Here is a 539,435-nt window from a genome sequence, read left to right as displayed (position 1 = left end):
GTGCCGCCCCCAGTTCAGCAGCGAGGCCTGCAAAAGCGAAAAGAACAAGCCTGGGGGCCCCGGGGTCTGGGAGAGCAAGCTGGCGCTGCCACCTTAGATGAGCCTTGGTCTCCTCATCAGTAAAACGGGGCTCATCCTTCTGGGAATGTTGTGAGAATTGCGTGAGACCCCGTGGAAAAGTGGGGAGTGGGGGGGGAAGGATACTTGCTTCTATGCATCCTAAAACCATCTCTGGAAAGCAGCTCAAGAACTAATCACAAGGGCTCTAGTGGGGGCGGGGACCCTGCTTGAGACGACAGGGGTGGAGGCGGCTTTCCCTTTTCTGTTTAGGGGGCTTGGAAACGTGTGAGTATAGCAGAGATTAAAACATTAAATTAAAAAGTGAGGTCGTGTCTGTCAACAGAGGCACCACTTTCTCTATAAACGGCTTCATCATCACACGGTCTCTGTGACCTACACTCAGTTCTGCCGGTAGGGGCGCCACAGACAATGTGTGAATAAGCGGCATGGCTGTGTGCCAATAAAACTTTATTTATAAAGACTGGTTACAGACTGATTTGGCCCCTGGGCTGAGGTTTGCTGACTTCTGATGTATTTAAGTCCCTTTACCTTGTGCCACATATGAAGGGCTTTTCGTCTTCTTTTTTTTTTTTTTAAAGCCTGGGGTTTTTTTAATTTTTTTTTCGTAATCTTTATTTATTTTTGAGAGAGAGAGAGACGAGTGTATGAGTTGGGGAGGAACAGAGACAAAGGGAGACACAGAATGCAAAGCTGTCGGCACAGAGGCCGATGCGGGGCTTGAACTCACGAACGGTGAGATCATGACCGGAGCCAAACTCCGACGCTTAACGGACTGAGCCACCCGGGCGCCCCTCAAGGGCTTTTCTTTTTTTTTTTAATTTTTTTTTTCAACGTTTATTTATTTTTGCGACAGAGAGAGACAGAGCATGAACGGGGGAGGGGCAGAGAGAGAGGGAGACACAGAATCGGAAACAGGCTCCAGGCTCTGAGCCATCAGCCCAGAGCCTGACGCGGGGCTCGAACTCACGGACCGCGAGATCGTGACCTGGCTGAAGTCGGACGCTTAACCGACTGCGCCACCCAGGCGCCCCTCAAGGGCTTTTCTAAATCCCAGGCTCTGCCACGGGTAAGCCGTGTGGCTCTGGGCAAGTCACGTAAGATTTCAAAACCAGGAGAATCATACTCGAGGGGGGTTGTTTGGAGTATATACTGAGACGTTGAGTATCAACGCGCACTGTGCACTCTAAAATGCTGTATATGTGAGATATTATTATTGTTATGCCGGAAACCGTAAGTCTGTGCAATTAGCATTGAATTTTCCTATTTTTAAATCAAACAACTTGTATGAGTCACGTCATGATGAACAGAAATAGCCATCCCGGTTTCCTTAAAAGTCCTCTGAGAATGTAAAAAAGTTCTGCTTTTTTTCCCTTACGCGAATGAGACCATCCTGAGTCAATCATCTTTTAAACCCTGGTGTCTTTTGCAAGAATTGGTGACCGTGAATAGATTTGAACAATTGGCCGCAATTATTCATGCCTTCCTGTCTCCTTATCTCTGCCACGTTCACCTTGTGGGTGACGTGTGCTTCCCCAACCCTTGGCTTTGGACTTGCTTCCTCAATGGCACGAGGGCAAAACGCAATGAGTCGGTTCCAAGCCTGGGCTTTAAGAGGCCTCACGTGCTCCCTCCTGCCCTCTGGCGCCTCCGTCCTGGCCGTGACAACTGTCCCCGGAGGAGGATGACAGCTACACGGAGCAGAGTCATCATCCAGCCAGTCCCACTCAGATTAGCCGGCTCTGGCTAACTCCCAGGTGCAAGGGGATATATGACCGTTGCTTTAAGCTCCGGAGCTTTGGGGTGTTTATGATGCAGCGTTATTGCTCCGACCCACTGATCGTCTGACCCAGAAAAGAAGCACATCAAACCTATGAAATTCAAGCAGAACCAGACTGAATCTAACGGAGTCAGCCCCGTAGCCAAAGTCTGGGCCCCCACTCCACTAATTCCAAGGAGCTTTCCAATTCCGCCCACAAAATGATGCCTGAGGGGAAACATTTTAGAAAGCAACGTGCTGTGCCCATCGAATCAGAGACTTGGAGATCAGGGGTCAGCTGGCCCAGAAGGCGTACGCAAAACGTTACATCACTTACCTCCCCCCCACCCCCCCACCCCCGATTGGCCGCCCCCAACAGCAAGGAAGGCTGGGGAATGTGGATTTGGGTGCACACTTGTGGCCTCTGCCACGATACAGAACGTGGTGAGATCACCTGATAAGGTTTTGAGGAGATGGGAGAGGTTCGCTAAACGCGTTTCCCCCTCCTCTCCCTGTTGAACTTTTATCTATTTTAAGTTTATTATTTTTGAGAGCGAGAAAGAGGGAGTGGGGTAGGGGCAGAGAGCGAGGGAAACAGAGGGAATCCCAATCCCGACGTGGGTCTTGAACCCACGAACCGCGAGACCGCAGTCTGAGCCAAAGCCGGAGGCTTAACCGGCTGAGCCACCCAGGCGCCCCTTTAATGTTTTATTTTTGAGAGAGCACGCACGTGAACGGAGGAGGGACAGAGAGAGAGGGGGACGGAAGAGCCAAAGCAGGCTCTGCGCTGAGAGCAGCAAGCCCGATGTGGGGCTCGAACTCACAAACTGCGAGATCGCGACCTGAGCCAAAGTCAGAGGCTCAACCGACTGAGCCGCCCGGGCGCCCCTCTTTATTATTATTTTTTTTTAATGTTTCTTTATTTATCTTGAGAGAGAGACAGAGCAAGTCAGGGAGGGGCAGAGAGAGAGGGAGAGAGAGAATCCCAAGCAGGCTCCGTGCTGTCAGCATAGAACCCGGCATAGGGCTCAGTCTCATGAACTGTGAGATGGTGACCTGAGCTGAAATCAAGAGTCAGCCGCTTAAGCTTAACCGACTGAGCCACCTGGGTGCCCCATGTGTCTCTTTACATCACAAAAAAATGCTTCCTCTCCTTCCTCCTTGAGGCAAGGAAAAAAGGGTTTTGCTGAGTGAAGATAAAGTTTGTTTATGAGGATGGGAGTGAAGCACTTGTGATTTCTAAGAGGAAAGAGGTGATGCTGTAAAGCTCCCCCCACCCCCAGGGCCAGGATCCGTGCAAACTGCAGCTTGTGTGGGACAGAGAAGAACATCTCAGGTTTGGGGCCTGAAATGTATTAATCAGTACGGGCTAGGGTAGGCTGCAATGGCAAACATCTCCAAAGTCTCAGTGGCCACAACGGTAGACGTGTCTGTTCGCTCATGTCAAATATCCTGCACCGGGTACTCTGCTCCCCGTCTTTGTGGTTCAAGTTCCCAGACTGCTGAAGCTCCCACCATCTTTTAAAAAAAAAAAATTTTGGGGGGGCGCCTGGGTGGCGCAGTCGGTTAAGCGTCCGACTTCAGCCAGGTCACGATCTCGCGGTCCGTGAGTTTGAGCCCCGCGTCGGGCTCTGGGCTGATGGCTCGGAGCCTGGAGCCTGTTTCCGATTCTGTGTCTCCCTCTCTCTCTGCCCCTCCCCCGTTCATGCTCTGTCTCTCTCTGTCCCAAAAATAAATTAAAAAAATAAAAAATAAAAAAAAAACATTGAAAAAAAAAATTTTTTTTAACGTTTATTTATTTTTGAGACAGAGAGAGACAGAGCATGAACGGGGGAGGGGCAGAGAGAGGGGGAGACACAGAATCTGAAACAGGCTCCAGGCTCTGAGCTGTCAGCACAGAGCCCAATGCGGGGCTCGAACTCACGAACTGTGAGATCATGACCTGAGCTGAAGTTGGACGCTTAACCGACTGAGCCACCCAGGCACCCCTGAAGCTCCTACCATCTAGAATAATCTCGGTTACCGTGGCGGTGAAAAGGGAGATGGAGAATTGTGCCCCGGCTCTTGAATACTCTCTCAGAGAAATGACTCACATCACTTCTGCTCACTTGTCATTGGCCAGAGCAAATCGGATGACCACCCTCGACTTTAGCAGTGTAGACGAGAGGGGTCCCCTGTGTCTGTGTATCAGTTATCTCTTGCTGTGTAACCAAACCACCCCAAAATTAGTGGTTTAGAACGACAAAAGACTGATTGTCCGTCCCCATTTTTTTTTTAGGTTATCTCAGTGGCTCGTCCGATCGCGGCCAGGGTAGTTGCTCTCCGTAGTCTGCTGGTGGTTTGGCCGGGGCTGGGTGAGCTACTTGGCCTCATTCGTGTCTAGTGGTTGGCCCGTCTTAGCTGGGAAAACTCACCTCTGCTCCATGTGGTATATCATCCTCCAACAGGCTAGCCCAGTTGTTTTAACCACTGTTTGGAGACCTCCATTCCAGGATACGAGGCGACTGGAATCAGAGATAGGAAAGGCAGAGATTGGCATCACACCAGGTCTGCTGCGTATAGGTAGGGCAGCCTCTAGGTTTGTGCAGTGCACAACCTGTGCAACCGATACATGATAGTCAGTATCTCTCCCCGCCCGCCACCTCCATTCTTTTGACCCACCTCCAGAGAATGATTAGTGTGTGAGTGGATGGCTCTGAGCCTAAAACGGTCAAAATTCCTGCGCCAAGAGCTTTCTTAGGTCCTGGGCCAAAAACAATGTATCGGCTGCTTGGGCTTCCTTTCACCTCTACCTGGCCCTCTTTTCTCTCTATATATCTTCCATATATAGATTTCTGACCCATCCCACCAATTAACATCCAGCCGGTTCTTGCAGTGGGCCAGACACATGTGGTTGTGCTGAATACCCCCAGCGGCCCCCAAACCTGTCCCAGTGGAACATCTGGACTCAGACTTGAAGGAGTCTGCATCTTCAAAGAAGACAAGATCAGTCAAGATCGTACCTCCTTTTTCTATTTCTTCCTCGGGACGTGAGAAAGTGGGAGAAACAGCTCGTTGACCTCGGGTGGGATGTTAGACTCCGAAGTCCTGTTTGTATAATTCAAAACCCACCACGAGAGCCCCTTTTCTCTGGACTTCCGCCAAAGAACACTCACGAATCGTGTCCAAACCAAAGGATCAAGAGAAAACGGGACCCCTGAACGTGGACAAGTCGTTTCCTCAAGCCTCCTGACATCGAGTTTGTTGAGGCCTTCAGTGGTTGTCTGCACTTTCCCCCACCTCTCACCCATGTTGCGTTTGAGACTCCAAAAGAGCCGGGCTGGGTAATGTAGCCCATTCACGTCTGGTGGTTGGCAGACCCACTAACTGTCTCTCGAGCTCCATTCCCCCACCTTCCACGGTAAAACAATTTGAGCCGGGCGCGTGGCAAAGGCCAGCATTTCCCATCATCCCTTGCAGTCGGGTATGGCCAAGGCCTCACCAGGGGAACATGAGCGGAAGTCATGTACGTAGCTCCCAGGTTGCCGGCTCAAAGGGGATCCCCTTGTCCTGAACTTTCTCTCTTTCCGTATTCAGTGTGGAATAGTAATGACCAGCTTCCACCGTGCCCGTGAGGACAGCACCCTGGGTGATGACAGAATCACAAGACGGAAAGAAGCTGGGGCTTGGATGATCTCAAAGGAGCAGAACCATCTACTTGGCCCCAGGACGTCTGCTCGGCTATTAGGTGAAAAAGAAATTTCTATCCGGCCTGAGCCATTATGTTTTGGCTCTCTTTGCTACGGCTGCTTAAGCTGTATGCTCACTATTACAGCAAATAGTGGCCATAACTATTCTCCTTACTCTCTTGATGTCTCCTTAATATCTCCTAAAGCATACTGCTCTTTGGAGGACCTAGGCTGGAAGTGAATATCTTGACTTCTGGCCCTGCTTCATGTTCCCATGCCGATGTTTGTGGACACTGACCTTTTGTTCCAATGCCCGTGTGCCCTATGAACACTGACCGTATCTTTCTGAATCAAATAGTGAGATACAGATGTGTCTGCAGAAACGATGAAGGTGACACAGTTCTGAGCCAGGCATCTGCCGTCCTCCAAGTGCCCATCCGAATCGTCAGGCTATCTCAGGGTGGCACTCGGGCCGTCTCATCTCTCTGACCCTCAGTGGATTCTGCTGTAACCGGTAGATGAGGGTAGTGCCTACCACGAGGAGTCACGGCAAGGATTCAGTCAAAAATGCAGACTGAGGCGCATCCGGGTGGCTGAGTCAGCTGAGCGTCCGACTTGGGCTCGGGTCACGATCTCGTGGCTCGCGAATGCGGGAGCCGGAGCCCTGCCTCAGGCTCCCTGCTGTCAGCGTGGAGCCCACTCCGGATCCTCTCTCCGTCCCTCGCTCTCTGCCCCTCCCCCACTAGCGTCTGCACACACACACACACACACACACACTCTCTCTCTCTCAAATAAATAAACATCTGAAAAAAATGCAGATTGAGAATGTAGCATGGGACCAGGACACAGCAAGCGTGCGTTATATGTCAGCTTCTGCCATCGTCATCGTCATCATCCTTGTCTCTTGGAAAAGTCCAGAGCAATAGTGAATGGTTAAGTCTCTGGAGCCAGAGGACCACTGCCAGAATCCTTGCTCTAGCAGTTACTGGCCCTGTGACGCGGAGGAAGTCACTTAACCTCTACGTACCTCCCTTCCCATCTGCAGGATGGGCATGATCGTAACATCTGCAAGGCCTTTGTGAAGTTAACACGTACAAGGCACTGGGGCCAGCCCCCGACGCATAATAAAGGCTACGTGAGTATCAGTTGTTGGTGCCCTTACGATTATTCCTAGATTATTACTCTTTGTATCCAGTGGAATCCATGCAGAAGCCGGAGGGCAAGCTCAAACTGGGCAATTTGAGAAGCACTTAATAAATTATATTTACAACAAGAGCAGGGAGGGTGAGATCATTCAGCCCCCACCGGCTAGCAGCAGCGGGGAGCGGTTCCCATCCACGCCTAAAGGAGCAAAGAGGGGGGAAGAGTGTTCAGATCCTGCAGAAGGACAGATGTACAGAGTGCGGCCTGAAGGAGCTGTGGCCTTCAGTAGATGCACACACTCCATAGCAACGTGGAATAGAGGAAGCCAAGAAAATAAACTCCCCAACCTCACTCTTCTCCCACCTTTGCTCTGGGAGTGCCTCCTGTTGGCTCAACCAACTGGAAGCTGTGCGTGGTGGTTACCTTGGTGTGTTGACTTGACCGAGCTACGTGGGGTGCCCAGATGGTTGGCCAAACACGATTCTGGGTGTTTCCCTGAGGGAGTTTTCTGATGAGATTGACCTTTAAATCAGTGTGCTTTGAGGAAAACAGATCGTGCTCCATAACGTGGTGGGCCTCGTCCAATCAGTTGAAGGTGTGAACAGCTCAACAGATTGACCTTCCAAAACAAGACAGCTTTGCTCCAAGAGAGGCCTGTGGACCAGAACTGGGACATTTGGTCTCTCTGCCTTCGGGCTCAAACTGAAACACCGGCTCCTCCTGGGTCTCTCGAGCCTGCTGGCCTTCAGACTGGAACTGTACCATCAGCCTTCGTACATCTCTCGTTTTCAGGCCTACGTTGAAAATTACGGACTGGTCAGCCCCCCGCCCCCCAACAATTGCACGCGCTAATTCCTCCTAATAAATCTCTTGCTTCTTTAACTGATTCTCAGTTACCAGTTCATCATCATTTACATTCCAAAGCCCCGTGATCTGGGTCATTTTTCTCCGCAGTCCTCTTGACCGGATTATTTCCTTCTCTGGCCACCAAAGGAAACAGATAGAAAAAGGAAAATTAGAGGCTCCAAGGAATCCCCAGTAAGTCTCGGGGCCTTATTCCACCTACACACGGGCGTCCGCCGTGACGTCCGGTTTTGAGCCAGCTCCCCTGAGAGAGGAGGGCCTATTACACTGTTTACGTTCTCCTGAGCACATTTCTCTCGGCCAAAGGAGCAGAGAGCTGGCCAAATTTAAATGCCATCCACGACGGCACAGGCCTCTCCCAGCCCGACAGCTGGCGATCTATACACACAGAGCGATGATGGGACGTATAACATGCCCACCATTGGCCCCCGGCCATCTGCCCAGGCAGGACGAAGGCTACTTGTCTGCCCCGGGCAGAGTCCAAGGGCAGTAACAGCAAGGGAAAGGGCAATCCCCACGCGCGCCAATCGTCCAAACCAGACTTCCGCTTTGCCGCTTCCCACCTCCATTGTTTCCAGGTTGCTGTTTTAGTTTTCTGGGGCAGCCGGAACACGATACCACAAACTGGATGGCGGAACCAACACAAATGTATCCTCTGCGAGCAAAATCAAGATGGCAGCCGGGCTGATGCCTCCCAAGGGCTGTGAGGGACAGATCTGCTCCAGGCCTCTCTCCCTGACCTGCAGGTGGCGCTCTTCGTGCTTACTCCCTGTCCTCTCCACACCCAGCCCAAACCTCCCCCTTTTTTGATAAGGACACTGCTCACACCGGATTAGAGGGCCCACCCTTACAACCTCATTTTAACTAATTACACCTGCAATGACCCCAATTCCAAATAAGGTCACATTCTAAGGTGCTGAAGGTTAGGACTTCCATATACATGAATTTGGGGGGGGGGGGTGCTGTAGAATGAATGTGTGCCCCCCAAATTCATTTATTGACAGCCTAACCCCAATGTGACGCTACTAGAAGATGGGGCCTTGGGGCGCCTGGGTGGCGCAGTCGGTTAAGCGTCCGACTTCAGCCAGGTCACGATCTCGCGGTCCGTGAGTTCGAGCCCCGCGTCAGGCTCTGGGCGGATGGCTGGAGCCTGGAGCCTGTTTCCGATTCTGTGTCTCCCTCTCTCTCTGCCCCTCCCCCGTTCATGCTCTGTCTCTCTCTGTCCCAAAAATAAATAAACGTTGAAAAAAAAATTAAAAAAAAAAAAAAAGAAGATGGGGCCTTTAGGAGATGATAGAGATCCCTCGTGAATGGGATTAGCGCCCTTATAAAGGAGACACCCCCCCCCCCCAGAGAGAGAGAGAGAGCTCCCTTGGCCCTTCTGCTTTATAAGGCCACAGCAAGAAGGCACCCATCTACGAACCAGGAAGCCGGACTTCACTGGACCCTGAATCTACCCACACCTGAATCTTGGATTTCCCAGCTTCCCATTATTTCTGTGGGAAATAAATGTCTGGCAGTCTGTATATTCTGCTATCGCGGCCTCAACAGACTGAGACAGGGGAAGGAGACACAATTACTCAACCTGGGTCTCAGTTTCCTCCTCATAAAACAGGTCAAGGGGCGCCTGGGTGGCTCAGTCGGTTAAGTAACCGACTCTGGGTTTCGACTCAGGGCGTGATCTCACGGTTCATGAATTCGAGCAGACTTCCAGATGGAGCCCAGCCGTTGGACAGGACATGGAGAAAAGCCTGCGTGTATATCAAGGAAGGATGCTGGGTAACACGTAACCCCTTGTCATCAACTTCACTGAGGTATAAATTGCCTGTGACGCAAGGCCCCAAGCTCAAGTGGCCAGCTTGATGAGTTTTGACTAAAGCATACATCACATAACCATCGCCACCATCAAGATTCGGAACATCGCCATCGCCCCAGAAGTTCCCTTGTGCCCGCTTGCGGTCCACGCTCCCGTTCCTGTCCCCGGACAACCACTGATCTGTTTTCTGTCACTAGGGCTTAAACGCAACCATTCAATAATTTTATCAGAATGGACAGATGTCCTATGTCCTCTTTGGTGTCAAATTGCTTTCACTCAACATAATGCTCTCGAGACTCATCCCTCCCGGTCTGTTTATCAGTATTGGTTCCTTTTTATTGTGCTCTGTTTTATGGCCCGACCCAGTTTGTCCACTCACCTGTGGATAGACATTTGTCCCGTTGCTGGTGTTTGGCTCTTACCAAGAAGGCTGCGACGAACATCTGCGTATAAGCCTTTGTGCGGATGTGGGTTTTCATTTATCCTGGGTAAATACCCACAAGGGGAATTGCTGGGTCATCTGGTGAGTGTACGTTTAACTCCAGGAGAAGCTACTGGACTATTTTCCACGCGCAGTGGGCCTGTCTCTCTAGCCTCATCAGCACGTGATGACGCCCGTCTTTTTGACAATAGCCATTCTGGAGGGAGGGTGCAGTCATACTTCACTGGGGTGCTTTTCTGCATTTCCCTAGCAGTGAAAGATGCCCTACACAGACACATGCACGAATGAGCCCTAAAGACACAAAGGGTTGCCCAGGAGTCAGAGAAGAGAAAGCCAAGAACCAGGAGGTAGGCATGCAAGATGAGAACCCCAAAACTTGCAGAGCGTAAGGGTGGGGGTTTCTACTGACCCTGCGGGGTGAGAGAGGAGGCCTCATGTCCCTGGTGAGCAGATGGTGAATAAGAATTGACATTCTTTGGGGTGCCTGGGTGGCTCAGGCGGTGAAGTGTCTGACTTCAGCTCAGGTCACGATCTCACGGCTCATGAGTTTGAGCCCCGCATCGGGCTCTGTGCTGATGGCTCAGAGCCTGGAGCCTGCTTCAGATCCCGTGTCTCCCTCTCTCTGCCCCTCCCCCGCTCACACTCTGTCTCTCTCTTTCTCTCTCAAAAATAAGTAAACATTAAAAAAAAAAATTGACATTCCTTATAGAGAGCTGGGGTGCTGGTAGGATGACACCCTAGGGAATGGGTACCAGGAAAACTTTTACCAGCCCAGGAGGCTCACGAGGAAGCTTGTCTCTTCCCTGTACGTTAACATATATTTAAAATAATACCCTGTGTGGGCTAGGATGTGGGAAGGTGGGCATCAATTTACTCTGTAGTGGACACATACATCGTTATAAACTTTGGGGAGAGCAACATGGTGATTAAATATTAAATATGATTTTAAAATTGAAACACGCATGCTTATATTTATTTGGGATTTTTGGAAGTATGTAACAGAAATAAACTAAAGGTAGTGTAAGCCTTTACGATGATAAAGGGGAAATAGCGCAAGATAATGCGAGATCAAGTCTCAGATGGGCCTGTCAGAGGAACCAGGACCAGTCATCGCAAAGCCATCGGTACCCTACAGAGCCTCCACGTGTCTTTGGCCATCGGAGGTCAAGATTAGGAGCCTTCACTATTATCAAAAAGACAAGGGATCACAAGTGTTGGCAAGGATGTGGAGAAAAGAGAGCACAATGTTGGTGGGAATATAAATTGGTAGAAAATGTCCATATTATTATGGTTAATAGCATGGAGGTGCCTCAAAAAAATTAAAAAGAGAACTACCATATGATCCAGCAGTCCTGCTTCCGGATATATATCGGAAAGAAAGAAAATCTGGACCTTAAAGAGATATCTGCATTATTAATTGCCGCATTATTCACAATGGCCAAGATAAGGAAACCACCTAACTGTCTGTCAACTGGTGAATAGATTTAAAATAAAAAGGGGCGCCTGGGTGGCGCAGTCGGTTAAGCGTCCGACTTCAGCCAGGTCACGATCTCGCGGTCCGTGAGTTCGAGTCCCGCGCGGGCTCTGGGCTGATGGCTCGGAGCCTGGAGCCTGTTTCCGATTCTGTGTCTCCCTCTCTCTCTGCCCCTCCCCTGTTCATGCTCTGTTTCTCTCTGTCCCAAAAATAAATAAAAACGTTGAAAAAAAAATTAAAAAATAATAAATAAAATAAAATAAAATAAATAAAATAAAATAAAATAAAATAAAATAAAATAAAATAAAATAAAATAAAAAAATAAAGCGGGGTGGGTGGGGGGGAAGTGGCCTGAAATCTGTGACAGTAGCCGTTAAGTTTTATTGTGGAAACTTTAGAAAAAAGGCTTCCCCGCTGTAATATCATTTCCGTAGGCTGCCAAATCAACTTCTGCGCATGATGCTGGATATCCCGGTGACCAGGCAGTTAAGGGGCTAAGATGTAAAACAGATTCGGAAGTCAGGAGTATAGAAGTGATAGCTCCAAAAGGCTTGGTGAGCTCCCCTAGGGAGTTCGGGGAGAAATCAGAGTAGAGGACGGGCAGGCGGATGCAGAAGGATGGGAAAACAGAGCCGCCAAGGACAGCCAAGGTCAGCAGGGACCGAGTGGCATCTCGAGAGCCGTGGGCTGGCCCAGGTCCAAGGCAGGAGGATCTCCAGTGCCAAGTGGTAAGAGTGGTCAAGGAAGTTAGCGCTGAAAATTAGCCCCGGGCTTGAGCAGAGAGGAGGTCAGCAGCGACCTTGGCCAGAACGATTTGACAGGCCTGGTGGGTCCGGAGGCAAGGTTTGGGGCGAACGGAAAGAAGGAAGCAGAACCTCTCCAAGCGCTCGGCTGCAAGCCTGAACCAAGCGCGCCCGGTTGCCCCAGCGTTGTTATGACAACCAGGTGAGACAAAGGTGGGGAGTGCTCTGTTCTTCAAGGAGGCGGATGTATAACATTTTTTTATTAAGGTATAATTCATCTCCCGCCAGATCCACCCTTTGTTACGCACCGTTGTGGGAGCTTTGACGAATACACATCGTCACGGAGCCATCGTCAAAATCAAGGTATAGCACAGCTCCATCACCCCAAAGGGTTCCTTCCCGACCCTTTGTAATTAATCCCTTCTTGCACCCTCAGCCCCTGGCGATCATTGGCCTATTTTCGGTCCCTATAGTTTTGCCGTCCCCGGGAGGTCCTATAAATGGGAGCATGAGGTCCTATAAATGGGAGCATACAGCCTGTGGCCGTTTGGGTCTGGCTTCTTTCACTCACTCAGCGTAATGCATCTGAGACTCATCCCTGCTGTAGTGTCCCTCCGTATTTTATTCTGTTTTATTGCTGAATAGCATCCCGTTGTAGGTGAAGGCACCTTGGACGCCGTGAAACACTGTAGACAGTCAGGACTGACTATTCTTGGCATAATATTTACAGGCAGGAGCGGGGTGTGGGTCCTACTTTGGGCTTCCCTCAAAGACAGTCCTACACACTGTGCAGTGAAGGTTGTTCATCGTAGAGGTAGCTCCAGGAGACCCAGGAGGGGACTGGCAAGCGAGGCAGGGCAGGAAGGCAGCCAGTGCCGAGGGCACTCTAGGGAAGTCACCTCGGTGGGCAACTGGAAGTCGGTCCCGCTGGGGACCTCTGGGAGGTGGCAGAGATCACAGACCTCAGTGTTGTGCAGCGACGGGGTGAGAGAGCTGGGGTATCTGGCCACGGCCACTCATAGAAGGCATTCTCTCCCTGGCGCTTCTGGAATGACTGTATTGCTACTCAAGACACCTACGACCGAGCAGATACACAGGCAGATCGTGAACTCTCTCTTTCTCGAGCTGTAAACATCAAACTTTTTTTTAAAATTTTTTTAACGTTTATTTATTTTTGGGACAGAGAGAGACAGAGCATGAACAGGGGAGGAGCAGAGAGAGAGGGAGACACAGAATCGGAAACAGGCTCCAGGCTCTGAGCCGTCAGCACAGAGCCCGACGCGGAGCTCGAACTCACGGACCGCGAGATCGCGACCTGAGCCGAAGTCGGACGCTTAACCGACCGAGCCACCCAGGCGCCCCTAAACATCAGATATTTTTATAGCTACTCAAGATGTTTTGCATGAAGGCCTTTTAAATCCTTTCTGTGTCCTCTAACTGGGCTTGTCACTCACAGCTAATGTTGCTATCTTTATCCTCTCTCCATATAGGGTCCCAGGGGCTATTTTTGGATTTGTGAGTCAGGCACGCATACCCCAAGTATGCGTGTTCGTGTCGTAATTTATCTGTCTCCGTGGGAAAACAGAGTGTCATTTTCCCTTTTTTTTCTCCCGCCTTGCTGGGCCAACCTGTGACTCTCATCTGGCAGCTTTCTTGTTTGCATGAATTTTCGTGACTATCTTCCACGAACCGCGTGTTTTCCCCAATACTCACAAATACATCATTTTACTTAACCTGCATCGTGACAGTAGGAGGCCAGAACGGACCTCCTGTGTCTTCAACATTTTTCAGATGAAGAAAATGAGACTCGGGCTTATTAAAAATCACTTAAGTTTCCACTTCACCATTTAGGAAGCTTCTGGTTGTGAATAACTAAAATCTCACACTGAATTGAACATTAAAGAGAACATTGGCTGCTATAAACTGAATTATGCCCCCCCCCTAAAAATCACATGTGAAAGCCCTAAGCCCTGATGTGGCTGTATTCCGGAGAAAGGGCTTTGAGGAGGCAATAAAGGTTAAATTAGGTCATAAGGGTGGGGCCCTAATCCAATAAGATTGGTGTCCTTATAAGAAAAGGAAGAGGGGTGCCTGGGTGGTTCAGTTGGTTAAGCATCGGACTCTTGGTTTCGGCTCAGGTCATGATCTCATGGTTCATGAGTTCAAGCCTCGCCTCAGGCTCCACGTTGATCGCGCAAAGTCTGCTTGGGATTCTCTCTCTCCTTCTCTCTCTGCCCCTCCCCTGCTCATTCTGTCTGCCTCTCTCTCTCTCTCTCTCAAAATAAATAAATAAACTTAAAAAAATTTTTTTAAAGAAAAGAAAGAAAGATCTCTCTGTCTCTGTGTGTGTGCACCGAGGAAAGGCCACAGTGAGGGCCAAGTGAGAATATGGTCGTCTGTGAGCCAGGAAGACAGCTCTGGAGAAAGGGAAGGGAAGGGGAGGGGAGGGGAGGGGAGGGGAGGGGAGGGGAGGGGAGGGGAGGGAAGGGAAGGGAAGGGAAGGGAAGGGAAGGGAAGGGAAGGGAAGGGAAGAAATCGAATCTCCTGGAATCTTGATCTCGGACTTCTAGCCTCCACTAATGAAAGAAATAAATTTCATGAGGTGTCCGGCTGGCTCAGTCAGAAGAGCATGTGACTCTTGATCTCGGGGTCATGAGTTTGAGCCCCACGTTGGGTGTAGAGATTACCAAATAAATAAATAAATAAATAAATAAATACGAAAGAAATTTCTATTGTTGCAATCACCCAGTCAAGGGTATTTGGTTATAGTGGCCCAAGATACATATATTTGTTATATAATAAATATAACAAATGAAAAGTAGGGTAGGTTTCCAAGAGAGAGGTGATATGACAGCTCAGCCGTTTCTTTTTTCTTTTTTTTTATTAAAAATGTTTTTTAATGTTTATTTACTTTTGAGAGACTGAGACAGACAGACGGTGAGCGGAGGAGGGGCAGAGAGAGAGGGAGGCACAGAATCCGAAGCAGGCTCCGGGCTCCGAGCTGTCGGCACAGAGCCCGGCTGTCGGCACAGAGCCCGACGTGGGGCTCGAACCCACAAGCCATGACCTGAGCCAAAGTCGGATGCTCAACCGACTGAGCCACCCAAGCGCCCCTCTTCCTCTTCTAATAAGGGCCCGAGTCCTGTGGGTTTAGGGCCCACCCTTCTGACCTCATTTAACCCTAATTACTTCTTTAAAGACCGCATCTCCATGGGGCGCCTGGGTGGCGCAGTCGGTTGAGCGTCCGACTTCAGCCAGGTCACGATCTCGCGGTCCGTGAGTTCGAGCCCCGCGTCGGGCTCTGGGCTGATGGCTCAGAGCCTGGAGCCTGTTTCTGATTCTGTGTCTCCCTCTCTCTCTGCCCCTCCCCCATTCATGCTCTGTCTCTCTCTGTCCCAAAAAAATAAATAAACGTTAAAAAAAAAAAAAAAATTTAAAGACCGCATCTCCACCTACAGTCACATCCAGGGTGGGGGCTTCAACATACCCGTTTGGGGAGGACACAGCTCAGCTCGGAACAGCAGGCGAGCCATGGTTCCCCCAAGTCTTCGAACTCACTGAACAGACGATTCGAAGAAATGTGAGCCCCTCGACATACGAATTCAGGAGGAGGCACACAATTCAGCCGAGAACACCATGATTTCATTTTCTTTTCACTTTGTTTTATTGGGGATTTTTTTTAGTATTATTTACTTCTTTTTGAGAGAGAGCACGACTGAGCAAGGGGCAGAGAGAAGGAGAGAGAGAGAGAATGGGAAAGAGAGTGTGGAGCCCGACTCGGGGCTCGAACTCACGAAGCGTGAGATCCTGACCTGAGCTGAGTCAGATGCTCGACCAACTGCCCCACCCAGGAACCCCCATGATTTTGTTTATTGAACCATGCTTGAAAAGGCATTTGCTGGAGGAACTAAAAACTGACCTATAACCTTCTAGATAATCCCAATGGGATGTGTGTGTGGCCATAGAATTCAAACAGTACAGGGCTACCCGGATGGTTCAGTCGGTTAAGCATCTGGAGACTCTTAATTTTGGCCCAGGTCATGATCTCAGGGTCATGGGATCGAATCTCGCATCGGGCTCCACGCCAAGCATGGCACCTGCTTAAGATTCTCTCTCTCCCTCTCCCTCTGCCCTTCCCCTGCCGTAAATAAATAAAAATAAATAAATAAATAAATTCAAACAGTACAAAGAAATCTCAAAAGGAAAGGGAAAATCTTGCCTCACCTTTAATTCTCTCATTACAGAGAATGCATTTATTAGGAGACCAGGATAGGCTGCTGTAACAGCGAGGTCCCGCGGTAGATATGCCCTAATGAAAACAGTGTCTGTTTCTCTTCCGCAAACACTCCGGAGAGGGAAGTCCTGGTTCATGGTGACCTGCCACTGGCGGAAAAAATGAGGAAAACAGAGGTAAAAGCACTTTGGCATCTGGCAAAGATCCAATGCAATTGAATATCCTTCCTTTGCCACTGTACATGTATCTCACTTCCCCTCTGCTTATTGAAGCCTGGTGCCTTGTCTTAAATGGGATCCTCTGGAAGCAGAGCCTGAGACAAGGATTCAAGGTCAAGTCATTTATTCGAGAGATGCATTAGTCGGGTCGCGAAACAGGGAAAGGAAGGAGGCCGATACAGTCGGGTTAGTGAGCAGGTTACCGTGAACCGCTGATTCCACTGGGAAATTTTGGGAGACAGCGTAGAACACGGGCCTCAGTGTTCTTGCACCAGAGGGGTGAGGGAGCTGGGGTATTTATCCTCCATGCATCACTGGATGAGGGCAGCTCTTGGGGGTGTCTACTCTCCCCCACATCTAGCTACTCCCCTAGGTGATTAGAAAGCCCTCAGCCTGAGTCAAAAGCCATTGATGTGTATAAGAAAGTTGAAACCCAAGGGGATATGGGCAGCCCACCCGCTGTGTCAGTACTCAGTAAATATTCGTGGACTGAGGGGTTAATCCCGCAGGACTCCTTGTAAAAGCGCAGAGCCACAGCGATGTTAGAAACGGTACGGCCACGGGTTTTTTTCCGATCAAAATCGGGACGTGCATAATCGATCTTACATTGGGCAGTTGAGAAATCAGAGGCTTTGCGGCTTGGGGCGGAAGCACGCGGCCGGGGAGGCCGTGTGTGTGTGTGTGTGTGTGTGTGTGTGTGCGCGCGCGCGCGCGCGCGCGCGTTTCACGCAATTGTATCCCACGCGTAGATCTGTAGAACCTCCGTCACAATCAAGAAACCAGTAAGGCTCCTTCTCCACGAAAGAACCCCCTCCTGCTGACCCTTTGGAGCCACAAACTTCCCTTCCTTCACCCTTGGCAACCACTAATCTGTTCTACATCTCTATAATTTTGTCACCTCAAGACTGTTATACGAATGGAATCACTCCACACGTGGCCTTTGGAGATTGGCTCTTTTCACTGTGCACAATGCCTTGAAATCCAGCCCAGTCCTTGTGAGGGTCCATAGTTTGTTCCTTTCTATGGCCGAATAGGATTCCACCTGCGGGGGGGGGGGGGGGGGTGAGGGAGGGGTCTTTTTAATCCTACGTTGGCACACTCTCAAAGACCATCCACCCTTCAGGGGACGGCCCCATCGCTGTTAAAAATGGTCAGCCTACAACTACAGTGTTTCTAAAAGGGCTGTGTCGTATCCCTTAGATATGCTGGGGGGTGAATAGGAGGGGGAGGAGGGAAGGACAAAAACCTTTGCGTTTGGTTTTTAAATTTTTTTAACGCTCATTTATCTTGAGAGGGCGCGCACGCATAGGCGAGCCCAGGCCGGACAGAGAGAGAGAGGGAGAAAAGAGAATCCCAAGTAAGGCTCCGCACGGTCAGCACAGAGCCCGATGCGGGGCTCGCTTCGGGGCAATATCTGTGATATGAGAGCGACAGGAAGGAAGAAACGCTTCCCTGAAGGGCTGTATCCATAACTGCTGGGAGTTGTACATAAATCTGTATACGGCGTCTGGGTTTTTTTTTTCTTCTCTCGTCCTGGGAACTCAGCCCCGCGGTGAGGGGTTACGTGGTCAGAGAGAACTTGAACCTTGCTGCCCCGGAGACCACGTTTCTCACTCACTGGGGAAAGGGGAATTTACAGGAGGATTTCCTAAGGCAATAAGGCACCTGCCCGAGGGCGAACCCAGGTACCCGATCAACCGGCAGGAAATGGTGGGAATTTCCTGGGATTGACAAACAGAAAGGGAGTCTTGGGATCTGATGCTGTGATTTCAAAGAAGAAATACGCTTATTTGTTCTCGGTCCCCGTTTCGGGCCTAGAGCTCCTAAATCCTGAGGAAGGTCTTAGGATAAGCACCGCTCAAGGTGTCTTTTGTTATGTTAATGAGTTGACTTGGGAGGGGGGGAGCACTTAAGGGTGGGGGCTGGTTGCTAGGGCAGCCAACCTTGTGATCAGTGGGTTGAGCTCTCAGTCCCACCCTCCAACCTCCGCAGAAGGAAGAGGCTGGAAATGGAGTTCAGTCATCAATAGCTAATGAGTTATTCAATCACCCCTGTGTCATGCGGTTTCCATAAAACGCAAAAGAATGGGGTTGCCAGAGCTTCCGGGTTGGTGAGCCAGAAGGTTTCCAGACTCCGTGGGGACAGAAGCTCCTTTATTTGGGACCTCGCCCTATGTATCTCTCTTCCCCCGGCTGTTGATTCATACCCTTTAATATTCTTTGTAATAACCAGTAATCTAGTGAGGAAAGCCATTTCCTGAGCACTGAGAGATACTCTGGCACATTAATCAAAGGGGGGGGGGGGTCACGGGAACTCCTGATTTATACTCAGTCGGTCAGAAGCACGGGTACCGGGGCTCCTGGGTGGCTCAGTCGGTTAAGCGTCCGACTTCGGCTCAGGTCATGATCTCATGGTCTGTGAGTTCGAGCCCTGCGTCGGGCTCTGTGCTGACAGCTCAGAGACTGGAGCCTGCTTCAGATTCTGTGTCTCTCTCTTTCTCTGACCCTCCCCTGTTCATGCTCTCTCTCTGTCTCAAAAATAAATAAGTGTTAAAAAAAAAAAAGAGAGAGAGAGAGAGAAGCATTGGTACCAACCTGAGGCTGCAAAGGATATCTGGGGTGGGGGCGATCTTGGGGCACAGAGCCCTTAATCTGTGGCATCGCGTGCTGTCTCCAGGTGGCAAATGTCAGAATTGAGTTTAATTGTAGGCCACCCAGCTGGCATCGTAGAATTGCTCGGTGATGTGGGGGAAACCAGCGCCCTGATACTGGTATCGGAATCATCAGGATCAAAACATTTCTTTGGAGAGAGGCCTTCTCTACCTCCTCATTTTATAAGATTTTTTTTTTAAGTTTATATATTTATTTTAAGAGGGAGAGAATCCCAAGCAGGCCCCACACCATCCGCGTGAAGCCCGACGTGGGGCTCGAAACCGCCAACCGAGAGATCACGACCTGAGCGGAAACCGGGAGACGTATGCTCAACCCACTGAGCCGCCCAGGCACCCCACTACCTTCTCCTTCTAAACCAGGCCCCCGGCTCTGCTCCCGAGGCCTCTCCCTTCAGAGAAACTATCACCATTTGCAATCACGCCCGATTTTGCCCTCCCCGAAGGTGAGCGGCGTGGGTCAGAGAGCATGTGGTCTCTGTTCATGGCTGTGTCCCCAGCAGCATCCCCCAGAAACTAGTCATACGTATCCACAGAACAAACGAACTCACCAACTGAACGCACACTTCCTGCCTTGCTGTGGTTTCTGATTTCATGAAATCATTAACCGACCATCCCGGTTGGCCCCGGACAGAAGGAGTTCCTGGCATCCACACCAGCAGTGCCAACACCAGGAAGGTCCGTGGCAAACCAGGGCGATGGCTCACCCTTTCGTAAGGAGCTGGATGACAGCACGGTAACTCCTCGAGCCTTGTTCCTAACTCAGGAGAGACGCTCCCCAAGAGGGGGGCACCCACGGCTTTTCCCAGAGTGATCTCCATGCAGCCATGGAAGCTTCCTTGGGGATTTGGTTCTTCATACTCTTGACAAGTCCCGTCGCTCAGTCTTGCCGGGTGGGAGGCCTGTGGGTCCAAATCCGGGTTTGGGGAAGCATCCCTCGGGAGCGGGTTTGCCAGGAGCTGGGGCCATCGCTGACCGAGGACCCCTCCGCCTCTTCTCTCTGAGTGAGAGTCCCAGACTCCCTGACCCTTACCGAAGCTCAGCGTCCCCACTGGGATGCTGGTGGCGTCCCCGTCCATGAGCGCCCTCTCCCGCTCACACCGCTGCTTTTTCCTGCAAGGGGAGATCCCTGGCGGGGTTGACATCCACAACGGCGTTCCCAAGAATGCACCCTTTCCTGGCTCTGCTTCTGCAACAGGAGGCACCTCCCCAGTGTTGTCATCGCACTGTGTCCCCGAGCAGGGTGGCCTGGGGCCTCAGTCTCCCAACATCTCAGGAAAATAGCTTTCTCTTCACGTCCACACGTAGCCTCGGAACCTGTTCAAGGATCCTTCTGGGACCTGCACCCAGGCCACCCCTCCCCCCTTTTCTCCCTGCGTGCCAGATGGGTGAGCACCAACAGCCTCTCTCTCCCTCCCGTGAAAATCTGGAGCCCGGGTGCAGAGCCACACGGCAAGGACACTCAGGGCCCCTTGTCCGGGAGAGACGGCTGCTGAGAAAACTAGACAGGGGGTTGCACCCACCTCAGGAGGCACCACCTCGTCTCAGCTCAACTTTGGCAAACTCTGGGGAGACCAAACCTCTACTTCGTGAGTTTTCCTTTTGTATGAGGATCAATGATCTTTCTTTCCTGTGGTGCTTTCCCTCTACATCCTCCCGAAGCAAAGCTTCCCTTCACCGTACCTTACGGTCACCCGGAGAACAGAGGGACACCCCCCCTCCCCCCTGCTCAGAGTTTGATTTTGATGTTGAAACTGATCAAGGTGTGGCGCCCACATGCCGAGGGGGGGGGGGATGAGAAAAAAGGGCTTATGACTCACATAATTGAGGTCTCCGGGGAGAGCAGGGGCGGCCCTCTCAGGCGGCTTTGAAATGGTTTGAGAGCAAAGAAACGTGGCTGACTTTCATCAAAAGGACAAGAGAGAACATGTTGGCGGGGACGTGAAAAAGGTGACCCTTGGGCGCCGTTGTGGGGAATGCAAGTTGGAAAAGCTATTGGAGAAACCAGAAACGGAGATTCCTCGCGCTATTAAAAATAGAACTACTGGGGCGCCTGGGGGGCTCAGTGGGTTGAGCGTCAGGCTCTCTATTTCGGCTCCGGTCATGATTTCACGGTTCGTGAGTTCGAGCCCCACATTGGGCTCGGAGCTGACAGTGCGGAACCTGCTTGGGGGGGGGGTCTCTCTCTGTCCCTCTCTCTCTGCCCCTCCCCCACTCACACTCTGTGTCTGTCTCTCTCAGAAATAAAGAAAATTAAAAAAAAAAAAATGTTTAGATCTCTGTGAGTGACGTGGATACGCAGCCAGGGAATCTCCCTGTCACTTGAGGGTATATTCCTGCCTCTGGGAGGGGCATTCTTAGAGGAGTCCACTGGGCTCCTGCCCCTTTGGGGAGATACATGCTGACATTGAACCCCATCAGTGAAAAGCGGACAGGGCTTTCCATGCAAACATGAGGGGTCGGAAAAAACAGTGGGTGAGGGATTCAAGCTTTACCCAAAAGAAGACCTCTCCCTCGAATGTGTCCTTGATGCAGAACAGCTATTTTGATGGGCTTTTCAAACAAAATGGAATCGAGGGGCGCCTGCGTGGCTCAGTCTGTTGAACGTTGGACTCCTGATTTCAGCTCAGGTCACGATCCCAGGGTCATGGGAGTGAGCCCCATGTCAGACCCCATGCTGGACACAGAGCCTGCCTATGATTTTCTCTCCCTCCCTCTGCCCCTCTCCCCTGCTCACATGCTCTCTCTCTCCCTCACTCTCTGTCTCAACTTAAAAAATATAAAGTTTTAAAAATGGAATTGAGAATTACGAGTGAGAATTGCCATGTTTTGCCCACTGCAGCACTATCCTGGGTCGAATTGTGTACCTCCCTAGGAAGAAAAAAAAAAAAAAAAAAAAAAAAAATATATATATATATATATATATATATATATATATATATATATGCTAGAGTCCTAACTCCCCAGAACCTCAGAATGGAATCTTAATTTGGAAATAGGAATCTTAATTTGGAAATAGGGTTGGGGTTGGGGCTCCTGGGTTGCTGAGTCAGTTAGACATCCAACTTCGGCTCAGGTCATGATCTCATGGTTCAGGAGTTCGAGCCCCGCGTCGGGCTCTGTGCTGACTGCTCAGAGCCTGGAGCCTGCTTCGGATTCTGTGTCTCCCTCTCTCTCTACCCCTCCCTCGCTCACGCTCTGTCTCTGTCTCTCTCTCTCTCTCTCAAAAATAAAAACATCAAAAAAAATTATTTTTTTAAGTTTATGTATTTATTTTGAGAGAGAGAGAGAGAGAGAGCGTGTGAGTGGGGGGAGGGACAGAAAGATGGGGAGAGAGAGAGAGAATCCCAAGCTGAGAGGGTGGAGCCCGAAGCGGGGCTCGATCCCACAAACGGTGGGGTCATGACCTGAGCTGAAACCAAGAGCCGGACACTTCACGGACTGAAATGCCCAAGTGCCCCAATAGTGCGTACAAATTAAAAATAGCCACTCTAGTGTATGGAGCATTCTGATTGGGTATTCCACTTAGACGTCCGGCTGCCGAATATCACCCCTCTGCACTGTACCCACATGTAATCCAATAATAGGAATTCCCGCGATTTCCCGAAGGAACGTTTTGTCTCTGGGTCATCTGGAGCCGGCCACGGTTTTCCGATGCTGTTCCTTTGGCTTTGCCCATGATAAATCACTGTGGGTTTAGCTTGCTATTGTCAATGTAATTTGCTGTGGGGTGTTTGGCAAATCCGACAGGGCTTAATAACACTCATTTGCAGCAGCAACACTTTTGGCCTATAATTTTTCAATAAGCAGCCTTGAAGTCATGTACGCATTGAGGGAAAATAGGGAATCATCTATACGTGTATTGCGAAAGCCGATGTACCCACAATTCCCCAGCTTTGAGGACGACACTCCCGCTGTTTTCCACTGGAAAGTGGGAAGGGGTGGGGTCTTCATTCCCGCCCCCCCCCCCCAGTTGTGTCGGGGACAATAAAACATTAGAGCTAATGGCTTAGAGGGCTTTGTGCACACCAGTTTTAACTCGGTGCAAAGTTTCGGTGGCAGAACAGTGGAGTCTGTATTTGAACAACTGGTCTTACGTTGTGGAAGGACCGAAAGCTGGCAGGGGCTGGCAAACTCCCATAGAGGACCAGGTGATGAATCCTTTTGGGGCTTTTTGGGAGTCGATGTTGCAGCTGGGGAAATGTGGCACAGAAACAGCCACGGACGATATGTACGTGAGTACGATTAAACTTTGTGCGTGCCCATAAAACTTTCATTACAAAATCCGGCTGGTGGGCCAACCCCTGGTCGAGGAGTTTGGACTTCCTTATGCTGAACCCTTGAGGATGCTGTAAGTGTGAATTTCGGTTCCTGATGTAGCTACCTAAGAGAACGTGTAATTTTCTTGTTTTTTTGTAACAATTTTATTGCCAGTTCAACCCCATCCCCCCATCCCCCCCCCCCCCCCCCCCACCGTTCTGTGGGCCGGTGGAAACTTCATCCCAGATGATTTGGGTACATCTAATCAAAGATCCAGGAGGATCGGGGCGCCTGGGTGGCTCAGTCAGGTAAGCATCTGAAGTCAGTCAGCTCAGGTCATGATCTCGCGGTTTGTGAGTTCAAGCCCTGCCTCGGGCTCTGTGCTGATGGCTCAGAGCCTGGAGTCTGCTTTGGATTCTGTGTCTCCCTCTCTCTGCTCCTCCCCTGCTCGCGCTCTCTCTCTCTCTCTCTCTCATAAATAAATAAACATTAAAGAAAAACTTTTTTAATAAAAAAAAAAAGATCCAAGAGGATCAAGTGGAGAAAATAGAGGAAAGGCAAAACTTAGAGATAAGAACTGCAAATTTTTGAAAGCTTATGAAAAACATTAAGTCTACTGGTTCAAGAAACATCACATACCCCGAGTGGGATAAATACAAATAAACGTACGCCTACGCGCGTCTTGGTGAAACTGTAAACACCAAAGACAGAGAGATGGTTAAAGCGGCCAGAGAGAAAGTACACATCACCTATAAAGGAATGTCAGCATTACCGGGCACACTTTCCCGTAGCAGTGATGGAAGGCACATAGCACTGAAATGGAATCATGACAGCGTTGGAGCAAAAGCCACTCCCGCCAAAGACCCTTGGCAGCTTCGGTGCCGTGAGAGCTGAGAAGTCCATCCCCAAGGATCGCTGGGCCCCAGCCTCCAAAAGAACAGGGCCCCCGTGGAAAGCACTAGAGAAGGCAGCAAGGCGGCTGCTGCTGGGACTCGAACAGCAGCAAACCTGTTGTCAGTAAGGCTTACTGAAACATAGTGTTTACAATTTTTTTTTAAGTTTATGTATTTATTTTGAGAAAGAGACAGAGCGTGTGAGTGGAGGGAGGGGCAGAGAGAGAGGGAGAGAGAGAGAATCCCAAGTAGGGGCAGAGCCCGACGTGGGGCTCGATCTCACAAAATGTGGGATCATGACCTGAGCCAAGATCAAGAGTTGGACGCTTACCGACTGAGCCACCCGGGGGGCCCCTAAACTTTAAAGATTTAAAAAAAATTTTTTTTTAACATTTATTGATTTTTGAGACAGAGAGAAACAGAGCATGAACAGGGGAGGGGCAGAGAGAGAGGGAGACACAGAATCTGAAACAGGCTCCAGGCTCTGAGCTGTCGGCACAGAGCCCGATGCGGGGCTCGAGCTCACGGACCGCGAGATCATGACCTGAGCCGAAGTCGGACGCTTAACCGACCGAGCCACCCAGGCGCCCCCTAAACTTTAAAGATTTTTAAGTAGGCTCCACACCCAACATGGAGCCCAATATGAGGCTCGAACTCACTTCCCTGAGATCAAGACCTGAGCTGAGATCAAGAGTCAGACACTCCACTGACTGAGCCACCCAGGTACCCCTAAACCCTAAGTTTTTTTGTTTTGATTTTGGGTTTTTTTAGCTTATTTATTTTTGAGACAAAGACAGCATGGGCAGGGGAGAGCCAGAGAGAGAGGGAAACACAGAATCTGAAGCAGGCTCCAGGCTCTGAGCTGTCAGCACAGGGCCCGATGCGGGGCTCGAACTCATGAACCATGGGATCATGACCTGAGCTGAAGTCAGATGCTTAACCAGCTGAGCCACCCAGGTGCCCCTTAACTCTAAGTTTTTTTTTTTTTTAAGCAAAGCTTGGCTCACGTTAAGAATTAAATTAGGGTGCTTGGGTGGCTCAGTTGGCTAAGCATCTGACTCTAACGCAGGTGATGATCTCATGGTTTGTGAGTTCGAGCCCCACGCCGGGCTCTGTGCTGACAAGTCAGAGCCTGGAGCCTGCTTCAAATTCTGTGTCTTCCTCTCTCTCTCTGCCCCTCCCCTGCTCTTTCTCTCTCTCTCAAAAATAAATAGACATTTTTAAAAAATTTTTTAAGGAACTAAATTTATTTCAGGACACCTGGGTGGCTCAGTCAGTTTAGCATCTGACTTGGGCTCAGATCATGATCTCACGGTGAGTGAGTTCAAGCCCCACATCGGGGCTCTCTGCTGTCAGCACTGAGCCTGCTTTGGATCTCCTGTGCCCCTCTCTCTCTGCCCCTCCCCAGCTCGTTCTCTCTCTCTCTCTCTCTCAAAATAAATAAACAAAAAAAAAAAAAAAAGAACTAAATTTATTTCCCTGAGATATCCTCTAACGCCCAGATTGTAAGTGATGTGTTATTGAGCATGGAAACAAGAAATAGAAGCAAAGAGACCCAGGAAAACAATGGCTCAGATAAGAAACAGGTTTTGTTCTCTCTCACCTCGGAACGCAGACGTGGGCAGGAGGTCTGACGCAGGCAAACGGTTTCATTGTACAAGGTCATCTGGGGACCAGTTCCCTCTGTCTCGTAGCTCTAACACGTCTCCGAGAGCGTCTTCATCCATCTGCCCAACCTGGCCTATCACCGTGTCTTTATTCCAGCCATCGCGAGAGGGGGTGGGGAGAAAAAGCGGAGGGCGAGAATTTCCTCTTAAGGAAGGAGCACAGGAGTTTATGTATTGTTTCCACCATATTCTACTGCTGGGACCTCAGTCGCACGGCCTTGTGTAGCCGCGAGAGAAGCTGGACCACCGTGTCCTTTGCCAAAACTCTGGGGGGTTCAATTACCAGAAGTATGAAGGGGGGAGGGACTCCCCGGGGGTGGGTGACGATGCCTGCACGCGGGCGGGGGGGCAGGGGTAAAGGAAGAGCATGCCCCGACTCACAATTGTTTGCACTAATAGTAAAATCATACCAGCTGAGGGGCGCCTGGGTGGCTCAGTCGGTTGAGCATCCAACCTCGGCTCAGGTCACCATCTCGCGGTCCGTGAGTTCGAGCCCCGCGTCGGGCTCTGTGCTGACGGCTCGGAGCCTGGAACCTGCTTCCGATTCTGTGTCTCCCTCTCTCTCTGACCTTCCCCCATTCATGCTCTGTCTCTCTCTGTCTCAAAAATAAATAAACATTAAAAAAAAATTAAAAAAAAAATCATACCAGCTGATGTTTACATATGATACGCCAGGCACTATTCTAAGTCCTTTCCTTGCAATACCCCATTTAATCCTATTATTATTATTATTATTATTATAGTTACTATTTTAAAATTTTTTTTTAATTTATAATGACACCGGGGTGCCTGGGTGGCTCAGTCGGCTAAGTGTCTGACTTCGGCTCAAGTCATGATCTCACAGTCCGTGAGGTCCAGCCCCGTGTCGGGCTCTGTGCCGACAGCTCGGAGCCTGGAGCCTGCTTCGGATTCTCTGCTCCTCCTCTGCTCGCGTTCCGTCTCTCTCTCCCTCAAAATAAATAAACATTTAAATTTTTTTTATTTATAACCATGCCATTTTTTTGAAGTTTATTTATTTTGAGCGAGAGAGAGGAGAGAGAGAGAGCCAGAGGGAGCGCTTGAGCAGGGGAGGGGCAGAGAGAGAGGGAGAGAGAGAGAGAGAGAGAGAATCCCGGAGCCCGACTCAGAGCTCAGTCTCACAAACCACGAGATCATGACCTGAGCTGAAATCAAGAGTCAGATGCTTAACTGACTGAGCCACCCAGACACCCCTAGAGTTACTATTTTTTTAAGATTTTTAAAAAATTCTTTTTTTTTTTTTAATTTTTTTTTCAATGTTTATTCATTTTTGGGACAGAGAGAGACAGAGCATGAACGGGGGAGGGGCAGAGAGAGAGGGAGACACAGAATCGGAAACAGGCTCCAGGCCCTGAGCCATCAGCCCAGAGCCCGACGCGGGGCTCGAACTCACAGACTGTGAGATCGTGACCTGGCTGAAGTCGGACGCTTAACCGACTGCGCCACCCAGGCGCCCCTTTTTATTTTATTTTTTTTTTAATTTTTTTTCAACGTTTATTCATTTTTGGGACAGAGAGAGACAGAGCAAAAAAAATCTTTTTTTTTTAAGTTTATTTTGAGAGAGAGAGAGAGGGCATGCACGAATGGGGGAGGGGCAGAGAGAGGGAGAGAGAATATCCCAAGGAGGCTCCACACTGTCAGCCCAGAGCCCAATGTAGGGCTCGATCTCATGAACTATGAGCTGATGACCTGAGCTGAAATCAAGAGTTGGACACTTAAACGACTGAGTCACCCCGGGCATCCCTAAAAGATTTATCTTTAAGTCATCTCTACACCCATCATGGGGCTTGAACTCACAACCCCAAGATCAAGAGTCACATGCTCCACCAACTGAGCCAGCCGAGTGCCCCTATGGTGACTATTATTAATCTCATTTTATAAATGAGAAAATTAAGATATAGGAAGTCTAAGTGATGTGACCAGTGACACACAGCTAGTAAGTGGTACAGCTGGAGTTTTAAGACGTCAGCCAAAGGGCACCTGGGTGGTTGAGCGTCGGACTCTTGGTTTCAGCTCAGGTCACGATCTCACGGTTCGGGGGTTCGGGCCCGAGTCAGGCTCTGTGCTGATGGTACGGAGCTTCCCTTGGGATTCTGTCTCCCTCTCTCTCTGCCCTTCTCCTGCTCTCTCTCTCTCTCTCTCAAAAATAAATAAATAAACATTTAAAAAATTAAAAAAAAAATACAAGACATCGGCCGAAAGTTTTAAGACAATCCATTTCCAAAAATGCGATTTTGCACTCACCTGCAAATTATTTGGAGGAATGCCAAGGGCATTCCCAGGACTGTGAACAAGAAAGCTCGCAAAGCACCTGATTGGCAATTTTAGTACATAGAAGGCAAATTGCTCTTGAACACAGAACAAAAACCTTCGCCCTGCTTCATCTCTAAAGGCAAAAGCTTGAAGAGAACATACTCCGTTCACCCATGGGATAAAGTCAGAGCAATTTCAATCTCAGGGTTTAATCTTTCTGCCAAATACGGGCTTTGTTACTAACCCCTTGGCTAGAAATCTTCAGGATCCAGAGAACATTCCTTTCGGGTCCCTCACACCCAGATGCTGAAAGCAAATGTCTGTCCCCTGGGAACCCTGGCAGGGAAAAATCTGAGACCGGCCTTTGCCACTGAGCTACTTTGGGAATTAAGATCATTAAAGGCTAATAGCAGCTGTTAGGTACTTAGCAAATGTAGCTAATCAGCCTCCTACACACGGGGAAGTGTTCTAAATACACCACAGCCGCTAAATCCCCTGGTAACTGCCGTGCTGTCCCCCTCCCCCCTGACCAATTAGAAAGAACTGGATAAATAACTTGGCCAAACAGCAGAGACAACGATACGTCCCAACTTGTGATTTATCACAAGCGGTGTGGCAGGGTTACAGGTTGAAAGTCGCTCAGGACCGAGAACTATCACAGTAAAAATGATGCATGACAGAGGTTGAAATTTGTCGAGGTTTATCATGCTCCAAAGCCCGTGCAGAAAGTTCTGATTCAGTAATCCAGCATTTCCAGAAAGTTCCCAGGTATTGCCGCAGCTGCTAAGCCACGGGTCACGCTTTGTAGAGCAAGGATTTCAACCAGCTCATGCCCCTGCCTCCCCCTAAGAATTAGGAGCCAAGTGTCCAGATTCCCAAATTCCGGTCTCAGATCTCAAATGACCATGAATTGTCTCCCAAAAATATGTTCCCCTTTCTGTGTTCTTCCCTTCTTCTGGAAATTAGTTGGATTCATACCGTGAGGGTGTTTTGAATAGGCAAATTCTCTCTCAGGCATTAGATTTCTCCTAGGAAGGTGTCACGCTTCCAAAGAGCAGTCACCATGAAATTGTGAAATATGATGCCACTTTCCCGGGACCTTGTGACAGCTGTCTCACCCTCTGTCTTTCTCTTGCTCTCTAACCCAAAATAACATTCGTTGAGGCTTTGGAAAAGGTGACACAAGGCATTCTGTGCTCATTTCAACAAGAAACATTGGCTACGTAAAGGTAGCAACACTCTCAGCCTGGAGGGATATTATAATCAACGGCAAAACCATTTCAGCACCCAGAACTCTTGGGAAACGTATCCCTTTGGCAAACCCAACTCCAGCTTGAAAAATCAGCACATTTGGAAAGTAAGCCAAATTCAGTTCACAAAGGAGAGATACAACCCGTCAGCAGGCGAATGAAGATTTTTGATATTACTGCCAAGGTGCCATTCTTCGCCTGGAAAATTGGCAGAAACCGAAAAAGAATATTAACACCCAGTGCTGTTGTTGGTGAAGAGAAACGAGCATTCTAATGTACCGTGAGGGAGAGTGTATGTTAGGAATCATGTGGCCATAGGGGACAGGATCCTGATTCAAAAGAGCTTAGTCATAAAGGGTTGGGGCCGGCTGGGGGGGGGGGGGGGGGAGGGCAGCAGGTGGATATATCGACTGGGGACGCTGCAAAGTCCAAAGTTGAATCCAGCTCCAAGTTTGACCAGATCCAGGGCTGCCAAAGATGTCACTGGAACTCACGCTATCTCTCACATCGGTTGCGCGTTGGGTAAGGACCTCCTGCCTCCCATAACCTATCCACAACAGTTATAGTAGATGGGACTGCACTTCTAGAAATGCAGTACATCCACACCCTTTTGCATGTGACTGTATAGTGCCCTCCCCCTGTGGGTGAAGTATATTTCCCCAACTCGTTGACAGTAAGTTTGATCAGATGACTTGCTTTGGCCAATGGATGTTAGCAGATGCGAACAAAGGATTTAAATGTTCCTGCATGATTTAATTTAACTCGTGTGCTCCATTATCTTGTTAGGAGAAGAGGATACCCAAGGAGTTGCTTCCCCGTTTACCGGGGCCACAGAATTGACAGGCATGGAGAAGAGCGAACCCAATCCTTGGCACCAACTAGACCCAAACAATCCACAACGTGAGGCAGAATCACCCAGCCTGTTCAAGGTTTTTGCCCATTCTGTTATTCGTTGATCCATCTTACCGCTTTGTGAGAGTTCTTTATATATGCTGAATATGAGTCCTTTGAGACAAGTATATGCGGAGAAAATATCTTCTCCAAGGCCATGGCTTGACTTTGCATTCTCTCAATGGCATTTTTTTTAAGTTTATTTATTGATTTTGAGAGAGAGAGAGAGAGAGAGAGAAGGGCAGAGAGAGAGAGGGAGAGAGAGAATTCCAAGCAGGCTCTGCACTGTCAGCACGGAGCCTGGTGTGGGGCTTGAACCCACAAACCATGAGATTACGACCGGAGCCAAAATCAAGAGTCAGACACTAAACCAACTGAGCCACCCAGGCGCCCCTCAGTGGGCTTTTTTGATGAAGAAAATGTCTTAATCTTGAAGTCTAATTTGTCAATATTTTATAGTTCACGGTTTTGGGGGGTTCATTCACCTTCTTATTCCAACAAAAGCATATGCCTTTTCATTGAAATTCACAAAGTACGTTAGAATTTTAGTTTACTTTAACTAGCAAATCTTCAAAAAATGTTAGAAGCATTTCTTAATCATTGCCCGAAAAGTGCAGAGGAAAGACATTTTCTGTTATTAATTATTTTCTGTCCTGAAAGACAGTATGAGCCCACAAATCACATTGATGTTGCCTTCCTAAAAAGGCAGTTTGGGCCACATGCAGCTCCTGTCTTTTCCACTGTCCTTTTCTGAAGAACCTAATCATTATATAAGGTAAACTCCGCTTCTAAGAATAAACTGTGGTTCCCCAAACAGCCCATGTGTGCCCCCACATTTCCCAATACCCCTTGCATTTTGATTAGGATCAGACGACTAGTTTCGACCCAAGAACTGTGAGCAGAAAGGATGCGTGCCATTTCTGGACCGAGCAGTTACGAACATGTGTTTCTCTGCTGCCCAACAACCTCAGAAACCATGTGTTCCATCTGGCACAGCTACAAGACGGAACACAGGGCTGCCCAACTTACCGCAGACCGCAGGGGAGGAAGAACTAAACCTTTGTTGTGTAAAGCCACTGAGATTTCAGGGGCGTCTGGGTGGTTCAGTCGGTTAAGCGTCTGACTTCGGGTCAGGTCACGATCTCACAGTTCATGGGTTTGAGCCCCGCATCAGGCTCTGTGCTGACAGCTCAGAGCCTGGAGCCTGCTGCGGATTCTGTGTCTCCTCCTCTCTCTGCCCCTCCCCTGCTCATGCTCTGTCTCTGTCTCTCAAAAATAAATAAACATTGAAAAAAAAATTTTTAAGCCACTGAGATTTCAGGAATCGCCTAGTGTAGCAGCTGACATTGCTTACTCTGCCGATTACCTAAGGAACTCCCGTTAAGAGACACTAACGGAATCTCTGCAAGTGAAATTCATTCCCCAGCAGTCTCTGTGTCCTCCACTCTGATTACCTTTGGGGAAGTTCTGCATCACTGATTTCTTAGGTCAGATATTCCCAGAAGCAGAACTAGAGACAAGAATTCAAATGCTCTCCCAGATGACCGCGAGGGAGTGGGGGATCAGGACAGGCAAAGGGAGGAAGCCACACAAGGACGTAAAATGTCAAGTGCAGCTCTGAACGAGGACTGACCCAGTGGAGAGTTCCGGGGGCGGGGGGGGGGGGGGGGGGCTGTAAATTACACACCAGGCGAGGAAGTTTGGCTTTGGGACCCTGTGTTCATCTGCTAGGGCAGCTATAACAAAGTATCACAGACTGGGGGGCTTAAACAACAGAATCTTTTTCCTCACAGTTTCAGAGGCTGGAAGTCCATGATCAAGGTGCCATCGGGGTGAAAGTCTAGCGAGGGGTCCCGTCTTGGGTTGCGGATGGCTGCCTTCTCACTGGGTGCTCACGTGACCTTTCTTCAGTGCAAGCATGAAGAGAGAGAACTCCCTGGTTTCTCCTTCTCTTCGTGTAAGGACACTAATCGTCCCTGACCAGGGCCCCACCTTTAATACCTCATTTAATCTTAATTACCTCTTAAAGACCCTGTCTCCAAATATAGTCACGTTGGGGATAGGGCTTCCACAGACGAATTTTGTGGGGACACAGTCCATAACAGACTCCTAAACCCAATAGCATGCGGCCACCCAGGATGGGGGGACGGGGTGAGATAAACTCCCAGGTTCTCTGGCCCTCCATATGAGCAGGCTGGCTCCAGTGGCCATGAGCGACCCCTGAAGGTCACAGGTGTGAGAAGGTAGCAGGTAAGCTTGAAGCGGGAGGACGCGCACACAGAGCGGGGGTCAAGTACTTCCTGCTGAGAAAGTAGGAATGAGAAACGAAAAACACCTCATCAATCTCTTTTGATGGGGAAAGTACGTTTTAATTGGGTGTCGGCAGATGTCTGTCACTCCTCGCCAGGCTGCAGAAGTTTTCTGCTAGAGTCGAAAATTTCCAGACTTAGTCTCCCATCTCCTCTCACAGCCCGGGCAATTTGACCAAAAGAGTTCTCGGATTTTTTTTTTTTTCTTCACAAAATCCATAATGGTGACCACAGGGCTTTGACATCCCCCTCGTTGAGATGGTCCCAAAGTACTGCCAAGACCTGGGTGGCCTCCCGGGTTGGTCCCCCTGCTTGATCGCCGAGAGCGAGCGAAAATACGAGAAGCTTCTACCCGAAGCCTACTTGAGCGTTCGTCTCAAAAGCATTTGCCTTGAAAGCCAGCCAACTTCTGCGCAATAAAAAAGAATCCATTTTCTGCTTCTCTTTCTTGACCAACCCCCAGGAAGAAGCAGTGATTCAAGACTTGGGCTCCGTGGACGTCAGGGGCTGGCACCGGGTGATGAGACTCCTGTCGGCAGGCTGGCAGCCTTTGACAACGGTGTGTGCCTACAGAGAGGCTGTGACTCAGGAGGGCAGGCACCAGTCCATCATCCCCCAGAGCAGCCAAGCCAGGTGTGGTGCCGACTACAGCAGGTGCTCCTGAGCTGGGAAAAAAACAAAAAAAAACCCTACAGTTTTCTTCCAGTTGAAGTTGTGTTTAGCGAAGAAATTGTTCAGCCTTTTACAGATACCGACAGCCTTGACATTTTCCAAGTGGGGTCAGAAAATGGAAATTCTTGGATGGTGTCAGTGGGTGGGCACATAATGGGTGTGCATTTGGTTCTGCACTCAGAAACGTCTGCGGGTCCCTCCAGTGGCATGCTGGGGGGATGTGGGGGGCTGCCAATCCCTCCTCGACCCGCTTCAAAATATAAAAGGAACGGTTTAGCAATTCCGAGCTGAGAGCAAAGGTAGTTCTTTAGTTTTCTCTCCCCGCTTCGAGTCACAAATCAACTCAACCATTTCTAGGACACAGAGTTCTACCGGGGGTTCTAGTCTACGTGCTACGGGAGACATCAAGACAACGTCTTGTGTTGGGGCAATGCCAACTCTTTGTTGGCATTGTGCTTTCTTTCCAAATTGTGCTTTCTTCATATACGCGCGCACACACACACACAAACACACACACACACACACTCACGCGACTAAGTTCAGGCTGGATAGACTTAACATACTCAGTGTACTTTGACAGTATCTTAATCGGAATTCCCCCAGAAGTCAACCCTGAGACAAGGATTTGAGGATAAGTCGGTGTTCAGGAAGTAGCCCCCAGGAAGCATCAGTAGGGAACAGGGAGGTCAGGTGAAGAGAGAAGGTACCCAGTAAAGCACCCAGTAAGGATGCATTGGTGAGCAAGGTATCGTGTGACCAGTTACCCACGTGGGTAACTGGAGATTAATCCCCCTGGGGAAGTCTGGGAGCCAGTGGAGAACTTGCCCCCGAGAGTACGCCCATCTGTGGGGTGAGGGATGCTGGGGTATTGATCCTTTGCCTTCTGTCGGTGATTACTTCAAAGGCTGCTCCCAGGGGACTTTGATGCCCCAGCATTTCCAGCTGCCACAGGGCCAAAACGGACCCTGGCTGCAAGAGAAAGCCCCTGGGCAGAGACATTCCGGTCATTGTTCACTAGGATGTTGAAGAAGAGGGAAGCATGTGACCTTTAGCTTCTGGGGATGAGAATCTTGCCATAGAAGCCACAGTAAGCTTTTGTGACCCATCAGTCACGTGATGCGTGTAAAACTGAGAGGTTCCATGAACCAGGCAGGGTAAGTTACAGGAGAAAAACACACACCCCCCCTTTTAAAACTGTGGTACAGGGGCGCCTGGGTGGCCCAGTCAGCTAAGCGTCCGACTTTGGCTGCAGTCATGATCTCGCGGTTTGTGAGTTCGAGCCCCGCGTCAGGCTCTGTGCTGACAGCTCAGAGCCTGGAGCCTGCTTTGGATTCTGTGTCTCCCTCTCTCTCTCTCTGCCCCTCCCCTGCTCACACTGTGTGTGTGTGCGTGTGCGTGTTTGTCAAAAATAAACAAACATTAAGTAAGCAAATAAATAAATAAGTAAATAAATAAATAAAAATAAAACTGTGGCACAAATGCATAAGATTTACCATTGTAACCATTTTTAAGTGTACATTTCAGGGCATTAAGTGCATGCACACTGTGGTGCAACCATCCGTCTCCAGAACTCTTTTCATCTTGCAAAACCGAAACTCTGTCCCCATTGAACAGCGACTCCCTAGCCCCTCCCCCAGCCCCTGGCTCCCCCCATCCTACTTCCTGTCTCCATGAATGTGACTCCTCCGGGGACCTCATAGAAGTGGGTTCGTGCAGTCCTTTTGTGACTGTCTTATTTCACTCGGCGCGGTGTTTCCACGGTTCGGCCCTCTTGTAGCAGCTATCAGGACTTCGGTTCTCTTTAGGCTGATTAAAATTCCGCCGTACATGCAGACCCCTTTTTGTGTAGACCCCGTTTTGTGTAGACCCCGTTTTGTGTATCCGCTCCTCGGCTGACACTTGGGCTGTTTCCATTTCTTAGCAGTTACGATCAACCCTGCTGTGAAGATTTTTTGGAGGCGAAAAAGACCCCCCACTGTTGGATTCTGAAGTCCATCACTGCCAAGGCCATGCCTCCCATGAGCTGCTTCCTGTCAGTTACTGAGTAGAACAGGGACATTAAGGCAGGCCAGGTCCTGGGAGACACAGGACTCCTCTGGGACAAGAAAATGAGCTTGATGGCCTGGCCAGATCCCTCAGAGCTGCCCTGCCACCTAATCTGCTCCCCTCCCTCTCCCCTCCCTCCCTTACTCTCCCTGCGGTACATCGCTAATGGCCCTCCATCACCATCCCCAACAATCTGTCACATGGCTAATCGCATCTTGACCTCCGCGCCTTGGATGTCCCAGATCCGCAAGGGAAACCATTTGCCGAACGCTCCACTGACTTCCCGTGAGCAAAACAATCCTCCTTCGGATGCCATGAAACCACAATTGCCAGGTCATGATTCAGAAACCAGGAAGTTGGACCAAAACTTCTCTTGACACGCACAAAGCTAGGCCCCGGGCATTGGAATTCTGCTGGGGAATAAAAATGAGAAACCAAGGTCTCGCCAGCCATCCTTGCTAGTGTTAACCCCTAGAAGCAGCAAAGAGCTGGCCTCCAACTCACCGCACCTTCCAAACCTACTGAGCTTCCAGCTGGTCGGACCTAATTCATCTCCTGCATTCTAGCTGCAAAAGGGATGCTTTGAAGGGCCACGTTTTGCGGCCCAGGCTCTGCGTCACAAGAAACTGTGTCAGAAGGACATTGGGACGGAGGGCGGGTACACATCCGCCTACACTGAACGCCAGACAAAACCTTTTAGGACACTCGTTCTTTGACATTTTCCAACTTGCGTGGATTTTCCTATAAACAAAAGTAGCTGTCCCACCTTCCTAATGACGGGTGTCTTCGTCCGGATGGCCTCAAGGGCAACCCTGCGGATTAAGCATCTCAGCGCACGTGTGGTTTACGGCGGAGGGGAGCCCAGGAAGCGGGGAGAAGCCAGATACAGAAGGGAAGCCAGTTAAAGGTGGGACAGTGAGCACTGTATTGGTTAGCTACTGCTGTGTAACAAGTGATCCAAAACCTAGCAATTTAGAACAGCACACTTTAGGGGCAGCTGGGTGGCTCAGTCGGTTAAGCGTCTGATTTTGGCCCAGGTCATGATCTCGCGGTTTGTGGGTTCGAGCCCCGCATCAGGCTCTGTGCTGGCAGTGTAATGTTACAGGATTCTCGCGTAGAAAGCCAGTGACACTGAGCTTTCCTTTCCAGGAAGCAACTTATTCCTGCTGGCACCGCTCAGGTGGGTTCCGACTGAAGAACTGAGCCCCAAACACCACGTGGTGTGGTTTTTTATTTATGTTTCACTTGTTTGTCTCCCATATATGGGAACACACAAAGGCGTAGTCTGATTAAGTGGTCTCGTGTTACAAGGTCGTTGAGGGCTGAGGTCTCGTAGGCTTATAGCCAGGTTGCCTTGAGGGTTTTTGTTTTTGTTTTTCCTTAGGGAGGGGACCCTGCCACAACAGCTCGGGGCCTGGAGCCTGTTTCTGATCCTGTGTCTCCCTCTCTCTCTGCCCGTCCCCCACTTGTACTCTGTGTGTCTTTCTCTGTCAAAAATAAATAAACATTTTAAAAAATTAAAAAAAAAAAAAAAAGAGCTCTGTGGGATTTCTTTCGTAAGGTTACTGATCCCATTGAGGTGGGCTCTACCCTCCAGACCTGATTACACCCCCAAAGTCTCACCTCCAAATGCCATCCCATCGGGGGTTAGGATCTCCACGTATGAACTCTGGAGGGATGCAAACATTCAGACCGTAACACCCACACGGGCTGAGAACAACGGCCTTAATCAGTGTAGTGGGTTGAATGACAGTCTTCCAAAAGAGATGTCCGTGCCCTAAACCCCAGAACCGGTGAATGTGACCTCATTTGGAAAAAAAGAGTCTTTTGGGATGTAATCAAGGATCTCGAGATGAGACCATCCTGGATTGCAGGTGCACCCTGGTTCCAGTGATTGCCGTCCTCAGAGGAGGTAACACACAGAGACCTGCGCAGAGAAGGAGGATGTGGGATGGCAGAGGCAGAGATTGGAGTGATACAGCCCCACGCCAAGAAACGCCCAGGGCCTTTGGAAACCACCGGAAGCCAGGACAGAGAGGCACGGGGTGAATTCTCCCTCGGAGCGTCCAGAGGGAACCAAACTTGCCAACACCTTGATTTTGGACTCCCGACCCCCAGAACGTACAAGTTTCTGTTTCTGAAGCCACTGTCTGTGATCAGCTGTCACAAAAGCCTTAGGAAACCAACACAGGCTGCAGGCACTGGTTGCTGTAAAAGGGGACAGCTTACCCGTGACCTCTGAGGCGGTCCAAGGTCACAGGATCGCCAATAACGCCTGCTACAGCAGGTTGCAACTTTTTTTTTCCTATCTCTGTAAACCTGTTATAAATGCTACCAAGAAATCACCAAGGCGACGGGGCTTCATTCCCTGCGGAGAGCTGACATTGGCTGTATTTCTGACTATACAGCATCTGACCTTCCACATTCCCATTAGCACCCCTTTTTCCCTTGGCGGGGTGCAGGGGTGAAATCCCCCGCGGGGAGGAATCTTCCCACAAGGGCTGTTTCCAACACCAATGTCCTGGGGGCAGGCATGGGATCCACGCGTGGCCAACCCCGGCCCCGGCTCATTGCTTTGACTCCAGGATCACTTGGGAATGCCTGACGGACAGTGGCAGGGTAGCACGTGGCCAGCACTGTGTTCCGTGCGACCTTGGCTCTGACACCTCTTGCTGGCCCCCAAGGAGGCAGGCTCATCCAACACAGACGTGCCGAGGATAAGCTTCCTATAAACCCTTTAATCCAGCCTGAATGTGCACAGGCATCCCGTGACAATACACAAGTGACCGGGAGAAGGGGGGCACCGAGCCCTGCTGGGAGCTTCCCACCGGCTCCCCACTACGTCAAATGTCCGCTGCGTACTAATAGAAGGATCACTCGGAGCGGAGCTGTGCTCCCAGAGCTGGGGAAACCCGCTGTGCCCGGCTTCTGTTTCAGGGGCTGCTGTCTCCAGGTAACTGGGAAACTTGGAGGAAACTTCTAGATGCTGATAGCAACATCGCTTCTCAGCCCTTCTCTCTCAGTGGGGATTCTCAATTCCTGGGTCTGGAGGCTTCTGCCAAGGGATGCAATTGTCTTCTCTCGGGGTCCCCCCCAGAAGTAGACGCTGGCCCGAGGACTCACGAGCAAATCGCTCATTTGGGAGATGACCCCAGGAGATACCGGTAGGGGACTGGGGACGTGAGACAGAAAGGGAAGGGCAGCCCAGAATGGGTGCAGTGATAAACAGGCTTCCCGCATGGGCAGCTGGGGCTCAGCTCTGCTGGGGAGCGCTGAGGTCCACACCGTCTCACAGCCATTGCACCTGTCGCAGAGGGAGCTGGGGTCCCGGCACCCACTGCTATTGGTCACTGGCTGAGCGCTGCTGGTGGTGGCACGCGTGGGGCGTGGCTGTTCCTCCACGGGCACTTCCGGCCCATGACAACTTTAGAGAAGGCCCCTGGGTGAGAAGATGCAGACACTGTCAGCCCAGAGCCCGACGCGGGGCTCGAACCCACCGACTGCGAGATCATGACCTGAGCCCAAGTCGGGCACTTAGCGGACTGAGCCACCCAGGCGCCCCGCTTCTGGTCGATTTCTGAGCACCTCTGGTGTTATTTCTGTACAACCCACCCTTTACATTTAAGACCCACCGAATCCACTTCTGCTGCATGCAGACGAAAACGCGGGCTGCTTGCTCCCCGCTGCCGCCCCACATGTCCATGTTCACAGTCCCTGTTTAAGTGCCGCCACCCTGGCCCAGCCCCCACCATCTCCCTTTCGGTCCAGTACAAATCACCTGTTCTCTGGTCTCTGGGCTTCCAACACCACCCTCACCCCCCAAAGCCCCCCCCCCCCCCACCGCCCGGCCCCGCCTCTTCCTGCCACGGCAGCCAGAGGGACACTCCATGGCTCCCACCTCCTCAAAGCAAAAGCTAAAGGCCTCCCCACCACCTACAAAGCCCTGCACACTCGGCCTCTTCACATCCCTGCCATCATCTCCCACTGCTCCCCTCGTCCACTCTGATCCAGCCTCAGGGCCTTTGCACATACTGCTCCTCTACCTGGATGGAACGTCCTTTCCTAGCTATTCACGGGGCTGGCTTCCTTACTTCCTTCAAATCTTTCCTTGTCACTGAGGCCACACCAAGCCATCCCACCTAAAAATCACACGAACCCTGTTTTTAAACGTAGGTTTTCTGGTGAGGCCAACAGATCAGGAGATGGGACCACCACAGAAGAAGGTAGTTTGTTATTCTCGGTTCCCATGAGGAGGGGGCACGCCATGCCGTGCCAGGGCACAGGGGAAGCACCGGGTCAGGCAGGAGGCGGGGAGAGTAAAGGGACACACGGGCGGGAGTTCCTGCAGAAAGGAACAGTTGAGGCAGGATGGGCAGGCTCAGAATTGACTAGTCTGAATAATTGCAGTGGGTTCTGGAGCATAAGAACTGTCCCGAGGGGCGCCTGGGTGGCTCAGTCGGTTGAGCGACCGACTTTGGCTCAGGTCATGATCTCGCGGTCCGTGGGTTCGAGCCCCGCGTCGGGCTCTGTGCTGACAGCTCGGAGCCTGGAGCCTGCTTCGGATTCTGTGTCTCCCTCTCTCTCTGCCCCTCCCCTGCTCACTCTCTGTCTGTCTCTCTCTGTCTCAAAGAATAAATAAATATTAAAAATTAAAAAAAAAAAGCACTGCCCCTCCTTGTCTGATACCTGGCCTTGGGGTTAATAAGGCAGGTGGAGGGGTGCCCGGGGGGGCTCAGTGGGGTGGCACCCAACTCTTGATTTTGGCTCAGGTCATGATCTTGCAGGTCGTGAGTTCAAGCTCCACGTCGGGCTCCACACTGACAGCACAGAGCCTGCTTGGGAGTCTCTCTCGCTTCCTCTCTCTGCCCCTCCCCCACTGGTGCGCGCACGCTCGCTCTCTCTCAAAATGAATAAATAAACGTTAAGTTTATTTTAGTGGCCTCTCTGATTGGACCCTGGAGCACTGAATTTTCTTGCAAGCCCCGTAGAGCAGGAAATCTGCCTGGCGTTCAGAAAGAATCCAGGATTGAGGGAAACCATATCATGTGACCATCAACTTCTCAGACTTGAGCCATTCACAGGAGTGGGCATCTCTGGGCAGTGGGTGAGTCCCCTCATCCTGAGCTAGTGGAAGGGGATACTTCTCCCTGGAGGTGACTCTTGGACACATTTTTCCTTCACCCCCTCTTCTGTCCTAAAAATAGCCAGAATGCTGGGAGCTGTTGAGGCTGCTCGGAGCTATTTTTAACAGGTCCAGGAGTTGTGGCCAGGCTGGGCTTAGCTACAGCAAAGGGATATCAGTGGGTGGTCTCACCTCGGAGAGGTTTTCGAGCATCCCTATAATGCGCAAGTTCCGATTTCTGACTTAGCAGATGATGAAAATTGAAAGTTATTAGGGAAGAAGCAGAGGAGTGAGTGAACTGCAATCATTCATTCATTCATTCATTCGTTCAGCGTCAGGCTCTGTTCTGGGCAACTGAGAAAACAGGAGACAACAAAGACAAAAAGAAACCTGTTCCCGGGGAAATAAACAGGAAGAGCTTAGAATATCTGCTTGTGTCAGAAAGCAAGGAAGGGACTTTCAAAAACTAAAGAATTTTGTCAAAAGAACACACGAACTAGATTGAAGGGATTCTCACTTGTCAAAATTCCGATAACATTCTGCTGTTAGCCAAAAGTCAGTGTCCTACAAACCTGGCTTGGAGATGTGAAATGCAATTTCTTCCCGTTCCAATTAAGGCAATGAAATAAACAGACTGGTTCACATAACAAGAAAAATAGCCAAATACCCGGGATTTTTTTTAAGTTTATTTATTTATTTTGAGGAAGAGGGAGGGAGCAGGGGAGGGGCAGAGAGAGAGGGAGAGAGAGAATCCCAAGCAGGCTCCGTGCTGTCAGCGCAGAGCCCGACGTGGGGCCCAAACCCACAGACCATGAGATCATGACCTGAGCCGAAATCAAGAGTTGGACGCTTAACTGACGGAGCCACCTAGGTGCCCGCCACCCTGTTCTATATGCCTCAGGATCACACTTGATCCTAGCCACAAACACAGCAAGGTGGACGCCAATTACTCAGTGTCTCACAGAAGAAGAAACGGAGCTTTCGGACTCTTTAAAGCACATTGTAGCAAAGGAGGAGGAGAAGGAGGGAGGAGAAAGTATTTTAGTCGTAGTCGTTTCCTCTTTCCGAACGTGAATAAGCCTATCAGAATTCAATTCTGTTGCATAGATCGAAAAGCTCAAATAACAAGAGAGGCGTGCCTTTCTCACATGTAGGTTTACGGTGGAAGGCAGTTCACAGCTGGAAGGGCACCCTTCTGTTTTCTCCTCCTTGGCTTTCATCCTCAAGGATGTGTCTCGTAGCCACAAAATGCATGCCACAGCCCCAGCCATCGTATCCATGTTCTGGCACTATTAAGAGGGAAAGGACTAGGGGCACATCTCCCAACTGAGTCCTCACTGTTAAAGAGTTACTAGAAGCTCCCCTCGGTAACTTCCACGTATATTTCATTGGGCCACGGCTATCTGCATTAAAGGTTAGGAAGTGTACGTTTTGGGTTTTGGGTTTTGGTGTTGTTTTTTTTTTTTTTTTAGCTGAGCACCTTGTCATCCCCAACAAATACCGGTATGGGGGTGAGGGGGTTTCTGTTGGAACAAAGAATAGAAAAGACGGGGACTGAGGATATAGTAAGCAGTGTCTGTACATTTAAGCCTGCTGCCTTTTCCTTCCGGTTTTTATTTCTTGCACAGGGATTCTAGCACCAGCCTGTCTTCCAGCTGCCCAAACTGGGGGCTTTTGCTTGCCACCAAACCCCGCTTTGCCACACAAAAGCCACGGAATGAATGCCCTGGCCAGCAGCTCTCAACCAGTAACTGACCGAGTCGGTGGGTGAATGCCCAGCTCTCTGAGGCTGTGCCCTATGCTGGTTACCAGGCGTCCCCAGCAGGATTAAGCCTCAGCTGCTCCACAGAAAATTACTTGAAACACACCCTTCGTTGTTTTCCTTTCCTTCACACCTGCCTCCCCCTCACCAGAGTGGGGAGGGGGTGTCACCTCCAAAATAACCTACTTCACATCCTTGTCTTGGCATCTCCTTTAGGAGAAACTCAGGCTGGGGCGCCTGGGTGGCTCAGTCAATTAAGCGTCCGATTCTCGATCCTCAATTTCAGCTCAGGTCGTGATCTCATGGTTCATGAGTTGGAGCCCCACATCGGGCTCTGAGCTGACAGCGGGTAGCCTGCTTGGGATTCTCTGTCTCCCTTTCTCTCTGCTCCTCCCCAACTCATGCTCTAAATTTCCCTCTCTCTCTCTCTCTCTCTCAAAATAAGCATTTAAAATAAAAAAAGGAGGAACTTAAGCTGAAAAAAAAAGAAAGAAATACATGTAAAAAGAAGAACATCCACAATCCCATTACACTAATATTTCAACATTTTTTTCAGACAAACTTTCTTTCAGTCACTGCATTCAGTCTGCTGCATTCCTCAGTGTGCTCTGGCAGTTTTTGTGATGCTGGGGGTGAAGAGTGGCTCTGGTGATTAAATCATTGCCGAAAAGGACCAGCTCTAGAACCCCCACCTGCCTACGCTTTTAACCTTTTGATTTTGAAATAATCACAGATGCCCAGGGAATTGCAAAGAAAGGTACAGGAAGGTTCTGTGCACCCTTCACCAAGCCTCTCCCAAGGGTAACATCGTGCATGACTGTCATACAGCCTCAAACCAGAAATTGACATGAGTGCAATTCTGCAATTTGCGGAACTCATTCAGATCTCGTCAGTTACAGATGCATTGGTGAATATGTGTGTGTACCCACGTGTGTGTGTCTTGCGTGTGTCTGGGGGGTGTGCTTAGCGCTCTGTAATTTTGTCACGCAGAGCTTTATGTAACCACCACCACAAGTGAGGAATTTAACTGGAATGTCACAAGACTCTAGCTACTCTCAAGCCACTAATCTGCTGTCCGTCTCTGTAATTGTATCACAAATGTTATATAAATGGAGTCATGCAATCTGTATCCCTCTGCGATTGGCTTTTTTTCACTCCACTTAATGTCCTTGCCTGGCTTCAGCCTGGTCAACCACAGCATCGTGAGAAATAACAATGGTGATCGCTCTAAGCCACTACGTTTGGGGACATTTTGTAATTCAGCTGTAGACAAATGGGTAGTGTGGGAGAGAAACAAACCTTATTGTTTTTCAAGTCCCTAAAATTTAGCCCATCCTGCTCTCGCTGGGTTCACCCTCCGCTAAAGCTGGGGTTTCAAATATCTGAGCAGAACATCGGCCTTAAATAAATGTGATTTACTTGGTCCTGTGAGAGATTCAGGGTCTGCCTGCTATGGACGGTCAAGAGCACTGGCTTCTCTAAATGTCTGCTTTTCAAAAAGGGGACGTGTTCTGACCCTTTTTATCACCCTGGAGATACCCAAACACAATTCTCTTGCCATATTCAAGGTACTAAGAGGCAGGCCCGTGTTTAGTGGAAAGAACAAGCCTTGTTCAAAGCTCACCCCTACGTTCTCCTACATTTCCCAGACTCCCTTGCAGTAGGGACAGCCCACGTGACTCATTCTAGCCAATAGATGATCACGACTGGGGCGGAGGCAGTAGAGAGCAGGTGCATACCTCCAGAGATGGCAGGGTGAGCCTTGGGAGAGGTGGTGCTGCTGAGCAGTGGAGGAAGGTTGGCTGGCTGAGTCCCTGCTCCGCGGCTAGCCCTGCTGACCAGCTTTACAGAAAGGAGAAGCAATCTTGTCCTGGGGGCAGCCGCTAAAGTTTCCAATTTGCTTGTTATCGCCGCTGAATGGAGCCTGACGCTGACTCGCGAGCCTACTTTCTGGGCAAAGGAAGACTTCTCGAGGACATTTTACAGACATTACCTTTCATTTTCCCCACAGCTACAATGTGTGTAATTCCTTTTGCAAGAGAAACTCACAGAACTTAGTGAAGAACCAAGATCAATGGGCAGCGGTTTGCTGATCCCATTGTTTTCATGAGAGAGGAAAAAATCATTTATTACACAGGGACTCTCAAGGAGTCTCTTCATTTTTTTTTTTAAGTTTTTTTTTAACCTTTTATTTATTTTTGAGAGAGAGAGAGAGCACGCACAAGTGGGGGAAGGGCAGAGGGAGGGAGACACAGAATCCAAAGCAGGCTCCAGGCCCCCAGCTGTCAGCACAGAGCCTGACGCGGAGCTCGAACCCAGGAACCGTGAGATCATGACATAAGCTGAAGTTGGACGCTTAACCACCCAGGCGCCCCAAGAAGTCTCTTGAAAGGGACTCTCTAGGAGTCCTCTCCCAGGAGTGATGCACATAAGTCATTTCGCCATTCTGGGCCTCAGTTTCCCCATTTGGGAGGCTGAATGGAAAAGTCTCTGCAATCCACTGTCTCATCAAAAAAAAAAAAATCTCTTGATTGTAATTTCTGTCTGGATAATTTGAGAAAGCAGAGCAGAAAGGAAGTTTGGAAATAATAATAACAGTTTGGAAATCATTTCCCCTCATGTGGCAATCCCTAAAGATCACAGAAAGGTTATAGTGTGAATGGAGCAAGGATTCTAAAACTTCTCCACTCCTAAGGAACCTGATGTCCTAAATTTAAACTTGGCAGAGTTTTTGGCAACCCCCTCCTGCCTCTTTCTGCCAACAAACTCTCTGAAATTAACAAATGTCCTGTTTGCTTTTATGTTTGGTCTGTCCTCAGTACCGGAAAGGTTCTGCGTGCACAAAACTGATTATATCCAAATTTACTTGGAGTTTTTCTTCTCCTGTCTGCTGTTGTGTCCTCAGTTTGAAAGGTCACATTCATCAAATTAGAATAAGAGAGGTTCATCATGCAAACATTTCTTGTAAATGCCTAAGTGCCTGGGGCAGGATAAGGAGGAAAAAAAAAAAAAACTTTGCCAACAGAAAACTAATTATAACAACAGCTTAGGCACAGTCCTTGAGTTGTACATATATTAAATTCAGCAGCATTGCACTTTAACTGCCTGATCGTCTCTGTGTACATGATTTCATTTGCCCAAACCATTCCAATAAATGTGTGGTGTATAAAAATGCAGCTATTACTCTAAACTGTAAAATGTTGGGGTGCCTGGCTGGCTTAGTCAGTAGAGTATGTGACTCTTGATCCGGGGGTTGTAGGGTCAAGCCCCATGTTGGGTGTAAAACCTACTAAACATTTCTTTTTTTTTTTATGTGAAAGGTGGCGTTCTAGAATCATCCAAACAGGGGTGCCTGGTTGGTTCAGTCAGTTACGTGTCTGACTTTGGCTCAGGTCATGATCTCGTGGTTGTTGAGTTCGAGCTTTGCGTTGGGCTCTGTGCTGACAGCTTAGAGCCTGGAGCCGGCTTCAGCTTCTTTGTCGCCCTCTCTCTCTGCTCCTCCCCTGTTTGTGCTCTGTAAAAATAAAATAATCCAGGGGCGCCTGGGTGGCTCAGTCGGTGAAGCATCCGACTTCGGCTCAGGTCACGATCTCGCGGTCCGTGAGTTCGAGCCCCGCGTCAGGCTCTGTGCTGACAGCTCGGAGCCTGGAGCCTGCTTCAGATTCTGTGTCTCCCTCTCTCTCTGCCCCTCCCCTGATTCCACTTTGTCTCTCTCTCTCAAAAATAAATAGATGTTAAAGGGGCGCCTGGGTGGCTCAGTCGGTTAAGCGTCCGACTTTGGCTCAGGTCATGATCTCGAGGTTCGTGGGTTCGAGCCCCGCATCGGGCTCTGGGCTGATGGCTCAGAGCCTGGAGCCTGCTTCCGGTTCTGTGTCTCCCTCTCTCTCTGCCCCTCCGCCGTTCATGCTCTGTTTCTCTTTGTCTCAAAAATAAATAAACGTTTAAAAAAATTTTTTTAAATAATAAAATAAAATAATCCAAACAGAGGCCCCTGGGTGCCAAGCGTCCGACTCTCGGTTTTGGCTCAGGTCATGATCTCATGGTCTGTGAGATCAAGCCCCCTGTCAAGCTCTGCCCTGACAGTGCAGAGCCTACTTGGGACTCTCTCTCTCTCTCTCTCTCTGTTCCTCTCTCTCAAAATAAATAAACATTAAAAAATGAAGAAGAAGAAAGGTTCTGGCTCGCTCCCGGGTTTTGACACCAAAAAAACCAAATAAATAAAACTAAATTAAAAAATAAAAAATAGGAAAAAAAGAAATGTTAACTGGGGGTCAAGGCGAAGGATTTGTGGGTGTTTATTGTACTGTTCCTGTCATTTTCCTATAGGTCGACACATTTTCAAAGTAAAATGTTGACAAAAGAAGTCACCCAGTCTACTTACCCCCCAAATTTTTATTATTTCAGATGTGGCACCTGGCGATCAAAATACCCCCTTGTGAGAGCCTAATACAGGAAACAGAGCAGGGAGCACCTGGGTGGCTCAGTCGGCTGAGTGGTTGAGCATCCGACTTCAGCTCCGGTCATGATCTCACGGCTCAGGAGTTCGAGCCCCGCGTCGGGCTCTGTGCTGACAGCTCAGAGCCTGGAGCCTGCTTTGGATTCTGTGTCTCCCCCTGTCTCTGCCCCTCCCCCCCTTGAAAATAAATCAACAATAAAACTTAAAAAAGGAAAAAACAGAGGAAAATCTGAGACTCTTAAAAGCGATTTGGTTTTACCACGACACATTAGCCACAGTCGATCTGCATTTTCCATCTCTCCTTGCAAGCATCTATTCAACAACATTGTGTGCGCCAGAACGGAGAGCTGGTTTCCTCCTCCGAAAGCAAGAACTCCTTCAAGAATTGCATCAGCCACTTTGGAGCCAGGGAACCTTAGCCTAATTGTGATTCTTGGAATGTGGGTTGTTCAAATAGTTTGGAGCTGGCGAGAAATCAAATCGAGGTAAAACAGGATGTCCGCGCGAAAGCATCTGCATGAAAACTAGGGCCCCCCCACCGCCACCCCGACAAGACACGAGACCCGTAGAAAGGTCTCTGCCCCCGTGAGAACAGACTGAGTGGAGGGAGTGGCTGGGTGGGGAGGCAATGTTGCCAAAATCCCAAAATAGAGCTGTTCAAGATGCCCTTTCACAGCACGTCAGACAAATGCCGGGTGGGGACGGTGACATCGTGGAGGGATTGAATGTCAAGCGAAGACTGAGAAAATGAGAGAGCGCAGAAGCTGTGCATGAAAACATACCCTTTCATCACTTGCCGTATCTGGGTCAAGACACCCAGCTGGCGAACCAAGGCATTTTCTCAGCTGTCTGGGAAGCTACACGAACTTCTCCGAGCCTTTCAGGCTACCGAGAGAGTCGGGCTTCCTATTATCAATTGCTTTGTTTGGTATACATTCGTAGGGTGCTGATGTTCCGGGTGCTACGCTAGGCTTTGGAAAACACAGTGGATTCTCCCGGTTCCTGCCCCTGGAGGCTTACAGCCGCCCAGCGAGGGAGAGACAACTAGTGACCCGTGCGGCGGATTGAATTCTGTGTCCTGCTTCACCCCTTACTCCCCCCACCCTGCCCACACCCTGCATCATGGGCTTTGTTGTTACTCACTAGAGGCAGAAGCCCCTGCCCCTTGTGTTTTAAAATGTTGCAGGTTTGGGGCGCCTGGGTGGCACAGTCGGTTAAGCATCCGACTTCAGCCAGGTCACGATCTCGCGGTCCGCGAGTTCGAGCCCCGCGTCGGGCTCTGGGCTGATGGCTCAGAGCCTGGAGCCTGTTTCCAATTCTGTGTCTCCCTCTCTCTCTGCCCCTCCCCCGTTCATGCTCTGTTTCTCTCTGTCCCAAAAATAAATAAATAAATAAATAAATAAATAAATAAATAAATAAATAAATAAAAGAGAAAGCTTACCGTATAGTAAGGCCCATAGACCAGAAGGCGATTTCCACTGACAACACGGTTTCTTACTCAAAGTTTCCAAGAACCGAGGTCACACCTGCCATGCAGGGCCACCTGGGGAAGCATCAGGGTCTGCCTGGGGGCAGAGGAAAGGGGAGTGTGGGCCGGAGCTTTTATTGTGGTTTTCCCGGGAAGAAACAGGTAAGGCAAGGTAAGCAGGTTTGGGATGGGCTGGTTTGAATAATTTCAGCAGGCTGTGGGGCACAGGGGCTGCCCCTGCTTCTCTGATCCTGAGCCATGGGGTGGTTAGAGCGGGCGGTCAGGGACCCAGCGTGCGAGAGCCCAGGAGACGGGGTGGCTGGGGTAGCGAGCTCTGGGCTGGTTGGTTTCATATGAAAGGCACACTTGGGTGCAAATTGCTTACCGTCTCCGGGAACTGGTGAGCCCTAGCGGGGGCAGTCCCTCCAGGGCCATCAAGGCCCCAGATGTCAAAGCATCACCGTCCAGGGGCTCCTGGGTGGATCGACTCAGGTCATGATCTCATGGTTCGTGCGTTCGAGCCCTGCCTCGAGCTCTGTGCTAAGCCTTCAGAGCCTGCTTGGGATTCTCTCTCTCTCCTTCTCTCCCCTCCCCTTCCCGCTTGCTCTCTCTCTCTCTCAAAAAAAATAATTTTTTTTTCAAAAAAAATACATTTTTAAAAAATCACAACACAGAAAACAAAAGACGTAGTTAATACACCCTGACCGGCTTTGGTCAATGAAATGTAAAAGAAGTGAGGTGCCTGGGGCTCTGACGGTTGAGCGTCCAGACTTCAGCTCAGGTCATGATCTCCTGGTTCATGAGTTCAAACCCTGCATCGGGCCCTGCACTGGCAGCGAGAAGCCTGCTTGGGATTCTGTCTCCCTCCCTCCCTGCCTCTCCCCTGCTTGTTTTCTTTCTCTCTCTCTCTCTCTCTCAAAATAAAGAGAAATAAATTTTAAAAAAATCACTGTGCCAATTTCAGCCTAGACCCCTAGGGGTTTCCATGTGTTTCCACCTGCCCGCGTCTCCATCATCAGAGAGGGAGAGCACCCGCCTCCAGGCACGGCTACTCCTTTGGCCGGGACCCCAGAATAAACACACACAGGGTACCGCTGATTTCAACCTACAGAGAGAAGTTCGAGCGTGAATCAAAGCCACCCAGCTGCCCTCCACCTGTAGCAGCCAAGCCCCAGCCCCCCAAAAATGGAGTGGGGCTGGGGGATCCGCTTGTTCTTTGCCTCTCTCTGCCTGACCGTTAGAGCTGGGACACCTGCCCTCAGTGTCCCTGGCTCCCAAGCTTTCGGACCCAGACTGGACCACACATCAGCTCTCTGGCTCTCCGGCCCCCAAACTGCACCACCTGCGAGCTCCTGGGTCTCGGGAGCTTCTCAGCCTCCACAGTCATCCGTTTCTCCAGGGAACTGTGACAAATACGAGGCCCCTCCCCATCCAGACTGGCTGCATCTCAGCTAATAATTAGATCCGCAAAGACCTTGATTCTAGGTAAGGTCCCATCCCGAGGTTCCAGGTGGATGTGACTTTTGAGGGGATGCTGGTCAAGCCGGCACAGAGAGTGAGTTGAGAAGGTGAGGCCGGCACTTTTTGGCACCCGTGTCCTGTCCTCTTGGCCCACCTCCGATTTCAGAGATGGCAGAACATGACCGGGGAAGTTCTGTGCATACACCCCTCCGCCCACCTCACGTCTACCCCGCGGTAACCCGTGTTTCGGCCTCAAAGCTTCCTGAAGCCTCAAAAGGCTACTCTCCGTGTAGGTGCAGCGAGAAGTGGCTCAAGTCTCCAGGAGGGAACTCTGAGCCTGGAGAGAAGGAGTCGGGGACTGAAACTCTACCCCATCCCCTGGAGGGCCACCGGGGAGCCTGCCCTCACCAGGTACCCCACCCCAGGTTCCCTCCCGACCTGCCTTCCTCTCTCAACTCCTCTGCGCCTGCTTCCTGAAACCTACTTGCCAGATAAACTGTCAGAAAAACAAAAGAGGCGCCTGGGTGGCTCAGTCTTTTGAGTGTCCGACCTCGACTCAGGTCATGATCTCACGGTTCGTGAGTTCGAGCCCCGCGTCGGGCTCTGTGCTGACAGCTCGGAGCCTGGAGCCGGCTTCGGTTTCTGTGTCTCCCAATCTCTCTCTGCCCCTCCCCCGTCCATGCTCTGTCTCTGTCTCTCTCTCTCAAAAATAAATAAACGTTTAAAAAATTTTTAAAAAGAGTGAACACTTTTGGTTCGTTTATTTTTTTTATTTTTTACTTTAATACCAGTAGAGTTCACATACGCTGTTCTATTGGTTTCGGGAGTACCATATAGGGATTCAACACTTCCATGTAATACTCAGTGCTCATCACGCTAACTGTGCTCCTAATCCCTTTCACCTATTTCGCCCAGCCCCCCACCCACCTGCCCTCTGGCAAACCTCTGTTTGCTCTCTATAGTTAAGAGTCTACTTTTCGGTTTGTCTCTCTCTCTCTTTTTTTTTTTTTTCCTTTATTCGTTTGTTGTGTTTTTGTTTTTGTTCTTGTTTTTGTTTTTTTTTTTTAAATTTTTTTTTTTAATGTTTATTTATTTTTGAGACAGAGAGAGACAGAGTATGAACGGGGGAGGGGCAGAGAGAGAGGGAGACACAGAATCGGAAGCAGGCTCCAGGCTCTGAGCCATCAGCCCAGAGCCCGACGCGGGGCTCGAACTCACGGACCGCGAGATGGTGACCTGAGCCGAAGTCGGACGCTTAACCGACTGAGCCACCCAGGCGCCCCTGTTCTTGTTTTTGTTTTTAAGTAGGCTTCATGACCAGCACAGGGTGCAACGCGGGGCTTGAACTCACAACCCTGAGATCAGGACCTGAGCTGAGATCAAGCCTCGGATGGATGCTTAACCGAATGAGCCACCCAGGCGCCCCTGTTTTGTTCCTTAAATTCCACATATGACTGAAATCGTATGGTATCTGTCGTTTTGCTTAGCATTATACTCTCTAGATCCAGCCATGTGGTTGCAAATGGCAAGATTTCATTCTGTTTTTTTTTTTTTCAGCTGAAAAATATTCCGTTATGTATATATAGACCCCACTTCTTATCTACCCATTTATCTATCAGTGGACTCTTGGGCTGCTTCCGCAATTTGGCTATTGTGAATAATGCTACAATAAACACAGGGTGCATGTATCTGTCTGAATTAGTGTTTTTGTATTCTTTGGGTAAGTGCTCAGTAGTGCGATTACTTGATCTCAGGGCAGTTCTATGATTAATTATTTGAGGAACCTCTATACTGTGGAAGAGAACACTTTTAATTTTTTCTGATGTTTATTCATTTTTGAAAGACAGAGAGAGATAGAGCACAAGCAGGGGGTGGGGCGGTGAGAAAGGGGGACGCAGAATCTAAAGCAGGCTCCGGGCTCTGAGCTGTCAGCACAGAGCCCAACACGGGGCTCGAACTCACGAGCCGCGAGATCGTGACCTGAGCCGAAGTTGGATGCTCAACCGACTGAGCCACCCAGGCGCTCCATGAAGAGAACACTTTTAAAGGCAAAGCGTGATCATAACATCAAAAGTTGCAGACGGATCACAAATAATGGTCACGATGAGACAAGCAAAAAAACTGGGGTGGCAGGGGGGCTTGAGGGGAAAGACAGCCACTTCAAATCCCTAACTCATCCCAGGGAAAAAGGAGAAGTGTTTAGTTCTATTCTAAAAATAGTACATTAATTCAAATTTGTAGAGAGAGCAAATAAATGTGCTCTCTTGTATTTCTACCTGTCTCTTCTGTTCCTCCAGCATGTGGGTAGAGGTATTGGAGATAATGAAGAGAACAGAGTTGCTAAGGAGACACGAAAAATCATGAGAAACCTTCATGATATGAATTCATACCTAGAGGCCAGCCTGCCCCACCTGTACTCATTTTAAGACAGAGAATAAAAATACAGTTTCTCTGCTAAAGAAAAAAAAAATCCAGGTACATTATGCTAAGTAAAATAAGCTAGACACAAAAGGACAAATGTTGTATGGTGTCACTTACATGAAGTCCCTGCAGAAGTCAAGTTCATACACACAGAGAGGAGAGTGGCGGGTGCCAGGGGCGGGGGGTGGGGGGAGGGGAGTTAGCGTTTCACAGGGACAGAGCTTTAGCCTGGGAGGATGGAAAATTCTGGATGGGGATGGTGGTGACGGTTGCACGACAAAGCGAGTGTTCTTAATGCCACTGAGCTATATGGTTTAAGTGGCTTATTCTGTGTTATGTATCTTTTACCACAAAGTTTAAAAATCCAGGTAGAAAGGAATCATTCTTTCAGGCAAGGACCATCAGTAGGTGCTAAAGTTAGTGACCAAAGTTTAATGAGAGATGGGATATTGGCAGAATCTCAAAGTACCTCTCCCTCTCCACGGGCTGTTAATATATTACAAACTTCACAGTTGGAGAACCCTAGTAGGTGCCACCTTAACCGAGATCCTTTAGCCAATACTGGGATTCAACCAGTCTGTCCATTAGATATGAGTATCTCATCAATATTAATTTCCTGATTTTGGCTATCATGCTATAGTTTTTTTTTTATTATTTTTTAACGTTTATTTATTTTTGAGACAGAGAGAGACAGAGCATGAACGGGGGAGGGGCAGAGAGAGAGGGAGACACAGAATCGGAAGCAGGCTCCAGGCTCCGAGCCGTCAGCCCAGAGCCCGACGCGGGGCTCGAACTCACCGACCGCGAGATGGTGACCTGAGCTGAAGTCGGACGCTTAACCGACTGAGCCACCCAGGCACCCCAATCATCTCTAGTTTTATAAGAGGTTACCATCTGGGAAATCGAGGTGAATGATATATAGGAATTCTTTGTGCTATTTTTTTTTTTAATCTTATTGAGGGGAAATTCACATAACACTAACCAGTTCAAAGTCCACACTTCAAGGGGCGGCTCTCTCTAGTTCCAGAACATTTCCATGCACCCATTAAGCAGTCACTCCCCATACCCCCCCACTCCACCCCCCCCCCCCCCCCCCCCCGCCCCTGGCAACCACTATCTACATTCCGTCTCTATGGATTTCCCTATTCTGGTTTCGGGTAAATAGAATGCTAGAATACATGGCCTTCCGTTTCTGACTTCTTTCACCCACCATGATGTTTTCAAGATTTGTTCACATTGTAGCCAGTGTCAGGGCTTGGCTCCTTCTTACGGTGGAATCCGTGTGATCTCCCACAGTTTGCTCATCCGTTGATGGAAATTTCCACCGTTCAGCTATTGTGAATAATGCTGCTATGAACATTTGTCTGGGGACACCTGAGTGGCTCAGTCGGTTCAGCGACCAACCCTTGATTTCGGCTCAGGTCCTTAACTCATGGTTCATGGGATCGAGCCCCATGTGGGGCTCCGCGCTAACAGCACGGAGCTTGGGATTCTCTCTCTCTCCCTCTCTCTGCCCCTCCCCTACTTGTTCTCTCTCTCTCTCTCCCTCTCTCTGCCCCTCCCCTGCTTGTTCTCTCTCTCTCAAAATAAATAAATAAACTTAAAAAAAAAGAGGGGGGTCCTGAAGCAAAGTCTAAAACTCCGGCTGCCATGACAGATCTCCTGTACCCTCCTGTGGGCACCGTGTGCTAAAGCCCCCAGCACAGCTCTGAGTCACCCTGGTGAGAACCGCAGGGGCTCCGAGCCTTTTCAGGAGCCAGCAAGCGATCCAGCGGTGACATTCCAGGCAGCAGGAAGGCGAGCAAGCTGAGAGGACACAGCAGACGCCTGAGACTCACTAGTTGCTTGAAGCCCAGGACTTACAGCACAATGCAGTTTCCATGAGTGGTTTGGAGAGCCTCCTGGGGGCTGCAGGGATCCCGTGTTTTGATCCTGTGGTGGTTACATGGGTAGATACATATGTAAAAACCCACCGAGATGTAGGAGTTAAGATTTTTGCCTTTATGGATCCAAGTTTTAGCACCTGCAAGCTTTCTCTAGGCTTGCAATTCTTCCCACCTCCAGCTAACTGCCCCTCCTCAGTCTCCAAGGTTCTCTGTCCACATTTCCAGTTTGCCATAATTATATACACCCAGAGTCGGCAAGCGTTTTTCCCTAAAGGGCCAGGGAGTAAATATTTTCAGCTTTGGGGGCCAGATGGTCTCGGTCGCAATGATTCAGCTCTGCCCTTGTAGTGTGAAAGTAACCCGATGATACATAAACAAATGGGTATGGCTGTGTTCCAATAAAACTTTATCCACAAGCACAGGTGGGGGGGCCAGATTTGGCCCTGGGGTTATAGTTTGCCTGCCTTTGGTATACCCCACGTTTTAATTGCTTCACCTGTCTCCTCTGTCAACGTAACTACCTTGAAGGCAAGGGCAAGTTTTTCCATCCCTGCGTCTTCACCATCTGCTCCAACGCCTGCACAAAAATAACTGACTGTCCGTAAACAAAGCGATGGGTGATTTAATTAATTATTTGCTCAGCTTGCCCCTAAGCGAGAAGTGCGAGAACAGTAATGTTGAGTAGCATAAGGGCCCCATTAAGACGCAACCCCAACACCATGCATACCCCCTTCCGGGTCGCCCCGTAACCGCAGGCGTTCTGGCTATTACATTCAACATATGTTGACCGAGTACAGGGTTTTCTTTTGGGGTGAGGAAAATGTTCTAGAACTAGAGCGAGGTGATATTTGCACAACGCTGTGAATGTCCTAAGTGCCACTGAATTGTTCATCTGAAACTGGTTAACTTTGTGTTTTGTGCGTTCCGCTTCCATTTAAAAAAAAAAAAAAAAAAAGTGAGCTACAAATTTGAAAACTTTTAACTTTGCTAAAAAGGAAAAACAAAGGCTCCCTCTGGCTGCTGTGTGGAGAATAGACGATCCTATGAGGCCGGAGCAGAGGCTGGAGGCACCCAGGTCCCGGGGCTTCAATCCTTTTGCTTCTGTTAGTGCTGTTATAGCTGAATTATTTCCTGAGGGACACGGAATGGTTGGCCTGGGCGTTGCTGCGACTACTTGGGTTCCCTGATCTTGGGGATGGCCAAGAAATACAGGTGCTGCCAGCGGGCAAGCTGGTGGGGTCCACGGTTTGATGATCTCAGACAGCCCTGGCTGATGTTGGAACGTCATAGCACTGGCCAACCCCCAGGGGGCGCTGGGTATATACCGCCTTCAGCTTGACCATACCATGAGCTGACGGGCTGGTTTATCATTATGTCTGTTGCAGCAGACCCTCCGGTGGCCCGTGTCCCCTCCCCTCAGCCCCCCCATCCCCGCTTTCACCATAGGGGGACAGTTCCTGCAAGTAACCTCTTGCTGACAATATCACATGTCAAGCCTGTACCACACATACATGCATGCAGTTCCTCCCATGTTTGCCAATGCCCCAGGGCAGCCCAAAAGTGCGGGGCTAACGAATGGGAGTGTAATGGGGCGGCGGGGTGGCTCAGTTGGTCAAGCGTCCGACTCTTGGCGTCGGCTCAGTTCATGATCTCACGGTTCGTGAGTTCGAGCCCCGCGTCGGGCTCCGCGCTGACGGTGCAGAGCCTGCTTGAGATCCTCTCTTCCTCTCTCTCCGCCTCTCCCCTGCTAGCTTGCTCTCTCTCAAAACTAAATAAATAAACTTATATTAAAAAAAAAAAAAAGAATGTGAGTATAATGACCACAGACAACATCAACATAATGCGTGTCCCTTAATAAGACATATTCAAACTAGATGTGTCTCCCCAAATTGTATGTGTTGAAAACTAACCCCCAGTGTGATGACAGTCAGAGGCGAGGCCTCTAGGAGGTGATTAGGTCAGGAGCATGGAGCCCTTGTACATGGGATTTGGGCCCTTATAAAAAAAGATGAAAAAGTAGGTGATGGGTTCCAGAGGCTGGGGAGGGGGCAGGAATGGGGAGTTTGTGTTTAATGGGGACAGAGTTTTAGTCTGGAAAGATGAAAAGAGTCTTGGGGGCACCTGGGTGGCTCAGTCGGTTAAGCGTCCGACTTCGGCTCAGGTCATGATCTCAGTTCGTGGGTTCAAGCCCCCGCGTCGGGCTCTGTGCTGACAGCTCAGAGCCCGGAGCCCGCTTCGGATTCCGTGTCTCCCTCTCTCTCTGCCCCTCCCCCATTTGTGCTCTGTCTCTCTCTGTCTCTCAAAAATAAATGTAAAGGGGCGCCTGGGTGGCTCAGTCGGTTAAGCGGCCAACTTCGGCTCAGATCATGATCTCACACTCCGTGAGTTCGAGCCCCGCGTCGGGCTCTGTGCTGACAGCTCAGAGCCTGGAGCCTGTCTCAGATTCTGTGCCTCCTTCTCTCTCTGACCCTCCCCTGTTCATGCTCTGTCTGCCTCTGTCTCAAAAATAAATAAACATTAAAAAATAAATAAATAAATAAATAAATAAATAAATGTAAAAAAAATTTTTTTTTTTTAAAGAGTCCTGGAGGTGGATGGCAGGGATGGTTTGCACGACAGTATGGTTCTATTTAATTCTAGTGAACTGGACCCTTAAACGTTGCTAAAATGGTCAATTTTATGTTAGGTCGATTGTGGTCATACTTCTGCAAGCAGTTGTGTAAAAAAACACAACAACAACAACATCATAACCTCAATATAATTGTGAGAAAACATCAGGAGGGACACTCTCCAAAATACCTGGCCAGAGCACGACAGAAATGTTAAGATCCCGGAAGACAAGCGAAGCCTGAGGGAACTTCACAGACCGGCAGAGACAAGCAGATGTGACAACTAAGTGCAACGTGGATGGTTTCCCAGATCAGATAAAGGACCCGGTGGGAAACCTGGCGAATCCTTTGGAAGGTCCCTACTTTAGGGGCGCCTGGGTGGCTCAGTCGGTTAAGCGTCCAACTTCAGCTCAGGTCACGATCTCACGGTCCGTGAGTTTGAGCCCCGCGTTGGGCTCTGGGCTGACGGCTCAGAGCCTGGAGCCTGCTTCTGATTCTGTGTCTCCCTCTCTCTCTGCCCCTCCCCCGTTCATGCTCTGTCTCTCTCTGTCTCAAAAATAAATAAACGTTAAAAAAAAAAAAAAAAAAAGAAGGTCCCTACTTTAGGGGTGTCTGGGTGGCTCGGTTGGTTGAGCATCCAGGTCTTGATTTCAGCTCAGGTCATGATCCCAGGGTTCAGGAGATGGAACCTGCTTGGGATTCTCCACCACCCCCCCCCCGCCCCCTCCCCTGCTCTCTCTCTAAAATAATAAATAAATAAATAAATAAATAAATAAATAAATAAAGACTCCAGGTTTCAACCCTCAACCGATGGAGACTGTGATCCAGTGGCTAAATATTCATGCCTCCAGCTTTCGAATGGACGCTGTCGGGAGAAATCTTTATCCTGTGACCCCGGTGATACACCTTCTCTTGGCTTTTCCTCCTTCTTGGTCAGTCTCCCAGCTCTCTCCTGCTCCCTGGGGTCACCGCTGACAAGGACCACTCCCTACCCGAACTATAGTGAGGTTGCTCTGAGCTCTCTTCCCGCCCAGGCCTCATCAGCCTTGGCAGGCTGAGCCCCGTGTAGTAAGAATTCCCCCACCTCTTGAGTAAAGTCTTCCTTGAATACAGCCTGTTTCACACTGCCCCTTGCAACTTTGCTTTGGCACCTCCCAAATAAACAGCCTGAACCCAAGTCCTTGTCTCAAGGGGACCCAAGCTAAGAGAATCCCTATGTAACAGATGAGGAAAACAAGGCACAGAGTAGTTAAGGAGCTCTGCCAAGGTCACACAGCCAGGGAATGGAAGAGATAAAGCGCCAACCGGATGGCCCAGCACAGAAGGTGCCCTCCTGATGACAGCACTATCCCAACTCTGAGCATTAAAGGATTCTCCTTATTTTTTTTTTAATTTTTTTAATGTTTATTTAGTTTTGAGAGAAAGAGAGACAGAGTGTGAGCGGGGAAGGACAGAGAGAGAAGGAGACACAGAGTCCAAAGCAGGCTTCAGGCTCTGAGCCATCAGCACAGAGCCCGATGTGGGGCTCGAACCCATAAAACGTGGGATCATGACCTAGGCCGAAGTCGGCTGCCCAACTGACTGAGCCACCCAGGCTCCCCGAGGATTCTCCATTTTAAATTTCACTAACTTAGTCCCAGATTTACATCCCCATAATTCCCTAATACAAACCGAAACAACACTCCCCTGCCAACTTATCTGAATAATGTGTGTAAGGCAGAGAAAGTGACAGCTGGAAACCACTCTAATTTTCCTTACACATAACTGAGGTTGATTCACGTTGTCTTCTCCAAGACCTTCCCCCCCCCAAAAAAAAAAAACCCCGAGTAATCTGGTTGGTGCTACAGGATGCCAACTTTGTCGCATCTCTCTCTTAGAACTTCTGCAATTCTCCCTCGAAAGCAACACGCAGAAGCTGTCGGTGGCAAAGCTGGAGTAGTAAACGAGGGTTATCCCAAGAGAGGAGAAAGTTCGCTTTCTAAAACAGATGGAAGAAACCAGAAAAGAAGGGGGGGGGGGAGGAACGTGAAAGGGCAGCTTCTGGGAGAAAGGAACTTCAGTGTTCAGTGTTACGAAGTTCATTAACAAGCCAAGGAAGGAAAGAAGGAAGGAAGGAGGGAAGCAGTGTGGGAGGAAACTGCCGCTGTAACAGACCCCTCAAAAAATGTAGCAGTTTAGGGGCGCCTGGGTGGCTCTGTCGGTTAAGCATTAAATTGGTGGGTTGAGGGTTTGAGCCCCGCATCGACCTCTCTGCCGTCAGCGAGGAGCCCGCTTTGGATCCTCTGTTTCCTCTCTCTCTGCCCCTCCCTGCTTGTGTGCCCCTCCCATTCTCTCTCTCTCTCTCTCTCTCTCTCTCTCTCCCCCTCTCTCGGAAATAAACATTTAAAAACAAAGATGTTTTTACTGTAGCTAAAGGTCGGGGGGAAATCACAAGGTCTGAGCAATGTGCTGGAGTTTCACATATATTTCTCCCCCTTACTCTCATCACACCCTGTGAAAAGTGGGTTATATAAGCCATTTGGCAGATTAGAACAACTGAGGCTGAGAAAAACTGAGGCTGAGATTAGAAAAACTTGGTCAGGATGGCACAGGCAGTAAGTGGCACAGGCAAGATTTGAATCCCTGCTTTTCCACCATGCAATGATGACCCAGTCCTTATCCTCAAGGGGCTTACAATTGCTAACTGTCTCCCAGAATCCATTCTCTGTGGATTCCTTTTAGTAATAGAACCTCCTGAATTTTAGGGGTGGGGGACGCATGGCTCCCCAGCTGGAAAGTACATTTCCCAGGAACCCTTGCTGCCACGTGTGGCTGTGTGACCATGTTTGAGTCAATGGGATCCAAGCAAACACGAGAGAAACTTGGAGGTCATCTCCTTAAACACAAGCTACCTGCCCTAGGCTTCCTCCTCCCCCTTTCTGCTGGTCGCAACTTGGAAATGGAGGCAGGCAAGCTGTTACCAGGTGGGTGAGGACAACCCTAGGGGAACAACAAGATGAAAGGAATCTGGGGCGCCTGGGTGGCGCAGTCGGTTAAGCGTCCGACTTCAGCCAGGTCACGATCTCGCGGTCCGTGAGTTCGAGCCCTGCGTCAGGCTCTGGGCTGATGGCTCAGAGCCTGGAGCCTGTTTCCGATTCTGTGTCTCCCTCTCTCTCTGCCCCTCCCCCGTTCATGCTCTGTCTCTCTCTGTCCCAAAAATAAATAAATGTTGAAAAAAAAAATTAAAAAAAAAATAAATTAATTTAAAAAAAAAAGATGAAAGGAATCTAAGGTTCCAGATGACCCCATGGAGCCCAGAAAGAGAATTAATGCCCACCCCTACATGGCTTTCTTTGCACCATGTTTCATTTTAACGTTTATTTATTTTTGGGACAGAGAGAGACAGAGCATGAACGGGGGAGGGGCAGAGAGAGAGGGAGACACAGAATCGGAAACAGGCTCCAGGCTCCGAGCCATCAGCCCAGAGCCCGACGCGGGGCTCGAACTCACGGACCGCGAGATCGTGACCTGGCTGAAGTCGGACGCTTAACCGACTGCGCCACCCAGGCGCCCCATCACCATGTTTCATTTTAATCACACATCTGGGTCCACATGAAATCTCTGACATGAATTAAAGGGAATTACATTTAAATAATTAAAGCTTGTTATAAGCATCCCATAAAGCCCAAAGCCCTTCAACTGGTTACTGTTTAATTATGTGCAGGAAGGCACATAGGAAACTTCGGAACCTGGTGCAAATAGAAAAAGGCACCAAAGTATGGAAAGAGCCCAAATGTCCATCGAGGGATGAATGATGCATAAAGAAGATGGGGCATAGATATACAATGTTCTCTTAAATATAGAGAACAAACAGAGGGTTGTTGGAGGGGTTGTGGGAGGGGGCATGGGCTAAATGGGTAAGAGGCTTAAGGAACCTACTCCTGAAATCATTGTTGCACCATGTGCTAACTTGGATGTAAATTATACAAAATAAATAAATTATAGGGGGAAAAAAGGCATCCACTCCGATAGACAAACTAGAAGGTACCCTGTCTCCAGCTTGGGGAACACAGCTAAGCTAGATTTCAGCCCCTGAAATCCTGAGGGATGCCGGTGCCCTAAACCAGGCATAACAGCACAGCCAACCACACACAGCGGTTTATGTCTAAATGCAAAAAGGGGGGAGGGTCTTGTAGCTAAATAATTTTTTTTAATTTTTTAACATTTATTTTTGAGAGAGAGAGAGAGACAGGATGCGAGCAGAGGGAGGGCAGAGAGAGACGGAGACACAGAATGTGAAGCAGACTCCAGGCTCCCAGCTGTCAGCACAGAGTCCTATGTGGGGCTGGAACCCACAAACCAGGAGATCATGATCTGAGCCAAAGTCTGAGGCCCAACTGACTGAGCCACCCAGGCGCCCTTAAATAAATTTTACATAAAGTGAATAGTTGTCAGTGCACTGAGGACGTTTTCTATTTAAAGAAATCCTGCTCTGAAGTCCTTTGAAGAGACTGCTGTCCTAATGGAATTAGTCACCACTGAGTCATTTCTGCAAAATTCAGATTCGTGATTCGGTCTAAGCCAAGATCTGGCCGGAGAAGTCAGATAAATTATAGATGCCATTAATAAATTATAGAGTACTTAAAGGCAAAAGAGGAAAGAAAAAATGACACGTGAAGGTAAGCGGGATTGACACCGGGAGTTCTTGAACGTGGTCTCCACCCGCACCCAATCGTGGCCAGGATCCGCCCGCCGGTGGTTGTCATTTAATTAACTGTTAAGTGCTCCTGGGGACAGGAAATCAGCTTTTGTCCAGTTGGAAGGGAATGAACGAAGGGACGAGGAACAACCCGCAGAAGCTTCACCAAGTTTAGGCAAAAGACCAAACGTTAAAGAACAAGCAGCTGGGACTCCGCGCGTTCTCGCCCCGCCCGGGTTGCCCGGACAACCGCGCCGGCGTCCGGGCTGAGCCCCTGGCGCGCGCGCCTGCGCCTGCGCAGACCCCTAGTTCTTCGCCTGGCGGCTCTGTTCCGCCGTCGAGGTCCTCGCGCAGCCGGGAAGCGGGGTCGCAGGAGCCCAGGAGGCAGAAGCACGTCTGAGCGCCCCCTTGGTGCCGAGAGCCCTTCGGGGAGCCCTGGAGAGGACCCCCGCCTTTCCAGGCCAGCCCCTTCCTTCAAAGCTTGAGACCGTGGTCCAGTTCTGTGCTCCCAGCCTCGGTTTCCCCGTTTGTAGTATGTGGGTTCACAGCCCCTGTCTCAGAAGCCGAAGAAGATCTAGAAAACTGGGAACAAGGTGGGCTCCGTGGGGAGCGCTCGCGAGCCCTTTGTGGCGGGAGTGGTGGGGGGAGGGACCCTCTTCAAACAGCCCGAGGAGGTGGGTGTTATCATTTTCCCCATTTTACAGGGAAGGAAACTGAGGCCCAGAAAAGGGAAGTGACCCGCCCAAGGGGTTCAGCTAGTGCCTGGGCAGGACCAGGAGGGGAAGATGCCCACCTTGGGGTAACTCTCACTGGAGAATCTGGGGGTGGGGTGAGACCTCTCTCTCTCTCACAATGTTAAAAAATTAAATTCTTTTACCATTGTTCTGTGCCCCAAAGTATATGCTATACCAATTTTCTAATGATATGGAGGTTCTTAACAATAGCCAGATTTTCTGGAAACTAGCTGTCCAATTGGAGTTTATGAAACCATAGATGATTGTCATGGACAGTTCAACTGAGTGGACCAAGCATTGGGCAAGAATCAGGAAACCTGGGGTCTGTCCCCATTTCTGTCATTACAGGCTCTATGGCTTTGTCTCTCAACCTCCCTGGACTCACTTTCCCCCTCTGTCAGTTGAAGATATGAGATGATTTTTTTTAATGTTTATTTTTGAGAGACAGCATAAGCCCGGTGGGGGGGGGGGGGAGGGGGACGGCAGAAACAGAGAGGGAGACACAGAATGCAAAGCAGGCTGCAGGCTTTGAGCCCAACGCGGGGCTTGAACCCACGAACTGGGAGATCGTGACCTGAGCCGAAGTCAGACACTTAACCGACTGAGCCACCCAGGTGCCCCTGAGATGATTTCTAAGGGCCTGGAAATGCTCATATTCTGACAAGACCCTTCTCCCCACCTCGCCCTGCCCTTGGAGTTATTGAAGCCTCCCGCCTCCCTCCGAGGGGTTCTCTTCACCTCCAAATGTCTTTTGTTAACATCTCTCAGCCCCCCCGCCCCGGCCTGGTCCCTCAGACACATCTTTCAGAGTCCGTTTTTCCAGGCTGTTGTTACCACTCAGACAAATGCATTATTATCCCTGATTCTAACAAGTAAATTATGGTGATGTTTAACACAGCAGTGTCAGGGGCTTGTTTGTGGCAAATTACGGTGTTTAAGCACAAGATGCCCTGATGTTTCCGTGAGGAAAAATAAAATGAAGCTTAAAACTGGCCTTTTAAAATGCTCCCTGAGGGGCGCCTGGGTGGCGCAGTCGGTTAAGCGTCCGACTTCAGCCAGGTCACGATCTCGCGGTCCGTGAGTTCGAGCCCCGCGTCAGGCTCTGGGCTGATGGCTCAGAGCTTGGAGCCTGTTTCCGATTCTGTGTCTCCCTCTCTCTCTGCCCCTCCCCCGTTCGTGCTCTGTCTCTCTCTGTCCCAAAAATAAATAAATGTTGGAAAAAAAATTAAAAAAATAAAAAAAAAAAAATAAAATAAAATAAAATGCTCCCTGATGCGGTGCTAAACTGTAGAAATGTCCCAAGCATCCTCAGAAATTATTCTGACCTCGCTGGTGTTCAGACAAAAAGCCATAGATCATCCCTTTAATTCATTCTCTTCAGCACCCACCTGCCTTTCTGTGTATGTTGCAGTTGCCGGGTTGGGGTAACGGGTCAGAAGACTGTCTATCCTCTTCTCAAAGAACAGGAATGGAAATAAGGAATTGAGATCTTGTTCAAAGGGAGTAAGTAGTCTGCCCAGAGCAATCCAACCTGAACCCATTAGAATGTAAGCTCGAGAGGGGAAAAAAAAAAAAAAAAAAAAGACGGTTTTGCGTATGGCTACATCCCCAGTGCTTAGAGCAATGTTAGACACCTAGTAACGCTCAGTAACTACGTGTCCAACTAATGAATGAACAAGGAGTCCCTGACATATTTGGGTAAGTAATGACTAAAGGCGATCTAAACATTTAAAAAAAGTTTTTTAATGTGTATTTATTTTTGAGAGAGAGAGAGAGAGAGACAGGGAGACAGAGTGTGAGTGGAGGTGAGCAGAGATAGAGAGGGAGACACAGAATCTGAAGCAGGCTGCTCCAGGCTCCAAGCTGGCAGCACAGAGCCCAACGCGGGGCTCAAACCCACGAACCGCGAGATCATGACCTGAGCCGAAGTTGGACGCTGAACCCACCGAGCCACTCAGGCGCCCCAAGGCGATCTAAACATTTTGCTTGAAGTTTGAGGTTATGTTCTAGAAAGTATCAGTGTACTAGACATCTCCCTCTCTTTTCGCCCCTTCCCCTCATTTCACACCTTTTTCTGTGTCTTGCCACCCCCCCCCCCCCAGGACTCTCATTTGACAAAGCATCTCCTTCCTCACTGGGTCTGTGCACAGCAGCTTTCTGGAGGGTGACATTTACATGTGCTGCTGGTGGCAGGAGAAGGAATTTATTACATGGGGTGGGGGCAGTCCTGTGGTCCCTAAACCTGATTCCTGCACCCCGCCCCCCCGCCATGTTGCACTTGTTTGGAAACATCACCTTAAGGCAGATGATTCAGAGCAGGTGGACACAATGAAGAAACATCATTGGGAAATGGAGCTTCACAAGCAAACTTTGTGCTGAGGCTTGCTGTCCCAAAGGGTCTGAGTTCTGTTTCTTACTTAGCCTCTTCATGTTTTTATTGGAATCCATCACAGAAGCAACAAAGGAACAGACTTCCTCTTAAGAAGTTTTCAATAGTTGGGCGGCGCCTGGGTGGCTCAGTCGATTAAGCGATTAAGCGTCTGACTCGATTTTGGCTCAGGTCGTGATCTCCCAGTTCGTGAGACTGAGCCCCCCATCGGGCTCTGCACTGGCATCGCAGAGCCTGCATGGGATTCCCTCTCTGTCTCTGTCTCTCTCTCTCTGCCCCTTCCCTGCTCACACTCTCTCTCAAAATAAATAAATAAGCAACAGAAAAATTGTCAATTGTGTTCATGGCTTTTGGACAACTACTTCTTTTTTTTTTTTTTTTTTTTAATTTTTTTTTTCAACGTTTATTTATTTTGGGGACAGAGAGAGACAGAGCATGAACGGGGGAGGGGCAGAGAGAGGGAGACACAGAATCGGAAACAGCCTCCAGGTTCTGAGCCATCAGCCCAGATCCTGACGTGGGGCTCGAACTCACGGACCGCGAGATCGTGACCTGGCTGAAGTCGGACGCTTAACCGACTGCGCCACCCAGGCGCCCCTGGACAACTACTTCTTAAGGAGAAGAGCCGTCTGTAGTAAAAATCTACTTGGCCCAGGAGGTGATACAAGTCGGGGGACTCCACTCAATTCCTTCCATATGTCATTTGTCTACACACAACGGTTATATCAAGCCTAACTCCCCAATATTTTCAAAAGACTTTAGTGAGGCGCCTGGGTCAGTTAAGTCCGACTCTTGATTTCCGCTTGGATCGTGATCTCATGGTTGATGGGATCGAGCCCTGCATATGACAGCTCAGAGCCTGCTTGGGATTTTCTCTCTCCCCCTCTGCCCCTCCCCCTCTCAAAATAAATAAACTTAAAAAAAAAGTTTAAAAATTAAAAGATTTTAGTTTGTCCTAATCATGGTCTTAAAGATGATATCCTGGATACAATTCTTTTCTTTGAGGCCATTTCTCCTACAGACCATATTCACTAGCATAAACTGATAGACTCAACCTTGAGGTGCCCTCAGATCCCGAAGTCCAAAAGTTAAAAGTACTGATCTTATTTCAGCTTTGATAAACCTCAATTAATTTATTATTGTTTTTAATGTTTGTTTATTTTTGAGAGAGAGAGGCAGAGCGTGAGCAGGGGAGGGGCAGAGAGAGAGGGAGACACAGAATCCAAAGCAGGCTCCAGGCTCCAGACTCCGAGCTGTCAGCACAGAGCCCCACGCAGGGCTTGAACCCACAAACCATGAGATCATGACCTAGCCGAGGTTGGACGCTTAACTGAGCCACCCAGGCGCCCCAATATCAGTTAATTTATACAGTGGGATGAAGGGAGGGGGGAGCCTATTTGTTAAGCCAAAGACTTCCAGTTCAGCATCCTCGGAATCTAGACAAAGGACCAGGCATCATACTAACTGCCTTCTCGACGTTATCCCATGAAACCTCTCCAACCAAGTAGGGATCATTATCTCTATCTTTGGATAGTGAGACTGAGCCACACATTAGTTAACAACTTGCCCCAGGTCCCCAAACTAAGAGGTCCTCCGCGGCTCTTGAGGGTAAGGCCAATTGCAGGGAAACAGGTCTCAGCTTTTTATGTCAAGAACTTCCTGATGCTTAGAGCCTGCCCCTTGCACCCAAAGCTGCATATGATGCCGGAATGCCCTTCCCAACCCACAGCATTCTCTTTTCTTTTTCAGAATGCTTTACAAGTACATCTGTGGGCATTTATTGCATTATTTCCCCTGGGTGGAGCCAAGATATCCCACTTTACACAAACAGAGATGAGATGATTCACTGAGGGTCCCCAGAGCTAGAATTCAGGTCCCTCCCTGCCACCCTGCCCAGACTGGCTAATTACCCTCCTCTCCCTAAGTTGGTCCCCTTGGCCCCACAGGCACTGGCCTGCATTTGACATCTTTATAGAACTGGCCTGCATTTGACATCTCAGGCTGATGTCTGGATTCCATCACCTGCCTTATGTGTGAGTGATAAGAGAGGCTCTATATGTACCTTGAAAGCCAAGGATCCTCATACGTCCCCTCCTCTAAATATTACAAGTGGCATTTTGTGGTTTTTCCATCACTCTCTTCAGTCAGGTACAGGACTAAGATTCAAGCAAAATCCAGACGCGGTAAGCAAGACTGGGGTTGGACACAGTTCCACAGCTCCATCTTGTCCATCAGGATCTGTGACCATTACTCTGCCCTGTCCCCCCTTCTTCTGCCTCGTTCCTTTTCATCCAGCTCAGGAGTCACCCCTCCTAGCGATCTTGCCTCACTCCTGCCCACTCCCAAACCACCACTCTTGTCAAAGATTCCTCTGAGTTCCTGTAGCCCTTAGGCTTAACGCGTACAATCCGAAACAGCATAGCTCAGGAATCAGAGGAACAAGGTGTAGCATCAGCAGAATGAGATCCAATCTTCCACCCCCCACCAGCTGTGTGACTTTAGGCCAGTTACTTAACCCCTCTGGGCCTGTCCCCTCATCTGCAAACTGGGAATGATGGGAGTATCCATTTCCTAGGGGCAGCATTCCCTGAGATGACACATGTGAGCGGTGAGCCCTGGTGAATGATGCCTGGCGAGTTATGAGCACTCAATATGCAGCACCATGATCACGTGAGAACTGACTTGTGTGGGCTTTAGAACAGGGCTTGGCATTGAATAATGTAGTATTAGTATTGTCATCATTTCTCACACTGTCCTGAATAAATTGCCAGTGGAAGTGGCTGCCTCATCAGAGGAAAGGGTGTGTCGTTTGCTTCTGAATCGCATACAGCAGGCACCTAATAAATGGCTGTTGAATGACAAAGAAACAGATTCTGTTGGGCCCTACAGGGCATAAAAGTAAACTCAAAAGCCACTCTCCGAGACATGGGCTGGTCCACTTCTGCAAAGGTAGTAAAATGTTTTAGACTGTGTGGGTCACACACTCTGTTGCAACCATTCAACTCTGCTCTTGGAGTGGGAAAACAGCCATGGACACGTGGGTAAATGAATGGGCACGGCTGTCTCCCAATAATATTTTATTTATGGGCACTTCATATTGTTTTGAACTTCATGTTATTTTCGCAATTCATAAAAGGTAAATTTTTTTTTCCACAACCATTTAAAAATGAACAAAGATTTCTTAGATCGCTAGCCTTTCAAACGCAGAGAGCAGGTTCGATTTGACCCGCGGGCTGCAGTCGGCCAACCCTCGCCCTACCTCTTCCCCTAACAAGACAGAGCTCCCAGGAAAGCGGGCCTCGGATTGGGCCAGGCAGAGTGGGTGGGGCCGGGGGGGGGGGGGGGGCTTCGTGTCGTCGCGCATTGGGAAGGGAAAACCCGGATTGGTCCACTCCGTTTGGCAGTCGGCCAACCAAATCAGGGCGGCCCTGCCGCTTTGCCCCGCCTCGCGCTAGCGTCTGCGTTACGCGGGGAGTGCGCCACGCCCCCTTGCGCGCTCGGGACTCACTTCCGGGCACTGGCACTGCGTGACGTCAGGAGGAGGGCAGGTAAGTACAAGCGGGCGGTGGGGGCGGTGAGGGCCGGGGGTCTGGTCGTTGCTTCACCCGACCTCGGAGCCGCTCGACGGGGTGAGCGCGCGGGGGGTCGTTGGGCACTGCGGTTGTGGGCACGATGTCCGGAGCCGGCTCCGGTCCCAGCCGCGACCTTAGTCCCAACCCCAGGCAGTTTTATGTCTGAAGGGCCTTTGGGTTTTCTTATCTGAAAGATGGAACCAGTGAGCCCCTGCCTCGCTCGGTTATGGTGAAGATTTAGATCCTCGTAAAACGGTTTGGCACGAGAAGTAATCGAAAGTGCCAACATTTAACTCTGCATCAGGAGCTGTGCTAAGTCCTTCAACTCACTGAGCCTTGACAGCAACCTTATCAGGTTGATACTTTTATAAACCCTCCTTTACAGATGAGAAAACTCGGGCTCAGAGAGAAAGGCTTTGCCAAAAGTCAAAACCGCTAGCACGCAGCCGAATCGGGGTCCAAGCCCACGCACTATGCCCTAAGCCAGTGGGGTTTATCATAACTCCGGGCACCAACGACTAGAAATTTCTATACATCCATCCTATAACACCCGCTCCCTGGCGTGGCAAAACCACTGTAAGAGCCCCAGCTCCTGTAAATGAGGTCCCCCGCGAACACTTCCAGCATCTTACTTCATTCACAGCAACCCCAGAAAGTCAGTCCGGTCACCCTCATGTACTCGTTACAGATGAGGAAGTCGAAGTTCAGGGAAGCTCAGACACTGGCTGAGGTCACCCAGGTAGTGAGGACAGGAGGTGGGATGCAGCCCCAGGGAACTGTATCCCAAGCCGGGGTGGGCACTTAGCATTGTTAGGTTGGAAGCGACCTTGGGAAAATCCAGTCCAAGGGCACACTTTACAGATGAAGGATCTGAGGCGAAGAGATGTTCAGGGTCATGGCAGAACAGTTTAAATTTTTTTTCAATATTTATTTTTGAGAGACAGAGCGCAAGCAGGGGAGGGGCAGAGTGAGAGGGAGATCCAGAATCCGAAGCAGGCTCCAGGCTCTGAGCCGTCAGTACAGAGCCCGACGCGGGGCTCGAACTCATGAACCGTGAGATCATGACCTGAGCTGAAGTCAGACGCTTAACCGACTGAACCACCCAGGTGTCCCTGTTACCAGACACTTTTGGATGATGGCACTGTGAGCCCTCGTAGTTAGCAATTTTCCTTTCCAGGGAGTCCCAAGAGACTTCTGGCTTGAGGCAGGGAGTCGACACCGCGCAATCTGCGATCCGTGTCTCATCACCTCTTCAGATCAGCCGATCAGTCGAGGGATCAGTAGGCAGCTCACAAGATGGTGAGTAGACAGCCTCGTGCTCACCGGGTTTTTCTTCTGGTCTTTGTCAGGCCCCGGAAGTAGCCCTTTCCCTCCCCCACCCCAGGCTGTAAGGAGGTATTTCCAAACTCCGGATCATGATCTTTTTGGTGCATTGGTTCTCAAAGTTGGCATTGCACTAAAATCACCCAGGGAGCTTTTTCCTTTGCTTTCTTTCTCTTCTTTCTTTCTTTCTTTCTTTCTTTCTTTCTTTCTTTCTTTCGGAGGTGAAATTCAAACAACATGAAATTCACCATTTTAGAGTGTACAATTTAGTGGCATTTAGTATTTTCATATTGTTGGACAACCACCACCTCTATCTATTTCCAAAGCATTCCCATCTCCCCAAAAAGGAAATCCTGTCCCCACGAGCAGTCCCTCCCCAGCCCCCAGCAACCACCCGTCTGCTTCCTGTCCACATGGACATTTCACGTAAGTGGAATCATACGCTCTGTGGCCTTTTGCATTTGGCTTCTTTCACCAAACACAATGTGTTTGAGGTTCATCCACGTCGTAGCGGGAGTCAGGACGTCATTCCTCTTTGTGGCCGAATAATATTCCACCATCCAGATCTGCCGCATGGTGGGTCCCCATCCATCCGTTGAAGAACGTTTGAGTTGTTTCTGCCATTTGGCTGTCATCACTACGGCTGCTAGGAGCGTGCGTGCACAACGATTTGTCCAAACATCTGTTTCCAGGTTGCTTTTTAAAAGCCCGGGGGTCCGGGTGCCAGGCCCCGGAGGAGCCCTCGTCAGGAGGGGTGGGGCCCAGGCGTAGGGATTTTAGAAACTCGTCAGGTGCACGCAACGTTCGGCCAAGTTGGAGACCCACTCCTACCTGGGTCATCAGGTCAATTTATTGGGCGGCTGCCAGCATTTAGAAAGTGAGACCCTGGCAGCTGGATAGGCGTTCTTTCCCGAAGCCTGTGCTGTGCTTTGGCTGTATGACGCGCGTGTTTACGCAGCGGCTGTGTTAACGTGTCCTGCTGTCAGTCATGGTCCCCAAAACACGGGAAGCCCTTGCTTTAGCAAAGTCGGATTCTCTTGTAATTTTCCACTGTGATGACAGTGGCTCGCCAGTCCCCAAGTCACGGTCCCCAGTCCAACCCAGAGCCCAGGGCTTCTCTGGGATGTCCCTCAACCTCCCCCCCCCACGGCCCCCCATCCGGGCCCTGCCCCTGCAGGCCTCCTGGAGGGCCCTCCCTGAGTCACATGTCTCTTCTGCTTTCCAGGGTGAAAGGAAAGGTGTAAACAAGTATTACCCTCCGGATTTCAATCCCGAAAAGGTAAGGCCGGGTTCCCTTCCCTGTGTCCACGATAGCAAAGAGACTCCACAGAGCAGGGGCCACGTAGCACGGCATCCCCCCCTGACGTCAGGGCCACGGCTGCAGGAGCGCGGGTGGCCTCTGAAGTGTCACTGCCTCGCTGGTTTGCACTTGTCACAGGAGTCTCGGGACAGTCTTTTTTTTTTTTTTTTTTTTTAAGCATTTATTCATTTTTGAGAGACAGAGTGAGGGGAGACTAGGGGAGGGGCTGGAGGGGGGGGTGGAAACACAGAATCTGAAGCGGGCTCCAGGCTCTGCACTGACAGCCTGACAGCAGTGAGCCCAACATGGGCCTCGAACCCACGAACCGCGAGATCGTGACCTGAGCCGAAGTCAGACGCTTAACCGACTGAGCCACCCAGGCGCCCCACAGGACAGTCTTTATTCCTCGTGGAAAATGGGGCTGTGTGGTCAGTGACCTTTTACCCTGGGCCCAGCATGGCCCGTTTCCTGCGAAGGTCAGGGTGAAGTCCAGCACATGGGCTGCGTCAGACCCCCTTTGCACTCTCAGCTCTGGCTCCTCTGCGTTCCTCTTTGTTCCCTGTGCTGTTCCCTCCGCCTGGAATCTCTTCTTCTTTTGACCACAGGCGCCTTCCCTTCCTTCCCCACAGGGGGCTTCCCTGACCCCCGTCTCGTTCTCTGTGGCGTCACCTAGGGCTTTATTTCTCATCGTAGCCGTTACAACTCTGGGATGCGCTATCCCTTCATATGGATGTTGTTCCGTGTCCCCCTCTAGAATGTCCACCTGAGGGCAGAGACGTTCATCTGTCCTGTTCACAACTGCGGTCCCACGCTGTAGGTGCTCAGTAAGGGCCCGGTGAGTGAATCGGCGCATCCCAGCTTCGTGGTCCTGGGCACATGACTGGCCTTTCTGTGCCACAGTTTCCCCATAGGTCAAAAGGGGAAAATAAAAAACGGCCCTATGTCACAGGATCCTTGAGGGGTTGAAACAAGATGACACAGGGCGCCCGTCTGGCTCAGTCGGTAGAGGTGCAACTCTTGATCTTGGGGTTGTAAGTTCGAGCCCCAGGGTGGGTATAGAGATTACTGAAAAAAAATTGGGGCGCCTGGGCGGCTCAGTCAGTTAAGCGACCGACTTCGGCTCAGGTCATGATATCTCATGGTTTGTGGGTTCGAGCCCCGCGTCGGGCTCTGTGCTGACAGCTCGGAGCCTGGAGCCTGCTTCGGATTCTGTGTCTCCCTCTGTCTCTGCCCCTCCCCACCCCCCTTTCAAAAATAAACACTAAAAAAGGTAATTAGAAAAAAAAAATAAATCGTAAAGTCACCTTTACAGAAAAAGAGAAGATACACACGTAGTACCCAGTAAACACTAACCAGTACTGACATCTCACCTGGTCTGCCCCACAGCACCAGAGGTGATGACAGTCACTGCCCCCAGTCAACAGATAGAGGGAACAGAGGCTGGAAAGCAAAAAGGGAGGTCACTCCCCGGGGTCATGCAGCTTGTTCAGCTCCTCAACAGAAGAACAAAGATTCAGACTCACATATTCCTGATTCCAACCCCACTTGCCCCACCAAGGCCTTAGTGCCTGACAGTCTGCTGTTAACACCGCCCACAGGACCTGAGAAAGAGGCCTCTCTCAGCCTGCGAGAGACAGCCTTGCTGTGCTAACCTGCTCCTGTGTCCTTTCCGTGCAGCATGGCTCTCTCAACCGATACCACAACAGCCACCCGCTACGGGAGCGGGCTCGGAAGCTGTCCCAAGGCATCCTCATTATCAGGTAAGACCCTGGCATCACCTGAGGATCCCTGCATTTGTGCCACCTGGCATCGGTCTCTGGGAGAGTTCAGCGCCCCTGATTTTGCCCCATTGGCAGGGCCTTAATTCCATAAAGCAGAAAGTCGCTGTTATCAGTCAGCTGTTGCCGGGTAACAAAATGATGAACGTGTATTATGTGTTGCTCCCAATTCTGCAGCTCAGCTGGATGTCTCTGCTGGCCTTACCTGGGCTTGGCTGACCTGGGCTGGGCTCTCTCATGCGTCGGGGGTCACCTGCCTGGGGGACTGCCTGGTCCGGCATGGCCTGGGCCAGCACGACCGGGCTCTGCTCCACATGTCTCTCATCCCCCAGTTGGCTAGCCTGGCCGTGTTCACATGGGAGCACCCAGCTTCCAGAAGAGACTGGGCAGAGGCAGGCAAGGACTCTTGAGGCCACAACCCAGAGCTGGCACACTGTCACTTCTGTCTCACTGATGGCCCAGTCGTGTTGCAGGGGGAGGGGCGGTGAGTTCATTCCACCTCTCGACAGGATGTGCTGCAGAGACACATTGCCAAGGGCACGGATATGGGGAGGAGAAAGAATCACAGCCATACTGCCACTGAGCCAGGACAGTGGCCCTTCCCGCAGGGCTCTCCTTTTATTTCTGGCCCGTGCCCCCGCGGGCCACCCAGGACAAGTAGCAGAAGCCAGCCTATGCTGCCTCGGAAGGACGAGCCCTTCTCTGCTTCGTGGACTCTGACCTCAGTCTCCATGGTCCATCGTGGGCCTGAGCAGATCCACTGACAAAATCACGAGAGGTCAGAATGTCTTTGGAAAAAGAATCAAGATCGGAGGCCCAGCAGTGGCCGCAGGAAGCCGAGAGCTGAAGGTCACTTCAAAACACAAAACCCCCCCGCACCTCCATGCTCCAGCCGCTCTGTTTGCTGAGCCCTCAGCTCATCTGTACGGTGTCTTTCCTTCACCCCATTATTCCTTACATAACGGTGTCTCAAACTGGAAACCTTGTCGCTCCCGTACATGAACGGCCAGGTCACGCGTCGCAAATAGAAGCACGGAGAAGAAGTCCAGTGACAGTGCAGCAAGTTTCCTAAACTCTGGCTGGGCCGCTGCTCCTCCCCTCGGCTCCCCCCACCCGCCGTGGCCTCGGCTGGCGCGGGTGCGCGGACCCAGGGAGAGCCCGAGCGCACCGGGTGCCAACGAGCTCTTTTCTCTTCGTGTAGGTTTGAGATGCCCTATAACATCTGGTGCGATGGCTGCAAGAACCACATCGGCATGGGTGAGCCCCGCCCACCCTTCCGTTCCTCGCCCCGCCCCCGACCACTCAGCCCCGCAGATGGCCAGCCCCTTGGCCGCTGGGCCCAGGAGAGACCGTCTCCACAAGGGGCCCCCGATCAGGCTTCGGAGAGGAAACGGGCACCCGAGTGACTGGTGGGTTGTGGACACCTTGTCACAGAGCATTTGGGAGGCTCGGCCTTGCCACTTCCTAGCTAGCCGGACCTCAGCAAGTGACTTAGTCTCTGTGTGCCTCAGTTTACCTACCCATAAGACTCACGTGGTAGGAAAGCTGTGTGGCAGGCCAAGTGCATAACCCACGGCACAGAATACACACGAGGGCTCAGGACTTAAACCGCTGCTGCCTGTGCTGTGACCTTTAATATTGGACCCTTGTCCATGCCACAGATGGGCAGACAGACAGACGTGGGGCCACGGCCCCACTGGGCAGCTCTGAGATCTCAGGCAGGTGACATGACCCACCTGGCTTCCACGTCCTCCTCGGATACAGGGACCCTCAGCTCTTCACGCAGCGCCTGGCCCGGTGCAGCAGCTCATTCTGTAAACGGGAGCGGTGGCCCTTGGCAGTAGGGGCTGGCCACTGTCACAGGGGCCACAGAAGAGCAGGAAGGAGGGGCTGGGCCGCCCCACTGCTACGGAGGATGAGTGAATCCTCCCCACCCAGTAGGTCCCCCTGATCAGACCCAGCCAGGGGCACCTGCCCCAAAGGCCCCCGGGTGCTCAGGGGGCAGAAAGCAGGACGCAGCCCAACACCCAAGGTGGGTCACCCTCAGGGCTGTGAACCGAAGCAGCCACCGGGAAAGGGAAACTCAGGCCATGCCACCCGCCAGCCCAAGCTCTGTTTTTGTGGTTTAAAGCTTTTTTTCCACCCCATAAGCGAGACTAAACCGGTCAAGAATACAAACCATCTAATCAGTGAAAAACCCGAAAACGCAGATGTTATTAGTGAAAGCCAACCCTCCTTGAACACCTGCCAAGTCCCAGCCCCCGTGCTAAGTGATGCGTGTGTATCGTCAGCCCCTGTAGGTGTCACCGCAGCGCTGTGTGGTGAACAGGATAGTCGTCCCTGTTGAATAGGTCGGGAAACTGAGCAGCCGACCTACGGCCGCGTAGCTGGTATGCGGTGAAGTCGGTATTTGAACCCGGACCCTCCTGCCGCCACCCACACTCCTCTGTGGCTTGAGCACCCGTTGTGTGGCCTGGACACAGCTCTTTCCCACCTTGAGCTTCAGGGCTCTCCAGAGGTGTCTCCCCTGCGGGTACACGGAATAGCACCCCTGTCTGCCCCCTGTCAGCAGACATGCTGGGGGTGGCCTGAACCTGAGCCTCCGTTCTTTCCCTCTCCTCCCAGGTGTTCGTTACAATGCAGAAAAGAAGAAGGTTGGCAATTATTACACAACGCCCATCTACAGGTAGGGGCAGCCTGGCGGGTGTACCCAGAGGGACACATTGGTTAGCTACAGGGTGAGGGGGCTACAAAGGAGTCGCAATAGGAGGGCAGACATTCCCTGATGGCCATTTGCAACGGTCTTTTCCTGGAAACTGTCCTGGTCTGTCAGTCCGGGCACATCCCTCTGGCTAGAACCCTCCATGGCTCCCACCTTCCTCAGACTAAAAAAAGCCTGAGTCCTCCCCACTGCCCACAAGGCCTTGCACATTCTGCCCGGTCCCGTCTGTGTCCTCACCTCCTTCCGCTCTCCCCCTGAGTTCCCTCACACACACACCCCCCCCCAGGAAGACCCCCCACCTCGATGCTCTCAGCCTGGAATGCTCTTCCCCAGACATCTGCAAGGCTCCCTCTCCTTCCTTGGGTTTCTGCTCCAACACCACCTCTCAGAGAGGCCTCTTCCAGAGCAGCACTCACCCCCCAACACTGGTTGCTTGTGCATTTGCTGCGAGCATGGCCCCTGCTGGAATGTCAGCCCCTCTAAGAGCAGGTTGACATCCTTCACCGCCGTGTCCTCAGCAGCTGCTGCCAAGCCTGCCGCAGGGCAGCCTTGCTCGGGAGGGTTTGTTGAATGCACGAAGGAGCAAACTCCAGACAGAAGGTCAGCTCTGGGGCGATGGGACGGTGTGTGTCTCACCCACAGCCATGACCCCAGACACAGAGCTTGGTGGGTAGCAGGTGCTCAGTGAACGCTTCCCGAATGATGCTCACCAGCGGAAGGAAGCAGGCGAGGGGTGACGGGTGGCCTGGGGCCGCCGCAGTGTCCTGACGTGCGCCCTCTGCCCACCCAGGTTCCGGATGAAATGCCACCTGTGTGTCAACTACATCGAGATGCAGACGGACCCCGCCAACTGCGACTACGTGATTGTGAGTGGCGCCCAGCGCAAGGAGGAGCGCTGGGACATGGAGGACAACGAGCAGGTGCTGACGACAGGTGAGCACAGGGGAGGGGTGGGCCCGGAGGCCAGCCCCGAGCCCGAGCCCGAAGGCCCTGCCGCATTCTCGCTGTGGCAGAGCATGAGAAGAAGCAGAAGCTGGAGACGGACGCCATGTTTCGCCTGGAGCACGGCGAGGCCGACCGGAGCACGCTCAAGAAGGCCCTCCCCACCCTGAGCCACATCCAGGAGGCCCAGAGCGCCTGGAAGGATGACTTCGCTCTCAACAGCATGCTGCGGAAAAGGTTCCGGGTGAGTGGGGCTCCCACGTGGCGTCGGGACCACGAGGGGGCAGGGGCCACCGACGTCGGAGTGGGGAGAACGCAGATGCGGCCCTGGCCCCACCACATGCCAGCTCCCGCTGGGCCATTTAGCCCTCTGAGCCTCAGTGTCCCCATCGGACCACGTCCCTACCTCGGGGCACCCACGGGAAGCCCCTGGCCCAGCAGCTGTTATTAAGCAGGTAGCCCCTTCCGGGGAGCCCCAGCTCTGCCTTCAGCAGACTCTCCGAGGGAAAGAAAGCTTCGAGCTAGAGCACAGATGAGGCCCAGCCCCGCCAAGGGGGACAGCCGAGGCCCAGCAGGGCCCTGACCTACTACTCAGCTCCTAACACGTATTTCACGGGTCCACGCAGCCGTCCCAGAACGGAGCCCCGAGATCATCAACCCACGCCCGCACGATTGCCAAAATATCTCTGCCGTACCCTGTGGTAAAAAATGTCTGAAAGGGGAGAGTCGCTTACGACGAAGCGTGGCCGTGCGTGTTTCAGTGTACAAGTGCCTGAGTGCAGAGTCGCTGAGGGCTCACGTGCAGACCCCGACTCGCACCCCCGGGGGCACGGTCCTCCCTCGATGTCTGCTCGCGTCGCCCACTTGCTGGGTGGCTTCCACGTCCCGGGCACCGCGTGAGGCCCTTGCCTCGGATGAGCTTGAAGAGGAGGAAACCGAGTGGCGCCACGCGCCCCGGGTCAGCGGGCAGGGGAGAGGCGGGTCTTCGACAGCCACCCTACCTTTCCCCCACCCTGTCCCCCACCACACAGGAGAAGAAAAAAGCCATGCAGGAGGAGGAGGAGAGGGACCAGGCGTTGCAGGCTAAGGCGAGCCTGGCCATCCCGCTGGTGCCCGAGACGGAGGACGACCGCAAGCTGGCCGCCCTGCTCAAGTTCCACACCCTGGACTGTGCGTTGGGGGGCCAGTGGGCAAGGGGGACCGGGTGGGCAGATACGGAGGTCCCCGGCCATGAGCGGGCCACGGCAGGCCAAGGCAGAGGGCGGCTGTGGACCTCCTTCCCTCTCTTGCCTCCCCATCCCCAGCCTACGAGGACAAGCAGAAACTCAAGCGGACGGAGATCATCAGCCGCTCCTGGTTCTCCTCCACCCCGGGACCCCGCACCGGCAGCAGCAAAGCCGGCAGCGTCCTGAAGAAGCTGGCCCAGAACCGCAGATGCGCACCCGTCGGCTCCCCCATCACCATAGAGGACCTGGGCATCGTGCGGCGGCGGTCCCGAGAGGCCTTGGAGAACCTCCGGCTCGCCGCGGAGACCCCCAAGCCTGGGGAGCCATGGGTGCCAGAGGGGAACACCCAGGACAGGCCCGCATCCCCCCCAGACTGCTCTCCGGAGACAGCCGAGACCCCCAGGAGCAGGGGACCTCTGGGGCAGGCGGGGAAACGTCAGGACAGACCCCGGTCCCCACCAGGCCCCTCTCAGGAGGCAGCCACCTCCCAGGACACACCACACCCGGGCACCCTCAGCTCCTCCCTGGTGGCCGATTACTCCGACTCAGAGAGTGAGTGAGCAGTTCTGGGCACTGGACCTGCTCCAGAGGCTGCGACCCAGCCAGGAGGCCCCTCCCGGACTGCAGCCTTGCTTGCCCCCCAGCCCTCCGAGTGCTCAGACGCTGCCCCTCCCGAGACCTCGCCTTCCTGCAGCAGTGGAGTTATTTATTTGGTCCTGGAGAGGGTGTTTGTGCCTTGTGGGACAACATCCCAACATTAAAGCCCTGCTTCTTTGTCCCTGCCTCAGGTTGCTAGATGGGCCCAGGGACTGACTCCCCCCGCACCCCACCACCCAGCTAAGCTTCGCAGGACCCTCACCAGCCAGCGTGATGCTACGGCCACAGCCACGATCCCCGCCCAGCATGAGGGTTTCAGTGTGGTAGCTCAGGTTGGCCTGCAATCAGAGCGGACTTCCCAGAGGAGGCAGTACAGTCTCAGTGCGCAAGGTGGAGGGGGGACCGGGCAGCAGGAACCGCACAGTTAGGACTGGGAACATAGGAGGTGCCTGAAGCAGTCAAACCCGGAGCATGCAAGTGTGGGGTTTTCGTTTTTCCCCAGCCTGTAGGGGTGCCTTGCAAAGGTCACGAAAAGGCCCTCTCCCCTACCCCCTTCCCTGCCATGGTGCATCTTTTGGAGGGAACTGGTAAACTGAACAGGAAATAGCTCAGAAACCGCAGGGCATCGACCCAGAAACCCAACCGGCCACCTCCCCTTAAACCGGGGAAAAGGAAGAGCATTTAACAAATGTGGGGGTTTGTAGCCCCAGGGGATACGGCAGTGACCCAGCCACACAGTGCGCTAGGTGCTGAGGTTCTGGCCAGATTCATATTTCGCCTGAGGGGGCATGGTGGCCCCAGGGGCTGTCCCCAGCCCACCAGCCTTTGCTCCCTGCAGGGAAGGGAAGGTTTCAGGGCAACAGTAAGAGCCCCTTAGTCTCTGAAATACCCAATGCGGGCCTTTATTTGAGACCACCTTCAGCATTCTCTGTGGCTGAAGAAATCAGGCACCTAAGGGTGCCCACCCGGGATTTGGGGGACCTTGCTGCGAGCCCTTAACTCCGGTCAGCCGAACGGTAAACAACGTGGCCCCAGAAACGGTGCGCTCTGGTTTCCAGAAGGCGGCTAACTGCCCAAACTCGGCCCTAGGGGTAGGGCGGGCTCGGCCTCCTGGACCGGCGGTCCTGCGGGGTTGCTGTGCGCACGCGCCTCCTTCCGAAAGGGCGGGGCGGGTCCTGCCCACTCCTTGCGTCCTATCCCCGCGCATGCGCAGGGAGCCCCCCCCCCCCCCCCCCCGACCTCGTCCTTCCAGAGCGGCGTGAGCGAGGCGGCGGTACCATGGCCTTGGAGGCGATCCGCTACTCCCGGGGCTCGCTGGAGATCCTCGACCAGCTGCTGCTGCCCCAGCACAGCCGCTACGAGGCAGTGGGCTCGGTGCGCCAGGCCTGGGAGGCTATCCGCGCCATGAAGGTGGGACCGCGCGGCGCCGCGACGGGGCAGGGATGGGAGGGGGGCGGCCCCTTCTGACGCCCCGATCCCTCCCCTCCAGGTGCGCGGCGCCCCGGCCATCGCGCTCGTGGGCTGTCTCAGCCTCGCCGTGGAGCTGCAGGCGGGTGCGGGGGGACCGGGCCTCGCCGCACTGGTGGCTTTCGTGCGCGACGCGCTGAGCTTCCTGGTCACCGCCCGGCCCACCGCGGTCAACCTGGCCCGCGCGGCCAGCCAGCTGGCCGACGCCGCAGCCTTGGAGGCCGAGCGCGAGGGCGCCACGGAAGAGACGGTCCGGGAGAGGTAGGGAGGCCTTGGGCCAAAGACTGCTCCGCGTGGAAGCTGTTGACTCATCTTTTCGCACAGCGACCCGTTTTACATACAGGAAAACTGAGGCACGGCATGTCAGTCCAAGGCCACGCAAACGGGACTAAGAGCCCTTACCGGACAGCTGGGTCCCAAGGCTCTTGCACTCAAGTTCAAGTCTCTTGAGTCTGCCTCCCCAGAACATGCCCAGCCCCATCTGCCTCATCCCTTTTGGAGCCACTGCATTCTCCTAGTTTTTCTTTTGAGGAATTTTGCTTCCTGCCTTGATCCCTTCCCTGCCCTTTTGTTTTTGTACTCTTCTCTGTTGCAGCTACGTGGTCACTTGGCATGTTTCTTGACCTTACCAAGCTTACTCCTGTCTCAGGGCCTTTGCACACGCCATCTCTTGCAGGCCGGGTATCCACAGAGCTTACTCTCTGTCAGGTTTCAGGTTTCTGTCTTCCCCACACCTCCTGTACCCCATCTCTGTCCCCTGACTCGGCTGCCTTCTCCTTCATTAATTGCTTACCACCTGCCTCCCCCACCCTAGCGGGAGCTCCACAGGGGCAGAAATTTTTGTGCTGTGCCCTCCACGCCCATGAGGTACTCAGTAAACATACGTTAAGTGAGCAAGTGGTGTGACAGGTGACAGTCCAGAAGAGTGCAGGTCCCACAGCCTGGAGAGGCTGTGAGCAGGAGGGCTCCTACTGAGCGGTGTTGGGCAGGGAGGAGGGGCTAGCCTGGGCCCCAAGGCCTGGTGGCTGGTGCTGAGAGCCCCTTGTCGGCCCCAGAGTGATCTGCTGTGCCGAGGACATGTTGGAGAAAGACCTCAAAGACAATCGGAGCATCGGGGACCTAGGAGCCCGCCACCTCCTGGAGCAGGTGGCTCCTGGGGGCGGCAAGGTGACCGTGTTGACCCACTGCAACACTGGTGCCCTGGCCACTGCTGGCTATGGCACAGCCCTGGGTGAGTGGGCATCATGGGAAGGGGGAAGGGCCCCTTTTGGATGCTAGAGAAAGAAACCCTAGTCACTTTACCCACCAAAAAGATGTGAAGTTGTTCCTTTTTTTTTTTTTTAATAAGTTTAACTACTTTTTAACATTTATTTATTTTTGAGAGAGAGCAAGCGAGTGGGGGAGGGGCAGAGAGAGAAGGGCAGAGGATCTGAAGCAGGCTCTGTGCTGACAGCAGAGAGCCCGATGTGGGGCCATGAGATCATGACCTGAGCCAAAATCAGATGCTTACCCGACTGAGCCAGCCACGTGCCCCGGTGAAGTTATTCTTGTACAGAAGTGCTTAGGTGGTTGGCTTCAGGTGTGGCTGGATCCAGGTGTTAGATAGTGGCATCAGGATCCATCTATCCCTGTCCCCTAAATCCTGCCCTCCGCGATGGCATCATTCTCATGCTCCACGGGTCAGCAGGGAGGCTGCTAGGATTCAGATCATGAGGAAAAGAGCCAAGGGTCTCTGTGCTGACAGTGCTGGAAAAGTCTCCTTATATCTCAGGGGCTCTGATAGGGCCACTTGCCCATCCAGGATCAATCGGTCAACGGGCCCAGACTGAGCCTTATGCTCAGAATGGGCACGATGTGAACTCCAAGAGGACTGAGAAGGGAGTGGCCCCCCAAAAGAAAGATTGGGGTAGCTGTGACCAGGACAGTGGGGAACAGGTCCTGGGGGTCAAAATAGTAGATGCCACTTGACCCTAAATTCTCGGAGATTTGCCTACCTGCCTGGGTCCTGCCCTTGTGCTTGGGGACTGAGGCCTTGATGGCAAAATACTCGTTTATTCACTCAATAAACATCAATTAAGAACCCGAGTACCCCACCATTCCTGCATACATGCATTCCTCAATTCACTCAATGCTTACTAAGCACCTGCTGTGTACCAGGCACAGTTCTAGGCACTGGGGACCCAGCAGTGAAAACAGTAGACAAAACCTCTGCCCCAAGGAACAGGAAAATAGGAAGAAGTAACACAAGCAAGTCGGTAAATACGCACGCTGCGTTCGAGGGTGATGAGTACGAAAGAGCAGGGAAGGGGTCGGAGGGTTGGGGGGGGGTGGCTGTGCGAGCTCGAGGAATCAGGGAGGGCCTCCCGGAGAAGGTGTTCTCTAAGCCCACACATACTGGGCAGAGGAAATCATCACTGCAGGAGCCCGGGGATGAGACTGTGCCTGGTGAGGCTTTGGTGAGCTGTGCTTCTAAACAGCGAGCCACTCGGTCCAAGTGTCGCTGTCTGTTTCATCCTGACCTTCTGGTGGGCCGAGCCCTACAGGGGTGATCCGCTCGCTGCACACCCTGGGCCGTCTGGACCACGCCTTCTGCACGGAGACCCGGCCCTACAACCAGGGAGCCCGGCTGACTGCCTTCGAGCTGGTCTACGAGCAGATCCCCGCCACGCTCATCGCCGACAGCACGGCAGCAGCCGCCATGGCCCACAGAGGGGTGTCAGGTCAGCGGGCGCGATGCCGGTGGGCAGGGCTTCCAGGCGTCCGGGGCCAGGTGAGGACCCCAGCATCTTGCTCCCCAGCCGTCATCGTAGGAGCCGACCGCGTGGTTGCCAACGGTGACACAGCCAACAAGGTGGGCACCTACCAGCTGGCCATCGCTGCCAAGCACCACGGCATCCCCTTCTACGTGGCTGCCCCCAGCTCCTCGTGTGACCTCCATCTGGAGACAGGCAGGGACATCGTCATCGAGGAGCGCCCAGGGCGGGAGCTGACCGACGTCAACGGGGTCAGGATTGCAGCCCCTGGTAAGCCGGCCCCTTAGAGGTGGGCACCACGGCACCTGGGCACGTCCCTTTAGGCACCTTGGCCCCTTCCTGGGGGCAGGTGGATTTAGGGCATCACGGGCCTTCTGGGGCATAAGCGGCTCCTTCGACCCATTTCTTGGAACAGAAGCATCTCGAAGGTCAGATTCAAGGTCAGAATGTACAACTAATGAGTTAGGAGACTTCAGGCAAGCTGTCCTGCTCTTCTCCATTTCGTTTTCCTCCCTTGAAGAAGAAATAAGAATACTGGCTAGCCCAGTGCCTGTGAAGAGACACTGATGCTCTCAGCTTCCCCACCCCACCTGGAGCAGGCTGCCTGAGTTCTCCCATCCCCAAGAGCCCCAGCGTTCACGTCTGTGAGATGCACTCTTACTATGACCCGCCTCACAAACCCCTGGGTGGTCAGCGAATCAGCCCAGGTGACATGAGGAACCGCGCCTGACCCTTACTTAGTGCTCATTGGATAGTAACAATTACATGGGGCATCTGGGTGGCTCAGTCGGTTAAGCATCGGACTTGAGCTCAGGTCATGATCTCACAGTTCGTGAATTCGAGCCCCGCATCGGGGCTGGCCAGCTCAGAACCCACTTCAGATCCTCTGTCTCCCTCTGTCTCTGCCCCTCCCCCCTGTGCACACACGTGCTCTCTCTCTCTCTCTCTCTCAAAAACAAACATTAAAAAAAGCAAGAACTGTGAGCCAGAGAAAATCGTCACGGGCCCCCAGTTTGCAGCCTCTTGTGTAAATGGTGGTTATTGACTCAGCAAATATTTTAGGGTACCTGACCGATGCTAGGTGCTGTGCTAAACGCAAGGGATACAGGTATGAAAAGGTCATAAAATCCCTGCTTTGTGGAGCTGACAATCCAAGATAAATAACAAAATCACAGTGTGTGTTAGAGGCGGGCAAGGGCTGAGGAGAAAAGGCAAGGAAAGGCACAGGAAGTGTTGGTGCAGGGAGATTTAGACAGAATGATTAGAGAAGGCGTCGCTGAGAAGGTGACATCTGAGCAGAGACCTGAAGGAAACGAAACAGTGAGTGAGTCGTGTGTATGTTGGAGGCAGAGGGGACTGCCCGTGCAAAGGCTCTCGGGTGGGTTCTCTGAGGTTCTTAATGTGATCCTTGGAGCAGGCGGAAGCGGGATAGATGGGTGTAAGACTTCTAAACCTTCTGAGACGATGCCAACAGGGTTGTTACTGAGTGCTAAAACCCACGCCCTCGTGCATTTGCAGAGTGACTATTCCCGGGTTCTCAAGGATTCTCGAAGTCCCAGAACCCCCATGGGGGAGACGGGACACAACAGCTTGAGAGCTGTCACAGAGCCAAATACTGCCTTCTTGCCTCCTCCTTCTCTCCTGCAGGGATTGGGGTTTGGAATCCTGCCTTCGATGTCACCCCCCACAACCTTATCACCGGCGGCATCATCACAGAACTGGGGGTCTTTGCTCCTGAGGAGCTCCGGGCAGCCCTAAGCACCACCGTCTCCTGAGGGCGGGTACCCCAGCTGGACCCCAGAAGTAACCGAGCTGACTCTCCATATCCTGCCCCCATTCCCTTAGGTTTTGTAATAAACTTACTCATTGAATGGCTTGCCCCAAAACTGACTTTCTTCCCCACAGCTACACTTCTTCCTAGAGCAGGGCCTTTGCACACAGGGCCTTTGCATGGCTTTAGGAGCCCTGTAACTGGAGCCAGCCTGCCCAAGTTCAAAACCCAGCTCAGCCACTTTCTCTGCTGTGTGACCTTGGTCGAGTCACTTCACCTCCTCGTGTCTTGGTGTTTTCATGTATAAAATGGTCTCAGGTTGCTTCAGGGCCGGAACTAGGATGGTACCTGGGGTGCAGAATTTTAAACGGCACCCCAAAAAGCTCAGTAATCAAGTACAGCTTCTTGCACAACTTGACCTTACCTCACCCCTGACACTGGCCCTCATTCCAGGAAAATCTTACTTGCGATCTCAGGCACCTGCTCTGCAGGCTGTGGTTTGACGATTTTACGTTTATGATACTAAAATTTTATGTTTAGGGGTGCCTGGGTGGCTCAGTTGGTGAAGAATCCTAGACCAGCTTTTATGTACAAAGAGCATAAAACTAAGTTCTACAAAACAGCGCTCAGGAAGCGTTAGCTGATCATCCTAACCTTTCTTTGGAAGGTTTTGCAAAGCCCTCCGTGTATCATCTACGTCTGTGGGCGTCTGTCTCTTTAATGCCTTGCCCCGTTGTGTCCCGTGAGTCTTTGCGCGCGCCCCGCCGGCCCCACTGTATCCCGTCGTGCTCTGCGTCTTCCGGCTGTATTTCCTCGCAGCCCCGCCTCTTCCGGTGCGTGCCGCATCATGGCGCAGGGGCAGCGCAAGTTCCAGGCGCGGAAGCCGGGGAAGAGCAAGGCGGCGGCGGCGGCCTCCGAGCGGAACCGAGGCCCGAGGAAGGGTGGTGAGGAGCTGTTGAGGGCTCTGGGGGGCGAGGGGGACCCAGGGCTCCCCGGCCTCACACGAGTGCGTCTCTTCCCAGGTCGTGTCATCGCCCCCAAGAAGGCACGCATCGTGCAGCAGCGAAAGCTCAAGAAGGTGAGTGGGGGTGTGCGAGGAGCCTGAAGGCGGTGATGGGCGGAGGATGGAGACTGGAGCCGGTGGGGGAGCCTGGAGGCTGGCGAAGGGCGGAGGGGGGAGCCTGGAGAACTCCGCTCTCGGAGCCTCAGTTCCGCCCTCCTGTGCCGTGGGTACCGGAACCTCCCACATCGTTCACCGGACCCCGTAGAAGCACGGCCTGACGTGCAGGAAGTGTTAAACGCACGCCAGTTGCTCTCGCTGTTACCGTTCGTTAGTGGAACTTGGGAGGGGAGGTGGCATGGGAAGTAGAAACCCCAGTTTCGAAGGAAGGCCGCGCGGGTGCGATCGCAGCCGTCAACGGCTATTTCTTCACCCGAAGTCTCTTAGCTGTCACATGGTCATAGTGATTGCACCTTTCTTTCTAGAGTCGTAAGGATTTAATGCCATAGGGCACTTGTAAACCGCTGAGAACAGCACAGGACACAAGTAAACGTTAGCTGCGTTGGTTGTCATTTTTGTGGTTGTGTTTAAATGCAACCTCTTTATGTAGGTGGCTAGGGTGGAGCTTATAAAGAAGTTTACAGAGATTTAAAACTAGTTTTACTGGAGTCAGATTTGAGTTCAAATTGTACTCCACTCGAACTAATGCGTGATCTTGAGCAGGTTGTTTCGTTTGCTCAGAGCATAGGTTTTCTGAGACCCCAGGGCCTGCTTACCTCCATGTGGCAGCGGGAGGCGGACTGTCACATGGGCGTCTCAGTCTCAGCACATCCAAAACCAAACTCCTGATGCTTCCCTCTCCCTCCCCGACATGACCCTGCCACCGTTTTTGATTCAGGAAGATTCTGTCCTTCCAGATACTTGAGATCATCGTTTCCCCCCTTCTCTCACATTTGGGTCTGATCCCGTCCTTTTTGCCCTCAGTATTAGTTTAGAATCCACCCATTTCCCACCTCCCTGACCCCCTTCCTGTTCCCACCCCATCAACCACCACCCGGACCAGGGCAGGTGCACCCTCCCTGATCTCCTACCCCCTACCACAGCGGCCAGAGGGCGCCAGTGAGCACCCAAGTCTGGCCGAGCCCCCCTGCTCCCAGCCGTCAGTGCCTCCCACGTGACCCCAAGAAAAGCTCAGATCCTCCCCGTGGCCCACAGGGCCCTGCGTGATCTGCCCTTGTCACCTCCCTGCCCTAATCTCCCACTCTCCCCCTTGCTCACTGGCCCCTTAACTACTCCTTATCCCACCTCAGCACTTTTGCACTCGCTGTTTCCTGTGGGATTCTTCTCCCAGAAATCCACACGGCTCCCTTCCTCTGAGTCTAGTCTGACTGCAGGCGTTACTTCCGAGGGGCTGTCCCTGGTAACAGCCCCCACCCCTCGCTTGTTATCCCTTGTTTGTTTCTTCCACAGCAGCACTTACCATCACTTTCACCTAGTGGGTTATGGGAATTTATGTTGTCTGCATATACATGCTGAGTGTCAGCTCCCTGAGAGCAGAGACTTTTCTGTGTCTTGTTTGCTGTTCTGTTCCCTGCATCTAGGTATGTGACAGTCGCGGTGGTGTTGGTCATTGGAACTCATAGGCAGGATGGGGCAGTTTGGGAAATACGATTAAACTACCAGTTTTGGACCCAAACCCATGTGCCTTTGCTCTCTGACATTTCTGTCTCAGAGCCCCAGGCCACCATCTGCCAAGTGGAGATAACACGTGACAAGAGGGGACTGATGCCTGGAAACCGAGACCAAAGGCTCTGGGCATGCTGGGTTCCAGTCCCCCTTCACTCACCTGTCTTGGGAACCCTGGGCAGGTGCCTCCACATTGCTGGAACGTGTTTCCCCATCTGTAAAATGGGGATGCGTAGAGGTTTGGAAGCTGAGGTTCAGGGAAGAGAACAGGACTTGTTGCATTTAAACCCCAGACCCCAGGTACCGTTTGTGGGAAGTTGCTCATGCAGTCTCCTGTGAGCTCTTGGCAGAAAGAGGGTGACGGGTCAGCCCCCCACCCCACCCCCACCTCAGGACCCAGTTTCACCGCCCTGTGGTTGCCCCCTCAGGACCTGGAGGTCGGGATCCGGAAGAAGATCGAACATGACGTGGTCATGAAAGCCGGCGCCAGCCTACCCAAGAAGCTGGCGCTGCTGAAGGCCCCCGCCAAGAAGAAGGAGGCAGCCTCTTCCTCCTCCACCAAGACGCCTTCCTAAGGACACCAGCCCAGTGGAGGCCATCGGCGCAGCCTCCGTGCTCAGATCCATGCCGGTGACCCCGCAGGTGGCACCACAGGGAGGAGCCGAGCTCTCCAGAGCCTTGGGTTCACGCACCTCGAGTTTCCTTGGGGAAAGAGTAGGCGAGCCGCGGACCTGAAACGCACCGGTCAGACTCCCAGGGCCCGAAGAACCCCGGAAGCTGGTTTCTTGTGTCCTTGTCCCCCTCCTCCGGTCTTCCCTCCACTGGTCCAACCCAGAGCAATAAACCTGCCCGCCGTTCCTCCCACATGCCATTCACGTGCTCCTGTGAGCGGGCTGTTTCTGGAGCTGGCGCCTCGGTGCCCCGGCCCAGGCCGGTCCCGGCGGCTTCCACCGGAGACCGGCCGTGTGCCCGGGGAGGGACGGAGAGGCTTCTGCACTTTCAGCCCAGGAGCCGAAGAAGAGGCTTTTCGTCCCTCACCCCCTGGGCCGTTCCCACCAGCTTCCTCACTTACCTGACACCCCCTGCGGGCATGCCCAGGTCACTGCCTCTGCCAGAGGCCAGCCAGGCGTCCCGGGGAGCTCCTTTCCCACCCGTGTGACAGGCTGACGCCACCTGGTAGGGTCTCCGTGCTGGGTAAGCCCGGACGCGCTCGTCAGCTGCTCGAGGCCACCTCGATGTTTAGTCCTGACGGCTCGTACGTGTGCGGCGCTGCGAGTGGCCCAGGCGCCGTGCCCAGTGCTTTCCGTGCCAGCCCAACCCCCGTGATGCCCAGGCTAGGTGGTGTAAACGCTACCAAGCAGGGATTTGCACAGCCGCTGACGGGGTCCCCGATCCCCGCTGCCCGTCCGCTGCCTCTCCTGCTCCCTCCCCTGCTCCCTCCTGGGTCCCTCCTCCTACGGTCATTGTTCGCGGTCCTGCTGGACCACACGGTGCCTGCGAATCAGCCAAGAGCTTGTCGGCCTTCTTCCCGCACCCCCAGCACCCCTGCCATGCCCCAGGGGTGTGGGGAGCAGGTCACAGCTGACGGACTCGGCTGCGGTCTGGGTGACACTGAACTGCTGTCCAGGGGAGGTGGTGGCACCTGTGGGTGTGGTCGGCCGCACGTGTGGGTGACCGAACCCCCGGTGGCCTGTCCTTTCCCGGCCAGCCTGACCCACCGCTGGCAGCTTTTCTCGATCCCGTGGAGTGGTGGTCAAAATTTTTTGAACGCCTAAAATTTTTCTGCACAGTAGGGGACGACCGCCGTGGAGAACGGTGTGGTGGCCCCTCGCTCAGTAAGTTCAGCGTAGAATTACCCACGACCTGGCCGTTCCGCTCCCGGGCGCGCGCCCAAAAGGATTGAGGACGGGGGCCTGACCAGCGGCTCGGATGTGAGCGTTCACAGCGCTGCCAGTTTCAGTCACCAGAAGACAGAAACGGCCCAGATACCCCTGAGCAGACGGAGGATAAAGGGCGTGTTTGCGCGACGCAGTCACATTCTGCCGCGAAGGTACAAAGCGCCAGCTCGCTGCCACGTTGAACCTCGAGTCCACGCTCTGGGAGAGGAGGCCGCTGTGAAAGGCCACGTGCTGTATGCTCTCGTTTATGGGAGACGTGCCGAACGGGCCAGCCCACAGAGAACCAGAAAGCAGATGGGTGGTTCTTGGGGGACCCGGGGAGTGGGGGGCGGGGTCCACCATTGGACGCTGGGGTCACGTCCTCCAGGAAGAAAAGGTTTGCAGGGGCGGCTGCTTAACGTGGTGAACGTGCTGAATGCCGCTGAGCTGTGTGCTTTTTTTTTTTCTAAGTTTGTTTTGAGAGAGGGGGAGAGAATCCCAAGCAGGCTACACACTGTTCGTGCAGATTCCTATGCGGGCCTCGATCTCAGGAACTTGAGATCATGACCCGAGCCAAAACCAAGAGTCTGAATGCTTAACTGACCGAGCCACCCAGGCTCCCTGAACCACTCTTTTAATTGACAGATTTTGTTTGTGAGCAGTTTCACACACACAGAAATTGTAAGTTACAACTTGAACCATCAGGGCTGGGGCACCTGGCTGGCTCTTTTTTTTTCTTTTTTTTTTTTTTTTAAGTTTATTTTGAGAGAAACAGAAATAGCACAGGTGGGGGAGGGGCAGAGAGAGGGAGAGAATCCCAAGCAGGCTCCACTCCGTCAGCCTGGAGCCCTACGCAGGCTCCCCGATCGAGAGATCGTGACCTGGGCGGAAACCAAGAGCCACTCAGGTGCCCCACGCGTCCAACTCTTGATCTCAGCTCAGGTCTTGATCTGAGGGTTATGAGTTCAAGCCCCACTCTGGGCCTGAAGCCTACTTTACAAAAAAAAAAAAAAGAAGAAAAGAAAAATTGGGACTTGTGGCAACAGGACCCAAATTTGATGGAAAGACTAGTTTGGGGTTTCCCCGGATCCAGCGCTCAGGTTTCTGTGGGGGGGGCGGGGAGGAGGCTGGAGGATGGAGGGCAGGCCTGGGGTTGGGAGTCTGATCCTCGGGGCACGCCCCACCTTGAGCCCCATTTGGGCAACCTGGGCGCCCCTGCCATCTGGTCACAGCACGGTGGTTTATCCCCTAAGCAGACAGCGAGCGGCTTCTGCCTTTTGAGAGGAAGCCACATTGCCAGCCGGGCATTTGTTGTCTACCTACTGTGTGCCAAGCACAGCTAGGTAGAGCTGAAAACTGGCATTCTAGTGGAGAGAACAGAAAACAAACCTCAGGCTGGCCACCGCCCCCTTGCCTCCCGTCCTGCCTCCTGCTGTGGTTCCCTCCACCTCCTGGATGCCGCCTCCGGGAGCCCCTCTCGGCCCTCCCACACCTCCACCCCCAGGAGTGGTCACTCTGCTCCGCTCCAGACTTTTCTCCTTTGCTCCTTTGTTCACTGCTGAGTCTCCCAACACCTAGGACGGTGCACAGTAGGTGTTCATTGAAGGAAGGAAGTAATGTATTGTTTTTTTTTTTTTCTTTTGCAAGGAAAATTTTGCATTTCAATGAATCAGTTCTGGTTATTCAGTGCATCATCTCTATACAACACACCCTTCCGGGTTAATGTGATTCATAGCATTGTCTTTGAACTCTCAGCTCTGTAAATTGTAAGCAATTGGTAGCACTATAAAACCACTCTTATCTGTAGACGTGCAAATCCCATCCGGTCCGGGAGAGGTTTCTTTGACAACCCTCCTCCCCTGTGGAAAATAACAGTTTGCCCCCATCTGCACGTGGATTTGGGTAAATAGTCTGATATGTAAAAGTGCCTGTTCTCCAGACTCTCTTTTGAACCGCGTAGAACATCTGCCTGCTTCCCACATGCGCTCAATAAACGTTTTAACACGGGTCCGTCTTTATATGTCCGTGAGGCTCATGATTTCTTCCTCTTTGGGAAATTCTCGTTTAACCTTTATCTGGAATCTTGGAAGGGCAAGGACTGGGGGAAGGTGGGCTCCAAGGGCCCTCTGGTGCCTCCCTCGGCCACCAGGAGGCACCTCGAATCCAGGCCAGCGCCACTGAGGCTGGCGGCGCCCCGGCGGGCCAGGGACTCCCGTGAACCTGCTCCCTTTGTCCCTCTGACGCCAGCCCTTGTGAGGAGGACCCCAGGGGCGAGGAAAAGGCATTCAGGCGCAACAGGTATGAGGTCTGGAATGTCAACCCACTTGTTCCCCTTTCCCCCAACCCCCGCAGCCTCCCCAAACCGCCTCTGCCAGCGGCGTGGCTTTTCCTTCTCTGCTCTTCCCTCCACCTGCCCACGAAATCCCCCCCATTGGTGCTGAAACCAAGAGCCCCAGACTTTGGGAAATACCTCCACCTTGAGTTCAGGGTCAGTTTCTGCCACTTCCTGGCTGTGTGACCTTGAGCAAGTCCTGTCACTTCACTGAGCCTCAGTTTCCCCATCTGCTAAATGGGGATCTTAACACCCCTCCCTCAGGAGAATTCTGGAGCCTGAGGGCTGTGAGAGTTGCCTTTGTCCAAAGATTGGAGCCTGAGACTAGCCACTCAGCCGGTCCTCTCTTGCCCGCCACCCTGGCCCTCTCTCCAGGGCCAGAGCAGTCACTAAGTGTGGCTTTTCAGATACAATTATTCCTTCCCAAGCCTCTCCTGTCTTGCTTCCATCATCCCCCTCCGCCTGAATGCCCGTTTTTCCTGGCGGGGCCCTGACATTCAGCCCGTGAACCTGTGTTCCAAAAGGGAAGAAAAGAAATGTAAGAAGTAAATCTTGCCAGTTGGACAGGCCAGAGGGGCTGCACCAGAACCAGGAAGTGAAACTGCTCCGCCTGGTTTCCTGCCTGAGTCAACAAGGGCATGGGTTTGTGCAGGGGGCTGGCAGAAGGGAGGGACCCTGGAAAAATTGGGGTGGGGTGGCCACAGAGCTGGGGGCCCTTATCCCCCTTCGTCTGAGCCGCCGGGGCCACCCTATTTCCCACGGGTCTCAAATACATGTGGGTTTGGGGTCAGGAGCCGTGGATGCCTAGACAATGAGCTCACAGCGGCCTGGCGGGATAAACGTGGCTTCCATTTCTCTGAAGCCCAAGTTCGCCGGCTGCATGGAGAAGGGAGGACATGTGAATGTCTGGAACCTGGCTCCCAACCTCTCCTAAAAGCATTGCTGGGAGGAGAGCCGGCCAAGAGATTCCCAGGGGCCTTTCGGACCTCATATATTCTCCTGGGATCACTGCGTGGCCTGGGGTAACTTTCTGACCTTCTCTGGGTCTCATTCCTCTGCAAAATCAGGGAAATGGAATAGAATGTTGGTGTTTTCCCAGACTCTGTGCATTTGATCCCCAGCAATGTGACAGAACCACCCGCAGGGCTTGAAGGCTGAAGGCGGGGCCCTATCCTTTCCCTGCTGGGGACCTTGAGCAAGTTCACCTGGCCTTTCTGTGCCTGATGGGGATGGTGACAGTATTAATATCTAATGTCAGAGAATAAAATAACATCCTCACTCTGTGATACCCTAGTCTCCATTCGTCCTATGGTTAACCCACTAGAGCAGCCTGGGGTGACTTCCCTGATTCAACGTCTCAGGACACCCACTGAAGCATCCTCAGGGACCGGGACCTGGGCTTAGCTGACACAGCCACGTTCCAGTTGCTGAAGAGGATCACGGGTAAGGGTGGCTCTGGGGGTCCTGTTGGCAAGGGGAGCACCTGAAACGTGGGCTTCACTGAAGTCCCTCCTCATCCTCCCCACGTCTCCCCACAGTCCAGTTATCCTTCCCCATCGGTCCGTCTTTGCCTCGACTTTTCTGGCAATAAGTCTAGGGCATCCCAGACTGGGTAACTTCGGGCAAGCACTTCCCGCTCCAAGCCTCGGTTTCCTCATCTGAGAAATGGAGGCAACGAGCCCCACTTTGCAGCACTGTTGGAAGGCTTAGACGCGATTATATGCTAGGGGCACCGGGGTGACTCAGTCGGTTAAGCATCCAACTCTTGACTTCGGCTCAGGTCATGATCTCACAGTTAGGGAGTTCGAGCCCCGCCTCAGACTCCATGCTGACCGTGGGGAGCCTGCCTGGGATTCTCTCTCTCTGCCCCTCCCCAGCTTGTGCTTTCTCTGTCTCTCTCTCAAAGTAAATAAACTTAACAAAAAAAAAGTGATAATGTGCCAGAACAGCAAGAGCACATTATTATCCACGTTGTTCCTGCTGCTGCTATCATGACAGGTTGTGGTGTCTCAAGACCACTGCTGTCCAATAGAAGTTAACCATGCATGTCGCCTGTGTAACTTTAAGTGTCCTGATACCAAATAAAATATAAAAAAATAAAAGGAAGCAGGTGGAATTAATTTGAATCATGTATTTTATTTAACCCAAACTTACCTAAAATATTACCATTTCAACACATCAGTATAAATCATTCTTGGGGCGCCTGGGTGGCTCAGTCGGCTAAGCGTCCGACTTCGGCTCAGGTCACCATCTCGCAGTCCCTGAGTTCGAGCCCCGCGTCAGGCTCTGGGCTGACCGCTCAGAGCCTGGAGCCTGTTTCGGATTCTGTGTCTCCCTCTCTCTCTGCCCCTCCCCCGTTCATGCTCTGTCTCTCTCTGTCCCCCAAAAAATAAATAAACGTTGAAAAAAAATTAAAAAAAATAAATAAACGTTAAAAAAATTTTTTTTAAATAAATAATTCTTAGTGAAATATTTTGCCTTTTTTTCCCTAAGTCCTTTTTTTTTAAATCAACTTTTTTTTTAACGTTTATTTATTTTTAAGAGAGGGAAAGAAGGGGATAGAGCATGAGCAGAGGGGGGAGGCACAGAATCTGAAGCAGGGACAGCTCAGAGCCAGACGTGGGGCTCGAACTCACAAGCTGTGAGATCACGCTTAACCGACTGAAGCACCCAGGTGGCCCTCCTACTAAGTCCTTGAAATCCATCTTGTTACATTTACAGCACACCTCAATTCCGCCCGGCCCCATTTCAAGGGCTCAAAGGTCACTTGTGGCCAGTGGTGACCCTACTGGACAGCACAGGTCGGAGGGAGTTTACTGAATGGTGGGTTGGGCACTGGCCAGAAAGTGCAGCTGGAAATTCCTGGAAGGAAAAAGCCAGTTTCCATATGGGGTGGGGAGACTGGGGACAGCAATCGGGCCATTTAAGGGCCAGCTTCGGTGTTTCCTGCTTTGTAGACATTTCAGCGGAACGGGAACAGAGTTTGAGTTGGCTCAGTCGGTAGGTTACGGGTTGACTGCTGTATGCCGGCTGCTGTTCGGGTGCTTGCGGTGTAGCAGTGCACCAATTACACAAACGACCGCCCCCGGGGGTCTCGGTGGAGAGGAAAGAGCCAGAAACTAAACAGCTGCTAAAACACATGCAGAAATGTAATGATAATGGCGAAAAGCGTGCCGAAGGGGAAACGTCGGGTTTTCTAAGGACAGGGGAAAGGAAGGATGGCGTGGGCCGTGGGGGCGGGGCCGGCGATCAAGACCAAGGGCGGCTTCCGGGCGAGAGACGGTGTCCAGGACAAAATGGGTCGGAAAAACAATTAGAGGTGATCGGATTCGACAAGTATTAGTTAAATCTTACGAAACTGCCATTTTAGTCGGTCAAAACCCGTCGAAAATCAGCAACTGCCTATGACTCAACGTAATGTTCAGGGCATAGAATGGATTAGGGGTTCCTCTCTTAGGGCTTGAGTTGAGCTCTATTTCTAGAGAGGTCTGCAGCCCCCATGAGCTCTACAAGGAGACTGTGATCCTCCCCGCCCCCCGCCCGCCCCGCCATGCCCCAGAACATCAAAACTTGACTCCGCGCCCAGAGACGCTGAGAGAGTTTCTCGCATCACACAGCCCAGAGGGAGGAGGGGCCGAGCTGCTGCCCTGGAATCCCGCCGCTCAGTCTCGCTCCCTGGCCGAGCCTTGTTGATTGTCCCCTTGCGGAGCCCGGAAGCGACCCTCAGTAAACAAAGCCGTGTGTGGGCGCAGCCCCAGCTGCCCGGGGCGCGCTGTCCAGCCGGAGGGGGGCGGGAGAGGAATGTTGTGAATGAACCCAGGACCCGCCCCGAAACTTCGCGTACGGCCTGCGCCGCGGGGGTCCTCCTACTGTGATTGGCCGCAGGTGCCCCATGATTGACAGCGCAGCCCGATGAGCTCTCTGATTGGGTTTCCTCCAAAAGACAGGCAGCACATACAACGAGTGAACAGCGAGAATTTAGGGACGAGTCTGGAGGTGCAGCCAATGGTGGAGGAGGGCCTCGGAGGCCGAGGGGGGGGCCAATGGGGACGGGCGGCGGGGGCGGGACGACGGCGGAGGATAAAGCGGCGACTGAGGCAGCTTCATTGTTGTGAAGAGTCTTAAAGGGGCCGCATCACCCGGCCGGCCCGGCGCGGGGCGGGGGTGGGTGCGGCTGGGGTCCCGCGGCGGCCGAGCGCGGAAGACGAACTGGAAGGCGGGTAGGGGGCGCGGGATCCGGCGAAGCAAAGCGGGCATCGGACCGACCCCCCCAACAGGCCCCGCCCCGGCCCCGGTCCGGCCGATGGACCCCCCTGCGGCCAAGCGGAGCCGGGGCTGCCCCGTGGGACCTGAGGAGCGCGATGCCGGGGCCGGGGCCGGGGCCGGGGCCGTGCGCGGCCGGGGCCGGCCCGAGGCGCTGCTGGACCTCAGCGCCAAGCGAGTAGCCGAGAGCTGGGCCTTCGAGCAGGTGACGGGGGCGGGGGGGTGGAGGGGGGAAGGGACGCACCCCCAGCCCCTTCTCCGACTTGCCTTCTCCTCCCCTTGCCCCACCCCCAGTCTCGGACCTGCCCCCACATGAGACACTCCCAGAGAGAGATCCCCTTCAGGATCCTTAAGTCCGCCAGGAAACACCCCCTCATCCTCCCATTTCACTTCTTCAAGCCCTGTGACCCGCCCCCATTCCTTTTGCCATCCCTGCCCTCCAGCCCACGAGAACAGAGATGCCCTCCGCGCCCTAGATCCCAGCTCAGGACACTTCCTTTTCCTTCTCCTCCTGCCCCGTGGTCCCTCTCTTCCCACCTCATCCTCAGCACCCCATTCAATCCTCACTCCTCTTTCCAACTCCTGTAAGCCGCCCCCACTTGGACACCCCAGATCGCTGCCCCCCACCCCCAGTAGAACCCCCCCCCCCATTTCTACAGATCCCAGCCTCAAGATACTCCTTTCTGTCTCTGATCCGTGCCTCCAGAACCCACCTGTCTCCTGGGGAACCCCCCTCCTCCTCCAGCTCCTTCCCTGGGGTCCTGCCCCCCCCTCCCTCTGAGACCACCTCCCACCGGGGGCTGCCCAGCCCCTCCAGGGTGAGGGTACCCTCCCACATCCCCCTATTTCCCCAGTGCTCACCCTCCCTCTGCCCCCGCCCCTACCCCCCACCCCCCAGCCATCCCAGTCCTTGCAGGGGATCAGCAGCAGGGCGAGGCCTGGGTCACGGTACCTGGACAGGTGCACTGGAACCCTACCTCTGTAGTTTCTGAGGGCTCTGCCACGATGCCCCAGGGCTGGTGAGGTTAGAGTGCCCTTTTCCAGCCTCAGAGTGGGCCTCTGGAGAGTGAAGATGTGGCCCGGATCTGACCAAGCCTTCTGCAGCCCCCATAGGTTCTGTCCTCTGTCTGGCTTTGAGGGGTGTTCTTTGCTCCCTGGCCTTTCCGGAGTTAGGAAGTCTGCAGGACTGATGAGTCTGGGCCGCCAAGTGGGGATGGGGCAGGCTCTGATTCACGGCCTGGAAAAATCCCTCCTTAGTCATCTGCCAAACCACCCCCAAGGCCTCAGCCAGTCACTGGCCCACCCACTTCCCCCAGAAACCCAGGACTGGGGGCTCTGGGAGGTTGCCACCCCTCACAATCCTAAACCATCTCTGGGTCTCCCACGTACCTTGCCCTGGTCAGGCCTGGTGCTAGGAAAACTCTCGCTCATGGAGTCCTCTGCAGCCCTCTGGGACTTGTCGTTCGCCCTCCCACTTTGAGGAAACTGGAGCACAGAGAGGTTGAGAAACGTGCCCAAGGTCACAAAGCCCGTGAGTTAGCAAGCCCGGATTGGATCGCAGGCTCAGTCGGCTTGGTTCACTGCCCAGAGCCCACGGGGTGACGAGGACACCCCTCCCTTCCTGTGGGCCGTTGGAAACTGAGAACAGAGCCTGTCTTGGTAGCTGGAGCTTGCCAGCTGGGAGACTGAACAAGTGAATTCACCCCACTTCTGAGCCTCAGAGTCTCCAGGCTGCAAAATGGGACGATAACTAGTATCACTGAGATGTTGCTATGGAAACTATGGGAAATCACATACATAAAGCATTTAGCACAGTGTAGGCTGAGAAAATGGAGACCTGATCACTATTCTTATCACTTTTGTCTCCCTTCCTCTTGCCCCTTCGAAGCCTTGGAGGTGGGTCTATGTTACAGCAGGACCCCCGGAAATGGTATCCAGGAGGGAGGTCGCAGAAAGTTCTGGAACACTAAGTACAGGCCAGGAGTTATTGTAAACGTATTTACATATGTAAATGAATATTTAATCCTCGTGATACTCAGGAGGGCAGTGCTGTTAACATCCCCACATCACATTTGAAAAAACAAGCACAGAGAGGCAAAGTGACTTGCCCAAAGTCATACTCCCGAGCGGCAAAAGCCAGGGTTCGAGCCGGGGTTTCTAACCCACCGGCCCTTCCCGCAGGTTGAGGAGCGGTTCTCCCGGGTGCCAGAGCCGGTCCAGAAGCGCATTGTGTTCTGGTCGTTCCCACGCAGCGAGCGGGAGATATGTATGTACTCGTCGCTGGGCTACCAGCCCCCAGAGGGCGAGCATGATGCCCGGGTGCCCTTCACCCGCGGGCTGCACCTGCTGCAGAGCGGGGCCGTAGACCGAGTGCTGCAAGTGGGTGAGTGCTGGCCCCCACCCCTGCCGGGGAGGCCAGGAGGTCCAGAGCAGGCGCGGAGGAGGAGGAGGAGGAGGGAGTGGAGGGAGGCCTGGGCCAGGGCGAGGGGAGGTTCCAGATGTCTGGCTTCCATGCCCAAGAAGGATTATGCAAGAAATTGTGAGCTAAGGATCAGAGATCTGTCTGGACCTCAGGCAGCGGGCTTAGATGCGGCTGGGAGGAAGGATGGTGAACTAGAAGGGGCAGGGGAAGGAAGGTCCCAGAACTTAGGCAGCAAGGACCAGCTGAGGGCTGAGGGCTGAGGCTATTTCTAGATCCTAGGTGGAGGGCCACTATGGGGATTGGGGTAGAGGTTGAGACAGAGTGATGAAAAGCCCTAGACCTCAGGCTTTGAGTCCACTTGGGGGTGGGTACGGGATTCTGAGCTAAAGGCAAAGGTGGCCCTGGAGTCCTCAGCCAAGACGCTCCTGAGGCAGGCGTCAAGGAGCAATTGTAAACAAGAAGGAGGGTAAGTTTCAGACCTCAGGCAGAGGGACCTGGTGATGCTTTAGGGCCAAGGTTTAGAGCCAAAGGTGAGAATGATCCTAGACCTCAGGACACAGGGGCTAGGTGAGGGTTGGAGGCAAAGATCTAGAGCCAGAGGTGAGAAGAAGTCTTGGACCTCAGGCAGAGGGACTCGGGGGAGCTCTCATCAGAGGTCTGGCGGTCTCAGACCTAAGGCATCGAGGCTAAGGTGGGGGCCTAGAGTAGAAGCTTGAGATCAGCCGTGAGGGGTGGTCTTAGGCCTCAGGCAGTGGGGTCCAGGTGAGGGTAGGGGGCAGAGGTTTAGAAGTAGAGGTGAAAGACGATTCTAGACCTCAGGCAGCGGGGCTCAGGAGCGGACAAGTAGAGGTCGAGCCAGAAAGCGGGTAAGCCCTGGAAAGCTACACCTCTCATGTGGGAGCGCCGCTTCTCCTAACTGGAGGCAGGGGTTTGGCCAAGACGGTCCTCCCTGAACCCTGGCAGCCTGGAGGCCCCCTTGCCTGGACATGGCCCAGCCCACCCCAGGCTCGGCCATCTTCAGCAGGTATGAGGAAGCCACTGTTTCTGTGCCACTGTCTCTCTGCGTGACGCAGCCAGGGCCGGCTGGGGCCTGAGCTGCCCAACCAGTTGGATAAGCCTGGCATCTGGGCTCCCCAGGGGCCAGGGAGGGGCAGGGGGTGATGGGATGACCTGGCCCCTCGCCTGTCACATCGGCCCCTCACCCCCAAGTGTCATAGACCTCTGTCATCTTCCCAGGAAGTTACAGGGCCCCCGGAGCCCAGGCTGTATCCACGGTAACCCAAGGGCCGAGAAAACCACCTTCAACGTCATCATTATAATATTCTTCAGAATTAGAACAGGAGCCAGTATTTATTTAGGACTTACTATATACCTACAGTGAGTGTTCTAAACATTTACCAAGCATTAGCTCGTTTCATCCTCATCACAAAGGCATGAGGAAGATGTCACTATTCACTCCCATTTGACAGATGAGGAAGCGAGGCACAGAGAGGTTAAGTGGCTTGCTCTAGGTTACTCCGCGGGGATTTGCATCCGGGTCTTGCCTTGCACCATGGACAGCACCCCTGTCTCCCGGGTGACACAGCGGGCGGCTGGTTTGGCTTTGGTCTTAGGGTTCCATCTGAGCGGAAACATCCGGGAGCCCGGGGGCCCCGGAGAGCCCGAGCGCCTCTACCACGTCTCCATCAGCTTTGACCGCTGCAAGATCACATCTGTGAGCTGCGGCTGCGACAACCGGGACCTCTTCTACTGCGCCCACGTGGTGGCCCTGTCGCTCTACCGAATTCGGCACGCCCGCCAGGTGGAGCTGCGGCTGCCCATCTCTGAGACGCTGTCCCAGATGAACCGAGACCAGCTGCAGAAGTTCGTGCAGTACCTCATCAGCGCCCACCACACCGAGGTGCTGCCCACTGCCCAGCGCCTGGCTGATGAGATCCTCCTGCTGGGCTCCGAGATCAACCTGGTGCACGGTGAGGGCACCCGGGGGCCTGATGGGGCGGCGCGGCCTCAGTTGCAGCCACCTCGGTGGCCTCGAGGCAGGCATTTGCCATGGAATCCTTAGGTCCCCCGGATCCTTGAGTCGGGGTGGGGAGAGCGCCATGGCCTGAAGTCAAGGTCACACACCCAGTTAAGTGCAGATCCTGGATCTGACCTGGCCCCGGGCAGATGAGTGAATGGTTGGAAATCAGCCAACCGGGAGATTCAGCCCCCGGGTGGGGGTGCGCCAAGATCACAGGAGCAGGCCTGCGTGTGGGTAGGTGGAGGGCATGAAGGGTATGTGGACGTGGGTGGGTGTCGGGTGGGAGACAGACCAGGAGGCGTTGTGAGCTCCGGGAGGGTTTGGAGCTACAGGGGGCTGGGAGACGATGGCGTAGGATGGACGGTAGGGAGATGGATGGGCCATTGGGAATGGTGGGGTGTTGGGTGAGCGAATGATCATGTAGGATGGTGGGTGAATGGGGAGTGGGTGGTATTGACCGCATCGGTGAGGGGGGATGGGCTTTGATTAGGATCAAGGTAGACCGAGGGTGGTGGACAGATGGGAGTTGGTGTAAGATTGGAAACCCCGGCCTCACTTTTCCTCCGTCCCCGCAGGTGCCCCAGACCCCACAGCGGGCGCAGGCATCGAGGATGCCAACTGCTGGCACCTGGACGAGGAGCAGATCCAGGAGCAGGTGAAGCAGCTGCTATCCAACGGCGGCTACTACGGCGCCAGCCAGCAGCTGCGCTCCATGTTCTGCAAGGTGCTGCGCAGGCGCGCGGCGGGGCCGGGGCCTGGGAGGTGCCGGCGCCCCGCCCCCTCCTCACCACCCCGCCCCGCCCCCATCCCGGCACAGGTGCGGGAGATGCTGCGCATGCGGGACTCCAACGGGGCGCGCATGCTGATCCTCATGACTGAGCAGTTCCTGCAGGACCCGCGCCTGGCCCTGTGGCGGCAGCAGGGCGCTGGCATGACCGACAAGTGCCGGCAGCTGTGGGACGAGCTGGGTAAGGCCTATTCCGAGGCGGCGCACTGGACCCGGGGCTCCCGCTTCCGCGGCGGCCCTGGCAGCCAGGTCTTGCCCGCCCTGACATTAGGGTCTGGCCCCTGAATCCTTTCTCTGCTCATTTGCCCCTCTGATGTAAGAGGCACTGTACCGGGGGCTGGGGCTGCAGCAGAAAACAAAGGTTAAATACCTGCCCTCTTGGAGCTGACACTAAACACTGTAAAATCCTATCAAATACTACCAACCCCTCTGACCACACCTTTTCCATAAGAGCGACTGTCTGTGGCTTTGGCTTTGCGGGCCACTGGTCTCTGTCACAGCTTCAGTTTTGACCGTCGTCGTGGAAAAGTAGCCCCTGACATATCACCAGATGGGCGTGGCAACGTCCCAAGACAGTTTTGTTTACAGCGGCTATTTATGTGAATTTCACGTAATTTTCACAGGTCCCCAAATCTTCTGATTTATTTTTCCCTCACCATTTGAAAACATAGAAGTCAGTCGTAGCTCGCGGGCCGTTCAGACCAGGTGGCAGGTTCGATTTTATCCACGGGCGGTAGTTTGCTGACCCCTGTAAACAGATGGTGATAAGTGCTATAGGGGAAAAAAAAAAAAAAAAAAACCAGCAAGAGGAAGAGTCTGGGTTCCAGTTCTGACTTCCCAGCTGTGTGACCTTGAGCAACTGCTTTTACCTCTCTGGGCTGTAAGGTGAAAAGACTATCATTTGCAACCTTAGAGGCTGGAGATGAGGGGTCAGCAGAGACCAGTGCCCGGCTCGCACTAGGCACTCCACAGGTGTGTGCCCGTTCCTATTGGCATGAACGCTGAGCCTGCCCACACTGACCACCCGCCCTCCCTCCCCAGGGGCCCTGTGGGTGTGTGTCGTCCTGAGCCCCCACTGCAGACCAGAGGAGCGAGTGAGCTGGCTGCAGCTGCTTGGCAAATGGGACAAGCTGGACGTGTGCCCGCTGGAAGAGGGCAACTACTCTTTTGACGAGCCCAGCCTGCAGCCCACCATGACCCTCAGCCGAGGTAGGAGAGGGGTCCCTGCCATTCCGCCTGCAAAAAGCTGGCCTGGTGCCCAGTCTCTCCCCATCACGGTGCTCTGGGGGAGAGCAGAGGGTCCCCCAGCCCCTGCCAGCAGGAGGGAGGGAGGGAGTGCCCAGGCAGGGGCGGCAGGCAGCCTGAGTCACAGGAAGTGAAATGTTTAAGGCGCCTATAGTTCTGGGCTGCTCTCCTGGCCATGGAGGCAGGGGTGGGGGGACAGAGAGAAAAGGAAAAAGCTATTGAGAAGAGAGAGACAGGTAGAGTCAAGATGGAGGGACGGAGGAAGAGAGAGAGGAGAAAGTGAGGAATGGGGGTGGGGGTAGAGACGGAGAGAGAAAGAGGAATGGAGTCCAGGGAAGGGGCAGGACGGACAGAGAGACCAATGGACAGTTATTCCACCTCCATTGTCCATTGGCATGAAGGGCTATAACAGCTCCTCCAACAGAGCCATCACTGAGCCCAGAGTCTAGTCCCCAGCTGGCTCCCCGTCAGGGGAGCTGGCCTCAGCCCCGAGTGCTAGGCCCCCTTACCAGGCCATGTTGGGCGCCTCTCCCGCAGGCCCAGAGGAGGAGGAGGAAGAGGAGGTGGGGGCTAGAGGTTCCCGCCACACCGTCTTCGGCCGCGCCCTGCAGGCTGGGTCGCTGCACTGGAGCGACACTCACCTGCAGAGGATCCTGGCCAGCGACTCCTACGGCCCCAGCCTCACAGGCACCATGGGCGGTGAAAAGCCAACCTTTGACCCCCAGGGCCGCCCACTGTGGCTGGGTGAGCCCTTCCCCACCGCGTGCGCCCGTGTGGACACCCTGCGTGCCCATGGATACCCCCGTCAGGCCCTGCGGCTGGCAGGGGCCATAGTCAACTCACTCCGGCTGCAGCGACGGCATCAGCTTGAAAGCTACAAGCAGCAGAAAAAAGGTGGGTGCCACGACTGTCACACTACCCTGGGGCTCTAGACACAAATGCCGACTGCTGGGCACTGTGGCAACCCTGACATCTGTGGGTACCGCTCGGGGTCCCACCGGGAAAGCCAGATCAGCCGAAGGTGTCGGGAACCAAAAAGAATTTAATACAGGGGATTGAGGCCTCACAAAACTACTAGAAGGGCTGCAGCATTAAGAGTCAGGGATACCACTGCTTAGGTTCAAGAACCTGAACTTCCGAAGTACAGGGATTACAGCAAACTGCTGACATTGAGCTCAGCAGCCTGTGGCTGCACTGTGGGCTGCGTCCAGGAGGACACTCGGAACCTTCTGGCAAGCTCTTGTGTCTGTGCCCTGCACAGTCACACACCTGCTCATGGAGGCTGCAGAAGAGCCTCATCCTTTTCCAGCCTCTGCACCTCACGCAAAGGAGCCTGGGACTTGTAGTTTCTAAGCTTCCAGCTCCCGTGGAACAGGATGGGTGCACCAGCCACAAGTCTTTGAGGAACGTGGACCCAGTGTGCCCAGATTTTCAAGACAGGCCATAAATCTGGATTGTATGATGTGCAAATTTACTGATTTTTTTAAAAAAAAATTTTTTTTTTCAATGTTTATTTATTTTTGGGACAGGGAGAGACGGAGCATGAACGGGGGAGGGTCAGAGAGAGAGGGAGACAGAGAATCGGAAACAGGCTCCAGGCTCTGAGCCATCAGCCCAGAGCCTGACGCGGGGCTCGAACTCACAGACCGCAAGATCGTGACCTGGCTGAAGTTGGACGCTTAACCGACTGCGCCACCCAGGCGCCCCACTGATTTTTTTTTTTAACGTGTGTTTGTTATTGAGAGACAGAGAGATAGTGCGTGAGCAGGGGAGGGGCAGAGAGAGAAGGAGACACAGAATCCAAAGCAGCCTCCAGGCTCCGAGCTGTCAGCACAGAGCCCCACGCGGGGCCTGAACTCACAAACCGCAAGATTACGACCTGAGCCAAAGTCGATCGCTTAACGGACTGAGCCACTCGGGCACCCCTGATTTTTTTTTTTTTAAGTTTATTCATTTGGGGGATGGAGACAGTGAGTGGCGGGGGGGCGGGGGGAGGCGAAGAGAGAGAATCCGAAGCAGGTTCCACGCTGACCCTGGTGCAGGACTCAAACTCACCAACAGTGAGATCATGACCTGAGTCGAATTTGGACGCTTAACCAACTGAGCCACCCACGGGCTCCAATTTACTGAAATTTTAAAACATGGGCACCAAATTCAAATTCGTATTAGGGGGACCAAAAAAAGCCACAGTGTATGGGCCAAAAAAAGAACATGTTTGTGGACTGGCTATGGGGAGGCAGAGGGCAACTTAGCAGGAAATTGAACCCAGGGTATAACGGGAACCTGGGGGATCTGGGACCCCGGCAGAGTTCTGGCCTGGCCTAGAGGCACAGAGAAACCCCGCCCCGCCGCAGAACCACTGAGAGCTGTACATCTTAGGGATGTATTGTGGTTTCCCAGGGGAATAGGAGGGAGACGAACAACATGGGCAGGATCCCAGAGGCAGGAGTGGGAGGAGATCGGAGAATGGGCTTTTGGATGGGGCAGGTGGCCACGTGGGGTCGGGACAGCTGGGTGAGATGGAAAATGATGGGAGGGATTAAGAAGAGGAGAATGGCACCGGTTGGGTGTTTCAGAAAGCACCCAGTTTTCATCCTGTGACCTGTCAGGCCTAGGTCTGGCTGTGGGACAGGAGGCCAAGGCTGTGGAGGTGAGGGCTGCTACAGAGCTCAGGGGGCAGAGAAGATGGCTGCGGGGTGGGTGGGCAGTGGGCAGGCGCTGGGAGGCCGGGCTAGGGGTTCAAGGGCAGAACCCCCCCACACTAGGCTTGTGGAGGGGCAGGCACTGAGCCCCCCCATACTGCCTGCAGAGCTGCTGCAGAAAGGGAACACCTGCATCACCAACACGGAAGGCTGGGTGGGCCACCCCCTGGACCCTATTGGCTGCCTCTGCAGGGCGCTCCTGGAGGCCTGTCGCCTGGAGGAGGAAACCCTCGCCCTTTACCCAGGTGCCTACACTGGGGCCCCTGGGAGGAAGAGGGGCATCCCCCCACCCTCCCCGGCCCAGCACCCCGAGAAAAGAAAGTGGGGCCGCACCCTTATCCTTGGCCACACCCCTAACCGGTGCCAGCAGCCCGTAGACTCTGCTTCTCCTGACCCCGAGGTCACCATAGACCTACGTGTCTGCTGGTAGGAAGTGTCTGGTTAGAGCTGGGAGCCGCTGGGTTCCCCCTAAACCTAAGCCCCCAGGCCCCCCGCTTGAGGTGAAGAGCCGCTGGGGTCCCAGGAAGCGGGTCCTGAAACCTGAAACCCGTGTCCCACAGACTCGGGCCCCGAGAAGCGGAAGGTGGCCTACCAGCACGTGCCGGTGCCCGGGAGCCCTGGGGAGTCCTACCTGGCGCTGGCCCTCGAGGTGGCACTGCTGGGCCTGGGGCAGCAGCGGGCCCTGCCCGAGGGGTTGTACGCCCAAGACAAGGTGGTGCGCAGCGAGGAGCAGCTGTTGGCCCTGCTGGAGGAGGTGGAGCTGGACGAGCGGCTGGTGCAGGTGCTGCGCAGACAGGCCGGGCTGCTGCTGGAAGGTGAGGCCCCGCCCCCCCTTCCCCCCCCCCTCCCCGCCCGCCCCTGAAGGCGGGGTCCCGCCCCCCACCTGCGGTGGTCGGTTGCTGCCGGATCTCGAGACCCGGATCTCGGCCCTCGTAGTTCGCTCCCAGCTCGGCAGGCAGCGCCTGAAAGGTGAGATCCAGCCCTTGGCCCTGCTCCCGAGAAAGTTCTGGCAGCCAGTAGCCGCTGTGGCCTCTGAGACGCTGCCCCTCTCCCACCTTGGAGTCGAGGAGTCTGGTCCCTGATGCCCAGCTGGACTTCAGTGGCTCTGCCCGTGGCCCTGCCTTCTGAGGCCCCCACCCGCCCCTGGAGCGGGTGCGGCCCCGTCTCGTATCTGAGTCCTGCCTCCTACCAAGGGGGAGGCCGGGTCTCCTCTTCGGATTCTCCGGCGCTTTTCTGACTCGGCCCTGCACCCCCATCTCCGGGACCTCTTTAACCCCCAGCCCCTGCCCCCTCTGTCCTGGGGCCAGCCTACCCCCTAACTCAGAGCCTGGGGAGGGGCGGAGAGGAGCCCTCACCTGGGGGCTGAGCTCAGCATGCCCCTGCAGCGGGTCCCTTCAGTGGCTTCGGAGAGGTGCTCTTCCGGGAGAGCGTGCCCATGCACACCTGTGCCCGCTACTTGTTCACCGCGCTGCTGCCCCACGACCCTGACCTGGCCTACCGCCTCGCGCTGCGAGCCATGAGGTGAGAAGGGGCGGCTGGGGACTGGCCCAGGGGACCAGGCCGGACTGGAGGGTGAGAGGCGCCCTTGGAGCCCCGTCCTCCCGCCTGAACTCACAGCCTGCTTAATTCAGTCTCCCTCACGCTGGCAGCCCGGTTGCCCTGTGCTTTTGATTATTAAATATGCATGGGTGTTATGATCTTGAATTTGAGAGATACCCACACGGCACAGAATTCAGAGTCCTTTTCTAGACATTTTTGTCCCAACCTACCCAAATCTCTTCCGAGGCAAGCCGTGTCACCACTTTCTGCTTATCTAACCCACAAGAATCAAGATTTCGGCAAACCCATGGTCTGGAAATTGAAAGTTGGTCTTCCTTTTACACCCATGATGCATCCTGTATCTCTTTCTTGCACCTGCACTTTTTTTTTCTTTTAGAGAAAAAGTGCCTGCAGGGGAGGGCAGAGGGAGGGTGAGGGAGAGAGAGAGGGGGCGAGGGGAATCTCAGGCAGGCTCCACGCTCAGCCTGACGTGGGGCTTGATCTCATGACCTGAGCCAAAATCCAGAGTTGGACACAACTGACTGAGCTACCCGGGAGCCCCAGCGGAATTTTTAGAGGCCCTCTGTGTCCTAAGCCATGCCCAACAAATAAAGTGCATTCTGTCCCCAATCTCAGACGATCCCATTTAGGGTGCATCTTTCTAGAATATTTGGAAAGAACCATCTCTGAAGAGCTGTGGATATCTAAGCAGGACCCAGCAAATTAACAGCCCATGGGCCAGATTCGGCCTGCCACCTGTTACCGTACAACCCAGGAGACGAGAATGGGTTTTACATTTTTAAGTGTTTGAAAATAAAAGAATATTCTGTGACCCATGGAAAGTATACGAAACTCAAATTTCAGTGTCCAGCAGTAAAGTTTTATTGGCACGCAGCCACGCCCATTCATTTATGTATCGTCTGTGGCTAATTTATGTGGCAGTGGCAGAGTTGTTGGGACAGGGACCAAATGGCCTGCACAGCCAAAAATACCGGCTGTCCAGACTCGTGCAGAGAAACGATGCCGGTCCCTGGTCCAAATCCATGGCTCACATCACCTCGTGTAATCTTAACAACCTAGAGAAATAAGTATGTTGACCCCATTTTACACGTAAACACACTTAAAGTGTGTCCAGAGTCACATGTTGAGGAAACTTCAGTAATATTTGAAACCAGAATAGTCTTGACTCCTCTTCCGTGCTGTCGATCCCATCTGACAACTTAGAAGGACTTTCTAAATATAAACCACATCTATAGAGAGTGAGCCGGTTAACAATGTGCCGTAGTGGGCACGTAAGGTCCTCCCCCAAACATTTGTGTGCTCAGCATTGTTCCGGCTGCTGGATATGCAGCAGTGAGTAAAATAGTCACAAATGCCCGCCTTCATGGAGCTGAGGTTTTGGGGTGGGAGAGACCATCAAGAAATTAATAGGGGGGCCCGGGTGGCTCAGTCGACTTAAGCATCCGATTCCTGATTTCAGCTCAGGTCATGATCTCCCTGTTTGTGAGATCAGGCCCCGTGTCGGGCTCTGCCCTGACAGCATGAAGCCTGCTTGGAATTCTCTCTCTCTCAAAACAAATAAACTTTAAAATTAAAAAAAAAAAAAAATTAATAGTAAACTATATTGTGTGTCAGATGTGACCTATAGCAAAGAAGGCCTGGGAGAAGTTGGGAGTGGGAAGTTCACACGGTGAGGGGGGGGGGTCCACGGAAGAGCCCACTGAAAAATATTTGAGCAAAGACTTGAGGGAGGTGAGGAAGAAGCCGTAAGGATGTCTGGGGAAGAGTGTTCCAGGCAGAGGGAGCAGCATGTGCAAAGGCCCTGAGGTCAGACTGTGCTTCATTGTATTTGAGGGACATTGAGGGGAACAGTACCTGGAACAGTGTAGGGGTGACAGAAAGGCTAACAGGGGCCGCATCAGGACACAAATAACCTCACATTTTTATTGGCCCTGGCATACGAATAGAGTATCGTTTATTTAATCAACTGTGAAGGGCATCAGCAGTACTTTGGTGAACATCTTGCGCTCCTCCCCCTCCCCGTCCCCTGCCCCAGGCTGCCTGTACTGGAGACCGCGTTTCCAGCCGGAGAACCTCACCCCAACCCGCTGGACTCCATCATGAGCAACCGCTTCCCCCGCTGGTTCATCCTTGGCCACCTGGAGACCCGCCAATGCGAGCTGGCCTCTGCCATGCTGACAGCTGCCAAGGGTGAGGACAGCGGCTGCCCCCTGTCCCCCTCTGCCTTCTCTTTCCTCCTTTCTGTCACGCCTCCCCTCTCCTTTTTACTCCTTCATCAGATTTCAGTTTTCCTTGAGCACTTCCTAGATGGCCCAGGCAGTGCCCCGGGCGCTAGGGACACACAACACAGTTCCGAATCCCGCGCCCTGTGATGTTACGTTCTAGTGGGGGCAGGCAGACCACGCGCAAGGTAAACAGTTACGTTACTCAGTAAGCAAGAGAGTAAGAGGTGCCTAAAGCAGGCTAATGCTTAAGCCAAGAGGCCTGAGCTATGGCCGATATCTGCTGTCCGAGTCACCTGGAGCCTCCATGACAGAACCACAGACCAGGGGGCTCAAACCACAGACGTTTATTTTCTCACGGCTCTGGGGGCTGGAAGTCCGAGATCAGGGTGCCAGCCTGGTCGGTTCCCAGTGAGGACTCTCTTCCTGGCTTGCAGACGGCCACCTTCCTGTTGTGTCTTCCCTTGGCAGAGAAAGAGCTCCAATTTCTTCCTCTTAGGAGGACACTGATGCCGTCACGGTGCCCTACCCTCAGGACCCAGTGCCTCCGGAAGTCCCCACCCCCAGATACCATCATCCTGGGGATCCGGGCTTCACCATGAATCTGGGGAGGGTGAAGTCCAGACCTAGAGAGCATTCCAGGCAGAGGGAACAGCCAGTTCAAAGGCTCTGAGGCTAGATTGTGCCTGGTATGTTTGAGGAACAGAGGAGGCCCGTGTGGCCGAAAGTGGAACGACAGAATTGTAGGATCGGGGCCGGCGATAATAACAGCAATAAAAGCTCACATTTCTATAGCTCTTGCCCTGTTAAAGCTTTTCAAGTGTGGGCTCCCCATCCCGTGAGGCAGGTACCATAGTGTTAGTTTAACCCATTTTACAGATGGGGCAGCCAAGGCACAGAAAGGTGGAGTGCCTTGCTCAGCATCACACAGCTAGTGAATGGCAAGGCAGGGATTGGGACCCTGGTGCTCTAGGTCCAGAATCAATGCCCTTGACAATGAGGGGTCCTTTTGTGGCTTTGTCCCGCTGGGTGAAGGAGTACCAAGAGTGGTCTGGATCTTTACGGAACCACTGCCGGGTGCTTCTCCCTCCTCACACGGGTGCACCTAGTGGGGAGGAAGCTGTGTGAACAGGTCAGGCGGCAGCAGGGTCTGGTGCCAGGTGTGCTGACCCTGCCCTCCTCCTTCCCTCAACCCCAGGAGACCCCAAGTGGCTGCATGCGGTGCTGGGCTCCATCCAGCAGAACATCCACTCGCCTGCCCTGCTCTTCAAGCTGGCCCAGGACGCCTGCAAGACGGCCACCCCTGCCAGCGCGCCTCCGGACACCACGCTGCTGGGCATTGCGCTGGAACTGGGCCTGCAGGTGGGCGGGAGTCGGAGGCGGGGGGGGGGGGGGGGGGGGGGGGGGGGGAGGGGGTGGGAAAGGCTGCCTGAGGCCCCGCCTGCGTGTGAGCGACACCTGTCTGGAAATGAGGGAAGGGTCACCAGCTGGGGTGGGCTTGTGAGTGAGGGACTCTGTGGCAGAGTCTGAAGGTGACAGTCCACTTCTGGAGGTGTGACTGAGGACAAGGATGCGGGTCCCGGGTCCCGCAGGTGAGCCGGTGGGCCACAAAAAGCAGCAGAGCCTAGAGCGCTGGGCTTGGGGTGGGGCCTGGGGCTGGTGTGCTCGCGGCTAGGGCCCCTGGGTGGGCGGGGCTGAAGCTGAGGGAGCAGAGCCAATAAGGAGCCTGCTTGGGGGCGGGGCTTGCTGGGAACCGGCCTGGAAGGAAAGGTCACCGCGGAGGGGGTGGGGCCCGGGGGAGGGTCCTGAAGGTGAGGAGCCACCTCTGAGTCTGAGGTCTTCGAGGCCGGGCCTGCGAGTTGGGGCCGTCCTCAGGGGCTGCCCGGGCAAGGGCTGTCCTGTTGGGGCAAGTCAGAGGCCAGCAGGGGTGCAGCTTGGAGGTGAGGAGTCAAAAGCAGGGTGTGGGACCCGGAGGGGGCGGGGCCTCAGAGTGCTTGCGAAGTAAAATAGGAGGATAGGGAACAGTTGGGGGCAGGCTTGCAGGATGGGGTGGGACCTTCCCAGAACTGGCAAGCAGGGGGGCTGCAGAAGGCGGGATTAGCCCCGAACAGAACAGAACAACCTCCTGTGGGGGAGTGGAGCCATGGCAGGGGGTATGTGGGAGGTGAGAGCAGGGAGGGGTCCCTTAGAGAGGTGACACACTGTTTAGGAGCCTTCAGAAGGCAGAGCCCCCAGACAGGACCTGGGGAGGGAGCCGGGGGGGAGAGGCAAGCAGGGAAGGTGGGACTTGTGGGGCAGGTGCTTTGGGCCTCCAGGGGGAAATCTGACAGGAGCATGGAACTTTCTAGAGAGAAGGGGCAGATTGGTTGGTTGTCTGGGGTAGGCTCCGTGGGGCCTCAGAATAACACCAACAATAACAGTAACAGTAATGGCTGGCGTTGGGCTGAGCGCTTTGAAGCAACCAGTACTGTGCAGGAGCCTTTTATTTTTTTAGTGTTTTTATTATTTTAATTTTTGAGAGAGAGAGACAGCATGAGCAGGGGTGGGGCAGAGAGAGGAGGAGACACAGGATCCGAAGCAGGCTCCAGGCTCCAAGCTCTCAGCACAGAGCCCCACGCGGAGCTTGAACCCCAAACTGTGGGATCATGATGTGAGCTGCGGTTGGACGCTTCACCGACTGAGCCACCCAGGCGCCCCTTTAATCCCCATTTTATAGACGAGGAAACTAAGGCCCCAGGAGGCAAGGCCACGTGTCCAGATTGTGTGGCTCACTGACTCAGCCCTTAACTTCCGAGTCTCCTGGGCCCCTCAGGATCCCTGATCCCCTTCCCTGTCCCCTCCCACGCTGCAGGTGATGCGGATGACCCTGAACACCATGACCTGGAGGCGGAGGGAGATGGTGCGTTGGCTGGTCAGCTGTGCCACAGAGATTGGTGAGAGTCCCCCAGTGAACCTGCCGTCTGTCTCCCTATGGTGGCAGGCAGGCATGAGAGAGAGGCCGGGCCTTTTCCGTGACTCCAGCCCGAGCTCAGGGCCAGGCTGGTGCGATGGGGGTTGTGGGGGGACAGAGCTGGACAGAGGCCCAGAAGCCGGCCAGGCTAAAGTGGCTTGGAGAAGGGACAGCACCTCCAAAGCGTGCCCTCTCCCCACCCAGCCCCGCTGCTCCCCGCTCCTTTGGAAAGGTGGGGTGCGGCTTCCGTCAGGCTTGGGGTGGCGGCAGAGGGCTTGTGTCTTCAGCCCTGGGTGGTGGGGACGGCGCATCAGGGCAAACCCGTGCCCGCACCTGGGAGTCCCCGCCCTTCTTCCCGGCCAGCTTTGCCCTCTTGCCTCCCCCCAGGCCCCCAGGCCCTGATGAATATCATGCAGAACTGGTACTCCTTATTCACACCAGTGGAGGCTGCCACCATTGTGGCGGTGACAGGCACCACGCACGCCACGCTGTCGCGGCTGCAGCTGGATGCGCCCCGGCGGGAGGAGCTCTGGGCCTGTGCGCGCACCCTGGCCTTGCAGTGCGCCATGAAAGACCCGCAGAACTGTGCCCTGCCCGCCCTCACCCTGTGCGAGAAGAACCACGCGGCCTTCGAGGCGGCCTACCAGATCGTGCTGGACGCCGCGGCCGGCGGTCTGGGCCACGCCCACCTCTTCACCGTGGCCCGCTACATGGAGCACCGTGGCCTCCCACTGCGGGCGTACAAGCTGGCCACGCTGGCCCTGGCGCAGCTCAGCATCGCCTTCAACCAGGACAGCCACCCCGCCGTCAACGATGTGCTCTGGGCCTGCTCGCTCAGCCACTCGCTGGGCCGCCACGAGCTCTCTGCCATCGTCCCCCTCATCATCCGCAGCATCCACTGCGCCCCCATGCTCTCTGACATCCTGCGCCGCTGGACCCTCTCGGCACCTGGCCTGGGGCCCCTGGGGGCCCGTCGGGCCGCCAAACCGCTGGGCGCTGACCGGGCGCCGCTCTGCCAGCTCCTGGACGCCGCGGTGGCGGCCTACATCGCCACCAGCCACTCGCGCCTCACGCACATCAGCCCACGGCACTACGGTGACTTCATTGAGTTCCTAGGCCAGGCCCGTGAGACCTTCCTGTTGGCGCCTGACGGGCACCTGCAGTTCGCCCAGTTCTTGGAGAACCTCAAACAGACCTACAAGGGCAAGAAAAAGCTCATGCTGTTGGTGCGGGAGCGCTTCGGTTGAGGGGCTGCGGCCCCCTTCACCCCTGCCTCCGCGGCACCAGCGCCTCACCCAGGGCCTCGGCGCTGGAGGCCCACGTGGCGTTTCAGTATTAAGTCAGGGAAGGAGCCCGGCCGCAGCTAGGAGATCTTGCCTGCCATCCCCTGGAGGCCTGCTGGGGGGGCGGGGGGGGGGAGGCAGGGGGGTGACTTCCTGCCACACGCGTGCCTAGGAGTGTGCAAGTGAGTGCGAGACGTGAGGATCAGAAGCCATACCGCCACCCAGGGGCCCGGAAGGGGGTGTGTGCTTGGGCAGCCGGTACGACCCCGCCTTGGGCACCCCAAAAGCAATAGGCAAGCTCTCCCTCCCCAGACAGGCAGGCCTGGCTTGGACTGGGGGTGGGGGTGGGAGCTTCGAGGCAGGACATTCCAGAAAGTGGCTCTTAAAGCCAGCGTAGCGGACCGCCCCACACCCCACTCTGGGTGGCCAGGGTACTCCTGTTAGGGCATCTAAATCTCCTTTTGTACCCTCCCCTCACTGCCTCAGGGGCCCCGTTCTGCATCCCAGGGCCTCCTCCAGGCTGCCCAGCTGGGACCAATGGCTCATTCCCACTGAAGGATTTGAAGAGGCCTCAGGCCTCAGCCACATACCTCACCCCCTTCCGGCCAGGACTCCCATTCCCGAGGATGCCAAGGTCCCAGGGCAGGCTCAAGGGGTCACTACTGTCCCTCCCCCTACCTGCTAGTCACTGGATACAACTCAGGAACTGAGCCAGGCTCACACTGTCCTCCAAACCTGGTGTGTGGGGGGGGTGGGGGGGTGGGGGGGGGGAGACGAGCGCAGGAGAGCCAGGGACTCCCTGCCCCAGATCTGGAAAGGAGACAGGTTGGCATCCTGGCATTTCCGACTCTGGCTCTCTCTCTTTCTCCTGCTCTGTGTCCCTGCTCCTCCCCTCATCTTTCTCCCTTTCCCTATTTCCCTTCATTTAGCCTTTCTATCTGTGTCTCGATCTCAGCTGCTGACTCTCTTGGGTCTCCCTTTCCCACCTTGGCCCAGGGAGGAAGAGGGAGAGTGTCCCAGCCCAATCACCCCTTCTGTCTTTTCTCCTCTTGTAATTAAGGACAAAATCATGTCATTTTGTAACTTTTTTTCTATTTATTGAACCGTATATTGTATTTCCTTTTTCCTTTTTTTTTTTTTTTTTTTTTAATAACACAAATTTTGAGACTGAGGTGTGTCCCCTACCCCCCTCCCCCGCCCCGAACCAGGACCACCTGACCCCTGGACAGAAAAACTCCAGCCTTGGCTGCTCCCGGCACAGCTTCAAGCGAGGGGTGGAATGGGAGTGCTTGCTGGTTTCATCCGTTTGCAGTAGTGTAGATAATAGGGCTGAGAGCTGGGCAAGCCCCAAGAGGAGAGCTTTATACCTGTCACAACACGTGTCACAGTGGCCCTACGAGTCGGGAAGAATATCATTTCCGAGAATAGTGGGGTTCCAAAGCGTAAGGAAAGGCAGAGCCTGATCAGTACCATGGTGAAGCCACTGACCCTGCCCACCTTGGACACCATGGCCCTTGAACTGCTGGGAATGGCCACTAGGGGGTGCCCTGCCTCCAGACACCAATGTTGGAGGTACTTGTCTCCAAGTTGCTGAAAGCGGGGACCCTGACAGGTGCTGGATGCACCTGGGTGGGGGAGACACACACAAGACAGGAATCCCGGGCCTCCTCGACTCGTCCTTGGTGGGCGGGTTCTGGCGTCGGCGAGAAAAGCAGGTGGGTGTGGTCAGCGAGGGGTGCGGCCCGGGCGTGTCTGGATTCCTACGCCGCCGTGGAGGCTTCCAGTCCCCAAATGGAGTGAGCCGTCTGGGGGGCCGCAAAGAAGGCCTTCGGTTGCCTTCTTTCCCTAGTTCCCTGAGAAGCAGGACGCCCCCCCCCGTCTTTAGGGTGTGGCGGATAGATGAACAAGTGTGTCTGGGTCACTGTCAGGACCGGGGCAAGCGAGGACGGGCTTCGCGGCCAGGAGGGGTTCAGAGCAGTGCTGGGTGGAGCTGACCGCCAGAGGGCGCCGAGACAGCGCGCGCGGTCGTGGGCGGGGCATCGGCAGCGCTGGGCACAGCGATTGGTTCGTGGCACTGCCTCTGCCCGAGAGGGCCCATTGGAGACGGTCCAATCTGCCCCGCCTCCCCCGTTCCCGCAGGTATGTGCCGGCGTGTTCTTTTGCGCCGCCTAGAGGCGTGATTGAGGGTAGAGGGGGCAGGCTCGGTGCCGAGTATTTGCTTCACCCCTTACAGTCTCAGCTGCCTACAAATGCCGTCCTCGGACTTGGGGCTCCCTTCTTAGGCCCCTCAGCTCTCAAAGTCATCCAAAAATGTCCCCCTTGGGCCCGAGGATTCCCTCGTAACACACGCACACCTCAAGCACGAGTTCCCTGCCAGCATTCTCGGACACCAGCAGGTCAAGTCTAACCTGAGGCCTGAATTCTCCCTTATCTCTCCGCCACCCCCAAATATCACCAGCTCAAGACCCTCGGGCCCCAGCCATCTCTGAATGACCAGCGTTTCCCTCGGGGTCACCCCCCACTGCCACCTAAGGTTGGGTTCAACAGGCCCTGGGCTTGGGGTACTCCTCATTATGACCCCATCTAGATTCTTCCTAGAACAGCTCTCCCTGCCATTGCATCAGCCCTCCCTGAGAGTCACCCTTCCCCCCCGCCCCCATCCTAGGACATCCCTCAAGGTCACCTTTCCAGCTTTCTCTGCCCTGTGTGACTGAACTTTCGACCTTCCTCACAACAGGTGGGACAGACATAGGGATCCTGGGAAGTCAGGAGCTCAGGGTGCAGGGACAGTAAATTCAAGCCCATCGGTCCTTCCCACCTGAAAAGCCAAAACTCCAGCGACAGGAGGAAGCGAGTAAATCACAAACTACCAGACCTTCAGGAATGAGGTAGGAGGCAGGTTTTATTCAATTGGACAGCAGCAACACACAGCACAGACCCTGCCCGGAGCTGAAGTATGCCCCTATCCCTGGGTGAAAGGGTACCCTGGGCCAGCCCTGACAGCCTAGGGGGCTTCTCTCTGCCTGGTCGCACTCAGAGTCCATCCCATCTGATACTGGACAGTCTCAGGTCTTGTAGTAGCAGGTGCACTGCAGGGCCACCGGCGGACTCAACAGGCCCACCTGTGTCCTTTCTGGGCCCACAAGGGACCTTGCTCCCTGCTCCACGTGCCCGGAGAGTGTCACAGCTCTCCCCACACCCCCAAAGTTAGGACGCTGCAGGGTTCAGGGAGAAGAGGCCAGGCACACTCAGGTCAGGCCAGCCTGGTTCCGGAAGCCGGAGTTGGCATTTAACGGTCTGGGGGCCCAGGGCAGCTTCCTCTTGAGTAACTGGCTGCTGGGAAGGTACAGGCCTGGCCCACGTCCCACCAGGCCTGGGAGAGAAAAGGCCAAGGCTCCAGGCTGGGAGGGTTACTGGGAGGGGATAGGGACCCAGATGGCTTCCCTTTCTAGTGGGAGGGCCACCCACCCACCTGCCCATTCTCCCTAGGAGTTCTGCCCAGCCTCAGCCGGAAGTAGGACTGTGCAGGGGGCAGGACCCCCAAGTACAGAGTTGGAGGAGGGCGCCTACAGCAGACAGCTGGGTCCACCCACCCCATTCCAGGCTATATTGCCCCTCCCCCAAGTCCCTCCGCCCAACACAGGTCTGGGTCTGGGTCCTGAGCTCTTCCCCTAGGAATCAGCCCACCCGAGGAAGGCAGGCTGCACAGGCTTCGAGGGGGCTCGACTCCTGTTCCTGCTGAACTGAGCCAGTCTGCACAAATCAACTGTGTTTCAGCTCAGTAGGCACGGGAGGCAGAGCCCAGGGAGGCCTGGACAGTGGGACAGGCAGGCGGCAGGGCCAGAGGAGGCGGGGTCCCGGGGGGCGGAACTTAGCCACTGTGAACACGACTTGGTGTGGACTCTGCTCACAAGCAGCTAAGCCCTGCTCCCCAGGCCAGACGCAGGCAGCAGGGGGCGGGGGGGGCCTCTCGGCCTCCCATCCCCGGCCCTATCCCCGGGCAGCGTCCTCAGCAGCGAAGGCGGTGGCGGCAGCCCCAGAGGCAGGGCTCAGGGTCGGTTGGAAATCCCTGGCAATGTGATTTGTGACAGGCAGCAAATCCCATCCCCAGGAACCCCAGCCGGCCATGGCACAGGGGTTGGGGGGCACCGGGTGGGACCGGAGGTTGGCACCTGAGGGTGGGGGGGGAGAGAGAGCAAAGGAGGTAAATGAGATTTGAAGACATCTGTGCTCCACGTCCCCGCTGAGGCCTGGTAGGGAAGCCCTCTCCCCACACATGGCGGTGGCTGAAGGCAATGCTGGACCACCAGGCTGGACGCCCCCACCGCAGCCACACGCTCAGGCCCAGGCCCGGAGAGGTAGAGATGCTCCAAGGATCCCTCTGAGCTAAGAGGGCTGCAGGGACTTCCAGAGCCAGGTTCCCCCCCTTTTCCCGCCCCCCCCCCCCAGTAAGCCCCGGGCAGGCTAAACGGGGCCATGAGGAGAGGAAGTCGATGGGGTGGCGGGCAGGCGGGTGAGGAAGTGATCTCACCCCAGCTGGCGCCACTTCCTAGAAGCCTGAAGGGCAGGAGGAAACCACCAGGGCCTCTCCCCCCTCCCGTGGCCCCGTCTCCTCAGTGGCCAAGCCTTAGCCTGCACCCCATCAGAGCGGATGCCGACAGCGGGTACCCAGCTCTTCCCGTGGGCACACACATCCCCAGAGCACCGGACGCAGGCCCAAGGTGCAAATCTCCACTCTGCAGTTTCCCAAATGCCCTCCAAGCCTCAGTTTCCCCATCTGTAAAACAGCCCAGGGCCTCAACCGCACAGCACAGGGAGGTTTCACCAAGAGCGTATGTCATTCACAAGCACCCGGCACCAGGACCGCCTTACATGACTGTCAGTGCTCAGTGCAAAATGAAATTGGGGGGTCCCTTCTTCACAACTTGCGAATTTCAAGACGCTGACAGAAGAGCATTAACCCAAGCTCAGGTCCTTCCGAGCAGGGGAGACCCCGTGAACTGCATGATCACAAGCCCATGACGCCAGCCTGCGTGTCGTAAACGGAGCTCTCCTTAATGATAAGAGCCCTTTGGCCAGGAGACCCCAACTCTGGAGCCAGTCTGGGCAGCTCTGAACCCTGGTTCTGTAGCATCCTAGCTGGGTGACTCCTAGAAAGCCACTCAACCCCTCTGGGCCTCCCTTTCCCCATCCACAAAGCAGAGATAATGCCGTGGTAAGGATCTCACAAGTGGTACATGTAATTAGAATGGGGCCATGCTGTCATCATCAGGCAGAAACAGAAAACACAGTGGCAGTGAAGATCCCAAACACTGGTGGGACCCTGGCACCCACATATGGTGGCGCCCGTCACTGGCAGACAGGTGTTAAGAGATGTCCTGCTCTGTTCCCCGACCCCTCGCATACATACAGGCGCGCGCGGGGGCGCGCACACGCGCGCGCACACACACACACACACACACACACACACAGTGGCCACCGGCTTTCCCATCAGGCCCCAGCCCTGTCCCCTCAGGGTCTGGGGGCACCAACCGGGAGCAGACAAGGCCCTGCAGGGCGGCCGGCCTCCCTGGGCCGCCTCCGGAAGTGAGACAGCACATTCGTGTCCCAGGGACAAGAACGGGAAGGGCGGCCATTTGGCCAGGCCCGTTTCCTGTGGGGTTTCCCCTGCACAGAGCCCCAGGCCGGGGCCAAGGCCACTCCCCATCCCCAAAGGCACAAAAGGCCTGGGTCTCTCATGGATGGGGCGCTGCCGTGCAGGTGCCCGGGAGCCGGGACCCCTGTTACCAAAAGTGTGCCTCTCAGGCTCATGGGAGATGGGTGCCCAGGGAGGGCCAAGTCCTTGGCGGCTGGAGGCGTGGGGGGAAGATGGGCCCCTGGGCCGGAGGAGCAGAGCAGGCCCCAAGCCGCACGGATGTATGTATGTATGCCTGAGTACAGGGCGTGGAGGCACGAGACACAAGCAGGCAGGCTTACTGTCACCACCCCCCAACCCGATGCTCCAAGAATGAATCAGGGGCAGCTTCCGCCGGGGGCGCCACCACCACCGCCCCCAAGCCTGGTCCCCAAATACTTTCCACCCTCTCGGAGCAGCTGGGATCGGAAAATACCAAGGGCTGCAGGCCCCGCCCTGCCCGCCACCGCCCGCCCTCCCAGCCTGTCACTAACGCTTTGCCTAATGGGCCTAGACTCTCCGCAGAGGCTCCCTGGGCCGGGCCCAGAGCCAGCCGCCAACCTGGGCTGCTCGGCCAAGTGCCGCCTGACCACCAGCCCCCCATCCATTACCCTGATCCCAACACAGCAACCGTAACAACCATCCCGATGGGCGACGCTCAGAGGCTGGCACCTGGGTGGAGGCAGGCAGGACGGTGGCAAGTGGGTGGGCCCCCACTGCCCACCCAGGGCCGGGGGGAGGGGGCAGGCCCAGGAAGGGGTGAGTAAGTGAGGACTGAATCACTTGTTATAAATAGGGGAACCGTGCAAGTCACATCCCAGCCCCCACTGTGCCCAGCCACACCACACCACACTCCAACCCCTGCCTTACACTTCAATCCCCCTAGGATCAGTCACGGAATTCCCAGGGCCCCCCCCCAACATCCACACCGAGAGCCCTTAACTGAGGGGCACACCCTATTGCCATGTTCACCTCTTGCCTTGTCCCCATACGTCCCCATCGTAGCCCTGGCCTGACTTTTGCAGGGGGGCCGCCAGCCTCGAGGCGAATCACGGGCTTCTGGGCCTTGTCCTCCTTCCTCAGCACCCCCAAAACTCCCAGGCCCAAGGCTGAGGGGTCCCCAGGATCCTCAAGGCATTCTAAGGGCGTGGGTGACCACAGTCCTGGATGGTGATGCCAGACCCAGGCCAGGGGAAGGCCAAAGGTCTTCAAGTCTCAGAAGTCAGCTTCCTGGCCGCTCACCACCCAGGCCCCCCATCCCAGACCACCCAGGCCTGCTCTGCCCAGGGCCACAGCTCAGTGACCACACCCAGGGTGGCGCCAGCTCCAGCACCCTGGGGCAAGGCGCTGCTGGAGCATGACTCAGCCGTGCCCAGCATGGCGGCGTCCTTCTCTGCCCAAGGATTCCCACACGCCTACGCCCGCTGCCCTCCGTGTACGACCTCTCCAGGTGACCAGCCTTTTCCAACACATCTCCTTGTCCACCCAGGACACCTGATGGCAGGAGGGAAGGTGGCCAAGGTGCCCCAAAAGGGATCTGAAGGCGAGCGCCCGCGACAAGGAGGGGAAATGCACTCTCTTCCGCTTGTTTTCTGATGCTCCCCATTTACAGACGGAGAAACCGAGGCCCAGAGGAATTCAGGGCCGGGCCCAAGGTCATGCAGCAAATCTAAAGGAAAGCCAGGTCTGCTCCTGGCAGAAAGCGTATCCAGAGTGGAAAAGGGCTGGCCAGACAGCCCAGCGAGGGGCAGGAAGGTGTCTTTTTGCGACCACCCAGCGTTCCCAGCAGCATTCTTCCCCGAAAACAGAGCCCCTCCGCTCAGCTTCCCAAGGTGAAGGGCACACTCTGAAAAAATGCTTTAAGGTATATCCAAGTGCCACCTGGGCCCATAGGAAGCAGGTCACCCCACTTACACCCCCCCGGACCATGATGCCAGTTACCCTGGGACTGCAGTAGCGACAGGGGCTGCTCAGCAGCTGCGGCCAGCGCAGAACATCTGGCCTCCGCTTACAACAGGCACAGGTTGGTACGGGGGCCCTGGGAGGACCCCTAGAGCATCCGCCTCCGAGATTTCTCTCCAGTGAGCAAGGGTCTGCAGAGACTTGGAGGCCGGGCTAGCACAGACAGGCCCGACCCCCCTGGACACGCCCTGTCACGCATGTGCTCCGCGTGCCAGCCCTGGGCTAGGCCGGCAGCTATTTTAGGGCCCCCTCTGGGCCCACAGACGAGGCCTGCCAGTTGGGGTCTCGAAGGAGCTCCCAGAGGACATCCTGCAAGGGCAGAGGGCAACGGGTGCCCTTCTGGGAGCTAGGACGGAGCTGGCACCAGGCCCCAGGGCCCGTGCCTTCCCAGGACGTGCCTTCCCGGGACTGCGGCGTGTGAACACATGCGCAGGGGCCGGCCCGGGCAGGGTGCGTGGGCGAGCGGACAGGGTGTGTCCCACATCACCTCGCCTCTAAGCCCGGGCACCTGTCGGGTACTGCCCTCCAGCTCTGGCGGGCATGGGAAGAGCTGCCAGAGGACAGCCTTCATGCCAGGGGTCCCACACCGCCCCCCAGCTTTAACCTCACACGGCACCCGTCATCGTGAGCGAGCAGCTGGTTAGGACTGGGGCAGGAACGGGACAGGTGACAAGAGAGCCAACTGCACCTTCAAGGCATTCTGGAGGCCACTGGGTCTGGCTGGGCCTGGCTGGGCTGAATAGGCAAGTCAGTGTAGGGCTGGGGGCTCTGGTGGCAGTCAAGTCCAGTGCTGGGGTCAGAGGTCAGTGTGGGGCTAGAATACAAGGTTCAGGTTTTAGTCAGGGGCCTGCAGCCCAAGGGCATGAGGACTGCGGGCCCGCTCTTGGGGCATGGGACTGGGGAGTCATCCCTCCAGGAATCTCCCACACCTGGCCCCCTTCCTAAGCAACCTTGAATGAGCTCCTCTCTCCTGGGCCCGGAGGAGCCAAGAGGGAGGGGAGGGGTGCCCCAATCTCCACCAAGCTGGGGCTACACCTTGGGGCCCCCAAGCCCATCTGCTCAATGGAAGGCCTTCCCTCCACTCCTTGGCGGACATGTCAAGAACTTGAACCACCGTGTCACCCGCCATCCACGGAACTCTGGGAGACCCCCACCCACCCACTCCTCCAGCCCCATCCCCACCAAAGCCCTGAGAGGCACCCTAGGAGCCCAGGTACCCGTGTGTATCCGTCCCTCCCCACCCCAGCCCGGGCATATGCCCTCCCCGTTCCCACCCTGCCGCTGACTCCCGGCCCACCTGGACCTGCCCCCGTGACTATGGGACCCGCCCTCCCCACCACGCTCTCAAGGGTCTCCGGTGGGGGGAGTGGCCAGGGGTCTCCTGGGGAGGGGGTAAATGTTGGGCTGCCCTTCCCCCGCTCCGTAGGGGGCGCCCCGGGACTCTGCCGCCACCGCCGCCGCCAGATGCACGATCCCCGCTGCACCCCCCCTCCACACACACACAGAGCCACCGGCGGCGGGGCGGCGCCCTCCCCCTCTCCAAGCGCTGGGGACCCGCCGGGCGCACCCCCCCACTCCGCCCACGAGTCCGGCGCAGAAAAGTTGCCGCCGTCGCCGCGGCGCCGCCGCCTCCCTCCCGGTTCCCTCCCCGACTCACCCGCGGGGGAGGGGAGCCGGCACTCGGGGCTCCGGCCGCCGCCCCGGGCCCGGCGGCAGAGACGCGGGCGGGCGGCGGACCCGAGACGGGCCGGGGTCGGTCGCGGGCCCGGCTCCATCCCACTCACTGGCCGGCCCGCCGCGGGGCCGAATCGCTTTTAAAACCTTCCCGTCTCCTCCCCCCGGGCCGGACAGGGGGCGGGCGCGGGGCGGGGCGGGCGCCGCCGTCATGTGCCCCCGGAGCCGGTCCGCCCCCACTTTCTCTCTCTGGTCCCCCAACTCAGCCCCAACTTTCTCCCTCCTTGTCCCGACTCCACCTGGGCCCCCAAACCCAGCCCAGCTTCCCCCCTCCGGGTCCTGGACTCGAGAAGCAGCCCCAGATTTTAAGCTTAGGCTCTCCCTGCGGGAGGAAGGACAGAAGCAGGGGTCCTAATGCCCCTCGCACCCCCAAACCCCTCTTGGCAAAGTCCTGCCCCTGCGCAGGAAGAGAAACGCTGGAGGCCGTGGGCAGGGGCAGGGGAGATGGGGAAGGGGGGGGGGGAGAAATGGCGCCAGACGGAGGACATACTTCTGCTGTGTATGTACCCTTCCTTGGGAGGCACGGGCCTGGGCGTCTGGGCTCCTGCCAAACACCAATCCCCACTTCCTCCAGTCCCTCAGTGCCTTCTCCAGCCCCAGGAAGTCCCTCCTTTTATCCCATCCAACCCTCTCCTGCTGCCATGGAAGCCTCCGACCCCAGTCCAGGTGGTCCCTGGATCAAGGTGGCCTCCCGGCTCTGGCTTCCCAGCATCCCCATCCCCCACCCACCCAGGGGCTCTGGGAAACTCCCCAGCTACTGGAGTCTCCCTGGGATAGAGTCCCTCCCTGGATCCCTCCCTCCTTCCCTGCCTGCGTCTGTCCCACCACATCCTCCACCGGCCTCCCCTCCACCGGGAGAAACACGGAGGCATTGTTCCCCAGGACGGGGCCCTGCCTTGGGGCCTGGCCTTGTGCCCAGGTGGGGGGCCAGGAACAAAACTAACCGAAGGAGGGGCGGGGTGCCCTCTACCGCCAAGACAGCCTCCTTGGGCATGCCTAACTGCCACTTCACCCTCTCCAAGATGGGACAGGGGCCGATGGCGCCAGATCGCCACCACGGCCACCCCTATGGTGCCATGGCGCGAGGGGTTCTGGAGCCAGAGGACCCTCCTCTGGCTGTGTGTCTGTGACACACACACAGACCTGTGTGGGCATTGCTTTGGGGGCCGTTTTTCTCCCCCCACTCCCAACGTTTCCCAAGTCATATAATTGGGGGTGGGGGGGTCAGATTGTTCACCACCCGACTCCTGGGAAGTAAGGGTAACGCTGGGGAGTGGGGACCCAGCAGCAGGCCCAGGCAGGGGACCATAGGGGCTGGTGGGATGCCTCTGGGTCACCTCGTACCCCAGAATTCCTCCCGAGTTCTCCATTTCCTCAGTTCAGCTCAGCCGGCTCCCACCTTGGATCTTAGTGGGAATTGGAAGAAGCCGGTGGAAGCCACACCTAGTTCCCATCCCATGGGACCCAGCCTGGGGGGTTCCTGGGTCTTTCTTCTCTGTGGGGCCCAAGGGGCAGGCTGGCCCAAGCTGCAGGAACTGGCAGGTTGGGGCAGGAGGGGGCAGAGCAGCCTGTGGGGCCCTGGGGGAAGATTTGGGGTGGCACAGAATTCCCCGACTCGGGGTGGGGCCCAGAGAGGGGTGGGGTACTTGCCACATGGCCTCCTGAGCAGCTAAGCGCAGGGGAATGGAGTTCTCAGAATCCAGGGTCTCCCTGTGGAGACACACACACAGGCTTGTCATTTCAGAAACAGACCAAATAGAAAGTGGCCAAATTACAACCGCCCCCCCCCCCACGCTGCGCCTCCAGAGTGCTTCCTTCGGACCCCAGAACAAGCCTCCCATCCAGAACCATCCCTCGCCTGGCATTAGTCCAGTTGGGCACACATTTAGCAGAAATGCCTCCTCCATGCTGTCCTCCAGGGATATCTGTGCCAAGGCCCTTTATAACCCCAGACGACCCAGCTCTCTAAGCTTGGAGGGACCTCAGGTGCCACCAGCTGTCCCTCTGGATCCCCCAGTGCTTGCCCCGTACGCCCTGGTCCTGAGTTGGCCAGTTTACCCAGGGACAGCAGCCAACAGGGATAGGGGTTCTCCAAACTAGCCAACAGATCCTTTCTCACGACAGGGAGGGATAGGGGGACAGGGCCAGGGTGAGGCCAGCTCAAGTGGTCAAGTGGCATAGGGATCACACACACGCCCGTCTGTTCGTTCTTCAAACATTCGCTGAGTGCCTGCTGTGTGCCAGGCACTGTTCTGGGCACCGGAGACCACAGCAGAGAACAAGCCAGAAAAAAAAGCTTTGCCCTCATGGGACTGACATCCGTAGGGAACACACACAAAACAGATAGGTATAAAGATATATTGTGTGTTGGGTGATCCACGCTAAGGGAAAATAGAAGGGGGCTGAGGAGGCGGGGGCCAGCTCAGGAAAGGCTGCATGAAGACCAGGTGACACTTGAACAAAGACTTCCAAGAGGTGAAGGAGGAGCCGTCCAGACATCTGGAGGAGAAGTTCAAGGTGGAGGGAACAGCCAGTGCAAAGGTCCCGAGGCAGAAACATGCCTGGGGTATTTGAGAGACAATGAGGAGAACAGTGTGATGGACGGACGAGGGGAGCAGGGTGGAAGAACTGAATTTCAAATCTTTGCTCCCCAACTTTCTGGCTGAATATCGTTGGCCAAGTGATCACACCTCTCTGAACCTCAGTTTCCTTATATTGAAAACGTGCAGTTTGCAGTTACGCCAAGGCTCTGAGATGAGATGAGGAATGTCCCGGCCCAGGGCCCAGGATGGGGTAAAAGTTGGATAAGCGAGTGCCCGGAGGTACACCAGGTACATGCAGTCCTGTGGGCCCGGGACGGGGGGGTGCTGGGTCAAGGGACCCTGACAGACCCAGCCGCCCCATAGGTCACCCCAGCTCACACGCACGGCTGCCTGCCGGGCCCCATGGCAACGCTGCACACAGAGACATCAAACAGGCCCTGCCGAGGAAGTCCCACGTCACTGTGGTTAGGGTGGCTCCTCCCAGCCCAGCCCCCCTGGCGCGCGTGTGCTCCTCCGTGCCAGTCAGGGCCCCTGCCTCCCATCGCCCTAGTGACGGGCTGTGTTGTGGACGGAGCAGGGATCCCACCACCTGCCCCCTCCCTAGCCAGTTCCAGCCATTCCCCACATCCGGGGAACGACGTTACGAGGTGGCCCCAGTTCACTGCCACGAACCCTTCCATTGAGCCACCCTCGGCCCGGGTGACAGCACCAGGGAAGCCCTTGCCTACCCACCTACGGCTGAGAGAAGCTGAGGCCCCAGGGATCTGTGGGGACCCCCACCCCCTCCCCCCAGCCTGGCGCCTGAAATCCCTAGGGCAGCGCCTGGGTGTTGCTCAGGGGCACTGGAGGGGTGAGTCAGACAGGAATAGCCCCCAGGCCTGGCCCAGCCCCCACCCGAGGACTGACTCACCACCCACCCAGCACCGGATGACATCAGGGCCTGGCCTGCCACCCTCACCTGGCACCGCGCCAGAATGGGGGCGCCCGAGAGGTGTCACATCTGGCTGCCCTCTCCCCTCAGACCGGGACCTGGCAGGCGCAGGGTTAAGGAGGGGCCCTCCTGGGGGTCTCCCCCCTAATCCCATCCCCCCTTTCCCGGGGATTTCGGGCCCCAGCCCCTCTGACGTCACTGGGGGTTGCTATGGCAACTGGCCGAAGTTCCCAAATAAAATTACCGCGGGCGGGTTAAGTTTCCTAGGAGGCAGCCGACGGGTAAACAATGGCGGTGGCAGGCGGGGCCGATGAGGGGCCGTCTCCCCCCCCCCCCCACTCTGCTGGGACTCGGGGGGTCCCCACGTCGGGGAGCAGCGTCCCCCCTCCCGCCCGGGACCCGAGAGCCTGTGAGCACGGAAGGCACCGGCGCACAGATGGGGGACAGCAAGGCCACCACCGAGATGAGCGGGGCGCGGGGGGGGGGGAGGGGGGGTGGGGGTGAGATGGGACCTCGGACACGAGGCTAGGGCGGCGGGGAACAAAGAGGGGACCTGAGGCCTGGGATCCGCCCCCCGCAGACCCCGCCCCCTCCCCCCCCCCCCCCCCGACCCCGGCCGGCCGCCAGTCCAGCTGTGGCTGCTCCCAGCTGCCTGGCTCCCCACATCTGGCGGGCCGCGCGCTCACTTCCTGTCGCCCCGGCTGCCTGGAGGGAGGTAAAAATAACCCTCCCCCTCCCCCTGCCGGCGGGCGCAGACGGCGGATCCTCCCGGCCTGGAGGAGGGCGAGGCCGAGCCGCAGCCGGGGAGCGGAGCCCCCCTGAGGCCGCCTCCCGCCCCTCCCACTGCCTCGGTGTCCTGGGAGGAGGGGCGCCGGGGGGTGGCACGGATCCCGGGCTGCGGGACGGGGCTGAGGATCCTGTTGCCACCAGAAACCAGGGGAACCTTCGTGTCCAAGCCCCATCCCCCCCCCCCCCCCGCCCGTGGAGGAGGGGGGTGTGCCAGCTCCAACCCGCTGGTGGACTGCGACCAACGTGCCCGGGTTCCAGTCGGGGGTCACTCGCTCACTGTCTAGGCAAGTTACCGAAAGCTCTCTGAGCCTCCGTTTCCCTATCTGTAAAATGGGATAACAGTGCTCACCTCAAGGTGCGTTTGCTCAGTACTGTTAGCTATTATCTTTTCGCCATCCCTGGGGAGGAGGGGGGCTAGGGGGCTTGAGACCTTCAAGTACTCCTGCCAGATAAAACACAGGACACCCCGTTGAAGCTGATTTTCAGAGAAACAAGGAATCACTTTGTAGCGTAAGTTATGTCCCCGGCAATATTGGGGGACGTTATTATACTTAAAAAAATTTTTTTTACTTGTTCTGTATCCGAAAATCAAATTTAACTGCGTCTCCTGTATTTTTATTTGCTAAATCTGGCAGCCAGCATCTCTGGCCCGAAAACACGCCAACAGACACCTCCCTGGCCTCCTTGCTCCTGGCCTTACCCCTTCCACCCCTTCTCCGGAGACAATCTAATCACATCTTCCCTCCTCCCTCCCTCTACCATTCACTCTGCGAAAATTCCCATCCCCCCTTTCCCAGGGGGACGGGATTAGGGGGGAGACCCTACCATTCTTCCAGGGTCTCCCACCTCTTCTGACCACAGGCCCTGCTTGTCAGATCCCCACTTCTCCCCAGCCTTTCACACTCACCTGCCCGCTCGCTCGCAAAGCATCCTTCAGATCCTAGGGCATTACTCTTCCAGAAAGGCTTCCTTCCCTCCCACCGTGACCCTCTGACTTTAGACTCTCCAGGAACCCTGTACTTTTCTGCGTCCGCACTTCACCATCCCAGTGATTTATTCAATCATTTGAGTTAAAAAAAAAAAAAATCTTTTTTTTTAATGTTTGTTTATTTTTGAGAGAGACAGAGACAGAATGCGAGTGGGCTAGGGGCAGAGAGAGAGGGAGACACAGAATCCGAAGCAGGCTCCAGGCTCTGAGCTGTCAGCACAGAAGCCCACGTGGGTCTGGAACTCACCAACCGGGAGATCATGACCTGAGCCGAAGTCGGACGCTACACCGAATGAGCCATCCAGGCGCCCCAGTCGGTGGTACCTATTATGGGGTCCTGGGGAGCTGGAATGAAGTGATGCTGACTCCTGGGAAACTTCTCCGTGGCCTCAACTAGCCTGGCATAGCCTCTGGAGGCCAAGGCCTTCAACTGTCTTCTCTGCAGCCCCCACCACACTCTTGCAGGTCCCACCCGAACCGTGAGCTCAGACCTATGCTCCAGACTCCCCCAGATATGACCACTGCCGCGAGGGGGAGCCCACGACACCCTGCCTGCGGTCAAGCTCGGAGTTCTGCATCCTCTGGCGAAGAAATGTGCCTGTGCCTCAGTTTCCCCATCTGTAAAATGGGCATAATACCTGCGAGCCGTCAGAGGGCTATTGTGAACATTAGTTAATATCCATAGGCACACACGTGTGTAGAGCAGCTTGGAACACAGAATGTATTCAGTGTTAGCTCCTTTGGGGGGTGGGGGTGGGGATGAGAAGCCCAAATCCCCTCCTCCTGATCCCCCCAACCCCAGGCAGGCACCCTAAGTTCCTCTACAAAAATGGTTTCCACTCCCTGGTCCAGCTCCTCAGGGCTCTTCTCACCCCACAGCAATTACATCGTGCCATCCCCTGATCCTGGCACCGGACTCCACAGGCCCGAGGGAGGGTCCGGCTTGCGGCGACACACCCTCTGTCCCCCGACCCTCATTGAACCGCAGCTGTCTCTTGCGCCCTCGTGTCTGCGCCCACCAGGACCGCAGGCCCGATCAGAGTCCTCAATCTCGGAAAGGCCGCCGCTCCCAAAGCCCCGCGCAGCGTCCATCCGGCGAGAGGCTCGAACCCCGCTCTCCGGGGCGGACGGGGCGGGCTCCCGGCGGCGGTTGCCCGGCAACGCGCTGTTTGTTAGCGCGGGGGGCGGGGCCGGCGCGCGCGGTGACTCACAGCGGCGTGATGCGGCCGGGCAACTCGCCCGGCAGCCTGGCGGGCGGCCCGGCTTCTGCCGGCCCGGCGGCCGGAGGGGCCCGGCGGCGGGGGCGTCCCAGCCCCCAAGCGGGCGCCCGAGGCCCGTGGGGAAGCGGCCGAGCAAGGCCCCAGCTCTCGGGTCCGGTTCGAACCCGGGCCCAGCCTCTCACTCATCGATAAAATGGAGTCCACGTTGCAGGATGCAGTAACCCTGCTCTGGCGCACGAGGCAGCTGGGATTATTACCCCGTTACACTCCGGAGCAGCGCTTTTGGTATAACCCCGACCCGGTTTGATCTCCTGTGGCTTTGGGCCGCAAGGGAATCACACCGAGCCTCAGTTTCCCCATCTGGTAAAAGGAGGTAGCAAGAATTCCCTACCTCACGGGTGGTTTGAGGATCCATGAATCAATAGTGAGACAATGGCTGGCGCATCTCAGTGCCAGGGGTCTGCCCCCAACCAAGGAGGGGAGGAAGTGTGGGAAGTTTTCTCAGTGGTCTGAGCCCTACAGGGCAAGGAGGTCAGCGCAAGGCAGGTGCCCCTGGAAATGGGTGTGGGTCACAGGCTCAGAGTAGGATGGCATGAAGGCGGCTGCAGAGGCCCCCATCCCCAAGCCGGAGCTGGCAGCACCTGCTGCAAGCTGGCCAGAGGGGGGCCTGGGCTGAGTCACCGCCCAGCAATGAGGAGTGAGTCACGCAGGGCGGGGTCCCCCCCGACAGCCCCCCCCACAGCCGCTCCCACAAAGGGCCTTTGAGAAGAGTTCCCCACCCCCTCCTCCAGTCCTTAAGCCCCTCTGGAGGGTGGGATGTGGGCCGCGACCCTGATGGGCTACCCCCAGGAGCCCTGCCTGGCCTGGGAGGCGACAGCCGGTTTCCGCCATGTCTGTGAAAAGTCACCGTGGGCAGCCGGGTGTCCGTCCCCCCCCCCCCCCCACGGAAGGGGGTTCCAGGCTGCCTGAGTCATTCCGGGGACAGCAGAGGGTCACATGCACAGAGTGGACAAACTGAGTCAGGCTGTCTAGTAAGGCTGGCAGGCAGGGGGGCCCTGGATTCTGGCTTTGTGAAAACCCCAGGAAGAGCCATCTTTCCAGCTAACCCCCCCCCCCTCCCCGCTTGGGAACCTGCAGCTCAGGGAAACCCATGGCTTTTGGCCGGAAGAGGGGTGCACATCTGGCCATGTCTCCTTGGCTTTACCACCCCTCTGCCTTGCCTACAGTGGGGACTCCTTGTCTACAGGGGGGACTTCTCCCCACCTTAGCTGTCCTTGAACTTGGTGTGGAAGGAGCAGCAGGGCCCTGTGGCTGAGGAGAGTGAGGCTCCCTGCAGGGTCGGGTCCCACAATTCACAGCGACACCCAAACACTCAGTAATCAAGATGAAGCTTTTTAAAAAAAGATTTTATTTGTAAGTAATCTCTACACCCAGTGTGGGGCTCAAACCTACAACCCCAAGATCAAGAGTCACGCTCAATCGACTGAGCCACCCAGGCACCCCCTGAATCATTTTTTACAACCACTTTATTGAGATAAAATTTATATGTCATACAAATGCCTTATTTAAAGTATACAACTCAGGGGCGCCTGGGTGGCGCAGTCGGTTAAGCGTCCGACTTCAGCCAGGTCACGATCTCGCGGTCCGTGAGTTCGAGCCCCGCGTCGGGCTCTGGGCTGATGGCTCAGAGCCTGGAGCCTGTTTCCGATTCTGTGTCTCCCTCTCTCTCTGCCCCTCCCCCGTTCATGCTCTGTCTCTCTCTGTCCCAAAAATAAATAAACGTTGAAAAAAAAAATTAAAAAAAAAAAAATAAAGTATACAACTCGGGGTGGGGGGGGAGGCACCTGGGTGGATTGGGGGCGCCTGGGTGGCTCAGTCGGTTGAGCGTGCAGCTTTGGCTCAGGTCATGATCTTGCGGTTCGAGAGTTCAAGCCCCGCATCCGGCTCTGCACTGACAGCTCAGAGCCTGGAGCCTGCTTTGAATTCTGTGTCTCCCTCTCTATCTCTGACCCTCCCCTGCTTGTGCTCTCTCTCAAAAATGAATAAACATTTAAAAAAATTTTTTTAAAATGCACAATTAGGTGCTTTTAGTATATTCACCCCCACAATCAATTTTAGAACACTTTTATCCCCCTAAAAAGAAACCCAGTTACCCATTAGTAGTCACCCCCCATTTCCCCTTCATCCTCCTTAGCCCCTGACACAACTAATCAACTTTCTATCCCTGTGTATGAATGGACTCCTATTGTGTGACTTAGGACTGGCTTCATTCACTTTTCAAGGCTCATTCGTGTTAGACCATGTATCACTACCTCGTTCCTTCTAATTGCCAGATAATATGTGGTATGGACACATCCCTCCCCCCGCCTTTTTTTTAAGTTTATTTAATCATTTGAGAGAGAGAGAGAGGGAGAAAGAGAATCCCAAGCAGGTTCTGAGCCATCAGCACAGAACCCGATGCAGGGCTCAATTCCACAAACTGTGAGATCATGACCTGAGCCAAAACCAAGAGTCAGTCACTTAACCATCTGAGCCACCCAGGTGCCCCTACATCACATTTTTAAATCTATTCATCAGTCGATGGACATTTGGGTTGTTTGCACTTTGGGGCTGATATGAATAATGCTGCTGTGAACATTCTGCATAAGTTTTGTGTGGGAGATTAAGTAAGATTTGAGAAAAATAAACTTTTTGTAAGTATACTTCCAACACGGGGGCTTGAACTCACGACCCCGAGATCAGGAGTCATATGCTGTGTTGACTGAGCCACCCAGGCGCCCCTCAGGTGTAGACCTGAGCCTTCCAGGAAGGTTACCACTGATCGCACAGGGCTATTGAGATATGCTGTCAGCGTGGATTTTTAAAAATCTTTTTTAAGTATTTTATTTATTTTTTACTTGTTTATTTATTTTGAGAGAGAGGGGAAAAAAATCCCAAGCAGGCTTGAGCTGGAAGCATACAGACTAACCTGGGGTTCGATCTCACAAGCCGCGAGCTGATGACCTGAGCTGAAATGAAGAGTCAGATGCTTAACCAACTGAGCCACCCAGGTGCCCCTAAGTTTTCATTTATTTAAATAATGTCTACACCCCACATGGGGCTTGAACTCACGGCCCCGAGATGAAGAGTCTCCCCTCTCCTCCGGCAGACCCAGCCAGGTGCCCCCCAGTGTGGATTTTTTTTTTTTTAAAGAATGTAAACAATCTGATTAATAATTTTTATTTGATTGCATGTTGAAATGGTACTGTTTTGGGTATACTGGGTAGATGAAATATATGATTAACATTCATTTCACCTGTTTCTTTTGCCCTTTTTTTTTTTTTTTTTTTAATGTGGCTGCTCGAAGTTTTTAGAATTCCGCATGTGACAGCTTGCGTTTGTGGTTTGCCAGAGCCTTCTGCTGAAGAGCGCTGTGCTGGAACCACTGCCTTGGTTTCCTTCCCTCTCTTTTACTTTTTTTTTTTTTTAATGTTTATTTATTTTTGAGAGACTCAGAGAGAGAGACTCAGAGAGATAGAGCACGAGTGGGGGAGGGGCAGAGAGAAGGAAGACACAGAATCTGAAGCAGGTTCCAGGCTCCGAGCTGTCAGCACAGAGCCTGACTCCGGGCTCCAACTCACGAACTGTCAGATCGTGACCCGAGGTGAAGTGGGACACTTAACCGACTGAGCCACCCGGGCGCCCTTCCTCTCTTTTGCTTCTCAAGATGCTGCCTGGGCACATCGCTGACACCAAGTTGCCCAGCCCACCCGACTTCCTCAGCCATCACTGTCCTCTATCTCTGGGTAACATCTGTCACCTTTGCTCTCTTCTGCCTTGGCCCCGGGACACTACTTTCTCCTGGTGTCCCTCCTCCTCTTCAGTCCTTTCTGTAAACTACCTCCCAAATGCCATCCTCCCCAGGCATAGCTCTGCTCACCGTGTATTGATGACCCCTCCTCTGAGTATCTCCTCCAGGAAGTCCTACAGGTGTCTCTGACTCACCCTGTCCCCATGCACGTCCTTGGTTCCTCACTCCCTCTCGCTCACTCTCCCTCTCTCTCTCTCCCTCAACCCTGCCGGCCCCAGTTCCTGGGCTCCCCATTCCCACCTTTCCCCCAGACCCCTACCTTAATCCAGTCCCGTGTGTTTTCTCCCGGACAGCCACACTGGTCTCCCCGCTGGCCCTCTGCTTCCAACCTTGTCCCCTTTGCAGGGTGCGTGACCTGGTACATGTGACCTATTTTTGCTTAAAACCTCCCAAAGACTCTGCTTTTTCATGATCCAGGCAGTGACTGCACAGCTATATTTATTTATCAAAACTCATAGAATTGTATAAAGGCTGAATTTTACTCTCTGTAAATTATACCTCAATAAACTGAACTAAAAATAAAAACCCTCCAAATGTTCCTGTCTTACTTATAATCCAAACTCCTCCCTGGCCACTGCATGGCCCCACCTCCTCCAGAAGGCTTCCCTGATTGCACCCCATACTTAGGCTGGCCCCCATGCTCCCCCCCCATACTCACTCGTGCCTCCAGCTCTCAGCCCTGAGAACTCATTACTATCAGCTAGCTATGTGACTGTCCCCCCCACCAAACAGTGGCAGGCAGGTGCCATGTCTATTTTGTTCCCCAGCATGCCAGGAATATGGTAATTATCAATACATCAATGCAACAGATAATTGTCTGAGACTCTGCTCTGGTGCCACAACAATGATCAAGACAAAGCTTCCTGCCCTGAAGAAACTGACACTGACACGTGAGTACAGGAGACAGACAAGAAATGAGATATGCAGTAAGACATAGAGTGTGGTCAAAGGTGATAGGGTGATGGGTGAAAAAACAGGGCAGGATAAAGCAAGGGGGTGTGATTTTAAACAGGCAGGGAAGGTGTCACTGTGGAGGTGATCGTTGAGCACAGACCTGAAGGAGGCAGCCATGTGGGTATCTGGGGGAAGAGAGTCCCTAGTAGAGGGAACAGCCAGTGCAAAGGCCCTGAGACTGGACTGTGCCTGGTGTGTTTGAGGAACAGCGAGGAGGCCTGTGTACACAGAGCAGAACGAGCAAGGGAGGAGGTGAGGGCGGGGGTGGGGGGATGGGACAGGATAGCGTGTGCAGGGCTGTGGGGAGGAGTGTGCTCTGAGTGAAATGGGAAGCATGGAGAATTCCGAGCAGAGGAGGGACACGACCTGACTCGGCTGATCCCAGGTGCCCTCGGGCTGCTGGGGGTGGACCAGACAGACTGTGTGAAGCTGGGGCAGGAGAGCGGGGAGCTAGTGACTGCATGGGACCAGGAGGAGACCTGGTGGGGGCCCTGGGGCGAGTAGGATTCTGATGCATTTAGGAGGGACAGTAACTGACTTTATTAACGGGCTGCATTTTGTTAAGAAGGGTTTCGGCCCCAAGCGGCTGGAAGGATGGAGCTGCCATTTCCACAGATTGAGAAGATGGCTGAGAAGCTGGTTTGTGGTTGGAGTGAGCAAAACTCCCGCCCAGGTCCTCGTCCTGGCCCTGGACTGTCCCTTTCCAGTCTTTGGTGGGGGTGCAAAGGGAGGCATCCTCACACTCTGGGCCTTGCCTTTTCAAGCTTTGCTCTTGGCTGACTCCTGAGTGTGCGAGCTACGCACCCATCTGGGCACGTGCAGCCGCCACCCAAGACCCCCGCTGAGCTGGCATGCGTACCCATGGCCACAAACTTGGGGACCCCTTGGGCCTGGGGCTCTGAGCTGTCATGGCTGAGAAGGGTGGCTCAGGCACCCGCCTGGCGTACATCTGGGTCTCTAAGAAGACCCCCGGGGGGACAGGAGGTGACATGGGGTGGGAAATCTCTCAAGAAGTTCAAGAAGGGCTGCTGCTGAGTCACAGCCCTGGGTCCCCTATGAGTCAGCACTGGCAGGGGCCCCAGGAACTGGGGGCTGGGGCTGGGGTGGGTAGGGCAGTTCCCACGCCCAGAGGAACCAGGCGGTTGGGGCGCTGGGGCTTCCCCTACTGCCTCTCCCATCCTGTGCTGGTCCCCGGGGGGATATTCGGAGGACTCTAGGGGCAGGAAGCGGGGGAAGGGTGCTGACCACTGGACTGGGCTCCAGGAATCCTCTCTCCTGATCTGACCCGGTTCAGGAATGCAGAGGCCGCCCGCCCAACAACATGTTGCAGCAAGAAGTAGTAGAGCTAGCCATTAAGAGGGACCACGTGCAAGGGCGGCATTTGTGGGGACGTCGGTTCTATTTAGGAAGAGCTCCTTATTTCTGGGGCCTCTGCATTTCGGCAGTGGAGGCTCCAGCCTGGGGGTGCAGGCGGGGTCCCAGCTGCCCGAGGTAGGGGGTGTGGGAGGCGACGGGAGCTGAGCGCCTGCCTGCCCTCACGGAGGGGAGGGTTCTGGAGTCTGCTGCCCCCTGCTGGTGGCCTCGGGAAGCTCAGCGGGCAGAACTCGGAGCGCTTTTCCGGGCCAATCCTTGCAGGGAAGGAGATGGGGAAAGGCCTCGGGCAGAATTCCAGCTCTGCTGCTGTCCAGGCTGTGCCACCTTGGGCAAGGGGCAGCCCCTCTCTGGGCCTCAGTTGCCCGTCTGTAAAAAGCACAATATTCATTTCGTTGGCTTGCTGGGAAGAGTCTGAGATGATTGTCCGTGAATGAATTAATGAATGTTGTACATTTCAGAGTAACCCTCTCCCTCTTTTCAGTTATCAGAGGGAAAGGCGCAGGAGGCGACCCCACCCACGAAGGCCCAATTACTATTTACTCCTGTCCTCTTCCTTACATGCTCTCCCTCTCAGGGAATTACCCCCCATTTTGGGGGGAGTCAGGCATAGAATAGACCTGGACCCCTGTAGCCTCTGGGGGATCCTAGGGACATCCACCTGCCTGGGCCAGCTGGAGCTTGGCTTTCCGGGCAGACCTGAGGAAGGGTGCAGGGTGTGGGGAAGGTGGACCTGTTTAGGGGAAACTCGGGCAGGACTATGGTGAGAGGGCCGAAGCGGGGGGGGGGGGGGTCGGGGGTCGGGGGGGGGGGGGATATGGCCAGGTAGAGCAGGGCCATGGCTCCACGAGGGTTAAAGTCTGGGCTTGCGTGGGGTGCACAAAGGCTTCTCTGACGCCTTGTCAGACTGAGATGGGGGGAGAAGTAGAATGAGAAATCTGTCAGCTCAGCCCTGGACGTGGGGAGGCCGCCTGGCTCCCTCACGGTCCCTGAGGTGAGGTGACTTCCCTCCGGTGACTTCCCTCCACTAACCAGCAGCCATCATGGCCACAGCAGGCAGGGACTCTGAGTGTGTGTTCGGAGTATATGGGGATACCTGTGTGTGGATCCCTGGTGGGAGTCTCAGCGAGTGTCTGTTTCCTGCCGGGTGTGCCTGTGTACCTGATGTGCGTGTATGTGAGGGAACAGGGGAGCTCCATGTAAGCATCTCTAGGTGATGAGGGGACCCCCCCCCCCGACCTGTGTATAACTTTTGAGTCTACCTTCTGTATGTGGCCTGTGTATCTGGCCTGTGTGCATGCCTATGCCAGATGGTCAGAGGTACACGTGTCCCCAAATATCCCTGTATTTACTGTGTCCTTATGGACCTCTGTGCCCTGGGGACCTGTCTGGGGTTTTTTTTGTGTGGGTATGACTGTTGGTTTTATGGATTCTAGCATGCCTCTGCCCTTTGTACATGAGTCATTGCGCATATATTTGTGTGTCTGTGAACTTTGTGTGTCTGTGTGTGTCCCTGAGACTGTGTGTGCCTGGCATATCTCTATAGATGTGTTCTATTCTGTGTGTATATCCATATGTGTTGGGGTATTGTGTTTCCAGGTGTTCCCATGACTGCACCTGGTGGGTGGGGAGGTATGTTGGTTCTCTGTGTATCCCTGTATGTCTGTGTATCTTGTGTGTGTTCTGTGGCCATGCCTTCGAGGTGAGTCTGTGTATGTGCCCGTTTGGTATTCTCTGTGCATGCCCCTGGGCTCCTCTCTACCTATATTTCAGTTCTGAACAATCCTGTCCTGTGGAAGCGATGTGTCTGTATTTTGTATGTGTCTGTGTGCTCCCTGGGCCTATTTGTGTAGCTCAGTTTTTATGGACATCCTCGTGTGGCCGGTGCCCCGGTGTCCCCGCGTGTCCTGACATCCCCTCCTGCGGGTATGTGTGTCTGGAAACCCCTTGCACACCCTTCCCTGTGTTTGTGGTCCGCGTGCCTTTGTGCGCGTGTGCTCCCCGTGCGCCTTTGAGGTCTACGTGCGTCTGGGTCCCTGCGTGTGCCCGCTCGCGCCCCCGTGTCCCCCGCGCGGGCCCCGGGAGCTGCGTCCTGACGCCCCATGGGTATCCCGCGTGCGTCCCGGTGCGCCTGGCGGGAGGCCTCGGGGCACACACGGTCGCCGCCGGACCCACCGCCCGGCAAGGCGCGGGGAGGAGGGAGGGGGCGGCGGCAGCGGCGGGGAGCGCGGGCACGTCACCGAGACAGACAGGCGGGCGGGCGGGAGGCGGCGGCCGCGGGTTCGAGCCGGCGCCGGAGCCCCGCGGCCCCCTCCCCCGGCCCGCGGCCTGGGGGGGCCCCCCCTCCCCCCCCCGCCCAGCCCGGGAGCCGCCGAAATGCAATTTCCCGTGCAGGCGCCTCGGCTCAGGGGGCTTTTCCGGGCGGGTTTGGAAAGAAGAGGGGCGACGCGGCCGCGGCCCAAAACGAGGTGAGCGCGGGCGCCAGGCGGGCGGGGGCGCCGCCCGCGGGGAGGGGGCGCGGCGGGGCGGGGCGGCGGCGGAACCCGGCTGCGGCCCCCTCGCGCACCTGCTCGCGGCCCGGGGGCCGGCGCCCTGGCCTCTGCAGCCCGGCCCTCCATTGTTGCGGAGGCTGGAGAAGGGGGGCGGGGAGGCCCCGGCGGCATCTCTGCATCTCGCCTTCCCGGAGAAGGGGGGCGGGGAGACCGGACGCCCTAAAGAGGACAGGCCCTCAAGTACCCGAGGCTGGGCCGCCGAGGGGGAGGGCAGGCCGAGATGCCCCCGCCGGGAGGGGCTGCATGATGGGGGGCGTAGGGGCAGCGGTGCCTGGGCCGCCCGACACCTGACCACGGGGAGGCCCCGGGGCCGGGCGGTGGCGAGCTTTGTTCTTGGGGGCGCAGAGCGCGTGGGGGCCTCCGATACCCAGGGCTGGGAGAAGCTCAGGTCCGGCGCACGCGTTCGGGAAGGCGCCCCCGGCCAAGTTCACGGGCGCGCGGGCCTGCGCGGGCCCTGCGGAGACCGATCCAGGCGCGATTCGGGCGTCGGGGGCGGGGGCGGGCCCCCCCCCCCCCCCATAGGGCCTGGCTGTGGCCGTGGCCCCGCGACTGCAGCGGCGCCGCCTGCAGGAGCCCTGGCGCCCTCCGCGGGCTCCCCGCCGGCCTGTCATTACCTGCGGAGGCTGCAGGGTATTTACTGGGGCCAAGGTTTACTAACAGGAACACGCCCTCCAAAACTGGCCGAAGAAGGGAAAAATGGCCCAGAATCCCACTGCCGGGGAGCCTTTTTAAAGCGACAGGACCCCTTTCACAGGGACTTCGCCCTGGTGGGCATGCTGAGGGTGGGGGGATGAAGGCCTCTTACTGGCTGATAGGAGCTGAGAAGTGCCCCCCATCTCCTTTCCCACTCATCCCCCCTGCCCTGGACTACTCACAGATACATTTACGGAGCCACAGTTAGATATTCCCAAATCCCTGATGAAGTCTCCCAATCCACACGCTGTACGTGGACATACATCATCCCTATTGTTACTCCCATCACCTGCGGGAACAGTCATCCGCACACTCGCACACACAGTCACTCACGATAACACTGCCACGTGGGCACACACATCACCCGCGATGACGAGGACGCGCAGGGCTGACAGCTGGAAAACATTGCTACGCTGAAAAATGCAGCCGTCGCCGACAGTGGCCGCAGTGTAGGCACCGCCTTGCCTAAAACGTGGACATCCACACAGTTCTCTACTGCACGCGCACACACACCCGGATGCTCAGTGTTGCACGGGCACCCGCAGGCTGTCACCCAGGGTAACCATGACTACCACAAATACTTAAACCACCCCCCCCCAATGTACTGATAGATACCACCATCCATGAGCACTGGAGCAGACACACGTACACGATGTAGACATCCACGTGCCAGCCCAAGCAAGGATCTGCAGTCCCCCAGATGACTGGACACACCCACACAGCTGGTATGAGGCCTGTGTGGACACTGACATCAGGCCATCATAATCGTGACGTACACACATACAGATCCCCAGTAACACAGCTGCACATGAGGACACACGGTGGCCCATGGTAAGACTGACCTCCTAGACCCCCATTATGACACCGTCACCCACAGACAGATGGGAACCCTTCAGCAGTACCTACACCTATAGTCACCTACCCTAACACTTGATCATACACCTCGACACCTACGGTACCAACACACAGACAGAATAACACATGCGCAATGGCCCACAGACCCACGGGAAAATGACAGAGGGACAAGCAGAAATCTACAGTCACCTGGATGTAAAACCAACACTTGTTTATTGAGCATCTGTTATGTACCGGGCACTGTTCTAGCACTGGGATGCAAGAGATCAAAATCCCTGTCCTCCTGGAGCTGACATTTTAGTGAGGGCGGTCGGGGGGCACCATGATCAGATGACACACAGACTACAGTCACCCCCAGTGACACTGACAGACGACAGACACCCACACACGCTGGCTCACACGTCGACCTGCAGTTACTCACAATTAGCCTGACACACACCCACAGTCATACTGACATCCACACACAAACAGAAGCCCACGGGAGTGCCGACACTTGTGCCGACACAAAGACACCACTGGCGTAGACAGCCACCCACTACAGCACACGCCCACCTGGATATACAGACACCCACAGAACCCCCCGAATAGCCCAGCAGAGTAGCTAGGAGCCCAAGCCCACTGGCTGCCCCCAGGTCTTGATGGGACAGATGAGCCCCTTGGCTGAGGACCCTGTGTGAAAGGGCGGGCAGGTGGAGAGGAAGCCATGGGGAGGGCAGGTGGGAACCTGAGAGGTCATGGAGGTATCAGGGAAATGAGGAGTCCCCTTCCCTCCAGTCTACACAGCCTGGGCCATCGATGGGACTCCACTTGGGGACCTCCAAGTGCACTTTTGCTACACACTCCATAATGGGCTCTGTCGGCCAGGCCCTGACCAGCTCCTCCTGCACGTGCCCCACCAGGGTCTATCCACACACACAAGGGCACACACACAGGGACACGTGCACACTGGAGCAAATATGGGGTCGTGCAACCAGGAACACTCGCATGGACATACAGAGAGGGGGGCACGAAGACGTGCAGGCTGCCAGACACCCTCTGGAAGCCCTGTACCTCTGACCTCGTGCCCCTGGCCCCTGTTCTTCAGCTTGACAGACCTGCCTCCTTCCGTCTCTACCCATCTGGTTCTGTTGGGACCTCTCACCTCCAACTCTGACCCCCAGACCCATGCCAGCTGCCTTGCCTTGCTGCCTTGCCCTCCTGGAGCTCAGGGTGAGGGTGGGTGTGGGGGCAGGTCAGTGTGGTTTTGGGATGGCTCCCCTCACCCATCACTCCCAACCCCCTACCTAGACAGATCCTCCCAGTTGGGATGGGAGCTGGGGGGGGGGGAGGGGTGCTGTCCCAAGGACTAAGGAACAGGAAGAGGGAGAATGAGGGCTAAAATGGCCCTGAAAAGTCCTCCTTCCTTGCATCAGGGTCTGGGGTTGGGGTAGGAAACAGCCCCCCATCTTCACTCTGCTGGGCTTCAAAGTCAGATAGGGGGATGCCTGGGTGGCTCAGTCCATTGAACTCAGTCCATTTTTTTTTAACGTTTTACTTATTTTTGAAAGAGAGAGAGAGAGAGACAGAATATGAGCAGGGGAGGGGCAGGGGGCAGGGAGGGGGTCGGGGGACACAAAAGCTGTGAAGCAGGCTCCAGGCTTTGAGCTGTCAGCACAGAGCCAAGACAACGGGGCTCAAACTCACTAACCATGAGATCATGACCTCAGCTGAAGTCGGACACTTAACTTTCTGAGCCACCCAGGCATCCCTGAGCATCTGACTCTTGATTTCCGCTCAGGTCATGATCCCAAGGTTGGGAGATGGAGCCCTGTGTTGGGCTCTGTGCTGGGCGTGGAGGCTGCTTAAGATTATCTCTTTCTCCCTCTGCCCCTCTCCCCCGTGCAAGCTCGCTCTCTCTCTCTCTCTCTCTCTCTGTCAAAAAAAAAAAAAAAAAAAAAATCAGATGGAAGCCCAGTTGGCCCTTCAGAAAGCCGTAGGACGCTTGATGGGAGGAACGGTCAGCTTCCGTTCTCCCACCTCCCCAAGGGCCCCAAGTCCAGAGAGTGAGATGCAGACAGAGCAGAGCCAACCCTCACCAAGGGCCAGACCCAGACTTGGAGGGGATAGGCTAACAAACAGATCAGATGTAAAGAGGCAGACGCACACAGGCAGACCCAGACAGCAACAGACAGGAGCACACACAGAGCAGGAGATCCAGACAAATACTGGCCCATGAGGGGCACAGTCAGACCTAGACAGACACCAAGGGCAAGGGCAGAAGCCTGCACTGACCACCATGGACAGAGAGACAGGCAGACCCAGGGTAAGCCCCAGGCAACCCCTTCTCCATAGGGCCTATAGGGGCTTTGGGTTTCCTCCCACCCTTTCCTTTGGCTGGAAACCCTGCCTTCCTACCTGGGCTCTGACCCTCCGGACCAGGCACCCTCTGATGGTCCTTAACTTGTCTTGGAGACAACCCCTTTAGGGACTTCCCTCTTTGGTAGGTCAAGGTCAGAGTCCTCAAGGAATCAAGTCAGAGAGGAGACACAGAAGGAAAAGGGTGTCTTGAGGAGTCTCCCCACCATTGTGCCCAGTACCTTATGCCAGGTGACCCCTCATTCTAGCTCCATAGTCATCGTCACAAACAAAGCTTCTGAGGAACCTGGGTGAGTTCTGTTCCAAACTCTTAGAGCCTCACCATCCTCATCGATTAAATGGGTATCCTAATAATAGTGGTGTAGGTAAAGCAGTATTATTATAAACTTCCCTTCCTGAACCATGCTTCTCCCCCATAGTTTTAGGCATTCTGTTCTTTAGGACCTTGATTTTCACTGCAGGAGACCCCACATGGCTCTCTCAGAAGGGCCTAGATATCCTGAGCCTGGTAAAGGGGGGCCCTCAAACTATCCCCAGAATGGGGCCCTTTTGGCTGGATTGATGGGTGGTGGGGGAGGGCTCCCTACTCTGAACTCCAGTCTGGTGTGGGAACGTGGCTGGATCCCTGGCCAAGGTCAAGAATGTGGGCTCTAGGGAAGGGGCTTCATGAAGTAGGGGAATTTCACAGGAGTGAGCATTTCCAGGATCCCCTCCCAGGGCTTCCTGTTTGGGAACAGGTCCTACAGGGGCAGAACTTAAGGACCGTGGGCTTCAAGGGGGTGGCCTTGGGGCTTCCGTAGGGGCGGGGTTATGGGGGTCTAGGCAGGCTGACTTTAGAGGCGGGACTGAGGGGTGGGGCTTAGTGGCCTTGGGTGCTCCTGAAGCTGGAATATGGGGGTGCCAGAAGCGGTGGGTTCAGAGGGTGGGGTGTGGAGGCAGGGCTTAGAGGATGTGGGCTTTTTGAAGATGGGCTTTGAAGGTGGTTTTATGAGGGATGACTTTGGGGGTGGGCTTTAGAGGACGGGTCCCGGGAACTGGCCATAGGAGGGTGGGCTTTCAGAGTCAGGCTTTAGGCAGGGGCCGGGGTGGGTGCAAGGGTCTCTGGGGGCTGGCTCTGGGTAGGGGTCTGGGGACCTGGCTTGGAGAGTTGTGCTGGCTCAGTCCACCTTTGACAAGGGGCGTTTTGGGGTTAACTTAAGCTCAGCACACTTGGGATCCCTGACCCCCCTCAGTATTTCCCAGTAAACTGAGAAGGGACTGGACATTTGAAGGCCTCTCCCCAGGCAGTCCCTAGACCCCGGTTGGAGGTGGCTTTTCCTGAGACTGCGCATGGAGGGTTGGGGTGGGGGACCTTGAGGGGGTGGGAGCCCAAATCTGTGGGCCCCTGGAGGGAGGGACTGGGAATGGGGAGGGGGCAGCATCTTGGTGCAGTTGGGAGTCTGAGCAGGGATTTGACTGATGCCTATTTTGAAGCCGCAGGGTGAGCGACCCTGTACACCCACATCAAGGGGGCAGATGGCCAGGGGGGGTCTCTCCTCTAGTCCTCAGGATTCTCCGCTGTCAGGTGGACCAAGTGGCCCTACTGCTAGCCCCAAATTTGCAAAGAGGAACAACCCCCTGGGGTTGTTGTGATTCATAAACAATCTTGCCTTGCGGGGAACACAGTGAAGCTCACAGAAGGTATTACATTGTATTAAAATGACTTGTTTATCGCTGTTGCATCAATGTCCTGGGGCAATAACCGTCTGGCAGCCAGACCTCTTGGGGCCACTAGGAATCCCTCCTTTGCCTCTCACTAGCAGTGGGTGCCCTTTGGCCTCAGTCTCCCAACTGACAAATACGAGTCCTCTGCACCTTCCAGGACCGTTTTGAGGATGATTTGAGTAGATGCGCTGAGAAACAAGCCCACTGCCCAGTATTGCTGCCTCTATGTAGCAAAGCCTACGTAAATATCTACAGTTATAATTTATATTTATCTTGTGCTTTTTCCAGGTCCTGGAGCAGACAGGTCCTGCTTGCTGAATTACTGAGTTAATAGGTCCCTCACCCCCTCCAGTCTCTCCTGCCCCGACCCCACTGTCCAGTCCTGCTCCCCCGGAGAAGTTGCCAAGGGTTTGGGGGAACATTCAACCTGTCGGTGAGTTTGGGCAGCTCAGGCAAACCATCGACCGTTGAGTGGACCCCGAGGCCTGGAACTGCCATCCACCCATCATGACCCCTGCCTTCTATATCTGGAGGTCCGGGGTAGCTCCCAGATCCAGCCTGGGCATCCCCTCCTTTAGGCCACAGCGAAGGTCACAATCAACATTCATTGTTGTCGGTGGGTTGTGAGGACGGAGGCCAGACCCACCGAGGGATGAATGTCACTGTGGCTGGGCCGGACACAGCCCGAGGGGAAGGGACAAGACCCACTCACGCGATGCCCTGACCTCAGCTCCTCACCCCTTGGGGAGGGCTGGCATCTGGGATCCTTATGGACACAAGCCTGATTTGGGGAATAAATCCAGGGGAGTGGGGGGAGTTGGGAGGCACCTGGAAAACCTTTCTGACGGGATAGTGAGCCCTGTTCCCAGAGGACTCAGGACTAGGATTTCTTGAACGAGTCAGTCAACCAATGAATGGGGTGGGCAGGCAGCAGAGCCCCTCCTCTCTGTGTCTAGGTCCTGGGCCCAGCACCCACAGACCTCTGCTTTACCTGTGGTTGCCCCTTAGCACCTTGGTGCCTGCTCATCCCTTCATCTGCCGAGTCTCTGCCCCACCTGGGTACCTCTTGAGGGTCTCATTTGAGGGAGTGGGTGGGGATTGAGGTGCTGGGGGACCCCCCTCCATTAACCCAGCCTGTGCCTCTGCTGCCCCCATAATGTTTTCTCACTTCCTGTCCGCCCCAGGGCCAGCACCTAGCCTTAGGGGCTATGGTAACTGGATGGGGGAGACTGGCTTTTGTGTTGTCTTTGTGAAGTATGGGCAGGTGGCCTCATACCTCAGGGTGTTCATCCATGGAAGTGGTTCCACTGAAATAGGTGTGAAAGCTCCCTGAGGGACTCCTGAGCTGGGGGTCTTGATCCTTGGCCTTCCCCATGAACCAGGCACCATCCCCCTTCCAGAGACAGCTGGAGCATCAGCAGCTCCCCACCTTCCCCAAAGAGCCCAGGGACACCCGGCCCCTCCCCCAGCCCAGGGGAAGGAAGACACAAGTTACTAAGTTACTGACTACATGGTGCTTGTCTTTGGGGTGGGGCTTCCCCCTCCCCTCCCCGTCTCCCTGTGGGGCAGGACTGGCTGGCCTCACAGGCCTCCAAGAGGGGTAGGCAGGGGTAGCCCTCCCCATGCCCCTCTGTGTGGGGGGTGGCTCCCAGCTGTGGGTGCCCCCTGCAGCCTGTGTCCTGTCACTCCCCATCACCCCCAGCCCACCTAGAGACCATGTATCCCCTGGCAGGTGCCTTTATGGGGGAGCGGCAGCAAGCCCCCCTGTGACAATAAGGAACCTCCCATGGCCTGCTCCTCCCCCTTCACACTCCCTTGGAGGTATAAGGAGGGAACTGACAGCCCAGACTCCTAGGCTCCACAGAGGGGAAGGGAGGGGCAGAGGACGGGTTAGAAAGCGGAGCTCTGGGCAGGCAAGGCTTCTTCTCTCTGCCCCTCTACCTGGCACACACGCTGCCCAGCTATGGGAACCTTCAACCTATGGACGGATTACCTGGGTTTGGCACGCCTGGTCGGGGCTCTGCGTGGGGAAGGGGAGCCTGAGACCAGGCTGGACCCCCAGCCACAGCCAGCTCCAGGACCTGGGGGTCAGAGGCCCAGCCCGGAATCTTCAGCAGCTCCTGAACGCCTGTGCTCTTTCTGCAAACACAACGGCGAGTCCCGGGCCATCTACCAGTCCCATGTGCTCAAGGATGAGGCCGGCCGGGTGCTGTGTCCCATCCTTCGTGACTACGTGTGCCCTCAGTGCGGCGCTACGCGTGAGCGTGCCCACACCCGTCGTTTCTGCCCGCTCACTGGCCAGGGCTACACCTCCGTCTACAGCTATACCACCCGCAACTCAGCTGGCAAGAGGGTATCCCGGCCTGATAAGGCGAGGATGCAGGACTCGGGGCATCGCAGAGGAGGAGCAGCAGGCGCGGGAGCAGCGGCGGCGGCCTGTGCAGGTGGCTGGGGAGACCCGCTGTGGAGGGGACCTGCCCCAGGCTGTGGCTGAGTCCTTCGGGGCCTCTATGAAGTGGGGTTGGCCCAAGCACCCGCTTTAGAGGGGCGGGGGGAGATGATCTGTGTGGAAACTTGAGAACAATATTCTAGAAGTGTTGCCCAATGTGAGTAAACTGGGGCTGGGATTAACTTGTGGCCTGGGCAAGACTCTCCCTCTTTGGGCCCATGTGGGAAACGCCTTATTTTCCAGGCTGGGGTGATCTGTCGGGGAGGCTGTGGGGACTAGTAGTGGGATCTGCAGTTAGGTATAGCAGGGGCTCCAGTCCTGCTTGGCACTTAGGAGCCGTGTGGCCTGAGAGAAGTTCTCAGCGTCTCTGAACCCTGGCTTCTTCATGCTCCTCCTTTGTTCACTCTTTCGCCAAATAGCTTGGGTGTCTGTTTTGTGCTGAGTGCTGGGCTGGGTCAGCGATGTGAAAATGTAGATGGGAGAGCGGCATTTCAGAGTGTGATGAGTGCTGAATGGGAGAGTCTGGAGGAAGCACCTGGATCCGGATAGAGGGGTCCAGGAGGGCTTCCTGGGGGAAGTGACTTTTGAAAGTCTAATTCAGTTTGCTGGAGTGCTGAGAAGTGTGGCCCAGGCATTGGAGTTTGTTCAGGAACCCAGTGAAGTTAATGTATCTGTGACGGAATGCGTGTGCATGTATGGTGGAAGAGGTGTCAGAGACTTGGGGGAACAGCACAAAAGCCTTATAAATCTTGGACTTGGGTACTAGGGAGCCACGGAAGGGGCAAGACGAGGTCTGCATGTTAACAGTATGTTGGACCGTGGTAGACTGGACTGTCGGGACAGATTTCAGAGTGTTAGAAGGCAGGAAGGAGGCTGGTCCTCCAGGCAAAGGTGTCAAGGCAGCAAGGAGGGAGAGACCCAGCATCCAGGGAAACGTCAGGTTGTGTGTGGATCAGCTCAGGAGGGCAGCGGGGGCATAAGTTTATGAGAGCTTTGGCTGAAGCCTCCCTGAGGTCTAAACTGGCCCCACACTGCCTGGCTCACCCCATGGGTCACCCCATAGCGATCATCAAATGTGGATTCCATTTCTGCAGGTCTGGGTGGGGCCTGAGCACCTGCATTTCTAACGAGCTCCCAGCCAGGCAGGAAGGCCAGGGACCAGGCAGGCCGCAGGCTTGGTGTAGTTTGAGTTTACGTGGCAGCAGTTATTACAGATGCGAAAGGCCTCAGCTCCTGTGGGGTTTTAAAACAAATCGTTTTAGCAACTTTAATTGCTTTTGCGGAAGATGGCTAACAGAAGAGGCAGGTCTGACTGGGCCATGTTGTTGCCCATTTGGGTGCCCGATGTGGGTATAGCCTCTTCCATCAGAGTGTGAGCTCCTTGAGGGAAGTGACTGGGCGGGACCATCTCACCCTCACCCCCAGAAGCTGTGCAGGGAGCATTTGTCCAAAGAGATGAGTCCCTCCAGGAGAAGACCATATTCCCCAAGAGATGCAGTGAAGTCCAACTGGGAAATGGGGGAAGCCGAGGGTACATAGAAATGGCCTCAGAATTTGCTTTTTTTCCCCTCTTAAGTGGGAGGGAATAGGAAAACTCCCCAGGTTTGGAGGGTGGGGTGGAGCAGCCCTCACCGCAATACTGGCAGAAAGGCCAGCCTCCTGTAACATTCTGGGTATAACAAATGTGGAGTCCCAGAGCCCTGCAGCCGCAAGGGGGCAGCGCAGCCAGCCAGAGTGGGAGTTTCTGGGCTTTGTATCCAGCTCTGGGTCCCACCCTGGGCTGTCCTGATCTGGCGGTCACAGGGATGCTATTCCAGGAGCGGCCCCCAGGTGGCGCCAGAGCCCCGGCAGCCTTGAAGTTTGAACCAGGACTTTGAGAGCCTTGAATCATACCCTATTATAATTTTTCTCCTTCCCTCCGCTTTTTAAAATCCAGGTTCCAAAGGTGCTGGGAAGTCTTCTGGACCTTCACCCTCTTCCTGCTGTCCCTCCACTTCTTCCTAGGAGACTGGTGCAGGGAGGATGGAGATGCTGCCTTCCCCTGGGTGTGGGGACCCAAGCTGGATGGAAGATGTATTTTGGGGAAGGTCCACTTTGCAAGGACCTGCCCCTGGGCCCTTCCCCCAGCCTGGAGGCCTGGCTAAGAGAGCAGGGCCTGGGAGCACAGCTGAAAGAGCCCCCCCCCCCCCACCCCGAGGAAGGAGGTGGCCGTCGGTCACCCTGGCCCTCCCTCCCCAGCACTGGCCACCCACTCAGCATTCAATAAATACTTATGAATGGATCAGCGTCAGAAGAGGCCAGGTCTTGGGACAAGGTAGTGTGAACAGCTCCAGAGGGGATGGGGCACCTCTTTTCTATTCTCACTGCATCTTTCAGCCCCCACATGTTACTCTGACCCCCACTTTCCCCAACTGTTATTTGGATTTTGGTTCATCCTGGAGCGCTGGGGTGAGCTTGCTTTATGCTGACAAATGGGAGTGGGCACCACAGGGTGACAGCCCAGCACCTGAGCACGGCACTTGCTGCCCGGTTAGCACCCTGAAGCCATTTCTGTGATGTTTGGTATTTTCGAACTCCCTTCCAGCCATCTCTCACACACTGACATGCCAAATGGGCAGAATCCTCCACCCTGGAGGTGGGGGCTTGATAGGAGACTGTCCCTCCCCCTCCTCCCCAAATCATCCTGACCAAGGAGGCCCTCAGTGAATGTTTAGGTCATCACAGATGTCCCAGCAACCAAGGCCATGAAGTCACATACCAGACCCTTCAGAACAGGGAAGGACTTCTTGAGGGGGTTGGCAAAGAATGGGAATATGTCCTGGGGGGTTGGGCCAGCCAAGGCCTTGGGCAGAAGTCATCACGGCTTTGGCTCTACTTGGGCAGGGGAGGGAGATCCGTCCCTACAAGGTAGTGTGATCCAGTTCTCCTGGGGCAAAGGCTGAGCTTGTTGGAATCCCCACTCCCTGTCTGCTCCCCTGGCCTCCAGAGGGCAGCAGGTGGCAAGTGTCTGTCTAAATTCTTCCCCCAAGCCAAGGGCTGGCCTGGGGTCTGGGGTTCCATCCCTAGCTCACACGGTCTCCCAGAGTTGGGTGGAAGCAGGATTTGGATTTTGCAGGTCCCCTCTGGCCCTTGGCTTTTGGACGTGGACCAGGACCCGAGGCCACCCAGGAGGAGGGCTGGGGATGGGAGACAGTCCTTGAGGACAGCCTGGTCCCTCTGCTTGGAGAGGGGAGGGAAGGAGGAGAAAGAAGACCCAGAGGAAGGCTCCTTAGCAGCCCCAAGAGTTTCAAACTGGGTTAGGGGACTCAACATCCCAGCCACCCCCAGCTGCTTGTAAGTGCTCCTTGTATAGGCCAGAGCTGCTGGCACTTGAGATCCAGGGTACCAGGAGAAGGGGCATGTCCAGGCAGGTTCAAGAAAGAAGCTGCACATCCAGCCAGGAGAAGGGGGACCATGACCCACCTTGCTCTCCTCCAGCACGGGGTTTCCAGGGGTCTAAGAAGGCAGTAGGAGGGGATCTCTGCCTTGACTATAGGAAATGGGTGCAGGAGTCACAGGTCAAAGGACTAATGAAGTCTCCAGTCTGGTCAACCTTTTGGTGACCAATTTAATTGAAGCATCGTGTTCTGTAAAATGGGTTGGACAGCAGCACCTGCAGACACTAGCTGTGTTTGCATCAGTAACAGTCCCCCAGCACTGCCTCCTTCCAGTCTGGGGCCTAGAAACAGCTTTTTCCTTGGGGGATGGGTAAGGCCATCTGAGCTCTCAAAGCGAACCTACCAACTCCGCAGTTGGGTGATCAACTATGATGTCTCAGTGGGCTTGTTGCCCCACAGATACGGGTGTGTGTGTGTGCTTGGATGTGTACACACATGGACACACAGCCACCCACTCCTGGAGACTGACACACTTAACATCTTGTGGGGACCCCTTGATTCACAGGGCCCGGCAGTGGCCCAACCTGCCTTCCTGGGGAGGATGAGAAGTAAAAGGAGAAAGAGGTGGTTAGGGAGGTTTGTGGGCAAAACATAAGGAACTGAAAATGCCTCAAACCCCAAACAACAGGTCACAGATCCACACTAGGGAATCATTTATTAATGCTCTAACCAGAACAAATAAAATGGAAATCTGGAGAAAAACAAAAGGTACCGCCAACAAAGGGAACCCTCTTCTCCTCCAGGAAAGAAACAAATTCTGAACCTCCCATAACCTGAGCTAAAGAACTGAAATTTGCAAATCCAGATAAACATCCGGGCCGCTCTAGGCCCTGCTCAGAGCAGCTGGCTTTCTGAGTGTTGGAGGCACAGTCAGCCTCCAGCCTCCTGCCTCTGGCCTTTGCTGCAGCCCCAGGGAGGAGCAGGTCCCCTCCGGTACCAACTCCCAAGGGAGGCTATTGACTGAGGCCTGGCCTCCTGTGTTTCCCATGGAAAGCTGACTTCTGGGTAGGCTGAGGGAAGGTTTCTGGGGCCCACTGGGGAAACGCTGGAGCATCTTCTAGGGTAAACCAGGGGGCACACACAGCCTGCAGGCTTTCCGGGGTCTGCTGAGGGATTGTTTCCAGCTGTTTGGCAGGAGTACCAGGCACTTCTGGGGGCCAGCGCAGAGGAAACACGCATAGGCACTGTGAGCTTGCACACAAGTGTGCGCACAGGGCGCTCCTGAGGTGGTCTGGAAGTAATCTACAAATCCCTCCAGGATCGCTCCCCTGGAGGGAGATTCCCAGCTCCCTTTGATGTGTAGGGTGCCGGCGCTTTCCCTGCTGGCCTTGCCTTCCTGTAGTTGAGGCGCCTGAAGGCCTCCAGGTCCCGGTGGGTGCTCATGATCAGCCGGCTGCAGGAAGTGCCAGCAGGAGCTGTGCTCCACCAGACGTCCGTGCGAGGACCCCACCTCTCATTCGGGCACAAGTGGCTGCTCACTCTCCCACACAAGCTCACACACCTACACACTCACGGATCATGGACACTCACACAGGCAGATGCTGGCACTGGGCCCTCCCCACCACCCTCCAAGGCCCTGTCCCCTCTGCCACCCCTCCCACCCCACTCATCCATGGATCCCTGCCCAATGCTTACTTCAGGTTAGAGAGCTCAACGACAAGGCCACGCACGGTGTCTGTTGCGTCCTCCATCCTGGCAGCTTCGCAAGCTTTGATCCCTACACATGTCCTGGGGGGGAAGGGAGGGATGACATGAAGCCTGACCTCACTGGACAGCTCTGTCAAAGTCTGTTCTGGGGGCTTTTGCTGGGCCTGGAGCGGTCTTCTCTGGATGTTAATACCTTTTACAGATACGAAGCCACCACAGGCAGAGCCCTCATGGCCAACCTGGCTGGCTGTACCATGAGAAGCACACTCAGAATCCAGCCGCCTCCCCACCACCTTGGTCCTTGTCTGGACAGCTGCCACAGCCTCCCTGGCCCCCAGTTCCTGCCCCTACAGCCTGTCCCCCGTTCAGTGCTGGGTGGGGTGGGCCCAGTGCCCCTCCCTGCAGCCCTGCACCATCTGCCAGCACCTCCAGACCCCATCCCCTCATTCTCATTCCCTTCCCCCCCTGTTCCAGCCACACTGAATTCCTGGCTGTTCCCTGAGCACTTCTTAGGGCCCTGGAATGTTCTTTCCCAAATATCTCCTCCTGGTGGGGGGAGGGGGCCTTCCCTGATCACCACTGTAAATTTTTAACCCCTTCCTCACAGTCTTTTTCTCAACACTTCACCATCTGACTAATTTGCTGGTCTCTCACCCTCCCACCCCCACCAGATGGAAGTTTGTGTTTTGTCCCACACGGCCTCCCCCATGCCCAGAGCAATTCCTGGAAGAGCTGGCACTGGATGGCATTAGTATCTATGGAAGGGTAGATGCACCACAGCACCCACTGTATCTAACACATGTGGCCTGCGGGTGTGGGCAGTGGGCTGCCCTCCTGGACTCGAGCCAACAGCTGTTCCTAAATCCTCCCACACCCCAGCTTAGCAGTGTCTGCCGGGCTGTCACTGTGGGAACTCCAGTTCTGCCCCACCCGCTTCGGTCACCCTGAGCTGGCTTGCCTTAGCCTCTGCACGTCCCACTCATCCACAGGCCACTGAACCAGACCCATAACCTGCCTGGGGCTTCCAGTCATCCATGTGGGTCATATCAGAGGCCACTGGAGATTCACAACATGAATCTCTCTCCTCTTTGCTCAAGCAATAGTAAGGCCACTTTGACTAAACTGCCACTGATCCCCTTGCAGTGTGTGTGTGTGTGTGTGTGTGTGTGTGTGGCAACAAGTGGTACAACAGGTACTATTTACAGACGTTATGCATGGGTAAGAGGTGGGAACGTGGCCACCTCTATCCTGAGGATGAGGGGGAGGAGGAGAAAAAGGAAGGAGACAAATTCTGCCAAGGGCTGTGTCTCTCACCCCTCCTCCACACTTGCCAGCCAGAAACAGAAACTTGGCCATGAATAATCGATAAGCTGCAGCCTCTGCAGAGAGGCCAGTTCAAGTACAAGGTAACAGGAGAGGACTGGCTCAGTGTTAGCGCCTGGCAGGGTGGGGAGAAAGGACACAAAGGGAGGTGATGGGACTGTGAATGGCTCTGGGGTAGAGACAGAGGACCCCCCCAACACACACACACACACACACACACACACACACACACACACACACACACACACACACTCACACACATTCCATGGCCTGCAGGAGGGAGAAAGTGGCCTGCCTTAGGGCACAGAGCCAAGTGAGGAGATGGGACCAGTCAGGGACCCTGGAGGTCCAGAAGGTGCCAGAGTGGGGACAGACCCCAAGGTCACATGGGCCAATGGTTCTTAGCCCTGTCTGGGTCCTCTTCCCCTCTAGAGATTTAGGGAAAGCTCTAGAACCTCTCTCCACAAAAAGTACATGGTACGTCACAACAACCCATGGACCTGGGGGCACCTTCCCAGGGGTTCTGGGAAGAGACTGTGGTTTGTCTGTAGATCGATGATCACGATTTTTCATGGGGATTTTTCATGGGGATCAGGGGACACGCACAGTTTGAAAGATGGGGCTTGGCTCCCTTACTGAGGCCCATCCAGGGCAAGGCAGGCCTATGGTGAGGGAGAGTGTGGGAAGCGCCAGTGCCAGGAAAGCAGTGACGTTTTCCCCTCCCAGGCACTTAGGGACAACCGGTACTGGGGCAAGGGTCCTGGGTCAGCCTCCCCCCATCATGTCTACCTCAGTTGGAAGTCAGTGAGGGGGCCTCCATCAGCATGTAGGCTTGTGCCAGGCCAACAAGAGTCCAGCCTGCTCCCCAGAGGAAACAACTGTGAAGAGAGAGCACACCTATGAATGACCTGGCTGTGAGCCCTGCACAGGGAAGGGTCATGCAGGGGACCTCTCGGTTCCTCCGGGCCATGTCAGGGACACGGAGGCAGAGAATCCTGCAGAACAGTGGTGTAGGGAAGGGACGGGATGCCGTAACAGCTACACCCAGGGGCCGCCAGCCCCGGCCGCTCTCCCCACCTCCCCATTCCAAAAGAGCAGACAGGGCAATGTGGGGCCTGACCCTGGTGTCCCCTGCCGGGCCTGTGCTTTCTGAAGGGCTGATCTGTGCTGGCAGATGGCTCTGTCTCTGATGGCTGAGGTGTAGCACTGTCTCCTGCTCATCCTGCAGTATCTGGAAAGATACAGAGAAGACCCCCAGTAATGGTGACTGGGGCGAGGTGGGCATCTGGTGTTGAGGGGAAGAGGTCAGCCAGGTTTCATGTCAGGGGGAGATTTTGCAAATACATTTTAAGGGAAAATTTATAATTAATAGGGGAGAAAGCCAGATAACCCTGAGAAGCTTAAGTTTCTAAATGTCAACGGTGGTTTAACTTTCATGGAAAATGTCAGGCTCAATCATGGAGGTGACATATGTCCCTCTGAAAAGAGGCAAAGAGGCTGGGGCAGAGTGGCCGGCCCAGGGCCTCTTCTGGGGGGACCAAAGTCCTAGAGTAAGACGGGACCCATTCCAAAAGACATCCTTTCAGAACCGAGCCCCTCTCTCCTGACAGCAGTGGGGGGTGGGATGAAGGGCTTGCAAACCGTCCCTGAATCCCAAGGAGCAGACGTGAAGAGCTGCTTGTAGCCCAGCGGCTCTCACCAGGGAGGATCACCCCTAGGCACTTCATGCTGGTCGGCACACTTTGCTACTGGGGAAGGTGCTACGGGCATGCTGTGGGTAGAGGTCAGGAGGGCCACTCAGCACCCTACAGTGCACAGGACAGCCCCACCACACAGAACCATCTGGGGCCAAATGCCAGCAGTGCCGAGTTGGGAAGCCCGTCCAGTTATCTCCCAGGCATCTGGTTGACTTTCATGTAAGTGACTCTGTGGCTTAAAATACAACTTGGCATCACATGTTCACTCAACTCACTGTGCTGTTCTTGGCCATGAGGAATATTCTCCCTCCTGACAGGTACTACTGCCTCCACCAGGGTTCTATGAATCTTTGACACAGTGAGGGCAGTTCTCCTCCAGAATGTGCTGGAGGCCACCACTCTAGGACCCAAGAGGGACTTGGAATCAGCTTTTTTTAAGTGACTTACGTGGCAGTGGCCTACAGAGGCCCCAGTGTCTCTGTGGGGAGTGTTACATCCTAAGGGAGCTACTATGAGAAGAAAACACCATAGTTTTCTCTGAGGAGACCTGGGTTTGAAACTGCTCTGTCATTGCTGTGTAACCTCTGGGACACCCCGAGTTGCCTCCTCTGAAGCAGTGCTCACGGCTGTGCCACCGTGAGGGACAGTGGGCAGGCCGCTGCTGCTACTCTCTCCGTCTACCTGCACTCTATTCCCAAGTGTGCCTGTCCACGCAGCCTTCCTGCTGGGCCCCATCCAGAAGCTTTCCGTGGGAACCTGCCTGTGCCGGGGTCGCCCCAACTTGTTTGGGAACGCCCATTATCTAAACGAAACGTGCCCAGGCATCAGCAGCCTTGTCAGGGCAGCGCTTCCGCCCCTGGGGGGCCTGTCAGGTCTGACCACCCCGGCTGTCTGCTGGGTCCCAGCACTGCGGATTCCTTGGTGTTTTCAAAGCCCAAAGTCACTGGTGGCCGATCAGGAAGGGCTTGCTCTTTGCCTGCTGGATGCCACTAGATAGCCCAACTGCTCCTTTAGCCACTGCCCAGCAGCCAGAGACTGGGGGCAACTTAGACTGCTCTTCTTTCCAAGGGAGGGGTTTATATTTTTCAAGGGATGGGGCTTCAATTATAAAACTTCAGCTGTGCCAGGAGCTGAACGCCCATCTATCCCAGGTACTTGTCTTCAAACGTTATGAGTGGACTGCATGGCGATTGGCTTTCCATGATCTTACTCATCTGGTGATTGAGAAATGGGTGGCCCAAGGTACTGGGGGCCCACATGTGGCACCTGGGGCCTGGTCTGAAGCTACCTTGCAGGTAAAATGGTGAAGGGCCAAAGATGACCCTTGGCCATCCCCTGGGAAGGCAGCACCTTGGAGACTCACAATTGCTCAACCCAGCCACATTCCCCTCTGTGGCTGGAACAGCTGGCTTTCTTCAGCTAGGCACCAGATGAAATACTAGGCTTGTGTTTCGGGGCCATATTGTATAAAAAAACTCAAGTGCTGAAATGATAGGGTACAAAATGTTTACTCTGGGAGAGGCAGGTGGGAACAGTACAACCACAAACCTCACAGGGGCAGGGACCACACCTGATGTGCTGACTCCTGGGAGAGCAGGCTCTTGATAAGCATGTAACTGAATTAATTTTTTAAACATTTCAACAGGACAGCCGAAGAAACAGAGGCCAATGTTTGTGAAGCAAGCTGGGTTCTGTGTTCCAGGACAGGCACAGCTGCAGAATCAGGCCAACCTGGGAACAGACCCAGCCTGCTTCACTCAGCTGCTTCACCTTGGGCAGGTGCCCAACCTCCTTCAGCCTCTTATCCACACCCAGTGTGTGGAAAGAGAACCACCTACCTTCCAGGGTGTGACCACAAAGCACTTAGGCCAGATTCAGGTGTGCCAGTGGTCAGGGATGTGGTGCCTCCCTGGGGGTGGGGCCGAAGCAAGGCTGCCACCTGCCCTAGACAGGTGAATGCCAATGGCCGGTGTAGGCTCAGTAGCCAGGAAAGGTGATTTGGGGCAGCTCTCCCACTGCCTGTTGGGCAGGCAGATCCCTGAAGGAAAGAAAGTCCCTACGAATTCCAGCAGGAAAGCAAAATCCTTGTATATATTTGGAAAAAAAATTCATATCAGGACCCTGAAATGACCCTTAAGATGGGCAAAGGCTCTTTTCAGTTGGAGACTGAAGTCCTCTCCCCCATGCCCAGCTTTGACAACACTGGCTTTTTCAAAGGTACCCTCAAGGCTTCAGGCATCCTCTTTATATCCTTCAGAAACCTGCAGCCAGGGCCAGGCCCTGAAGCGTGGAGAGGGTGGGCACACCTGGGGGCTCCAGTCAAGGAATGGAGGACCTCCATCAACTCTGCCTGGGCTGACGGAATGCATGTGTGTCACTGCCTGGGGCTCTGCAGTTCCCACACAAACTCCTTACAGAAAGAAAGGCAGGACTGTCCTATCTGGAAAATCACTGACTCCATACACACTGAAGCTAAACCTCATTCTCCTAGACCCGTGTGCTGTATAAACAGATGACCACACACCCCAAATTCCCCACTGGTGGGTGGTTTGTGACAGGGCTCATGGCCACTTGACACCTATCTTGGGATGGTCTGGCTATCATGTGGGGAAACTCTTACCTGCTCAGGTGAGGCTGCAAGGTCAGGGTCTTCTAGGGCATCCCGTATCTGGCTGTCTGGCAGGAAGTGAGGTTCCATGGCTGGAGACTCCCCCAAGAGAGCCTGGTCTGCAGAGCCAGGAGGGAGTTCAGACCAGCCTGTGGGATCTTCAGGGGCATCTGGGTGGTTGTGGCAGGCCCTGGTCTCCTGGGAAGGGCCACCCACTGCTTCTCTGTGCACTGGAGGAGCAAAGGCTCCAAGAGACAGATTGAACCAGTCAAGGTCTTCTTTAGGGCTCTGGCTCCTTAACTCAGCTGCCTTTTCACCTTCAGGCTGCAATAGCGAAGGCAGTGCACATATCCCCCCCAGTCCCTCTTCATCCAGGCCAGGCGCCCTTGTTTGATCAACAGGTGGGCCCACTTCTGAGGCTAGAAGACTGGAATCTCCAGCACCTACTATGGGCTCTTTTATCCTGCGATCCAGAGCCAGGGAGCCTAAAGGGCCCCCCAGGATGTTGCCAGGGGGCTTGTCTTCCCACCTTGCCTCCCTTCTGCCTCCTGTCTCCCCAGTGAGAAGTGTGCAGCTGAGCAGGACCCCACTGTGGCCTCCATCAGGGGCCTTCCCACTGGGAGAGGAAGGTGCCCTGGTGTTGGCCTGTTCATCTGGCTTGGCCACCTCTGGAGCCCTCCATTCTGGCTCAGTGGGGTCTGTCCTCCTGTCTGTGATGACAACGGTCCCAAGGGAGGAATGACTTGGGCCACTACAGCTCTGTTCTGCTTCCCTGCTAGTCTTGCTGGGTATCTGCATGGGGTCAGAGAGGGCCTGGTCTGCAGATCCGGGCTCTGTGCCCTGAGTGGAGGAGGGACCCAGGACACTGTCTCCTTTTTCTCTGTGCCCCTCAGGCAGGTCAGCCTCTGCTCCCCCTTGGACACCTGCTTCCTGGAGGCTTCCTCGGTCTGGCTCCTTCTCTTCAGCATCACTGCTCAGCAGGAGCCCTTTCTGGCCACGATAGCCTAGAACCCAACATCCCTTCCTGCTTTCACCATCCGGTGTGTTGGTTCCTTGCTCCGACAGGTGGTCCTGGCTGGCCCTCTCTGAGGCCAAGGGTACCATCCCCCGTTCTGGAGAGACATTGGTGGAAGCCGAGGGCGGAGAATCCCCACTTCCAGGCACAGGTGTCATGGGGTTTTGGTCTCTGTGTTCAGGGTGAGTGCTGTCTACCTGGGTCTGGGCTCCCAGCTCCCTGGCCTCCCAGGAAGCAAGCCCTAGTGACTCCTCTTGCAGTCGGCTTCTGGCCTGTTGGCTACTGGGCCCTGGCGGTGTTTCCTACGGAGAGTAAAAGACTCAGCCTTGAGCCTTCAATAATCAACTAAAATTTTTTCTAGTTGTAACTATACCTGTACAAAGTCTCAGATGTTACACATGGTGCACCCAGTACCATTCAGTACCAGTCCTGGGCATAGTTAGAGCCAGGGGCTGGAATGGGGACCAGAAGCAGAGGAATCCCTCTTTCCATCAGCTCCTTCTTCCCACCAACACTGGGCACATGGAGGCTCTTGGACAGATCAAGGATATAAAAATCAAGGGGGCCTGTGGATTGTGTCAACGTCAACTGACCGGTGTTGGCAATGGATGCTAGTTAGAAGATGTTACCACTGGAGGAAACTGGAGGAGAGCACACAAGGACCTCTCTGTACTGTTTTCTTTTCTTTTTTTTTTAAAATGTTTTTATTTATTTTTGAAGGAGAGAGAGAGACAAAGCATGAGCAGGGGAGGAGCAGAGAGAGAGGAAGACATAGAATTCATAGCAGGCTCCAGGCTCTGAGCTGTCAGCACAGGGCCCGACGCGGGGCTCGAACCCACGAACTGTGAGATCATAACCTGAGTCGAAGTCGGACGCTTACCTGACTGAGCCTCCTAGGCGCCCCTGTACTGTTTTTGTTTTCAATTGTGGTCTAATACGCATTATATAAAACTCACCATCTTAATCAGTAAGTATACAGTTTAGTGGCATAAAATACATGTACACTGTTGTGCAACCGTCACCACCTTCCATCTCCAAAACTCTTTTCATGTTCCCAAGCTGAAATTCTGTCCCCATTAATCCCTGTCTCCCAGCCCCGGGCATCCAAGCATCGAGCGTCTACTTTCTGCCTCCATGGATTTGACTTCTCTAGGGACTTCCTGTAAGTGGAATCCTACAGTATTTATCCTTTTGTGGCTGGGTTATTTCACTCAGCATAATATTGCCCAGTTTCATTTATGTTGTAGCCTTTATCAGAATGTCTTTGCTTTTTAAGGCTGAATAATATCCCATTGTATGGATATGCAACATTTTGTTTATTCATCTATCAGTGGACACTTGGGTCCATAGTATTTTTGCAATTTTTTATGAGCCTATAATTATTTCAACATAAAAACTTAAGGGACACCTGGGTGGCTCAGTCAGTTAAGCATCTGACTTTGGCTCAGGTTATGATCTTGTGGGTTTGTGAGTTCAAGCCCACATCAGGCTCTGTGCTGATAGCTCATAGCCTAGAGCCTGCTTCAGATTCTGTATCTCTTCTCTGTGCCCCTCCCCCACTTGCACTCTGTCTCTCTCTCTCTCTCTCTCTCTCTCTCAAAAATAAACAAACATTAAAAAAAAAAATTAAAAGAGAGATGGGTTGCCTGGGTGGCTCAATCGGGTAAGCATCCAACTCTTGGGTTTTGGCTCAGGTCATGATCTCACGGTTCGTGGGTTCAAGCCCTGCATCAGGCTCTCTATGCTGACAGCACAGAGCCTGCTTGGGATTCTTTCTCTCTCCTTCTCTCTCTGCCCCTCTCCTGCTCTCTCTCTCACAATAAACAAACACTAAAAAAAAAAACTTAAAAGAGAGAGGGAGAAGCCAAATGTCCCTAATGGAGACAGAGATGACCAGAACAGGGTGGGAAAGAGGGTTCTGACTGGGACGTAGATAGATTTTGTCCCCTAGGTAAATGGCAGCTCAATCCAGGCATTCAGACCTAAACCTGCAGAAACACTGCAGCCCTTGGATCTCCCCCAACTCGAGACACTGGTATCTGGAATCTCCCTCTGGTATCTCCTGGTGACATCCAATGCCACATGACCGACACCAGCTCCTGAGTATGCCCTCAGAGACTCCCTGTTTCAACTACAGCAACTCCATCCTTCAAGCTATTCAGGCCCCAAACCCTGGAGTCAACCCATCACCTCCCTTCCTCTCACAACCATGCCATCAACTCTCCTTTCAAACTGGACTACAAGTAATTACATCTGATAGGTAGGGACTGAGGTCTGTATCCAAGGGCACCCTATAGACAGTGATTGTCCCCCCCCTTCCCATGCTTCTTCCATACGGTTATCAGCACTGAGGGAGATGCCTCCTCCACAGTTACCTCCCTACATCAGTCAAGTCCAACCTTTCTAGGTGGGTGAGTGTTGCAAATATCAGAGCATTGAAGGTCATGGCCTGTCAGTCTGGCTTCAGTAAAGCCACTGGCAACCAGCCGCTGAGTTACACATAGCATTTCCTGCACATTTTCAGTCGACAGTGAAGCTAAGACCCCTCTTATTAGTTAGTTAATATTATTTTTTTAAAATAAGCTCTACACCAAACATGGAGCTTGAATTCACAACCCCAAGATCAGGAGTCTCATGCTCTACCAACTGAGCCAACCAGGCACCCGACCTCTCGTTTGTATGTACGTATGCACGTATGTATTTATTTATTAAGTTTATTTGAGAGAGACAAACATCGCACGAGGCGGGGGAGGGACAGAGAGAGAGGGAGAATCACAAGTAGACTCTGCGCTACCAGCACAGAGCCCAACATGGGACTAGAACTCACAAAGCCACAAGATCATGACCTGAGCTGAAACCAAGAGTCAGACACTTAACTGACTGAGCCACCCAGGCACCCCCCGACCCCTCTTGTTTTTAAATTACACTTTTTGTGAGATCATTGTAGATTCATATGTAGTTATAAAGAAATGGCAGAAAAAGACTCGTCATGCCCTTTACCCAGTTTCCCCCAGTGGTATCATCTTATATAACTTGAGTATAATATCACAGTCCAGATACCAACAGTGATCAAGTCCACCGACCTTATTTGGCTTTCCAGCTTGACTTACGCTTGTTTGTGTGTGTGTATGAAGTTCTACAAAGCTCTCTCAGTGGTGGAGGCTGTGCATCCACCACACAAATAAGATATGGGAAATCTCCAACACAGGGTCCCTTGTGCTGCCACGTGTAGCCACACTCACCTCCCCACCCCACCCTGGTCCAACTCCCTGCAACCACTAACCAACCCATCTCTATAAGTTTCTCATTTCAATAACGTTATGCAAATGAAATCCTACGGTATATAACCTCTTGGGACTGGCTTTTCTCACTCCACATAACGCCCTAGAAATCCATCTAGATTGTTGCGTGTATCACTGGTTTGTTCCTCTTTCATTGCTGGGTTGTGCTCTATGGCGTGTTCAGCCATTCGCCCGTTAAAGGATATCGAGTGTTCTCCGCTGGGGATGATTACAAACGTGGCTGCTGGGAATGCCCATCCCTCACTTTTGTAGGGGCCCCTGTTGCCAGAGACATCATTACCCTGGGAGCTCATGGTAGAAAGGACAAGAAAGTATGCTGTAAGACCCATCCCCTACCCCCAACCACACAAAAGCTTCCAAGAAGTAAAGGGGTTCAGGGACAGAATGTGGATTGTCTTTCTGCATTTTTATTACTATCATGCAACCTGGGGAAAAGGGCTGTGGCCTTGACCACTTGGGTGCAGGCACAGCTGTCCTGAGCGCCTCACACAGGCGTGGCACATGCTCCACACACATCTGTAGCATCAGGCACTGAAAAAGGGCATGCAGACAGATGCAGGTCTAGCCAATGCCAAAGAAAACCAAGGTTGAACTCAGTAGCCAAGGCTGGTCCAAGCAGCTACTGGGTGTCTAACGGGCTCACCTGGCTGATTTTAGGGGTTCCACTCCTGAGGTCCTCTTCCCTCAACTCTGCTGGTCTTGTCACTATCCTCCTGGACTTTGCAAACTGGGGGACAAACCTCCTGGCTGAATTCTGTGAACCAGATACAAGAACAAAGCAGCAATAAAGATAAGGGCGGAATGAGGTCTCAGAAAACAAACACCAAACCAGTTCCTTTCTTGCAGCTTCAAATGCAGTCCTTGCCCTCCACTCCATCCCCAGCACACAGTCTCACCAACCTGTCAGCCTGTTGATGCTGAATGGAGATAAGAACTCCAGCTCAAGGGAGGCAGCGTTTGTAGTACATATATGAGGCCATAGAACAGGCTCACCTGGGAAAGAGGAAGGGGTGCTGGCTCCTTTTCTGGTTCCCCGAGGAGACTGGCGGGAGCTTGTGCTTCCTCGGCAGGGGAGCTGGGTGGAGAAAGGCAAAACAGAGGTGGTTCTGAAGTTCTGGAAAGCTGTCTGTGCGCGTGGTAAGACAAACAGAATGAATCCAAAGGCAAAGTGGTGCTCAGTCTCCTGCAAGGGAGGTCCTGGAGCACCTGCTTGGAGAGGGTGGGGTGGAGAAGGGGGGCTGCGCCTAGGGTGACACGTGACCGCCACGAAGGGTGCAGAGTCTCACATCTAGAATCCAAGCTTCCTGCTCTGGCAGCACTTTACCCTTAGAATCCCAGGAATTGGCTCCTGAAATAAGAATAGGATTTCCCATTTGGAATGACACTCTAACCCCCAACTCTGCAAATTCCAGAGAAAGGAAGTTGTAGATGCAAAAGACACAATGTCAGAAAAAACAGGTGTACTCACTAATTGCCAAAAATGCAGAAGCAACTGAGATTGCATTTAGTGGGTGGATGGATAAATAAACTGTGGTGCATCCAGACAATGGAATGTTATTCGGCATTAAAAGAAATGAGCTATCAAGCCATGAGAACACAGAGAGGAAGCTTAAATGCGTGTTACTAAGTGAAATAAGTGACCTGAAAAAGCTACATATCGTATGATGGAAACGCTATGACATTCTGGAAAAGGCAAAACTACGAAGACAATAAAAAGATCCGTGGGGCCAGAGTTGGAGAGAGGAGAGATGAACAGGTGGAGCGCAAAGAATTTTTAGGCAGTGAAAATGCTGTGCATGAGATTATAATGGTAGATACATGTCATTCTATGTTTGCCCAAACCCACAGAACATACAACACAGAGTGACCTCTAAAGTAAACTGTGGATTGCAGGTGATTATTATGTGTCAGTGCGGGTTCATGCTGGGTAACAAATGCACAGCTCTGGTGAGTGATCATGACAATGGGTAAGGCTACGCATGTGTGGGGCCAGAGGTCTATATGGGAACTCTCCATTACCTTCTTTCCAATATTATTATAAACCCAAAGACCTTAAAAAATTAGGTCTTTTTTTTTTAATGTTTATTTATTTTTGAGAGAGAGAGACAGAGTGCAAGGGAGAGGCAGAGAGAGAGAGGGAGACACAGAACCCAAAACAGGCTCCAGGCTCTGCAATGTCAGTACAGAGCCCGACACGGGGCTTGAACTCACAAACTGCAAGACCATGACCTGAGCCGAAGTCAGACACGCAACCAACTGAGCCACCCAGGCGCCCCCCCCCCCAAATATTAGGTCTTTTTAAAAAGATTGTGAGACTTATGGTTATATCTAAATAAATGTGGATGTATGTGTTGTTAAAAAAAATCAAAATCTGGAACTAAACCTTCACGATTTCACCTTTATTAGTGGAACAGGAAAAAGCACGAAGATACAGTAACAGGTTTAAACCATGTCAGGAGGTTATGGAGACAGAATAAATCTAGATACTGACAGCAAGAGTTTGAAAAAAAAATTTTTTTTAATTTTTAATGCTTATTTATTTTCGAGAGAGACAGAAACAGAGTGAGAGTGGGGGAAGGGGGGGAAGAGGGGGAGAGGGAGAGAGAGAGAGAGAGAGAGAGAGAGAGAGAGAGAGAGAGACAGACAGAATCTGAAGCAGGCTCCAGGCTCTGAGCTGTCAGCACAGAGCCGAACATGGGGCTCAAACCCACGAACTGTGCGATCATGACCTAAGTTGAAGTTCGATGCTCAACCAACTGAGCCAGCCAGGTGCCCCAAGAGTTTGAAAATTTAAAAAAAAATTTTTTTTTTCAACGTTTATTTATTTTTGGGACAGAGAGAGACAGAGCATGAACAGGGGAGGGGCAGAGAGAGAGGGAGACACAGAATCGGAAACAGGCTCCAGGCTCTGAGCCATCAGCCCAGAGCCTGACACGGGGCTCGAACTCACGGACCGCGAGATCGTGACCTGGCTGAAGTCGGAGGCTTAACCGACTGCGCCACCCAGGCGCCCCAAGAGTTTGAAAATTTTTAATTGGAGTGGATTATTTGGGTGGCTGCTAGGGTACTGGTAAAGATTTCATTTCTCAACATAAATGTGTTAAGCTTGTTGGCTTTGCTCTTTTCTGTTGTACTTCTATGCACATGGTATTTCTTTTTTTTTTTTCAACTTTTTTTTTTTTTTTTTTTTTAATTTATTTTTGGGACAGAGAGAGACAGAGCATGAACGGGGGAGGGGCAGAGAGAGAGGGAGACACAGAATCGGAAACAGGCTCCAGGCTCCGAGCCATCAGCCCAGAGCCTGACGCAGGGCTCGAACTCGTGGACCGCGAGATTGTGACCTGGCTGAAGTCGGACGCTTAACCGACTGCGCCACCCAGGCGCCCCAACACATGGTATTTCTTAATTAAACATTCTGAAAACAAAAACAGAAAAAGGAGAGTGGGAACCCACTTCTGTAGGTTCCGACTATTCTTATGGACTAAGACAGTAGGGTGGGCAGTGCCTGGGACCCCATGAGCCCTGCTGGCCTCTCCAGGAGCGTGAAGCACAGTGACATCATGCTACCTGTCTGGGAGAACGGGTTAGCTGTGACATGCGGCCCCTCTTCATATCCCACACACCACAGGGCTGCCTTTAGTCTTAAGATTGCAATGACCTGCGACCACACAGCCCCCACCGCCAAAAACAGCTCTGTTGGTCAGACCATGTGCCGCAATTGTTTACTCAGAAAATTTGGTACACTGATCCATGATACTTTCTTTGAAGACTTCTGGTAGCAGGAATCCTCTTCTTAACTCCTGCTAACCCTTTCTACTTTGTTGTAGTTACACGTGGTTTAACTCCATGAATAGACTATGCTCCAGATCTTTCTTTTTCCCCCATTGTGCTTAATTACATATTCCTGAAAATAAAAATGAGGAAGCTGGGAAACCATGGTGGTTAGGAACACAGGAGCCAGACACAGCCAGACCCCAGCCTGCCCTGCACCAGCTCAGTAGCCTTGGGCAAGTAAGCCATTTGATTTCTTGAAATTTCGGAGTCCTCACCTGTGACACAGGGATAAAAACTTACCTCACATAGCCACGAGGATTAAACGAACAGACAGACGTAAACTGTTTATTATTAGCACACTGTCTGGCACATAATATTTGCTATCCCCTTTCATGGCTTATTAGTTCGCAGACCCACAACTCCATCGATCCTTTCTTGGTTAAGAAGGAATGTGGGATAAACATGGATTTGACCAGCAGAGGACAAGATGCATTCTATTACCAAGTGACCTTGAAACATTCAAGGTTTTCCTTGCCCGTGGTTAAAATATCAACCTTTCTCTCTGGAAAGGAGAGTCCTAGGAATGGCTTTGAGAAGCAACCTGAGGGGCCCTGAACCCGCAGAGGGAGGTGTGGCGTTGGATGGGTCATGGTTGTCCCCACGCTTTTACATCCTGCCTACTGGACGGCTGTGCTGTGCCCACTGTTGGTGTGAAGGCTTGCTGGAATGTTCCAAGCCACCTACCTGGAGGCTGCCTGTACTGGTTCCTCTGTCCTCTGTTCGGCAGAGGGAACAGGTCCTGATCTGCCTTCTGACGCTTCAGGGAGACACAAACAGCCCCACTCAGAACTCTGGGGGGGCCTGCCAGAATCTCCTAGCCTTGGGTTCTTTGGGAGTTTTGGAGGACGGATTCCTTCTCCACCTAGTTTAGAGAGAAAGGAAAATGAAGGGATGGGAGGTACAGGGAGCAGGCACTTCCACGGCTGACAACCAACATGGCAGGGCCACTGCTGCAACATGAACAAGCTTGTTCCAAGAGCAGGAAACCCTTGCTCTGACACTAGCCTGGAGAGAGAGATGGGATGGAGCCTTGTCTAGGAGCTTAGGTAGCCATGGGATTCAAAGGCTTTTTACTTAAGGACTGGTCATGACTGAGACCAAATCCTGACGTGGCCTGGCACCAAACTACATAAGACAACCTGGTCCTGCCACCTGTCTCTCTGGGAAGGTGGGGAGAGATGTGTACTGGCTTCCTTGAGTCTCAGCTCAAATATTCCTGCAGAGGGCCATCCCTGACTTCTCTATAGGGCACCCCCTATAGAGACCCACGGTCTGTTTCGTTCACCTCACAGCTTTTTTTTTGCCAGTATCTGATGTACTGGTTATTTTCTGTCTCCCTCAATACAACCTGCTCCATACAAAGAGGGGTCTATCTCACTCTCTACTGAGTCTCAAGTACCTAGAAGATCATCTAGTATACCACTGGTGCTCAATAAGTACTTGGTACATGACTAAATAAACACACGTGTAAAACAGAGATCACCACCAGGAAACACTTGATAGGACTAGATTATGTACCACTCTAGTTTTCTGTGATGCCTGCAGAATATCCATCCTGGGAAAACTGGGACCTATAGTCATCGAGTGCTAGGGAGGTGACATCTCAGCTGCTCCTCGGCCCCTTGAATATCTGCAATACCTTCCCCATCACTGAAAGCAATTAAGAGCCTAACACCTATTCGCTGAATGAAGGAAACACCCTTACATGGAAACTGCTGGTAGTGGCTGACTTGTAATACCTCTCCAAACCTGGCCCCAACCTACTCATTTTTTTTTAAATTTTTTTTTTTTCAACGTTTTTTATTTACTTTTGGGACAGAGAGAGACAGAGCATGAACGGGGGAGGGGCAGAGAGAGAGAGGGAGACACAGAATCGGAAACAGGCTCCAGGCTCCGAGCCATCAGCCCAGAACCTGACGCGGGGCTCGAACCCACGGACCGCGAGATCGTGACCCGGCTGAAGTCGGACGCTTAACCGACTGCGCCACCCAGGCGCCCCCCTACTCATTTATTCAAAAAACAAATGATAAAGGTTGAACCTAGACAGCTCCATGACAGACGCTATCCTGAGAAGTTGGGTATGTTATGATGAAACTTTGAGGCAGCATCCCACTGTTCTGCCCATCTTACAGATAAGAAAGCTGAGGCACCTGGAGGCCAAGGAATCTGGAATGGGATCCAGTCAGTCCAACTCCAGAGCCTGCATACTTAAGTGCACTTGAGCATTTATTGAGTACCTACTATGTACCGTGCCTCTGACCAGTGAGAACAAAAAGGCAAACCAGGTGGTCTTTCTGGAGTTCAGTCAGGTAGATCCTTTCCAACCTCAGCTAGAAGGAAACCCACTGAATGAGCCCCCCATCCCCCACATCTATCACTAGGGTCCTCGTTAGCATTCACTTGGCTGTTTGTGCTCCAGTAGACCACTGTGACTTTTCTGTAATTTTTTTGATTCTGTTATGGTTCACGTGTACCCTTTTAGAACTTTACCTTACTGCTGTGTATTTGAATTAGTGCTCCCGGCGAGAAGCAATTTTCTTTCTCCCCTGCCTAGACCCTGAGGGTCATGAGGGCAGGACCTGAGTCTGCGGCACCCTTTGATCTCATCCTTGCCCCGCCTGCCGGTGCACCCTGCTTAGGTGCCCGCGCCAGTGCTGTACTTAGAGCAAGGCTCCAACGAATGCTTCTCACACAAGCATATTCCCACCCTGTGGTCTGCCAAAAAAGGCAAAATCGAGCAGCTTTGTTTATTTGGTTTCTTACGATGCCCAAACACCAGCTCGCTTTACTCATCCAATGGACATGTGTACCAAATAAAAAACAAAAATATCAACAGAAGTGAAGAGCCTCCCATTTCCTTCCTGTGATCTATCCCCACAGGACTAATTTAAGAAAAACTAAGGCAGAACCTTATGTTCAACACCAGAGGCCAAAGACGTTGGGAGGGAAGGGCTTCTTTCACCACCTGCCAGAATCCTCTTCCTCTGTCCCCACCCCTTCCAGGACACACAGAAACAGCTGTCCTGGGCCAGCCTGGGGTCCACCGAACTAGGGAGGCCACTGCCAAGAGAGGCCCCAAATGACATGCTGTGGGTGGGCCTGGCTGTCCCCAGCTTCCCCCTCCAAGGTCAGTGAAATTCCTGTGTTTCCAAGCAGACTGTTGCTCATTTCTACACAAAACATTTTCAATCCGTTGCTAATTTTTGTCCCACATAGTTGGGGGGGGTGGGGTGGGAAATGAGTGCTATTCCTTACGTTCATTAGCCAGTAAGTGATCATTTCTAAACTTCTACGAGGTTTAAGTTATCTTAGACAATGACAGGGAGGTGGTGCTACACTATGTAACGTTGGGTATTCTTCTTTTCGAGTGAAGAAACGTATATGTAGGTTGACAAATAAAGAGGATGTGATATCCCATAAAACAAAAAACAGATTATAGGTCGATATGTGTGATGATTCTATTTTCCAGTGAAAACACTATATTGCTGTATACATAGGAAAGTTTGGAACAAGTAGTGTAGCGAGGTTCATTTCTTGGCTTCTTATGCAATATTATGATTGATCGTTGTCCTGTGGTTTTGTTGGGCATTAACCTCATGGGAAGCTGGAGGTAGGGTAGACAGAACCCTGAACTATTTTTGCAAGTTTTCTGTGAGACCAAAATTACTTTAGAATGAAGGTTTTTTTTTTTTTTTTTTTTAAGTCTGGGGGGAGAATCATAACAGCAGCATACACTTGTGTATACCTAGGGTCTATCCTCTGTGCTTTACAAATACTAATCCACATGTGAGCTCTAGGGCAGAGTTCTCCATCTCGGTACTGTTGACATTTGAGGCCAGATCATTCTGTGTTGTGGGGGGCTGTCCTGTGCATTCTAGGATTTTGAGCACATCCCAGGCCTCAACCCACTAAATGCCAGTCCCTGCCACCTTCCCCACATAGATCAGTTGTGAAAACCAAAAATGTCTGTAGACATTTCCAGTGTCTTCCGAGGAGCAAAAAATCCTCCCACCAGGTTGAGAATCATTGTTTGAATGGACAGGGTAGGTGCCTTTATTATCTTCTATTTACAGAAAGGAGAAACTGAGGCACAAAGTAAGTCATCTGCAATCACAGGGCAAGCATGAGAGCTGGGGTGAACCCAGTTTTTTTTTTTTTTTTCTACGTTTATTTGTTTATCTTGAGAGAGAGAAAGAGAACGCGATCAGAGTAGGGGCAGAGGGAGAGGGGGAGAGAGAATCCTAAGCAGGCTCCGTGCAAATCCCAGCACAGGGCCAAAATGTAGAGTTGGATACTCAACAGAATGAGCCACCCAGGCTGCCCTCAACCCAGGGTTTTGGTTCCAGAGTGAAACACTTAGCCACCAACCGATGACCCTGTAGTATATCAAAGACCTTGTAGTTGGGGGCACCCAGGCGGCTCAGTCGGTTGAGCGTCCGACTCTGGCTCAGGTCGTGATCTTGTGGTTCATGAGTTCGAGCCCCACGTCGGGCTCTGTGCTGACAGCTGGGAGCCTGGAGCCTGCTTCGGATTCTGTGTCTCCCTCTCTCTCTGCCCCTCCCCTGATCCCACTTTGTCTCTCTCTCTCAAAAATAAATAGACGTTAAAGGGGCGCCTGGGTGGCTCAGTCGGTTAAGCGTCCGACTTCAGCTCAGGTCATGATCTCGCGGTCCTTGAGTTCGAGCCCCACGTCGGGCTCTGTGCTGACAGCTCGGAGCCTGGAGCCTGCTTCGGATTCTGTGTCTCCCTCTCTTTCTGCCCCTCCCCCATTCATGTTCTGTCTCTGTCTCAAAAATAAATAAACTTAAAAAAAATTAAAAAGTTAAGAAAAAATAGACGTTAAAAAAAAAAAGACCTTGTAGCTCTATTCAAAGGTTGTCTCTGAGAGCGCACCCCTGCCCTAAGCTTGTGGGATCCCACCCGGGGGTGGAGGAAACTCCAGAAAGCTTTCACTTTTTTTTACCATATGCACTTTCCACAATTCACCCTTTTCTCACCAGCTCGTATGAAGTCACTCCCCCCCCCCCAGGGGCTTGGCGGGGTCCTGTTAGCATTTCTACAACAAACAGGCCCACATCCTCCCGTAACCGGAAGCAGCAATAAAGACGTGTCAACTTGAGTGTCCAAATACCTGAAGTCCGAAGCTTTTTCCTCTTGGTCATTTTATCCCTCCTTTGAGAAATCTGAAAATGAGCACAATCCCATCGTTGTAAGCTGTCCTCGCCCCTGGGTACAGCCCCAGTGACCGTGGCTGAGGGCAGAAGCCACCCTCCCCGCACCTTGGCCCATCAGGCTGCCGGGACGCGGGGTGGGGACAGGGAGCGGGGGGGGGGGGGGGGGGGGGGGGGGGGCGGGGGGGGGAGGTCAAGCTGGGCCCCGAGGGAACATGGTGGGGGGGAGTCACAGCCACCTCAGGCCATGGCCTGCCCGCCCGCCTGGGAAGCCCTGGGGACACGGCTCTAGTCCCCACGTCGGGACAGAACATGGGAAGCGCCGTCCCTCTCCGCTCTGGTCGGAGGCCCTTCCAGGGACACCCGAGGACCCTGGAAGGAGCCACCTGGGGCCCTTCAAAGGGTCAGGGAGCCCTGTGGGGGATGCCTGGGGCCGTCCAGACAAGTCGACACCGACCTGGGCCACAGAAGTTGTCAAGGTCCCTCTGTCCTGATCAGGAACTGGGTAGGTCTGCCTGGATCTGTCGGGGAACAACTCGGTTAAATTACTTGCATTAGAATTTTCTGAGAAAATGAAGGGCAAAGTTGGCCCTCACGGAGGCCGGGGGTCTGGCGCTGACTGTGGGGGGGGGGGGAAGGGCGGAGAAGGCCCAAAGCCCGAGCGCTGTGGGCCCGACTTCCGGGGGCCGGACCCACACTAACCCTACCCCGGCCACCTAAAAATATGGAATGTCCAGACCCGGGCCGCCAGGAGAGGCCAGAGCCCTTAGGTGGCCGCGCGACGCCGCGAACCGCGCGGCGGACACCGCCCCTCACACCTGCGCGCGCGCTCCACCTCTTTCCCGCGCATTCACGGCACCGCCGTGCGCAGGCGCGATGGCAGCACCGCCCCCGCACACGCGCGCACGCCCCGCCTCTTTCCCGCGCGGCCCGCGGCCCGCCCACCGCCCGGCAGTGCGCACGCGTGCCCGCGCACTGCCTGCCGGGAGTTGTAGTTTCAGTGCGGCGGGCCCAGCAAGTCCAGTGGCTGCGCTCCGGTGCCGCGGCGCCGCGGCCGAGGCGGAAGTGGGGCGGCCACCCCCGGGGTCGAGGGCGCGGGGTCAGCGGTCGCGGGGCGCCAACCAGGGGCGCGGGGCTCAGGAAGTGCGCGTACGCGGCGATAGGCCCCAGGGGAGGAGGCAGGGCAAGGCCAGGCGAGGTGGCCAGTGGTCTGGGCATCCTGCCTGGAAGATGCACAAGAGGAAGGGACCCCCGGGGCCCCCCGGCCGAGGTGCCGCCGCCGCCCGCCAGGTGAGTCTATACCCCACGGCCCCGCCTAGAGAACCGTTCTCACCCCTATCACAGGTTCAGAGGAGGGCCCCACCCACCAGGGGAACCGATCAACCACCCCCAGGTGAGCCCCGGTCCCCGCCTTCCAGATGAGGTTCTGCCCCCAAAGTGGGGCCTAGTGGCCCCGGCTCCCCAGCTCCTCAGCTCTTGGCGCCCCGCCCTGGGCTCAGAGCCACCTGTTGCCGAAGCCTCTCCAGTTTGGGAGGGGAAGGCCTCGGACCTGAGATAAGGGTAGTTAATGTACTCCTGGTTTGGACACTCATGGAACCTCGCATCAGCCAGGCCAAGTCAGACTTTCTATCCCCACTGTACAGATGAGGACACTGAGGCCCAGAGAGGTGAAGACAGCTTCCCAAGGTCATAGGGATTAACAGCTTGGCCAGGGCTAAGTGCAAAATCCAGAGCGGCTGCCATGAGCCCACGGGACTGTGTCTGGTCGTCCTTTTCCCTCTTCCGTCTCCTCTGCCCCAGGCACCTGGAAGGTTTGATTTTTCTTAGCTTTGGTGGAAGGAGCTCAGGCCATAGTTTAGTGCCCGGGTATTAGAATCTGGCCAACCTGGAGTTCCCTGCTGGCCTCTGCATGTTGGACACTCAGCTTCACAGCTCTTACACCTGTTTCCTCGTCTGTAAAATGGAGGCCCTAAGAGTCCCTGTGTCACAGCACAGTTGTGAAAATTCACTGGAATAGTTTATGGAAAGTGCTAGAACCTAACACTCAATAAGCATAACTTATTTTGTTTAATGTTTATTTATTTTGGGGAGACAGAGAGACAGAGTGGGGGAGGGGCATAGAGAGAAGGAGACACAGAATCTGAAGCAGGCTCCAGGCTCTGAGCTGTCAGCACAGAGCCTGACGCGGGACTCGAACCCACAAAGCGCGGGATCATGACCTGGGCCGAAGTCAGACACTCAACCGACTGAGCCAATAAGCGTAACTTATTACTGTTGAAAGGAGCCATACGTAGTAGCCAGTATTTGCCCATTCTGACCGACAGAAAAGGCCGTTTTGTGTAGTTCAGTGTAATATCATCACATCACGATTGGTCATTAGCTGGGACGGGATAGGAAGACAGGTCTGTTACACAATGAAAACCCCGCTTTCAGTTTCTATGTTGTCTGGGCTTCTATTTGCTCTTGATAACTCCAGGCTTCCTGTGTGGCCCCCTCTGCTGAGTATGCTGGAAGGAAAAGCCCAGGTGTACCGAGTGGCTTAGCTTTGGGCAGGGTGTAGGGCCTGTCTTTCCCACTGAACTCAGTCAGCAGCACGTTGTGGGTGTGGGCTCGGAGCAGGGAGCAGGGTCTCTCCGCCTGCCCTTTGCCCCGGGTTGATCTAGGCCAGAGGGCCTGGCCCATCTTGGAACACCTGTTGCATTCTCAACCCATTCCAGCCTCCTGGCACTTCCCTGGGGAAATTACTTTCCCTCCGAGACCTGGGTTTCCTTCCTGAGGGAAACCTGGGTCTGTCCTGGTTGCCTCTGGACAGGTGGGGTGCATTCCAAGGTCTGACTGGACCCTTACTGTTCCCTCAGCTGGGCCTGCTGGTTGACCTCTCCCCAGACGGCCTTATGATCCCCGAGGACGGAGTTAACGATGAGGAACTGGAGGCCGAGTTCTTGGCCTTGGTGGGGGGCCAGCCCCAAGTCCTGGAGAAGCTCAAAGGCAAAGGTGAGACTCTCAACACACCCCTGAACATTCTCTGAGCACCTGCTGTGGGCAGGACTCAGCCCTGGGCCCTGGGGAGAAGGGGGAAAGGAGACGGAGAAGGTCTCTGCCCTCCTAGAACCCGCAGCCTGGGTTAAGAGGTTAAGCGATCAGCTCTGGACCCAGAGTGAGGGTTCAAATCCCAGTTGTGCTGCTTACTGGCTGTGTGACTGATGAGTCCCAGCACCTGTGTGGACTTCGGTTTCCCCGTCTGTAAAATGGGAATAATAACTGCCCTTAGTCACAGTAGTTCATCTTCTCGTGTGTGTAAAGTACTTCACACAGGGTCTCACATTTCCTCCAACACGCTGTCCCATGATCAGGTTGGGGTGAGGGAAGCACAGAGGGATGGGGGAGACCTGTGAGCTGGGGCCAGGTGCCCGCAAGAGACACCCACAATAAGGATGGTCAGCAGAAGAGCTAGAAAGTACGGCTGGGAGGCCCAGCGCATGCCAAGCCCTCCCCCCTCCCCCCGTGGGAGGTGACAGGGTCAGCAACATTGCAGTGGGGTTTGGGGCTGGAGCTCCAAGGGGAGACGGAACCTTTATACTTGTTAGCTAATTCAGTCCATTCTCGTTATTAACGGATTCTATATTTGTGAATTCACCAACGGGCTAAACTTTATTGGTAACACCAAAATCAATAGTCGGGGAGGTTTGGCAATTCCTTGCGGGCGTGCACAGAGCTGCAGAAAGTTTGAGTCGCTCACCTTACGCGGTCCCAGCTGAGAGAGAGCAAGATGACCGTCGGCCTTCTTGTCTCAGGGCTTCAAGTAAACACGTGTCCTTCTCACAGTCTGTGTAAGGCTGCATTTTGCTCATTTTGGCATTCTTTGTGGGTACTCTTTGTGTGGTACATTTTGCTGTTCAGAATGGCACTAAAGTCTGGCGCTTAGAGCTGTCTCGTGTCTTTAAGGGCAAGAAGTTTGTGATGCGTCTTATGGAGGAAATACGCTAGCAGATAAGCTTCATTCAGACACGAGTAGCCTCGAGTTCAATGTTAACAAACCAACAACATATATTTAAAAAGGTATAGTTAGATAGAGGCACGCATTGAACAAGGTTACGCATCGGCCGGTTGACGAAACTGTGCCCAGAGGCTCATGGGATCCTAACCTTGTATTTCCTCTAGGGGCAGTGGTCCAGTACTTGCTAAGTCAGTGTTGAAGGCACTTTTATAGGACGTAGGTAATGCAAATAATGAGAATAATTCGAATGACAAAGCGCTGATGACGTGCTTTTCTAGAACTTCATTTACCTTGAGTCCTCACGATGCGTGTGTGAGGGAGAAACTTGCCCTCGTCTAATAGGTGGGAAGACTGAGGCCCAGGGAGGTCACGTGACTTGCCCAGGGCTCCACAGTAAGAAAGCTGCAGAGCCAGGGTTGGAAGTCCGGCTTGATAAGCACGAGAGGAGGCCGGCAGGATTAGCGGGATCATACCTGGTGGGCCCGAGGGCAGTAGGGTGCCATGGAAGGGCCAGTAGGGGGGCATGCGGCCCTATTCTTTAGGGCCATGGGTAACTGGGACAGGAGGCTGGGGACACTTTTTTTTTTTTTAATGTTTATTTATTTTTGAGAGAGAGAGGGAGACAGAGCATGAGTGGGGGGTGGGGGCAGAGAGAGAGGGAGACACAGAATCCGAAGCAGGCTCCAGGCTCTGGGCTGGCAGCACAGAGCCGGACGTGGGGCTCGAACCCACCAATCGCGAGATCATGACCTGAGTTGAAGTCGGCCGCCCAATGGACTGAGCCACCCAGGCGCCCCATGGGGACTCTTGAAGGATCCCAGTCCATCTGGAGCCTGTCACTGCCACCAGGTCCCCTGCCCATGGAGGCCATTGAGAAGATGGCAAGCCTGTGCATGAGAGACCCGGATGAGGAGGAAGGTACCGACGACGAGGAGGATGTGGAGGCTGACGATGACCTCCTGGTGAGCACCCAGGGCAGGGGGCCTCCCATGCTGTCATTGCCCCGTGCAGCAGGCCCTCATGCCTGGCCAATGGCCGTGTGTCCCTGCAGGCAGAACTAAATGTGGTCCTTGGGGAGGAGCAGAAGTCTCTGGAGTCCCACCCTCCTGTGGCTCAGGTATGGCCCGACAACCTGCTCCCCGTAGTGCAGGGTTCAAGGCCCTCCCTTGCCCCTCAGCCATGTTACCTTGGGCAGGTGACATGACACCTCTGAGACCCAGTTCCCTGCATCCGGAACAATGATGATGATTTCTACCTTGGGGGGGGGGGGGTGGGGGAGGCGGCGGGGACAGCTGGCCCCCCGGGCACCATGCCTGGTGTGTGATAGGCACTCGCCCAGGGGAGCCCTTGGGGAGAGCCCAAGTGGGGTCACCACCCAGACCATGCCCCGGTCCCTCCTGCAGCCCAAAACCGCAGCCCCCAGCCCCGGGGTGGAGGCCACCTTGCAGGAGAGGCTGGCCCTCTACCAGAGGGCGATCGAAAGCGCTAGGCAAGCTGGAGGTGGAGCCAAGATGCGGCGCTACGACCGGGGGCTTAAGGTGAGCGGGCTGGCGGGTGACGGGAGGGCGCTGGCACCCTACCGCCGGCCCACCGCACCCAGCTGTCAGGCTCCTCGGAAACCCATTTCGCACCTTCTCTCAGACACTTGAAAACCTGCTGGCCTCGGTCCGGAAGGGTAACGCCATCGACGAAGGGGACATCCCACCACCCGTGGCAGTGGGGAAGGGTCCGGCAGCCACCCCCAGCCACATGCCCGCACCCTCCCAGCCGGCCTCCACCACGAGCCAGCCAGCCCCGGAGCCCAGGGTCACGGTAGAAGGCCCGCCTTCCTCTGCCCCAGCCTCATCCATAGGCTTGGCTAAGCCCCAGCTTCCGCCAGGTAGGCCGGGGGCAGGGCTGGGCTGACATGGGATGTTGCAGGCGTGGGATTTACTCAGCACTTGGCCATTCTGTGGGGGTGCAGGCCCTGCACTGACTGTCAGATATCCTTAACGCCCCTCGCCTCCCCAGGTCCTCATGTCTCTGGAGTTCACGAATGCCGTTTTTTGTACGTGTGGTGGTTTAATACATACAACATGACATTGGCCCTTTGAACCCTTTTTCGGTGTGCAATTGAGTAGCACGTTCACCATGTGGTGCACCGGTCTCCTCTGTTTCCAAGACTGTTTCATCGAACAAAAACTCTCTTCCCGCGAAACACTAGCTCCCCATTTCTGCTTCCCCGGCCCCTGACAGCCGCCATCTATGCTTAATGAGTCTGCGTCTCCCGGATACGTCACGTAAGTGGGACGACACATGAGTTGTCCTTTGGTGCCAGCTTCTTTCACTTAGTGTCACCTTGCAGCATGCGTCGGAGTCCCTTTTGAGGGCTAACGTGTAAGAGCTATAAGTGGATAATTCCCCAGCCCTCAGCATGTCTGTCTTCTAAAACTGACCTGCGGGCTTATGAGTTCAAGCCCCGCGTCAGGCTCTGTGCTGACAGCTCGGAGCCTGGAGCCTGCTTTGGAGTCTGTGTCTCCCTCTCTCTCTGCCCCTCCCCCACTCACACTCTGTCTCTGTCTCTCTGTCTCTCTCTCAAAAATAAACATTAAAAAAAACAAACAAACCCTCACCTGCGGGAGGTTTTCCTTCCCAACCTCTCCCTCTCTGGTGGCCTTCCTCCCACTACCCGAAAGGAGTGCCCGCCTCTGTCCCTTCTAGGATATCAACACAGGCACTGCCCCAGGGGCAAACGCTCCCCAAACATACGAAGAGACACTTAAAACTGGGCTGGCCCGGTTGAGAAAGTAAACACCAGGTCTAAGTCTTTCCATAGCCCGGCTGGTTTCTAAGCTATTGTTTTGGCAAAGTTCAGGGAAGGTCGTTGGAAATCGTCACCCGAAATGCTCAGCCAAAATCACCAAAGCTTTTTTCACGACGGGGTTTTGGCACACGACTTGGGTAGGGTCCGGGGAAGCCCGCAACATGGTGATAACAGGACCCCGTGTCTTCCCGTCTATTTGTTGGTATGAAGCAGGTTTCCTGGTGCTTTGAAGAAGAAAAAAGGGAAGTTGGGAAACAATGAACAGGGAAACGGAGTTAATTGGTAGAAGGCGGACCCAGCCCCAGCCCCGTCAGCAAGAGGTGCCAGTGCGATAAAATTGTGCTCTTGGCATATAAAAATTCTTTATCAAAAAGCCTGATATATTTAGGCTTTGTTCAGTGCTATGCTAATAATACCAATGATTCAACCTGGAAGAATGTTTTCGCTGCCCCCCCCCCCCCCACACCAAGAGGGAAGCACAAGCAGGGGAGGGGCAGAGGGAGAGAGAGAATCTTAAGCTGTTAGTGTGGCCTGGATCTCACAACCCTGGGATAATGAGCTGAGCCCAAATCAAGAGTCAGATGGACGCTCAACTGACTCAGCCACTCAGGTGCCCCCGGAAGGACATTTTCTTGACTCCGAGAGACTCACTGTGATAGGAGATAAAACCGATCAAATGTCAACGCTCTTTTGCTTCCACTCACGGATACCTTTTCAGGCAAATACACCTGAACTTAAAGCTGTAGGTGCAGTTGTCAGTCTGAAAAAGTACGATGCATGTAGCTTGCCAGGCGTTTCTAGGATTTGTGGGCCCCGGTGGTCGTAAGTGCAATAGCCCTTTGTTTTTTTATGTCAAAAATTGCACCAGTTGCCCTAAGTTTAATGATACTTCTCCTGAAAACCTATCGAACGTGTCATTTAATACTGTAACTAGCATACTGTTTAAAAAAGCAATTTAGGGGGGCCTGGGTGGCTCAGTCGCTTGAGTGTCCAACGTTGGCTCAGGTCACGATCTCGCGGTCCGTGAGTTCAGGCCCCGCGTCGGGCTCTGGGCTGACGGCTGCTTCGGATTCTGTGTCTCCCTCTCTCTGCCCCTCCCCCACTCATGCTCTCTCTCTCCCCCCACCCAGTATGAAAAAAAAAAAGAAAAAGAAAAGGCAGCTTTATTTTTTTATTTTTTTTATTTTTTTTAATTTTTTTTTTCAACGTTTATTTATTTTTGGGACAGAGAGAGACAGAGCATGAACGGGGGAGGGGCAGAGAGAGAGGGAGACACAGAATCGGAAACAGGCTCCAGGCTCTGAGCCATCAGCCCAGAGCCCGACGCGGGGCTCGAACTCACGGACCGCGAGATCGTGACCTGGCTGAAGTCGGACGCTTAACCGACTGCGCCACCCAGGCGCCCCAAGAAAAGGCAGCTTTAAACTGAGCAGGCCCCCTGTTCCTTTGATAAACACAGTGCAGCACTGTATTTCTCTTCCTTGTGCTTTTCCTAGTATCATTTCTTACAGCTTCGTTTATTGTAAGAACAGCATATAACGCGCATAACGTACGAAACGTGTCGGTCGGTTGCCTTTATTGGTGATGCCCGCGGTCAACAACAAGCTATGAGTAGTCAAATTTGGGGGGAGTCCAAAGTAGATTTCCAACTGCATGGCGGGGGCAGGGGGTGTTGGTGCCCCTGACACCCTCATTGTTCAAGGGTCAACTGTACTTGATGTACTGAATTGTACACTTAAAAAGGGTTAAGAGGGTAAATTACATGTGTATTTTGCCGCAAATAAAGAAAACAAGGGGCACCACCGGCTCATTCGGTAAAGCGTGTGACTCTTGATCTCGGGGTCATGAGTTCGAGGCCCACAGTTGGCATAGAGCTTGCAAAAAAATAAAAAATAAAAATAAGTGAATACTGGTGAGTTTCAAATCACCATGGTAGTTAAAGTACATTAGATTAAAAAATGTTAAAAGATTTTTTAACGTTTATTTATTTTTAAGAGAGAGAGAGAGAGAGTACAAGTGAGGGAGGGGCAGAGAGAGAGACAGGGAGACACAGAATCCAAAGCAGGCTCCAGGCTCTGAGCTGTCAGCACAGAGCCCGATGCAGGGCTCGAACCCACAGACCGTGAGATCATGACCTGAGCTAAAGTCGGACACTTAACTGACTGAACCACCCAGGCGCCCTTAAAGTACATTAAGTTTTAAAGAGTGATGTGATAGTTCTGTTTTGTGAATGTCAGTATTTGCACGACACTGGGAATGACAACTGTGGCCACTTTTTAAAGTTAAGATGAGGGCCGACTGGGTTCCTCAGTCGGTTAAGCGTCCGACTTTGGTGCAGGTTATGACCTCACGGTTCGAGGGTTCAAGCCCCACGTCAGGCTCTGTGGTGACAGCTCGGAGCCTGGAGCCTGCTGCGGATTCTCTTTCTCAGGTCCCGGGGTAGAGTCCCCGCCACACCATCTTGGGGAGACGGCATGGCCTCTCAGCCTCGGTGCTCACATCTGTAGGTCAGGCCTAAGGAACAGGCTTCGTTGTGATGATTAAACAGAGGCGGTTCGTACGCTGTTCCCCTTTCCAGGTCCCTGCAGCCCTGACCTCCTGGCCCAGTTGCAGAGCCGCCAGCGCGAATATAAGTTGGCCGCCCTCCACGCCAAGCAGCAGGGAGATACTGCGACTGCTGCCAGACGTTTCCGTGTGGCCAAGGTGCGTCCAGACCGGTGGGAGAAGACACGACGCTTCCGACTTTGCGTGGTGGCAAAGAACAGGAGCACTGTGGTCACACGGACCCCAGTTTGACTCCTGACCCTTAGTCACTCTGTACGTGTAGTTTTCCGTATCTCTTAAAGCCCCGGTTTACCCTGCCTGTGAAATGGGCATCAGTATTGGAAGGGGCTTAAGCAAGATGCTGCAGAGGAATGGACAGAGGCTCCCCACAGGGTCCTGGCCCCCAACCGCAGCCTCTTCCCCTCGTCTCCTTTCTCTCAGAGCTTCGATGCCATCTTGGAGGCCCTGAGCCGGGGGGAGCCTGTGGACCTGTCCCGCCTGCCACCTCCCCCTGGTGAGGACCCCACCACCTGCCCAGCCTCCGGGACTTGGTGCTGCCACCATCTCTGGTCACCTGGGGACCCCCTCAGACCACACCAGCGTGGGGTAGGGGGTCCCCAAGCAAGCCCCTCACTGGACTGGACCTCTCTGCCCTCAGACCAGCTGCCCCCAGAGCCACCCTCGCCATCACCGCAGCCTCCGGCTCCCAGCACGGTGCCCTCCACGCCAGGTAGGCTCTTGGAACCCTGTGTGGTGGGCAGGCCAGGGCGACAAGTCTCTCCTTCCCAAGACTCTTAACCCTGCCCCTCTGCTCCCCCTCGGCCCCCGTCTGGCCCAGAGGTTCCCCCACCTCCGCGGACTCTCCTGGAGGCACTGGAGCAGCGGATGGAGCGATACCACGTGGCCGCGGCCCAGGCCAAGACCAAAGGGGACCAGCGGAAGGCTCGCATGCATGAGCGCATCGTCAAGGTGCGTGGGGGCCCAGTGGGCAGGCAGACAGCGCCCAGAGGCCTTGCCCAGGTAGCCCTAATCCTGTGTCCACTACAGCAATACCAAGATGCCATCCGAGCCCACAAGGCGGGCCGAACGGTAGATGTGGCCGAGCTGCCAGTGCCCCCAGGTAGGCACAGCCCCCACCCCTGCCCCTCCCGGCCTCTGAGCCTCCGTAGGTGCTATTCCTCCTGACCGCACAGGCCCAGGGAGCTGTGTGCTCCGCATTCGGGAATTCTGCAAACTTGTTAGATAATTGGTACCTTACAGTTGGGTACCAATCGGAGTGTTTGTACCACGGAAATCGGCAGACGCTAAAAATCAGGGGGTTTTACTTGGAGAGCCTGTTCACCAGCCCACCATCGTCTGTCTGATTTCCTCCATTTCTTCTGTGTTCGACTCCTCCTTTCGCATCAGCTCTCGGCCTTACACTCTACTCAGCCTTCCATCAGCCTCCCAGTGGGTTGGGGGCCTCCTCTGGGTTCTCAGAGATGCCCGCGCACCCCCGGGAGAGCAATTATTCCTCAACACCTTGGTCCCCTGGGAATCCCTCCAGGCCTGTGACCGCCTCTTGTGCCTGGTAGCCCGCCTCACCCCCTGCTTGCCCGTTGGCGTCTGGTCAAGGCCCGGGGTCAGGTGAGAGGCAGCAGGAGATTAGGTTGGAATAATCTGGCATCTACACAGAGCCAGCAGCAGCTCCTTCCTGGATTCAAAGTACATCCAAAGCCCCGAGGCTCCTTAGGAAGGGGAGGAACCCACGTCTCCGCCATCGCGGCATGGGTCCCTCCCTCCTGACTGGGCCCTGACTGGCCGCCCAGGCTTTCCCCCCATCCAGGGCCTGGAGGCCACCGAGCCCACCCAGCAGAGCCTGGTGGGGGTCTTGGAGACCGCCATGAAGCTGGCTAACCAGGATGAAGGCGCAGAGGATGAAGAGGATGAGGAACCTAAGAAGGTGGGAGGGGCTGGGGTCTTGGGGTGAGACGGGAGTGGCAGCAAAGCCCTGACAGAGCCTGGGAAGAGCTGGCCTCCCTCCCGGCCTGGCCACTTCCTGGCTGTGCAGCCGTGGGCAAGCCATTTTGCTCTCTGATCCTGCCTCCTCATCTGTAAAGTGGGTACAGGGGCTGTCTTTGTCTCTGCAAAGAATCAGTGAGAATGAGACTATATGGGGCATTCGTTGCTGAGGAAACAGAAACTAAGACAGTCACCATTGTCAGTTTCGGGCCCCGGCCCCTTGGGGAGTGGAGCCACTGTGAGTGCTGGGAGAGCTCTGATTCCCTCCCTGTCTGTCAGCAGCCCACCAGCCCTCCGGCCCCCACGGCCCAGCCCAAGGCCCCACCCTCAAGGGCACCCCAATCAGGCTCCACCCCAGCAGCCAAAACAGCCCCCAAGGGCACATCCGCCAGAGGTAGGTATGCCCTCCCTTCCTGGGCTGCCTGTTGCTTGGCTGTGGGCCAGGCCGCATCCACAGACCCCCCTGTACCCACAGCCCAGCAGCAACTGGCCTTCCTGGAGGGCCGCAAGAAGCAGCTCCTACAGGCCGCACTGAGAGCCAAGCAGAAGAATGACGTGGAGGGTGCCAAAATGCACCTGCGCCAGGCCAAGGGGCTGGAGCCCATGCTGGAGGCCTCGCGCAATGGGCTGCCTGTGGATATCGCCAAGGTGAACCCTCTAGGCCTGCTGGACCTCCCCAGGCACCCCCTGTTGGGCTGTGGCCACTTAGCAGCCACGTAACTTGGAGTATATTAGTCAGGATCCAGGTTAAGCTTCTGTAACAGATAAATACCCCCCCGACTCAGTGGCTGAAAGAAGACAGATATGTTTTCTCGCATGGAATATTCAGGGCAGTCTGGGCTCTGGAAAAGACAGAGCCCTCCAGGGCCCAGGTTCCTTCCATCTTGTTGCTCTGTCACACCTTGGAAGGTCATCTTTGTCCACGTGCTCAGAGTGGACTGATGCCCTTCCTGCATTCAGTCCATGGGAAGCAGTGAGAGAAAGAAAGGGCAAGGCAAGCAGTTCCATTTAAAGCAAGTGACATGGAATGCCATCACTTCTCACCTTCCACTGGCCGCAGCTGAATCCCATGGCTGTACCTGGCTGCAAGGGATGCTGGGACACGTAGTACCTGGGCTGTGTGCCACTTTGGGAGGGACCATCCACTTCTCTCTGAGCACCACTTTTCTCCTCGGGGAAGAAGAAAGACCAGGGCTGGGGCAAAGCAGTGGTCCAGGAAGGCCTCTCCAAGAAGGGGTGACATTTCCATGCGCGGGCCTGTTTGTTGCTAACCAGCAGGCCCCTCCCCATGAGGCTTGTCTTCTCTAGGTGCCACCCGCCCCCGTCAACAAAGACGACTTCTCTCTGGTCCAGCGGCCTGGCCCAGGTCTGTCTCAGGAGTCTGCCCGGCGCTACGGTGAACTCACCAAGCTCATAAGGCAGCAGCATGAGGTGAGGTGGGCCCCTGGCCCAGGTCAGCAGGCCTCAGGGTCATGGCCTCCCGCCCCTCCCCTCACTGCCTTCTGCTCTTCAGATGTGCCTGAACCACTCTAACCAGTTCACCCACCTGGGCAACATTGCCGAAACCAGCAAGTAAGTACCCCTGTCCCTGCCTCTGCCAGACGTCTGTACCCCCATCCCATCCCTGGGTCCAGGCACCTGAACAGGGCTCTCTTGCCGGCAGATTTGAGAAATTGGCAGAGGACTGTAAGCGGAGCATGGAGATTCTGAAGCAGGCATTCGCCCGAGGTCTCCCCACGCCCACTGCCCGCTTTGAGCAGAGAACCTTCAGCGTCATCAAGTAAGGCCCTGATGCCCCTTGGCCCAGATGCCCCTTTGGAGAGGGGCTTGCACTCCCCAGAAGCCAGCAGAGGACTTGCCTCTGGGGGAGAGTTTGGTTGCACGGTGAAAGCACAGTATATGCAAGGGTCCTGAGGCAGGCATGAGGTGCAAGTGAAAGATGGTGTTGGGGAGTTGCCAGTGACACATTGAGAAATGGGGAAGACTGAGTGAGTGCAGAGATGTGCCTTGTCCCAAGGCCCGGGCGAGCCCTCAGCGTGGTTGTTGTTGGTCCTGCTCCTCTTAAGCCTTCCCACACCGTGGGGAATTGGGATCATTTCCCCACTTACAGATGGGGTTAGGCACAGCCACTGCAACAACCTAGGATACCCCACACCCCTTACCTTGGCTCTCCCACATCTGCACAGCCTGGCTCCCCATCACCTCGTCCCCACCCACTGTCCCCACGTTGCTTGCCTCCTGCCACACAGGCCTGTTTTTGGTCCCTCAGACAAACCAAGCATGTTCATCCTCAGGGCCTTTGTACTGGCTCTTTCCTCTGCACAGACCCTCTTCCCCAGGTCTCCGTGTAGTAGCGCCTTCTTGGCATCCAGAATCACCTATGATGTCGCCTCCCTTGAGAGGCCCTCTTTGACCACTCCCGTCTACAACAGCCCATCCTGAGCATGCTCCACTCTCTTCCCCTATTTTAATTTTCTGCAGAATTGCTTTGTTTCCTCTGTTTATATATGCATTGGTCTTCTCTTCACTCAGCTAGCTTGGGCTCCATGAGCACAGGGATGGGGTCTGTCTCACTATATCCCCGTAAGTGAGGACACCAGCAGGCACATAGTAGGGGCTGCAGAAATATTGCTCTTTTAAATTTGTTAAGATGTTTATTTATTTTTGAAAGAGAGAGAGAGAGAGAGAGAGAGAGAGAGAGAGGGACAGAGTGCGAGCGGGGGAGGGGCAGAGAGCGAGGGAGACACAGAATCTGAAGCAGGCTCCAGGCTCTGAGCTGTCAGCACCGAGCCTGACGTGGGGCTCGAACCCACGAACCCTGAGATCATGACCTGAAATCGGACTCTTGACCGACTGAGCCACCCAAGCGCCCCCCAGAAGTATTGTTAAATGAAGGGAAGGTCCCCCAGCAGTGAAGCCACTGGCTGGCGCAGAGTGGGTCCCAGACTGAAGAAAAGTCTCGAAAATAAGCCATTGGCAGATCTGGACAAAGAATTCCAGTCTGTCCAGATCCTAAAACTGGAGCCCAGGAGCCCATATAGCTACAAAGGCCAGCATGGGGTGTGTTCCCTGGATCCACAAAGGGAAAAGAAGGCGGGCAGGCGTTGGGGCTGACGTGCCTCTGTCTCCCCACCTGCCCTCCCGGAAGGATCTTCCCTGACCTCAGCAACAACGACATGCTCCTGTTCATCGTGAAGGGCATCAACTTGCCCACGCCCCCAGGTGAGGGGCGCCAGGCAGGGGTCAGGGCTGCGGGACTGCCTCCCTGCCCGGCTCTGACCCTTGTCTGCCCACAGGGCTGTCTCCCAGCGACCTGGATGTCTTTGTTCGGTTTGACTTCCCCTATCCCAACGTGGTATGTAGAGAGCCCAGGAGAGGAAAGATGGGCTCAAGCCTCATCCTCGGGAGTGGGTCGGCAGGGGTCCAAGGGCAGGCCCCAGCCCCTGAGCCTTCCTGCCTCCTATTTGATTTGGCTCTAGGAAGAAGCTCAGAAAGACAAGACCAGTGTGATTAAGAACACAGACTCCCCCGGTGAGCGGAGGAGGAGGGGGAGGAGGCCGTGGCTGCCGGGAGGCACCCCAGCCCCATGCAGAGAGAACCTGAAACCATAGCCTGACCCCTCCCTCTCTCCTCCTGGGCCTGTCCTCATTCCCGGAGTAGAGTTCAAGGAGCAGTTCAAACTCTGCATCAACCGCAGCCACCGCGGCTTCCGAAGGGCCATCCAGACCAAAGGCATCAAATTTGAAGTGGTCCACAAGGGGTGAGCTGGGGGTGCAGGTGCTGGGTGGACTCTGGGGGAGGGGGAGCTGCCCTGGGCCAACCGTCCTGTCCCCCTCACGCACACAGGGGGCTGTTCAAGACTGACCGGGTGCTGGGCACAGCCCAGCTGAAGCTGGACGCCCTGGAGACCACGTGTGAGGTCCGGGAGATCCTCGAGGTGAGATGTGGACATTTGCCCACAGGCTCTGGTGTGGCTGTGTCACTTGTTAACATTATTCAAAAGCTCCCTACAGGCCCTGGGCCTCCTAGGGGTCTTTTCTGCTGACCCAGCTTCTCCCCCAGGGATCCCAGACCTCCATACTACCCAGTCCTAAATATTCCCAGCACCCTGCTCCATTTTGACCAATTGGCATCTCAGCTCTATCTATCTAGGGGCTCAGATTTTGGAAATTACCCTGGTTCTCTCTGATCCCGGCCCTGGGCCTCCAGCCACTGCCTGCTTCTCAGTAGCCTCCCCTCATTTCCACCCAGGTCCTGGATGGTCGCAGGCCCACCGGGGGGCGGCTGGAGGTGATGGTCCGGATTCGGGAGCCACTGACCGCCCAGCAGTTGGAGACCACAACTGAGAGGTGGCTGGTCATTGACCCCGTGCCAGCAGCCGCGCCCACGGTGAGACTCCTGCCCATCAGCAACCCCAGGGAGGGAGGCTTGGTTCAAGCGGGCCGGGAATCACAAGACTGGTTCTGTCCACTGAAGCAGGTTGCTGGGCCCAAAGGGAAGGCCCCTCCCGTACCCACCCCTTCGAGGGAGCCAGGGAACAGGTAGGTGGCTGGGTCAAGCCATGCTGGAGAGAAGTCCCTTCTTCCTGTTTCAGCCCCTCCTGGACAGTTTCCCATCAGGCACGAATTGTAATGCATCCCTTCCCTGCTCCAAAACGTCTCCTGGCTCCCCGTCTCCTGAAACGTCCTGACACTTCTCAGCCTGATTTTTCGGATCTTTTGTGATTGGACCATTATCAATATATCCAGTAGTCTCGCCCCACCCCACTTCCTCCTGTTCGTTCATGGTTATCTACACCTCGTTTTCACTGGCCTCTGGGCTTTTCTGTCTTCTGATGATGCCATGAGCCCCCCTACCCAGCACTTGCTCCCCACTCCCCTGCCCAGCTCTAACTCCTCTGGCTCCCAGCTTGGCTGCGTTCTTCCTTAGGAAACCTTCCCTGACCACCGGGCACGGCAGTTGCCTGAGTGTATAGCCTTCAGCCCCACTAGGTCGTGGGCTCTGCAACACCAGGGTGGGCCTAGCTTATCTCCCGCTGTTCCCCAGCGCCCAGTGCGTCTGTGAGAATTAATGAGGTCAGGGTTGGGGGGGTCCTTGCGGCCCTTCATCCCTCCCCAACTCCACAGATCGGCCCGGCCCCTGCACAGCCTCAGCGTGCTGGCCTTTGATCAAGAGCGTCTGGAGCGGAAGGTGGGTGCCCGCTTTGACAGGCTGGCTGGGGCAGGATTGGGGGTTCGGTAGGCCCCGGACAGGGCCGTCACAGTCCCCCACTCTGCACCCCCCCAGATCCTGGCCCTGAGGCAGGCGCGGCGGCCGGTGCCCCCGGAGGTGGCCCAGCAGTACCAGGACATCATGCAACGCAGCCAGTGGCAGAGGGCGCAGCTGGAGCAGGGGGGCCCGGGCATCCGGAGGGGTAGGGTCTCGGGGATGGGCGCGTGGGGGAGGGGAGGGCAGGGCAGCAGCCCCCATCCTGACCCCTCCCCACCCTCAGAGTACGCGGCCCAGCTGGAGCGTCAGCTGCAGTTCTACACAGAGGCGGCCCGGCGTCTGGGCAACGACGGCAGCAGGGTGAGCCAGGCGAGGGCCGGGTGGGCGCTGGGGGGCCGGGGCTGCCCGCGGCTGCCCGCTGACCGCCTCTCGGCCCCCAGGAGGCTGCAAAGGAGGCACTCTACAGGCGGAACCTGGTGGAGAGTGAGGTGAGCGGCCGGGCCGGGGGGGTGTGGGGCACAGCTGTGGCCACGAGTACCCCGTCCCTGACCCTGGCGGCCTTCTCCTTAGCTGCAGCGGCTCCGCAGGTGAGGGGTCGGCCGGATGGGCGGCCCCTGGAGAGTGCCCAAGGCCCTGGCACCGGGAGGAGCTGACCAGGCCACAGCCGGAGGCCAGACAAGCAGACAATCAGCAGACCGTCAGCTCCAGATGGACATGTCCTCCGCCGGGTTCTTCCTGGCGGGGGGCCCTGAGGATGGCACCACCAGCCAGCCTGTGCCCCTCGCCCCGGCCTGGCTGGGTGGGCCCTGGAGAGTCCCGTTTGCACAGCCTGGGGTGTCCGGCCCCTGGCCTGCCCCAGAGGTGGGGGGGCAGCTAGGACCAAGCCCCGAGGGCCCCTGCAAGCACTTTACTTCCTATCCCTCCCCAGCCTTAACCCTGAAGCCCACCCACACCCCAAAGAAGCCACTGAGGTCAGCCAGAGCCCAGCTGGCTCCCCAGGGCTGACACAGGGAATAAACAGCCAGGGCCACGCCTGGCTCACTCTGTTCTGTTGATGTTTCTTGCCCCCGCCCTGTGGCCAGCTGGGTCTCTCCCACAGTCCCCCGGGGGTTGATGGCAAGGTGCCCATAAGAGGGGCAGGCCGTGGGGGGAGAGTGCCCGTGAAGGATGTGTTCGATTCGCACACTTGCTCCGGGGACGTGTGTGAGGGCTGTGGCCTGCTTGAGGGCGTCTGCCGTGCCGTGTGTTTCTGTAGCTGGTGGCCTTGGGTGTGTTCAAGTGTGTACGTACGGTCAGCTGTCACGTGGTGGTTCTTGCTGACCCCTCGAAATCCAGCCCGGCTGCTCACTGGCCCCGGGACTTGGACCAGATTGCCTGACCCTCTTAGCATCCCACAGCGTCAGTTTCCTCAGTTGGATGCTGGGATGGTGAGAGCCCCTCCTGCAAGGTGAAGGGCATCTGGCAGGTGGTGAGCACTTGACAGGGTTATTAGGCTTTATTGTTGCCGCCTCCACTTGTGCGGGGAGTGGGGACCGCGTCCGGCGGGGCTGGTGTGGTCTGCGTGCCTGGCGTGCGAGCTGCATACTTGAGTCTCTCCCGGGGCTCCCTGTGTGTGGACGCAGCGCCCCTGTCCCCAGCTTCCTGGCCGGGCCCTTGAGGCCTGGGAGAGCCTGGCTGAGGCCCCGGGTGGGCACCGTCTCCTCGGTCCATGACCCAGTGGAGCCCCAGGGGTCTGGGCTACACTGCTGGACCCCTCCGGGCTCGGGGGCTCCCTGCCCGTGGCTGACGTGGAGTTGTGGGTGGCAGCCGGACCAGGACCTGCTCGGGGTTGCCCGCCGTATCCACCACACTCAGGTGCAGGAGGCCCAGGAAGGCGTCCGGTGCGATGCTGGTCATGTGAAGCCTGTTTGCCCTGTAACCGAGAGGCAGGCGTGAGAGTGGGTGCAAAGGAAGCGGGGGGGGGGGGGGGGGGGGGCACAACCGTCCTGGCCCACCCAGGCCTGCTGGAGCCCATCACAGCCCTTCAGGGCCCCCTGCCCCCAGGACTCGCTCTCCCCAGCCGCCTCCGGGGCACCTGAGAAAGAGGGCGCGCAGGCGGGGAGTGCTGAGGAAGGCTTCAGGACCCACGTGGCTGATGCGGTTGCCCTGCAGGTGCAGCTCCTCCAGGGCCTCGGGCAGGTCAGGGGGCACAAAGGACAGCTCGTTGTGGCTGAGGTCCAGCACCTGGGCAGAGATGATGCCACGGCGGCCCCAGGCCTTGAGCCCCAAACCTCTCTGCCCGGGCACTCCACACCAGCCTGGGCCTCCTCCCCTCAACCCCCTCCGCGTTGCCAAATTCCCTCCAGCCCCGACAGAGGTACAGTGAGTTCCGTCTGGGGCAGGCTGGGCTCTAGGTGCCGGGGTCCCAGACAGATGGGGACCTGCCTGCTGCGGGAGAGATCGAAGCAGTCGTTCGCGAGGATGGCACTTCCCTCACCGGGCACCCTCCCGACACCGTCTACTGACCAACCGCTTTCTCCCTAACTAGTGCGTCGGTGCCACGGGCCCGGAGCTGTGTCGCTCTGTGCCCACCTCTCCGGCGCCTAGGACAGCGCCTGCACCCCCAGATGCTCTAAACTCTGGAAGCAGCCGCGTTCAGGAGGAACCAGGGGGGCCGTGTTCCCCGGGGAGGCGGAGGGGCTGGTTGCCGAGGACCAGGTGGCAGGGACGGCACGGCCCAAGGCCCGGAGGCCGGCTCTGCCTCACCCACCCCGGGTCCGTCTGCCGGGCTCTCTTTGAGGCATCTCGGAGCCTTGTGGGAAGACGCTGCAAGGCGTGGGGATGGAGGGGACGAAGGGGCGGTGGGGGCAGTGTGGCTGACCGGCCGGCGCCTGACCTGGAGGGCCTGGAGTTCGTGCCAGGTGCCGGGCCCGATGTCTCCGATCCGGAGCCGGTTGTGCGCCAGGCTGAGCTCCCGCAGTTGGTCCAGGCCGGCCAGCGGCTCCGGCTCGAGGGCCCGCAGCTGGTTGCGCTGCAGCCGCAGGGTGTGCAGGCCGCCGGGCAGGCCGCTGGGCAGCCGGGTCAGCAGGTTGCCGGCCAGGTCAAGGCTGCGCAGGGCACGCAGCGGGCGGAAGGCCCGGCGGTGCACGCGGGCGCTGACCAGGCGGTTGTAGGCCAGGTTGAGTTCGGCCAGGCCCGGTGTGCCAGCCAGGTCCCGGGCCCCCAGCGTGGTCACGTGGTTGTGGGGCAGCACCAGGGCCCGCAGGCGGCGCGGCAGCGCCAGGGGCACGCGGTCCAGCCCGTTGCCATAGAGATGCAGCGTGTGCAGGCCCCGCAGCGGCCGCAGCGCCCCTGCGGGCAGCCCCGTCGCCCCCAGCTGGTTGTGCTGCAGCAGGAGGTAGCGCAGGCCCCGCGCCCCGCGCAGCCGGGCCGCCTCCACCCCGCGGATGCGGTTGCGGCCCAGGTGCAGCACGGCCAGGGTGCGGGGCAGGCCCGCGGGCACCGAAGCTAGCCGGTTGTGGGACAGGTCCAGGTACTCGAGGTGGTGCAGCTTGCTGGTGGGAGAGAGGGCTGGCGTGGGGCTGGGTGCTGAGCGGGGGGGTGGGGGTGGGGTGGGGACAGGTGAACCTTGGGGGTGAGGGTTGAGGAGTGCTCCCGCGATAGAAGCCGGAGACCCCAACTTGGGGGTGGGCGAGTCGCGAGATCTGGGTGGGAGGGGCACCCGCTGAGATCAGGGCAGAGTCCGGCCCCCTGGGCTGGATGTGGAGGTGACCAGGACAGAGTTCTGGGTGCAAGTCTGCATGCGGCGGTGATGACGTTTGGAAAATAGAACCCAGGCACAGAGGAGCTGGGAGCAAAAAGATGGCTGCTAGGTGCTCCGATGAGCCTGGTGCACAGCAGGTGCTCAGCAAATGAGGCCTCGGTTTGGGGCTCATACCCCGGAGGGGGCTGGAGGGTTGCAGGGGGTGGGGCTTGGACTCCGAACCTTCAACCCCTCCTGCCAGCACAAGGCTGCACCTGTGTCCTCCCCTGTCTCAGGCCCCACCTGAAGGTGGTGGCATCCAGGCCGCTGTCAGTCAGCTGGTTGTGCTGGAGGTAGAGCTCCCGCAGGTGTGTCTGGCGGCTCAGTGCCCCTCGGGGCACCTTGGAGATGAGGTTGTTCTGGGAAAGGAGGAGACGGTGAGACCAGGAGTCGGGGGACAGACAGCAGCAGGGAGCTATGGAAGGCTCTTGAGTAAGGGAGTAGCAGGGAGCTAGCTTTGGCAACGCGGGTCCGAGAGCACCCGTGAGTGACCTGCGCCAGTGGGCAAGACTCGAAGATACTTGTGACTACTGGCATTCTCGGGAGGGGGGGGGGCTCCCCCAGGAGAGAGGGAAAGGGGGCGGGCAGGGGGCTGGCAGGGTGGAGGAGGGGCACCTGCAGGTGGAGCCGCTCCAGCGAGGGTGGCAGACTGGGCGGCAAGTAGCTGAGCCGGTTGCTGGAGAGGCTGAGGATGACCACGGCTTCAGAGCCATGGAAGGCGTCAGGGGGCAGGCCGGCGTTGCTCAGCTGGTTGTTGTGGAGGTACACGGACCTGAGGGGAGCCAGGCTCCGGCCACCAGCCTGCCCCCGGCCCTCCCACCGGCCCCCACTCCCGCCCCCTGCACCCCAGCGCGGCCTCCAGTGTGAGGATGCGCACGCCTCCGCGCACTGTCTCCGCCTCGTGTCGCGGTTCTCCAGACGGCATCCAGGGTGTCCTGCCTCAGATCCCCCCCCCCCCCACCGCACCTCCCTCCCAGGGTAGGACTCTGCCCCTGCACACCCTCAAGGGCAGGCTCTGATCCCCTCAGGCCTCCAGGGGTAGGGAGTGACCCCTGGCATATCTGAGGTCGGAGAGGTCCGGGCTGGGCCAGGGGCTACCTGAGCGCAGGCTTCTCCCCAAAGGTAAGCGGGAAGATCTCCGTCACTTGGTTGGCAGCCAGATCCGCAACTCGGAGGGAGCGGGGCAGAAACTGGGGGGCCACCGAGAGCTGTGGGGACACGGCCATGCTTGGCCAGGGAGCCCTGCCCTCCACCCCACCCCCGCCGTGCCCTCCGCGCTCTGCTGTATGTCCCTGCGGGCCAGGCCTCAGGGCCGGGGCAGGGGTCAGGTAGGGGTGCTCACCTTGTTGTGGGCCACGTAAATGTGCTGCAGCTGCGTGAGGGACTCAAAGGCCTCATCGGGCAGGCCTGGGAGCGGGATGGGCAGTGAGGGGACCCCACCCCCCGCGGCCCCGGGGCCCAGGGAGGGGGCAGTGGGGGAGTCTGTGCTCCCAGCTGCCCCAGGGCTCTTGGCTGGCGACTGGCAGGGGCTCCTCCAGGCACCCTCCCACACGCCTCCCCACCCGTCCTCCAAAGCCACAGCCTGAGTTTCCATCCTGCTCAGCAAAGGGCAGTTCTGGGAACTACCGCAGAACTACCCACAGACCCAGCAGGGGAGGGAAGGGGCCGCCTCCCGAGGTCCCCTCACCCCTCACCCTCAGAAGAGATGAGATTGTTGTGGAGGTTGAGGGTCCGGAGGCTGCTGAGGCGTGACAGCTCATTGTAGGGGAGCTCCTGGAGCTGGTTGTTCTGGGGGGAGGATTCACACCCCTGAGCCCTCCGCAAGTGGCCGGAGCCCCGATTCCCAGCTCCCCATCGCCTTAAGCAAGTAAGCCTTGACACCCCTCACCCCCACACTTGATCCCCAAAGCCCCATTGCCCTGCAACCAAAACAACCCCGTCACCACAAACAACCCTGTGATCGCCAAGATGTTGACCCCCCGACACCCCATCTGCCCCCATAATTGACCCCTGACACCCATCACCCTGACCCCAAACAACCCTATAAACCAAAAAGATGTTGTCTGACGTTTCATCACCCCCACACCTGACCCACATGCTCCATCACTCTGACCCCCCCCCAAAACCCGTAACTGCCAAGACATTGACCTTTTAACACCTCCAAACGCTCAGCCCCTCCTAAAAGTTCCAGTGTCTGTCCCCCCCGCCCCCCGACCTGCCCTCGCCTCTAATGCCCAGACCCCGACGCTCTCACCCAGGCCAGCTTCCATCGCTGCCAAGACCTGCACGCCCAACGCCCCATCACCCTATCACCCTGAAACCCGGCACTTGGCGTGCTCACCCCGGCCTCCGGGGCCCCACCTGCAGGGAGAGGTGCTGAGCTGCCCGGGTGATGTTGTCCGGGAACACCTGAAGGTCCAGGCCATTGCAGTCCACTGTGTCTGCCCGGGGGCAGGAGCAGCGCAGGGGGCAGGCCCGGGGCGGGGGCTGCGAGCTCTCCCCCAGGTGGGGGAAGGCGGCGTCCTCCATGCCTGGGGCGGGTGGGGGGCCGGGCAGCAGCAGGAGCAGCAGCAGCAGGCTCAGCCGCTGGGAGTAGAGGGACTGATGGGTCACGGTGGCCCCAGGCCCAGCACCAGGTCACCATGGCGACAGGAGCATCCCCGCGTGGGGCGGGGGGGGGGGAGGGGGGAGCAGGCAGGCTCCCCTCCCTCCCCTGCCCTCCCGCCCCCACCCCACCTTACCATAGCCAGCCCCAGCTCTGCCGTCTCGCCTGAAATGCCGACCAGGGCTCCCTAATGGAAACCAGGCGGTCACCTCCTGGAGCCTCTTCCGTGGCCGCCACCGCCCCCCATCTCTTGGCACGGGCCACCCTCCACCCGGCTTGTTCTCCCAGGGGCTGGGGGGTGGGGGTGGGGAACTAGCCGGCCCACCCCCTTCCCCGCCCTGGGGAGGGTGGGAGGGCTGCCGGATGGGGTGGCGGCGGCGAGGACAGGCCAGCCCGTCCCCTCGGTCCCACCCCCACCAACCACCCATGCTCAGCTTGCGTAACCTCGGCCAGCCTGGGCCGGGCCACAGGAGCATGGAATGCTTGGGGGAAAGCTAAGATTCGCCCTGTCTGGTATTTGGGCCAACCGCAGAAATAGGGGTGGGGGCAGAGGAGTGGAAGATGCTTCAGGCCACAGGAGGGTCCCCAAGGAACTGGGGCCGGCAGCAAGGGGTCAGGGCAGGCCTGGGCTCAGCCTGCCAGCCCAGATGCCAGCCTGGGGGCTCTCAGCCAGGCCTGCCATTTGGGCCCCTCCTCCTCCTCCTCCCTGAGTGGCCACAGCCGCAGCTGCCTGAAAGGAAATTACACGTATTGAAGCACGAGCCCGGTGGTTAAGGGTGGTTAAGGATATGCACTCCGCGCCAGCCTGCCTGGGCTTGAACCTGGGCTCTGGCACCTCTCTGGGCCTTGGTTTCCCACTCTGCAAAGTGGGGAGTGGTCGTCTCATCTCCCAGGAGTCGTATAAGGATTAAATGAGATAACACATCTGAGGTGGGTGAGAAGGTTCCCGGCACATTCCTTGGCCTTTACACCAGAGCAGTAGCGTGGGGGAAGAAGCCAACCTCTGCCCCAGATCCCATCTCCCAGGATGCACCACTTACCCGCAAGGTGTCTTCAGGCAAATCGTTTTCCTGCCCAAACCTCAGTTTTCCCACACGTAGGACGGAGATGACAGAATACCCTTCCTTCCTCAAAGGCAAAACCAGGTTTTGGACAGAAAATTCTAAGCATCACATCTGCCCCTTACAAGTGCTCAGCTCAGAAGCGGCCGAGCCGATGGGCTGTGTGAAGGGCATGAAGGAGGTTGAAGGTTGGGGGGGGGGGGGGAGGGAGGTTTTCCAGAAGCAGAGCTTGAGACAAGGATTGAGTGCATTTGTCTTGGACAAAGAAGCTGTAGGGGAGCAGGGAAATGACAGAGGGAAGGAAAGAAGTAGTCAATGACGAGTTATCTCCGGGGTAATCAACTTGCCTAGAACTCGCCAGTTTTAGCACTCAAAACCCTGAGTCCCAGGAAACCCTTAGTCCTGGGCAAATTGGGACGGTTTGTCACGCTTGTTATCAAACAAGTTCCCACCAGAGGCATAGGGCTCGGTTCTGCTGGGGAGTGCTGGCAGATTTTGTAGGACACACGTCCTACCTGAGGGGTGAGGGAGCTGGGTTATTGATTCTCCAACTCCCTCCCTCAGGCACTGGTTCAGGGCTGAGGCTGCAGGATCTGAGTTCCCTGGCACTTTGGGTAGAACAGGCCCCAGCCCTAGATAGATGTAAATGCCTGATGGTGAGGCTTGGGGGCGCCTGGCAGGCTCCAGACATCACCTGCCAGGGAGAGTGGGAGGTTGAGCCACGGAGAGACATCAGGGGAGTGGGAGGAAGGGACCAATGTGGGGGAATGACGGACAGAGAGGGTATCTGCATTGTTAATCCCCCTCCCACAAAGGAAGAAGCTTGGAGGTGATCATTGGCCCACATTTCCCAGGACGGCGTGCACTCATGACAGGAGACACTCAGGGTCCCTCAGGGCTAGGGCAGGAGACAGGTCTGAGTTTCAGCCAGAAGAGAGAAACAGTCCTCAGCCCAAGATCTCCATGTGGAACCAGTGGCTGCTAGCTCGGAGTGTCCTCAGTCTCCCCAGCAGAGTAATGGGACTAGCCTCACAGAGCTACTGGATTTACTGCCTTGATGCTGGCCCCGGTGAGAACCAAACTGCTTCTGACAGGCATCTTTCAGTTGCAGAGGACAGAGAACCCAAACGAAACTAGCTGGTGCAAATGAGGGCATTTACTGACTCATGAACAGAAACATCCAGTGGATGTATCATTCAGGCATAGCTGGATCCAGTGGCTCAAATCACATCCTCGTTTGATCCTTTGCCTCTCAGCTCTCTCAGCAAGCTTCTCTGTTGAGTGCCAAGATAACCCCAGCAGCAACATGGGCACACTCTGAGCTTTACTCCAACTGAAAAGTCTCAGGTTTCCATCTCATTGGCCTCGCTTTGGTCACATGTCCGTCTGGAACCAGTCCCCGTGGCCAGAAGGATGGACCGCGCTGATTAGCTAGGAACCTAATCACTGCTCTTGTAAATGACCTGCTGGCCTTATCTCCCTGCGACAAACTCCATTCCCTCTACCTTGCACTGCCCTGCCCAGCCCTGCCCTGCCTTTCCTAGCCCTGCCCTGCCTGGTCCAGCCTTCCCCTACCCAGCAAAGAGTTCTGCAGGGACAGCACTGGAGGACTATGGTCCACGAATATAAGGCCCGGCATAATCAGCATTTATGACACCTTCATGGAATGCATGCGTGGAGGATGGTGTCTGTGTGTGTGGGAGAGGGTTGCATGGGGAGGCAGTGTTGGCTCTGATCTCAGAGTAGGGAGGACTGTAGGGTCATGGGGACAAGGGACAGTTGCAGGAACACCGTGGGCAGCTAGGGCAGCAATCTGGTCTCATTTTGTTTGCTGGGGCGTATGGGGAGGAGGTGGGGGTTGATGTTAAAGAGGGCAAGAAAGGGGCGCCTGGGTGGCGCAGTCGGTTAAGCGTCCGACTTCAGCCAGGTCACGATCTCGCGGTCCGTGAGTTCGAGCCCCGCGTCGGGCTCTGGGCTGATGGCTCAGAGCCTGGAGCCTGTTTCCGATTCTGGGTCTCCCTCTCTCTCTGCCCCTCCTCCGTTCATGCTCTGTCTCTCTCTGTCCCAAAAATAAATAAACGTTGAAAAAAAAAATTAAAAAAAAAAAAAAAGAGGGCAAGAGGATGATGAGAAATGTAGTCTCCCAATTAGAAAAGGAAAGGGGAAAAAAACGGGGTGGGCACCTGGGTATCAGTTGGTTGAGCGTCCGACTCTTGATTTCAGCTCAGGTCAGGATCCCAGGGTCGTGGGATCGAGCCCCATGTCAGGCTCCACATTGAGTGTGGAGCCTGCTTGGGATTCTCTCTCTTTCTCTATGTCTTTCTTCCCTGCTCATGATCACTCTTTCTCTTTCTCTTTCTCTCTCTCTCTCTCAAATAAAAAAAAAGAAAGAAAGAAGGAAAGGGAAGGAGGGGCCTTAAATCAGTACGCACTAATGATCCCAAGGCACGCCTTGGGCCTTCCCCTCATGCTCTGATGGCATTCAACCTCAAGACCCAGGCTAAGGCCAAACTTCTCAATCGGCCTTCATCTGGCTAATTAGCCCTTCAAATCTGAGCCAAATTCATAAAATCGCTGATACTTATCTGGGCCTATGGCTGCCTAAGATAAAGTGCCACATTTCCCAGCCTCCCTTGCAGCTGGGTACAACCATATGACTGTGTAAACAGAGGTGGTATGTGCCACTTTGAGGAAAAAGGAGTGCGTTTCTCCTCCCTACTGTTGGAATGTGGATGTGATGGCTGGAACTCCATCAGCCATCTTGGGCCGTGACGTCAAGACCACTATTCTTGAATGGTGGAGGGACAAGATAGAAGCAACCTGGGTGTCACATACAATGGAAGGCCATCCCTGCAATGATGTTTTGATCACCTCCTACCCACCCTGTTGGTGAAGGAGGGGTCTGCTCTAAATGATACAAGATAGCCACGCACGTGACAGCCAACCCTGGATAGAAAAAACTGGTGTTGGTTTATTATTCACATATAATCACAGCCTGAAGGAGGGAAGGACACGGCATGCCACGCGGGGAGCCACATGGGGGTGGCGCACGTGGGAGCCAAGTCAAGAAACAGGGTCAAAACAACTAGAATAGTCACCAAATTCGCGATTAAAATTAGCATAGTTATTTAAGTTGTGGCCTCCAAAGTTTAGAATGAAAATTGCTTATTCATAACACAACATGCTCAAATTAGTGCAAATTTTGCAAATAATCACCAAGAAGCTGGGATACATTTTTTTTTTTAAGTTTATTTATTTTTGAGAGAGAGAGAGGCAGAGACAGAGTGTGAGCAGGGGAGGGGCCGAGAGAGAGAGGGAGACACAGAATCCGAAGCACGTTCCAGGCTCCGCGCTGTCAGCACAGAGCCCGACGCGGGCCTCGAACTCACCAACTGAGAGATCATGACCTGAGCCGAAGTCAGACGCTTAACTGGCTGAGCCACCCAGGCGCCCCTGGGATAAATTTTTTAATAAAGAAAAAAATGAAAAAGCAGGCGCTGTGGCAGGCAGGCTTTGTAGTGACAAAAGGGGGAGGTGACCTCTGGTTCCCATGAGGGGGTGTGATTGGCATGTTTGGATGATTTCTCAGGCTGCCAGGGAGGTGACCCATTAGGCGGAGGACCCGATGGGGTGCAGGTGGTCTGGCCGATAGAGGAGGTAGCTGGGTGGGGAGCCTCTCCCTCCGGATGGAGGACATGTCTGACAAAAGCAGGGAGACTCCTGGTTGGGCCTTCGGGGCCCTGTGAGGCTCAGAGACAGGAGAGGAGCCACGGCATCTCGGGCTTTTCAAGACCCCCGGCTCCAGCGGTCTCGAACGCGACGGAGAAACGGACGTCCTCTCTTGGGTAAGCCACTGTTTCCCGTTTCCTCTCCTTCAAAAAAACAACATACTCTAAATCCTAATGGGGACGCCTGGGTAGCTCAGTGGGTTAAGCCTCCTACTCTCGGTTTCAGCTCAGGTCTCGATCTCGTGGTTCGTGGATTCGAGCCCCATGTCGGGCTCCACACTGGTGGTGCAGAGCCTGCTTGGGATTCTCTGTCTCTCTCTCTCTCTCTCCTCCCTCTCACTGCCCCTTCCCTGCTCTCTCTCTCTCTTTTGAAAAATAAAATAAATAAAATCCTTAAAAAAAATAAGTCCTAATGGAGACGGAGGCTATCTACAGAATGAGAGTCGCAGCCAAGGGGTGGATGGCATTGGCCAAAGAGAAAGCATAAAATGGAAAGGGAGGGGCGCCTGGGTGGCTCGGTTGGTTGAGCGTCCAGCTTTGGCTCTGGTCGTTATCTCAAGGTTCGTGAGTTTGAGCCCCACGTCGGGCTCTCTGCTGTCAGCACAGAGCCCTCGTCGAATCCTCTGTCCCTCCCCACCTCTCTGCCCCTCCCCTGCTCATGCACTCCCTCTCTCTCTCTCAAAAATAAATAAACATTTTTTTTTAATTTTTTTAATTTTTTATTTTTATTAAAAAAAATTTTTTTTTCAACGTTTATTTATTTTTGGGACAGAGAGAGACAGAGCATGAACGGGGGAGGGGCAGAGAGAGAGGGAGACACAGAATCGGAAACAGGCTCCAGGCTCTGAGCCATCAGCCCAGAGCCCGACGCGGGGCTCGAACTCACGGACCGCGAGATCGTGACCTGGCTGAAGTCGGACGCTTAACCGACTGCGCCACCCAGGCGCCCCGAAAAAATGAATAAACATTTTTTAAAAAGGAAAGAAAACGAGCAAGGAGACCAAGGGACCACTGCTGAGAAAAGCTTGATGGCCGAGGGGTGGGCAGAAGAGAGCCAGCAAAGATCATGGAGAAGGAGGGTCTGGAAGAGAGGACGAACCTGGAAGTATCTGGTAAAACCGAAAATGTGCCTGTCGTGTACTTGTGATGGTTAACCGTACAGGTCAAGTGAAAGGTTATACTCTAAAGTGATACTGGCCCATGGGCTGCACAGATTAAACCTGATTTCTGGGTGCAGCTGTGACAGTGTTCCTAGAAGAGATTAGCGCTTGAATCTGTGAACTCAGTGAAGTAGATTGCCCTCCCCCAAATGGATGGGCATCATCCAGTCCATGGAGGGGCTGAACAGAACAGAAAGCAGAGAAAGTGAGGCCAGGGGCGCAGGAGTGCTAGAAGACCGGGCTCCAGGGGTTCCCAAATACACTGGCTTCCGCTGCTCGCCAGTGACAAAATCCAAAGGCAGGGAAACCAGTGGTGATGAAACAGGAAAGGAATTTCTGTCAGTGAGGCCAACACCGGGAAGACAGCGGACGAGCTCTCGAAGACTGTCTCCCAAGCGCCAAAAATACTTCCAGGTCGGTATAAGGAAGATGGGGGGCAAAGGTGGGTGGGTGCATGCAGGTGAGCACTGAAGGTCAAATCGATCACGGCCTTGGCATCACTCTCGACTTAAAAAAACCAAAGTTTATTTTTGAGAGAGAGAGCGGGGGAGGGGCAGAGAGAGGGGGACAGAGGAGAGAGAGAGCGGGGGAGGGGCAGAGAGAGAGGGGGACAGGGATCTGACATGGGCTCTGCGCTGACAGCAGAGAGCCTGACATAGGGCTTGAACTCATGAACCGTAAGATCATGACCCGAAGCCAAATTCAGAGGCTTAGCTGAGCCACCCAAGTGCCCCTAAATCTTTCTATAGATTAATAGGTGTAGATATAGGTATAGATTAGATCAATCAATACATAGAGATAGAATTCTATGTCTATAAATAGATTGAAAGAGGAAGATATATATATAAAATGATATATACATATGTACATACAAAAGGATATATATATAAAGAATAAAGGATAAACATATACATGATAAGATAGATATAGATGATTTAGATATGGATATCTTACTGGTTCTGTTTCACATGTGCATATATAAAAAGAGATATATATACACATATCTATATATAAAAAGATAGATATATATACACGTATACATCTATCTCTATATAAAGGATATATATACATGATAAGATATATCACATACGGATACACATATATGTAGATACATTCGTTATTGGTTCGGTTTCCTGTGGGTATTAGATGGGCAGGCAAGATCATTCTGTGTAACAAGCAGCCCCAAGGGTCAGCGACTAACCCCAGAGTTGGTCATCCACACAATATGATCTCAACGGATCAGCAGGGTCACTCTGAGCCACACAGTCACTCAGGGATCCAGTCCACCAGAAGCCGCATCGTCTTGAACAGCAGCCCCCACAGTTGCTGGCTCTGTGGAAAAGAGAGGACTCCCAAGTCAGCTTTTCAGGGTTTCCACCCAGAAGTACCTTCTGCTTGCATTTCACTGGCCAGGATTAGTCACGTGGTCCTGCCTGACTGCAAGGGACAGAGAAGGTGGGGGTCGGGGTAGGGGCTTGGGGAGGAGCAAGGGGACTATTTGGAGTATTACTCTCTCTGCAACACCCAAGGACCAGAAATCTGCTCTGGAAAACCTCTTACACAGCCGGTAACAGATACATACAAGAGTTCCCTGTAGGCTCGTTTATTACAGTGAAAATTCTCTGCCGCGTGGGATCACACACGGCTGGTGATTTTAATTCACGTCACTTCCTCGGAGGGCCCCTCACCAGAACCCCCAATCAGAAGCAACATTTTTGTCTCTCTCTCTCTCCTCTTCCCTGCCTTACTTTTCTTCCTGGCATTTCTCACATCCTGACTTACATATCTGCCCACCGTCCACTGTCCTCCCCCACTGTGGAGGGGGGCACTTGGCCATAGTCACCTCTGTCCCTCAGCACCTAGAGCAGTGTCAAATACAAACCAGGTGAACGGTGAACATATGTCGTGTGAACAAGTGAAAAATAATCTCCTAAGAGGGGAATAAACAAACCAAACATGTTCCTGTTAAAATAATAGAGAACCAAGGGTGCCTGGGTGGCTCAGTCTGACTTCGGATCGTGATCTCGCAGTCCGTGGGTTCAAGCCCCATGTGGGGCTCTGTGCTGACAGCTTGAAGCCTGGAGCCTGCTTCGGATTCCGTGTCTCCCTCTCTCTCTCTCTCCCTCCCTCAAAAATAAATAAACATTAAAAAAAAAAATAGAGAATCAGATCTAGGACACACAAGGGACTCACTCTATATACGTAATGTATCAGCTTCCTGGAACGGTCGTACCGATGCTCACAAACAAGGTAGCTTAGAACGGCAGGCATTTATTCATTTCAGAAGTCCAGATTATTTATTTGGACCTGTGGAGAGAGCCTGGAAGTCCCAAGTCAAGGTGTTGGCAGAGCTGTTCCTTCTGGAGGCTCCTTCCTTGTAGCTCTTCCAGCTTCTGGTGGTTGCTGGCAATCTTTGACGTTCTTGGGCCTGTGGCTGTGTCAGGACCATCTCTGCCTCGGTTTCCATGTGGACTTTTCCTCCATGAGAGTGTCTGTGTTCCTCCTCCTCTCTTTTATAAGGACACTGGCCGTGGGATTTAGGGCCCAGCTGGTTAATCCAGGATAATCTCATTTCAAGATCTTTTACTTAATTACGTCTTTTTTTTTTTTTCCCCCAAATAAGGTCATATTTCCATGTTCTAAGGGTTAGGACACCAGGATACCCTTTTGTGGGTCACTGTTCAAACCATTACATGGATTAGTGTGGGTAGGGCTAATCTCGTGAGGAGAAAAAGGCTACAGAGCGAGGCTGACAGTTTTGATCATTTTCATAAAGTGAAAAAGATATTGGGGCGCCTAGGTGGCTCGGTCAGTTAAGTGTCTGAACATTTTTTTTTTTTTAAATTTTTTTTCAACGTTTATTTATTTTTGGGACAGAGAGAGACACAGCATGAATGGGGGAGGGGCAGAGAGAGAGGGAGACACAGAATCGGAAACAGGCTCCAGGCTCCGAGCCATCCGCCCAGAGCCCGACGCGGGGCTCGAACTCACGGACTGCGAGATCGTGACCTGGCTGAAGTCGGACGCTTAACTGACTGCGCCACCCAGGCGCCCCTGAACATTTTTTTTTTTTTAGAAACTGAGATATAATTGAGATACAACGTGAGTTTTAGGTGCACAGTACTTCATTTTGTTTATTACGTGAGTTTATTACTCATTTATTTATCACGTGTTGATAGACTTTTACTCGTATCCCACTTTGGGTGATTAACAAATAACACGGCCACGACCAGTCCTGAGCGAGGCTTTGAGGACACATGTCTGTTTTAAAAAATTTTTTTTCAACGTTTATTTATTTTTGGGACAGAGAGAGACAGAGCATGAACGGGGGAGGGGCAGAGAGAGGGAGACACAGAATCGGAAACAGGCTCCAGGTTCTGAGCCATCAGCCCAGAGCCTGACGCGGGGCTCGAACTCACGGACCGCGAGATCGTGACCTGGTTGAAGTCGGACGCTTAACCGACTGCGCCACCCAGGGGCCCCCACATGTCTGTTTTAAAAGTTCTCTTGGGTAGGGGTGCCTGGCCGGTTCGGTCGGTGGAGCGTGTGACTCTTGATCTCGGGGTTGTGGGCTCAAGCCCCACGTTGCCTGTGGAGATTATGTAAAAAAAATAAAATAAAATCTAAAAAAAAAAAAAAAAGACGTTCTCGGGTGAATACATCGGAGTGAAATGCGCTGAATCACACAGTAAGTGCACATTTCACTTTTTATGAGACTGCCAAACTGCCTTCCAACGTGGTTGTGTCGTTTTGCACCCCCACTGGCGGCTGTGAGAGTTATGGTTCCTCCAAGCCCTTGTCAACGCTTGTGGTCAGTCTTTAATTTTAGCCATTTTGGTGGGTATGTCCTGCTATATTATTGTGACTCTATTTGTATTTCTTTGATGACTAATAATGTTGAACATCTTTTCACGTGCTCACGGCCCATTCTATGTCTCCTCCGTGTTGAATTTAAGACTGTATAAAGGTAATGCCTATTTAAAATAAGTGAGGGGGCGCCTGGGTGGCTCAGTCAGTTAAGCGTCTGACTTCGGCTCAGGTTATGATCTCATGGTTTGTGGGTTCAAGCCTCGTGTCAAGTTCTGTGCTGACTGTGTGGAGTCTGCTTGAGATTCTCTCTCTCCCTCTCTCTCTGCACCTCCCCACCTTACACATGGGCAATCTCTCTCCCTCTCGAAATAAATAAACTTGAAAAAAAAGGAGGGGCACCTGGGTGGGTCAGTCACTTAAGCGTCCGACGTGGGCTCAGGTCAGGATCTCACAGTTCGTGAGTTCGAGCCCCACGTCGGGCTCTGTACTGTCAGCTCAGAGCCTGGAACCTGCTTCGGATTCTGTGTCCCCCTCTCTCTGCCCCTTGCCTGTTCACACTATGTCTCTGTCTCTCTCTCAAAAGTGAATAAACATTTTTAAAAACGTCAATGATAACACCCATTAGGATGGTTTCTATCAAAAAAAAAAAAAGATAACCAGGGCAGTCGGGTGGCTCAGTCGCTTAAGTGTCAGACTCTTGGTTTCAGCTCAGGTCATGATCTCGCAGTTTGTGAATTTGAGCCTGCACGGAGCTCTGCACTGACAACACGGAGCCTGCTTGAGATTCTCTGTCTCCCTCTCTCTGACCCTCCCTGCTTGCTCTCTATCTCTTTCTCTCAAAATAAATAAATAAATACTTTTTTAAAAAACGCAGAAGATAACAAATATTGGCAAGGATGTAGAGTAACTGAAACCTACTTTTTTTTTTTTTTTAACATTTTTGTTTATTTCTGAGAGACAGAGACAGAACGTGAGCGGGGGAGGGGCAGAGAGCGAGAGGGAGACACAGAATCCGAAGCAGGCTCCTGGCTCTGAGCTGTCAGCACAGAGCCCGACGCGGGGTTCGAACCCACGAACCACGAGATCATGGCCTGAGCCGAGGTCAGAGGCCCAAACAACTGAGCCACCCAGGCGCCCCTGAAACCTACTTCTTATCTCTACCCCGATACCCGGTCCTTGAACATGACCCATGGGCCCCGAATACAGCCGCTTTTCTCCGTCTTCACTGCTATTACTCGAATCCGAGCCACCATAACCTCTCCCTCTGGCCTCCCTGAGGCCATTCTTGCCCCACCACCCCTCTTCCCCTCAACATCCTCCACACGGAAGCCAAATGAACTTTTGAAGAGTCTTCTCTTCAGAAACCTTGGTATTTTGAAATAATTTTCAATTTACAGAAGATTTGTGCTATGGACTAAATGTTTGTGCCTTGCCTAAAGGCATATGTTGAAATCCAGCCCCGATGGGATGGTACTGGAAGGTGGGACCTTTGGGGGTGGTTATGTCATGAGGATGGAGACTTCATGAATGGGATTAGCGCCCTATAAAGGAGCCAGTGTTCGTGTGCCTTTGCTCTCTCCTCTTTCTCGCTGTTTCTCTCAGTCATGGGAGGATATAGCAAGGATATACAATCTAGGATTGGCTATGCCAGTGCCTTGATCTTAGACTTCCCAGCCTCCAGAACTATGGGAAATCAAATTTGGGTGTAAATCCACCCAGTCTACAGCATTTTTAATATGGCAGCTCAATGACTTAAGATAATTTGCAAAGGAGGCACAGAAAGTTCTTGTCTACCCATTACCCACTGGCCCGAATGGGAACATCTTGCATAACCACGGTACAGTTGTCACAACTAAGAGGTTAGCTAACCTTGGCACAAGACTGTTCACTAAACTACAGGCTTAAGATGAGTGACACCAGTTGTCTCTCTGATGTCCTTTTCTTTTCTGGTCCAGGGTCCCATCCAGGACACCACATTTCATTTATTTATCACGTCTCCTAAGACTTCTCTAAGTCGTGCCAGTTTCTTGGTCAGGCTTTGTTTCTCGTGATCCTGACGTTTTTGAAGTATCCTAGTCAGGTCTTTGTAGACTCTCCCTCGAGTTGGGACAAACATCTGATGGTTTCTCACGACTAGATTGAGTTTGGGGGTTTAAGTGACGATATTGAGGAGGTGATGTGTCCTCCTCATCACATCATATCAAGGGTCCAGGCACATGACTCATCGCTATGATGACAATGTTGATTACCTGGTTGAGGTAATGTCTGCCAGATTTCTCCACTGTCAAGTTCGTTGCTTCCCTTCCCGTAACTTTATTCCTTAGAAGCAAGTCACTAAATCCAGCCCGCACCCAACAAGGTGGAGAATTAAGCTCCACCTCCCGGAAGGAGGCATATCAAACAATCTGTGGACATATATTTAAAAAAACCCAGTAGTTAGTAAATATTTTGGGAGAGATACTTTTAGGGTAGGTGTTTCTCCTTCCAGTTTCTTTTTTTATTTTATTTTATTTTTATTTATTTATTTATTTTTTTCAACGTTTATTTATTTTTGGGACAGAGAGAGACAGAGCATGAACGGGGGAGGGGCAGAGAGAGAGAGGGAGACACAGAATCGGAAACAGGCTCCAGGCTCCGAGCCATCAGCCCAGAGCCCGACGCGGGGCTCGAACTCACGGACGACCGCGAGATCGTGACCTGGCTGAAGTCGGACGCTTAACCGACTGAGCCACCCGGGCATCCCTTCTCCTTCCAGTTTCATCCACAAATTTTAGCATTCATTGGTAGATCTCGCCTGCTGCAAATTGTAATTGTGGTGTTTGCCTGAGGATAATTTCCTATTTCCCTCATTCTTTCTACACTTATTAATTGAACATCTATTAATTGAACATCTTCTATATGGAAGAGTGGTCTCTTCCCCCCACCCCCCGCCCATTTTTTATTCAATCATTTATTTACACCAGTATGAACTCATGGGTATTTATTTAATTCTTTGGATTACAATGATTATTTCTTTGTTTGTTTGTTAATTAAAGTAATCTCTCCGCCCAGTGTGGGATTTGAACTCAAGGCCTGGAGATCAGAAGTCGCATGCTCTACCCACTGAGACAGCCAGGTGCTCGCTCCATGGATCATAATGATCTTTTAAATCTCATATCAGATTCCATCAGCTTCTACTAAAAACCTTCCAGAGGCTCCACTTTATGCTTAAGAGTAAAATCCAACTATCTTGCTCACCCGACACTCCCTGCCCACTTCCTGGTCCTTGTCTGTTTCACTTACTTACTTTCTTCCTTGCTTATTCCTGCTTTGGCCCAACTGGACTTTTTGGGGTCTTTCAGTCATGTCACCCTCATCCCTCTGAAGGCTTTTTGTCTTTATTGGAATATTCCTCCTCCTCACCTGCATGGGGACCTCTCTCTAGCTGGCCTGAGCAGCCTTCTTCCTTCTCTTTGATTTCTAATCCTACCTCGAATTAGGTAACTGAAATCTATTTCTTTCTCATCTGTCTTGTTCACTGCTGTACCCCTAGAACCTAGAACATAGTAGGTGCTCAAGAAATATTTGCTGCATAAATGAATGCACGGAATGCATTCATGAGGCTGGGAGAGTACAAAGAACAAGATCCATTCACTCCCTCTTTGATTACAGCCATAATTGAGGCATATGCGTGCCAGGTACTCAGGCGCACTACACGGTAAGCCTCAGTTTCCCCCTGTGTAAAATGGACGTAATAAAAGGACCTATCTAGGGGTGCCTGGGTGGCTCAGTTAGTTAAGCGTTTCACTTCAGCTCAGGTCATGATCTTGCTCACGGGTTTGAACCCTGAGTCAGGCTCTGTGCTGATGGCTCAGAGCCTGGAGCCTGCTCCGGATTCTGTGTCTCCCTCTCTTTCTGCCCTTCCCCCTGCTCACGTCCTGTCTTTTTCTCACAAAATTAAAAAAAAAAAAAAAACATTAAAAAAATCTTTTTAAAAAGGACCTATCTACAAAACTGTTGCGAAGATTAGATGAGCTAACACATATGAAAATGATACTCAGCAGGCATTCAACAATTATTAGTATTGTTATCTGTAAAATGGGCACAACAGCGACTTACTACATAGAATTGTTTGTAAGCTCAGAACCGTGTCTTGCACGTGTGAAGTGCTATATAAGCGATAGATTCTATCATCGTCATTGTCATCCCACCAGGCCGTCCCTACTTTCAACGAAAGATGTTTTTAATCGAATCTCATCTTTTTTTGTTTTGTTTTGTTTGCAAATCCCTTTCTTCGGCCTGCCCTGGTGGTCTCAGGATACTGTCAGGCCTCTGCACCTCCGTAGAGAGCGCGGACATCACTAGGCTGGGGACTCTGGCCCTTGTGGACCACAGACTCCCATCGCCCCGCCCACAGGCCTGGACCGCCCGCGGTCTCCATGGAAACCCACTAGCCGCAGGGGGGCGAGACGCCGCCGAGACGGATAGGGGCCTTCGCCTATCCGGTCAAAGTCATTTCGGCAAGGGGCGCAAATGGGGCCTCTGATGGGTGCGTCCTTGCGGAAAGGCGGGGATACGGCGGCGGACCACGGGGGTTGTGCAGTTTCTACCAATCAAGTGCCGAGATCGCTTTGATGGACAGGCGTAGCGGGAAGAGGCCCCAAGTGCGGGCTTTCACCCAACAGACTGGCCGCAATGCCGAGAAAGGGCCAATGAGGAGGAGGCGGGGGTGGGACGAAAAGGCCGGTTGCTCCGGAAGTGGAGGGAGGGGGTGAAAATGGCGCCCAGCTCGAAATCGGAGCGGAACAGCGGGGCCGGGAGCGGCGGCGGCGGCCCCGGGGGCGCCGGGGGGAAGCGGGCAGCGGGGCGGCGGCGGGAGCACGTCCTCAAGCAGCTGGAGCGGGTCAAGGTGAGGCCTGGAGTCTGGGGAGAGCTCGCTGGAGGGTGGGGAAAAGGGACGAGGGAGGCGGAGGGAGGGAGGGAGGGAGTTCGCGGGGTGAGGGGTTGGGGGCGGAGCCCCGGGGGAGGGGGCTCAGAGGAAGGGGGCTGGGCGGGGCCCAGGAGAGCGGACTTGGATGGAGGGGGCTGGGACGGGGGCTTGGATGGAGTGGGCTGGGGGCGGGGTCCGCGGTAGGGGGCTTGGATGGAAGAGCTGCTGGAGGTGGCCGCGAAAGAGCTTGGGTGGAGGGGGGTCGCTGGAGGAATAAGGAGAAAGGGGGCGATCCAGGGTCAGACTCGTTTTTCAAAACCCTGCTCCCATGGCCCCTCCGTTATGGAGCCTTTCCGCCCCCTTGGCAGAGCCCCTGCTACCGGCTTTGGGCTTCCTCTGCCTGGTGTTCCTCTCTCTGTCCCGGCTCTGACCACACGGGAGCTGGGAGTTCCTGTACCTGTGTCTGCCTCCCCCATCGAATGGGAGGGATCTTCCTGGAGAAAGCCTGGTCTTCTCCCTCAGACTGGGAGCTTCCTGAGCAGGGCTCTGTCTTCTCCATCAGACTGTAAACTTACAATGTGTCCGCGTATCTATCTCCCATCAGTCTGGGAGCTCCGGGAGGGCAGACATGTGAATCTGCTGTGAGGTCAGCAGCAACCTGGGCAGAACTGTTTCCCTGTGGGTAGCGAGAGTGCCTTCTCCATTAGGTTGGGAACTCTGTGAGGGCAGGGCTGTGTCTCCTCCTTTTGACGAGTTCCTTGGGCAGGGATAGCCGCCACCCTCAGCCTGGTTGCTCCCTGGGTTGGTCTGTGGCTCCACCCTTAGCTTGGAAGCTCCCTGGACTGGGATTGTGTCTCCCGTCAGCCTGGGCCTCCCCAACAGGGCTGTTCCATCAGACCGGGATCTCCTTGAAGAGTCTGCCACAGAGCTCCCCAGATAGGGCTGTTTCCCATCAGACTGTAACCACTTGAGGGCAAGGCCAAGTATCTTACTCAGATTGGGCTGTAGGACCCGGGTGCTCTGATCCCCTAGCACTCAGCTTGTGCCTGCCTGTCCCCCCCCCCCCCCCAATTCTTCCTTGAAGTTTTTGGGATGAGGGAGTCAGTTGGAAGGCGGCTAGGTTAATTGAGAAGGGGGAATTGGGCAGAAATTGGAAGGTCACTGGTCAGCCCCACCCTTCTGCTGCCTCACCTGTCCCTGAGGCCAGGGCTGTCCCAAAGGCCCTGAGCACCCTGTGTGTAGGCTAGTGGGTCAGGAATAGGTGAGTGCGGTTGGTCAAGCCTCTTTAGTGGTGGAGGACACCCACCGGAAACAGCCTTTAGGAAGGCAGCCAGTGTGGCCCCTTGTGACCAAGGTTGACTGGGGAACCTTCCTGGAGGAGGTGATGCCAGTGCTGGTCCTCAGGACCTGGGTGCTTGGGCAAGAGGGGCTCTGAGACTGAAGAGGTGTGAGGCTGGGAGGGTGGCATGGGTCCCTCCTGGAGAGCGAGGCTCAAGTGAGGCCCAGCTGAGCCATGTTCCCCAGCTATTCCCACCTTCCGGAGCTCGGACCACTCTTGACCGTCATAGTTGGCGGGGTGGGGGGGGGGGCCTATGTGTCTGGGTGAGAACTTGGGGGTGCTACTCTGCTTTAGGTGAGGGGACTGGGGGGCGATGGTGCCTTAAGAGCCAGGGCCACCCCTTCCCCAGATCAGTGGGCAGCTCTCCCCTCGCCTCTTCCGGAAGCTGCCGCCCAGGGTCTGCGTCTCCCTCAAGAACATTGTGGACGAGGACTTTCTCTACGCAGGGTGAGGCTGCGTGAGGCTGGGCCGAGCAGGGGGGTGGCTGGGTGGGGTGGCAGGCTGGCCCTGACCTGGCCATTCTGCCCCCACCCCCACAGACACATCTTCCTGGGCTTTTCCAAGTGCGGCCGTTACGTTCTTTCCTACACCAGCAGCAGCGGGGATGACGACTTCTCCTTCTACATCTACCATCTGTACTGGTGGGAGTTCAACGTCCACAGCAAGCTCAAGCTGGTAGGGCCGGGCCCGGTGCTGGGCTGTCCCTTCCAGCAGCAGGACCCGCAGATCACAGCACCCCTGAGCCCCAGTTTCCTTGTTTGTAAAGCAGAGAAATCGTACTCCTAAGGTCGTTGTCAGGACTTACCACGTGTGAGGTCAAGCCACACGAAATTGCCGTTTTTATAGTTGAAAGCGGGCAGACAGCAGCACCCTCGTGAGGTTCGGCTCCACATCTAGCCTGCGGAACACGGCGGGCTCAGGCCAGGGGGGAGCCGTTAGCTTTGCTACCCCATTCGCTTAACCCTGACTTTGACTCCTTGAACCCCCCCATTCCAGCAGGTGAGTGCTGTCAGACCAGCTGACACGTGAGCCCAGGGAGGCGGACAGGTTTCAGGGTGGAGCCGGCTCGGAACCGAAGTGTCTAGCAGGGTCCCCTTTTGTGAGGCAGGGCTTCTGTCAGCTTCCTCCCTGCTGGGCCAGGGCCCTGCTTCCCGTGCCAGGCCGCCTCCCTGCTTCCCCTAGTTGTGAGGGTAGCTTCCCCTGCCCGTCCTCAGGAAGGCAGAGGCTACGGTACAGGGGCTGCTTAGACTCCCTGGCTGGAGTCACACACACCCCCACCGCCACCCCCACCCCCAGAAAGGGCGCTCCTGCCAGCTCAGCCCCAGCTCGGATTCCAGGCCAGCATCGTGCAGCCTCGGGCCCCCTCTCCCCCGACCCTACCTGCTCTGGCTCCATACCGACCCCGACCATGCTACTCAGGTCCGGCAGGTGCGGCTCTTCCAGGATGAGGAGATCTACAGCGACCTGTACCTGACCGTGTGCGAGTGGCCCAGCGATGCCTCCAAGGTCATCGTCTTCGGCTTCAAGTAAGACCCGGGGACAGGGAAGGCCCGGCGAGGGTGGTGCGTGGGCCAGGCCGCTGAAGGTGTGCCGGCCCCCAGCACCCGCTCGGCCAATGGGATGCTCATGAACATGATGATGATGAGTGACGAGAACCACCGAGACATCTACATCAGCACCGTGGCGGTGCCGTCGCCGGGCCGCTGCGCCGCCTGCCGGGAAGCCAGCCGGGCCCACCCGGGTGAGCGGGCCGGGGGCCTCGGGGTGCGGGCTGCTCCCCCCCCCCCCCCCCCGCCCCGAGGCCGGGAGTGAGCCTGGGTGGCTTGTGTTGCTGCAGGCGACCCCAGCGCGCAGTGCCTGCGGCACGGCTTCATGCTGCACACCAAGTACCAGGTGGTCTACCCCTTCCCCACCTTCCAGCCCGCCTTCCAGCTCAAGAAGGACCAGGTGGTGCTGCTCAACACCAGCTACTCTCTGGTGGCCTGTGCGGTCTCGGTCCACTCGGCAGGTAGGCCCCCGGGCCCGACGATGGGCCGAGCACGGGCTGTAAGCCTCAGAGCCCGTGACCTGCCGACTCCGCCCAGCGGCCCTCCGAGGGTGGTCCTGTCACTGCCCCCCACGGCAGATGAGGAGGCCGGGGTACGCAGAGGTGGAGTCCCTTGTCCAGGGCCACACGGCTGGACAGCAGGAGTACGGGATCCGAAGCTAGCCATGCTCCTCCCTGGCACCGTCCACTAGAACTTTCCGTAGGGGTATGATGGTCTATATCTGCCGTGTCCGCTCCAGCCGCCACCGGTAGCCACTTGGAAGCGGCTGAGTGACCCAAGAACTGACTTTTAAATTTTATTTAATTTTAGTTGAGCTCAAGTAGCCCCATGTGGCCACAGCTACCATGCTGGACAGTGCAGTGCCCTTTTCGAGCAGAAACGGTCACTTAAAATTTCAGTTGGTAGACAGAAGGCCATCTTATGTCTTCGGGAATAGGAAAAACGCCAGTGAAAGTCACAAGGTGATGTCCCTTGTAGCTAATGTTAAGAGTAGCTAATGTTAAGCTGGTTGATGTTACCACTGGCGGCGATGGGGGACCCTGGGGCCTCACCTGCACCCTCAGGGCCACAGGGCAACAATGTGACCGCAGCCCGGCCTGAGCCCGGGCACGTCCAAGGCTTTGGTGGTAGGGGCTACCTGGCGTCCATCCCTGGGGATCGGGGAGGTAGGACAAGGCAGTGATTCCCTTGGATCGGCAGTCCACTGAGCGCCCCAGCACGCGTGTCTGTGGAGCATGCCTTGAAGACACATCCAAACGCAAAAGAAACCAAGGAGATCTGTCACCAGTCAACGACACCACTTACGTCCCGATTTCGTAAGAATGGAGTCAATAAGAAGACACCCACTAAGTACATTAAAACGGTTGTCCCTGGGAGAGGGAGTGGAGTGCATATAAAAAAAAGGATTAAATGTATACAATTAAGCCACAAACCAGCAAGGGCCAGGATGTCCTGTCCCCAGGCCCATGCAGGGGCCTCCTTCCCTGGCTGCTTGTGCCACTGTGGGCAGGGCCCTCTCCAGAACCCAGGCCTGGTTGAGGCCGATACCTGCCCCCGGTACTTGGGGCTATGGGTCCCTGTAGGAAGGGTCACGTGGGACAGGATTCAGCTTTGTGCACACTGGGGTGAGGGGGACATCGTCACCCGTGTCTAACACCTCGCCATAGGACAGTGTTTACACAAAGGGGGAGTTTTGACTTGGCCGTCGTCCACTCTGGTGGACAGGAGTGCCTTGGTTCGCATTGTCATGCAGTGTGCCCTTGGACAAGTTTCCCTCTGAGCCTCGTTCCCCAGTCTCTGAACTGGGAGGACACAGCCCCCGCCCTCTCAGTGTTGATTGTGGGGGGGGGGGGTCCTTTGGAGGTGGTGCAGGCAGGGCCCAGGGCTCAGCTACAGTGCTCCTCCCTGAACACACTGGGGTTGTCCGTGGCGAGCCCACATTCCTGATGGTGCCCATAGATGGGCACTGTGTGCCCAAGTCAGGCAGGCTCCCGTTGGGGAGGATGGAGGGCTATGGAGTAAGTTTTCAGACTTTGGTGATTTTTAGCTTTTGTCACTGTAAACCGTGAACTCCCCAAGGGCAGGGATTTTTGTGTCTCGTTCCCTCGCGTCCTCAGTGTGGCATCTGGTAGATGCTCAGAAATAAAGCTTGAAGGTATTGTTTATGCACGTGTTTGCACGCGCATGTAAGGCCTTTTCCCCTTCTGAGTGTTCTCAACTGATCTTTCAGCATAGAGAAGTCTTCTAGAAGGGTGTCCCCAAGGTGGATTTCTAAGAACCACCCGCCCCACCCCCCCACCGCCCTGCCCCCGGGCGATGAGGGAGGTCTGCAGTGCCCTAGATTTGAACTTGTTTATTGACATTCCCCCCCCCCCCTTCATTGTTTTCGTTTCAGGCGAGAACAACTTCTGCCAAATCCTGTATGACCACACCACCTCCCCTCCGGCCCCTCCCAGCCCCCCTGGGCCTCAGAGCCCTGAGGTGCCCCCCACCCTCCCCAGTCCCTGTCCCGAAACAGCCCCCGCCCGGGTCCCTGGGGCCCCTGAGCCCTCGCCCGCCATCGCCAAAGCCAAGGAGTTTGTGGCCGACATCTTCCGCAGGGCCAGAGAGGCCAAGGGCGGGACCTCGGAGGAAGCCCGGCTGCCCCCCTGCCCAGGGCCCTCGGGCAGTCGCTGCCGCCCTCCCTCAGAGCCCCTGGCCCCATGTGGGGAGGTGGTACCCCGAGACAGCCCCCCTGCGGCGGAGGCACCAGCCCCTGAGCCCGGCTACGTCAACTACACCAAGCTGTATTACGTGCTGGGGTCCAGCGAAGGGACCGAAGCGGAGGATGGTGAGCTGGGAACCCACCCGGTGGGCAGGGCCCCAGGTATGGGAGGCCAGCCAGGCCTCCCACCACCCCTACCCCCACTTCCTGCCCCCTCAGAGTTCGAGGATGACAAGATCTCCTTGCCCTTTGTGGTGACTGATCTCCGTGGCCGCAATCTGCGGCCCATGAGGGAGCGGGCTGCTGTCCAGGTTGGTGCCAGTGGGGGGGCAGGCCTAGGGGCAGCCCCTGGGGAGCCTGCTGGGGTGACAGCTGATGCAGTCTTGCCCTCCGCCCGCTGCCCACAGGGTCAGTACCTGACGGTGGAGCAGCTCACGCTGGACTTCGAATATGTCATCAATGAGGTCATCCGCCATGATGCCACCTGGGCCCACCAGTTTTGTTCCTTCAGTGACTATGACATTGTCATCCTCGAGGTGGGCCCAGGGAGGGAATGGGGTGGGGAGGGGTGCCCAGGTCCTCCCTGTTCTGGGCATCACCCTCAATAACTGTCACTGTCCCACTGCCTGCCCCCCCCCGCGCCCCTGCCCCCCAGGTCTGCCCGGAAACCAATCAAGTCCTCATCAACATCGGCCTGCTGCTCCTGGCGTTCCCGTCCCCCACTGAGGAGGGCCAGCTCCGGTGAGTGAGCGGGATGCCCCTTGCCCCCGCCCAGCAGCGGGCCACGCTTGGATACTTCAGGGGAGTGGGCGAGTGGGGATGTGAGAAGACTTCCCCTGCCCCCCAAATTCCATTACTGTTCCAAAGACAGAAGCCCCCCAGGGTTGCCTGGGTTCCAGCTGAGGGACCCGTTGGTCCCGTCCCTTTCTCCTTTGCTCCTCATCCGCTGCAGACCAAAGACCTATCACACCAGCCTCAAAGTGGCATGGGACCTCAACACAGGCATCTTCGTGACAGTCAGTGTAGGCGACCTGACCGAGGTCAAGGGGCAGACCAGGTGAGGTGGGACTGGGGCCAGGGCTGGGGGGGGGGGGGGCCTGGGACGGGGGTGGGCGGCCTGGGTGATGAGAGCCCTCACCCCCTTGCCCTCAGCGGCAGTGTCTGGAGCTCATACCGCAAGAGCTGCGTGGACATGGTCATGAAGTGGCTGGTGCCTGAGAGCAGCGGCCGCTACGTCAATAGGATGACCAACGAGGCGCTGCACAAAGGTGGGCCCCGCGACCCGATGGCGGTCAGGACTGAGGTCCTTACCCTGGTGCCATGCCAGGCCTGGAGCCGGTGCTGATTCCTAAGTGTTCCTGAGTGGAGGAGTCCCCTGGCTGTGCCACTGGACACGGTGGAATGGGGGTGAGGGGAGGAGGGCAGGCCCGGCGAGGCGAGGGGCCGGCTTGGAGAGGACCCGCAGGCGTGGCGCCTGGGGAACCGCGGCCAGTCCTTCATTCAGCAGAGCTTTGCTGGGTGGCTGCAGGCCTCACTGCCTTCTGGAACCTTGTGTGGCCCAAATCAAGTCAGGGAAAGAGGCAGACCCCTCCCACAGCCTGGGCCCGCAGAGACTCCACGGCTCCCTTCTGCCCCTTCCCTGCAGGGTGCTCGCTGAAGGTTCTGGCAGACAGTGAGAGGTACACGTGGATTGTGCTGTGAGGGCCCGGCCGCTCTGGACACTGACTCCAACTACCTCCGCGGCCTGGGAGCCGGCCGCCTTCCTGGCAGCCTCTCCCCGGCTGGCCGGCCGACCGGTGACCGACTGACGACCGGCACTAGTGTTAGGCTGCGGGGAAGGGGGCTGGGTGGGGCAGCCCCTGGTGGCCTGAGAGTCTGGACGCTTCTTATTTATGCCTATTTAAGTTGGGAAGGGGCAGAGGGAGGGAGCCCCCTGCCCCACCAGCCTCAAGCGCCCACCTTCACCCCGCGCTGGGCACAGGCCCTTGCTCTTTGCGCGTCTGCCCCTTTCCTTGGCTACAGGTGTGGACGTTGCCCCCCGGGGAGGCCGAATGGACCCCTTTCCCCTGCCCTGCCTGTCCCAGCCTCCCCCACCTGAGGTGGCAGACCTCGTGGCCATCCCCTCCCCCTGCCCGTCATTCCTCTTCATGTAATAAATGTTTTATTTCTGAGCCTCACTGAATTCCCTTTACTGCCGCTCAGGGCCCAGTTGGAGCCCCCAGCCCCAAGGCCCCTCGAGTCAGCAGTAGCCAAATATCACAGCGGAATTTATTGTGTTTTAAGAAAGACTACAAAAAGGTAGAAAACAGCTCGGCACACTAGACTACCACACGCGTGGACACTTTCACGGCCAGGAGAGGGGAGGCCCCGAGGGTGGGGGAGGGGGGGAAACGGGGTGGGGGTGGGCCACCCCAAAAGCTGTAGCACGCGGAGCACACAAAATAGTGATTTTTATACAATAGGTTCAGGTTCTTCTTTTTTTTCCTTTTTTTTTTTTTTTTTTTTTTGCTTTTTGCTTTTTGCCATAAACATCTATCTCACAGGTTGAAGACACTGAGAAAACCGGAACAGATAAGGCCATGATGGTTGGAAAAAAACCAACAAGTTACCAACTCCGCTCAGGCGGCTCACAAAAATCGCACAATAGTGTGGGGGGCGGGGCGCACTGCACGGAGGAGAAGCACAGTCTCCTGGGAGAGGAGGAGCGCGGAGGTTCCATTACAAACCAGAGGCGGGCGGCCTGGGACACTGGGGTCTTGGATCTGAGGGAGTGGAGCCCCCAGCCTGGGCCGGGACGGGCGCGGGCACTTCTGGACCCCACTGCCGGCAGCAGGCCCCTCGGGGCTCCCACGCCCAGCCCTGCCTGCTGCTCTTTGGAAGCTGGAGGCGGCATCCCCCGGCCACCCTACCCCCGACCAGGCCAGGCAGTGCCCCCCTCTAGGGCTGCGGGGCAAGGGAGGGCCCAGCTCTGGAGAAGATGCGACACCCACGGCTTTAATTGCACTTATACCAAGGAGTGGGGAGCGGTGGGGTTGCTGGGGGAGGGGTCCCGGGCTGCTGCTGACAGTGGGGGTCCCCAGGTGACGCCCACCTGTGCCCACCTGGGGCTCAGGGTTGGGCCCAGGACAGACTGTGCAAAGCCAGCGAGCTGAATAAGTTAACGGTTCCACAGGGGAGGGGGGCCTGCCTGCCTGCCCCCTGGGATGGGAGAGGGAGATGCTGAGGCCTTGGAGGCCAAGGAGCCAAGCTGGCTGTCCCACGGGGCACCTGGGCACGGAGGCGGGTTCCTTAAGGCACGTCTTTTGTGTCAGTTTGCAGCTGCGGCTCCGCCCCGGCCCTGTGATTGGTGCCGGCCCCACTGGGGGCGGGGACCCCCTAGCCTTCCCTGTCTTGGAGGCCCCCATCCCGGCCCTGGCCGAGGCTGGAACGGTGACAGCGAAGCCACAGAAGCTGTGAGGGACCCTGGCGTGGATGGGCGGCGGGGGCGGGCGGGGCGGGGTGGGGGGAGGCCGCGGGCTTAGCTGGAGGGCAGCGCCTGCACGAAGAGGCCCCGTGTGTCTGTCCTTGCCAACTTGGCCGGCGGCTCCAGGGCGTCCGGGCCCAGCGCGGGTGACTCTCCGCCGGCCGCCAGTGAGATGTCCTGTGGCAGCTCGTCCTCGCTCTCCTCCTCCTCTTCCTCCTCCTCGTCTGGGGCACACAGAGCAGGCCCGGCTCAGCGTGTGGCGGCCGCATCCCCAGAGCACCGTGGACACCTCCTCCGCCCCAATTCCCCTGGGTCGCCGCCCCTTGGACTAAGGCCCTGGGTAGGGACGCGCCCCGCCTACCTTTGTCCGGGTCAAGGGGGTTCAGCGAGGTGGTCAGGTTGGCGAACTGCAAGGAGGCAAGACAAGGGGTGAGGGTCCCGCCAAGGCGGGGGGGGGGGGGGGCCCGCCCGCGCCCTGGGCGCCCCGCCGCGCGCACCTCGCCCATGACGGCGATGGGGGTCTCGCCCTTGGCCTGGGCCACGCGGTGCTCGATCAGGTAGTACATGTACTCGTCGTAGAGCAGCCGGATGAGGTGGAAGGACCCAAAGCTGGCAGCGCTGCGCAGGGTCAGGTCCCGGATCACCATGGAGCTGTAGGCGGCGGCGGGAGAGGAGGGAGACCTTCAGGCCCGGCCCCGCCTCTCGCCCCCGTATAGTACCGCAAAGACCCCAAGCGCCGGCAAGCCCGGCGACCCGGGCCCGGCCTCGCGCTGGCTCCCCAAGGGCTTCCGTCAGTGACAGCAAACGGTCATCACCCAGCCCACCGCCAACAGGGCGCCTCCGCCTTCGTAAAAGGGCACCTGAGCCCCAGGGAAGGCGGGGGCGGGGAGGGGGGGAGGTCTTCTCCCGTCCCAAATTCCCCGAGGAGGCGGGGCCTCCTGTGATCCCATTCTGACCCGCCCCCGGAGGGGAGGAGCCGTCCCTAAGCCCCCGCCCTCAGATCAGGGTCCTCCCACCCCGCCCCTTCCCGCCCGGATCGCGCAGGGCCTGAGCGCACCTGTAGAAGGACCACTTAAGGAGGAAGAGCTTGGCGGCCTTGGGGAAGCCGGCGCTGCCCTGGTAGGGCTTAAGCACCTGGCTCACGACGCCGTCCAGCCAGGCCGCCCACTGCTCCAGTGAGTTCTGCTGCTGCAGGGTCACCTTGAAGTCCTGCTCCAGACGCTGCACCACGCGGTCCTCGCAGCGGCATACCCACGAGGCCTGCTCCTGCAATACAGCGGGCACGTGCCCGCGGCTCAGCCACCGCCCCGGGGCCGCCCCGCGCGCACCGGCTCCGCCGCGCGCTCACCTGCACGTTGGCGAAGTCCACGCGGTTGAGGTCGCTCAGCATCTGGTTGATCTGCGCGGTGTTCTGCAGCACTGCCCGCGCCGCCTGCGCCAAGTGGTTGAGCGACGTGTAGCGTCGCAGCGTCTGCGCGAAGGCACCGGCCGCCGCCACCTGCGGGGCGGGGGTAGGGGGGGAGGCTTGTGGCTTGTGTGGAACCCACCTCCACCCCCGCCATCCCCTGCCCCACACACTGCAACTTCTCTGATCCTTCCTTTCTCCTAAAAGGGAGGGATGTATCTTGTCGTTTTTGTTGGGAAATCAAGGGGTTTGGGATTTTCAAACTTTGGGTGGACACCCAAAGTATGGGACAAAAAAAAAAAAAAAAAAAAAAATCAATGCAATGTATCTGACCAGATTATTTTTCTTTTAAATTTTATTTGAGCGAGAGAGAAAAACCGTGCACACGAGCAGGGGAGAGAGGGGAGAGGGACAGAGGGAGGGAGGGAGGGAGGGGGAGAGAGAGAGAGAGAGAGAGAGAGAGAGAGAGAGAGAGAGAGAGAGAGAATTCCAAGCAGGTGCCACGCTCAGCCCAGAGCCAGACACGGGGCTCAATCCCACAACCCTGGGATCATGACCTGAGCCAAAATCAAGAGTCAGAAGCTCAACCGACTGAGCCACCCAGGTGCCCCGTGTTATTATTTTTAATTAAAGGACACAATACAAACTCTGAGGGCACTGCCTAGAAAGGCCATTGCTTGGATTGTTATTCCTCTGAGTGTCAGGGAGGGTGGGGTTTTGTTCATCTCCGTCATTGCTGTGCTCCCAGCATTGAGAACCATGCTGGCACACAGCAGGTGCTCAATAAATGCATGCTGAATAAATGAATGAATACATGAGTCTTGCCAGTTCTGAAGGGCTTCCCCCTGGATCCAGCTTCTACTCTTTCCACCCCTCACCCCCCACCCCCAGTGTGCAGTGCACTCAGGGGTGATGCTTCAGATGTCCGGTTCTGTACGACTGTCTTGTTACCATTTTAACGACAAGAAAACAACCGTTTTCTTCCTTTTACTTTTTTTGGTCAAGAGCAAGCACGTCGCATCTAATCCCTCACATGTAAGCAGTGAATGTGCAGCATTGATGCAGAGGGCCATTATTCTGTTACCTTATAGATGGTGCTTCCCCCCCCCGCCCCCCCCCCCCCCGTTGAAACCGTCTGAAGAGAACTACTTCAAGCTGCATTTGGTTTTTATTTTTTTAAGATGTCGGATCGTGTACAAAAATACCACCAAGGGGTTGTGTTTGAGAAGTGGGCACCTGAGGAAGCCGGTTTGTAAAGACAACACCCAAAGCTCACTCTGAGGGAACAGGAACTGCCTCTCTAACAGGCAGGGGAGACCAAGGCCCCCAGCCCACAGTTCCATGGCCAGGAGGGAGGAGCTGGGCTGTGCACCCAGGCTGGCCGCTCGGCCCACCCTCACCTTCACACGCAGCATCTCCTCTGGGATGTTCACCATGGCGTGGGTGAGCCAGCTCTCCAGGCTCTTGGCAAAGTTCCGGATCGCTTGGGTCAAGGCACCTGTGGGTGGCAGCGGGGGCGTATCAGGACCGCAGGGGGGAGGGGGGAGGCGGGAGGGCGGTGGGGGGGGGGTTGCGGCAGCGGCGCACTCACTGGGGATGGGCCGCAGCACGTCAGGGATGAGGATCTCCACCAGGCCCTGGTACAGCACGTTGTCACAGTGCTTGGTCCACTGCAGCACTGGCTCAAACTTGGAGAGGAGCACCAGGCTGGCCTTGGGCAGCCGCTTCTCAGCCTCGTCGTGCCTGTGGACACCCACCCCGCCCCTGAGGTCAGGCTGACACGGGCCCCGATGCCCCCAGGGTCACACTGGCACGGGCACCCACCCGCTGCGGGGAGGAGACGGCCCAGCGAGGCGCGCTATACCCCCGCGCCATCAGACCGACACACAGGCACGCTCCGGGGTGGGGGTCACAAGGCCACGTACACCCCCTAGACTGCAGGGGTTCGGGCAGATGCCCCCCTTCTACATGATGGCCGAGGTCTGGCTGCCCCGGCCCCGGGTGCTGCTGACTCACACAGTGCCCCACTTCCTTCCCTCCTCCTCACTCCCACTGAGGGACTCACACGGCCAGCGGAGGCGCCTCGTTGGGCTGGCTGAGGTTGTACCTCCAGAAGGTTTTCCACAGCGTCTCCACCAGGGTGAACTGCAGGTTCACCATGACGTCGACGATGGCCTGTCGGGGAGGCTGGATGCTCAGGGACGGGGCGGGGGCGGGGCAGCATGGCCTTCCCTCACCCCTGCCCACCCAGCCGGCTGCCCTACCTCACAGTGTTCCCGGTACAGGACCTGGAAGGCCTTGATGTCCCCAGGCCCGACGCCCTCGGGGAGCACTTTGCCCTGGAGGTCAAGCTCCGAGAAGTCAGGGAGACTCCTCGAGGCATCTGGAGGCGGGAGGAGACACCATGAGGCCTTTATCCTCTACCTGCGTGCACCCCCCCCACCCCAGGCCTCTCCCCGGGGATCGTATCAGGTTGTCATCACCCTCCTCCCCAGCAGGGCCCCCCCCCCCCCGCCCCGCAGGCAGTGGGGGACGGTGAGGCTCTGCAGCGGGGGCGGGGGGACAAGGGAACCATGTGCATGCTCCCTGGAGGCCTCGGACCTGCCCCAGAGCCCACCCCGCGGGCCAGGACACTCTCACCCAGAAACTGCTGATACTGCTGCACCTGCGCGCTGATGTCCGACAGCCCCGCGGCCTGCTGCGGCCCCACAGCCACGCCGTTCGTCATGCCCTCCATCTTCTGGAGGGGCTTGAGCCTGCAGAGGGGGCGGTTGGGGCCCTGAGACAGGCCGGCAAGCCCTGCCCCCCCACCCCCCACCCGCGCGGGGCCGCCTCTTCCCGCTACCTCTGCTTCTGTGAGAAGGGCTGGCCCCGCATGGCCATGTGCTGCTGGTCCTCCATCAGTCGCAGCAGGGGCGAGCTGGCCTTGATCCGCAGGCCGTAGTAGTGGTATTTGGAGTTGCCCCTGGGGGGGAGGCAGAGGGTGAGAGCCAGGCTGCGCCCGGGGTGGGGGGGGTGGGGGGCTCCGGTTGTTCGCCGGGCCCTTCCCGTCCCCCCTGCCTCCTCTCTGCTTGGGGGACGAACAGCCCGGGGGCGAGACCCGTGTTCCACAGAGCCGAGCGGGCGCCACGCTGGGGAACGACAGGGGCTGTGGGTGCCAGGTGAGGTCCCCACGTGCCAACGGCCTTCTGGGAAGGCGGGGCCGGCATCGGAGGGCACGCCTGGGCCCCTGACGCTGGCACGGGCCGGGAGCTCAGCACGGACTCGTAGACTAGTAGTTACAAGGACACCGCGGGCCCTGGCCTGAGCGCTCCGCACGCACAAAGGCCCGTGTTCCTCAGCCCTCTCCCCTGAAGGGTGCTCCTGGCACCCTCCACAGACAGGTGAAGAAGAAACCGCGGCACAGAGAGACGGTCAGGCACGTGCAAGCGAATGAGGCAACGCCTAAGCTGGGAACTGGACCGGAGAGATGAGCAGGGCTCACCCCAGGGAGGTGTGGGCGTCGCAAAGGAGAAGGGAAGAGTGGGTTCGTGGGATGGCTCCTTGTTCCTCCCTACATGAATTCACTCGAAGGCCCTGATTTAAGCACCAACTGGGTGCAGCTCCTGCATTTTAGCATTGGAAGCCAGATCAGAAACAAGAGACGGGAGTAACCCAGAGTCATGTCGGATGGTGCTCCTCCGTAAGGAGAAAAAGCAAGCGGGGAAGGGGGCGGTCTGGGGAGTCAGGGAGGTGGGAGGTGGGAAGGATGCGGTTTTAGTTAACGGGGCCAGGCGGCGTTTGAGGAAGAATACGGGGGAAGAGTGCGTGAAGGAGCAGGCATAGCTGGTGCAAAGGCCCTGGGGTGGGGACGTGTGGGTGTGACAGGAAGGGGCCAGTGAGCGAGGGCGTGACAGGGGTAGCCGAGGCCCTGGAGAACTTGGGAGACGGGGCAGGCTTTGCGGCTGTCGGGGGTGGATGGCCCACCTGGTGCCCAGCCGTCGGGTGCGCAGGCCCATGAACACGGAGCGGATGAGCTTGCCGAAGGAGGCGGCGTTGACGGGCTCCAGCTTCTGCTCCTGGCAGTGCAGCAGGTAGTGGCAGTAGAGAGTGCTCCGTGGCAGGCTCACACCCTCGGCCGTCTCATAGTTGTCTAGGAGCCACTGAACCTGGGGCCGGACCAGGGACCGAAGAGCATGAGGAATTGCTTTAGTTTCTGGAATACTCATTGTGAAGTGTTCTCTGTACCTATTTTCTTTTCTTTTGTTAATGTTTATTTATTTTTGAGAGAGAGAGAGAGAGAGAGAGCACAAGCAGGGGAGGGGCCAAGTGAGGGGGACAGAGGATCCAAAGCGGGCTCTGCACCGACAGCAGTGAACTCACGAACCCTGAGACCGTGACCCGAGCTGCAGGTGGAGGTTCAATTGACTGAGCCACCCAGGCGTCCCTTCTCTCTGTGCCCATTTCCAATTGTGACGCTGACAACCACGTTGTAGGTCACATCATAGCATAATCACCGGTGGTGGGAACTAAATCTCATGGAACTCTCTAGAACTGCACCGTCCAACAGAGTTGCCTCCAACCACACGTAGCTATTTAAATTAATTTATACTGAGTGGAAAAGGCCAATGTCAAAAGGTCATGTGGAGTATGATTCATAGGACATTCTCGAGATGACAGCATTGTAGAAATGGGGAACAGATTCATGGTTACTGGGGGTTAGAGACGTTGGGAGGGAGGAGGGCGGGGGTTACTATAAGGGGTAGTTGGAGGGTGATCTTTGTGGCAGTGGAACAGTTCTGCATCGTGATTGTAGCGGTGGTTTTCCAAATGTACACCCGTGATAAAAAGATAGAAGTAGACCTCCCGCGTTGTACCAAGGCCAGGTTCCTGGCTGGATACTGTACTGCAGTCATGTAAAACGTAACTAGTGGGGTAATCTGAGTGGGCGGGGTAACCTGGGTGAGCCGCCCACGGGGGTCTCCCTGTACTATTTTTGCAGCTTCCTATGAATCTGCAATTATACCAAAATAGCGTAAGGAAAAACAAACAACTCAGTTCCTTGGTGACCCCAGCCACATCTTAGGCACTCAACAGCCACATATGGCCAGAGGCCTCTGTATTGAACAGCACAGAGGGAATACTTCTATCAATGGGGAATGTCTAGAGGACGGCAGTGTTCTAGTGAAGCGTGTCTGCAAACTTCGGGTAAGGACCCGTTACAGGGTCATGAAATCAGCTGGGTGGGTCACAACCAGCATTCGAACAACATACACCTGAAGCCGGGCTACACGGAGGTATAAGGGAGGTTCAGCCTGCCTTCTGAGAAAGCTTCCGTCTCGGTTATGTGGTCCATGATGGGTGGCTATGTCAAAGGGCGGTATTTATTTATTTTATTTAAAAAAGCTTTTTTTAATGTTTATTATTTTGGAAGGAGAGAGAAAAGAGAGTGAGCAGGGGAGGGGAGGGGCAGAGAGAGAGGGAGACACGGAAGCTGAAGCAGGCTCCAGGCTCCGAGAGCTCTCAGCACAGAGCCCGACGTAGGGCTTGAACTCACAAACGGTGAGATCACGACCTGAACCGAAGTTGGACGCTCAACCGACTGAGCCACCCAGGCGCCCCCCAAGGGGCGGTATTTAAGATCGCTCCAGGGGCGCCTGGGTGGCGCAGTCGGTTAAGCGTCCGACTTCAGCCAGGTCACGATCTCGCGCTCCGTGAGTTCGAGCCCCGCGTCGGGCTCTGGGCTGATGGCTCAGAGCCTGGAGCCTGTTTCCGATTCTGTGTCTCCCTCTCTCTCTGCCCCTCCCCCGTTCATGCTCTGTCTCTCTTTGTCCCCAAAATAAATAAACGTTGAAAAAAAAAAAAATTTTTTTTAAATCGCTCCAGACCCCCGGGGCACCTGGGTGGCTCGGTGGGCAAAGCGCCTAACTTCGGCTCAGGTCATGATCTCACGGTTCTTGCGTTCAAGCTCTGCATTGGGCTCTGTGCTGACAGCTCAGAGCCTGCTTCAGATCCTCTGTCTCCCTCCCTCTCTCTCTCTCCCTGCCCTGCTCGCTCACTCACTCTCTCTCTCTCTCAAAACTAAATAAATATTAAAAAATAAAAAAAAAAAAAAATCACTCCAGACCCCAACTTCCAAGAGGACAAGGACCACCCTGAGACTACTAGGCCCTGATCCAACCACAGTCACAGAGCTAGTGAGGGGCCCAGCCCAAGTGACTCCATACAGCCCACCTCTGGGCAGAGAGAGGTTTTCTTGTCGCCTTCTAGATGGACAAAGTGCCTTGCTCAGGGCAGCTCCCCCCATGCTGGTGCCTGCCTCTCCCTCCCCTTGCTATACCCCTGCCATCATCAGTTCTGATCACAGGAGACAACACTTCTCGGGGCCCTGGTCTAACAGCCTCATGCATGTGAGCTGAGGCCCAGAGAGGCTGAGTAACTTGTCTGAGGCTACACAGCCAGGATCTGATCCCCGGACATCTTCATCTGAGGACTCCGGCGCAAGGGTGCGAAGACTCCTGCTGCCGGCGACCAGTGACCACCCACCGCCCGCGCCCAGCACCTCCCCCGGCCCCCGGCCCTGCATGCCTTTTCTGGGGCCCGAGTCGGCACTCACGGTGGCTGGCGAGGCACGCGTGGTGTGGGAGTAGGACTGGCTGGCGCTGCCCAGCATGTAGCCGCCCTGGATCACATAGGTGCCTGCTCCGCTGCCGCCGCCGCCACTGCCGCCGCCGCCGCCGCCCCCGCCGCCGCCGCCGCCGCCCCCGCCGCCGCCGGTGCCGCCGGTGCCGCCGGCGCCGCCGCTGGCCCCACCCGCGCTGCTGGCGGAGCTGGTGACGACCTGGCTCCCGGACACGTACATGGGCACAGAGCCGCTGCTGGCCACCGCCTGGGAGGTAGCGGGCGTGCTGACCTGCGCAGCTGTGCCTGCAGCTTCGTAGTAGCTTGCGCCCGCTGTCTGCGTGTACAGCGGCGTCTCCGGGTAGGGGTAGGTACTGGAGCGGCTGAGAGGGAAGCAGAGGCAGGAGTCAGCGGGCAGGAGCTGGGCAGCCGAGGGGCGGGGCGGAGGGGGCTCCTGTGGCACCGGGGCCCTCCCAGGATGGGAGCCAGAGGCCGCCAACGTTTACCCATGCCGGACCAGGCACCACTCTGAGCGAGTGCCTGATGGGGCGCAATTTTCCATGTAATCATCAGAACGGCCCCTGGCATGGGAGCCCACACCGCAGATGTGAAGAAGCCAAGACAGAATGGCTAGGTCACTTGGAATAGGGCACACACTTCACTCAATTAAAAACAAAACAAAACAGAACAAAACAAAAAAACCAACTCATCGAGCACCTACTGTATGCTGGACACTGTTGTAGGCACTACAGACCCAACAGTGGGTAAGACAGAAAAAGCCCTGCCCGGGGGAGTTCACGTTGCCGCCGGGAAGCCAGAGGAGAAGCAAAGGCATTGCAGAACGTGGTCCGTGCCCAGGTAGTAAATGAGACGGGAAGAGGGGGCTGGAGAAAGGGGAGGTGGCCTCCCTTCAATCCAGTGGCCACCCTGGGGGGCCATTCAGCAACGACTTCTGGAGTGCAGAGCATGTCCCTTTTGAGGCAGAGGAGCGTTCTCCTCCAGCCATCCCAGGACTCGCGTCAGATGATGCGGGGGCTCAAGGCTGCAGTTCATAGCAAGAGAGCAAAAACAACTGGGGTCCCTCTTTGGAGGACAGTTAAGTGAAAGGTGACAGAATCCTAAGAAAGGGTAAGAGAGAGGAAGATCCTGCCAAAGAAGAAGCTCCAGAACATTTTTTCAGGTGAACGAAAGAGGTGGGGAAAGGTAAGGATGGGGTTTCCGGAACAGGGGGGAGACTGTGCCCCATTTCCTATCTATGTCTGCATCATGCGGGTGGAGGCCCCATGGATGGGGAGTAGGCATCTCACAAGACATCGTTGGACACAGTTTTGGTTTCTGAGTCCTCTTAACTTATTAGTGATTCAAAACAACATCAAATTTTAAAAATCCAGAAAGGGAGCAAGGCCGGCCAGATGGGACCCGCCGCAGAAGGCTCTGTTGTAACAGGCTCCTGAAGGAAGCTGGGGAAGGAGACTTGCAGGCCTCCAGGGTGGCAAGGAGAAGGCGGGGGGGAGGGGCAAGGAGGGAGGGGGGGGAGGCTGGTCACCCGAAGTGGGCGCCCTACCTGTTGGACACCAAGAGGCAGCTCTTGACTGCGGCATCCTGGTCCACGTCTACTGAAGTGGCACTGGGTGGCACCAGCAAGTGCCCTCCACCCCATCCCCAGGCAGGGACCACAGCCAGCCCAGCCCAGCCCAGCACCCCACCCCACCCCACATCTGGAGCCACACGCGCTCGAAAAATGTTGCTCTGGCAGCAATTTGCTGCATGATTGAATGAACGTGTGCGTCTCTGGACAGAGCCAGAGCCAGAGCCAGAGCCAGAGGTGCAGGGACTGTGGCTTTGGCCAGGGAGGGGGTCCAGGCTGGCAAAGGGCTGAGAAGCCAGTTAAAATCCACTGCAAGAGACAGACAGGGGACACAGTGCTACTAACAATTTCACCAGATTCCGATGGCGGTGATGGGCTCCGTGTGATCCCACACGCGATAACCACGGAGGGGAGAATTCAAACAGAAGCAAGGACAGACACTACCAGGGGAGGCAGAAGGAGCCAGCCCGGCACCGCAAGGCCTGGGCTTGTGCCTCAGTTCTACTTTCTGGGGGCCCTATGGGGGCCACTCTTCTTTCCGGAATGCCCTGTATGGTCCCTACCCACTCTCGTTAATTGCGTGGCTAAGAGACTGGCAGCACGGAAATAAGTCAACGGAACTATGAGGTAGCTGGAGGCCGTCGACCATGACTCAGGTGCCAGGGTCAAGCCCCCTGGGATAGGCCACAGCACCACGATCCAGGGACTGAGTTGCTCTATGAGCTAATCCCCAGCATCACGCCCTTATGGGACAGGTGGGTGGGGGGTGTAAGAAAAAAGGTCAGACACAATGCAAAGAAAACCGAATGAAGCTTCCGACAATTAAATCGACAATCACCGTGATCCTGGAACTATTACTGTGAAGGAGGAGAGAGCGAAGGTGGTGTGAGGGGTCTCCCGGACAACAGTGAGCCAGAGCGGAGGCTCGGGCAGGCCTTGGGCATGGCATCTGCCTGACGTGGCAGGTGCTGATAATGCTGCAGGGCACGCGACAGCAGGGAGAGGAGGGCCCCCAAGTGTCGGCCGGGCGGGCACTGGCTACATCGTTCACGCTATGTCTGCACCGTGGAGTATTATGCAGCCGTTAAACAGGGTGACTGGGACCCGGTCAGAGAAACAGGGAAGAGCTTTGAGACACACAACTGGGAAGAAATAAAGGACCGAACATTCTGCCTGTTTCTGAACAAAAAAGGGGCTAGTTTCTATTCTCAGGGTGTCTCTAGGAGGAAACAGAGAAACTGGTCACAGCACTGCCTTTGGAGCAAGCTTGGGGGTCAACAGGGAAGATTTCTTTTTCTTTAACATTCCCTACTAATTCAGAAAGTCTGTCTTATAAAAATTAAATTTTCTTTTTTTCTTTTCTAAAAACCAGGCCCATCTGACCCCAAGGTCTTAAGTTTTACTGGGATGCCTTTCCCAACCTGCGAGGGCCCCCTCTGCTTTGCCCCTGCCTGATGGCTGCTGGTTATCCTGGGGAAGCACCTATCACCTGTCACCTGAGGCCTTGAAGGCTGGCTGGTCGGCTAAGGGCAGGGACTCTCAGGCCTCAAGTCCCAGCAGGGTCCTGAGCCGACCTAGGCCCCGCCCTTCCCCCCCCCCCCCCCCCGCGCCCACTCACATGGCACTGGCCGTGTAGCTGGCGTCACCACCCTCCACATACTGCACTTGGCTGGAGTACACGTGTGGGACGGGCACCTGCTGGAGCTGCTGCACCTGGTGTGGGAGGAAGGGCACACAGGAGGTCAGGGGTGGGGCGGTTCCTCTGCCTCTGTCTCTTTCTCTAAAGGGCTGGTAGCTGTCCAAGCTCGCAAGGACACCTGGCTCCCCGGCGGGGAGGCTGCATTTCTGGACTTTCTGAACATATCCTGGACAGGGCCAGGGGTCAGAGGCCCAGGGGTTGTGGCCTTGGTCAGGGCTGGGAATCGGGTGGAGCTGTGTCAGAAGCCAGAACTCTGTGCTTAGGCTACGGACGGCAAGGATGGGGCCTGACGTGAGGCGGGCTGAGGAGACCCCGGGGTCCTACTCTGAGCGTGAAAGCTGGACCCCACAAGTAGAGCCAAGCACGGGGACAAGGCTGTCACTAGAGCTAAAGCCAAAGCTGGAGCCTGAAAACCACATACAAACAGGGCCTCAGGGGTGGAGCCTGCATCAAGGGAAGGATCCCCGTCTGTAGGGGCGGGGCCTGGAAGCTAAGTACAGGATGTCAGGGGAGGAGCCAGAGGCCAGGGGTGGGGCTCCGGTTGGCGGGACACAACCTGGAATGACTGACAAGGTTTGGGGGGCGGGGCCTGAATTCCCCACCCCCATCCCCCGCCCGTCTGTTGGAGTGGAGGCTGGGACCTGGGACCGCCAGTCTTGGGGGTGGGGGTGGGGGGTGGGGGTGAGGTCGGAGGTGGGTCCCCACACTGGCCGGGCGGAGGTGGGGTCTTCAGGGCCAGCAGGGCCAGGCGGGCAGCCTGGGGCCGGGCGCCGGCCGGGGCCGGCGGATCCCGCCCCCGCCCGCCCGATGCCCCCCGCCTGTGCGTCGGCCACCTACTTTGAGGGCCGTGGCGGCCGTGCCGAACACTAGCACCTGGGGGACTCTCTGGATCCTGACCCTCTGGTCGGGGCTGGCTCGGGCCGGGAGCCCGGGCAGTGGCTCGAAGACCACTTTCTGCTGCGGCAGGAGCAGGTGCGGGGGAATCACGCCCACCAGCTCCACCCACTGCTCGGCGCCCGGCTCGTAATGGGGCGGCGGCGGCTGGGGGCTGCCTAGCTGCCGGACCTCGCCCCTGCACGCGGGCGGGAGCGGCGGCGGCTCCGGGGCCAGCGCGCTCGGCCGGGGCCCGGGCGTGGGTGGCCGGGGCGGCGGCTCCGGCGGCGGCGTGGGCCGGGGCTCCTGCTGCTCTGCCTTCCTAGCGGGAAACTGACTGCCTGAGCTCTGGAGGACAAACAGAGACACTGGGGGGTCACCGGGAGCGGCCGCGGGCGGGGCTCTAGGCCTCCGCCGCCCACCGGGTCGCTGAGCCCACGCGGCAACCCCACAGAAGATCCCGCCCGGTGCCTCAGGGAGGGGAGAATCCAGATCTCTCTCTTAGCAAAACCTGGGCCCTTGAACCGCCAGGTGCCGGGGAGAGGGGAGGCTCCAAGACAGAGTCTACAGCCCACAGCCCAAGCCCTTGAGGAACTCCCCCCCTGATCCCCCCCCCCCCCCGACCCCGAGCCCCCCGCCCCGCCCCGCCCCATTCCCTCCCTGCAGCCTGACGGGCCCGCACCCACCCCTCCCCAGCCCGGGGGCCCCCCCAGTCCCAGTTTGCCCAGAGGTTAAGTGGAGAAGACACGCACCTCTTGAGCCACGTGAACTGGCTGGAGCCCCTGCACCGTAAGTTGCTGCACGGGGCCGGCTTTAGGCGCCTGTGGAGTGGCTTGGACCACGGACCTCTGGGATGGAAAAGGCAAGTCAGACTGTGGTAACCGTGGCGACCAAAGGCCCACCCATCCCTGAGCACCCACCCCATGCCCACATGAACTCCTGTAAGCCTCACAGCAGCCCGGTGAGAAAGAGGCCACCATTCTCCAGCTCTTCCCTACGGGCCCTGCACCAAGTGCCTTTGAGATTCAGGACCACATTGACCCCGGGCGTTCAGTTAGAGGCGTGAACAGAGGCTCATCAAAGTGAGGCTGACAGGAAGTGGCAGAACTGAAGTTGAACTTGGGACTGACTGCGGGAGTCCTTGCCACCCACCCCTACTCTGGACATGAGTTATCACACACCCCCGCATCCGCCATGCCTCCTCCTCCTTACTTTCATGCTACCGCAGGAATACTGACATCGCCCTCAGGGCACAGAGCGAGGGGCAGAGGCCGGGGGTGGGGTGGGGTGCTGAGTGGTGGATTAAGACTCGGACCCAGGCCTGGAGGTTCAGAGGGTGCGTGGTGCTCGGCAGGACATCTGCGAATCCTTCGGGATGGGGTTTCTGCTTTTCCTCTGGGGGAGGTCTGTGCCTTTCATCTGGTTTTGCGAGGGGTTTGGGACCCCGCAACGTGAGTGATGGCAACCAGATGGCAGACGACCCTTGCCACTTAACCTGCTCCAGCAGCTCAGAGCATAGCCTCCTCCCAAAGGCTGGCCGTGCATTTGGAGGCTGGGCCTCTCCCTGAGCTCCTTAGGGGTAAGCCTGGACTTGGCCTCGGGGCTTCCTCCCGGCGAGTGGGCCCAAAGAGGCAAGGTTGTTTCTCAAAGTTGTTTCCAGCGCCTATTCAGTGTTAGGTGCCACCTGTGAGGACCACATCTCATCCCCCAGCAACCCCGGCCACCCTGCCCCCAGACTCCCAGGGCAGAAGCCATTATGCAGATAAGGATGCCGTGTCTGAAGGAGAGCAGAGGTGCTTGCCAGAGGCCCCCGGGGGCCGGCTGAGGATGCACCCCTACCTGCTTGGCTCCCACAGACCTTCCCGACCGCAGCTCTCACAGACAGCCAAGGAGGCCGCAGAGGCTGCCTGGCCAGGACCCCCTGCCCCAGCCACCGCCCGCCTTGGCCTGGCACCTCTTGGGTGACAGGGACACTCTGCTGAACGCCACAGACCTGCAGCTGCTGCGGCACTGCACCCGCGGGGGCCCCAGCCGTCTTGCTGGAGGAGCTGTTTGCCTGCCCCGGCGACCGCTGCGAGGGAAGGAGACACGGGAGCGTAGTCTGGGCACCCAGGCCCTGGAAAACCCTTCTCAGGAGGGCTGTCCCAAGAGCTACTTGGGGAGGGTGGCAGTCTACAGAGGTCTCAGTCTCCTAGGCTGGTAACTGGCCGCGTTTCATGAATCCAAATGCCTAGTCCCTGCCGTAGCCCCGCTCACTCCCAGGCAAGGCTAGGGGTTCGGCTCAGAGGTGCTGGTGGGGGGACCCACCCTCTGCAGCCCAGATGGCCTCAGCTCAGAGGACACCTGTGCCTCCGAAATCAGAGGGACTGCCGCCTTGAGGTGAGGAGGGGTAGGTGAGGCAAGCCCCACTTTCCAGATGGGAAGGGATGTCCCAAGGCCACACAGCTGAGTGGTGGCACCGGGCACTGACCCCAGGCAGACTGGCGACAGAGTCCCTGTTAGCTCTGGGCCATGCTGTGGCCACACGGAGCTGACGGCACTTGGTATTATTAGCTGTTTTACAGAGAAAACACTGGGCTCAGGAGGCTCCAGGGGCCTGGCCAGAGTCCCCCAGGAGAAATGGCTGAGCTGGGGGTCTGACCCCAAGCTCCTGATGCTGCCACCTATGCTCCCAGCCACCCGTGGTCTGCCTGCCTCCAACACACTCATTAGTGCTTAGGGGGTCCCCAGAATCCACCCTGTAGTCTGGGGAAGAGCCTCTACCAGCCCTGAGGGGCGCAGGGGGACCCGCTTTGCTTCCTGGGACGCGGGGTCCTGATGTGGAGCTGCGAGGCCCATCTCAGCCTGGGGTGGGAAGCAGCTCAGAGCTGGCAGGGCCACGAGTCAGGCAGCCAAGCCACCCGACCCGGGCTCAATAAGGACTTTGGAGGAGCGAGTGGGCTTGGGGGCACAGGGACCCCTCCAAGTATACTCTGGGGGTACATGCCCAACCCGGGGAGAGAGGTACAGAGAGGGCAACTGATGGGGCCACCACCTACCTCAGGGGGCGAGTGCACCTGCTGGGTGCCATGCACTGTCAGGGAAACCTGGCCACCCTTGCCGCCTGGGGCCGTGCTCTGCACCACCAGACGCTGCGTGGGGAGAGCCTAGAACCAGGAGGAAAAAGGACCACAGTTCACTCACAACAGCCCGTCCGGTTCCCGCGAGCATCTGCGCCACACCAGGCGATGTCCTGGTGGTGCTCACCCGTCAGCTCACAAAACTGCCCCGACGGCCCCCGGGCAGCACTGTTACTACCCCCACCGCACACAGGGTGACAGCGAGGCTTGGGACGGCGAAAGCGCTCGCCTGAGGCCCTGGAACTGGTAAGTGGCCGAGCCAGGGTTGACGTCCAAGGAGCCCGGCTCCACAGGCCATGCGCAATATGCTCTCACCCTTGAAGCCCGTTCTGGGCGGAGCCCCGTCACACCGCCGGCAGCCTTCTGGGGGACAGGCCACCATGTACTCACGGTCCCCGTGCTGGCTACGGGCTCTTGGCTCCTAACTGGCATTGGGTTCTCTGCTTTGAGATATCGGGGCCGGGCCTGAAAGCCACCTTCCTTACTGCTACTCCTCGGCTGTCTATTAAGATGTCTCGTGCAGCAACTCCTTCCCCAACGGGCCCTGACTGCCACCGTCTCACTGGCCGGAGGCAGCGGTCATCCCCCTGGATGGGGCCCAGGTCCTTGATGCTGGTGAAGGCACATCTGAGCAGGCCACCAGGAACTGGCTCTGCAACCCAGGGGGAGGCCGGGCCTGGTGTGGCAGCCTTACCTGCTGGGGCACTGAGATGTTGGTGAGCTGGAGGGGAGACACGTGGCCCGGCTTGGCCTGCACGCTTGTCTGGACCAGCAGACGCTGTAGGGGCAGGGAGTAAGGACCTGAGCCATGCGGGCTTCCCCAGGGCGGGGTGGGGGTGGTGGCTGAAGCGAACATCTTGCTAAGAACAGGTGAGCAGATGGCTCTGGCAGCAGGGTGGGAGGGGAGGCCAAGTACCTGTGGCCACCGTCACCAATGCCCCTCTCGTGTGCCCTCCCGCCCTGCCCCCTGGGGAGGGGGAGGGAGTACGTCCTACCTGCTGGGTGCCCTGCACCTGCTGAACCACCTGAGTGGGGACTCCGGTCTGGCTGGCTGTGGAGCCCGGGCTGGCTTCTGATACAGTCTCACTGGCCCGCATGGCGCCTTCTGTGAGGAAGGGTCACTGGGTCAGCTCCGCCTGCTGTCCCTGTCAACCCTGAGCCCGAGCCCATCAGGAGGGGACGAAGTGGCCTGAGCTGATCCTCTGACAGAGCGGGGTCTCTCCAAGATCCTGCCTGTCTCCTGGCAGGCCTTGACACTGCACATTGGGATAAGCCTTAAGGACCTGTGGCCCTTGACATGCAGAAGCAGCCCCACCCCACCCCACCCCTCCTCGTCCCAACGCTAGACCAGGAGGGGTGACTGAGGAGCCGTGATGCTCAGGCCCAGAGGGCTGGATCCCTTTCCCCAACAGATAGGACTTGTGGACAGCCAGTGACTGACCCCCTTCCCCAGGGTCTCAGCAGCCCTGGAAGGACCAAGGTGCTGGGGCCACCTTCCTCAAGAGGACTCTTGGCTTCCCAGGAATGGGAGATGGTCAGGAGTGAGCTCAGAAGGCCTTGCCAGCCTGTGGCCAAGCACCACCCCCCCCTGCACTGTCCCAGCCTCCCTGTCCTCGGTGGGGCAGGGGCAGTGGGGGGGGCTTGGAGGTGGGCAGGCAGGTACTCACGCTGACAGGCAGCCGAGAAGAGGCAGTCGTAGAACATGGTGCCCACCTGTCCCCACCCTGCCCCTGCCCCTGCCCCCGTCCATCCAGGGGAACCTGCCCCACGGTCCTCACTCCTTGCCCACCTCTTTGGGAACAGCAGGGTGCGTGGGCAGCTTTCTACCCACAACCTTGGGGAGCTTATCCCTCCCGGTGGATGCAGAGCTCCCGGCTGCCCTCTTAGAATAAACACTCTCCTCCCAGCAGACAAGGCCCAAGCAGGGCCTTCTCTGGGCCGGGGCCTTGCTATGAAGTCAGGAGGGAGGCTGGTACCCGGAGATGCTATCGGGCAGGCGCAGGTCGAGTTTCATGCACATCTCGCTGAGTGATTAACAAGGGAGCTGAGAAGGGGAGGGGCACGGGGGGCAACTGGCCTTGAGGGATGCTGGCTGGGAGCCCCCCGCCCCAGTCAGGATACCATCCATCCTGCCCCCTCCCTGTGGCCTGGCTTGGTCCCAGCAGTTCCAGAAGCCAGGGTAGGGTGGTGGGGTGCATATGTGCCTGCCTTCCTCCAAAGTGCTACCAGGAGCTAAGCTGCCAGTGCCACCTCCCCGGGGGGTCCCTGGCAGGACTGGAGGGTGGTGGGCAAGGAGGAGGGGTACCTATAGTGCTTCTAGTGCCCCAAGTGTTGCGCTACGGTCTTCCCGGGTAGCTGGAGACAGACAGAACTTTTATCACCCCTGTTATTAGATAAGGCAAGCGACAGGGAAAGAGGAAGTGACCTGCTTAAGGTCACCCAGATGGGAAGTGGCAAGACAGGATGCTGGCCCAGATCTGTGCCCACATAAACCTCACATTGTGCGTAGAATCCAGAGTCTCGGGTCATGCTTGGGCTGATACCCCAAGGGCCGTGATAAACAGTGAGGGGGGGCGGTCAACGGGAACCCCAGAAGGACCAGAGCATCGGGAACTGGGCCTTGGCTATGTGGGGACACAGGCTTGGGAGAAGAGCCTGGCCAGGGCAGAAGGGCAGTGCCAGGGAGCAGCGAGAACCTCAGGGACCAAGTCTGGAGCAGAGCTCAGGAACGTGTTATGCATTGGGGGGAGGGGGAGTGGTGGCCAGATGTGGGATGTGGTTGTTGGGGGAGGCCTCTCATTGGCCACACGTGGGACACACATTGGGACAACCTCAGGCCTGCTTGGCCAGCTGCCTCTGCAGCCAGTTCCAGGAGATACCAATCCCTAGATCCGGCCAGAGTCCTCCCTCGTATCCACTTAGGGTTCCCTGAGCAGTGAGGGAGGCAGCCATCGCTGAGATGGGCCCCCGGGAGAAACCTGAGAAAGCCCTGAGTCACGTGAGGGGCCTGGCACACCTGGCCGTCCGTGGGACTCGGGGAGCCAGGCCCAGCCCAAGGAATGGCACCCAACCGAAGAGGCCTCTGACAGGTTTTGCCTAGTTCATGGTCGGCCACTGAGTGGAGGGCTGGCCCCAGCTACCTCCTAGGCCCGGGGCCTCCGATGAAACCGCCTTCAGTGGGACCTTCAGCGGGACCCTCAGCAGCTGGGAGGCCTGGGGACCTGCTGAGACCAGGGGATGGGGAAGCCCCAGGAAACAGTCTGGGATGGTCCTCAAGGCTGGGAGCCCCGGATCTGCCAGGCCAGGAGGGGGTGCCAGGCTGCACCATGAAGTAAGCAGGTGAGATTCCAGAGTCTAATATTTGGATGAGGGGCTTCGTGTGTGTGTGTGTGTGTGTGTGTGTGTGTGTGTGTGTGTGTGTGTGTGTGTGTGTGTGTGTTGGGGCCTCTGCATCTGTCTGTCTGCTTTCTCCATTCTGGGCATGTGCATGAGACCAGGGAGGGCCCTGCAGCCTCAAGTCTATAGTCAGGAAGTGGCAGCTGGTTTCCTGTCCCTCAATCTGATGAGCATCACTTCCTCCCCGGGCCCTGCAACTTCCCCATTGAGACCTACTCACATCTCCAGGACCACGAGCTATGAGGGGGGAAGACTGAGGGAAGCCCCAGAGGCTTGATGACAAGCTGTCGTCCTCACGGACGACAGACGGGGCAGTCTGGCTCTCTCCCTCCCGATCCTTTGATCCTGAAATGACTTCCGTCAGGCGCTCTTGGAGCGGCCTGTGGGTCCTGGGTCCCTCGTCTGCCCTGACCTTGGCTTCCCGTCTGTAAAGCTCTCTTTCGGACACAAGTCTTCCCGGACTCCCAAGGACTCCAAGTGTGAGCTAAGCAGGGAAGACAGGCTGGCCGCAGACCCTCCTTCAGCCAGCCCTGTCTCCTGCAGGCCGGCTCAGTTTCACCTTCCTGCCGTGGCAGCCAGGGCCCGCAGTGCCCTCCTTCCACCTTGAGTTTCAGGCAAGAGGCTGGCAGCCTGTGAGGACAGGCACTTATGGATCTAGAGAGCTGGTCCTGAGCAGGGAAACGAGTTTCCTTCCCATCACCTCCAAAGACACCTTCGGGCAGAGCCCATAAAGTCTGGCGTGTGGTGTTGCTCTCAGTTGGGCTTCCAGCCTGGGCTCCAGGTTGGATCTGGCCCACGCCGCCCCCCCCCCCTCCTCCCTGCGTCCCCCTGGGTCCCTGGTCAGCTCAGATTGCTCTGGCTCTGAAGGAGCCCCTGGCACCTTGCCGCAGCCTTGACTGGTGTCAGTTACCTCCCCTACCCCCGCCGCCGCGCCTGGGATGGGCTCACGTGACCCAGAGGCCACCCTTAGATGAAAAGAGACACTAACCCAGGAGAGGGTCATGGAGGAACCCTGGGAAATCACTGCGAGGGGATGGGGGAGGGGCCAGTGGAGCAGCAAGTGGAATGACAAGGTACAGCCAACCTCCTCTTCCTCAGAACAGATGAAGGAAGCATCACCCAGTAACCCTCTGGGGGACGGGCTCCCCGCCACCGGAACAGGGAGCATCGAGGAACAGAAAGCCCCCAGCACCACCGTGAAAGACAGACCAAAGAAGGAATCCCTAGTGTCACCCCCGTGGCCCATTCACTGCAGCCCACCAGCATAGAGTGGCCCCACGGTATAACGGGGGACCAGGGGAGTGGGAGCAAAGGCCTGACCTCTAAGCACCAGGGGCTTGCTCCCTGGGCATGCATCAGGGAGCACAGGAGAGGCTGGGGGCGGGGAGAGAGGAACATGCCAGGAGTTGGGGGTGCCCTAGGGCCTGGAGTCATGTGCCCTTTCCAAACCCTTGCCCTGAGGTCCCTGGACCCCCAAAGCAGCAAAAACCAGCACCCAGGAAGTCCAGGGCCAATCAGATGCCCTGTATGCTGAGTGAAGTCCTCCGGCAGTGACAGGCGAGGCCTCCCGCCTGCTCTCGGCTGCCCAGGGCTGACCGAACGTGAAGGCTGTGATGGGTCAGGCTGGCACTCACGTGGGTGCTCACCAGTCATTCCACAAAGACCCAGTGGACAGAGCCCCGCCCTCAGGGATAAGGGGATGGGCGTCATCACTTCAGGTGACGATGAGTGTTAAGAAGAAAAATAAAGCGAAGTCAGGAGACGGAGCGAGCCGTGGAGGGTGGGGAGGTGTGGGCGTCAGGGAGGTGGCATCTGAGCAGACACCAGAACAGAGAGGACAAGCCATGGGAAGGTTTGGGACGAGCAGCGCTCCAGGCAGAAGGCGCCGAGAGCGCAAAGACCTGGAGGTCAGACTGAGCCTTGTGGGTTTTTAGAGCCACAGGAAGGCCAGTAGGGCTGGAGCAGATGTGGGAGGGGGCAGGTGGGACCAGGTGGGGCTGGGAGGCTGGCAGATCTCCCAGCCAGAGTTGGAACGCTAGGCAATTGTCGGCAGGGGATGTAGGAAGGGCGGAGCTTTGAAAGCCCTTTCCTTGTGGGAGAGGCCACAGGGGGCCAGCTCTCCTCAGGTGAGAAAGCCAAGGTCAGGGTTTCTCAGAGAGGGTTCCCAGGGCCACCTGCCTCCGAATCATCTGGGTTGAACTGGGTTGTGATGCGATTAATCAATAGTTGCCATCAGGCTCCCTCTTGGGCGCTGTGGGGGTGGATGGTGGTGGGTGGGGGCAGGGGCTGGATCAGGGTGGGGGGGGGCCGTGGAGGTGGGAGAGATGGTGGGTGCTGGCAGCATTTAGGAGGTGGGGCCAAGAGGTCTTGCTCAGGGATGGGTAGGACGGGAATCCAGGCTGGCCTGGGCCCGGGTGTGGTATTTATTAGGACGAGGAAGTCTCAGGAGAGGGCGGACTGGATGAGGGGAAGACATCCAGAGTTCCATCTGGCCATGCTGGCTTGGGAGGCCTGTTCAACCCTGAACGGATGGGTCACAGGTGGCTGGGGTTCAAGGCCACGGCCCAGGGAGTGCTGTTAGCACCGAGGTGGGAGTGAAAGTGGACACACCGGACAAGGCCACCCTGAAGGGACGGGAGGAGGAAAACAGCAAAGGGGGCTGAGAAGGGAGGCAGGAAGTGGGCAGAGACCAGGGCAGGAGGGTGCTTCTGGGAGGAAGGGGACCAGTGTGTCAGGTGGCTCCCAGGGACCAAGGAAGCAGACCAGCAGACTGACAAGGTGGAGCTGTGGGCGACTCCCAACTGGGGCCCTGGGCGGGGGGCGGGGGAAAAGCACAGGCCAGCAGAGGAGAGAAAACGAGTTAAGGAAGGGAGGGGGAACCCTTCAAGGAATTTGAACTTAAAAGGAAGTGAAGCCGTGGGCAGCAGCTGGAGGGGTGCAGGAACTGGGGTTTCTGGTTAAAATGGGAGCTGTTTCACTTTTGCAGGCTGGTGGGAAAGATGTGCAAGAGAGGGACTGAGCCACGAGGCCCTGGAGGGGATGGCCTGGGATTTTCAGAGCTGGTGGGCACAGACCCACCCTGAGAGCTGTGAGGCCAGCTCAGGGGAGATGGGGTCCCTCTTGATAAGTGATGGCGCCTGTCCCCAGTCCCCAGTGAGGTAGGCAGCAGGGTCAGGGATCAGGAGGGAGGAGTGAGATGAGATGATGGAGGTGAGGGTCGGCTTCTTGCAGAGTTGGGAGGTGGGGTATGCTGGTGAGAAAACCCAGCAGGATAACTGGGCAGTGCTGGGAACCTGCTGGAGATCTGCGACCTGGGGACCCTGGCCATGTCCATGGCTGGTGCTCTCAGCATGGCTCCCACATGACATCCCTCCAGGCCAGTCCCTGTGGTAAAGAGTCACCACTTTGAGCCCCTGCTTGCCCCCACCCCCACCCCTCTCTGGAGACCCCGACACTGCCAGGAGCCTAAAGGATGCTGCTCGGGGCTCCGGCTACATCCGCTCTGGTCCCCTGGGGCCATGTCAGTTGCCACGTATCACTCTATATTGTCCTATCTTCCTAAACCCGGCCTTGACCTGCCCCTTCCACAGCCTCCCAGGATGGCTTTGCGATTCCCCCTCCTTCCCTTTCCATTCTGGAAGGATTGAGGGGCTTCAAGGCATTCTCCCCCTGTCCTACCCCCACCCCACCCCTCGGTGCACACTGGAAACCACTGAAGATGCCCAGTCCTGTCTGAGCTCTGCCTCCTCAGGGGCGTGACTCCCTGTCCTGACCCTCTGCTCCCAGTCCCTCCTGCTGGGCCCATCTCTAGGACGTGGGAAAGATGGTTAGGCAGGAATCACGGACACCACGACTCAAGCTTCCCGGCCACTTTCTCTACAGCCACAGGGGAGACTGCAGTGAGAAACAGGGGTCCTTGGCCACGCAATCAAGAAACTGCCCAACCAACAGCCTCCCTCGGCCCCTGGGTCCTGCCAGAAACAAAAAGGGTACACCTCTGGGGAGGCCTCCCAGCTGACCTCCCCAAAGTGCCCCCACGAACGCCTCGCATGAAATGAGGGCAGGCCGTTCGCCCTCCGTCTCCAACAGACGTTTGCAAACTTTAAGTCCCCCGCCCAGTCCTTTCCTCAAGTGGCAGTTTACTTGGGGACAGAGACAGAAACAGCTCTAAGGGCCGCCCTGGTGGAAAGGAGTTCAGGCGCACAGAAGCCTCGTTGCTTGGCCTGACCCCTCCTTCCCCAGAAATGCCCCCCACCGCGTCCCCCCCCCCCCGGGGACCCCAGCAAGTTTGAAAGCTGCCGTGCTGTTGACAGGCACAGTGACAGAGGGAGGGCATCCCTGTGCCCCCCTCCATCCAGGACGCAGGGCTCCCCAAAGTCCTGTCCGAGTCGTTCTCAGAGCACCCCCGGCTCCGAGGACATGTCCACTTACCAGAGACGGTGACCACGATGTACTGCTGGGACGCCGGGGTCGGGGTGGGGGCGCCAGCCGGCTGCGAGGGCGTGGGGGTGGCCGGGAGCTCCGTCACATACTGCTTCTGGCTGCCTGGTGGCTGTGCCTGGGGCTGGGGGCTCTGCAACTCAGTGACATATTGGGGCTGGGGGGTAGCCGCGGCGGCAGGCGGCTGGGGGGGCTGGGGCGCCGCTGCTGGCGGCGGTGGTGGCTGGGGCTGGGCCTGTGGTGGCTGGGATGGTTGTGGGGCTGCCTGGAGCTCAGTAACGTACGCTGGTGTTGCCATGCCAACAGTGGGGGAAATGATAATAAATAAGGCTTTTTTTTTTTTCTTCCTTGGGAAGAAGGGGGGGGAACAAAAAAAAAAAAAAAAAAAAAAAAGAAGGAAAAACAAGAATTAATCTACAGGCGGAGGAAACCAGGGGCAGCTCCTGGCTCCCTAGAGACACGGTTAGGTTCATCGCTAACTTAATTAAATCCTGAGGCTGGTGGCCAGAGACAACCAACCCATCACTGCAGGGGAACTGGTTATGGACTGGGGCTGGCCCACGCTTCTTCCACTCACCCCTGTCCAGGGCTTCTGCCTTCTTCCTTCCCAGCCTCGGCTGCCTGGGGGACCCCTGTGTCAAAGGAGGGTGAGGGAGGGTGGGGTCTTGGGCCCTCACCCAGAGACAAATAGTACACTTCTCCTGAGGGCTCCTGCAGACTGGGCAATGTGCTGAGTGCTTTCTCTCCATTATTTCATTTTAAACTTTGCAACAACCATGCCTGGGTTTGGGTTTGCTCCTGCCAGATGAGGAGCTGAGGCTCAGAGAGGTTAAGGAGCTTGCCCCAGGCCACACAGCAGGCTGAGGCTGAATCCTGGGCACTCTGAGCACCTGAGTAGCTGGCTAATTGTTGGAAGGTAAGGTCGTGGGGAAAGCTGTCTCGCAGCCAGCCTGCCCCAGTTCCCTACATGCCTGCTATTTGGGCTTGGATTCTTGGCTGGGTATCATTCCCAGTGGGGTGCCAGACAAGGGAAGAGTGTTTTTGAGTCCAAAAAGCTCTTAGAGCAGCTTGTGGCCACAGAGGCTTTCAGGCCCTTGAATGGACCGTAATGGGTTACCATAGCAGATGTGAGCTCATCACAGGAAGAGTGCCCTTCCGAGTCTAGGGGCACCGGGCTGGGAGCAGGCCCCGGCCACAGGGCAGGCTCAGCAGTCACCGCTGACCTCAGAACGGGGCCGGCCCAACCAGGCAGAGGCAGCCTTTCTGGCTGCTGAGGGGTCGTGGGTCCCGCTCCCAGGTACTGGGCTAGGCACCCGCCCCTCCTGATGAGCCCAGTCCCTTCTAGCTGACCGCGCCCCTCCCAGTGCTAAGCCCCACCCCCGCAAGCCCCACCTCCCTCTCACCAAGCCCAGAAGATGGGCAAACGGTCCCCCCCCTGCCCCCCCCGCCGCCGCCGCCCACACTAACGGGTGCCATCCCCAGCCCCTAAACATCTGAGGACAGCGGAACAAACACTGGGGTGGTTAACAGAAGCTCCAGCCCCCGTATCTTCGCGGCCCCTGCCAGCCCAGAATAGTATTTGAGTTTGACAGCCCTGCCCGTGGTCGCCTGTGACACCCGTGGGCACTCCAGGCCCCGATGGCCGCTGAACCAGAGGCTCTCCTGCGCTAACCCTTGAGCACCTGTGTGCCATCGCGCGCCAACAGGCAGCCCTCCGGCCACTGGTGACGAGGAGTGGGATTTGCAAGGGGAAGGGTTTGCAAGTGGGATTTGCAAGGGGAAGGACGCGGGGGGTGGGGGGGGGGGAACAACTCTTGGTTGACCGGAAGCCCCAGGAGCCCTGGCTGCGATCACCTCTGCACAGCAGCCCCATGACGGAGGAGCCACCATGGCCATTTTACAGATGAGCAAAACCACGCCAAGGGTGCCCAGCAACTGGTAAGAAGAGGATTTGAACCCGGGTCTCTCTGAGCTCCAGATGTGTGCTCTTAACTGCTAGCCCCACCCCGGGAGCCAGGCGCAGGGCTCACTTACTTCTCTCAATCAGTACATAGCGTGTTCCCTGTTTTCCAGATGGGGATACCTGAGCCCCACGCACAGAGATTAAACACCTGCCACGCGCAAGAAAATGTCATCATCCTGCAGCCCCTGCCCTCCCAAAGTCTTCGTGCCAGCATCAGAGGGGCTGCCTTATGGGGGCTCCTCACACCATCAGGTCCAAACTCCAGCCGAGCTCAGGTGCTCGAGTCACGGCTGCTGATCAGTGTGATCTGTTTGGGGTCAGAGCCACCTCGACACGAACCCTGACTGGTCTCTTAATTCATGAACACATTACTGACCTTCCGCTGGGCCTCAGTTTCCCCATCTGTACCTGGGGATGAGGAGGACACCGATGCATAGGGCTGGTGTAAAGGTCCGACGAGACAAGCCCAGCACCCAGTAAGCCCTGAGAGGTGGAAACCACTATTCTCCTTCTCATTGAACAAGTATCTGTGCCACGTAGAGATGGAGGGGGAAGGGGAAAGAGGTCTTAGAAAGAGGTGCCCAGGGGGACTCCAACCCTGGTGTTTGTTCATCAGCATCACCTACGGAGCTAGTTAAATGCAGGCTCCTGGGCCCCACTGCCCAGAGTCTGGGATGGCCCCAGAGTCTGCTGTTTGAGCTAACTCTCCACCAGATGATTCGAGGCAGGTGGCCCTGGGGGACATCTGTGAGAAACCCTGGCCTGGGCTTTTCTGAGCCCCAGCACGGCTTGCTCCTGGGGTACCTCCCACAAGGAAAGAACTTTAAAAGCTCCACACTTGCAGGTGCTTTCTCCTCCTTGAGGTGCAAAGCCCGAAGGCCTCATTCCTTCCACTCAGGGGCAGGGGAAGGAAGGGACAATGAAGGCTGAACAGCGAAACTGAAAAGGAGGAGGGGAGGGGCGCCTGGGTGGCTCAGCCTGTGAAGTGTCTGACTTCGGCTCAGGTCACGATCTCACTGTTTGTGAGTTGGAGCCCCGCATCAGGCTCTGTGCTGACAGCTTAGAGCCTAGAGCCTGCTTCAGATTCTGTGTCTCCCGCTCTCTGCCCCTCCCCCACTCGGAGTCTGTCTCTCTCTCTCTGTCTCTCTTAAAAATAAATAAACATTAATTTTTTTTTTTTAAGAGAAGGGGAGATTAGTGAAACAGTTAAACCAACTTCTCTATTGGCAACTGTCATTGCCATCAGTCTCCAGGAAGGGCCATACAGGATCCCACGTTTCCCACAATTGTGCGACCAGGAAGCCCTTTTCTTTCCATTCGTGGATGAGTAGGTTAAGCACTGCTCTGCAAGGTGCTCCCTAGAGAGAAATAAGTCACGAATATTTATACGGCATGAGACCCCTTTCTTTACAGAGCAGGGCACACAGAACAAGGGAATCACTCAGCAAACCTGTTCCTTGGCGATGAAACTGCCAAGAAAGTCACCAATGGCTGTATCTATCTTTCAAAGTCAGTTTCTGTTTTGGGAGAATGTCTGCATCAATCATTGAATCAATCAGTCTGTGGGCAGGCAGCCTCTACTGCAACTACTCAACTCTGCCCTTTAGATAATATGTAAACAAATGAATGCAGCTATGTGCTAATAAAACTTTATTTATAGACACCGAAATTTGAATTTCATATCCTATCACGTCAGGACATTTTATTCATGCCACACAATATTCTCCTTTTTGATTCCCCCCCCCACCAATCTCTGAAAAGTGTAAAAATCATTCTTTGTTCATAGGCCACACAAAACCAGGTGGCAAAGTTTGCCGACCTCTGTTCTGGATGCCAGATTCTACAACCAGATGGTTTATATCTTGGACAAGGCCCTCCGAAGGAAATGGAAAGAAAGCTCACTTTCCTCATCCGTAGAATGGCTTCAATGGGGAACTTGCAGGGGAACAGGGAATTTAAATATCATGATGTGCGTTTCCTTGATCCTCTGTAGCCAGTTAGTTTTTAAGACTTCTCTGTAATTCCTCCAAAACAGATCCTAAGGCTGGACACTTCTCTCCACTTTCATCGGCCAATCCCAGTTGTCAGACCCCCACAACACTCTCATTACTGGCTCCTAGCTCCAGTCTCGCCTCTATAGTCTTTAAGATCCTTTGAAAACACAAATCCTATCTTGTCACTCTTGTATTCAGGAGGTTCCAAGGCTCCTATCACGGAAATTAAATAAAATCCTGAGCCCTTCCCAAGACCTCTGGGGCCTTGAGGCATCTAGCCCCTCAAGTCTCTCCTGCTCACTTTGAATGTTCTAGTCAAACTGGCTCTTGCTCCGAGAATGTTCCATGCCTCCTCCTGCCTCAGGACCTTTGCACCCACTCTTCCACCTGACTGACATCCTCTCCTCACCTCTACTCCCATTCTCCACTGCGGGCTGCCTCATATCATTCAGGTCTCAGCTTATATGTCACCTTCTTGGGTCTCAAGTGTGCCTCCCACCCCAAGTACTCTGAGGCACAGACTCCTGTTTGATTTTCTTCCTGGACCTCTATTTCCTTATTTGCTTTTCTTTTCTTTTTTTAAACATTTATTTTATTTTTGAGAGAGAGAAAGAGAGAGAGCAGGGGAAGGGCAGAAAGAGGGAGACAGAGGATACGAAGCAGACTCTGCTCTGTGAGCACAGAGCCCAATGCGGGGCCCGAACTCACGAACCGTGAGATCATGACCTGAGCCAAAGTTAAGAGTCAGCAGCTTAGCCGGCTGAGCCACCCAGGCGCCCCCCCATTTTCTTATCCATAGTTCCTCTTCCTTCCGTGACCAGAAACGCAAGCTCTCCCAGGGCCGAGACCTGGCCCGCCTTGCCCATCACTGACCTCCGGGTCCAGAACACTGATGGGCATGTAGTAGGGACTCAACTTTTACTGTCAAATGAGTGTCCACATGCCAGGAACACACTGTTAATGAGTGTCAAAGGTCACTGTGAATCTACCAATGGACGAGACCTTGTGAAAGAGTTACTGCCTCCTGCCTCTGCCTGCCAGCAGCAGGCTTGTGCAGCAGGGCTGGGCAATGCCCCCTGGTCCAGAACGGGCTGCCCAGCCCAAGAAGAGCATGCAGTGTGCCGTTGCTATCTGCAGGCTGCATCCCCGGGGAAGTCTGCCTGGCCCATCCCCGAGATGTTGAGACGTGTATGGGGAGGGGAGGGCAAGGACTTCAGCTCCAGGGACACCATTCCCACGACACCCACATCTCTGGCTCACCCAGCTGCCTCCTGGAAGCCTTGGGGCTGAGTCTGGGCCCAGGCCCAGGAGAATTTTTTCTGTTTGGCTGCTCTCCTGAAGCGGGAGGACTATTCAGGAAGGAGCGAGGGGAATAACACTTTCCCACTAGAAACTAGAGTCCTGGTATCCAGCTTCCCGGGATCTCTGTCATCTGCCCACACAGCCCAACAAGTGAGTCAACCTTTAAAGCCACTAGGCTCTCACCCAATTCAAAATGATAAAAATAAATACAAGCGGTGTAATTCGGAGGGCTGAGCAGGAGAGGACAATCATGATAATAAGGGTAGCCGCTAACACAGTTTGAGCAATTACTATGTATTTGATGTTCAACATGGATTCTTTTATAGGGTCCATAACACAGGAATATGAGATTAAGAGTATTACCAATGGCCACTGTCCCTCGCTTGGACAAAAGGAAACTGAGGTTAGAGAAGTACAGTAACTCATCGAAGGGCACACAGCGACAGTTGATTGCGAGAAAGCAGCTGATTGCTTCCACAAGCAAACTAAACCAGTGCCCTCAACCCTAGTCACAAGACCCCTCTGGGCTTGGGCCCTTCAAATGTAAAAGTTATGCGGGGGAGGGGGCAGTTAACAAGCCTAGGTAACTACTAACATCGCCTTCTGCTCAAAGTTTGCCTTTCCAACAGGTGGTGGTGACCTTTCTGGCGACTTGGTATTTCCAGTCTGGCTCAGAAAATTAATCTCTGCCTTTCTGAACTTTCAAGGGGTCCTGTCACCTCTCAAAGAGGAACGGGTCTAGAAAAAGTCCCGGAGAAGTGAGACCCCCCCCCCGCCCCTCCCCCCCTTGTCTCAAATTCTTGAGGGAAAGCCTTAGGAGAGCCTGAGACGATCCTTTTCCTCGAAGTTGATTGACTTTAAAAGAAAAGGGCTACAGTTTGCACACCGCCACTCAGCTCTGCTGATGCCGAGCTCCAAAGCAAGACAGAGAACAAGCAAAGTGGACTTGGCCCAGCTGGCTATCTGAAAAAAATAAATCCTTCCCCAAGCAGGTAGATCCTGTTGCCCGCCAAAGCAGTCGCTCAGATTCTCCTGTAACAAACATGGAACACTTCCCCTTTCCGCTAATCTTGATGTGCCGCTCCTGCCCACGTGGCTCTGGAGGCTGGTACCTCCTCAGTGACATGTGACCCAGCTGACACCAACTTGATTGACACAAAAACATGTGTCTGGCCAAGAGAAGCAGCTTAAGAAATCTAAGAAACTTCTCCAGGCGCCATTTGCTTCCCATTCCCAGAAAGGCAGACCTTGATGGGCAAGAAGGTTAGAAATCGTCCCATCTCCAGAAACAAGTCCTCTGGCCAGGGACGATACGAGGTCTAAGAGAGCAGTGCACAGAGAAGCACTCAAGTTTCTGTTCGACTACCTCAGTCACCCCAGATCACTCCTCCCCTGCCATGGGCTTTGACTTCTGCAAACCAAATCCTTCCGGCTGAAGCCATATTCCTAGCCCAAAGTTTTGCCATGAAACTTTGTTTTCCTTTGCTTTCTCTCCGAGAATAAGGGAGATTTAGGAACAGACGGCAGTGTGGAAATCAAGATTAGCTAACAGTTCTATCAAACCATATTCAAAAATAGCACATAGCAGTAAAAGTTCAAAGATGAGGCCTAGAGAAATTCCTGAAAGGAGTCAGAAATCCCTGAAATGTAGAAAAGGGACGATGGCAATGATTCTCCCCACTTTACAGAATGGAAAACTGAGGCCTCAGATGTGGCAGACACGGAGTACTGGGAATGACTGGGGTGGGGTGGGTTCTAAAGCGACGCAGCACAGGTGGCTTTCCATCCCTTTGGGAGGCTGTAAGGCCCTGGCGGCAACTGCCCCACCCGGTTCCCCCGCCACCGGCACCCGCCGGCCCCGCCCACACCTTACGACCTGGCCCCGCCCATTCACCTCCGCCCCGCCTCGCCCCTCCCTCGCTCCCATTGGCCCAGCCTCCCCAGGCCCGCCTCTCCGCACCTCCCAACATATAAAAGCCCCCCGCCCCGTCCAACCGACCTCCACTCGCCGCCGGCCTGCTAGCGCCCGCCCCTCGCGGGGGCTGGGCCCCGGACCCCAGGGGCGGGTGGTGTCGCCCCAGCCGGGCCCCGGCCCCCTCCCCCACGGCCCCGACAGTCGCCGCCGCCATTTTGACCGCCCGCCCCTTCCCCCCGGACTATGATTACAGCGACACCCGCCGCCCGGGCCCCGCCGCCCTCCCTGGCCGGGCCCGCCACCCCAGGGCCGCCCGGGTTACCTCGGCTTCTTCCTACTTCTGTCCGCAGAAGGGCTTTCCAGAGGTCTCGGAGGCGATGTTGGGAGGGGGACGGAACGTGCCGGGGTCCCCGGGCCGGGCAGGGGGGGGTGGGGGTGGGGGTCGGCCGGGCGGTTGTTGTTGTTGACTCGCGTTGCCGGGTTGCTTGGTCGCCACGACTACCGTGGCTATGGCGCCTCCGTTTCCCTCACCGGGGCAACTGTTGCTACCCACCCTACACACGTCATGAGCGGGGGCGGAGTCCCGGGTGATTGGCGGCGCCAGGAGAAGTGATTGGATGGCGCTAGGTCCTGCTGCTAAGCTATTGGTCCTAAGTCACGCTTTTCAACACCCTCTCGACTTCTCGGCGCTCTGATTCATCGGTGTGAATGTCCATCAAAGGAAATTGAACCCTCAAAGGCAGAAGAACCCGTCACTCCCGCAAGGAAGCAGCGGCCTAAGAATAAAGGGGTGGGGTCTGTGAGGTTGGGATTGGCTTGCGGCTGTAAAACCTGCCTTATGGTTCAGCTAAAGGGATGTCAATCCATTCCAAAGGTTTGCCGCGCTCTCCAGCTGGGAACCGTGCGCATGCGCAGCACGCAAAGCCAGCTGGGAGTGGTAGTCCGCTCAGCGTACTTTAAAAGCCTTACCAACTATAAAAGGCGAGAAAGGAAAGCTCTCTTCCTTCAGACTTCTTCCTGCCCCGGTGGGTCAGTTCCTCGCCTCGCGCGCTTACGTCACGGGAGGAATGCAGTGACGCGCGCGGCTCGTCTGTGACGTCAGCGGCGGAGCTGGGCTAGGGATTCAGTGACGTCACTGGGCGCTCTTCCCCTCCCCCCTATTGCCCTACGTTGGTAAGATGGTCGTGGGATGTGAAGGCTGGGTTCGATCCCGGGTCCCATCCCTCGAGCAAACTTCCCCCGCCACCTCCGCCTAGACCCGGCCTCCGCGAGGGCTCCCGCCTCCCCCTCCTATCGGGCCGGAAAAGGTCACCGCTGCCGGGACAACCGCGGCTATCTCCGCCCCGCAGGCGGTGCGGACAGCCCTGGGAAAGGTCTCCTGCAAGCGGAGGACTTAATTAGAGGCTTCTAGCGCGGGCGATAAGCAAAGGTCGGCGCCCAGCACCCCCAGGGGAGTGGGGGCTGCTCACCAAGGCTCCACACCGCACCCCGACGCTCTTCCCCCTCCGTCGCGCCGCCCCCCCACCGTCCTCCTTGCCTCAGTTTCTCCAGGAGAGAAGAGACAGAAGCGGGTCGAGACTAGGTTGAGGGCGCAAAAACTTAATCATCAAGATAAATGACATTCTATCCAATATTTTTTAAGTATCAAAATTAATGGGGAAAAAATAAATCCATGATGACCAAACTACCAAAATTTTAAATAAAGATAGGATCCTGCCAGGAGTGGGATCAAGATGAAGTGAGTCACGCAAGTGCTGGATCGGATCTTGTCTTTTACTTTTTCAAAAACATATTTTAATCCTCAAATTTTTTTGCATTAATTTTGATTTCTCAAAATAGTAATTATCTTGATAAATGAGTTTTTTGCCCTCCCCCCCCACCCCCGCCCTCCCCGCGACCCCCTTCAGTTTTGCGCCGTGGTCTCCACCAGAGACAGGAAAATGAACGAAAAAGCTCAGAGCCCATGGTTCTACTTGTAGTCCTGCTGTGTGACAGTGTGACGAAGCGGCTCTGTCTCTGAGCTGCTGTTTCCTGGTTCAACCAACTTCACCCCTCTTGTGTGCAAGGCCCGGGCTGTAAAAGTAAAGAAAGCAGACAAAACCTCAGGCTTTGCATTTTATTAAGAGAGACACCATTACTAGTGAGATGACTACATAAGATAGGTTTTTAAGGGGCTGTAAGAGTGATATGGGGGGGGGGGGTGGGAGAGGAGTGACAGGATGCAGTGGCCTGTGTCACTTGAGGGAGGGGTCCTGCAATCCTGAGTTGTGAAAAGAAGCCAACTCCATAAAACCCAGGTGGAGGGAACGGCGGGGAGGAGGGGAGGCGGAAGATAAACATCAGGCTGGGGCAGAATGAGCAAAGAGGAAAGCGTCAGGAGGTGAGGTCAGAGAAGCAAAGGCAGCCAGGTGATTCCCCAGAAACCCTCCACCTCCCAACAGCCCCGCAAAGTGGAATATCCACTCCCCCCCCCCCCCCCCCGCCCCACTAGACGGGTAAAGCAAAAAAGCAAATAGAGTCTCAGAGGTAGAGGTAGAAGGAGATTCTTCCGGGATCACGCAGCTGGGAGGCAGCAGAGCCCAGACAGCCTGTCTCCTTTTCTGGGCCTTTCCGATGTGCTTTGATGCCCCGGGGTGTGACCTCCACCGTAGAGGAAAAGCAGCAGCAGTTTCAATCAGCCTGGAAATGCTCGCGGAGCCCCAGCCCTGATAAGTCCACCCAAGAATGAATGCGACTTGCAGGCATAAGGTGGTCAGGATAAATCCCAGCCCGCAGAGCCAGTCGGCCCCTGCAGCTGCGTCTGTGAGACAGGTGGAGGTCCCAGGGCCAGCCCTGTGTGCATGGGGGCCACGGGGCGGGGGGGGGGGGGGGGACTAGAAGCCCTATTGCCACCTCCCACCCATTTCCCCACCTCCCTGAAGTCCCTAACCCCCCAGTGAGCACAGCCAAGCCTGGAAATCATTTCTTCAATCGCAAATATTCATTATAAGCCTTTGTGGCAGGGAAGGCAGTGTGGGCTAGAAATGTTCTATTTTTTTTATAGTGTTTGCATGGGTTTATAGATATAAAAAATTCCCTGAGCTCTCCATTCGAAATCTATGTCCTTTATGTATGTTATACCCCAATTTGAAACTTAAAAACACACGTTATACCATTGGAAGTCAAGTTATACTCTTGACCAACTCCTTTCTGAAACATTGGTAATTAGGGGGGCCTGGGTAGCTCAGTCCATTAAGCGTTCATCTCTTGATTTCAGCTCAGATTATGATCTCACAGTTTGTGGGATCAGGCCCCATGTCGGGCTCCTCGATAATGGCACAGAGCCTGCTTGGGATGCTCTCTCTCCCTCTGTCTCTTTCCCTCTCCTGCTTGCTCACTCTCAAAATAAATAAACTTTTTTTTTTTTTTAATGCAGAAAGAATGAAAGAATTAGAAAAAAATGACATTTTGGGGCTTCCGGGTGGCTCAGTCCATTGAGCATCCAGCTCTTGATTTTGGCTCAAGTCATGATCTCATGGTCTGTTGAGTTCGAGCCCCATGTTGGGCTCTGTGCTGACAGTGCAGAGCTTGCTTGGGATTCACGCTCTCCTTTTCTCTCTCTGCCCCTCCTTCCCTCTTCCTCTCTCTCTCAAAATAAATGAACTTAAAAAAAGAAAAAGAAACTTTGCCGTTTTGCAAAAGCCAAGGAAATCACTGATCTGGGCAATGATCGTCGATGGGCATCATAAAGCAGCAGGTGAGAGAATGACGGGGAACAAACTATGCACAGGGTGCTGGATGGCTCACGGAGCCCAGGGGTGTGGACTTGATCACGGAGGCCAGGCTGTCACCAGCATTAGCTGCCAGGCAGCTCAGCAGCACAGTAAAGGGCCCTGGGCCTCCCGATGTGATGCGAAAGGAAGTTCACAGCTTCCCCTAGGACACACACGTCTTGCCAAAACGTTAAACCTGACTCTGATGAAGTCTCTCAACCTCACATCCAGTTTGCAGGAAATGGAAAGGGTAGAGAAACAAGTTAAATGACAACGTCAGGAAGCGACAGACAGACAAATCCACAGTCGGGGGGGGGGGGGTACCACATGACAACTGTCCCTGTCTCTTCAACAAGTCAGTCATGAAAAAAAGGGGCTGGGGACTTTTCTAGGGCAGGCGGCACCGTCGACACTTGGGGCCAAATTGTTCTTTGTGGTGGGAAACTGTCCTGTGTGTTTTACGATATTAAGCAGTGCCCCTGGCCGCCACCCACTAGATGCAAGTAGCCTCCTCCCCCAGCCAGGTATGACACTGAAAGATGTCTCTAGACAAGCGTCCTTGGAGATACTACCCTAGAGGATGGTACAACAAGGGACAGAAGGGCACAGGCTTCCCAGCTACCCACCAGCAGAGACCAACCTTCTCTCGCATTTAAGCCAGTCATCGGGTCTCTGTTAAACCAAGGGAACCGCGCCTCGGTGGTTCTGTTCCAAACTTTTATATTCATTGAAAGTTTTGCACCGGGTGAGCATACTCACTGAGGTGGGCCACTGGAGGCAACGTACATGTCCATCTTTCTAGCAAGCGGCATGATCCAGACTCCTCAGCCAAGTAGCCCGGCAGCAAAAGGTAGCTTACAAAGTATCGTGCTGATGGGCGTGAAACCCAGACACCATAGCATTTTAAGACCCGGCAACCCTGTTCCTCCCCCAAGCGGCAGGAGAAAGAAATCTCCGTGGAGTTTTGCTAAAAGGGAGAAAAAGAAGAAATTTAAAACTATCTACGAATGTGCCAGCTACCAAGGGGAATCTGACCCTCGCTGCATTGGAATGCAAACGAGACATCCTCCTGTTACACTGGCAAATCATCATAAAAGCCGGTGCGTTTCTGCTTATTATTAAGTGTTCTGCTTAGCAGGCTAGTTCTGACTTTTCAAGCCACACAATGGGGTAAGAGAAAAAAAAAATATCGTAAATGTGTGAATACTGTGCAGATATAGCCATGGATGAAATGGAATCTAGTGTCAGAGGACGCCCAGTCCAACAGGTTTGGGGAACTATGTTGCAAGCGGGGTTTTGATGAGTTAAGGTGATCTTGGGAAAATATTGTTGAAGGTATTGCATCATCGAGCGGAAGGCAAAGTTGGGGGGGAAAAAAAGGAATGAACTGAGATTTACAAAATAACAGGGGCGCCTGGGTGGCTCGGGCGGTTAAGCATCTGACCTCAGCTCAGGTCATGATCTCACGGTTCGTGGGTTCAAGCCCCGCATCGGGCTCTGTGCTGACAGCTCAGAGCCTGGAGCCTGCTTCGGATTCTGTCTGTGTCTCACTCTCCCCTGCTCACGCTCTTTCTCTCCCTCTCTCAAAAATAAATAAACATTAAAAAAAATTAAAATAAATACAAAATTAAAAAACAAAAATCTGAGATGTGAGGGACGCTTGGGTGGCTCAGCTGGTTAAGCCTCTGACTCTTGATTTCAGCTCAGGTCATGATCTTGAAGTTTGTGAGTTCAAGCCCCACGTAAGGCTCTGTGCTGACTGCACAGAGCCTGCTTGGGATTCTCTCTCTCTCCCTGTCTCTCTGCCCCTCCCATGCTCTCTCTGGCACATGTCGTCTCTCTCTCCCTCTCTCTCTCCCACCCCCCCAGTCTTTCAAAATAAATAAATAAACTTTTTAAAAAATCTGAGAGGTGATCCCCTAAATACTTGGGCTTTGAGAGAAAATGCTTGGGACACACGCGTATCCACATGCACTTGTGTCAACCTATTCCCACCCCCCACCAAGTGGTAAGACAATTTTTGGTGGGGAGAGGCTGAAGGAAATAAGTTAATAACTGCTTTGACTCTCTTAACAAAAATGCAATATATTACTGAGCTAAAAGGGTACAGATGGAAATCTAGTACACAGTCCCATTGTGCCAGTCACAACATACTTGGACACACATACAAAGTGAGCATATAAACATACACAGTGGTACATCCTATTGTTTGAGGTTATGTACCTGTTCAGGAACACAGGGCAAATGTCTTAGAGATTCTGGCAGTGGTTTGGGAAGAGCAAGAAATTGGTTATCTGGGATGAAATTACACCAGTGGGCACTTTGCCTGGACCAGGGAGGGCATAATAGTGTTTGGGGAGAGATGGGACTGGGTGAGACCTAGGTTCACTGGCATTTGGGGAGCATATAGCAGATGGCAAACGGCTGAGGGCCAATTGGGAGGTGAATGGAGACAGTGAATGTAGGTTAGATGTATTTGGGTCAGGAAGACAGATTTGAAATCTGCACTAATATGGTGGCTGCTGGGGGCGGGGGGGGGGGGAGGGATACCTTTTCTTTATTTTTTTAATGTTTTTGAAACATTTATTCGTTTTTGAGAGGGCTCGAGGGCTGGGGGCGGAGCAAGGAGAGAGGGGGACAGAGGATCTGAAGAGGGCTCTGCACTGTCAGCACAGAGCCCGACGCGGGACTCGAACTCATGAACCGTGAGATCATGACCCGAGCAGAAGTTGGACTCTGAACAGACTGAGCCACCCAGTTGCCCCTACCTCCTATTCCTTTTTCTGCCAAACTGCTCTGGCTGGGACTTGCGGTACTGTGTTGAATAAAGGTAGTGGGAATGGGTACCCTTGTCTCGTTCCTGTCTTAGAGGAAAAGCTTTCAGTGTTATACTATTATGATGTTAGTTGTGGGCTTGTCGTACGTGGCCTTTATTACGTGGAACTACGTCTCCTCTATGCCCAGTTTGTTGAGAGTTTCCGTTACGAAAGGATGTTGGATTTTGCCGAATGCTCTTCTGCATCTCTTGAGACGATCATTTATGATTTTTGTCCTTCATTTTGCTAGCGTATTACACTGATTTGCGGATACTGAGCCGTCCTTGCATCCCCGGAATAAATCCCACTTGATCGTGGTGTGTGATCCTTTTAATGTATTGTTTGCTAATATTTTGTTGAGGGTTTTTGCACCTACATGCATCGGGGATCCTGACTAGCAATTTCCCACATGCTGTTAAAATTCAAAGTAACTTGGGATGCCTGGGTAGCTCAGTCAACTAAGCGCCGGACTCTTGATCTCAGCTCAGGTCATGATCTCACAGTTCACGAGTTCGAGCCTGGCGTCGGGCTCTGCACTGACAGTGCAGCCTTCTTCGGATTCTGTCTCTTCCTCGGCCCCTTCCCCACTCTCTAACACACGCCGTCTCTCTCAAAATAAATAAATACCCTTAAAAAAAAATAAAAGTAACTAAAATAAAATACAACGAACAACTTAGTTCCTCATCGCTATTGGACACATTTCAAGCGCTCAGTAGCCAGCTGGTGGCCACCATGGTGGAAAGCACAGATATAGAACACTCCCACCCTCGTAGAAAGTTCTGTTGGTCTGGGCTGTAAATCAACTCTGAAAAGACATTTCACAGACTCAGGGAAATTTGAATATGTGTTCGGCGTAAGATGATACCGAAGAACGCTTGTATACTTGTCAGTGTATAAATATCCTTATTTTCTAGAGATGCATGTTATACGTAGTATTTAGAGACGAAAAATGATGCCAGTCAGGTTGACTAGGGTGTTTAAAGCACCGCAGAAGACCAGGCGTCCATCAAATTCTCAATAAATGTCAGTGTTCATTAATTTAAAAGTTTGGAGAAACGGCAACCTGGGAGAAAATACTTATCCCCCATCGGATAACCAGATAAGAGATCTCCTTAATATATAAAGAACCCCTAGAAATCAAGAAGAAAAAGATCAACAACCTAAAAAATAACGGGCAACGAAGGTGACCAGAGAGGAACGAGAAAACTGTAATAGCTCTTGAACACATGGAGTATGTCCCACTGTACTTATGGAAGGGAAGTGTAAATTTTCTCTATTCCGAGATACCATTTTTCACCTGTTATGCTGGCAAAAATCCAAAGGTTGACACACTCTGTGGGTGAGGCCATAGAGGAGCGGAACACCCGTTAATTGCTGGAGGGAGTGTGGATTAATCTATCCCCCAAAGGGGAAATTTGGCAATATCTATAAAAAGCACAAATGCGCATATTGTTCGAGCCAGAAATCTCACTTTGGGGAATTGTTCTACTGATACACTTGCATATGTGCGAAATGACATTTCTACAAGGTTTTTCACTGCAGTGTTAGCTCCAGAACAAACGGATGAAAAATGTCGCCCGTCTCTGGGAGTGAAATTAACTATGGGACATCCACACAGCAGAATACTACCCAGCTGTAGAACAACAACAAGGTGGGTGAAGAGAGTTTCAATATGGGGAGATCTCCGGCATTTGTTGTTAAGTGGGGCGGGAGGGGGGGAGCAAGGTGTAGCAGAATGTATAAAACGTGCCACCCTGAACTGAAGTTTTGACACATGCTACAACATGGATGAACTTGAAAATGTCGTGCCTGGGGCACCTGGGTGGCTCAGCTGGTCCAGCATCTGACTCTTGATTACAGCTCAGGTCATGGCCTCGTGGTTTGTGAGTTCAAGCCCCACATCAGGCTCTGCACTTGACAGCGTGGAGCCTGCTTGGGATTCTCTGTTTCCCTCTCTCTCTCTCTCTCTGCCCCTCCCCTGTTCATGCACACACTCCCTTGTTCTCTCTCTCTCTCAAAAAAAAAAAATTAATTAATTAGAAAAAGGAAAAGAGGGACGTCTGGGTGGCTCAGTCAGTTAAGGTTCCAACTCTTGATTTCCGCTCAAGACAGTGATCTCACGGTTTGTGAGTTCGAGCCCCGCATCAGGCTCCGTGCTGTGTCAGCTCGGAGCCTGCTTGGAAGTCTCTCTCCCTCTCTCTGTGCCCCTACCCACCCCCTCTCTTTCCCAAAATAAAGAAATAGACTTAAAAATTAAAGAAAAGAAAAGAAAAGAAAACATTGGGCCAAGTTCAAGAAGCCAGACACAAAATGACAAACGTCATAGGAGTTTACTCACACGAGGTACCTGGAATGGGCAAATCCATAGAGACCAAAAGGGGGAATGATGGGTGCCTGAGTGGAAGGGGGGAAGTGAGAGATTAGTGTTTCATGGGGACAGAGTTTCAGTTTGGGAAAATGAAAGAGTTCTGAAGAGGAGCGCCTGGGTGGCTCAGTGGGTTAAGCGTCAGACTCTTGATACCGGCTCAGGTCGTGATCTCAGGGTTCAGGGGATTGAGCCCCAGGTCGGGTTCTGTGCTGACATCGTGGAGTCTGCTTGGGATTCTCCCTCTCTTTTTTTCTCTCTCTGTCTCTCGGCCCCTCCCCTATTGTGCACGTGTGTGCATGCTCCCTCGCTCTCTCTCAAAATAAATAAATTTTAAAAATAAAATTTAAAAACATCTGAGAAGATTTAAAAACATAGGGGTGGTAAACATGGATGGTGGGGACGGCTGTACAACAATGCGACGTATTTAATGCTGCTGAACAGGACACTTAAAATGGTTAAAATGACATATTGTATGTTATGTATATTTTACCACAATAAACAATTAAAAACATTTTTTTAAAGTTTGTTTATTTTTGAGAGCGAGCCAGGGAGGAGCAGAGAGAGAGGGAGACACAGAATCCGAAGCAGGCTCCAGGCTCTGAGCTGTCCGCACAGAGCCCGACGCGGGGCTCAAACCCAGGAACCGCGAGATCATGACCTCAACCGAAGCCGGATGCTTAACCGACTGAGCCACCCAGGCGCCCCACCACAATTAAACAATTTTAAATGCTACCTTTCATGTGAAAGTAGGTGTGTGTATGTGGGGGGGGGGGGGGGAGGATAAGAACCTATATTCACATGTTTGTACAGGTGCACAGAAATTCTGGAAGGATACTCGGGAGACTAAGAGCAGTGAGTTACCTGTAGGGGAAAGTGGGGGCTGAGATTGGGAGGGAGATACCGCAGCCGATCTTATGCTTTTTATTTCCTGATGCACCAGGCTGTACCGACCATCCAGAAATAGGATTAGTTAAGTTTGGAGAGAGTGGTTTTATTTAGGATTGGTAAACTTTGGGTGCATTTGTATGCTGACCAAAAATAATAACGGTAATGAAAATAATAATGATATTGGTAGCAGGCGGGCTTTCCTAATTCTTACGTGTTCGTTTCCTGTGGCTGCTTTGATAGTTGCCACAAACTGGGGGGCTTACAAAAGCAGAAATGTATTCTCTCATGGTTCTAGAGGCCAGAAGGCTGAGATCAAGGTCCGCAAGGCCATGCTCCCTCCAAAGACTCTGGGGGAAGGTCCTTCCGTGTCTCTTCCAGCTTCTGGTGGCTCCAGACATGACTTGGTTTCTTCGTGTATATCACTCTAACCTCTGCCTCTGTCTTCACATGGCCTTATCTCTCCTGTGTCATTGGGTCTAGGGTCCAACCGGATAATCCAGGACCATCTCATCTCAAAGGCCTTAATTACGTATGCAAAGACCCTTCCCGCAAATAATATCAGGTTCAGAGTTCCGGAGGGTTAGGACGCGGGGAGGTATTTTTGTGCAGGGTCACACCCAACCCACCGCACTTACCGTGTGCTGTGCGTGGTGCTCAGCACTTTACAGAATTTCACCCAAGTCCCCAAACGGCCCCAGGAAGGAAATAGGCCTATTTTTTAAATTTTCTTTCTTTTTTTTTTTTTTAGTGTTTATTCATTTTAGAGAAAGAGTGTGTGAACAGGGGAGTCGCAGAGAGAATGGGGGACCGCTGTCAGCACAGAGCCTGACGTGGGGCTCAAACTCGAGAACCGCGAGATCATGACTTGAGCTGAAGTCAGAGGCTCAACCGACTGAGCCACCCGGGCGCCCCAGGAAATATGATAATAAACTCCGTCTTCCCAATGAATTCAGAGAGGTGTAAGGCCTTTCTCAAGTTCACATAGGAACTGGAATTTGAATGCAGCTATATTGGGCTCAAAACTCTGATTCTGTGTGAAGCACAAAAGAGCCTTCTGGTTATGGGCCAGGCAGTCAAACTCAGACAGACAGCAATTATTTCCCAGCGAGTTTGTTCTTTGCCAGCCCTTGAGCCAGGCACTGGGGATATGGAGAAAAGGGCAGAAGGGTACGTCCCTGGAGAGTCGCTGGGAGAAGAGGAGGTGGGGGGAAGCATTTTATTCATCAGCCCTTTCAAAGCAGTACAATCAGATATGACTCCCGCCTCCTGGAGCATTGCCTGGGCCCAAGACACCACAGGGGGCAACAGAGGCCAGGAGTTTGTCATGAAGAAAAGGACAAAGGGATAAAGTTCGGATCCAGAGAGAATGTGTCAAGTAGAAATAACAGAAGTACACAGCGCTGCCCGCCGGCCCCGGGATGTTTTAAGATGCGCGCATTGAATCTTCCTTGTTTTACAGGTGAGAAAACCAAGGTACAGAGAGGTTAAATGCCTTCCTTGCCTACTACGGTCACACAGCAGGAAAGAGGCAAGGGTGGGATTCCAACGCAGCTCAGCCCATCATGGGAGCCCCTAGTATTGTTTATTTAAATCGACGTGAAATTGACGTAACACAAAACTATGTTAACTGAACAATTCAGCGCAGATAGGATAGTCACAATGTTCTGCGACCACTACCTCTGTGCAAAACATTTTCACCCCCGCAAAGGGATACCCAGTAGTGATCACTCCCCATTCTGTCCTCCTCCCAGCCCCTGGCAACCACTAGTCCGCTTTCTGTCTCCAGGGATGTGCTTATTTTGGGTATTTCGGATCAACGCAATCCTATAATATGTGACCTTTTGGGTCTGGCTTCTTTCACTCGCTGTAATGTTTTCAAGGTTCAACCACGCTGTAACGTGTATCCGAACCTCATTTCTTTTTATGACCGAATAATATTCCATTGTATGGATCTACCGCATTTTGTCTATCCATACATCTGTTGACGGGTTGTTCCTGCTGTTTGTGTGAATAGTGCTATCAACATACATGTACATGTAACACTGAAATGGTTAATTTTACCTGTAAGAATTTTACCCAGTATTTAAAAAAAATGAATGCCGGACGCCTGGGGGGCTTGGTCGGTTACGCGTCTGACTTTGGCTCAGGCCATGATCTCACAGTTTGTGGGTTTGAGCCCCGCGTCGGGCTCTGTGCTGACAGCTCGGAGCCTGGAGCCTGCTTCGGATTCTGTATCTCCCTCGCCCTCTGCCCCTCCCCTGCTCTCTCTCTCTCTTTCTCTCTCCCAAAAAGAAACATTAAAAAATTAAAATAAATCAATAAAAATAAAAAAAGGAAGACTCTCAGCTGAGAGGACCTAGCAGCAATGACATACGCGTCCCACCCCCACCCCCAGTAGTGATGGACACACCCAGTGCCCAGGTCTTGACTTCCCATTGCGATACTCCAATAAAAGGGAATCCTGACTCCTTAGGAAAGCGTCTGATTCTAGGACTGGGGCAGGGAAAACACGAGGCAAGCCCTGCGTTTCTTGAGGTGCCAGGAAATAAGAAGTGCTAAAAAAACAAAAAGAAGCCAACAAAAAATACGGAGTCACGGCGGCGAAAGGACAGCGCCTGAAATAAAATGCTTAGAGCAGGAGCCAACTGAAAGAGCTCCCAATGGTCACAGCTGGAACAGTGCGAGGAACAAAATAAATAACAATAGTGTCGGGTTACAACCCAAAGACTGAAATAACCGTTCACAAGTCCATATTGGTATAAATAAATGATTGAATGAACAAATAACTGGAGACAGAACAACTCTTCCTCCAGAATTCCAAATAATAAGTGATAGTAAATGTGGAAGGGATGAGGTACGTGGAAAATTACTAACAAACAAACACCACAGTAACACTTCTATGCACACAATCTACCCAGAATGCTAGCACGAGTGGGTAAACTGGGAAACAAGATCTTTGCAGAGCCTCAAAGTGTTTCATCCAAAGCGTATCTCAACTACTGTACTGTAAAAAAAATTTTTTTTAACGTTTATTCATGTTTGAGAGACAGAGCATGAGTGGGGGAGGGACAGAGAGAGAGGGGGAGACACAGAATCTGAAGCAGGCTCCAGGCTCTGAGCTGCCAGCACAGAGCCCGATGCGGGGCTTGAACCCACGAACCACGAGATCATGACCCGAGCTGAAGTCGGCGCGTAACCGACCAAGCCACCCAGGTGCCCCTCAACTACTGTACTTTTGACGTATGTCCACAAATCCTTCCAAATTCTCCCTTCCCAAAAGGTGGAGCTTCGTTCTTCTATCTTGGGGGGTGGTTGGAAGGGGTGTTTCTGGACCCGAGTCATAGTTACGCAGTATGTTTGGTCTGTGAAAATTCTTCCGGGTGTCCACGAATGATCTGTGTGCTCTTCCTTAAGTGTGTCATACTCTGATCACAAGTTCAATTGATGGGGCTCCTGGGTGGCTCAGTTGGTTGAGCGTCGGACTCTTGGTTTTGGCTGAGGTCATGATCCCAGGGTCATGGGGGCTAGCCCCATGTTGGGTTCCGTGCTGAGCATAAAGCTTGCTTGAGATTCTCCCTCTCCCTCTGCACCTCTCCCCACCTCCTGTTCTGTCTCCCTCTAAAATAAAAAATAATAAAGAAGGCAAGAGAAATGCACAAGGAAAGAAGGAAACAGAACTATCTGTCCCAGAAACGCACATGTTGGGGTTAGAATCGCAACAAAATACAAAGAAGCGACAACTAAAGCTACCCCTAGGGGGTGGGAGGGCCTGTGACAGGATTATGCAGCGGGGGATGTCTATGCTGCTGGCACAGTCCCATTTCCTGACCTGAGCGGTAACAACATGGGTGTCTTGTTGATGATTCTTTCAACTGCACGTTCTGGCCGAGTCAGCTGACACTCGCTTGTGAGACCTGATGGTTGACTCTTCGGGACTCTGCTGACCACGCAGACGTGATATTGGTAGCTTGAAATTGGCCGGAAACCAACAGCTGCTACAAACCAGGGTCTTTTTAATTTCTTTCTTTCTTTTTTTTTTTTTCCTTTCTTCTGGAGAACTCATTGGTAAACGCTTCCCAGCACATCCCAGCTTCTTGATGTATGTTATCGTAATTAAACATTTTAAAGTTTTTTTTTTTTTTTAATTTTTTTTTTCAACGTTTATTTATTTTGGGACAGAGAGAGACAGATCATGAACGGGGGAGGGGCAGAGAGAGAGGGAGACACAGAATCGGAAACAGGCTCCAGGCTCTGAGCCATCAGCCCAGAGCCTGACGCGGGGCTCGAACTCACGGACCGCGAGATCGTGACCTGGCTGAAGTCGGACGCTCAACCGACTGTGCCACCCAGGCGCCCCTAAAGTTATTTTTTAATGGTGGTAAAATACGCATAAAATTGATCATCTTTGTCGCTTTTATGTGTCCAGTTCATCTGTCTCCAGCGCTGTTTTCACCTTGCAAAACTGCAACCCTGTACCCATAATATATTCTTTGTGATCTTTAAGATTTTCCCTTGGAGAGCATGGATTTTGGAGTCAGGTGGCTCTGCTTGAATCCCCATCCCCGCCCTCACTTACTAGCCAAGCTTGGGCCCCTTCTGTCACCACTCTGTGCCTCAGTTTCCTTATCTGTAATATGGGCATAATCTTAGTCCTAATCTCATAGTCCAGTGGGTCTCAATAGTGCGGTTTCTGGAGTGCCTTGGGTGACAGCCGGTTGAGCAGCCGACTCTTGATTTTGGCTCAGGTCACGGTCTCACGTTCGTGAGTTCGAGCCCCTCATCGGGTTCTGCGGTCACAGCGAGGAGCCTGCGACAGATCCTCTGTCTCCTTCTCTCTGCCCCTCCCCATCCCCTTTCTCAAAAATGAAAGAAAGGAAGGAAGGAAGGAAGGAAGGAAGGAAGGAAGGAAGGAAGGAAGAAAGAAAGAAAGAAAGAAAGAAAGAAAGAAAGAAAGAAAGAAAGAAAGAAAGAAAGAAAGAAAGAAAGAAAAAGAAAGAAAGAAAAAGTGCTGTTTCTGGAGCAACGTAGCAATAGCACGGCCTGGAGATTTGTTGCAAATGCAGATTCTCAGATGCTCTGTAAATAGGGCCCGGGAATCTGTGTTTTAACGAGCCCTCTGGGAGATACTGAGGCTTGCTCAAATTTGAGAACCATTATCATAGGTCACTGGGAGGATGAAACAGATGCAAAATACTTAGAGCAGTGCCTGGCCTTGTAGCCTAGCCCACACTGCGGAAGCAGAAACGCTCATTATCATTGTTATCCTAGAGGAGATCCGGCCCTATGCGGGGGTTGTATTTGGCTGTGCCCTCTCTTCGGGTCTGGTGGGGTCTGGGTCCCCGGTCTCTGCTGAATCGAGACCTTCTCGCCCTTCTAGATGAAGATGAGAGTGAGCTGGAGCACGTCACTCCGTCCCTGGTTAAAGGTTATCACTTGCTCCTGGAAACGGGAAAGGTCGGGGTTGGGGGGGGCATGCCAGCCTCCCCTCTGCTGGAGGAGATAAAGGAGGTCACTTGCCTTCTCCGTGACAGGTGGGGGGAACCCGGGGTGTATAAATGGGGGGCCAGGAGGCAGCAGAGACACAGACTCCCAGGGAGGTTGCGTCACTGTGCCCCAGCGTCCCAGGTGTTCCTGTCCAGCATGGCCAAGCGCTCGCTGCTGCTGCTGCTGGCCGTGTGGGTGCTGGCTGGGGAGCTGTGGCTGAGCACCGAGGCCCGAGCATCACCCTACGGAGTGAAGCTTTGCGGCCGGGAATTCATCCGGGCCGTCATCTTCACCTGCGGGGGCTCCCGATGGAGGCGGTCAGACATCCTGGCCCATGAAGCTACGGGTGAGGCTGGGGGTTGCGGCTGGGGGGGGGGGGGGTAGTGGGGAGGGGTGGACAATGGATGGGACATGGGATGGTCCAAGGAGCCAGGGATGGAGATGAGATGAAGGGCCGGGGCAGGAGAGTCCCTGTCCTATGATGTACAGCTGGGGAAACTGGCCCAGGCCTCAGAGCTGTGCCGAGGCAGGGAGGAGCCGGTTAGCAGACCTGCGGAGTGGTGAGAGAACTGGCCGCTGTTTTTGGAGCACCTGCTGTGTATGAGCCTGCCCTTAAGGATGGGGGGTCGGGTGGGAGATGGGACGCCATTGAGAAACTGACACTGAACCGCTTTTCAACCCTCTGCGGAAGGTAGTGTGAGGGGTGTGGTGTATACAAGGCCAGATTTTGCCACCTAGCTGGTGACCCTCCTGGCAAGTTGCTTACCCTCTCTGAGCCTCCTTATCTGCAAATGAGAGGCACAGTCCCTGAATCTCCCAGGATGGCTAAGTGGCAACACTGAGTCGAAGCAGATCAGGACGGTGGGCAGGGGCCTCAGTCTGGGCTCAAGCGGGGGGCATGGGGCCTGGTTTCATGAAGGGCAGGAGCCTGGCGAAAAAATTAAACAAAAGTTTTCATGATGGTGATGATATAAAGGTGGACTTGGAAGACACGCTGCCTGGGTTCAAGTAGGAGACCTACAACTTAATGGCTGCGTGTTCTTGTGCAAGTTGGTTTACGAAACCGTGCCTCGGTATTCTCCTCTGGCAAATGGGCATGGTAATAGGTGCCCCCACCTCATGGGGTTGTCATTGTGAGGAATAAAGGAGTTAGCCCACTAAATCCTTTAAAACAGCGTTTGGCAGAGGGTGCCTGGGCAGCTCAGTCGGTTAAGGGTGTGACTTCAGCTCAGGTCACGATCTCACAGTTTGTGAGTTCGAGCCCCACATCAGGTGCTCTGTTGTCGGTACAGAGCCCACTTTGGATCCTCTGTCTTTCTCTCTGCCCTTCCCCTGCTTTTTCTTTCTCTCTCTCTCCGTGAAAACTAAATAAACATTAAAAAAAACCAACAACAACACGGTGGCTGGCACATGGTAAGTATACGATGAGTGCTTCTCGTGTGCCAGACTCTGTTCTAAGCTTTTCCATGGGTATTAATTCTGTCATCTACTCCACGTAAAACCCTAGAAGGTAGGCATTATTATTATCCCCACTTTGCACACAAGGAAACCAAGGGTCGGAGAAGTACATTCATGTGCTCCAGAGTATAACTCAGAGAGGCTCCCAAACACATGTTCTTAACCATCAGGTCCTCAACAAATAAAGAGTAGGAGAAAAGAAATGACAAGAGAGGACAGTCAAGCTCTGTGAGGTTGAATAATCTGCCTGTCAAAACTGGAAGGTAGGCCTGAATGGGATAAAACTTTTGACCATGAAGCTGCATCACAAGAACAGAAGTAGCTGAGCCAGCCTCTGGGTGTGATCGCAGCTGAGCCCCAAGCACTAACTCTTTTCATCTTTCACCTTCCCAGACACAGACTCTGACACAGACAGCGAGCTGGACGGGGCAGTAGCCTCCAGCGAGTGGCTGGCCCTGACCAAGTACCCCCGGGCTTTGTATGCAGACCGACCTGGCTGGCAGGGAACTCCAGGGGCTCTGCGCGCTGTCCGTGATGTCCTGGATGGCCTCTCCAGCAACTGCTGCAAGTGGGGGTGCAGTAAGAGTGAAATCAGCAGCCTCTGCTAGACCAGGGACCGGGTGGCCAGGGGCCCAGGGGCCAGCTGGGCACCTGACTCTGGCCCCTCATGCGTTCATTCATCCGCAAGTCAGGGGTCAGGCACTGTGCACTTGGACACGCCACCCCCCCCCACCACCCAATGACCCTGACCTTTGACCAGCCTCTCCTAAACCCGAGCAAACTTTCCCTACCTGCCCAAATGGGAACCTCTGATCCTGACCCCTGACCTCTCCTTAGGTCATATCATGCCTTTGCCTGGCCTACACCGTTCCCTGCCGCAGTGGCGCCCCTATTGTACTGAAACCGGCCACGCTGAGACCTTTGTCCAAACTGTGATTCTCTCTTGCCCCAACTGTGGCCACTCTTCCAAATTACGCCCTACCCCCCCCCCCCCCTCCATTCCAGCCTTTGCTCGGTGCCTTCTCCCTGCCTTCCAGCCCCTCCTCCTCCAACCCCACCGGCTGGGGTTCTAGAGCTGTGGACCCTAGAATAATGGTGGGGACCCCTGGGCTCCCTTCACCCATCCTGGGGTGGGAGGCTCGGTGGGGGGGACCGATCGGAACCTTCTTCGACCCCAATAATAAAAGTTCCAAAGGACTTTGCGGCGTGTGCGTTGTTGCGGGGTGGGGAGGGCACGGGTTTCACACGAGCTCGGCGAGGCGCTCAGCACCCGCCAGACGCCCCAGGCCGTTTTCCCCTCCCTCTCGACAGCCCCAGCCTGCGCCGCTGGGGACTTTCCGCCACCGGGAAGGGGCGGGGACCCGGAGCGCAAGGTGCGGAGGCGGCTGGGAGGGGAGGGGCGCTTCCCGTGGCCGCCTGGGTGCCGGACCCGGAGAGCGAGGCGAGCGGCGCTGCCGCGCCGGGCAGGGCCGGGCAGGGCCGGCCGGACTCGGGGCGCGGTAGGGGGAGCGCCATGCGAGGGGCCCGGGCCGCTCCCTTCCGGCCGCGGCCGGAGCTGGTGCTGCTGCCTCTGTTGTCGCTGCTGTGCCACCGGAGTCGACCCCAGGGTGAGTTCTGGAGCGAGCTCGTGTCGGGCGCTCTGGCGCCGCGCTCGCCCCGGGGGCGCAAAGCCTCCGGGTGCACCGCAAGTTTGCGGAACGACCGCCGCCTCTCTGCACCTCCTGGGGCGGGGACCGCGCCAAGAGGGCAGCTGGGGAACGGGGGTCGGCAGCGAGGTGGGAGCCCGAGGCCCGGGGGTGGGGTGGAGGCTCTTGGGGTGGCAACAGGATGTGGCTGGCAGAGGGAGTGGAGTAGTTATGCCCAAAGCCTGGGGAGGGGTATCCAGCGCCCCCTTCCTACTGCTCGCCTCCGGCAGGGACCCTGGATCGCCCTCCCCAGTTGGCAGAAGTCCGGGGGAAGTTCAAGTTCTGGGATGTGCAGGCGGCTGGGAGAATTGACCCTCTTCCCTGGGACCCTCCCACCTCCCTCTCCAGGAAGTCCCGGGCCACTGCAGTGCTATGGAGTTGGACCCTTGGGCGACTTGAACTGCTCGTGGGGACCTCTTGGGGATTTGGCAGCCCCCTCCACGCTGCACCTCCAGAGCCAGAAGTAGTGAGTACAACCGGCTGACGTGGGGAAACAGGCTTTGGAAGGGTGGCCAGTCAGGTCCCAGCATACTCAGTTGAGAGGACCCCTCCCCCCCCACTCTCAAGCCCTTTCTTTGATTCCAGGTTGTGCATTTCCTTGCTGTGTGATCCTAAAGCAGTCACTTTCCCTCTCTGAGCCTCTCTTTCCTCTCTCACCAAATGGCCAGAATAAAGGGACCTGCCTCCCAGCTTTGGCTTTGAGGGTTCAACGAGTTAGGCACTGGCCAAGAGAAGTTGCTTAATAATTAGAAGCTGGCTTGTATTGCTGTGTGGCCTTAGGCAAGTAGCTTAACTTCTCTGAGCGCATAAAAAGGATCTGGTCTGGTGCTGGGGACGCAGCCTGGACCTCGTGGAAGTCACAGTTGAAGGGGGGAGACCTGGGTTGCTTCATGATGAATCACACCTGCAAACTCCAATTCCTGTCGAATTTGGCTAAGTGAGGGAGGCATAAAAGGGGCATGGAAAGGTGGGAACCACTGGTCGGGGAGGGGCTGTTCCCTTTAAAAAAATTTTTTTTTCAACGTTTATTTATTTTTGGGACAGAGAGAGACAGAGCATGAACGGGGGAGGGGCAGAGAGAGAGGGAGACACAGAATCGGAAACAGGCTCCAGGCTCTGAGCCATCAGCCCAGAGCCCGACGCGGGGCTCGAACCCACGGGCCGCGAGATCGTGACCTGAGCTGAAGTCGGACGCTTAACCGACTGCGCCACCCAGGCGCCCCTCTCAGCCATTTTTAAGTGTTCGGTGGCATTCGGTACATTCACATCGTTGGGCAGCGTTCCCCACCGTTCCTTTCCAGAGGGGCCTAGGTTTAAGCCCCCTCAGTTTAAGAGGAGGCAGTCGGAGAAGGTCCCCCCTTTTTTAAGGAGGCGAAATTCACATAACACAAAGTTAACCATTTCAAAGCGAACAATCCAGTGGCGTTCGGTACGTTCACAGTGTTGTGCAACCACCTTCTCTACTTCCAGAACACTCTCATCACCCCAAAAGGAAGTTCCATCCCACGAACAGTCCGCTCCCTATCGTGCTCCCCACCGGTCCCCGTCACCGCCATCCCGCTTTCTGTCTCTGTGGGTTTACCGGTTCTGAACATTTCATATAAAAGGAATTATACACTATGTGGCCTTTTGTGTGTGGCTTCTTTTACTTAGCGTGTTGTTGTTGTTGTTGTTTTTAAGTTTGTTCATTTTTGAGAGAGAGGGAGAGAGACAGAGTGCCAGCAGGGGTGGGGCAGAGAGAGAAGGAGACTCAGAATCCGAAGCAGGCTCCAGGCTCCGAGCTGTCCGCCCAGAACCTGATGTCCGGCTCGAACTCCTGACCTGAGCCGAAGTCAGAGGCTTAACCGACTGAGCCACCCAGGCGCCCCTCACTTAGCGGGTTTTGAGGTTCATCCATGTTGTAGCATGAGTCAGAACACCGTTCCTTTTTATGGCTGAATAATATTCCACTGTAAGGATTGACCACATTTTGCGTATCCACTCATCTGTTTGGTTTTTTTTTTTAAGCTTATTATTTATTTTGAGAGAGACAGAGAGAGTGAGTGGGACAGGGGCAGAGAGAGACGGAGAGAGACAATCCCCAATAGGCTCTGCACTGTCAGTGCAGAGCCCGGTTCGGGGCTCAACCCCACAAACTGTGAGATCATGACCTGAGCCAAAATCAAGAGTCGCCACCCAGGCGCCCCTCCATTCATCTGTTGATGGCCATTTAGTTTGTTTCCACCTTTTGGGAACTGTGACTAGCACCGTTAGGAACATACACCTACGAGCGTTTGAGTCCCTGTGTTCCATTCTTTTGGGTCCGTGCATAGGGGTGGAGTTGCCGGGTCGCACAGCAATTCTGGGTTTAACTGAGAAACGGCCCAACTGTTTTCTGCAGCAGCTGCAACATTTTCCATTCCCGTAGGAGGGCCTACGGTTTCTCCGCATCTTCACAAGCGCCTGTGTTTTTGTTGTTGTTGCTGTTTTATGAAGGCCTCGTTTTTGCATCTTTGCAACCTAATCCTTCAGGATATCCCCAGCGCCGCTCTCTGTCACCCACCTCTGACCTGTCAGCGAGCCTTGCCGGCTCCACCTTCTCCAGTATCCAGAATCTGGCACTCTCTCCTTCCCCAGCACCCACCCTGGTCTAGCCCCCATCCTGGCCAGCAGAGCCGGGACCACGCAGTCCCCACCTCCTTCCTGGGCTCCGGTTTGCGCCCTCCCGGCGTGTTCTCCGCCACAGCAGCCAGAGGGCGCCCGTGGACACCTGAGTCAGGGCGCATCTGTCCACCTCCCTCGTTGAACCCCGGCCACGCGGGCTTCCTTGCCGTTCCTCAAACACACCGGTCAGTCGACCTCGAGGCCTTTGCACCGACTGCCGCTTCTTCCTAAAAAACGCTTCCCCTCCCCCGCCCACCACCACCCTGTACTGCACGGCCCCGCCCTCATATCCTCCGGGCCTTTGTTCAAAGGTCTCCACCTCTGAGAGAGGCTCCTGACCACCCTGCTTAAAATAGCACTGTCTTTCCTCACCACATCACCGCACTGTATCCTCTCCACCCTGATGATTGTTCTGTGTATCGCGTATAACCGCCATCGATTATATATTTATGTGTTTCTCGTTGGCCTCCCCCCCCACTGGAGGAGCAGCTCTAGAGAGCCAGGTCCTGGCCTGCTCTGGTCCCAGTCCTGTCCCCAGCTCCCACAGCAGGGCCTGGCACAATATGGATTTGCTGACTGTATCGTTGCATACGTGTAAATGTGCCCACCTGGAAGTAGGTGCTCAATAAATGCAACGAACAATGCTCACGTGGCTTGTGGCGGGCTCCCACTGCTGTTTTGGTTTGTTTTTTAAGCTTATTTATTTGGAGAGAGAAAGAGACAGCTCGAGCAGGGGAGGGGCAGAGAAAGGGGGAGAGAGAGAATCCCAGGCAGGCTCCGCCCTGTCAAGTGCAGAGCCCAGTGCGGGGGCTCAGACACAGGAACCGTGAGATCATGACCTGAGCAGGATCCAAGAGTCGGACGCTTAACCGACTGAGCCACCCAGGTGCCCCTCCCCCACCCACCAATGCTGTTCTAAACGTTCCACGTATTACCACGGGGTTTATGTTCTAAACGTACGTGGTAATACATTCCACGTCTTACCTCATTGATTCCCCTCGCTCTTCCGCCCTTCGGCAGGCGCTTCTGTCACCCTCATTTTGTAGATGAGGAAACTGAGGCACAGAGAAGTGAAGCCATTTGCTCAAGGTCACACAGCCCTGAAGCAGCAAAGCTGGGATTTGAACCCAGGCAGAGCAGTTATCATGATGGCTTTGGCCCCAACCCAATCTATACCCCCCTACCCCCACATCTCTCCTCACAGCCATCCCAACAGAACGTGGACTGTGACAGTGCCCACTGGGCAGAGCTGGGTGACCATTCCGCGGGAACAGCTTACCATGTCTGATGAACTGCTTGTCTGGGGTACCGAGGCTGGCCAGCCTCTCTGGCCCCCAGTCTTCGTGAACCTGGAAACCCGAAGTAACAGGGGGGATGGGGGGTGGGGGCATGCTGTGGGGGGGGGGGGGTGGGTGGTCCTGGAGACCCCGGCTAAATACGTTCCGGCCTCTCCTTCCTCAGTGAAGCCGGATGCCCCCCGGCTCTACCCTGACGTCGACTTTTCAGAGGATGACCCTTTGGAGGCCACTGTCCATTGGGCCCCGCCGGTGTGGCCACCCCACAAGGTCCTGGTCTGCCAGTTCTACTATCAAAGATGCCAGGGGACTGCCTGGACTCTGGTGAGTGTCAGGGGCCCCTCTTCCCACACCTTACTCCAGGCAGGGTCCAAGGCATCATCCCCAAATCAGAGACCCAGCCCAGAACCCGTTCCTCACTTGTTCCTGGAGTCTGTCCCCATCTCACACAAAAGGCCTGTATGTTGCATCTTGTTCAGCTAAAAAAAAAATCACACCCCGCCCCACCAAATAATCTCAAATATCATGCAGTCCCAATCCAAACTCCACCTGGGCATGTTGAGAAACACAGTAAACTTCCTCCAGCCTTTTTGTGAATGCAAAGAAGTCCTCCGATAGCTTACATTAACCTTAAAATAACAGAAGACATTTAGAAAGCGTCTGCTGTGTGCCAGGCACTATTCTAGGCTCTTTATTGAACCCTTACAAGAACTCTTTGAGGTAGATGCCTTTTTTTTAATGTTTATTTATTTTTGAGAGAGGGTGGGGGAAGGGCCAGAGAGAGAGGGAGACACAGAATCCGAAGCAGACTCCAGGCTCTGAGCTGTCAGCACAGAGCCCGATGCAGGGCCAGAACTCACGGACCGCGAGATCATGACCTGAGCTGAAGTCGGACGCTTAACCGACGGAGCCACCCAGGCGCCCCGAGGTAGATGCCTTTTATACCTACTCGCTTTACAGATGAGGAGCAAGGCTTGGTTTAAATAAACACTAAAAAATAATTAATAAAGGCAGCTGACATTTCTGAGCACCTGCTGGGCATCATCAGGTCCCAGGCTAATTGCACAAAATTATCTTGATGAGTCCCTCCCAACTTTCCTTTATAGCAGATGCTTTTACGATATCTGCTTCACAGTCGGGGAAGCCAACCTCAGAGAAGCTAAGCACCTTACCAAGCTCGCACAGCAAGAAAATGGAAGAGAACCCTAGAGCGAGGAGACCCCCAGAAGGAGTTGGGGGACCCACCCATGCACTTTGTACAAACACAGAAGTTGCCAGGATCATTTCCTCTCATATCTCATTGGCCAGGACACGGTCACATGGTCCCACCTGATTGTAAGGGAGGCTGGGAAATGTAGTCCTCAGTCTTGACAGCCATGTTCCCCGCTGATACTCAGGGCTTCTATTTCCAAAGGAAAAAGGGGAGAATGGATATTGGGGATCACCAGTTGTCTCAGGCGCCTCATGCAAAACATTGCAATATTGAAGAAAGTTGTCATTGTGATTATGCATGCGATTCAGAGCAATGCTGAAAGGCAGACTTTGGAATCTGACTGCCTGGGTAGGACTCTCATCTCCAGCGCCCACCTGCTTTGTGACCTTGGGCAAGGCACTTCCCCCTCTCCAGGGCCTCAGTTTTCCTCAACTGTAAAAGGGGGAGAATAACAGAGTTTATTCCTACCTACTGCTGTACATGAGCCATAGAGTGGCCAATCTGTCTCCTCTTTTTGCTGGGGATTGTCCCAATGTCAAACCCAAAAGGCCTGGGTCCTGGGAGTCCCCTTGGTCGTGTGCAAAGCAGAGGGCAGGTGGACCCTGCGGAGATACCAGGTCAGATACTCGAAACTCAGCCCTCGGCTTCACTGCTCTTCCCTGTCTCTCCGCCAGCTGGAGCCAGAAGTGAAGTCCATACCCCTGACCCCCGTTGAGATCCAGGACCTGGAGCTAGCCACTGGCTATCGGGTGTACGGCCGCTGCCGAATGGAGAACGAAGAGGGTCTGTGGGGCCACCGGAGCCCCGTTCTGTCCTTCCAGACGCCGCCCTCTGGTGAGGCTCTCCAGGCTTGCCCGACACCCTCGTCTCCCCTCCCGGAAGTCTGTACCACCGTGCCCCTCTCACTTGTACCCCCCTTTCCTCCTCCTTGGCAACTCCAAAAGACGTATGGATATCGGGGAATGTCTGCGGGACAGCGGGCACACAGGAAGCCCTGCTTCTGTGGAAGGTGAGCTGTGGGGCTCCGTCCCATTTCCCTGTGCATGCCAGAAAGCCCCAAATAACAACCACGTGGACAAGACAGAGGTGACGATGCTGATGCTGCCTTCTTGAGGTGACCCCAAGGCTTTGTTGTGGCGCGGGGGTGGGGGGGAGAGGGATGCTCAGAGAGGTCCTGGCTTAGGGCAAGCCTCCCCCAACGTCAGCTACTTCTAGGAGGTCTGAGCTGAGACATGAAGGTGGGTGCAGGCCGGGGGGAACAGCAGGTGCAAAGGTTTGAAAGCAAGAGTAGGCTCAGCTCCATAAAATACAGCACAGTGCGCCAGGGCTCCGGTGCTAGTATGGAAGTGGCGTTAGGAGAGGACAGAAACCCATCCCCACTGCTCCCAATCTGTTGAGCACCTACGATGTTCCAGGCGTCGCTAGGCCCTGGCTCACAGTAAATATGGCAGAGGAACAAAACAGCAGGGCCCATAACCCTCTTAGGCCACATGGTCTAATATTAATTTTTTTTAATTTTTTTTTTTTTTGAGAGAGACAGTACAATCCGAATAGGAGAGAGAGAGAGAGAGAGAGAGAGAGAGAGAGAGAGAGAGAGAGAGAGACAGAGGATCCAAAGAGTGCTCCACGCTGACAGCAGCAAGCATGATGCGGGGCTTAAACTCACAAATGTAAGATCATGACCTGAGGCAAAATTAGATGCTTAATTGACTGAGCCACCCAGGTGTCCCTAATATTAATTTTTAATACATTATTTTATTTTATATTAAATTTTAAAATGTTTATTTCTGAGAGAGAGAGAGAGAGACAGCATGAGCAGGAGAGGGGAAGAAAGAGAGGGAGACACAGAATCTGAAGTAGGTTCCAGGCTCTGAGCTGTCAGCACAGAATGTGACATGGGGCTTAAAGTCACAAACCATGAGATCATGACCTGAGCTGAAGTCAGAAGCTTAACCAACTGAGCCACCCAGGCACCCCTATAGTCATGTTTTTAAAAAATATGATAAAGACTTCTGATTGTAACATTCAGTAGAAAGTGAAGGGGAGGGGCCCCTGCGTGGCTCAGTTGGTTAAACGTCTGGCTTCAGCTCAGGTCATGATCTCGTGGTTCATGAGTTTGAGCCCTCATTGGGCTCTCTGCTGTCAGTGCAGAGCTTGCTTTGGATCCTCTGTCTCCCTCTCTCTCTCAAAAATAAATAAACACAAGAGAAAAGAAAGAAAAGAAAGAAAGAAAGAAAGAAAGAAAGAAAGAAAGAAAGAAAGAAAGAGAAAGAAAAAGGGAGAGAGGGAGGGAGGGAGGGAGGGAAAGAAAGAGAAAGAAAGAAAGAAAGGGAAAGAAAGAAAAGAAAAAGAAAGAAAGAAAGAAAGAAAAAAAGAAAGAAAGAAAAGAAAGAAAGGGAGAGAGAGGGAGGGAGGGAAAGAAAAAGAAAGAAAGGGAAGGGAAGGGAGGGGGAGGAAGGGAGGGAAGAAGAAAATGAAGGGGAAATAAGGTAGCTACATGACGGCAACAATTCAGTTCACCAATATGATACGAGTACTAAAACTATATGTACCTAATAATATGGCTTTAAAATACATATAGCAAAAATTGACAGAACTACAAGGAGAAATATATGAATCCACAACCATTGTGGGAGAGTTTAACACACTCCTATCAGTAATTTCATAATAGATGAAAAACAAGTCAAGATCTAGAATATCTGAGCATGTGATTAGCAAACAACCTAATAGACTCACATAGGAAATGTCAGAACATGCCTTTCTTCCATGTACAATTAAGACATTTACCAAAATCAGCTGCATACCAGGCCACAGAGCCAGTTTCCAGGGGCTTCAAAGGGGTGAGGTGATGCAGGGCACATTAAAGAATTCTCTAATTAGAACACAGACTGTACTGGGAATTGATAATAAAAACTGCCTAGAAATCCCCATATTCTGAATATTTAAAAGTTCAGTGAGCATTCACACCAGGCCCCCCAAAGGTTTTGTCTTTATACATCAAAAGGAGTTTGCTTCTAGGGGCACCTGGGTGGCTCAGTCGGCTAAGCGTCCGACTTCAGCTCAGGTCACGATCTCGCGGTCCATGGGTTCGAGCCCCACGTCAGGCTCTGGGCTGATGGCTCGGAGCCTGGAGCCTGCTTCCGATTCTGTGTCTCCCTCTCTCTCTGCCCCTCCCCCATTCAAGCTCTGTCTCTCTCTGTCTCAAAAATAAATAAACGTTAAAAAACATTTAAAACAAACAAACAAACAAAAGGAGTTTGCTTCTAGGGGCACCTGGGTGGCTCAGTTGGCTAAGCGTCCGACTTCAGCCCAGGTCATGATCTCACGGTTTGTGGGTTCAGCCTCAAGTCAGGCTCTGGGCTGACAGCTTGGAGCCTAGAGCTTGCTTCGGATTCTGTGTGTGTGTGTCTCTCTCTCTGCCCCTCCCCTGCTCTCTCTCTCTCTCTTTCTCTCTCAAAAGTAAATAAGCATCTTTTTAAAGAAGGAGTTTCGTTGTAGGATCAGTTAACATTATTAGGTAGGCTTTTCATCTACGAAAGTGTCCAGTGGGGATGGCATTCTAAAGCCACAATGGTCAAGGGGCAGTTTTTTGTTTCCAGGACAGTGTTACATCCCTGGCTCTTGCCCATCAAATACCAATCACATTTCGGCTCAGGTCATGATCTCACAGTTTGTGGGGTCGAGCCCGATGTGGGGCTCTTCGCTGACAGAGTGGAACCCGCTTGGGATTCTCTCTCTCTCTCTCTCTCTCTCTCTCTCTCTCTCTCTCTCTCTGCCCCTCCCCCACTCACATGCACATGCACCCTCTCAAAACAAAGAAACAAACATAAAAAACAATACCAGTCATTGAGGCAACCAAAAATGCTCACAGACTTCCCCAGAGCGACGATCCTGGAGGCTGCGGTCCTCTTTGCTCCACATTCCCTCCCCTCTGTACAACAGCGGGGATTTTTTTTTTTTCAACGTTTATTTATTTTTGGGACAGAGAGAGACAGAGCATGAACGGGGGAGGGGCAGAGTGAGAGGGAGACACAGAATCGGAAACAGGCTCCAGGCTCTGAGCCATCAGCCCAGAGCCCGACGCAGGGCTGGAACTCACGGACCGCGAGATCGTGACCTGGCTGAAGTCGGACGCTTAACCGGCTGCGCCACCCAGGCGCCCCAACAGCGGGGATTTTTAAATCCCGAAGAGCCACGCAGGACACAGATTACGATGAAAGAGTAAGGCAGGGCCATACAAGTGCAGGGGCAGATCCTGTCCTTAAAATCTTGAAATTTTGTTTGTCATGGGTTGTTTGGCCTTCATTGGGATGGAGTAGAATAGAATTTTTCTTGATTGCTGGGTTTTCCCTATCTTCCCCTTCAACTTTTGCACCCGAGGCGAGGGCCTCACCCCCCACTTCACCCTAGTTGGGGCCCTGGAACTGTATTCTAATTTCACCTGTGCCACAGAGCCCCCTAGAGGCTCCGTTGCTTCATCCGTAACACGTAACACGGAGCCGGCAGAAATAGTCCACGGACTGCTTTGTCAGGCGGACCTCACGGAGACCCACAGCCACAGCGTGTGCCTGGCAAATGGGAGATAGTAACTAACACCTTTTTCCTGTCGGCCTTCAGGCCCCGGGCCACTGCGTGCGGATGAGCTATAAAGTCTGGTTCCAGATTAAAGGTCAGGAGCTGATCCGGAAGACGGCTGCCTGCTGCAACTTCTCCATCCCCAGCCAGGCGGGGTGGGTTGGGCTGTCTGCCGTCAATGCCACGAGCTGGAAGCCTCTCACGAACCTTTCTTTGGCCTGCTTGGGTAAGAGGCTCTGGATCTGCCCCGCCCCCGTCCCCGCCCCTGAGAGGGAGGCGGGGCCTCAGCGTCGACCGCTGAGACTCCTCCCCCGTCCAGGTCCAAGTGCTGCCCCCCATGGCGTGGTGGTCAGGAGCGTGGCTGGGAGCCCGGAACTGCTGGTGACTTGGCAGCGGGGGTCTGGGGAGTTGCAGGAGCACGTGGTGGACTGGGCCCGGGACGGGGATCCCCTGGACGCCCTCAACTGGATCCGGCTTCCCCCTGAGAACCTCAGAGCGCTATTGCCAGGTGAGGCCCGGGGACACCGGGGTTCCCGTCTCAGCGCTTGCATAGCGGACTGATGAGTGGGCCTGCAGGAGAGAATGTTACGTTTAAAGTCTCATTAATTCACGCATGCGGTATTCACCGACCGCTCACTGTGGGCCAGGCCGTGTGCGGGACACTGGTGTGCAGTGAGAGCCGCGGATGTCTGTTGGCATTTACCGTAAGCATTAAATGATTCAAACTTCCTTATAAAGTAGGCCTCTGTTATTATCGTGCCCGAGGTATAGGTGAAGAAAAAGGCCCAGGGAGGTTAAGCAACTTGCCCGGGACCACACAGCAAATAGGTGGTAGAACCAGGAGTTGAACCACATTATCAGGCCCCTGAAGCCAAACCCTGAGCCCTCACACTACCCTCCCTCTCGGCAACATCCCCATCGTCATGGAGCTGACTTTCTTATGGGTGAGCAGCCAGTGAAACAACCAACAAAACAAATACTCCAACAGTGTCATGGGGGGGGGGGGGGAATAAAACATGGTAAAGGGGAGGAGGGAGCACTGCTATTTTAGAAAGAAAGGTTAGAAAAGGCCTTTGTGGAAAAGCCACATTTGAACCGACACCCGAAGGAGGTGAGAGAGGGAGCCGTGAGGATGTCTGAGGGAAAAGCAAGAGGGAACGGACAGCGCAAGGGCCCAGAGGCAGGAATGTGCCTGATATGTTAGAAGAACAGCGAGGAGGCTGGTGTGGCAGGAGTAGAATGCATGAGGGGAGAGAGGGGGAGGAGGTGAGGGCAGGGAGGTGACAGGCAAATTGTGCAGAGCCTGGTGGGTTACAAGGACTTGGGTTTATCCCGAGTGAGGTAGGAGCCATGGAGAGTTCTGAGCAAGAATGGATATGCCCTGACTCGGTTGCTCACAGGTGCCCTTTGGCTGCTCTTGGGGGGAGTGGACTGGGAAGGGGTGAGGGCTGGACCACATGGGAACTGAGGAAGGGGGGAGAAGCAGGCAGGTTCTGACTGGGGAGTCCTGGGCAGAATTTTGGGGATCCACTTGGATATGTTTTGTTGGAGATGTTCGTCCAAATGGAGCTGTCCATGGGGCTGTTGGATACTCAGGTCTGGGGCTTGCTATGAGTTCTGGGCTGGGATGTGGTGCTGGGGAGCCCATCCTTGGTGTAAAGGACTCGGGAGAGCATGAGAGGGAGGCATTGAGTGAAAAATTTAGGAAGGACAGAGTCCCGAGGACCATAGCATGTATGGAGAAAAGAGGAGGAGCCCCGATTTTGGAAAATTCCCATCTGGGGAAGGCCATGCAGCAGCCGTAGGCTTTGAGAAGGGACCTCAGGAGCCTCACCTACCGTGATGGGTGGCGTCAGAGCCACCCCACCCGTAGCCCCGGTGTTTTGACCGTCCCCCAGCCTCCGGCACCTGTATTTCCTTTGCCCTGAAGCCTTTTTCTGGTCACTGAAGCATTTCGCCTGCCTAAGCAGCCGGCTGGAAGTGCTTGGGAATTAAGTCCCATCAGATGCAGCCCTCCACCGATTGATTACTGGTAAGGGTTGGTGGATACATACCCCAGCTTCCTCCCTCCGTGGGTGGGTTGGCTCTCAGGCATGTGCTCTCTGCTGCCTCCCAGAGGTAGCCGGCGGGATTGAATTTCCATTGCCTACATTGGGAAATTGTTCTCGTCATTTACTGGAGGGCTGCCTCTCTTTCCCCATTTCACTTCCCAGCCGCCCTGGTGGTGTTCTGTGGGGCTACCACCCAGGAAAATTACTTTTATCCAGATATTTCTCTCAGCATGTCCTTCAGGAGACCCAAATGAAGACGCCTACTGGGTAGGGACTGAGTAGGGGAGGGGGCGCCAACTCTGTCTTTGTCCCTCCACCCACCAGGGGAGTTTGAAGGAGGGGTCCCCTACCGAATCACAGTGACAGCAGTCTCTCCTTGCGGCTTGGCCCCTGCCCCCTCAGTCTGGAGGTTCACAGAGGAACTAGGTAAGTGGTGGGGCTGGAGAATGGTGGAACCCTCTAGAACCGTGACAGACCTTGACCCCCTGGCTTCCTCCCCAGTGCCCTTAGCAGGACCAACACTTTGGCGACTCCAGGACACCCCGCCAGGAACCCCCGCCATAGCATGGGGAGAGGTCCCAAGGCGCCAACTTCGGGGCCATCTCACCCACTACACCTTGTGCGCACAGAGTGGGACCGGGCCTTCTGTCTGCATGAATGGTGAGCTTCACTGCCCCTGTCCCCTGCTCCTAGCCCCCACAAGACCCACCCATCAGTCTACCCAACTCTTGTCCCCAGATTGGCCCCTTGGTTCCCTCTCAGCCCCTGGGAAAATAACAGGGTGTCCTCAGCTCCCTAGTGGACAATAATCCTGTGGCTATCAATATAACGAACTGCCATTTGGCCATTAAAAATGAAGACTTTGATCTATATTTATTGACATTGAGAGATGCCTGTCATGTTTTATTAAGCGAAAAAGATAAAAAGATGACAAAACTCCAAGAGATGGTTCCATTTCTGTAAAAGAAACCCAGCACTGAGCAAAGGAGAGGTGCAAATATGGAAAGAAATTGTGCACCATGTCAACAGGATCACAGGGTTATGTGTGATTTTTATTTCAAGTATGTATCCATCGTTAGATTAAAAAAAATTTGTTTTAATTTTAGAGAGAGGGTGCAGACAAGGCAGAGGGGTAAAGGGAGAGAGAGAGAGAGAGAGAGAAAATCTTAAGCAGGCTCTGTGCTCAGTGCAGAGCCCGACGTGGGTTTCAATCCCATGACCCTGGGATCATGACCTGGACTGAAATCAAGAGTCAGATGCTAAACCGACTGAACCACCCAGGCACCCCTTACGTTTTTATATTTATATGTTATTAAATATATACACATGTATGTATTATGATTATTTTTAAAAGAGGACCATGTACTGGGGCACCTGCGTGGCTCAGTTGGTTAAGCATCTGACTTCAGCTCAGGTCATGATCTCGTGGTTCATGAGTTCAAACCCTGCATTGAACTCTCTGCTGTCAGTGCAGAGCTCACTTTGGATCCTCTGTCTCCCTCTTCCTCTGCCCCTCCCCTGCTCATGCTCTCTCTCTCTCTCTCTCAAAAATAAATAAACATTTAAAAAAAGGGCGGGGCGCCTGGGTGGCTCAGTCAGTTAAATGGCTGACTTTTGATTTCCGCTCACGTCATGATCTCATGGTCCTGAGTTCGAGCCCCGCATCGGGTTTTGTGCTCACAGTGTGGAGCCTGCTTCGGACCCTCTGTCTCCCTCTTTCGGCCCCTCCCCGGCTCATTCTCTCCCTCTCTCTCCTTCTCAAAAATAAATCGATGTTAAATCGTAAAAAATAAAACAAAATAAAATAAAATACCATGCTACAGACTATAGTTGGGCCCCTGAATCTCTTATGACTGTGATATTTTGCAACTTTATTTTTTTCACCTGCTGATTTGGCTTAGACGTTTTCTATGGCAATATATCTGGATCCGTGCTCATGTCTCCTATTATCCTGTAACAAACCAAAAAGCTACTTCCTCTTTTAGCTTAAAAACAAAAAAGACAATTTAGTAAAAAAAAAAAAAAAAAAAGTAGACAAACATAGCTCTGGGAGGTGCACATGTCTTCCCCTTATCTGGAGAAAATCTCTATTCACTGGGATAATGTGCAGGTAAGGAATATGATGCTCATCCATTTAGTTTTTCAAATGTGTGTCATTTTTGAGGGCTTTCTGTGTGCCAGGCACTGATCTAGGTGCTGGGAATATGGCCCTTGTAGAGCTTTCTTTTTTCTTTCTTTCTTTTTTTTTTTTTAAGTTTACTTATTTATTTTGGGTGCCCGGGCGGCTCAATCGGTTTAAGCATCCGACTTTGGCCCAGGTCGTGAACTCATGGTTCATGAGTTCGAGCCCCGCATCGGGCTCTGTGCTGATAGCTCGGAGACTGAAGCCTGCTTCAGATTCTGTGTCTCCCTCTCTCTCTGCCACTCCCCCACTCATGCTCTGTCTCTCTCAAAAATGAATAAACATTAAATTTTTTTAGTAAATAAAAATAAAGTTTACTTATTTATTTTGAGAGAGAGAGAGAGAACGAGCACAGAGGAGGGGCAGAGAGACAGAATGAATCCCAAGCAGGCTCTGCACTGTCAGTGTGGAGCCCAGCACGGGGTTTGATCTCAGGAACCATGAGACTGTGACCTGAGCTGAAACCAAGAGCTGGACACTTAACTGGCTGAGCCACCCAGGCTCCTTGTGGAGCCAACTTTCCTGTGGTCAGGGAGGATCTCACTGAGGAGGTGAAATTTGAGCAAAGAAGGCTGGAGTCATGTGGGTATCTGGGGAGAGTGTTGCAGACATAGAGAAAGCACATGCAAAGGCCCTGAGGTAGGACTTGACTGCCTCCCCAACCTCTCTGGGTGTGTCCTTCAGTGAGTGGCAGCGCCCGGAACATCACCCTGCCTGACCTTCCCTGGGGTCCTTGTGAGCTGTGGATGACCGCATCCACCATCGCAGGACAGGGCCCACCCGGTCCCAGCCTCCGGCTTCACCTACCAGGTAGAGGGGCTGGGGTTGGGACTACCACAGGAGGGAGCCTGCTCCATTTCAAGGAGATAGAGTGAGCAACCTTTTGACTTGGGGGTGGTTACTGATGATGCCTCAGGGGCATTCTGATCCTGCAGAGTACTCTGGATTATCAGGCAGTGTGTCTGATCCTTTCACCCATCCCTGACGACTGTTTTGTTCACAACCCTCCCTCCCACCCCAAGATGTCCCCTACCCTTAGCCCGTACCCACTCCTAAGCCCCGCCCACTTACCTGCCTCCCGCACACAAGCCCTGCCCCATCCGTGATCCATACCTGATCCCTCCCCCATCCCTGGTGTCTAAATGTTCTTCTGTCCCTCGGCCTCAGATAACACCCTGAAGTGGAAAGTTCTGCCAGGTGTCTTTCTCCTGTGGGGCTTGCTCCTGATGGGCTGTGGTATGAGCCTAGCCACCTCTGGAAGGTGAGGCTGTCGGCCAGGTGGGTCTCTGCACAGGTGGGGAGGGCAGCCGGACCCGAGCTAAGCTTTGCGGCGGGGTGGGGGGAGCCGATGGTGAGGGGACACTCAGGGCTCTGTGACGCTCCCGGACTCTGCAACCTGGGCCTGGGTATCAGGTCACCTAGATTCCCTGCCCTCTTACCTGCTTGCCAGGTGCCTCCACCTTCGGCACAAGGTACTGCCCCGCTGGGTCTGGGAGAAGGTTCCTGATCCTGCCAATAGCAATTCTGGCCAGCCTCACATGGAGGTGAGCAAAAAGGCGGGCTTACCTGGGCCCTCTGGGAGGGTGGCGGGTGCTGGGAGAGTGGGGAGCGGGTGGGAACAGAGCGGGGAGAATGAGGGGGGGCAGTATCTCAGTGTCTTTTCTTCCCAGGAGATGCCTCAGGCTCAGCCCCTCGGGGACTTCCCCATCCTGAAAGTGGAGGAGATGGAACCACTCCCGGTTGCGGAGCCCCCCCAGGCCTCCACCCGGCTGGACTCTGGGTATGAGAAGCACTTCCTGCCCACCCCTGAGGAGCTAGGCCTTCTGGGCCCGCCCCCAGGCCCCAAGTTCTGGCCTGAACCCACCACAAGCCAGGAGACGGCCGCTCATTTGACGGATGAAGACACTGAGGATCAGGGAGGCTGAGTCACTTGCCTGAGGACACCCAGCCAAGGACCCCTACAGCAAAGGGCCTGGCCCTACGGGGGCACATACGGATGGATGAGGGAGCAAAGGAAAATGCATGACGTCAAGAGTGGCAGCCGACTCCCCAGGTCCGTCCCGTCCCGCTGCTGTAACAGAACTGGAGCCCGGCCTCCCCAGCCTCCCTCGCAGCTCGGTGCAGCCACGGACCAAGTTCTCGTCCACGGAACGTGAGCGGCAGTGCCGCGTGCCGACGCCCAGACTGTTCTCTTCCCTTTCCCGTGAGCTGGAACATCAACAGTGCCCGTGATCCCGCTTTAACCACACCGAAGGGGAAGGTGAGGCAAGTAGGGGAAAGAAACCTGAGTCCCCAAGTGACCGCATGAATCAGAGCCACCCGGAGAAATAAACTTCTATGTTTTTATAGCTACGGTAGCTTGGGAACTTGCCACAGGAGCCGCGTATATCCTCACACTGGCTCAGTCTTTGATCCTAGCAGAGCGAGGCCTTGGACTTCCCACCAGGGGGCGGCGAGGTGGTTCCGTGTACACACACACACACACACACACACACACACACAGGGGACGGCGAGGTGGTTCCGTGTACACACACACACACACACACACACACACACAGGGGACGGCGAGGTGGTTCCGTGTACACACACACACACACACACACACACACACTGTCCGAATGCTTTAACGTTTTTATTTTCAAGTATAAAGGCTTTGTCGTAGAAGGGAGCCGGGGTCACAGGCAGTGGGCGAGGGGTCCGGAAGCCCAGGTGGAGGTGGACGAGCGGGCCAGCTGGCTCCCAGGTGCCACAGCCGGTCCCGTGGTGCCCTGTCTGTGCCCGGGACCCGCTGCTGGATGCCAAGAGGCCGAGGTAGCTGTGAGAGGAGCCGGGCGTGGGGTGGAGGGTGTGGGCTCACATGACCACACAACACTGGCACGTCTTTTGCTTAGGGCCACTTGCCTCTTCACCCTCGGGAGGGGCAGGTGGCTCGGGCTGCCGGGCAGGTGCATAGGTGGGCACGGGGCGGGCACTAGGGTTGGCCCTGGGCCCTTCCACCTGAAGCAGTGGCTGGCACTCGGCAGGCTTCTCTGGAGCTGGGGTCTCTGCCAGGAGGGGGGTGGTGGCGTCTCCTGAGGGGCCCTGGCCCTCAGCAGGGGTTTGGGGCCTTACAGATTCTTCCTCCAGGGAGCCTTCCTGTTTCTCCTGGGGCTGTGGTCCTTCCTCTTCCGGCCTTGACTCTTCCTTGGCCCCCAAGGAAGCCCCTGCCTCACTCACCTCTGCCTGACATTCCTTTCCTCCTCCGGACTCTCTCTGCTCTTCTGGACTCAGATCTTCTTCAACCACGTCAGTCTTCTCTGCCTTCAGTGACGCCTCCCCTCCTCTCTCTGCCTCCGATGGCGCCTCACCTCCTTTCTCAGCTCCCAATAGTGCCTCACCTCCTGTTCTCTCTGCTTCCGACGGCGCCTCACCTCCTCCTTTCTCTGCCCCCAGTGGCGCCTCACGTCCTGTTCTCTCTGCCTTCAGTGACACCTCCCCTCCTCTCTCTGCCTCCGATGGCGCCTCACCTCCTCCTTTCTCTGCCTCCAGTGATTTCTCGCCTTCCTTTCTCTCTGTCACCAATGGTTCTTCAGTCGCCTCTAGTTTTTCTTCATCTTCTTTCTGCTCTACTCGCAATGGCCCCTCACCTCTTTCCCTCTCTGCCCTCAAAGGTCCCTCAACTGCCTTTCTTGCGGCTGACGGTGGTTCCTCAACTGCTTTCCTCTCTGGCCTCAGCTTTCCCTCCCCTCCTCCCCTCTCTGGCTCCAAAGAGCCCTCGCTTCCCCCCCTCTCCCCCACCAGAGACACGTCTGCCCCTGCCTCTTCCTCAGTCCCCTTCTTTCCTTCGCCCACTGATTCCACCGGTTCCTCTGCTTGGCTCCTTCCCGCCCCCCAGGCATCCTCCCCTGCCCCCCTCTCCACCCCCAGCGGACTCTCAGGCCCTCCCCCGCTTCCCTGTGCCCTTGGCACTTCCAACCCCTCCACGACCAGCTCCTCCCCCAGCTCCTCCCACTCTTCGCTGAGGGTCACCCTCTCCACCCAAATGAAGGACCCCTCCTCTCCTCCAGGGCCCCCTGGCCCATCACCGTCAGAGCTGCCCCTGGGGATGCCGCCTTCTCCAGGAGCTGCTCCCTCTAGCCTCACCTGGAGCCTCGGGGAGCTGGTCTGCGCGGCCTTCTGGCCCCTGCCCCCCTCCCCTGTGGCCTCGGAGTCGCTGCTCTCCGGCCCTCCCACCCCCTCCCAGACCACCTCCACGATGCCCCTGTCCTCCTTCACCCAGGACGGGGGCTCTGGGCAGGCAGCTTCCTGCCTGTCCCCAATGGCCTCCAGCACCATTTCCTCCACCTTAGCCTCCAGCTCTGGGCCCGTGGCCTCCGTGGCACAGTCCTCTGTGGCCCTCAGCCCCTCCCATACCACCTCCACCACGCCCCCTCCTTTGGTCTCACCCACGCCCCCCTCAGATGCTGCCAGCCCCTGACTCGGCCCCTGTTCTGCAGCGGGGCTGGGTCCAGGGCAGGGGCCGTTGGCTTCTGAGGAGGCCCCTGCTACCCCAGGGAACAGCCTCAGGGTGGGTGGAACCCTGACAGCCTCATCTCTGGGCTCAGAGGGAGACTCTGGGGAGGTGTCCACTGGTCCAGCTGGGAGGGAGGCTCTCCTGCTCAGATCAGTGTGGCCTTGGGGAGTAAGGGGAGGAAAGGAGAGGAGACAGGAAAGGAGAGGAGACAGAGTGAGATCCTGGCCCCCCAGATTCAGGCCCCTCTTCATGGGACCCCCAGACCTGGGGCCCAAACACCCACCTGTGGGACCTGCCTCCACGGTAGGCTGGGAGAGAGGTCGATGACCCTGCAGGGGCAACAGAGACAAGGTGAGGCCAGCCAGCATCTCCACCTCCAACCTCCCTGCGTGCTGGTTCGCTCCCCAACCCAGACACCCTCGATGGCTCCTCCATCAAGTTCAGGACCACACCCTCCTCAGCCTTCCTCACCTGTCTTACCGCTCTCTGCTCAAGTGCCCCCCACACAGTAGGTGCTTAATCAATACTGTGTTCATGGGCCAACAGCTCTGTATTAGGAACCTATTCCGTCAGCTACTGAGATTGCTGTGGACAAGGGACACTTACTTAAGCCTTTTGCTATTGGAACTTACGTTCTAGGGGGTGGGGTATAAACATAAACACAAATAAATCTGTAATGTCAGGAGTGAGAAAGACTACGGCAGGAAAAAACAAAAAGTAGGACGAGGGGCTACAGAGAGCCTGGGAGGTGGTGGGGTGCCTCCTTTATGTAGAAGATGCAGGAGGGCCTCTAGGAGGAAGTGACATTGAGCAGAGACCTGAAGCGTGAGAGGAGCTGGCCTCGAGGCTCAAGAGGTAGATACAGCCATTCCAGGCAGAGGGGAGAGCAAGTGCAAAAGGCCTGGGGCTGCAATGAGCTGACAAGGTCAAGGACTAGAAAAGAGGGTCAGCGTTGCTGTAGTAGAGTGAGGGAAAGGGCAAGAGTATGAAAATGGGCTCAGAGAAGCAGGGGGTGGGGGCAGCCTGCTCGGTCAAACCCCAGGGATCTCCTCCTCACAGTTCCCTATAAGGTAAGAATCTTCTTTCCAGCCTCCAGGCTTTCGTGTGGGCTGTTTCCTCTGCCTGGAATTCTCTTTCCCCTCTTGCCTGGTCCCCAGCAGACTCCATCCAGATACCACGGCCTCCAGGAAGCCTTCCTGGGTCACTCGGGTGATTCCTCTGTGCTCCTCCCATGCCCAGGGCTCCCCTGTCACAGGCTCTTGGATAGTGGGCTCCTCTCTAGCAAGAAACTCGTGGCCTATACTAAAAACCCAACAAACTCTCCCCAGATCCATTAACAGGTCTCTTGGCCCTCTGCCCTGCCAGAGGCACCTGGGAATCTTAATAAAGGTGCTACCAAAACAGAAACCCGTGTGGATGCCTCAGATCACAAGAGCATCTCATGGTGACCCATTCCTCCCTTTGAAAGGAACAAATTCCACGAGCACTGCACCCCCCCATTTCCCCACCACATTCCTCATTCTGGCATTAGCAGTGTCACAACAAAACTTCCCCAGGCCTGTTCCTAGGATCATGTCCACCCACCCAACCCCCCCCCCCCCCCCCCGTGCCTCTTCCACGTGTGTGCTGTCGTTCCTCTCATTTTAGACATAGGGAAACTGAGGCTTGAACAACGAAAGCGGCTTGCCCGAGACCACAGAGCAGAGAAACAGCAGAGGACTTAGAGGTTAAACGGCACTTGGAGAAGGCCCGCTTTGGTCCCTGCTGGCCGCACCTTGCCCCCTCCCATTTGCTCCCCCGCCCCCGGTTCTCACCTGTCTGCGCCAGGTGGGCCTGCCGGGGGACTTGTGCTGGGCACCTGTGGATGCACTTTGCAACAGCTGCAGCTGGGATTGGAGTCTGAGGGAGAGAGGAGGCTGCTGGGAGCCGGGCCCCCAGGCTCAACGCCAAGGCCCCCTCAATGTGCCACTTCCCCGGTGTGGACCTGGGGCCCTGGCCTAGCCAGGCCGGCAAAGCCAGCAGGCAGGGGCCCAACTCACGTGAACAAGCTGTCTTCCAAGTTGCGGATTCGGGCCTGAGCCTGGCCCTCAGGTGACTGGGGGTCTTTAGAGGTGGAGTCCTCCTGCTGCTCCGGCCCCTCAGCTGCCCCGTCCATGAGCCAACGCTCCCGGAGAGACTTCCTCTGGGCACGGGAGGGGAGCTCTGGCTGTGCATACTGGCTACGCCACCCCATGGAGGGCTCCCTCCTAATCCCCGAGCTGGGAAGATTTCTTATTGTCCAAAACCACCCGAACGGCACAGACATCTCTCCTTCAGGTGAGGATATGATCCCCCCCCTCAACACTGCCAGGTGGGACAGACACCCCAATACCAGCCTAGAGCTCTCCCAGGCTGGAACAAAACACCCCTCATCTCCCCACCCCTTCCAGAATGGGACAGGCACTCCCAGAGATGAAATCAACGTCTCTATGGGCCCCTCCCTACCCCAAAGCTGGGCAAACACCTTCGCTGTCCCCATACTCTTCCCAAAGGTGGTACAAATGTCCCCATCATTATCACCACCCCCCCCCCGCCCCACCACCCGCTCCCCCAAGCAGAGGAAAAACGCCCGCCTAAGCTGGAACCAATACCCCCTGCTGCCCCCACCCAAACTGGACAGAGCCCCCCATGATACCCCAGACCGACTCTCATTGATACCCCCACTTCGTTGCCCAGGCTTGACAGGCGCCCCCGCCCGCCCCCAACCTTGAGCCGCTCCACGCGGAGTTTCTCCTCTTCCAGCTCCCGGCGCGCGGCGCGGATCTCCTCCTGCAGCCGCCGCTTCTCCTGCGCACAGAGGACCCGGAGCTGCCCGCGGGCCGGGCGGGGCCGCCACCTCCCCTTCCGCCTGCCCTCCTCCTCGGGGCTCCCGGGACTCCCGGGGCTGCGAACGGGGCGGGGCGGCGGAGCGCACGTCGGGGCCCCCGGCGGGGAGGGGGCTGCGGAGGCGCTGACTCAGCAGCGGGTGGGGGCGGGGCGGCGGGGGCGGGGCCGGCCGCGCCCGCGATGCTGCGGAGGCCTCGCCGGCGCCGAATGGGGCGGGGGGGGGGGGGGGGGGGGGGTCTGTGGAAGGGGGTGGGGCCTTGGGATGGAGATCCCGAAGGGAGACCGAGCTGTGGGGGGGTCCGAGATCCGGGGTCACGAGAGAGGCGATTCAGAGATAATGGGGGTCTAGATATCAGAGGAAGGGGGTGATGAGATGGGGGGGGGGCGCGGAGAGACTGGGGCGTGGAGATGAGGTCCAGAGAGATGAAGGGGGAGAAGTCGAGAGCAGAGAGAGGGGACTTGGTGAGATAGGGGTTCAGAGGGATGGGGTACAGATCTGAGGGTCAGGAGGATGGGGGTTTAGAGAGGCCAGGGTGTTGAGATGGGATCCAGAAAGATGGGGGCGCAGGAGTGGGGGAGCAGAGAGATAGGGGTTAGTGAGATGGGGGTTCATAGAGATGGGGTTCAGACATGAGGTGTTTGAGAGACCGAGGTTCAAGAATGGAGCATCGGATGTGGATTCTGGGTGTGTGGGGTGCACAGCCTCACCATTCTGTGGGTGGTGGCGAGCAGATAGAGGAACTGGGGAGCAGAGGGGCCTGAGGATTTAGGTGGGGCGCTCAAGGCAGGGCTGGAGCTGAGGGTGCTGCCCACCCCCCCTCCTCACTTCACAGGTTTAGGCCTGCTTCCCTGGATGAGAGAGAGGCGAGGAAGAAACCTGGGGAATGGCTAGGAGTGCCCAGGATGCGGGGAAGGAGGGGAGGGGTGGTGGAGGGGGGCGCCAGAAGCGGGGGTGGGGGTGGAGGGTGGGGAAGGAGGGGTAACTCACAGCAATGACCTCTAGCCGCTGCCGGTAGAGGGAGCTCTCGGCCATGGGCCTGTAGAAGAGGGCGGAGACTGGGGAGGGGGTCTTCCCAGGTCCCCACCCCTCGACAGGCCACCTCCTGAATGCCCCTTTCTGGGTCAAGATCCCTGAGCTGCTTGGAAACCAACTAAAGCCCAGTATTTTCCTCTATTTCCCCTCTGCAACTGAAAGGTGTTGGAGTAGAGGGCAGGGGGTCCTATGAGGGGGAGAGAGCAGAGACGCTGACAAGCTGAGCTAAAGCCCTTCCTAGGCTTGACATCACCTCTCTGAGCCTCAGTTTCCTCATCTGTAAAATGGGTCAGAATAGCTTGATCCTCACCTTATAGAGAGGTGCCCTTGCAAGGAAGTCTCCATGCAGGGGGAAAAAAATGGACATAGCGTTCCTAAAACAGTAGCATCATTTATTATCATTCATAACTTTAATAATTCCCATGATTAATAATGTTTATGGTTATTTATAAGGAGCATTTCCAGGCTGGCCCTCAGATACTCTCAAATCCTGCCAGGCCCCTAACATGCTGTGTGTCTCTTTCCAATTCTATACCCTCTCTGGACCTCAGCTCCTACCCAGGATACCTTAAGCACCAGGGGTTGAGGGAGTCTGGGGAGAGAAGCGTCCATCCCACCATGGACGCATGCTATCCCCATGGTAACTATGGAGCTACCTGCCAAATCCCCTCCCTGGGAGCAAATGTTACCAGGACATGTAGCCTAGCGCTGGACTCTGAGCTGGGAGGAGACAGAAGGGTCTTGCTGTTTAAGGTTTAACCTGAGATGCCGCCATTGTTGATTTCCTTGCAGCACCCCAGGATCCCCGATTTCCAGCTCCAGAGCTGCCCCTTCTGTGCTTCCCTGGAAGCAAGAGGCTGACTGTGGTACTTCAGGACACTTAGGGGACAGATGTTGTTATGTTAACTTGTCATCGCAGATGTGCATGGAGTACCCCCTACCTGGAGGCGTTTCATAGGCCAGTATCTAGAAGGATGCCTCTATTTGTCTGTTGTCCCTGACACTTAGCCCAGGGAGGGCACAGGGCAAGCCCTCAAACATTTATTAATTTGAGCACTAACTCCATTGGGTGAGCATTAGCCTCATTGCCCAAACTCTGCCGGGGCCTCCCAGATCTTCCCTGGCCACACCATAAAGACATAATAGTGCGGATACTTAGCCCTTACTATCTATAGTGCTCTAAGTGCTCGACAGGGCTTCCGCCAGGCCCTCCCAGCCACCCCCGCCTCTCCCTCCCTGCCCTGATCTTGAGACACTGTCGTCCACTCTTTGCTGAGTTGATATTCTGACAATAAAATCAGCCAACCATTAGCCAGCGCATACCATGTTCCAGGTGCTGTTACATGCTATGCCTGTAGGAACTCATTTAATCCTTCCAAAGATCCTGGGAGGCAAGTAATACGACTGTCCCTATTTTATGGATGGGGAAACTGAGGCTCCAAGAAGTGGTGAAAAGACTTGTCTAAGGTCGCTGAGTCAGGATCAGAGAACTCAGGGCTCTCAGGCCTCAAATACTGGGAACGCTGCGGGGGAAGAGGGGGAGTCCAGGCATCCTTGTCTTGGCAGCCAGGAGGCCAGAGATCAGCCTGGGGGTTCCCGATTTCACTCGGGGCAGGGGGGCTGAAGTCATGCTTTGCAGGATATCCCAAAGGGAGCCCAGACCCCCTACTAATAGGTTTGCCCTTGGGGGAGGGCTGACATCCTCCCTCTGCTGTCCCATTCCCAAGATGTAATCTCCTTGCCTCTTCCTTGCTGGGGGGGAGGGGGGGGTGATCAGGTTCCCGTTGCTAGGCAACCAGGTTTGTAGTTGGTGAATAATGCATCAGGGGACCCAAAAGAGTGAGGAACCAAATTGGGGTCCCTGGGGGGAAACTCTTTTCCAGAACTCTTTACAAACCTCTGGAGCCCCTCCACCCTCTTACTTTAAAAGGCCCTCAAACCTTGAATGTTAAAACCCTCGGCACACCCCATTTGATATTGTTTATCTCCAACTCTACAAGAACAGGGTTCGTGGCTATGGCCTGTTGTCACCAGGAGCAATGGGTGGCCCTTTCATTAAGCCAGTGATGGTTGCAATTTTGCCATCACCTTTCCCAGTTGGGCAGCTGTTAACTTTCTCTGTTGTATCTCAAGCATTTCTTCCTACCCTGGAAGCTGAGGGGTGTTTCAAGAGGCAAAACACGGGAGTGAGGAACCCTGGCGTTTCCTGGCCCCCCAATCCTAGCCCCACCCCCCAGCCTGGACTTTGAGCTTGAAGACTGCCAGTGGAAAAATCCCGGAAAAAAGAAAGTGGAGGTCCACATCTCCAACCCGACTCTGGGGAGAGGGATCCGAAGAGCCTGCGGGGTTGCCTGCTGACCTCTCTCCGCTCCCCCTGTTCCCCTTAGGAGAGGCCAGCTGGGGCTCTCACCCTGTGGAAAGGCCAGTGACCCTCCCAGGCCCTGCGCACCCGCCCCCCCGCCCCCCCCAGGACACTTACGTGGGTGTGGCCGGAGACCACATCTGGCTCTGCAGGGCCATCTCTGCCCGGAAGCCCACCTTCGTTTGGGTCTCCAAGATCAGGACCCCCCACCCGTTTGCTTGAAGGTGCCCTGGAGACTGTGACTTGGCTGGCGCGAAGGGGGGGGCTGCAGGCGGGCACCGGGAGAGCTGGTCCAGCTGGTTTGGGTCAGGAGGCAGGAGGCAAACGGGGCGAGGGGGGCTGGGGGCTGGCGGGCAGTTCTGGGGAGGTACTATCAGCTGTCCTGATAAATTATTTACCAGCCACTGGCCTCCTTGCCGCACTTGGCTGCCTCGCAGCAAACACACTCTCACGCGCGTGGTGCAGTGTGTGGGTGAGAACGGGGAGTCGCTGACCCCCTCCAGGGAATGGCACCTGCACTTGGCACCCCAGACGCCTCAAGTCCAGCTGCCCACCAAGGGTCACCAACATGTGAGCCTCATGGCGTAGCACATGTGTGGGATACTCTTATGCACGACTGCCCCTCCCTTCCTGGACCCTGGTGGGGAGGGAGGGACTGATCCAGCTAAGGGATTCTGGAGCCCAGAGGCTGAGCACCATGGGAATCAGGAGGCCTGGCCCAGGGGTTTCTAGGCCTCAGTTTGCCCTTTTGTGAAATTAAATCAGGTGGCCTCCAGGACCCTGACACCCCTCAGATGCTATAACAGTTAGGGATGGGGTGGTGATGAGGAAGGTCCAGAGAACTTCCTACCCAAATCCTCCCCATCCTGTTCTTTTTTTTTAAACTATTTATTTTATTTTGTTTTAAGTTTATTTATTTTGAGGGAGACAGAGACAACGTGAGCAGGGGAGAGGCAGAGAGAGAGAATTCCAAGCAGGCTCTGCACCATCAGTGCAGAGCCTGACATGGGGCTCAAACTCATGAAACAGTGAGATCATGATCTAAGCTGAAACGGAGAGTCTGGATGCTTAACTCACTGAGCCACCCAGGTGCCCATTATTATTATTATTTAAAAATGTTTATTTTTGGGGTGTCTGGGTGGCTCAGTGGGTTAAGCGTCCAACTTCCGCTCAGGTCATGATCTTTCGGTTGGTGGTGAGTTCGAGTCCCGCGTCAGGCTCTGTGCTGACAGCTCAGAGCCTGGAGCCTGCTTCAGATTCTGTGTCTCCCTCTCTCTGCCCCTCCCCAACTCACGTGCATTCTCTCTCTCTCTCTCTCTCTCTCTCTCTCTCTCTCTTTCTCTCTTTGAATGTTTATTTTTGAGTGAGAGAGAAAGATAGAGAGAGTGAGAGGGAGAGACAGAATCCTAAGCAGGCTCCATGCTGTCAGCACAGAGCCTAATGTGGGGCTGGAACTCACAAGCCTAACTCTGAGATCAAGGCCTGAGCTGAAGTCAAAGTCTGCTGCTTAACCAACTGTTAAGCGCCCTCCCCGTCCTGTTCTTAAAGGGCCAGCACACCCTTTGTCAAATGACAGGGTGCCTCATTTACCCTTTGCCACTTGGGGAACTCATCTCCTGCTTTCCAGGCTAGTCTCCCACAGCCCCCAGTCCTCCCCTCATCAGAGCCCTGGTCATGCTGTGCAGCTTGACAGAAGCCTCGGTGAGAAGGGTCCTTGCCCTCAGCTCCCTGCTCTAGAGGGCACACTCCAGCTAGGACCCCCTCCCCGCCCCCAAGTGGCAAAGGTCAGGTACCTTCCTAACTCCTCCCTCCCTCTTGCAGATTCTCCTCAGGGTACTGGTGACCCCAGAATTCCCTATCCAAAGGGTCCTTAGCTCACCCATAAGGCCTCTGTGCCTTGTGAATGCAGACCCCACAACCAGGATGTGTCTCGCCCCACTGCCTCCAGCCTGAGAAGTGGTCAAAGGCAGCTATTGGCAGAGGGGTAAGGATAAAGCTGGGACTCGTGGTTCAGAGCCCCTCCTCGGTGCAGGCACAAGCCTCCTTGCTATGCAGGAGAGCATTGAAAGGGAGAAGTACAGGAGGCCAGACTGAGAGCTGGGGTTTCCCTGTGCCCCACATTCTAGTACGAAACTCCTAGGGATCCAAAATGTTTTTGTTTGAACCTGGCCTTCTAAGTCATTCTGAAAATACATTTGCTATGATAAGAGAACACATTTAAAAAACATTTTTTAAGTGTATTTATTTTGAGAGAGAGAGAGAGGGAGTGCACGTGGGGTAGGGACAGAGAGAGAGGGAGAGACTTCCAAGCAGGCTCTGCGCTGACACGGTGCGGATCCTGACGCGGGGCTCCAACTCATGAATCGTGAGATCATGACATGAGCTGAAATCAAGAGTTGGACACCTAATGGACTGAGCCGCCCAGGTGCCCCAAGATTGTTCTATTTATAGTCGGGTCTGTCTCCCAAACTCAACTGTACCTTCCCAGTCTGATGTGTTTCTTTATTTCCAGCACGGGGGTAGGCGCCTGGTAAGTATGATTAAAGAATTCTTAAGCAACCGTTGTGTATCAGGTATTGTTCTAGGCATGAGGTAGTTGGGTCTAGAGGTGAGCAAACAGAAAATGGTGTAATGCAGCTCACTTTTGGTGGTGACGAGGAGAGAGCGATAATATACAGATAAAGGCAATTGGTAATAACTGCCATATAGGGTGAGTCACAGAAAATAGCAGGATTAGGGTTACGGAGAAGGGCTGTGTGTGACGCAGGGTGGGTGATCAGGGACTATTTGTCTAAGGAAGTGATATTTGAGTCAAGACCTGCATCGCTGAAGCCAGCCAGGGGGTGAGTCCTTCCAAGCAGAGAAAGAAAGGCAAGTCAGTGCAAAGGTCCTGAGGTAGGCGTGCAGTTGGGGGTTTGAGGGAAGCGCAAAGGCTGCAATGGAGGAGTGAGGGAGAGTGTCAGAAGATGAGATCTGCGAAGTGGGCAGGGCCTTCTGGGTCAGAGTGGGGAGTCTGGGTTTTTCTGGTTGGTGGGTGGGGAGCCACCACTCAGTGAAGAGGGCAGTGTAGTGGCTGGGACTAGGGTGGAGAGAAGTGGACGAATTCAGAATATGTTTTGGAGGCAGAGTCAACAGATTCAACAGCAATCCAGCATGAGGATGGATTGGAACAGGGCTGAGAGAGAGAAGTTGAGGTAGATTCCTAGGTTTGGGGTATGAAAAACAGAATGGATGAGTTGTCACACATGGTGAAGAGCAGGGCTGGAGTAGGGGCGGGAGACGAGAGCTCAGTTTTGAAGATGTTCAGTTGGAGGGGCGCCGGGGTGGCTCAGCCGGTTGAGCCGTCCAACTTCGGCTCAGGGCATGATCTCACAGCTTGTGGGTTTGGGCCCCGCGTCGGGGCTCTATGCTGACAGCTGGACGCCTGGACGCCGGGAGCCTGCCCGGGATTCTGTGTCTCCCTCTCTCTCTGCCCCTCCCCCGCTCACGCTCCCTCTCTCTCTGTCTCTCAAAAACAAATAAACGTCGAAAAACCCAATTTTAAACCCAGAGGAGAAGTCAGAGGTAGAGATTTGAGAGACACCAGCACAGAGATGTTGTTTAAAGTATGAGGTTGTGGGGGCGCCCAGGTGGCTCTGGGGGTTTAAGCCTGGGACTCTTGATTTCTGTTCAGGTTACGATCTCACCGTCCGTGAGTTCAAGCCTGTGTTGGGCTCCTCGTTGAAAGCGCAGAGGCCGCTTGGTATTCTCTCTCTCTCAAAATAAATAAATACACTTAAAAAAATAAAATAAAGTATGAGGTTGGAATTGGTCAGGGGCTGAGTGCTGGCAGGAAAGAGATAGCATACTCAAGCTGAGTAACTCATCAGAGCTCAGTCAAGAGTTAGGTTTTAAAAAAATGTTTGTTTATTTTTGAGAGAGAGGAAGAGAGGGGAGAGCAAGCAGGGGAGGGGCTGAGCCAGGGAGACAGGAAACCAAGCCTGCGCCTTGCTGACAGCAGAGAGCCAGATGCAGGGCTTGAGCTCACCAACTGCGAGACCATGACCTGAGCTGAGATCGGAGGCTTAACTGACTGAGCCACCCAGGCACCCCAAAAAAGAGTTGGTTTACAAAGATTTGGGGAAACAATCTCTGTTAGCAACAGCCCGGGGCCGTATCCACGCACTGGCCTTGGCGAGAGAGCTGTGTGGAGTAACTACCAGCAGCGAGGGACACAAGCAGTGTGGCTTACGGGCAGGGGCATGGAATAAACGTGCTGACCTCACTCCCCCTCTCCCATCAGCCAACCCCAGTGGAAGCCAGGGGGGAAAGGAAGCCTGTCCATGCAGGTGAAACAGAAGTCTGAGAAGAAATGCCTGAGAGGGAAACCAGGAGAAGATGGCATCCTCAGAGACCCAGGAGCTAACGGAAGAGGAAGTCAGACCCGGAACCAGGGTCTGGCAAGTGAAGTCCATCCGTGTCCTTGGATGGAAAAGGCTCGGTGGGGTGGTGGGACCCAGAGCCTTGTCAGTGCTGTCAAACATGAACAGGAGGCGATGAAGACGAGAGAATGCTGTAGACAACTCTTTCCAGAAGTAAAGCTTTAATCTCCATGACCCACCCCCCCCAAGCAAGTGGACACCGCTCTGCCCATTTTACAGACAAGGGAACTGAGCCTTGGCGAAGGCTGGTACCTTGCGGAGGTTTTGCGTGGGACGGAACCCAGCTGGGCCCAATTCCAATTAGGCCAAAGGGGTCAGAGGGAGGAGCTTGAGACTAGGATCCCGGGGAAGGAGGGGAGTCACCAGAGTAGGCGGAGAGCTGGGGGAAGGAGTGATTGGGTAGTTGGATTATTGGAGGCTCCCAGGCTGTTCAGCAACCACCCCCCCCCCCCAACCTTTCTCTAGGTAACTATATCTTTCTTCCTGGTCACCCTAGAACGGTAGAGTAGGGCCAGAGGACAGATTTGGGGAGAGCCTGGGGGAGGAGAGTGGAAAATGTCTTTGGGGGTGGGTCGGCGCGGGGGCGTCGACCCTGCTGCCTCTGAACGCCAAGATCTGGCGCCAGCTGCGGAGAGCTGCTCCACACCGCAAGCCTGGATACCTCTCCGGGCCTTCCCAGCCGTCTGGGCCCAAGGTGACCGCCTTTCAACCGCAGCTGCTCCTCTAAGCCACGGGCGCTCTGGGTCTGTCCGTCCCTCTTCCCTCAGTCTGGAAGTGCACTTGGCCGCGGACGCCTTGCGGACTCTTCCAGGAGGGGTGCGGGGAAGCAGCCTCGGGCTTGACGCGAGCGGCGGGTACACCTCTCGGAAGAAGCCTAGTGGAGCCCAGGCACTGGGCGGGGGAGCTTGCGACGCGCCATGAGAGGGCTCCTGGCGCCCCCTTCAGTCTGAGCTGTGCGCTGCAGGGGTGGAACGTGGATGGACAGCCCGGGGGCCAGGGGCGTTGCTGCCCGCTGGTCTGGGCGGGGCTAGCAAGGCTTCGGAAAGATGGCTTTGGAGCACACCGGCACCAGAAAGCCGGAGGTTCAAACACCCGACCCAGGACAGAGTTGGGGTCAAGCCTCCCGGGAATGCCGGGGACGTGAGGGCGAAAAGGTGCCAGGGTGGCGCCCCGTTAGTGGAACGGCACCCAGACTTGTCCCCCAGCCGGCGGGCCAAGTCTAGGGAAGCCCTCCTACGAGAAGTCTGGTGCCCTGAGCTGACCTGAGGCGCGTCAGTGAACCAAATGCAGTGCCCTGCCGGGGCGCCCCCGCCCCGAGGGCGGGGCCAGGGCGGGGCCCAAGTCTTTCCTGCAGGTGCAGGGGGCGGTGCCCGGCCCTGTCCCCGGGGGCTGTTCTCGGAGGCCAGGGGCGGGTCAGAGAAGCGGCTGAGGTAGGCGACGCCTTAGAACCCGCGGGCGGTGACTATGCCACAGGTGCTGCGCAGGGCACCGTGTCTCAGCTCTGAGCATCAAAACTCCGGCTCTGGAAACTAAGGCTTCCGAACTGCTCCCAACCCTGGACACCGAGGCCCCCGGGCCGGAGAGCGGAGCCCTGGGGTCGTCCGAAGCTCGGGGCCCCGAGCCCCCCGGGTCAGACATCGAAGTCCCGGGGCCTGCCGCAGAGCAGGACGCCGACGTACCCAGGCCAAGAGGCAAGGTCTCCGTGCTCTCCGCGGAGCAGGGCGCGGAGACCCCTGAGCGAGAGAGTGAAGTCCTTGGGCCATCAGCGGGGCTGGACACAGAACGCCCCGGGCCATCCGCAGCTGGGGGTTTTGAGAGTCTCGAGACAGGCGACGACAACCCCGAGCCGTCTGAAGCACGAAGCGCGGGGGTCCCGAAGCACTGTCCTCTTCAGTGTCCCGAGACCTCCTCCTCGGGGTCAGACTCGGAAGCCCCCCTGCTGCATTTTCTACTGCGCCCCGAGACCCCCCAACCGGTCCCCGGGAAGCCGCTCATGGAGACGCCCATCGAGCGAGAAATCCGCCGCAGCTGCGAACGCGAGGAGAGCCTGCGCCGGAGCCGGGGCCTGAGCCCAGGCCGCGCCGGCCGAGAACTCGTCGAGCTGCGCGTGCGACCGGTGCTCAGCCTGCCGGGCCCGGGCCCCGCGCTCCCGCGCGCCTTGGAGCGCGCGCGGGCGGGCGCGCAAATGCAGCGAGACATCGAGCGGGAGGCCCACCGTCAGGCGGCGCTGGCGCGTCCCGCGGCCCCAGAGCAGTGCGCCCGGCCGCCGCAGCCGCTGGGCGAGCTCAAGCGATTCTTTGAGACCGCCGCGGGACGCGGCTCCTCGCCGGCGGAGGAAGGCGGCGCGGGCCCGCAGGGGCTGCCGGATCCCGGAGGCCGGCCTCGCTTGGCCGTGCAAGGCCGGTGCCCGGTGCTGGCCCGTGCCCCGCCGCGGGTCGCGCCGTCGCTGCTGGAGCAGGAGGTGCGCGAGGTGCATGAGCGCGAGCGGGAGCTGCAGCGCCAGAGGCTCAGCGTCTACGGCACCGCTGAGTTCAAGGAGCCCGCGCCGAGCCTCACGGGTAAGCCACGCGCGCCCCCACTCTAGGGACTCTCAGGGCTCCAGCCGCCCTCACCAACTGCCCAACTCCAGGAGCCTCTCTTCTGGCACTTAGGGTACCTCCTTGGGGCTCCCAGACTCCTGGGGCCCTCTCTCAACTCTCCGTTCACTGCCCCACCCCTTTAGGGCTGCTCTCTCTCTGTGCTCTACGCCCTACTCTGAATGGTCGACTCCTGGATACATCTCACCTAGGCTTTGGTGGGAGGAAGGGAGGAGGATTCTAGATGTCTTTATTGGATTCCAGGGAACCTGCCTGGGTTCTGACACTCCTGGATGCTCCCTGTGAATTTGCGGGTTTCCACCTCCCCATTCTGGGTTCGCCTCCCTCCTTCAGGTTGCTCCCTCCTCCGGAATGGAGGCCTCCATGGGAAGGAGGGTAAACGCCTGTGTGTTTAAGGGGCGCGGCCGGTCTCCTTGGTGCTGGCCGCCTCCAGCTGGTGACAGGAGGGGCAACCCCGGCTGAGTGCCCCTTCCCCCGCAGCGAGCAGGGGCGATGGAAAGCTGGCGGTGATCTGGCCTCCCCGCAGAAAGGCATCGGAGAACGGCTTGGAGCAGGTGGGAGCCCTTTCCCCCCCCTCTTCCCCCAAGCGCAAGTCGCTCTTCCCTCACCTCTCCTCCCTGGGGCATCAGGATGCTGGGCCACAGGAAGTGCACCCCCGCGCCCCCTGGGAAGTTACTCTGGGCTAGGACACAAAGTTCTGGACACGGCCAGGGGGTGACGGGGATGCCATAGTCCTGGGAACCAAGCTGCCCCACCCTGTGCATGAGTGTCACTCCCACGGTGCCCGGGTCTCTGAGGTCGGCCTTCTGTCTGGCCTCCTCTCCCCAGGAGGAGCGGAAGCCTTGAGGTTCCAGTAGGTTGGGACACCCTGCCAGAGGTAACACGCACATCAGAGGAAACTGGTAGGGGCGCCAGGGAGTGCCCTCCGAATCCGCCGAAGGCCTGGAGAGGGTCAGCAGTCTGCTCCGGGGAAGATGAAATCGACCAGCTCCTCTTTGCGAAATTGACCATTCTCTTCTATAAAACTATTAGTCCACGTTGGGAAACACCACCACTGTCAATCCTGCCAGTGAAACTGTCCAGCCCTTCTCCGCCTAACTGCGAACTGAACTGGCCTCTGCCTCCGGCCTTTACCGTTCGAGTAAATGCCTCGGCTACCCTCACTCCCCAATAAAGCCCCTTCTTTCTGGGCAGTGCAGGCTGTTTTCCTCTGGGTCCTCTTTCTTTGGGCTGGGGCGGGAGCGCGTTTGGCGGAAGAAGGCCTGAGGAAACCACAGGAGGTGCCAGCCGGAGTATGGAATGTGCCCTTATCGCCCAGTTCTGGGGCTGCTAGTCTCCCCCGGCCCGGCCCGGGTCCTGGTGCCCCCTGGCGGCGCGGGCGCGAACTGCGGTGTTCGGACAAACTGGCTCATGCCCTCCCTTTTTCCAGACTTCTTCAACATTTATTGTGCCAGTGCCAATGGTATGCCCGGGAGCTGGGCGCTGGCTAGACAGAGGTGATAAGAGGTTGTTCCTGATTTGGGGACGTAAGCAATACCTACAAAAAAAAGGGGGGTGGTGGTGGCGGTGAGGGTACAAACTTCTTCGCAGGGCATACAAAGCCATTTATGATCTGTCCAGCTGTTGCAAACCTCCCATGCGTGTAGACCCCAGACAAATATTAAGGAGAGAAATGGGGTATGCTGGGAAATGCCTTGTTTCAACGCGCAGGTAAGTGTTCCTCCATATCCGTAGTGAGTGAGCTTCTGATTTCCAAAAGCAAGGGGGAAACCTAGCCTTTAAAAGAGAAATCTCAGGGTGCCTAAGTGGCTCAGTCAGTTGAGCATCCGTGGCTTGATTTCGGCTCAGGTCATGATCCCAGGATCATGGGACCAAGGCCTCCCTGCTTCCCCTGCCCCTGCTGAGCTCTTCAGTGAGTGTGGAGCCTGCTTAAGATTGTCTCTCTCCCTCCCTCTCTCTCTCTCTCTTCTCTCTCTCTCTCTCTCTCTCCCCCCCTCCCCCTCTGCCCATCTTCCTGGCTCGCATGCCCTCTCTCTCTTAAAAAAAAAAAAAAAGAGGGGTGCCTGGTGGCTCAGTCGGTTAAGCATCTGACCCTTGTTTTTGGTTCAGGTCATGATCTCACAGTTTGTGAGATTGAGCCCCACATCAGGCTCTGTGCTGGCAGTGCAGAGCCTGCTTGGGATTCTCTCTCTCTCCCTCTCTTTCTGCTCCTCCTCCACTCATGCTATCTCTTTCTCAAAATAAATACGTAAACTTAAAAAAATTTAAAAAATTTTTAATGTTTATTTTGAGAGAGAGAGAGAGAGCTAGAGCACAAGTGGGGGAGGGACAGAGAGAGAGAGGGAGACGCAGAATCTGAAGCCGGCTTCAGGCTCTGAGCTCTCCGCACACAGCTGATGCGGGCATCGAACTTGTGAACCGTGAGATCATGACCTGAGCCAAAGTTAGTCGCTCAACGACTGAGCCACCCAAATAAATAAACTTAAAAAAATGTTTTATTTATTTTTGAGAGAGACAGTGTAAGCACGGGAGGGTCAGAGAGAGAGGGGGGAACAGAGGATCTGAAGTGGGCTCTGTGCTGACAGCAGACAGCCTGATGTGGGGCTCAGTCTCACAAACTGTGAGATCACGACCTAAGCCGAAGTTGGACGCTTAACCGACTGAGCCACCAAATGCCCCTAAATAAGTAAACTTTAAAAAAAAGAGAAAAGAAAGAAATCTACTGAACTTTATTTTTTTTTTAACATTTATTTATTTTTGAGACAGAGAGAGACACAGGATGAACGGGGGAGGGGCAGAGAGAGAGGGAGACACAGAATCGGAAGCAGGCTCCAGGCTCTGAGCCACCAGCCCAGAGCCCAACGCGGGGCTCGAACTCGCGGACCGTGAGATCGTGACCTGAGCTGAAGTCCGACGCTTAACCGACTGAGCCACCCAGGTGCCCCTCTACTGAACTTTAAATGTGATTACTTAGAAACATTTTTAAATGGGGTGTGGGGCACAGGCATGTTAATAAGCAAAGCCTGTTTGTAGTAGAGCTTGTAGCTGTCAATTGCCAAGCCCTCCTTAATTTCCCTCCCAAGCCAGGGGGCTCAGGCCCCTCCCCCCGATGGAGTTCAAGAGTTTGTGGACACCCTAAGTTGAAAAAGTGTATCGTTGCAGTTATATTCTGTAGTTTTAGGGTATCAGCTTCTTAGGGGTGCACTGAGACCCAGAAAAGACCCAGGAATGATTTAGAATCGTTGTTTAAACTCTTGGATTTGTCCAACACTGTATGCCCTGGGTCTAGCAACAGACTTGATCCTACATAGGACAAGTAGCTAATGAAGAACTAAAGAATGCTCACACAGCATTGCACCCCAAGAGCAGCTCAGCCCAAGAAGGAACCACACCCCATCCCATCATCACCACACTGAGCACATGCTTGATGGTGACTCTCAAAGGTCTGGAGAGAAAACAAAGAGCCAGTGCTGCCAGGGTGGGAAATGGAAACACCCAGAGCACATTAAAAAAAAAAAAAATTATTTTTTGGGTGGGGGGTGGGCAACGAGAGAAGAAGAGAGAGAATTTCAAGCAGGCTCTGCACTGTCAGTAAAGAGCTGGACATAGGGCTGGAACTCACGAACTGGAAGATCATGACCTGAGCTGAAATCAAGAGTCACAGGCTCAACTGACTGAGCCACCCGGGGGGCCCAGCATCTGTATTTGTTAAAGCTCTGCGGGTGCTTTCCACATGGAGCCAAGTTTGAGGACCATCATGTAGATGTAGGCCAGCAGTCCTCAAAGTGTAGTGCCTCGACCAGCAGCATCAGGATGGCTTGGGATTTTGTCAACAAACACACATTCTTGGGTCCCACCCCAGACTTAAAAATCAAACCTTCCACACGATTCCACACTCAAGTTGGAGAATCATGCGTATACATAGTTCCTGAGCGACAGGATCCAGGAAATCAGGCCTGTTTCTTTCCTCTCCCAGCACCTCACACCAGAAACCTTTAATGTTTATTTATTTTTGAGAGAGACAGAGAGAGAGCACGAACTTAAGCAGGGGAGGGCAGAGAGGGAGACAGAATCTGAAGAAGGCTCCAGGCTGCGAGCTGTCAGCATGGAGCCCGACGTGGGGCTCGAACTCACGGACTGAGAGATCCTGACCTGAGCGCAAGTTGGATGCTTAACCAACTAAGCCACCCAGGTGCCCCCAGAAGCCTTTAGTCTTAAGTGGCCTGTGGATTTGTCTTAAGGGAGACAGTCTCAAGCTATGTGTGGCTGGTCTGAACTGAAATATGCTGTAAGTATGAAATACCAGATTGCAAAAACTCAGTACCCCCAAAAGGGAAATATCTCACTCATAGTTTCTCGCATAGATTATAGGTTGAAATAATATTTTGGATATGTTGGGTTAAATAAAAATATCACTAAAATTAACCTGACCTTATTTTTTTTTTTACCTCATTTTTAATTTTTATTATTTTGAGACACAGAGAGGGAGACAGAATCTCAAGCAGAGCCCCATGAGGGGCTCAAACTCAAGAATGGTGAGATCATAACCTGAGTGGAAGAGTTGGATGCTTAACGGACTAAGCCACTCAGGCGTCCCTTTACCTCATTTTTCATATGTGGTTACTAGAAAGTTTGAAATTACATGTGACTTGCGTTTTTGGCTCAATTTAAACTTCTATTTAATTAAGCTAGAGTCTTACAGTGTATGTCACAGGGACTAACTTAAATCAGTATTAGGCAGCTTCAGAATCCCCTTGAACTCATTCAGACCAAAAAATCTTTGATGAAATCAGAAATTGTCACCAGAAGCTGTCTCCCCCCGCCCCCCCCCCCCCAAGATAAAAGGTTTTGGCGTCCAGTCTTGATTCATTTTACCTCTCACGTCCGTTTTTGTCATCTTAAACTGGTGCTTACAATACTATGTGCCTTTGTGCCTGGGAGTTTTAGGTAAGCGAGTGCTTTGCTCAAAAGCATAAATGCTAGGTCTCTCCTCCGACGACTCCAAAAATGTTACCGGGAATGAAAAGGCAGCCCCTACGGGGGTAACTGGCAGATGAGTGACACCCGGGTCAGGAATGACACCCTTCCCTTCGCAAGGGACCAGCTGTAATCAGAAAGACCCGGCTCAGGATGGAGCTCCGCCACTCGCGCGCTGTAGCTTTCGAAGAGGTGAGTTCACTTCTCTCAACCCGTGACTCCTTTCCAGTCCAAGGTTGGAGTGGAGCTTAGAGATCCCAAGCTGGAGTTCCTTACGGCTTTCCCATCCCGCGCGCGCCCCGGACACCCCGCGAAGTAAGATGACCTGCCCACTCCATGACCCAAAAGCTGGAAGAGGAAGATTTGACTCTGGCCTTTAGGAAAGTGATCACGGGCCCTTTGCTGATGCACGCCGGGAAATATAGTCTCTTCGGTAAAGGGAAGTCACTTCCGGGTCAAAATATGAGAGTGGGCGTGGCCCCGGGGTCCCTTCCCCCATTGGGCGTTGAATTTCCCGGCTACCCAAAACTTGAGGTTTTCTGGGTTCCGGTTGTTGACAGGCACTGCTACTTCCCTTTTAGCTTCATGTGCGCCTCTGCGCATGCCTTGAGAGCTGGTCGGCCAGTCAGGGGACTTTGGTTTTGTTTCAAAGACTACATTTCCCAGAAGGCCGCGCAGGTGGGCGGGGCCTCCTCGCCCCAAGGGGTGGGGCGCGGCGCACCGAGCGGACGCCGAGCCTGTGACCTCTTTCTTTCTTTTATTTAACGCAAAACTGGTGTGTCCCCGCGCAGGGCTCCGCGGCCAGGTCGGACCCGGTGCGAACGGGCCAGCTTGGCCTGGCCCCTTGGAAGGCGAGGCCGAGGTGCACTAGGAGAACGAGTGAGCCCCTCCCCTGCTCCCTCTCCTGGAGTTTGGAACTGTCAGGCTCCGGCTCCCATTCTCTCTCCAGGTTCAAGACCCCTGCGCGGCCCACGCCGCGGGCCCCGCCGCGCTCGGGGGACGGGCCGGGCCTGACTGGCCCGTGAGGATCTGCACCAGCAGGTCGGTGGCCAGCATGTGCGAGGGCTCCTCGAAGCCGATGGTCAGCAGTTGCTGGTAGTCCCCAGGAGGCTGCGGGCACAAGATCCTGGGGGCAGGGACAGACGGGCCGGGACGTGAGCGCCCCCAGCTTCTCGGGAACCCCTCCCCTCCGAGTGAGAGGCCGGTGGCTGAAAGAGGCTTTGTTTCAGCTGGGGGGGGGGGGGGGTGGGAAAAACCCTGGGCGGGGGGAGTGCTTTTCTTGTTGCTGAGAAGCCTAGAGCTAATGGCTCTGGGAGGTTGAACAACTCTAGCCCTGACCTGGCCTATCACCCAGTTAAACTTAGCTGTGTGCCCTTGGGCAGGTAACTTAACCTCTCTGAGCACCTGTTTTTTCTTTGTAAAATGGGGCCTGTAGTATAGACCTCAATGGGTTGTGACACAAGTCTGCATAAAGCACTTTTCAGGGCACAATAAAATGCTCTCCTTATTACCAAGGGAAACAATGTGGGGGGAAGAGGATGGTCTTTGGTGAGGTTCTGCCCCTCCCTCCAGGGCCCAAGCCCACCTTGCCATTGTCCCAGTTCTTACCATGAATAAAGGTCATCCTCAGCTGGTCCTAGCGGCACCCATCGGCCAATGGACCACAACTTCTGGATCTGGGGGCATGAATTGGCTGGACTCTTGCCTGTGTCTTCCCATGTATCTCGATAGCACAGGAAGTAGCTGGGAGGGAAGGAGGGTATTAATTAAGAATGAGCAGTTTCCTTCTTCAGTTGAGGGCTTTGATTGGGGTGGGGGGCGTGAGGTGGAAACTCATCAGAATTTGCCCTCAAGTTCTCAGGTAGGGATGTGGCTCCAGACGGAGGCCTTTTCTCCTTGCCAGCCTACTTTTAAGATGAGGACTTTTTTAATGGGAGGGTGAATTTTTTTAAAAAGTGGGGATGGCCTTTCAAAGATCTTTGGTTTCCCGCCGGGCTTTCCGTGCTTTGGTGGTGGTGGTGGTTCAGAGGCCCACACTGGCATTCTGCACAGAGAAGGGAGAACTTTCATTCTCTCAGGGGACTCACTAATCCACGCGGGAATCTTGCCCCCTGCCGCTGGGCTCTGGGGCGGTTTCCAGATTCCAGCGCATCTTCTTATAGAGGTATCGGGGGAAGCGGCTGGCGGTGTAAGCGGCTGGGGCACAGTATCTGAAGATGGACACCTCGTGGGACGGGCTGATGGAGAACCTTCCGCAGAAGAAACAGGAGATACTGGCAGGAGACAGGACGGTGGGAAATGAGGCTGGGCTCTGGACGCCACCCTCTCCCCACCCCACTCCCGTCTCCTACCCTTTTACCTTAGGGGGTCGGTCTCCTCCAGGTCCACAAACCCAAAGGAGGCATACATGAGGACCAGCTGTTCTAGGCGCAGGGTCAGCTGTTGGGAGATCTCCAACAGCTGCATGGAAGAGGGGGCATAATGAGATTAGCTGGCCTGCCCGCATCGCCCTCCCCCCACTATTTCCCAACCCCGAGGAATGAAGAAAGGGGCACAGGGTCTAGAAAAACTGCTCCACACACCCCCTTTCGGACCAGCTCCTGCAGGACTCCATAGATGGGAGGCACGCTCCTCGCGGCTGCCTCCAGGTAAAGAAAGTAGGGCTCACACATCTGTAAGAAGGTGGGCATGGCCTTTGCCAGCTGTTCCTTCTGCACTCGGTCCCTGCTAAAGAGAGAAAGGGGCCTTTGCCTGGGGTCCCTCATTCCCCACTCACTGGCAACCAGTCTTCCTGGCCTGGAACCCCTATGACAAAATCCCCCTGCACCAGGACTTTCTCAGAGTATCTCCCGGGACCATTTGCATCAAAGCCATTTGGAACACTTGTTAAGGTGCTGACACCTGAATTCTACAACTGACTTTTCACTCAAAATGTCCTGTAGGGTGGAGCCCAGAAATCTAGGGTTTCAACAGCCTCCCAGAGGATTCCAATGGATACTGAAATGTGAGAATTACAGTCTCTTCTCCCCTGGGCTGGGAATCACATTATCCTTTGGGGTCCCACGCTGGTAGCCAGAGGGCCAAGTCTGGCACAGATTGGTTTTGTTGAGCCTGCCCAGGGCTCAAAATATAAGCCAACAGTTAAAAAACTAGGAGAACCGTCCTCGTGAATTGGCAACCCCTGGGGGCCGCGTAATAGCAGGCCCTCCCTAACCCCAAATTTCTACACAGTCCTTATCACTCTTCGAAATTGGATCCTCAATCAACTAGCTTCATTTACTGTCTCTGGCTCTTAATGCTTTGGAGTTTGCGAACCTAGCGTGCGTTGCCTATCCTGTCGCTCTCCTCAGTCGCATTCCGAGGGACCTAGGACCCCACCCAGCACCACCTGTAAAGTAAGTAGCTCTGGAAATCATCTGCCTTCTTGAGCAGGTAGCGGAGCTGTTCGGTGATGGGGCTGAACATGGTGTCCAAGGGTAGGCGCGGAGGGGCGGGCCCTGGGCCCGGGGCCAGAGGCTCGGGGGAAGGAGTAGCGGTAGAGGCCTCGGGGAGCTGTCCCTGGACGTCCTCCGGTTCCGCCTCGGGTGGGTCCCCAGGTCCGCCAGGGGACGCCAACCAGGAGGGATCTCCGCAGGGCTGTGCCCCAGGTTCCAAGTCGTCCGCGGGCGGTGTTTCCCCAGGGCCGGGGGGGAGCGGCTCCGCGAACCACTGCTCGGTAGCCATCGTGGGGCCGCAGGAGGGGAACGCAGCTCTTTAAGCCGCCGCCGCTCTCGTTGGCCGCGGGTTTGACCCCGCCCCGGGAACCTCGGACTTGCCGGGACTGGGAGCGCGGCCCCCTCCAACTCGCCCCTGCCTCGACCTCTCGGTCGGGGCGGCGCCGCGCGGAGGGAGTTCGCCTCGTTTGAATTTCAACACGCAGGAGGGGCGCGCCGCTCCGGTCCGCGGTGCGCGCCCGCGGGGCCCCGCGCAAACGCGCGCTCCCGGAACCTGGCTTGGGGGACGCGTCCAAGGGGGGCGACCTGGGCCGGTCCTGGCGCGGCCATGTCCCGGGGTGTGGCTGGGGGGGCCAGCGCCTTTCTCGCTCCTAAGCCGTTTCCTGGGGAGGAGGGGTCTTTACCGAGCGTCCAAACTCGGGGCGCAGGTACATAAAGGGAGGAAGCCCCGGCCTCGAGAAGTCTCTGACTCTCTGGCTCCAGAATCTGTACATTAAAAAACAAAGAAACAACCCCCCCCCCCCCCAAACACAACTCTAATGGAGTTGAGAAACTGCATTAGAACTTAGTGGGGATTAGGATATCAGTGGCTGCTTTCTACGGATAACAATCCTAAAAATCTTCACTTGGAAAAACGTGCGTGTCCCATGGTCTCATCCCTTCTGTTCCTCTTACTGGTGAGGACCGGTGAAGCCTGGAGACCCAACCATGGGCCCAAGACAGACCCCTGCCCCCAATAGTTATAGACTGGATTCTTGGTGGCTTGCAAAGGCTGACTACATTCGGCTATAAAGCTAAATACACTAATTACATTTAAAAAGACTCTGGGTAAAGAACTCAGACAGGTGTCTGACCCCACCCTGTGTGACCCTGAGCAAGCATCTTTGCTGTGCTGAACCAGTTGCCTCTTCTGGAAAGTGGGTTTTTATGAGCTCTCTGCCTCACTGGGCTGGGGAGAGAACAACCGAGAAAATGCTCATAAAGGCTAGTTAACTGCTGGTCACTCAACAAGTATTTGAGCACCTACTGTGTGCCAGAGCACTGTTCTGAGCATGGGGAGAGGACGGCACCTGATCTCCTGGAGCACTTCGTGTTCTAGCTGGCTGTGAGGCAGCCCCGTGCCCTACCTGGCTTCCTCCTCCAACAACTCTGTGTTAACCTAGACTCTCCCCGGAGGGCCCCCCCCACCCCTGTTTGCTCTTCACCCCCCTCCCCCACTCCGTTCATGAAGTGAACTCCCGCATTTTTTTTTTTTAAAACTTTATTTAAAAAACCTTCGGTGCAATATTAAAAAGCAATACGGCCAGCTGGAGCGACAACCAACAGAAAGAAAGAGGGTTAGGGAAGACCCAGGGACCCCACCCCGGCTATTCCCAGGGGCTGGAGGCCAGGGGCAGACCGGGATGGGGCGTGGGTGGTGGGGGAGAGAGGAAAGGCCACCCACCAAAATGAACAGGCAGAACAAAACATTTATATAGGAAACATCTGGCTGAACTGAAGAGGACCTAGGGGAGATGGGAAGCCCCCATTTTTTTTTTTTTTTTCAAAAATGTCCTAGACTTGGTGGGGGGGGGGGGGGGAGGTTGGCTTCCTGGGGTGAAATGAGCAGGCCCTGTTCTCACCCCACACTCCTCTATCATGGAGTACAGGATGTGCTGGGGGCCAAATGTATGTATGCTGGGGAAACACAGGGAAGAGAGGAGTAGGGAGGAACACCCCCCTCACTGGAATCTGTTAGGAGGGCTGAGAGCGTCCCCATCCAGCTCCTGGACTCTGGGGGTTTCGGGTGAGATGGGGGCTGGAATGGGTTGGGGCAGGGGAGAGGCTGGGTGCTCAGCCTAGAAAGCCATCGGGGTCGTCATCCTCAAAGTGGCCTTGCTGCAGCACCTTGATGTGGTGCTCGTAGATTTTCAGGGCTGGGCCCAGGCGGATGGACAGGCCAGTCAGCACATCTGTGCGCTGCATGAGCAGCAAAGACTTGCCATCGATTTCCTGGGTGGGACAGACAGACAGTCAGAGCAGATCCCCCTTCCCCCCCACCACTGAGGCCCTGGGATAGAGAGGGGTACATTGAGGGTTGGGAACTCACCTGCTCTTGGAAAGCTGTTGCCTGCTCGGGGAAGCCGGCCTCAGTGAAGTACTCGACCACGTCCATCACTGTCCACTCCACAGGGTCAGCCGGCTTCTCTTTGCGCCCAGAACTGTGGCAGAACAAGAGGAACCAGTGAGTAGCGATACTTCTCTGGTTCTATTACACGTCGGTAGGCAACACGCCCATGGCTCAAATTCCCCAACTTACGGACAGCCAAAGGGGGTCCCATCAGCCCCAGGGAGGGCTGGTTTTCCTGGGGGCAAAGGCACAGGGGACGGGGAGTCTGGCCCAGTGGCAGCAGAGGCTGAGAAAGAAAAAGCATATGCCTGTGGCTTTGTCTTGGGGCTCAGTTCCTCCCCATCAGGCAACCTTCCCCAACTCAGAGAGATCCTTACCTGATCCCCCTTCCTTATTCATGGCTGCCATGGAGAACACTTGGCGGGTACCACTGCCTGGTGCTGGCCCCCGGCCCTCATCCTGGCCCTGGAGGGGTCCACAGGGTGTCCACTCCTTGACCCTCTCCTTGGCACTCTGAGGGCCTCGCTCGCCATTAAGCTGGTGGTGCTGGGCACCTGCTGGACGGTCACCCTCCGGCACTTCGGATCCCTCTGACACATCATCTTCATCATCTTCATCTTCATCATCTTCTTCCTCTTCTTCCTTCTCAAGCACCCGCTCTTCTCCACCTCTCTGGTGCCAGGGAGAGAAGCAGGGAAAGGTTAGTAGCTGTTCTGGCCTTTCGCCCAGTCCCTGTGATCCAGGATCGAGCGGTGTGCTTACCACCCACCTTTAATATCAACACGGACTAACTTTTACGCATTCAGTCCGTGCCACGCTCTGTGTTAATAAAGCCCTTAGTAGCCAAATCTCACTAAACTCGCTCAACAACCTCAAGGGGTCGCTACTGCTATTAAGTCGCGTTGTACAAGCAGAGGAAACTGAGGCTCGGGAAGATTAAGTCACTTGCCAAGGTCACCACGGGCCGAACCCGCAGGGAAGACACGAAAAGCCAAGGCCGCCCGCCACCCGGTTCCTCCCGGGACTCGCGCCCCACCACCAACTTCGCCCGCACCTGCCTACAGCGCGGCACCCACCCCCCCCACCCCGCCCTTTCCCCGGCGCGCTCACCTTGCTCCGCGACGCGCGGGCGCTGGCGGCCGGCGGCGCCCGTCCGGGCCTGTCCCCGCGGGGCAGTGCGAGCGCTCCGAGGCGGGTGCGCTCCAGGCGGCCCCGCGCTGCCGCCTCTTCCTCCAGCAACCCCTGCACGCGGCCGCGGGTCAGGCGACCGCCGGCGCCGCCGCTGCCCCCGAGGTAGCGCACGACTTCCCGCAGGCTCACGGGCCGCGCCGGGCCGCCGGCCCGCGCCGCGCCCCCCTCCGGCGGCTGCTGTGGCTGCGGCGGCGGCGGCTGCTGCTGCTGTGGCGGCGCCGGCGGCTGTGGCGGCGGCGGCAGCGGCGGCTCCCGGGCGGCGACGGCGGGCGGGGGGGCGCGGCGCGGGCCGGCCGGGGGCGCCACTGCCGGAGGAGCGGCAGGCGCGGGCGGCGGCGCGGCCAGGGGCGCGGCCCGCTGCGCGCGGGGGCCCGGCTGCGCGGGGCCGGGCGAGGGGGGCGCTGTGGCGGCGGCAGCGGCGGCCGCGCGGGGCGCCCGGGCCGGGGCGGCGGCGGCGACGGGCGCGGGCGGTGGCGGCGGGGCGGGCGTGGGCGGCGGCGCGGCGGCGGCGGCGGCGGCTGGGCCCCCGCGGGGGGCGCGCGGCGGGGCCGGCGGGGTGGCTCCGCGCCGGGGCGGCTGGACGCGCGCCGCGTTGCGGTACGAGATGCTCCCCTTGTAGCTGACCCGGAGCACGGCGCGCTGCTGGATCAGTTTCTCGAGCTCGGCGCGCGTGCGCTCCGGCTCCGGGCCGTGCCGCCGCCGCACCATCCGGCAGATGCGCTCCAGGTCCGGCCGCGCCTTGCGCGAGCGCAGCGAGTCGATGGTGTCCAGGATCCACTCTTGGTAGTGCGGGGAAGCGGCGGACGACGAGGCAGCGGCCGCCGTGGTGGCGGCCGCCGCCGTCTCCGGCGGGGGTAGGGCCGGGGGCCCCGCCATGCCTCCCGCCCGGCCCGGCTGCACCGTGCGCGCTGCCTCCCTCCCAGCGCGGCGCCCCCCTCTCCGGCTCCCCTCCCTCCGCCGCTGCCCGCCTCCTCCGCCTCCCCCCCCGGGGGGCGCAGCGCCTCGGCGGAGCGGCGGCGGCGCTGCTGTTTCTTTGCAAAAAAAAAAAAAAAAAAAAAAAAAAAGCGAGAGAGAGGGAGCGAGAGAGAGAAAAAACAGTGAGAGAGAAAGAAAAGAGAGAAAAAAATATGCACACACTCACTCACTCGCACGCACGCACACACAGACCCGCTTCTGCTGGGCGCGCGCGGGGCCGGGGATGCGAGGAGGGAGGAGGGGAGCGCGGCGCGGCCGGCCCCTCCCCGCCGCCGCCGCCGCCGCACGCGCGCCCTGCGCCCGGGACACTCCGGCCCCCCTTCCTTCCCTCCCTCCCTCCTCCCCGCCGCCCGCCTTCCTCCCTCCCACCCCCACGCGCCCGCTTTTAAGGTGGAGCTCGGGCCCCCCGCCCGCCCCCTTTACCCTGCGCTCTCGCTCACTCTGGCTCGCTCCGGCCCCCCCTTACAACTCCCGCGCGCTTTTTAAGGAGGCGCCGTGGAGTTGGCGCCGGGGCGGGGGCGGGGGAAAGCGGCGGGCGGGGGAGGGGGAGGGGAGCGCCGGGGGGAGGGGAGAGGGGGCGGGCGGGGCGGGCGGGCGGCGCTCGGCCGCCCTCCAGCCATTGGGCGCGGGACCCAGACGTCCCCGGCGCCCAGCCCCCCTCTCCACGCCTCCCCGGCGCGCTCCGCTCTCGGGACCGCACTTACCGGGAACTCGCCGCCCGCGGGCCGGGCCGCTGCGCTTGCCGGGCGCCGCGGGGACCCTCGGACTGTCGCCGCCCCCGCGCCCCAACGGCGCGCTTGTCCCCGCGCTCCGCGCCGAGGATGCGGGGAGGGGGGCGCGCACCGTCTCCCCCACCCTTTACCCCCCCCCTTGCCGGGGCCGCCTCCGCCGCCGCTCGGCCTCCCGGCGCGCCGGCCCCAGCGTCTCCCTAGAGCGCCCTCTCGGCCGGGGGCTGGACGCCGAGGGGGCGCGCCACAGATTCGGGAACCCCGAATCCAGGGTCAAAGGGCAATTTGGCGCCCCCCTCTCCTGCAGGGCGGGGTAGTGGCGGAATTCCGGCTAAACCCGGTTTTACAAAGACTCCAGGCCAGGTCCTGATCAGCCTGGACGTTGGGGTCCGAAATGGTCTTTCCAAACCCCTGGGGGTGTGTGGGTGGGTGACCGAAGTCGGGAACACCAGCGACACTTTTTTTTTAAACAAAACTTTATTGGTAATAGTTTTCAAATATGTTTACAACAGCACACTGTTCAAGAGGAAGTCGCGTCCTTCGCAGCACACAGGTTGAATCGCCCCCGCGCCCACCCGGGGCCCCACCCTAGGCCTGAGAGCTCCTCCTGGTTGGGGAGAAGTTATGAGAGACAGATATGGGGATGAATGGGGTGGTTCCCCAGGGGCTCCCCACTTTTCTGTTGAGAGAGAAAAAAGCACAAATGGGGGGGGGGGGAGGAGTGATGGACACCTGACAGCTAAGCAGAGGAGGAGCGCCCAGGTTGGGGGGAGGGGGGGCGGAGGCTGCTAGGTGAATAAAACCGGCAGCCCCTCCCCAGCAACCCTGGCCTTGAACCCGGGGCCACAAGAGGGAGGAGGGCTTTGCCTTCTTTTGCTGGGGTTGCCTTCCCAACTGAGCTGAGAGGAGGCTGGGCATTAAAATTTGGCTGAGAATAAAATTCAGGAGTTTGGGGCGAGTGCTGGTGGGAGGAAAGACCCTGGGGTTGGGGCTCCCCTTCTATCTTTTTAGGGGGCAACTCCTCTTTGGCAGGGAGAGGGGCAGCTGCTTTGTCTCGGTCCCGAAGCCCACGGGTGAAGAAAGGTCTGTTGGGGCAGAAGGGGAGAGGGGCTTCCTAAAGGGGCTGAGACCCTTCCAGGCTTGGCAGGGGACACCCCCCCACCTCAAGGTGGGGGGAGTGGGCAGAGGAGCAGAGGAGATTAGCAGCTTGGGGCGGAGGTTTGAACCCCAGCTCCTTCCTTTACAAATTCAGTCTGCTTCTCAGCCTAGTTAAAATGGATTTGGGAAGTGGGGGGCATGGAAGGGGTAAGGGTAGAGGAAGGAGGGAGGGAGGCACTGGTGGAACTTAAATAAGAGTATACAAAAATTTTTTTTTTTTTTAATTCTAGCAAGCAGCCCACTGAACAGGTCACTAAAATCTCTCCTCTCCAGTCACCATTGCTCTGAAGAGAAGGCTGGCCTTTCCTTCATTAGTTGGTGATGCCTGTGGTTTGGGGGAATGGGGATGGAGTTAAGTTTGGGCCTCTCTTTGCACACCCTGTCCCTGAATACACCAGCAAGACGTGGTCTGACTGGAACTCAGAAACTCATTTAAAACAGGCAGAAGTAGGCTGGTTGGGGGTGGCGGGGGGGGGGGGGGGGGCTTTAGGGGAGGAGGAAGGCAAAAGCAGTTGGGTCTGGGGGTGGGAGCAGGAGGGTGAGGGAATGAGGGGGAGCAGCTGGTGTTTCCATCCCTCCATGTATCTGGGCTTCCTGCTCCCCCCTACCCTGGAGGGTGGGGTGGGGGTGATATTAGATGCAAGGAACTCTGGGGCCCTCTGGCTGTTCAATCCAACCCTCCCACCCACCCCCCACCAAAAAAAAAAAAAAAAAAAAAAAAAGAAAGAAGAAAGAAAGAAAGAAAACCCATGGGGGCATAGGCACACCCCTAAAACTCAGTAAACTCCTTGCCACACTTCTCATTGATGGAGACTCGGATCTCTTCCTCCTCATAGTCGTCGAAATTACTCGTGTCCCCAGGGCCTTTAAACTTTGGTATGAAGGGAGCTTCCACCTGGAGAGGGGTTAAGAACCACCCAGACCTCAGTAGTCAACATAATCATCCTTATAACAATAAATGTGAATGGCCTAACATTTATGAGATGACTTACTCTGACCCAGGCCTGAGCTTAGCATCAGGCTGTGAATTCACCTTAATAACCTAAGAATCTCATTATAGCCAACTCACCAGAGGGGCATCTCCTGCCCAAGGTCACAGAGAGGCCAAATGACCCCACAATCCCATTTCTAGACCCCCACTGCTCTAAGGTGCCTCAGCTAGGTTGACTCAGAGCCTTCGGCCTATTTTCAAATGCCACTTCCCTTTCCATCTCTCCACTGGCAGCCCTCTCTGGCTTATAGCCTCCTCCCCAAACCCTCAGTGCACTGGGGGGGGGGGGGGGGGGGAGCATGTGGCACGGGGAAGGAGGCGGCCCACCTTCCTCTGGTAGATGGCGATCCAGTCAGTTGTGGCAAACCATTTGTGGTTCTTGATATCGTTGACTCCGTTCTTGAGGTTCCCAAAGCGTTTGGTGAGGTCCACCTGCAGTAGGTTCCGCAGCAGATCCTTCAGGTCGGAGCTGAAGTGGGATGGGAACCGCACCTGGAGAGAGGGGGTTAACACAGGGTGGGCAAGTTGTCTGGAGTTTGGGGAGCCTGGGTTGCCTTTGCTGCCTCATAGACCTACCAGGTAGAGGGCTGCCAATTTGAGTGCACTTCAGAATCTCATGAAACAGCTGGTTGGGCCCACTGGAGTTTGATTCCGGAGGTCTGAGTGGGGCATGAGAACCCATATACCTAGCCAGTTCGTCAGCCATGCTGATACTGCTGGAGAGGGGGCCGCTTTGAGCACTGCTGCTCTAAGGTAAATGCTATGATGCTTCCCATTTTAGAGAAGAGGAAACAGGCTCAGAGGGGTTAAATAGCCTGCCTAAGGTCACACAGAGGAGTGGGACGGGGGTGTTTAATCTTGGGTCTGTTGGGAGTCCAGAACATGCATTCTTAGCTACTGCTTCCTCAGGCAGCTCTACTGGTGTCTGGGGATTTCTGAAATATTCATGGTTAGGAGAGGAACAATTGTTTTTCTGATTCCCCCTCTCTCCACTGACTGACTCTTCTCTTTAAGGTCCAGTTTAACTTTCCCAGAAACTTCCCCAAACCCTGGGAGCCCAAACTTTGTTTGCAAGTAGTCACTGGATTTACAGCTACAAGAAGTGACTTTCAGCAATGCTCTACATTTTACATGCTGTGTGACCTTGGCCATGGCCCTTAACCTCTCTGGGCCTGCGCCTGCCTTTCTGGCATGGGGCAGATATCCCAGAGTTGCATGAGGGAGATAATACTGCCGAGGGTGCGTGGGAACTGAAAAATGCTACAAAGAAGGGAGTTATGCTCATCTTCTCTTCCCCCTCAGAACTGTCCATGGTTTTTTTTTCTTTTTCTACTTTGGGCCATTTTCCCTGCAATTTCTGTTCTGCCTGGGGGCAGACACCTCGTCTTCCCCTTTTTAGTGACCCCACCTCGCAGCTGAGAAGTGTCTGGTCCCCCCATTCTCATATGAGTAAGAGGAGGTTCAGAGGGGTGAAGGCACTTGCCCCAGGCTGAGCTGTTCCCACTAATTCCTGGGCTAGGTGGAAGGATGGCTGGGTCCCCGCAGCAAGGTAGTGAGCTGAGGGCAGAGGTGGGGTTCCCAACCTATCACGAGACCTGGAGGCCTAGGATGATGCCGTGGTGTGGTCCCAGGCCAGACATTTCCCCTCTCCAAGCCTGAGCTCCGTCACTCTTTCAAAGTGCTGGGGTAGAGCTGAGGGGGTGCATTGTGGGGCAGTGAGCATGTATCACCACACCCTGTTAACAGTTCTGTCCCCCCTACCTGCACCCTGAGAGTTAGGAAGTCTGCATTTGGGAGGGGAGGCATGGGCCACATACCCTAAGTGATCCCTGCAAGGTCTGGAGGGGCACCTGCGAACTGCACATGGTCTCTTTTTCTACTGTGAAAAGTCAGGCTCAGTGGGGCGACTGGAGGCGAGCTGAGCCTCCTGTTGGGCTGGAGAGGTGTTCAGGTGAGGCTTGGGATTTTGGAAGCCCTTGAAGTTTCAGCAGTGTGGGTCCAGGATTAGATGGGGAGGTTGTGTGAGGTGCTCGCCTGTTAAGGTGGCTGGTGCACCCAGCTTCATTGCTTGGCCTAACTCAATGAACTTCCAGATTGTTCTGACAATAAGCAGGGCTCCATGGTGAGCAGAACTGGTGGGGGAAGGGTCTGTCTGGGGGCTTAGCCACTGTTATCTAGGCCTCACCTTCCCAGAGACAATCTTCTCATAGATCTGGATGGGCTGGTCAGCGAAGAAAGGCGGGTAGCCAGCGGCCATCTCGTAGATGAGAACCCCTAGGGCCCACCAGTCCACGGCCTTGTTGTAGCCCTAGAGTGAGAAGGGATACAGTGTGAGGGGAGGAGGGCAGGGAGGGGGTGGGCCTCAGGGCAGTGGGGTGGGCGGGGCGGTGCCTACTTTGCTCAGGATGATCTCCGGGGCCAGGTACTCAGGGGTCCCGCACAAGGTCCAGGTGCGGCCTTTTACACGCTTGGCAAAACCGAAGTCTGTCACCTGCGGGCACGAGAACGGCCTGTTGGCCAGGAAGGAGGGAGGGTGGGTCCAGCCCTCGGCCGCCTGGGCCTGCCCCTTGCCCGCCCGGCCTGGTGGGCACCTGAATGTAGCCCTGCTGGTCAATGAGGAGGTTCTCCGGCTTCAGGTCCCGGTAGATGAGGTCAAGTGAGTGCAGGTACTCGAAGGTCAGGACGATCTGGGCCGCATAAAAGCGCGCGTGAGGTTCACTGATGGGGACAATCGGGGAGGGGACGGTGAGTGCGGGTGGCCACATCTGGCACGACGTGCCTACCTCCCAATGGTCTAGCAGCTGGGCCTACAGGGCCACCTCCGGCCCAGCTATTGAAAATCTGTAAGCAGGGCAGACTCTCGTGTGTGACCCCACACGGGAAAGAGCATGGATGTCCGTCGACAGAGCAGCAGAATCAGACTGTGGTAGGTTCGTACAACGGAATTGTACCCACACTACCGCCAGGATGGACGATGAATATACTCAACAACACGGCTAGATGTGAAAATGATCATGGAAAGCAGAAGAAAGGAACCAAGAAAACATGAACTGGGTGATTCCATTTATAACACGGCCAAACTCAGACCGAACACACTCATGGTGTTTGAAACCAGAAAGGATTTGCCAAGCAAAGGATTCGAGGGAATTTTCTAGGGTGGTGGAAATGCTCTATATGGTATTTCGGGTGGCGGTTTCACGGCGTATGTAACTGTCAACACTCATGGAGCAGAACACTGAACACCTGTGCCTTCTGTTGTATGCAAAGTGCGTTTCTATATACATAAGGAAAACAATAGCGTACATTTTAAAACTGCCAACTTAAATGGTGACACCTAGAGTCACCATGTTTATTTTGTTTTGTGGTGGTTGAGAAATCACAGATTCCTTGGCTCAGCGGGAACAAGTACCCAGACAGACCCCGAGAGCCCACTTCACGTCCCCAGGACAGCTTGGTCACGCAACGACACCCATGGACACACCCGGGCCCATGATGGCAGGGGCTGGCCAGCTCACCTGAACCTTCCAATCCGCCGCAGGTGTGAGAACATCTCCCCGCCAGGCACGTACTCCATGACCATGTATAAGTTCGAGTTGTCCTATGGGAAGCAGCAGCTGATCAGGGCCCCGCTCCCTAAGCCTAAGGCCCCATTTGAAGGCCTGGTGCCCTTACGTAGCAGGTGTCCCAAAATAAAGCGACAACGACAATCCTGGCTCCCATGAGAAGTCTGCTCTGAGCACCAGGCACTGTACTTCCTGAGCCACCCGTCTCGCTTCCTTCTGCTCATGAAGATGAAGGGGGCAGTTCTTATCTTGCTTATAGGGGGTGAAAGTGAGCACCGGCGGGTGGGGTGTAAGGGACCGGCCAGCAGGCCTGGGCTGGAGAGAGGACCCCATGGTGGCTCATGTCTGAGACTGTCTTGACCAAAGCCTGAGATGACAGTTTTGCTTTCAGTCACGCATGGGGCCCTTGTGACTGCCTGGGTCTTAGGCCTTGAATGGCTTTTCCCAGATCGTGCAGTCACAGCTTAGGGCAGCATCCAAAATAGCTCAGGCAGGGTGCTCACATTGTGCTCGGAACAGTCACGGCAACCCCTTCAGATGGGGGCCGTTATGATCCCCATTTTATAGATGGGGAAACTGAGGCTCAGGGCAGTGAAGTCCCTCACCAGCGCCAAATAGCCTGGGAAGTGCAGAGAGCTGGGATTTGAATCCAGGCTGCGTGGCACAGCCTTTGCCTATAGCCGTGTGCCAGGTGCTTGCTGTAAAAGGCAGAGGCGGTTTGCAGGGATGGCATCCAGGTTGGGCGACTTGCCCAAGGTTCTCAAGCTAGAAGCTAGTGTGCCCAGGAGTTGAACACGGGTCTCCCAGAGTCTCAGGCTGACTCCTGCCCCCTAGCATCCCTCTGGGGCTCTCCTTCCTTCCTGTCAGTGGGCCTGCCTCCTTGGGCAGCCACTGCTTGTCCTTGGCCCCCGTCCCAGCTCTGGGAGCCCAGAGGCTGTACCAGCCAGCAGTGGCCCTGGCCACTGGGTGTGGGGACCCCACCTTGAAGGAGAACTCGAGTTTGACGAGGAACGGAAAGTTGACCGCTTGCAGGATGCGCTTTTCGTTCAGGGTGTGCTCAATCTGTTTCAGCTTCACCACCTGCAGGGGTGGGAAGGGAGGGCGAAGAGAATGGTGTGTGAGAGGGTCCTCCTCTTCCCCGATGCCTGGAAGTAGAGGTGCCCGGGCTGGGCTAGTTCCTTTGAGTGCTTATGGTCTGTGGAGCCTTGGGCTGAATGCTGGGGACATCCAGAAGGCAGAGGCTGCCTGTCCCTGCATGGCATGCGGTTCAGGGCAAGAACATGTGAGTCACCAGGCCTCACGGCCCAGAGGTGTCAGAGCCGTGCTGGGGGAAGCTCGGGGCCTCTGGATGCCCAGATAAGGTGTCTAGTAAAGTCAGGGGGAGGGGGAAGTCAGAGAAGGCTTCCTGGAGGAAGGGGCAGCTAAGCTGAAACTGAAAAGACAAGCAAGAGTAATGCCTACGAGATGGGTTGTTTAGAAATACCCTTCCTGCATCCAGGGCACCCTCCACACAGCCACTCAAACCCCAGGCTAATTCCTCCTCAACCCTCAGCTGTCCCCAGCAGGTGCCTCACACATAGAAACAAGAGCCCTGAGGGGTATGCACTGTGAACATGCCATTTTCGAAGATCCAGATGCAGAGAAGGGAAGTGATTTGCCCAAGGTCACTTGCAGCTAGTCAGTATCAGGCCCGCATGTCGTGTGCAGGCAGGCTGGCCCCTCAGTCAGCTCTCATCTGCTGTGTAGGGCTTTTTCTGCTTTGCTCATAGCTATATCCTGTGGGTCTATACCTGTGCTGCCCAGTATAATCCATGCCAGCCAGGTATGGCTGCTGAGCACTTAGAACCAGGCTAGTTGACTGGGGAACTGAGTTTTAAGGTTCTAGGGGCGCCTGGGTGGCTCAGTCGGGTAAGCATCTGACGTCGGCTCAGGTCATGATCTCGAGGTTTGTGAGTTCGAGCCCCATATTGGGCTCTGGGCTGACAGCCTGGAGCCTGCTTTGGATTCTGTGTCTCCCTCCCTCTCTCCCACTTCCCTGCTCGCACTGTTTCTCTCTCTCACTCAAAAATAAACATTCAAAAATTTTTTAAAAATTAAAAAATTTTAAGGCTCTAAAATGAAAATATAAAAACACTCAATGCAGTTACTCATTGGAACACCTGGGCTGTGTGTGAATGTGCTTTTCCAACTTCTCTGCTTTTTCTGGTTTTTCTAGGGAAAAGTTAACATCGGAACAGAGGTGTAAGGGTAAAACACATGCTGGATTTTGAAGACTTGACACAGAAAAAAAGAATATAAAATGTCTCATTAATGATATTTTTACACTGGTTACAGACATTGAAATCATAATATCATAGATATACTGGCTTAATTAAAGCACGTCGTTGAAATTAATTCTACCTGTTTCTTTTTACTATTTATTTATTTATTTATTTATTCAGGGAGTGCGTGTGCAAGCGGGGGAGGGGCAGAGAGGGAGACAGAGGATCCCAGAGAGCCCAATGTGGGGCTCCAACTCATGAACCGTGAGATCGTGACCTGAGCTGAAGTCAGATGCTTAACCGACTGAGCCACCCGGGTGTCCCTCTTTGTACTTTTTAAGTGGGGTTTCTGGCAAATTTAAAACTATACATGGCTTATAGTACACTTCTGTTGGACGGTGCTGCTCTAGACCAGCTCCTGGCATCACGCAGGGTCTCAAAAATATTTCTAGAGATGAGGTCTGTGTGAATAAAACACTTTTCCCAGGGAGACTTTTGGCTGCCTTGACACAGGCTGGGTGTCTGAACCCGTGTCCCCTGCCTGGACTCTCATCAGTGGCTGGTGTAGGGGTAAGCTTCATGAAGGCAGTAAGGGCCCTTCTGGCCCTTGAGTCTGGCACGTCACGAAGGCTCAGGAAACAGTCGGTGAACAGATAGTTAGGAAGACCAGTCAGTGGGAACAGCCCGAACGAAGGCCTGGTGGGTGGGATGGCGGCCTCCTGGCGGGGCTGGGCTTACCTTCTGTTTGTCGAGGATCTTCATGGCAAAGTGGTTCCCGGTCTCCCTGTGCTTTACCAGCATCACCCGCCCAAAGGAGCCCGTGCCGAGGGTCTTGATTCGTTCAAACTGATCCAAATGGGCTGTATTCTGTGGGCAGAGAAGTTGGGAGGGTCAGGGACCCCCCCCCCCCCCCACCCAAGTGGCCTGCAAGGTCAAGGTCTGGGGCATCCTCTCTGCCACCAGCAGAGGGGGCCCTGGGGGGTGGGTGGCATGTGATGGGGGTGAGGACAGGGGGCGGAAAAACAAGATGGCGAAGACACATTCCTTAAGGCTGGTGGCAGGGGCCAGATCCGGCCCTGGCCTGGGGCCCAGGAACTGCTGGCAGCTGCGTTGGGGGGGGGCAGGGGCCACCAGGTGGACGGGGGTGGTGGGGTGGGGGAGCCTGGCAGTGGGTGATTGGGTGCCTCCAGCCAGGAGCCCCCACAGGCATCTAGGGAGCAAATGGGGGCAGGTCTGGAGCCCTCCACATGGCCCTAAAAATCCTTGCCATGTTATGGGGACACAGCTGGAGGATGGGGGGGCCATCGGCTTACTCCTTCCAGGGCTCTGCTTCAGGGGGCTTACCTGAGCAGGATTTTCCCATTTTTTAAGAAAATCTTCTTTGGCTTTGGCTAAGAACTCTTTCACTGAAAGGAAAAGAGAGAGAGTTAGATAGAGACTCTAACTTGTCAGGGTGGGCCTAGGCTATTCCTGGGGAGATGCCCATTTGTGCAAAGTGGGGTGCAGCTGTCTCAACCCAGAGACTGACCCTTTCCCAGTAGCTTCAAGTGCCCTGCTTGAGCTGGAGAATAGCTCTGGGGGGCCCTGATTTGGGCTGGGGTCTGGGACCCCTTTACTCAGGGAAGTGGGGTCCAACCTCAACTTTGTCCCAAATGGGGTACAAGGTGACTTGGGGGTTACTCTTAGGGGTACCAAGAGTTGTGCCCAGGCCAGCCCACCCCCACTCGCCCCAGTTCTGACCGACATTCCATGGCCGGGCCGACGGCAGCCAAGATATTTATAGCCTGGGGATTTGGCTGCTCCTCTAGCCCCTTCTCTGGGGAGGCCGGGCCTTGGGTGGAGGCCTCTGGGGCTCGGGTAGCAGGCGCCTTGGGGGGCTCAGCTGTTGCCTTGGCCCCCAGCTGGCCCCAGTCCTGCCTTTGCCAGTCCAGGGGCCCTTCCTTGCTGCGGAGCTGGTTCAAGGGGAGCCTTACCCAATACCCACACCCATGGGCCCTTCAGCACCCCAAGGCGAATATCACCATCCGGCTAATGTTGAAGGCCTCCTGGATCTGCTGCTTTGTCTCCACTATCTCATTTGGCTTACCTACCAACTTTCCTTTTATCCATTCTTCCCATTTAACACCCTAGGAAACCGAGGCTTGAAACTAGGCATTCTCGTCAAGGCTGAAAAGGAGCCCAGCAAAGCACTTAAGGGCCAGGACTCTGGGACAAGATCAAGTTCAAATCCCAGCCTGGTCTCTGATGAGCTGTGCAACCTTAGACAACTGACCTTACCTCTCTGGGCCTCAGTTTTTCTCATCTGTAAAATAGGGACAATAATAGTAATGACACGGCCGGGGGTTTTAAGGACTGAATGAGCTAATCTTGGCAAAGGGGGTTGGATAGTGGCTGGTATGGGGTTTAGTGCCATATAAATGGCAACTATCATTTTGCTTTTAAGTATTTTCAAAAATTGAAGTATGGGGCATCTGGGTGGCTCAGTTGGTTAAATATCTGACTTCGGCTCAGGGCATGACCTCACGGTTCATGAGTTGGAGCCCAGCATCGGGCTCTGTGCTGACAGTTTAGAGCCTGGAGCCTGTTTCGGATTCTGTGTCTCCCCCTCTCTCTCTGCCCCTCCCCCGCTCACGCTCTGTCTCTCTCTCAAAAAAAATAAACATTAAAAAAAATCGAGGTATAAAACACAGAGGGTGCATTGACTGTTCAGACTGTAAGTGTACAGTCTGATGAATTCTTTTTTTATTAACAAAATTTTTTTTTTAATGTTTATTTATTTTTGAGAGAGACAGAGTGCGAGCATGGGCAGAGAGAGAGGCACAGAATCCGAAGCAGGCTCCGGGCTCCGAGCTGTCAGCACAGAGCCTAACGTGGGGCTCCAACCCATGAACTGTGAGATCATGACCTGAGCCGAAGTCGGACGCTCAACCGACTAAGCCACCCAGGCGCCCCTAGTCTGATGGATTCTTACAGTACAGGCCTGTCCTTGTAACCACCAGCTGGGGCCAGGCTCGCTGCTGTTCAGGACCCTTGCTGTGTGCCAGTGCTGGGCTGAATGCTTTCTATGCTTGATTCCTGCCCTAATGGGTCAGACCTGCTGCCACTCTCACTGCACTTGTTAAGACTGACCAGGCCTGAGGTTGCCTGCCGGACCTCACTGCCCACAAGTTTCACCCTGGCGGCAGTTCACCAGGGTGGCCCACAGACAGAGTGGTCTTCCACCCGCTGTTCTTGTGGCGACTGCCACCCAAGGGGTCCTGCACATGTGCACTCTGGCCTTGCCTGTCATCTGCCCGGACTACGCATACACCATGCCAGGAATCCCTCACAGCCTCATGGGTGGCCACCGCTCCCACTGTCCCCAAGAACCCCTCAGAGTTTAGAGACAAGGGCCTTCCACGGGGCTACAAGAGCGGCAGATGGAGAGACTGTTGGCTAGGAAAGCCCTAAAGTGAGTGACTGGGCAGACAGGGGGCAGTCAAGGAATGGCCAGGAGTTCTAGGCCGGTACTTGGCTGGGCCACCAACATCCTGAGACCTGGGGGCTGCACCAAATCCAGTGCTTTCACTAGCAGGATCTTCTTTGACATACTGCACCCTCCTTGGCAACCTCCAAACACATGCCCTGAATTCTCGATGAAGGTTGGGGGAGAGGGTACCCTCTTGGGATTTTACCTCTGCCGACCCAAGAGAGCAAAGAAAGGGGTGTGGAAAGAATCCAGGAGGATGCCCGGTCCTGCTTCCCTCTTTGCTCTCGGCCATCCCTGAGAACTGCCACATTCTGCTTTTTCCTGTCTCAGTGGGCCTGCGCTTCTGGCTGTCTGCTGGTACCCCACTGAGGGGCTCCGTGGGTGCCTTGGTCCTAGTACAGCTCTTCTCTGGACTCTCAAAGGATAAAAGGGCCAAGACTGTGTCCCTTCTGGTGCCATTGGCTTGCCAGATTTGGGCGCAGTGGTGGGGGAGGGGGGACAGTGCCAGAAGGACTGGACAGATAAAGAGGGATCATGATGGGAGGGAACCCCAGCCTGGAGTCCCCATACTCACCTCTGCTTCCTACCTCTTCCAGCAGAGGGTGCAATGGGAAGGGTGGAGAGGGATAGAGTGAGCTGGGACCCATCTGCCCCTGGCCAGGGGGGCTCAGGGTGCTGGCCGCGCCTTAGGTGCCCAGAAGGCGTGGTGCAGGTAGCCCAGGAAACGGACAGTCAGGTGGGCCCAGAGGAGCAGCTGTAGCCACAGCTGGAAGGTCGTCTCCGAGTCACTGCCCTGGCCACTGCCTGACCCCGTATCCATCCCAGGCTGCCCTAGGCTCTCCCTGGAATCTTCCCTCTGCAGGGAAACCAGGAATACGCAGAGCCTCTGAGCTGGCTTCCTCTGGAGGGCCTCAGGGGACCGGGGAGGAGGAGCTGGTTGCCAGGGAAGCATTTAAAGGTACCTGCTCCTGGCCGGCCAAGGTTTGCAAAGGCCGTCCTTGGCAGAAGGCAGTGGGAAGATTCTCCTGAGGGTGTCCCTTCTGGCTGGCCTGGCTGCCCCAGGGGTGGAGTGCTAAAGCTAACTTCCTGTTCCAGAGACTTCACTGCTCCCAAGATGCCAGGTCCTGACTTCCTCAGTGGGTGCTGAACTACCCAGAGGATGGCACGGGATGTGCCCAGGGCAGTGCCCACTGGGCAGAGGGGAAGGAGTTAAGGTTCAGGTCCAGGCAGCAGCAAGGGGCTCCCTGAAGGCCAAAGAGGCCCCAGAGCCCCGTTAATTAGCTGAAAGAGCCGCTGGAGAGAAAGGCAGGGTGGGGGTGGGGGGGAATGGCCAAGGGCTACCCTAGCTCCTTCCGCAAGTCCTTTTTGAACCTGGAGCCTCCAGATCCTGGTACCCCAAGAGAAAAGTGGGTACATCTGGATTCGTCCTGCTTCTATGTAGGGGCAGAGAGGGGACCAATATCGCAGGATGTCCTTGGCCTCTGTCAAACCTTGCCCTGAGCTTGGCTCTGCTTTTAGCCACGAAAGTCCAACCGGAAACGAAGGGCTAAACCTAGGGGTGGGGGAGGGGGAGGCAGCCTTGACCATCTTCCTCCTTCTTTCCAGGTCCCCCAAAAAGTGGAGGGTCAGTGGCAGCTTCCCTGAAAGTGCCCAGCACCCTGGCCCCTGCTGACAACAGGAAGTGGCAGAGAAGGGAAACCCAGCCAGCTCCTGGCTTATGAAACCACCCCACTGCTATGTCTCCTATGGGGGATGGGGGGTGGCTACCAGCCTCCACTCTGGTCTGGATTCGATTTGGGCTAACAGACAGAACCCCAGACACCCTTCAAAAAGCCAGGGCCACAGTATGAGGAGGAAGCCCAGCCTCAGACCCCCCTCAGCAGATAGCAATCTCAGCACACTTTGCCCTCTGAAACCTGTTTGTCCTGGGAATTCTGGGACAAGGATGCCCAGCCTGGGTTGGGGCCCCTACTTTGGGCTGGCTGATTCCTCTAATCTAGCTTGGATCCCCTGCTCTGGGCTAGACCCCGACAATGGACTGGACCAACTCCTATTCTGAACTAGATCCCTATTGTGGACTGGATCACCCCCAGTCGGATGGACCCCCATTCTGTACTCAACCATCATCCATTAAGACCTGGACTCCACCGCTGAATTGAACCAACACCCATTCTGAGCTTAACTCAACACTGGGCTGGACCACTCTACTGCCTCAGTCTGAGCTGGACTCCTACTCTGGGTGGACCATCTCCCCTTGTCTGAACTACCCACACCTCTGGTCTTCCCCAGGCCCCCAAGGCCAGGGTTGTTAGTAAGGGAGGGGTTTCCAGGGCCAGCCAGGGGTCCACAGACTCTTCCTTGCCACCTGTTCCCTAAACCCCACTGCAGCCCTTCCCTGGCTTGAGGGGCAGACAGTGCCTGGGAAGTTGCTATGGCAACAGGGCTCATCCTCACCATCGTTGGGGTTGGAAGCCATCATTCAGTCTTCCTCTCAGGGCACCAAGACTACGGTGGCTGGGAAGGCTCATGAGACCTGCTGTACCAGCTTGGTTACCCATCCCCAATGCCCTATCTATAAGGGGGAGGCAGGGAGTTTGGGGGGTGGTGGCAGGAAGAGAAACCTAACTTAGGGACCAATGGGTGCAGGGGAGGGACAGATAGGGCCCTCCAGCTTCTGTAGGCCTTCCTGGCTGAGGAAAAAGCTGCCTTGACAGGACCCTCTTGGGCACCCGTACAACTGCCGGTGCACAGGTGTTTGCCTCTCAGACAGACTTCTGAAGGATGTTACAGGGCCCCAATTCTTCCCAGCCAGGGACCTCCTGGGGACACTTCTCAGAGAGCCTGGATTTGCTTGTCCTTGGGACCTGGAGGGGTATCTGGGGGCTCCCTCTCACCAGCCCTGCCCCTTCTCCTGTGGGCCAGCTCCCAGGGGTGCCTACGGCCAGTGCCAGCCAAGGCCTGAGCTCCACTTGGCCGCCTGTCCCTGGGCCTCTTGGGACCACTGCCTTCTCTCAGTTCTCCAGCTTGCTCAGACCCCTGGGCTTGCTCTTCTTCTACGCTCTCTTAGCATCTTACTCAGGCCCCTGCCAATGGCTTTGGCATCTTTGTGTACAGATTTCCCCCGCCCCATCCCAGGGCTTGTTCTAGATCCCTGCCTTCCTGGGAGGAAGCTGACACTGTCCTGCCCTGCCGTGGAGACAGCAGCACGGGGGCTGCAGGATGCCTAAGTGGTGCCTACTGTGGCTTGGGCATTTTCCTTCCCCAGGTCAGGCTGGCAGCTGACGGATGAAATTCAGGTGCCCCCTGCAGGCTGGCCTGGCTACTGCCCCCGCCCCCGCCGGCACCCCACCATAGTTACACGAGGGCAAATTTTGTCTAATTCCATCCTTTTGGAATCAGAGCCTCGGAGCAAAAAGGGGCTTCCTCTCTCACCTTATTTCCTTCTCTGAGAGCCCCTGCAAGTCTCTGGAAGGAAGTACAGCTTGCGGCATTTCCCAAAGTGTGACCAGGGTCCCATTGGTAGGGCATAAAATCGTTTTTGAGATGTTTCGTTTTTCCAGTTACGTTATGTTTTAATGTGTATCACAGAGACTAGAACTGACACAGCGGTCTCATGATTTCATTTATATGATTGCCTAGGACAGATCAAAGTTTGCATCCGAATGAAAGTGGCTCAAAACTTCATTATTTTCAATTAAGAAAATATAAGTGAAGAGAGTAAAAATCAGGGAGGCACCTTGAGAATATCTGGGTTGGGAAATTCTGGGGTCCAGGAAGCTGGCTGCTAAGTGGGTCTGGATGTGAATCCTGCCTCTTTGACATCATCCGTGTCAAACTCGGCGTGTTTGGAAAATTCAGATAAAACTACTATAAAAATCACTCAAGCGGACGGATCTATGGAGACCATTTAGCCTGGCACATCCTAGATGCCCAACAAATAGGAGCTCTATTTCATTGTGACAGTCCACTCCTGGGTGTCTAGCCCGCGCTCTGGGAGAATTAGCGGTTCCTTCCAGAGCCTCTGATCTTTTTCTCGGGGCGGGGGAGATACTTTTCCCTGGGTGGCTTCCTGCCCCACACTGCATGTGTTTGATACGCCTTGAAAGTTTTCCAGGACTATGTCATCTCCCCAACTTTCAACTGAGCTACTGCAATATATCGCTTGCCTGCCTCTACCTTCTACCTCCCAGCCAGCCTCACCTGCTGGGGGCCCAGCCCCTCCCCCTCTGCCTAGTCCCCTCCGAGCTCATGCCCAGACCTTTTTTGGTCACTACCCACCTGCTCTTCTGTCATCAAGCGCTCAGCTACAGGCACTTGCCTCCCTGTCCCCCGCCCATTGGTGACATGTCAGGCCTTCTCATGACTGCTTGGTGATTCTGAGTTCTGCCATTTGAATCCGCGTGGAAATAAAGTTCCCTGGGTTTCATGCCTGGATCCTTCTGGGAGGGGGTATTCAAAGGACTCAGATGCAGGGGTCTGAGACCGGAAATTGGGAAGGGTGTATTTGGACATGGCCTCTCTTTTCAACTCTGACTATTTCTGGGTAACTGGAAGGGGACCCTAGCTAAGCGCCAGCTATAGGTCTGGAGTGATGACATTTTAAGAGTTGGAGGAACTGAGGAAGGGGCTTGAGGCCATTTCTGAAGGCATTTCCAGAATGCAGACAAAATACATACAGAATCTCTCTGGGACAAAAAGGCCAACATAATTTGGGGGCTGAGGGGGAAACAGACTTCTCTCTGGCTGAGCCCTGGGAATGATCAGAATCTATTTGTCCCTTGGCAAAGCAAGTCATTAGATATCACTCACTACTCTCCCCACTGTCAAGCCTCAAGTCCCCTTTCTCACCATCCCAGCTCAAGCTGAATGAGCCCTGCTAAACCCAGGCACTTCATATCCCACTTTTCATCCTGAGCCAGGAGCGGGTGAAGAAGTCCTGGGAACTGGGTGAATGACAGCGCCTCACTTGTGAAACAACCATTTATTTAGGGGCACTCCAAGAAGTCTAGAGCTCACGGCACACCAGGAGATAGGAAGGGGCTTTGCTGCTGCCCCCCTACCCCCAACCCAGGAAAGAAGATGCAATGACTCCCAGCAAGATGGGCCCAACTTGGCTTTGGAAACACTGAAGCAGTTCTCTAGGTTCACAAACAGTCTGCTACCCCAGCAAGGGACAGACGTTTGCTTGGAGGAGGGAACACAAGCAGAGAGGCAGAGTGACAGGATGAGAGAGGGGCAGAGGGACCCAGAAAGATCCTGTCCCCCATGCCAAGTGACACACAAGGGAAAAACAATGCTGGAGGTGGCTCTGGGAAATGCTTAAGGGGGGCAGAGTGGGTTTGGAGGGGGGCTGTGATAAGGTGAAAAGGGGAAGGGCAGGAGAAAGATGGCGGGGGCTGGAGGGGGGAGGGGTGTGGTCAATAAGTGGCCAAGGTCCCTGCGGGGTAGAGGCAGACCCCACAGCACTCCCAAACTGGCAGAAGCCTTGGTCAGGGTCTGGTAGTGGGTCCCATCAGTGGGAGAGGTGAGTGAGGAAGTGGAGGGATTAGAATCTGGGAAGAGGGGCCTGGAAAGGAGGGGGTGGGGTGGTGACAGGGCCCCATGTGGGGCCCCAGCGGTCATACGTGCCTTGGTTGGCAGTGACAGCTGGGTGGGGGGGGCACAGTCTTTGCGGTGGGGGGTGGCCTTTGGCAAAGAGGCCCCTTCGGGGGTCTTATGCGGGCTCTGGGCCCCAACCTTGGACAGGCAGGGAGAAGGGGTGCTGGGGGATGAGCAGAGAGAAATGGGGGGGGGGGCGTAGGAGGAGGGGCCAGGCGGTGATGGACAGGGTGGGGGCTGGCAGCGCGAGGCCGGGATCGGGGTCATGGCCCGGGCACTCACCGCTCTCCTGCTCGCTGCCCTTCTTGGCGGCTGCGGCGTTGCCCATCGCGGCGACGGCGGCCGGGGCCGGTCCCGGAGCTGCGGCGCGGCGGGTGCTGGCGGCGGCCGGCGGCCCCGGAGCGCGCTGGGCGGCGGCGGCGGCCCCTCGGGTTGGCTGCGCTGGCTGCGGCGCCGCGACCCCCGCCCAGCCCCTGCTTCCCGCGTCTCTCCGCGCCCGCCCGCCCGGGAACCTCAGCCCAAGTCCGCTGCTGCTGTCCGTGACGCCCCCGCAGCCCTCCGCTCATTGGCCTAGGCCGCCCTGAGTGACGGCGCCGCGCCGCTGCCCATTGGCCCTACACGACCCTCCCGAGCCTCCATAGGCCCTCGGCCCCGTGACGCGCTCCGCGGACGCCCCACCACTCGCGAGCTTGCGAGGCCTCAGCTGGGCGGGCCGGCGCACCTGATTGGCTAAGGTTCCCGACAGGGCCCTTGGCCAGCCCACCAAGGCCGCCAATTGGCGGAGGCGAGCCGTCCGGCAAACCCCCCGCAGAACGTTCAGTGTCAATCCCGGGGTGAGAGGGCGGGGCGGAGATGCAGCCTACTGCCCGGGCCGGCCGGGCGGGGCGGCAGAGGCTGGCGGGCAGCCGCGCCGCGCTCGAGGCCCAGGAGGCGGTCCAGGCGAGCGCCCGCCTGGCCTCGTACGCGCCGCAGTCCCCCGCCTCCGCTCAGTGCGGCAGCGGCCGCCGGCCAGCCGAGGTTGGCGCCAGGGCCTCCCCCCACCCTCCCGGCGCAGCCTCTGTCCACCTGCCAGCGGGGGAGGGGTGCGGCGGGCGCCTCGGGTCAGAGGTCGCCGGGCCGCAGGCAGTCGTCATTCATAAGGCCTGGCGCAGGATATCAGGGTCCAGGCCGAGGAGCCTTCTGGGTCTCCCCCAGCCACAGCCAGATCTTCAGGAGGATGCTGGGCCCCGGGAACAGGGGATGGTTGGAAGGGAGCTCTGTGTCTATCCCTTTGCTGGGCATCTACCCTGGGCTTGTGTGCGTCAGTAGTAAGAGCTGGCACTCGTTAAATAAATTACTTTTCACCACACTCCTATCACGGAGGTACTATTTAGCATCACTCCCATTTTACAGATGAGGAGTCTGGGGCATAGCCAGGCTGAGGATTCCTTTTGTCCTAGAACAATAAAGATGACCATTTTTCTGGGTGCCCTTTTATTTTATTTTATTTTATTTTATTTTTTTTATTTTTTAAATTTTTTTTTCAACGTTTTTATTTTTATTTTTGGGACAGAGAGAGACAGAGCATGAACGGGGGAGGGGCAGAGAGAGAGGGAGACACAGAATCGGAAACAGGCTCCAGGCTCTGAGCCATCAGCCCAGAGCCCGACGCGGGGCTCGAACTCACGGACCGCGAGATCGTGACCTGGCTGAAGTCGGACGCTTAACCGACTGCGCCACCCAGGCGCCCCTCTGGGTGCCCTTTTAAAACACAGCCTGAGGTCAGTTTCTCTCTGCCACACTACTGACATTTGGGGCAGGGTCATACTTTGTTGGGGAAGGGGGCTGTCTTGCGCACTGAAGGTTTAAAGGCATCCTGTCTCCACCCACTGGATGCCAGTAGAAGCCCCCCCCCCGCCCCCCCGCAACCATCTCCAGACATTGTTAAATTGCCCCTGCTTGAAAACACTACAGAAGACCCAAACAGAAGGTGCCAAGAGGGGAGGAGGGCTGGATGAGCCAGCTATCTTGACTCAGAGGGCTAGCTAGTCTCAGGTCTACGAGCCAATTTGCTGTCCTGCCTATAGGCTTCTACAACCTGCACCCTAGCCAATAGCTGTCTGCACCCATGTTCCTAGGTCCACCAGTTTCTGGGAGGTAAGTGTCTGGGCACTTCTGTGAATTATGGGGAAATGGCTCACCAGCCAGACAAGTCTACCCTGGGCTGTGGGGTTACAAAGCAAAGTAAAATTTAATATGTTGCTGTGTGTGTCCTTGGAGCATGATGTTAACTTCTTCCTGTGGGTCAAGGTCAAAGTCTAAAAAATCACTGGTTATGCTCTATCCGGAACAGCTGGGTTGCTTAACTTTTGACAAAGAAAAATCCCTCCCTGAACCTCAGTCTGGAGTACAATTAGGTAACCAATTAAGACCAGGGTAAGAAGCTAAGCAAGGGGACACGGGACAGTCAACCCACTGTCTGGGGCAAGAGCCCCCTCAGCACGTCATGAGGAGAGAAGGACAAGAGATGGTCAGCCCACCTAAGACAAAAGCAGAAACAGTCTAGATGAAGTGCTTTTTATTTTTAGACCAACCAAACATGTTTAATATAAAAACCTTTTAATACACAAACTGCAATCACAACAGCATCCACGTAGCAGCGAGAGGGCCGGGCGTGGCAGGGGCAGCATGGCAGGAGGAGAGGTTTCCAGAGTCCCTACTGTTTCCTGTGCCTGTAGTCTGTCTGTGGCCTGAGAGCATGAGGTCTTTGCAGAGGGGCCCGATGCCGACACCGAGATGGACAGAGCACAGCGGACTCCTCCAACATGCCATCCTCCCACTGTGACAGCCTCCAGGGAAAGCCGGATCCAGTTAGATGACAGGAAGGTGGCTGTGACTGAGAGTTGGACCATCATTCCTCAGCATCCTGCTGAGCACAGCTTTGGGAACAGAGGTTTTCCAGAGGCTGTTGGATTGAAAAGACCTAAAAACTGTCCTGGAAGGACAGAAATTATGTCCAAGTCCACCTTCTAACCAAGATTTCTTGCCTGTGACTCCAAAAAGCTGGGTGGATCAGCTCAGATGTTTGGGAAGGGACAGGAATGACAGCCTTTGTCTCAATAGTGCTGGAGCCTTGCCAGACATTGACCAAGAAAGTCTCAAGGCAGGGCAGGGAGGTCTGTGGGAAGAATTTTGGGTCAGTGGTATTCACAGGACCATGGTGGCACAAAGGCCTGCAGGCGGAATTTATAGTGTGTGTGGAAAGGAGAAAAGACACAAGTCACAAAGAATTAAAAACTGAAGTACCCGCTTCTTACAGGCCTGGGCACTAGAGGTCAGATGATCCTTCTGGGTCAGGGTTGGGAGAGACCTGAGGCCCGCTCCTTCCTCAGAGCCATGTCTGCCTAGCCTTGGTGTATTTGATGGCCCCAGAGTTCTCCAGATGGCCTCCATGGGACTGTCTGGGAGGCCCGCCTGCCCCCTCCAGATGCTCTAGGAGACTGGCCACAATCCCAGCTGGGCCCAGGTTGGGCCTGGATCCCTGCAGTTAGATGCAGTCCATGGAATTCTCGGGGAGGAGGCCAGGAATGCAGCCAGGGAGACCCAAGCCCTTGATGGGAGCACAGCTGAGGGGGAGGCCACAGCCCAGGGCAGGGTCCTGGTTCTCTATGGCTTCTAGACTGTCCATGTTGTTGTCCCAGTTGATGTGGAAGCGGGTCACGCGGGGGTTCGAGGCCAAGATGTTCCTCTGGAGCTGGGGCAGAAAGAGGAATGTCAACCCTTGTCAGCATGCCCTCTCATTACTCCCACAGAGCCGGGGCCCCCCCAAACCCCTGCCCCAAAGTTAGGAAGAACAGATCTCACTTATTCCATCTCCATCAACAACTACATGTAGAACTCCAGGGAGCGCCTGTGTACCATGACTTAGGGCTGGGACCTATCTAATCTTGATTCTGCGAGGGGTGCTTCTGAGAAACAAAAGACCTTTCTCTCTCCAGTTCTAGTCTGGAGCTGCAAGATCTGAGGATGGCTTGAAAACCTTCAGAAGTGACCTTGGCTCCCAGTTCCAATGAGTCAACTCCCCCAGGTGCAAAGGAGCCAGCCTGTCTGAAGCAGGAAGTGCAGAGACAAGCCCCACCTGAGAGAAGTCTGGCTTCAGGGGTGGGTTCTCCCGCAGCTCGGGATTGGGGTATTCGTTGTTGACATAGTAGCCCACACGGATGAACTCCTGTCCGTGGTACGTGCAGGTGATGAGGACCACGGTCACACCCACGGCATCGGTCTCGGGGATGAGGGATGGGTTGGGGGCGTCAGCCTAGAGGAAACACATCCTGGGCCTTAGTACTGACTGCACAGCCACACCTCAACCAGGAATACAACGATTTTCAAGCAACACATATTTTACTGAGCCAAAGTATGGTCTCTGCCAACGGGAGTTTTTAATCGAGTGGGGAAGACAGAATCAATCCCGCAAATGCCTGTAAAATGCTCAGTGTGACAAGTGCCACAAAGAAGGAAGTGGTGCTGAGGAGTGTAGTGAGCAGGGGGGGAGGGCAGCATAAGATAAGGCTGAACAGGTGGGCAGGTTGGTACCAGGCCACCCAGGGCCTTTTGGGCCAGTTAAAGGCTCAGGAAAGACGAAGAGTGTTTAGCAGGAGATAAGGGGTCTGTGAAGAAGACTGGCAGGGGTGCCTGGGTGGCTCAGCTGGTTAAGGGTCTGACTTGAGCTCAGGTCATGATCTCATGGTTCCTGAGTTCAAGCCCTGTGTCGGGCCCCTTCCCTGCTTATGCTCGCTCTTACAGAAATTAAAACTTAAAAAAATTTTTTTTTCAAAATTGAGTCAACTCTCAGGGTGCCTGGTGGCTCAGTCTGTTAGTTGGTTAGGCGTCCAACCTCGGCTCAGGTCATGATCTCAGTCCATGGGTTTGAGCCCTGCGTAGGGCTGTGCTGACAGCTCAGAGCCTGGAGCCTGCTTCGGATTCTGTGTCTCTGCCTCTGCCCCTCCCCTGCTTGTGCTGTCTCTCTCTCTCAAAAATAAACATTACAAAAAAAAAAAAAAAAAAAAAAGAGTGGCAGTGTGGGACACTGTGACAGGAGGACGGCCGGCTGCTGTTAGAGCAGGGATACTGGGCAGGAGGTTACAGCAGTCATCCTGGAGCAGGGACAAACTTAAACTAGGAAGTAGAGGACAGACATGGATAGATTTGGGGTGTGTTGTTATGGACAGGAGCAGCTGTGTAACGGGTGCAAAATGAAACCAATATAATCAAATGAAACATGGGGTCCCTTGTTCACAGGTTAGTAAGTTTCAGCCAGCGACAGCAGAACACTGTGCCGGGTGCAAGGCCCCTTGTGGCTGCATGTGCCGAATGCTCGGGACGCCAGCCCTGCTTGTGGAGTGGAGTAGGTGGGCTCACTGGGGCCTGGATACAGGTGGATGAGGTAACACCTCCTAACAGCATGAAATGGAGTTGCTTGGACTGGGGTGGGAGGAGCAGAGGGGGAGGTAGGTGAGGATTTGAGCAAAGCCTCTCAAACTTCAAGGAGTGTTAAGAATTGCCCTGTACCTGTGCTCCTGCAGCCCCTGTGGCACTGGATTAGAGTCATGTATCAGCTATAGTGAATCTTCATTTGTGGATTCGCCTTCTTGCTAATTAGTAGTAGTTATCTGTAACCTCAAAATTGGGGTGTTTTCGTGGTCATTTGAGGACATGCACAGAGTGGGGAAAAATCTTGAGTTGTCTGATGTACGTGTTCCCAGGTGAGGTCATCACCTCACCTCATCTCAGCACATATTGTAAATGAGCATCCTTTTTGTGGTCTTTTTAATGCCACGTTTCTCACATTTTGGTGCTTTTTGTTGGTGATTTTGCAGTTTAAAATGGCCACCAGAGGTGCCTGGGTGGCTCAGTTGGTTGAGCGTCCAACTTCGGCTCAGATCATGATCTCACGGTTTGTGAGTTCAAGCCCCGCGTCAGCTCACTGCTGCCAGTGTGAGGCCTGCTTTGGATCCTCTGTCCCCCTCCTTCTCCGCCTCTCCCCCACTCACGTGCGTGCGTGTCTCTCTCTCTCTTTCTCTCAAAAATAAACAAACATTAAAAAAAAAAAAAAAAAAAAGGCCACCGGGGCACCTGGGTGGCAGTTGGTTAAGTGTCCGACTTTGGCTCAGGTCATGATCTCACGGTTAGTGAGTTTGAGCCCCACGTCAGGCTCTGTGCTGACAGTGTGGAGCCGTGGAGTGTGGAGCCTGCTGCTTCAGATTCTGTGTCTTCCTCTCTCTCTGCCCCTCCCCCCTCTCACTGTCTCTGTCTCAAAAATAAACATTAAAAAAAAAAAAAAAAAAAAAAAAAAAAGGCCACCAAGCATAGTGCTTACTACTGTCTAGGGTCCCTAAGGGCAAGAAGGTGATGATGTGCCTTATGGAGAAAATACGTGTGTTAGATAAGCTTTTTTCAGGCATGAGTTACAGTGCTGTTGGCCAGAAGGTCAATGGGAATGAACCAACAATAATACTAAATAAAGGGTCTTTAAACAAACACACATAAAACAAGCTTATGTATTTACTGGTTGACAAAAATAGGACTTGTAGGAACCTAATCCGTATTTCTTCCAGGGGCAATGGTTCGGTACTCGTTAATTCAGCATTTACAGCAACCTTCTGGAAAATAACTCCCGTGAATAAGGAGAATCGACTGTGATCAGTGGCTCATGGTGACAACGATGACACAGAGGTGGAGGAAAGGGAAACGTGTGAAGTACTTCTGAGAGGTCAGACAGTTCTTGAAAGCAAGAGCCAGAATTCTGAACCTGAACCACTGACCCACACCATGTGCTTTTGGACAGAAGAGGATAATTTTAGGTGCCAAAGCCTCAGGCCTTGTCTCTCTTACCTGAAAGATGAACATGTGTCTCCCTGCTGGAACAGGCCCAACCAGCACGGAGTCTAGGATTTGATCAAACTCCTCACTCTCCGCTGAGCCAACATAAATGATCTTCCACTCTAGGTCTGTAAGGATATGAGGTGTTAGGGACTTGAAACAGGTGGGGAGCACGAAGGCAGGGGAAGGGTCTTCTCGAGTTTTGGACAGATCCTTAATATACTGGAAGAGTTTTATTCTCAAGACCACCTGGCATCTCCTGGGCACGAAGTGCTGGGCACCACTGTCCTGTACACTGGAAGGGGCACGAGCCTCTAATTCTAGGGGGGTAATTTCTCCTGTGAGCCTAGCTTTGCCAAGCGACCTCCACCCTGCACCTCTGGGGGAACTCGGGGATCTGAGAGCCTGAGGGTGAACCGTATGGCAGAGGTTGAATTAGGCGCCACGTGACAGAGGCGTGCTGAGGAGGGAACAGCAGGGAATTGGGCCATTTCAGGGCTCTGCCCACTGGGTGCTGGGATAGGAAGCAGCATCCTCTTTCACACACAGGGACCGGTGCCACCGAACTGAATAGATCCCTCGACAACTGGGGCATGGCAGCAGATTCCAATCCAGCAGGAGAGCCAGACAGCAGGAGGGGGAAGACGAGGCCACTGGGGGAGCCAGCCAGGCCCCAGGTCTTCCAGATCAGGCACCAACTCATGCCGGCTCTTAGACCCTTGGGTGACAGTGACTCAGTCAACAAATGTGGCACCAAAAGATGATCCTCCGAACCCCAACTCTTTCATCCCATCCAGTGGGGGGATCTCATCCCTGACTATGTTCTAGCAAGGTGAAAGGAAAAGTGCTTAAGGAGAGACCCGGCCCATCAAGTGCCGGAAATCCCTGGTCACCGCTGCCTCTTGCAGGAGGTCCAAGTGTATCAGGGGCAAGGTCACGCTAGTACACGGAGGCTTGGCAGGAGACCTGAAACTTATTTTGGGTTCTTTGAAATTACACAACCCACAGCTCCAGCAGCCAGGGGCGGGGCGGGGGGAAGTTTCACAGGAAGTAAACTGTTGTTGAAGTTGCCCTGTTTCTTGGTCCAGTGTCCCACAAGAGCATCCAACTTTGGAAACACAGCTATGCGGGGCCACAACTACGGAGGTTTGACACCTGAGCCCCGAGCTCTTCCTTGATACACTGACTTTCTGTCGCTTTGCAGTTTTACCCAGGCCCTCTACTCAGGAAAAAGGAGCCTGAAGGAGAGCAGGCCCCGCGTAGGCCACAGGCACTTGATGTCCAACACCATTGGCAAAACCTAAACAGCGACCGGAGTGGGTGCTGACCAGAAGAGAAAGCATGCTGTGCTGGCAGCCAGGCAAACGGGCCGCAACGGCTCCCTCAATGCGGGCCGTTAAGAAATCAGAGAATTAACAGAAGGCCATAGTGAAATATTGACTCGAGGGTTAGAGGAGCTGCTGAAATCATCCATGGAAGATAGCAGATGATTGAGATAAAGGCCTACGAATTGGATCACCTTAAACTTGCCAGTGTTTTAAACAGAAGCATTCCTAAGTGGCTTCATTTTGGAATGTAACCATTCTTTAGAATTAGATGTGGGACGTCAATCACCAATACAGCACAAACTCATTCCTCTGGAATACAGGACTCAATTGTACCTATGAAACATGGTGCACCTAACTTTTTAGGCAACTTCAAGGGTACCTTGACAATATTCAATTTTGTCTTCACGCTCTAACTTTACAACCGAACACCTGACAACATGCTCCTCCACTATATATGAAAACAAAACCAAAACCAACAACCTGATTAAAGCCATGCAAAAAACTATCGTTAGTTGAACTAGCTGGAGAATGTTTCCTGCCTTAAAACACAACACAACACAGAAACCGCCCATGTAGGAGGCTTTTTTCTGTTTATCACTTTGCCGTTTTTCATAATCATATAGACGAACCCTGGTCTGACCACGGTGACAGCTGTGGGTCAGAACATCTGCTTCTATGACTTATTCAAACAGCAGCTGTTGAATTTCTCCATGAAACAGAGGAAAAACACACGTAATGTATTAAACGTGGACCTATGCCTTGGAAGCATCTATTTCCAGTTGCTGAGGAGAGAAAAGAACCAAAGGGGCCTAGAGCCCTTGGGAAACACGGTCAGCCAATGACTGGGGGTTGGGTCTTTTGTCAGGTCTTCAGTTGCCAGTGTCAAGGTGACAGGACTGAGATTTCTCCTGAATCTGAGAGACTCCTAAAGCCAGGCCCCCTCCATCTGTTTGGGAGTCAGGAAACGGATTCTCTCTGCTCCATGGGAAGAAGTCCGGGAAGAGGCAGAGAGCAAGTTGGCAGGTCAGAGTCATGGATAGTCCTAGGGATAGAACCAGAGTCTGGATTTTCAGGCCAGAGTTTGCTTTCCAACTTGAATTTCTCTGAGCAAAAGCTTTATTGTCTGGGTGTAATTAGTAATAGCACTTTCCTCATTCTCTTTTGAGAGTGTCCTGGTACGGAAACAAATTCTACGCTCATTCTATTTACGTTCCATTTCTAAAATGAGGGATGCATTCTTTCTTTCCCGGGTTATAGTAAAAGCGGAGAACTCTGGACTCAGGACTCAGAGACAAACTTTAGTGTCAATACTTCTACAGACCGGCTGTGTGACCTTGGAGAAGTCATCTCATTTCTATTAAAAAACGACCAGCGGTGGACTTTTGCCTTTCCTGCTCTGAGTCTATAAACAGATTAGTAAAGTAACAGGGCAGGGGTTTTCCTAGGAATAAAACTACTAGATCATGACAATGCAACCATTTTTAAATGCAAGGAGCGCAAACAGGCTGTTTGAAACCCGACCTCCTGCCTTCTGGGAACTGTGAATCCCTTAACCTATTAGCTCCTTACATCTCCTCCTGGCTTTAAAATTAAATCTTATTCCACAGTGTCATTCTACACTTTAATTATTTATTTACACCCTGCCTTGTTCCAGAAAGGATTTAACTGGGCTTATTCTATAGTTAGTCACAAGTCGATTCCTTAATTTAAAAAGGAGAAGAACCTAGGAGAGATTGATCCATTGGCCCGGCCCAAAAGCACACATATCTCAAACCGTATCAGCCCCAAGCTAATCCAAGTGGCTGGCTTTTCCCACAAACCACCCACCTACCGCTGAGAGGTGCTAGTTAGCACACCATGGCCTCACAGATCTCCACCTCCTCAGCGGCTGTTTCTTCTCCTTTAACCACCAAGTGGAGAGGATTGGTCTAATGGAGTACTTCCTTCCTGAAAGTGGTGCCAAGAGTCCCTGGGCAACCTTACATTTTAGATTTTTATAGACCTTTACTTGAAAGGTCTTTCATTCTTTGTGGCTTCCGTCTTCTCATCTGTGAGATGAGAGCCATGTCCACCTTTATAACACACAGATGAAGTACGTCAGTGAAAGCACCCTGGAAAAGATGCACAAAACGTTCTGACCTCTCAGCCGGTTGTCTGAAGCCAGATACCATCATGGCTCAGCCTGGCCCACCCAACCCCCCCGAGACTAGGTCAGACCATCAAAAGTGTTGGAAGAAGCACCTCGGTAGATCAGCTGGAACCTGGTGGGCAGACAGTGGGAGCCAGCTAAGGCTGGCCTGGCTATGCCACCCCTCCAGTAGGAGTGTTTATCAAAGCAGGCAGAGAGGAGGGAGGGACCGAAGCTGGGGAGACCAAGTTATCTTGAAAGACTGGAGCTGGAAACCTGCCCTGCCTCCCCAGGTGGGTATCAAGAGTGGAAAACTGGGGCCTAGCTAAGGAGGTGGAAAGTCAGGTTCTAGGATGTGTGCTTTAGGGTAGAAAACAATCAGAAGGGGGTGGGGGTGGGGGTGGGGTTGTTTTAAATATCAGCAGGCTAGGGAGGGGACTGGGAGACAAATGGGGAGATAGGGGCGAATTAGGTCTTGCCACGGGGGAAAGGGATTTCACAGGGAGAAAGTGTGATAGAGGGGCTCCGTTGCGGAAAAGGGGAGGGAGTTTGGGGAAGATAGGGTGACTGAAGGTCTCTGCAGGTTAAAGAACGGAGACTGAGGTCTCTACAGAGAAAATAGGTGCCCAGCAGGCGCTCCACAGAAAAAAAGAGGGGGGTGATGAGGTCTCCCCAGGGATAACTGGAGTGACCCCGGGCAGGGGGTTGGGTTGGCCATGGGGTGTCAGGGGTAGTCTCTACAAGGAGGCTGGGGCTGAAGCGGAGGGAAAGAGGGAGATCAGTTGTTTCACGGGGGAGGTCGGGGTCCGCCGGGGGGAGGGGGAATCTCCACACAGGCCCAGCCTCACCGTCCGCCAGGGCCTCACTGCACTCGAAGCTGATCTCGAACCGGAAGGGGCTGTGGAAAGGGCTCGGATTCTCCAGCACCGCCACGTTCAGCACAGAAACCTTGGCCATCGCCTTGCCGGGCTGCGGCAGAGGCCACAGCTGGGGCCGGGCCCGCGCCGAAGTCCTCTGTGGTCAGCCGGGTAGCGTTACCTAGAACCGCTCCCGCCTCTTCTGTCCGCGGACTGAAGTGCGTATTTGGTCCGCGCGCCTCCTTCAAATAGCCGGCCCCACCCTCCGGCCAATCACCGTCAACGCTTTCCGGCAGCGCGAGCACACCCTCAGCCAACCCTGGAGCGCGGGGTCGGCGCGCGCCGAGCCTCAGCGGACCAATCCGTGGAGCTCCCTCTCCGGGACGCGCGAGGGAGGCGGAACCATTTCTTGGCTTCTTCGGGTGTCCACCGGGAACCAATCCCCAGCGTCTCCGACTTGGGTGTCTGTGGGGGGGCGGGGCGGAATCAGAGAGCGGGGCTCCTATCGGCCAATCCCGAAGGTTCCCGCACCGGCGTGGCCCGCGCTTCGCCCAGTCCTTCCGGGAGACTCACCCCGGCGGAGGGCAGCGCCGCCAACTGCCTAGTGGTGGCGCGCGGCGCTCGCCTAAGAGGGCGGGAAGGGCGGTGCCGGCGCCCGCGGTGATTGGCAGGGAGGAGAGTGGCAGGGACGCAGCAGATTCTTTGAGAGGTGATTGGCTGGATTGGTCGCGGGGGCGGGTGGAGAGGAATACTTAGCTGGGGATTCGCGGCAGAGGAGCGGAAGTTGGCTGCCGGCGTGGTTGAAGCGTGTGTAGAGTGAGAGGAGGAGCGTTTGTCGCCTTGGCGTCTGTCAGCAGGTGAGCGTTGCCGGGACCTTCTTTAAGGGGCTCCCGGCCCCTCCTCAGACCCAGCGGTGGGGGATTCCGTTGTGAACTTTGTGAGCGTTGGTCACCCCCTCTCCCACCCCCGCGAGGGAAGACGGAGAGGCGGTCGCGCGACGCGCTGGGGCTGGGGCCCCGGGAGTGGGGCCTGGTTCGAGTCCCGCTCTCGCCTCCTTGAGTTGCTGGGAGGTTTCAGGTGGACCGAGCACTGTGAGTGGGAGTTGGGGTCCTGCCTTCTGCGACTCAGCTCCCGAGGCCAAGTCCTCACCCCCCCCCACCCCCCTCTCCCCGCCGCTCATTGAACGGGGCCGTGAAAACTCGCTGACGCGACTTGTGACTGCATAGTGCAACTAGAAACTTCTCTCGGCCCCCACGCCAGGGTCGGACCGCTGTCGCGCCCTGCCGGCCAGACTCCCGCTTCCACCCGGTGGAAAAATAACACGAGCCGCCTTTCTCGTTTTCTAGCAAGGACGTCTTAGTGAAAAAAAAAAAAAAAGTTAAAAAAAAAAATACAGGTGGAATGAATTTTAATGTTATCTTTAACCCAGTATAGCCAAAATAGTATTTCAACAAGTGATGGGCCTAAAACATACAAATGAGATGCCTCATCTTCTGCTAGGGTACTGAGGCTTCGAAGTCCCCTGTTTTAGGGTTACAGCTACATTTTCATCGGAATAGTTGGTCTGGCTTTGGGTTTCCTAAAATTGACACTTGAAAATGGAGAAGCGCGTGCCCACGCTGTCGGCAACAGGCTTAAAAGTTTTCCCTGAGCTCAATTACACACCGGTTTTTTAAATGTCAGTGTTAGAATTAAGTGACGTGGAAGGTTCTATTTTTACAGCGCAGCTGGAACTGTCTCCAGGTGTTCACAAGCCCCTGTGGCAAGTGGTTCCTGTATTCCTGGACAGTGTGGGTCTGAAACCGGTTGGATCACTCTTTTTAAAAATTAAAAAAAAAAAAATTTTTTTTTTCATGTTTATTTTTGAGAGCGAGACACGGAGTGCCAGTGGGGGAGGGGCAGATGGAGAAGGAGACACAGAATCCGAAGCGGGGTCCAGACTCGGAGCTGTGGGCCCAGAGCCCGTTGCAGCGCTTGAACCCCCGAACCCGGAGATCATGACCTGAACCGAAGTGGGACTCTTAACCGACTGAGCCACCAGGCGCCCCTGGATCAGTCACTCTTTAAACATGAGTGTTTTTCTGCTTTCCGGGTGAGAATGTGGTCTTCCAGGCTCTACAGCCTTGTTTCTGGTCACCGCTCCCCAGGCCCGACCCCAGCTTCAATTCAGCCACACTGTCTTTTTGTTTTTGCCAACCTGACCTGGCATTTCCAGCACAGGACCCCTCTCCACCCAGAGCCTCTTCCCCTGCTCTTGGCGTGGCTGGTGCCAGGCCTACCTGTTCAAATGTGCTTTTCTCAGAGAAGCCTTTCCAAGGGTCCCCTGGCCAGTGTTCAGACTCCGCGTGTAGGCCTGAACACCAATTCCAGCTCCTAGCTTTTCTTATCCAGCCACCTCTGTGGTTTTGGTACACTGAGTTGTAAGGCCTCGTGATGCTAGGCTTTTTTTTTTTTTTTCTTTTTTGTATTTATATCTTACATTAAGTACAAAAATGTTTTGTGGCTAAAATCATTGAAAGTGTTTTTTCCTTTGAGATGATTTGGCTGCAAGAAAATCCACTTTTATGATCGGCTGTGATTTCTTGGCGGATTTTCGTGACTGAGAAAATCTGATTTTCAGATTATTTCCAAATGTAATTCAGTTGTTTATATGAATACTGCATTTAATGATGAACGAAGTTGCCATGATGTTGTTTTCTAGACGTGTCATTAAATACTGATTCACTCCAACTTTGTAGTGTTCTTTTTGCATTGTGGAACTCCCCCCGCTCCCCCCCCCCACCTTTTTCATACCGCCTGAAAAGCTCATCAGCCACAAGCGTTATGTCTGTGGTGCTAATGAAGTAAATGGCTCCGTCTGTAATGAGTTCTCCATACAGCTGGCTGAATAATCTTCAGTTGTAAACCAGATCATGTCATTACCCTGCTTAAAACCTTCAAAGGCTCCTCAGGTTTAGAATGAAACCTAAGGTCTTTACTGTGGCTCAGGCCCTGCACCGTGACCTCAGCTGACCTCTCAGGCTTCATCACCTAGTCTTCCTCTTGTTCCCACCCTCAAGTCCTGCCGGCTTTATTTACCATCTTTCAACACACCAAGCTTGTTCCTGCTGTAGGGCCTTGCACTTGCCGTTCCCCCTGGAATGTCCTGTTTTCAGATAATTGCATGGCTGTCTCCTTCCCGTCGTTTGTGGCTCAACTCCAGTGCCCCTCTCAAAGAGGCTTTCCCAGGCCACGCTAGTTAAAGCAGCTCCTTTTTTTTTTTTTTTAAATGTTTATTGAGAGGAGAGAGCAGGGGAGGGGCAGAGAGAGAGAGGGAGGGAGACAGAATCCCAAGCAGGCTCTGAGCTGTCAGTGCAGAGCCTGATGTGGGGCTCATACCCATGAACTGTGAGATTGTGACCGGAGTTGAGACCAAGTGTCAGATGCTTGACCTTCTGAGTCACCCAGGCACCATAATGCAGCTTTTCCTTACTCACATCACCCTGTTTTACTATCTTGGTAACATTCAGAACTTAAATTGGTTTTAGACTGTGCTGCTCTCTCATCATCCCTCAGTAGATGGACAGCTAGTTGAGGGCAGAGCTCTCACTTGCCTCACATTGACCTTTGAGTGTATTCAAAAGAGTAAATTCACATAAAGGGCTTAACATAGTACCTAGAGTCTGAAGAGCACTCCATGACATAAACCTTTAGTAGTATACAGTAATAAGGAGATGAGTCTTTATTCTTAACATAATATTTCAGGTGCACACACACTTGGAAAGGTATAAGAAATGCTATAACAAAATACATTTTTACCTGTTTCCCAGCTTAAGGAGTCAAACATCAGAGATGCCATTGTGAGGCCTTGTGTACCCCTGCCTCAAACCAAGTCCTTTCCCCTTGTAACTACAACCCTAGATTCAGGGTTTATTTTTCTGTGCGTGTTTGTACAATTTAATATCTGTGTGTCTTTAAACAATGCATAGTATTATGTGTCATGTTCTACAGTTTTATATAAATGAAATCTGTGCAAAAAAGAGTTGGCCATAGTAGGTATGAGACTGCTGTCCTTTAGGAAGGCCTGTTTGCATGGTTGGCCCTTGACTGGTCTCTAGGAACTTGGATTTCAGAAGAGTTCTGCCATCCCCTAAAGAGTGGTTCTTGGTGCCTAAACTGTACAATGTGCTTTATGTTGAATATCTCCTTTCCTTCTGGAGTCTAGTGTTTTTGGTACTTGACTAGCCCCCAATAAATACCCTGGGCATTGATTCTCTAATGAGCTTCCAGTGGGCAGTATTTCACGTGTGTTGTCCCAGCTCTCCTGGGGAAACTAAGTGCATCCCACGTGACTCCACTAGGAGAGGATTCCTGGAATCTTGTGCTCCAGACTTTGCACCATGGACCTTTTCCCTTGGCCAGTTTTGCTTTGTACCCTTTCACTGTAAGAAATCATAGCTGTGTGTAGGCTCTATGCAAAATTCTGTGAGTCCTCCTAGTGAGTCATTGAACCTAGGATGATCTTGGGGACCCCGGACAAGGTAGCATACCGGACATATACTTAAAAGGTGAGGCGAGCATGGCACCTGTGGCACAAAATCTGAGGAGGCGTTCACTCTCAGGGTCACACAAGTGTCCAACCTATACAACGCTGAGGGTGAGTGCCTCCTAGAATTTTCATTCTAGACACCTTGCTTGCTCCACTCTGGTTACAGCCGTTACCTCTGAAACTTGCTTTTTTCGTCCAACATAATGCCTTTGCAGCGTATATGTGTTTACGTATGTGTAACATCGCTGCAAAAGCATTATGTTGGACCCAAAAAAATACATTTTCATTGCTGTAGCTATGTTGTCTGATGTGGTAGCCATTTTCTACTTGTGGCTATTTGGATTTCAATTAATCAAAATTAAATACAAAGTTCAATTCCCAGTCACTCTTAGCCACATTTTATGTGTTTAATAGGCACCCTGTGACTGATGGCAACCACATTTGGACAGCATGGGTGGAGAATGCTTCCACGGTCACAGAAAGTTTTGTTGGACAGTGTTTACTTACCTTACCCATTTACCTCTTGCTCAGTATTTAGGTTGTTTCTTGTTTTCTACTCTTGCAAACAGTGCTTCAGTGGTTGTTGCTGTATATGTCTCCTTGTACACACATGTAGGAGTTTCCCTAGGATACGTATCAGGAGTTGAATTACTGGGTTATGGGAATATCCGCCTTTCCTAGATATTGCCAGTTTGCTCTTCAGAATGACCATTCCAGTTCTTACTCCCCCAGCAAGGTTGCTATTGCCCAGTGTCCTTATCAATACTTGGTACTGTCAGATTTTTACGTTTCTGTTTTCTGATTTGTGTAAATTAGCGGTTTCCGTTAGCATTTTCCTGATGACCAGTGAGATTGAGCTATTTATGTCTGTTTATTGAGCCTTTATCTTCTGTGAGTTGCCTCTTCATATCTTCGCCCGTTTTCCTGCTGGATTGCCCTCATCTTTTTGAGTATAGATGGTTCTTCTCACATCTGAAACTTGCCTTTTCATTTGTATGGTGTCTTTTGAAGTTCAGAGTTTTTTATTACTATGTTAATGTCATCAGAATGATCATTCTACTTAAAGTTTGTGTTTTTTGTGCCCTGCTTAAGAAATCTTAACCTGTATCTACTCTTTTTTTCCTCCATGGAAGTTTTACTTTTCATATTTAGCTTTTAAAAAATCTACCTGGAATTTATTTTTGTTTATGATGTGAGGTGGGACTGTGTTTTTGTTTTTTCCACACAGAAACCAGTTGTCCCGGTTTCCTTTATTGAGTAGTTCAGTGGTTTTCAAAATGTGATCCCCTGGGGATCCACGAGGTAAACCATTTTCATAATGGTTCTAAAGGGTCACCTCCATTTCTCGTTTGCACAGTGTTGTCCTCTGCACGACTCGTAGAAAAGCAGTGGTGGGTAAAACCGCTGGTGCCTTAGCACAGGAGTCCGTGTAGTGTCCCCATAAGGTAGTAGCAGTTGTCCTTGTATTCCTCGCTGCTGCCACACATTCATTGTGAAAATGATTTCGCCTAAGAGTGTCCTTGAAGAAGCCATGAAAAGTAGTAATTGCGTTAAAACTGAGCCTCTGAACAAGTCTTTGTAATATTCTGTGTGGTGAAATGGGAAGTTTGCATGGAGCACGTCTATTGCTGAAGAGCAACGGGAGGTGAGGAAGTGCACTTGTACAGTTGTTTGAGTAGAGGTGGAACTGGTGCCTTTTTTCATGGAACACCATTTTTACTTGAAAGAATGACAGACGGTAGTTATTCAGTTAAGATATTTGGCCGATATTTTCTCAGAAATGAATGAAGGGAGCTGGTCACTTCGAGAACCATTGATGGTCTGTTGCCAGTGATAAAATTTGAGCTTTCAAGCAGAATTTAGTCTTTGGGAAAACTTTTATTCACCATGAGCCTGACTACTTTGCAATATTTAAAGATATTTTTCTGATGAGATCAGTGGTGATATTAACAAAGAAGATTTTCAAAATATTGTATAGTAATTCAGTAGATCAGTATTTTCCAATAGGCCAAGGGGGCTCAGTGTAACAGTATGAAAAATTCATTGATACAGTTTCATATTCCACCTTACAACCAACTCTTAATTTTTTAAACATTTTTAAATTTATTTTTGAGAGGCAGAGAGCATGAGCATGGGAAGGGCAGGGAGAGGCAGACACAGAATCCGAAGCAGGCTCCAGGCTGTCAGCACAGAGCCTGATGTGGGGCTCGAACTCACGAACTGCGAGATCATGACCTGAGCTGAAGTTGGACGCTCAACTGACTGAGCCACCCAGGCGCCCCTGACCTTACAACTAACTTGAACACACCACTACTTGTTGAGTTTTGGTAAGTAACAAAGTAGGATATCCCCAATTAGCTGAAAAGGCTATCGCACTCCTCCTTTTCTAACTGCATCTGTGTGAGGCTGGATTTCCTTTATGAACTTCAACCAAGACAGCATATTGCAACAGATTGATTGCAGAACCTGTGTGAGAATTCTGGTCTCTTCTATTGGGCCAAACACTAGGAGCTTCACAAAATGTAAAACAATGCCATTCTTTTCACTACTTTGTTTTTAAAAACATAGTTATTCTTACAAAATAGCTGACTTATGTTAACATCTGTTAGATTTATTAGCTTATGTATTTTTTAAATGTTTATTTTGAGAGAGAAAGAGGATGAGTGGGGAAGGGGCAGAGAGAAGGGGGTGGTCAGAGGATGGGAAGCAGGCTCTGTGCTGACAGCAGTGAGCCCCGTGCAGGGCTTCAGCTCTTGAACTGTGAAATCATGACTTGAACTGAAGTCGGACGCTTAACCGACTGAGCTACCCAGGTGCCCCTGATTTATTAGCTAATTCAAATTTTTAAAAAAATTGTCAGTTGTAATTTCTAATTTAGTAAATATACATAGAAATAATCCCTATCCCTATAAACAACAGCTCTTTAGGGTTCTCATTAGTTTTTTTTTTTTTTTTTAAGATTTAATTTATTTTTTAACTTAAATTTTTTTAGTGTTTGTTTAGAGACAGTATGGAAGAGGGCCAGAGAGAGAGAATCCCAAGCAGACTCTGTGCTCCCAGCACAGAGCTAACATGGGGCTCAAACCCATGAACTGTGAGATCATGACCTGAGCTGAGATCAAGTCAGACGCTTAACTGAGCCTCCCAGGCGCCCCTTAATTTTTTTTAAGAGCAGTTTCAGGTTCACAGCAAAATTGAGAGTAAGGTACAGAGATTTTCTGTATGCCCCCTGCCTCCCCTTTTCTCATGCATGGCCTCCCCCACCATTAACATCCCCACCAGAGTGGTATATTTATAGTTGATCCTACATTCATATATCATTATCACCCAAAGTCTATAGTTCACATTAGGGTTCACTCTTGGTGTTGTACGTTCTGTGGATTTGGACAAATGTGTGCCGTCATCATAGTCTCAAGAGTATTTTCTTTGTCTCCCAAATCTTTTGTGCTCCACCTAGTCCTTCCCAATTCCACTCATGAAGTTTTGTGAGGGTAAAGGGATCCCAAGACCAAAACCCTTGAGATCCTCTGGATCAATCCGTCCTTTCTCTAGTGATTTGTAACCTCTGTCTAGAACAAGTTTGCATCCAGTCACGGGTCTCTTCATGGTCCTGTTTGTCTTCCTGTGCCAACACCGCATTTTCTTAAACATTACCACATAAGAACCAATCTTTGTAAGGGCTGGTTCTCACATCTAGTTCTTCATTCTTTCAGAGGTATCAGTTATTCTTGGTTTTTGTTATTCCACAGAAAGTAGGACACACGAATACTTTTTCCTTTTACAAAAGTAATACATGCTTAATGAAAAAACTAAAAAAAATTTTTTTAACGTTTATTTTTGAGAGACAGAGATAGAACATGAGTGGGAGAGGAGCAGAGAGAGAGGGGGACACAGAATCCGAAGCAGGCTCCAGGCCCTGAGCTGTCAGCACAGAGTCTGACGCGGGGCCTGAACCCATGAACCGTGAGATCATGACCTGAGCCGAATCGGATGCTTAATTGACTGAGCCACCCAGGCGACCCTGAAATAATTTTTTTAAATTTTTTTTTTCAACGTTTATTTATTTTTGGGACAGAGAGAGACAGAGCATGAACGGGGGAGGGGCAGAGAGAGAGGGAGACACAGAATCGGAAACAGGCTCCAGGCTCTGAGCCATCAGGCCAGAGCCCGACGCGGGGCTCGAACTCGCGGACCGCGAGATCGTGACCCGGCTGAAGTCGGACGCTTAACCGACTGCGCCACCCAGGCGCCCCGAAATAATTTTTTTAAATGCAGAATTGGAAGAAAGTAAGTTACTCACTGCTCATATTCTGAAGTATAGCTTTATATTCTGATGTTATATGTGTGTACATATACGTACATGTAATGTTAACCTTAAGGATAAAACTGAGTTTTAACAGCAAAAACGGGTTTATTTGGGAATAAGAGAATTGCATTTTGGGACTTGCAAGCTGTGACCAGACAAAACCTTACCATAGGCAACTCTAAAGGACAAAGGAGAGGTATGCTCTTATAGAGAAAAGGGAAAGTTGGGAAGGCTGTTATAAACCAAAAGTGCTTTGGAGTGAACTGGCAGTCCGAAGTGTAGTGGCTTTTCATAGGCTGAGCTAATCTGTCTCTCTTCAGCTGGGCTTTTGTGGGGCAGGGTGGCGGGGAGGATTGGTTGGGGGGAGAAAACCTTCCTCCTGCTGGGGTAGGGAAGTAGTATCCACTTGCTAGGTCCATCTCTTCCTGTTGGGTCTGCAAATGACTGCTGGCGATACGGCACGAGAGCTCCACCTTCTGGCCTCTTGACTCCATTTTAGTGAGGTTTCCCTTATTAATTTTCACAATATACGCATGCATGTGTGTGCACATGCACAAATACACACGTTTATGTAACTGTTTATGCGCTGTTTGTATATAAGTGTCATTCAAAAAGGTGGGTCATGCTTTATCTTTTTTATATCTAAATTTTTATACAAAATCTTATTAGAAATTTATTTCCATGTCATTTAATGTTCTTCTGCACCATCTTTAAAATTTATTCATTTATTTATTTTTAAATGATTTATTTATTTTTGAGAGTACAAGCAGGGGAGGGGCAGAGAGAGGGGGACAGAAGATCTGAAGTGAGCTCTGCGCCGACAGCAGCAAGCCCGATGCGGGGTTCGAACTCGCGAGATCATGACCTGAGCCAAAGTTGAATACTCAACTGACTAAGCCACCCAGATGCCCCTTGCATCGTTGTATTTAATGGCTATATGTATTGTTTTATGTGCCTGATTTATGTAATGATTTTCTGTGCTGAAATTTTATTTGTTGTGTTTCACTCACAGAAGCCTGACCACAGTGAACCTTCTTGTTGCTAAGTTTTCATGTGCATTTGTGATTGTTTAGGATTGATTCCCAGAAGAGGACTGGTTGGGTTACAATGAGGGCTTCAGTTGTGAGAGGCTGGGATCACTTAGATGAAGGTGGAGGGTTGTGGAAGACAGTGGGACAGGACAAATAGAAAAGATAGGCAGCTGCAAGGATTTCGGTCAAGGAGAATCCTGGTGCAGTGATATAAGTGGGGGAGGGAGGAGGCAGCAGGGGCCTGTCCTCATTGCTGGTTTCCATGACTGATGTTTGAAGGGGTAAGAGAAGAGCAGAATAAGCCTGTGGATGTTGTGGGGATTGAGGACTGGCCTCAGCCTGGCTTCCCCAGGTCTTGCCGAGAGTTTGTGGGACAGAGGAGGTTTTCTCTGGGTTGGAGGCCCCCAGTGCCTTTAGCCTTTTGGGGGTCTGGAGAGAATCCTCTGTGGCTCTGCATTTAGGCCGTCCTTCTGGCTTGACTCACATCAGCCCGCTCTGGACAGCCCTAATACTACCTACGTGGGGACTGTTGGGGAGTGTGGTGTGCTTAGTGGGCATCTCCTGTGATGTGAGGAGCCAGATCATCAACCCTCTGTATTGTGTGCCACATGGGGTTGGTGAACAGAGATGGGGAGTGGGCAGTTGCAGCCAAGCACAGACATCCCTAGAAGCAGCTCCTGGGATCAGAAGACCAAGATGGAGGCCTGGTCCAGCTCTTTCTTATTAGCCAAATGAACGTGGGGATAAGCTGTCCTGGGCTTCGGCTTCTGCAGCCATAAAACAGGGCTAATACCTGCCTCGTCGGGTCACTGAAAGGATTGAAATGGATGGCATGTAAAGCATCTGCGGGATGCAGACACTTTGAACTTCCCAGTTGTCCTGTTTGAGTAGGTCATCGTCACTCTAAGCTCAGTTTCCTCATTTGACGAATAGGGATAAGAATACATACTTTGTGATAAGTACATGCGGTGAATTGTAGGAAGGAACTTGGAAGTGATAAATGTCAACGTAAGTGTTACCGTTCCTGGGCATGTGCAGATGGCTGCACCAGGTATGTACGGGTGCCACTAACAGCCACCTGAGGGTCACAGGCATCTGGCACGGCAGATTGAGATTGTGCTAGCAGAGGAGGGTGTGTGCCGTGCTGGGGAGAGTAAAGGACACAGAGGTGAAAGAGCTGGTTGTGTTGTAGAACCTCCTCTTATGCTGGGATTTGATCTCAAAACCAGAGCACGAAGTCAGAATCATATGTAGTTAAATTTGATTACCCTTAAAGTCCCCACACCTGCTCACAGAGTATCTCAGTCCAGTACCATCAGCTCTTCTTCCAGCATAGGAGCAGATTGCCTTTTCTTGGGTTGGGTACCAGCAGAAATAGTGAACTTAGGTTTCAGGGCTGTGCTAAATTAAACTCAGCATTGCGCAGTGAGGGGCACATGGGAACCGAGAGCAGTGGAAGAAATGGCCGATTCACACAGTTCCATCATTTGTAACTCTCGTCTCAGGCTCACTCTAGGTCTCCCTTTCATTTCAGCTTTCCATCCTTTAACAAATATTTATTGATCACTTACTGTGTGTCAGATGCTGTGCTAGACACTGGGGAACAGCACTGAACAAAAACACACCATTCTACATTACATTCTGGTTGGGGGGCCAGATAATAAACAAGCAAAAGAAGTTTCTTAGTTTGCTAGATAGGAGTGCTATGGGAGACCAACGAAGCAAAATGTGTTTTAGGGAGTTCTGGAGTAGCCAATTGCAGTTTAAATGGAGTGGCTTGGGAAGCTCTGATTTTCATAAGCAGGAGAATTCTCTGCAGAATAAGTGAATGCTATGGAATGGCCAGGGCAAAGGCTCTGAGGCAGGTGCCTGCATCTTCGTGTGCAGTGAGGAACCCAGCGTGGCTAGAGTGGAGGGAAGCAGGAGGAGAGCCATGGGGATGAGATCTGATGTCGTAGAGCCTCATAGGTCATTGCTGGGCTGACTTTGGCCTTTTGTCTGGGCAAGAGAAGAGGTTACTGGAGAGTTTTGAGCAGAGGAGGGACAAGGTGCTTACCAAGATCATTCTGGTTTCTGTGTTGAGAAAAGCCTGAAGAAGGACAAGGGAATTAGTTAGGGGAGTGTTGCAGTGGTCGTGATGAGAGACAATGGTGGCTTGAACCAGGGTGATAAGAATTAACTGTGGATAATTTGAAGTTAGAACCACCATTCCATTTTCTGTCAGTTTAGATGTGAGGTTGAACAAAGAGGTAAGTTCAAAGGAACCTCCAAGGGTTTATTCTTGAGTCGCAGATGGATTTGCGATTAGTTGAGGGTGGGGAGCCTATGAGAGGAGCTGTGGGGGACAGGTTTGGACAAGTTAAGTTTGAAGTCCTGCCAGACACCTAGGGGGAAATGTGGAGGGGGTAGGTTGGATGTGAAAGAATTTGGAACTCAAGGCAGAAGTTCAGCCTGGAATTCTGTGTTTGGGAGTTGTCAGCTTATAGTTATTATGTACAACCATGCAACAAGGCTGAGATCTCCTAAGGAGTGAGTGTAGGTATCTGGTCTCACCGGTGTTAAGAGTCAGGAGATGAGAAGGAACCAGCCACAAACTGGGAAGGAGTGGCTGGAGAGGTGGGAAGATAATCGGGAGTGTGGCATCCTGGATGCAGATGTTGGAGGGAGGGAGGCACAGAGAGATGCTCGCACTGTTTGAATAGTCCTTCCTCTCTCGGAGCACTGGGAGCTGCATTTGAGAATGTGCAATACACGTGATGCGGTCCCACCTTGGCACGTTTGAAGACGCACCGTTCCAGCAGCATGTGGGGGTCTAGGAATGGCAGGTGGAACGAGACAGGCACAGCATACAGTGCCTGCACTCTGCCTGAAATACAGCTGGTGGGGCTTCTCTGACACTTGATATGCAGTGGCCTGGCCAGAGAGACTTGGGCATTCATCTAGGCACTGTAGGCCAGGTTCCCCGTCTGCAAAATGGAGATCTGATAACCTCCCCCATAGAGCATTTATGCGGATTCAAAGAGAAACTGCACCTGAAGTGCTCAGCCAGACCCAGGAACTTACAAAGTTCTCTGTGAGTGTTAGGATTCTGTAACTCGCCAGGCCTCTGCGGTGGGTTCAAAATGCTGCAGTGCAGGTTCTCACCGTGTCAGCCTCATGGGGACACTCTGAGCAGATCCACTCACCCACTTCTTACCCCCCAGCGAGTCACGCCACTCTTGTCATTCCAAGAAATCTTAATTTCTTTATTGTTTGATTTTTTTGACTCAACAATTTTTTTTAAACTTTTTGTTTTTTTCTGAAACGTTCTTGTTATGAGCCTTTTGTTTTGTTCTCGTTAAATGCACTCGACCCAAAATTGGTTTGGCATATCGAAAAGGAGACCAAGGAGGGACTGGGGGGCATGGGAGAGAGGGGAGGAGGCCCGAATGGACACAAGAGATATTGAGGGTGAAAGAAGAGGTACACAGAGACAGTGAGAAAGACACAGGGAAAGAGGTGTTGACAGAGAAAGGAAGGCCAGGGAAACAACAACAAAAAATACTAAGATTTAAAAGCAAATGAATTCAGGAGCCCAAGGAAGAGAGTAGGAGAGGAAACCAAGACCCTTCCTTCTCTATACTGTCCCAGCTGGGGTGGGGTGTCAAGGCACCAGGTCTGGTTGGGGTGAGGGGACACCTGGGCTCTCGGGGGTGGCTTTGCACTTGACTGCAGTGGTGTCCAACCCCACCAGGGGGCCCTGCCATGCAGCTCTGAGGCCTGGGACTCCACCTTGGTGATTTTGGCTGGAACGAGAACCTAGGGACCCACCACACCCTCTCTCCCCTTGATTGTCAGTATCTGGAGAGATAAAAGGAGGGCTGGTCAGGGGAGAGAAAGCGGATTCCTTGCCTACCTCCAGCACCCACCCCCTGTGGAACTCTCCCTCCAAGCCTGCTCTCCAGCCCTCTTACTGGTGGCAGAGGCAGCCTCTGGCTCTGGCTGGACTGACGCCTGGCCAACTCCTCCATTGTCCCTCCTCTCTTGCCAGCTCTTCACAGACCTCTAACTGCCCCTTCCTAAGTGGAGTTCCTGGCCTAGTGATACCAAAGAAGGCCACAGAGCTGTCTGGGCACGACTGTCCCTATACTTCTCTCTTCCCCATCCAGACTTACCCATGTTCTTCCGCTGAATGAGGTTAAGCCTTCCTACCGAAAAGCCAGATATGGAACCCAAACCTGCCTTCTCCCCACACCTGTCTCCCTACATGGGACAAACCACCATCTTTGGTCTGACCCCTTCTCCCCTAACTGATGGGGACAAGCCAGCCCCAGCTCCCCAGGAGAAGGGAGGGACTTTCTAGCAGCAAAAAGGGTTCCTCCAGCCACCTACCTGTCCCTTTCCCCTAGTTCCTCCCTAGAGCCTTCCCCCCCACCCCCGCCCCCTTAACCCAAAGAAGTTTATGGCAGCAGCAGGCTGAGACCCGAAGATGTTTGAAAACTCATGGCACTTGTGAGAAAAGAGAGAGGGGCAAAAGAGACAAGAAGGGGGCCAGAATAGGGGTGGAGGGCCACCCCTGGGAGAATGGCAATGATAGGGCTGGGCTAGTGTGGCAATGGGACTACCCTACCCTCAAAGAGTTGGGGCAGGGGAGGCCAGGGTGAGAGGCTGAGGAGGAGGGTGTTGGAAGAGGTACTCAGGAGACATCCCCAGCCTGAAGCTTCCAGAGTCTATAGGTTGGGGGTAGAGCCCCCAGTACAAAGATGTCCTGACTGCAGGCCCTGGTACTTGGCTCTGTGTCCCCTGCAGGAGGGTGTAGGGGAGGGAAGGTGATCTCTCACCTTTGCATACCCTCCCCACCCCCCTCAAGAGAGAAGACAAGTTCACCACTCCTAGCCTCCCGGTCACACCCACCACTTGCTGCCTCCACTTTCCTTCCCCCATCAACCTCTCTAGGTGGGAAATCAGTCCCTTCTTCCTCGGCCCAGAGTCCCAGAAGCAATATACAAGAAGCAGGAACTCAAAGGGACAGCGCAGCCATCTTGGCAAAAGCATCTTTGGGTGTGAGGGTGTCTCCCCCGGGCCAGTGGGGAGGGGAGGGGGAGACAGGCGCCAGTCCTGGGGCAGGCAGTGAGGTACACGCCCCAGGAGGGCTGACTGAGGCCAGGGACAGGCGGAGCAGGGAAAGAGGCGACAGAAACAGTGCCGGGAAGGAAACAGGTTCTTTGTTTCGCTGTTGCTTCTAGATTTTGTTTTCTGTCTCTGGATTGTAAAAAGCTGCTCTGGCGGCCCGCCCACCCCGGCTGGGGATGCACACATACACGGAGAAGTCCTGGCTGCCAGGGCCCGGCGGCGCCACTCTGCTCCGGAGAAAGCCCCGGGCTGGCTGGGCCACAGGCTCCCGGTGGCTTCAAGTGATGAGATTTTCTTTCCTTTTTTTTTTTTTTTTTTTGTCTTTTTTTTTTTTTTGTCTTTTTCATTTCGTTGAAATATTTACAGCAATGGGGGAGGAGGAGGAGAGAGGAAGGGGTAAGATGGCCCCCTAGGGAAAGATCCAAGCCCAGGACCCACTCCCCAGGGAGATCCAGACCCAAAATCTGCTCCCCAGTTAGCCGAGCCCACAGGACTGGGAACTGCCCAAATATGGCCACCCCTGTGGGCTGGGGGCCCTGCGGGGAGTTGTGCTTCATCAGGAGTCACCCCAAGGGAGGGGGTCACTGGGTGCACTTGAGGAGGCTGATGGGCAGGCTTGCTGGGGAGGCAAGGATGAAGAGCAGAGGAGGGAAGGAGCTTCAGAGAAAGTTCCACCTTGAAACCAGCAGCCACAACTGCCCGTTCCGCCTGCCCTGGGGCCTTCTCTTGGGCCAGAGGCCCCAGTCTCCAAGGAGCAGGGAACTAGTGCAGGAGGAACCTGTCTGTCTGCTCCCACTGCTTCTTCCTGGTGCAGCTAGCAGCATTTCCAGATGCAGAGAGAGGAGCAGTGGACAGGTTCCATTCAGCAGGGCCCTTGGCCCAAGGAAACCAAAGCCCTCGTTTCCCTCCAGGGGGTAGGAAGGTAGGGGAGAGGGGGAAGTAGAGAGTGGGCTGCACCCATCCAATTTCTCCTTCCTTACTCCCTTGGGGACCTCTTGGCTTCTCCTCACTGCACTTCCCCCAATTCGAGCTGGTGCACGTGGCTGGTAGGAAACCCTGTCTGTGAACCCTGCACCACAGGCCCCCATGGCAGAACTCCTGAGGGGCCTAGAGGGCCCACGGCCGACGGGTACTTGGAGAGAGTGGCCCACCAGCCACTGCCTCCATGAGTCTCCCTCTCCCACCAGAGCCCCACCCAGGGTTCCCTCCCTGGCCTGGGCCACCAGCCCCTGGTCCGTGAGGTCCCTCAGAGACTGGTGACCAGCTGCATCTGCCCATCCCCGTCGGGCCCTGGCCCCTCGAGGCCTGGGGCTGCCAGGTAGCCCTCGTGGCTGGGCCGCCGCACCTGGTAGTAGCCCTGCAGGGGGTTCCGGGCCACCAGGGCCGGTGGGCGCGAGGTGTAGTAGATTTCAGGGGGGCCGGGGGGCGCAGGCGGGGGTGGTGGGAGGGCCTCGCTGGGCCCCTCGGGGCTGCTGTCCGGGTAGGAGGGCGAGTCCCGCAGGTTGGCCCCGCTGGCATAGAGGGAGTCCCGGCCCGGAGGGGAGGAGAGGGGCCGGCTGGTGGCCCCATCCTCCGCAGTGCAGCTCTCCGACTCATCCAGATCGCTCTGGTACAGCACCGACTGGGCCCGGGGCAGCAGCAGCGGCTCCTCCAGGGCCTTGTAGAGAAGTTCGATCTCTGCCCGGTCAGCACCCCCGGGCCCGCCTGCTTCTTCCTCGCCGCCGCCCCCTGGCACAGGTGGCACGGGGGGTTCGGGTGGTGGAGGGCCCTTGGCCCCGCTGCTGCCGCCCCGCAGGTTGTTGTGTACCAGCTCTGAGATGATCATCTTCTCGAAGGCGGCAGCGTCGGCCAGGTTCCGGCCTCGGGGTGGCTCGGAGGCCCCATCCCCTGGAGGGAAATCCCCACTTCGCAAGGAGTAACTGTTGTTGAAGTTGCCATTGAGGGGCAGTGTGTCCATGCCACAGGCTTCCCGGCCTCCCAGAGGGTGCTCTGCAGGCAAAAGGGGATCGGCTCAGGAGGCGCGTGGGTGGCGACAGGGGCATGGGCACACGGGAGAGGGGGTGCCTGCTTCCCCCTGGGCTGAGCTCTCCCATTCCCATTCTTTCTCACTGGCAGAGGGGACGCCAGCCCAGCAGCAGGTTTGGGGAAGGGGGTGGGGCCAGTTCTCTCCGGGTCCCCTCTCAGGTAGAGGCTATGTGAAGAGTTCTGTGTGACCGGTTCCATTTCCTGTGCTCTGACACTCCTCACCTTCACTGCCTACCTGAGAGCCAAATATAACCCCCTCCGGCTGTATGTGGGGGGGGGGGGGTTGGGGGGCACCCTGAGTTCTCCCTGAGTGAGGTCATCCCAGGAGGCCACCATCACATTTTCCTCCCAGCCTCAGAAACGTTACCAGGCAAGTCACACTTACTGGGTTCCCGGTAGCTCCCTGCAGGTGCCAGCGAGGAGAGAAAAGAGAGAAGGTGAGAGTGTGCTTGGGAAGTCAAGCCCAGGCTCCAGTTCAGGAAGCATGAGGATGCCCCAAGCAGAGACCCTTGGGATGCAGACCTCACACTCCCCGACCTGAGCTGCTGATCTCTTCCTGTACTGGAGTGCTCTCACCTGGGGAGTTGAAGACAGGGGGCGAGGAGGGATTGAAGCCCACCGACTCAGCAATGAGGGTGTTGTAGGGGCTGGTGCCCCCACGGGGCTGTAGCACGGGGTTGGTCAGCAGGTGGTTCCCCATGGTACCTGTCCGGGACGTCAGAGGTCACAAGGTGGCCCAGAGACACTGGTCTAAGAACCTTGAGGGATAAAGTGAAGGGCGAGGGATGCTGTCTCACCTCTGTTCAGGGTGGGGGTACTGTTGATGTCGCCTGCCATGAAGGAGGACTCCGTCTGTTTCCTCACGGTGTCGTTCCACATCCTCCGGATTCGGCTCTGGGGACATAGCCTGGACGTGAGGGGGCCCCCGGGGCGCCCACCCTCCAGGATCTTTCTGAGGTCACTCGCCTGATGAGCACCACCAGGGACCCGGGCTGAGTGCTGCCTTGCCTCTCGGGCTTGTGGGTGCAACACTCAGCCCCAGGGAGCCCTGCCCGGTGCCCTGGCCCCGGCCCAGATACCTGGGTCCCTGTGTAGTAGCGGGTGTTGCTCCGCATGGCTGAGGTCTTCAGTGAGCCGTGAGCGCCCCCGGGGGGGGAACGGATGCAGCAGTAGGAGTGACGCAGGCACTTGCTGTACTCCTTGTGCACCTGGGTGGGGAGGAGGACAGGGAGCTGGCAGCGGGTGCCCCGTGAGCCTCTCCGTCTCCGGTCCCACCACGGCCAGCCAGCCTCTCTCGCTGCTCAGGCCCAACCTCCTTTCTCCACATCCACTGCTGGGTTTCTCATTTGTTCACACGACAGATCTTTAATGAGCATGTGCCGTGTGCCAGGGAGAGTTTAGGCCCCAGGAATGGCATAGAACAAATCAGACCCACGGCTCTACCTCTGAGAGCTAGTACCGTGGTAGACAGAGACACACGTAGATGCAAACGTCGGCACGTCGTGTGGGATGTTTGATGGTGTCAGGTGCTGTACAGACAACTATGACTGGGAAGGGGGTTGGGCCGTGCTGTGGGTTGGGGGTGTAGTGGGGGTCTGTGATTTCAAATAGACCAGGGGGAGCCTCCCTGAGGAGCCCTCTCAGCAAAGATCTGAAAGAAATAAGGCAGCAGACCTTGTGGATATGTGGGGAGGAGCAGGGACAAGCCCTGAGGAGGGTCCGTGTCTAGGTGTTCGAGAGAAAGCAGAGGAGAGCATGGCTGGAGGGGAGGAGAGGGAGGCCCGGGGAGGAATGTGAGAACCTGCGGCTGCTGTAAGGGTGTCGCTGTCACTGTGCGTGAAGTGGGGGCTGTGCGAGGATGTTGGCTTTGGCTGTGTGCCACGGGGGCGGCAAGGGGGTCACACTGTCCCTGCGTATCCAACGCAGGCCCCAGGGTCTTGCAGCAGCGATCTTGCAATCCCTGCTTCCTCTGTCCCCTGCTTCAGCCTTCCCCGCTTCACTGTCCACCTGCCCCCACCACTGTCTGGGGCTCCCTACTCCCTTGAAGACGAAGTCTACAAACACCTTGGTTCGGGTTCCCCAACTTTCGTCTAGAGCTTACTGCCTGTACACCCTCTCCACACTCGTCTGCTTCTGTGATCTCCTTCATATATATATTTCTTCATGATTCAGATTTTCACACATTTGAAGAGGAAACTGTTACCACAAAACTCACAGTTCATCTCCCAACTACTGAAGTAGAAACGTTCTGTCTGGGTGGTACTCAGTCCTCTCCCTCCTACACCCTTGATTTGTGCCCCACGCTGGGGGGTGGGGGGGGTGGGGGTGAGGTTGATCTTCTGTCACCATCCTGCCCTGTGCTCTCCCAGCTCCCCAGACCTGTCCTGCTTTCTTGCTCCCCCGTGTTGCCATATCTTGCTCTTTTCCAGAACCATCTTCACCCCTGCCTAAATCCTTCCTGATCCCAAGCCTGCTCTCCCCTCACAGCAGACACAGTGCCACTGCAGAAGGCAGGCACCTGCACCCCTCCCCTGACCTCACCTTCTTTTGTAAGGCGCAGTGAAAGACAAAGATGAAGACCCCCTGGAAGGCGTTGAAAGTGGTGAAGAGATAGGCCATGACCACCGACTCCTTATTGATGAAGAGCAGGCCGAAAGCCCAAGTGAGACCCAGCAGGAAGAGCAGCGCGATGGCCCCCAGGGCCCAGGATCTGGGGAGGGGGAGAGGGAGAAGGGATATCAAAGTCCCTTACAGTGGAGAAACCCTGCCCCGTAGCCCTGCTGCGTGTCCCTCTTCAGGCGAGCCTCAATGCCGTCTGCAAAGACCCACCTAGGATGCGTGGGCCTTGGGAGGAATGGCTTTCAACCAGCCCGGGCCCGAGGTCGGGGTTTGGGGTTTTGCAAAGGTCAGTCGTTAGCCTTCACCCTTTGGTCCGTGTTTCCAGACCCTTAAACTGTCTTTTGCTGCCTATTTCTCTGTAAGTTTCCTTGAGGTGGACTTACCTTTTGCACTTAGCCTTACACTAACCAGCTATGTCTCCAAGAGCACAGGTTAGATGTGTTAAATCCCGCGTTTTCCAATACTCATTAAGTAGATATATAACAGGCACAATAAAACACCACATTTGTCCTTAAACTGACATCGTGTGGTACTGAAAGTGAGAGCACCACATTTTAGGAAGCCCCGGGAGAGGCCAGGCCCAGTATGGAGACATCAGGGGCAGGGGTGTGCAGAAGGGTTGCTCACTTAATGTTGTCGAGGCGACTGGAGTCGGGCTTGAGCACAGATGAGCTCCGGATCATCTTGTGCAGGGTCACCATGAGGAACACCAGGTTCACCTGGGGGTGGGACAAGGGGAGGGGCTAGGCTACACGTGGTACTGGCTAGGCTAGGGGTCCCTCCACCTCCCATTGTGAGCTCCTGGCCAAGTCTTAGTCTCAACCCTCCTCCTTCAGGGCTGCCTCTGCCAATGTACCTGTGCTCAGGGGTCTGCTGACTGGTAACAACTGTTAATGTGGCTCCTGCTGCTGGGAGGACAGGGCCCACACCTGACACAGGCAGGGGCTCAAATCACAGTGCCTGGATGGATGGGCCTCGGTGCTGGAGCTTTACGGACCTGCTATGCTCTTGTCCTCTTGGTTGGCTGCTCGGTTTCGATGGTGGTCAAACCAGCCCTCCCAAGGCTCGGGGGGAGTGGGGGGTGCTCAGGGGTCAAGGCTAGCTTGCATGAAGAACGGAGACGTGGTACTGGCGGGTACCACCTTCCTACTTACCACGATAACAAAGGAGACTGGCCCGATGAAGCTCCAGATGAAATAATTGTCCACTCGGAGCCAGCAGCTATAAAGGAAGTGGGGCTGGGGTAGACAAGAGGCGGGAAAGCCCTCCCCCCCTCCTGGCCTTAGATCTCAGGAGGAGGGAGGCCAGTGCCCTGAGGGTCCTGGCCTAAGAAGTACTGCTGAGCAGAGAGCCAGGCAGGAGGAAAGACTTGGGGGTGGGGGGTGGGAGGAGGAACACTCACGCCTTCTCGGTGCCATAGCTGCGGTAGTCGATGGCAGCCGCGATGCCCACCACCAGTGCCGGGAAGCAGTAGCCCCCCAAGTAGTAGTACTTGGTACGGGAGTACTCGCTCTCAAACACTTCCACCAGCAGCAGATAGAGGTGCACACCCTCCAGGCACAGCCAGGAGAAGGCGGCCAGGAAGAAGTAGTGCAGCAAGCCAGCGAAGATGGGGCAGGCGATCTGGGGGCAGCGGGGACGGGGACCACAGGTGAGGAGCCACCCGGGCCGGCGCCACCTCTCCTCCCGCCTGCCTCTGTCCCTGAGCCCCAGCCCACCTCATACTGAGTCTTGTCGATCCCGACCAGGAAGAGCAGCTCAGCCAGGAAGAGGTTGATGCACAGGTTCTTGTGGATGGTGTTGCGGTCGGTCTGCAGCCCCCGCAAGAAGCAGAAGGTAGAGATACAGATGGCCAGGCAGACGAGGGAGATCACGATGCCCACCCAGGTGATGACCGACAACAGCAGCTCATTGATGCGGCCCTGGTACTGGGGGATTGGGGGGGGGGGGGCACTCAGCACCTGTGGCCTTCGTGTAGCCAGGCTCACTCTGGGCTCAGCCAGGTACTAGTGGCGAGCAAGGCCATAGGTCACGGGCACCACCAGTGCTGCCCATCTGGCCTTCTGCCCCCTGGCCGGCTCGCCGGCCCCCACCCTTCTGCGGCTGGCACGCTCGCTTCCTCATGCTCTGGAAGGCTTGTGGAGAGATGATGAAGGTGACACCGACTTGCTTCTCCAGAGAAGGGAGAAGGTGGGACCGTGACCAGAAAGAACCAGACATATGGCCTCATGCCCCAGGCAAGACTGGTGGCCCCCCTCCTGCCCACATGCCCACGAAGCTGGCCTTCCCTGCACTGTCCATGCAGTGCTCTCTCTGCCATGCAAGGCCAGGAGAGCAGGTGGGCCTGCCCAGAGGAGCGGAGCGCCAGCCAGCTTACGATCTCGTGGTGGGCCATCAGCACGGCGAAGTTGGTGAGGTGGCTGCAGGCACACGTGGTGTGGGTCTTGTTGGACTCCACCAGGCGGCAGCCCTGGGTTGACCAGTAGCCCAGCATGGAACGCTCCGAGTAGTTCCAGAAGGAGCAGTTAGCATTGAAGTGGTTCTTGGCCTGTCGTGTGGTGGCGGCCGGGAAGTCAGGTCCAGGGAATCCCGTTCCGGCCCCCACACCCAGCTCCCGGGATGGTGACAAACATGAGAAAAGGGGCCGGGGCTCCAGGTGACGGTCTGGGGTCTCTGGGGACAAATGGCCCAAGCTGTTGAGATGGAGGCCGGGGGACCGGCGTCCCAGAAAGGGATCGTAACTTGTTCTTGGGGTGGGTGAACACATAGTGGGGAGAATATGCAGGCTGGGAACATGGAAGGTGGTGGGACCCCCACAGAGGGAGGGGGATGCCTCAGCTCACCTCCAGGTGGGCCACGGTGAAGATGACAGGGTCCATGAGAAAGACTCGACTGGACTCCTTGTTGATGGACGCCGCGATGACCTGCGAATTCACCACCAGGGAGGCGCCGCCTGGGCCACCTGTACCTGCTTCACCTGCCAGCTTCACTGTGGCGTTCTCGGTGGACAGGAAGAGACCCAGGTTGTTGTAGAGGATGAAAACGACTTTGACCACACCTGGGGACGATGGGCATGGCAGGGCGAGCCATCAGTCCTCGGCCCGCACCCCCCCCCCCCAAGCCACACTGGCCAGCAGGACTTCCGGAGCCAGGCTGTGGCCCAGGTGAGGGGGGCTTGGGGAGCCCTTCTGTGTACCATTGTTCAGTTAGTTGTAAACGGTTCCAAATGACAGGGCCGTGTCCCCAGCCCCACCTCATTTGCTGTGTTACCTTGAGGAAATCCCCATTCTCTGAGCCTTAGTCTCAAATGGGACAGACCTCCCTGAGTTATGAGAGTAGACTGCTTTTACACAGGAGTGAGCCCGGCAGACTGCAAAGTTCCTGTGCTGTGGGGCTTTGGGGTGGGGTGGGGGGGCGGGAGGGAGGACTCCACGAATCCCCTGAAATATTATGCTAGCCTGAATATAGGACAGTCTTGTGTGTTGCGGGTCCCACACTTTTCTCGGATTCTTCAAAACCACTAAAATTTAAGAACTGATGTTTTTTGCCAGTGAAGCAGGGATGCCAGCCCAGGGTTTGGGCACTGACCGTTGCGGCTGTTCTGCTTGATGGTATTGGCGGACAGCTGGATGGAGTTCTCGCTTGGGTACTCCTGGGGGAACACCAGCTCCTGCACTTGGCCCTCGGTGTTGAGGACTGTCACCTCCAGGACTGTGGGGACAGGGGATGGCAGGACAGATGTGGTTGCGGTCTATCCCCAGTCCAGAGGCCCAGCTATGGCAAGAGGCCCAAGGCCAGGGCATCCCCCGTGGTCTCTGGGCTGCAGCCCTCACAGTTCAAGATTTGCACCTGAACTTGCCCTGGTCATGACTGCAGCACTCACCCACATTCTGCTTGGCAGCCAGGAAGCGGGCGGGCTCCCTGACATTGTCGGCCAGCAGGAAGGCACCCTCCTCCAGGACATCCAAGAGCATGGTGGCTGTGTGCACCTGCTCCGTAGCGTTCATGTCCTTCCAGGATTCCAGAGCCTCTGGCCGCAGCAGGTTGTCCACAGTCTCTACCACAGCCTACACAGGCGAGGGGGTGGCATTGTGATTCCCCCCACGTCCTCCAGTTCCTTGGGCTGGGCGCTGCATCCCTTCTCTCAGCCTCCCGCCCCAGTGCTGCCTGGGGCGTGCCCAGAAGCCATGAGGGCTGTCTCACCAGCTCTCCCTCCCCTGCTGCTCGGCCTTGGCCAGCAGGAGCCCTCTGGGCCTCACCTTGATGTAGTCTTTGCAGGTTCTCTCCCGCTTGTGCATCTGGGAAAAGAGAGAGAGGTGCTGTCATTTCCCTCCCCGCCCAGCCCCCCAGGCTGACACGTCCAGGCCCCAGATAGGTTGCTCTTCCGCAGCTGTTACCGACCCAGGGCTGGGCCATGAGCAAGACCTATTCCTAAGGGACCCCCAACCCTAAGGACCATCCAGGGCAACTCGAGAGGAAGATCCAACATGCCTAGGACCGGTCCTCTCTGACCACCATGGGTGGCAGTCCAGCGTGGAGGTACCAGGCTGGCACTTCTTGAACCCTCAGGGCACTGCCCCCACCCTGTTGGCCCCACTGCCACGCCCCACCTTGTTGTAGTTCTTGCCAGCTGACTCGCGCTCAATGGGCCGCAAGGCCTGCAGCTGGGCGTCCAGAATATCCAGCAGCTGCTCCATCAGCTTCACGGAGGAGGACACGTCACCCGCATAGATGGAGCCTCGGGTGTGACGGGCTAGCTCACTGGCAATGTTGGCTGCATTCTCCCCACTCTTGATCTGTGTGAGGTGGGAGTAGGGGCCCCCGGCTACCTCAGAGACCATCCTGCTTCCCGCATGTTCCCTTTTAACATGCCCAGCCTGCTTGGCCCCTCTCCTCCCTCTCTCTCTCGCCTCTTTGCCCTCCCCATCCGTCTCTGTTCCCGCAGTAGGCCAGGGAGGGGACCCCACACAGTCCTGGCTCCCAGACCTGCCGGCCTATTTGTCTCCCCAATTGCTCTACTGCCCCCAGTGCGCCTTGTGCCCGGCCACCCAGGGCCCAGTGTGCAAGCAAATGTGCCAGTCTGGAAGGGGCAGCTGCTGCTGGTACCTTCTGGGCCACCTGGTTGACCCAGGGGGAGGTGCAGTTGCTGAGGTCAGGGCCCCGGGGGTTCCAGAGCCCCAGGGCTGGTAGACACTGGAAGGAGGCAATTCCTGCAGGGACAGACAGGAACAGAGAAGGGAGCCACAGGGAAGGAGAGGAGAAGGGGCCACAGCAGGGAAAAGAGATAACAGAGGAGAACAAGCAGGTGAAGGAAACACGGAAGACCAGACATGAAGAGGGCCGGACAGTCAAGAGAGACATCACTCTGAGGTGACGTAAGCCACCCCTCACTTCTCAGCTCCCCCTCTTGCTTCCTCCTCCTTCCATCTTTGCCCACCAGAAATGGAACTTTCTAGCAAAGTCCATCTTGGAAGCCCTCCCTCTCCCTGAAGCCTCTTCAGACCCTCCCCTTGGATCGCTCCACTTGGAGCACGGGGTCCTGCCTCCCCCCCCTACCCCCCCCCCCCCCCCCCCCCCCGCCACAGGGCACTCGAGCTGCTCTCTGTGCTGCTGCTACTGGCTGCTCCAGGGCCCAAGTCACCTCCTGTGGGCTCCCTTCACGGTCTGCCCGGCACTGCAAGAGGGGACAGGGCAGGGGGACTCACTGAGCTGCTCCTGTGCCCTGAGAGCACAGCTGCAGAGGTCAGGCATGACCCCTGTCCTCAGAAAGCCCATGCTTGGGCGTGGAACGTGAACAAGGGAGTGTGCCTGGGCCAAGCTGAGTGGCGGACACGTTCCCGACCCCTTCCCCGGCCAGACCAGATTTGGCCACTCCCCAGGCCAGCCACAGTGAGGCGGCCGCAGCCTCTGTACTCACCTCGGGTCCCCTTGGGGCAGGGCCTCTCCACCAGCATGCCCTGCTGGGTGGCCGGCCACTGGACCCGCCGCACCTCTCTAGGTTCACAGAAGAGCTCTGGGGACACGTGCAGGTTGGGGGCTGGGGGCCGCCGGGTGCTGGGAGCTGGGGCTGTGGCTGGAGGCAGGTCAGGTCCCAGCTGGTTGATGGCACCCACAGGGTGTGTGGTGAGGGGCACCCGGCGGAGCGGGGTGGTGGCTGCAGGCGAGGCCGTGCTGGTGAGGGGTGTGGGTCGGGCTGTGGTGGTCGTGCTGACAGGTGGGGAAGTGGCTGGGCCTGGAAGCGAAGAGGGTATCCAAGGCAGAGTCACCCCTGTGCCCAGGATCCTGCCGTGGTGTGCCCAGGCACGGGGTCTCTGGCATTCTAGCATGTTCCCTAAAGTGGGAGGATGTCTTGGTCCCCACTGGGTCTGGGAGATTTCCCCTGGCCTCTCTCTACCCCCAAGACCACCAGAAACATCAAAAGGCAGTAAAAATCCACTTGAGTGTACCCTGAGGTGTGAGAGAGCAACCAGAGAGCACAGGCCAGGAAGAGGATGTCACAACACAGCCACCTGCCATCCCCGTTCCCCTCTCCGGCCTCTGTGACCTGGCCGAATCCTGGTGGAGGCCTCAGATCCCCATTTTGCCAATGAGGTTGGATTAGATGGGGCTCCCTGGGGCTGCTCAGAGCTGGCTGAGGGCAGCTGAGAGAGCAAAATGAGATTGCCCAGGGACACTCAGTCCTGGCGTCTTTACTGACCCCAGGCTTTCACCTAAGATTTTGGGCCCAAAGTGCCCAGGCCCCTGGGCCAGGCCGGGGGGGGGGGGTGACTTAGTGGTTAGGGGCTCAGAGCCCTGGATATAGACCGGCAGAGAAGTAAGCACGCCCCTACTACCCTCCCAGTGCTTCAGTTTCTGCACCTTACGTAAAAAGGCAGGAACGATCCCCGCCCCATAAGCCGTGACGACGACCTGAGAGGCTGAGACCAGCCTCTGTCCCGCGCTATTTGGCTTTGACCTCCCCGCTGTCAGCACGCAGTATACCCCCACCCCACGCCAAGCAACCAAGGAGGCAGAGCCCAGGGCAGCCAAGCCTACCCGCACTGGGGTCGGGCGGCCCGAACTCCAAGCTGTAGCGCACCACAAAATAGTTGTTCCAGACGTAAAGCTGGTTGTCGCGAGGGTTGTAGTCCACGGAGGAGACGAACTGGTAGGGGTTGGGGAAGGCCAGGCTCACGGGCTCCTCGCGGTTGGCGTTGGTGTTGAAGGCGTAGTCCACGCGGTTGCCCGCCGCCTCGCTGTCGTCGTCCACGTACACGGAGCGCAGCACGTACAGGACCCCGCACACCATGAAGGCGTTGGACGCCGAGCGCTTGTCGTAGCCGGTCTCCCACGTGCCCTCGAAACGCAGCGTGTAGGGGTTGAGCTGGCTCACCACCAGGCGCCCGTTGTTGCCCTCGGTGGCGTAAATGACCCACAGCCCGTTCTCGTCCACAGCTAGGTCGATGTCGGTCTTGCCCCCCCAGCGGTAGGGCGAGGTGTCGTGGTAGTTGGCCGTGTTGATGACCGTCTCCCCGCTCTTGATGCGCGTGCGCAGGTCGTACTTGACGATATTGCGCGTGCGCTCCTTGTTGTAGAAGACGGCGCCGTCGTAGACCACGAAGCCCGTGCCGTCCACGCGGTTGGGCAGGCGGTAGGTGGTGGTGTGGCGCGCGGCCACGTAGTCCTCCCACGAGGCGTACTCGGTCAGCGTGTCCGTGCGGTAGGGGATCCAGGGCATGACGTAGATACGGTCGCCCGCCTGCAGCGGGTCCTTGCACCAGGCGCCAGACTGGTGTTCCGACTCGTGAGTGGAGGTGGGCTCCAACACCTTCTGCAGGGTCCCTGGGCACACGAAGACTGGGCCGGGCGGATGGGAGGGCAGGGAAGACATGGGGAGAGGAGGCGCAGAGGCGAGGGAGGGGGAGAGAGAGAGGCAAGTTGGTCACTCGGCCTGGGGTAGCCAGGCTGTCCCCTCCTGCTGCTGCAGTCACGGTTGCTTGGTAGGGCTGGTGATGGGAAGGGGGTTTCCGGGCTGGGACCCCTGCCCTGCCCAGCTGCCCCTCTCCCTGGAGAGGTCAACCCTGGAGGCCATTAAGAGCAGGGTTAGTGTGTGGGGTGGTGGTACCCCTCTCCTTCCCTGGCTGCTAGAGACCCCACAGGCTGGGGATAAAGGGTTTGGCAAGAGCCCTCCCAGAGTCGTCTTCGTGTGCCTTAAGTGGGGGCGGAAAGATCTCCTCACTGCAGCCACTGGTGGCTTTGAGGCTCCAGGGACTCAGTGCCCTGCTCCTTTACCATTGTCACAGCCCCCTACGGAAGAGCTATGGGTCGAGGGTCCCATCCTTCACCAACCACACCAGGACAGATTTTTTTTTTTTTTAACTCTTTCTCCCCTCTCCCCCAACCCCCCACAAAAATCGCAAGGTAGAGTGATGTTTCCGTACCCACAGTGGGTGTCAGGAGTGCCCCCCTATTCCAGGGTGGAGGAGGCACCCAGGGTTCCCGATGCAGCCTGTGCCCCCACCCCCCACCCAGTACCCACGAAATCAGCAGGTGAGGAAGGGTTTTTGGAAAAATCCAGCCCCTCCCTGATGGTGCCCCGCCCTGCCCCCAGCCGGCAAGGTCTCTCGTGGGGTTTGTTCAGCAGCAGACACTGACACTGGTGCACAGGGGTGGGGGAGGTTGGGGGACATGGGAAAGGAGGGGGCTTCCCGGGAGAGTTGGGGGGGGGAAAGGAGAGCTGCGTGGAGGGAAGAGAGACAAGGTGGGGGGGCCTCGGCGAGGTCCTGGCTCCAAGGGAGGCACGCTGGAGACCACCTGGGAAGAAAGGGTTAGTGCTGGCGAGGAGAGAGGGGTGAGCAGAGAATTCACTCCAAGGCCCGGGCCCGACTGAGGGTCCCTCGGGGGGGCAGTCCCAGGTCCAGCTCAGAGGGGGCAAGGGAGGGAACCAGGAGCTAGGATAAAGACCCAGCCCGCCCCAGCCGGCCCGCCCCCTCCCCTGCCCCGGACCCCGATTTACCTGCGACCATCCCCGGCTCGGGAGGAGGGACCAAGGCACCGCTGATGTCAGAAAGGTGGGGGGCCCCGCCCCACCCCCCCATTCCCTGAAAAGGAGGAAAACCTCAACTGCATCTCGTTGGCCGCCGCTGGCCTGCCCACCCTTGCCCCGTCACACCCCGGTGCCACCTACTCCTAGCCTCCCCTCACCGACCCGGTAGGGGTCTGGACTCAGGAGTGGGGATGTCCAGACGCCCCTCCCTCCAGGATGGCCGGGCCTCCCTCTCACCTCCCTGCTGGCCGAACCCACACACAGGCCAGGGTGAGGGTTTGCAGTGAATTCTCTGCTCCTGCTTGGCCTGTCACCAAAGCAGCTGGCCCCAGGGGGAACAGGGAGGGCTGGGACCTGGTGCGGGCTTGGGGGGCAGCCCCGGTGGCAAGAGGGTCTTGGACAGGCACCACTCCTCACTCCCCCACGTCCAGCCTCTTCACCAGGCTTGGGTGGGGGGATGTCCAGCCCTCCCTTCACAGCATCAGGGACGGCTTGGCCCGAGGGTCCCCGGGCACAAAGCAGCCAGGAGCACACCCTGTTTTAGGAGGGGGAGGGGAGCCTGGGACACAGACGTCAGCAGGGACCAGAGGGATCCTGGCTTGCGCCCTAGGGCTCCACCATCTCCTTGTCCCCAGTGCCCTGAGGGGTTGGCCTGCGCCCTGTGTCCCGCACACCTGGCCTCCAGCTTTTTCCTCTGTGCCCAGGTCTCCCCTCTCCCCAAGCCAGGACCCCTGCCAGCTCTGTGGCCCCTGAGCAGATGTGTCTGTGGGGGGGGGGGGGGGCGGTGGGAGGCCTCAGAGCCTGACCTGGTCAGAAGGGTGTGGAGGAGGAAAACGTGGTTAGAGGTTACCCCGGGGAAGGGGGAGAAGATGAGGAAGGGTCTGCCTGGGGCCTTTGACAGCAAGGACCCCTCCCCAGCACCAAGCTCCCAACACCTCCTCTTCCCTCCCCCCTTCCCCCCCAGCCCCCCCCCCCCCCCGAAGAGAAAAGATCCAGGGCTGCAGGGTCCAAACCACCACCGGGCCTGTAAGAAGAGTGTCTCAGGGAGAGAGAGGGAGAGAGTGGCGGGGCAGTGAGGGTCGGGGGCCTGGGCTGGCTGCCCAGGCCTCTCTGAGGTGGGGGAGGGCAGGGGGAGGGGAGCAGCTCGGAGGGACCCCGCCCCACCTTCCTCAAAGGGATGCTCCACAGACCACCGTAATTTCAAGGCAAAAAGTGACCCCGAAAGGATGGCTCGCCCGTGGCCAACCTCAAAGCTGTCATTTCCCCCCAAAATTCAGGGGAGTGCTGGGCCATCTCCAATATCCCACCCACCCTCGAAGTTCTTCGGCGGCAGTGTGCCCCCCCTGCCCCCCCCAACACCAAAGGCCAGAGAGCTCCACCCCACCTTGGAGTTTTCCCCTTCCCCTGCTGAAGGTTAACCCTGCAAGAAATTACGGTGCTCACGGAAGTCCCCAGACCAGGCCTGTACCTCCCCCAACCCCCCTCTCCCTGGTCCTCTAACCAAAACAGCCCAGAAGAAACCCTGACTGCAGCTTTGCAAGTGTTTCAGAACCAGAGAAAACGTTCCCCCACCCCGCGCTCCCCCCACAGCGAGGCCCACCCCCACCCCTTCCCCCCCAATTTGGCAGACTGCCCTCCCAGGGCTGGGGACAGCTGACATCCCTCCCCAGGGCTGGGCCCCCGGCTGGTCAAGGATGGGGGTTGGGGGTGGGGGAAACTGGTGCTCCGTGCTCCAAAACAGCTCTGGGCCTTGGAAACGCCAAACCAGAAGGAACTTATGCCACCAGGAGCCCGAGAGATAGAAGGAATCTGCTCCCCCAAAGGAAAACAAAGGTGTCCCCTCCATCCCGCCTCCCCTGAGCCAGACACGTGTTACAAAAGTTGGGGCAGGAAGAAAAGGAGAGAGACCCGGTGCACTGTGCCCCCAGCTGGGAGCCAGACAAGGGGGTCCCTCCCTCCCCTCCCGCCCTGGATGCTTACACACTTCTCCTGAAGGAGGCAAAATAAGTGTGAGAGAAGGCAGGTCCCCCCTGCAAGGGCTGGGACGAGGGAGGAGGGACAGGGAGAAGAAAGAGAGAAAAAGAGGCAGAGAGAGAAAGACAGAGAGAGAGAGACAGAAGGTCCTGCCCGTGCTCAGAGAGGAGCTTCCTCGGGTGTCTGGAGGGTGGAGTCGCCCGTGGCGGCACCAGGGCTGGCCCCACCGGCAGGACACCCGGGGTGGGGGGTGGGGAGAAGAAGGGGCTGAGAGGGGAGGGCGGGTCACATAAGTATGGCACAGGTAAGAACAAAGTGTGAGTTAGGGGTTAGCATTGGTAACAGTGCGTTTACCTTTCTGCTCCACTTCTACTTTAAGCATCGGAAGAGAGAGAGAAAACAAATTGAAAAAAAATGTGCAAGAAAAAAAAAGAGAAAAAAAAAGATTAAATTGCTTTCGTTTCTTATCTGGCAACATGCCCCCTTTTCCTTTCTTTCCTCATCCTGGTTCCCCAACCCCGAAACGTAGCATCAGCTCAGCCCCCGCCCCCAAGTCCCTTCCTCTGGGGAGGGTGTCGGGGGAGACAGTCACAGGGAGGGGGAGACACGCGAGGACAGAGACCAAGAGAGACACGGGGGGGGGGGGGTGTGTGTACAAACAGGCAGGTGGACGGAGCCCTCAGATGGGTGGGAGCACCCTCGGTGCAGTGGGGGTCGGGGAGGGGGTAGCTTCAGCTGGAAGGTAGGCTCTGGTTAGGGGAGCACCAGGGGCGAGGGGGTGGGGAAGAGCCACACGGGTCCCCTCACACCCTGCCTGCTGCCCTCCTGCTAGAACCAGGGGCCCAGGGGGAGGGGGTTCAGTGCCTCCAGGGGCCTGGGCGCCCCCAGCTGAGAGAGCATGCTGAGCTCCTTCCCTTTCTGTGCCGGCCGCGCTAGGCCGCGCTAGAGTCCAGCCGAGCTCCCCCAAGCCCTCGCAACCCAGAAGAAGCCAACACAGAGAGAGAGGGCGGCAGAGTGGAACACAGAGTGACGGAGAGGCAGACAGGCAGAGCCCCTGGGCCTCGGAGAGCCGGGTGGGGGAGACAGAGGCAGAGAAGGAAGAGGCTGGGGTGGGGGAACATCACAGACAGCAGGTGGGGGCACAGACACGCTCCCACGCTCCCCAGCTCCCCCGGGGCAAGCCTGTGGCTCCGTTTGTCTGCCCAGCCCCCCCACCCCCGGGGGCCCGGGAGCCAGGAGCTCCCTGTCTGCTGCCCGGTGGGCGGGCGCACCTAGGGGAGGAAGGGGCACGGTTAGAATGTGCTCAGCTGCAAGGCAAATCCAGCGTTAGTCGGGCCTGTCTGGATGTGTGTGTGTTTGTGTGTGTGTGTGTGTGTGTGTGTGTGTGTGTGTGGTGGGGGGGGGGGGGAGTCCCACACACCCACTGCCCCCTCCCCACGGTGGCCCCTATACCCACCCCTGACTCGCCCGCACCAGCACTGGGGTCACCCCAGCCTCTGAAGCCCAGGGCCACATGGCTGCCCAGGCTGCTCCCCCTTCAGGCTCCGTGTCCCTGGCCCCTCAGGAACTTCTGGCCGGGGCCTTGCTCCCCTGCCGCCTCTCTACAGGCACAAGCAGGGAGTCCCCAGGGGAGTGTTTGGCTTCCTTCCCAGCGCCTCATCCAGGGCCTGGCACACAGGAAGTGCTCAGCGAACAGGAACATCGCGGGACGAGTGAGTGCCCGCCTTCCTGTTCTCTGGCCTAGCTACCCTCACCTTGTTAACTGCAGTCCCCGCTTCTTCTGGAACCAGGAGCTACACCCCCACACCCCTGGGTCCTGCCTGTCGAGGGCACACACGGCCCCACGTGTCCCAGACACATTCACTGCGCGTCCTGCCTCCCCCGGGGCTCAGGCTAGCTCTCTCCCCCGGACCGGAGCTGCCCATGCTTGGGCCATCCAGGTCTCCGTGGGCCGTGCCCCCTGGCCCACCCTCGGGGGCCGGGGGGCGGTCAGCTTCAGGAGGCCCGTAGGCCTCTTTCCTCCCTATGCCGCGTAACTTTTCTCCTGCTTCTTCACCCACGTGGCGTGCACTTGCTTTGGACTCGACTTGGATCAAGGTCCTCTTTTCCTGCCCTTTATCTCACCTACCTCAGGAGGAGTTGTGTTCGTCACCAGTCATTACTTTTGGTTTTGATTACCAACGGCAGTAATGTTGACCGGCAAAAATCGCTACAAGTAGCCACGACAAAAGCCAGGACTGCCAAGTACCTAGCACTTGGTAAGTGACTAAGTGCCAGGAGCCGTGCTAGGAACTTCCCAGGTAGTTTTTCAAGAGCCCTGTCTGCGGATGGGGAAGCTGAGGCTCAGTGAAGCGAAACGACACAACTGAGGCCACGGAGCAGCTGGCAGAAGCGGGCACCGTTTCTCTGACACCTATGGTGCGGGGCGCACGAGGCGCTTCACCCACATTCTGTCTACTGCTGGCCGCATCCCTGGGAAGGGGCCCCTCCCGCCATCACAGACAAAGGTGCAGGCTAAGCTGGCTCGGAAGGGCACCCGAACCCTTGCTGAGCACGTCCTGAACCAGGCTCGGGTCTGGGCGCTGGGGCATGAAGACGAAGCCTCTGCCCTGGGGGAGTTTACACCCGCAGCTGCCACAGGGAGCCAGCTCTGCGGCCAGCCTCAGGTCAGGCGTTTCACACACACCGACCGTCTCCTGGACTCTCGCCTCCTTTGGCCGCAGCTCAGAGAAGTTAAGTCATGTGCTCAAGTTTCAGAGTCAGAAAATCCAAGAACCAGGCTGAGCTGCAAACCCAGCCTGATTTCCCTGCTGTGCAATGCTCCCAGCCTCCCGCCTTCCTTCCCTGCTGCCCCAGCCACGGGGGTGGATGGGCAGTGTCCCCAGTGCTGTGGGGAGGCTTCAAAGATCAGATGGGCGTCCCCCTCAGGTGGCGGCTGGAGGCCTCCGTTGCTGAAAGGAAAGGGTGAGGAGTAAAAGAAGGTTATGGAAGCACATAGGTGATCCTGTTTCCCCCGGCCTGTACGCCATCACCTGCGAGGAGAAATCAAAGGTTGAGGGGGACGGCTGGGGTGGGAGGGCAGAGGAGGGAGAGTCACAGGGCCTCCTGCTCCCCTGCCCCTGCCCCCCACTCTCTGACACTCTGGTGGCCCTGCCTCCTCCCCCATCTGCCCGGAGGCCCTACCTCCAGGTTGGCTACATGAAGCTGGCAGGGAGAGGAGGGGAATGGATGATGGGGAGAAGGGAAGGGAGAGCGAGGGCAGGAAAGAAGGGCCATGTTAAGAGCAGAGCGCTGAGGAGGAGAGACCCTGTCTTTGTTTGCTCCCTTTGGCCAGAGGCAAGAAAGCCAGGCCCCTGGCTCCCCAGATCACCCTCCTCAGGCTTCCTGGGGGGGGGCCACTCTAGTCCAACATGGCAGCACTTCCCTTGCAGACAGGAAGTGCTACCATGGTAATGGGCAAACTAACCAAGAGACAGTAGCTGAGGAAGATGCCCCTAGTCCTTTGAACCAGATCTGCCGCCAGGCCTCAGACGGTGGTCTGCCTCTCTATGGGTTTGGAGTCCAGCTTCCAGGACTGGGAAGGGGCGGGACTAGGAGTATGTGAGAAGTGAGGGCGACGAGAAAGAGGAGAGGGAGCTGAGAAAGGAAATGGAGTGAGTGAGAGGGAAGAGCAGGCGTGTAAGGGGGGGGGGGTCAGGAAAGGAAGAGATGTGAGAGGAGGGAGGAGGCAGAGAGGCTGGAGGGCAGCAAGGCCCAGGCCCAGGGAAAAGGAGACTGATAAGTGCACCGACCAGAGTTCTGGCCTTGAAGTGTGAAGTGAGCGAGAGGCACGTGCAGGAGCAGGGCTAATGGGCCAGAGTAACAAGAGGTGGGGAAGGTGCCCTGGGGATGGGGACAAAGTCTGTGAGGGTGGGGGTGGGGGTGGGGCAGGTACCGAGTGTGGACAGAGGGGCTGGGAGAAGAAAATGTGTGAGGGAGGGAGCAGGCCCGGCTGTCCCCCAAGTACCTGGTCCCGACCTGGCCCTGTGCGTGTGTGCGTGTGTGTGAGTCAAGGTGTCTCCTCCTCGCTTGCTTCTGGGAGGGGGAAGGGCCCGTGTCCGCACAAGGAACAAGATGACTCACTGTAGGGGACACAGTCGTACTGCACCTCCAGGTACTTGTAGGTCCCAGGACAGGGGTCGGGAAAGGCGTCAGAGCCGGCAACCACCACGCACTGGGTGCGGTTGTTACACCTGAGAGAAGAGACAAGGAGCTGAGCTAAGACAGGCCTAGAACTGGGGGGGGCGGCATCTAGGGCCGGGAGAGGAACGCGCCCCCCCCAGGCTGAGAAGAAACTGTGGCGACCAGGGCCGGCGGCCTCGTGTGGGCATCGTGTTCCGTTTCCTGCCCGCTCTCTCTTTCCCACCACACAGGTTTCTTCTGTTCTCAGCCTCAGGGCTGGGCCAGAGCTGCGCCCCAGAAACTGCTTCCCCGGCTGCCCTTCGCCATTTTCATCCCATCGGAGGGTCACGCCCGCCGTTACATCCTTGGCGTTTTTCCCGAATTGACCGTAAGACGCGAGGCCACACGTGCGGGGACGAGGTGGCGTCTCCGCCAAAGTGCTGCTAACGAGACGCTCACGGCGCCTGTCTGCGTCCACCTCAGGCCACGTCTTAGGCGTACGTGTCTCGGCCTTTGGACGGCGCCGCTGTGACCACGTGCAGGTAGGACACGGGCAGTCTCTCGGCCTCGTGCGGAAGCCACTCTCAGTTCCCCGAGGGGACTCGGGAGTCCCCACCCACTGCCCGGGAGCCCGGCTAGCACGTGAGGGGACTCCCTAACGACAAAACGAGGTTTCTCCTCTGCTGTCTCTCCAACCACCCACCTCATCCCCCTGGCTCAAAACACAGAGCACTGGCCTCGGAAGGTTAAGTAGAGGGTTGCCCAGGACCCGGCAACTGCACCCCTAGCCGTGTTCCCAAAGACCCGGAAGCGGGCGCTCAAACAATTGCTTGTACGTTCACGGCAGGACCGCTGTCGCGAGAGCCAAAGTGGGGGAACAGCCCCACTGTCCGCTGACGGATGAACGGATGAGCCAAATGTCGGTCCGTGCCGTGGAACATTATTTGGCCATAAAAAAAAAAAAAGAAAGAAGGTCCGTTGCGCCACCGTGTGGCTGAACCCCGGCAACGCTGTACTGAGCAAAAGAAGTCAGACCCAAGAGGCCACGTCTCAGATTCTCTCTCTATGAAACGTCCGGAGCAGGCAAATCCAGAGAGACAGAAAGCAGGTGGTGTCGAGTGGCTGGGGGCGGGGGGGGGGGGTGGGGGTGGGCAGTGACTGGATGGGGTTGCCCTTCGGGGGTATGGAGATGTTCCGGAACCAGACAGGGGTGGTGGCGCACGTATTAAATAGCACTGAATTGTCCGCTTTAAGATGACGGACGGCGATATGTGAACGTCACCTCACTGTCCGGAAGAGAAAGGGGCCGGAGACCGCAGGTCCCAGCCTCCCCCTGCAGCTGGCCGTGCCCGGGAGGTGGCAAAGGGCCCACGGTGGCCTTTAAACGGGCTGGGTGCAGGGAGGCACCAAGACAGCGGGAGGCGGGTGGCCTTCTCGCCTCCTGTCTTGTTTAGGCCACTGTACGTGCTCCGGGGGCTGTCAGCCCTAAGCAGTTCGAGGAGCCTCCAGGTTTCAAGAGGGCAGAGCAACGGCCTCTTGCTCCCTGGGCCCCAGTAACCACACCGCGCAGCGTCCCCGCTTTTGGAAGTGAGAACCCGCGGACACCGGAACCGGGCCGGGGAGAACACCGCAGACGCCAAGGCCAGCGCTGAACGAACGAAGTGGGCAGTGAGAAACTTGGAGGCAGGAGGTGGGAGGAAAGGGATCCCCAAGGAGGATGGGGCGCAGCCTAAGCCAAGGTTGACACCATGCAGGGTGTCAGAGAGGGAAGGGGGGGCAGGACCGCTGGAGGAGGTGCACGTTTGAGAGAGAAAAGGTGGGAGGGAGGGAACGAGGTGGCTCCAGCCTGACCCACCGGTCAGAGCCACCTGCCCGCGCCCATGCCCCGCCCAAAAGTCTCTGGAGGCTCTCAGTGACCCTGCCCCATGACTTATTCTAGAATCTTCTGCCAACATTCAAGAGGCTGCCGAGCTGGCCCCAGCCCTCCTCCCCTTCTTCAGTTCTGTGCTCTGGATCCTGGAGTGAACCTTATGCCCTCTTGGGCATTTAGCAAAAACTCAGTGAATGCCTCTGTATCTGGCTGGGGACAGCAGTGACAGACACAACGCCCTGTCCCCATGGGGCAAAGACAAAACGAACACAATAACAGAGGAAACTATTCTGTTCTACAGAACTGTGGCTAGAGGTCAGGGCTAGAAGATAAAGCAGGGAAGGAGCTAGGAAGTGGGGTGGGGGCAGTGATCTTAGGGTGGTCAAACGGGCCTCACCAAGAGGAGCATTAGGTGAGAAAATCTACAGAGGAGGGGAGGAAGGAGCTGTGTGGGTGTCAGGGAACAGCATTCCCGGCAGGGGGAACAGCCAGTGCCAAGACCCAGAGGAGGCCCGTGGCAGATGATGCCTGATGTATGTCAGGAGCAGGCAGGGCAGCCGGAGCCGAGTGAGCGAGGGGGAGCATGGAGAGGGTGAGGGCCGGGAGAGGGGCACAAGGCACAGAGCGCAGGGCCTTGTGGGCCTCGGGGAAGACAGGCTTTCGCTCTGAGTGAGGTGGGTGCTCACAGGTACCCTCTGGCTGCTGCGGGGCGGGGGAAACAGATGGCAGCGGGTGAGACAGGGCAACCCCAGGGGGAGCTGTGGCCACGGAAGCAGTGGTCAAGTGTGGGCGTGGTTTGAAGCAGGAGCCGACCAGCTCTAACTGGACTTCTGCAGCAGGTGTGAGAAAGGCTTTGGCAGACCTGTCACACTCACACACAGCCTTGCACACTCAAGCACTCGCTTTCTCTTACACTCACGTGTGCTTCTGTCATCTGTGTTCAGGCTTCACCTCCTTGGGGAAGCCTGAGTGACCTCTGGGCTCTCCCTCGGAGCCTGTGACACCTTCACCCTGTCCTGCTCTTGTGTTTACACTGCAAGACTGCCCCTTCCCCCCCGACTAGTCTCGGGATGGGCTTCTGGAGGCTGGTGGGGAAGACGGGCCGGGTCTTACCGGCTGTTTGCACGGGACCTGGCACCTAGTAGGTGCTCAGGAAACCCGTGCGGAACGCACGGAAGGAGGACTGAAGGCGTGGACAGGGTGCCCTGACCAGGGGGGTGTTTATCCAGGGACCCCAGGGACTGTCCCCACCCCTCCTCCCAGGAGCCTGGTGGGGCCGGGGCCTCTCACCTCTGTGACATGATCTTGAAGGCATCAGGCAGGTAGCACTGCACGTTCTCCATCTGGAAAGGGTCGGCGTCACAGATCTTGTCGTCTGTGCGCCCATAGTTGGCGTTCTCCACCATGATGACGTCGCTGCCTGGGCACCGCAGCTCGATGGGATAGCCTTCGCACGCCAGCTCCCGGCGCATCAGCCCGAACGGGAGCCCAGCCCGGCTCAGGCCTACGGGGAGGGAAGACCCTGCTGAGGAGGTCCCACCTCCAGCTTGGGCTGCATCCAGGAACCTCAGTTCTTTCATCTGCAAAACGGGCTTCCCAACGTGCCCAGCTGCGTAGTGAGGCCTCTGCCCTCGGCTCCTGGGGAAGTGCCTCCAAGCACCCGGAGCGTCCCGCCCGATGAGTGTCTTTGTTGACCCGGGGGCCTCGGGCCAGGTCAGACAGTCTGCACTGTTTTGGGCTGAGTTGTGTCCTCCCGTCCTCCTCCCTCGTACCTCAGGATGTGACCAAATTTGAAACAGGCCATCAAGTTAAGATGAGCCGAGCCTGTTAAGGTAGGCCCTGCCCCAGTATGACCACTGTCTTTATCAAGAGGGGAAATGTGGACACAGAGACAGAGGGAAGACAGCCAGCCACGAGCCCAGGAAAGAGCGGGAACAGCTCCTTCCCTCATGGCCCTTGGAAGGAGCCAGCCCCCCTGACAACTTGATCTTGAACTTAAAGCCTCTAGAAACCGCAAGACAATAAACTTCTGCTGTTTCAAGCCACCAAGTCTGCGGTACGTTGTTACAGCAGGCCTAGCAAAAGAGCACAGTAAGGACGTGATCTAGGGTGGGAGTTTTGGGGTGTCAGTGGACCTCTGGAAGGGCGGGAGACTGAGGCCAGTGCTGCGGGGGGTCCCCTGCATCTACATGACTGAGCCCCAGTGAAGGCTCTGGACAGCGGGGCCCGGGGAGCGTCCCATGTTGGCAGGGCACCATGCGTGTTGTCGCACAGCACGTGTGACCACTCCGTGGGGAGGGGGCGAACCGCGAGCCCTGGGCACGGAAACTTCCCGGACGCTGCCCCACACACCGCTTCCCTTGGCGGATTTCCTCTGCATCCGTCGGCTGTAAGAAGCTGTCACCGTGAGCACGACAGCATTCTGGAATACGCTTCTAGTGAATCATCATGTCTGAGGGTGGTCTAAGGAACTCCCGAACTTGCAGTTGGAGTCGGAAGTGAGGGAGGTCTTGGGCGCTCCCCTAACCTCGCACCGCCCCACGCAAACAGGAGAGATGGCGTGGGAGGAAGTGCTCTCCTGTCGGGGAGGACACCGCAGAGCCTGGCTCTGCCACTTCTCGGCTGATGGGCCAGAGCCTCTCACGGCATGGCCTGGGGGTCGGTGGCACCGACGTCCCGTGGTGGCTGCTTAAGAAGGCAGATTCTGCCCCCCCACCCCCAGGCCTGCTGTATCAGGATGTCGGGGGTGATGCCAGGAGCCTCGGACCTGTGTGCCCACCAATGGTTCCAACACGTGCTCAGTTCGGACAGCCACAGCTTTAGCCTCCTCGGGCCTCAGGTTCCGACCTGTGAGATCGGCACTGACAGCCCAGGAATGTACTTCGAGGACTCGGTGCGCTAGAGAATGTTCCTGAAGGAAGCACTGAGCGCGGTGCCCTGTGTGGGGAGGGTCAGCTCCCCGTGGGGTCGCACTGTCACACGTCCTTGCCCATCCTGTGCCGTGTGAGGACCCAGGGGGTTTAGATCCCCGGCTGACGACCTGGCCCAGTAACAGACCACCTCCGTGGCCCCAGATCCTTCTCCGAGGAGCCGCCGCTCCCGCCTCAAGGCACCGCTGAGGGGCTGCGACAAGGGCAAGCGGTATGTGGCGAGGCGGCGGGTGCGGAGTCCCACCACCGGTGGGATTACCGAAGCAGCCAGACTCTGCGGGACAGAGCGGGCTCCGCGTGGCCGACGCCTGCCGGGGCAGCCACCTACTCAGACGCCGGGCTCCGCCAGGCCTCGCCAGGGGCTGGAGGGAGGCGTGGATGCACGGAGTGACCCACGGGCCCGATGTGGGGACTGTGGCTCGTGGGTCAGGAGAAAACCGGTGCACGAGGGCGGCAGTGCCTTTCAGAGACCTGTCCTTCCAGCATCGGGTGGGAGGCCCGAGGGGGATGGCAGCTAGGCCCCCGGGGTTTTTTGGGGTGAGTTGAGTCTCACTCGGGGGAAAGTATTACATGTGTTCCTCTAGCACCATCTGCTTTCACAGCTAATTTTAGTCCTTCCCGGGCCCGGGAGGGAGGCCGGGGGTGGAGGCTGGCTCAGATGGGTCTGGGGGTGGGAGCGGCCCCTCCCGGCCCAGCTGGGGCTGTGGGGCAGGACCCGGACGGGCAGAGAACGTGGGAGCAGAGGTCAGGGGAGCAGAGGGTGCCAGCTGGCCGGAGCGGTGCCAAGGCCCTGGGGCCTGGCTGAGTAAGGCCCCCTCCACCTTTGTGGCTTTCTGGAGTATTGGGCTCCAGGAGGGGACCCTGGGGCACAAAGTGTGCCAACAGTGCTCTCCAGACAGCGCTGAGGGGGGTGCCGGCTGGAGGCAGGCCCCCGGGCTAGGGACAAGGCCAGCGGGCCCCTGCTTTCTGCCTCTCCCCTTGCCCTGCCCTTGCCCCCGCCTAGGCCTGCCACGGGGACCATAATTGAGTAATTGGTGAAGATGGGCGGGCGGGCTCGGGGCACTAATTGTCGCATGTGCAGGATCCTGGGGCCGGCATAGGGCCGAGCCGGGTAATTAGTTGTTTTTAAATAAACGTCAGCGGGCATGCTTTAATTAAGCCTTCTTCCCAGTGAGGGCCTCCGAGATGTAATCACAGAGAAAGCCACACACGCAAGACAGAGGAGTAGCGGCTCACCAGGAAGGCCCGTCCCGGTCCCAGGAGGCCACAGCCCGCGTCCCAGGTTCTAGGACCTCCGGCTTCCCCGGGCTTTGGGGGTGAGGGGCTGGTCCAGGGAGCCCTCCGTGGTGCCAGGGGGGTGCAATTACCAAGTCCTCCTCCGGCTTCGTTCCGCCAAGGTCTGGAGCGAGGTGGGGACTGCGGTGCTTTACCAAGTGGCTGGGAGGTCCTGCACCTTGTCATCTGCCCGCCCAGCTGCATTCCGGAGGCTGGCCCCTCCCCAGCCCCAGCGGCACCTACCTTGGGTGGCCGAGGTGACCAGGACGGCGGTGATGCAGAGACTCCACAGCACAGCGGCCAGGCGGGCCATGGCGGCGGCCAGGGGCGGGTCCGGGGCTCTCAGTGTCCTGTGCGGGGGGCCTTGCCCCGCATCAGCAGGTGGGCACCACGGCCTGGCCCACCAGCCTGGGGAGAAGAGGGAGAGTGAGGCGGGAGCGAGGCCCCAGCAGACGCAGGAGGAGGTGCGTTTGGGCTGGTCCCCTCTCCTTGCCGGTGGCCGAGGCCTTCCACCCCAGAGTCCCCAGACGGGCCGGTCAAGGGACCTCTCTCGAGCCAGCTGTGTCTGACTGAAGCCGCACCCTTGGGCCAGAGGCTGACCGGCCCCCCGGAACCTCTGGCTTACACTGCTAACTCCACTGCCCACCCTCACCCCCACCCCCGGCAGCCAGACCCGCCCATCTGGGCACCTTGAACCAAAGGGAACCTCCTGGACGAACCTCCCGTGGTCTGACAGTGCCCCTCAGGTAGCAAGGGCGGCTCACTGGGATGTCACGGGGGATAAAGACCTTCTGGAAGCTTCTTCTCCATCCCCAACCCCCAACCCTGCCCTCTTGTCTCCCCCACCTAGCTTCCCCACCCGGCACAGCATGGGGGCAGGGGCCGGGTACCCAGGCATCCTGGCCTTGACTTGCTTCACTAGCCTCCCAGTCTTGGGCAGGAGTCCAGGCCCCGCCCCCAGCCCTTGCTTCCTGTCTCTCCCGCTCTGGTAGCTAATTAGAATCCATCCAGCTGGCTGGCGCCACAGATCGGGACCAGGGACAACCGAGTCCCCTTTTTCCCCTCTGGGGGACCCTCGAGGTTAGTTGGAGACAGGCGGTGGGGTGGGAGGGGGGAGGTAGGGAGGGGTGTGCAGCCCCCTGGGGAGCCAGGGAGGGGGGAGCTGGCATCGTGTGCCCTTCCCTGCAATCCTCCCACCCATCTGCCCGTCCCTGGGCACAGGGCTTGGTTCTGACCCACTCCTTCCCCTCTCGGCTGCTCCTCCCTCTTGCCACCTCGGTCTCCCCTGGATGCTCTCAGAGCTACAAACCCAGATCTCTACTCTTGGCCCTTTGCTCTATCTACACCATGGTTCTCAAGGGCGGCCCTGGCCCAGGGGCGCCAGCCTGGCCAGGAACTTCTAGAAACACTCATTCTCGGGGGAGGGCCAGCACCCCATGTTTTAACTGGTTCTCCAGTGTGTGAACACCCACTCAGTCTTCTCCCACACTGTCATCCCCAATCTGTCCCACACTTTCAATGCCATCGACCAACTGATACCTACCACGGCTCTCATTTTCGGTTTGGAATCTCTCAACAGAGCCCCAACTACTGTCTCTCCCCCCACCAAGTGAAAGCCTATCCACCAGCCCAGTTAGCTCCCTGACCCCATTTCTGCTCAGGCCACTCCCGCCTCCAGCTCTTCCCTGAGCACACCACGCCCTGCCCCAGGGCCTTTGCGCTTGTCAGTTCCTCCACATGTATCTTAGACTGCCCACCAGTTACCCACAAGGCTGCTCCCTCTCACCTCCTTTAGGCTTTTGTTCAAATGTAACTATTTACTTCCTGTATGGTAGAGCTCCTGCACAGACACGGGACACTGGGTTGTTTTGCTCAGCCCTAGCCCCTGCTTCTGGAACAGGCCTGGCACACAGCGATGAGCATTTGTTGCATCTCAGACCCCAAACTTCGGAATCCACCTCGATTCCTCACCCCTCCCCAGCCGTCCCCTTCATAAGCTCCATCGGCAAGTCCCTAGAACTCTGCCTCCAAAGCACCTCACCAACCTGCCCACTTGTGGCCCCCGGTGCCACCGTCCGGGACCAAGCCGCCATCCGCCTCCACGCCTGCCCTCCACTCAGGGCTAAGGGATCCCTGAATGACGTGATCTGCCTATCAACCCTCCCCTCCGCTCTCCACTGGGGCTGGCGTTCCTCAGCAGGGCCTAGAGGCCACTGTCGATCTGGCGTCACCCTGCTCTGCAACCCGCCCCCTCCAGTTCCTAGAATGCTCTGGCTCCCGCCCCCCACTCTCTGCCTGGAATGCTCTCCCCGGTTCCCCATACACCTGCTATGGCTTTTGTCGGCTCAGAGCTCAACTCCGAGGCCACGCGGGCAGAACAACCCACCCCGACCTCCCCAAGCGTTCCTGGTGCTCCCACTTGCCATCCTTCTGCCCTGTTTTTGACCTACAGCTTTCGACCACACCCGAATTACCTTTTTACGCTGGCAGGTCTGCTGTCAACCTTCCCTACTAGACCAGAAGCTCCTTGAGGGCACAGGTTCTCGAGAATTATAAAGGTCAGGGCGGCGCGCTCACGGGCAGGACGGCCCCTTCTGGGCCTCAGACTCCTCTCGCGAAATGGGCAGTAATTTCACAGCACAGCCCTCCATACCTGCGCCCTCCCTATCCCCAGCCTTCAGGAAGTCTCCCCTCTACTGCCTCACCCCACAACCCCGACCGGACAGGGCCTGCACTTTGGGTTCATTTCACAGGATTTTATTTTATTAAAAAAAGTTTTTTTTTAATCTTTATTTTTGAGAGAGAGAGAGAGAGAGAGAGAGAGAGAGAGCGTGTGAGTGGGGGAGGAACAGAGAGAGAGGGAGACACAGAATCCAAAGCAGGCTCCAGGCTCTGGGTTGTCAGCACAGAGCCCAACGCGGGGCTCGAACCCACAAACTGTGAGATCCTGACCTGAGCTGAAGTTGGACACTTAACCAACAGAGCCACCCAAGCACCCCCTCACAGTGTTTTATGTTACATTGTGGGCAGCAGGGGCTTCCTCATTACTTCCCCCCCCCCCCCCCCATCTCCTAGCCATGAGCAGGCTCAGGAGAAACTCTGACCCCAGTGGACACTTCCCTCCCTGGCTCTCCCTGAGGGACTTAAACTAGTTAGCAGCTGGTTAATACTGGAAAGGCTGCTGGACACCAGGCTCCAGGGGGGTGGGGGGGCAGCCAACCCACCTAGGTCTGGATCCAACTCTGCCATTCACGAGTGGTGTGAACCTGAGCCGGCTGCCCCTCCCCCACCCCGGTTTCATCTGAGGGGTTCTGGTCAGGACAACAGTCTACGCATGGGACAGGCCAGCCTGGGACCCATCAAAGGGTGCAGCACAGCAGTATCAGAACACAGGGGGCATGCATCTGAGCGAGGTGGCTCCCACCCCCAAGGGCTGCACCCAGGACCCAGGCGCTGGAACCCCAGGTGGGATCCCCAGGCCTCTCCCCCATCCACACTCCTTGGGGGACTCAACTAGCCTCCCCCAAGACTGCCACACTGGAGCGCCAGCCCTGCTTCTCTCCTCACCGTCTACACCTCCCTCGGGTCTCCCAGCCTGACCAGACCAAAACAACCCCACCCCCCATATTAGTCCATGGTCCCACCATCCCCCCGGGTCCCTGGGCTGAAACCCAGGGAGTCAAAATCCTTGGTTCCTCTTTCCTTCGCCCTGACATCCAGTTCAGGAGTTAGGACACCCCAGCAGCCGCTCTCCGGACAGCCCTGGCCTCCCCCTAGCAGCCTCCAACCCCTCTGGCTCCCACACTCTGGGCTCCCCACCGGCAGCCAGAGGGGCCTTTAAAAAATTACGGTGTAACAGACATGTAACATAAAATGTGTCATTTTAACCGCTTTTACGTGTATAATTCAATGGCGTTAATTACATTCTCAGTGCTGTGCCACGATCACCACCATGGTCTATTTCCAAAACCCTGTCATCACCCCAAACAGACTCTGTCCTCGTTAGGGGTCACTGCTAGCCCCCGCCCCTGGCGACGACCAATCTACCTTCTGCCTCTACGACTGACTCCTCTGGGGACCTCATCTGAGAGGAATCGCACAGGATGTATCCCCCTGTGGCTAACTTGTGTCACTCAGCATGGTGTCCCTCAGGCTCATCCACACTGTAGCCTGTGTCAGCCCCTCATCCCTCTTTGGGGCTGAATAATATTCCATTACGAGGATGGACCACATCTTGTCTGGGGATGCCTGGGTTGTTTCCAGAGAGGGGTCTCTTTTTTAAAAATGTTTATTTTTGAGAGAGAGAGAAAGAGCACCAACAGGGGAGGGGCAGAGAGAGAGAGAGAGAGAGAGAGAGAGAGAGAGAGAGAGAGAGAGAGGGAGGGAGGGAGGGAGGGAGGGAGGGAGGGAGGGAGGATCCAAACAGGCTCTGTGCGGACAACAGGGAGGCTGACGCAGGGCTTGAACTCACGAAACAGTGAGATCACGACTGGAGCCAAACCGACTGAGCCTCTATGAGTCCCAGAGAGGGGTCCTTTTCCTTTTACAGACATCTTGTCACTCTTGACAATGTCTCCTGCTCCACGATCCCTGAGACAACGCAGAATCCCACCAGGTGGCCTCGGCCTGTGTCCCTTAGATCGCAGTTCAGATGTGCCCTCCTCGGAGAGGCAGGTGGGCCTCCAGTCCGTTCGGTCTGCGTGCACTTGGTGCCTGCCCCCCCCCCCCGCCCGGCCATCCCATAAGGTCCTCTGGGTGAGACAGGAAACCGCCCAGGGCAGCCGCGTTGGCAGGAGGAGTTCATGCGCGTGAGACAACTCGGGGCCGTGGCTGGCACACAGTGACTGAGGAGCGTCCCCTGCAGCAGCTGTCACTACCGTCGCCACTGACCGCATCACTGCCTCGAGACCTCGCTTGTCTACTCGTGGGTTTCCTTCACAACCCCAGGAAAGTGCAAGCTCCCCAGGCCACCTCCGGCACGGAGATACACAGTAGGTCCTCACGCAGATGCTTACCCAACGAATGCCAGGGGACAGAGGTGGGGGCTTGTGACCTGGGGGCCTGGGCACCATTGCCTGAGGGCCACACAGAGCGTTCCCTTCAGGCTGCCCCCCACTCCCTGAAGGCCGCTCCCCAGAAAGCCCAGGCACTCCCAGAACGGGCCCCAGCTCAGGGCTGGAGTAGGAGGAGCCGGGCACTGTGACTACTGTCCCCTGCCCTCCCTTCCTGGCCCGTGTGCCCACCCGGCCTGGGCAGCTTGGCCTGCCACCCGGCGCCCACCTAAGCGGGGAGGCAAGGCCAGACGTGGGGAGGGGGGAGCCATGTCCCAGGAGGCCTGAGCCTAAACATCCCTGGGGCCTTCGGACGGGGGTGTTATGAACTGCCCGCCCCCCACCAGCAAGAAAAAGGTATGTTGGAATCCTATCCCCCAGCACCTCAGAATGGGACCTGACTTGGTCTTTTAAAAGGTAATCAAGTTGGGGTGCCTGGTGGCACAGCCGGTTAAGCGTCTGACTTGGGCTCAGGTCATGATCTCATACTCTGTGAGTTCGAGCCCTGCATTGGGCTCTGTGCTGATGGCTCAGAGCCTGGAACCTGCTTTGGATTCTGTGTCTCCCTCTCTTTCTTTCTCTCTCTCTCTCTCTCAAAAATAAATATAGGGGCGCCTGGGTGGCTCAGTTGGTTGAGCGGCCGACTCCGGCTCAGGTCACGATCTCGCAGTCCATGAGTTCGAGCCCCGCGTCGGGCTCTGTGCTGACAGCTCAGAGCCTGGAGCCTGTTTCAGATTCTGTGTCTCCCTCTCTCTCTGACCCTCCCCCGTTCATGCTCTGTCTGTCTCTGTCTCAAAAATAAATAAACGTTAAAACGTTAAAAAAAATGAAAAAAAAAATAAATAAGTAAATAAATAATGGGTAATCAAGTTAAAATGAGGTCGTTAGGGTGAGCCTTCACCCAGCATGGCTGGTGTCTTTATGGAAAAGGGGATATTGAGACGTACATGCAGACGCGTGGCATACAGCAGGGGAGGACAGAGGCAGGGATCGGGATGATCGCCAAGGCGTGCCCGAGAACCCCCAGAAGCCACGGGAGAGGCATGGGACAGACGCTCCCTCAGAGCCTCCACAAGGAACCCACCGAGCCCATACTTTGACCTTGGACGTCTGGCCTCCGGCACTTGGATAATAAGTTTCCGTGGTGAAAGCCTGCCAGTCTGGGGTACTCGGTCGGTTGGGGTACTCGGTCGGTCACGGCATCTCTAGCAGACGCACCCCCGGGGGGTCAGGACACATGGGGGCGGGTGGGGGACAGAGACGGGGGCAGGGCTGAGTCGCACAGCCTCAGAGAGCCTGGCACAAACTCTGGGACCGCCAGTCCCAGACCCTCCTGTGACACCAGGGACAGCAGCTGACACCTCTGTGCCCCATCCCAGGCACCGTATACACACGGCCCGTTTGGTCCTTTTGAGAGCTTAGTACACGGGGAGGGCGGGTGGGGGAGGCACGCACCCACATGGTACAGATGGGGAAAGTGAGGTCCCAGGGGCACCCCACTGCTCAAGGGACGCTGAACCCAGGCAGGCTGGCCCCCGAAGTTCGGCTGGGGAGACTGTGGTGGCCGGGACAGCCCCCTTCTCCGGGACCCACCGCTTCTGTGTGACGGCACCCCCAGAGCTGGGCACACCCAGACGTGCTGCACCCACGGGGCCAGATGAGCCTGCACCTGCGTCTGTCCCCACCTCAAGCCTCCGCAGACTTGGGTGACCCTACTTCAATGCGTGGGACACAGGGCTTGCTGCCCTCACGCCACAAGGTGGACCAGACCCCAGGCATGTCCAACCCCCAGGTCATGTGGGCAGTGCACCGGTCCCACACCTGCCTGTTTGCTCCTGAGCCCCGCGTCAGGGTTGAGTCGAGGGGGAGGGGCGCGGCGGGGGTCCTGAGAGTGGGTGACACGGCCCAGGCTCTGTCCTCGGGTGCCCTGAAACGGGGCAGGGGAGGGTGACAGGAGGAGAACCAGCTTCTGGAGAAGAGGGGGCGCCTCTAGTCTGCCCTAGAGTGCAGTTGCCATGGCAACCCTCTCCTCGAGTAGGTGGGAGTCTGAATGCCTGGGGGGACACCAAGCAGGGAGGTGAGGAGCTCAGGGCCCCTCGTGGCCCTGCCCCTCCACAGGAATCTCCTGCCTCTCGCCCCAAACCCAGCAGCCTGAGAGCCCAGCTCCACAGACCTGCCTCCTCCAGGAAGCCCTCAGGCCTGGCAGCGTAAAGCAGCAGCAGGCCCCCAGGGGAAGGTACAAGGGCCAGGCTCCAGGGTCTGAATCTGGTGTGGCCTCAGGCTCAGCTCTTTGCCCCTGAGAGCCCATTTCCCGTCTCAACTCAGGACTAACAGCTCTACCTCGCAGAGGTGGCGCGACGACCCAGACAGCGCCGAGCACACAGCCCTCCCCTGGGCAGGACGCTGCGGGCTCAGAGAGGGCAGGGTCCTCCCGAAGCCTCCCACCCCGGCCCCGTATCTCACCATCTCCCCAGAGGGCAGCCCAGGCCTCCGGGGTGCTCATCCCGGACCCGTCTCCTCTTCTCACCCCACTTCCAACCCCAGCAGCTCCCGCGGCCCCTCCTGCAGAATCTGCTCTCTTCCCACTCCTCGGCCCTCACTGGTCCAGCCCCACCACCTGTCCCCTGGGCAGCCCTGCCTCGGCCTCTCAGGTCTCGGGCCATCGCTGCCCGCAGCCTGTTCCTCCCACAGTGACCAGAGGGTGCCCGTGAGCACCTGAGTCGGGCACACTCCTCTGCTCAGAACCCTCTAGGACTCCCACCTCGCTGGGAACAAAAGCCCATGTCCTTCCCTGGGGCCCACAAGGCCCTGCACGCTCTATCCCACCCCTGCCCTCACCTCCTTCCGCTCTCCTTGCTCGCTCAGCCCCCCATTTCCTGGAGGAGAACATCAGGCGTGGTCCCACCTCAGGACCTTTGCACGGGTTGTTCCCTCTCCCCCAGATGCCTGCACGGCTTCTACCTGGCCTAGAGGTCTTTGTTTCACTGCTGCCTGCTCAGGGAGGCCCCGCTGGCCCCAGCGCTCCCACCTCCTATTCCGGCTTTTCTCTCCACAGCAACCATCACCAGCATGCCAGCCGCGCATTTGATTGATCTGCTTATTATTTTTCTCCCACTAGATGTCAGTGCCACAGGGTGGGCTCTGTCTGTCTTGTCAGTTTTAAAAGGTCACTCTGGGGGCACCTGCGTGGCTCAGTCGGTTGGGCGTCTGACTTCAGCTCAGGTCATGATCTCATAGTCTGTGGGGTCAAGCCCCGCGTCGGGCTCTGTGCTGACGGCTCAGAGCCTGGAACCTGCTTCAGATTCTGTGTCTCCCTCTCTCTCTGCCCCTCCCCTGCTCATGCTCTGTCTCTGTCTCAAAAATGAGTAAGAACATTAAAAAAGTAACTAAATAACTAAATAAAAGGTCACTCTGGTTGCCCAGTGGCCTGGACCACAGAGGGGTGGGGGCCATTCGAAGAAGCCCTTGCCCCCAGGGCCTCCTCCCCGGTCTCCCCCATCTATCTGCCATTCCCACCCCATCCACTCTCCACCCAGCCCAAGGGATCTTTGCAAAATAAAAACCCAATCATATCCCTCCCAGCCTACAACCCTCCATATTGTCTCAGGTGGCCTAGCATGGCATCTCAGGCTCCGGTCTCCTGCCACCTTCTCACTCCCTTCTCTGCTCCAGCCTCCCAAAGTGCCCCCCACACCTCTCCCCTCTCCCCCCACCCCATACACACAGCACCTGCCCCACTCTTCGTTCAAAAGGACGGCCTGCGTCGGTCCGTAGCCCCGCTCACAGCACACTGGGCCTCCACGCTTTGCTTCCCTGACTGGACTTGGGCTCTGCTGTTGAATGTCTGTCTTTCCCACCAGCTGGGGACTCCTCAGGGAAAGTGCCACCGCGGGTCATTCTGGCTCTCTGTTGCATGCCCAGCCCTGGGCAAGAACGAGTACTTAATTTGTTTAATGAACAAAGACAAAAACAGGCCCAGAGAAGAGGTTATGCATCCAGCGGACAGTCACCTAGTTCCCACTGGGTCACAAGTACTTTGGAGGGAAACAGGCCTGAAGGGGAGGGAGAGTGTGGGGGTGTATCTGTGGGGACAAGTGTAAATGGGGTGCTGAGGGAACCCCTCTCCCGGAAGGAGACATTTTAACAGAAGTGTCAAGGACGTGAGCCACCCAGGGACCTGGGGAAAGATCTCGGGCCGAGAGAACCGCACGTGCAAAGGCTCGGGGGTAGGAATCTGCCGGCGTGTGGCTGCGGCCCAGCAGGGCTAGTAGGTGTGAGTCAAGGGGTAGGACACAGGCTTTTTCTCCAAGTGAGGTGGGAGCCAAGGAAGGTTCTGAGCAGAGCAGGGACATGGCCTGACTCGGAAGTTCACAGACTCCCTTCTGTTGCCAAGGGAGATTAGACTGCGGGGGGGGGGGGGGGGTTGCTGAGAGCAGTGGGGGCTCCCCATCCCCACCCCCTTCTTTTCTCCCTGTCCACTCAGCCACCAAAGCCAGGAACCTGGAGTTTACCCCGCGCTTCCTTTCCTCCACCCGCCTACCAGTCACCCGCAAAACCCTGTCAACTCTGGTCTCAAACCCTCCGCACCAGCCCTGATGTCTCAAGGCCCCTTCCGGAGCCTGCACTTTGAGAGCCCGCAGTAGCCTCCTGTTCCTGCTGGCTTCCCGGCCTCTCTTCTTACCCTCTGTAGTTCTCTCCCACGCAGGAACCGGAAAGAACTCATGCTGAGTATTCCCATCCTGTCCGGCGGCGGGCCTTGACCCCTCCGTAGGCCTTCCCAGCCCCATGGCACAAACTCAATCCCTCTGCCCCCAAGACCGGCCTCCAGCCTCCTCTCTACACACCTGGCCAGAAAACATCTTACCTTTTCCCCGTGGAGCCACCACCTTCTTTCTGACCTCAGGGCAGGCCTCTCCTCACACGCTCTCTCTCCCCTCCACTGTATCCCTCCTTCCCCCTCCAGGCTGCAGCTGGGAGGCTCCCTCCCCCAGGAAGCCTTCCCTGACTGATAGGCTCATCAGGTGCCTCCTCCAGGCTCCTTACCATGGGAGGCTGGTACCGTGGTGGCCTGTGGTCTCCTTCCACCTCATGGTGTTCCCTGCCCAAACCAGAGCCTCGCACTCGGGGCATGACAGAACACAGCTGAAAACGGTCAGAGGAGCCAAGGCCCAAGGCGCAGGGTAGAAGGCCGCAGGAGTCTCTGGGCCTCCAGATGCTGGCAGTGAAGGGGCAGGGGTGGGGCGGTACAGAGACCAGAGCGAGGGGGAGATGATGCCTAGCGGGGCAAGAGGGAAGAGTCCCAGGGTCCTAGGTTCAAATCCCAGCTCTGCCCACGTCAGGCTCTGTGTTCTTCCTCGGAATTCTGCCTCTCCCCCACGGAAATGGGATGGAAGCCTCCCGCAGTGGCTACGGGGCTTAGGAGTAATATATGACGATCGCACGTATCCTCTGTAGGGCACCTCTGTACCAGGCACTCATCTAGGTGCTGGACAGACATCTGTGGAGAAGCCAGACACAAAGAGCACTAAAGGAGTCCGTCCCATGATGTACCAGTATCGTGGAGGAACAGGGGCTCTGGGGTGTGTGTGTGTGTGTGTGTGTGTGTGTGTGTGTGTGTGGCAGAAGGCGGGGGGGGGGGGGTGGGTAGTATGTACAACTTATAATAGAGTGATGTAGAAAGCCCAGACACTGCAGTAAAGCCCCACAAAGGTTCAGGGAGGAGCCGTACAGGTGTCCAAGGAAAAGAGTTCCTGTCAGGGAGCACAGCCTGTGCAAAGGTCCTGGGGCTGGCCAGTGCTTGTTTGAGGACAAGTGACGAAGCCATTGTGACCAGTGGAGGGAGCATGGGGGAGTGGGAAGAGACGAGGGCAGGGAGGCGACAGGGACAGACCGTATCAGACTTGCTGTGTACTTAAGCGCACAAGTGCGCCCCAAAGGGGGCTGTCCTCTGCTGAGGAGGATATACCCACAGGTGCCCTGGCTTCCACCACCAAGGGCAACTGTGGGGTACTCTAGGGCAGGAGCTGACCACCGATGGCCCAGTCACTCCCTGTTTTTGCACAGCCGGTGGAGTAAGAGTGGCCTTGCCACACTTTAAACGTTGTGAAGAGGGGTGCCTGGGTAGGTTCAGTCAGTTAAGCGTCGGACTTCAGCTCAGGTCATGATCTCACGGTTTGTCGGTTCAAGCCCCACATCGGGCTCTCTGCTATCTGGGCAGAGCCCGCTTCGGATCTTCTGTTTCCTGCCCCTCGTGTTCCTCCCCCACCCACACATGTTCTCTCTCTCTCTCTCAAAAACAAACATTTAAAACAAATGTTAAAAAGAATAAACAAAAGGTTTTCAAGAGGAGGCAGAGGAAGAGTATGGGAAGAGTCTCCCGAACTTACTATCTGGCTCTTCACAGAGAAACCGTGCTGACCCCTGGTCCTGAGCAGCAGTTCCCAACGAGGCACAAGTCTGTTCTCTGTCCCAGGCTGTTTGGCAATGTCTGGGGTCTCAGTCGGGGGCGGAGGGGATACTACCGGTATCTGGAGGGTGCAGGGCGGGGATGCTGGCCGCAGTCCTGTGATCCACAGGGCAGCCCCCGCAGAGAATGACCCGGCCCGGATCCCAGGACCGCCATGGCTCGGAGACCCCCTCGCCTGCCTGTGCCACCTCTCCAGGGGCCGGACAGGAGCTCCCGCTTGGCTCCCTGGCTTGCCCATTCCTGACTTCCTGGGTATTTTTAGCCTTGAGGGAGGGACCCTGACTATTTTTAGCTTTGGGGGGGGGGCAGGGCTATTTTTAGCCTCAGCATCTATTTATTAGAGTTTTTATCTTCCCCAAATTTTGGAGTTGGGGGTGGGGAGGCAGGGGGCTTCTTCTGGGCTATTTCCCCAGGGCCAATGCAGACTGGAAACAAGGGTGAGGGGCGCATCCCATGAGACAGAGAGGCTGGGTCAGTGCCCCACCAGGCGGGGCTGCTTGGACCCTGACCCTGGGTTTCCAATCCCCCCGCCGAACAGAGGGCCCCCACACTTCCCACCTCAGGCTCTCCACCCCATAGCGTGCCCAGTTCCATACAGATACCCTCACACACTGGAGCACCCATGAGGCCAGCTCAGAGAGAGCAGGTGGGCACAAGTGGGCTCACAGGTGGGCACGGGGAACAGGTGCAGAGATGGCCCGGTCAGGTCCCTAGCGGCGGCCCTCAGTCCCCCCAAAGGGGCAGGGTGGATGGGGAGCCCTTACTATACACAGCCGGAGGACTCCCGTCCTTTGACAGCCCCCCCCCCCCATTCACTCAGGTAAGATTTCTTGAACACCTACTGTGGGCCAGGTAGGAGTCTCGACACCTTGGATCCAAAAGCAAACCAAGTGATAAACTCCCTGAGCACTTGGATCCTGGCTGGGGAGACAGATGACAAAGAAACAGGCACAATAAATAAATAAATGACAGAGTGTGCAAAAAGGCATCCATGCTAGGCAAAGTCAGGAGGTGGGTGGGAGGCTGCGATTTTAAACAGGCTGCACGGGGTAAAGGTTACGGGGGCGGGGGCTGACATGTGAAGCGGGTGAAGAAGCAAAAGCCTTGTGGACGTCTGGGTGAGAGTCCTGGGTGGAAGAACAGCCAGTGCAAAGGCCCAGGGGTCGAAATGTACTTAACATGTTGGTGGAGAAGTGAGGAGAGAGGGAGTGAAGGGGACGAGGTGTTGGGTACGGTCACGCAGGGCCAAACCCCAAGATGGCCCAGTGCCGGAACCTGCTGTATTACGTGGACACAGGGGCTGCCACAAACCTTCTCCCTAATTCCTGGAATACAAGCCCCTTGACTGAAATCCCTACGTGTTGCCAGACTAAGAGCTCCACGAGGACAGGGCACTGTCCCCATGGCATCACCAGCACAGACTGCACGAAGAGGTGCACCCAGCCTCGTTCCAAGAAGCCTTGTGTCCACATACCTGCCACATGGGAGCCACAGACAAACACGGGGCCACTCGCTCTGCAAAACTCAGAAACTCCAGCACACAGGAGACCCCTACAAGCATCGGACTAGCCTGTTGGACACGTGATCGCGGCCAGGCTCAGCCGGGTCACCGTCCAAATCGCACACACAGAACACACAGACATCTGACAGAGGACTGGATTCTGGGGGCGATGAGAACCTCCCCCCACCCGTGGCTCTGTTCGGCGACAGCCTCCCGTCCTGGGACCCTGCTTTCCTCTTTGATGCGGGTGGCCAACACCCGGCCCAGGAGGAAGGCTCGGTTGCTCAGGCACGTCCAGGGTCACTGCGGTCGGGTCCAGACTCCAGACCCAGGGAACACCCACCCCCCACCCCCAACAAAGAGGGGTCTGGAAGAGGGAAGTGTCTGGCGGCTGGAAATCGGATCCTTGAGAGGAGCCCACATTGAAATCGGAGCCTTGTCCTTGGCCACACAGCTGGCTGGAGAGGTAGGAGGGAGCAGAGACCTGGAGCTCAGCTCCCCACAGCCAGCGGGGATCCCCCTCCTCCTCTTCCGCATTAGGGGTACCCGCTCTAGCTGAGCAGCACAGCCCCTTGGGATCAGCACCCCCCCACACCAGATGCCCACACTGGGGCTCATGCTCTCCTACCAGCCTGGGGGTGCGAGGAAGCTGCACACCCCAGATGCAGGCGGCTCACAGGTGGAGCCCCCCCCCCACCCCCCGGGGCCAGGAGTTCAGACCGCTAGATGCAGACAGCAGTGCAGCCAGGGAGCCCGCCAGCCCCTCCCCTACACACCTGGTGGGGGTCCTCCTAGGCTCCCCAGGGCACGCTGGGAATAGACACAGGGCTTCATGAGTCTCCCTTCCACCTCTTCCCTACAGGCACCATGGCCCAGGTACGCCGGCCCGTCTCCCCGCCCTCCCTAACCCTGGGTAGCTTCCAAGCCCAAAGGCAGGCATTAGCAGGGGTGATCATGCCTTAAGCCAGCTCCCCAAGAGTGGGGGGTTGGGGTGGGCGTCCTGTAGGGGGATGGCCTAGTGAGGCACTGGAGGGCAGGGACCACGAGCATGGGGCGGGCTAAGGCCCTGCGGGAGGTCACCAAGGGAGAGGAGGGAAGGTGGCCGTCACAGTAGGAGGGCCGGCGCTCACATGTGAGCGTACATGTATGTGGTTCGTTCCATGGGTGCCACTGCCGCCAGCCAGGGATCGAATTAGTTCCCTTTTCCGCTTTCCAGATGATTTTTCATCTCTGTAATTAATGGGCAAGTCAGTTCTGAACGGCATGGCAGGCAAATTGCTAGTTAGGAAAATCACGGATAATTTTCTCGATATGATAATGAAGGTTGTATTCCTTCTCTTATTCTCCGTGTTTTCATCCTACTTTTAAGTAATAAATTTGGCATTCGTGGGTGGGGAGTGGGGAGGAAAGAGAAGTCACCTGCCCCCACAGCTGGGGCCTGACCCAGCCCCACTGGGAGTCCTGAGCCCCTGGCCATGGGGCAGACGGAGAGGATGATAGACTAGACGGGGACCCTCCGTGGGGCACCGCACCATCCCGATGATAATTCAGGTGCCAGGCCTAGAAGAGCAGGTGGAGGGCAGGGAGCCCCCAGCTGTGAGCTGGGCTGAACGGATGGGGTCTGGGGTCAGGTTACAAGCTCATGCCGGCCCCTGGGGTGCTGGAAAGAAGAACAGAGACCAACAGCCTCTCCCCAAGAAGCAAACAGCATTGAGGTCAACAGGCCTAGAGCAGACATCATCCTTAGGAGTCCCCCACACCTGTCCCCACACTGTCCGACCCCTTCTCTGCGATGACTCCTGTAGCAGCCAAGGGAACAGAGCAAGCAGAAAAGGGAGAGAGAGAAAGAGAAACAGACAGAGAGAGGCGGAGAGGCGACCAGCCATCTTGGCAGCCATCTTGAACCCCTCCCCCTGCTCCCCCAGGCACACCACATGTTTGGATGTGGGCAGACTAACCCAGGCCCTGGGTCCTGCAGGAGCCAGGAGGAAAGGGGGCCCTGCCTCAAGCCTGGGACGGCTGGACACCCACGCAGCTGCCACCACTGGGGAGGGTCATGGGGGGCAGTGGTTACGGCCAGGAAGGTACAGTGAGGGGCTGGGCAGGGATGGGGCTGGGTGCTGACCTAGACTGGAAGAGTAGGGACAGGGCCGTGCGTGGGGGCTGTGCAAGCAGAGTGCTGTCTTCGTAGGGGTGCTGGGGGTTCACTGAAGCGATGCCTGCAGGGGCATTTTTCTGGCCGAGGCCGGAGCGCCCACAGCACTCTCCACCCTCTTCTGGTCCGGACTCCCGTCCCGGGACCCTCCGATGGGAGGATGACAGTTGAATCCCCATAGCTCGACCCAATGAACACCTGGGGGAGAGGGAGGGCTCTCGCCCTCAGAGCCCGAATCCGGGTGGATCAAACCCAACAGCTTCCCAGGCTTAACCGGGTGCCAGCGAGAGCGGGAGCGAGAAGACGCAGCCGAGCTGCCCACCTCCTGACAGCGGTGCCCCCCGCGCTGCGGCCGGCGGGACACCCAGACGGACCCCTCCCCATCCACCGCGTCTCTGCCTCCCGGAGAAAAACAATCCCCAGCCCAGCATCCTGCGGTGCCAGCCCTCGACACTGCTCCTCCGGGGGCCGGGGCCCGCGCGCGGCGCGCACACGCACCCTCTCCGCTCACACCCAGACACCTACACAAACAGGGCGCCAAGCACCCGCGCGCACACGCACCGGGGACACGCAGGCACCGCCGCGCCGCTTCCCCACAAAGGCTGGAGCGCGCGCGGGCACACGCAGCCACGCGCGGGCACACTCGCCGTCCCCTCCCCCCGCCGGGCACCCCGCGGCCGCCCATCCGCACCCCAGCGTCCCCGGCGCTCCGTGGGGGCCGCCCCTCTTGACCCCCAAGCCGGTGGATACGAAGTGCAGGCCGCCCCCGACTCCCCTCGGCTCAGGTGCAGTGAGTCGCGGCTCCAGCATCCCCTCCCCCTTCGCGGCCCGGACAGGCCTCGGCTCCCGTCCTCCCCCCACCCGCCTCGGCCCGCACACCTGGCCCAGGTGCGGCGTCCCCCTCGCCCTGGACCCGCAGACACTCACCTGTCCAGCGCCGCTCCGGGGTCGGCCCTGCGCGTCTCTCCTGCGGCTCCGCGAACCCCGGCCCCCCGCCCGGCACATCTCCCGGAACCGGGGCGGGGGGGAAAAGGGTGAGGGGTGGCGGGGCGAGGGCGGCCTCCGTGTCCCCTCCTTCCCCCGGCCCAGCACCGCCGCCACTAACCAAAAATTTAAAAAATAAATAAATAAATAAATAAAAAAAACAACGGATTATACAGCTCCAAAGGCGGCCCCCTCGCGGCGGCAGAGGCTCGGGGCTGGGGGCGAGCGGGTCTGCACCCCTCCCGGAGAGGGAGGCGGCGGAGGCGGCGGGGCGGGGGCGGCGTCAGAGCTCCGGGGGCTGGGGCGAGGCGGAGCCCCCCGAGGCGGCGCCGACAGCGGCCCGCATCTCCCCCGCAGCTCCGCGGCCCCGACGGAGGCGGCACGTGTGCGCCCAGGCGACTTCCCAGCCCCCTCCGACGACGGCGGCGGCGGCGGCGGCCGGGGGGTTAACGGGCCAGCCGGGGCGCCCCTGCAGCCCCCCGCCGCCCGGCGGCGCCGCTCCGGGGCCCGCTCGGCCCCATCCGCCGGGGCCTCCTCGGCAGACGGCGGGGCGGAGGCGCCGCAGCGCCAACAGCTCCCGCGCCGACGGCTCGGGCTCCCCGCAGTGGCCGCGGGGGGCTCGGATGGGGGCGGGCGGCGCGGAGCTGGGGGGGGCGCGGCTGGAGGCGGGCGCGGCGGCGTCGCGCCCCCGGGGCGGCCGGAGGGGGGGGGGGGGCGCCGGGCCGGGCCCGTGGGCACCGCAGGACGCGCGGACCGAGCCGGCGCCGGGCACCAGCAATGACAAGCCGCCTGCTCGCCCCTCTCCCCGACGCACCCGCTCCGGGAGGGGGGCGGCGGGCGCGCGCAAAACCCGGCCCGGAGCTGCCGCCAGGGATCGGCCGCCGCAACCAGTCCGAGCGCACCGGGGGCCGACCAGAAAACCCGGACTGGATTTTCCTTTCCTGCGCCTCCTACAGCCCCTCTGGAAATGCGAAAAGAGGGAAGGCGACGTGCTGGGTGGCTGCGTCGGAACGGGGAGTGGGGGAAGGGAGGCGGGCGCAAGGAAGACCCGGAGAGGATTTAGCGGCAGTTAAGTAAAGGAAAGGCGAAGGGAGAAATGGAGGAGCTCCGGAAGGGGTATGCAAAACCCGGATTGGATTAGACAGAGATGGGCGGGGGGGGGGGGGGGGGGAGTAGCTGCGACAGTGCCAAATGCACCCGGGGCACGCAAATTTGGGGCCGGATTCATCCTCGGGAGACGGAGTAATGCGTCATGCCTAATGCAGTGGGAACAAGCAAGACCTGGCCTAGACTCCCCAGACCTGGGCTCGCAGGGGGCTCCTGGAGGGGCTGCTTAGTGGCTGAGGCCGAATGGGCTGCCCCAATCTTTCTCGCGGAGACGTGCAAGGGGGAGGGGCAAAAGGAGGGCTGGACTCTAGCACGGAGGGATCCGGAGCGCTGGCTGCAACGAAGCAGGCTGGTAAAAGCGGCTTCAGGATCCAGGGGCGACAAGAAGGGAATGCATTGAGGAGGCTGCTACCCTGGGAGACCAGACCTACAATAAAAGACGAGGGAGGGACGCAAAGCCTGGACTGGAATTAGCGGGACAGGACAAGACCCCAGGAGAAGATCCTGGACAACTGGACAAGGGCTTGGAGCTGACGGGACAGCAGGACCCGGGAGGGGAGCGTTAGGTGGAGGTTGTATCTATAAACGCCTCGAACGTCTCGCTTGGGGAGGGAGGTTGGGGGGGGAGGAGAGAGAAAAAATGGAATTTTAAGTTCTCGGCAAGAGCAAAAACCCGGCTCGGAATTTCACAGCCCAGCCACTACACTGCAGCTGGTGGACTTGAAGAAGTAGGGCAAGGAACCAGAGGGTTCCTAGGCATCTGGCCGAGTGAGGTGAAGGGCAGGTTTCAGGCCGAAGCTGCAGAGGGAGCCCCGCACCCCCTCTCCAGGGTGGGGAAGGCTGTCCAACCTGGCTTGGATCCCCGGAACCAGACTGTCCCTGCCAAGACCCACAGTGGGGGCTATAAAACCGGGCCCCAGGCCAAAAATAAGCACTTCAGCAGAATAGAGAACACAGTGCCAGGTGGGGGCTGGGGGAAATCGGAGGGGTGAGGGCTACTGGAAGGTCCTGAGATGTAAGATTGGGTTAGGATCTCAGGAGACTGGACCTGGAAGCCTGGCTGCTGGCTAGGTTTTATGAAAGATGGGTGCGACTCTAAGACTTCGGAATGGGGAGGAACAAATCCCTGGCTTGGATCCTCTGGGAAGGGAGTCCATCCAAAAGCGAGGCCTAAACAGTAAAGCAGCCAGCTTATGCAAAGTCCAAAGTCCTGGATGAATCTTGGTGGGTCCAGAAGGGGCACATAGTGGGGTGTGGGGGAGATGTCGGGCAGATAAATCTGGATCTGGATTATAGAGGAAGGGAAAGGGCTGAGGAAGAGGAGGAGGGCCGACTCCTGTTTCTGTCTCCAGGGAAGAGAAGGCATCGCCACCCAAGCTTGGCCCTGGAGAATGGGTGATGAATAGGGTGGAAGTCGCAGCGGGAGGGTCTGGGTGGTAAATACACAACACTTGGGGCAGACTTGGATGGAAACTCTGAATAAGAAAGCCTAAACTGAACATCTGCAAGCAAATTAACCTGGCCTCTAAGAAACCCTTCCAAGAAGCATATCCAGATAGCTGAACATAGGGAAAGACAGAGACACCAGACTTCCAGGCCTGCTGGGTGACCAGGGGCAAACTCCTTGGCGACCTGCTGCCCTCCACCCCCTTTAATGGAGAGCTTCAATTTCAGGACTAGGCAGGGATTTTCGTGGTGCAAAACCGGGGGCAAATCAGGCCCCCAAACTTCCAGCGGGGGGAGGGTAGGTGAGCCACCTTTGTTCCCCTTTCACTCCCAGGACTCCATGACTGTAGAGCTCAGGCCTCGAATCTGAGTGGCTAGGTCCAACAACTGGATCTAAGAACAAATGTGAACGAAGCAGAGGTTGGTGGATGCGGAAAGGATTCTGCGGGTCTATGGGAGGGGGGGGGGCGTGCGGGGGCGGGGAATGGGAGGGGGTGCCTCACCTCCCCACATCCCAGTTTCCCACTTTGAGATATAGCAACAGCACCTGATAAGGACCCATGGAAGGCTTTGGGGGTGCTGGGGAGTGGGGGGCAGTGCCCGCTTTCTATAACGTATAGCTCAGAGGAAGCTGGGCAGACACCTCCAGAGCCCTCTGGCTCCGAGCCTCCTCCCACCCCCCACCCCCCCACCCCCCAGCAACGAGCAGCCCACTCGCCTCCCCCCAGCAGAGCAACCCTAGGAATCTAAGAGCTTGTCTAGGAGGTGAGGGGGTGCCAACTTGCATTCTCCAGGGACTGTCAGAAGGGGTAGTTTTTACTTGTGGAAAATCAAGGGGTCGCAGGCTTGAAGGGACTCCCGGCTCGGTTCGGAAAAATCCCGGCCAGGGACCCCCTCCCAGCCCCTCCGCTCTCTGCTAATCCCCTCGCTCTCAGCCAGGATCGGTTAGCCAGCCGCCATTCCATCCCGGGCTCCTGATCTCGCTGGCGAGGGGCTCGGGAGGCAAAGGCTGGGGAGAGAATGGGGGCGCGAAAGAGCCCTGACTCCCTCCCACCGCCACCCCCAACACCCCCGCCCCCCAACCCCTCGGCTGCGCAGCCGCAGTGGAGTCTGCGAGAACTGCCCGGCTCCGGGAACCAACGCGTCGGCGCGAGCGCGCGGTCTTGCCGGGGCGCCGCGTGCCCTGCACCGTGCGGGTTGGTACCCGCGCAGCGCGCGGCCACTCTCCGCTCCCGGGGTGACTCTCGCTTCGGGCATCCTACCGTGCGCCGCGGTCCTCCCATGCCCAGCGTGCCCCTCGCCCCGGGTACCTCACGTTCTGTGCACCCTATACCCCAAACCCTCCACACCCAGGATGTCCCGCGCCCAGGGCACCTCACGTTCTGATCCTCCCACCTGGGGACCCTGCATGTCGTGCGCCTTAGCACCTCGGGCATCCCGGCTTCAGACATGGCTCCACTCAGCCGTGCCCTCTGTCCCCGCCTGTGCCCTCCATGCGTGGCATCCACTGCCCCGGACCCCCCTGTCTGGGTTCTGCCCCCCTCCACCCTCCCCTGTGTCCCGGTGTCCTGCCTCAGTCTCCTTAGGTCCTCAGTGCCAGCTTAAGTCCTGTGTGCCAGGCCGAAGCTTGTAACCGGAGCGCGGGGGGTGGGGGGGTGGGGTGGATGGTGGGGGGCAGTCGGTGGATGGGTAGGAAACACATTCGGGACTCCGGAGGAACTGAGCTACGCCCAGACCTCCACCGTTCACCAGACGCCCCCAGCTGGACTTTTCTTAAAGCCCATTCAGTGCGGGATGCACAGTCCTGCAGGTCATGTTATCACTCGGTTCATATATTCACTCCTGCCATTTATTCCTCAAACACGGAGCACCCCTTATGTGCCCTTAGTGTGGGCAAGGGGGTTGGTGTTGAGGAGGCCCTGGTGCCCCAAGAACATGACCTGGAGCCCTCTGGGGCATTCTGGTTCTAGCGGGTAAGACAGACACAGGGGGCATGATGGAATTAGCCCTGGAAAGTGAGCGGGGTGTTGGGAAGTGGATGGCAGCTGTGTCTGAGCCTTGAGGGGTGAGCAGGCGGGGCTCTGTGTGCCCCTGGCCCTCCTGGAGGCTCCCTGTATCCCACTTGGGGCAATGTTTTAACCCCATCCCATGCTACGCCCTCACTCAAGTGAAAAGCAAGGTAAAGAGGTGTCAGAATTGGGTCAGGAGGATAGACTGGGGCCGGACATGAACTCCAGCCTCTGTCTTTGCTGAGGAGGTATTCAGCCAGTCAACAAATATCTATTGAGCATCTATTGTGTGCCAGGCGCTGTGCCAGGTGCTGGGGACACAGCAATGAACAAGGCAGAAGAGATTCTCTGTTCTTGGGGCTGACATCAGGTGAGAAATCAGACAAGATACAGGAAGTCAGATGATGATAAGTGCTGTGAAAAAGATTAAGGAAAGAAAACAGAGGGCGTGGTGGTGGCTTCAGTTTTAGATGGAGGAAGTCAAAGGAGCCTTCTCTGAGAAAGTGGTATTTGGATAAAGACCTGATGAGGAGGAGTCATGGAGGAAGGGTGTTCCAGGCAGGGGGAGCAGCCTGTGCAAAGGTCCTGAGGCAGAAACATGCCAGGTGGTCGAAGGACCCACGAGAGAGCCTATGTCTCTGGATGGAGTGAATGAGGGGGAAAGAAGGGGGTGAGGTGGGGAGGTGATGGGGCAGACGGGGTGGGGCTCTCTGAGGAGGAGACAGTTGAGCTGAGACCTGAAACCTGAGGAGCCCATCGTGTGTGACCCAAGAAAAACAAACAGCAAGTGCAAAGGCCCTGTGGTTGGAATAAGCAGGACTATTTGAAGAGCACAAGGGCCAGCATGGTGAGACCACTAGGCACAGTCTCAAAAGCCACGAGGAGGGTCTGGATTGGATTCTCAGAGACAAGCGAGCCGAAGGAGGGCTACGAGCAGGCGGATGGCATCTTCATATTTAAATATTTAGCAGACAATACAGGTCGTTCCTCAGTAAATACAACATAGAATTACCATATGGCCCAGCAACTCCACTCCGAAGTGTATACCTAAAAGAATGGAAAGCAGATAGTCAAATAGATACTAGCGCACCAATATTCACAGCAGCATTATTCACAAAAGCTGGAAGGTGGAAACAACCCAAATGTCCATCAATGAGTGAACAGATAAAATGCTGTATATCCACGCAAGGGAATACTATTCAGCCACAAACAGGAATGAAGTCTTGACACATGCTACAATGTGGATGAATCTTGAAAACGCTATGCTGAGTTAAAGAAGCCAGACACCAAAGAGCAGCTATGATTCAATTTATACGAAGTATCCAGAACAGCTAAATCTGTAAAGACAGAAAGCAGATTAATGGTTGCCAGGGGCTGGGGGGAGCTGGGAGGTGGACTGACTGCTAATGGGTACCAGTTTCCTTTTGGGGTGATGGAAATACCTGGAATTAGATTGAGGTGGTGGTCGCACAACGCTGTAAATGTACTAAATGCCACTGAATCGTTCGTTTTTTAAATGGTTAGCGGTTAATTTTATGTTATGTGGATTTTCCCTCAGGTAAAACAGGATCGTAGGGGCGGATATGAGAAGGAGCCCGGAGACTGGGGAGGTGGCTGCCGCCATCGGTCCAGGTGAGAGCCCACAGAGGCCTGGAACAGGGTGCGAAGGCAAAGTGGTCGGATCTGAGGCATATCCTAGACGCTGAGCCAATAGAACCCCTTAACCTTTGCACCCCGCATCGGGACTGATGAAAGGTCACCTCATGACACACCATTGAAAACTGTTAACACCCCAACCCTCCTCACTCCCGAAAAAGGAAGAGTCCAGGAAGCAGACGGGGTGCAGCCCGAGCGGCGGGCAGACGGGAATGGTGGTTGGTTCCCAGTTAGGTACCAATTGGGGGGGCTGGAAGAGGGGGGGCACAGCTGCGCTTCCCTCCCCGGCCGCTAGGGGCCGCTGCCCCGCTGCTCTGCGGCCGCCAGGTGAGGAGGCCCCGCCCCTTCCCCCCTAGGTGTGCTGGAGGCGCGGCCGCGGGGCCGGGGGAGGAGGGGGAAGAGCGCAGAGCCGGCAGAGGAGCTGGAGGGTGAGGGGACAAAGTGGGGACAGAGGGAGCGATCTGAGCGTGTGGGGCTGCTGAGGTGGAAGGAGAGAGAAAGCCCAGGGGAGGTCGAGGGTGTGAGATTAGGGAGCAGGAGTCAGCAGAGTGCTTGGGGGGGGGGGGGGTGAGCTGGGGGGGGCGCGCTGGGGGGGGGGCGCTGAGGGGTCTGGCGGAGCGCGGAGTTGGGAGGAAACCGCCGAGGGCACAGAGCAAAGCTGGGGGAAGGAAGACAGGTGAGGAGGCAGGGGGAGTCCTAGAGGTGAAGGCATTGCCTCGGGGACTTGACTGGGGGACATCTGGACGGTGTTTGGGGTTGGCTGGGATGGTGGGGGGGGGGGGGTGGTGGGCTGGCGCGTGGGAAGTCAAGGACCCCAGGGAAGGGGTCCTGCGCTTTGCCAGCCTTGACTGGGATGGACTGGGGGGGAGGGGCGGCGGGGAAGACATCTCAGACCCTGACCCCTTGGACCAGCCATGGGGAAAGACCTTCTGAGGATGAACTGTGCCTGTCAGCTCATCTTAGGAGCCCAGCTTGCTTCTGCAGAAGGTATTAGCCAGGTAAGCGGTTTATTCCACCTGGCAAGAGGGCCCTCCCTCTCTCTCCTTTATGGCCTGTGCTCCAGGGCCACTATTCACTGTGGTGGAGCTGGGTGGTGGGCCAATGGCAATGAATGAGACACGCAGGCGCAGTTGGCTGGGAGCCGGCAAGGACGTGTCACTGCAAATGTGAGCCTTGGAAGACAGGTAGGGACCGTGCAAGAGGACCCCTGGGAGGCCCTCCCCAGCCAGAGGGCTCAGCGAAGGCCGGGCTGGGGGAAATGACCCGTAATCAGACAGCAGGAACCCACCGGCTGAAAAATAGAAGGCCCTGGTCCCTCTGGTGATCTGGGCGGAGAAGGGGTCCTCAGGATGTTGCCAAGAAGAATGTCAGCAGGTTCCAGGCTGCAGTTAGGCAACAGGGAGACACAGGGCCTGAGGTGACCTGGCAAATGTCTGCCAGGTCTAAAGAGACCACAAGGCTCTGTGAGATGGAGAGGAATGGGGAAGGGTGTTGAGAGGGGAGGGGAGGGGCCCATGAAGGTCAAGGCCATGGCCACGGGAAGGTAGAAAGAGATTCCTGCCCTTGCATGGGTCCAGGACAGGTGCCACAGAGCCAAATGCCGACCAGGGAACAGAAGCATTGAAATGAGGCAGGTGTGAGGCAGCGAGGAGGGAGGGTGGGCTGGAGACGCATGCTCCCCCCCCCCTTTTAAGCCAGCAGCCTCTTCGTACTACTTAACTCCAGCTGAGTGCTACCCCGTGCAAAGTCAGGCTCGCAGTTGCCAGCAGGGATTTTTCAGGAGAAGCCAGAAGTCAGGATTTTTGTGTAAAATTCCCTGAGCTTTAAGATTTTTTTTAAAAAAGTTTATTTTGAGGGAGAGACAGAGAGAAAGAGAGAGTGCGCACAAGTGGGAGAGGGGCAGAGAGAGAGAGAGAGGGAAAGAGAGAATCCCAAGCAGGCTCTGTGCACTCAGCGTGGAGCCCAACGCAGGGCTCAGTCTCATGAACTGTGAGATCAGGACCTGAGCCGAAACACAGAGTCAGATGCTTAACTGCCTGAGCCACCCAGGCGCCACCCCCCCCCCCCAAGATTCCCTGAACTTTAACTATCACGGACTCATCTGCTAAGGTGAAATTGTTCCAACCCGGCATTTCCGTTCCTGGGTTTATTCCCAGTGGGAACAGACACGTATTCCCACCAAAAGACACATCCATCATCGCCAGACCCTGGATATCTCTGGACACCAGCCAAGTGGCCATCCATTGGCAAATGGAAAAGAATTGTGTACACACACACACACACACACACACACACACACTGGAATATGATACAGTGATGAAAAAGAACAAAGTACGGATACATGGAGAGCCTTGTGCGTGATGAATCTCAAGACATAATGCTGAGCAAAAGTACAAGACAATTAGAATGCACCGCACGATCCCTTTCTATGACCTTCAAGCACAGGCAGAAGCGATCTGTGGAGTCAGGACCCCGAGGCTTGCTACCTGTAGACCACTGGCGTCTGGGCCTGGATGATTCTTTGTCGTGGGAGACCTGTTCTGCACATCGGAGGATGCTGACAAGCGCTCCTGGTCTCTCCCCACTAGATGCGCCAGTAGCATATCCCCAGTTGTGACATGTGTCCCTTGTGTGTTGGGGTACAGTCCCCTTCAGGTGAGGACCACTGGGAAAGGGATACTTTGGGGCAGGGCCATTCACTGGAAAGTGGCCTTCCGGGAGCCTCTGAGAGGCTGGAATATTCTGTATCTTGAGCTAGGTGGTGGTGACAAGGAAGAAATGTATTTTTTAAATTCTGTATTCTTGAGCTATATTCTTAAGAAGCATGTGCTTCACAATAAAAGAGTTAACCCTATAACATGAAGGACCCTTGAGAACATTAGGCTGAGTGAAAGAAGCCAGACACAAAAGGCCACAGATTGTATGACTCCATTTATGAGAAATGTCCAGAATAGGCAAATTCATAGAGACAGAAATTAGATCAGTGGTTGACCAGGGCTGCAGGAGGAGGAATGGAGAGTGACTGATCATGGGTACAAGATTTCTTTTGGGGCGATGAGAATGTTCTGGATCTAGATACCGGTGATGGTTGCACAACACCTGAATATACGTAAAGGCACTGAGTTGTACACTTTAAAATGGTTACTCTTATGCTGGGTGAATCATACCTTAAAAAGAAATTATAAGAAAAAAAAAAAAGGTTTAACTCACACAGGCTGCAAAAGACCCGGCCCTGGGCCAGCTGGCCGTTTTGCATCAGAGGGAAGAGAGGCAGGGAAAATGAGGCAACGCCGTCTGTCCGGAGAAAGTCAGAGCAGGAGCTGTGGGCATTCTTGGGGAGGGAGAGCTTAAGCGGCTTGGAGGCGAAGAAGTCTGCCTCAGCTCAGGGGAGCGCTCCCTCTTAACCCAACCTGTCAGGCCTGGAAAGAAACGGGCGGCAGGTCAGAGGCCAACGCACAGACTGTTGAAGGGAACACACAGTTCTGACATGAGAAGGAGAAATGACAACCACTCAGCCCAGCCCCACGCCAAAGGAATGCGCCGTGGTGCTTGCTGGGTGTTCTCTGCAAGCTCGGGAGGGGAGGGCGGGGAGGAAGGTGGGGGGCTCACCCCAGCTCTTCGGCAGCCCACAGAGAAGCAGATTTCCCGAGGGCTCGGCCTGTGCCGGAGACGGCCATGCCATCGGATGACATTTGGGCCTATGCCTCCCCTCCTGCCAAGAAAGTGACCCCTCTTCATTCCCCACTGGGGGCCAGGGGGCAAGGGTCTGGTTATCCACTGGCTTCAAAAAAAAAATCGAGTAAGTGAACAGAAAAGAAAGCAAGCCAGGACTCCAGAAAGCTGTGGAGCCTGGACTGCACCAAGTGGGCCCCACAAGATACGTCCACCCAGAACCTGTGAACGTGACCTTATTTGGAAAAAGGGTCTTTGTAGATGTGATTAAGTTAAGGATCTTTCAGTGAGATCCTCCTGGATCAGGGTGGGCCCTGAATCCAATGACAGGTGTCCTGAGAAGGGGAGAGGACACAGAGAAGGCCACGTGGAGGTCACAAGCCAAGAACCACCAGAAGCTGGGAAGGCCACGGAAGGGTCTTCCGTCGAGAGCCGAAGGAGGGAGCGCAGCTTCCGGGCTCCGGAACTGAGAGAATCGATTCCTGTTTTAAGCAGCCCCGTCTGTGGTTTTTGTTAGAGCCACCTTGGGCAGCTAACACAGGCCCTGGTCTTCAATCCCACAGACCTGAAGCCTCTGTAGGGCCTTACAGTGCCGTGGGGAGGGCAGACGCATGAATCGATCATTCCAGTATGCTGGGGTCACCGGTAATGGAGAAGAGTGTCGGGGATGGTTATGCAGTGGGGTGGAGGGGGGCCTGGGAACTCCTTACAGCAGAGGTGATGGCACAGAGCTGAGCCACAACCTAAAGGTGACAGCAGGTAATGTAAACACGCCACACGGCCAAGACCAGCCGTGTCAGCAATGGCATAGGTAACCCTCAGCTTCTGTGTCGGGGAGACAAAAAGGAGTGATAGGGACTGTGGTGAACAGTAATAGTTGTTAATATTGGGGCGCCTCGGTGGCTCGGTCAGTTGGGTGTCTGACTTCGGCTCAGGTCACGATCTCACGGTTCATGGGCTCAATCCCCACATCGGGCCTTGTGCTGACGGCACGGAGCCTGCTTTGGATTCTCTGTCCCCCTCCCTCTCTGCATTCTCTTTCTCTCTCTCTCTCAAAAATAAACAAACATTATGGGGCACCAGGGTGGCTCAGTCGGTTAGGCATCCGACTTCGGCTCAGGTCATGATCTCGCGGTCCGTGAGTTCGAGCCCCGCGTCGGGCTCTGTGCTGACAGCTCAGAAGCCTGGAGCCTGCTTCGGATTCTGCGTCTCCCTCTCTCTGCCCCTCCCCTGCTCCTGCTCTGTATCTCTCTCAAAAATAAATAAACATTAAAAAAAAATTTAGGGAAGGGAAACAAAAAGAATATAAAAACAGGGAGGGGGACAACACAGAAGAGACGCATAAATATGGAGAACAAACTGAGGGTTCCGGGAGGGGTTGTGGGAGGGGGGATGGGCTAAATGGGGAAGGGGCACTAAGGAATCTACTCCTGAAATCATTGTTGCACTGTATGCTAACTAATTTGGATGTAAATTTTTTTAAAAATTGAAATAAAAGGAAAAAAATTTAATACACATTAAAAACTATTAATATTTATCAACACTTGCTAAGCCCTTTCCTTATACAACATTAACTCGTCTAACCCTCACATCAACTCTCGAGGCAGGTGTTATCATTATTCCCATTTACCGGGTGGGTTAACTGAGGCACAGGGGCTGTTATCAGCCGGCCCTGGCTGGGAACACGCAATACCTTCAAATTGGGGAATTTAAGCACAGTCACTGAAGGAACAAATTTACAAAGTAGGGCGAGATATAGGAACGATACCGCACCTTGGGCTTACAAAATTAAGGAGCCCTGAGCGGTGAGGCAAGGGAGTTGTCAGAACCCTGAGACATGACAGGCTATGTGGAAGATGAGAGCCTGTAACCTATGACAAGGACGACGCTGGCCCACAGAGGCCACAGGGTGAGAGGCTGAACTGGAGAACAAATACCCCCACTCCCCTGTCCCCCACCTCAGGGGTCCTCAATGGCTGAACCCAGCACAAGCCAGAGGACCCGGGAGCCCGTTGGTGAAGTCCACAAAGCCCGGTCTCCTGGGACACCAGGCCGGATGGAGAAGCGAGGAGTATTGCTACGCGGAAGATTCCAGAACAGGAAGGTTGAGTGACTCCAACCCGGGCAAGTCTGGGTCCAGAGTCCCCTCAACCACTCACCACGTGAGGACCAGAGCCAGCGGACCTGTGCCCTCCCCTCAGGGCCACCCTTGCTGAGTGCCACCCCCAGCTGGGAACGTGACCTCAGCTTCCCGGAGCCCGCATCTCCCATCTTCCCGTGGAAAGCCACGAATCCAGATTTTTATCCAACAGTTGCCTGATATTTAAAAGCTGGCAACTCATTCAAATTTTTTAAAACCCTGCACAGGTTCAGCAAATCACACGGGTGGGCCAGATTGCACTCTGGGTGTCAACACCCCCCTCCCCCCCCGGGGGTTTGGGGGAGGGTCAGGGCGTGGACACTCAGGGAGCAAGGCATCCGGGTGCAAGAATCAGGATGTTCAGAGAGGCGGCTGCGCAAAGCATTCTGGGTGAGATGGGGCCCACACACACGGACTGATGGGTTTGACGCAGAGGTGCCTGGGGAGGGGGCAGGGGCCGGGCGTTGGGGGGGATGAAACTGAACCGGTACTTTGGGCCTGAACTAGGAAGGGCCACTGGAGCCAAGCTAACAGGCTTCAACTTGGAAGGAGAGAAGCCACCGATGGCTTTTAAACAGCAAAATGACTCAGTCGTGTTCCTCTCTTCTCTCCACCACCCCAAAGCTGGCTGTGGACCCGGCTTTCTTTTGCGGGGTGGATAAAGGAGCGAAATAAATGTAAGAGCCCCCTTCCGGTGGGTGCTTCCAGTTCGGCGGGAAGGGCGGATGCAGAAATAAGGTCAGGGTACGATGCACCTGCTAGCGGAGAGTTAGCCCACGTCTGCAGATACCTGAGCAACTGCCGTGTGTCCGCGCCGCGGATGAAGGGACAGGGTATGGCCCTGCCTTGGATGAGGGAGGAAATAGAGGGAGAGGAAAATCCCAGGTGGTGCTAGGAACACGTAAACGTGGAAGGAAGGGGCTCATAACAGGCGCCCGCAGGTCCAGGAGCCAGAGCGGGCCGCAGGCTGGGGGGCGGGGGGACAGGGGGTGCCTCCCCCCCCCCCCCGCCCTGGGGCCCAGCAGCCTGGCCCGGCCTCCTTCTCCCCAGTCACCCCCATCGCACCACCGGGAACAAACCCACGGCTGACATGGATTCCTAACTCGGCGCCCGAGCAGGGGGAGAGAGGGGAGAAAAAACACCCATCTGTTCTCTCTCTGATGGAACACGATTCTTCACTCAGCGCTTAAACCCCGCGCCTGTCTTCCCGTCTCCCCCCAGCAGCCGCGGGGACGCCCATATAAATGGCTGTAAATGGGTTTTCCCGCCGGTAGCCGTGTTGTTTTAATAATGGTTCATTTTCTGCTCCAGGAAAAAAAAAAATATTCCGTCGAGAAATTGGGGACGGGGGGGGGGGGGGGGGAAGGGGGGGCGGCGGCGCTCATTCTCTGTGTGTGTGCGCCTGCAGGAAGATTCTAGAACATCCTGCTGAGACACCAAGTGACCTGTCTGGTTGGGTGATGCTGGTCTGAGGCCCAATGCATCCCCCTCACCTAGACAAAGGAATTTGTCGGGAAACTTCCTGGGCATATTTATTGAGCACCTACTATGTACCATACCTGAATTCAGTAGGAAGGGACACAGGGGTTTCCCAGGTCCCACCCTTCCCAGGCTCACATTCTAGAAGGGGGGAGAGCAACATTAAAAAAACAACAACAACTATGCAAAACTATATAATACAATTATGAAAATGATTCACAAGGGAGTATCGGGTAAGACAGGAATGGATAACAGGATCTTGGTATAACTGAGGCTCCCTGGCCCTCCCCCTCCCCACCCCGAACTGCAGAAGGGACCCTCAAGCTGAAGCTTGAAGGACAGATGGGCCAGTTGCAGGAGAGAAGGCCACTCAAGTGGAGGGACTCCCTAGTCAAACATCGGAGACCTCGTTTGGAAATAGGCTCCTTGCGGATGTCATTTGCTAACATGACGTGACATGATACCATACCAGATCTAGGGTGGGCCCTGAATCCAATGACAAGTGTCTTTCTTTTTTATTTATTTATTTTTGAGAGACAGCACAAGAAGGGGGGAAAGGGGCAGAGGGAGAGAGAGAGAATCTCAAGCAGGCCCCATAGTCAGTGCGGAGCCCAGTGTGGGGCTCGATCCCACGCCCCTGGGATCATGACCTGAGCCGAAATCAAGACTCAGATGCTCAACCGACTGACCACTCAGGTGCCCTGGCAAGTGTCTTTGTAAGACGAGCAGAGAACACACGCAGAACGCAGAGGTGGCCACGGGACCGATGTGGCCACAAGCGAAAGAATGCCAAGGAATGTAGCTCCCAGAAGCCAGGAAAGAAGAAAGCAAGAATCCTGCCCTGGGGCCTTCAGAGGAAGCACAGCCCTGCTAACATCTTGGTTTGGACTTTGGCCTCCAGAACTGTGAGACAATACGCCTCTGTTCTTTTTTAAGCCACCAAGCTCGCGGTGACTCATTACAGCAGGCCTGGGAAATGAACACAGTGGGGATCTCCAGAAGCGACACCTTGATAAACAACTGGTTTACCTGGGCAGCAATGGCAGGAAGCACTGATAGGGGAGAGGGGAGGCGAGACAGGGAAGGGAGAAGGGAGGGCACCCATTAAAGAGTGTGTTCATGGACAGGTCCTACAGGGGTACCTTGGGCTTAATCCCTGTGGACACCAATGGGACACACGCCTCAGAATTCCCTCACGTGAGGGGTGAGGGAGCTGGGTTGTTTATCCGCCAACAACCAGCCTTCACCGGGTGAGGTATGCTAGCAGGGGGGATGGATCCTCCAGAACTTTTGGCTGCCTCCAGGCAAGCCTAAGCTGCCTCTGTAGCCAGAGAGAGCCACCGGGCAAAGAGTTACAGGTGCTGGCGACAGGAAGCCATTGGGCCGATGTGTATGGTGAGGTAGCAGCCTCGAAACAGCCTCCAGTGACCCCCACTCCTGTGTGATCCCTTCTCCTTGGGTGTGGATGGGACGCCATGACTATCTTCTAACCAACAGAATGTGGCAAAGGTGATAGGATGTCACTTCTGAGATCAAGTTACAAAAAGACTATGGCTTCCACTGGAAGCCAGGGCCGTGTTGTGAGCTGAGCTGCCCCGTGAAGAGGTCCACATGGCAAGGAACTGGAGGTGGCCTCTGACCAACAGCCAGTGAGGGACTGAATCCTGCCAGCAGCTAGTGAGCCCGGCAGCAGATCTTCCCCAATGGAGCCTTCAGATGAGACCACGGCCCTGGCCACCATCTTGGTTGCAGCTCTGTGAGACACCCTGAGCCAGAGACGCCCCGCTAAGGCCAGACCTGGATTCCTGACCCACAGAAACTGGGAAGGAATAAATGTGGATTGTTTCAAGCCCACTAGGATATTTGGGGTAACTTGTGATATGGTGATGAGTAACTAGAGATGCTGAGTGCCACAGGGATGTGGGAAGGATGCATAAGCAGTGACGGGTAAACTATCTATTCACTTCCTCTAGATGCTCATCTCTCTCTCACCCATCCCATCCAGTCCATTAACGATCCCTGTCAACTTCAACTCCCAACCTATCCTGAATCCAGATACCTTCCCCCACCTGCACAGCCACCAGGTCATGTCAAGCCACCCTCGCCTCTCACGTCCATTAAAGCAAGGGACACACCCCTCACCACCAATCTGCATCCAGCTGGTTCTCCACAGTCAGGGAGGGCTTTCAAATCACAAATCAGATGCTGGCACTCAGCAGTGCTCAGTAATGATGGACTGAATTCAGGTGTCAAGTCAGACTAGACTGGATCGCTCCCCTACCTTCCGGCCAGCCCCTTTCCCTTCTGGCACCTGCATAAGGAAGGGACTCATGGGGCACCTGGGTGGTTCAGTTGGTTAAGTGTGCAACTCTTTTTTTATTTTTTTTTTTAATGTTTATTTATATTTGAGAGAGAGACAGAGCATGAGCAGGGGAGGGGCAGAGAGAGAGAGAGAGAGAGAGAGAGGGAGACACAGAATCCGAAGCAGGCTCCAGGCTCTGAGCTGTCAGTGCAGAGCCCGATGTGGGGCTCGAACTCACAAACCACGAGATCATGACCTGATCACGAAGTCAGACGCTTCAGGGGCGCCTGGGTGGCGCAGTCGGTTAAGTGTCCGACTTCAGCCAGGTCACGATCTCGCGGTCCGGGAGTTCGAGCCCCGCGTCAGGCTCTGGGCTGATGGCTCAGAGCCTGGAGCCTGTTTCAGATTCTGTGTCTCCCTCTCTCTCTGCCCCTCCCCCGTTCATGCTCTGTCTCTCTCTGTCCCAAAAATAAAAAATAAAAAAACGTTGAAAAAAAAAAACGAAGTCAGACGCTTCACTGAGTGAGCCACCCAGGCGCCCCTAAGCATGCAACTCTCAATCTTGGCTCAGCTCATGATTTCACGGTTCATGAGATCAAGCCCCACATGGGGCTCTGTGCTAACAGCAAGTAGCCTGCTTGGGATTCTCTCTCCGTCTCTCTCTGCCCCTCCCCCCTCAAAATAAATAAATAAACATTAAAAAAAAAAAAAGGAAGGGACTCATGTACGAGGGGGGCTGTTAGGCCACCAGCACTGATCTTCAGGCCATGGGAGGCAGCTCCCTGGCCTCACTTCTTCCATGTACACACTCAGCAAATGCAGACTGCCCATGCATTCATTAAGCACTTACTGTATACCACGACTTCGAAGTACCTGACAGGCATCATGTCATTTAATCCTTGAAATGAGCCAGGGTAAGAAAGAAGGAAAAAACTGGAGGCATTACACTTCCTGATTTCAAACCATATTACAAAGCAGTAACAATCAAAACAGTAAGGTCCTGGCATTAAAAAAAAAAAAAAAACCCACAGAACAAAAACAAAAACAAAAAAACAAAAACAAGACACACAGACCAATGAAAGAGAATTAGGAGACCAGAAACAAACCCACGCATATCTGGCCAACTAATATTTGACAAGGGAGCCAAGAATATATTTTTTTAATTTGTTTAAACATTTATTTATTTTTGAGAGAGACAGGGTGCAAGTGGGGGAGGGGCAGAGAGAGAGGGAGACACAGACTCCGAAGGAGGCTCCAGGCTCTGAGCTGTCAGCACAGAGCCCACGTGGGGCTAGAACTCATAGAACTGTGAGATCATGACCTGAGCTGAAGTCAGACACTTAACTGACGGAGCCACCCAGGTGCCCCGCGAGCCAAGAATATTCTGTACAGAAAAGACAGTCTCTTCAATAAATGGCTGGGGAACTTGGATATTTACATGCAAAAGAATGAACTAGACCCCTCTCTTTTTATTTAATTGATTAATTACATTTATTCGTTTTTTGAGAGACAGTGGGGGAGGGGCAGAGAGAGAGGGAGACACAGACTCCGAAGGAGGCTCCAGGCTCTGAGCTGTCAGCACAGAGCCTGACGTGGGGCTCAAACGAACCGCGAGATCATGACCTGAGCCGAAGTCGGACGCTTAACCGACCGAGCCACCCAGGCGCCCTTGATCCCAGGCAGTTTTAACACCAGCACGGGGGTCTTCACGGAGATTTAGCTTATATGTCCCATGTGTTAATTCTCTTGCTTTCATCCAGAGGGGCATTGCCAAGTGCCCAGAAACCTAAGCCAATTTACACCCCTAGGCTTTGTCCAGAAGGTAATTGGTCTTGCGCCACGAAAGGGCCTTCCCCTACCCTCAGGGAAGTCCCAGCCTAGCCGGGGAGCCAAGGGCATCAATAACCTGAAATCCACAGTAATGACCCCAGCCACCTCAATGCGCGCTGAGCACCTGAGATGCATTAATCCTGGGGGGAGATTCCGGACAGCTGGAAAGGTTTCCGGACCCTGGAGGTGGTGCCTCCCCCATGGGTGGAGGACCCTCCTTGTCTGTGTTAGTGCCCTGCGCCTGCAGAGGGCGCTAAAGCACACAAAGGCCAGGAGCGGGCCAGTAATTTGCTTCGGGTCATGTAGGTGGAAACCCAAGGGAGACAAATGTATCCCGTCTCCTGCTGCCTTTCAAGCTTCCTGTAAGTTTCCTGTGGCTGCCGTCACACAAGTCCACAAACTGGGGGCTGCAAACAACAGACAGGTCTCAGAGTCCTGGAGGCCAGAGGTCTGAAATCCATCAGAGGGGCCACAATCTCTCAGAAGGTTCTAGAGGAGGATCCTTCCTTGCCTCTTCTGGCTTTTGGTGGCTGCCAGCCAGCCTCGGTGTTCCTTGGCTTGTAGACACATCCCTGCAGTCTCTGCCTCCGTCTTCATGTGGCATTCTCCCTCCCCAGACATGTGTCTGTGTCTCGTTTTGTAGAATAAATTTATAACCCAGTCTTACTAGATGAAGACCCCACCCTACTCCGGTATGACCCCACCTTAACTAAACATATCTGCAACAGCCCCCTTTCCAAACAAGGTCACATTCTGAGGTATTGGGGGTCTGTGCTTCAATATATCTTTTGGAGGGGACACAGTGCACCCATAACGTTCTCCCTTCCTTATAGACAGGCTCTCGTCACCTCTTTCTGGGCTGCACAGGGGCCCGGTTAAATACATTCACTCCTCCGCTTTTTCACGTGTCAGTGCCCGAGCCTCAATCTATACACTAACCTTAAAAAATTAAAATAAAATCAGGGGCACCTGGGTGGCTCAGTCAGTTAAGCTTCTGACTTCAGCTCAGGTCATGATCTCACGGTTCATGGGTTTGAGCCCCGCATCAGGCTCTGTGCTGACAGCTTGGAGCCTGGAGCCTGCTTCGGATTCTGTGTCTCCCTCGCTCTCTCTGCCCCTCCCCGACTCATGCGCGCGCTCTCTCTCTCAAAAATAAATAAACATTGGGGCGGCTGGGTGGCTCTGTCGGTTGAGCGTCTGACTTCGGCTCAGGTCATGATCTCACGGTCCATGGGTTCGAGCCCCGCGTCGGGCTCTGTGCTGACAGCTCAGAGCCTGGAGCCTGTTTCAGATTCTGTGTCTCCCTCTCTCTCTGACCTTCCCCCGTTCACGCTCTGTCTCTCTCTGTCTCAAAAATAAATAAAAACGTTCAATAAATAAACATTAAAAAAATTAAAAAATAAAATAAAATCAGGGGCACCTGGGTGGCTCAGTTGAGCATCTGACTTCAGCCCAGGTCAGGAACTCACAGTTTGTGGGTTCGAGCCCCACGTCGGAGGAGCCTGGTGCCTGCTTCAGATTCTCTGCCTCCCTCTCTCTCTTTCCATCCCCTGCTCGCGCTCCCTCTCCAGAATAAATAAACGTTTTTAAAAAATAAATAATAAAAGTAAATAAAATCAAATCGGTGAACAGCTACGCTGCCCTGAGCATTTTTAGAGACCCAGAGAAATTCAATATCATCATTTGGGGGTGCACTGGGCTGCAAGTTATCAAAATACCTAGCTGCCACGGCTTAAGCAGAAAACTGGCTTTTCCCTCAGCAATCTGCAGTTGGCACCTGGTGCGGTCGGAGGCCAGCAGCTAGATGGTATCGGGGCCACCACCAACCAATTCCTCGGGTCACCTACATATCCCTCTGGGTCCCTTATGAGACCCTCACCACAGTGAGTTGCTGTTTTATCCCCTCTTTACAGATGAAACGACCAAAGCTCAGATAATAACATGCCTACCTTTCTCTGAACCCCCAGCTGACAGACTTCTGCTTGGGCCCCACTGGCCAGAAGGGTGCCACTTGGCCGCTTCCAGATGCAAGGCGGGCTGGGAGGCAAGTTCAGAGTAGCTCATGCGGCCGCTCAACGAGCAGGTGCAGTTTGCGATGAAAGAATTCAAGCGTGAGTGTTGGAGGCAAGAAAATGTGTCTCCCACAATCATCCCTGCCTCTAGGTGTAGATCAGGTATATTGAGTGCCCTCGACCTATGGGCTCAGTTTGAATTATTTCTAAACATTGGGAACAGCAGCATTTATCTCACGGAATCCTCACCATCTGCGAGGCATATGCTATCAGCATCCCATTTTACAGCTGAGAAAATGGAGGCTCAGACAGGCCCAGGAGAACCTCATTTATTTACTCACGCATCAAATATTTATTGAACATCTACTGTGTGCCAGGCCATTTGGGCACTGAGGATACAACGGTGAAGGAACTGAACACGGTCCCTTGAAGACTTAGCCCTCGGGGAGGGGAGGAGGGAGAGGAGTGGCCAGAAAGAATACAAATAATATTAGTTCTGGAATAACACCTAGTGTAGGCCAGGTGCTGTTGCGCGGGCTTTCTGTTCACTAAGTCACTTATTCATCCCAATGAGGAAACTGAGACTCAGAGAAGTTAAGTAACATGCCCAACGTCACCCAGCCAGTTAACTGTAGAGCCGGGATTTGAACCGAGGTTCTAGAGCCTGCGCTCGGGTAAGTAATATAACGTCAGGAGGTGATGATACAGGTGAGGAGGGCTAAGCGGCCAAGGAAGTTCCTTCTGAGGAGTAGACATGTAATTATTATCCTCGTTTGACGGATGGGGAAATTGAGGCTCTGAACGGTCAACTGAGCTGCCTTGGGGGACACACGGCCAGAAAGAGGTGGGGCCAGGATCGGACCCCAGGTAGCCCGGACTCCATTGCCCACCCGCAAGAGAAACAGTGCCTGAGCAAATGCCAGGAGGCTTGAGGGCTGCCTGGAGGAGGTGGAGGTCACCAGGCCTTGAAGCGATTGGAGGAGCAGGGAGGGGGGAAGGGAGGGTACAGCGTGAAGAACCTGACGGAGCTGGCACCTGAATATGTTCCTGGGGGCAGTTCTTCGAGGACAGATTTCCAGGCACAGCCCTGCCTCGGCTTCCCCCAGGCCAGCTCTGCTTAAAGGAAAGGCAGCCACAGGGACTTCATTAGCCTCTCGGAGGCCCCAGCAGCCCTGGGGGGATGAAAAGGGCCCGAGAAGGGAGCCATCCTAATTTTGGCACACCTGGCAGGGGGCACAGGGCCACTGAAAAGGAAGCAGCTGGGGCCGGCTGGGCAGGCCCCGTCATTGTTCCAGCTGGACCCGCTGTCAGAGCATCAAATGCAAAACCAGAGTAAAGGGGGTGGGGGCGCCGGTGGCCTCTGCTCCTCCTTTAATAGACCAAAGGACCCTGGCGGCTTAGCTCTTTTTCCTAATTTAAAGATATTTTCAGGCTTTTGGGAGCTCCCCTATGGTGAAGCAGGAAGGTTGGAATGGGGGGGGGGGGCCTTGAAACTCTCATCCTGGTTGTCAATGGAGGATGGGGGAGCAGGCAAGGAAGAGGAGGGACTTGAGGTGGTTTGGGGCCAAGGGTGGGACCCTTAAAGGAATAAGGAGGTCACTGTGTTCCGGGCTCTCTTCTGCCTCAGTTTCCCCTCTCTGGGACCTGTGAGATGCCTGTCCAGAAAATAGTACGGATGCAATGTACAAACATTGGTCCCTGCTAAGGAAACGGGGGGGGGGGGGGGGGGGAGGCTCTTCCGTGTCCACTTTGGAGGCCTTGAGTTGGGACACGGTGGGGGGGCTTCCCCATGCCAACCCCTGGGCAGGGCAGCCAGGCCACAGGGGAGGTTGTCAGGAGCCTAAGAAGCAAAGCAGAGGGAGGAGGCTGCCCATATGTGCAGAAGGAGTCGGATGGGGGAGGTGTGTTCCCTGTCAGTGTGGCACTTCTGGTACCAGGGCAGGAAAGAGAGTGGGGAGCCCGGCCAAAGGGGTGCAGCCACCTCCAAGTGGGGGGAAGGGGCTCCTTGGCTCATCTCCACGGGGAGGGTGCACAGGAACCAGGAGAGAGCGGGCCGGGACCCTGGCTAGACGGGAGGGTGTAGCCTAGGGCCAGCTTGGGCTGGGTGGGGGGGAGAGGTCCATGCCCTTCAGACCAGGCTCCCCTCACTGCCTTTTTCTCCCCCCAACGTTTCCTTCCCCTCCTCCCTCCCTCGCTCATCCCACCCCAGCCTGCCATCATCCTTCCTGCCCCCCCCCCCCGCCCTCCCCCACCTCACCTCTCGCAGCCCTCCCCTCTACCTCCGTCCCCCTCCCAGCTCCCTGGCCAGCTCTCCAGCCTCCCGCGGTGCCACCTCCTTGGGCCGCCTTTCTCTTCCCTCCTCCCGGCTCCCAGCCATCCCCTCCACCCCGCCCCCCCCGCCCCCCCCCCCCCCCCCCCCCCGCCAGCCCGCCCTCCTCCCTCTGACTGGCTCCCGCCTCCCCATCATTCTCCCAGCCCCCTCTTCCCTCTCTCTCTCAGTCTCACTCTCTCTCTCTCCCCCTTCTTTCCTTCGTCCCGGCCTCTCTTCCCACCTTCCCCAGCAGGAGACAGGGGCCGCACTCTCCCCCCTCCAGCCCCCTCCCCGGGCCGGCGGGCTCGGCTCCGCGCCCTCCGCTGGGGCCGCCGCCATCTTGCGGGATGCCGGGGAGGGAGCCGCGAGCAGGCAATGGAAACAATACATCTTTTATGAAGCACCCCCCCCCCCCCCGCCCGCCTGGAAATCTTACATTAACGTGGCATTGATTTCCCTCGGAATGGAAGGGCCTCTCGTGCGCCCCCAGAGGGGCTGGAAGGCGGGGTGGGACTTGGGGAGGAGGGGGCCGTGCTGTGTGTTTGGGGGGGGATCGTCTGCTCCCGGCTCTGCCTCGAGCCCAGCAGCCGGCACCCCCCCCCCCGACCCCCCAAGTCCGGGCCCGCGCAGAGGCAGCCCCCGAAAGTGGGCTCCTCGGCAGAGGGACGCAGTGGGCCGGTTCCCAGACGGGGGTCCGGGAGCGTGGCTTTGGAACAATTCCTGGACCTGGGGCGCCCCGAGAGTCCCTCCTCGGCCTTGGCATTGGTCAGAAAAGGCGCAGGAGAGCCTCGGCTGCCCCTGGGCCCACGACGTGCGGCCAAACGGGACACGTGTTCCCCCCCCACCCCAGCTTGGGCTCTCTCTCCCCTCCCCACCCGGTTTCCTTCCTCTCTCCTCTCCCATCTTGCCACCTAACTCCCAGTTCCCGCCTCCCTCCTCCTCCCTCGTCCTCTCCTGGTTCCCCCCCTCCCCATCCCTTCCCTGCTGCCGACTGCTTGACTGCTCCCTCCCCCCACACCCCCTTCCCTGCTTGCTAATGGCGCGGTGGCAGGCAGGCGGCTCCTCGCCTGTTTCCGGGGGAGTCGGGTTTGCAGCCAGGGGAGATGCTGGAGAGACTGGGGTGGGGGGAGAAGAATTATACACACATAAATCTGGGATAATGACGGTGGTGCTGATGGGGCTGGCAGCCGCAGCTCCCAAGCACCACCCCCCACCCCCCCAGCCGCCAACACTCCACAACCAACCAGGACTTCCTGGCTCTCTGGAGGGCCCATGGATCCTTGTCATCTCTCTGAATGGGTCCTGCTGGGTAGACAGGGCCCAGGCTAGTGTGGGACATCTCATGCCGCACTGGGTTTCCTTTCCATTTGCAGCTTGCCCGTTTGCCTGCCCTGCAGCCCAGGGCAACTAGGCACAACAATAAAGACAGGTGGATTTTCTGGGCCTGCAGGTCCCGACCCTGTAGCCCCCCACCATCTGGAATCCCCGTGTCTCTAGGTTTCCCCGAGGTCACGCCACCCACAAGATGGCATCTTACATATAATTGAACAGTCAGACCTGGATTTTCTGCCCTTTCCCCATTTCCTAGATGTGTGACCTTGGGCAAGTCACTTAACCTCGCTGAGATTCAGTTCCCTCTAAGTCGAGGATAACAACCATCTTCAACTGGAACACGAAGCATGATCCTGACAAGTTCAATGTTATGTGAAAGAGACCAGACAGAAGAGGGCACACAGTAAGGTTCCATTTACACGAAATTCAAGGACAGGCAAAACGAATCTATGATGACAGAGTCAGACTGGGGGCTTTGGACTTCCAGGAATGGGCATGAAGGAATTTTCTGGAGGGATGGACATATTCCTTCTTTGTTTGGGTGGTGGATACGCAGGTATGTACGTGCATAAAAATTCACTGAGCTGAAGCTGAAGATCTGTGCACTTTACCTTATCCAAGTTAACACTCCATTTTATTTTATTTTTTTAATGTTTATTTATTTTTTGAGAGAGAGAGACAGCGCATGAACAGGGGAGGGGCAGAGAGAGAGGGAGACGCAGAATCCAAAGCAGGCTCCAGGCTCCGAGCTCTCAGCACAGAGCCCGACGCGGGGCTCGAACCCACGAACCGCGAGATCATGACCCGAGTGGAGTCAGATGCTTAACCGACTGAGCCACCCAGGTGCCCCCTAACACTCCATTTAAAAAAAAGAGAAGGAAACAGAGAAAAGAAAATGTCCCCTAGACAGCACCCACTTCTTCCCACTTCTGTGGCCCCCACCCCAGCCCAGTCCCCCTCACGGCTCACCTGGGTTATTGTGGTTACTTCTGCCCTGGAGTCTTGCTTCTGCCTTTACTCCTATCCGTCTTTGCAGGGGCCCAGAGGGGTCTTTGGAAAGACCAGAAAGTTGTCATTCTGTTCAGAACCCTGCATTCCATCCCGGTGGCTCCTAGATTCAATTCAAATCCCTCACTGAGCCTCTTCGGGACCCTTCTCCCCATTGCTTACCGCACTCCAGCTTCACAGACACTTGGCACTGGCTGTTCCCCTTCCTAGAACACCCTTCCTCCTAGATCTCACTGTTGGCTAACTCTACTGCCTTCTTCAAGTCCCAGCTCCATGTCTCCTCCTCCGGAGGACCTTCCCAACCCCCGCCCACTGCCTCTTTGACACTTCCCACCCTCCAATATTGCCTTGTTTCTCTGCCTTCATGTGTGCAGTGCCTTGCCACTCTGCACTGGAGCACAGTCTCTTTTTGGCCCTTGACTCTTACTCTCATCGTGTCCCACAATATCTGGCATCTATTAGATGTCCGATATAGGTTGACTAAATGAATTAAATAAGAAGGTTGTAACTATTTAAGGATATAAGTGATGGAAAGTCCTTGGCATGTCACAGGCATTCAATAAACCGGGGAACTGCCTTCTTCATGAAGATAGAACATGAAAATAATCTGTGGCTATTTGCTCTTTTTTTTTTTTTTGCTTTTTATTTTTTTTTTTTTTAATTTTTTTTAACGTTTATTTATTTTTGAGACAGAGACAGAGCATGAACGGGGGAGGGTCAGAGAGAGAGGGAGACACAGAATCAGAAGCAGGCTCCAGGCTCTGAGCCATCAGCCCAGAGCCCGACGCGGGGCTCGAACTCACGGACCGTGAGATCGTGACCTGAGCCGAAGTCGGACGCTCAACCGACTGAGCCACCCAGGCGCCCCTTTTTTGCTTTTTAAAATTATTTATTGAGAGAGAGAGAGCATGAGCAGAGGAGAGGCAGAGAGAGGAGAGACAGAATCTCAAGCAGACCCCTCACTGTCAGCACAGAGACCTGCTCAGGGCTCGATATCATGAACCAGGAGATTGCAACCTGAGCAGGAATCAAGAGTCAGATGCTTAACCGACTGAGCCACCCAGGAGACCCTGTGACTCTTTGCTTTTGTGCCCTCTCTCAGTCCAGAACTTGGGGAGATAATTTGGAGTAGGAAATATTCTCCCAAAAGGAAGATATTTGCAACAGGTATATCTGACAAAGGATGCATATCCATGACATATAAAGAGCTCCTACAAATCAATAAGGAAAAGACAACCAAATTTATAAAGTGATAGAAGACTTAACAATTTGCCAAGTAGAAGTATCAAAATAGTCAATAAGCACACAAAAGGATGCTCAATGTCCTAAGTCATCGGAGAAATGCACATACAACCACGGTGAAATCTCACAACACAATCAACTGGAATGCCTAAAATGACAAAGACTGATGGTACCAAGTGTCGACAAGGATGTGGACAATTGGAACTTTTTTTTTTTTTTTTTTTTTTTTTTTAGTAATCTCTACACCCAATGCGGGGTTCGAACTCATGACCCTGAGATCAAGAATCACATGCTCTTCCAACTGAGCCAGCCAGCCACCCCTGGAACTTTCATACACCGCTGGTGGGAATGTAAAACGATACAGATTGGCAGTGTCTCCTAAAATTGTACACGCGCCTGCCCAATGACCCAGCCCTTGCACTCCTGGGTATTTACCCAACAGAAACATAAACTGTGTTCATATACGAGAAGGTTCATGGCGGCTTTGTCACAAGAAGCAACCACTGAAAACAACTCAAATATCCATCAACAGCAGAATACATGAGCAAATTGTGGCATGGTCTTACGATGGAATATTACACGACAAAGAAAAAGGACAGGCTAAGAATACTTGTGATGGCAAGGATGATTGCCACAGGTTCGATGTCATGTGAATGACACAAGACAGAAGAGGGCACGCAGTAGGGTTCCATTTATGTGAAATTCAAGGACAGGCAAAACGAATCTATGGTGACAGAATCAGATTAGGGGATTTGGACTTCCAGGAATGGGCATGAAGGAATTTTCTGGAGGGATGGACATACTCTCTCTTGGTTTGGGTGGTGGATACACAGGTATATACTTGCATAAAAATTCACTGAGCGAAAACTTAAGATCTGTGCACTTTACCTTATCCAAGTAATACCTCAGTCAAGGGCAGGGGAGGAGGGGGAAGATGGAAACAGAAAATAAAATGTCCCCTAGAGCTGGGTATGGTCCATATGCTGTGTGAGTCCTGGGAGGTTTCACCATAGTCTTCCAGGGTGGACAAAAGTTGGAAAATTTAAACAGCTGCCCCAGATTCAGGAGGGAAGTTCAAGGGTGGGAGTGGCCCCTCCTGTGTCTCTGGGGCGATGAGGGCTCCTAGCCTCCTCTGGCAGTGGGGTGTGGGCGGTCCAGTCTGAGGGCAAGAGGATGCCCTTGAGGTCTCCTTCCTACCCCTTCATCCCCTCCAGCCCAAGCTGTGGACCCAGCCAACTCCTGTACCAGAAACTGCTAGTGAGTCTGGTTGCTATGGCAACAGGGCTGCGAGGCCCCCAGGAACCCGCTGCTTTGCCTCATTGCACAGGGAGCTTTTCCCCCCTTTAAAGGGAAATTGGAGTCAGGGGAGGGGGAAACCCCTTCCTCTGATCTTGAAGGAGACACGTCCCCCACCAGCTTTGGCCCAAACCACTGGTTTGGAGAGGAGGGTCTGGGTGGAACCCAGACAGTGGTTAAGGACGGAATCTGCTCTTTGGGTTATACCAGCCCTCCTCCTCCCTAATTTGATTTATTTATTTTCTTTAAGTTTATTTATTTATTTTGAGAGAGAGAGAGAGAGAGGGAGAGGGAGAAGGAGAGGGAGAGGAACAGAGAGAGACAGAGAATCCCAAGCAGCCTACACACTGTCAGCGCAGAGCCCAACATGGGGCTCGATCTCACAAACTGTGAGACCATGATCTGAGCTGAGATCCAGAGTTGGACACTTAACCGACTGAGCCACCGGCTCCAAGTCCTTTCATTTTCAACGTTTATTTTTTTTTTTATTTTTGGGACAGAGAGAGACAGAGCATGAACGGGGGAGGGGCAGAGAGAGAGGGAGACACAGAATCGGAAACAGGCTCCAGGCTCCGAGCCATCAGCCCAGAGCCCGACGCGGGGCTCGAACTCACGGGCCGCGAGATCGTGACCTGGCTGAAGTCGGACGCTCAACCGACTGCGCCACCCAGGCGCCCCTCCAAGTCCTTTCAAAGCCCAAGAAAAGAGTCTTTCTGTGGCTCTGACTTTTCCTGTGTGTTCATTCCTTCCCCCCCCCCCCCCCCACCGCCCCGCCGTCAGAAGGAAAGGAAGGCTGAGGGTCTGGCAGCCTTCCTGTGTGACCTTGACCCATTCCTCAACCTTTCTGGTTCCTCTTTTACAAAAACTGAGACTTCAGTTCCTACTTCAGAGCTTACTGTGAGGACTTGCATGGATTCACACATGCAAAACGCTTAAGACAACTCCTGGCACATAGCTGCTACTCAATACATCTGTTATTGTGTCGTGTCAGTCACTTTCATGTGGAATAAGGTATGTCACCCTCACCAGCAGCTTTGTGGGCTAGCCGTGATCATACCCCTTTCAAAGATTGGGTAACTGAGGCTCGAATGCTCTTGGAGGGAGGCCATTCTCCAGTCTCCCAGAAATCCTGGACCCTTGAACCACCCCAAACCCTCAGCTCAGCGGCAAAACGGGTTGGTGGCACCCTGCCACTAGGGTACAGAGAGGGGCTGCCTCTAGCCCCTTTCGTCCTGCTTCCTGTGTGTGTGTGTGTGTGTGTGTGTGTGTGTGTGTGTGTGTGTTTGTGTCCAGAGAGTCATAGCTGCTTCAGGGCTAGTGTTACCGTAAGTAGTAAGTTGTGAGCGCTTCCTGAACTTGTCCCTTTGTCTATTATGTTCCACAGGGGATGCAGGAAATCCTTCCTTGTGGCAAGATAAGTAAATTAATAAATAAACAAACAAATAAATCAGATATTACAGATGAACCTTCCTGTCCCCCATTCCAGTTCCCTCATTAGAGGACCCACTGTTGTCTGTTTGGTGTATACCCTTACAAATCTTTTTTGGTTTTTTTTGAACATTTACATACACCTATACCCGCCTATATAAATGTAGTATTGATTTGTGTGATGTCTTTTTGTTATGCTTATTTATTTACTTTGAGAGAGAGAGAGAGAGAGAGAGAGAGAGAGACAGAATGCGAACGGTGGAAGGGCACAGAGAAGGAGACAGAGAATCCCAAGCAGGCTCCGCTCTGTCACTGCACTCAGTGCAGAGCCCTATGCCTGACTCGAACCCCTGAACTGTGACATCACTACCTGAACACAAACCAAGAGTCAGACGCTTAACCCACGGAGCCACCCGGGCGCCCCTGATTTGTGTGATGGCTTAGTCTGTGTTCCCTCAAAAGAAAAACCCTGAGACAAGCAAGGGTTTGGGGGCAAGCTGTCGGTCTGGGAGGCGACCCCAGGAAACAGCCGTAGGGGGTTGGGGAAGTGAAAAAGGAGGGGCAGATTGTGATTTTTCAAAGATGTCCACCCTTGGCATTTATACCACTGTACAGGTTCTTTTTACAACAGGCTGAGGCTCCTCCCACAAAAGGCGGGGTCTGTGCACCTCTCCTTGAACCTGGGCGGGGCTTGCGACTGCTCTGACCAATGGAGTATAAAGGAGGTGATTCTGACAGGCTTCAGGGGCTGGGTCACAGAAGAGAGGACCGCTTTCACCTGGGGCTCCCCTCTTGGCTTTTTTTCCCTCCTCCTTCTCCTCTCCCTCCTCCTCCTCCCCCTCCTCCTCTTCTCCTCTGTCTTTCAATCCTTACCCTTGGAACCCAGCCATGTTGTAAGGAAGCCCAGGTCACACATGCGGGTGTTACAGACAACAGCTCCAGTTGGGTCCTCGGGCAACAGCCAGGGTCAGCCAGCAGTCCTGCTAGTGTCGCCCTCCGGATGACTCCAGCCCCCGCCTTTGAGGCTCCCAGCTGAGGTCTCAGACACTGAGGAGCAGAGACACGCTGTTCCCCTCCTGCCCTGATCAGAATTCCCGATTCATAGAAACATGAGAGATAAGAAAATGATCATCATCTTAAGGCACTGAACTTGGGTAATTTGTGAAGCGGGATTAGACAGTTAATACAACAGGGAAGGTAGGAAGCCAGCAGGGTGGGGCATTAACGAGCAGGGGACCCCTGTGGGCACCTGGGGCTCAGTCCTCCTGGGGACCTCTGGAAGGCGCTGGGAGTAGATTGAACATCTCAGCGTTGCCCCCCCCCCCCCCTCCGCCACCACCACCCAGGTGAGGGAGTTGGGCATAGCCGCCAACTCCCATCCGTCCCTGACAGAGGCCTGCTCCTGGGTGCGATCCCTGCCTTGCCGACCCCTAAGAAAATTCCCCCAGGTGGGGATGTAGCTGTTTGGGGTGGGATGCTGCAAGGCTCTATGGGAACTGTCCACTAAAGCTTCAGGTGACCCCAGATGGACCCAGGGCATCGACCACAACACTACACGTGCTTTTATTTTTTTTATTTTTATTTATTTTTTTTTCAACGTTTATTTATTTTTGGGACAGAGAGAGAGACAGAGCATGAACGGGGGAGGGGCAGAGAGAGAGGGAGACACAGAATCAGAAACAGGCTCCAGGCTCTGAGCCATCAGCCCAGAGCCCGACGCGGGGCTCAAACTCACGGACCGCGAGATCATGACCTGGCTGAAGTCGGACGCTTAACCGACTGCGCCACCCAGGCGCCCCTACACGTGCTTTTAAAAAACATTTTAAACAGCAGTTATATCATAGGGCACACATCGCTCTGAAACTTGCTTTTATCACTGTGTTAGTTTCTTGTGGCTGCACAAGCTGGGGGGCTTAAAGCAATAAGAAATGTGCTCTCTCGCAGTTCTGGAGGCCAGAAGTCTGCAATCAAAGTGACACAGCAGGGCCACACTCCCTTGGAAGGCTCTAGGCTCTCGGGGAGGATCCTTCCTTGCCTCTTCCAGCTTCTGGGGGCTCCTGGCATTCTTTGACCTTCTTCCCCGTGTTTCCCCAAGCTCCCTTTCCTTTCTCGTGCAAGGACACCAGCCAGTGGATTTGGGACCCACTCTAAAATCCAGGACGATCTCACCTTGAGATCCTTATCACTCCTGCAAAGACTCTGTTTCCAAAGAAGGTCCTGTTCACAGGTACTGGGGGGTTAGGACTTGGGCATCCTTTTTGGGAGGGGCGCGGGGGGGCACGACTCAACGCACTACAGTCACAGAAGATTTGGGTGCTTTTTGCACCACGTTTTTGGGGTCTCGCTCTCCATAGTCGGGACCATAATTCGCTTAATAATTCATCATTCCCCCTGGCTTTATCTGAGGTTGTTACTTTTTGTTCTCGCCAAAGTCCTTGTCTGTACCATCTTTTGGAGAACAAATATTTCTCCAAAAGGTGTTCCCACCGGTACAAGGGCTGGTTCTGAATGCTAAGTTAAAGAGGGCAGGATAAGCTAGTCCCCTGTGGCCTTCAAGATTGACCCTTCACCCTCCTCCACCCGGCTCAGGGTGCTGGGAGCCCGATGGGGCTCCCTGGTCTTCCGGCTTCCCCGGATCTCGCCAACAGGGGGCGCTGGTAGATGGAAGGAGGGAGGGCAGAGGGGTCAGCTGTGAGCTGGTTACTCACCTGACCAGGACCACAGCTCCTGGGGGTGGTAACAGCTCCCCAACCTCCCAGGACCCTAGGGTCACGTGCAACAGCGGTCCGCTCTTCTGTGACCCAGCCCCTGAAGCCCATTTCTATAACGGACCTCGAGTCACCCACATAACAGAGTCTGTTTCTCAGGGGGACCCTAACCGCAAAGGGCTTTTCCTTTTGAGTTTTTCCTCTTACCTAAAGGGTTTGATTGATTGATTGATTGATTGACTTATCTGTCTATCTCCCTCTCTCTCTGCCCCTCCCGGGCTCACGCGTTGTGCTCTCTCGCTCTCTCTCTTTTCCAATGTAATTTATTGTCAAATTGGCTTCCATACAACACCCAGTGCTCATCCCAACAAGTGCCCTCGTCAATGCCCATCACCCGTCTTCCCCTCTCCCCCATCCCCCCTCAGCTTTTTCTCTGTGTTTAAGAGTCTCTTGTGGTTTGCCTCCCTCCTTCTCTGTCTGTAGCTATTTTTTCCCCTTCAAAGGGTTATATTTAGAAAGAATTTAAAAATATTTAGCTTTGGGGCACCCGGGTAACTCAGTTGGTTAAGCATCCGATTTCAGCTCGGGTCATGATCTCACGGTTCATGAGTTCGGGCCCCGCATCAGGCTCCATGCTGACAGCTCAGAGCCTGAGGCCTGTTTCAGACTCTGTGTCTCCCTCTCTCTCTGCCCCTCTCCTGCTCGTGCTCTGTCTCTCTCTCTCTCTCTCTCTCTCTCTCTCTCTTTCTCAAAAATAAATAAACATTAAAAAAATTTAAAGAAGAAAAAGATTTAGCTTTATTATTGTGGTAACTATCACAGGCAGGAAACGCACTCAGAGCACACGGAAAGACAACAGCGTTCTCGCACATTCCCAGCCTTGAGGAAATCACTGTTGATCTCTGGGTGTTTAGTCTACCAGGCTTTCTTGGGGCAGGGCTTTGGGGTCAGACAGAGCCGGGCCTGAGTCCCAGCCTGGCCACAACATGCTGTGTGATCTTGGTCAAGTTTCTTAACCTCGCTGAGCTTCCGTTTCCTCATCTGTAAATGGAGTAATCGTAGCACCCACTTCGTGGGCTTGCTGGGAGGTGCAAATGCCCAGGACTGACACATACCAGCGCTTTCTACATATATCAGTGTCACAGGTAGTTCTCCAAATCCCCATTCAGGCGTTCTATACATAACGGGATCCCAGCCCTGCCTTTTGTGGTCAAACAAGTTCTGCTCTTGTTTCAACAGTCCTAGAACCTCACAAGGTTGCTGCTAGGCTGCCAGGGTTTTGTTTTTGTTTTTTTTTTTTTTTTTGAGGTCTTAGGTTTGGTTTTCTTTTTTATATAGTTTTTCGGCCAGCGCCCTAAAAAATTGAAGTTCATGTTTGTCTAGCACTAGGTGCAAAGCACCATGTTAGACACTTGATAGGCATAATTTTCTGTAACTCTCACAATAACCCATTTCACAGAGGCAGGAATGGAGGCACAGCTAGTAGGTGGACGAGGCAAGATTTCTTCCCATTCCCTGCCTTCAGGACTAGTTGCTGTGGTCGCCTTGAGTCACTCCCTGGACCCATTTAACATAATCAATCTTGTTATTGTGTCAACGAAGACACGATAAGCCAAGGCCATAACCATGGGGCACCTGGGCGGCTCAGTCGGTTAAGCGTCTGACCCTTGGTTTTGGCTCAGGTCGTGATCTCACGCACCGTGAGATCTCCGTGCTCGGAGCCTGCTTGGGATTCTCTGTCTGCCCCTCCCCTGCTTGCTCTCTTTATTTCTCTCTCGAAATAAATAAATAGATAACTAATTTTTTAAAAAGAGCCATATGGGGCGCCTGGGTGGCGCAGTCGGTTAAGCGTCCGACTTCAGCCAGGTCACGATCTCGCGGTCCGTGAGTTCGAGCCCCGCGTCGGGCTCTGGGCTGATGGCTCGGAGCCTGGAGCCTGTTTCCGATTCTGTGTCTCCCTCTCTCTCTGCCCCTCGCCCATTCATGCTCTGTCTCTCTCTGTCCCAAAAATAAATAAAAACGTTGAAAAAAAAAAAAAGAGCCATAACCGTCAGTTCGATTCAATTCCACAAAATACATTGACCACCCACTACATGCCAGGAGTTATGCTTCTCCAGACAAGATTAATGGGATGCCCTTCTTTCTGGAGCATATGGACCTTCTGGGTTCACATGCTTTCACTGATGCCCGGACTTTGTGCTGTGTGCTTCGGGTCACAGAGTCTCCCCTTGCATTTGGAGGCTCCGGGTGGTTAAAGGTGTTGGAACAAGGACTGGGGGACAATACGTTGGTGTTATTAGTGTTGCTTTATCAACAGTTAAAGCCAATTTGGGGTGGCGGAGGGGAGGAAACTGTAGTCCAAAAGTTTAGGGGCCCAAGCTCTGGCCCCCGAATGCCTGGATTTGAATCCCAGATTCATGATTCCTTGTGGTGTGACCTTGGACAACCCCCTCGTCTCCCTATGCCTCAGTGCGTCCATCTGCAGAATAGACCTCATGAGAGCAACCTGTCTTCTAGAATCGTGGTGAAATCAGGGAGCTCTATAAAGCTGTAGGCAGCTCGGGGCACAAAGCAAGCACTCAGTAAGTGATAGAGATTATGATGGTGATCCATTCAGCCAGCGCCACCCCCCCCCCCCCCCGGCCCCCAGAAAGTAGCCGGAGGGAGGACCCAGATTCTCTGAACCTGCAGGGCTGGTGTGGAGGAGTAGGAGGGAGCCAGGACCCCAGCCTCCGCTTCATGGGGGCTGCCAAACCCGGTAGAGGTGCGGCGAGGTCTGGCCTCCCCCAGCAAGCACGTTAATTACCTCTCAGGGTCACGGGTCTTAAGGAGCCCCTCTGCGGGATCTCACCCGGCCCTCTGTATATTGATCTCATCTAATCTCTCAGCAGGCGGGCGGGGCTCTAAATCCTTCTTTACTCCTTTCCTGCCCCCGCTGGGCCGGGAGGCCCCAGGCAGGGCTTAGCTCGCAGCGAATGAGGCCTGGGAAGCCAGAGCGCTTGGGGGGACATCTCTGCCCCTCATAACAGAAGATGGACAGCGCGGTGTGTACATAGGGGACGTCCCCCAAATGGGGGGAGGGCAGGCTGGCACTTCGTCCCTCTGCCAGCCAGGGGACCAGGACACCCACTGCCCCCCCACCCTGGGTCCGGGAATCCACCGTTGGGGCTGTGGAACCCGGGTCAGTGGCCTCTCCCAGACAGCCAGCCGTGGTGCCCCACTGTCCCCATGGCGGGGGACGGAGGGGGCTGGAGGAGGATTTGGGAGCTGGTGAAGGGCACTGCTTTGCTGCTCTGTCTTCTTGCAGAAGCCAAAGCTGCAGGGAGAGGCCGCCTGCCTGGGCTCTGCTGGGGTGATTAGCGTCTGCGGGGGCTCCTGGCCTTACCTGGGGTCACCGGTGCTTTTCCGGCCACTGCCAGTCATTCAGGGGGCTCCCTGGGAGCCTGGGAGGCCTCAGTTCCCACCCTTGAAGTGGGCTCTGGTGGGGGGTGGGGAGCCCAGCAGTTCTGTGGAGCTGCCTGGTCCAGAGGGAAGGTCAACAGAGGCTGCGGGGCATGTGGGGGGACTAGTGAAGCAGGCGGGGCGCAGAGGTGGCCTCAGACATGCAGCTCGGTGGCGCTTGTTAAAACTCTGAAGACGGAGCAGTCTGGGTTTGAATCCACATTTTGCTGGGAGACCCTGAGCAAGTGACTTTGCCTCTCGGGGCCTTGTTTCCTCCCGTTCCTTGTCACCTCCTCTGTTTTGGGTCAAGAACCGAGTCAATGAAACGGCTCAGAGCGAGGGCCCCTCCCGGCCAAGAGAAAAGGCTATCGACCAACAGGTACGTGAAGATCGACGAGGGGGTGACAGCAGGCTCCTACCCGTGGAGGTTTACCCGTGCCCATGCGGGTGGCCCACCTGGGACACATCTGGACTGTACCTGGAACACACCTTCCAGGCTTCCAGCGACTGGTCCATCTTGGCCCGGCTCAACCAGCATCAGAGAGGCACTAAGTCCCTGGGTCTCCTTTCCTGAGAAAACACAAAAACCGGAACACATAAAGGGCGCTCAGCGAATGCCAGGCACTGTCCTGAGCACCTCACATTCATGACGGCACTTAACTTTACGACAACCTGCGAGCTGGAGGCCATCAGTGGTGCTGGCCAAGAATTGTGCTTCCTGCCCACCTGGGGGGGGGGGGTGTCATGTGACTACTTCTAACCAATGAGTTGTGAGTGGAGCTGACACCTGGCATTCCCAACTAGAGCTTTTCATTGCCTGTGCACGACTTTCCAAGGCCCTTATTTCCTTCTGACATGATGGCAAGCAATGTTCCAGAACGTTCCAGAATGTTCCAGAGTGTGACTGCTCCGCCAGTGACTCTGATAAGCAGACCCTCCCCGCAATGGCCCCAAATGGACATGAAGCATGAGTGAAAAATAAGCCTGTGATTTTCAGTCACTGAGATGCTGCATTTCTCTTTTTCTGCAGCCTAGCCTAACCATCAGAAATTACATCCCCCCCACCTTTTATAGTTGAGGAAATTGAGACACAGACAAGGTTAAGTCACTTGCCTTAAGTCACCCAGCTAGTAAGTGACAGTCAGAGTTAGAAGCTGGGCAGTCCAGGGGTGTCTGGGTGGCTCAGTCAGTTGAGTGATCAACTTCGGCTCAGGTCACGATCTCGCGGTCCGTGAGTTCGAGCCCCGCGTCAGGCTCTGGGCTGATGGCTCAGAGCCTGGAGCCTGCTTCCGATTCTGTGTCTCCCTCTCTCTCTGCCCCTCTCCACTCATGCTCTGTCTCTCTCTGTCTCAGAAATAAATAAACATTAAAAATTTTTTTTCTTAAAATAAAAAAATGTTTATTTATTCATTTTGAGAGAGAACGACTTGGGGAGGGGCAGAGAGAGAGAGAGACGGAGAGAGACAATCCCAAACAGGCTCCATGCCGCCAGCACAGAGCCGGACAAGGGCTTGATCCCATGAACCATGAGATCACGACGTGAGCTGAAATCAAGAGCCAGAGGCTTAACCGACTGAGCCGCCCAGGTGTCCCCAGAATCTGTGCGTTTTATTTCTAAACGGTCTTTCTGGATGGGACACAGTCACCCTGGGGGACCTAGAAAGTATGGAAAATTCGTAAACTGTAGTGGATTCTGGGTGGGGTTGGCTTCTGTGGCCTCCGATTGTTTGGGGCTTTTTGTTTTTCCTCTCCCTTGAACACGGACTCTCCTAGAAGGTTCCCTCCTCAGCTCCCCTGCGCCATACCTGGGAGGCTGGGGGAGGCGGGGGGGGGGGGCAGAGAGGGGGCTTTCTCCTCTCCCCCTCCTCACTTAGAAAGTCTATCTTCTGCAGCTCCTCCTTGCCCCCCTCCGGGGACAAATTCCCGGAGTCCTAGCGGATCTGCACCCCATTCCCCAGCTCCACCTACACCCTGTCCACGGGAGCCCCAGCGCGCCCTGCGAGGCCGCCTGGAATAGATGGAGGTCAAACATTGCAAAGGAGAAAAGCCCTGAGGCCAGACGGCCGAGCCCCGAGCTGAGCTTTCAGAAATGTCTTCTCACCTCTTCACCCCACGCGGCTTCCTTTGCTCTCCCGGGGTCCCTGAGGTCCGGCTGCAGCCCCCAGAGAGCCAGCACTACAGCGTCCCCTGCCCTCGGAGGCTCCCCGGGAAAACGTGGCCAGGCGGGGCTCAGGACACCTTCACGCAAACCTCAGCTCGTCCTGCCCTGACCGGTTAACTCGACACTTACTCTACATTAAATACCAATTGGGCCAATTTTCTGCTGTAATTAAAACCTCTGCAGACGCGTTCCCTGCTCATCAGTGATGAGTTTATTAACCTCCAGCTCTGAAGGAATGTGGGGCAGGGAGAAGGACGGAAAAGTGTTTGGCTCCAGGCAGGGGGCAGGGGGCAGGCGGCCAGCAGCCGTGTTTGCAGAAGCGTCGGCATCTGTGTGTGGCCGGCCTCTGTGACGGGGACCCAGAAAGACCCATCCCTGCCGTGCTGACCTTCTGCAGCCCTGGAATCATAACTGAGTGTCTTTTGAGAGTTCCACCTCCCAGACTGCTGACAAGCAGCTTGTCTGGAACCCGGAGACATGGCCTCTTCCAGCTCAGCAATCTGGGCTCGCTTGTCGTGCAGCATAACCGAGGCTGTGGTAACGATTACAGCCCCACTTACAGAAGGTGAACCCGAGGCAGCCCGGTTTGCTTCCGAACCCAGGGGAGACCAAGATGGTTCTTGGCAAAGGGAACCCCAGATCCTGGGGATAGACTCTCAAGGTTGACAGGGGGAGCAGGCCCGGCTGGTTCCCTCGTCTGCCAGAAGTGTGAGGTTCACGGCCGCCAGCCATAGGGGCTGGAAGCTCAATGCGTGGTACACCCGGGGCACCTCAAGCAATCAATGGTCTGTTCGTCAGAGAAAACCTGTAGACTGGAGCATGACCCAGCCCCCAAAAGCAACTGTTTTGTTTTTTTAATCAATAGATTTATTTCTTTTTTCTTTTTATTATTTAAAAAATTTTATTTATTTATTCTTGAGAGAGAGAGAGAGTGAGCAGGGGAGGAACAGGGTGGGGGGGCGGTGGAGAGAGAGGATCCCAAGCAGCTCCGCACTGTCAGCACAGAGCCCAACGCGGGGCTTGATCCCATGAGATCATGACCTGAGCAGAAACTGAGAGTCAGACGCTTAACCGACCGAGCCACCCAGCCGCCCTTGCTGGACAATTACAATCGGACTCTGTGGGTGGGTGAAGGGACTCCGGAAGAGGTACAGCCCCTGCAGGAGCCCCTGGCTGAGGTCTGGCATCCAGACCCCCTGGGGCCCCTCCAGCCTTTCTCGGCTGCCACCCCTCCTTTTTCATGTGACTCTTGTCCTTGCCTCCTGCTCACTCCCCCACCTGCTCCCTCCCTCTTCAGCCTCTGTCTTTCCTCTTGTTCTCTCTCCCAGGCTCCTCCATCCTGCTCCTCCCCAGCTCTCCGCCACTTTCTTGCCCCAGACGCAGGGATGTGAGAAAGTTCCGGCAGAAATTGCAATCTCCTCTCCTCTCATGTGGCTCCTAGATAAGACAGTAAAAATCCGATTTTCAGCAATTTGCTTCATTTGTGAGCTCTCCCTCGTCTCCCTTTCTCCCCCTGACACCAGCTTAGCAAAATTGCCTGGGCGGAGTGGATATTTTTAACCACTTAGTAGTCAGAGGAGGATCGTATAAAGTTTTGCAGGAAACCCGGCCCCGTGCAGCCAGCTGCTGGCTGTGTGCTTTGGGGGTTAGCGGACAAGCATTTAAGGAAGCCAGGTGGGCAGGCCGAAGGGAACTGAGTAGGCAGGAAGGGGCTTGGGGGGGGAACGGAGTGACCGGGACCAGAGGGGGAACAACGTGTGGGAGAGGGTCTGCCAGACGGGAGCTGTGGTTGCTGGAGGAAACCAGTCTGGGACCCAGGCTTCTTGTCCGGCAACAAAAGAGATACCAAGGGAGCTTCCCCGGCACTTTGGGAAGGGGCGTCTCCTTCCCCAAACCAGAGGTGGCGGTGGTTGGGGACACAGTGAACGTTTATTGAGCATCTTGGCGTGCCGGGCACAGGCTGCTTGCTTTATGTGCGTTGAATCCCCGTCGCGGTTACCGAAGGAAGCCTTCTTCTTCTGTGGGTATCAGTTAAGGCAAATGCGAGGCTGTGTCGCCACAAGGCCCCCAAATGCAGGTTCCCCGCCCCCGTCACTGTCCCAATGGTTGCTATTTGGAACATGCGGTCTCCACCACTACCCGAGTTTGACATCAGACCCTTGCCATCGAAGCCAGGAACTGAAAGGGTGCAGATAGCAAGGGAAATACCATGGCTTAAAGTACACGGGTCATTTTTTTTTTTTTTTTTTTTTTTAGTTTTTATTTTTAGAAGTTATTTTTTTAAGTTTATCTATTTATTTTGAGAGAGACAGAGACGGCGCAAGTGGGGAGGGGCAGAGAGAGAGAGAGAGAGAGAGAGAGAGAGAGAGAATCCCAAGCAGGCTCCACACTCAGGGCCCAATGTGGGGCTGGAAGCCACAAAGCCATGAGATCATGACCTGAGCTGAAACTGAGAGTCGGACGCTTAACTGACTGAGCCCCCCAGGCGCCCCTGGAACACAGGTCACTTCTGACTCACGTGCCGGCCATAGCCGCCTGCCCTGTGCTCTGCAAAGCCAACCACTCTCCCTAGAGCCGCAGGCTGTCTTCAAGGATCTCACAGAGGCCAGGCATCTCCGTCCATTGGGGCTGTTAGATTACAATAGACTGGGTGGCTTATAAACAAAAGACATGTATATCTAGGTTCTGGAATCCAGAAGTCCAAGGTCAAGGTGCTGGCAGATTTGGTATTTGGTGGGGACCTGCTTCCTGGCTCACGGATGGCTGTCTCCTCAGTGCGTCCTCATATGGTGGGTGGGGCAAGGGAGCTCTCTGGGGTCTCTTTTAGAAGGCCAGTGCTCCCATTCATGAGGACCCCATCCTCATAACTTAATCACCCCAAAGGCCCCGCCTCCAGTTGCCCCCATCCTGGGGATTCAGTTCCAACATCTGAATTTGGAGGAAGACACACATTCGGTTTATAGCAGCTGGCCACCTAGATGTTTTGTCCCTGCGTGACAAGGGCCACCGGCTTCCCAGCCTGTCAGATGGGAGTCCTTACCAGCTGCCCACCTGCTAAGATAATGTCAGATATTTTAGATTCTATGACCGAATTGTTAGTTACAATAGCATTTGGGCTGCTGGAACAGAAATCCAAGATTACAGCGGCTCAAACAAGAGGTAACTTTTTAAATTTTTTTTTTTCAACGTTTATTTATTTTTGGGACAGAGAGAGACAGAGCATGAACGGGCGAGGGGCAGAGAGAGAGGGAGACACAGAATCGGAAACAGGCTCCAGGCTCTGAGCCATCAGCCCAGAGCCCGACGCGGGGCTCGAACTCACAGACTGTGAGATCGTGACCTGGCTGAAGTCGGACGCTTAACCGACTGCGCCACCCAGGCGCCCCAAGAGGTAACTTTTTTAAAGTGCCTTTCTTTATTTAAGTCATCTCCACACCCACCGTGGGGCTTGAACTCACGACCACGAGATCAAGAGTTGCGTGCTCTTCCAACTGAGTGAGCCAGGCGTCCCCAGAGATAACTTCATTTACGACTTACTTGATAGTCTGGCGGTCAATGGTCCGGGGCTGGGGTATATCGTATTGGCTATATCGTAGTGAGGACGTGGGCTCTTTCTGGCTTCTGATCTGCCACCTCTGGGGGGGCCAGGATGACTCCCCAACATGTCCTCTTTCCAGCCAGTGGGAGGGACTCCACTCCTTCCCTTCAAGGGCAGAGCCCAGAAGGTGCACAGGTGGCTGCCGTTGGCCAAAGTCACATGGTATAGCTGCAAGGAAGGCTGGCAAATGAAGTCGTTTTCCTGGGTGGCCATGTGCCCAGGTTAAAAATGCAGGTGCTTTGGGGTGCCTGGGGGGCTCAGTCAGCTAAACATCTGACTCTCGATTTTGGCTCAGGTCATAATCTTGCGGTTCATGAGTTCAAGCCCCACATCGGGCTCTGTGCTGACAGTGCAGAGCCTGCTTGGGATTCTCTCTCTCCGCCCCTCCCCCGCTTGCACCCTCTCTCTCTAAATAAAGAAACTTAAAAAAAAATTTTTTTAATAGGAGGTTCTTTATTAATACAAAAGACAAGGAGAATGGAGGGGAGAATGGGGAGTGAAGGTTACACTTTGAAAAGTAAGAGAGATGATTCATTTTCAGAAATGCCAAATAAAAGCTGCGCTGTCTCATTAACAACAGGTTTACAACCTACTGGAAATATGTACGAACCCCCCACTCCACCCCAACCCATGGAGTCTCAAATACTTAGACGCTTCACTTCCTGGTTCTTCTCCCCACCTCCGCCCCCCCTCAACCCCCCCACCCCCCGCCCCACCCCCACTCTGTTTCGTGGGCTTATTGTTGGGGGCTTATTTTTGTGGGCTTTGCAAGGAGCATGCACCAAAGAGCAAAGGGAGGAGGGACCGAAAGTCTCCGTGTCACCTCAGGGGATGGACATTTGTTCCAATCAGACTACTTTTTGCCTGACATGGGCATAGGCGACGTCCGGGGAAGGCTGGAACCTCTCTAGTCCTCAGCCAGTGAGGAACCAGGGAGGGACCCACACGCCAGGGGATAAATTGTCTGCTGTGACTCCCCCGAGTGAGCCTGTCCACCAGACATCTGCGCTTGCAAGAACATTGATTAAAGCCTCATTTCACTGTGATTTGAGTCTTCACATCCTTCCTTTGATTGGGTTGATGGGCTTATTTCTAACACACACAACATGGTGAATATATTTAATGCCACTGAGTTGTATACTTTAAAACGGTTATAATAGGGGCACCTGGGTTGCTCTGTCGGTTAAGCGTCTGACCTCAGCTCAGGTCATGATCTCGCGGTTTGCGGGTTCGAGCCCTGCAATGGGCTGTATGCTGACAGCTCGGAGCCTGGAGCCTGCTTCGGATGCTGTGTCTCCCTCTCTCTCTCTGCCCCTCCCTGACTCGCACTCTGTCTCTCTCTCAAAAATAAAAAAAAACATTTTAAAAATCTAATAAATAAAATGATTACAACAGTAAACTTTAGGTGGTGTTGTGTTTTATCACAATAAAAAATAATTTACTTACCAAAAAAGACCAGAAAAGGGATATTGGGAAACAGAAGCAGGAATCCGAAGGAAGAGAGAGAGCAAGCCATGCATCTGCCAGGGGCGCAGATTTTTCCTGGAGGGAGGAAAGGCATATGCAAAGGCCCTGCAGCTGGGACTTGCTTGATGTGTTTGAGAAACATCGAGGAGGCTGGAGTGAAAGAGGGTGACGGTGGTAAGAGATGAGGGCAGGGAGGTGACAGGGGCTATAAACTGTGGGGAGGAGCCCAGATTTTTTCCCGAGTGATGAGAAGCTGATGGAGAGTTCTGACCATGAAAGTGACCAGGTCCAACTTAGGTTTTGAAGTAATCACTCAAGCCACTATACCTTCAGGTGTTCTCAGCACCCTAAGAAGGCTGAAATTCAGGTCTCCCCAAGCCTAGGCCTCCCATGGCTCCCACCTGGCCTCCCTCATCCATTGTCCCTTCCCCTCCACAGGCTGTCCCCTTCCTGGCTGGCTGCAAGGAACAGTGGGCAAAAGCTCGGGTTGTGGAGTCAGTGTTGAAATCGCAGCTCCAGCACTGAATAGCTGTGAGCCTGTGCTGTGGACCGAACGTGTCCTCCCAGGGTCATATGTTGAAGCCACAATCCTCAGCGGGACTGTATTTGGAGATTGGGCCTTTGCATGAGGTCAAGGGGGGGGGAACCATGATCCAGTAGGATTAGTGTCCTTAAAAAAAAATTTTTTTTTTTTACATTTATTCATTTTTGAGAGACGGAGAGAGGGCATAAGCTGGGGAGGGGCAGAGACAGAGAGGGAGACACAGAATCTGAAGCAGGCTCCAGACTCAGCTGTCAGCACGGAGCCCGATGCGGGGCTCGAACTCACGAACCGCGAGATCATGACCTGAGCCGAAGTTGGACGCTCAACCCACTGAGCCCCCCAGGCGCCCTGGGTTAGTGTCCTTTAAAGAAGAGACTGGAGAGGGTATGCATTCTCTCTCTCTCTCTCTCTCTCTCTCTGTTCCTGCCACATGAGGTTCAGTGAGAAGGTAGCCATCTTCAAACCAGGAAGCTCATTGTCACCAGAACCCAGACCAGCTGACAACTTGATCTTGGACTTCCAGTCTCCAGAAACCGTGAGAAACAAATTTCTGTTGTTTAACAACCGCCCAGCTCCCACCCAGTCTCTAGTGTTTCGTTATGGCAGCCCCAGCAGACCGATGTGCCTTGTTTGGGTGACTTAACCTCTCCATGCCTCAGTTTCTTCATCACAAAGATGGGCGTATAAATACACCATAGAATACCTTGAGGCTCCATAAGCAAAGAACGCATTTGAACAGTGCGTAGCGCCTCCAAAGCTCTCAGCAAATGTCAGAGTATCAGTCAGCACAGGCTTGATGAAGCCAACACGGTGGGTTCCCTGCACACGTCCCCATGACCCTGGCCGTCCATTACTGCTGGCACCTGTGGCACTCAGGAGCAGCCTTGGCAAAGGAGAGATAGGGCTGGAGGATAAACACCCCAGATCCCTCGCGCCTCTGGTGGAACAACGCTGAGGCGTGCTCTTGCAAAGTGTAAAACTCCCCCAGGCCACCCTCACATCTACACCAACAGCAAGTCTGGAGTCCCTAAGACTACCCCAGTTTCGATAATCCCCGAGGACTCGCTGATAGCTCTCATACGTGACACGTTATGGTTTGTTACAGGGAAAGGGTACAGATTAACATCAACCAAGGGAAGGGGCGCGCGTGGGGCAGGACCCAGGAGACGCCAGGTGTGAACATCCAGTCGGCCCCTCCCAGTGGAGTTGTGCGAGCAGCGCTAACTTCTCCCGGTGACCGTGCGTGACGACACTCACGGTGTACTGCCAACCCAGGATGCTCACCCAGCCTTCGTTGAGTCCGTGTCACATAGACATGGCTGACCCTCCGTGTGGCTGACCTCAGTCTCCAGCCCCTCCAGAGGCCGGGCTGACACTGGGTGACCCACGCCCACCCCCCCCCCCCCGCCCCAACCACCATAAATCACATTGTTACTACCTAGTGTGACCAAAGCTCCCCCATATACATCATATTGATGGAGTAGACTGTGTGGCCCAAGGTCCCAGGTAAACAAAGATACTCTAACCAAGCAAGACATTCTAGGGCTTCCAGGCCACCTCTCAGGAGCAAAGGACAAAGACTAGACCTCTCTTTGGGTGAGGTTAATCCTTTACGGCACCTTTCTACAGTGTCTCCCAGAATTCCCCTGTGGGATTGAGCCTCACTTGCCCACAGTAGTAACCTCAACAGTGTGCTTGTTCTTGGCTCCGTCATTTCCCTCACTCTCCTTCCTAGGGTCACTTCCCAAATAAATGATTTGCCCTTGCAACCTGGCTTCTAGGTGAACCCACTGTTGCAGGCTGAATAACGCCCCCCCCCCCCCCAGAGATATTAGTTCCCGGGCTCTGGAACCTGTGAATGCGACCTTCTGTGGCAAAAGAGATTTTACAGATGGGATTAAGTTAAGGCTCTTGAAATAGGAGATTATCCTGGATTATCTGGGAGGGCCCTAAATGCAATCATAAGTGTCCTTATAAGAGGGAAGGAGAGGGAGGAGGTCAGATGTTACACTGCTGGCTTTGAAGATGGAGGAAGGGGCCCTGAGCCGAGGGACACAGCACTGCAGCGCTGGCAGCTGGAAAAGTCGAGAAAACAGACTCTTCCCAAAGGGCTCCCAAAGGAGCAGGGTCCTGCTGACACCTGTTTCAACCCACTGAAACTGACTTCAGGCTTCTGACCTCCAGAACGGTAAGGGAAGAAATGTTTGTTGTGTGAAGCCACCGAGTTTGTGGTAATTTGTCACAGCGGCCATAGACTATTGATACACCAGCTGAGACGGGAGGTCATGCTGTGGGAACCCCAACATCTCAGTGACTTCAAAGTTTATTTCTTGCTCATGTTACATGACCGTTGGGAACCACCTGGGGCCTCTGTTTGGGTCATCCTCATAGCAGGATCCAGGCTGATGAGGCAGCAGCTATCTAGAACGTTCTTAGTCACTGCAGCAGAGGAAAGAGAGCAGAGGGTCCTGCCTCAGCCATTAAATACGCCAACCTGGCAATGACGTCATCACGTCTGCTTGCAGCTGATTGGCCAGCACTCATCGCATGGCTCCAGCCAACCCCAGGGGAGCCCGGAAGTGCCTCACATCAGGCGCCCAGAAGGTGGAGAGCAGGGAAACATCAGTAACCACCCCCCCCCCCCCACCGGAACTGGATATTACTAGAGTAACAGGATGCTACAATGGACTTTTTCATTCAGGCCCCAAATAAGTAAATATAGTGCCCAGTGAGAGGCACCAGACCAAGTGAACATTTCCAAAGTCGAAGGCTCCCGATGGGTTTCATGACTCAGCATGAGCGGGGTCTGAAAGGCTTGGGGAAGAAGGCAGGTTTGGAGAGGGTTTTATGAGGATTTCTCCGGAGGAGGCTGTGCTGTGAGCTTCGTGCTCTCCCCATCAGGAGAAAAGGGTCAGAGCCGGGTGCTCCCCCTCACTTCAAGCCAGGGAAGGAAGAACATTGGCAGGATGTTCGGGAGAATCTGTTGTGGGTCCCCTGGACTTTTGTGACCCGTGGAAGGCAGAAGAAAGGGGCTGGTGACTGCTCTGGTAGATCAAAATACCGGGTGTTTCCAGGAGGGCTTCCTGGAGGAGGTGCTGGGACTCCGGCCGCAAGCATATGACTGGTTTCAGTGGGGAGAAAGGCTGAGCAGAGAGCAGGTCCTAAGGGAGAAGCAGGGGCTGGGTGAGAGGGCTCCTTCGACAGCAGAAACAGCTCCACCAGGACCCTCTGGCTCCTGGTGTCCTGGGACTGTCATAACAAAGGACCACAGACTTCAGCTACAACAATAGGAATTTCTTCTCTGCCAGTTCTGGAGGCCAGAATGGGAAATCCAGGTGTGGGCCAGGCCAGCCGCCTCTGGGAGATCCAGGGCAGAATCTTCCCTGGCTTCTTCCAGCTCCAGTGACCCCAGGCACTGCCCCCACGCCTGGGCTTGTGGTTGCTTTGCTCTAATCTCTGCCTGTTTGCAAAGTCTTCTCCCAGGGTGTCTCTGTTCTCATGTCTGTCCCTCACACGGATACCTGTCCCTGGATTTAGGCTCACCCAGATGAGAATCTCATCCCAGGATTCTTAACTTTTTTAAAAAAAAAAAAAAGTTTATTGAAGTAATCTCTGCACCCAAAGTGGGGCTCGAACTCACAACCCCGAGATCAAGAGTCGCATGCTCCTTCGGCCCCCCAGGATTCATCACTTAATCCTATCTGCAAAGACTCTTTTTACCAAATAAGGTCACAGTCAGAGGTTCCAGGGGTGAGAACGTGGCACATGTCCCTTGGGGGATCGGCACGTGACCCCCCCTACACTCCCCTTCCCTCCCTGAGCTCAGATCCTGAGCGTTGACCGGTCGTCAACCTTGGGCTTCTCTGTGTCCCTCCGTATAGAATCCGGTTTTAGCAAGAATGCAGTTCAGTCAGTGGAGCTGGAACCTCCCCTTACTCCTGATGTTTCCTCCTAGTAATTTTCCATCCACTGCCCCCCACCCCGCTCCTTGGCTGTAAATCATAACCGAGCCTGGTTCTACCCTGAGATATCATTTTCCCTATTGCAACAGTTTTTAAAAAAAAACACAAAATTTATCTTTATCCCTTTAACAGTTGTCCAGCTCTGGTTTTCCTTAAGTGTGACAGGAAGGGCTAGGAAGGAAGGAGGGAGGGGCGGGCCCCCACACCACTCCGGGCCCCCAGAACAAGGAGGAGAATATTTAAGTCTAAAGCACCATCCGAGCTGGGATCTGGACATTCTCGTTCTGAATCGTGCCCAGCCTGCCTTGTGACCTCAGGTGACCATTAGAGCATCTGTGATCTGAGATGCGCAGAAAAGTCAGGAAGCTAAGAGTTTATCCAGTTAACATCCCTGCCACCACCCCGCCGTAAAAGCACGTTATAGGAGCAGGAGGAACCACCCCGGGAGTTAAGGGTGGCTCCGTGCTGGTTCATTTTCCTTAGTGTGTTGATTCCAAGGTTCCTTGGAAGTCGTTTTGTCCCCCCCCTCCCCCGCACTGACCTCTCTCTACCTGCCTGTTCTGCCTTCCACTGGGCCCCCAGGTCCTCCTTTGCCCTGGGGCCCTGTCTGCCTGCCCTCCATCCATTTAACAAACTTATTGAGTCAGCAGGGAACAGCAGAAACAAGGAACCTCCCTAGTAGAGAGCCAGCTAGTAAATATCCTTCGTACATCCCAGTGAGTGCGTGTAAATAGAGCAGTAATGCGGATTTGTGGTGGTTGTAAGGGGGTGGGGATGGGGAGGGTATCAGAGAAGGGCTTCCTGGGGAAGGGACCTGGAGGAGGTGAGGGAGGAGGCTTGCAGATATCGGGGAGGAGACAATCCAGGCAGAGGAAACAGCCTATGCAAAGGCCCTGAGGCAGGAATGTGCCCAGGGAGTCTGGAGAAGAGTGAGAAGTCCCAGGTAGCGGGAGGGGAAGAAAGTCAGAGACCAGGGCAGGGAGGTGATGGGGGTGTGCAGGGCCTTGTGGCCTCAGGGGGGACTTGGGTTTTGCTCTGAGTGAGGAAGCTGGCAGACACAATGGCCCCCCAAAGATGTCCACGTCCGAATCCCTGGAATTTGTGCACGTATTACCTCACATTGCAAAAGGGACTTTGCAGATGTGATTACATTAAGGCTCTTTGGGCAGGGAGATCACCCTGACTACGGGGTGGGCCCAATCTCGTAACACAAATCCTTAAACGCAGACGGGTGAGGCAGAAAGGGGGCCAGAGAACGGCCATGTCAGAAGGTCTCTCCTGGCTGGTTTCGAAGGTGGTGGGAGAGGCCACAAGCCAGGGACTGCAGGCCACCGCTCCAGGTGGCAGCCACTGGGGAAAGGGGGACCTCCCCCCCGCAACCGCAAGGACTGAATTCTGCCCGCACCTGAAGGAGGTAAGGGCTCCTTCCCCCGAGCCTCGCAGTCAGCTGATATCTTACCCCAGGGCCGGCGACGATTCATACGTGTTGCTGAAGCAGCTAAGTCTGTGGGAACTCGCGATGGCAGCAACAGCAAAGCAAGCCAAGGTGGCCGTTAGTTCTGAGCGGAAGAGGAGCCCAAGCGGGCTCGGGCGCTCACCTGCGCCCCCTGGGGGCCGAGGGGGGAAGAGACCGCAAGGCGAGACCAGGAGCCTGGGACCAGGCCGGACGCGACAGCAGGTGCAGAAGGGCGACGCTGGGCTGGACCCGGCGGGGCCGCGGAGGTGGGCAGAAGTCCGAGGTTTGGATGTGAGTGGAGAGAGAGCGAGAAAGGAGTCAAGGATGACACGAGGCTTCTGACCGCGGTACTTGGAGCCCCCAGCCCTCTCCAGCCCCCTGCTGCACCAGCCCCCGCCTCGCTCCTGTGTCCCCCTCAGATGGTTCAGGTAGAGGCCACATGCTGCCCTCGCCTCTTAGGCCTTGGCTGTGCCCTGTGGCCTCTCACGCATGGCATTTGCCTTCTCCATTCTCAAGACAGGAAGTCAGATGAGGCTGAAGAGGGGCGGAGAGCTGTTAGGGCCCCGACCCCCAAAAGGACTGGGGATCTGCCTCCTCCCTCCCATCCGAGCCCAGACTAACCGGCTCCCATTTTGCCCCCGGTCGGCGCATCGCTCTCTCTGTCTCCCTCTGGAATTTTCGTTCTCTTTACGGTAACCAAATTACCCCATCTCCGCTTCTCGCCAGGGACCGCCTGCCTCAGCGCAGCGTGGGCTAGAAGGGCCAGGGTCACGGGGCGAGCGATTAAACCATCAATCACCCGCCGATGCTGACAGCCACCCCTCACCTGGGACCCTCCGCCGTCTGCGAGCCCCAGGACCAGCGGCAACTCAAAAACAGGCCTGGAGGCCTCCGAACCCTTCAAGGTGCGGCCTCAAGAGAAACTCCCCGATCCTTGTTCGTCTGGATCCGCAGAAAGCCATCCTGGGTTCAAACTCACAGCTGCCTCTTGCTCACTTGGCCGGGCCACTTCATCGGTCCGTGCCTCAGTTTCCCCACCCAGAAAGTAGAGATCATACCATTTTCGATGCCGCTGGGGATTACATCAGTGAATGTGATAGCGTGGAGTACGTAATAAGTACTTTCTAGGATGTACTACTGTGACCCTTGCCTTGCCTCTGGTAAACATCGGAGATCATCAACTCTTGATAGAAATCCAAGACTTCTGACTTGGGGGGTTGGTGATGGGGATCATGCCTATGCCTTCGTCCAGCTGGTGCCTCATTCAAGTCAGAACTGGGGCGGGGGGGGGGGGGGAAGGCTCTAGCAGAACCTTAACTCCTGCGCAACAACCCACATTTAGCGTCACTGGTTGCAGGTAACAAGCCTCCCTGCTTTGCACTGGCTGTTCCCTCTGCCTGGAATGCTCTTCCTCCACATACCACGTGACTCCTCTTTGCCTGCTTCGGAGTTTGTTCAGATGTCACCTCCTCAGTGAGGACACCCGGTTAAAAGCGCGCACAGTGCCCCCGCCTGCCCCACCCACGCGGTTTTGTTGTTTCTAGAGCGGGCACTCACCCCCACCTAATGTACCGGAGGCTGTGTTTGCTGGGTCGGTCTGACCACCTCACTGGAGTGTCAGCCCTGGGGCAGGGGTGTACCCCCTTCATCCCCCAGCACAGCACCTGGCATGAAATAAACACTCGATGAATTCTTGTTGAACGAACGAATGAATGCATTCCAAGGCTGCTGTGGAATTGGACTGCTGTGGGCAATCCCGGGCTTTCTGGGGGTAGACGGGGTGTGATAAGCCTTGTGCAGAGACAGAGCATGAACGGGGGAGGGGCAGAGAGAGAGGGAGACACAGAATCGGAAACAGGCTCCAGGCTCCGAGCCATCAGCCCAGAGCCCGACGCGGGGCTCGAACTCACAGACCGTGAGATCGTGACCTGGGTGAAGTCGGATGCTTAACCGACTGCACCACCCAGGCGCCCCCTTGCCATCGTCTTTATGTGGATCTTCCCCTTCCTTCCTTCCTTCCTTCCTTCCTTCCTTCCTTCCTTCCTTCCTTCCTTCCTTCCTCCTTCCCCCTCCCTCCCCCTCCTTCATTCCTTCTTTCTTTCCTGAGGTGAAATTCACCTAACACAAAATCAACCATTTTGAAGAATACACTTCAGGGACATTTAGCACCTTCACCACGTTGTGCGGCCACCACTTCTACCTGGTTCCAGAACATCCCCGTCACCTCAAAAGGAAACCGGCGCCCGTTAAGTCGCTCCCCAACTTCCCCTTTCCTCCCAGCCCCTGGCCACCACCCGTCGGCTTTCTGTCTCTGTGGATTTACTTATTCCGGACATTTCACGTAAATGGAATCGGGTCACGTGTGCTCTGTCGTGTCTGGCTCCTTTCACTGGGTATAACGTTTTCAGGTTTCCTCCACATTGTAGCGTGTGTCAAGATCGGTCCTCCTTTTTACGGCTGAATCATATCCCAGTGTATGGATGGACCACATTTGTTCATCCACTCCTCTGGTGATGGACATTTAGGGTGTTGGCACCTTTATTGTGGATCCTTAAAAGGCACCCTTTCTTTGGGGCAGATGAAGAGCGCGGTGAGGGGAAGAGATGATATCAGCCCTTGCTCTGGCTTCTTTCTAGCATTCTTGTGCAGTGAGCCACCTGCACAGCTCTTCATGGCAGCCCTAACAGTGTGATGCGTATCCTGACCAGCTCAAAGACCAAGGAACCAGGAGCTGCCCCTCCTCGCCTAGGCTTTCAGACTGCCAATCCCTAACCTCTCTGGCCCGCTCACCCCTGCAGAAAACCTGCCAGGGAATCGGGCCGTTTTGGCGGGTACTCCAAGTCCCCTCCTTCCTGTTGCCCCTAGCTGTGCCCACCACCCTTGCCTCTCCAGACTCTGGGACCCTCTGGCTGTCTCTTCTTCATGCTTTCCACCCAGCCTGGAGTCCCACACCCACCTACGTCTCCCAACCCTCTCTCTGTGTCTCCGGCACAGTGGCTATTTTTATTTTCCCTTCTTATTAAATTTCCAACTTCTGCAAACACCATGGCCCCTGCCTCGCTGCACCGCACCCCCCCCCCCCCACCCTTTCCCTTCGAGCGGATTTGATTCACTTGCGGTTTTATTAACAGATTAAAAAAAAATGCAGCTGCCACCACACCGTGCTTTCTCTGCTTTCTTGGAGGTTTAGAGAAGCTGGAGGGAGGAAAACCAGGCTGCAGGTTCCCTCTGGGGGGGGTTAAATCCAATCCACCCTCCTCCCCACAGCCCGGGATATGTAGACCTCTCCGTGTGTAGCCAAGGAGGAGGGGGGAGGGGCTGGGCAGTGAGGCCGGGCCCTTTCCTGAGTTTGAGGAAGGATTTGAGGGGTGTCAGGCCTGTGCACTGCCCCAGATAGTGCCTTGTCCTGAGGTGGAATTGGAAATTCAAAAAAAAAAATAAAATAAAATCCACATGGAGGTCCTGCCCCTGTGGACACTGGGGAGCTCACAGCTGCCCAGTTGGTCCCCAGAAGGGGGGCCTGGGATTTGGAAGCACCCACACCAGAGCCGGGGGGGCCTCCACCCATTCTTCTTTTGGATCACTGGTAGAAGTGGGGGGGGGGGGCATGGAAGGTTCCAGGCTCCCCGACACCACCTACCCTGGCAGGCCTCTCTTAACTTTTTCTCCCCAGGAGATTCCGATCCCCATCCCCGTGTCCTCCCTCCACCCCCTGCCTCCCAGAGCTGAGAGCAAATTGCTTCTTCATGCCCCCGGGGTGTTTTTCCCCCCAAATTCTTTGTGTGGCAGTCACTATGGCAACCAAGAACCCAGCTGCACTTTATTTCCTGGGGATACAGGAAGGGGGTGGGGAGTATGTTCAACTGGGACCTTTCTACCCTCTTCCTTTCCCTTCTTCTGATCCTCCTCCCCCACAGGGCCTGATCCAGCCTTGGTCCACTAGAAGAGTAGGCTGCCTGTCTGGGTGCCCATCCTGGCTTGCTGGGCTGGCTCCCCATTGGGTCCCTCATCCATTTGAGGAAGGTTCTTCCTTTGGCCAGAGTGCTAAGGCTAAATGGTGCCCTGGATCCCAGTGGAATCCCTTTCCCCTTCTTTCTCTCTTCCCTCTTCCTCTCCACTCCCATAATCAGGGCAGGCTGGTATGGTTGGGCAGGCTGGACACTGCACAAGGGGGCACAGCGTGTGCTCAAGCCATGCTGTGAGTGCCCCTTTCTCCTTGGCTCAGGGGCACCCTATGGACGAACCTCTGCCCTGATGTGGCTGACACCAACTCACAGTTCACTATTAAGAGAGTCAGTTATTTCAATAATGAATTTCAGCTCCAGTCATGCCCCAAAGCAGAGGAGGAAAGCGAGCCTCGTCAGAAATTTGAGGTTGTGAACAACACAGGCTACAGCTCCTTTGGGACCTTAAGAGGACAAACTTGGGCGGGAAGAATTCTAGAGGGGCTGGAGCTGGAGTCAAAGACTGTAGGATGTCTTGGGAGAGCCAGAGAGGGACGGGGGTGATAATCAAAAGTCCCAAAGACGTAATGCAGCTGGTGTAGATTGACCGCCAGATGGACCCAGGTCGATGCCCTCACCTGCCTCTGTCACCTGACTGGAGCCCGGGCCAGCCGGCCGAGGCATATCGAGGCGAGCCCCGTCGTCCCAGCCGAGGCCATCCTAGACCAACCTACGGCCAGCCGAACTCCAAACATGTGACAGGGCCCAACCTGGGTGAATAAAGAGTGTCCTCCGGACCCCCAACTGACCAAAGTCTCCTGAATGCGCCCAGCCAGAAGAAATGTCCGGTTGATGCGTAGACTGTGAGCCATAATTAAGGCCGATTGTCTAAGCCACTGGACTGGGGGGTTGTCTGTCACACAGCACAATGGGCTACAGGTAACTGACACAAGGCCTGACTAGCACGGGTGCATCAGGCATGCCTTGCCCTTCCTCACGGAAGAATTGGGCCCGGATTCGGTTACCATCTCCTTCCCTTTCTTACAAACTCTTCCCCGTTCCTTCCGTTCTTGATCTCTAGCCACATCCCCCTCACTCCCCCCCCCCCCACTTCCATTCAGCTACATCAGATTCTCCCACTCTCCAAGCCTGCACCCACCTCCGGGCCTTTGCACCTGCTGCTTCCCTGCCTGGAACCCTCTTTCCCCAGGGTGGGTCCCTCCCTCGCCTCATGATGTCCCTGCTCACGCGTCCCCTCCTTTGAGAGGCCGTCCCTATCTCAGACAGGCGTGCCACCCTCCGGCCCCTCATCAGCTGCTTCCTCTAATTTTTATGGTTGTTACTCACGGCACTTACCACTACCCGAAATTGCCTTCTTCCCTTCCTTCTCTCACTTCCCCTTGTCCCTCCTGGTGCTTCCTGGGGCCACTTGCTCTCAGGGGCTGCCTCTGGAGCCAGTCCAACCTAAGACAGCCAAAGAAGATTCCGGATTTGGGGCAAGGACACTCAGCAGTGCCAGCTAATTCTGCTGCTCCCCGCGGGAGCCACCTCCTGTCCAGCTGCGCCACACTTAGGGATGCTAAGGTCGACCCAGGGCTTCAGATGGGGGCAAAAGAACCTTCCACAAATTTACTTCTCATCCGCCTTTTCCCTCGTGATCTCCCCATCCATGGATGAGCGCGTCCCAGATCCACGAAAAGAGTCCCCAGGCACGGCCCGACCCCCCATCCCCGCCATCATCCGAGGGGATCGAGAATCACTGGGGGCTTCGTGGAAAAGAAAGATCATCTGTCTATAGGCATCAACATCGCTTTCCTTTAAAAAAAATTTTTTTTTTATTTTAAACCTTCCCACAATTCAAATGTTTCTCTTATTATCTTCTGCCGAGGGAAAAAATTAATAACACGGCGCAATATAAAACACTAAATTAAAGGCATTTTGGAACCAGCAATTATTTCATAAGCTTCTCTTTTATTGCCGCGCTAATGTGCCTAATTGCTGTCTTAATGAGGACATTAATTTCTAGCTAATGTGATGTTATTAGAGAAATTGCAGTCAATCTCTTAAAAAGGGGAAAGTGCTAGAAAGCTGTCCCACGAGGCAGGGGTTCTGGTCACCCTGGGGCTGAGGGGCAAAGGAGAGGGGAGGAGATGACGCTGGGACCCAGGCTGGGATAGGAGCAGCCGGGAGCCAGGGAAGGGGAGAGGTGGGAGCGTCCCGCAGGTTGTGGGCAGCCTGGGGAGGCCCCGATCAGGGAACCAGCTGTCGCCTGGCCCCGGGGCCCCAGGAGACGAGCTCCAATAGGGGAAAGTGTTAGCACAGTAGTAAAACCTAACATGGGTGGCAGGTGCTGTGGAAACATCTTATATCTATTTTTTTTTTAATTTTTTTAATGTTTAGTTTTGGGAGAGACAGGGCACGAGTGGGGGAGGGGCAGAGAGAGAGGGAGACACAGAATCTGAAGCAGGTTCCAGGCTCCGAGCTGTCGGCACAGAGCCCGACGCGGGGCTCGAACTCGCGAACCACGAGATCATGACCAGAGTCGAAGTCGGATGCTCAAACGACTGAGCCTCGAATATTTGTTTACTGTTCTTTTTTGAATGTCTATTTATTTTTGAGGGGGGGGGGAGGGGCAGAGAGAGCAGGAGCTAGAGAATCCCAAGCAGGTTCCTCCTTGTCAGCGCAGAGCCGGATGTGGGGTTCAAACTCACGAGCCATGAGATCATCACCGGAGCCAAAATCAGATGCTTCGGGCACTGAGCCACACCCAGGTGCCCTTAGATCTAGAATATTTAGACCCACACCCAACAGAAGCAAGTCAGGATGATGAGGAGAGGGTGTGAGGGCAAAGCAGCCCAGGCTGTCACCCCAGTGTCCCTTGAAGCTCAGTCACTCGCCTCTGCCTTTTGCAAACCACCTTGCCAAGCACGCAGCCTGACAGTCTGACCCAGTAAAAACACAACAAACCACTTTTAAATTCTGACAGCTACTTATGTGAATAAAAGAAGAAGCCCCCTGAGGCCTGTATCCCACACTCCAAAAAAAAAAAAAAAAAAAAAAAAGACAACCGCAAAACGGAAGAGATGTGATTCTCTGCGGTTCAAGCCTTTGCCAGTGTGGCCGTGGGGATACACACAGCGTTGCCAGGCACCATGGCAGAGGTGCTCCCCTTCACGCTTTTTTACTTTATTTACAAAACCGACTTTACTTTGTTTCAAACTTAAACCAAGTCGCTCATGAAGGAAACTTCTCATATGTCTACGGAGCGAGAGAGACTTATTTTAGGAAATTGGCTTTTGCAGTTGTGGAGGCTGGCACGCCCGAAATCTGCAGAATAGGCCAGAAAGCAGGAGACCCAGGGAAGTGCTGCAGTTTGAGTCCAAAGGCGGCCTGCTGGCAGAACTCCTTGCTCAGGGAACATCAGTCTTTGTTCTCTTAAGGCCTTCCGCTGATTGGATAAGGCCCACCCACAAAATGGAGGGTAATCTGCTTTCCTCAAAGCCCGTTGATTTAAATGTTAATCTCACCCAAAGAGAGGACTTTCTCAGAAACTTCCCAAATAATATTTGACCAAATATCTGGGCACCGTGGCCCAGCCAAGTTGACATAAAATCCAACCATCCACTCCAAACTCTTGCTTTCTATTACAGTAAAGCAAGTGTTGGGTGCTATTTTTACATCCCCTTGGCCCAGACATCCCTGCGGCTCTCTGCCTGAGGCTTTTATACAAGTAAGCGGGGGGGGGGGGGGGGGGGGGGGGGGGGGGGCGGGGGGGGGGCGGGGGGAGGCTGCAGGCCCGAAGTGCTGGGAGGGGACACTCCCAGAAGTGACTGTCATCAACAAGAGACAGAATTTTGGAGGATAAATACCCCAGCTCCCTCCTCCTCTGCAGATAGGACTCTGAAGTGTGTGCTCTCTGCTGCCCCTGGAGGTCCCCAGCAGAACTGCACCCCACTTATCACATTGGGAACCTGCTCAATGCCTTCATTGTCCTGCCTCACTCCTCGTCCCCCCTCAACCTGTGTTTCTTGGAATCACTTTGGAGATTAAACTTCCTGCACCTAAATCCCCCAGTCCAGGGACGGCTTGGGGGAAACCCAGTCCTCTTTACCTTCTTTCCCATCCCTACAGCAACAAAATATGAGTGGGTGGGAGAATGAGTGGAATTTCTTTTCTCATAAAGGCAATACGCACTCCTGATTAAATGAAAAGAATGCAGGGCCTGTCAAAGGGAGAGCGTGCTGAGTTGAGTCTCTCTCTGTGCTGATCCAAGGGAGAGCGTGCTGAGTTGAGTCTCTCTCTGTGCTGATCCTCCCTTGGCCTCAATATAGCCCGGCTAAGACCTGCCCTGTGCATCCGCTCTGGTGTTTTGCATTCACACTCCAGCATCTGCACGAATATCCTCTTTGCCTTTCACAAATGGGGGATCGTCGCAGACGCACTGTTCCACCCTTGCTTTTTCTCCAGTTAATTATATAGCTTGGACACCCGCCCCAAATGGGCGCATCTAGGCCCGCCTCATTCTGCTTAATGACTGCAGAGTATTGGAAGATGTGCTTTCAGAGAAAGAAAGGATTTATCTGGAAGGCTCCGCCTGGGAGTCCCAGACCTGAGCTAATGCGATGGAAGACCACACTCCAATTCCTCTCCCATCTTTTCCAGCTCCTCTGTGCCCTGGGGATCCACCTGAACACAGTGTCTGGCCAGCCACCCCTAAGCGGGACTCGGCCACACCTGAGCCTGTGCCTGGGTCAGGGTGAGAGTTTGAGATTCCTGCTCCAGCCATCAACCATCCAGGCAGGGAAAATAAAAAAGCCAAACGAACCCCAGAGCCAAGTGCCTGCTCTGTGGGCCACCTCCACACCGTGGCCCCTTGACGTCTCGTGGCGTTGAACGCGCCTGACCCTCAACAATCTAGGAAGAGGCAGCGGCCAATCCATTTCCAGGCTGAGTGGGCGGGTGCTTCAGAAGGTGGGCTCTGATTGGTCCAAATCCACCGGGCGTTCCCTTCCCTTCACTGACGATTGGCTGGGGCATGGCCTCTGAAGCTGTGGGCGTCCTGCCGGCTCCGCTCAGGACTGGCTGTTCCAGCCCATGGGTGGGCGAAGTTAGGGCTCGAGGCCGGTCTTTGCAAATAAAGTTTATTGGCCCACAACCACGTTCGTTTGTTTCCGTGTCTTCTCGGGCTGCTCTTTTGCGCTCAAAGGGCAGAGTAGACTAACTGCGAAAGAGACTATGCAATCTGAAAAGCTAAAAATACTTCTATCTGGACCTTTACAGAGTTTGCCGACCCCTGGGCACGTGTGTGCGGCTCTCTACCTGGGGGTTTTCTCCTGATCCACACGTGGGACAGGTCGGAAGTGACCCTGGGAGCAGCCCTCAATCTATGATGGATGGGATTTGGAGCATGCATTCGCAGGGCCCTCTCCACTTGGGTGAGACGTCTCAGAAATACGCGTCCGCACAACATAGCCCAGCGGAATTGAACCCCGGATGCCCTTGGCAGTGACTGCTTATTTACCCCTTGCTTTGGCTGCCCTCCTTTTCCTATGTCATTTCTGATCTCCCCGCCAGTGTTTCCTGGATTTACTTCCCAGATAAACTGCTTGCACTCAAACTGGGCCTCTGAGTGCACCTCTGGAGGACCCCAAACCGAGACACCGCATGACAAATTTCGGGTTAGGGAGAACCAGGAGAAGGGTTCCTTCCTCTTGAAAAGAGATGCGATTAAGAGATGGGCTCTTCTGCTGCTGGAACCTGTCATTTCTGCACATGACACCTGGAGTTCTGGAAGCTGACTTCAGACCGTGAAGAGAGCCAGCCTTAGGACAAAGCTAAGATGCAGGGAGGGCAGCAAAGGCCTTGAGTCGATGACATCATCGGGCCACTGAATTAATCAACCCAGGAGCTGCCCTGACTCTGAACTTACTGTTCTACAAGATGGTAACTATTATTATTATTATTATTACTTAAGTTGGCTTGAGTGGGGCTTTTCTTCTTCCTTTCTGATAGATGGAAAGACCTAGAGTGGAGGGAGATGATCAGCCTAATGGAGTAAACACTGGGCTATCACCCTTGGGTGAGGTCAGAGGTGAAATCTTTGCAGCAGCCAGAACATTTTTTGTTTGCACATAAGGAAACCCTTAATTGCCATCACTTATTAAAAAAAAGAAGGCATTGGCTCATACAAGGGAAAAGTACAACAGCAGTATAACTTCAGTCATGGCTGGATCCAGGTGCTCGATGATATCACCAGGAGTCTGGGTCTGTCCATCTCCTAATTCAGATTTCTTTTGTGTTAGCCTCTCTCTCAGGCCAGCTCTCAATAAATAGTGGTGAGACGGTTCCATGCATTCCTGACTTATATCCGCATAACTTAGCAACCTTGGCAGACAGAAAATACCTCTTTTCCAACAATTGCTGCAAAAGTCTAAGGACTGTCTCTCATCCACTCATCTTGGGTCACAGGTCCATCCCTGGACCAACCAGGAAGGGGGAAATGTTCTGATAGGCCTATCTTGGGCCACATGCTCATCCCTGGAGGTAAGGGGGGGGGGGGGGCGGGGGGAAGAGGGCTTCAATCCTGCCATGCTGTTCCATGTTGACCAAAAGGGGGTTAAGGCATGGTTCCTCCAAGCGAAACTGTAGAAAAGGAAAGGGATGCCAGGAAAACAAAAATATCAGACTTCTATGAGTCTAGACTCTGTAGGCTGGTGATTGAAATAGTGCGGTAAGCCCAGAGCATTAAGATCTTGAACAAATGAAGTCTCGACATAACCTGTCTATCTGACTCCCGTCTCTCACATGCTGGTGTTTACTCGGGACACAATCTAGGAAGGTTTGTGCATTCTTGTGTGGGACGTCAGAGTCACAAGAGGGAGGGAGGGAGTGTGGTGACAGGAATGGAGGAGCTAGGTCAGCACCCAAGGGGTTAGCCTGCAGGAGAGGGCTGATGCTGCATTAGTCCTGCACAAGCCACGATGCTATGACAAAGAGGCCCAAAATTTCAGTGGCTCTAAGATGAGGGTCTATTTTTTGCTCATGTGAGTGTCCAGAGGTTAGCCTAGGTCCAGGGCTAGGGGGACAGTGTTGCCATGCACATCACTGGTGGATTCCTCCTGGAGTTTAGAGGAGAATCAGGGAAAAGGAAGTGGAGGGCAAAAGCTTTCCTTGAAGGACACACCGGAAGCGGCACACGGCACGAATGCTCACACCCCATTGGCCAGAACTTAGTCATATGGCCACACTTAGCTGCAAGGGAGACTGGGAGTTGTAGTCTCTAACAGGGAAGCCATGTACCCAGCTAAAACTGAAAAGACCGATACTCAAAAGAAAGAGGAGAATGGCTGCCGGGGAGCGGGTTGGCAGGACCTGCTTCATCTGGGAAGGGGCTCTGCCGTCCAGGACTGCTGGCCCCATACAGATGGACAGGGCCATCCCCACTCCGCACCCGCTCTCCATGCACACACGCTGTGTGATCACTTCACCGTAATTTATTTCAAAATGTATTCATTCAAAAACTTTGTAAAGTTTTGCTAATTTAAAATTGTATTTTAAATCAAGTATGTATGTATGTATGTATTTCCAGCACTGAACAGCAGAACATGGATAAATATCTGGCACTTAGTAGGCGCTCAGGAAAAAGGGTGACCCCGAAGCCACCGTCTCACCAAACCCGTTTCCTCTCCCCGTACACACAGGAAGACTGCCTTTCCCAGCCTCCCGTATGGCTGGGCAGGCTCATGGGCTGGAGTTCTGGCCAATGGGACGCAGAGGAAGTGATCATTCCCCTTCCAGCGCAAGACTCGAAATTAACCCCGCCAAATCCTACACTACCCCGGCTCCTCCTGCATCCGGCAGTCAGAGGTGGAGGGTGCAGGGGAAGATTCCGAGCCTTTGAAGAGGTTGAGGGGAATGGGGTCTCTGTACCTCTATATTCTTTTATTTATTTATTTACTTACTTACTTACTTATTTTTTGTTTCAGAGAAAGAGAGAAAGTGCGAGTGGGGGAGGGGGCAGAGGGAGAGAGAATCCCAGCATGGGGTCCGACGTGGGGCTCGATCCCACCATCTTGGGATCGTGACGTGAGCCCACATCAGGAGTGGGTCACTCGACCGACCGAGCCACCCAGGCGCCCCATGTCCCTCTATATTCTTATCTCTAAATAGGATAATAACCGCCTCACTTCATAAGGCTGCTTTGCGGATCAAATGAAATAGATTAACATTTGAACGTTGAAATTAATTCATTTCACGAGTGTTTGAAAAGTGAAATGAATGCATGTCAATGAAATAAATTAATATTTGAGAAATGCATAGAACAGTGCCTAACAGGGGCCTAAGGGCTGTATGTGTGTTCAATATATTTTTTAATGTATAATTTCATCAACGAGCACCCGTATACCTACAAGCCCAGTCAGGAAATAGAACATGACTGATACCTGGGCACAGATGAAATAAACACCCAAATCACACACATTTGTCGTTATTAAACTGTAATCATTGCCTTGAAGGAAAAGAACAGGAAGCTAGGAGAATAGCTAGCTAATTTAGATTAGGAGGGAAACGGGGAACGATGTCTTCGAGATATTTCATTTGAAATGGGGACATTTTGAGCCCTGCGTGGGGCTCTGGGCTGACAGCTCAGAGCCTGGAGCCTGCCTCAGACGCTGTGCCTCCCTCTCTCTCTGCCCCTCCCCTGCTTGTGCTCTGTTTCTTCCCCCCCCTCAAAAATAAATAAATATTAAAAAAGAAAAAAATTAAAAAAAAATTAATTGGTTTAATCATGTGTTTTATTTGTTTATTGTGTGGTGGTGTTTGATGATTTTTTTTTAAGTTTATTTTATTTTGAGAGAGAGAGAGAAAGAGAGCAGGGGAGGGGCAGAGGGAGAGAGAGAGAATCCCAAGCAGGTTCTGTGCAGTCAGCGCAGAGCCTGACGCAGGGCTTGAACTCATGAACCTTGCGATCATGACCTGAGCTGAAGTCAAGAAAGAGTTGGTGGCTTAACTGACTCAGCCACTCCGGCGCGCCCCCTGATGTACATTTTAAGAAGATGGCCTTGCCATCTAAGAATTAGATTCTGTGCAGCATCCCACACCCTGGCCGTGGGAGGGCACGTGGTAATATTTTAGAAAACCGTTTCATTACACCCACGAAAGCTGATTCTTCACGCCCCCATGACGGAGCAGTTCCGCTCCCGGGTAAGTAGTCCCAAACTGGAAACCACCCAAATGTCCATAAGAGCAGACTGGAGGGGCTAACTGTGGGAGTCCAACACTGGGATACTGCAACACAGACGCATCTCGCAGACAATATTGGCAACAGGAAGCAAATACAGGAGAAGAAATACTGTCTGGTTCCATTTCTACGAAGTTCTAGAACGGGCAAAAGTATTCTGTGATGATGGAAACTGGGACAACGGTTATCCTTGGGCGGGGGGCGGGGGGGGGTGGCCGCTGGAAGGGGCTGGGGGTGGGGGGAGTCGCTGGGGGCTGGGAGTGTTCCATCCTTGATCTGGTGCTGGTAAAACGTTATTCTCATTTCATGAGAATTCATCGCGTGGTCTGCTTCTGACATGCCCGCTAGGCGGTATGTTTGCCGCGCTCCAGTAAAAGATTTTTAGAACGGGGGCGCCTGGGTGGCTCAGTCGGTTGAGCGTCCGGCTTCGGCTCAGGTCACGATCTCGCGGTTCGCGGGTTCGAGCCCCGCGTCGGGCTCTGGGCTGACGGCTCGGAGCCTGGAGCCTGCTTTGGATTCTGTCTCTCTCTCTCTCTCTCTTTCTCTGTGTCCCTCCCCCACTTGTTCTCTCTCTCTCTCTCTCTCTCTCTCAAAAATAAATAAACATTAAAAAAATTAAATGTTTATTTTTAAGAGACAGAGCACGAGCAGGGGAGGGGCAGAGAGAGGGAGACACAGAATCTGAAGCAGGCTCCAGGCTCCGAGCTATCAGCACAGAGCCCGATGCGGGGCTCAAACTCGTGAGCCACGAGATCATGACCTGAGCCAAAGTCGGACCCTCATCTGACTGAGTCACCCAGGCACCATAACTTCAAAAAAATCTAATTAAGAGCCAGCTGGCAGGGGTGTCTGGGAGGTTCAGTTAAGTGTCCGACTCTTGGTTTCAGCTCAGGTCGTGATCTCACCGTTCACAAGTTTGAGCCCGTATTGGGCTCTGCCCTGATTGTGCAGAGCCTGCTTGGGATTCTCTCTCTCTCTCTCTCTCTCTCTCTCTCTCTCAAAATAAATAAAGAGTAAAACCTTGAAAATATAAATAATAATAATAATAATAATAATAATAATAATAATAAAGAGCCAGCTTACATACACCCACTATACCACTGGATACAGATAACAGGGTGAAACATGACAAGGCCATGCCTTCAACCAGTTCTGTTTGTGCCCTGTGGTGCTGGACCCTGAACTTGAGGACACAGTGCTGACTGGGACTCACAGAGCTACCCCCCAGAGGGCACATAGATTGTATGTGGGGATTGGGGTGTGGGGTGCGGAGGAAGAAACAAATAAATCTACTCGACAAAATAAGAAAATGCTCAGGAGGCGTTCCAGGGGAGTTCTGCTTTGAGTAATTTCTGAGTAGGGTTTTGTGGGATGAATAGGAGTTTTCCATAAAGACTGGAATGGCAGACCAGGCAGAGGGAAAAAAAAACGTGTGCAAAGGCTTAGGGTTTTTAAAGGATATGCCAGGTTCTTGGAGCTGTAAGTTGCTCCAAAAGGGTAGCACAGAGGGTGATAACTAGTCAAAACCAGCCCACAAATATTTTCAGAAATATCTGGATCGAACTCCTAAGGCTTAAAAATTAATGATTAACGTTTTTTATATCGTATATTTTTATTTTGAGAGAGAGAGAGAGAGAGAGAGAGAGAGCGCGCGCGCAAGTGAGCAGGGGAGAGGGGCAGAGGGAGAGAATCCCAAGGAACCTCCACACCCAGCACGGAGCCCAATGTGGGGCTCAATCCCACAACCCTGGGCACCGTGACCTGAGCCGAAACCAAGACTCGGATGCTTAACCGACTGAGCCACCCAGGTGTCCCTAACCAATTAACGCTTTTGCATAAAAATCCAGATTTCTGCCCTTCCAAGAAAACCCACAAAAGCAGGTAACGCAGCCAGGACCTGCGTCCCCACAAGGCAGTAAGAGACCAGAGCATAAGGGGAACGGGCTCTCGCATCCTCCACGGTCCCCACCACTCCCTATGGCCCCCCAACACAGTGCCTGTGGGTCCCTTAGCATCTTAACATTTGGCCCGCGTTTTACTGCTTTCCCCGTAAAGAGCAAGGTCCAGCCATACTCACATCTCTGTATAAAAAAGGAAGATGAAATCCAGGAGGACTCCCTGTTCCTAACCCCCAGCTGGCTTTGCCCTCTGTCTTTCCTGCCCGGCGGACCCTGTAGATGTTCGAGTTTGCCACCGCTGATGTAGCATCAGGACCTAAAGCTGGGTCACAGTGGTTTTATGTGCCAGCTCAGAAGTGTCCTTTAGGCTATGGGGAACTCTTGAAAAATGTGTATTCAATTATTCAACTGATGGTTGCAGCGGAAGCTGTCGCTGCCCCATCCAGACCCCTCCAGCCTCACCGGCTCAGCAGGCTCCCGGCTGCGGTCCAGCTGCCGCTACGCACGCGGCTCTCGGCCTTGGGGCTTTCTCCAAAGCTTCTGAAGCCTCCTCTTCCCCGAGCCTGGCAGGTTGCAAGTGCCAGGGAACGGCCCCCCTCCCCGGGATCGCCTCTCGACCTGACGGGCAGTTGGTGAGCAAACGAGCCGTCTGTCTCTTTCACCTCCCCGCACCGTCCTGCACCGCCCCCCGGAGGTCCCCAGCGCGAATGAGCTTCAGTCACCCACAGTGGTAACGGGCTCCATAACACGCCCGTCAGTCACCAGCTGTGTTCCATCTGTCTCCCTTCCCTGCCCCCCTGCTGGTGTTTCCCCGGGTCACCACCTAAATAAACGACTTGCCTTTGAATCCTTATCTCAGGCTCTGCTTCCCAGAAGCCCAACCCAAACCCTAGTTGTCAAGCAGCTACTCTGTGCAGGGGAACAAAGAGGGTGGTTTCTACTCTTGGGGACCTCACAGGGTAGCTGTAGAGGAGAGAGCCCACAAATAAGGAAGTGAGCGATATATATGATTTAAAGACGGGAAGAGAAGGAAAAAACATACGGTAGAACGTGGTGGTTTTAAAACATGTCCACCCAGGGGCGCCTGGGTGGCTCCTTGGTTGAGCGTCAGACTCCTGATTTCGGCTCGGGTCACGATCTCGTGGTTCGTCAGCTCGAGCGCCGCATCAGGCTCCGCGCTATCAATGTGGAGCCTGCTTGGGATTCCCTCTCTCCCTCTCTCTTTCTCTAATAAATAAACTAAAAAATAAAATAAAATAAAATATGTCCACCTACCCCCATTTTGCCCACGTGTGAAGGTGGCCAGAAGGTACAAACTTCCAGATAGCATATAAGCCCTGGGTATGGAATGTCCAGCACTGTGACTCTAGGTAGCAATACTGCGCTGTATATTTGAAAATTGTTAAGAGAGTAGATCTTAAAAGTTCTCATCACACGGAAAAAAACTGGTACCACGTGTGGTGATGGGTCTTAACTAGATTTATTGTGGTGACCGTTATATGTATGTAATGTAATAACATATAAAATATATATATATAATCATTATGTTGCACACTTAGAATACAATGCTCTACGTCAATTAGATCACCATAAAAAGAATTTTAAAATATGAGGTGCCTGGGTGGCTCAGTCGGTTAAACGCCTGACTCTTGATTTTGGCTCAGGTCGTCATCCCATGGTTCGTGAGTTCGAGCCGCCCGTAGCGCTCCACACGGACAGTGCAGAGCCTGCTTGGGATTCTCTCTCTGTCCCTCTCGCGCTTGCTTTTTCTCTCTCTCTCAAAATAAATACATAAACTTAAAAAAAATGTTTATAATATAAATACGTCCACAAATTCTTTGATATTATTTCTTGCAAGAAACGGAGTCCCGTCTACCTCCATCTGGAGTGTGGTTGAGGAACCATCGTCTGATGGATAGAGTGTGACACAGGCGACAGAACGAGGCAGAGCCTCAGCTCCCTCAGATCCCTTGCTGTAGGGAAAGGCAGCCTTCATGTTGTGAGGCTAATAAAAATTAACCCTGGGGGTAACTGAGGAAGAAGGTTCCAAGGAGAAGGAATGACCTGTGCAAAGGCCCTGAGGCAGGAGCACGCCTTGGTGTTCAAAGAACAGTGATGAGGCTAACATGGCCAGAGTGGTGGGGGCAGAGGAGACATGGGGGCCAGAGAGGTCAGATGTGGTGCAGCAGTTGTCAGTGAGGGACACTATCACCCCTCAGGTTGACGGTAGAAATGTGCAAGAGTTTGGTGCGGTCACAATGCCTGGGATTGCTTGTGACATCTGGATATGGCAGCGGGGACACACAACAGCCTGCACTGTGACAACCAGTCACATGTCACAAAGAACTACCCTGCCCAAGATGCCCAGATCGAGACATCAGAGAATTATGAAAATCTTTTATTTTATTTTATTTTATTTTTAAAATTTTTTTTTTAACATTTATTTATTTTTGAGACAGAGAGAGACAGAGCATGAGCGGGGGAGGGTGACAGAGAGAGGGAGACACAGAATCCGAAACAGACTCCAGGCTCTGAGCAGTCAGCACAGAGCCCGACGCGGGGCTCGAACTCACATACCGCGAGATCGGGACCTGAGCCGAAGTCGGACGCTTAACCGACTGAGCCACCCATGCGCCCCATGAAAATCTTTTAAAAGATTTCTCTGCCTAGGGACACCTGGGTGGCTCAGTCAGCTAAGCGTCCGACTGTTGATTTTGGTTCAGGTCATGATCTCAGGGTCATGAGATCAAGCCCCATGTCAGGCTCTGTGCTGACAATGAAGAACCTGCTTAGGATTCTCTCTCTCCCTCTCTCTCTGTGTGCCTCCCCTGCTCATTCCTTTCTCTCTCTCTCTCTCAAAATAAGTAAATAAACATTTTAAAAATTCTCTATGAAAAAAAAAGATTTCTCTGCATAGAGTAGAATGCAGAGTCAGCTACCTTTTTTTGTAGATGGGGGCAGAAAAATATATTCTTATTTGTCCAGACTTGCATAAAGACACTATGGAAAGATATATCTGATTCTGGTAATAATGTATATCTGTTGGCAGCTTGCAAACTGGGCCAGTGGGGCCTGGAGTAAGAAGGGGGACCTTTTGGGGCACCTGGGTGGCTAAGTCAGTTAAGCGTCCGACTCCTGACTTTGGCTCAGCTCATGACCTCGTGGTTTGTGAGATCGAGCCCCACATCAGGCTCTATGCTGACAGCACGGAGCCTGCCTGGGATTCTGTCTCTCCCTCTCTCTGCCCTTCCCCTGCTTGTGCTCTCTCTCTCTCTCTCTCTCTCTCAAAATAAATAAACTTAAAAAAAAAAAAGTAAAAAGGGGACCTGTCAAACAATACCTCTTTGTGTATTTACATTTTTTTTTTGAACGTGTGAATGTACTACTGATCAGACAAATAATTAGAAATCGAAAAGGATCACCTTGGCCACAGAGGGGGGGCATTTGGAGAGGCAAGCCTGGGGTGACAGGAGTGTCATCTGATTTGAAACAGGAGTTGGAATCACGGGGGCGGGGGAAGGTTGACTTGGAGCTCACAGGGAGTGGGGTTCAGTTCTAAGACTGCATTCCAGCTGGTGTGTGAGTAGCTGGGTCGGCCTCCTAGGAAGGCGACCGTCTCCAACAGCTTGGGCTGCTGTAACGAAATACCATAGATGTGGGAGGGGCCGGGAGGGGGGTGGCTTAAACAGCAGACACTCCTTTCTCACGGTCCTGGAGGCTGGGAAGTCCCAGATCAAGGTCTGGGCAGATTCAGTCCCTCGTGGCAGCTCTCTTCCTGGCTGACAGATTACACCTTCTGTGTTCTCACGTGTTCTCACGTGGCAGAGGAAGAGAGAGGAGGGAGGGAGGGCAGGCACAGAGGAGTTCTGGTCTCTTTCTTGTCTTTCTTTCTTAAAAAAAATTTTTTTTTAATTTTTAAAAATTAATTTTTGAGAGAGAGCTCGAGTGAACGAGGTGCAGAGAGAGAGGGAGAGAGAGTGTAGATCCTGGAGTGGGGCTCGAACTCACGAACTGTGAGATCATGACCTGAACCGAAGTCAGATGCTTAACCGACTGAGCCACCCAGGCGCCCCTCTTTTTTTATGTTTGTTTATTTATTTATTTGTGAGAGAGAGCAAGAGAGAGAGCACGAGCAGGGAAGGGGCAGAGAGAGAGACTGAGAGAGAGAGAGAATCCCAAGCAGGCTCCAAGCTGTCAGCACAGAGCCTGATGTGGGGCTCGAACTCACGAAGCATAAGATCATGACCTGAGCCGGAACCAAGAGCTGAGTGCTTAGCCACTTAACCCGACTGGGCCCCCCAGGCGTCCCCCCACCTTTCCTAAGAACATTAATCCCATCATGAGGGCCCCACCCTCACGATCCCCTCTAAACCCAATCCCGGGTTAGGGCTTCAACATGTGAATGTGGGGAGACCGCAAACATTCGGTCCATAGCACCTACCTGGAAGCAGAACCTGAGGCAGGGGCTCAGATGCCCGTGATGTGGGGGGCAGGACTCTCAGGAGAGAAGAGAGCGAGGGAAGCAGGACGGACAGATGGATGGGCTCAGCCAGGACGTGGGTTCAGCTGGATCTAACCCCAGCCTGATCCCACCGGGAGCTCTGGAGTGTGAACTGCATCATATTGTTGTCACAAGTTGAGGCAATGGGGGGGCTGGCCTTTAGCACCCCCAGATCGGACCGCGATTGGCTGCGGGCTGTACCTGGGGGGAGGGAGTAGCCCCCTGGCATCTCCAGAGGAGGGGGCTCCCAGCACAAGACGTGCTCCAGAGAAGGGGCAGGTGTCAGTCCTTGGCAGCTAATGGCCGAACCCGAAGCGGGTGGAAGACAGGTGCACTGGCCCCGGAAAGGGGATGTGGTCCGGGTGGGGGCACCCGCAGGGTCTCCCGCGGCGGCCACCGGCCATGTACGGCCAGGGGAGGCCCGGCCCCATCCTTCGTCTTATTTTTATTTAGCAAACGCCGATCTGTCTGTCCTCTGTAGAATGCCAGGCACTATTCTTAGAGCCGCACACGTTTCAACCCTCACAACGACCTCCGAAGCGAGCACTGGTTTTACCGCTACCCTGGACTGCGGTCTCAGGGAGCCTCCCCCTGAGCCCCACCCCCCCCCCTGCCCGGGGCCCACGGAGCCCCTCGCCCCTGCCAGTCGCCCCCATCCATCCATCTTGCGGCCCCGAGCCCCCAGCTCTCACGGCCTCCGCTTGGCAAATCCTTCTTCCCGCTCTTAATTGATTCTTAATCTGCAGCCTTGGGGCAGCGCTGCTGAGAAGGCAGGTGGAAATCATTTCCTTCAGCGCCAGCCGGAGCTCCGGGCATCTGAGGGGAGCCCCCCGCCCCACCCCCCGTCGCTCGCAGACCTGGGCCCGCAGTCCCCACTGACCCTCATCCCACTTGCCCTCTGCTTCGCCCGCTTGCTCTCCCTTCCCAAGGATTTAGGGGGGAGAATGTGGCAAAAGGAAAGCCCCCTCCCCTGCCAAAGACCGGAGTCTTCTGGGGGCACCGGGAGACGGTGAAGGGTTGGCATCATGGTGCCCATTCGAGGCCCACGTGTGCCCTGAGCCCAGAGGTTCTCACAGGGGCGGTTCTGCCCCCCCTCCAGGGGCAATTTGGCTATGTGTGGAGACATATTTAGTTGTCATGACTCAGGGCAGGGGGGAGGGGGAGGGTGCTATGGGTATCCGGTGAGTGAGTGGAGGCCAGAAAGGCCACTCAACATCCTTCAGAGCGTAGGACGGCCCGCCACAGAGAAGGATCCGGGCCCACTGTCACCCGTATCCCTGCTGAGAACCTCCCTAGGCTTTGCCTGGGACACTGTACTTCCAGCTCCTTCCTGCTGGGGGTGCAGCCTCGGTGGGGGAGATGCCAGGACATCAGAGACATTTTGTAGCTTCCCTGGGCGACCCTGTTGGGCAGCCAGGACCGAGAACCACCCCCCAGCAGAGGGTCTGCTCTCAGTCCCCTCCTTCTTCCTCTCTGGGCGCCTGAGTTTGTCAACTGGGGGGCGGAAGAATGTTCTGGAGACCCCTCCAGAGCCCCAGGCTCCCATCCCCCTTCCCACCCCCCTGTAGGCTCTCCGGGCCACCCCCACACCCCCAACCCAAAGAGCAGTGGAAGCCCCCCACCCCCACCCCCCACCAGAAGGGCACGGGAAGGGTCTCCAGGGAGCAGAGGGCTCCGAGGTGGCCCAGCCCTCTGACCCTCCTGCCGGGCAGGGGAGATGGCGGACAAGGTGGGCCGTCCCCGGACCCTGACGTGTGAAGTCCAAACACACAGAAGAAGGGAGTATGAGGCTGGACGGAGGGAAGGGCTGACCCTCAGGAGAAGGGGGTGAATGTAGAGAAGGGGCTGGGGCAGTGGATGGGCCCCGACGGAGGGTGGCCAAAGCCCGGGTGCATGTGGGGCAAACAGGTCACCTGTGCCCCAAACACACCCTCGCCCGGTGACACCCCTTCCCATGTGCTTAAATTCCCACACAGCCGCACGCACACTCACGCCCTCACGTGCCCTCAAATTCCACACGCTTACATGGCCTCCTATCCCATGGCAGCTTCACACACACACACACACACGTGTGAGGTTAGCGTCTGTCCCTCCGGGACGGAGCGCAGCGCAGACAGGGATGTTTATCTTGCTCACCTGGTGCCCAGCACAGAGTGGACACGCGGGAGGTGCTCAGTCACACACGTCCTCACTCCCACACGGTCACACACAGTCACGAGGGTCCCCCACACTCGCACAGACACACGCAGGCGCCCTCCCCCCGCCACCCCTCTGCCAAAGCCACCCTAAGACTCTGTAAATGTCACCTGCTGTCTGCTCTGGTCCAGGCAGGCCAGGGCGGGAGGGGGCAGTGGGCCGGGCGCTGGCCCTCCGCTCCCCACAGGCACCCCGAATCTCTCTGCTTTAGGGCTGGGCAGATTTAAAGCGAGAGCCGCCCTCCTGAAACCAGGACCCCCCCCTCCCCCCCATCCCCAGCACCACAGGGGCCTGGGAGGCAGGCCCAGCAGCCTCAGGCCTGGAGGGGTCCTTTGTCACTGTTAGTTCGTCGATTCATTTTGCATACTTGATTGAGTGCCTCCGGTGTGTCTAACCCCCTCGCTGGGGGGACCCAGCCCTCCATTTTTCTTCCTTTCAGCCAGGAATGTCTTCTGAGTGGGCTTTACCCCATCCCCCAGCCCCCGCTAGGGAGTACCGTGGGCATTTTAATCCCAATCTCCACCGCAGAGACTTTGCTGGGAAACAGCTAATTATATCCCTCCCCCAAAGACAGTCTGGTGGGGCTTGGGTGGCGTTGGGTGAGCACGCCCTGCGTCCACAGCTGGTGGCCCGCGGGCCAGCGCACAGAAATTTCTATATATTTCTAATTCCACAGCAATACTTTGATTAGAGAGCCGAGGTGTTGTGTACGACCTCAGGGACCTCATTATTTTTCTAACTCAAATAAATACGGCATTCAGAAAGCAGGGAGGGGCGGAGGGGGTGGAGGAAAGAAAAGTCGCAGGAAACCTCATCTATAAAAAGAATTCAGGCCTTAATGAGCTTTTAAAACTTGCCAACCCCTCTCCCCCCTCCTCAATCTATAAACAGAAGACATGGCTTCTGGCTTCAGCCCCGGATTTGGGGGGAGGGCAGGGTGGGCACAGCAGGCTGGGGACTCAGCTGGGTGTCTTAAGATTTTGGGGAGGGGGGCTACCTTGCTTCATCCTTGTGTGTCTGGAAATTCTTTCTAAAAGAGCTTCCGCCAGGAGGGGCTGGGGTGAGGAGATGGGGAAACTAAGTCCGGGCAGAGCAAAGGAAGGCTGGACCACTGGATGCGTATTCAGCACCCTCCCTAATCTACTTTCAAGCTGGGGCAGACAAGCTTTGGGTCTGCCCCAGGCTGTGGGGAGTGGGGCGGGGGGGGCTTGCCACCCTCAATGGCTCTGACATTGGGATGGGTGTGGACAGAGTGAGGTGGTGACCACAGAGCTCCCTGAAGGGCAGAGTGACCTCCGAGTCACTGCCCATGTCGCCTCTCTAACAGGAGCAGGGAAGCTGCCCAGAGCAGGCAGCAAAGCCAATTTTATGTGAAAGATGAGTTCAATGAGCAGAAATGAGCTTGGAGCTGAGAAATTTCTGCATGACGAAAATTCTGGGAGCAGGGTAGACCCAGGGCAGCGGGCAAGGGCCTTAGGAAGGACTCAGGGGTCTGGGAGGGGAGGGGGAGCTGTAAGAAGAAAGATTCAAGGCACCCAGGGGACTGATGGGGGAGAGACGGGAGGGCAGAGAGGGGGCTTTCCCCGTCCCTCACTTTCTCCCTACCCCCACTCCTCCGCTGCTGTTTTCTCCATGACACCTGATATGTGTTGGTCTTCTGCCTCCTCCACCAGACTGGCCTCCTGCCTCACCTGAGGGCAAGGGGCTTTGTTTATCTTGAAATGTAGGCAGGAAGATGTCAGCCAAGGATGGGGCCACCCTCAGGGCGTAAGCATCCCTGGGCTGGTAAACCCAGTTGGGATTTGCTGTGTTTGCCAATTTCCGAGACATAAATTTCCCCACCTTGGTCAATTTCAAGTTGCAAAGGTGATAATCAGCGAAGGGGTAAGGCCAGTGCTATAGGCTGAATGTTTGTGTCCCCTCAGAATTCAGATGTTGAACTCCTACCCCCCAAAGGGAGGGTATTAAGAGGTGGGGTCTTTGGGGTGATTAGGTCACGAGGGTAGAACCTCATGAATGAGATCGGCGTTCTCATAAAAGGGACCCCTGAGAGCTCCCGTGCCCCTTCCGCCCCATGAGGACACGGCGAGAGGATGGCCATTTAGGAGCCAGGGAGAGAGCTCTTACCAGGCACCTTGATCTTGCATTTCCATCTCCCAGAACTTTGGGAAATAAATGCTTATTGGCTTTTTTGCTTTGTTTTATATATTTAAAAAAAATTTTTTTTAACGTTTTATTTATTTTTGAGACAGTGAGAGACAGAGCATGAACAGGGGAGGGTCAGAGAGAGGGAGACACAGAATCTGAAATAGGCTCCAGGATCTGAGCTGTCAGCACAGAGCCCGACGCAGGGCTTGAACTCACAGACCGAGAGATCATGACCTGAGCCGAAGTTGGTGGCTTAACCGACTGAGCCACCCAGGCGCCCCTGTTTTATATTTTTTTAAATATTTATTTATTTTTGAGACAGAGAGAGAGACAGAGCATGAGTGCGGGGAGGGGCAAAGAGAGAGGGAGACACAGAATCTGAAATAGGCTCCAGGATCCGAGCTGTCAGCACAGAGCCCGACGCAGGGCTTGAACTCACGGACCGAGAGATCATGACCTGAGCCGAAGTTGGCGGCTTAACTGACTGAGCCACCCAGGCGCCCCTGTTTTATATTTTTTTTAATATTTATTTATTTTTGAGACAGAGAGAGAGACAGAGCATGAGTGCGGGGAGGGGCAAAGAGAGAGGGAGACACAGAATCCGAAGCAGGCTCCAGGCTCCGAGCTGTCAGCACAGAGCCTGACATGGGGCTCGAACCCACGAACCATGAGACTAAGACCTGAGCCGAAGTCGGACGCTCAACCGACTGAGCCACCCAGACGCCCCTAAATGTTTACTGTTAATAAGCCACCCAGTCCACGATGCTTTGTCACAGCAGCCTGGACACACAGAGACGGGAGCGTGAGGGGCTGTGCACAGGGGTGTGAGCTGCGGGGCGCAAGGGAAACTGGCCCTGGGCGAGGGGACCTGATGTGTAGTGTATGCCAGTTTCCATGGTGTAAGTTTCCCCAGCTTGGTGGATTTCAAGCCGTGGACGGTGACGTCACCGAGTCCTAGGCTAGGAAGAGATGTGCAGAATGGGCCTCTGCGAGCCCGTGTGACCCAGCCCAAAGACACCACTGCGTCTTTTGGCCTGGCCTGGCGGTGGTCCTTTTCCAAATTTGGCTCAGGAAGGAGAGAGGAGGAGAAAGCGAAAGAGCAGGCCTTCCCTCCCTCCTTCTAGTCCAGGGTCACACTCGCTGTTCCCTCAGCCTGGCATGCTCTTCCCCCAGATAATACCTGGGCGTTCCGCTCCCGATCCGGGTGGCCCCCATCCCACCCTGGCCCTGCCCCCTACGCTCCCAGCACCCTCCAAGCCCACCCGTGCAGGTTTCATGACGGCCATACCCCCACTTTATGAGTAGAGACGCTGAGGCACGGTGGGCGGGAGGGGTGGGTGAAGCAGGGATGAAGGGACAGAGCCACAGGGTGACGGGCCGCTGAATCTGCATGCGTAACCACTGGGTTCAGCAGCGCCCGCCCCGATTCTGTGATTCTCTCTGCCGCCGTTTGTGCTAAAGACCAGCGTGAGCACCCAGCTCCGCTGTCTGAGCGCGGCCAGGTCACTTGCTGTCTCTGGGCCTCAGTTTTCCCATCTGCAAAACGGGAGCCCACTGGCACCAGCACCACCCCCTGATGCGGTGTTGTGCGCCTTCGAGTGGAGAACACTCGGTTCGCGGAGCTCTAGGGCAGGGTTTCTTGGCCTTGGCGGGACTGATGTTCGGGGCTGGGTCAGTGTTCGTTGCAGGCCCTGCCCCCGTCCTTGCAGGCCGCTTTGCAGTATCCCTGGCCTCCGCCCGCTAGATGTTCATATAACCCATGCCCCAAATTGCGACAACCAAAAATGTCTCCAGACATTGCCTGCTACCCCCTGGGCGGGGGACATAACTGCCCCCTATTGGGAAACACCGCTGTAGATTTGCGGTTTTCCGCCCCGTCTACGCGTTCGAATCACCCAGGGAAGTTGGAAAACTCCCTAAAGCCAGCCTCACCCAATGACTTCAGACTCTCTAGGGCTGGGGTCAAGGGTCACCACTGTCAAGGCTCCCCAGGTGATCCACGGGTCCAGCCAAGGCTGAGACCAGTGACGGGTGACAGGTGGCACAGCCAAAGGGGACAATGGAGGAAGGCCCGGCCACTGTGTGGGTCACCTCCAGGGAGTGGAGCGAAGGGTGAGAGGTGGCCGCAGGGCTACCGGGAGCCACAGGAACTGTTACTCTCCCCTTTCGGCTCAGGCTGTCGCAACAGAGTATCATAGACTGTGTGCCTTATAAACAACAGATATGTAAACAAATAACAGATTCGCAACTCACAGTTCTGGAGGCTGGAAGTCCAAGGTCAAGGCGCTGGCAGATTCCCTTCCCGCTGAGGGCTTTCTTCCCGGCTGGCAGACGGCTGCCTTCTCGCCGCCTCCTCACCTGGCCATGCCTCTGTGTGTGTGAAGAGTGAGCAAGAGATCTCTGGTCTCTCTTCCTGTTCTTATAAGGACACCAGTTCTGGGTGGTTTCGGTGGTCGAGCGTCAGACTTCTGCTCAGGTCACGATCTCGAGGTTCGTGAGTTCAAGCCCCACACCAGGCTTGATCCTTCGGATCCTCTGTCCATCCACTCTCTGCCTCCCCAGCTTGCGTCTTTCAAAAGAAAAAAAAAAAAGGACACCAGTTCACCAGGTCTATCAGGGCTCCACCCTTAATGTAACTTTAATTATCTCCTTAAAGGCTCCCTCTCCACATACAGTCACGTTGGGGGATTAGGGCTTCGACACAGGAATGTTGCAGGGACACGGTTCACTCCGCACCGAGGCGAATGGAAGAATATTCAGGACACAGCCAGGCTGTGAGCTTCTCAGTGTCATATGGGCACACAGACCCTTTGTGAACGTGGGCTCTCCATTCACCTGCAGACAAAGGGCAGGAGGGCTGAGTGGGGCCTGTGGGGGCTGTAGTGGCTCATGAGGAATGAGAGATAAAGAGAGGACGGCTGTCAGAGAGCCACCCAAAGTGTGACTCATGCAGGACACTGTCCCCAGAGCCAAAGACCCCTCCTGACACAGGTTTCCAGCAGCTGCCGAAGGGACAAGGGAGCCCCAGCAGACGGGGCCCATGCCAGGCTCTCCGGCTCTCTAAGTCCACACTCGGTGCACAGAAGAGGAATACTTTCTGGTTCCACACTTGGGCAGGAAGAGGCTTTCCCATCCCTGAAAAACTCCCCCCGAAGCTGGGAAGATGTAAAAGGCACGCAGATGTGACGGGTTCAGGGCAGGAACGGTCGCACACAGCTCGGCTCAAGGAGGGGGATGCCCAGGCCCCTACCCCGTAAGAAACCTGAAGCTGTAGCCCCGCCCCGCCCCGCCCCCTAGGGCATACAACATCATAGCATCTGGCATCCTCCCAATTTTTGTTTTAATATTCATTCATCTTTGAGAGAGAGAGAGAGAGAGAGTGCAAAGCAGGGGAGCAAGGGGCAGAGAGAATGGAAGACGGAGGATCCAAAGGGGGCTCTGCAGCCCAATGCAGGGCTCGAACTCACGAACTGTGAGATCATGACCTGAGCCAAAGTCAGACACTTAACCGACTGAGGCACCCAGGTGCCCCTACCATCATCACCATTTTTTTTTTTTTTCAACGTTTATTTATTTTTGGGACAGAGAGAGACAGAGCATGAACGGGGGAGGGGCAGAGAGAGAGGGAGACACAGAATCGGAAACAGGCTCCAGGCTCTGAGCCATCAGCCCAGAGCCCGACGCGGGGCTCGAACTCACGGACCGCAAGATTGTGACCTGGCTGAAGTCGGACGCTTAACCGACTGCGCCACCCAGGCGCCCCAATCATCACCATTTTTAAGTGGTGGCCTTAAGGCACATTCACACTGCTGTGCGGTCATCAGGGCCGTCTGTCTCCAGAACCCTATCCAACTTGTAAATCTGAAACTCTATCCCCCTTAAACACTAGCTCTCCATTCTGCCTCCCGCCAGCCGCTGACCCCCAACATCCTACTTTTCTGTCTCCATAATTTTTATACACTAAGTCCTCATATAACTGGAATCACAAGTATTTGTCCTTTGGTGTCTGGCTTATTTCACTGAGCACAATGTCCTCGGGGCTCATCCGTGTTATAGCACACGTCAGAATTCCCTTCCTTTTTAAGGCTGAATTGCATTCCCTTGTATGAATACCCCACATTCTGTTTACCCATTCATCTGTTGAAGGGCACTTGGGTCGCTTCCACACTTCGGTTATTGTGAATGACACAGCTTGTAAGGAGGGCGCCCGGCTGGCTCAGTCAGACCAGCACGTGACTCTTGATCTCAGGGTCGTGAGTTCAAGCCCCATGCTGGGTGTCGAGATTTCTAAAAATAAATAAATAAACTTTTTTTTTTTTTTTAAAGTAATGCTGCCGTGAACATGGGTGTGCAAATATCTCTTCAACACCTGGCTCTCATTTGTTGAGGGGTACATACCGAGAAGTGTGATCGCTAAATCAGTTGTAGGTATGCCTTTAAATCCAGTGAGGCCTGGGGTGCCTGGGTGGCTCAGTCAGTTAAGCGTCCGACTTTGGCTCAGGTCATGATCTCATGATCTCATGATCTCACAGTTCGTGAGTTCAAGCCCTGCATGGGGCCCTGTGCTGACAGCTCAGAGCCTGGAACCTGCTTCGGATTCTGTGTCTCCCTCTCTCTCTGCCCCTCTCCCCACTTGCACATAAAAAAAAAAAAAAAAATCTAGTGTGGCCTACTGTGTGCCCAGAGTGCCTCAGTTCAAGACTGAGGGCATAGGACACCTGGGTGGCTCAGTCGGTTAAGCATCCGACCTCGGCTCAGGTCATGATCTCACGGTACGTGGGTTCGAGCCCTGCGTCGGGTTCTGTGCTGACAGCTCAGAGCCTGGAGCCTGTTTCGGATTCTGTGTCTCCCTCTTTCTCTGACCCTCCCCTGTTCATGCTCTCTCTCTCTCTCTCTCTCTCTCTCTGTCTCAAAAATAAATAAACGTTAAAAAAAATTAAAAAAAAAAAAAAAAAAGACTGAGGGCAGAGCAATGAACAAAACGGACAGAGGCCCCTGTCCTCCAAGAGCCAGTGGCCCTGCGGGGAAAGGCAGGCAATGAATCAGTTAATTAAAATCCAAGGTGATAATTTCCACAAGGAAAATAAAGCAGGGGAGGTGAATGGCCAGTGCTGGCATGGGGGTGCAGATTCAATGGGGTGGCCAGGGAAGGCCTCACGCAGGAAGAAAGTGACTTTTGAGCAAAGACCTGAAGGAAGTAAGAGAGTTGGATTAGTTATCTGCTGCTGCGTAAGCAATTACCCCAAAATCTAGAGGCCTGAAACAACATGGATGATCTTACGGGTCTGTGGGTCAAGAATCTGGGTGCCGCTCAGCCGGTCGTCTAGCCCAGGGTCTCTCCAGAGGGTGCAGTCAAGGCTCCCCTGGGGGTGTGGCCATCTCAAGGCTCCCCCGGGGGGGTGTGGTCACCTCAAGGCTCCCCCTGGGGTGTGGTCATCTCAAGGCCCCCCCCCCCCCCCGGGGTGTGGTCAGCTTGCAAGCACACACAGGGGGCTGTTGGCAAAATTCCGTTCCTCCCTGGCTATTAGCTGAAGGCTACTCTCTGTTCTTTGCCACCTAGACCCCTCCACAGGACGGCTCACATCTTGGTCACTGGCTTCATCAGGGCAGGCAAGTGAGAAGAAAAGAGAGAATGCTAGTAACGGGGACAGCCCAGCAGGACAGAAGTCACAGTCTTATAACCTGATCTTGAAAATGACATACCACCCACTTTGGCCACATCCTATAGGTTAGAAGTGAGTGGTCCAGCCCTCCCTCAAGAGGAGGAAAGTACACAAGGGCATGAAGACCAAGAGGCAGGAACCATGGGAGACCATCTTTGATCCCGCCTACCACAGGAACTAGGCAGATATCTGGGGGAAGGGCAGAGGGAATAGCCTGTGCGTGCAAAGGTCCTGAGGCAAGAACAAGCTTGGAGCGTGGTCAGGACAAGAGGGACAGTGCGGGTGGAGCATGGACTGTGGAAAGGGAGGAGTAGAACAGGAAGGCTGACATTTTCTGTGAGAACAATAAGAAGCCACTGGACTATTTCAAGGCAGGTCACAATGTCATGCGATTTCATTTTGAGAAGTTTCATATGATACTTACAGAAGTAATAGGTGCCTGGGATTTGCTTTAAAATAGTCCATAAATGGGGCACCTGAGTGGCTCAGTCGGTTGAGTGTCTGACTTCGGCTCAGGTCCTACTCTCACGTTCGTGAGTTCGAGCCCCGCGTTGGGCTCTGTGCCGACAGCTCAGAGCCTGGAGCCTGCTTCGGATTCTGTATCTCTCTCCCTCTCCCCCTCCCCTGCTCATGCTCTGCCTCTCTCTGTCTCTCAAAAATAAATAAATGTTAAAAAAAATTTTTTTTAAATAGTCCATAAATAAAATAAAATAAAATAGTCCATAACAAGAAAGAAAAGTTGGGGGGTGAAAGGTGAAACAAGATGGGCAACACACGGATTATGACTCAAATCATAGGAGGTTTTCACACGCTTCTATTTTTGCATGTGTGTGAAGTTTTTCTATAATAAAAAGGGAAGTAATAACACATTATGTATCTGGTTTCGGGGGGGGGGGGGGGGGACAACAGTGGGAGATCCTGGGCGGAAGCGGGCCAGACGTGACTGCCAGAGTCCAGGCTAAAAGCCGTCAACATGGCCAAAACTGGATGCTGACAACACCAAGTGTTGACAGGACAGTGGAGGGACTAGAACTCTCTCATCCGCCGCTGCTGGGTGTAAAACAGTTTGCCACAGGCCTCCGGTCTCATGAAGTCGTGCGCTTCACACCCAGCCCAGCGACCCCACTCCTGGACGTTTCCCCGAGAGGAACGAACACATAACGTCTGCGCAAAGACAGATCTGTTGGCAAACGTTGGCGGCGGCTTCGCTGTGATCTCCAAACCGCTGGAAACACCCCAAACGTCCACCAGCAGGGGGGCACAGATGAACAAGCCGAGGTCCGTTCACCCTGCGGCCTGCCGGGCAGCAGTGAAGGAGGCAAATCTGACCATGTTTGTGGCCGAGAAGCGGCCGGCCCGGCGAAAGAGGCCACCCTTCGCGGTCCCAGGGGCACGAAGTTCTCCAAAAGGCTAGACTAAGCCGCAGCGATAGAAATCAGAGCAGTGATTGGGGCGGCGCAGAGAGAGGGCTGGGACACTTCTGGGACCTTCTGGATGCAAAGGGCGCAGACTCCGTGGCCTGCGGCCGCCGGGCCCACGCACCTGTCGAGGCGCGCAGGCGTGGGAACCTAGCGGCTGTAAACGGCCTCTCGCCAGGGAAGGTGATGCCAACCCCGGTGTGAAGGCGGCGGTGTGAGCAGTGGGATTCCGATTTCAGCTCTGAGGCAGAGTCCACAGGCCGTGCAGGGGCCCCTTGCAAGCCCCTGGTCGCCCCCAGGTAGGGGCGGGGCGGGGGAAGCCCAGACCTCCGTCCGTCCCGCGTCCCGCCGGGACGCGCTGGCGGGTCTAAAAGCTTCCCTGCAGCGGCCCAGGCGGTCGATAGCAGACACCCCGGCTCCCTCCGTCCCGCCTGCCGGGCAGCCCGGCCCCTTCCCGCCAGCCCAGCCCCCGGGGGGGGGGGGGGTGAGGGGGGCGGGGGGCGGGGGGCGGCCGGGTGGAGCCCCGCGCCTGGCGCTGGTCCCCCTCCCGCACGCCCCTCCTTCTCCACCCCCTGACACTTGCCCTTGTCCCAGAGGCTGGAGGCGGGGGTGGGGGTGGGGGGCACCAGCCATCCCCGCAGGGGGCTGCCGGGGGACGCCCCTGCCTGTGCTCACTTTTCCCCCCATTGAAGAGGCCCCGGGAGCCCAGATGGCTCCCTGAAAGGTAGGAGCTGTCTTCCCTCGCCCTGGGCCGGCGGAATAAATCTTTGACTTAGAGCCACGTCTTCGGGGCCATTCAGGCTTGGGTTCATTCATTCGTTCATTCACCAAATATTTATTGCGCGTCTAATCCCCCCTGCCCTAGTGGAGTGGACATCCTAGACCCGCGCGGGACAACGGATGCGACGAAGCCACAGATAAGGGCACATGGGTAACTTAAAATTCCCCAGCATCCATGTTTTCAAAAGTGGAAAATAAATAGATGCAATTAATTGTAATCCTGTATTTTATTTAACCCCATCTAGGCAAACTATCACCCATCCAACATGCAAATCAATAGAAAAAAAAATGATTAATGAGCTATTTTACATCCTTTTGTCCGTACTAAGTCTTAGAAATCCGGTACGTTTTCCCTTGGAGCAGCCCTCAATTCGGGCTGGTCGTTTTGAAGCACTCAGTAGGTACATGTAGCCGGTGGTGACCACGTGGGCTGGCACAGGCCAGGAGGATGGCAGGGGGCAGGAGCATGATCTGACTGTTAAGAAAGATCCCTTTGGCTGCTGTGTTAAAATAAATGGGGAAGAGGCCGTGACTTACCTTGAAATGCGCTAAGAAATGAGGCGCCCGGATAAAACAAGCTATTCATTAGCACCAAAAAGAAACAAGCTATCAGGTGAAAAGACAGGGCAGAACCTTAAATGTATATTGCTAAGTGAAAGAAGCCAATCTGAAAAGCCTAGGTACCATGTGATTCCCACTCTATGACATTCTGGAAAAGGCAAAACTCTGGAGACAGTAAAAACACCAGTGCTCGGCGGGGGGGCTGGGAGGGATGAACAGGTGGGGCACAGAGGATTTTTAGGGCAGTGAAAATACCGTGTGTGTGTGTGTGTGTGTGTGTGTGTGTGTGTGTGACCATAATGGTGGACAGAGGTCATTCTCCATTTGTCCAAAGCCACGTGGGGCGCCTGGGTGGCGCAGTCGGTTAAGCGTCCGACTTCAGCCAGGTCACGATCTCGCAGTCCGTGAGTTCGAGCCCCGCGTCGGGCTCTGGGCTGATGGCTCAGAGCCTGGAGCCTGTTTCAGTTTCTGTGTCTCCCTCTCTCTCTGCCCCTCCCCCGTTCATGCTCTGTCTCTCTCTGTCCCAAAAAAATAAATAAATAAAAACGTTGGAAAAAAAAAAAAATTAAAAAAAAAAAAAAAAAAAACAAAGCCACGAAACGCACAGCACCCAGAGTGAACTGTAAGTTATGGACTTGAGTGGTTAGGAAGGGTCAGTGTGGGTTCATCAATTGCAACAAATGTACCCTCAGGTGGGGATGGTGATGACGGGGGAGGCTGTGCATCGGCAGGGACAGAGGGCACATGGGAAATATCTGCGCCTTTGCCGCAAGTTCGCTGTGAACCTAAAACCGCTCTAAAGGCAATTAAATTCTTAATTCACAAAAATGTTAATGAGGTGGGTGGATAGATGGAGAGAAGGACAGATAATGACAAATCAAGCCAGATGTCAACTGTAGACGCCAAGTGATGGGTGTTCAGCAGACAATTCTTTCCATTTGTCTGTACATTTGACATTTACGCTAAATCGTGGGAGAATAGAGTGTATTCATTTCCTGTGGCTGCTGTCACAAACGGCCACAGACTAGGGGGCTCACCACAACAGGATTCTTATTCTCTCAAAGTTCTGGAGGCCAGAAGTCTCAAATCAAGGTGTCTTCGGGGCCACGTCCATCGAAGGCCGTAGGGGAGGATCCTTCCAGGCCTCTTCCGGCTCCTGGGGGTCCCGTGTGCCCTGACTTGTGGCCCCATCATCCCGATCTCTGCCTCTCTCTTCACACGGCCTTTCCCCTCTTGTTTTTTATTTATTTTTTTTAACGTTTATTTATTTTTGACAGAGAGACAGAGCGTGAGCAGGGGAGGGGCAGAGAGAGAGGGAGACACAGAAACTGAAACAGGCACCAGGATCCGAGCTGTCAGCACAGAGCCCGATGCGGGGCTCAAACTCACGAACCACAAGATCATGATGTGAACTGGCATCCGAGGCTTAACCAACTGAGCCATCCAGGTGCCCTGGCCTCTTCTTCTTCTGTCTCTTATAAGAACACTTGCCACTGGATTTAGGCTCACCTGTATAATCCAGGATACTCTTGTATTGTTCCTATCTTAATTCTGCAAAGACCCTATTTTCAAATAAGACCACATTCACCGGGCGCCTGGGTGGCTCAGTCGGTTAAGCAGTTAAGCGTCAGAATCCTGACTTCAGCTCAGGTCACGATGTCACACACAATTCATGAATTCGAGCCCCCCATCGGGCTCTGCACTGACAGCACGGAGCCTGCTTGGGATTGTCTCTCCTTCTCTCTCTGCCCCGTGCCTTCTCTCTCTCTCTCTCTCTCAAACGTAAATAAATAAACTTAAAAAAAAGACCACATTCACATGATCCAAGGGTTAGGATTTGGACATATCTTTTTGGAGGCACAATTCAACCCACAACCCATGAGGCCACGTCTCACGAATCAGCCATGGGACCCCAGCACGTGGCACAGCCTCTCTGAGCCCTTGTCAGCGGCACACAGTAGGTGCTCAATAAACGGGAGCTATTGTTTCCATCATCCCCAGGGCCTCTCCTGGCAGGTGGTCCACTTGTAAGCAGCCTCTGGGAGCCAGACTTCATGTTGCCAGGGCATCAGGAACAGGGTCTGGTGCCATCCGGAGGAGACGGCCGTGTCCTAGTGGATGGCCCAGGCTCTGGCATCGGAAGGACAAGGGTTTAAATCCCGGTCTCACCACCTGAAAAGCACGGTGACCTTGGGCAGGTGGCTTTGAACCTCTGAGCTTCAATTTCCTCATTTGTAATGGGAGAGGGATGCCGTTCATTTACTTAGCAAATATTTACTGAGTATCTACTATATGCCAGGAGCTGAGCGTGAAGGGTGGGGATAGCGTCGAACAAGAGGGACGAGGTCTGTCCTCAGCGGGGAGCTGAGTGATAAAAACAAGAAATGTGCTATTTAGAGAATTTAAATGAGCTGATGGGTTGCTGTAAACAGGTCAGTAGAGAGGGCTTCCCGGAGGAGGTGATATTAACTGGAGTCTAAATGACAAGAAGGAGCTGGCTATGTGAGAACCATCGGGAAGGGCGTTCCAGGCAGAGGGAAAGGCAAAGGCCAACGATGGCAGTCCTGGTTCCAAGGCTGGGATGATGGACTCAGTCATTTTTTCATCCACTTATCCGTCCAACAAATGGGTGTTCAGCATCACTCACTGTCCGCAGACAGAGCCGTGAGCGAGGAACAAAGAGTTCCTGGCCCACGGCGAAATACTCAGTAAATGTCAGCAACTACTGATGGTCAGTATATTTGGGGATCTCTCGGAATCCCTCCTTCTCAGTGCGCTTCCCTGAGGGAAACACCTCTGCCCACGACCTTCCCTCCGGAGTAAAAATGACTTCCCTGTTTTTATTCTGGTTGTAAGAGGACGCGTACCAGGGACAAAGAGAGAGAAATACCTGGGTTCTCACCTCGTCGAAGAAAAGTATGGTTAGCTCAAAGGGCATCTTTCTGGATGTTTCTCTGGGCGCGCAGGCGTGCGTGTGCACACACACACAGGTATGCACACACACGTGCACACAGGCCTACGAACGCCTACATATGTGCACATGCTGGCAGTCATGCATACACAATGCACACACAGAAGCATGCAAACACGAGTGCATTCACACCCACAGATGCTTGTGGACCCGTGCACTCGTGCATGCAAACGCACGTGCAAACACGTGCATGTACATGGGACCAGGGTTAGGGTGAAGTGAGGCCGATCTTTGAAACCAGGGCCAGTCCTGGCTGTATTTGAAAATGTAGGTGCTTTGGGGCGCCTGGGGGGCTCAGTGGGTTAAGCGTCCGACTTGGGCTGAGGTCATGATCTCATGGCTTCTGGGTTCGAGCCCCGCGTCGGGCTCTGTGCTGACGGCTCAGAGCCTGGAGCCTGTTTCCGATTCTGTGTCTCCCTCTCTCTCTGCCCTTCCCCCGTTCATGCTCTGTCTCTCTCTGTCTCAGAAATAAATAAACGTTAAAAAAATTTTTTTTTAATTTTTTTAAAATTTATCTTGATGGTGGAGTTTTCTGACACCCCCTTAGACTTTGCTCCTCACTTTCCACTCCTTCATCTCAACCCTGGTGTGCACACACACGTGTACACGCTCACATACCTGCGTGCACACGCCTGTATGCACACGCTTATGCACATGCATGCACACATGCGCACGAGTTCACACACACACACCACAACCCACTAACGGGTGTGAAGTCGAACCAGTTGGTCAGAACCATCAGTCACCCTGCCCCCCCCCCCCCCCCCCCGCACAGTCCTTTCTCCCAGTCGCTACATAGGAGTCCAGTGACATCAACCAGAGCCTTGAAGAGAAAAATACTGTATTTGTGAGAACGACCTGCCTCTCAAAATGGAACAGAAGAGAATAGAAAATATCAGAACTCAGTGCACAGAAATAGGATAAATATACTTCGGGAAACTTTTCTTCAGTTCTGAACCGGGGTAAGACTGCCTTGCGTTGTGAAAAATTAACGCTCTGATGCATGATCAAAATGCTTGAAATATGTGGCTACATATGACGTTTGAAACCTTTGTTCTTTTTGTTCCTCTCTCTTCTTTTTTTGAAGTCCCATGTTTATTACGGCATACCCCAAAACTGAACCCGGCTGGGTCCCTGAACATCTGTTTGGAAGAAATTCAGCAGTCACTTGGTATTTGAGAAGCCTGTGTTTAGGTTTTATATGAAGTAAATCTAAATTCGTACAATGTTCAAACAATTGATATTTTCACACATATCTGTTATAGCACCTACATTTAATTTAAAGATGTCTTATGTAAACCTTGAATATCATATATCGCATTTATCTGTATTCAACATTTACGTGTTAAATAGATAGCTATTATAGGGGCTCCTGGGTGGCTCAGTCGGTTAGGCGCCGACTTCGGCTCAGGTCACGATCTCGCAGTTCGTGGGTTCCAGCCCCGCGTCGGGCTCTGTGCTGACAGCTCGGAGCCTGGAGTCTGCTTCCTATTCTGTGTCTCCCTCTCTCTCTGCCCCTCCCCTGCTCACACTCTGTGCGTGTCTCTCTCTCTCAACAATAAACACTAACAAATAATTTTAAAAAATATACGGCCGTTATTTCGTTTGAGGCGTGAGGTGTGAGGTCACACGATATTGACGAATGTACGTTTGCTCATTTTCATTTTCTGCTATTTATTTAATCAACCTCGTAGAGACGGACACTTTCCTTGTCTTCCAGCTTTCCTTAAGGGTTTTCATCGTGGTGTAATAACAGCGAGGCGCTGAGCATTTCATGGAGTCCTCACGATGTGCCCAATGTACAGGTGAGAACATGGGGGCTCTGTGGCATTAATTTACGTGCCTGAGAGCACACAGCTCACAGATGGCAGCACCAGGATTGGAACCCCAGCCGTCTGATTATGGGGCTCTTAACCAGCCTGCATGACACTTGGATCTTTGCATGTTCCCAGAAATGGACGTGCTGGGTCAGAGAGTTCACACAATTAAATGTTTAACACAAACATCCGGACCGCCCTCCATGAAGGTTGTATCATTCTACACTCCCATAAGGGTGCGCAGGTGTGCATCCCCCAAACTTCACACATGCTGATAAGCTTGACAAATAAAAATGAGTCTTTAGCTGATAAAGTGTCAGATTGTGCATCCTTGCAAGGGGTTTGTTGACTTTGTATTATTCTTCTGTGAGCCTTTTATTTATGACCTGTGCCCATTTCACCCGTGGTATATTTGTCTTTTTCCTATTGATTCATAAGTGCTCTTTGTATATTAAGGTTCTTAGCGCTTTGTCTGCCATATACGTGGCCAAGAATCTACTCTAGGACCACTTGACCTGGGACCACTTTGAAGGCCAGACAGGTCTGCTTTGATTACCCATCTGGCCTCAATGAATGTTCTTGTTCTGACGTGTCTTTGCTGCAGGCTGTGTTTTATTGGTGCCTCCAGAAGCAAAAGGGGAGACCCTGAGGTCGTATAAACCTCAGTCTTATCCAAACTGACATTTGAACAACACCTCAGCTTTCCATGGCAAGAAAGTTCAAGCCTAGGAGTCAGGAGCCCCAACTTTCTGCCCCAACTGCAATGACTGACTGGGCTTCTTCCTCCAGGTTCAGTCAGAGGTGTTGCGAATTCTGTCCCACCCAGGGCGGTCCAGCCACGCCCACCTCCTCCAAGCCACGCCCACCTCCTAGAGTAGAGCGGAAGTGGCAGACAGAAGAGGTATGAGGGGCATCTCAAGCATGGTCTGGGAGACTGTATGAGGGGCAGGCAGGCAGGAGGGGTCCCCGGCCTCCATGGCTGGCAACCCCTTGGTGCCCCCAGCACCCTCCACATAAAGGAAAGAAGGCCCCGCCTCCTTGGGCCTGCCTACTTTTCTCACCCACTTTTTTTTTTTTTTGACAATTTGGGTGGGAGTGGGACCAAGGTGTCGGTGTATTTTATTTTATTTTATTTTTAATGTTTACTTATTTTTGGGAGAGAGAGTGAGAGAGACAGAGTGCAAGCAGGGGAGGTGCAGAAAAAGAGAGGGAGACACAGAATCCCAAGCAGGCTCCAGGCTCTGAGCGGTCAGCCCAGAGCCCAATGTGGGGCTTGAACTCACGAACCTTGAGATCATGACCTGAGCCGAAGTCGAAAGCTCAACCGACTGAGCCACCCAGGCACCCCTATTTTGTTTCTAAAGTTTATTTATTTATTTTGAGTGAGAGAGGGAAAACGAGTGGGGGAGGACCCGAGAGAGGGAGAGAGACAGAATCCCAAGCAGACTCCGCACCCTCAGTGCGGAGCCTGATGAGGGGCTTAAACCCACAAACCCATGAGATCGTGACCTGAGCCAGATTAAGAGTCGGATGCCCAACTGACCGAGCCACCCAGGCGCCCCTCACCCACTTCTTCATATACTCTTATATCTGGCTTCTCTGTGCCCAGTTTTATTATCTGCAAAGTGGGGATAATGTGAATGATCACAAGAGTCAGCCTCTGTAAAGGGGTTGGAATGGTGCCTGGCACATAGTAGGTGCTCCGTAAACAATATCACTGTTTTAGTGTCACTGTTTGCTGTACTATTATTTCTTTTTATTTTAGAGAGAGAGAGAGTACAAGCAGGGGAGGGGGGCCGAGGGAGAGAGAGAATCTTAAGCAGGCTCCACACTCAGCATGTAGCCCGATGTGGGGCTTGAACTCACGACCCTGAGATCATGACCTGAGCTGAAGTCAAGAGTCGGACCCTCAAACCACTGGTGCGCCTGTTTATTGTATAATTATTGAGGATTACATGTGGGATGGAAACACAGGGCCCTGGGGTACCTGGAACCCGTCTTTACCTGGCACCATCTGGGTGGACCCTGGGAGGGGGGGAACTGAGGCCCCACCAACGACCCTCCTTGTCCTCACCCAAATCCCTACCCCAGCCCCTCCAAGGCCCAGAGGGGCCCCCTGGGAAAGTGGCACCGTGGGGACTGCTGCCCAGCACAATTACCGTTTTCATCCTCATTAAACCACATTTTCATTCTAATTAGAGTTTCACTGCCTCCCAGAGAGAAGGGCCGATTACTTTTCAGCATCATTACCAGCCTCTCCCTCCCTCCCCACCCTGCCCAGGTGCCTGTTCCTTCCACACCGGCCAGCCTCGATATCTCCCTCTCTCTCTCCCCCTCTCTCTCTCCTCCTCTCTCATTCCTCCCCCCCTCCTTCTCTCCCTCCTCCCTCTCCTCCCTCCCTTTCTCTCTTCTCCCTCCCTCCCTCTTTGTCTTCTCCCCCTCTCTCTCCCCCTTTCCCTCTCTCTCTCCTCTCTCTTTCCTCCCTCTCTCTCTCCTTCCTCCCTCTTTCTCTGTCTTCTCCCTCTCCCTCTCCCTCCCCTTTCCCTCACTCTCTCTCCTCTCTCTCTCCTCCCTCCCTCCCTCCCTCTCTTCACTAGAGACAAGCATGGTTTATTCATGAGTCTCCTACTGGGTGCTGAGCTCGGTGTCAGGGACCTTGACCTACTGCACTGTCACCTTACCCCTGGCCACTCTAACTCATCTTTTTCCTTCCACACACACCCCTCCGAGTACACCCTGTGATTTATTTGGTCTGTTTATCACCTACCTTCACTCTCCCAGAATGTCAGCATCCGCCCATATCCCCACGGCACTCCCGCAGTGTCGCAGCGGCCTTTGCCCGTTGAGACTGATGGGAGTGCGGGATAAATACCCCAGCTCCCTCGCCCCCTGATGGGAAAGCTCTGAGGGTGTGCTCACTCTGGTGTCTCAGTGTCCCCAGTCCCCAGTGGGGGACTGAGCCCCACCTGTCAGCAGTGGAGACTGGCTTGTGAGCACAACTTCCCCGACAGCCCTCCCTTCCCTCCCCCTCTCTCCCCTTCCCGTGCTTCCTGGGGTCACCTCCCACCAGAATCCACCATGCCCGGATCTCTGGCCCCTCTGGAGGTTCAGGAAGTCCAAGAGAGTTTCTTCCCTGCTCAGCGCCCAAAGGACGGGCTACGAAACTCCTGCAGCTTTCCCTAGGACGGAAGGGTCGTTTTAACCAGGCCGCAGCCTCCCTGGGCAGCTGGACCCACGTTTGAAACAGGCTCTTGGGGTGCTCCCTTTCGGAGGGGGTGGTAAACTTCCTGGCACTTCTGGGGGGCCGCTTGGCCCCATTTAGTGCACCGGCCCTCTACCATCCGCTCCCTTTCCGGCAGAAGCTGCTCTCGAGCATGAAGGTGGGAGCCGGGATGTTTCTGGCAGGCTTGTTGGCCACCGTGCGGAGCGGGAAACGACCCGTGGTCCACGGACAAAGGATGAGGAAATCTTAGCCACGGTGCCGGGGGCACCACGCAGCTTTGGAAAACGGGACAGATGCCTGCTGTAGGATTTTAGGGCTGACCAAGCAAAGTGCCATAAAACCGGGTGGCTGCAAACAAGACTAATCGATTCTCCCACAGTTCTGGAGGCCAGAAGTCTGGAATCGGACGTGGGCCGGGCTGGCTCAGAGGGAGAATCGGTCCCAGGCCTCCCTCCCTCCCTCCCGGCCAGGGGCTGCAGGCCGGGTGTTCCTTGGCCTCTGGCCACATCTCTCCTCTCTCAGCCTCTGTCTTCGCGTGGCCTTCTCTGCGTTCCTGTCTCCTCGTTTTTTTTTTTTTTTTCTTTTTAATACATTTTTTTTAACGTTTATTCAATTTTGAAAGACAGAGAGAGACACAGTGTAGGCGGGGGAGGGGCAGAGAGAGAGAGAGGGAGACACAGAATCCAAAGCAGGCTCCAGGCTCTGAGCCGTCAGCGCAGAGCCCGAGGTGGGGCTCGAACCCATGCACCGCGAGATCATGAGCTGAGCTGAAATCAGACACTTAACCCACTGAGCCACCCAAGTGCCCTCCCGTCTTCTTCCAACCAGGACACCAGTTGTATTGGATTTAGGGCCCACCCTAATCCAGGATGACCCACCTCTAACTTAACTAACTGTACCTACAGAGACCCTATTTCCAGATAAGGTCACCTTCCCAGGTACCGGAGGTGAGGACCTGAGCATATTTGTTGTGGAGACGTAAGTCAGCCCGCCCCAGTGCCCCGGCACTAATCATTCCCTTAAGGTGACCAGACTTGGCCTCCCGCCCTCAACCCCACACCCCCACGCTCTAACGCAGCCACAGAGGCGTCCTCTCTCCGCGTTTCAGCCACCACTCGTCACGACCTTACAGCGTGTTCAGCCCTGTCCTGAGCATTTTAGGGGCATTATCTTATTTGGCTTTCGCACAATTCTGTGAAGTCCATACCGTGTCGGTCCCGTTTGACAGATGTGGAGACTGATACCCAGGTACGCCGAATCCCAATTCCAGGTCACCCGGCTGGTAAGCGGCGGAGCTGGCCCCCGGGGCCTTTTGTCACAACTGTGGCTCCTGGTTACGACTTCCGTAACCATGGTGACAGTGTGCACCTGCCATGAAATGCACACACGGCCATTTATTCTTTCCATCAGCCGTTGGAAATCACACTCATGTCATGAACGAGGAGACCAAGGGTAAGTAACTTGGCCAAGGGCACACGGTAGGTGTGCAGATGTGAGCTGAACGTGCGGCCTTTCGGGGAACCGTGGACTCCAGCCCCTGGCAGACGGGGTGAGGGTGCCCTCCGGCCCAGGCGCTGCTCTGCCTCCATGGGGCCACACAGGGCCTCCTGCCTCTGGGGCTTGGGCCTGGGAGCAGCAGCCCTGACCCGTTAAGGGGGCACAAGCGGTGCCATCCATGGGTCCCGCTCTCAGAGCATGCCGGGATCCCGCAGCCGGGGCACAGCCGACCTTGCCCACCTCGGGGCCCACCTCAGGCTCCAACAGCCACACGCCAAGGACCCAAGTCAGCCTCTGGGCCCTTCGGAGCTTGGGGATTTACAGGCAGCTCCCTCACCCCTCAGGGGTTATTAATTAATGCTAATTGATATCTGTGTTCACAGAGCCAGCCAGGCCCCTGGGCCTGGAGCATCCGAGAACGGAAAATATGAGAACGCTGGCACCCGGCCAAGAAACATGGATTATTCAGACTGGCACAAGCTGGCTAGTGGGGCAGGGGAAGTGACTGGAAGGGGAAACTGAGACACGGGTGAGGTCCAAGCAGCCCTGGACAGCTTCAAAAAACTGCTTGCCACTTGAAAGGACAAGGAGACCAGCCTTGGAGACCCACGAGCTCCGGGTCCCGCCTCCGTGCCTCAGTTTCCTCCTCTGTGCACGGGATGGGAATTCGTTTTCTTCAATGTGTGAGGGGACCCATCAAGCTTTCATGCGTGCAAAATGCTTTGCATGTAAAACTTCCTTTCCCTGGCTGCCCACAGAGAGGCCTCGCGCAGCATCCCCCCACCCCCGCGTGCCTCAGTTTCCCTTTTCAGGCACACGAGGAGGGGGCAGGGCACCTCAGGCCTAATCTCAGGGAACGCTCATGAAGATCACTTCCAAACGGCCTAATTAATCACACCATTGCTAGCATGGCGACGAGACAGTTCCCTGGCCCCTGATTAAAAACAGAAGTTTCCCCCACGTTTGCGGAGACGGAGCAGAAGGGAAAACAAAGACGCGCACACTCGCGCCAGATAAATACAGACTCAAACACACGCACGGCAGATAAACACACACTGGCACACCAGATCCACACACAGCCGGCTGCGGAGATCGGGGTGGGCCGGCACAGCCCAGCTCAGGCAGCCCGGAGGACCCCCCGGCAACAGCCACACTTAAGACGGCGACACTACCCCCCACCTCCTGTCCGGATGCTGCTGAGCCCCAGCCACATCTGGGCCCTGCCCACCCCCCCCCGCAGTGCACACGGCCAGAAGCCACAAGCGCGGGCGTGGGTGCCCCCCCACCCCCGTCCGAGCAGCCCTCGGCCCACGACAGAAGGAACCTGGTGGAAAAATATCCCTACTCCTTCTTCCGGCAGGTGCACGGCCCACGTGGTCCACATGGTCTCCCAGAGGCCCTCAGTCTCCTTCCTTCTCCCCCTCCCCAAGTTCCCTGCCAGAGCCTCCCGCTTTAGTCCGCTCGGGGCCGCCGCAGCCACAGACTGGGTGGGCCTGGGGACGACAAACACGGACCTCTCCCAGTTCTGGAGGCTGGGAAGTTCAAGACCGACACTGTAGCCGCCTCACGGCGTGCACGTGCACGCTGGCCAGAAGGTTCCCAGCGCTAGATGTTTGACGAGTTGTGCAGACATGTCTAGTTGTCGCAGTTGAGGTCGGGGGAGGCCGCTGGCACCTCGGGAGTCAAGGCCAGGGAGGCCGCTAAAAACCCTACAGGGCCCAGAACAGCCCCCCGCCCCCACCCCGCGGAGACGGATCGGCCTGCAACGTCAAGGGCTGCGGCTGAGAAACCCTGGCCCGCAGGAACCCCGTGGGCCGCCCGCCTCGCCGAGCCCCATGCGGAAGGAGCTGAGGGCTCGCACGGCCGCCCAATGCAGACACGCACAGGGATCCGCAGGCGGCCTCAGACCACACCGACGCACTGTGCGCCAGGCCCTCGTACCAGGGAACCAGCGGGAACGTGCGAGCCTGGGACGTTCCCCACAAGGATGTGTAGACCGCCGGGGGGCGCTGCCCCACGCCAGGTTCTGCTCCAACGGCTTCTTATGAGAATAACTCATGCAGTCCGCCCAGCCACCCACCCCCCCGGCCCCGAGATGGTTCAATGACAATTAGGCACATTTTACAGATGAGGAAACTGAGGCCCAGAGGGGGGAAGCGCATGCCCAGTGACCCAGCTAGAAATCCAGACACGGGCGGCAGGGTATGTCACATGTGTGTGAAGGCAGGGAAAGCAGGCTGCAAGGGGACCCTGCCTGCCGCCTGGGGGCTGAGGTGAGGAGGCTCAGGGAAGCCGTTAGCTTTCCCAAGGGATTCCTGCAGCCCTTGGGTAACTAAAACATCCACGTTTAAACGTTTTTTTTACACCAGCGGACCCGCGAGTCGGACAAACCTTGGGACTCCACCCCCTGCCTCACCGGGTTCTGGCTCTGTGATCCTGGGCCAGCCATGTAGCCTCCCTGAGCCTCAGTTTCCCCCATCTGTAAAGCGGGGGTCCGCCCACTCACTATTCCGCACGAGGGTGCTTCATGGGCCCCCGCTGAGGACCCAGCCCCCTGCCCAGCTCCGGCCTATACAGGATTAAGGCGGGAGGGACACATCGTAAGCGCCCTCTGCCCTCCACCTTCTGCCAAGCGTGGGGCTGCTTAACTAGTTTTGTGGGGAGCGGGAGAATGCCGGGAGGGGGGAGCCCTCACTCCCGCCCCCCCCCCCCCCAGCACACCATCCCTGTGCGTCTCAGGCCCCAGGAGCTGGGACCCGTGCTGCGTCCCACGGCTTGGCGTCCAAATTCGGGGTCAGGGCCTGGCACCAGGAGGCGGACAGGGGAGCGGGCTAAATCCGGGGGTGCCTCCCCCCCCCCCCCCCACCGCTTGGATTTTCCCACCTCTGCTTCCCGCCGCCGCAGCGCAGGGAGCGAGCGCCACCTGTGGGTCACCAAGGAGAGGTGCGCGCGGCTCCGGGAAAGTGGGTCGCCTCTCGGTTTCTCCCCACCCAGGGAACCCGGCCCCCGCCGCTCCCGGAGCAACATTGGCAACAGCCCCCGCCCATGGAATTCTCCTCTACGTACCGTTTACCCAGGCGCTGTTCCCACGCTTCAACCCCACCACCACCAATAAACATTTATTGAGCACCTACTACTGTGTCCGGGCATTCAGGGACACAGAAGAGACGGAACTTGAAACCTCCCTGCGCTTCTGGAGCTTAACCGTCAGCGGCAAAGACAGAAGAGGAAGGGGACAGCAACTTACAAGATCACGGCTGGTTAAGTGTTTTAAAGGAGGAAGTAAACAGAGGGATGGAACTAGGGGTTGAGGAAGGGGAGTCCGCTCTGCATAAGGTGAGCAAGGAGATTCTCTGAGGCCACAATGTTTGCACGCAGGCCTGAGAGGGATATGGCCCCTGCCATGCCGAGTCAGGGGGGCAAGGCTGTCCAGTGGAGGGCACAGTAAGTGCAAAGACCCTGGGGCAGCAAGGAGTTCGGGGTATTGGACAAGAAAGGATGTCAGGGTGGCCAGAGCAGAGAGGGACAGGTGGGGAAGGAGGGCAGGGCCCCTTTTGGAAGCAAATCTGCCCCGCTCTACTGAGTGGAGAAGAATAAATCTCACTCTGAGCCGAAAGCCATCCTTCACCAAGCATCTCCGCGCAGATGCCCTCTAGCCACCCCCCTCCCCACCCACAATGCCAGCCCAGAACCAGGTAGCCCCCGCAGAGAAAAGCCCCATCCCCACACCACATCTCACTCCCCTGGGCTTTTGCCTCTGATGACAGTCATTCCAGTCACACCACCAAGGGGCATGTGCAGAGGACAGAAATGGGGCTCGGTGAGTGGCCTAGGCCTTGGCGGGGGGGGGGGGGGGGACCCAAAGTTGCCTTCAAACGTCTCCTTGGGGGATACCAGGGGCTACATTGTTGGGATAAGGGCAAAACGTGGCCCAGTATGTTTCAGGATTTTTTTTATGCCAGCTGCCCCATGCCAGGCATTCATGGGCACAGGGGTAGGGGGTCGGCGCTTCTGGCAAAGCCCCCACCTCACCCCCCGGCCGCTTGAACGGGAGACCCAGGAACCACAGAGCCAGCCTGCCTCCTGGTGCCAGTGCCCCCTTGGATGAGGTGAGCACCCCCACTAGAGGGCATCCTCTGTCCTCTCGGAGCCCCCAGACTGTCCCATCCCTGTGTCCCTGGCATCCTCAACCCCTTTTGAGGCTGGGGTCTCTGTTTCAGCTCCTCTCAACCAGGACCAAAGTTCTCAAGGGTTGTCACCAGTCCCACGCCCCAGATCCCAGCTGAGCCCAGTTCCCCTGCCTTCGTGCCCTCCAAGAGCAAAGTGCCCCCCCCGCCGTGTTGCCGGACAACCCCCAAAATGACGGTGCATGGAAAAGCTGGAGTTCCGCGAATGCCATTCCCTGGATCCCTGCCTTGGGTGCCATGACGGAAGCTGTGGGGCTCACTCAGCACCCTGAGGGGAACAGATTCTGTCCCCTGTCCCCCAGTCCTGGCTGGTTTCCGCTTTGGGGACTGCCTGTCTCTTGGGGAGGGGGCGGAGCCTCCTGGAGCCTCTAATTATGGTTTCAGAGGCACAGACTTAATTACTGCCTTTCGAAGGGTTAATTACCCCTAATCTGTTGGGAATCAGGCAATTCTCGAGCCTTCTGAGAACCAAAATATTTCCCCTCCCAGAAGCTGCCAGCCCCCCAGTCCCTCCACCACTCTCGTCCCTCCAGCCCCCACTTTGGATCTTCTCAGTTTCTCTGTATGGAAGTGTGTGGTGAGCTGGGCAGAGTTGGGAAAACCAGAAACCACCAGTCTGCCCTCAAAGAGCCCACTTGCCAAGCCCGACAGGCAAGAACTGAATTCAGAGAAGGGAAGGCCCTGACCAGAAAAAGCCAAGAGGACTTCCTAGAGGAGGAGGCTGAGGGCTGGTCTTAAGGGCCCTAAGTGATCCCCCGTGGGTCCAGGGCTCCTAAGATTCTGTCCTACCCAGAACTCTGCTGTTCCTGGAGAAGCTGGAGCTGACGGCTCCAGGCCTAGGGGGCCTGTTTGGAGTCTCAGTTTCCTCATCTGTAAAATAGGCCTGATATCTGTGGTCCCCTCAGAGTCCTGGCCACTGACTGTGGTGGCCCCAGATGCACTAGGACTTTCTGCAGGTCACAGGATAGACCCAGGGGATTCTGAGAAAAGCTCGAGGACTGGTGAGCTGGACCAGAGCAGGCAAGGGAGGCTCCGAGGCCCAGTCGGTCAGAACAGGCTAGAGAGAAGGCCCACCTGGGACCGGTGGTCAGGCGGTTAGGCCACTGTTTCACGGAAGAGGTGAAGGCACTTACCAAGGGCACATAGCCTTCTGGTGGGGGAGCCAGGACTCACAGCCCCATTTGGCAGAGTCCCCACATGGGATGGGGGAGGAGTAGCCTGGGGAGGTAAGGAGAAGGAGCCATGCAGGAGGGCTGTTTGGAGGAAAGTTGAAGAGTTTTGACTCGGCTGTGTTGTCAGGGTGGGGTTGAGGCCAGGACGGAATAAGAATTAAATTAGAGACAGAAGGGTGGCAAAAGGGAGGGAAGGAGGACGTGTAGGAAGGGGGGGTGGATGAGAGAGGAAGACAGGGAGGGAGGGGAAGAGAAAGAGGGAGAAGAGGGAGAGAAGGATGGAAGGAGAGAAGGAAATTAGGAAGGAAGGAAAGAATTGAACAGGAGTATTTCAGTTGCCAGGAAAAATCCAAACCCAAACTGGCTTCAGACAAAAAGAATTTATTTCTTCATGTAACTGAAAAGTCTAAGGAATGTTGGCTTCAGGAATAGCTGGATCCAGGCTCTCAAGCAAAGTAAGGTCCCCCTGTCAACTAAGCTTTCCTCTGGGGAGCTTTACTCTCAGGCAACGATTTCCCACGGGGATAAAATGGCCCTAGCAATCCCTGGCTTCTATTTGATCAGCCACAAAACTCCAGGGAAAAAAGAGAAGCCCCTTGGCCAAGAGTGCTAGCAAAACTCTGGTGGCTACCTCTCATTGGACAGACTCTGGGTCACATGTCATTCAGAAACCAATCACTGTGGCCAGAAAGGATGGAATGTGCTCATTGGCCAGGCCCCAGACATGTGATCACTCCTGGTGCTGGGGGTGGGTCCAGCCCCACCAGACTGGCAGAGGGGAAGGAAAGCATTGATTCCGCAAACGGTTACTGATCACCTGCTGTGTTCCTGGCCCTGGTCTGGGTGCTGGGGATACAGCAGTGAACAAGGCAGAAAAGCCCCTGCCCTTGTGAGGCTGACACTCCAGGCAAATACGTGAATTGCAGCGCCATCCCAAGGGGATGTGTGCTGTGGGGAAAATTAAAGCAGAAAAAAAGGACAGGGGCTGCGGGAAAAGGATCTGAGACTTTAATAGGAGGTGGTATCTTAGCAAAGACAAGAGGCAGAAGGAGTGAAAATATCTGGGAAAGGGTGTTCCAGACAGAGGGAACAGCCCAGGAGGAGATCCTGAGGCAGGAGCATGCCCCATGTGTTTGGGGAACAGCAAGGAGGCCTGTGCAGCTGGAGGGAGGGTGGGAGGCAACAGGACCAAGCATGCAGGGCCTTGTGGGCCTCGAGAGGATTTGGGGTTTTACCCTGAGGAAGGTGGGAGTCGCAGAGGATTCTGAGCAGAGGAGGGACAGGACCTGACCTGACTCAGGTGCCCACAGGAAGAATGATGGTCAGCCCAACAAGGTGGCCCCCCCCCCCACACACACACACAGATTTTATGTGTAAACGACTGGCCTTGTCCTCATTGTGAGCTAGTCTTTCATCAAAGGCTGGGTCTCTATCCCGCATGGCCTCCGCAGGTCTGCCCAGGAGGACAGGCCACTAGGAGTTCCCCTCCCCACGAGGCAGGGAACCCCCACAACACCCCGATCCAGGACATGCTCCGGCATGGCTGCTAGACATGTTTGCTTTTTGCCCTCTTCATGCTGGGGACAAGAGGTGTAGCTGGGGGCACCGGAGGCACGACCCAGCCTGAGGTTTGGGAAAGGAAGGAAGCTGGGTCACCCAGAGGCCGACCTGGGAGGGGAAGGCCGAGGAGACAGGAGCTGCCCCCTCCAGGAAGGCACAGGGGTCTGCTGGCCCCGCTGACACCTTGCTCTGTTTGGGTATCAAGGCTCCTGCACAAGCCCCAAGTTACTGGAAGGGGCAAGGGTGGGGTGGCAGGCCCCGTGGTCGGGCTGGGTTCAGAGCTGGTGATGGACGTACTGATAAGGGCCCTAGAGGTTGGATTTCAGCCCTGAGAGAGTTGGGCAACATCCTGTTTGGGCATACTGCTGTGGCTCTCTCTCCAGCGGCCTGGCCTGGCCCTGATGGGAGAAGTACAGGCAGGGGAGCTGGGAGCCAATGTTAAAACAGGAATAGCCCCCCCACCCCCATCAAGAACAGGACAGACACCTGCAAGAAGAGAACCAGAACAGCGACCTGGGTCCTGCTTCGCGTCCTACACTAAAAGTAACTCTAAATAGGCTGTAGACCTAAACGTAAAACCCGAGGCGATAAAACCTCTGGGAGAGAAACATACAAAGAAATCTTTGCGACCTTGGCTTAGGCAAAGATCCCTTTGCTCTATCACCAAAAGCACGCTCTGTGAAACAAAACGTTCGTAAACTGGACTCGTCAAAATGAAGATTTGTGCGCTTCAGAAGACTTAAGGAAAATGAAAAGAAAACCCGCAGCCTTGGGGGGAAATATGTGCAGATCGTACCTCTGGTGAGGGGCTTATATCCAGAGTATATAAAGAGTTCTCAAACCCAACACTAAGATTTAGTGTTCATTCGTGTTTAAGACTCTAACCAAGGTAGAAATAGAAAGGAACTTCTAAACTTTGATGTGGCACCTACAAAAAGGAAAGAGAGAAGGAAAAGAAAGAACGAAGGAAAGAAAGAAAGAGAGAGAGAGGAAAGAAGGAAGGAGAGAAGAAAGAAAGAAAAAAGAAAGAAAGAAAAAAGGAAGGAAAGAAAAAAAGGAAGGAAAGAAAAGAGGGGAGCCTTGGTGGCTCAGTCAGTTGGGCCGCTGACTTCGGCTCAGGTCATGATCTCGCAACTTATGAGTTCAGACCCTGTGCCGGGCTCTGTGCTGACAGCTCGGGGCCTGGAGCCTGCTTCAGATTCTGTGCCTCCCTCTCTCTCTTCCCCTCCCCTGCTCGCCCTCTGTCTTTCTCTGTCTCAAAGGTAGATGGACATTAAAAAAAAAAAAAAAAAAAAATTTAAAAAAAGGAAAAAGAAAGTGAGAAAAAGAAAGAAACAAAAGGAAGGAAAAGAAAGAGAAAAAAAGGAAGGAAGGAAAGAAAGTAAGAAAGAATGAAAGAAGGAAAGAAAGAAAAGAGAAAAAAGAGAAGAGAATAAAAGAAAAAAGAAAAGAGAAAAAAGAGAAAAGAAAAGAAAAAAGAGAAAAGATAAGAATAAAAGAAAAAAAGGAAAAAAAAGAAAAAGAAAAGGAGAAAAAAGAGAAAAGAAGAAAAGAGAAAAGCGAAAAAAAGGGAAAAGAAAAGAAAAGAAAAGAAAAAGGGGGAAGACCACAGCACATGTAAAACTCGGTTGTGAAATAGTGAAAGATTTCCCCTGGAGATCAGGACAAGAAAAGAATAGCGTCGTCACCACTTCTTTCAACATCACGCTAGAGCTTCCCAGGCGGGGCAACAAAGAAAGAAAAGACCAGAGAACATGTACAGATCGAAACGTAATAAATAAAATCTTCACCATTTGTGAGTGACGCAGTTAGTAACTGGAGGATATAACGAAATCTACTGATGAACTAATGGGGTTAAGTGAATTTAGCAAGGCTCCTGGACACAAGGTCCGTATGCAAAAATAAATTCTATTTCTCTATACCAGCAACAAGCAGTTGAAAAAGAATTGTTTTAAAACTCAGTAAGAAAACCAGAGTCCCCGGGGCACCTGGGTGGCTCTACGCGTCTGACTGTTGGTTTTGGCTCAGGTCATGATCTCACAGTTCCCGGGTTCAGTGCGGGCAGCTCGGAGCCTGCTTGCGATCCTCTCTCCCTCTCTCTCTGTCCCTCCCCTGCCTGCGCTAAAGAAAAAGAAGCCTGAGTCCCAGTTTGAAAATGAGCAAAGGATTTGAGCAGATACTTTGGCAAACAGCACATCTGGATGGCAAATACGGGTCAATCTGACAGTTTCTTAAAAAGTTAAACACACATTGACCACAGGATCCAGAAAGGAAAGGATACGTGGACGTGAGTGTTCACAGCAGCATTATTCACGACAACTAAGAGGTGGGAACGACCTGAATCTCTGTCACCAGAGGGATGGAAAAACAAAGTATGGTCCATTCGTCTAATGGAATATTACTCATCAACGAGAAAGAACAGCCTTTTGATAACTGCGGCGACGTGGATGAGCCTCAGAAACAGACCGCGTACAAAAAGCCAGGCACAAAATACTACAAAGTGTATGATTCCGTTTGTGTGGCATTTCTAGAAAAGACAAAGCCATAGGGAGAGAAAGCAGATGAGAGGCCCGGGAGGAGAGTGGAGAGAGATTGCAAGGGGGACGAGGGGACTCTGGGGTGACAGAAGTGTTCTCAGACACTGGTTTGTGGTGATGGTTGCACAACTCAGCAAAATGTACTAGAAATCATTGAACTGTATGCATACGATGGGCAAATTCTATGCTAAGGAGGGTGCCTGGGGGGCTCAGGTACTGGGCGAGTGCAGTTTTAAGTTGGGGGTCAGGGGAGGCTCTCTGCGGAGGTGATGTCTGAGCCAATACCTGAAGGAAGTGAGGAGAGAGCCATGTGGAGATCTAGGGAAGGAGGGCAGCAAGCAGGGGAAACTGCAAGTGCAAAGGCCCTGGGGTGGGAGCATGCCGGGAACAGTGGGAACAGCGAGGAAGCCACTGGGCCAGAGGGAATAGTGAGGAGGAGAGGAGGAGGGGAGGGCAGGGAGGGGAATGGGCAGAGCCTTTCGGGTCATGGGGAGGACTCTGACTTTGGCTCTCAGTGAGATGGGAGCCACAGAGGCTTCCTGACCAGGGAAGGGATGGGACCCGACTCAGGTGTTCCAGGGCGCCTTCTGGCCACTGCTGGGGGAACAGCTGTGGGGCTGAGCGTGGGAGTGGGAGGACCAGGGCAGAGGTGACTGCACTGATCCCAGTGGGAGATGATGGGGCGATCCAGGCCCAGCCCTGGAGGCAGTGGAAGGCAGGTGGATTCTGGCTAGATTTTGAAAGCAGAGCCCTCAGGGGGCGCCTGGGTGGCTCAGTCTTTTGAGCATCTGGACTCTTGACTTCAGCTCAGGTCAGGATCTCACAGTCCCACGGTTTGTGAGTTCGAGCCCCACTTTGAGATTCTGTCTCCCTCTCTCTGCCCCTCCCCAGCTGGCTCTCTCTCTCTCTCAAAATAAAAAGTAGCGCCCTCAGGGTTTGCTGGTGCAGGAGAGAGGGACAGAGAGAGGGGGACAGAGACAGAGACGTGGATAACTCCCAGTAACTTGAGCTGAGCATCTGGGCCGCCAGGGAAAGAAAGGGAGGCTGAGACAGAGAGACGAAGGCACCCAGGCCGCACGCCTGGCCCCCGTGGTGGCGAAGGCTTGGCTGTGACTTGAGAGCCCAGCGAGGGGGGCACCACGTGGGGCGGAGGCTGCTCCGAGCCAAGCACCCCCTCCCCCTGCGTCCCGAGTCCGATCCCAGTACCCCTCTGGCTCTTCCTTTCAGTCTTCGTTTCCAGAACTTGTCCTCCCTGGGGAATCCAGCCCATGTGCTTCTGATTCCTTTGTCCTGAACTCATATGGCATGAGCACCCCCCGAAAGCCTTATGTGGAAGAGTCTAGAAGCAGGGGGTGGCGAGGGGGGCACATTCCTCCTGGGGGGCCAGGGCCGCATCTGGCAGCGTCTCCAGGGTGTCCAGCAGCAGGGAGGCCTCCTCCCGAGCCAGGCCAGACCGGCGGCCGCCCAGCACAGACTTCCCTTGGGGCCCAGCCGGCGCCCGCCCACGGCCCCGGTTCCAGCTGCCCTGACCCCCCCAGACCTCCCACACACTTCCTCCTAGGAGCCCTGACCAGGGGATTCAGTTTTTCCCACCCTCTCCCTCCCTACCCAGCCTGCCACTCCCACGGGCCCCCTCCCTGGTTGCCACAGTGGGTCCGGCTCCCCAGGAAGTCCCCCCCAGGCAGGCAGGGCCTGCGTGTGGCCGGAGCTAGAGGGTGGGCATCTGACCCTCCCTGGCACCTCTCCCATCCTCTGGCCTCTGAGCCCCTCCTCCTCCCCACCATCTGGGCTGTCTCTGGTCCCCGCATGCCTCCCTATGTCAGAGGCCTCGGAAGGGCCTCCCGAATTCATTTGCCCTTTATGAGCACTGACCTGCCCGACCTTGGTCAGGCTACTGGGAGACACAGTGACCAGTGCTTAGAAGCTACTACTTATCAAGAACTTTGTAGGCATTAATAGATCCTGTCCGCCCACCTCCCAAGGAGGAAGGAGCGCTTCTGTTCTCTCTTTACAGACAAGAAGACTGGAGCATGGAGAGGGTTAACTGGTTACCCAGGGCCACACTGCCAGAAAGTAGCCAGGACCAGACCCCTGGCCGCCCTGCTCTTTAGCCTCTCATGAGAATGACCGACAAGGTCCTGGCCTTCTGGAGCCCTCGATCTCAGAGGAGACAGACAGGAAATGCCAAACAAGCAAGAACATACCATTTAGTAGTGACAAGGGCGATAAAGATCCTGAGGGCTTGGGCCAGGGGTCCCCAGGACCACCCTCAGGGCGAACGATTCCCTAGGATTCCCGGAACTCAGAAAAGCAGGTACAGTCACAGTTTATTACAGGGAAAGGATGCACTTAAAATCAAGGGATCAAGGTGCACAGGGCAGGATCCAGGAGAGACCAGGCACGAGCTCCCAGGTGTCCCCTCCCCGTGGAGTCACTCAGACAGCCTTTGATTCTCTGCGGCACACGCAGAGTACCGACAACCGGGGAAGCTCGCCTTGGTGTCTGGGGTTTTTCTGGGAGTCGGTCACATAGGCAGGCTGACCACTCATATGGCTGACCTCAGACTCCAGTCACTCTGGAGGTCAAGCTGATGCCGCATGGTGGCCCAAGGCCGTCACCATAAATCATATTGTGACCATGGACCATCTGGTATGGCTAAGGTCCTAGGTATACAGACACTCCTATCAGGCAGGACACTCCGGGGGCTGAAAGATGCCCGTCCAGGAGCAGAGCAAGGGCCAGTCCTGCACACAGAACGTACAGGATTCAAGCACCCCAAACCCGCAGAGTTAACTCTAGTGAGCAGGGCTAAATGTTACAGTGGGCCAGGAATGCATCTTTAAGGATTTCATGTTGAAACTAAGGCCAGAAGGAAGGGCATCCTTACCTGATGGAGCCTTCAGATGAGACCACAGCCCTAGCTGCCACCTGGATGGCAGTCTGGTGAGAGACCCTGGAAGAGAAGCCATGCCAGTGTCTGAGGGCAGAGAATTCCAGGCAGAGGGAACAAGAAGTGCAAAGGGCCTGTGGTAGGACTGGGCTTCCAAGAATAGGAAGAAAGCCAACATGGCCAGCCCAGGGGGAGGGAAGGAGGGGAGATCAGAGTTGATCATCTGGAGCCAGGGTAGAGGGCCTCGTGGACAGGATTGCAGAAAGAGGAGAGCTTGTGAGGGTACCCCCAGTTGCAGCCTGAACAGCTGAGCTGGTGGTGGAGCCATACGCTAAGAAGGGACAGCCTCCAAGATGACCCCATGATCCCTGTCTCCTGGTGTCTGCACCCCGTGTAATCCCCTCCCCTTGAGTGTGGGCAGGACCTTGTGACTCATTTATAACAACAGAGTAAGACAAAGGTGATGGGATGTCACTTTCAAGATTAGGTCACACAAGACTGAGACTTCCCCCTTGGGAAGTCTTGGATGGCAGCTTGTGAGGGACCCTGAAGCAAAGAACCCAGAGAATCCAGACCCCATTCCTGACGCACATCTATGGTTTGCTGTTATTTTAAGCCCCCACATTTGGAGTAAAATTTGTTACACAGCAGTAAATCACTAGCCCAGCAGGTTTGGCCAGAGGTCGGGAGGCGAATCAGGAGCTACAGTGTTGGCCGTGTTGAAAAAAATTGTAACAGACATTTGCCTTGGGTGGGCCTCCCTCATTTGCAGAGCCTGAGACAAGGATCTGAGTGCAGGTACTTTATGAGAAGCGGATCCTAGAAAGCATGAGTGGAGAAGCTGGGAAGTGAGGTGGGGAGGGGTAGGCAGCAAATACAGAGACTTTGAACGTGTACATTACTTCTGCAGACACCGGGACTCAGCCCCACCCCACCCTACCCTCCAGGAACCTCTGAGAGACTGTGTAGGACATGCACCTCCATTATCCCACAAGAGGGGTGAGGGAGCTGGGGTACTGACCCGCTGAAACTGGTGGAGGTTTGGTCCCAGGATGTCAGTTCCCTCCCAGTTCTGACCTGCATCCACAGGGGCCATAGAAAGCCCAAAACATCATGGGTGTTTACAGGGAGGAGGGGGGGGAGCGGGGGACTAGAGTAAGGTGAGTGAGGCATACATTGATTTTTCCCTTTGCCTCAGGCTCCTGTAGGTCTCAGCACATCACTGTGACTGATCCTATCTTCACTTGAAATTTTCCTATTTTATTTTATCATGGATATTTTGCATTAATTTTGATTATTTAAAGCAGTGCATTAGAACGGTATTCATCTTTTAAAAATTTTTTTAATGTTTCATTTTTGAGAGAGAGAGAGAGAGAGAGAGAGAGAGCAGGGGAAGGGCAAAGAGAGAGGGAAACACAGAATCTGCAGCAGGCTCCAGGCTCTGAGCTATCAGCTCAGAGCCTGACGTGGGGCCCTAACCCATTAACCATGAGAACATGACCTGAACCAAAGTCAGACACTTAACCGACTGAGCCACCCAGGTGCCCCAGAACAGTCTTCATGTTGACTGTTTGAGTTCTTTGGCACCCCCTTAAGTTTTGCTTTCTGAGGTGAGTGCTTCACTTCTTACCGGAGGTCCAGCCCTGGGGTTCACAGAAGAACCCCATCAGCATACCCAGGAAGGGACTCAGATGTCGGCTGCCGCCTCAGAATCAGGGCAGGCTCGGTTCCATTGCGGTAACAAGCGAGCCCCAGATCCTAGGGGCTTAAAACATCAGAGATCTGGGGGTGCCTGGGTGGCTCAGTCGGTTAAGCGTGGGACTCTTGATTTCGGCTCAAGTCATGATCCCAAGGTTGTGAGATCCAGCCCCACGTCGCGCTCTGTGCTGACGGCACGGAGCCTGCCTGGGATTCTCTCTCCCACTCTCTCTGTTCTTCCCCCCACCGCGCATGTGTAATCTCTCTCTCTCTCACAAAAAAAATACACTTTAAAAAACAAATCACAGATCTTACTTCCCACTCGGCCACCGCACGGCACCCTGCAGGTTGCTGTAGCAGAAGGAAAAGAAATCAGCGCGGCGCACCGGCTTGTAAAGCTTCCGCCCGGAAGTGACACGTGTCATAGCCAGCTGCTCACATTTCATTGGCCAAAGCAAGTCACATGGCCACACAAGTGGGTGGGGCAGTGGTTTCTTTCCTTGTGCGGGGCGGGAAAGTGAGAATGGTGGTGACTGGCCCCAGTGGCCGTTGTAGCACCCCCGAGTGAGGCCCAGGGGGCAGCTGGGTGTCCGGGGCTAGGCGGGAAGGTCCAGGGAGGGACCGAAACGTAAAAGGCTTCCAAGTATAATTGGTATTGACTCACTGGGGGGCCTGTCCCAGATTCCTGACCCCTGGCAGGCCCATTGGGTTGATGGGTCCAGCGGCAGCCCTGTCTTACCTTCTCTTCCTGGACTTGATTTATTTTTCAGCTGATTTCTTTATTTCGAGCGAGAGCGCGCGCATGCGCGACTTGGGGAGGGGCAAATTCGAGTTGGTGGCACCGCGCCGGCCAGTGCAGAGCCTGACACGGGGCTTGAACCCACGAACCCATAAGATCATGACCTGAGCCAGTATCACGAGTTGGATGCTTAACCGACTGAGCCACCAGGCGCCCCCTAGATTTTATTTGTTAAATGCGGTGAAATACCCATAGTCTAAGATTTACCAGCCCAACCTTTTTTTTTTTTTTGTACCACCCAACTATCTTTAAGTGTCCAGCTCCATGGCATTAAGGACATTCACACTGTCGTGCAACCCACCGTCCATCCACAGAACTTGTTCATCTTCCCAAACTGAAACTCTGTCCCCTTTACACACTGACTCCCCAACCAGTCCCCCTTCTGTCTCTGTGGAGGTGACCACTCTAGGGACCTCATACAAATAGAATCATATAGTATCTGTTTTTTGTGACTGGCTCATTTCACTCAGCATATTGTGCTCAATGTTCGTCTAAGCTGTAGCCTGGGTTAGAATGTTCTTCCTTTCTTCCAAAAAAAAAATTATTTTTTTAATGTTTTTATTTATTTTTGAGACAGAGAGAGACAGAGCATGAGCAGGGGAGGAACAGAGAGAGTGGGAGACCCAGAATCCGAAGCAGGCTCCAGGCTCTGAGCTGTCAGCACAGAGCCAGACGCGGGGCTCGAACTCATGGACTGTGAGATCATGACCCGAGCCAAAGTCGGATGCTTAACCCACTGAGCCACCCAGGCGCCCCCCAAAAATTTTCAAGTGCTAAAAAACATAGACCATAAAACATCAGCTTAACCCTTTTCACATGTACCGCTCAGTCGGGTTAAGCATATCTGTGCTGTTGTGAAACCGACCTCTTCATCTTGAAAAAGGTTTCCATCCTTCTCATCTTGCAAAACTGAAATTCACTACCCACGGAACAACAGGGCCCCGTGCGCCTCTCTCCCCACCATCCTCCCACTCCCAGCAGCCACCATTCTACTTTCTGTTTCTATGAATGTGAATATACTTCCGTGACCTCATATAAGTGGAATCAGACAGTATTTGTCTTTCAGTGACTGGCTTTTTGCCTTCGGCATGATGTCGTCAAGGCTCGTATATGTCACAGCATGTGTCAGAATTTCCTTCCTTTTTAAGACTGAATACTATTCCGTTGTATGACTCTACGTGTTATTTATCCATTTGTCCGTTGATAGAAACTTCGGTTGCTTCTCCTTCTCGGCTATCGTGAATAATGCTGCTAGGAACACGGGTGGGCAACTTGCTCTTCCTTTCGAGTCTTTTGGGTAGACATACCCAGAAGAGGGATTGCTGGATCATGTGCTAATTCTACGTATGACCTTTTAGCCAGACTCTTGTCCACAGCGGCTGCACCAGTTCACACTCCCAATAACAGTCCACAAGGGTTCCAACGTCTCCACATCTTTGCCAAGACTTCTTATTATTTTTTTTGTTTGTTTGTTTTTTTGTTTTTTTTTTTATTTTTTTTTTATTTTTTTATTTTTATTTTTTTAAACATTTTTTTTTTCAACGTTTATTTATTTTTGGGACAGAGACAGAGCATGAACGGGGGAGGGGCAGAGAGAGAAGGAGACACAGAATCGGAAACAGGCTCCAGGCTCTGAGCCATCAGCCCAGAGCCCGACGCGGGGCTCGAACTCACGGACCGCGAGATCGTGACCTGGCTGAAGTCGGACGCTTAACCGACTGCGCCACCCAGGCGCCCCTGTTTTTTTTTTTTAATGTTTATTTATTTTTGGGACAGAGAGAGACAGAGCATGAACGGGGGAGGGGCAGAGAGAGAGGGAGACACAGAATCGGAAACAGGCTCCAGGCTCTGAGCCATCAGCCCAGAGCCCGACGCGGGGCTCGAACTCACGGACCGCGAGATCGTGACCTGGCTGAAGTCGGACGCTTAACCGACTGCGCCACCCAGGCGCCCCTTTATTATTTTTTTTAATAGTAGCCATTTGAGGGGCGCGAAGCGTCCACCTCTTGATTTCAGTTCAGGTCACGATCTCACAGTTCTGAGATCGAGCCCCTGCACTCAGCACAGAGCCTGCTTACGATTCTTTCTCCCTCTGCCTCTCCCCTGTCTCTAAAATTAAAAAAAAAAAAAAAAAAAGGGAGGGCGCCTGGGTGGCTCAGTCGGTTGAGCATCTGACTTCGGCTCAGGTCATGATCTCGCAGTTCTTGAGTTTGAGCCCCACGTCGGGATCTGGGCTGACAGCTCAGAGCCCGGAGCCTGCTTTGGATTCTGTGTCTCCCTCTCTCTTTGCCCCTCCCCCATTCACACTCTGTCTCTCTCTCTCTCTCAAAAAAACCCCAAACCATTAAAAATTAAAAAAAAAAATAGTAGCCATTTGAAATACTGCAGGAGGTACGTTGCTGTGGTTTTGATGTACATTTCCCTGGTGAGTAGGGATGTCGAGCATCTTTTGGTGTGCTTGTTGGTCATTGGGAGATTTTTAGCAACTCTGTTTCACAGAAACCTCACGACGTGGGGGCCAGTCTCCTTGCCAATGCCACGGCTGCCTGGCCCCGTGGGCAACTGAGCAGCCTGCGGCGTCCCCAGGACTGACTCCTTGGGCTGGGCAGAAGCTGGGGGAGAGAAGCAGGTGCCACTGAACTGCGCCACTGAACTTGGTCACTGGGCACAAGACCAGGGGCCAGGGAGATCCCCTGTGACACCCTTGCCCCCAGACACGGGGGGCCAACCTGAAATGTTCTCAGACAAGTCCCTCCTCGGGCCACTCAGAAGAAAATGATGCTGTCTGTCCAGAGGGGCCCTCTCTTCCTGGCTCCCAGTAGCAGCACAGAGGACACTTTTGGCCCAGGGGGCTTCCCACCTGCACACAGAACCCAGGCGAGCCACCCTTTCCTAACCTCCTACACCAGGGAGCTACCTGGCAGCTCAGAAACATCGTCCATTCCTCTCTCCTCTGTGGGCCGCAGATTGTTCCTTCGATCAACCTGCTTCTCCTTTCCTTCCTTTTAATTCTTAAATGAATTTCTTTTGAAAGTAACCTTTCTGCCCGAGCCACGTCCAGAAGTAGAAAGCGGCAGAAAGAAAGAGCTACATCGGTAGGGGTGGAGGCGGGTGATAGTAAATCCGGTTAAGGCTGCTGCCTGTGGAAGGTCCAGGGCTAAGACTAGGATGGGGACAGGGAGGCACCCAGGGGCAAAAGTTAGGGGGTCGCTGGCTCTCAGGGTTAGGCCTGCACTCCTAGGAACCTGAGAGCCATGGCCTCGCCCTCTAGTTCAGCGGTGGAGCAAAGGGACCGCTCTTTCTGTTGAAAGAGAGAAAGAAGGAGGGAGGGGAAAAAGAGAGAGAGAGAGAGCGAGAAAGGAAGAAGGGAGAAAATGGCAAAAAGGAAAACGTATAAATGAAAACGAAAGAGATTACCGGGATGTTTAAAGTTGTGAAAGATACAGCCGCAATAAACACGACTTTGACATTCATCCATGAAACCGTTGCTGAACAGGTGCTGTTGAAGGGGCGGGGGACACAGCCCTGGCTGTAGCAGGTGCACAGGAAGGAGGCGGGACAGTGAACAGTGGAAACAAGCGGAGGGTCCGGGTCCCCCAAGGGCTCAGCAGAGTCCATTGGAAACGAGGGGACAGGAGAGAAGCCATGTGGGGTTGACGGTGCTCTTCTAACTGATCAGCTGCCATGCCTTGCTGGGTATTAAGTATGTTGAATATCACCTCTGACTTCATTGCTCGCTGTGCACAATCTCACCCCATTACCTCTCCGGCCTTATCGCCCCTCCCCTCCCCTCCCCTCTCACTCATTTAGCTTCAGCCACACCGGCCTCCTTGCCGTTCCACCCCAGGCCCGCTCCTGCCTCAGGGTCTTTGCACAGTCTGTCCCCTCTGCCTGGAACCCTCTTCCTCAGATAGCTTCACCGCCCCTCCTTCCTCACTTCCTTCAGGTCCTTCCCCAAATGTCACCTTCTTGGTGAGGCCTTCCCCATCTGCCCTATTTAGTTTGGGCAACCCCCAGCACGACCCTCCGTTGTCAGCCTGCTTGATTTTCTCGTCCTTAACGACCTCCACAGCCTTCTCTGGGACAGTCTTCTTTGGGACAGGATGTCAGCCCCACAGGGCAGAGGTGTGGACTGACTTCTTCACACCCGCACCTCTGGTGCCTGTCAAGCAGTGTTTCCCGAGTGAATGTATGACTGTCAGGTCTGTAAGAGGAGGAGGGTCGTGCCTGCTTCCTCTCAAGGCAGTGGAAAGGTGAACCGAGGCGGTGGGGGAGGAGGGTGCTGGGAGTCACGAAGGAGAGGCTGCGACAGGAAAGATACCCGGGGTGGGGGGTGGGGGGGACACTGCCCCAGACCACTCAGGATTTTTTTTACGTTCAGGTAAGGCTGCCACGACATAAAATTAACCACTGAAGAGCGAATCCAATGGTGCTGAGCACATTCACGATCTTGTGCAACCACCACCTGGGTCCACCTCCTAACAACGATCAGAACTTCCTTTTCTGTGACTGAGTAACATTCCATCATGTGGCTGCGCCACGCTTTGGTGATTCCTTCCCCCGTCGATGGGCCCTTGGGTTGTTTCCCCCTCAATTTGTTGGAGTCCCTGGCTTCGGTTCTCTCGGGCACGTACCTAAGAGCGGAATTGCTGGGTGTCAGGGCAACTCTGCCTAGCGTCAGGAGGGGCCAAACAGTTCTCCAGTGTGGTGAAGGGAGACCCCAATCTGACAGGGGAAACTGAGGCATGGGGAGACGTTGATGTGGGCGCTCAGCCTGAACCCTCTTCCTCTCCCGCCCTGCGCCACCTTGGGGGGCCCCCGTTGCTGGCGCCCTGGAGACGGAACCCACCCTCCCTGGGCATGGTCAGCCCGCGGCCCCCCACCCCCCGAAGCCCTTGCGGAATGGGGAAGAAGCTGAGAGCCGGGAGGAAGAGGTGGGCAAGCCCCTGACTGCCGCCCAGTGCTCCCAGCTCTTGCTGCACAAGCCCCTGCAGGGCTTCCTGTTGGTGGCTTCCAGCTTCTACCCACACCACCCACTGCCAGCCCCACTGCTTCTCAGCACTGCTTTCCAGCCCCCTGCGCCGTCTCTAACTGCTTCTCATGAAAGCCTTTAAACATTTAAAACCATTTTAACGTTTATTTAGTTTTGAGAGACAGAGACAGAGCACAAGCAGGGGAGGGGCAGAGAGAGAGAGAGAGAGGGGGACGCAGGACTCGAAGCAGGCTCCAGGCTCCGAGCCAGCTGTCAGCACAGAGCCCGACGCGGGTCTCGAACTTACAAACCGCGAGATCATGACCTGAGCCGAAGTCGACGCTCAACCGATGGAGCCAGCCAGGCGCCCCAAAGCCTTTAAAGATTTTTAAATTTCCAAAGGAAAAACATTTACAAGGCCTCAGGTTCCCAGAATCGATGACAGATCATTGTCGTGGCCATCAGTCTACTCATGACCCACTTTAATTTACTTTATGCATTAATTTTTTTAATTCCATAAGGCACACCTAGGGCCCCCCCCCCCCCCGCCGCGAGCTGGGACATGACCCTGCTCCCTCCCTCCACCACCCTGAGTTCTGTTTCTTATTCTCTCCCCATTTGCTTTTTTATTTTTATTTATTTATTTATTTTTGGGCGCCTGGGTGGCGCAGTCGGTTAAGCGTCCGACTTCAGCCAGGTCACGATCTCGCGGTCCGTGAGTTCGAGCCCCGCGTCAGGCTCTGGGCTGATGGCTCAGAGCCTGGAGCCTGTTTCCGATTCTGTGTCTCCCTCTCTCTCTGCCCCTCCCCCGTTCATGCTCTGTCTCTCTCTGTCCCAAAAATAAATAAACGTTGAAAAAAAAAAATTAAATGTTTTATTTATTTTGAGAGCGAGAGAGCGAGCAGGGAGGGGCAGAGAGAGAGAATCCCAAGCAGGCTCTGCACTTAGTGTGGAGTCCGTTTGCTTTCTTTTAAAGTGTTCTTATGATGGGGCACCTGGGTGGCTCAGTCGGTTAAAGTGTTCTTATGTATGTTTATATGCCGAGCCCTTACCTTGTTTCATTTCCTGTGTGTGAGCTTTATGACGAAGGTGGCTTTCACGGGGGGCTTTGGGCACTGCTTTTTTCCTCAGGCTCCTACCACAATCACATCGTGCACTTTTCAGTATATCCCGATTTGATTTGTCAGTTATACCGCAGGAGAGCTGGAAAAAAATCCTGCTATGAGAGTCATACTCTCCATTGACTGAGCCAGCCAGGTGCCCCTCAATTTTTTTTTTTTTTAATTAAGAAAGGAGCATGTTGGGGCGCCTGGGTGGCTGAGTCCGTTAAACGACCAACTCTTGATTTCAGCTCGGGTTATGATCTCACGGTTTGGGAGTTTGAGCCCAGCATCAGGCTCCGCACTGAGAGGGAGAGTGAGGAGACCGCTTGGGATTCTCTGTCTCTCCCTTTCTCTCTGTCCTTCCCCTGCTCGCATGTATGTGCCCTCTCTCTCTCTCTCTCTCTCAAAATAAATAGGGGTGCCTGGGTGGCTCAGTCGGTTGGGTGTCCGACTTCGGCTCAGGTCATGATCTCACAGTCAGTGGGTTCGAGCCCCGCCTCGGGCTCTGTGCTGACAGCTCAGAGCCTGGAGCCTGCTTCGGATTCTCTGTCTCCCTCTCTCTCTGCCCCTCCCCACCTCACGCTCTGACTCTTTCTCAAAAATAAATAAACATTAAAAAAAAATTTCATAATAAATAAATAAATAAGCAAGCTTTAAAAAGAAAGAAGGAAAGGGGCGTGTTGCTAAGAGCCAGCCCCTCTCGTGGCCCGCCTTGCTTCTCTCACTGGCTGTATGAAACTCCAATCCCTTTAGACGGTTGCTGAACCCACTAAGCTTCCATCAAAGTCTTAATGGCCGGGGTGTGAAGGTGCTGCTTTAAAGAATCATTGACGTCTCGGGCTTTAAGCAGCTTGTCTCTCACGTCCCCCTCACTTCCCTAAACCTTGGCGACTGCTGGGAAGGCGTGAAGCTGGGGACGCTTTGGGGTTCAGCTGTGCCCCTGAGAAGCTCCCTGGGTTCCAGGGCCACCTCCTGCCTGGCTAGCTCGGCAGCTGCTTATAAACCGGCTATTTATAGCTCCACCCCCCCCCAGCCACGTCACGGCCCCCCACCCAGGCCACCAGTGAAGTCAGACCGATGGGGAAGGGGAAATGGGTTACGAGCTGAAGTCTGTTTGCGGCTTATGGGTGCCCGTGCCATTTCCTGGGGGCCTTTGTTTCCTAGAAGAGCCAAGAACACTGAAGTGACAGCTACACCCACTTGCCTTACCCCAGTGGGTCTTGGGGTGGAAGAGGTGGGAGAACGGGGCGCTGGGGACAGCGGGCACAAACGCGTGCCCTCCTCCTGGGCCTGGAACGCATGCGTGCCCGCCCCTTGCAGGCGTCCCAGCCTCTTGTCGCCCTGGGCTGTGGCCGTGGCCGTGGGCAACTCCATCGCGTCTCTCTCTGTGTACCCCCATCCAAGCGGACAAACTGCCCCCCCAAGACCGCCCACAGCCTCAGCCCCAGGAGACAGAGGCCCAGGGAGTCTCGGGGGCCCAGGCCAGGGAGGCACACGTGCAGTGGTGGCCTTCACTCCCACTCCGCCCCAGGGCTGAGGCCCCAAATAGCTTGGCGTCTATATTTAGAAGTTTGCTCAGCCCGTGCCAGGGAACTATAAATATGGCCCAACTTAGCGCTGCCTCCTAACTCCCCAGGCTGGGCTGGGCCGGGCCCTGCACCGGGAGCCCCTAGGCAGGTGGATGCTGGGGGTCCCGGCCCTGGCGAATCCAGGTGTCCAGCCTGCAGGAGGAGACAAAGGGCCCATTGTCGGGCCTGCCCTGGTTTGGGGGGTCAGGGTCGGCCGGTGGCCTCCCACTTTCTTCCCTGGCTTCCTGGCTCTGGGACAGCTGTCTGGCCTCACAATAGCTGTGCCGCCCTGCCGGAGCCAGCAGCCGGGCTCATCCGCGTGGGGGCTGGCCCGGCCCCTTCCTCTGCCATTGTCTCCCAGGCAGGGGGCTTCCTGTCAGCCCCCCTCCACCCAGAGACCCCATCTGACCCCCTACCTCAGCATGAGCTTGAGCTTGCGTGGGTGCTGGGCATAGGCAGGTAGCACAAGAAACCAGGAGGCAGGACACCGGGGACGCTTGTCTCCCTCCCCACCGCAGCGAAGAGAAGGGGGAGCATGCTAACAGCCACAGCCGTTGTTCATGGAGCGTCCACTCCGAGCTACGCCCCTGCGATTATGACCCTCTCTTTTGTGACCCTCACCTGCGCTTGGGCCAGGTTCGACCGTTTCACAGACGAGGAAACTGAGGCCCAGGGACATCACCTCCCCAAGACCACACGATCCAAAAGAGGAAGAGATCGGGTTTGTCCAGGACCTCTGATATGAGACGGGGGTGCCCTGTGGACTGTGCAAGTCAGTTCACCGCTCCGTGCCTCAGTTACCCTATCTGTCAAATGGAGATCACAGCACCTGCCTTCTAGGGCTATTGGGAAGAAAAGTGAGTTCAATCCCTGTAGCACGCTTAGGAGTGGGCCAGGTATACAGTAGGCGCTGGATGAGTGCCATCTTCCACCACCACGATTTGTTACTGTTGTAGCTATAATAATAAAAAATATATATAGACCACAAAACGGTACAATACAATATAAAGAGTATTATTATTATTATTGGTTGAATAATCCTGGCTCGGCCACCTCCTAGCTGAGGAATCTCGTGCCGGTGGCCCAACTGTCCAGGGGCCAGTTCCCCATCTGACAAATAGGGACCCACGTCCCTGCCTCCCTGTTGTGGAACAGAGGTCACAAGATTGTCCGGGGGTCTGCCAAATAGGTCAGCGGGGCTGGAGCCTCAGGGCAGAGGGAAGGGGGAGAAACAACTTGACGCCCCAGCAGGGGCCAGATCAGGAAGCCCGAAGGGGTTCTCCATCAGTGGGGGCAGCGACAGCGGCCTGTGTGGGGTGTTACTAAGTCTATGGGGTGCAGGCCCTGTGCCAGCACTGCAGAGACACAAACAGACCAAAGTCCTGACCCCTGAGCGGAGAGTCTAGTGGGGCCCAGAGAGTAAATAAGGTAAGTAGGTATATTCCATGATGGGAGTTGGTGAGACTCGAGAAAACAGGGAGGAGGTGGGGTGCTGGGGACGGTAGGGGTTACATTTGGACTTGAGGGCTGGGTCAGGAAATTGAGCAAAAACATGGAGGGGAGGAGGGAGGGAGCCTTGAGGTCATCTAGGGTAAGAATGCTCCAGGCTGCAGCAACAGTCTGTGCAAAGGCCCTGAGGTCAGACTGTGCCCGGTGTTTTCCATAAGGAAGGCTGCAGCAAGTGAGCAAGGTTAGAGCAGGAGGAGGTGAGGGTAGAGAGGTGACAGGGCAGATCGTGCAGGAGGACTTGGGGTTTTACCAGTGACGTGGGAGCTACGGAGGGTTCTTGAGCAGTAGCTTCGGGCCACTGTGAGGGGGAACTGAGTGTTCTGGCAGGAGCCAGAACACCAAGGCCAGAGATGATGGGCCTAGACGAGGGTGGGGGCCAATGAGAAGGAGAGGTAGGAAGATTCTGGGTCTATCTGAAGGCAGGGCCACAGGATTTGCTGACGGGCCAGATTGTGGTGGCGGTGGTGGTAAGGATGTCCTCCTTCATGACTTCCCCAAGCTTGCAGCCAATATCTTGAAGCCTTTTCTCCTGTGACCCTGTTCTGTGAGGCCAGTTGGCAGGCATTTTGATCCCATTCACCAGACAAAAAAAACTGAGTCCCAGGGAGGTCAGGCCTGCTCCAAGTTCCCAAGACACATACCAGGGAGGAAAAGCCCAAAGAATAGATGGTCCCCGAGGACGAGGATGGGTGTGGGGACAATACCTGCCGCCTCCCCCAGGCAGGAACCCCCAAACCCCAGCTTCTCCAGATACCCAGCTGTCTGGCCTGCAGGCCTGTGGGGAGGTGATGTCCAGCCCTGAGGTTGGTTTCCAGATTCTGGGAAAAAGCCCCAAATCCACTCCAGACCTGGTCTGGCCCCCTCCCCTCCCAGCCTCCAGCCAGGTCCTCTTCTGCCTCCAAGCCCCTTGGGTGCCTGCGGCAGAAGCCTTCCCAGGCCCGACCCAAGACAAAGGGACAGTGGGGGAGGGGAGGGAGAGCGCCGGAAGGGGTTAACTCCCGGGGCGGAGGTGCTCCAGCATCTCTGGGATAATGCTTCTCTGCCTTCAGCCATTGGTGACCTTTTTTTTTTCCATGACCAACTATCCTTCCCTTTCGACCTATCCTGCACTTCCTATTTTCTTTAATCTTCGACACTTTTGCAGCCCTGAAACCACTCATTCAAAAAGGTAACTTGAGGGGCGCCTGGGTGGCGCAGTCGGTTGAGCGTCCGACTTCAGCCAGGCCACGATCTCGCGGTCCGTGAGTTCGAGCCCTGCGTCGGGCTCTGGGCTGATGGCTCGGAGCCTGGAGCCTGTTTCCGATTCTGTGTCTCCCTCTCTCTCTGCCCCTCCCCCGTTCATGCTCTGTCTCTCTCTGTCCCAAAAATAAATAAACGTTGAAAAAAAAAAATTAAAAAAAAAAAAAAAAAGGTAACTTGAGGGGCGCCTGGGTGGTTGGGTCCGTTGAGCGTCTGACTTTGGTTCAGGTTCGTGAGTTAGAACCCCACATCAGGCTAGCTGCTGTCAGCAAAGAGCCTGCTTCGGATCCTCTGTCCCCTGACCTGCCCTTCTGCTGCCCCTCCCCTGCTCTCACTCTCTCTCAAAACGAAACATTAAAAAAAAAAAAAAAAAAAAAAAAGGAAAGAAAAAAGAAACATTAAAAAGGAAACTTTAGATTGACATCCTAGTTGCAAAACCCTTTGGTTGGCCTCCAGGTGGATACTGCCCCCTCCCCCCCCCCCCAACCCCAGGGCCCCAGGGGCGCCAGGTGTTAAAGACAAATTAGCACCCAGTAGAGACTTTCTTCTGGACCTCTGGAGCTCTGTCAGGGACTGGAGGGACTAGGCTGCCCGCATATGCGTCTCTGCTCAGCCCCTTTTTACCCGTGCCTCAGTCTCCCCCTCCGTAAATTAGGAATCATAGTCCCGCCTGCCTTGCAGGTGCTTTGCAAAGTGAAAGAACTCAAACAGATGCATAGATAATTCTAGGAGAATCAGGCCTGGCTGAGATGAAGAAGCACTTTATAAATAATAGCGTTTTTAAAAAATTATTAGACGCCTCAAGAGACAAGCCAGTCATGTGACTTATTAGGAAAGAAAACAACTCTTCTATCTTGTGATTCCCTGTTGCTGCCCAGAAGCCCCTGAAATACAAGTTTCCCACCAAGGTAAGCACTGGCCCAGAAAGGCCAGCTCTGGAAGCATGGAGGCCCGGAGGCTCTGCCGTTTCTCTTCTTGGTGCCGGCCTAGCACCCATGAGGGGCCCCTTCGGGCCTCTCCAGCTCCCGTGGGACTCTGGACTCTCTGGACCTGTTTCCTCACCTGGAAAACAGGGATGGGGGTTATGGTTGGCTTCGATGCGACACTGGGGACCCGGGCATGGCAAGGCAGTGAGCACAGGGCCATGCCCAACTCGGGAGCCCCAAGCTATTTCGAAAAGCCAGGGGGCCCTGGGCAAGACTCCCTCCCCACTCCTGCCCACACATCCCCACTTTCCCCTTGGATACGCCCAGTGCACACACACGGGGCCAGAGTTTGTCAGCCGCTCAAATGGTGGAAAAGCAGACAGAGGATTTGCGGGCAGGTTGTGTGTGTGTGTGTGTGTGTGTGTGTGTGAGAGAGAGAGAGAGAGAGAGAGAGAGAGGAGAGAGAGAGCCCGTGCTACGCCCCTGGATCTGTGTTTTTACTGCATTTTCCTGTTGGCTTCCAGCTGCCCCGCCAGTTCCGGGGAGGGCCCTGGGCCAGCGGCTGTCCTCCCCCCCCTTAATAAAGGCTGGGCCAGCCCCGGGACACCACGCAGCTGCCCAGCCTGGGGACACCAGCCTGCCCTGCCCGTCCTCTGCTTCCCCCGGCCCCGGGTTCAGACCATGGGAGGCACCGGCCACAGCGTCTTTTTCCTCCTTTACGGTGAGAATTTGGGGACCCCCCCGGGAGGGACGAGGGGGCTGCGGAAAGCACCCCTTGGAGCCTTGACACTCCCTTCACCGTGGAGAAAGGGAAGGTGTGGCTGGCAGCTTGGGGCGGGGGGGGCCCGCGGCACAGGAAGAAGCCACATGGCCAGGCGGGCACATGGAGAGAGGGGCTGGCAGTGCCCAGGCACCCCCCTGCCCTGGCAGAGACTCCCAAGGTGCTCTGGGACCCCCCACTCCCACTCAGAGGGATCTCTAAGCTCTGTCCCAGAGACACTTTGGAGGCTGCTCCTTAAGAGGGAAAACTGAGGCATGGGGAAAGGAAGGGGGCAAAAAGTAAGTGCCGGGGCCCTGTAGGCAACTGCTTTTAATATAGGGCATGGGCAGTGCTGGGGACCTGGGAGCCAGAACCCCTCTAATGCGGGGTGGGGGGCACTCCCAACATGTCCCCCACTATCTCAGTGACAGGGGGAGCCCCAGAGACCCCATTCTTGCTCCCCCAGTCCCAGCCAGGACTCCCCTGTGAGTTGAAGGAATTTTGCCCGCTAGGGGTTTGAACTTGATTTTACTGTAGCGTCCTCCCACCCCCACCCTGCCTCCCTTCCCGCCCCACCCAGGGTGGCTTTAACGGTTATCGGCAGCTCGTTGCCTGAGCAACCAGGCAACAAAGAGAGTGAAGAAATGACACTGGGGGTGCCCAGACCAGAGCTTCCCTGGGCCACAGGGACAGGGGGGTTCCCTGTGCTGGCCCAGGGTGCCAGGCGTGAGCTCAGGTCCTCCCCCAACACCCCTACCCCTGCTCTCCTCCGGAGCAAGGGACAGGAGTCTAAGTGGGACACAACTGATGGGGGGGGGTGGGTCACTGGGGCCACGCACAGAGCCCCTGAGCCTCACTTTCCACATCAGGAAAATGGGGTGAGTCTGGTCTTCACTTTACAGAGTTAAGGACTGAGTGAGTTTGTGCCCAAACTATTCCTGGCAGGGAGTGGAGTTCACAGTTAAGAATTAAGCAAACAGTACTTTAGTTTTTTATTTTAATTTGTTATTATTTTCTTCTGGGTTGGACACTGGCGGGTCAGACGTACGGGCTGGGGGGTTTCCTTAGCGGGAGGAGCAAGAGAGTGACTGCCCCGGCCCCACCCCAGGGTCCCGAAGCAAGAATTGCCTGCAATGCAAACCAGATGGGACAGAGAGGGGATGACCAGCAGCTCCTCTCCCAGCTCCTGTTTGGGTGACTTCCAAGGCCCCAGATGGAGCCGGCCTGGCCCAGCAGGCTTGGTGGTTGGGGAGGAGCCCCGCCCAGGCCCCAGTGGAGGTTTTGGGGTGCAAAGGACCCCTCCATGCCAGGGTCTGGGAACTTGAGCTCAATCCCACCTTCCTTGGCCCCTCTTTTTCCACCAGATTCTTCCTGAGCTTTTTCTGGGCTCCAAGCCTTGTTTGTCCATCTATAGAATGGATGGAACTGGAACCTGCCAGGGCATTTCTGAGCATGACAGTGGCTACTTGGGGCTTTGGGAGCTGGGAACAGATCAGCCACGGCCCATACTGCCAGGGAGGGTCATTTTGTGGTCTGTCTTGCAAAGAGGAACTGGGTCCTGGCCGAGGGGGGAATTAGCCAAGCCCTGTGGCCAGAGAGGAGGAAGAGAGGAAGGAATCCTCGTTAGAGGGAGGGGAAGGGCATTCTAGCCTCAGTTTACTCTGACTCGAGGGCCCTGAGGCGGGGGGGGGGGGGGGGGGTCCTCTGGCTCCACTTGGCCTAAGCGGTATCAAGTCTGGACACAGGAACTGAGGGGTCAGGGCACCTTCCCATCTGCACCCGCTGCAGCCCTTCCAACTGTGCTCACAACGACGGACCCCAGAATTCCCCTAGGAGCCCCATCCAGGGGCAACACAATGTGACTCATCCCTTCCCCTCGGCCCAGGAAGTGACTCATGCCCTCCTTTCCTCCCTCCCTCCCCGTCTCCATCCCCCCACCCACCACCCCACTTTGGGTCTCCCTGGATAATCGGGGTCTCCCCAGCTTCGCCAGCATTCCTAGCCTGGCAGGGAGTGGAGGTCTCCCCCAGCCCTTCCCAGGCCCCCACCTGCTGCTGAAGCACCCTCCGCCCTCCCTCCCTTCCCGTTTCCATTCACCCCCCTTTCTAGTTGTATCTGTCTCCCTATCTTGCTCTCAATCTCTCCATTTCTGTCTCTCTGTCCAATCTCTGCCATCTCAGTCTCTCTCTTTCCGTAAGTTCCTGATTTCTGTCCATCTCTTTCTAGCACAGCCTTAACTTCTGCCTGATTCTCTCCCTCCACCTGTCCTGTTCCCTTTCTCCCTGTCTCTCCCCCCGCCCCCTCTCCTTCTCTTCCATCACGATCTCCTTGTCTCTCTCACTGGTGAACAAGGAGCTCCCTGTCTCTAGAGCCCCTGTTGACTTGAGGAGGACCCCCAAACACATGCCGTGGGAATAGGGTCCCCCTGAACAGCAGGAACGGCGGGAGACAAGCACCACCCCCCACACTGAGCCCACAGCGTCTTCCTGTGTGCAGGGAGCCTGGGGTGAAATGTCACCACTGGGTCCCAAGCCGGTCGTTGGGCTGACAGATGTGGGTGTGGTGTGCGTGCACCTGTGTCCCTGAGCCAGGGTGTGGGGGCTGGAGCATCAGAGATTCGAACACCTGGTCCAACCCCTTCACTGGTATAGGAAGGAATAACGATGGTAAAACTTGGACACACCAGGCAGTATCCACGAGCCTGATTCTCACACGCCTCCAAGAAATGTTGCCAATTAACATCCCCATTCTGCAGATGGGGAAACTGAGGCACCGAAAAGTGAGGCAACCGGAACAATGTCTGGGATTTGAACCAAGGCCACCTGTCGCCAACTGAACTGTTGCCGCAGCTGGGTCCCTTCCCCACCCTGTCCGAAACCCATCCCCAGACGACAGATCGCAGACACTCCGGCCGTGGTTGTTGGAGTCCAGGGAGGGCTGCCCGCTCTCTCATTAGGCGATGGACAGAGCCCAAGCCTGGGAGCGCTCAGCAGCCCCCTGCCCTCAGATGTGTCACCCTCAGGCCCCCATCATTCCTTCCTTGCTCTGGGGTCCCCTCCGCAACCCCCCAACAACACACACCCTCTGTCTCTGTTCCAGTGCTGTGTGTCTTGCGGACCCTGTTCGAAGCTGAATCCCAGAAAACCAGTGGTGAGTCTGCGGCAAAGTCAGCCACAGCCACAGCCTGGGGAGGGGGCCCTGGACCCCCACAGCCGAGGCAGGAGAGGTCTGATGCAGGGGGAAGGCCAGGGCCGCCCCTCCCAGCAACCCCAACTTTGGAGATGATCCTGCCCCGCCCCCCGCCAACTCCCCAGCACCTGGCTCAGACCTCACCTTCCAACTGTGGTCACCATCCCCACAGACTGTGCTCGCTGGTGCCCCCTGAACTCCAGATGTGTCAACGCCACGGCCTGTCGCTGCTCTCCGGGGTTCACTTCTTTATCTGGGGACATCTTCACCAACCGCTTGGAGAATTGTGATGGTACAGGGGCCTGGGGTGGGGGGTGGGGGGGTGGGGCATGGAGATGGTGAGGCATAGCCCAGTGCCCATGGGAGATGTGAGTGGCGGTTGGGGTCTCTGCCTTTGGCCTTAGGACTCTTATCAAGGGCACAGAAAAGAGAAGGGAAAAGATATAAAGGTGGGAAATAAGAAGTGAACAAACTGGAGAGAGAGGAGCTGGGTCTCCAGGACCCCTGGAGTCTATGCTCCAGTTTGCCCTTCCAGGACTGGGAGGAAGATGCTGAGATGCCGCCCACCCCGCATCTCAGCACTCCCTGCTGTGCTCAAATCTGGGCTGCCAGCCAGAAGGCAGAGAAGAGCAGAGCTGAATGTGTAGGCTTCAGGAACGGCTTGCTCCAGCTGCAGCCCAGCCTCTGCAGTAGAGCTCAAGGGTCTAATCATTTCTTAAAAAACACTGATGAAGCGTGGGGCCCCATGCTGGGGAGTCAGGCCGGGGGTAGGGATCTCTTCCCCACAGGAACTCATGCGTTTGGGAGGTGACCCTTTGTCCTGTTGTGTTCCAGACATCAATGAGTGTGGGCCACCCTTGGCAGTGTCCTGTGGAAAATTTGCAGACTGCCAGAACACAGAAGGGAGCTACCACTGCGAATGCAGCCCCGGATACCAGCTTGCTTCTGGGGCAAAAACGTTCAGGAATGAGAGTGAGAACACATGTCAAGGTAAGAACCACCTCACACCTTCCATCTCCCTATCTACGAGGTTTGGGGTGACCAGAGCCATTGCTAAAGCATCCCGGGGGCGGGATGAGTTGGGACAGGTATGTCTGTTCCAGGGCCACCAGCACAGAGAGGCGGGGTAGCAGGAGGGACAAGGGCCTGAATCCTGGCTTTGCCACTTCATAGCTGTGTGTGTGACCCTGGCCAGGATACTTACTCAGAAATCACCGTTAATGCGCAAGATGTGATATTATCGTGATTTTGTGTTAAGAAAAAAAAAAAAAAAAAGAATCTCTAGTTTTTACACATAAAAACAAAAGCAGATTTGCCTTTTGTTAACTGGGGGACCTTGGACAAGTGATCCCGCCTCTCTGTGCCTCAGTTTACCCATCTGTAAAAAAAAAGGGGGGGGTGACAATGGCGCTTGCCTCATGGAATTGCCAGGAAGGGAGGCAGCAAAGCACAGAACAGTGGTGGCTGCTGGGTTTTATGATCTGATGCACCCTCTCCGGAAGGGCGTCCCCAGGGCCTGTGCCCAGGGTGGGCACAGAGACCCCACTGTAATCCCATCTCTTGCCGTGGTCTTGCACAGTGAGGACACCATTCAGGCCCAGAAGCCAGCCTCCGCGCATCACCAGGCTTTGCCCCCCTTCCAGGGAGAACAGCAGGCAGCGGAAGGGGCTTCGGGCATCCTCAGGGGGCTGGGGGTGGGGGGCAGCAGTGGCCACAGGGGGTTAGTGTAGAATACAGAGACAGGAGGGGAGGAGCGCAGAAGTGAGGTGAGGACGGGGCAGAGCTGAGGGTCCAGAGGACTCTAAGGAGGGTCCAAGGCCCCCCCCCCCCCCGCCCCCGCCAGCCACTGTGGAGAGAAGAGCCCACAGCCTTGGTCCCAGCCCCTTCCTGCCCTGCAAGCAGACAGAGGGCTGCAGAGCCTCCCTGGTGGGAGGGAAGGGGGCACCTGCACTTCCGTGGAGCCCAGCAATGCTGGTCCCGAGGGGCCCCTGTGGGTCACTCTTGCGGCCCAGACATGTGGCCTCGCCAGAGGACAGAGCGTGAAATGGAAATGGAAATGGAAAAAGCCCCTCATTTCCAGGTGAATACAGCATGTTTGGGGAATGGAGAGCGGGCCGGGTTTCAACTCCCACTTGCCTCCCGGGCCAGATGCCTGTGTGCACCGAGCAACCTGCACAACTGCACGTGGTGATCATGAATGCCACCCAGTGTGCCTGGACAGGCAATGCCACCCACCCACTGTTGTGGTGCTTGTGGTTATCGAGGGGCTGCATTGCTGTGTTACAACAGGCCAGGGCTGAGAGACGGGGACTCTGTCAGGCGGCTGGGTAGACACATAACGAGAGACGGGAGAGGGACCGCCACGGACCTCAAGCTGGGTGACAGGGAAGGGATAGTCTCTGCTGGTTTGGCCCAGGACCTGCCAGCTGAAGACCCAGCTCTGTGAAGGGCTCAGCCTCTGTCGCAGCCGAGGACGCATCACCCATGTCGTGGCAGTGCGTCTGGCCACAGGCAGGGGAGACCCAGGCTGCTCTGCGGGCCCCTTGCCCCGCCCTCCCCAGGCATCAAAGGATGTCCTTGTCACCTACCTGGCGACCCGCACCTCTCTGAACCCCCCCGGCTCAGGCCCCTCCACAGAGGGTCACCTCTGGATGTTTGGAACGTACCCCCTGCCTCCCTGGCACCTTATTTGCATAAAACAAGAGGCAGGTGGCATTCGAGATACTTCACAGGAGGTGCGTTCCAGGGCAAGATTCGTCCTCTTGGCCACCATCAGGAACTGCCCGGCCAAGACCTGCCCCCACCAGAGCCCTCACGGGCTTGGCCATATCAGCAGCCCTCTCAGACCCTTGGCCATGATGGACCCAGGGACCCCATCCGAAAAGGCGGGAGGATGGAGATTTGAGGGCAGGCCCGCAGCCCCTGGCCAGCCCTGCCCTAGCCAGCATCCTGCCTGGAGAAGGCCCCTCCTGATGCCCCCACCGCCCCCACCCCTTCTCAACCACTGGGCCTTCCTCTATTTCCCCGCATAAGGCTCCGTCCCCACCCTCCCCAGGCACTTTGGTTCAGGGGCCTGAGGGCAGCCCGGCTGACCAGGACCCGGAGGATGTTGTGTCTGGGGTGGGCCAGGTGACAGCAGCCCTCCCCCACCCCCCACCATTTGCACACTTGGGAGAGTCAGGTGAACCGAGAGGCTCCCCCTCTGGACCAGATGACAAGGGAGACTGTCATCCAGGACCATTGCCCCAGGCCCAGCCCTCTCCTGAGGGACAGAAGATAGAGGCTGAGCCCCATTCGGCTGGGCCCAGTGTCTGCCCCCCTGGGGGGAGCCCAAGGGCCGAGAAGACACAATCATCTGCCATGCCTCGCCCATCAGCACCTGCTCCCTGCTCCAGTCCTCGCCTGCTGCTGGCCTCCCTCAGACGTGGATCCTCACCGCTTCCTGCCAGTCTAGGGAATGCCCTCATGGGAAAAAGGCATCTTCACTGTTCCAAGGCCGCCCGACTGGACATCAGCAACACCGTCCACCCCAGCCTGGCGCCCACCGTCCATCCTTACTCTCCCTGCCCCTGCCCCAAAGCCTCGTCTTTTAAAGGCCTGGCTTGGGTGTGGGACCTGTTCATCTCCGTGGAGCTGGAGTCTCAGAGTTAGCGTGGATGGGAGCGTGCCGTCTGGCCCCTGAGGGTGACCGGGATTCCAAGGGGAATTCAGCCAGCAAGCGGCCACCCTGGCGGAGTCAGGGTAAAGGCCGTGGCTGGGAGCCCTGACAGGTCCTGGTCTGGTGTGCAGCATTTCCCTGGCACTCGGCTCCCAGGAAGGCCCACCCTGGACTTGTCCAAGTCCTCAGGCTGGGACACGGGTGGTCATGCGTCCCTGTCCCAGCTGGGAACCACCCAGAGAGGCAGACGGGAGGACTCAGGCTGCTTCCTGCCACATCTGGACAACCGAACATCTGGGCCACCATGCTTCGCCCCTAGGACGCCTCCATGTGAATTAGAAAAGGCACCCCCGCTCGCTGAGGAGGAGACGGCGGGGGCCTTCCAGATGCTTCTATCCCAGGAAACAGCTGCAGGCAGCCCTCCAACGCCCTCTCCTTCCCCCTGCAGACGTGGACAAATGTCAGCGGAAACCCAGACTCTGTAAAGGCCGCAGCATCTGCATCAACACCCAGGGCAACTACACCTGCAGGTGCCCACCCGGCTTGGAGCTCAACCTGAGCGACCCAAACGTGTGCTCAGGTAGAGACCCCGGAAGACGCTGTGAGGCTGCGCTGGAGCTGGGGCGGGGCCAAGGCGGACCCCGCAGCCCACGGAGCAGGGAGAAGAGCCTTGGGTTCCTGAAACACTAGGGCTTTGCTCTGCCCAAGGATCTGCCTCCCCAGAAGGCCCACCACAGAGCGGGGAGGTAGCAGGGCCTTCCGGGCCTGGGGTTCCCTTGTGGAGCCCCCCGCCTCTGTGAGCATCCCCTGGTCTCGCCCCTTCCTCACCTGCCTCTTGGGAGCAGGGGGAGGGTGTCGCTTCCAGTTCCTGAAAAGGGAGCCTGGGCCAGAGCTGGGGAGGGAGTAGCTGAGAGTCCTTGGAAAGAAAGTGCGGTCCCCATGACTCAGTTTCCCCCCTGGTTTCACAGCCTGTAAACCGGGGACCATGGTCCCTGCCACGCCCATCTTGCAGGGAGGCCATCATAAGGTGCACTGAGATTGAGGTTGAAGGTCACCAGGGGGCAGCACGTGCAATAACAGCAGGGTCCCTGATGCCGGGCAGTGAGAGGTGGGTGCAGCCAGTGGAGGGGACCCTGACCCTCTGGCTTTGTCCTCAGATGTGAATGAATGTACCTCGGGGCAAAACCCGTGCCACAACACCACCCACTGCCTCAACAACATTGGGAGCTATGAGTGCCGCTGCCGCCCTGGCTGGAAGCCCATTCCTGGGTCCCCCAATGGCCCAAACAACACCGTCTGTGAAGGTCCAGAGCTCAGATGCCACATCCTGGAGACCCACACTCAGAACAGCTGATTGCATGCATATTCAGTGGCACCCACACCACCCAAGCAGAATGAATGCTGGCGGTGCCCTGCTGTGCCAAGCGTTAATTCTCTTGAGGCTCGATGGGAAAAGATCTGGGGGGGGGGGGGGGGGGCGGGGATCCTGGGGAAGGAGCCGGGGTACTGAGGAGCAGGCTCCTTGGAGACCCCAGGCGGCAGCTAATTACCAACTGGGACAAAGGTGTTTCAATAGTTCACAACCTGCACATCTGTACAGGGCTCACGTGCTATGTGTCAGGCCTCCCCACACTTCCCATAACTCCTGCATCACCAGGATGTGGGGTCGGCAGGGGACGTCACCTCCAGCCAAGGTGGGAGGTACTAATATGGGGAAAGGGGGCGGGACACAGAAGGAGAAGGGCCCGAGTCCCATCTTTGTGTCCCCAGATGTGGACGAGTGCAGCTTCCGGCCGCCTGTGTGCCACAACTCCACAGTCTGCGTCAACACCGTGGGCTCATACAGGTGCCGCTGCCGCCGTGGCTGGGAGCTCAAACCCGGATTCCAGAATAAGCAAATGAACACCACCTGTCAAGGTACCTGGTCTGACCTGACCCCAGCCGCCATCCCAACACACACACAGACACTCTCACACCTAATAAATGGCTGTTTTATCGCCTGCAGAGATGTCCTTCCCTGCCTGGACCGAACCCCCTGGAATCAAGAGCCAGGTGGGTGGCCCCAGCAGGGACCAGGAGGCAGTAATCCCTCTGTGCCGCCCGCCTAATTCCCCCAATTTCCCCAAGCTCCCCCCACCCCCACCCCAACACACATACGCGAGGCTCTCTGACCCGCCCCTTCTCCTCTCTTCCCAGAGACTCTCCAACTTCTTTAAAAAAGTCCAAGTTCTGCGCAGAGACTTCAAGCCGGCCTTGGCTCAGGACACCATCCAGGTAAGAGCAAGTGCTGGGGGCGGGGGACCCGTGGACAGCATGGGGTGGCAGAGGGATGCTTCCGTGTGAGTGGAGACAGCCCAAGCAGGGGTTACACGAGCACAAACACAAACATACATACACCCCTTAAAACGCACACACGCACACTGGAGAGGCACAGAATGCCAACAGAATGCAGCAGTCAAGAATTTCGCCTCCCTATTTAGGCCACAAGGGCTCAAATCCCCCCCATCCCACCCACCCTGCCCCACCGATTGCCACTTTCTGCTGTGTGACGTCAGACGAGTGAGTCCCCCTCTCTGGGCCTCATTCTCCTCGTCTGAAAATAGTGCCTGCTTTACACAGTTGGGTTTGAAGGTTTCTGTGAACTAAAAGAAGTAAAGCTCAAAGAAAGAACGGTGCCTGGCACACGGTGAGCATGATGTGTTAAGGTTTAGCCTATGTGCTAAGCTGGGGAGAAATATGTGAGCCCATGTCATTTTAAATTTTCCAGTAGTGGGGCGCCTGACTGGCTCAGTCGGAAGGGCGTGCCACTCTTGGTCTTGGGGTTGTGAGTTCAAGCCCCATGCTGGGTGTAGAGATGGCTATAAAATTTTTTTAAATTATATATGCTAACTAAATTGGATGTAAATTTAAAAAAATAAAATTAAATATATATATATATAAAAATTTTTAATTAAAAAAGCAAACAAAAATAAAAATTTCCAGTAGCTACATTAAAATAAACAAAAGTAAACAAGTGAAATTGATGTGGAGATCGCATTTAACCCAGCAGATTCAAAATTATTCCCATTTCAACGTGGACCCAGATTTCGAGTGCTGGATAGCCATGTGTGGCTTGTGGCAATTCTGCTGGTCAGTGCAGGTGTAGAGCCTGGGAGGAAGCCCGTGCCTGTCCCCCAGGCAACCCCAGGTGGTTCTGCAGTGTGCCCCTAGGTAGAGGCGGGTTGAAGTCAGGCAGCCCTTGCGGGGCAGTGACCCACCAGCTGTCACCCATCCCCCCAGAACCTCATTACGTCAGTGGATGAGCTGCTGGAAGTCCCCAGTGACCTGGACGCCTTGGCCCTGCCTGAAAGGCACAAGATGGCCACCCACCTCCTCTCTGAGCTTGAAAGAGTCCTGAGGACCTTGGCCAAGGCCATGCCTGGAGCCTCCTTCACCTACCGTTCCCCTTTGAACACAGGTGAGACCTCGCCCTGCCCGGGGCCTCATCCGGCACCCAGAGCCCCCGATCACTGCCCCTCTCTTCTCAGAGCTGTCCCTGATGATCCAGGAGCAAGGGGACGGATACACCACCATAGGCCAGAGCCATGCACGGATGCTGCTGGACTGGGCTGTGGCAACCGCAGCCAGGGACTCAGGTAACGGCGGGGATCCGGAGGGGACTCCCGTGGGAAAGGGGAGGAGGAGCTGGGATGTGGCAAGGGTTGAGGTTCTAAATATGCAACACCTGGAAACTGACCTATTGCCAGGGATCCCAGGCATCATGGCATCCTGGAGGGCCTGAATAGACATCCTGGGAGGGAGGATGAGGCGTGGGAGGAGGAAGGGCAGAAGGTAGTAGCCGGCCTGTCTACCCCCCAGACCCCACCGTGATGGGCATCCTCTCCAGCTGGAAAATGAAGGAATTGCTGGCCAACGCCTCCTTGGAGTTGGACCCCGAGACGAAAGCTAAGCTAAAAGATCTCCACCAAGGTCCTGTCCGTGGCGCCCAGTACAAGCTCCTCTCAGCCGTCAACTTGGTCTTTCTGAGCAACACAAACACCGAGCACCTTGACTCCCCGGTCACCTTTGCCTTCTCCCACCCTGTGAGTCCTCTGGTGGGGAGGAATCAGTCCTACTGCTCACTCCTTAGCCAGGGTCACAGGGGTTCCTCTGCAGCCTTCATTTCCCTACTCTGCTTCTTCCTCAAACGGACCTCAGGGCCTTTGCATTTGCTGTGCCCTCTGTGTGAGACACACTGTCTCCCATGTGACTCAGTCCTTTACCTGGTTCCAGTCTTTGTTCAAATGTCACCTCTTCTTTTAGGTCTTCCTTGACCTCATTTAAAATTACAGTCTGTAATCATGCCCCACCTTCCCCTATGCTGTTTCTCTTTTTAAAAGCTCTTACTATCTTCTAACACACCATCTAGTTTCCTTATCGGGTTCATTATTTACATCGGTCTCCCCCACTGGCATGCCGAGCCCAAAAGGGCAGGGACTTGTGTCAGCCCTGTTCATTGTGTGCGAGACCAGGGGACACAGCAAAGGAGGCGCTCAGTAAATACCTGTCAAATGAAAAACAGCCCTCCTCGGGCTCAACCAAGCCCAGGACCCAAGAGTGGGCTCCAGGCTAACCTCTCCAACCATTCCCGCCTGCCTGCAGATGGAGACGCCCGGACCGCGCCAGGGGCTGGTGTGTGCATTCTGGAAGAGTGACGACAGGGGCGGAGGGCACTGGAACACCACGGGCTGCTGGACCCGGGGCACCAGTAATGACAGCACCACGTGCCAGTGCAGCCACCTGAGCAGCTTTGCCGTCCTCATGGCCCACTATGACATAGAGGTGAGCAGCCCTCAAAAGCCCACAGGTGGCAAGCCTGGCTTAGGTGAGACAGACAGCTGGTTCTGTATGGTCACACAGCCCCAGTGGTCCCACCCCATGCCCCCCAGCCCCTTCCCTGGGACCCAGCAACTGCTCTGGCTAGCGCCCCTCTGACTGTCCATCTGGAACCGGTGGTTAAATAATCGTTAAAAGCTCCAAAGGGAGTACAACGCTCTATACGTGGCTTCAGAGATACACAGAGAAGCTGGGCCACGCATTTAATTGAAATGGGCCACGCAGAGTATGGAAGGCTCTGGTCCAAGCCAAAAGCCCAGGAAGGACAAAAAGGCGGGTTTCAACGAGTTGATAGAGGTGGCCACGTGTAGGAGGCGTAGAACTTGAGATGAGCGAGGAGGGTCAGAGAGGTGGGACCATCAGTGTTAGAAACAAGAATGTGGCCTTGAGGCTTAGCGCGGGGAGGCCCATCAGGAGGAACTGGGATCCCTGGTGCATCCGTGGTTGTGTGCGTGCATTGCGCGGGGTGGTGGGTGTTTAGGAAGAGACACAAAGCAAGCCTGTTCAAGCGTTGAAGGCAGGGGATGTGGGGGGAGGCGAGTGCATGATCTCCAGAGACCTGGAGGGCAGGCCCCTGATGGGTCCGGGTGGTGGGGCCCGCAAGGAGGGCAGGAAGGGCTCAGGGCGCTGACCGAGCCCCACGCACCCCATCCTGCATCTAGGACCCGAGGCTGGCCCTGATCACCAAGGTGGGGCTAGCGCTGTCGCTAGTCTGCCTGCTGCTATGCATTCTCACCTTCCTGCTGGTGCGGCCCATCCAGGGCTCGCGCACCACCGTGCACCTGCATCTCTGCATCTGCCTCTTCGTGGGCTCCGCCATCTTCCTGGCGGGCATCGAGAACGAAGGCGGCCAGGTGAGGTCCGGGGCGGTGGGAACGTCTCACCTCCACCAGAACCCCAGGCCGGCGGGGCCCGGGAGGGGGAGAGCCCCGTCCAGTCCCGGGGCTGGGTGGCCACCGCCCGCTCCGCCCGCGCGAGGTCCTCGGCACAACAGAGCTGTGGCCGTTCGTCCCCGCCCGCCCCGAGGGCCCTGGCGGGGCGCGGCTCCGCCCCGTACTGACGTCGCCCCGCCCCCGCCCCCGCCCCGCAGGTGGGGCTGCGCTGCCGCCTGGTGGCCGGACTGTTGCACTACTGCTTCCTGGCCGCTTTCTGCTGGATGAGCCTCGAGGGACTGGAGCTCTACTTCCTGGTGGTGCGCGTGTTCCGCGGCCAGGGCCTGAACAAGTGCTGGCTCTACCTGATCGGCTATGGGGTGCCCCTGCTCATCGTGGCCATCTCGGCGGCCGTCAGACACGAGCGCTACGGCCGCTCCCTCTAGTGAGTGCAGCGGAGCGGTCCGATGGGAGGGCAGGGGACCACGGTCCTGGCCAGTGTCCTTCCCCTCTGGGGAGCTGACATGACCCTCCCTTTCCACCCAGTTGCTGGTTGGACCCAAAAGATGGCTTCCTCTGGAGCTTCCTGGGACCTGTGATCTTCATCGTTCTGGTAGCTGCCCCCACCCCACACCTGAGGAGAGCAGCCACACTGGGCCTGCTCTCCCCGCCCCCCCAGTCCCAGGGATTCCCCCTAATGCCAGTTCTACTTTCCCCCCAACCCAGTTCAATGCTGTCATCTTCGTGACTACTGTCTGGAAACTCACGCAGAAGTTTTCTGAGATCAACCCAGACATGAAGAAACTTAAGAAGGCCAGGTGAGAGTGGAGGGCAGGGAAGGGGCTGGCAGGGAGCAGAGGGTGCTCGAGGGGGGCCTCCCCCACTGCAACGCTGTCCTCTCTGCAGGGTGCTGACCATCACAGCTGTCGCTCAGCTCTTTCTGCTGGGCAGCACCTGGGTCTTCGGCCTGTTCCTCTTTAACCCACACAGCTGGGTGCTGTCCTACACCTTCACCGTCCTCAACTGCCTGCAAGGCTTCTTCCTCTTCATCCTCCACTGCCTGCTCAACAAGAAGGTGGGCTGTGGCCGGGCTGTGTGTGGGGGGGGGGGGTGCACCAGGCCCCCCACCGGCCTGGGGCCTGCCCCTTCCCTAACCTGGCGCCCTGGGCCCCACAGGTGAGGGAGGAGTATCGGAAGTGGGCCGGCTGGGTCACCGGGAACAGGTACTCGGAGTTCACCACCTCCTCATCCAACCAGACTCAGGTAAGGGCTGAGCCTGGGGTAGGGGTGCTGGGCCAGAGGGCACCCAGCCCAGGTTCTGTGCTCACAGTGTACCTTTCTTACCAGGCCCACAGACCTTCGGAGTCTGGCATGTGACAGCGCGGCTCCCACCAGACCAGGAGGTCCTGTGGCCTCAGCAGCTTTTGCACGTGTTGAAAGACGGTCCCCTCCTCTCTCGCCCCTCTGCTCCCTCCGTCAGCCTGCCTCGGCCCACATGTGCACCACAGAAAGCAGGGGGCAGCAGCTGTAGTCTGGCACCAAAGCCCAGGAAGCCCAGAACACCCAGCCCAGTGGAGAGTTGGACCCACCGGGCCTGCTTCTGCTGGCTGCCTCCCTGCCCCACCCCAGCCAGGACCCAGGGTGAGGGCAGGAGTCTGGCCCAGGGCCGCAGTGCCTTTCCCGGCTACCCCAGGCCTGTCAGACTGAGGACGCTGTGCCCAGCCAGGCCCTTTCCCCCTCGTCTGTTTTTGCTACAGAACAAGAGGCCAGGGTGCTGGGGCTCTAGCTCCCCGTTAAGCTACGACTGAGGCCAAGGGTGGGGGAAAAGCAGGGCCCCTCCCAGCCCCACTGCCTGAGGCTCACGGTACAGAAGCCCATCTGCTCCTGGAGGCAGAAGGCTCTCACTTGTTTGGAAAGTTGTTAACGTTGTATGTTGTTGTTTTTAATCTGTATAAACTTTTCAACATCGACACATAAAATTAAACGTCCTACTGATACAGAAAATTGCTGTGGAGCTCCCTGGCCAGGCCTGCTCCATCCAAAAAAGCTGAGAGCCGAGCAACACACAGGGTGGAAGACAGACTTCCGTAATAAAACTTTACTCTTACACAAATCTACAGCTTTTAAACAGTAAAAAGGGAAGCCCCACTGGTGCCTAGAAAGAGGACTTGAAGCAGCACTCAGGAAACAGGGCGACTCTGGCCACCAGGCGTGTGGTTACCGGCTCTGCTCAACTGTAAGACACACAGAGGGGAGGCCAGTGAGACGGGGAAGAGGGTCCCTGTCCGGGCCCAGCCCCCCCAGCCCCGCCCCCAACACTTACTGTATGTAGAGATATCAATTTCTTCAGGAAGTTCTGCTACGTTCACTTCAAACCTGTCCTGAACGTCATTGAGGATTTTGGCATCATTCTCATCAGACACAAAAGTGATGGCCAGACCTTTGGTCCCAAAACGTCCTGCACGGGCCACCTGCAGGGTGACAGGAGCAGGGGGTCAGGGGGGTCAGGTCACAGGGACACAACATGGGGATCTGAGGACAAGCAGGGCCACATCCCCACTCACCCCCACCCTGAGAGAGGGCCGTGAGGGAGGTAACAGCTCCGTGGAGGCACTCACTCGGTGGAGGTAGGTGTCCGAGTCCTCGGGCATGTCATAGTTGAAGACGATGTTGACTCGCTCAATGTCCATCCCTCGACCAAACAGATTGGTGGCCACCAGGATCCGCCGCTGGAAGTCTTTGAACTGCTGATAGCGTGACAGGCTGGGCACAGGAAGAACAAGAGGCGGCCATTAGACATGGGGTTCCCGAGTGGCACTCCCCGTGAGGGGCTGAGGGGCCTGCTGCGGGCCCGAGGGCGGCACCCACTCACCGCTCCTCCTGCGCCATGCCCCTGTGGATAGCGATGGCCGGGAAGTTCTGCTCCACAAGGAGCTGGGCCAGGGCCATGCAGCGCTGCACCGACTTCACGAAGATCACCACCTGCGAGGCAGGGAGGCAAGAAGCGGCGGTCAGGGCCAGAGCCCCCGTGCGCCGGCCTCGCCAAGGCCCGGAACCCCAGGACAGCCACGCGGTGTCACCTGGTTAAACTCCAGCACGTCCAAGAGATCAAACAGCTTGCGGTTCTTCTCGCTGTCCTTGAGCTTGACGTAGTACTGCTGGAGTCCGTGTAGCGTGAGCTTGGTCTCATCGTCTACAAACACCTCCATGGGCTGTGCAGGAAGGGGCAGGCGGGGCTTACTTCTGGGCATCTTGCCTGCCTAGAACCTTCCGGCGAAGGACTCCACGTTGCGATGCTTCCCAGAGGGCCTGCGTACCCCGATAAATGCCTCTCTCCCAATCGTTGATCTAAGCTCGGCTCTGACTCAGGTATAGACCAAGCTCAGCTCCTAGTCTGACAAGACACAGGAGGGAAGGAAGGCTCCGGGGCCTCCCGGCATTCTTGTGCGGTGAGGCAAGTGTGGGCGTCCCGGAGCAGCAGCGGCTCAGGACACGGAACCGAGGAGGGCCAGAGGTGCCGCGCCGAGGCCGTGGCTGGCTGCCGTCCCACCCTACTCACGTCTTGCATGAACTTCCTGCACACGGGCCTGATCTCCTTGCTCAGGGTGGCACTGAACATCATGCACTGCTTCTCGTGGGGCGTCAGGCGGAAGATCTCCTGCACGTCCCGCCGCATGTCTGGGTGGGGAGGGCAAGAAATGGGTGGGCGTGAGCGCCTGCCGCGCGGCGACCCCCACCCGAGACCAGCCCCAGCTCCTCCCAACCTGTGCCAGGGAGTCGTTAGCGCCACGACGAGGGCGGCGTGAGCCGAGTGGAGGGAGGGGCGAGTCCCAGGTGCCTGAGGGGCTGGACTCGGGGCGGGCGCGGGAGGAGCTGCCATCCACTTACACGCCGCCAGAGCGGAGCAGCCGTGCCAGCGCGCCTCGAGCCACGCTTCAGGGAGGGGAGCCTGAGGCAGAGACAGCCGCTGGGGTGAGAGCTGCAGCTGCCTCCCGGGACACAAGCCCCATCTCCCACTGGCCCTGCGGGGCTCACGGAGGGCAGGCAGGGGCCCGGAACTAACCCAACGGGCGGCGAGGCCACAGCATGCCGAGGGCTGGCACGGACACACGCCCGGACTCACTCAGCTCGGGCTCGGAGGCAGGTCACTGTGCCGAGGCTACAACTCTCCCTGGAGTCGTCTACAGAGGCCAGTGTGCCAGCCACCCACGTGACCCTGCCCTGGGGCAACCTTCGGCCTGCCCTGACAGGGCCCACCTGGCTCTGAGGTCTGGGTGGGGGGAGGGGAGCTGTAAGGATGGCGGGGTGGGGGGCGTGGCGGGGTGGGCCTCCAGCAGCTCCTAGACCCAAGCAGGCCACTCACCCAGCTGCTCCAGCATCTTGTCGCACTCGTCCAGCACAAAGTGCTTCACATTCTTCAGGTTGAGGCTCCTGTTCCGTACGAGTGCCAGGATCCGGCCTGGTGTCCCCACGACGACGTGCGGACAGTTCTTCTTCAATACCTCTTCATCCTTCTTGATGGAAAGGCCCCCGAAGAACACAGACACCTATGTAGGAGGAGAGAAAGTTCCCTTCACCTGTCTAAGGGCTGAAGGCTCACACTCGCTCCAAACTGATGGCCACCCGGCCCGTGGCCCCGCCAGCTCAGGCTCCAGCAGCACCCCCGGGCCTAGTGCCTGGTGACCAGAGTGGCCTGAGAGTCTGGCCAGGACTCCGGTGGAAAGCAGCCCCACAGCTGGGACCGGCACAGGCCTCCGGAGGCCATGCATAATTCAACCGGCTTTTAAGGAATTTAAACCACCGCAAACCTCAAAGGCAGCCACCGCGGCCAAGCTTAGTAAACACTGGCCGGGCTACAGCCGGGGCAGCAACACTGCAGAAGACCACGCAGTACGTCCAGCCTGAGGGACTTACCTTGACGCTGGGCATGTACTTGGAGAAGCGTTCATATTCCTTGCTAATCTGGAATGCCAGCTCCCGAGTATGACACATGACCAGCACTGTCACCTGCAGGCGGAAGACAGACACTTTAGGCAGTGTCCCAAGTCCTACCCCAGCCAGAGCCCACTCTAGTGCCCTCCCTGGGGGCCCCATGCCCTCCGGGCTCTGGCCCCTTGAGGGTGCCTGCCACGCTGCTCCCCAAACCTCCGGCTGCTGGAAGGTCCGGTCCAGATGCTCTAGCTTCTCCCCACCCTTCGCCTGTCATTCACTCCCTATGTCCCCCCAGCTAGTGAGTGAGGCTTGTCTCCTGCTGCCAGGATCCACAGTGAGACCTAGCTGGTGAGGCAGCCCCTACCAACAGCTTCCTGAGTCTGCTCTCTGGTCAGCTCCTGACCACCCAAAGGCGGCTCCTGCCTTCAGGCCCATGACGCCAAGGGCTGCAACCACCACAGCCTCCCACTGAATCTCCCTCTCCATCGACCCTAAGGAGACAAGGGCTTGTGCACCCATATGCAGCCCGAGGGCGTGTGTCCCTGTGTGACAAAACAACACCGGAATGCACCTTGATTCTCCTCCAACAAAATTCACTTAAGAGGAAACGTTAGGTACAATCTCACCTGGGTAAATACGCACACACTCTAGAAAAGCACATAACCAAATAACAGCTGTGAAAATCTGGAGAATAAAATCGTGGGCACTTCTCAGTTTCTCCTCTTGGCTTATCATTTTTGGGCAGTATTTTGTCACAACTAAGTACCGTACTTAATTTTAAAAGCCCACAAAGAGGGGCACCTGGATGGCTCAGTCGGTTAAGTATCCGACTTTGGCTCAGGTCATGATCTGTTTGTGGGTTCGAGCCCCGTGTCGGGGTCTGTGCTGACAGCTTGGAGCCTGGAGCCTGCTTTGGATTCTGCATCTCCCTACCTCTCTGCCCCTCCCCTGCTTGCACCCTGCCTGTCTCTCTCCCTCTCTCAAAAATAAACATTAAAAGCTTTTTTTGAAAATTAAAAAAAATAAAATAAAAGCCCACAAAGAGAACGCAGCACCAGGAAGTTTTAACAAGGGAACCTGTGGCTAGCAATCCTCATGTAGCTCGGGCCCAGCAGGGAGGGCAACCACCTACCTGTCCGTTGACAGGCTCAATCTGCTGCAGGGTGGCCAGCACGAAGACGGCCGTCTTGCCCATCCCAGACTTGGCCTGACACAGGACATCCATGCCCAGGATGGCTTGGGGAATACACTCGTGCTGGACTGAGGGAGAGAGCACGTGTGAGCGGCCAGAAACCAGATGCTCCCTCTGTGCAGGCTCCTGGCCAGGCGGCTGAGGAGGCCACAGAGAGGGCGGTGAGGAGGTTCCTGGCAGGGAGAACCCAGGAGGCATACCCTCAGATGGATGCTCAAAGCCACAGTCCACGATGGCCCTAAGAAGCTCCGGCTTCAGCAAAAAGTCCCGGAAGCCAGAGCTGTGGATGGAAACGTAGGAACCCTTGACGTCTTTCTTGGGGGGAGCAGGAGTGCTCTCTGGAGGAGCCTGGGGCTCTTCATCTTCCTCGTAATCCAGAAGCTCATTTTCCACATCCTGTTCCGCCATGGCGCTGACAACAGAGGAGGGAGGAAGGGTCGAGGGAAGCGAGTGAGTTTGAGAAAGAAAACTCCCCCGTCCAGGGAGAAGACCGCCCAGCAGCTGCAGTCTACGGACACAGGTCGAGGAGGAACAAAGCACCGGAGCCATCTTCCGAGCTGGTACAGCTGATGAAGCCAAGACGGGGCCAGCGCTCTGACCCCTCTCCCTCACACTCCCCACAGACTCCTGCACAAAGTCCCACCCGCTCCTCCCGAGCAGCACCTCCCAGCCTCAGCTTGTCCCGCTCACACCTTCACTCCTGCACCCCCTCAGCTTTCCCCGTGCCCCTCTCCGCCCCACTCACACATGCACACACCCCCCCCCCCCCGGCTCCAGGGCCTCCCTCTGCTCTCACAGTAAGATCCCCATACTTCCCCATGGCTCTCGCATCCCTGTGCATCGTCCCCGGCACACCTCGTTCCACAAGACCCCTCTCAAACCACCCGCAGCCTTGTCTGCCCGCTCGCTCATCAAGCCCCTACCCCAAGCGTTTGCCGCACGCGGCCGCCGCCAGGAAAACTCTAATAAAGCTCAGGCCACCTAAGCCAAAGGAGGCCCCCTCCCCACCACTCCGCAAAGAGTCTACCGGGCCTGCACAGGATAGGACCCCTGGGACCCGGAGATGTGGCTGCCAGAACGCTGGAGAGACCTGAGTCTGTAGGAGCAGGGTCACGCCCTGCCCCAGCTCCTCCCGCTACTTGTGGTCTGCACAGGGGAATAAGTACTGTCATCAGCAGCCTTCCCACCGCGCCCAGGCTGCTAAGAACTGCTAAGAACGAAGCGGAGATGGTAAAGAGAATTAATACAGTTTGCTCCCTTCCTGCCTTATCCAGTATGGGCACAGGACCTACGGGGCGCAAGCTACAAGGGTCCCAAATGTGAGAATATGGCCTTCTGCCCTCCCAACTCCATCCAGCCTCCAGTCTAGACGGAGAGGATGCTGAAGTAGTCCCTCTTCTCCCTGAGCCGGATGTGGAGGGTCCTGGGCCCACTTTCTGGCCCTCCTGTCACTCATTCTCTCTGTGACTTCATCCAGCCCCAGGGCTTTGACCACCTCTGTGCAGAGGCCTCCCAAACGTGTGTCTCCATCGGGTGACAGCTTCCCTCAACAACAGACTCCGTTACCCAACTGCCTCTGCCACATCGACCCTTCGAGGCTGAACTCAAAATCCCAAGAGTAAAACCCTCTGTTCCTTCCTGCAGGCCTGCTTCTCAAAAGAGGCAATTTCATTCTCTCACTGGCTCTCTCTCTCTCCCCTGTCCAATCAGCCAACAAATCCCAACAGGACAATTAGGCCACTGCTTGCCCCTGCTACCTCACTGGTCCCAAGCTACCTCCACCTTTCTTTTTTAGAATTAGAACAGCTAGGGGCGCCTGGGTGGCTCAGTCGGTTGAGCGTCCGACTTCAGCTCGGGTCAGGATCTCGCGGTTTGTGAGTTCGAGCCCTGCATCGGGCTCTGGGCTGACGGCTCGGAGCCTGGAGCCTGCTTCGGATTCTGTGTCTCCTCCTCTCTCTGCCCCTCCCCTGCTCGTGCTCTTGTCTCTCTCTCTCAAAAATAAATAAAATAAAAAAAATAAAAACATTAAAAAAAAATTTTTTAATAAAATAAAATTAGAACAGCTTTACTGAGATATTCACATAGTATATTGTTCACCACTTTCAATGTCCCATATATTGGTTTTTGGTATTTTTTTTAACTTCCTAGTTTTGAGACCAAGAAAGCACATGTGCACAAGCAGGGGAGGGGCAGAGAGAGAGAGAGAGAGAGAGAGAGAGAGAGAGAGAGAGGATCCCAAGCAGGCTCCACGCTGCCAGAGCAGAGCCCCATTCGGGGCCCCATCTCACGAACTGCAAGATCATGACCTGAGCCGAAATCCAGAGTCAGACAGCCAGTTTTCAGTATTTTTAATGCAGTCCGGGATAAGTTCAACGACCACCACAGTTGGATTCGTTACCCATTTCAGTCAGTCTTGAAAAAGACCAGACCCTTTACCTCTCATCCTTCCCCCCTCAGTCCTCTGGGCAACCGTTAACCTGCTTTCTTTCCGTTTCTCCCTGGAACCAACATGCAATATGCAACCATCTGTCCTGTCCGGCTTCGCTCACTCACCACGTTTCATCCACTTTGCAGGAGGCATCAGCACCTCACTCCTGCTTGTGGCGGAACACTCCCCTGTGCGGGGCCGCCACTCTGTCCGTTGGCAGTTGGTGGCTCTGGGGGCGCCATCATCTCCTGCCTGGATGAGGCCCACAGTCTCCCTGTTTTCCACCCCCCTCCATCGTCTCTCCCCACAAAAGCCAGTAGGAGCCCACTAAAAGCGAAGTCGGAAAATGCTCAAAATCCCCCACAGGCTCCTACTGGGCTCAGAATAAAACTCAGGGGCCCTCAGCCTGACCTACCGGGCCCGACACAAACTGACCCCCCCCACACACACACCACGTTCGAACCTCATCTCCTCCGTCACCCCCACTCACCGGCCTTGCTGCTGTGCCCCTCACGCATGCCTCAGCCCCTTCGCACCTGCCATGCCCACTGCCGGCAGTGGCCGTGAGTCCCCCCGCTTTCTTCAGGACTCTTGCTCCAGAAGGACATTTCTGGCAGGCCCCAGCTAAAAAAGCACCCTTGTTCAGGTCATGCCTGCCAGCCCTTTGGCCCAGCCCAGAGCCTAAAACAGATAAGCACTCACACGCAAAGGCCCAATGAATAAAATTAAAATCGAGGCCTTCAGGCAGAACTTGGGGGCTAAAGCCAGCATATGCCCTCATCTGATTGCTGAAAAAGGCAACCTGAACAGGAAGGGGCTATTTCCCAGGCAGCCGAGAAAAGGGGAGGAGCCAGGAAAGGTCGGTTCCAAAGCACCACGCCCTTTTGGGGAATGGAGAGCAAGACTGGCTGAAGCAGAGGCAGAGGAGGAAGCTTGGAAAGCCGGTCTGATCGAGGGCACTCATACTTTATCTGCGAAGCAACAGGGAATCACTAAGGAGGTTTCTGAGGGGAGTAATGGCCCAAGAGCAACTTGCTCTAGAGGAGAAGACGAGCGGGGAATGAGACCAGCCACGGGGAAAACCAGTCACCAGGAGAGAGGATTAACCTGGGTGGGGGTGGTATGAGGGAACAACAAAATGGCACACTCAACAGGGCAGGACCATCTCCTGGGCAATCCCTGGGCAGATAACCGCTCAGAGCCGCCTACCCTGAGCTCCAAACCTGGGTGGCCAAGAGGGGACGGTGCAGTCAAAACAAACACAAACGTCAAGTGAAGTCTTTTTGTTCTTACAGGGGACAGATTCAGGGACAGCCTGAGTTGGAGGCACAAAATTCTCTAGGAAGTGGCTACATGGGCTCTAAAACTCAAAACAAATGAGACGGGGAGGGAACTGGGGGAGGGGTGTTTGTCCCACCCGGGTGGGCTGCGACTGCTGCGGCCCCCGGAACAGACCAACTCGAAAGCGGACACCCGGAAAGTGACAATTCAGACTAGCTCACGGTACCCATTCATTCTCAAGTGCCCCAGGGAAGACTTCCACTTCAGGGTTTGCCTCGGTGACATCTGTTTTATTCTAAATCTCTGGAAGTCCAAATCCCCTAACCATCTAACCATATAGCAACAGCACAGCAGGGTGGGGGAGGGCAAGTCCCTCGACTCGGAGAAGCCTAACGCGTCTACAAGGTCGGGATTCTCCCACCGCAACTCCAGACCCTGGCGCCCGGCCCCCAGAGTCCCTCCCCAAACGACTAGGGGGTCTCCTCTGACAGACAGACCTTCTCCCCAAGTCAGGCTCGACCCGCTAGCCGCCATGACAGCCCACTCCCGGAAGCGGGAACAAGCCCAGCGCGCCAACAGCTACCGCCCCCCCCCCCCACGCCTTGCGCATGCGCTATGGCGTTCAACGGCCGCAGCCGCGCGCGGCGGACGCCCCAACCGCCCCCCTTGTCTCGCGCCCCTTCCTCCTCATCCTCCCCTCAACTCCCAGGGTCTCCCCTCGCCCGCTCGCCCGCAGGTCCGACGTCTCCGCACCGCGGCACCGCGCTCCGGGTGCTTCGCTCACCTGGTTCCCCGTTCGCCTCCGCGCGCTGTGAGGAGTGCCGTCCGACTCTGGCTACCGGTCTCGCGCCCCGACACGAGCCACAACGCTTCCTGCCTCCTGCGTCGGACTGCGGCTCTGCTCACTGGACTGCTGGTTTCTCATTCAAGAAAGGCGGAAGCGGTGATTGGATGCTGCAGGAGGCGTCTGGAAGCTATTGGTGGAGAGAGGAAAGGGGGCGTGCCTCACGCCTCGGCTTCATTGGCCAATCTAAAAGTAGGCGCCCTGGTCTAAGGCCGATGTGAGCCCGTGCTCCGTCACGTGATTGGGGTTTTTCCGTCGGTGGGCGTCGACATATTTAGTACTGGCAGCGGAAGCCGGCTTGATTTGCCTGTCGGCTGTGTATCATCTGTCTGTTGAAGTGGTTTTTACGCTGGGCATGGGATTCAAGGTTTTCGAAGTGGGCATCAACTCGCGACTTCTTGGTTCTCCGGGGTGAGCCCGTGAAAGGGTCCTGAGAAGGACTGGGAGGTCGGAATGTCTCCAACGTGGAGAGGACAGGCTGCACCCGCAGTGGGGAAGGGACCGCTCGGGGCCCAGAGAGAAATGCGCGTCATCAACGTTTCCCATTTGCTGAGAGTCTTGTCCTGGGTGAGACTCTGTACTAGTGGCCATGCAGGCTCAGGCCACAAAACCCAAACCAGAATGTTTCACTCATAAGACGTTTTGGATTTTAATTTATCCCTGTATTACATTTTCCCAACCTTACCCCCCTCCCCCTGCCTTGTACTTTACTGAGGAAAAAGTCATAAGAAAATGTCCCCTGATTTTTCAAGATTGACAGCCGACTGACGATTGCCCACTGAAGATACAGAACATTTTCGTCACCCCCAGAAAGTTCTGTTGTGCCCCAGTCAGGTCTACCCTCAGCCCCAACCGGGCAAAACACTGTGGATTTCTATCACTATCCATGGGTTCTGGTCTCGAATTTCAGATAAACAGCATCATGCAATAGGTTGTCTTTTATATCTGGCTTTTTTGGCTCAACAAAATGTTTTTTGACGTCTGGTGCTGCATGTACTAGCTTTGTTTTGTTTTGTTTTTTGTTTTTCCCTTGCTGAGTAGTAGTTCACCCTGTGGCTATGATGGGGTTTGGGAGTGATGGTGGGGTTCGGAGCCCACGGCCAAGAAAGAATTCTTGAAGACGTCTTTGGTGCAAAAAGGTGATCTTATTAAAGCACAGGGACAGGGCTCCTGGGCAGAAAGAGCTGCACTGGGTTGTGAGAAGTGACTGCTTGTATACTGTGGAGTTGGGGGAGGTCAAGTCAAGGGGAAGGTTCTTTTTCTTTTTTTAATTTTTTTTTTAACGTTTATTTATTTTTGAGACAGAGAGAGACAGACCATGAACAGGGGAGGGGCAGAGAGAGAGGGAGACACAGAATCCGAAGCAGGCTCCAGGCTGTCAGCACAGAGCCGGACGCGGGGCTCGAACTCACGGAGTGCGAGATCATGACCTGAGCCAAAGTCCGAAGCTTACCCGACTGAGCCACCCAGGCGCCCCAAGAGGAAGGTTCTTAAAGGGACTTCCATATGCTAAAGGAGACCCAGATTACTGGAGGCCTAGCTACTGTCAGGCTAAGGTGGTTTTTTTCCCTCTAGCAAAGCATTTTCCGTAAGACAGTGCGGGGTTCCTGGAGATAAGGCTATTGAGAAGATTGCCCTTTTCTTGTAATATTACTAAGATGTTTGTAAACTGATGGAGACTGTCAGTTGACCATTTGTTTTCTGTCCTTTCCTTTGTTCTTGGGCAGCCAGGAGGGCCTGAGGAATGTCACACGTGTCCCACCTGGGGGGATGGGCGGGGGAGCGCGTGCTAGCTTGTGCTTTGCCCTCTGCTTGCCTTATGCTCCCTCATCAGATCCCCCGTGAACAACTTTGACCCTTAAATCGTTAAGGTTGCTAAAGGTGGAAGGTCTCATCTTCCTTAGCTTCTTCCTGCCGAGTAGGGGCATAGAGATGTCCCTACCTGTGGGTCAACATCGGTCAGTCGGGGAAGGTATAGGAGAGTCACAAAAGGCGGAGGCAGCCGAATCCACCGTGGACCACGGTGTTGTATGAACCTTCTGGAGCAGGAAGGATCATCTGGTGGCTTGAGGTTCCGGTAGCAATGGACTTTAGCGACTGCCAGTGAGATTTTTAGATGTCAAGCTTGAAGCATCCTCAGATGGAGTGGGAACAGGCAGCAGGAATCAGATGATTCTTTCTGGTTTGTAATTCAAATGTCTGTGGTGATCCTTTTGAATGCCCCATTGTGAGAGGGAATTGTTAGTATAAATTGGGGAAAGGAGAATGAAAAAAAAAAAAATGTGCAGCCTTCAATTTTGTTTGAAGAGGAGTTGGCCGGAATGAGAAGGCACATTAGTTTGCTCATTGGTTTCCTGTGAAGGAGGTACAAGCTTTATTCGATATAGGTGAGCCCATGAAGAGGGCCCCTCTAAACTTTACTGCAGTGGGAGTACGTAACATGACGCAGTAGGGGCCCTTACGTTTTGGAATTAAATCCCCTGCTATATTAGAGTTTCAATCCTTTAAATAAACCAGGCCTCCTCGGCTTATAGGGGGTGGGTTTCTAGTAACGGTCACATCAGGTTTAGGGAGGATATGGTTTGCATATTCACTTAGAGATTTACAAATTAACCTGGCTTCAAGTGAGAAATTTAATAAAACACCACAGTCTTTATCTATTGATAGGTCTAAAGTGAGAAAAGGCTTTTGATATACAATTGTTGGGGGAACCCATCCTGTTTTTTAGTTGTTTAAATAATTATATGCCCGTGAGGTGTTGTTATTATCCCCAAAGAATAACAAGCACAGGAGAAGGTCTATACATGAAACATTGTGACAGTTTTTCTGTTTACCTCAAGTTGTTCAGCGTAGGCAAATAACAAACATTTAAAGACAATCCGAACTAGAATTTAGTATCTAAAGGTGCATTGTTGAAGCAGTTTTTTCTCTCTAGAATCAACCGTTTTGGAGATAGCCAAGTCAAAACTCATTTGTAAAACAGGTACAATTTTAACTTGGCCTACCTATTTACATAAGTTCATCAAGAAATAGCAATTGGGGGGCGCCTGGGTGGCTCAGTCGGTTGAGCGTCCGACTTCGGCTCAGGTCACGATCTCGAGGTCCGTGAGTTCAAGCCCCGCGTCGGGCTCTGGACTGACGGCTCAGAGCCTGGAGCCTGGTTCCGATTCTGTGTCTCCCTCTCTCTCTCTGCCCCTCCCCCGTTCATGCTCTGTCTCTCTCTGTCTCAAAAATAAATAAACGTTAAAAAAAAAAAAAGAAATAGCAATTGGTTATATGGATCTTGGATAATTTGCTGGGACTTTTTATAAGGAATCTCTAGATTGAATGTTTAGCAGCCTCTCCAGGCCAGAAGCCAAGCCAAGTACTTGCCATCAGGCGTGCCTGAAATACCTGTTGATTTGAGCAAATTCCTCTTCACGAGGTCCCCAAGAGATCCTGAGGCTCCTGTACCCACCAGGAAGTGACATTCTTTAGTCACCTGGTAAGGCTGCTGGGAACTCTGTAAGCAGGGTATCAGGCCAACGTTTCCAGGGGCCTTTATGACTTGCCATGTTTCATAAGGTCAACCTTAGTTCCTTAAAGCTATATGGTCCTATCTGAGTCTACACATGACTCTCAAATATGACATTTCAGTCAAAGCCTTCGTAAAATAACCAGCATTTCAAATGGTGTCCTGTTACAAAGAGAAGATTCTTATCGAACTTACGCAAATAACTGTAATTGCCACAAAAGACAGAATACTCAGAGTTTTTGAATTTCAGAAGGTTTAGGTAGAGAGAAAGTTAAGTGCTGCTGGTTGTTTACAAACGAATACTTAATCACATTTTTGTGTATCATAGCTATCTTAAGAGAATGTTTCCTTAATCTGGAAGAGCAAGCAATACTTTAAAATAAGAGTGACAAAAACTGTAATTTTCCTCATTTCGTCCCATGTTCCTAATTCTTGTTCAGTTTGAATCCAGCTTTTTAGTTTTGGAAATTCTTACCCATTTTAGTTTTAGGATTTTAAAGATGTTAAATACCTGTATTTGTCATAAAGGTCCTTTTTAAAGTGTTTTGTTTTTTTTTGTTTGAGACAGTGTGAGTTGGGGAGGGGCAGAGAGAGACAGAGAGAGAGAGAGAGAGAGAGAGAGAGAAAGAGAATCCCAAGCAGGCTTCACGCTGCCAGCACAGAGCCTGATGTGGGGTTCGAACCTACAAACCATGAGATCATGACCTGAGCTGAAACCAAGCGTCCACGGCTTAACCAACTGAGTCACCCAGGCGCCCCCTAAAGGCCCTTTGTAAATCTTCTTGAAAATGAAACATGTTTTGTTAAGAGCATCAGAATAATTATAAATGACAAAATCTCAGAAATAGACATGGGGAGAGTTCATTATGATGCAATTGATGAGGTAATGCAGTTATTTCTGTGATACATAATACTTGAATAAATCAGAATGTCAAGTGAGGACCTTATACCAAAACACTAGAACTTTAGGAATCGCATATATATTTGAGTAGTGACAACACTTACCCATGCAATACAACCTAAGGTTTATCAGTATTTGATGGTGCTTTTTCAAGTAACTTAGCATACCAATAAAAAGGCCTAATTGGTCCAAAACACTTCATTTACAATTTAAATCTTGGGAAGCTTGTTAAAACCTTGGTTAAAAAAAACCTTAGAAATTAAATAGGAGTACAGACCATTACAAAACTTAAAACTAAATTATTCAACCAAGATGGCAATAAGAAATTCCGAAGGCAAATGTGTAGGGTTATATAGTTGTTAGCAAACCTAAGCTCCTTCAACACATCGAGGAGTTTTAATTAAGTAATCAAAGACCTGAAAGAGACAAAATATAAGCTTTGGTGTTCCGGGCAGACAAAAGAGAAAGGACCTTTGTTTATGTTTTTCTTATCAAGACCAGCACA

The 539,435-nt window shown here is 55.2% G+C and overlaps 22 protein-coding genes, 9 long non-coding RNA genes and 1 pseudogene across 64 annotated transcripts; 18 read left to right on the top strand and 14 right to left on the bottom strand.

Annotated features, from left to right (window-relative positions):
- The first annotated feature begins 70,229 nt into the window (after positions 1-70,229).
- On the top strand, positions 70,230-78,893 carry YJU2B (YJU2 splicing factor homolog B). 4 transcript variants are annotated; one of them, XM_086698916.1, is made up of 10 exons: positions 70,230-70,526; positions 72,225-72,307; positions 73,527-73,582; positions 74,951-75,011; positions 75,381-75,713; positions 75,838-75,980; positions 76,061-76,233; positions 77,021-77,159; positions 77,294-77,767; positions 78,004-78,893. In XM_086698916.1, the coding sequence occupies exons 1-10, from the start codon at positions 70,236-70,238 to the stop codon at positions 78,009-78,011; spliced, it is 1,761 nt and encodes a 586-aa protein (XP_086555042.1). In that variant the 5' UTR covers positions 70,230-70,235; the 3' UTR covers positions 78,012-78,893. The 4 variants fall into 4 exon arrangements, with proteins under 4 accessions (XP_086555042.1, XP_086555041.1, XP_025772338.2 ...); XM_086698915.1 differs by lacking the exon at positions 78,004-78,893 and having other exon boundaries at positions 70,236-70,526; positions 77,294-77,991; XM_025916553.2 differs by lacking the exons at positions 75,381-75,713; positions 78,004-78,893 and having other exon boundaries at positions 70,377-70,526; positions 77,294-77,991.
- A 136-nt stretch (positions 78,894-79,029) lies between these two features.
- Positions 79,030-84,599, top strand: MRI1 (methylthioribose-1-phosphate isomerase 1). 2 transcript variants are annotated; one of them, XR_015248508.1, is made up of 7 exons: positions 79,030-79,222; positions 79,302-79,540; positions 80,335-80,510; positions 81,823-81,999; positions 82,078-82,302; positions 83,680-83,877; positions 84,471-84,599. XR_015248508.1 is itself a non-coding variant. In XM_086698918.1 (6 exons), the coding sequence occupies exons 1-6, from the start codon at positions 79,091-79,093 to the stop codon at positions 83,805-83,807; spliced, it is 1,077 nt and encodes a 358-aa protein (XP_086555044.1). In that variant the 5' UTR covers positions 79,031-79,090; the 3' UTR covers positions 83,808-83,918. The 2 variants fall into 2 exon arrangements, 1 of the variants encoding a protein (XP_086555044.1); XM_086698918.1 differs by lacking the exon at positions 84,471-84,599 and having other exon boundaries at positions 79,031-79,222; positions 83,680-83,918.
- Positions 84,600-84,617: 18 nt separating this feature from the next.
- CA2H19orf53 (chromosome A2 C19orf53 homolog) lies at positions 84,618-87,135 on the top strand. Its single transcript, XM_025916228.2, has 3 exons — positions 84,618-84,747; positions 84,826-84,881; positions 86,918-87,135. The coding sequence occupies exons 1-3, from the start codon at positions 84,651-84,653 to the stop codon at positions 87,062-87,064; spliced, it is 300 nt and encodes a 99-aa protein (XP_025772013.1). The 5' UTR covers positions 84,618-84,650; the 3' UTR covers positions 87,065-87,135.
- A 7,641-nt stretch (positions 87,136-94,776) lies between these two features.
- ZSWIM4 (zinc finger SWIM-type containing 4) lies at positions 94,777-113,267 on the top strand. Its single transcript, XM_086698914.1, has 14 exons — positions 94,777-95,166; positions 97,143-97,344; positions 98,997-99,353; positions 99,979-100,127; positions 100,221-100,371; positions 101,232-101,399; positions 101,973-102,329; positions 104,245-104,382; positions 104,698-104,952; positions 105,523-105,658; positions 107,733-107,887; positions 109,118-109,281; positions 110,771-110,852; positions 111,257-113,267. Exons 1-14 carry the CDS (start codon positions 95,002-95,004, stop codon positions 112,114-112,116), a joined length of 3,339 nt encoding a protein of 1,112 aa, XP_086555040.1. The 5' UTR covers positions 94,777-95,001; the 3' UTR covers positions 112,117-113,267.
- A 1,769-nt stretch (positions 113,268-115,036) lies between these two features.
- LOC112852562 (uncharacterized) lies at positions 115,037-121,945 on the bottom strand. Its single transcript, XR_003222860.2, has 2 exons — positions 120,477-121,945; positions 115,037-116,324 (listed from the first exon to the last, which is right to left on the bottom strand). It is a non-coding gene; the product is annotated as an uncharacterized LOC112852562 (long non-coding RNA).
- A 13,514-nt stretch (positions 121,946-135,459) lies between these two features.
- LOC147583746 (uncharacterized) lies at positions 135,460-142,742 on the top strand (annotated as a pseudogene). Its single transcript, XR_015248507.1, has 2 exons — positions 135,460-136,636; positions 142,616-142,742. The product of XR_015248507.1 is annotated as an uncharacterized LOC147583746 (transcript).
- On the top strand, positions 142,632-147,069 carry NANOS3 (nanos C2HC-type zinc finger 3). The gene is made up of 2 exons (XM_025915798.2): positions 142,632-144,771; positions 146,713-147,069. The coding sequence occupies exons 1-2, from the start codon at positions 144,291-144,293 to the stop codon at positions 146,778-146,780; spliced, it is 549 nt and encodes a 182-aa protein (XP_025771583.1). The 5' UTR covers positions 142,632-144,290; the 3' UTR covers positions 146,781-147,069.
- Positions 147,070-149,305: 2,236 nt separating this feature from the next.
- Positions 149,306-169,700, bottom strand: BRME1 (break repair meiotic recombinase recruitment factor 1). Of its 4 annotated transcripts, XM_086698906.1 has the most exons (11): positions 169,629-169,698; positions 169,268-169,331; positions 168,771-168,822; positions 164,324-164,501; positions 160,799-160,880; positions 160,449-160,559; positions 155,501-156,805; positions 152,304-152,414; positions 151,973-152,061; positions 149,849-149,941; positions 149,306-149,606 (listed from the first exon to the last, which is right to left on the bottom strand). In XM_086698906.1, the coding sequence occupies exons 1-11, from the start codon at positions 169,658-169,660 to the stop codon at positions 149,456-149,458; spliced, it is 2,268 nt and encodes a 755-aa protein (XP_086555032.1). In that variant the 5' UTR covers positions 169,661-169,698; the 3' UTR covers positions 149,306-149,455. The 4 variants fall into 4 exon arrangements, with proteins under 4 accessions (XP_086555032.1, XP_086555035.1, XP_086555034.1 ...); XM_086698909.1 differs by lacking the exon at positions 155,501-156,805 and having other exon boundaries at positions 169,629-169,700; XM_086698908.1 differs by lacking the exon at positions 152,304-152,414 and having other exon boundaries at positions 169,629-169,699.
- Positions 169,701-169,797: 97 nt separating this feature from the next.
- Positions 169,798-186,409, top strand: CC2D1A (coiled-coil and C2 domain containing 1A). 4 transcript variants are annotated; one of them, XM_086698905.1, is made up of 29 exons: positions 169,798-170,100; positions 171,669-171,804; positions 173,657-173,769; positions 173,859-173,924; positions 174,211-174,345; positions 174,449-174,686; positions 178,189-178,313; positions 178,596-178,668; positions 178,813-178,884; positions 178,993-179,123; positions 179,202-179,274; positions 179,963-180,096; positions 180,438-180,549; positions 180,631-180,803; positions 181,464-181,586; positions 181,669-181,727; positions 181,819-181,935; positions 183,304-183,377; positions 183,452-183,510; positions 183,635-183,686; positions 183,816-183,915; positions 184,002-184,092; positions 184,407-184,544; positions 184,635-184,696; positions 185,282-185,345; positions 185,442-185,568; positions 185,647-185,723; positions 185,804-185,851; positions 185,934-186,409. In XM_086698905.1, the coding sequence occupies exons 1-29, from the start codon at positions 170,041-170,043 to the stop codon at positions 185,952-185,954; spliced, it is 2,853 nt and encodes a 950-aa protein (XP_086555031.1). In that variant the 5' UTR covers positions 169,798-170,040; the 3' UTR covers positions 185,955-186,409. The 4 variants fall into 4 exon arrangements, with proteins under 4 accessions (XP_086555031.1, XP_086555028.1, XP_086555030.1 ...); XM_086698902.1 differs by having other exon boundaries at positions 184,632-184,696; XM_086698904.1 differs by having other exon boundaries at positions 180,435-180,549.
- A 434-nt stretch (positions 186,410-186,843) lies between these two features.
- On the bottom strand, positions 186,844-192,064 carry PODNL1 (podocan like 1). 3 transcript variants are annotated; one of them, XM_086698910.1, is made up of 10 exons: positions 191,886-192,063; positions 191,506-191,730; positions 190,839-190,932; positions 190,487-190,551; positions 190,243-190,352; positions 189,760-189,916; positions 189,388-189,503; positions 188,239-188,896; positions 187,438-187,586; positions 186,844-187,275 (listed from the first exon to the last, which is right to left on the bottom strand). In XM_086698910.1, the coding sequence occupies exons 1-10, from the start codon at positions 191,886-191,888 to the stop codon at positions 187,101-187,103; spliced, it is 1,752 nt and encodes a 583-aa protein (XP_086555036.1). In that variant the 5' UTR covers positions 191,889-192,063; the 3' UTR covers positions 186,844-187,100. The 3 variants fall into 3 exon arrangements, with proteins under 3 accessions (XP_086555036.1, XP_086555037.1, XP_086555038.1); XM_086698911.1 differs by lacking the exon at positions 190,487-190,551 and having other exon boundaries at positions 189,760-189,891; positions 191,886-192,064; XM_086698912.1 differs by lacking the exons at positions 190,487-190,551; positions 191,886-192,063 and having other exon boundaries at positions 191,506-191,810.
- A 14,175-nt stretch (positions 192,065-206,239) lies between these two features.
- Positions 206,240-214,184, top strand: DCAF15 (DDB1 and CUL4 associated factor 15). Its single transcript, XM_086698900.1, has 13 exons — positions 206,240-206,396; positions 208,106-208,203; positions 208,296-208,431; positions 209,176-209,282; positions 209,358-209,497; positions 209,594-209,764; positions 211,699-212,133; positions 212,227-212,318; positions 212,415-212,543; positions 212,663-212,748; positions 212,960-213,064; positions 213,160-213,275; positions 213,653-214,184. Exons 1-13 carry the CDS (start codon positions 206,265-206,267, stop codon positions 213,706-213,708), a joined length of 1,803 nt encoding a protein of 600 aa, XP_086555026.1. The 5' UTR covers positions 206,240-206,264; the 3' UTR covers positions 213,709-214,184.
- Positions 214,185-214,263: 79 nt separating this feature from the next.
- Positions 214,264-246,194, bottom strand: RFX1 (regulatory factor X1). 8 transcript variants are annotated; one of them, XM_086698895.1, is made up of 23 exons: positions 246,087-246,194; positions 239,168-239,222; positions 238,582-238,723; positions 231,750-231,859; positions 231,449-231,532; positions 230,674-230,781; positions 229,590-229,706; positions 228,388-228,483; positions 227,600-227,983; positions 226,682-226,776; positions 223,471-223,858; positions 220,842-221,023; positions 219,721-219,840; positions 219,516-219,631; positions 219,140-219,258; positions 218,941-219,050; positions 218,467-218,618; positions 218,276-218,373; positions 216,819-216,968; positions 216,528-216,736; positions 215,968-216,121; positions 215,832-215,877; positions 214,264-215,694 (listed from the first exon to the last, which is right to left on the bottom strand). In XM_086698895.1, exons 4-23 carry the CDS (start codon positions 231,849-231,851, stop codon positions 215,525-215,527), a joined length of 3,000 nt encoding a protein of 999 aa, XP_086555021.1. In that variant the 5' UTR covers positions 231,852-231,859; positions 238,582-238,723; positions 239,168-239,222; positions 246,087-246,194; the 3' UTR covers positions 214,264-215,524. The 8 variants fall into 8 exon arrangements, with proteins under 8 accessions (XP_086555021.1, XP_086555022.1, XP_086555017.1 ...); XM_086698896.1 differs by lacking the exon at positions 239,168-239,222 and having other exon boundaries at positions 246,087-246,185; XM_086698891.1 differs by lacking the exon at positions 239,168-239,222 and having other exon boundaries at positions 238,582-238,937; positions 246,087-246,184.
- Positions 233,615-259,718, top strand: LOC147583742 (uncharacterized). The gene is made up of 4 exons (XR_015248506.1): positions 233,615-234,093; positions 244,479-249,500; positions 255,239-255,452; positions 256,353-259,718. It is a non-coding gene; the product is annotated as an uncharacterized LOC147583742 (long non-coding RNA).
- A 1,471-nt stretch (positions 259,719-261,189) lies between these two features.
- Positions 261,190-263,728, top strand: RLN3 (relaxin 3). Its single transcript, XM_025916264.2, has 2 exons — positions 261,190-261,422; positions 262,913-263,728. The coding sequence occupies exons 1-2, from the start codon at positions 261,229-261,231 to the stop codon at positions 263,136-263,138; spliced, it is 420 nt and encodes a 139-aa protein (XP_025772049.1). The 5' UTR covers positions 261,190-261,228; the 3' UTR covers positions 263,139-263,728.
- A 173-nt stretch (positions 263,729-263,901) lies between these two features.
- Positions 263,902-280,526, top strand: IL27RA (interleukin 27 receptor subunit alpha). 2 transcript variants are annotated; one of them, XM_086698889.1, is made up of 14 exons: positions 263,902-264,137; positions 264,564-264,681; positions 268,063-268,220; positions 268,320-268,477; positions 270,041-270,200; positions 270,311-270,375; positions 273,984-274,167; positions 274,261-274,449; positions 276,317-276,418; positions 276,494-276,652; positions 278,859-278,984; positions 279,342-279,435; positions 279,625-279,718; positions 279,845-280,526. In XM_086698889.1, exons 1-14 carry the CDS (start codon positions 264,044-264,046, stop codon positions 280,097-280,099), a joined length of 1,956 nt encoding a protein of 651 aa, XP_086555015.1. In that variant the 5' UTR covers positions 263,902-264,043; the 3' UTR covers positions 280,100-280,526. The 2 variants fall into 2 exon arrangements, with proteins under 2 accessions (XP_086555015.1, XP_086555016.1); XM_086698890.1 differs by lacking the exons at positions 263,902-264,137; positions 268,063-268,220.
- LOC147583741 (uncharacterized) lies at positions 264,689-265,835 on the top strand. Its single transcript, XR_015248505.1, has 2 exons — positions 264,689-265,182; positions 265,686-265,835. It is a non-coding gene; the product is annotated as an uncharacterized LOC147583741 (long non-coding RNA).
- A 259-nt stretch (positions 280,527-280,785) lies between the features above and the next one.
- On the bottom strand, positions 280,786-289,273 carry PALM3 (paralemmin 3). Of its 5 annotated transcripts, none has more exons than XM_086698884.1 (7): positions 289,044-289,273; positions 286,520-286,568; positions 285,412-285,492; positions 284,706-284,848; positions 284,481-284,565; positions 281,568-282,995; positions 280,786-281,504 (listed from the first exon to the last, which is right to left on the bottom strand). In XM_086698884.1, the coding sequence occupies exons 1-7, from the start codon at positions 289,082-289,084 to the stop codon at positions 281,028-281,030; spliced, it is 2,304 nt and encodes a 767-aa protein (XP_086555010.1). In that variant the 5' UTR covers positions 289,085-289,273; the 3' UTR covers positions 280,786-281,027. The 5 variants fall into 5 exon arrangements, with proteins under 5 accessions (XP_086555010.1, XP_086555011.1, XP_086555012.1 ...); XM_086698885.1 differs by having other exon boundaries at positions 280,786-281,521; positions 281,585-282,995; XM_086698886.1 differs by having other exon boundaries at positions 280,786-281,584; positions 281,681-282,995; positions 289,044-289,272.
- Positions 289,274-294,818: 5,545 nt separating this feature from the next.
- On the top strand, positions 294,819-297,137 carry MISP3 (MISP family member 3). 2 transcript variants are annotated; one of them, XM_086698882.1, is made up of 3 exons: positions 294,819-295,905; positions 296,425-296,498; positions 296,773-297,137. In XM_086698882.1, exons 1-3 carry the CDS (start codon positions 295,341-295,343, stop codon positions 296,788-296,790), a joined length of 657 nt encoding a protein of 218 aa, XP_086555008.1. In that variant the 5' UTR covers positions 294,819-295,340; the 3' UTR covers positions 296,791-297,137. The 2 variants fall into 2 exon arrangements, 1 of the variants encoding a protein (XP_086555008.1); XR_015248504.1 differs by having other exon boundaries at positions 295,193-295,905; positions 296,278-296,498.
- Positions 297,138-301,663: 4,526 nt separating this feature from the next.
- CA2H19orf67 (chromosome A2 C19orf67 homolog) lies at positions 301,664-304,768 on the bottom strand. 2 transcript variants are annotated; one of them, XM_086698881.1, is made up of 6 exons: positions 304,310-304,768; positions 303,504-303,645; positions 303,281-303,381; positions 303,009-303,194; positions 302,530-302,664; positions 301,664-302,047 (listed from the first exon to the last, which is right to left on the bottom strand). In XM_086698881.1, exons 1-6 carry the CDS (start codon positions 304,642-304,644, stop codon positions 301,873-301,875), a joined length of 1,074 nt encoding a protein of 357 aa, XP_086555007.1. In that variant the 5' UTR covers positions 304,645-304,768; the 3' UTR covers positions 301,664-301,872. The 2 variants fall into 2 exon arrangements, with proteins under 2 accessions (XP_086555007.1, XP_025772383.1); XM_025916598.2 differs by having other exon boundaries at positions 303,504-303,648; positions 304,310-304,766.
- Positions 304,769-306,202: 1,434 nt separating this feature from the next.
- SAMD1 (sterile alpha motif domain containing 1) lies at positions 306,203-309,226 on the bottom strand. The gene is made up of 5 exons (XM_086698880.1): positions 307,855-309,226; positions 307,122-307,416; positions 306,934-307,030; positions 306,724-306,835; positions 306,203-306,626 (listed from the first exon to the last, which is right to left on the bottom strand). Exons 1-5 carry the CDS (start codon positions 308,809-308,811, stop codon positions 306,468-306,470), a joined length of 1,620 nt encoding a protein of 539 aa, XP_086555006.1. The 5' UTR covers positions 308,812-309,226; the 3' UTR covers positions 306,203-306,467.
- An 870-nt stretch (positions 309,227-310,096) lies between these two features.
- Positions 310,097-327,230, bottom strand: PRKACA (protein kinase cAMP-activated catalytic subunit alpha). Of its 2 annotated transcripts, none has more exons than XM_086698876.1 (10): positions 326,961-327,230; positions 318,956-319,017; positions 318,350-318,478; positions 316,332-316,430; positions 315,303-315,385; positions 314,379-314,505; positions 314,183-314,278; positions 313,973-314,095; positions 312,115-312,279; positions 310,097-311,691 (listed from the first exon to the last, which is right to left on the bottom strand). In XM_086698876.1, the coding sequence occupies exons 1-10, from the start codon at positions 327,004-327,006 to the stop codon at positions 311,566-311,568; spliced, it is 1,056 nt and encodes a 351-aa protein (XP_086555002.1). In that variant the 5' UTR covers positions 327,007-327,230; the 3' UTR covers positions 310,097-311,565. The 2 variants fall into 2 exon arrangements, with proteins under 2 accessions (XP_086555002.1, XP_086555003.1); XM_086698877.1 differs by lacking the exon at positions 326,961-327,230 and adding an exon at positions 323,535-323,574.
- Positions 318,956-323,528, bottom strand: SMIM46 (small integral membrane protein 46). Its single transcript, XM_086698878.1, has 2 exons — positions 321,655-323,528; positions 318,956-319,017 (listed from the first exon to the last, which is right to left on the bottom strand). The coding sequence occupies exon 1, from the start codon at positions 322,030-322,032 to the stop codon at positions 321,748-321,750; it is 285 nt and encodes a 94-aa protein (XP_086555004.1). The 5' UTR covers positions 322,033-323,528; the 3' UTR covers positions 318,956-319,017; positions 321,655-321,747.
- Positions 327,231-329,220: 1,990 nt separating the features above from the next.
- On the bottom strand, positions 329,221-338,473 carry ASF1B (anti-silencing function 1B histone chaperone). Its single transcript, XM_025916516.2, has 4 exons — positions 337,841-338,473; positions 333,549-333,664; positions 330,796-330,972; positions 329,221-330,411 (listed from the first exon to the last, which is right to left on the bottom strand). Exons 1-4 carry the CDS (start codon positions 337,947-337,949, stop codon positions 330,205-330,207), a joined length of 609 nt encoding a protein of 202 aa, XP_025772301.1. The 5' UTR covers positions 337,950-338,473; the 3' UTR covers positions 329,221-330,204.
- A 107-nt stretch (positions 338,474-338,580) lies between these two features.
- Positions 338,581-357,821, top strand: LOC147583736 (uncharacterized). Its single transcript, XR_015248503.1, has 2 exons — positions 338,581-338,706; positions 357,406-357,821. It is a non-coding gene; the product is annotated as an uncharacterized LOC147583736 (long non-coding RNA).
- On the bottom strand, positions 350,939-395,500 carry ADGRL1 (adhesion G protein-coupled receptor L1). Of its 3 annotated transcripts, none has more exons than XM_086698874.1 (23): positions 394,806-395,500; positions 378,949-379,113; positions 375,791-376,004; positions 372,592-372,701; positions 364,506-365,306; positions 363,388-363,702; positions 362,577-362,680; positions 362,081-362,266; positions 361,730-361,768; positions 361,354-361,537; positions 361,059-361,181; positions 360,314-360,528; positions 359,848-360,018; positions 359,189-359,398; positions 358,873-359,093; positions 358,625-358,691; positions 358,098-358,189; positions 357,393-357,561; positions 355,931-356,059; positions 355,649-355,745; positions 355,428-355,556; positions 355,237-355,254; positions 350,939-354,815 (listed from the first exon to the last, which is right to left on the bottom strand). In XM_086698874.1, the coding sequence occupies exons 2-23, from the start codon at positions 379,016-379,018 to the stop codon at positions 354,073-354,075; spliced, it is 4,407 nt and encodes a 1,468-aa protein (XP_086555000.1). In that variant the 5' UTR covers positions 379,019-379,113; positions 394,806-395,500; the 3' UTR covers positions 350,939-354,072. The 3 variants fall into 3 exon arrangements, with proteins under 3 accessions (XP_086555000.1, XP_086555001.1, XP_086554999.1); XM_086698875.1 differs by lacking the exon at positions 394,806-395,500 and adding an exon at positions 366,466-366,550 and having other exon boundaries at positions 378,949-379,086; XM_086698873.1 differs by lacking the exon at positions 394,806-395,500 and having other exon boundaries at positions 359,189-359,281.
- Positions 395,501-442,553: 47,053 nt separating this feature from the next.
- On the top strand, positions 442,554-444,197 carry LOC147583735 (uncharacterized). The gene is made up of 2 exons (XR_015248501.1): positions 442,554-442,816; positions 443,196-444,197. It is a non-coding gene; the product is annotated as an uncharacterized LOC147583735 (long non-coding RNA).
- A 24,719-nt stretch (positions 444,198-468,916) lies between these two features.
- On the bottom strand, positions 468,917-498,767 carry LOC147583732 (uncharacterized). Its single transcript, XR_015248502.1, has 3 exons — positions 498,684-498,767; positions 496,668-496,733; positions 468,917-468,963 (listed from the first exon to the last, which is right to left on the bottom strand). It is a non-coding gene; the product is annotated as an uncharacterized LOC147583732 (long non-coding RNA).
- LOC147583734 (uncharacterized) lies at positions 473,009-474,473 on the top strand. Its single transcript, XR_015243422.1, has 3 exons — positions 473,009-473,335; positions 473,654-473,774; positions 474,341-474,473. It is a non-coding gene; the product is annotated as an uncharacterized LOC147583734 (long non-coding RNA).
- On the top strand, positions 484,181-485,081 carry LOC147583733 (uncharacterized). The gene is made up of 2 exons (XR_015243420.1): positions 484,181-484,279; positions 484,708-485,081. It is a non-coding gene; the product is annotated as an uncharacterized LOC147583733 (long non-coding RNA).
- Positions 498,768-510,303: 11,536 nt separating the features above from the next.
- LOC147583731 (uncharacterized) lies at positions 510,304-514,692 on the bottom strand. The gene is made up of 2 exons (XR_015248500.1): positions 514,578-514,692; positions 510,304-510,620 (listed from the first exon to the last, which is right to left on the bottom strand). It is a non-coding gene; the product is annotated as an uncharacterized LOC147583731 (long non-coding RNA).
- On the top strand, positions 511,042-525,842 carry ADGRE5 (adhesion G protein-coupled receptor E5). 3 transcript variants are annotated; one of them, XM_086698862.1, is made up of 20 exons: positions 511,046-511,205; positions 514,344-514,394; positions 514,606-514,725; positions 515,268-515,423; positions 518,540-518,671; positions 519,249-519,395; positions 519,862-520,008; positions 520,097-520,143; positions 520,288-520,365; positions 521,371-521,548; positions 521,619-521,726; positions 521,950-522,173; positions 522,733-522,912; positions 523,629-523,820; positions 524,057-524,283; positions 524,385-524,451; positions 524,565-524,656; positions 524,745-524,913; positions 525,015-525,101; positions 525,186-525,842. In XM_086698862.1, the coding sequence occupies exons 1-20, from the start codon at positions 511,166-511,168 to the stop codon at positions 525,213-525,215; spliced, it is 2,472 nt and encodes an 823-aa protein (XP_086554988.1). In that variant the 5' UTR covers positions 511,046-511,165; the 3' UTR covers positions 525,216-525,842. The 3 variants fall into 3 exon arrangements, with proteins under 3 accessions (XP_086554990.1, XP_086554989.1, XP_086554988.1); XM_086698863.1 differs by lacking the exon at positions 518,540-518,671 and having other exon boundaries at positions 511,043-511,205; XM_086698864.1 differs by lacking the exons at positions 518,540-518,671; positions 519,249-519,395 and having other exon boundaries at positions 511,042-511,205.
- A 79-nt stretch (positions 525,843-525,921) lies between these two features.
- DDX39A (DExD-box helicase 39A) lies at positions 525,922-534,604 on the bottom strand. 2 transcript variants are annotated; one of them, XM_086698870.1, is made up of 11 exons: positions 534,456-534,604; positions 530,163-530,374; positions 529,903-530,030; positions 528,753-528,845; positions 528,202-528,385; positions 527,398-527,516; positions 526,919-527,050; positions 526,711-526,820; positions 526,457-526,601; positions 526,162-526,309; positions 525,922-526,072 (listed from the first exon to the last, which is right to left on the bottom strand). In XM_086698870.1, exons 2-11 carry the CDS (start codon positions 530,368-530,370, stop codon positions 526,056-526,058), a joined length of 1,284 nt encoding a protein of 427 aa, XP_086554996.1. In that variant the 5' UTR covers positions 530,371-530,374; positions 534,456-534,604; the 3' UTR covers positions 525,922-526,055. The 2 variants fall into 2 exon arrangements, with proteins under 2 accessions (XP_086554996.1, XP_086554997.1); XM_086698871.1 differs by lacking the exon at positions 534,456-534,604 and adding an exon at positions 534,169-534,192.
- Between the last annotated feature and the right edge of the window lie 4,831 nt (positions 534,605-539,435).

Source organism: Puma concolor, chromosome A2, assembly GCF_028749965.1.
Source record: "Puma concolor isolate L17-30 chromosome A2, mPumCon1.1.hap2, whole genome shotgun sequence".
NCBI classification, from domain to species: domain Eukaryota; kingdom Metazoa; phylum Chordata; class Mammalia; order Carnivora; family Felidae; genus Puma; species Puma concolor.
The sequence above is the reverse complement of the archived record's forward strand: the minus strand, read 5'-3'. Positions and strand labels throughout refer to the sequence as shown.

Bases quoted from the DNA above. Each gene is read 5' to 3' on its own strand.
- CA2H19orf67 (XM_025916598.2), bottom strand. From the start codon at position 304,644: ATGGCTACCGAGCAGTGGTTCGCGGAGCCGCTCCCCCCCGGCCCTGGG. The intron at 303,382-303,503 runs GTGTGTGGAGCA...TCTTCCATGCAG, and splicing joins AGGAGCTGGTCCGAAAGGGG to CTGTTGGAGATCTCCCAACA. The intron at 302,665-303,008 runs GTGAGTCCCCTG...CTTCCCTCCCAG, and splicing joins CAAGATTCCCGCGTGGATTA to CTACTTCCTGTGCTATCGAG.
- PALM3 (XM_086698883.1), bottom strand. From the start codon at position 289,084: ATGGCCCTGCAGAGCCAGATGTGGTCTCCGGCCACACCCAC. The intron at 285,493-286,519 runs GTGAGTTACCCC...CTCTGTGCGCAG, and splicing joins AGCGGCTAGAGGTCATTGCT to GAGAAGCGGCGGCTGCAGGA. The intron at 282,996-284,480 runs GTGAGAACCGGG...TTGCCCCTGCAG, and splicing joins GGCCCACCTGGCGCAGACAG to GGTCATCGACCTCTCTCCCA.
- ADGRE5 (XM_086698862.1), top strand. From the start codon at position 511,166: ATGGGAGGCACCGGCCACAGCGTCTTTTTCCTCCTTTACG. The intron at 524,284-524,384 runs GTGAGTGCAGCG...CTTTCCACCCAG, and splicing joins CGCTACGGCCGCTCCCTCTA to TTGCTGGTTGGACCCAAAAG. The intron at 524,452-524,564 runs GTAGCTGCCCCC...CCCCCAACCCAG, and splicing joins CTGTGATCTTCATCGTTCTG to TTCAATGCTGTCATCTTCGT.
- PRKACA (XM_086698876.1), bottom strand. From the start codon at position 327,006: ATGGGCAACGCCGCAGCCGCCAAGAAGGGCAGCGAGCAGGAGAGCG. The intron at 319,018-326,960 runs GTGAGTGCCCGG...TTTTCCTTTCAG, and splicing joins GGGCAGCGAGCAGGAGAGCG to TGAAAGAGTTCTTAGCCAAA. The intron at 314,096-314,182 runs GTAGGCACCGCC...TTCTCACTCTAG, and splicing joins CGGAGATCATCCTGAGCAAA to GGCTACAACAAGGCCGTGGA.
- RFX1 (XM_086698891.1), bottom strand. From the start codon at position 238,888: ATGGCAACACCAGCGTACGTTACTGAGCTCCAGGCAGCCCCACAACCA. The intron at 231,533-231,749 runs GTAGGACGTACT...CTGCCCCTACAG, and splicing joins AGGTGCAGGGCACCCAGCAG to CGTCTGCTGGTCCAGACAAG. The intron at 228,484-229,589 runs GTGCCAGGCCAA...TTTCCATCCCAG, and splicing joins GTGTCCCTGTCACCCAAGAG to AGGTCCGTGGTCCAAGCCAC.
- IL27RA (XM_086698889.1), top strand. From the start codon at position 264,044: ATGCGAGGGGCCCGGGCCGCTCCCTTCCGGCCGCGGCCGGAGCTGGTG. The intron at 268,478-270,040 runs GTGAGTGTCAGG...TCTCTCCGCCAG, and splicing joins AGGGGACTGCCTGGACTCTG to CTGGAGCCAGAAGTGAAGTC. The intron at 279,719-279,844 runs GTGAGCAAAAAG...TTTTCTTCCCAG, and splicing joins CTGGCCAGCCTCACATGGAG to GAGATGCCTCAGGCTCAGCC.
- MRI1 (XM_086698918.1), top strand. From the start codon at position 79,091: ATGGCCTTGGAGGCGATCCGCTACTCCCGGGGCTCGCTGGAGATCCTC. The intron at 79,223-79,301 runs GTGGGACCGCGC...CCTCCCCTCCAG, and splicing joins AGGCTATCCGCGCCATGAAG to GTGCGCGGCGCCCCGGCCAT. The intron at 79,541-80,334 runs GTAGGGAGGCCT...TGTCGGCCCCAG, and splicing joins GAAGAGACGGTCCGGGAGAG to AGTGATCTGCTGTGCCGAGG.
- PODNL1 (XM_086698910.1), bottom strand. The intron at 188,897-189,387 runs GTGGGGCCTGAG...CTCTCCCACCAG, and splicing joins CTGGATGCCACCACCTTCAG to CAAGCTGCACCACCTCGAGT. The intron at 187,587-188,238 runs GTCAGGCGCCGG...ATCTCTGCCCAG, and splicing joins ACGAACTCCAGGCCCTCCAG to GTGCTGGACCTCAGCCACAA.
- DDX39A (XM_086698870.1), bottom strand. From the start codon at position 530,370: ATGGCGGAACAGGATGTGGAAAATGAGCTTCTGGATTACGAGGAAGAT. The intron at 530,031-530,162 runs GTATGCCTCCTG...TCTCTCCCTCAG, and splicing joins CTTTGAGCATCCATCTGAGG to TCCAGCACGAGTGTATTCCC. The intron at 527,051-527,397 runs GTGAGTAGGGTG...CTTCCTGCACAG, and splicing joins GCAGGAAGTTCATGCAAGAC to CCCATGGAGGTGTTTGTAGA.
- CA2H19orf53 (XM_025916228.2), top strand. From the start codon at position 84,651: ATGGCGCAGGGGCAGCGCAAGTTCCAGGCGCGGAAGCCGGGGAAGAGC. The intron at 84,748-84,825 runs GTGAGGAGCTGT...GTCTCTTCCCAG, and splicing joins CCGAGGCCCGAGGAAGGGTG to GTCGTGTCATCGCCCCCAAG. The intron at 84,882-86,917 runs GTGAGTGGGGGT...TTGCCCCCTCAG, and splicing joins AGCAGCGAAAGCTCAAGAAG to GACCTGGAGGTCGGGATCCG.
- RLN3 (XM_025916264.2), top strand. From the start codon at position 261,229: ATGGCCAAGCGCTCGCTGCTGCTGCTGCTGGCCGTGTGGGTGCTGGCT. The intron at 261,423-262,912 runs GGCTGGGGGTTG...CTTTTCATCTTT, and splicing joins GCCCATGAAGCTACGGGTGA to CACCTTCCCAGACACAGACT.
- DCAF15 (XM_086698900.1), top strand. From the start codon at position 206,265: ATGGCGCCCAGCTCGAAATCGGAGCGGAACAGCGGGGCCGGGAGCGGC. The intron at 209,283-209,357 runs GTAAGACCCGGG...GCCGGCCCCCAG, and splicing joins GTCATCGTCTTCGGCTTCAA to CACCCGCTCGGCCAATGGGA. The intron at 212,544-212,662 runs GTGGGCCCAGGG...CCTGCCCCCCAG, and splicing joins ATGACATTGTCATCCTCGAG to GTCTGCCCGGAAACCAATCA.
- SMIM46 (XM_086698878.1), bottom strand. From the start codon at position 322,032: ATGCTTCCCTGGCAACCAGCTCCTCCTCCCCGGTCCCCTGAGGCCCTC.
- MISP3 (XM_086698882.1), top strand. From the start codon at position 295,341: ATGGAGACGCCCATCGAGCGAGAAATCCGCCGCAGCTGCGAACGCGAG. The intron at 295,906-296,424 runs GTAAGCCACGCG...CTTCCCCCGCAG, and splicing joins GCCCGCGCCGAGCCTCACGG to CGAGCAGGGGCGATGGAAAG.
- ADGRL1 (XM_086698874.1), bottom strand. From the start codon at position 379,018: ATGGCCCGCCTGGCCGCTGTGCTGTGGAGTCTCTGCATCACCGCCGTC. The intron at 365,307-372,591 runs GTGAGTCATCTT...CGCCCGGCCCAG, and splicing joins GTACGACTGTGTCCCCTACA to TCTTCGTGTGCCCAGGGACC. The intron at 359,094-359,188 runs GTGGGCTGGGGC...CGCTGCCCCCAG, and splicing joins TCGACAAGACTCAGTATGAG to ATCGCCTGCCCCATCTTCGC.
- NANOS3 (XM_025915798.2), top strand. From the start codon at position 144,291: ATGGGAACCTTCAACCTATGGACGGATTACCTGGGTTTGGCACGCCTG. The intron at 144,772-146,712 runs GTGGCTGGGGAG...TTTAAAATCCAG, and splicing joins AGCGGCGGCGGCCTGTGCAG to GTTCCAAAGGTGCTGGGAAG.
- BRME1 (XM_086698906.1), bottom strand. From the start codon at position 169,660: ATGCGCGGGAAAGAGGTGGAGCGCGCGCGCAG. The intron at 160,560-160,798 runs GTGAGCCTGTTC...TCTGGTTCACAG, and splicing joins CACCCCTTCCTCTTTCCCAG to AATTCAGCCAGGAGGTTTGT. The intron at 149,942-151,972 runs GTAGACATGATG...CTTCCCCCCCAG, and splicing joins CTCACTGACTTCCAACTGAG to GACATGTGTAGGGATCAAAG.
- YJU2B (XM_086698916.1), top strand. From the start codon at position 70,236: ATGGTCCCCAAAACACGGGAAGCCCTTGCTTTAGCAAAGTCGGATTCT. The intron at 72,308-73,526 runs GTAAGACCCTGG...CTCTTCGTGTAG, and splicing joins CAAGGCATCCTCATTATCAG to GTTTGAGATGCCCTATAACA. The intron at 75,981-76,060 runs GTGAGCACAGGG...TCGCTGTGGCAG, and splicing joins CGAGCAGGTGCTGACGACAG to AGCATGAGAAGAAGCAGAAG.
- SAMD1 (XM_086698880.1), bottom strand. From the start codon at position 308,811: ATGGCGGGGCCCCCGGCCCTACCCCCGCCGGAGACGGCGGCGGCCGCC. The intron at 307,031-307,121 runs GTAAGGATCTCT...TTTCTTTCTCAG, and splicing joins GAATAAGGAAGGGGGATCAG to CCTCTGCTGCCACTGGGCCA. The intron at 306,627-306,723 runs GTGAGTTCCCAA...TGTCCCACCCAG, and splicing joins CAACAGCTTTCCAAGAGCAG to GAAATCGATGGCAAGTCTTT.
- CC2D1A (XM_086698901.1), top strand. From the start codon at position 170,041: ATGCACAAGAGGAAGGGACCCCCGGGGCCCCCCGGCCGAGGTGCCGCC. The intron at 178,885-178,992 runs GTAGGCTCTTGG...CGTCTGGCCCAG, and splicing joins CACGGTGCCCTCCACGCCAG to AGGTTCCCCCACCTCCGCGG. The intron at 183,511-183,634 runs GTATGTAGAGAG...ATTTGGCTCTAG, and splicing joins ACTTCCCCTATCCCAACGTG to GAAGAAGCTCAGAAAGACAA.
- ZSWIM4 (XM_086698914.1), top strand. From the start codon at position 95,002: ATGGACCCCCCTGCGGCCAAGCGGAGCCGGGGCTGCCCCGTGGGACCT. The intron at 101,400-101,972 runs GTAGGAGAGGGG...CCTCTCCCGCAG, and splicing joins CACCATGACCCTCAGCCGAG to GCCCAGAGGAGGAGGAGGAA. The intron at 105,659-107,732 runs GTGAGAAGGGGC...CCCCTGCCCCAG, and splicing joins CTCGCGCTGCGAGCCATGAG to GCTGCCTGTACTGGAGACCG.
- ASF1B (XM_025916516.2), bottom strand. From the start codon at position 337,949: ATGGCCAAGGTTTCTGTGCTGAACGTGGCGGTGCTGGAGAATCCGAGC. The intron at 330,973-333,548 runs GTAAGAGAGACA...TGTTTCCTCTAG, and splicing joins GACACATGTTCATCTTTCAG to GCTGACGCCCCCAACCCATC. The intron at 330,412-330,795 runs GTGGGGCTTGTC...TTTCTGCCCCAG, and splicing joins TGAAGCCAGACTTCTCTCAG to CTCCAGAGGAACATCTTGGC.